Raw genomic sequence first — 576,716 nt, forward strand, 5'->3', positions numbered from 1 at the left:
AGAGAGAGCAAAGAATATCATGGGTTCACATAAATCTATCATCTCTGCAATGGAAAGTGTTCTAGAGAAAACGATGCCCAGCATTACTGCAACTGTTCAACCTGTTGTATTTTATTCAAGAGGGAGATGCCACATCTGTTTGAAGAGTAAAAACTCAAAAAAGGAAACAAGATGACAAAAGTGAATAGTTTTTGCAGGTGTTCCAAGTATGCGTGTTCCACTCATTCTGCAAAAACAATCATATGGAAAGGTTGTGAAATTGAAAGTGAAAGTGAGTAGGAAGGAAAAACTCAGTTGTAGTTTGTGACTTTGATTTCCTGTTTTTTTTTTTTATTTGTGGTTTGCCATTGTACGTTCTTTTATGATTTCTTAATATAAGTCTGATGTCCGCCCCCGGTAGCTGACTGGTTAGTGCGACAGACTGTCAATCCTAAGGGCCCGGGTTCGATTCCCGGCTGGGTCGGAGATTTTCTCCGCTCAGGGACTGGGTGTTGTGTTGTCCTAATCATCATCATTTCATCCCCAACGACGTGCAAGTTGCCGAAGTGGTGTTCACTCGAAAGACTTGCACCAGGTGACCGGTCTACCCGCCGGGAGGCCCTAGCCACACGACATTTCATTTCAATATAAGTCTGATGAAATTCCTAGTTCATTAAATAATCAAAACAAAACAAACAAAGAAACAAAAAAATGTTAAAAAGTGAAAAGAATGTGAGGGCAATTTTTGCCCCCCCCCCCCCCCCCCCAATTAAACATCCATGTCACAGATCCAAGCTTAGTGGTGCTAGGGTTAAAATAGCTCTTTGAACGCGCAGTTGTCCATGGTGTGTTGCAAGTGAAGTAGTGTGAAGTACTGAGATTGTGTCAGAGAGAAGCATCGTTTAATTGTGTCTGTAAACACGGTGGCCAAAATGCCGCACTTCTACCCTTACGAAGGATGTGTAGATATGGTTTACGTTTATGGCTTATGCGATGGTAGTGCTCCTGCTAGTTTTGAAGAATACTGTTGACGCTTTGCGACACGTAGAATTCCTAGAGTTTTCAGCACACTTTGTAAAACGCTTGTTGTAATGTTTACTAACTGCTGTACATGTGTAAGCCTGACAGTGTACTGAATAACACAGAAAATAAAGAACAGTGTGCATTAAATGTGTTCTATCTTGAAAAGCATTCGGATTAGGGCATAATTCCATATGACGGTTTTTGCTTCAAATGATCGTTTCTGTCGTATCCCTGAATACTGAACATTTCTCCTGGGATACACTGTATAACTGAGAAGGTGCAAACTATTTGTTCTTACAAAGCTTTCGTATTTTTTTGTAAGATAAAGTAGATAGCTAAGTGGTGGTTTATAGCGTTGCTTTTTGTATGTGCAGTTTCCTGTTATTTCATTATATTTGTTTGAAGATATTGAAAAATTTGTCCATTAGTGATAATTGCTCAAATTATCGTATGTTATTGAGCTGTAGGGTTCGCTGTGAATTGGTAACAAATATTTTGACGTGGGTGAATGTTGCGGGGAAGCTAGTGAGGAATCTAGAGGGGCTGTCTTCCTTACTTGCTAGCCATATAGTAGGAATCGATCAATAATGAAGTAGGAAGTGAGAATATGTGATCTTTAGGAACGGTTAGAGGATGTTAGACAGGAATGGGAGAGCTACTCAGGGAGAAGATGGAGAAGTGGATACTGGCAGTTGGCAGTAGGCCGTTAGGAATATTGAATACTGATATTAGGTTTAGGCAGCTGTTAGAGTCATATGCGGAGGAACCTCCATTATTTGTAGGAGCAGGTAACATGCAGCAGACATCCGGTGTTGTCAGACAGCCACATTTGTATAGGAAAATTAAGAAAAAGAGGATACTGCTGCCAGGTAGCTACCATGGGTGCGGTTTCGATCCGCAGTTAGAGAATTAGGTAAGGAATACCAAGTCACGAGTGTTTTTAAGCCAAGTGCTGGTTTCAGTAAAGTGACCGAAGATTTGGGGAATTTGTACAAGCATTTTACTAAAGAGGATGAGGTGCTGATAATGAGAGGCTCTGGAAATAGTCTTGATAAAAACTGTACTTATGGTATAAGCGGTGGCTTTGATGAGACAGCTGTTCAGGCTCGGATCAGCGATGTTTGCTTTATACAGTTGTTTCAGCGTTAAGATCAGCCTATCTTGACGGTGCTTATTCATTTATTTACACGTCAAGTTTCGTAGGAACAAATTGTGGAGCAAATCTCCAAGGTCATGGAACGTGTCAGTACATGAAATTACAACATAAAAGTAATAACAGATAATAATGAAATGTTTATGAATCCGAAAAAAGTCAATCCATAAGTTTGTGTAAACGCAATCAACAATACAACGAGAATCAGCTTAATTTTTCAAGGAACTCCTCGACAGAATAGAAGGAGTGACCCATGAGGGAACTCTTAAGTTTCGATTTGAAAGCGCGTGGATCATTGCCAAGATTTTTGAATTCGAGTGGTAGCTTATTGAAAATGGATGCAGCAGTATAGTGCACAACTTTCTGCACAAGAGTTAAGGAAGCCCGATCCAATTGCAGGTTTGATTTCTGCCGAGTATTAACTGAATGAAAGCTGCTTATTCTTGGGAATAAACTAATATAATTAACAAGAAATGACAGTAAGGAACATATATATTGAGAAGCCAACGTCAGAATACCCAGACTAGTGAACAGGGATCGACAAGAGGTTCGTGAACTTACACCACTTATTGCCCGAACCGCCGTTTCTGAGCCAAAAATATCCGTTTAGAATGGGAAGAGTTACCCCAAAATATAATACCATACGACATAAGCGAATGAAAATAAGCAAAGTAGACTAATTTTCGTGTCGAACGATCAGTCACTTCAGATACTGTTCGAATAGTAAAAATGGCAGCATTAAGTCTTTAAACAAGATCCTGAACGTGGGCTTTCCACGACTATTTACTATCTGAACATCTAGAAATTTGAACTGTTCAGTTTCACTAATTATATGTCCATTATGTGAAATTAAAACGTCAGATTTGTTGAATTGTGTGTTAGAAACCAAAAACTGAGTCTTACTGCGTTTTAGCATTAGTTTTTTTCTACAAGCCATGAACTTAGGTCATCAACTGCACTATTTGAAACCGAGCCAATGTTGTGTACAACATCCTTCACTACCAAGCTAATGTCGTCAGCAAACAGAAATATTTTAGAGTTACCTGTAATAGTAGAGGGCATATCATTTATAAAATTAAGGAACAGGAATGGCCCCAACACTGATCCCTGGGGCATCCTGCGCTTGACTGTACCCCACTCAGACCCCACATCACAGCCATTCTCAACATTGTGAATAATGACCTTTTGCTGTCTGTTGTTAAAGTAAGAGGTGAACCAATTGTGAGCTACTCATATTCCATAATGGTCCAACATCTGGGGCAATATTTTGTGATCAACACAATTAAATGCCTTAGTTAAATCAAAAAAATATGCCTAGCGTACGAAAATTTTCATTTAACTGATCTAGTACATCACAGACAAAAGAGAATATAGCATTTTCAGTTGTTAAACGACTTCTAAAGCCGAACTGTACATTTGATAGCAAATCGTGTGATATAAAATGATCAATTATGCTTACATACACAGCTTTTTCAATAACTTTAGCAAACACAGAGGGCATAAAAATAGGTCTAAAATTATCGACATTATTCCTTTCTCCCGTTTTATAAAGTGGCTTTATTACTCAGTACTCCAATTGTTGAGGAAACTGACCATTCCTAAAGAAACAAATTGCAAATATACCTAAATACAGGGCTAACATTTACTGCACAGTACTTTAATATCCTGCTAGGCACTCTATCGTAACCATGAGGGTCCTTAGTCTTCAGTGATTTAATTATTGACTCAATCTCCCCCATGTCCGTATCACAGAGGAGTGTTTCAGACATCAATCTCGGAAAGGCATTTGCCAAGAAACTAAATTTTTATTTAATTCACCAGCAATTCTCAGAAAATGATTGTTAAATGCTCTACATATATTTTTAATACGAACTGATTTTATACCGTCAACCTTGTGCTGTTGACCAGACACTTCCTACACAACTGGCCATATGGTTATAATTTTAACCTGTGAATTACCTATCCTATTTGCATACCTCATACTCTTTGCCTTCCTAATAACATTTTTAAGCAACTTACAATACTGTTTGTAATGGGCTACTGGAGCTTGATTGTGACTGCTTCTAACATATTGATATAATTCCCACTTTGTTCTACATGATATCCCACTAGTCAGCCACCCGGCCTGCCTATTACTGCTAGTACCCAGTTTAGAACGTTCTAATCGAAAGCAACTCTCAAAGAGCATGAGAAATGTGTTAAGGAAAGCATTATATTTGGCATCTATGTTATCGGCACTATAAACATCCTGCCACTCTTGTTTCTTGAGAAGGTTGAAAAAACTCTGTTGCTGTTGGATTAACTTTCCTACATAGTTTTTAATTGTATGTGACATTTGTTTGCGTACAAAAGTCTTTTAGTGTTAAAATTTGTGTATCATGCCCAGCTAGTAATGAAGAATGAAAAATATTGTCTATGGCTGTGCTACTGTGCCCCTGCACCCTAGTTGGGAGAAACAGGGTCTGCATCAGATCATATGAGTATAGGAGATCTACCAATCTACCAACATCCTTTTTCTTGTACCATCATATACAAAATTTATTTTGAAGTCACCACATATAACTAATTTCTAGTACTTTCTGAAGCACCTCATTTTCTTTTCTCCCAGTAACTCACCGAAAAATCTTAACACAAGCTTTATATAAAATTTTAATTCTCGCATTACTGAGGATGAGGACCTGGGGAATATGAATCACCCACAAGCTTCACTTGACGTTTGCATTTATTGCAACACAACCAGTTAAAACACCAACAATTACGTGTTGCAATTGATTAGGTAGGTCACAGCTATACTGGCAACAATTTTCAGAAAACTGATTAAAGCTTGTAAATTTAGCAAATTTAAATTCCACGAAAATTAGGGAATAAACAGTTAAACTGGAGAACAACTTGCTTCAGATTTGACTGGTATACATTATAGCACTGAAACACCTTTCGACAAGATAAATCGTAGAACACGGAGAACTAAGAAAATTCACGTGTTACAGTAAGCCGGATCAGTTTAATTTAAGGGTGATGTTTCAGTGGGCTTACTTAAACACTAAATGAGACAGGATAAATCTAGCACCCATTAAAAGGGCATATACACTAAGTCATGGAAATAGCACAATGAATTTAAAGATATTATAAATATATATATAAAGGATTCTAACACAACTGTTTCACGCTGAACAATTCAGGATATAAAAGGGGTTACAAATTGCTCATAAAAACCATCACTTTGCGATCACATTGGCTGTGTAAAACCTACTTAATAAATTCGACTACAATAAGTTTCTCTCTAAGCTATATAAAACTGCATATAAGATCAAAGGGATCCTAATGGACAGAGCTGGCTTAAAGCTAGCTTGAGGAATTAAACCCATCCCTAAAGCTGATGCAGGTAAAAAAAGGGTAAGATTGGACTCCACAAAGTACTAAACTCATTAGCTGACCAGAACCCCCCAAAAAAAAAAAAAAAAAAAAAAAAAAAAAAAAAAAAAATTTGCATGTCAAAACCACATATCACGGGCAGGACAAGTTTTACATAATTTAAAGTATAAAATAGTTATTTAACTAACTAACTGAAATCTCATAGAAAAGAGGATAAACAAATTACACAAATGGAAATTTAAGTCACACTTTTCTTGGTTGCTTGCGTGCGTCGTGAGTGGTATGGGACGTGCTGCTTATCGATTCAAACAAACCCAGGACTCAACCACAGGACAACAAGAATTCATTTCTAATACATTGGGCTGAATATTAACACTGAAATGAACTCAACAGCACACAGTGGAAGAAACGGAAGAGAATACTAAAGCGTCTGATAGGAACAGTCAACAGTAGTCACGACGAATAACTTCGGCAATATGGCCGGTTACTGGACCACAATTTTAGCGGAATATGAATATCAACCACCGCTCAACAAAGGTGTATGATGCGTCTTACTTTGATTGATGCACACTCCGACGGATAGCTACAGGTACCGAGACACAGTGTTGCTTCCATACCGGCAAAATAGAGGAAACAGAACTGATAGAAATTCCATAACGTCTTGAATCAGACACCTAAATTCAGACTCAGCCAGTAAGCTTATCGAGGCCACGTCCACACTAGACATAGCATCGACAACCGTCGCACTACTCGGGACGACTCGCCGCTCCGGCCTTCCCGCTCACCCCAGCCGCGCGTGCAACGAGGAACCGCTTTGCGCAGAGCACACAGCGCCTCCTTGGGATCGCTAATCAACAAAAGATGGCACGTGGCGGGAATAGAAATTAACGCTGCAAGCGACATTAAGAGGCAGAGGAATCGAACTGTGAAGAACACACAGTTCACTTTCTACAAAGTGAATCAAGAACCCTATCTAGCTTGAGTAGAAATACTGTGAAGTCAGAGTTAGCGGACCTATAAACAACAACAATTAAAAGTTTAGTTTCACTAAATTCAATTGCCCCTGCACGACATTCAAATATCTGTTCGATGCAGTGCCGTGATTCGTCTATGGACTCAAATGGAATACTGTTTTTTACGTACATAGCCACTCCCCCACTCCACAAGGAACTCCTTGGAAAACAGCCAGCTGATCTGTATCCTGGTAAAGGAAGCCTCTGAATTTTCAAATTATTTTGGTGGTGTTCCGATATACCAAGAATTTCAGAGTCAACATCTATAAGCAGTTCACTAACTTTATCTCTAATACCACTTATATTTTGTTGAAATATGCTAATTCCTTCTCTATTTGGAAACATCACGTCCTCTGAATGTTAGCCCTTAGTTAGAGGGCCTTCCTTTTAGCAGGTATACCTATCAGCTAACTTCAATCTATAAAAGGAGCAGCTCTAACACAAACAACTACACAAAGTTTTCCATGAGTGATCCCACCACCATCCACTACACTGTCACCTATAAGCTTTGCCAGCCTCCCCTTCCCATACCTTTTGAGGTGCAGGCCACTGAAGTGTGACCCGTGCCCTCTGCCATCAGCGCCCTCCCCAGCCCAATGATAACGCGCCTAACAGCCGCATTAAGATGAGCCCAATCATGACGCTGAAACAGCTGCACGAAATGCACATTAGTGCCACCAGTTTGAATAGCTATCTTCATCAGGTCACCACCTACATCATATTCCCCGTCCCTATCAAGACTGTTCACTGCTCCACGCACTATAACTATCTGATCCTTCTTCGTAAAATTCCTACATAACTCCCCTATACTATCAGTCACCAGAACCAACCCTACACTAGGCTTCACAATGCTTGTGACCTGGTACTCACTCCCCAACACTTCGGCGGCTGCCCCCCCCCCCCCCCCCCCCCTCGGGGGTTCGATTCCTCCCCGAGTCATGGGTGTGTGTGCTGTTCTTAGGGTGTTAGTTTAAGTTAGATTAAGTAGTGCATAAGCTTAGGGACCGATGACCTCAGCAGTTTTGTCCCATAAGACCTTACCACAAATTTCTAAATTTCCCAACACTTCCTGCAACTGCTGGTCCACACGTCTACCGCGCGAACTACCTAGCAGCAGAACCTTCTTCTTTCTGCTAGACTTTGCAACTGAACTAGACCTCCTAACTGCTGAGGACTGCTGCATGTTCCCTATATCTACAGCTATAAGAGGCTCCTCTCCACTCAACTCTGACAGTTGGTCAAATCTATTGTCTGAATACCTCCTCTCCGCAGCTGACTTCTTGCCAACTGCCAGTTCCCATTCCCAACTACCCTTCTCCCTCCTCAACCTATCTAGTTCCTCCTTTGCGCGTTGTAACTGCACCTGAAGGGCACAGATCTTACGCTCCTGTTCCTCTGTCAACTTATTTCTGCTACAGATTCTGCATTTACAGGAGAGGATCTCGCTAGAATGCCCATTGGCTTCCTCACTGCATCCCCCCCCCCCCCCAATGAAAATATTTTGAGCAAATCCCACAACATAACCCACTACTCACAAACCTACGACAGAGCCCACACTTCTGCTGTGACGTGTTTTAATATGGGACTTGAGAGGGTGCTGATGGCTGCTCACAAGGCACATGTTTCGGCGATGACAGATGAGAGTGCAATTACGTTCGACTACACTTGACACGACCTACGCCTAAATAAGATTTGAAAGGGATGGTTGGTGAAGCTTATAAATAGTAGGTAGATCTGGGCACACTCGAGGCCAAATTCCTCAGATAACGTGTAGAAGTATTAGACGTTTCTTAAGAGTGAAGTCAGCTGGGAGGTATTCCTGCTCGAGGAAGATTTATTTAACGCTGCACGATGGTTCGGTAAAAGGGGAGTGCAGATCGGAAGGTATAGTAAGGTTATTTCATCAGAATATTCGGGGAATTAAAGGCAAAATAGATGAACTGCTAATATGTCTTGACGTTATTATTTGTATCTCAGAGCATCATTTAATTAGCAAAGAAATACTAAAGCTTTCATCGGAGGGGTACATCTTACCTGATTTCGTTGCCAGAAGGAAGCAAAGGGAGGAGTGGAGACTTATGCGATTAAGGTCTCATTCAAATGAATTGACATAAAAAGCATTTTAAAGACCAAATATTTGAAGGTTGCCGTGGAGAGTGTGAGTTTTCAAGGAAAAACACTTTTAGTTATGGGCTTTCACAATTCAGACTAAAGCGTTTTCCTCTCCAACATTGACGCTGTACTAGGCTCGCTTCTCAAAAAGACGTGAGGTTGAATCTGTGTGGGGATTGCAATAAAATATTTGTGACAGATTCTCCAGAGAAACGAATTTTAATGGATTTAACTGAATTCTACAACTTGATACAGACAGTATAATTTCCATCTATAGTTCAGAGAAACAGCAGCAAGATGACAGACAGTATCTTCAAAGCCTGTCCTCTAGTCGATGGGCATAGTGTGAGGAATATTAGTAAAGACCTGTCACACCATGATGAAAAGACAGTAATACTGAAAAGTATCTAGGCAGCCATATCCTAAGGTAGTAAACAAAAGATTTAGGGAAATGAATCCATTTACAATTAGAATATTTAAAGCCAATCTCGAAGGGATAACAGGGCAAGAAGTGTACACTATAGGCGACTGGAACAACAAATTTAATACATTTCTTCAAACCATTTTTACTTTCTTTAAAATCTCTTTCCCATTAAGAAAGTGCAGGTACATATACTGTACTGATTAGCAACCGATTTGGATGACAATAGCGTTAGAATATTACGTAGAAGGAATCGGGAGCTGTATCATAATACGAAGAACAGTGAGAGCCCGGTAACAGAATTTTACTATAGACAATACTGCAAAGTGCTGAGGAATATAATCAGACAGGCTAAAATTATGCATACCACAAACAGCGTAGAAGATTCTCTGAACAAAGTTACAACTATATTGTCAATAGTGAAAGAGGTATCAGGGCAGAATATGGGTGTTCAACATATTAAACCTCTGTTTTCTGAGAATGAAACTGTTAGTGACCCACTAGAGTTGTGCAAAATATATAATAATCACTTCTTATCAATAGTGGGCAAGTTAAATCAAAATTTAATTGGTACAGATAAACATGTAGAACTCATGAAAGCTGGTTTTTCGAGAGAATTACATCGCATGCAGAGACAGGAAACAGGCAAAGTTCAAACTATATTATTTATTACACCAGTAAGGAGTAAAGACTGTCATGGGCATGATGAAGTTTCACGTAGGATTATGAAGATAAGTGCACCATAAATCTCTCCTATATTCAGCCATCGGCGGAATTTGCTTTTCAGATGTAGTTGCAACTGGTCACTGACATCCTGTATATTGGCATTGGGACAGAGTTCACATCTGACGTGGTCCCCAAATGTTCTATTGGGGACAGATACAGGGATTTTGTTGGCCCCAGGTACACGTCAACATAGCGCAGACTGTTCATAGAGACACGTACCATGTATGGATGAGAACTGTTCTGTTATAAAATGCTACCACGACACTGTTGCATGAGATACATGAGGACTCAGGATGTCCGTGACGTACCACTGAGGCGTCCGAGTTCCCTCAGTCTGTACTAGCCGTGAGCAGATGTCATATCCATTTGCTCCTCACACCATAAGGGCAGGATTAACACTTCTGTGCCTCCCCAAAACATACTCGTCTATGATGCTAAACCAGGGCAGCGCAGAACCGCGATTCATCGCTGAACAGAGTGCAGCCTATGCGTAGGACGGTAATTCCCTTACCTAGCTGCTACTAGTTTATGACCAATGCACTGTGATGGCACGAAAAGTTGCATTGTTCAAAAATGGTTCAAATGGCTCTGAGCACTATGGGACTCCAGATTTGAGTCCATCAGTCCCCTAGAACTTAGAACTACTTAAACCTAACGAACCTAAGGACATCACACACATCCATGCTCGAGGCAGGATTCGAGTCTGCGACCGCAGCGGTCGCGCGGTTCCAGACGGAAGCGCCTAGAACCGCACGGCCACATAGGCCGGCGTGCATTGTTCTCGGACGGCAGACGCAGATGTGTAGGGGTTAACGATGTGTCTGGTGCACGATATGGCAATCGTACCTTGAGATGGTCAGAAGTGGTCTACTGGAACGCTACAAATCTGGATGTCGCAAGGTTCAGTCAACCGGCCAAATGAATGCCCAGAATGAGGCCCTTTTCATTGTCTGTCAGGTGCTGATAACGCTGTCTCACGCGATTACCCAGCGTATCTGGTCCCACTTTTTTGTCAGGCAGTGCAAAAAGAATGAAAGAGATAACGTAAACATTTACTCGCCAGTTTCTTCGCTATCGGCATTTGCAAAAGTTTTTGGGTATGGAATGTATAGATTAGTGGCACATCTCACTGCACACTGTTTGCTGTCAGACTCTTAGCTTGGCTTCAGGAAAGGAGTATCCACAGTAAACGCTATTTATTCTTTTGCGTGTGAGGCATTAGCAAGGCTAAACGATAAGTTGAGGACAGTAGGTAAGCCGGCCAGTGTGGCCGAGCTGTTCTAGGCGCTTCAGTCTGGAACCGCGCGACCGCTACGCTCGCGGGTTCTAATCCTGGCTCGGGCATGGATGTGTTTGATGTCCTTAGGTTAGTTAGGTTTAAGTATTACTAAGTTCTACGGGACTGATGACCTCAGATTTTAAGTCCCATAGTGCTCAGAACCATTTGAACCATTGGACAGTAGGTAATTTCTTTGTTTTAATAAAAGCATTTGATTTTGTGGATCACACAATACTTTTGCATACTTTATTGGCTTCACTAAAAAGCTCAACAATCGTTCACTTCGTGTATGGAAAGTAAGAAGCAGTAGGTTGGCCCAGTATCAACATAAAGGGGAGAAGTTCGAACCTGATTGGATTCATGTAAAGTGGAGTTTGCCACTGGGTACTCTTTTAGTTCCACTGATTTTCTATATCGATCTGCCTCTAAACATGACAGATGGCACAAAAATTGTTCTCTTTGCAGATCACACAAGCGTTATTGTGAAAGACGTAGAAAGTAATATAGATGATGTAGCCAGTAACATCAACACGTGGCTTTCAGGGAACGGATTAACTCTGAACTGCAACAAAACGCAATGAACAAAGTTTCTGAGTCGGGACCCTTGTAAAAGCGAAATTTTACTGTCCAAAGGCTGTGAAACAGTCAGTGAAATCTATCATTTTAATAGCTTAGGACTGAGTATACAGGGAAGGATATCTTGGAAGTAGCACGATCAATATCTTGCACAGAAACAGAATTCTGCTATCTTCGCTATGAGAATGATCTCCACTGTCTCTGAGAACTGGAGGATTGTTTACTTTGTTTACTTTCACTCTGTTACCTCGTAGTGTTTTCTATTTTTTCCCAACTCTGTGCAGTCAACAAGAATATTCTTAACCGAGAAACGGTTGTTCAGACTGATCTATGGTGTTAGTTTGCGAGCTACGTGTAGTCCGTTGATCAGGTGTCGCGGAATTTTAAGTCTTTCGTCACTATACATACAGGGTGTTTGGGGTCGAAGTGCAGATATTTTAATTGGTGACTGAGAACAGTGTGCTGAACAACATTAAATGAGTATTTCCTTCATTTACAGACTTATAACCATAGATATTACTAGTAGATTATTTTTAGGGTGGTTAGTACCTCCAACTGTGCGTGGCAAGAGGAAGCCTTTATGTTATTTTCCGCTGTGCAGGTGGTCGGGTATTGAACTGTGGACGTGTGGACGCAAAACGGATAGTCTACAGTGACAGGCATAATTCACTTATTGGTGAAGCTACAACTGCGCAGAAAACATCAGGTAGTAAATTATGTGACGTATTTGTGGGAAGACTGCTAGATACAGAAAAGAAAGAACCAACACACATGGGTATATATTAAGGTACAAATGATCACAATATCTGCACCTCTACCCCTAACGCCCTGTATATTCCATCATGGGATTGGTTGTTAACAATAGTGACTCCTGCCTCTGTCTTCTTCTTCCTGGCCTTATACCAAGCCCGCACAGGGTCAGCATGATAATCTGGATTTGGTAGTGTTCGTGTTAGAGAGTGGCCAAATGCCCTTCCTGTCGGCACGTCTTCCGTGCGTATAGTGGTATCGAAATGCTTGGGAATCATGTAATTGAGGCAGGACGTGGGTACAATCATGGTATTCACCTTTTTGGATGTGGGAAACCACCTAAATACCACATCCAAGCTGGGCCGGCGAACCTCCCCGAGTCACGGAAGGGACGTGCTAATGCGCGAAGCTATCCGGGAGGATCGCTAACAAAATTGACTCATTCGCATAAAACTGTAGCATTCATCCCTTAAACATTAGATGGAAAAACGGTGTACACTTTTCGGCAGATTTCAGTTCTAATAGACTTCCAGAAAAACTGAAAAAATTGAGTGATAAATCTCAGCTATTCACATCAAAGCTGAAAGGTTCTCTTGTGTGCTTGTGGCACACCGTATACCCTCTGCTTTTCTAATTCTTTAATTACTTTTTTATACATTTCCTAAAATACGTACTTTAAACGATGTACTAAGTGGTTCCATGACCAAGTAGTTTCGACTCGCATGAGCCTACAGAACCCAATAAGTAAACAAATAAAATAAAATGAAGAAATCGTCACTGACGATGTCATTGGGTCAACATGGGAACAAATAGCGGTCGTCTGCTGTGGAGCCCCAGGCGGAGAAACGCGCTGAACCCTGTGCTCCGAAATATTTGCGACTATTCCAGGATTGTACTGTGCAGCCAGATTTGCCTCAGATCGTTGCGTACCCTGATTTACAGAGCGAGGAAACATACCATCTCCTCGCCGTTTCCAAGATGTTCATAGACAGCTGCCGCAAAAAAAAAAAACTGCCATTTTCTATAATTCGCTTATGTCAAATCATTTCCCCATTTGGGGCCCATTTCGTCCCTAGAACAGTTCCCCATTCATCTTTGCTCCTCTTACATACTTTTCTTACCTCGTTACAAAAGAATATGCGCTAAAATTCCGTAAATAAATCTATACGCTGGAAAAGGTTTAAATGCCACAACAGTCATCTTATTTTCTGTACGATATGGTTCACGTTCTCCTCAAGTTTTCCTCTAAAACAGATGCGTAGAACACTTATTTCATGACATACAATGTATCGGTGAGAGTTTATATGTGACTGTTGGTCCAGAAAAGTTTGATTTCCTGATATTAATAGCTTCTAAAGATATTTTAAGTATCCCTGCCAGTGGACATACGTATGGACAGAGAAGTAGGGGGCAATGGGCATACGAGCGCAATCAGGATGGAGATTTAAGGTAAAGGTTAATGTCCACCGTCGTGAGGTAGCTATCCTTATATTCCAAGTCATGGGCCGAAGTCCTCTCAGGAATAAGGGGCCCAGTATTCTCTACAAGCAAGCCAATAGGCCTAGCCTCTTTATCTCATATAAAAGCATGTTAACTATGATTATTTGCTCCCTATCACTCTTATCACCATCATTTATTGGTATATTTAACGACATATCACTTCTTTCGGCATTATTAATGATCTATCAATTTTCCCAGAATTGTTAATGACCTATCACTTTTATTGCTGCCATCGGCTGGTGGTCCTGTGGTAAGTGTTAATGACTCGATCTCGGGACCTCGGGTTAGATTCCCAGCCAGATCGGGGATTTTCTTCACTCGGGACTGTATGTTGTGTTGTGTTTGTGTGTGTGTGTGTGTGTGTGTGTGTGTGTGTGTGTGTGTGTGTGTGTGTGTGTGCGTGTGTGTTGTCCTCATCATCATTTCACCATCATCGACGTGCAAGTCGTCGGAATGGCGTCAACTAAAAAGACTTGCACCAGGCAGTCAAATTACCCAAATGGGGAACCCTGGGCACAATTGCCATACGCAAATTTCGTTTCATTTACTATTATCACCATTATTTAACACCCAGTTACAATGATTTATTACACAAAAACAATGATTTTACCCCAGTAGTTCAACCACCTCACACGTGTCCCCATGTTACTCAACCCTGCTTTGCTTAAATTACAGAATGCTTTCTAAAACCTTCAGCATTTTACACAATTCGTTTTTTTTTGCAATTTTCATTGGAGTGTTGTGCTAAATGACATTCTGCAGTGTATGTTTGTTCTTCAATTGTTATCTACAGTTTTGTTACGATACTGATGATTTTCCAAAATACCTACGTTTTCTAGATCGTTAATTAATATTTAAAAATATCACAGTGCGTTATTTAAACAATTTACACGTTTAAACAACTGATAGCCTACCATGGTCTTGGAAATTAATACTTACCGTTGATCAGATGTATACCAACCTGGTGCTAAGTTGTATTAAAACCAACGGCGTCATATAGGTGTCAAACAAGGGTTGCCATGCCTCCACATATCTAGTTTCGGCTACTTTCAAGGACATCCAACTAATCACCTTTAAGTTATGAAACAGGAACTATTTAAAAAATGTAAGAAACTTCAGCTCACATCAGACAAAAATATCAATACAGGTATTGCTATTTTTGATGTTTAAACAACAGCCACTACTGTTAGGATAGGATAGGAGTAACTGGAAAGTTGCTGAAAGCTGATTTAAGAAAACACAAGACCATGGAGTGCCCCCACGCTCACTAAGTCCCACGCCACCTCTCAATGCACCATTGAACTCCTGTGTTGCTGGAATGGCCGTACCTTGCTTACTCTAGCCCCAGCCACGCAGGAAACTCCCCTTGCCAATTGCCTCTGCCGTGGAGGTCTATTATCCCTCCCACATAAAAGCTCTATGTAGGATCTGCATTACGAGACATCACTGAAAAAAATAACACACTGGTAATCTCTAGTTACAATTGCTACCGATGTTTTTTTTATTCAGTCGCGTTGTACCACTAGGTTTAGTAGTATGATATGATAGGAATGGATGATTTTTATTACAAAACAATCGTAGCAAGAACTGCAGCCAACAGTCCATTACGTGTTGGAGAGGAGAATGAAATACCGCTGAGCAAAGCGCAGGCCACAGCCATCTTCTGTGATTCCCTAATACGTACTGCGACATGCCAGTATCACGTGAGGCCACGGCTTCAGTTTAGATAATGGCGGCCACAGCGACAGAGTGGTACATATCGCTCTCCTGTTAGTACTGACTGCAAAGCTTACAATCCAAGCAAATTTACGACACTCTCAGCGATATGCAGTCGTATCAAAAATATCCGGACATCTACTATTAATGCTACAACTGTCTTAGCGATCGGAGATGCATCCCCATATAATTGATATCAAGTGCATTTCATCAGGTTAGGTTAGGTTAGGTTAGTGTTTAACGTCCCGTCGACAACGAGGTCATTAGAGACGGAGCGCAAGCTCGGGTTAGGGAAGGATTGGGAAGGAAATCGGCCGTGCCCTTTCAAAGGAACCATCCCGGCATTTGCCTGAAACGATTTAGGGAAATCACGGAAAACCTAAATCAGGATGGCTGGAGACGGGATTGAACCGTCGTCCTCCCGAAGGCGAGTCCAGTGTGCTACCACTGCGCCACCTCGCTCGGTTTCATCAGGTGTTTCGGCAGATATCTGCAATTTACAGCTTAAATCAGTACAGCCAAAAACTAATCCTTACGCCTTTAATGCCACAGGAAGCGACGGTTTGTTTCCCACTATCACCAAATGATTTCTGAAGTGGGGGTGGTCATAAGATACATAGGTCTCAAATTAGTAGAGTCCGATATATGTGTAAGCTGCATGTATTGTCAGAAGTATGTTTAAGCCTACTCTAAAGTTTAGAGTACGCAGCCAAGCTCTGATTGAACCACCATGCAATGTATATTACACTGATTTCCTTCATTTCTTCCAGACAGCGACATACTGAAAATCAGACCCACAATACCTGCAAAGCACTTTATGGTGTGTGGTGTATCTCAAGACGTTCTGTCTTAGGTCTGCTCGCGTTTTGTCTGTTTTCCCGATAGCGACCGTCCCATGGCATTCCATATTAGGTGCGCGCCCACCATGCGCGTGTTCCTAACACTATCGTAAAGCTGTAGACATTTCTCAGGCTGTTCGAGACCGCTGCGGCTTTCTTTCGGGATCGTGTCACTCTCCTGCACTTCATAATTCGGGATGCGCCTGCAAGGTGCGCTCCTTGCAGCATCAGACTGCTATACGAGTTGCATATTATGTTCGTGCACGCTGCAGCAATCTCTTGTCGCTGTGGCCGCTGTGTGGAGTTCTGTCTAACGTCTGCTCCAGGTTGTGTGGTGCCTGAGGTTTCAGGTGGTTGATGTTGTTCCCTGTTTTTTTCCGTAAATGCTGTGGCTGTCCTCCGAGGAGGTGGTTGCACACACACACACGCTGAGGCCTAATGTACCGTCTGCCTTCCTCTTCACCAGGGCCTCCAGGAATGGGAGCTGACCATCGTTCTCTAGTTCTATGGGAACTTAATGTTGGGTGTCTCGATTTCAGATGGTCGAAGAATTCGTCCAGTCTTTTCTGGCCACGTGGCCGGATGGCGGACGTGTCACACCATATATGAAGAAACACGTAGGCTGGTAGGCAGCATAGTAAGTGTGTAACGCTTGAATTTCTATGTAAACAAATTTGCCACTACTGGAGATTATGGGTACCCATCGCCGCTCCTTCAGTATGCTCATAGAATTGGCCTCCACATAGGAAGCAGATCGATGGTAAAATATGCTTGAAAAGATCCACCAGTGCTCCGTCAAACCTCTCTCTGATTAAATAGATCGTGTCCTGGTGACAAGAGACACAACATCAAAGCTCACAGTGATGTTTGTGTTCGAGGTTTTTGAGACGTTCCAAAAAGTCCAAGGAGTTGCAGATGTGATGAACTTGCATTTCTACATAGAATGCTAACACCCCTTCAAGTGGATGGCTGTAGGGTAAGTGTCTCCACTGATATTGCTTACGACCGGCTGAAGTGGTACACTCTCTTTATGGACCTTGGGTAATCCATATAATCTGGATGGCACTGCTGTCTTAGCTTTCAGTTGCTTGACAACTTTCTTAGACTATCCTGTTTCCTTAAACAGAGCCTTAGTTTCCCTGTTCACTCTACCGGTAGCATCATTCTCTTATGGATTGTAAGCAAGGCTCTCTAAAAGTTGACAGATCTTCTGGTCACAGTCGGTATTCAGCAGTATGACAGTAGAGTTCCCCTTGTACTTTGGTAACACAACTAAACTTTCATCTTCCCGCAGACTAATGAGGGTCGTCCTTTTGTCTTTTGAGATGTTTGTTTTGGGCAGCTTGGCTCTGGTTAGCACCCTGTATGTCTCTCTTCGAATATCTTCTGCAAAACTTGATTGTGGAGTGTTGACCACTTGCTCAAGCGGCGTAAATAACGGGATAAAGCCTATTATGGAGCACCGGCAGGCAGCTACCTCCTCGGGAGACAGCCACAGCAGTCACGGACAAAACAGGGAACAACATTGGCTGCCTGAACCATCAGGCACCACAAAACCTGTGAGCACACACACATTGATGAGCCAAAACATTACGATCACTGATATCCCCCCCCCCCCCCCTCCCCTCGGCTCCTCCACATCTACCGCAACGTTGGATGCCGCCTGATGGCTTTATGGGCACGTGACGCGGTAACGAAAGTGTGCAAGCGGAGCAGATACGGAAGGGGGATCACTCTGGCGAAGGTATGGGTTGCAAATGGAGAAATCCATTGAGAAAAGCGAATTTGGCCAGGGGCAGATTATGATTACGCAGAACCTATGAACGAATATCTCGAAAACGGCGAAGCTGGTCGATTGTTCACGTGCTACTGTCGTGAACATTTATAGAAAGAGATAGAAGAACAGTGAAACTACCACCAGGCGCTAAATGGGTGGACGTTTTCGACTATTCACAGAACGTGGGGTTCGGAGGTATGCCTGCTCTGTAAAGCAGAATAGATGGTGATCTGTGGCATCCCTGTCGAAAGAGCACGGTGCTGGTGCACGTAAAAGTGTTTCAGAGCATATCGTGGAACCCTTACCTGTTCACATGTTGACCCAACGATACTGCCAATTACGATTGCAGTGGGGACGGGACTATCGGGATTAGACCGTCGATCACTGAAAACATGTCGGTTCTTCAGGTGAATCACATTTTGGCTACACTAGGTCGACATAAACGCCGTCATTTAGATGAATGGAGGTTGGAAACGTTCAGCGCGCCACCGACATGAGCTACTAGGAGCCGTATTATGCTATGAAAGACATTCATTGCGCTTGCATGGGACCTGTAGCGATGTCATTTTCCAAGATATTATTGTCCGTGTATCAGAGCCAGGAGCATTATAGTGAACTCAGGTTGAAGCCTCGGGGACCAATTCGCCTGATGTAAATTCTGTGGATCCCATCTGTGTCGCTATCGGGCGGTATACCGCGTAGGCAAATCAGCGGTCCGTTATTTACGTGAATTACACGACCTGTGCGTAGACATCTAATGCCACATACCTCCACAAACGAACCAGCAAACTGTCGGACCCCTGATACGCAAAATCAGTAATGTATTTCGTTCCAAAGACGGGAAAACAGGCTATTTAGCAGGTGGTCATAATGTTTTGGCTCATCAGCGTAGGGCAGAACTCCTGAATGCGGCCACCACCGCGAGAGATTGCTACAGCGTGCACGGACATGATATGCAACTCCTATTGCAGCCCGATGCCGCAGCAAGCGCACCATGCAGGCGCATACCGAACTCAGAAGGGCAGAGTTGAGAAGGGCAGGAGAATGACACGGCTACGAGGAAAAGGCGCATCGGTCTCGAACAGCATAAGATACGGCTACGACTTTACGATAGTGCCAGGAACGCGTATATTGGGAACGGACCTAATATTGAAAACCATGGGACAGTCGCCACCGGGGAAAACAGCCGAAAGGGGCGCAGACTAAGAAAGAACGCCTGAAGACGGATACGACCGCAGAAACGGCCACAGCGGGCGTGGACGGTGTAGTGAATACCAGACACCGTCCAGGCATAAATATGGGACCTTTACAGCTTGTTGAGTACTCTCAGGAGACACCTGATAAGGCGTTGAACTACGGCGTCTAAATATTGGGTTGGGAAGACGCGGAACAGCGACAGTACACGCGATTCTGCAAGATGACAACGAATCACCGCGAATGTCTAAGATATTAAATATATATATTCTCAGAAATGTACCTCCTCGAATTTTTTAACAGTGAAAGCTCATCATGATGCATAACGCCTGTCTTGCAGCATATACCATAGAAGTCGATCCAACTAAACGAATGCGTTAGTTTCAGCCCTCTTCGAATCTTCTATTAATCTGACCTCTAAGGGTTAGAGACTGACAAGTAATACTCAAAAATCGATCGAAAAGGTGTTTTATAAGCAATTTGTTTCGATGATGGATTAAATTTTTTTAAGATTTAGCTTAACCAGGCATACGCCTTTGGTTTATGTAACCATTGTTCTTCAAGTAACTTCTAGGCATTTTTCAGTAGTTACTGTCTCCAGCAATTGTGTACGAGATGAGTTCAGTATTCTCGATTGGTATAAATTGTGGTTTTCCTGTTTTAATGTAACACATTGATATAGCTTGCAATTAATACATTTAGACAGTCTCCTACAAAGTCAAACATGGAAAATCCATTCCATACTTATAAATCGTAGCTTAAAAGTGTATTTCGTTGAAATGGTATCCGATTCTCCCTCGCTAATTTTTTCTCCAGTTTGCCTCTTGCTGCCACAGTATTGCTCCTGTGTGGGATAAATGCTAGTTTCGTCATGACACCGTGTCTCTAGACTACTCCCTCTATTAAAGTATGCAAACAGGATGTCATCCGTCTCTCGTGTGTCTAGTGCTCCTAGCTTCTGCAGCAAATTCCAGTTACTTCCACTCTATAATGCGTTTTTTCCTCGATGTTTCTATAAATTAACCTACGAGGCGAATTATATCTGATATGTGTGGTGACAGAATCATATACAGGGTGAATTACTTAAAACGTACACCGAAAATATTGCGAAAGTGGAAAGTGCTATTGTTGTGCCATTTTCACAGAAAGGATTGGTAGTCAGGGGCTCATATTGTTAGCCAATAAACAGAGTCTACTAATACTTAGAAAGTATCAATTTTTTGTGCAAACATACACTTTTTCAAATGGAACAATGTATATTGACATTAACAAACTAAAAGTAAGGTAAATTAGAAGATCTGTGGTGTTTGTTGCAGGAGTCTAGTCGAGACGTTTACGAGATATCGTATTTTGAAAAGTTCCCACACCAACTGTTGTACCATACCTGTGATAGCACACATTAAAGAACAACATAAGTGCCTACTCTAGTCATGTGGATTCTGACCATTAACAAGAGAATTGACCATTCCAGGTTGTGTTCAAAATGGCCACTGGCAGCGGCAATACACGCTTACAGTCTGGTGTGGAACGACTGCTTGAGGCGTGGCGCCTTATATAGCTCCTGTCTGGAGCCTGTGTATCGGGAGAACGAATAGTGCGTGCGCAGTTACTGATGACCTGTAGCGGGTTCAGTCGAGTATGTAGTTCTAATTTTCATCTCTAGAAGACAGTAGCGGACAGGACTAAACAGAAAGAACTGTAATGTAGTTAAGAATCCTGACCACTAGAGTCCAGCAGTGCACAGAGACATTCAAGAAAAAGGTCAAGAGAATGCTTTGTGAATCGTTCTGTTTATTTCTTGAAGGCTTTTTTGTTTATTTATGTTTGTACAGTTTTTATATGAAACTTCCTGGCAGATTAAAACTGTGTGCCCGACCGAGACTCGAACTCGGGACCTTTGCCTTTCGCGGGCAAGTGCTCTTCCATCTGAGCTACCGAAGCACGACTCACGCCCGCTACTCACAGCTTTACTTCTGCCAGTATCTCGTCTCCTACCTTCCAAACTTTACAGAAGCTCTCCTGCGAACCTTGCAGAACTAGCACTCCTGAAAGAAAGGATATAGCGGAGACATGGCTTAGCCACAGCCTGGGGGATGTTTCCAGAATGAGATTTTCACTCTGCAGTGGAGTGTGCGCTGATATGAAACTCAGCTCAGATAGTAGAGCACTTGCCCGCGAAGGGCAAAGGTCCCGAGTTCGAGTCTCGGTCGGGCACACAGTTTTAATCTGCCAGGATGTTTCATATCAGCGCACACTCCGCTGCAGAGTGAAAATCTCATTCTGGAAACATCCCCCAGGCTGTGGCTAAGCCATGTCTCCGCTATATCCTTTCTTTCAGGAGTGCTAGTTCTGCAAGGTTCGCAGGAGAGCTTCTGTAAAGTTTGGAAGGTAGGAGACGAGATACTGGCAGAAGTAAAGCTGTGAGTACCGTGCGCGAGTCGTGCTTCGGTAGCTCAGATGGTAGAGCACTTGCCCGCGAAAGGCATAGGTCCCGAGTTCGAGTCTCGGTCGGGCACACAGTTTTAATCTGCCAGGAAGTTTCATATCAGCGTACACTCCGCTGCAGAGTGAAAATCTCATTCTGGAGTTTTTATATGCTTTTAGCAGTGTGAATGATGCGTGAATGTGGTCTAAAATAAATATGTATATCATTTTTCTACTGATGCACGCTGTACGAGAAAGTTTTAAGACAGTGTGAATGCAGACGACAGGGAATTTTGTATGATAATATGTTAAGTAAGTTTATGGCAATAGGAAAGCTAATTCGTGTGCAAATGAAAATAGTTAATGATGTTAAGTATAAACAAAATATCAGAATGTTAAATGTTTATTTCGGGAAAAAGAACAGTTCGAAAGTGTGTTATTTGTTGATTGGATAGTCACGAAAAGCGCGGACTGACGCGGGAGAATAATGTTTTTCTATTGGCCTGAAAGAAAACTGACCAATCAGAACGGAGTATTCTTTGAGCGTCTTTTCTCTTGGAGGTACAGAATGCTTACATCAGTCTAAGGAGTCGGAGTCCAGCCTTTCAATAGTACGGTCGTGTGTAGTATGAGCTCCGTAGGAAGTTATAATTTGCCACTTTTGGTTGTGCAACATATTTGAAAAGTGTTTCAAAGTGAAGGCATATATATTCCGGTGTGCTTTTTATAAAGTACAGATTTTTTAAGTAATTTTGTATATGAGAAAAGACAGTAATTCCGCGTGGCACATTGAGCAGATCGGTGACTAAAAACTTGAGTACATTAGACACCGATAAACTTAATACTATGGAGGGGAATTTTCATTTAAGAACAATCCGTGCTTATTAGCTGTTCAGATTTCGGGAAATACGTTACCATAACTTGCTGACGTAAATGAAAGAGTTTGCGCAAGAAAAATATACAGCGTGAATCACTTAAAACTTACACCGTTAATTTTGCAAAAATGGAGAGTGCTACTGACGTGTCGTTTTCACAGTATGGATTGGTAGTCAGGGGCTCGTATTGTTAGTCAATAAATAGATGGTAATAATACTTAGAAAGTATATCTTTTTTGCAAACACATACTTTTTTTAAATGTAACAATGGCTATTGACAGTAACAAACTAAAAGTAGGGTAAATTAGAAAGTCAGTGGTGTTTGTTGCAGGAGTCTGGTGCGAGTCGTTTACGAGATACAGTATTTTGAAAAGTTCCCTCACTTACATTTCTTTATGCCATTCAACCTGTGTAGTTGCTAGGTACGATGTTCTTGTTTACTTCCAGTGTGCTTTTGTGTTCCTTGAGTGGATTGCGATCTGCTAGTCAGTTAGTGTGTGACAGGCCAAGCAGTAGGTCGCGAGTGGACAATGCGTTTTACTAATGCAGAGAAAACCGACGTGCTCATGGTGTATAGAGAGTGTAAGAAGAAGGCAATTCGTTCTTGTACGGTGTATACGGCAAGATATCCCAATAGACGTCAACCATCTCGACAATTATTTGTCAAACTCTTCAACCAGTTACGTGAAAGTAGAAGTCTATCACAGAGACAACGTAACACAACGAAACAAAATACGACAGAAGAGGGGAAATTGATGTTCTTGCTGCTGTTGCAGTAGATCCGCACTCACGCGCAATCGTACGAGGAAGTGGCATGAGTCAGGCACGTGTCCTTTGCATTCCCCATCGACATAGGTTCCATCCCTGTCACATCTCTCTCCATCAAGAGCTGAATGGAAACTATTATGAAAATGTGTTAACTTCTGTAAGTGGGCATTAAGACAGGATACTCCAGATGTATCACGTATATTGTTTAGTGATGAGGCCACATTTACCAATCATACCCAGGTAAAACGCCGAGGCCGGCCGGAGTGGCCGTGCGGTTCTAGGCGCTACAGTCTGGAACCGAGCGACCGCTACGGTCGCAGGTTCGAATTATGCCTCGGGCATGGATGTGTGTGATGTCCTTAGGTTAGTTAGGTTTAATTAGTTCTAAGTTCTAGGCGACTGATGACCTCAGAAGTTAAGTCGCATAGTGCTCAGAGCCATTTGAACCATTTTTTAAAACGCCGAAACATGCTCTATTGTTCTGTAGACAATCCCCGTTGGCTTCGCCATGTGGAAGACCAGCGTCCACGGAATGTAAACGTGTAGTGTGGGACAGTGAACAATCAGCTCCTAGGATCGTTTTCCACTCACGGAATAATGAACATGGACAAGTATCGCAGCCTCCTAACAGACCATCTTCCACGGATGTTAGAAGACGTTCCTCTGCGGACTAGGAGGCACCTGTGGCGCTAACATGATGGCTGTCCAGCCCATAGTGCACGAAGTACTGCAGCATGTCTTCACGAATTGTTTCCCAATCGTTGGACTGGACGCAGAGGACTTCTACCTTGGCCGGCCGATTCCCCAGATTTGACGTCTGTAGACTTCTTTCTGCGGGGAAAGGTGAAAGATGCTGTCTACAAGGACATACCAACTACACCCGATGATATGCAATGACATACTACTGCAGCGTGCTCGGACATCTCCGCTGAAATGCTAGAACGTGTGCAGCATGCGGCGGCGCGGTTCCGTTCGTCCATAACCTGCACCTACCTGTGAACTCGCTGTAGCAGATTGCCGGCAGGAAAGCCGAGCAGAAACCTACCATAATGAAACTCGCACCATGCTACATACAACGAACTATTCTAAGAATAGGGAAAAGGTCTTAATTTTTAATGAAAGGTGGAAATACTGGCAAAACTTCGGTATATTCTGAACCTTGAGATGTACACGTTCACTGCCTAGCTCGTGTTAATCTCAAGATTTACAGATACACTTAAAAAAATGCGTTATACAGTGGAAGTAACTGGAATTTGTGGCACAAACTATGAGCACTATACGTACGAGAGAGAGATGACACCCTGTTTGCATCTTTTAATAGAGGGAACACTGTAGAGACATGGTGTCATGACGAAACCAGCATTTATCTTACATAGAAGAAATTCTTTAGCAGCAAGAGGCAAATTGTGGAAAGAAAATCAGCAGGGAGTATTGGATACCATTTTGAGGAAAAATACTTTTAAGCCATGATTTATAAGTATGCAATGGATTGTTCGTGTTTGACGCTGTAGGAGACTAACGCAATGTATTAAAAGCAAACAGTATGGCTGTGTTACATTAAAGAAGGAGAAAGGTATTTTTTTCACAATCCAGATCATCGTTCACCAAACAACAGTCAAATATAGATGTTATCAACATAGGATTGGTTACTACAAACGACGTCAGTCCGCAGGTATTAGGAAAAAGTACTAATGTGTTGAGCAGACTTACATCAGTCCGTATTAAAGATTAGTGCTACTGGCGTAGCGGGTGTCAGTGTGCATATAACGGTAAACGTAATGTCCCCAGGCTCTTTAGTAGATTTCCCGCACTCTAAGTGTTCTAGTAATGAATGCAGTACTACTGCTGTAGTGTACGGCAGTATACACTGGTTTACATGATACTTTCGACATGAGACACACGCATAAACACCTACCATTAGCTTGTCATCTTGTGAAAAAATACCTTGAGTTATCTTCCTAACTAAAACGCATGGCATTAAGCTCTGTAAAGTCACATCTGTTCCTGCGGCAATATACACTAAAGAGCCAAAGAAACTGGTACACCTGCCTAATATCGTGTAGGGCGCCAGCGAACACGCATAAGTGCCGCAGCAAGACGCGGCATGGACCAGCACCCCCTATAGAGGAAAGCCTGCGCGCCCGCTCAGTGACGTCACGCACATAGTCTGGTGCCGGTGCTCGCAGTCCGTTTGGCCACAGCAATAGACTGTTAAGGGAACCGCACGAGGAAAATTCGTAAAGAAATCTGACGTATCTCTCTCATGAATTACAAGATTTCCTTTCTTAAATGACCCAGTTCTTTTGTCTGTAACTTATTTCTGCATACCTTTTAGCCCCGACGTAAAAAGTGGCTGTAATAACTTTCAATGTCTGAGGCATCAAAACTCCCAAATGAATGGACCCATTTCATTGTAGTTTATTTTGAAGTTGCTTTAATGGGGATTGTCACGACTTGTTTGATGACAGTCTGGTTAGCTGTTAAAAGATCGTCAGCTACACAAAGTGCAAGTGTTTGCCGCCTATTATGTAGGCATGCTATTCCTATTTTGTGCTAAAGGTTTTCCTGTCAACTCCATTGTTATTTATGTACTGTTCAGTTTTTACTATTTCATTGCAAAGATGTTACTCACTGTGTGCTTCTACTTCACTCTAGACGTGTTACTTCTCTTCCAATGTTGTCTGCTAACATTTAACTTCTTTGGTGACAAATGTCTGAAGATGGCCTTGTAAGACGAAAACCGGTTAGCAATAAAAAAATAATAATAATATTGTAGAACAAAAGTAAACTGGTGCTTTTCATTTATTATCATACCTAGCTCTTCAGTACAGTATCGAGCAATCTCTACAACGGCATATGTTGTATGCTGAATAGCAAAAAGTGTTTCTTTTGTGAGAAACCCACTTGACAGACCCTTTGCTTTCCACACATCAAGCCAGTCTAGAAAATCTAGCAAAAAGTGCATAGAAACGCTATCAGTTGTCAACGGATCCATATAAGGATTCTGTTTGTGTTTCCCTTTAAACACTGATTTCACATTCATGACATCAAACCATTTTGTTATTATTCGAATGTATTCTGCTGTTGATGGTGCATGTCTCAAATGAAATTTATCACTAGCTACCTCAAGGCCCTCTGACACATGTCGATTGAATATCTGCAGCACTAGTTTCATGCACTGTTTTTCTAACGATGTAGGGCAAAGTGATTTGAGAGATAATGTGTGACAATATTTTACTAAAGAACTGGAATCTATGTCATAAATCTGTTTCAGTGTTTTAAAAGAAGCTACAGAAAACTTATTTTCTTGCACTTCTTTTCTAACTGGAAACTGAGGATAAAACATATCTTTACCATCATTTTTTTGGTTCAGCCACACATTTCTTATGCATTTAACAATGTGTATGGCATCAATTAAAAAGAAAAGTGGGCGATTAGGATCAGATGGATGTTTAAAAACTATATTAACAGCTTTATCCAGAGAAAACATGGACATGGTTTTGCTATTGATTTTGTTGTTGTCAGTTACTACACAAAAAACCCTATAACCTATTAGTTCAAGGCCATTTATTATGGCCAGTAGCACATTGTATAATGCATTAGATGAAATGGTTTTCACCGGTAAAATGTGAACAACATCCCTCTACAAAGACTTGACACTCTGCAACATAAATACAAACGCTGAATTTGCAGCACATTCCGAGTTATATGACATGCCCAAAACACTTACCTCCTTTATATTCCAAATAAGAATTTAGATGAATTTCATCTACACTCAAAACAACATTGACATCATCGCTGTTTAAGTATTGAAATTTCTGTCTTGCATAGGACAGGAAATTACTTCCCCCAAGCCTTTCGTGAGATGGATTCACATTAAATTTGCTGCAGATCCTACGCAGAGTGCTTGGATGTGGCATTTTCATAAACGAGCTGCTACGTAAAAAATTGTAAGCATGAGATGAAATTGAAAATAGCAAACAACACAGTATCATAAATGTAGAACTAAACCTATGATTAAATTTCTTGACATTTATGAGACTAACTTGTTCATATATAAAGTCTACCATCTCCTTTTCACTCTCCTGTAAACTGTCTTTCAGCACTCCTAGACTGTCTTTCACTATCTCTACAATACTATCTATAGAAGTTTCTGAGTGCCCAAAATCTGTCTCTGAAAACTCCTGCAGTACACTGACAATTTCATGGATATTGGTTACAATTACAGGAAAAGATCTTTTTCCTAATGTCTTAATTTGTACATCTTTCTTAAACAATGAAACATTTAAATTACTATCTATAACGACAGAATGTGTGATTAATGGTGCTGGTTTTCTTATTATCTTTAAAAAACACACAAAATCTCTGTGTTTTTCGATCACACTCCATTCATTGGGCAATTCCACTTCCTTCGTATGCAACATTAACTCTTCTAAAGAACTGAAGCTGAAAGTGTTTTCATAGTCCTTCTGTGACGCTAAACTATATTGTAACGCTGCAGCTAACTGCTCATTTTCAAGCCTTTGCTTTTTCTCCTCTCGCCCTTCACGTCTACTTTCTTCCTTTGAAAGGTAGGAAGGACAGTTTGGGAGTAGTGACGGAACTGCATCTGGTCTCAAATGTGGTTTGAGAAGGGGGGCTCTTAATAACTGACCAGTCCTTTAATCCACAATTTGTGTTTTCCAAATAACATCATCCTTGTGGAAGTGAACATGACATACCTGTAATTAAAAATGAATAAAAAATGATAAAGGTGCTTATAACTGAATGTTATGACAATATTAATAGTGTGAAAACAATTTATGAATATAAAGTTAGTTTTTAGTTCTAAAATACAAACAGACTCCCAACTAAAATGCAGAAGAATACTCAAGTGATAAATATGGCCATGGTACAGTAACTCTATAAAACAGTAACACTACAATATCAAAACACATGCAGTTACATGTCATGGCAACAAGCTCTTAAAGAGATGGTGAAATGAAGAAAGTACTTGCCCCATCAATAATTACAAACATTGACTAATGTTTGTAGCATAATTCAATAACAGCGATAATTTTTTTTTATAATTTAGCCTTGAAGCTCATATATTCACTAGGGGGGTGAGATTTTGCTTAATGTCGTGCTCTATTGCCCCCCTACCCCCCCCCCCCCCCCCCAAACACACACCTCGGAAACAAGAAAGCATGATGACACCAAACTCACACAGGTGTAATCCATAGAAGCAACTGTGAAACAGTAACAGAATAATACAAAGTAATTGTCACACTGTGTAACCTTTAGAACTATGAAATACTTAAAGGTAGTGCTTTTTATCAGATAGACACTGTTTTGCTTTTGTATTTCAGCTGCTATTTCCTAATCAATATATCAGTTCATAACTTACATAAAAACTGACAATATGATGAACTAATACATTGCCACTTATGTGCTACCTATTAGGCTCAAACATGAGCACACAATTGCTTTCAAGTACTTTAGCTGTGTATCTATAAGACAGCTGTGTAGGCCACTGGCATGTATCTGAAATTCCAGACCCAGAAAGTAAGAATTTGTAAAATCCACAAGTATTTTTTATTTTTTACATGTTTTCACAGTTTCTCCCTTTGCATTTTGTGATGGCCTGTTAATCCATTCATGTACTCATTCATTTTTCCTGTCTATGGTTCACTGTAAAGTCGAAAGCCTACTATATTCCCTAATAGTAACATTCCTTGCATTGACTTCAAATTCCCACCAATAATTTATTAAAAACAAGCGACTGAGACACTGTTTTTACTTCATTTTCAATTTCTGGGTACACCACATTCCTTGTTTTTGAACAGGCAACTTCCTAAAGACTTTTACAGCAAAAAGAAACAGAACTAAATACTAGAACCAGAATACATCGAAAGTCGTCTGTATCTTAAATGCATGTACTTAATTATAAACCGAGTTTTATTCCTAACAACAGACAGCATAAACAGTAAGTATAAAGATATACTGAGATATTTAACTACTTAAGTATGACTGTGCTTAGGCTATACTGGTTGAACTTGCAGAATACAGAATTCATATAACCTAAACCAGCTAAACTGTAGAATTGCCAGGGCAAGAAAACGAAACACTATTTTCTTCGGCACTTATGCAGTTAAGATCTGATATATTAGTCAAAATGTCGCTGACCTTCCTTACTGCGTAAGTGCCTATTCTTTGTTAGCACACTTAACCTCTTTTAAGAAATAAACAAAACAAATACTCACTCTTGGACTTGAAGAAGGAGTGAAGTTATCTCTGCGAATACTTGACAACCATTTCTTCCTCGTTGCTTCATCCTCCGGAAATTTAAACACGGTTACTTTTGGTCCACCGTCGTAATTTCCTCTACAATTCGGCACACAACAACGATACGGCATTTTGCGGGCAACGAAATTTTCACAGGCAAGAAAAACAGGTCACCAGTTTAGTGCACAGAAACTAAACAACCAAATCACGTACACTAACGCAGGAACACCATTCACTATAACAGTAAACTGACGCGAAACTCGCCGAACGACTATTCACAAGCACTGTTCCGTGAAACTGTTGAAGAAGGGACTATGTGTGTAGCCATCTTGTGACGTCACGCACTACGTAGACAGGCTTTCTTTTACAGGGGGTGGACTCAACTAATGTCTGAAGCAGTGCCGGAGTGAATTGGCACCATGAATCCTGCAGGACTGTCCATAAATCCGTAAGACTGCGAGGGAGTGGAGATCTCTTCTGAACAGCACGTCGCAAGGCATCCCAGATATGCTCAATAATGTTCATTGGTGGGCAGCGAAAGTGTTTTAATTCAGAAGAGTGTTCCTGAAGCCACTCTGTAGCAATTCTGGACGCGTGGGGTGTCGTATTGTCCTGCTGGAATTGCCCTAGTCTGTGGGAATGCACAATGGACATGAATGGATGCACCTGATCAGACAGGATGCTTACGTACGTCTAGATACGACGAATTCTTCGGCAATTTACTGTTAAGATTTTAACAGTCGAAATGGTTTTACTTAGTACACAGTCTGAGTTTGCTCTCTGAGTACGGACTGGCGAGCGTCCATTCGAAGACCTAAAACTACTCCATACCCAAAAACACTCATGTGCACTCCAAAGTACTCTGCAAAGCGAGTAGCAGCTTCCTTTGTGTAGAGCACACCTGACCCATGAAGGAGAGTCCTGCAATTCTTCAACCCATAATGCAGGCTCAGAAATCTGCAACCAAGACGATCACAAAATCAAAGGAGCTTTTATTTGAGACCCTCCACTCAACTTCAAACCAAAGGACACTGGTCAATTTTAGGAATGACGCTGCAATTTACGAGCTCTGCTTGCACACTGTAAACGAGGTCAGCAATCTTTAGCACCTCCGCCAGGTGCCCGCACACTGAATCCATAAGAAAGACTTCATTGGTGTAACTCAAGCCACAGTTTGCAACCTGCACGCTCGACAGACATAGACAGAGCCTCCTGCACATCTCGGATGACGCCCTCCGTCGAACATACCAAGCGCACACTGTAATTCTTTCTGGCTCCAGAAGCTACTTCCATAAGCAGTTCCATAACGAACCTAACACTGGAGCCCGTGATACCTAGCAAATACCTCGCCCGTCTGCCTCCTTAGACCCTGCTGAAGGAGCGGCCACTTTTCCACTCACAGGGTGAATGGGAGAGGCCAGACGACCAGCCTCACATTGACATTTCGCCTTGAGCAACACGAACACATTACCACTCGCCACTCACTCCGCAGTGATGCGTGGATCCCCCGCATCAGCTACACTGCAACTTGCTCAGCATCATAGCCCGTAGGCGAAACAAGCGATACCTGAGGTGACCCATTCGACATTCCACTGCTATACTCTGAGGGTATTTTTATAATATGAGTACCTAATAGTAAATCTCTGTGTATGTCTCTCATGTCCAAATTATCACGTAAACTAATGTGTACGGCCATATGCAGCAGTAACAGTATTACTTTCATTACCAGACCACAGAATAAGATGCTGTAAATCTGACATAGAGACTGCATACTCTTCGTTTACCGTGTATGCATAATGACACCCACTATCGCAGAGCCGCGCGGGATTAGCCGAGCGGTCTGAGGCGCTGCAGTCATGGACTGTGCGGCTGGTCCCGGCGGAGGTTCGAGTCCTCCCTCGGGCATGGGTGTGTGTGTTTGTTCTTAGGATGATTTAGGTTAAGTAACGTGTAATCTTATGGACTGATGACCTTAGCAGTTAAGACCCACAAGATTTCACACACATTTGAACTAGCGCAGAGGTGCTACATTTGTGTGGTTTTTACGGGCTGTGGTCGGCAGCGCCTATATATGGCAACAAATGTCTGGCGCAGTTGTTAGATCGGTTATTCCTGCCACAATGGTAGGTTATCAAGATTTAAGTGAATTTGAACGTGCGATGGGACACAGCATCTCAAAGGCAGCGATAAAGTGGGGATTTTTCCGCACGATAATCTCACGGGTCTACCGTGAATATCAGGAATCCGATAAAACATCAAATCTCCTACATCGCTGCAACCGGTAAAAGACAATGCAAGAACGGGACCAACGACGACTGAACAGAATCGTTCAACGTCACAGAAGCGTAACCCTTCCGCACATTGCTGCAGGTTTCAATACTGGGCCAGCAACAATAGTCAGCATGTAAACCATTCAACGAAACATCATCGATATGGGCTTTCAGAGCCGAAGGCCTACTTGTGTACCTTTGATGACTGCACGATACAAAGCTTTACGCCTCGCCTGGGCCCATCAACACCGACGTTGGGCTATTAATGATTGCAAGCATGTTGCTTGGTCGGACGAGTCTCGTTTCAAATTGTATCCAGCGGATGTATGTGTACGGGTATGGATAAATGGTTCAAATGGCTCTGAGCACTATGGGACTTAACATCTGTGGTCCCCTAGAACTTGGAACTACTTAAACCTAACTAGCCTAAGGACATCACACACATCCATTCCCGAGGCAGGATTCGAACCTGCGACCGTAGCGGTCACGCGGTTCCAGACTGAAGCGCCTAGAACCACACGGCCACACCGGCCGGCAAGCGCGATAAGACATCTACAACCATCCGGCTTAGGTTCACTGTCATCGGTCATTCACCATACACTCCCGACTTGGCCCCATCCGATTTTCATCTGTTTCCAGAACTTTTAGAACACCTTAGAGGACTTCACTCTGACAGTGATGGAACGGTGCAAGCAGAGGTGAGGTAGTGGCTCCATCAACAAAGTCAAACATTCTACAGTGATGGTATTAATAAACTAGTCTCTCATTGGGAGAATTGTGCTCGTCGCCACTATGACTGGGTTGAGAGATAAATAAATACGTAAACATGAAGGATGAAGATGTGGAATGTTAATAACGTTTGTTTTATTCAAAAAGCTTTAAGAATTTTGAGATAAAAAATTCTGAGGCATTTCTTTTCCTCACGCCCTCATATAAACAGTCGCGACATTAACGATGGTGTCAGTATAGGGACAGGGTTTAGTGGTCATGGTATCATCATAGCGACAATGGTTACTCAAGGTAATAAATCCATCAAGAAAACTAGGGGAGTATTTTTGATAGAAAGAGCAGATAAGCAGTTGCTAGTATCCCACGGCCGGCCGGTGTGGCCGTGCGGTTCTAGGCGCTTCAGTCTGGAACCGCGTGACCGCTACGGTCGTAGGTTCGAATCCTGCCTCGGGCATGGATGTGTGTGATGTCCTTAGGTTAGTTAGGTTTAAGTAGTTCTAACTTCTAGAGGACTGATGACCTCCGAAGTTAAGTCCCATAGTGCTCAGAGCCATTTGAACCATTTTTGAGTATCCCACGAAAACATGGGGATATGATGGGCATAGAGGAATTATGGGCAAAGTTTAAACGGATTGTAAATCGCGCTATGAAGAAGTGTCCTACGTGAGCGACAGAAACGAGCGTCAGCGAGCGACTTCTGTATAAGCGACACTCCAGCGACAAGAAGCAGCATCGGGCGAAAAGCTTGGGTGTCCTGTTTGCGAGCGACCATGTCGCGCTACAAGATGGCTGCTTAGAACCAAACAGCTGTTTCTATAAAACGGTGTCCCTAACCTGACGAATACTGTAGCTGGAGAGTAATGCTACAGAATTAGGTTTACTTAAGAAAATAAAGCGATAAAGAGTGCTGTGCATGAAATTTACAGAGGGAGGAATCTCCATGGAGAATTTCATAAATATCATCAACTACGAAGATCACCAAATTCTTCGAATGCACGTGAATGAGCAGAGGAACATTCGACTCTCTCTTCAATAAATTAAGTACAAATGTGTTTTTACATGATCATGAACATTTAACAGCTAAAAATGTGGAGCAATGACTATTACATGACTAACTACACTAAATACAAACATAAGTACACAGATTGATACCTCTGAACAAAAGCTAGCTGTGGTGTAGGGGTAATGTACACCGTCGGCATGGTAGCTCAGCATGTTTGGTCAGAGGGTTAGCTACCCTCTATAACAAAAAACTGAGAGAATGGATCAACGAAGAACCTAAATGGTTGTCATCAGACGTCTGCCCAGAACAAATTTAACGAACAATATAGAACAAAATTAGATAAAAGAATACAGTTCGTGATTGCATGTTAGGTACATGTCCTGAGTCGATTCCGGACTGTTCTTATACTTTTACGGACTCAGTTACAATTCTGTATACTAAGTTTTATGTATACCGTTTGCACTGCATCGCTAAGTATGTTTTTAAGGTCTTGACAAAGAACTTAATCTTCACTCCTATCCCAGTACATCACAGACATTTAATTCCTAATAAATTATTATGAATCATGAAATTTTACAGAAATGTTGCGAACGTAATTAATCAGTAGACAATGTTAAGGCCAAGCGTTTCAATTACTATAAATAGTCTGTGAAAGTAAAGCTTGCAAAATTTTTGAAAAGAAAATCAAACGTTTTGTGTAATGATTTGTCTAAAAGTATGAAATAAAAAATATTAGGGAAACGTCTGGTGCACCTCATTTTCTGTTGATGATTTCGAGCATCAATCAAAGGCACATAGAACTTTTCTCTGATCTACTTATTTCTTCTACACAAATAATTTCATAAAATATTTGACTAGTTTCTTTCATTTTTTAATTTCAAGTTTTATTCAGAAGGAATGATATTTCTGACTCCTCGTTTGCCTTCCTAACGTACTTGATTCGAAGGAAGCCTTTTTGACATTTAGATGCCGCACCAATGTATCTTTTTATGTGCAAAATAGCTAGGTCTCGAACAGATGAAATTTTTGACACTTCATTTAGAGCAGCTTTTTGTGAAATATTTCAATTTTTCCTCAGCTTATTAATTAAGTTTTCTTTAATTACCGTGATTACATTCAAGCATTTGAATATGTTCACGCCAAACTAGACCTCATGCTGGTCACTTTGATACCCCGTTTACCTGTTTCCCTCCCTTTGTTTTGCTGTGAAAATTTGGGCGAAACTTCATGGTGTAAGTTATAGGGAGGCTTGTTTTCGCCCTGCTCACGCGTTTACAAAAATGTATCGAGTGTTAATCATATGACAAAATAGTCCTTTCTGTGTTCTGTCATTTTCAAAATTCGTCGTTTAGATATCTTGAACCTATTATGAGATACGACGATTTTTATGACCACTTGGTTCCCGAAGCGCAGGAAAGGTTAGGACGCTCCGCGAGCGACCTGTCCGTCGATATAACAAGCAATATCTCAAGAGTGAAAAGAGATATCATTCCGGTTTTAACTTTAAATATAATTTAAGTATATTGGTTACATTTCATATGCAATAATGTATGGCCTTAAATTAACTATACAGAAAGTCTACACAATGTGATTTTACCTCTGCAAATTCTTAAAAATTTCGTGCAGCCATGTACTCAATTTCGTGTAGCACAGTAACTATGACGAATAACGCAAATAAATTCAGACCTTTATCGTTTAAAGATATCAAGCTATAGGTTGCAGATGAATCAAATTTTTCCGCCGAATAGTTTTCTTAAAATCAGATGTTAAGTAATTCATAGCTGCCGTCGCGTCCGCTCCACTGCTTTGCCGAGAAGACACTTGGCTATCGCTCTCTGTTGTGCGTGCTGCAACAAGATTCAAAAACGTTTGATTTCAAACGTCGCCAGTTGCAGTGGGCGACAGGCAGCGACACCGATGTCGCTCACATAGGACACTTCCGTAACTACACCTGCTGTTGTGTTTTGTCGCCTGAAGCTGTCGCGCGCTGTCGCTCATGTAGAAAATGGCCTAAGTGGCTTAAGGACGGAAAAGATTCACAGTGGTTTAATAAGAAATTCTGAGGAAGTAGAGACCGTTTCACTCTCGGTTCAAAAAAGGATGCGCAACTGGTGACAGGAAATAGTTCAAATTCATGTGTCTGTAAAAATATCGATGCGCGAAGGCTATACCGAGCGAGGTGGCGCAGTGGTTAGCACACTGGACTCGCATTCGGGAGGACGATGGTTCAATCGCGTCTCCGGCCATCCTGATTTAGGTTTTCCGTGATTTCCCTAAATCGTTTCCGGCAAATGCCGAGATGGTTCCTTTGAAAGGGCACGGCCGATTTCCTTCCCACTCCTTCCCTAACCCGAGCTTGCGCTCCGTCTCTAATGACCTCGTTGTCGACGGGACGTTAAACACTAACCACCACCACCATCACCACCGCGAAGGATACAACAACTACCACCATCATCTTACCGAGGACCTGAGAAATTCTGGTCCTACATAAAATCAATAAGCGAGTCGAAGACTCCTATCAAGTCAATCGTTGACTAGTCTGGCGTGACAATAGAAGACAGCAAAACGAAAACTGAAGTTCTAAATTTTGTGTTTAAGGAATCATTCACGCAGGAGGTTCGTACAAACACATTGTTGTTTGACAACTGCTCAGACACCTGTATACAGGACATAGTAATAGGCATCCCTATTGTAGAGAAGCAACTGAAAGTATTGAAGACAAATAATTCGCCATCTCTGTATGTAACCCAAATTCTCTTTTACTGAGATTAAAGTACGACATTGGCTCTTTACTTAGCTTGAGCTTCTCATGAATCTATCTCCCAGCACTAAGTCGCAATCGACTGGAAGAAAACACAAATGAACAAATGACCACTGTATATAAATAGGGTATAACCGGAACCGCAAAATTACAGACGAATATCCTTAACATCGGTTTGCTACAGAATTCTTGCACGTATTCTCAGTTCTTGGGACGGAAAAGCTTCTGTCCGCAAATCAGCATGGACTTCGAAAGCATCACTTGTGCGAAACTGCCCTTTCCTCGCATGATATCCTCCGAACCATGGATAAAGGGTAACAGGCAGATTCCATATTCCTAGATCTCCAGAAAGTATTTGACACTGTGGCCCACTGAAGACTGTTAATGAAGATACGAGCATACGGATAGGTTCCTTGTTATGTGAGTTTCGAAGTCTTCTTAAATAATAGAACCCAGTACGTTGTCATCGACAACGAGACAAAGTTATCGTCAGGAGTGCCCCAGGTAAATGTGACACGGCCAGGTGAGCAACAATCTGCACCTGTTTGCTGATGGCGCTATGGTGTACAAGAAGGTATCGTCGTTGAGTGACTGTAGGAGGATACAAGATGACTTAGACAAAATTTGTAGGCAGTGTGATAAATGGCCGCTTCCTCTAAATGCAGAAAAATGTAATTTAATGCGGATAAATGGAACAAACAATCACATAATGTTCGAATATAGCATTACTAGTGTGCTGCTTGAAACAGTCACGTCTTCTAAATATCTAGGCGTAGCGCTGAAAAGCGATATGAAATGCAACGTGCACCTAAGGACGATAGCAGGGAGGGTGAATGGTCGATTTCGGATTATTAGGAGAACTTTAGGAAAGTGTGCTTCATCTAAAAAGGGACAGCATATACAATGCCAGTGCGACCCATTCTTAAGTAATGCTTGTGTGCTTGGGATCCCCATGAAGTCGGATTAAAGGAAGGCGATTAACCGATTCAGATGCGGGCTACTAGACCTGTTACCTGTCGGTTCGATCAGCACGTGAGTATTACTGAGACGCTTCGTGAACTCAAATGGGAATCTTTTGCGAAACACTATTTTGAAAACTTAGAGAACCGACATTTGAAGTTGACTGCAGAACGATTATACTGCTACCAACGTACATTTCGTGCAAGGACCACGAATATATGGTAAGAGAAATTAGGTTCGTACTTATGCATACAGACAGTCGTTTTTCTCTCACTCTCTTTGGGAGTGGAACAGGAAAGAAGTAGTATTGATACAAGATACCCACTGCCACGCACCATACCGTGGCTTTCTGAGTATGTATGTAGACGTATTTGTAGATGTACTTGGCGGTGGCGATATGCTGTTCTAGTCAGTTCTTACGCTGAGATCGAGCAACACGGATCTGGCTTTCGCATCGTGCTGTACCCTTGGTTTCACGTGTTTCGGTAACTCGTGCTGGTCACGTTTTGTGCTTTTGTCGTGGCCAGTCTCTGCTCCACCTTAGACGTACTCACACCTTTATGTTCTTTCTGCTTCCGGATTCCAGCTCCCCGTCTTACAAGTCATGCACCCACCGTCAGCTTGCGTTATAACGAGTGGACGGTTTTCCGACGTTGTTACGTCTTTGTAGATACAAAAGTGGAGACAGAGGACATTCTTCCGCGTGTGACGCTTTTCTTTTTTTTTTTTTCTTTTTTTGATAGAGTCCATTTTTGGCCGCCATCGACACGGCACTTTCGAAATACTGATAGGAACATTTGCGTCTCCAGAGGCAACTGCGACTTACAGGAGTAGATGTAGGAGCTGCTCAAACGGACTGTGGGAATGATCAACTCTGTTGCTGCGCTGGCTATGTGCCAGGCGCCTGCAGAAAAGCTCTCACACTCACCAACTCGACGCCGATTTCTGCATGTACACACATCAAAAAAGTTTTGCATCACCCTTGGTCCCTGAACTCCTGAAGATAGAATTTGACTTTGGATATTGTATCACAGACAAAATCCCTTTGACTGTTCAGAGATGTCACTAAACACGCTCAAAGATGTAAACAAGTATGCATGAACAGCGCCTGTTAGACGGAGGGGTTCGACAGCCGATCAGTTCCAGTCATTCCACCAGAAAGGAGGTACACGGCTTGTGTTGTCTGTAGTTCAACCATACCTAGACTGTCAATACCGCGGTTCGATCGCGTCCGCATTGTTACTTTGTGCCAGGACGGGCTCTCAACAAAGGAAGTGTCCAGGCGTCTCAGAGTGAACCGAAGCGATGTTGTTCAGACATGGAGGAGAGACAGAGAGACAGGAACTGCCGATGACATGCCTCGCTCAGGCCGAAGGGCTACTACTGCAGTGGAAGACCGCTACCTACGGATTATGGCTCGGAGGAACCATGACAACAACGCCACCATGTTGAATAAAGCTTTTCGTGCAGCCACAGGACGCCGTGTTACGACTCCAACTGTGCGCAATACGCTGCATGATGCGCAACTTCACTCCCGACGTCCATGGCGAAGTCCATCTTTGCAACAACGGCACCATGCAGCGCGGTACAGATGGGCCCAACAACATGCCGAATGGACCGCTCAGGATTGGCATCACGTTCTCTTCACCGATGAGTGCCGGCCGCTGTGACCGAGCCGTTCTAGGCGTTTCAGTCCGGAACCGTGCTGCTGCTAGAGTCGCAGGTTCGAATCCTGCCTCGGGCATAGATGTGTGTGATGTCCTTAGGTTAGTAAGGTTTAAATTGTTCTAAGTCTAGGGGACTGATGACCTCAGATGTTAAGTCCCATAGTGCTTAGAGTCGTTTGAACCATTTGAAACACCGAAGAGGGTCGCTTAGGCCTTCAACTAGACAATCGTCAGAGACGTGTGTGGAGGCAACGCGGTCAGGATGAAAGCCTTAGACACACTGTTCAGCGAGTGCAGCAAGGTGGAGGTTCCTTGATGTTTTGCGGTGGCATTATGTGTGGCCGACGTACGCCGCTGGTGGTCATGGAAGGCGCCGTAACGACTGTAATATACGTGAATACCATCCTTTGACCGACAGTGCAGCCATATCGGCAGCATGTTGGCGAGGCAGTCGTCTTCATGGACGACAATTCGCGCCCTCATCGTGTACATCTTGTGAATGACTTTTTTGAGGATAATGACATCGCTCGACTAGAGTGGCCAGTATGTTCTCCAGACATGAACCTTATCGAACATGCCTGGGATGGACTGAAAAGGGCTGTTTATGGACGACGTGACCCATCAACCACTCTGAGGGATCTACGGCGAATCGCAGTTGAGGAGTGGTACAATCTGGACCAACAATGCCTTGATGAAGTTGTGGATAGTATGCCAGGACGAATACAGGCATGAATTAATGCAAGAGAACGTGCTACTGGGTATTAGAGGTACGGTGTGTGCAGCAATCTGGACCACCACCTCTGAAGGTCTCACTGTATGCTGGTACAACATGCAATGTGTAGTTTTCATGAGCAAAAAATAAGGGCCGAAAATGATATTTATGTTGATCTCTATTCCAATTTTCTGTACAGGTTCCGGAAGCCTCGTAACCGAGGTGCTGCAAAACTTTTTTTGATGTGTTTATATAGAATGGCGGGAGACTTATCTGCCCTGCTCCGGTTCCTACTGCACTACCAGGTAAAGCCGCCTGGTTATTTTTCAGTAGTGCAGTGTTTAAGAAGTCGTGCGGAATTTGATCCTCTCCACCGAGTCCGAGAAACGTAACTTTGTGGAACTCTTATTAGTTGATCGCGGAGTATTTTCGACAGCAAACCCATATGGTAACAGCACAGTTGCAGTTTAACCAGCACCATAAGCGCTCCGGGTATTCTTATGCGGCCTTGATCATAAGTGTTGCTTTGAGTGACCCCCGTGTGTTGCCTCGTAGGCTGACTCGGTAATCAGGGACATGTTCGTCCGATTAGCAACTGACCAAATGGTTCAAATGGCTCTGAGCACTATGGGACTTAACATCTATGGTCAGCAGTCCCCTAGAACTCAGAACTACTTAAACCTAACTAACCTAAGGGCACCACACAACACCCAGTCATCACGAGGCAGAGAAAATCCCTGACCCGGCCGGGAAGCGAACCCGGCAACCCGGGCGTGGAGCAACTGACCCTGAGGTTCAAACTACGACAGTGGCCTTGTCAGACCCTTTGTAAGTGGGCTGCTTCTGTGTTGGCAGCGCTGTGTAGCGCTTTGCATTGGATCTCTGACTGCGCTTTCTTTGTAAGAGCTGGTCGGACCCGTTGTTGGAAGTTAATCACCAGTACTGTTGGGCAATTTGGAAGTTAGTCGCCAGCAGTGATGGAAGTACTGTTGGGCAGTTGGAGGTGAACAGTCATCAGTGATCGATGTTAGATGTGAGAAGTTAGCATTGATGGAGGGTAGAGGTCTGAAGTGTTAGCGTAGGCTAACGATCTGTACATGTTCGACTTGGAGACTGAATATTATTCATGATTATACACCTTTGTACTAGATGTCAAGGACGACTTATGTTCTTGTAAAAAATACATTATTTGATTTGCACCAAAATCTTTCCTTTGCTAACCACATGCCTATTAGTAGTATGTGGCTTTAGTAGTTAGAATATTTTATTTAGCTGCCAGTACTGACGCTCACTGTATTGCACTAGTTCGCGTAATGAAGATTTTTGTGAGGTAAGTGCTTAATGAAATTTATAGGTTATTGTTAAGATTTATTTTTAGTCAGGGCCATTCCTTTGGATTAATTATTGGAAGTCAGGTTGTAATTTTTTTGAGTAGTCAGATTGCGTTGCGCTAGAATATTGTGGGTCAGTGTTGACATGATAAGAAAAAGTAAAGAGAAAGTAGGCTCAGTACATTCAGTTTTACTCAGCTGTTTCAGAATCAAATAACGTAGAAGATTCATCTTCTCAGTCATTCTGCAATTTAAGTACAAACTCACTCATTTAAATAAAGAAGTTTCACCTCTTTTACCCGGAGTTGCCCTGATAGTTGAATAACATGAACTTACGGCAGCGGCGTAGTTAGTAAACAGTCCCTGGTGCGCCGAAGGGTTGGCCAGGTGGTCTTGCCTTCCATTGAGCCGCCGTCTGGTGACACCCATTGACAATTAGAGTGCGGTGACGTCACAGCGCTGGCCGTCTTCTCCCACGGCGAGCTCGGCGGGTACAAAAAAGTCCAGGAGTCGCGTTCCCCTTCGCGACGTTTCTCTAGATCTTCGCTTCGCCCTCCTTCCGCATCTGCTGCCACTAAATGGTCACGTTCATGGTGTTGGTCCGATTGTGATTTGTTGCATATAAGACAGGACTGCCAGTACGTAGACGACATGTTTGGTGTACGGTGAAAAATAGGACATTTGGCGTCAGTATGTGACAGTCGGCAAGCCGCGGGATGGTCGTCGTATGTCTCAGTGCCTTCCCTGAAATAAGAGTTATCTCTGAAGCCGTACAAACATCGCGCCAGTGTATTCTGTCAACACTGGAAAATAAATGGTCACTCTCTCATCTGTAGGCAGTTATCTCCTCTGCATGTGGGAGTGGAAAATATGTTTCTGTAAAAGCTTGTAAGTTGCAACATCCTCCTAGGGTGGATGACAAAGTACAGTAATGTAGATCTCGATCCTGTACTTGATGGATCGAATCTATACTCACGTTTCTTTGCTTCAGCATAGCAGCATCGCTGTCAGAGATGCCTCATAGTTCTGGAAGGGACAGGTTGGCGGCTAGAGATCGTTTGGCGTGAAGAAGTGAGCCATCAAGTGCATAGGAGGGGTATGTATGTGAGGAAAGCAACCGTGATTAAAACACTAATTATGAAGCACAGGATTAATTTCACATAAGGAAGTGGTTATGTAAATAGAAAGGGCGACCGTATCTTAAGGAATCGTCACTGGTATAAGCTCGTGACAAATAAGTGACTGTAATTGTAGTGTGAGTGCTATCACAACAAGTAAGGACTTGATACTTGAAATTAAAGTGAAATAAATGAACGGTGTCGACAAAAGTGTTCATATATTGCAACCTCTTTACTATTATTAGAAAGTTTTGGAAGATACTGAGTTATAGAAGAGTGTGAGAGAAAAGATAGAATGTGGTGTCACCGCCAGACACCACACTTGCTAGGTGGTAGCCTTTAAATCGGCCGCGGTCCGTTAGTATACGTCGGACCCGCGTGTCGCCACTATCAGTAATTGCAGACCGAGCGCCACCACACGGCAGGTCTAGAGAGACTTCCTAGCACTCGTCCCAGTTGTACAACCGACTTTGCTAGCGATGGTTCACTGACAAAATACGCTCTCATTTGCCGAGACGATGGTTTAGCATAGCCTTCAGCTACGTCATTTGCTACGACCTAGCAAGGCGCCATTATCAGTTACTATTGATATTGTAAAACATGTACCGTCAAGACCGATGTTCTTCATTAACGGATTAAAGTTAAGTATTCCACCAGCTACGTCCTTTTTTCTAAATTCTAATTTCCTTGTCCTGTTCCAGACCTCACGCCAGCCTGCGTGAGCTAAAACGCATGCCTTTCAGCCTCCTCTAGTAACACGGTGTTGGCTCTCCTGCCAACCAAAACATTGGCGACGAGGCAAAACCGCGTTCTTATCGATATTGCCCTGATTTACTTGTGTAATGGCTTCGCCACAATCTCCAGATGTACTGTCCGAATTTTATCGCTTACAGAATCAGCAGACGCAGGCCTTGCTGGATGCCCTTGGACAGCTCGTCCAGGGTCAACGGGCAATGCAAAACGATGCGGCAGCCGCCGCTCCACCGCTAACGCAGCCACAACACGCTATTGCACCAACTTTTCAACCTTTTGATGCTGCACTGGAAAGCTGCATGGAGTGGTCACGCAATTTGGATTCCATCTCGTCGCCTACAGAATTCAGCCTTTTTTGTTGTCCTCAGTAGGGGTGACCACGTACCGTGTGATAGTCAAATTATTTCCCCGACGCGACGTAGCAACTCTGTCCTACGACGAAATATTGTCTGCATTAGATGCATATTTCAAAGAATCAGTCAATGTAGTTGCCAAACGGTATACCTTCTTTCGTACAAAACGTACGGCAGGTCAGACTAATCGGGAGTGGGTTGCAACCTTGCAAGGCCTTACTAGGGATTGTGCTTTTGAGTGTCAATGTGGACTCCCTTATTCACATACTATGGTACGTGATGCAATAGCAGAGAACGTTTCTGATGTTCGTATAAGGGAACAGATTTTGAAACTGGTCAATCCCTCCCTTCAACAAGTGATGGACATATTGGATCGGCAGGACACACTTGACTTTGCTCAGGAATCATTTGAAACTTCACCAGCCGTGTGTCAGGTTAACCGGCCCGCTGGGCGAGCTGCACGGAGCAGTAAACAGCCCTCGCGCCTGGCCGCGCCTCTGCCGCCAGGCTCTGAGCCACGTGTGCCGCACAGGCAAGCAAATGCAGTGCTAAAATCATGCCCGCGGTGTGCTACTAGACATTCGCGTGAGAATTGCCCGTCACGCCAGGCTATTTGCTTTTTCTGTAATAAAAAAGGACATGTTCAGAGTGTTTGTCAGAAAAAGCCCAGATCGGAAACTCACAACCATTCCAGGCACTTTGCTTCGCACCGCATTCGAACCAAGGATACTCAGGCTCGTGAAACTTTGCCCATGGAAATTCATGTAGTTCATTCCACTACGCTCAGTGCCACTCTCTCTAACAGTGACTGTGTTCGTCCCACAAATAGTGTGCGTCGACATCGCCGGAAATCCCGTCAAGTCGCGGTGGTTATGTACCAGTGTCAGTTCACATTGCACGAGACAGTCGCTCTTGTCATCAGCAGGACAATAAACTTTTTGTAGACTTGGACATTAATGGCAAAGTGATACCATTCCAACTCAATACCGGAGCTGCAGTTACACTGATCAATGAAGACACGTACAAACAGCTGGGCACACCTCCGTTGCGTGCCACAAATGTTAAGTTAACTAGCTATTCAGGTCAAAAGATCCCTGTGTTAGGACAGTGCAGCCTTCTTGCAACATACAAAGGACAAACAAAACTTGTGTCATTTTACGTCCTTCGTTCTTCTTCTGCAGTGAACTTGTTTGGTTTCAGTTTATTTCAGTTGTTTAACTTGTCTATAGTAAATCAGGTCCTATCAGTGAACCAGACTGTGCCTTCAGACAGTGTTTCTCGTCTATGTGAAGAATTTGCAGACATTTTTCCACCAGGCCTTGGTTGCGCTAAGAACTATAAAGCACATTTGGAACTGAAAGTAAACGCAAAACCGAAATTTTTCAGAGCGCGCAATGTTCGCCACACATTGCGTGATGAGGTCGCAAAAACATTACACGATTTTGAATCACAAGGTGTAATTGAACGTGTGCAGGCTTCTCTCTGGGCATCACCCTTAGTAATATTGCCAAAACCTTCCGGAAAATTGAGACTTTGTGTGGACTTCAAAGCAACAGTGAATCCGCAACTAGTGATTGCAACTTTTCCTTTACCCCGCCCGGAAGATCTTTTTGACAAACTGTGCCCGGGTAAATATTTTTCGAAATTGGACCTAGCAGATGCATACTTGCAAATACCAGTGGACGAAGACTCCCAGCGCGTTTTGGTGGTTAACACGCATCTTGGTTTGTATCGATTCAAACGACTGCCATTCGGGTGTGCATCCGCCCCTGCATTGTTTCAGCAATATATACAAACTGTTTGTGCGTCGGTCCCTACTGCAGCAAACTATCTGGACGATATTGTGATCTCCAGAAAGACGGAAGAAGAATATTTAGCCAATCTCAGAACATTATTTCAGGTCTTGCAACAAAATGGTCTTCGCTTGCAGAAGGACAAATGTGTGTTTTTTGCTCGTGACTTGCCCTACCTGGGACATGTACTCAATGCCCAAGGCATACATCCTAGTCCCGAGCACCTCCGTGCCATACAAGACTTGCCTTCGCCGCAGAATTTGAAGCAGCTACAGAGTGTGCTGGGAAAAATCAACTACTATCATAAATATGTGCCGAATGCCTCTTCCATTTCAGCTCCGCTTCATCGCTTACGCCGTAAAGGTGTTCCGTTCGTCTGGACGACGGAATGCGAACGCGCCTTTCGCCAGTTGAAATCGGCGTTGCTTTCCAATACTAGCCTTACGCCATTCAATCCCCAGAAGCCCCTTTTGTTGATGGTGGATGCATCGGATTTCGGGATCGGTGCTGTGCTTGCGCACAAAGATGGATCGCACCATCGCCCTATTGCCTTTGCGTCCAAATTACTCTCGTCTGCGCAAAGAAATTATTCACAGATCGAGAAAGAAGCATTGGCTCTCGTATTTGGTTTTACAAAGTTTCAGGATTTCTTGTATGGTCTTCACTTTACCATAATCACAGACCACAAACCTTTGACATCGCTTTTACATCTGAACAAGCCTGTACCTCCACGTACAGCGCAGAAATTCATTCGCTGGTCTATTTTCCTCTCGCAGTTCCGCTACGACATCTTGTATCGGTCCACTCCTAAGCACGGAAACGCCAATGCGTTGTCCCGTTCGCCTGTTGCTGAGGATAGAGCATTCGATTCCTCCGAACTTGCTTGCATGTTCATTGATTGGGCAACCGATGACGTGGTCGAATCCTTTCCGATTGATTTTCGTCGTGTAGCTACTGCTACAGCTGCTGACCCTGTCCTTGCTACCGTTCTGCGTTTTGTTGCTACGCAATGGCCCTTGTCAAAGTCACGGATCGGGGATCCGTGGGTTCGCCGATTTGTTGCTCACAAGGAGAGACTTTTTGTTCGACGTGGTGTTTTGCTGTTGCGTTCTGATAATGATCAGTCCAGGGTCGTGGTCCCACGTTCGTTACAGTCCTCTGTCTTACAACTTCTCCACCGAGGACATTGGGGTATGGTGAGAACGAAACAACTTGCTCGTCAGCACTGTACTTGGTTCGGAATCAATGCGCGATTACGAATATGTGCTCTTCTTGCATGTTGTGTGCCGAACAACAATCAGCCCCACTGCGGAAATTCTTTGCATGGTCAAAAGCCGCTTCCCCTTGTCAACGCTTGCACATCGATTTTGCTGGTCCATTCTGGAATGCTCGATGGTTGGTTGTGGTAGATTCATTCACTAATTTTCCTTTTGTTGTCCGGATGTCTTCCATGATGTCATCTGCCACCGTCCAAGCGTTATCTGCTATCTTTTGCATTGAAGGTCTTCCACAGACTATTGTTTCCGACAATGGCCCACAATTCATGTCCGCAGAATTTCAGTCATTCTGCAAGGCCAATGGTATTCAACATCTGACGTCCGCGCCGTTTTCGACACAGTCAAACGGTGCCGCTGAACGATTGGTCAGGACTTTCAAGTCACAGATGTTGAAGTTGAAAGAGTCGCATTCTCGGGAGGACGCGTTATTGCTCTTTTTGTCCTCGTATCGCTCTCAGCCCCGAGATGGTCGCTCGACGGCTGAGTTGCTCCACGGTCGTCATTATCGAACCTTGATGACTTTGCTACATCCGCCGCATCAGGATCCTGTGCAGCGGCAGACACCTGCTTTTGCTCCAGGCGACGTTGTCTACTATCGTCACTACCGAGGTTCTCGGCGTTGGCTCGAAGGGCGAATTCTTCGCTGCCACGGCCGCACTATGTATCTGGTTTTGGGGGCCTCTGGTGAGGTGCGCCGGCAACTCAACCAACTGCGCCTCTGTCGTCGCATGGGATCTGCCGCTCGCCGTCTGCTTTCAGCGACGGTGCCATCCGGTCAGCGCCCTGGGGACCCATCTACTGGCTCGCCTCAGCCCCAGGTGTTACCGACGCTGCCTTCCATTTTGCCCCATGGCGACGCGCCGCCGCCACCGCCGCCGTCGCCTGTTCTCCCGCCGGCGACGCCCGCAGTGGACGCGTCGCTGCAACCGCCGGGCGCCTGCCTGGGTCACGCGCTGCCGATCGCTTCCCGTGACCGGATGTCCTCCGACATGGAACTCTTGCCCGCTCCGGACCATATGTCGTCTTCGCCCGTCGGGTGCCCCGACCCGATGGAGGTCGACCCTTCGGCCCCTCCTGTCTCTCTGCGGGCGCATACACCGCATGTTGGCGTGCACCTTGGAGCAGTTTTTCAGGCGTTTCCTAGCTCCCCGCGGTCCGAATGGCAGGGTGCGGGTGGCACAGCCTCGCCTGTTGTTAGGCACCCCACCTCGTCGCATACGTCAACATGGGGTCCTCCCCACGGCGGGCGGAAGCCTTATGCCACAACCGTACGCCGATTTGCGGGGGAGGAATGTGGTGTCACCGCCAGACACCACACTTGCTAGGTGGTAGCCTTTAAATCGGTCGCGGTCCGTTAGTATACGTCGGACCCGCGTGTCGCCACTATCAGTGATTACAGACCGAGCGCCGCCACACGGCAGGTCTAGAGAGACTTCCTAGCACTCGTCCCAGTTGTACAACCGACTTTGCTAGCGATGGTTCACTGACAAAATACTGCACCTGGGTTTCAGGCTGGATTCCCCACTTAAGTTCGATGCTGAGGACACGGAGAGCCTCGGCAATTTTGATCATGTGTGAGGGAGAATTTAAAGTAGACTGGGCAGCAATGACAACTGGATTGAGGAGGGAGGCATGCCATGGTAATCCGTGCAGATGTGTGAATCGCTGTGCCCAGGTGACTTAATGGCAAACGCGCCTCTCTAGTAAGCAGTAGACCCGGGTTCGATTCCCGGGCTTGGTACAAATTTACACTCGTCGCTTCAGGCTACATACATAAAATCCCATCAATATGAGACCAATAGAGTCTCTGAAATTGTGCCATTTCATTCGTTTTTTTTTTCTTATTTATGTTTTTTTGCAACTAACTGAAATTTTCAATTTACGTCTTTTTAATCGTGTCATTCAGGTTTATTAGTTCTCAGAGCACTGAGATAAGCAATGGTACCTTGATTTGTAGATTTGTTGTCATACAGAACACCTTTGTTTACTGAAATACTTACCTGATATGTACTGTTTGGTTGAAGTTAATAACAAAGTGTGGTGTGAAGAATTTTGTAAGACGTGTTCCTAAGTATTTTTCTTTTAGCAGGGCTTAAACGTTTCCTGAATTTTGAAATACTCTACAACGAAATGTAATCGTGATCTTCAGTTTGATATTTTCCTATGTGAATAATTCTATACATCGTGAAATTGAATATTTGTTTGTTAATCTCAAAACTAATAGGGACTGATGGATGTGGTATGTGAGGAATATAAATCTGGAAAAAAAGCATGAAGATAGTTTTCCCAAGCTATAAGGACACCATTGCCACTTTCGAGTATTTTCAATTATGGGAAATTTCTTTTTCAGTAACTGAAAGGATTTTTTTATTTCTTAAAAATCTTTCTTGCATGCTGATTTTGAAAACAGTTAGCTGGAGGATGTAAGGATACAGATATCGAGCCTGCACTTACCGGATCGGATCTCTCACCCCCCCCCTTCCCCCCCTCCACACTCCTTTGCTACAGCGGAATCATTGACAGAGATGCCTCATAGTTCCAAAAGGAATAGATTGGCTTATCACATTTAGCATTCAACCGCGATTTTTATATATATTTTAACAACGCGTTGTTAAAATATATATAAAAATCGCGGTTGAATGCTAAATGTGATAACCAGTATAACGACAACTGCTACCTCGACTCCATAATGGATTATATCGAATAGATTGGCGCCTGGAGATCGTTTGGCGCAAAGGAATGGGTCATCACACGAGAGCCATCACGAGAGTAGCACGCGTGTTATGTTAGAAAATCAATCGTGGTAAAAATACTACATTTTTGTAGCACAGGATTCATTTCTTATTGTGAAGCTGTTAGGGGAACCGGACTATAAGGAATCAGCAGTGGTAAATTCATGTAAGCTCGTGACTAATGAGTGACTATAATTGTAGTGTGAGTGCGATCAGAACAATGTGGTATGCGATACTGGAAATTAAAGTGAAATAACTTGACTGTGTCGTATAAAAGTGTTCACATATTGCGCCCTCTTCATTCTTCTTAGAAAATAATGGAAGGGACTGACTTATAGAACATTGAGGGAGAATACACTACTGGCCATTAAAATTGCTACACCACGAAGGTGACGTCCTACAGACGCGAAATTTAACCGACAAGAAGAAGATGCTGTGATATGCAAATGATTAGCTTTTCAGAGCATTCACACAAGGTTGGCGCCGGTGGCGACACCTACAACGTGTTGACATGAGGAAAGTTTCCAACCGATTTCTCATACACAAACAGCAGTTGACCGGCGTTGCCTGGTGAAACGTTGTTGTGATGCCTCGTGTAAGGAGGAGAAATGCGTGCTATCACGTTTACCACTTTGATAAAGGTCGGAATGTAAAAAATGGTTCAAATGGCTCTGAGCACTATGGGACTTAATTTCTAAGGTCATCAGTCCCCTAGAACTTAGAACTACTTAAACCTAACTAACCTAAGGATATCACACACATCCATGCCCGAGGCAGGATTCGAACCTGCGACCGTAGCGGTCGCGCGGTTCCAGACTGTAGCGCCTAGAACCGCTCGGCCACCCCGGCCGGCGGTCGGATTGCAGCCTATCGCTATTGCGGTTTATCGTATCGCGACATTGACAGAATATGGAATCGGTGGGTTTAGGAACGTAATACGGAACGCCGTGCTGGATCCCAACGGCCTCGTATCACTAGCAGTCGAGATGACAGGCATCTTATCCGCTTGGCTGTAACGGATCGTGCAGCCACGTCTCGATCCCTGAGTCAACAGATGGGGACGTTCGCAAGACAACAACCATCTGATCGATCAGTCCGACGACGTTTGCAGCAGCATGGACTATCAGCTCGGAGACCGTGGCTGCGGTTACCCTTGACGCTGCATCACAGACAGGAGAGCCTGCGATGGTGTACTCAGCGACGAACCTGGGTGCACGAATGGCAAACCGTCATTTTACGAATGAATCCAGGTTCTGTTTACAGCATCATGATGGTCGCATCCGTGTTTGGCGACATCGCGGTGAACGCATAATGGAAGCGTGTATTCGTCATCGCCATACTGGCGTATCACCCGGCGTGATGGTATGGGGTGTCATTGGTTACACGTCTCGGTCACCCCTTGTTCGCATTGACGGCACTTTTAACAGTGGACGTTACATCTGAGATGTGTTACGACTCGTGGCTCTACCCTTCATTCGATCCCTGCGAAACCCTACATTTCAGCAGGATAATGCAGGTCCTGTACGGGCCTTTCTGGATACAGAAAATGTTCGACTGCTGCCCGGGCCAGCACATTCTCCAGATCTCTCACCAATTGAAAACGTCTGGTCAATGGTGGCCGAGCAACTGGCTCGTCACAATACGCCAGTCACTAGTCCTGATGAACTGTGGTATCGTGTTGAAGCTGCATGGGCAGCTGTACCTGTACACGCCACTCAAGCTCTGTTTGACTCAATGCCCAGGCGTATGAAGGCCGTTATTACGGCCAGAGGTGGTTGTTCTGGGTACTGATTTCTCAGGATCTACGCACTCAAATTGCGTGAAAATGTAATCACATGTCAGTTCTAGTATAATATATTTTTCCAATGAATACCCGTTGATCATCTGCATTTCTTCTTGGTGTGTCAATTTTAACGGTCAGTAGTGTAGATAGCGCATGCGTCGTCGGCTGACGGTCAGAAATTTTGCTATCGGCGCATGTCCCTTGTTGGTAAGTTTACCTTCCAAAATTGGTTACTATGAATGACCAATGTCTAAATTTCCAACCAGCTAGACTATAGTAAGTAATATCAAGCATAAATCAATAAATAATACCAAGTTGTGGCTTACAGTATGTATAGTATACGGTGTTGATTTTTGCTACATGTTTGTCATTCTAAATTCCAGAGTAGCTACAGAATGCACTGATCAGCCAAAACATTATGACCACTCCCCACCGCGATGTAGGAAGCCGCCTGGTGGAGCTGCGGGCACGTGACGAGATAACAAAAGTATGTAAGCACGGCAGACACGGACGGAGGATCACCCTAGAGAAGATATGGGCTGCAGACGGGGAAATCCGTTGAGATAAGCAACTTTGACGAAGGGCAGATTATTATTACGCAGAGCCTGTGAAAGAGTATCTCGTAAACGGCGAAGTTGGTAGAGTGTTCACGTGCTGCTGTCGTGATCCGCTATTGGAAGAGGTAGAAGAACAGCGAAACTACCGCTAGGCGCTAAATGGTTGGACGTCCACGACTCTTCACAGAATGTGGGGTTAGGTGCCTTATCTGCACCGTAAAATAGGATAGATGGTGATCTATACCATCCCTGCAGAAAGAGCAAGTGTTTCGGAGCACACTGTTTATAGTATATTGTTAAACATAGAGCAGACCACCTCCACGTGTTCTCATTTTGACTCAACGACATCGTCAATTAAGGATGCAGTGGGCACGGGACTATCGGGATTCGGCTTTTGAGCAATGGAAATGTGTTAGCCCCTCGGGTGAATCACATTTTTGCTAGACTAAGTCGGTGATCGTCTCCACAAACGCCGTCATCGAGGTGAACGGCGACTCGAAACGTGTAGCGTGCCAGAGACGCAGGCTGGTGGGAGCAGTATTATGCTATGAGAGACATTCTCCTGCGCGTGCATGTGACCTGTGGTAGTAATTGAAGACACGCTGACAGCTGCGAACCACCTGCATCCCTTCGTGCCTGATGTCTTCCCCGACGACATTGTCGTGTTTCATTACTATAATTGTCCGTGTCTTGGAGCCAGTACGGTGGTACTGTAGTTTGAGGAGCGTCATAGTGAACCTACATTGATATCTCGGAGACCAAATTCGCTTGATGTAAATCCTATGGAACCCATCTTTGTCGCTATTGAGCGCCATCACCGAGCACGAAAATCAGCGATTCGTTATTTACGCGAACTACATGATTTGTGCGTAGACATGCCACATGCGGGTACAAACATATCAACAAACTATCGGATCCATGATACGTAGAATCAGTAGTGTATTTCATTCCAGAGACGGACAAACAAGCTATTGGTTCAAATGGCTCTGAGCACTATGGGACTTAACATCTATGGTCATCAGTCCCCTAGAACTTAGAACTACTTAAACCTAACTAACCTAAGGACAGCACACAACACCCAGCCATCACGAGGCAGAGAAAATCCCTGACCCCGCCGGGAATCGAACCCGGGAACCCGGGCGTGGGAAGCGAGAACGCTACCGCGCGACCACGAGATGCGGGCAAACAAGCTATTAAGCAGGTGGTCATAATGTTTTGGCTTATAAGTGTATGTGCTATGCTAGATAGGGAATTGTGTGACTGTGTGTGTTATGTAAAGTAGCTCACTTTTTTCTTATCTGTACATGTACTGCATCTGTATATGGAATTTAGTATTTTAGCACTAGAACTTTCTAAAGTCTGGACCTCTGCCCTGTATCGTTCAACGCCGAACACTATTGATTTTGTATGGGGCTGAATACAGGACACGTGTAAGAAGTATCAGAAATGTGAAGTTGCTTGGTAGCATCAGAATGTGGCCATTAAACAATTTTACATTGAGTCAATGATTACGTGGAAACCCATGCAAGAACGCAAGCTATGGAAAATAAATTTTCATCCAAATACTGCAAACCACTGTGAATTAAAGGGCAGAGTGTACGTACCATTGGGTCACATATTTGTGTTTCTTCCCGTTATATTTGCGTATGGAGCTCGGGAAGAATGACTGAATGCCTTTTTAATCACTGTATTTAATCTAGTCTTGTTTCCGAACTCCCTGTTCGAGTGATACGAGGGCTGTCCAGAAAGTAAGTTACGATCGGTCGCGAAATGGAAACGACTATGAAAATCCGATAAAGCTTAGCAAAGATGTGTTGGGCAGTGTCTCTAGCATGACTCTAGGTAGAATTATGTCGCTCTTTTCATTCCTGAGCTCTTAGTGAGCGTGTAAAGATGTTATAGAAAATAGTGTCTCCTGCCAAGTACGAGGGCCTGGTGAGAATTTTCCCCTGAAGCTATGCAACCAACATTACATAACTGTCGTGCGGTTTCTTCTTCAAGACAATTCTCAGCCTCATTCTGCAGGGGCAATGAAGATGTTCCTGCATCGTTTCAATTGGAAATGTTTGGTTACCCACAATACAGCCCGTAATTGTCTCCCACTGAGTTTCATCTCTGCTCAAACGAACCGCTGGCTATGAAGACAACATTTTGGCACAGACAACGAGCTTTAGGCCAGAGTAGAGAATTGGCGGAAAGCACTGGCGGCTGCATTCTATGATGAGGGTATTGGAAAGTTGGTACAACGCTACGACGAATGTCTGAGTCAGAACGGCGACTACGTAGAGAAGTAGCTGAAAGATGTATCTAACTGTTACAAATGAAACATTTCTGATTTTCGTTGTGATTTTCATTTCGCGATCAATCGTAACTTATTTTCTGGACAGCCCTCGTACGTAGGGACTGTAGTATTTTCCCAGATTATTCACTAAATGCTAGTACTAGAAACTTTGTCAGTAGGCATTTGCAGAGTAGCTGGCGTCAGTCTTCAAGCTGATTAGCTGATTCAGATTTCCCAGCATTCCTGTGTCGTTCTCCCATGGATAAAACCTGCGACCATTTGTGTTGCCCTTCTTCGTGCACGTTCAATACACTGTGTTAGTCATATATGGTATGTGTCTCACGCATTTTGACACTATGCAAAGATGGGATGCACGACTGTTTTTTTAAACTATTTCCTTTGTAGATTAACCGCATTTTCCAATTTTCCTACCAAGAACTAATGCCTGCAAGCTGCTTTACCTACAACTGCCTCAACATGATCATTAAATGCCATATCCCTATACACCTACGTATATGTATGAGGTGACTGACTCCAATTTTGACTCACAGGTGTCGTAGTAATAGGATAGGACTTTCCTGCATTTTGTGAAGTAGCCAATTGAACATTTAAAGGATTTGACAATATTTGCATCACTTTGATATCTTGGCAACTTCTGAATGGATACTTGTCGTGCATCACATGTAAAATGCTTGAAGTCACTATTTTTGCCAGATAATTAATATACAACGAGAATAGCAAGGGTCCTTGTATAGGCTTACTTCACTGAAGTCAATCTGAAGTTGCTTAGGGTTCCTGGAAGACACCTGAAATTGCATCTAGTTCTATCGACGACTCTTCATCTAAGGTAATGTGCTCTGCTCTTCCTACAAAGGAATCTTCAGTCCAATCACAAATTTAATTTGATACACCATATGATCACACTTTTGTTAATAAAAGTTGTTGTGATACTGGGTCAAATGCTTTTTGGAAGTCTAGAAATACTGTATCCACCTAAATGCATAGACCACTCTCTTTACGAATCTCATGTGAATAATGTGCAAGTTTGGTTTCACATGGTCGATTGTTTAGGAACCCATGCTGGTCGGAATGAGGAGGGAATTCTGTCAGAGATGCCTTGCTACCTTCGAGTACAGAATATTTCCTAATATTGTGCAGTAAATGGCTGTAAATGATACTGGACGTAATTTTGCAAATTACATCTGCTAGACTTCTTATACACTCGCTTTTCCTGTGTTTTCCAATCATTAAGCACAGTTTTTTGTTTGAGAGACCTACTTTATGTTTTAGATAAAAGAGACTAACTCAGATGCAAACTCTATACAGAATTTGACAGGTCTTTCACTGTTTCTCAGTGCCATTGACACAAACATCTATATCACTCATCTTTGCATTCGTGTACTGGAGCACTACTTCTGTATTGCTACCGTTAAGGAATATTTGACAACACAGTTCAACATCTTTCCGATTTCTTTGCTAGCATCAGTTTCTTTACACACCACTAGAATTTATTTGAGTATTGTGAGAAGTTCAAAATGGCTCTGAGCACTATGGGACTCAACTGCTGTGGTCATAAGTACCCTAGAACTTAGAACTACTTAAACCTAACTAACCTAAGGACAGCACACAACACCCAGCCATCACGAGGCAGAGAAAATCCCTGACCCCGCCGGGAATCGAACCCGGGAACCCGGGCGTGGGAAGCGAGAACGCTACCGCACGAATTGTGAGAAGTATTTTTATCAGATTATGCTGCAGTAGTCATTGAAGGCTTCATACATTGCCCTTTTACATGAAAATGCGTTGCATTTAGCATGTTTCTATTTGTAGCCTTATGCTATATACATCTCTTGTGTAACAGTCACTGTTAGTTGATAAGTTTCCTTACAGTGAAAGTATACCATGGATGGTCCCTCATACCGTGATTTGTTCTACGAGGTAAATATCTGTCTAGTGAATGATAACCGTTCTAGTAAATTTGAACAACAATTCTTCTACTCGCCCCTCTTTCGAGCTAAATGTTTCAAATTCCTCTTTGAGGTATGAAACTACTTCCTGTTTACCTAGTTCACTGAACGTGTAAATTCTGCTACTGTTGTCGATGAAGGCTTTACGTATTTCCCTCTTGACTAACAAACGCATGTATTTCAGCATATATCTATAGCCCTATTCCTTGTTTAAAACCTGTCCTGTAGTAGTCTACAGCCAGTTTCAGAAGAAAGTGTACGCCGTTATCTCTATGAAATAAAAGACACTATTATAAATATATGTTTACATGAAAATACATGTTATTACTTATTGCACAATTAATTAATAGCTAATCCAATCACCGCCGTTATCGGTTATAGCTTGAGACCTTAGCCCTCTCTCCTATAAATCGTCCACGTTTCCTCTAAAGCTCCATATGAAAGCTTTGGTAGCTTTGGATGATTTACAAGGAACACTGCCTCGTGATGCTTCATATATTTTGCAGTCATTTTAAACTGCAACCGATAAAACAAAACATTCTATTGTCACACTGTTTATCTGTACACTGTACAAAAGCGCATTGATTACAGATTCGAGACCACTACCAGAGGTATCGCAACGGACGTTACGTTTAAAATTATGGCGTACATTTTCTTGTGTAACTTAATGTATGTTTATTTAGAAGTACCTTTACAATTGCTGTATACCATGAAGTGTCCCTCGCATCATGACCTGTTTCACTAGGTACTTATCTATCCAGTGCCTGGATAACTATTGTTTTAAACCTGAGGAAAAGTTGCTCAACATGCGTCTGCCCAGAGCTAAATGTTTCTAAAACCTCCTTGATATATGTCACTAATACCTAGTTCAGCGAAAAGGCAAATCTCTCTATTAGTTTCAGCTGTCCCTTGTTAGTAGGCAAATAATATTTTAATTCTCACGGTCCCTGATACCAGTTTCAGTGTGAACATCCTCAACGAGATTTATGCCCACACTTTGTACTGAGCCTTGTCCAAACGATACCGCTTGTAGCTTCTATTTATATCTGTCGAATCAGAGTTTTTGTTACTACTGCGACGATCACGTCCCATATATTTCCGATTAGCCTATCCTTCGATGTACACTTACATTTACCCCAAAAATATCCCTGCTCTATGTTTCGTGTTTTAATCAACTTCTGCATATAGTATTACTTGAGCTCCACTGATTTTAGGCTACTTCAATCTCTGGGACCTTCTTTAGAATACATCGGTAGCTCTATACTTGGATTTTATAGTTGCATCTATAGGGGGCATTTCTTTGGGTCTGCCGCTAATAGTTGGGAGTCTCCTACAGTCATATTCACATAATATTAAAACCCTTGTGTGAATCCAATATACACAGTTATCTAGGTAGCAGCCTCCGACATATAGCCTACTTAGCGACGCCCTAATGTTCTTAACACTAGTCTTGGAAGTCGCAGCCTAGTTTGTCACAGCACTTTCGAAGTCTCTGGTGGCGCCTTCTACTAGGCTTACAACCAGTGGTGATGGTCAGTTCTGGAGAGAATCTTGCACACTGTGATCTTCCTTAAAGTTCCGTAAACAATTATGGTTTTCTCATATTTCTCCGCCAGTCTTTGTGTTGATCCAAGAATGACTTCGAAACCCAGACAATAGGTATCGTTTGTTCCAACTTGCCTATTACCTACAACTGACTGAAACTTTTTCCCTCAACGGCTGACAGAAGAGCCTTTTCAGCAGGTTGAAAGTATCCTGCTGGCATATGGATTATGGGCACAAGGTGATCATTTCCATCCTTTCTTGTCATCACTCTAAGGGTACCATAATTCACCGTTCATTAGAACTGTCGTCTATTAACTGATTACTATACTTCTGTACTTCCTTTCCGATGGCATGGGAGATAATACGCTTCCCAACAGGTAAAATGTGTCACACTGGCTACGATTTGTTAAGAGTTCTCCCTGATCCATGCCTCCCTTGTACAGTGCCCCAAGACCTATCACTGGCTTTTACCTTAAAGTCAAGTCAATGACTAGCCAAAGTTGGTATACTTCCTGGTGAGGAGACTTTATCCACTGGAGTACTCGAGGTACCTTTCGTATTTCTGGTTAGTGACTCTCAGTACTTTGGCGAACACACACATTTGCTACAGCTTTCAATCGCTTGACAGCAGTCAGGACGATTTCCAGCGCCTTACGAACAGCAACTAATTCGTGCCGTGCCCTAGAACAGCATTCATAAATATTTGGTGTATTAAATTCTTCATGTAGTGGCCATCAGTTACATAAGCCATACTTAGACAATTCAATGTTCACAAAGCTTGAAGAGAAAGTTTTAAATTGACAAAGAAACAATTTAATGAAAATATTCAATGTGAAAGATAAGGATATTATCGAGATGAATACGAAGGATTAGAAGAGACGGAATATTTATCCACTCGAATAAATTGTTATAAATGTGCGTTTTTCACAAAAGAATAGTTTCAGTTTTGCTTTAGTGTTGAACTTGAATTCGTTCTCATACTAAAATTTTCTGTAGATATAATTTGTGAGGTGAGAAACCAAAAAATTTCTATTTAAACCTAAGAGAACACTTTAATTACGCTAACAGATTATTTTCCTAAGCTACTTCAGGCAAATGCAAAGATGAACGCTGCTGGTTTTGTGATCCTTCTTGTCCAACTGACATCGGTGGAATGTCGGTCTCCAGCGTTCCTTAACTGTTGTGCTTTGATATTTGATAACAAGAATAAAATATAAGAATTACACTGAAATGCTATTAATGGACTTCATACATCAGCATGTGCAACTGTCCGTTGAGAGAGATGCTGTAGAGTACCAATTTGTGATAAACATTGGATTATGTAATAGACAATATGTAGATGTGCAATGAGGGAATTCTTACGCACTGACAAAAGTTGTATACATATAAGGTTGGAAACATATTAACCTTTTATTCAATTAATAAATTATTTTGAGAATACTTTAAGTGTGAAAATGAAACGTTTATTCATGATACACACAGGTACAGTGATTAAACAGGAAAGATATGAATTGCTTCATGAAGAAATTTAAGCCTGTTTTACCAGTCAGATTCTAAACATACGTGGTATTTTACCTTCTCAGTCGGAACCCAGTTCCCTTATGAAATGATGTGTTACGGCAACCATTATTTAAGACCTTTCAGTTTTTTGAAAGCAAATTAACTGTTTTTGTAATCGTCGTGAAGTTGGCTTTCCACATGAGATGCCATGCAGTTTCATGCGGCAAGTGTATGTTCGAGGTTGTGTATATACCAGTGGAGATATCTCTGGAATCCAGATGTGACAGGACACCATTTCAAAACATCATATAATAGTTTTCTCAAACATTTCAACCAATATTTCGTGTGGCCATTAGTAAGGTCGAATCTGCTCACACAATCCCAGCAGCACAACTTTTGAGAAGCATAAAAATATATATATACATATATTTCTATTTACCCTGCATGTCGATATAATTTTAGTGTATTTACAAAAACCATCTTAACTTCAGGAAGAACCTTTTCTTAAAAATAAAAATACCGTATGTGATAAACAGTAAGACAAAGTTTGACAAAAATTTTGTATTACAGTTGTACAACTCCGCACTTTCACATTTGTTTTTAATTGTTATTATCCTACTAATGTATTTCAAAAATATATTTATCTTGTTTTCCTCCCCAATGCTTTAGTGTATGACAAAACACAGGATGAATGATTTGTATTTAAATTTAGATACAAAAGTAATAGATATTCTCTCTATTAAAAAACAAACACTTGAAACAGGTCCCTATTTTTACAGAAACTAAACAATACCAAATCCATGAGGTAGTAAGTGAACCATCATTTACCTAAGTAAAGATGTGACAGTAGGAAATTTGCAGCCGACAATAGAAAAACAGCAAATTCTCAAACACTTTTGGTAATTGGTTTATAATATCAAGATATGAGAAATAAAATAAAATGGTACTTGGCAAACTGCCTATTAGCTTCTGTCTCGGGTTCTTCGGCCGACGTTCATCTAATGATTTTACTGACGTTTCGCCAGCACGAGTGGCTGGCATTGTCAAAGCTTCACCCTCCATTGCCGGTGGTGAACAATGGAGGGTGAAGCTTTGACAATGCCAGCCACTCGTGCTGGCGAAACGTCAGTAAAATCATTAGATGAACGTCGGCCGAAGAAACCGAGACAGAAGCCAATAGGCAGATTGTCAACAAGTGGCCACGAAAGCCTTAACAATTTTGTGAAATGTCACTTTGTAATATATATTTTTCTTGTACCGGAATAGCTGGGGTTTTGGTGGTATTATTACCAGTGGCATAAGAAAGAGAGCGAAAAATAAGCCCAGTTGGTAACTATGAATCAAGAAACCCCTAACAGAGCTTAAAAATGAGACGAAGGGAATTCTATTTCTTAGAAAGACTTCCGTATCTCTCTTGATGGAAGATTTTGGTTTCTTTTATTTGCACCAGGCATCCTTATTCCGTTTTCTATAATGTTATTAAATTATTAGCTCTATTTGAATTAAATGAAGTATGAAATTAAAACTTATCTTCTACTTTATCTACATTCGATTCTTAAACATGACTTTATCTAAAGTAAATGAATTATGAAATGAAAGGTTATCTTCGATATTTGTTGTCCAGAATTGGATTCTCAAACACGATTTACAATGGCAGTGGTAATCGTGAGCTGGTTGTATACTGTATATGAGTTTTACAATGCCTAATATGTGAAATGACGTTTATGTTGCGTTTGGCTCTCTCCAGAGTTCTCATACTGGTTTCCAGTTTGCAGATCTGACAACTCCACTCCACATTTTCACGCTGTGTACTTTAGCAAAGTTTTCCTTTACGTAGTATACAAACAGTGATCCTTTCAGTGATGGGTCAGGAGGTGACTGTGTCACACAAACTCTGACTCACATGGTTTGCGCTAAAATCAGTTCATATGGACAATGATTTCTGAGAAAATTACGTGAGTTGAGAAATATTCCAACAGTATGTGGAAGAAGTAAATGGTCATATTCGTCACAGAGGTACCGGATGAAGCTTCCTACAAATCTGGCGTTAGTCAAGGAAGTAAGAGCAACAATATTTTATTTGTAGAAAATAAAATGGACCTAATGAAGAAATTATGTGCTATTCTATATCTTAAGTTACGAAACCAAAGATAAGGTTAGAGGCTAAATAAGTGAACATTTAAAATACTGGCAGTGAAATTAGCAGAATGTAGAGAAATATTAACAGTGACAACAATCAACAATAATGACAATTGCAAAACATTTTCAGTGCTAATATGGACTTTCACATTTATGCAAAGTCATTTAGCAGACAGTGAAGTATAGTACAATGGGAACCCTTGTGGGGATCCAAGGAAACATATGAAAAAGATTAAGCAAGTTTAAATACATTTGTTACCTCCGGCAGTGGTCCAGTTATTTACAAAACAACAATTAGTGACGGAGAAAGATTGTGAAATGAAGCACGTCAGCAGATGCGGACAGTTCAGAATAGCTCAAGGAAAGTTCAGAGTGTTTGTGTAGTCCGTGGCGAAGTCGTTTGCCACTGTTATAAAGCATGTAATTGGTTTACAGTTTTCTGCTATTTTAATAGCTGTGAATAATTAGTGATCCGTGCTGTGCATAATAAAATGCTAAAAATACTTACAAAAGTGTTATCTAATGGCTGCCGAGAAACATAAAATACTTAACAGTAATTTAAGGCTTATGTTTTCCCAAGTTTTTAGGAATTTCTTTACTGTAATTTTGCAGTAGTATTTAAAGTGTTACAATTCTTGTCATTCCACGAAGGTGCCTTTTTTCCCCAGCACGTCAATGTAATAATGTGATGGAGGCTATAACCGGACTCGATGTTCGGAAGAAAAGGGGTAAAATTATGAAGTGTCTAATAACATCTGTTTCGAATTATTCTGGAATGACAGTTCTGACAATAGTTATCATTTTTATACTTTGTGATATAAAAGGAAATACTGTCTTCCGTTAACTGCTGACACTGAAACGTCACATCTTCCCTTTGGTAAGTGAGGTCACAAATTACGTTAATTTTTAATTTTTGTCTTATAATTATATAATCCTTTGAAACAAAATTTCGTTTCAGTATTCATGATATAGTTAGCGGTTCAACACCAATTTTTAAAGTTCCATTTTGTGTATTACAGACTGTGATACAGCATCAGCGCTACCATGATGAAGTCACAGAAGGGAAGCCCACACACGCTGCATCTGTTGCTGACATTCTTCTCAACAGCTTTCTCCGCTGAGCGGGTTCTTGTGTTGGAGAACACAGCCGTGCTATGGTTAGTTGGAACAGCCTCGTTGCAGTACATTTCGTCACAGCAGGAGACGCACACCTGAAACAATAATCGGGAACTTGTATAAAACAACTATTTATTTTTATCAAAGGCGCAATCTGGGCATGTCTAATTAGAAGTAACTACTATTGTTAGTTTTCTTAATTATAGGTGAATAGGCAGATAAAACATAATGACCGAGCGAGGTGGCGCAGTGGTTAGGCACTGGACTCGCATTCGGGAGGACGACGGTTCAATCCCGCGTCCGGCCATCCTGATTTAGGTTTTCCGTGATTTCCCTAAATCACTCCAGGTTTCTAAACGCTTCTTGTTTAATATGAAAAATGTTTTGTGATAATACCTTCCGGGTATCTGTAGGTGTTGCTGGAATACTTCCATATCTCCAACAGTATCTCATAAGTACAGTTATGAATTTCGAACACAAACTAAGTTTGTGTGTCGTCAGTGAAAGAGTCGCAAAACACTGAGCTATAAACGTCTTTCAGGCATAATTACTAATCATTTTCTTTGCTGCCAAGTTTCGCAGTTTAGTTAAGCTAACTACCAAGGCTATTTGCAAAACTTTTTACTGCGATACAGTTCATGAGAAAAGTCTAGTCTATGTTTTATCAGACTGATATTTTAGATGTGTTTCTGCAGCAGATGGCGACGTCGCGAAGAAATTGCAATGGAAAACTGTAGCTATTAAACATTAACTTACAGAAAAAAAAACCAGAAGGTTACGTAATGCGTACATGCTAGGAAATCTGTAAAGAAAGTGTACGAAAATTATTCAGACCCTGTCACAATCCGAAATTTTCATGGCAACTGAACTTGTAGTTATGCGCATTCAATCAAATCTTTTGTTACGGTGTTCGTAAAGAAAAATCTCACCTAGATACATTGTCGGTCTCGTTTTTTACAAAGGTGCTAAGTAAAACTGCCCCAAAAATGAGCATCAAGTATCCATCACAACGTTAGGCAGTGCAGATAAAACGTACTGGAAGGCATTTTCTGATATACCTGGACAGGCAGAACAAGGTGTGATTTGAGGAAATGAAAAACAGAATAGCCAAATGTTCTGATATCACTTTATTCATAAACCACCGACAGTGTGGCTAATCTGACTTGACAACGAGAATTACAAAAGTAAACCATGTTATTCCTACGTCTAAATATATTTTAAAACGCGTCAGATATCAGTTAAACATTATAGTGACACCATGCTAGGGTATTAAACTCATTCTGCAGCTCAAAACGTAGTCATCTACTGTTGTTACATAGTACAAACGGGAAAACTGTAGTCTTTTCATTCCCTCTGCAATATATTATAATGTTGTTACCTTATTAAAATGACTAAAGTGAGCATTGTAGCATTTCACTCCTTACATAATACACTAATCAAACACCATGAAGAAGCATGTAAGACCAGAGCATAAAGTCTTTACGGATTTCATTCTGTATACTCAGCTGGTCAATAACGGAGCCTCGCAGACGGGTGCGTGTACAATACAAGCAAATGCCTGCGTTTGAGAGAGGACATGTAGTTGGGCTCAAAGAAGCCGGTTGGTGGAATCGGCAAATCGCTCGACATTTGAATAGGAACGAGGCCACTATTGGACGATATTGGCATGAATAGGTGAGCCATGTCCGATCGCAGCATTAAGAAGGAAGTGGCCTACCTAGACGACACACCATGAGGACCAAGTAACCGTCAGAGAGGCACTCAGAGTCCGAGATTCAGCATTATCATCGACAATACGTGCAGCTCGTGCTTCAGTGAGTACGAGAACCGCCAATAGGCAGTCACAGAGAGGGGGCTGAGCTCACGGCACCCCTTGCGCTGACTGCCATTGATCTCTGTACCCCAACAATACCCACTTTCAGTGGTGTCCGGGACATTCAGCCTGGAATCTCATTGACTGGAGTAGAATTGTCTTCAGTGATGATTCCCGCTTCGAATTAAGCCCTGACGCCCAGCGAAAACATGTCTGGAGACACCCCGTGCGGCGACAGGATACCAGCCTGACTGTCGCCCGCCATATATCCCGACAATCAGGAGTGATGGTCTGGGATGCCATTTATTTTCATACCCGGACACCTTTGGTTGTCATCAGCGGCACCCTTGCTGCACAATGGTACGTCGACGCTATTCTAGCGCCGCTTTGTTGGCTTCATGGCAAGTCATCCTGGGGTTACATTTCAGCCAAGACAATGAGTGTCTGCTCATGGCGAGGGTTTCTATTGCTTGTCTTCGTGCTTGACAAACCCTTCCTTGACCGGCAAGGTCGCTAGATCTTTCCCAGTTTGAGAACTTTTGAAGCATTATAGGCAGGGCTCTCCAATCATCTCGGGATTTTGACGATCTAAGGCACCAATTGGATAGAATTTGGCATGATATCCCTCAGGAGGACATCCACTAACTCTATCAATCATTGCGAAGCCGAATAACTCCTTTCATAAGAGCCAGTAGTGGACCAACGAATTATTGACTTGCTCAGTCTGTGAAGCTGTGTCTCTTGAATGAATCATCCTATTTTTAAAAAAATGAAAAAAACAATTTGTTTGTTTGTACATGTTCATCACATCTACTGATTTCCGTTCCTTTGTGGTGTGTCGTTTTTTTTTTCTTAGATGTGTATACCAAAATGTTGTTGCCTCATTAAAGTAAGTACTACAGAGAGATGGTCAGAGAGAAAGAGGAAGAGAGAGGAAGGGAGAGAGGGAGAGAGGGTGGGAGGGAGAGAGGGAGGGAGGGAGAGAGAGAGAGAGAGAGAGAGAGAGAGGAACTTTACTTCGGCGTATAAATCAGATGAAATTTACTGGTTATGTTGATGACGATGCTGAAGCAGATGTGGAAATATCGCAAATAATTATCTGACGTTGTATGAACACATGTGAGATGAAATTAATTGATGAGACAGTACAGCATTTACGGAGGTGGAACGTTATACAATGTGCGCGTGCCTGTTTGTGTTTGTGTATGCGCATCTTAAAATTTTCACAACTTGCTCTCAAACTATATCGCCTTTTCCCCAAAACTGTATCAAGTTGGTCGCAAAACTGTATCATCAACTTTCCTCAAAATTGTATGAATTTGTCCCAAAAGTGTAACCAGTTGTCCCAAAACTGACAATGTATACACATAAGATAAGAAATTCCAGGTGTCCATATTCCACTACGTAGGCCGTCACCTGTATGGAGGAATTTGAGAGATGCTTTATTATTGCTTCACAGGATGTTAAACTTTTTACCTTTCACTCTCGGTCTTGTCACCTGTTTGTGGCACCATTCCCATGGCTTCTATATCATAATGGGCCTGTGTTGTAGGCCAACAGAAGTTTGTAACAGTTAAGGACTGCTGACAGGGTACATTTTCAGTGTGGTACCTACAATCAACCATATGAAACGTGTGAATCATGTCACTTGTGGTTCCAGAGGTTGTGAGCAGAGAGTGGATTGCAGGTGTGGCTCGCCCTCTGTTTCTAGCTGCCAGCCTGACAGCATGCAAATTCTCGCTCTCACACCCTATATTTCGCACTTAGGTCCGCTTCATTTTAGCCCCGATGTCTTCTCCAGAAATCTGGTGGCACGTTCGCCTTCCATAGGCAGGATCTTGTATCTTATTGGCTGCCCAGTCTGTGCAAAACTGATTTCAGTTAAGTGGCGTGATGCGTCTTATAGCCCATTTATAAGGCCTCATTTTCATGATGGAATGTAATGAACTTAGTGTTGTTTTCGGCCTTGAGTAGGGATGGCTGAAACTTTGTTTCTCGTGTTTCTGCACTAAGTGTGCTACCGCTAGGCATGGATGCACTTGCTAAGGCTACGCCTTCTGCTGCTACAGTGGGCGAGGTGCACCACGCCACTGAGTGCTGCCTGTAAGCCAGCACCATGTTGCGCTGAACCTATGCTGCTGTGAGGGATTGACTACCTGGTACATGTGAATGTGGTCCTGCTGTAGCCTCGTATTGCTGCCACCACAGCCTTGCTGGCGCCTGCCCCACGCCAAGTGTGCCACCTACCGATCGCAGTGACTCAATTGCTGCACCATGCCATACTCACTGACTGCCACCCAGTGTTGATAACAGTGCCTAGCTGCCTGCTGCCTATCACGCCACTGCTCATGCTGCCGCCTAGTAGTGCCTTTCATTTGCCATTGCCAACAAGACGTCTGGCCCGCTCCGCTGCCGCCAACGCATGAGGCCCTGACTTCAGCGCTGGGGTGTCTTCGCTTCACCATTGTCGCCCTCATGGTGCCTCTGTCCAAAGTGACCCTGCGTTCTGCTCTGTCACTTCATCGACGCATCACGTTGCACCGTATTTCTGTTTCAACATTCCGCCCACAATATTGGTGTTGCTTAGCCATGCTTTACAGCTTCCCACCTGCCAGTCACAGAGCATCTCGCAGCTAGCTAGAAGAGATCTGTCTTTCCTTTGCAGGTTGTGCTACATCCCAGAGATACTATTTTGTTGTATAAGACCTTGTTTGCCATTTCCACTACTTTTACAGCTATGCTGTGTAGTAAAAGGCCACTACAAGCTCGCAGACAGAGAGCAGAGCAGGAGCAAGCAGCAGTGAGGACAGGAGGCTGTGCTCCTTGCCCTCCTATAGGAGGAAGCTGAACGGTTTGTATCTAACAATTTGTTTCTAACAACCATCCATGCCCCGTGTTCGCTACAGAAACAAATGGTGGGCAAGCGACTGGGTCATACTGTTGACAGAAGTTGGCCCCCTTGCTGCCCTGACTGCAGTGAGGTTGGTCATTTAGACATTAACTGCCCCTGGGGTCCTGACAGATAGCAGAGTTTTAGAGGCACTGGGCTGGCTGATCAGGGAAACGGCCAGGGGGCTTGAGTAGTCATCTCTCCATGTCCCCAGTAAGAATGGTTAATTCTGCGAATTCTCTTGGGTTGAAAGAGGTGGCGAACGCTGTTGTGATTCGCAAAATAGGCAGAAAGTGCGTAACAATTTCGGGCGGCACTCTAGTGAACATACTGTTTTTACCCCCTGGCGGCAATAAGGTTTTGAAGTCGCACTGCTCCACATTTGTGGTTTGGAATGGGAATAATAAAGCCAATGGGGGTGTGACATATTGAACTGACAATTAGCGAGTGAAGTACGATTTTGAGAGGGAACCACTGAATAAAAGCGGACAAGATTTTGATGTGACCTTGGAGAGCGGTTTTCTGCGCCATTTTCAGGTTGTCAATGGCTACAGGTCCAACTGTCCAATTTGGTGATGCAGTTCACCAATTTTGGGGCGGTAACACCGAAGAAGCATAAAGAACTCAGGGGAAGGTGTCCAATTACACAAAGAGAAGCTTATGTACTTATTTTGGAATGACTAAAAACAAATCTATGGTTGTAAAATGTACAAAAACTTATTATATTTGCATAGGCCTTGAGCGTGGAACTAGAAGTTTTAGTCATACAAAAAATTTCTCATATGTTTTCTTGGAACTAAAAACTCATGCACCTATTTTGTTAACATCACCAAGACTTTTTTGTTGGAAACACCACAATGTACACTCCTGGAAATGGAAAAAAGAACACATTGACACCGGTGTGTCAGACCCACCATACTTGCTCCGGACACTGCGAGAGGGCTGTACAAGCAATGATCACACGCACGGCACAGCGGACACACCAGGAACCGCGGTGTTGGCCGTCGAATGGCGCTAGCTGCGCAGCGTTTGTGCACCGCCGCCGTCAGTGTCAGCCAGTTTGCCGTGGCATACGGAGCTCCATCGCAGTCTTTAACACTGGTAGCATGCCGCGACAGCGTGGACGTGAACCGTATGTGCAGTTGACGGACTTTGAGCGAGGGCGTATAGTGGGCATGCGGGAGGCCGGGTGGACGTACCGCCGAATTGTTCAACACGTGGGGCGTGAGGTCTCCACAGTACATCGATGTTGTCGCCAGTGGTCGGCGGAAGGTGCACGTGCCCGTCGACCTGGAACCGGACCGCAGCGACGCACGGATGCACGCCAAGACCGTAGGATCCTACGCAGTGCCGTAGGGGACCGCACCGCCACTTCCCAGCAAATTAGGGACACTGTTGCTCCTGGGGTATCGGCGAGGACCATTCGCAACCGTCTCCATGAAGCTGGGCTACGGTCCCGCACACCGTTAGGCCGTCTTCCGCTCACGCCCCAACATCGTGCAGCCCGCCTCCAGTGGTGTCGCGACAGGCGTGAATGGAGGGACGAATGGAGACGTGTCGTCTTCAGCGATGAGAGTCGCTTCTGCCTTGGTGCCAATGATGGTCGTATGCGTGTTTGGCGCCGTGCAGGTGAGCGCCACAATCAGGACTGCATACGACCGAGGCACACAGGGCCAACACCCGGCATCATGGTGTGGGGAGCGATCTCCTACACTGACCGTACACCACTGGTGATCGTCGAGGGGACACTGAATAGTGCGCGGTACATCCAAACCGTCATCGAACCCATCGTTCTACCATTCCTAGACCGGCAAGGGAACTTGCTGTTCCAACAGGATAATGCACGTCCGCATGTATCCCGTGCCACCCAACGTGCTCTAGAAGGTGTAAGTCAACTACCCTGGCCAGCAAGATCTCCGGATCTGTCCCCCATTGAGCATGTTTGGGACTGGATGAAGCGTCGTCTCACGCGGTCTGCACGTCCAGCACGAACGCTGGTCCAACTGAGGCGCCAGGTTGAAATGGCATGGCAAGCCGTTCCACAGGACTACATCCAGCATCTCTACGATCGTCTCCATGGGAGAATAGCAGCCTGCATTGCTGCGAAAGGTGGATATACACTGTAGTAGTGCCGACATTGTGCATGCTCTGTTGCCTGTGTCTATGTGCCTGTGGTTCTGTCAGTGTGATCATGTGATGTATCTGACCCCAGGAATGTGTCAATAAAGTTTCCCCTTCCTGGGACAATGAATTCACGGTGTTCTTATTTCAATTTCCAGGAGTGTATATAGCCTCAGTGTTAAACGGTATTGGTTATTCACATGAAATAACTAACTAAATATGTGAACTATTTGTTTCATTGCTACATAAAAGTATTCAGTTGTTTCTATTTCCATTTGACTTCTGTAGTGGGTGCCAATTCTAATCATAATTTAGGTCGAGGATTACATACATCACACAAAGAAGTAGTAGTCATATGATTAGTAGTATTTATAGGGCAACTACATTACTTGAAAAATAATGCCTACTGGCACTGTAGTGGAGTAGAATTTTAGATTAGTCTGCCTTGAGCCATACTAAAACAATTTTTACAATACAGGTAAGACTTTGTTTTAACTTTTTCTTCTTGTCTTTTAATGATCCAGCTACATGAAGGAAGAATATAGATTTTATGTCATTGCAAATTAGCTCATGTCTCATTGTCAACACTCTCCTTTGAACCCGCCTGTTACAGTCACTATGACAAACTCGCAGACTGGTGGAATGGGATATCCGCTCCTCCTACTTACTATTGAGGGGTTCTATGACATAGTGTAGACTTGTGTTTAAATGTTGCTCTTTAATAAGGTTGTTCATATGTACAGTTGCAACAGTAATTTCACTTTTTTCATCAATTTTAACGCTAATTTCAATAGAACTGTTACTTGCAAAAATAACGTTCTTCCGGGTGGACTTGTTTCAATTTGCGGTGTTAATCATTATGGGAGCTAAGCGCCTTCTGAATTATACCTCTTTCCCTATACGACGAACCCCCATGGCACCCTCTAATGCCCATTGTGTGAGTATTGTAGAACAATACTACTGATGCCTCAGACACACAGTATCGAACCTCTGTTGGCGACGCTACCATCCATCGACTGTTTGACGCCTCACCGCTCCTACTCACTTGCACCTCCCCTTCGTCTCTACTGGTCTTTGTGCCTGGTCTGTGCAGACAAATCATACCACAAATTTAACGCCTCCGGTCATGTAATATACCCTCACACCTATTTAAACAACATTTGTACCTCTCCCATGCATAATTCTTTTTAAATCAATTATTGCTCGCCCTTGCCGTCTCCTTTCCCGTCTGTCTGTCTTTCGAAGGGAACGTAAACGTTGTAGTCATCACTCGTGTGGAAGGGGGAAGAGTTGTGCAGGTCGCGTCCTGTTTGGAGAAATTTCGAGAGTACTTTATTAGTGGTTCTTGGGAAGTTAAATTTTTTTCTTTCAGGCCACTGTCAGCGGAGTACTTATCAACAACTATGGCACAGTGATCTTGGGCTCTGGTCCTACATGATGTCACGTGTCTGCATCCGCCTGCAGCAACAGTATATACCCCAGTGCACAACAACGGAATGGCAGTTCGATCATAGTTATCGAATACGTCATTCGTTTGAATTCTCTGGGCCAGGCACCGACCTGCAGTAGCAGTCCATCACCAGACAGTCTCCAGGCTATGTTGATCTTCTTATTTCTACCGAGCTTAGGTGAGTGGCTTTACGTTCAAATGACTCTAAGCACTATGGGACTTAACATCTGAGGTCATCAGTCCCGTAGAACTTAGAACTACTTAAACCTAACTAACCTAAGGACATCACACACATCCATCCTGAGGCAGGATTCGAAACTGCGACCGTAGCGGTCGCGCGGTTCCAGACTGTAGCGCCTAGAACCGCTCGGCCACACCGGCTTTACGTCTTCAGACTCTAGCGTTATGCCTACTATAGCATATTGTCTCCATTTGCCGAGACCGAGACCAATTGTTGAAATTAATTCTAACAGTCTAGATCACAAGACACGTATATTAAAAGGCGACCAGTTACGGTCATCATATGATAGTCTTCAGAAATACAGACGTATTAATGGACAATGGCTATGCATGGATGGGAACCGCTGAATGACGATAGTCAGCTGCTGCTCCATGTACATCCATTGTGAATCAATATGGCTGTAGGTCTGAAGGTGATCACTTGATGATCGAAACCAGCCACCTTTTAATAAACATATCTTGCTATCTAGGTGTTATAATTAATTTGAAAGATTATATTTCGATCGCTGATTTCTCGAATAATGTTTTCAAAAATAAGACTAATTGTGTTATTAACTCTAGAACAGTCCAAGTGAATCTACATCTACATGGATTCTTTGCAAATAACACATCGAACCACCTTCACAATGATTCTCTTTTATTCCAATCTCAAATAGCGTGCGGAAAAAAAACGAACACCTACATCTTTCCGCGAGAGCCCTGATTTCCCTTATTTTATGATGATGATCGTTTGTACCTAAGTAGGCCGGCCTCAACAAAATATTTTCGTATTCGTAGGAGAAAGCCGGTGATTGAAATTTCGTGAGAAGATTCCGTCGCAACGAAAAACGCCTTTGTTTTAATGATGTCCACCCCAAATCCTGTCAGTGACACCCTCTCCCCTACTCCTCGACAGTACAAAACATGCTGCTTTCTTTGAATTTTCTCGGTGCACTCCGTTAATTCTATCTGGTAGGGATCCCAGATATGCAGCAGTACTCCAAAAGAGGACGGATAAGTGTAGTAGATCTGTTACATTTTCTAAGCGTTCTGTTAATAAAACACAATCTTTGGTTTGCCTTCCCCACAAAATTGTCTATGTGTTCTTTATAACTTAGGCTGTTCGTAATTGTAATTCCTAGGTATTTAGTTGAATTTACGGCGTTTAGATTTGACTGATTTATTGTGTAACCGAAGCTTAACCGATTCCTTTTAGCATTCATATGTATGACCTTATACTTTTCATTATTTAGGGTCAACTGCCAATTTTCGCACCATACAGATATCTTTTCTAAATCGTTTTGCAATTTGTTTGATCTTCTGAAGACTTTACTAGGCGATAAACGAAAGCATCGTCTGCAAAAAACCTAAGACGGATGCTCAGATTGTCTCCTAAATTGTTCAAATAGGTAGAGAACAGCAGAGGGCCTATAACACTACCTTAGGGAGTGCCAGAAATCACTTCTGTTTTACTCGATGACTTCCCGTCAATCACTACGAACTGTGATCTCCCTGGCAGGAAATATCGAATCCAGTGAGATTATATCCCATAAGCACGCAATTTCACTACAAATCGCTTGTGTGTCATAGTGTCAAAAGCCTTCTGGAAATCTAGAAATACGGAATCAATCTGAAATCCCTTGTCAATAGCACTCAACACTTCGTGTGAGTAAAGAGCCACTTGCGTTTTTCAAGAACGTTGTTTTCTAAATCCGTGTAGGTTGTGTGGCCATAGACCGTCCTCTCCGAGGTAATTCATAATGTTCGAATACAGTACGTGTTCCAAAATCCTGGTGCATGTCGACGTTAATGATACGGGTCCGTAATTTGGTGGATTGCACCTACTACTTCTCTCGAACATTGGTACGATCTGTGCAACTTTCCAGTCTTTGGGTACGGATCTTTCGTCGAGCGAGCGGTTGCATATGACTGTTGTATGGAGCTATTATATCAGCATACTATGAAAGGAACTTAATTAGTATACAGACTTAAACCAACTTGTTAGTCACTTTGTCCTTTGACCACTTAATCATTACTTGCTTTCCTTGTTGGGACTCAAAATATCAACAAAACTTTGATCTGTAAATATTCTAAGTCAAGAAAACGGGCAGAAATCGATAGATGTGATGTACATACACACAGACAAACAAATGATATAATGCACAAATTTGACAGAATTTGGCATGAGATACAGTAACTCTGTCTCTCAATGCCAGGCCAAATAACCCCTCGCATTATGACCGGAGGTGGACCAATGCGTTATTGACTTGCTTAATTAGTGAAGTTCTTTCTCCTGGATAAATCATCCAATTTTTATGAAATTGCAATAATTTATATGGCTGCATACGTACATTGTATCTACTGATTTGTGTCCCATGCGGATAATTCCTTTATAGTACGTCGCTTTCTTTTTTCTTATAGTGTATAAACTAAAGCTCCACAAAGGAGACTTGCATTCTTGAATACTGAATCAACTTGTCCTACATTGTTTACCTGGACAGTGTTCTGACTGCACCTCAAGCAGCACACTGCATATCAGTTTTTACCCATTTAATCCTCCTGTTGTTATAGGAAGCTACCTTTATCAGATGCCCATTTCCTTGTTGCCCATACTGGCACTTACACAAAAGTATTACAGTTCTTGAGAATTTCCTTCTATCACTTGCTGTTTCAGCAGGAATATTCAGAACTACTTGACTACTTGGAAGTATTCAGAGCTCTCTGGCAAGCAGCAACTTGTTCTAACAAAAGAAAGTGATTAGTTAGCAAGATGAGACTTTTTAAATTAAGACTTGTTTGAACAGTACAGTTGGTGTCAGCTACTGGGATGTCTGCTGTTGCCTCGCAACTATGACAACTTTCCTCCTGGAATTGTAATAGTATGCCTTAAGACTATATCAACTTGCTCCAAAAATGTAACCATTTGCCCCAAAACTGACGATGTATTTCAAATGAGATCACTTGTTATAGTTGTGGGGAACGTTGTTACAGTAGTAGGATATATTGTTAAAGTTGTGGGACAAGTTGCTATACTTCTATTTGGCAAGACACTACAACGTGGGGCACGTTTTTTTCACTTCTGGGCAAGTTTTTACAATTGTGGGACAAGCTGTTATAGTTTAGAGGTCAATTAATAAAGTTTTTGGGGCACGGTTTTACAGTCTCAGGATCAGTAAATATAGTTTTGAGGCAAGCTGATACTATTCTGGGAAAATTAATACAGTCGATAAAGTTTTGCGGGAAAGTTGATGCATTTGTGGAGCAAGATGTTACAGTTGTGAAGTAAATTGATACAGTTTTCGGGACAAAATATTAGAGTTTCAGGGCAAGCTCTTACCGTTGTGGTGTCAAGTCTTACAGTTGTGAGACAAGTTGGTATAGTTGTGGGACATGTTTTTACAGGTCTGACATACGAACTGAGCCAACAGTAGCTGATATCCACTGCACTGTTGGAACAAGTATTGACTTGCTAAGGCACAACATGCTGGCTGACCACTTTCGCTTGTTGGAACAAGTCACAAATTACTGGAACGTTCTGAATACTTCCATGTAGTTCGGAGTACTGAATCAGCTGATGGTGGGATGGAATTCCCTAGATCATTAACCGTGGTCAGAGAATTCCTCCGCGTATCTCATGTAAAATACATGTGTAGTTTAGGGGCAACTGAGCACACTTTTGGGGAAAACTTACACAGTTTCATTTCAGGATAATGCTGAAGTTTTGGGGAAATTCATACCACTTTAGGCTAAGTTGATACAGTTTTGAGGGGCAGGTTGACACGTTTCCGGGGAGCCAGTTCATAAAGTTTCAGTGACACGTTTAAACAGTTTCGGGGCAAACCAATACGGCTTTGGAGAAAGTGAATACATTTCTGCGACTAGTTGCTCAGTTTTACTGGCAAACAGAACAATTCTGGGCAACTTGATATAGGTTTGGTGGCAAGTTGATACAGTTTTTGGGCCAGGTGATACCGTTTCGGGGAGCAAGTAGATACAGTTTGAGGTTGAAGTACATAACGTTTTCGAGGCGAGTAATTACATTTTGGGGTTGGACATTGCGCTATATGTTTTACACACACACACACACACACACACACACACACACACACACACACACACACACACACACGGGCGCGCGCGCGCACACACACACACACACACACACACACACACACACACACACACACACACACAAAATGCATAATGTTCCACGTCTGTAAACACTGTACTGTCTCATAATTAAACTTCATCTCACATGTGTGCTCACAACATGGAAAAGTTATGTACATAATTCCCACATCATCACAATCAGTAAATTTCATGTCTCTGGTTTATAAACCATAGCAAATTTCTTCTCTCTCTCCCTTTCTTTCTCTATCTCTCTACCTATCACTCTGTAACTCTGTATGTAACTCTAATGAGGCAAAAACATTATAAAACATTACAGAGAAAATGAAAGGAATTCAGTTTTCCCCACTATCTAATAATACCAGTGGCTGATATCCACGGTATCTGACATCATCTCTCTGATTTATGGACCACAGTAAATTGGCTCTCTCTCTTTAAAACTTGCTTTAATGAGACAACAATGGTTCAAAAATGGTTCAAATGGCTCTGAGCACTATGGGACTTAACATCTATGGTCATCAGTCCCCTAGAACTTAGAACTAATTAAACCTAACTAACCTAAGGACATCACACACATCCATGCCCGAGGCAGGGTTCGAACCTGCGACCGTAGCGGTCGCTCGGTTACAGACTGTGGCGCCTAGAACCGCACGGCCACTCCGGCCGGCTAATGAGACAACAACTTCTAAATATATCACAGAGGGAATGAAAGGAATACAGTTTAAAGTTTTCCCCAAGTTTCCACTGAGTAACGGCAGAAGATGAGGTTTTGAACTGCAAGATGAAGTTAAAACCCTAGTATGGCATCATTACGATGTTTGACTGACATTGGTATAGGACAAGCCTTTGACAAACTTTGACCTGTGAATAAAACTTTGTTGACTTTGGTTCTTCTCGTTGACAAGTGCACTTTAGGCTGTACATTAGATCATCTGTTGAGCCCACACGTGTTTTGCAATGTTATTGAACTAATTTTTATGTATTTAGATGAATTTAATGCTGCTACAGAGCCTGAACTACGCTCATCTACTAATCTATGATTTCTTTCAGCATCGCCAATAAGGCAGCGTAATAAGTTATTTAGATACAGAAATATTTAATCTGAATGTCCATTTTGCTTGCAAAGGGCCATACAGCAGTCGGAATTTGGTCATTAACAAGTGCACCTTAAGCTGTAAATTTTTTCAATAGTGCCAATATGCAAGCTTTAATCTTGCAGAGAACTAGAACGTGGATTTTGTGATGGAAGTCTTCCATAGTTTAAGAAATAATAAAATTTTGCTGCAGACTTTTAATTTTCGTTTCGGATTAGAGACCTGTAATAATACTTGTGTGTGTGTGTGTGTGTCTGTGTGTGTGTGCGCGCGCGCGCGTTTGGTGTAGTTCGGTGACAGGAGGAACAGGACTTCTGCTCAGTTGAGTACAAGGCTATAAATACAAAATCAAGTAGAGGTAATGCAGGAAGAGATCTAATAATGAATTAGAAAATATGATTTCAGTTAAGCTACTATGAATAGCATAGAGACTGCATTACTGTAGCCAAGGTAAATCTGAAGCCAGCACCCAACTCAGTACTACAAGTTTATATGACAACTACATCTGCAGATGATGAAAAGAGGGAAAGATTGCATAATGAGATAAAACAAATTGTTCAGATAGTTGAGGAAGAAGAAAATTTAATTGCGACTGGGGGCTGGCACTCGATAGCAAAGAATGGAAGAGAAGGAAAAGTAGGAGGATATGGACTGGGGGAAAGACATGGAAGAGGAGGCCATCTAGTAGAATTTTGCACACAGAATAATTTAATCATCGCTAACACTTGATTTAAGAATCACGAAAGAAGGTTGTATTTATGGAAAAGACCTGGAGACTTCGAAGGTTTCAAATTGATTATCTAATGGTAGGACAGAGATTTTATAAGGAGATTTTAACCTGTAAAACATTTCCAGTGGTTGATGTGGACCCGAACCACACTTAATTATTTATGAACTGTAGATTGAATCTGAAGAAACTGTAAAAAAGTAGGAAATCAAGGAGATGGGACCTGGATAAATTGAAAGAAGCAGAGGCTGTTGAAAGTTTCATAGAGAGCATTAGGCAGAGGTCGCCTAAAACAGGGGTTGGTTGGTTGGTTGTTTGGGGGAAGAGACCAAACAGCGAGGTTATCGGTCTCATAGGGTTAGGGAAGGATGGGGAAGGAAGTCGGCCGTGCCCTTTCAAAGGAACCATCCCGGCATTTGCCTGGAGCGATTTAGGGAAATCACGGAAAACCTAAATCAGGATGGCCGGACGCGGGATTGAACCGTCGTCCTTCCGAATGCGAGTCCAGTGTGCTAACCACTGCGCCACCTCGCTCGGTAAAAAAACAGGGGAAAGGAGTACAGTAGAAGACGAATGGATAGCTTTCAGAAATGAAATAGTGAACACAGTTGAGGATCAAATAGCTAGAACGAGAAGATATAGTAGAAATCTTTCAAGTAGGTAAAAAGAGAAGATCTTGTAGAAAATTTGGGTATCACAGGAGATCTTGAATTTCACTGATGAAAGGAGAAAATAAAAAAGACAGCAAATGAAGCAGCCAAATAGGAATATGGATGTCCAAAGAATGAGATTGACAGAAGGTGTAAAACACCTAAGGAGGATTTTGTGGAGGACAAATGCAAGGCTATAGAAGCGTATATAACTAGCGAAAACATAGGTACCACTTATAAGAAAATTATAGAGGCGTTTGAAGATAAGAGGCAGCTCTGTGAAAATCAAGAGCTCAAATGGAAAAATAGTACTAAGCAAAGAAATGAAAACTCAATGTTGGGAGGAGTATACAGATGGGCTAGCCCGCCCTGTTAGCCGGCTTTCCGGGCGGGAAGGAGCGCCTGGTCCCAGGCACGAATCCGCTCGGCGGACTTGTGTCGAGGTCCGGTGAGCCGGCCAGTCTGTGGATGGTTTTTAGGCCGTTTTCCATCTGCCTCGGCGAATGCGGGCTGGTTCCCCTTATTCCGCCTCAGCTATACTATGTCAGCGATTGTTGCGCAAACAAGTTCTCCACGTACGCGTACACCACCATTACTCTACCACGCAAACATAGGGGTATACTCGTATGGTGTGAGACGTGCCCTGGGGGAGTGGATCCGCCGGGGGCCGAACCGCACAATAACCCTGAAAGAGTGGTCCCATCTGGGGCGGCGGAGGGGTGAAGTGGACTGCGGTATTCGTCATGGGGTTGTGGACCACTGCGGCTGCGGCGGGGACGGAGACTCTCCGTCGTGTCTAGGTCCCCGGTTAACATGCAATACAATACAGATGGGCTGCGCAGGAGAAATGAACCTGAAGGCAATATTACAGAAAGGGAAAAGGACGTACTGAAGAAATTTAGACTGTCCATTAAGTTCTTAGTATCCTGTTTTAGTAGCAGTAGTGTGTCAACTACGGATCTCTTATAAAATTCTATTTTCTTTAGGCAGGATTCTTGACTGTTAAACAATTTTTGTTCCAAATGATTTATGTATATGTCAGCTGTAGTACCAGATATACATGATACCACAGCTAGACCATCTCTCTGCTTGTAAGTGTTATATTAAATGTGAGAAAGTAAATGTAGGTGAAGGAGTTTCATGAATACAACAATGTCTCTGTACGCAAGTTCCTTATGTTTCATAAGGTTATTTTGGATTACTGCACCAGATTCTTGTGTAGGTATGTTTGAATAAAGACTGGCAATGTCCAGAACAGAGCAGAGCAGGTTCAGGGAATTTTGTGGCTTTATGGAATATGTTGTTTCATATGTCTAATTTTGCATCAGTATTTTATTCCATTTCTGTGACAGTTTGTATGTTGGGCTATTTGCAGAGTTGACTGCTGATATTATTGGATTTTGATCTTTGTGTCCATTAAACTGTGCTTTTAAACATGGTAGCTTTGGATCCATTCACGTAACATATTTCTTTTTAGTTACGGTCAATAGGAAATGTGTCTTCTTTAACTGCTCCTTAATTTTACTTTCAAATTTTCTTTTGGGTCTTTTTATGGCTGAATATTAGTAATATCAAAGGATTAATGTGTTCTGTCTATATACTCACTTTCTTTCATTACAACTAGTATATTGCCTCTACCTGCCTTTGTAACTATGGACTGATAGCTCTTCGGATGATAACGACGGTCAGTCAAAAGTAATGTCTTCTATTTTCTCTCCTTAGATAATGTTCATTGGGTGAAAAATTTGAATTTGGCGCTATTCTGCAGAGCTGCTTCTTCAATACACTGCAGCAGTAACTTTCTATGCCAACAGATGTCAGTACTTGGAAAATGATTGACACCGATACTCATATTAGACAGCATTCTCTGATAGAATTCTTGAATGCAGAAGTTGAAATGCCCATTTACATTCATGAAAGACTGAAAAATGTGTACGGTGTTACAACACTGGATATCAGCACTGTTAGGCGATGGGTTTGGTGCTATAACGAAACTGAAGGACAAAAATCATTGCGTGAGGAATCACGGAGCAGCAGGCCTGTGACTGCAGTAACTCCGCACATCATTCATTGAATCGATGACACCATTCGTGGTGACCGCCGGGTGACTGCAGAGTATTGTGTCGCATAACCTTCCTCAGTAAAGACATTTTGTATGACAGTGTGAAACCACACTTCAGTCTTCACACAACTGAAGAGATTATGAAAACTGAATAGGAAGTCTTGCCTCATCCCCCATATAGCCGTGACCTGATACCATCAGACTTCCATCTGTTCGGGCTGCTAAAAGAAGCTCATCGTGGGACTGACGTGGAAGAAGAGGAGGCTGTGAAAATGTCCATGAGTCAGTGGCTTCGGAAGCAGGACCCATGTAAAATACAAAACTGTGGAGATGGACGGAGATTACATTGAAAAGCCATTAATTAATCGTCAATACTAAGGTTTTCAATCAATGTAGTTGCATCTCAAATTATTGACAAATATAAAAAAAGGAGGCATTACTTTCGACTGACACTCGTATTTACGGATTTTAAGGTTTTTGTATCATTTATTGTATATTCAGAGTTTAGAGATAAATATAGAATAAATGAGCCAGAGGAAACATTATAACAGCATAAATGGAAACGGAAAGTATCGTTGTCGGTTTGAATGTAAATCTGCTTGTTTATTAAGTTGTCACAAAGAAAGGACCGGAATTTGAAACCAAGAGGAAAATTCATACATGGAAGCACTCAACGCTGTCCAGTAAAACTATTAGATACTTAGTAACGAAGCTTGGCGGATACAAACAAAATCAGATATCAATATGAACAGCTACGCAAGATACATTAAATCAATCTTAAAACAAAACTGCTCTGCAGTTCCATTTCATTGAAAATACTAGAGGTACTGCAGTCTAGGTTGATATATTGTTTTTTGACTTTTGCATCTCTTTCTATACAGATCACACCATCACCTATTTAGTAAAATAGGTGTTTATGAAATACTCGAATAGGTACAGGTGCACTGAAGTATCTTTACCAGCTGCAAAACTGGAAAAACGTTGCAAACTGTCAAGGGCCGGGAAACGCAAGAATCATGTGGCGTCCCGTAACAGGCACAGCTACATCTGTAAGTATAATCTACGAATCACTAAAGTCGAGGGCAGGGTGCAATTTTTATTGGGTCATATATTAAGATTTCGTCCCATTCCAATCAAGGATGGAGTGTGGACTGCTTGTACGTCGCTATTTGAGCTTTTGTGTGTCTAATTTTATGTACGTGATCTTTAAGGGATATATGTGTAAAGAGCTGAAGATATTCATGGTTGCTGCTCAGGAAAACCGCTCTTGCGGTTTAATAAGTAGACTCTAGTGACATACATGGTGTCAGACTATCCCAATTAAGATTTTTGAATATTTTTTTTCACTGTGTCGCCAGTCAGACAAGACTTTGACCATTCTAACTGCCGTTCACTGTATACGTTAGCTTTCTCCAGTTAGTCTGATCTAGTATGGATCACATAATCTTGAGTATGGGTTCTACATGTGCTTCACATGCAGTCTCTTTTACAGAAAAATTGCCGTTTCCCTCTCTTTTACCAACCGAGCCTATGTGTTCGTTCTTTTGTGTCATGTCCTGGTACAAATTAGTCAGATCACTGCCATCAAACAAGTAACATATGGATGCCAAGGTCGATGCTAAATCGATGGCCGAAACTGTGAAGAGAGAACTTTACCACTGCAATCAATGTGAGCTCTAGTCAGTATGGATGAAAAATCCAATCACGATTCCAAAATAAAATTGCAGATACAGGATATTCGGATATCAGTGTGAAACAAGCTTCGATGACGAGGTACGAGCTGCCGATCAAGTCTTTTATTTTATTTATTTATGAGTTATTTACATTCCCATGTGAGAGGGGGGCTGATAGCCACCATGTTGCCACTATTCAGCAAGTGATTATTAAAAACTGTTCCGATTAAAATATCGATGATGATGATGTTTATGAAAAGATGGTGGTGAAGTGATGTACATATAAAATCATAGTGAGGATGATGTGTTGTGGGCTAATAGTAACTGTGAGCGTGGACAGGGAAGAGCAAGGTATTGGGAAGGATTTTCGATGGAAAAGGGTGAGGGATGTGTTTGTGGGAAGGAAATTACGGTTGCGATCTAGGTGTTAGGACACATGTCGGATGACAGCTGGGTAAGGAAAGGATGTGTTGGAGCCGTCGTTTGGGATGGGATGGGTAGGGTACATTATGGTTGGAAGGAAGGCTCGTTCACAGTCGTAAGGCGATTGAAAATCCGTTGGGAAAGGATGTGGAGGACATAGAGGTGAAGAGAACGTGGATCATGTTGATAGAGGCGTCCGAGCAAGCCAGCATTCACATGGATGGGGGAGATTATAAGACATCCAGATTCAAGTTTCAGGGGCATGTAGGAGACGCGTTGGCGTCCTAAGTGTTGAAGAAGATGTGGAAATTTTATTAACTGATGAAGGAGATGTGTGGGGAAAAAAACAAGGTGGAGTGTGTGGCACTCTAGGATTTGGAGTGTGTGAGAGTTTTGGAGGGGCAGAAGTCCGTGGCACATTGAATTAGGTAATGGTGGAAGGAATGAGTGTGCTGTATGTATGGAGAATAGTAGGAAGATTTAGTCTCCATGTTCGGCATGTGAGTGATTTCGGTAGTTAAAGTCCATTGAGGACTTTCTTCTCGATGATTAGTAGACGGAAATACCAAGTTAGTTTCCGATTGAGAGTTGGTCTGAGATATTTAAGTCTTTTAATTTTGGAGACTGGTTGGATGTGGGTTGTGAAGTAAAGGTTCAAAAATGGCTCTGAGCACTATGGGACTTAACTTCTGAGGTCATCAGTCCCCTAGAACTTAGAACTACTTAAACCTAACTAACCTATGGACATCACACACATCCATGCCCGAGGCAGGATTCGAACCTGCGACCGTAGCGGTCTCGTGGTTCCAGACTGTAGCGCCTAGAACCGCTTGGCCACTCCGGCCGGCTGAGGTAAAGGTAACGGGGATGGAAAGCTCAGGTGGTTTTTACTATGAATATTATCTGGATTTTTGTGGGGCTGACGGAGAGGTACTGCTGATTATACCAGGAGGAGGAGGAGGATATTGGTGTTTTAACGTCCCGTCAACAACGAGGTCATTAGAGACGGAGCACAAGCTCGGATTAGCGAAGGATGGGGAAGGAAGTCGGCCGTGTCTTTTCAAAGGAACCATCCCGGCATTTGCCTGGAGTGATCTAGGGAAATCACGGAAAACCTATATCAGGGTGGCCGGACGCGGGATTGAACCGTCGTCCTCCCGAATGCGAGTCCAGTGTGCTAACCATTGCGCCACCTCGCTCGGTGCGATTATACCAGGACATGAAACTGCTAAAGTGAAGCTGAAGGGATCAGTTGGGACGATGGATGCCGAGTAAGACGGTCCCATCAGCGTTCTGAAGCAGGTACACTGGAGAGGCTGGTTTTGGAACGTCGGCTGTGTATAGGAGACAAAGGAGCGGTGGTAGGATGGATCCTTGGGATACTCATTCAGTTGGATGGGAAATACGAGTTGTTCTGTTGTTTGCTGTTACTTAAGATGGACGGTTAGTGAGAAAGCAGGCAATTAGGCGGCTTGGGAGTGCATACCATTGGAGTCTGAAGAGGAGACCAAAGTGCTATACTTGGTCTGTGTTTCCACAGTGTTTAGGGATGAAGGAAGTATTGCTGTATCCCGGTGTCGGTTTGCATTTAAAAAGTTTCTGACCTGTCTCTGCAATACTAGATACAGGCATCTCACTCGATAGTGTAGCAGATGCGCTCAGTAGGATTGAGGACATGTGACTAAAAAAATGGCTCTGAGCACTATGGGACTTAACATCTATGGTCATCAGTCCCCTAGAACTTAGAACTACTTAAACCTAACTAACCTAAGGACAGCACACAACACCCAGCCATCACGAGGCAGAGAAAATCCCTGACCCCGCCGAGAATCGAACCCGGGAACCCGGGCGTGGGAAGCGAGAACGCTACCGCACGACCACGAGATGCGGGCGACATGTGACTTACAGACCACAGAACCACTACCATGCTCTAGATGGTTGGGATGGAGGTAAGTTGACTTCGCTCATGTTGGCATGGAGGGGTTGGTTGTGTGGAGGAGTGAATAGTGTGGAGCAGAAGTGTGACCTGGTAGGATGTGCTCGGCTCTCGAATACTTACTGGAGTTTGTTGATAGTGATGTATTGAGTGTTGTGGATATTTGTCACTAGTCCCGGCGTCCCTTTGTATTTAACAAGTTTCGGACGTGTCGCTGTAATATTAGATCTAGGGATATCGCTCCACAGCGTCACAAATTTCATCTCTTATAATTACCAGTCTCGTATTAGTGTGTCCCAGTCATGGGTGTAGAGGAAAGAACAATAGGGTCAGCGGGATTTATTCTGTAGTTCTAGAGCTTGTGGGGAAGGGGCGTTCGATTTCGATAGATAGGACAAGTGATTACGTATGTAGTAATGTCTTTAGACAAGGTTTGCTATAGGAAGGAAGCAAAGGTCGGTGTTATCCTCTGAGTTCTGAAGTATAACAGGTGGCTTCTGATTCGAGTGTAGATATACTCCCGGTAGGCATTCCAGTTGACATGGCCGGCCGGAGTGGCCGAGCGGTTCTAGGTCTGGAACCGCGCGACCGCTACGGTCACAGGTTCGAATCCTGCCTCGGGAATGGATGTGTGTGATGTCCGTAGGTAAGTTAGGTTTAAGTAATTCTAAGTTCTAGGGGACTGATGACCTCAGAAGTTAAGTCCCATAGTGCTCAGAGCCATTTTTGAACCAGTTGACATGATTGTAATCTTAGATCATTTTGCGTGGGATATGGTGGGGTACTGATCCAGTCGCCGGGACGTATATTTATTTCCTGTAGCCGAACAACGGCAATACCCATGCGACGTATTTGCCGCAGCAACAAGTGGAACTGTCTGTTACACAGATACTACGGCTGACATATCTGATTCGGTTCCCATTTCTCTGGATTGGGAAATGTTAGACAATCCACTTCGTACCCCTACACGAAATTATTCCTAAATATTTACATGACATTACTAACTCTAATTGTGACTCATTAATTCTGTAGTCAAAGTTTCGTGACCAATTCTGCATTTCTAACATGACGAGACAGTTGACAATCTTTGGACCAGGTTAATACTTTGTCGAGATCTGACAGAATATTACCAGAGTTTTTACTGGATAAAATTTCCTCATCGCTAACGGTATTGTCTACGAAATACGTGAGGCAGTAACTATAACTATCTGCTAAGTGATTAATGTTTAGCACGAACACAAACGATAATATCATGCGTCACTTAATAAACCCATACACTTCTCCGCTGTTTCTTAATGATTATCCATTTAGGATCACGTGCTGCGTCCTGACTGTTTCGATCCAGTCTCAAATCTTGTTAGCCGCGCGGAGTGGCCGCGGGGTTGTAGGCGCCATGTCACTAATCGTGCGGCCCCTCCCGCCGTAGGTTCGAGTCCTCCCTCGGGCATGGGTGTGAGTGTTGTCCTTAGCGTTAAGTTAGTTTAAGTAGTGTGTAAGTCTAGCGGATTTCTTTCAGTAGTTATGTGGATGACTTCAGTTTTCATTATTTAGAGTCAATTGCCACTTTTCGCATCATACATATACGAGGGGGGGACCCAAAAGAAATCAGACTCCGAGGGCAATGCCACTCATAGACGTAGTGCAGGGTTCTCACGCTAGATGGTGTTAGTAGAGAGCTTCATGAAACAGCTGTGCAGACGGCGTCAGTGTAGAGCTGAACGCGCAAGTGTGGTATTGTGTTTCTCTGACTGTTGGCGGATTACCTCTGCGAAATCGTTATGGCAACTTTAAAAGAACAAAGAGTATGTGTGAAATTTTGTTTCCTGCTTAAAAAAACTGCAACGGAGACACACCAAATGCTACAGGAAGCTTTCCAGGAGGACGCTATGAGCCGCACACAGGTTTTCGAGTGGTTTGGGCGCTTTAAACGTGGTGAGATGTGTGTTGAAGACCAAGCTCCTTCTGGACGCCCTTCAACATCGCGAAATGAGGAGAACATTGGAAAGGTCCGCCAAAAGATCAACGAAGATCGTCGCCAAACGATCGACCAAATTTCAGCAGAGACAGGAATCAGTTGGAGCTCGTGCCAGCGGATTCTGAGTGAGGATTTGCACATGAGACGTGTTGCTGCTAAATTTGTTCCGCGCCTTCTCACACAGGAGCAAAAAACCATCCGCGTGAATGTCTGTCAGGACTTGAAAACAGAGATTGCACGTAATCCAAACTTCTTGAACAAAGTCATTACAGGGGATGAGAGTTGGTGTTACGGGTATGACCCAGGAACCAAGCAAGCGTCAAGCCAGTGGAGGACTCCCAACTCTCCCAGACCAAAAAAAAGCAAGGCAAGTGAGGTCAAATGTGAAGACGACGATCATTATCTTTTTTTATGTTCGTGGAATTGTGTATCGGGAATTCGTACCCCCTGGCCAGACTGTTTACCAGCACTTTTACTTGGATGTTTTAAGGCGTCTGCGAGAGGATGTGAGGAGGAAACGCCCGGAACTTTGGCGATCAGGTGACTGGTTTCTGCATCACGACAACGCTCCAGCACACACGGCCTTACGAGTGACTCACTATTTGGCATCTCAGAGGTGGTCTGTCGTTCCCCACGCTCCGTATTCGCCGGACCTAGCCCCGTGCGACTTTTTCCTATTTCCACGAATGAAAAAAACGTTAAAAGGGGAGCGTTATGACGATGCGGAGGCGGTAAAAACAGCTTCGCAAAGGGCACTGGACAATATCAAACTTGAAGAGTTCCAAACATGCTTCCCACAGTGGGAAAAGAGACTTGACAAGTGTATCGCATGTAATGGAGAGTATTTTGAGGGTGACTGAAGTAATTTTGTAAAAAGATTCATCAATAAATTTTTTATGACAACAATCCGGTTTCTTTTGGTTCCCCCTCGTATGGTGTCTAAATCGCTTTGCAATTGCTTTTGATTACCTGATGACTTTGCAAGACGGTAAATGACAGCATCATGTAGATCGGGAACAGCCAGATACTATTTCTGTTTTATTCGATGACTTTCCGTCAGTTACTATAAACTGTGACCTTTCTGACAGGAAATCACGAAACCAGTCGCACAGCTGAGGCGATGCTACATAGGTACGTAATTTGATTAGAAGTCGCTTATGATGAACAGTGTTAAAAGCATACAGGAAATCTAAAAATACCAGATCAATTTGATGTCTCCTGCCGATATCATGCACTACTTCCTGCGAATAAAGAGCAAGTTGTGTCTCACAAGAACGATATTTTCTGAATCCATGCTGACTATTTGTCAATAAATCGTTTCCTTCGAGGTAACTCATGATGTTCGAACACATTATATATTCCAAAATCATACTGAAAATCGACGTTAGTGGTATTGGTCTGCAATTCGATTGATTATTCCTATTTATTTTCTTATTTATTGATGTGACTTGCGCAACTTTTCTGTCTTTAGATACGGAATTTTCGATGAGCGACCGGTTTATATAACTGTCAAGTATGGAGCTACTGTATCAGTATACTCTGAAAGGAACCTTCTTGTAGACAGGTGTGGCGTTTGCATTCTTCCAATCACTGGCCACAGTGTGTCAATGTGTCATGGCGAGTAGAGGGTATAATTCAGCTACAAATTCTATACAGGAATTTACAAGGATTTCATCGGACCCTGGAACACTGTTCAATTTTCGTTCGTTAAATAAGCATACCAAAATTATGTTCTCTACTGTAAACAATATCTACAAAGACTACTGCTTATATGGTAGAGAAGGTGGACCTCAGTCATGGACAGGTGGCAAACCATGAAAAATATATTAAATTTAAAATTAAGAAAATAGGTGAAATTTGTTCACATGTATAGGTATAGTTTCGACGTAGAAATCTGAGTATTATTCATGAATTTATGAAATTATAAGTCATGTGCAACCTAAGAAGCATGTGGACAAGAAATAGCCGTATATTTAACCACAACGGAAAATTTTAATTCGGAAATCCGCAGACATACTGAACAGGCGCTAAGGGCGTAAACATTTATTGCAGATCTAAAAGCACAAGTCTTAATTCTTCCTACTCGCCCATGTGCAAATGTGGCTGAACACAGGCACCAACTTTCAAGTTCCCACAAATTGCTAGAAACAACAAGTTCAATACCGCATTAAGCGCCAACATTTCCTTTGAATTTACCTGATACATTGGCGGTGAATTTACTCTTTGTACTACCACCGTATGTGGTGGCAATTTAGTCTGCTTACAATGTGCTATACACAGATAAAAAATTTTCAAATGTGTGTGAAGTCCTAAGGGACCAAACTGCTGAGGTCATCTATCCCTAGACTTACACACTACTTAAACTAACCTAGTCTAACTTATGCTAAGAACAACACACACATCCTTTCCCGAGGGAGGACTCGAACCTCCGGCGGGAGGGGCCGCGCAGTCCGTGGCATCGTGCCTCGAACCGCACGGCCACTTCGCGCGGCCTATCCCCAGAAATCGCAAGTATTCGTGCGTTCGTAAAATTACTCCCGAAAGTTTATATGGGTGCAGAGCAAACACAGGCAGATAGAGCTAGCAACAATCGGTATTGTATTTGTACATTGTCGTACCTGCGTTGGGAAAGAACCGGAGCTCCAAGCACTAATAGATGACACTGAAGCTCAAATAATTAAAGGTACGGAAAGCTGGCTAAAGCGGAAACAAGTTGAACCGAAATTTTACAAGAGACCAAACAGTGTTCAGAAAGGATCGATTAAATACAGTTAGTGGTGAAGTAGTTTACCTTCAAGTGAAATTGAAGTAGATTGTTTCTGCGGGTTAGTATGGGTAAAGGTTATACTTGACAACCAGAATAAATTTGTGATTTGTTCGTTTTACCCACCCCCTGGCTCAGGTGATATAATTCCTGAACAGTTCAAAGAAAACTTAAGTCTCATTTGAAATAGATATCCCACTCATACAATTAGAGTTGGTGGTGAGTTCAGTCTACTCTCGATAAGTTGGCAAAAATACATGTTGAAAGCCGATGGTAGGTATAAAACGCCGTCCGAAAATGTACTGAATGCTTTCTCAGAAAATTATTTCGAACCATTAGTTCAGAGCCCAATGAAAGTGTTAATGGTTACGATAACATACTTGAACTTTTAGAAACAAATAATTCTGAGCAATTAGGGAGCATTATGACTGATTCGGGGGTTAGTGACCACGAGACCGTTAAAGCGAGACTGAACGCCGTAACATCCAAACACACCAAAAATATATGCAAAGTAGACGTTGATAAAGTGTGGGGAACCCTTGATGCTGATGCCATACATTAATGACTTGGCTGACAATATTAATAGGAATCTCAGACACTTTGCAGATGACGCAGTTGTGTATAATGAAATACTGCCTGTAATATGTTGTATGTATACACAATACCTCATATATCATATGGGATGAGTCAGGAGGAAAGGTACAATCTTTGAGGGGTGACAGTGATTCTGAACAAAAATTTCATATGGACGTATGCCCTATTCCGAATGTTTTCCGAGATAAAATACATTTAATATCACTTTTGTACGTGTTTTTTGAATAACTCGAAAACCGCGCCCTCCAGCGAAAACGTGTCGCAATAAAAAATTAAACTATATTAAATTTCCTACAAAAAAGGTTCTATTCATTTTTCGCTCTAGAACTAGTGGTTTGTGCGAAGAGAGCGAGAGAGTGTTGAAAAACTCGCTCGATGCGTATGCGCCGTAGCTTACGTAGTTTTTGTAGGCCAATTTGGGGTAGTTTCACGACTTGATAGACCACAAGTGTCTCGTATCAAACTGTTCGTCTCAACTTGCTACCTGAATATACTACCTCAAATTGGACTACAAAAACTACGTAAGCTACAGCGCATGCACGTTGAGCGAGTTTTTCAACATTCTTGCGCTCTCTTCGCACAAAGCATTAGCTCTAGAGAAAGAAAATGAATAGGACCTATTTTGTAGGAAATTTAATATAGTTTAATTTTGTACTGCGACACGTTTTCGCTGGAGGGTGCGGTTTTCGAGTTATTCAAGAAAAAACGTACAAAAGTGATATTAAATGTGTTCTATCTCGGAAACCATTCGGACTCTTGAAACAAACACTAAAGAAAATTGCAGTATTCTTAAAAGATGCTTTGATTAACTCCTCAACTCTGAGAAGCCCAAATAAAAATTACACTTCACGAAAACACTACCAAACCGAGACTCGAAGCCACCAACAATCACAGAGTTAGAGGAGGTTATAAAACAACTAAAGAACAACAGAGCCCCAGGGGAAGACGGCATTATCGCCGAGATCTGGAAACTCACAGACCAAAATATTACAAAGAAAATTTATAAAATTCTCTTGGAAGTATGGAGTACAGGGAAAATTCCACGGGAATGGAAATGCGGACTGATTCACCCACTCCACAAAAAGGGAGACAGGGCAAACCCTAATAATTACAGAGGGATCTCATTATTACCGGTCACATACAAAATTCTGTCCAAGGTGTTACTGAACGTACTGGAACCATAAGTGGATACAAAGATTGGTAAACACCAGGCAGAGTTCAGAAAGGGAAGATCCTGTATTGAACAAATTTAGAACCTGCGAACACTTTTGTAGCTCAGACAGGCGAACAACACTGTAGCTACATTTGTGGAATTTAAGAAGGCCTGTAACTCCATTGACAGGCACACGCTCTTTGACACACTAGAAAAATATGAAATAGACAGAAAAACTAGGGCACCGATAGAACAGATGCTCACAGACACCACATCCAAAATAAAATTCATGGGAGAAATCTCAGAGCTACTTGAGATACATACAGTGGTCAGACAAGGAGATGATCTCTCACCACTTCTATTCAACATAGCCCTGGACAAAATTATCAAGCAGTGGGAAGAAAAAGTAAAAGGAATTCAGTTAGGAAGAACACGTGCAAACAAGACAATCATAAAATGCCTTGCATTTGCAGATGACTTGGCAATACTCAGCAACAATAGAGAAGAAGAGCAAGAAGCCCTGTAATATCTACACAAAGTCTCTGCTTAAATGGGGTTAGAGATAACATACGAGAAAACACAATATATGGAAAGAAAGAACAACAATACACATGTAATGCAGAGAAAATACGGATTGGTTAACAGAGTGGAAAAATTCAAATATATTGGAGAATACATACAAATAGGGGCATCAAACAGGCACTACAATACAGTTGTACTACCAGAAGCCCTCTATGCATCAGAAACGACCATAATCGCGGCATCAGGCATTAAGAGACGGAAATGATAGACCGAAAAATTTTTGGAGTAGTACACAGAGATGCTATACAGATGAAGAGGCCAATCAAAGAACTATATGAACATACAGACAGACTCACAGACATAATCAAAAAGCTTCGATTAACATTCTTTGGTCACATACACAGAATGAACAACACCAGACTTACAAAGAGGATTTTTGATGCAGTCAACAGCTCAATCAAAAACACCAACTGATTTCATAAAATAAAAGACCTAGAACAAGCAAGAATCAATAAAGAAATGATAGATGAAAGAGACCAATGCAGAAACAAAATTACGGTCACGAAATCTGATGTAAAGGAAAGGAAGAGACCAGAGAAAATATGGAAAGAACAAAGGAAACACGAACACAATCAAAGAATGAAGAGGTTTTGGGAAGAGAAAAAGAAGAAGACAACATGAAAGAAGCGGAATATTTAATAATCATGTAACATTCAAGTTCAATCACTGTCTTAAGGGCAAAAATGTATAATAATAATAATATATATACCCTAAGACAGGGTCGACCACTGCGTGCCGAAGCACTGTCAGCACGAAGTGCGGCCCGCACAGGGTCGAGACTCGGCCTGTCTCGGCTTTGCTCGGTAATACAGCGCATAATTTAGTATTGCGGTGCAGCATTTTTCAGTTGGCATCAACATCCTTCATTTCGGCAGAATAATGGTCTCAACTATGTTTACCCATCGATATTTGTTCATGGTATAAAGAAAATTCAATGGTCTAGTGGCTGCCTGTACAAAAAGAGGCAGTCTTGTGATCTATAATCGCAAGCCTTTAAAGCTGAATGGTAATGACTAAAGAGAAGTTTGAGACTTTTCAACATCTATTATGCAGTCGCATTAACGGTGGGTACCATAAACGACATTACAACACCATGCAGAAAGAATTTAAAGATTTAGTTGAGAACAAAAGAGCAAAATATTACATCGGTCGACAGACTGGATTCTTTGTTCTGCGCATCAAGAAGGACGTCGTGCTAAATTTTCAGGCGTGGAGCAAGCGATGAAATAGCAAATTTTCTGAAACTTTACGCATTATTCCAGTATCAGCTGCAACAGTTTTCTATGGGACTGAAAGAAGAGTATGGAGACTTTATATACTATTGCGAAGTACGTTGATAAGCCAACGGGCATGCTTGGAATGATCCTTCGATTTCAAAACAGCTGATGTTGAATTTATGAAAGAAAAAGGAAATCAGGGACGAAAATTAGAAGATCCAATATGAAACACAACCTCGCATTTTGTGGGCTTGACTGTACACGGCCACAGTGAGACACTGCAAGGTGAGAAACGACTCATTTCTGATTTCATGAGGATGCATTTAAAAAGAAAATCGCGTTGCAGCATGGGCAAATTCTAACAAAAGCACTGTCCATTTCCCTAAGATCACCGTCGTCAAAGAAAACGCGAGTTCTCAAGAATCCTGTGAGACCTTGTAAGAATTAAAAGAATATTCTTCCAAACGTTATGAGGACATTATCCATTTCACATCTGTTTTCAGGCTGTTCTCGAGACAGTTTGCTGCTTCAGTTGAAGTCACCCCTGTGCATGTGCAGATGGAACGGATTGATGTGCAATTTAATTCCCATTTAAAAGATCAATCCTTTTACATTAAAACTGTCCAACATATGTACGTTGTTTTCCTTGCGAAGATTTCCATGTCTGCGGAATGAGATCGCAAACGTTGCAAAATGCTTCGATTAACATATGTATGTGAAAGGTTTTTTTCAATTACGAAACTAAATAAGTCACAATTAAGTGACAGAATGAGTGCAAAAATGTATGAAATTTTCTGTGTCCTTCCGTATACCGAGAGTCTGTACGAGATAAAAATTATATTATGTGTTCAGAACACCAAAGTAGTAGGGCAACCTTCACACCAAGACACGTTGTATTGTTGCCAAATTTATTCAAGATGGGGGTGATGACGTCATACAAGATGGCGGTATGTAGACTTGGCAACATCGCATGACGTCATCCAAGATGGCGGATTTTGGCGGGAGAATAGTCCAATTGTGCTACATCCACTAACCTAACCTCAACAAAAAATGGCGGGAAGTTTGAATTTTGACGCGAAAATAGTCCGATTGTGCTATGTCCACTAACCTAAGCCTCCAGAAGGAAAAATGGGGGGAAGTTTGAAATCCAGCAGGATAATGCATGCAAAGACTGTACTTGTCTTTTTATTATTATTATTATCATTCATTAACATTCATTATTATTTATTATTATTTATTATCATTTATTATTATTCATTATCATTTATTATAATTTATTATTATTGACCTGCCTCCACTAGAAAATTCCCTACAAATTCAAATTCCAACACGATAATGGCTGCAAAACCTTACTTTTGTTTATTATTATTCATTATTATTTATTAACATTCATTATCATTTATTATCATTCATTATCATTTATTATTATTATTATTATTTATTATTATTATAGGCCTACATCGACTAGAAAATTGTGCCAAATTCAAATTCCAACACGAGAATATCTCGAAAACTGTACTTCTATGTATTATTATCATTTATTATTTAATCAAGATGTCCGATTTTCTCGGCGAGAAAGCCATTTTCCTTACATCCATAGCAAAAATCTATCACAAGTTCAAATCCCAACACCATAATTGATCACACGTACGAACTTTCTCCCTCACTTATCTTTTCTCACTGGTAGCCTATCATAATCGAGTCAAACAATAAACTGCTCTTATAGTAACGTAATTCACGTCCTTTGATTTTGCTATGGGGGAAGGCACTGAATACTTTATTTCAAGCAGTACGGTCATCACTTGTTCTCCAACACAGTCAGCACACACATTTTTATATCGCAGTGCAGTCACCACAACGTCTGTGCTCCAACTGAATTTGTTCAAATCCTCGCCACCCCCTGGCCAGCGTGCGGACACACTGCCTACGCCTGTCACGTGAGGCAGCCGGCCACTAGCGCGGGGGGCGAGCCCAGCGATCGCTCCCACGTCGTAAACATGTTTTCGCTGGACACGCTGGAACTTGTCGAGTTTGACATCACAGTGGCCCCTTGTCCGCTCACCACGTGAATTCGTCGCCTCCGCACATTTCCCGCCAAAACTGCATACCTCGGAGCTGAATCACACAACGGTCGACCGTTCGCTGCCACACTTTTGGCACCACGTTCAAATCTGTCGATGCCGACCGCGCACCATCCAGCACGTGTCCCTGTGCGAGGGAGAACGCAGTGCTACACTTCTGGTGGCAAAGTTTGCTCAGCAGTGGAATCCGCCATGACTATATAACAGCACGTTTGGATTGCACTAGAACGCCCGCTAATTGACTCACTCTAGCGCAAGCGTAATAACTGTACAATCGCAGCATCGCCGCCCCCCGCTTACGTCACACACCCTCCATCCACGCGACTGACATAGCCTTCTGTAAATACCTGGAAAATGACTCTTTATTTCAGACATTACGGTCATGTAGGTGTGTCCCAACTTACTTCTCCATGCTCACACAGCGAAACTCCAGAGTGCAGCTGACGTACACGCGGCCGGCTGAGCCCGCTCCATTGGCAGCTCCCTGGCCAGCTGACGTCAAGCGACCAGCGGTGACCACACAGCCCCACGGCCAGCGCGCCACGTAGGCAGCAAGTGGCGTCTCAGAGTCCGACTACATAAACATCTTTCCGCGACCACGAGCACTTAACGCTGGACACGATGGAACCTGTCAACCGCATGCTGGACAAAGGATACCTTTGGCGCCAGAGTTGGACCGACAGTGGAATGCAACATGATCGTATAACAGCGCGTTTGCTCGTCGCGAGAACGCTCGCTAATTCACTCTCACCACCCCGCTATATTAAATAATTGAATTTACAATTTCATATACGTATGCAAACGTGTTCAACTCCCTAATTTCAACTACTTTTCGAGGACCAGACCGCCACCTCCTCCTCCTAGGAACCAGCGCCAAGTTTGAAATCTGCCAATAAACAAAGCTCACTTGTGCTTCCGCCACCAACCTAAGAAAATTGTTTCAAACTACGTCACCAGCACGCAACCTCTTCCTACACGTTTCTGGTAAACGGACTCACCCTGCACGAGGTCCATGGATGGAGGAACTAATTTACTTTATTTAGGAATGGAGTATATGTATCACACTGGCATCTCCCACATCATACAGACCTGCATAACACTCCTACATAACTCATTTATAATGTTCTAGACACACGCTTGCTAATTGTAAACAGTTAAAAATAACTCATAGCACAGCCTACAGACATGCGAACCTCTCGTAAATAATGCAAAACATTTACCTCCAAATAGCCAAACAACTGCTAATTTTCGTAAATAATTTCAGTGTGTAGGCTGATGGAAGGAGGAACAAGTGTACTTTATTTATTTGCGACATATCTTTTTGAAACTTTTACTTCTCATAGGTTTCGATATGTAACGCTCACATAAGGCAGTTTCTGAACTCCTGTAGTGCACTACACTTGGCAACACAACCACACCCATCAAGATACAAATTCCAATCCAGACCTGTAACTCCTATACAGATTAATTTGGCTTCAAATGGTTCAAATGGCTCTGAGCACTATGCGACTTAACTTCTGAGGTCATCAGTCGCCTAGAACTTAAAACTAATTAAACCTAACTAACCTAAGGACATCACACACATCCATGCCCGAGGCAGGATTCGAACCTGCGACCGTAGCGGTCGCTCGGCTCCAGACTGTAGCGCCGAGAACCGCACGGCCACTCGGGCCGGCTACAGATTAATTTGTCCAGTTATTTGTCTACTCACTCACATTCTGACCAGATTGCCGTTATTGCGCAAAAACTGCTCAGACTGCGCTGTGCTGCTCGGGGAAGTATGGAAGGGCTGCACTCTATTTATTTGGAGCCCTTTTATTTAGTCGTGGAGTATATTTGTCACAAAACACCCGCACTGATCCGACTGTGGTCATCTGACACAGCCCACAAACACGTAAACAGCTCCTAATTTCACCACACAATAGCAAACAGCTCTTAAATAATGAAGTAAACCATATCAGCAGACGAGCTCTGTACTCTTAAACTCTCCAAATAAGGAACCGCACAGTGCACAGACATGCTCGCAAAATAGTGCAACAGACGCGCCCAAACACCCACAGCTGCCAAACCGACCAAAAGTCTCTGCTCTGCCGGCCCCCCCTCCCCCCCTCCCTCCCCCCAAACATGAACACAACACAGTCGCATTCCACAGTCGCATTCGCGCCTAACACTGGAGAAATTGATATCGCCTATGCCCCTTAGATTACGCTCCAAGGCAGGCCGCGTGCGCGTGCGGTCGGCGGGAAAGGGGATTCCACAGTCTCCAGCCAAGTTAAGCTTCCGAGCGCTACTCGCATGCAACCGAGATGGTGCCGGAAAACCAATCACTCTGATCTGCGCTGCAGGCGCGTGTAATCATTGAGAACACTGAATTTGTTTTTTCGAACACCTTTTTTAACCACACAGCATATATATCACGCTATTACAAAAAACCCTCCCAGATGTGCCCTGGGCCATGTTGCACAGGCCACAGACTCGCACCCAAGCCAAATTTCAGTACACACTATAGCAAACTGCCTTCCGCGAGGCGTGCATGTACATAGAGATACAGAAAATCAGAGCAAGCGCTCTCCGAATATGGAGGTGACTGGGTACGCCTTGGTTACATTTAGAGACAATTTTAGAACACAGAACGATAACTTATGTATCGGTCGCATGGATGGATCTGACATAAAATCGAAAGAAATGCGAAAACTGATTAGCGCATAGATATAAACTAACCTAATATACACCGAAATGCGGTGAAAATGAGAACGTACTTGCTTATCTTCTGGTTCGCAGGGGGGAACTTGTACATGGAGTCAAGTATGCGGCAACAAGAGGAATGCAGGAAAACGATGACGCTGAAGCGAGCCGAATAAGGAAGGCAGTCAATTTTTTCTCGTTGAGTTCGTATTACAGTATATGTCTACTGAGGTAGAAGTGATACACGCGAGTTGAATACTGTATTTGATGCTTTTCAGGAGGACAGAGAATCATTCACGTCTAAACTTACTCACATCTGTGTTAAATGATAACAGAGGGTGTACGGGATGATCGATTGAGACAGAGCTGCAACTAGGTACGATTCAAATGGCTAATGGTTCAAATGGCTCTGAGCACTATGGGACTCAACTGCTGTGGTCATAAGTCCCCTAGAACTTAGAACTACTTAAACCTAACTAACCTAAGGACAGCACACAACACCCAGCCATCACGAGGCAGAGAAAATCCCTGACCCCGCCGGGAATCGAACCCGGGAACCCGGGCGTGGGAAGCGAGAACGCTACCGCACGACCACGAGATGCGACGATTCAAACGTTGACTCATTTATTCTAGAGAAGGACAAGTTACCGAAGGTAGATTTTTTTTCGAGTATTCTATTTGGATGCTTTAGTTACGTGATATAGCCAGCGTTCTAGTCGTATGCGGGTACGTGTTCGGTATGTGGTTTAAAGCGCTGTCTACTTGCGATCGTTAACGGTGAACCCGTCGGTCACCAGAGGACTTCCATCTCATGTGTGATGAAAGTTGACACAATCCTCTAAACGCACTTTGATTTACGCGATCCCCACTCTGTCGCATGCTTGGTGTAAAACCGAGACTTCAGCGTCATAACTAAGTTAGCTGTGGGTATTCGTGAGGGGCTGTAATCATTGTGTACACATCTACCTGACAGACGGGTGTTTACAGAGTCGGTGACGGGATGACTTGTAATTTTCACATGTTGGACGCTGCTGTTATACGTATCTGTTTGCTTGTAGGATGTACCGGCTGCTAATAACTATCATTTTTTATATAGAGCTGATGGAGTAATAGTATTATTTCTGACTCGTGATCTGGTGTGATCATTGGGCACTAGACGTGTCCGCAGGGCTATATTGGGCTCGTATCATAGAAAGGAAAAGTTTTACGATTGGGATAGAGATAGCTCAGCGTAGGGTAACCGGGGAGAAGGATGTATGTCTGACAGGACGGAAAAGTAAGCGATCTAAGGTTATTGCCCGTTTTTAAGTGCTGAACGTTCTAGTCTTAGGAGTGTGTGTTTATGTTCTCTCTCTCTCTCTCTCTCTATCTCTCTCTCTCTCTCTCTCTCTCTCCTTCCGGAAACTTCGATGCACCGATCATGGAGTCTAGAACAATACTTTACACATGATAGATTGGATGATTTGCTTAAAAATCTATCAAACTACGTTGTGTATACATAACGCTCCGTTCTTGTTCTTCTTAACCGTATGCTATTAAATTAAGGCACTTTGAGATCTGCTACTATAGATCGATATGGTGTGCTAAGCTCCAAGACTTGGTTACATTTCCAGAAATGTGGTGCACTTGTATGGGTTAGGACTAGGAAAGCTCTATTCAGTCAAGAGAGGTGAAGTGTAGCTGTATTCGTCTGCTCGGTTGAGGAATAATTGGGTAGCGATGTTGCGGGGTAGATAGGTCAATGCCGAGGTGAGGATGGTCTTTTAACGTAAGAGGACTAGATAGCTCTGTGACCGCCATACGCAGAGAGATTGATCGAGTACTATGCGCGAGGTCTTAGAAATATGTATAGCGTTGTCTGGTATAATTTGATCGTCTTTATGTGTTCGAGAATTAAGTGTGAATGGACGTGCTGAACAGTCACCTATGAATGGTCACAATGATACTTGTAAAGTAGAGGTTGCATGGTTTAGCTATGATACTGAAATTAAGAAAACAAGCTGTCACATGATTGGGCAGTGTTTGACTTACTGTAAAATTTTTCGCGATATCAGCTGTGATGGATAATATTACAGTAGATCGGTGGTGTCTTATCCATCGCATCTGTGCATTGGGTACGACATAATGATTGACTGACAATGCTTGCTTGAGTCGGGGGAGAAATTTGGGTTGATGGACCGCAACTTCCAGGGTTGCTAGCACCGAAAACGGTGATCCTGTACTTGTGTGCAAAAATGACCAATCACTAGAAATAAAATGGAGAGTTATAAACTATTCGGTCACTGCGACATATGAGTTTAAATGTAGAGGTGGTCAATCACTTTCGAGGGAAGTCGCTACAACGCCAGCAGGGTCTTCTATTTTCTTTGTGTTGTGGCTGTCCTTTATTTAAAATCATTCAATGTTATGCTATCGACTGTAAGAATATGATTTATAAGGTACAAGGTATAGTTTCCTGTGAGAGGCCATGCATCAGTCCGTGTTCATGTCTGTTTAGAATCAGACAATGACTTTGAAGTCGCGGCAGAAAGACGAAATGCTCGGCAGTGTGCAAAAGCGTGTTAGAAAACACTGTTTGAACAAGGGCCAGAGGCAGCTTCTCATTTGCTTAGAGTATGGGTGATCAAACTTTAAAGGGGTCTCTGCAGCCTGTGTGTATATTTAATATGATCTTGTTCATATAGGCATCTGTAGTTTGAGGTGTTGGATTTGGTGAGCTGGTAGAAATTCTTGGATGGTTGCACTCTGAGTTATTCGGGGGGGAGTGTTGTGAATTCCATTTGTCCGCGCTGGAGGTGGATCACATTGGTGCCTTCGTGACTTTTTCACTGTTTGATGGTAGAGGATAAAGATGATAGGGTGTTGAGGATCTGTTGTACTTGTACCTAGTTTGAGGCGTACAACATTGCGCGTGTTGCCGGCGAATGGTCAAAACAAGGTCCTGTTGTAGTAACTGAGATCGTTCTGTTTATAGACAGGTTGCAGAAGGTAATAGATATGTCTTTCTCCGGCTTAAATTGCAGAGATCAGATGGGTGAAGATAAATGCATACTCATCTATGCTTAGAAAGGGAGAATGCTTTTTTATTATTAAGTGAGTTTTGGGAGGAGTGAATATGATTTTATATATGCGAGTGGAAATTGTGAGCGAAGAGTGAATGACGTCGGGTTCGCTGGCTGGGGCAGACACTGTTTACATGTCCTGTTGAAGATGCAAGGGGGAGATAGAGATCTGCGCTATTCAGGAATCCATTTGTGCACTGTATGTCGTTAGACAATAGCTGGAGAGCAGGTATAGGGAGAGCCCACTTCAGCATTCTGGTCCTGGGGGTGAGTGGATGGCTGCTTTGATGGACAGCTATGTGGCTTTGACATGCCGGCGGTGGCGCTCGGACACTCGCTTTGTTAGGTGCTGTGGGATTAGTTTGAGCATTTAGTACTTGTTTCGGTGGTTATTGAAGGTCATGTCCTCAGTGGGACTGCTGTGTAATTGAGTAAGTGTGTTTACGTATTTGAAGATATGTTTCGCGAAGGGTGATGTTAAGTTGATGGCGCAGTTTAGCTACCACTGTAAAAAAAAAAAAAAATAGCTGTCTGCTGCTGAAAGAAAGAAAGAAAGAAAGAAAGGGATGACCTTGCCCCCAGACCTGATGGATGAGTTATTAGATTAGAGCAAGTGATAGTTGAATGATGCTATGTGTTTGGATATAGGAGTCTCTAAACGGCGGGGCGAGATTTTTTTTTATGTGGAAATTTATGCAATCTATAGATAGTGATATTCGACCGCTAGTGACAACAGTTAAGAGCGGAAAAATAGGTACAAATCGAGCGCTGGCAGAATGTTGTGGTAATGGTAATAATATTTAATTGAAGGTGGAGGTGGTTAATATGGACCAGGCTTTGAATATTGTCATATGTGCTTGATGCTCTGTATAAAAGTTTGACTCTTTAATTGCATTTGGTATTTCTGGGTGTGTGTAAAATTAATTTTACTGTTGAAAGTGCAAGAAAGATGAGTTGATTGGTGTTTAGATAGAGGCTACGTTTGTAATTCGAAAAGAGGGGATGAGAATGGTAAATTGATTGATGGACATGGTTTGTGGGGTGATATATGAGTGTCAAGATAGGGTTGAGGACATTTGCGTGTGTGGATGGTGGGACGGGTGTGAGGTTAGGTGCAGTGGGAGGTGTAAAATAGATGTTATTTAAAAAAGATGTTGTAAAGTAAGAATAATATTGAGCAGGTTTTTAGATGGCCTGTCACGCGACGAGGCGAGAGCAGGGATGTGTAGTTATGTTTAGTTAAAGGGCCGTGTAATTTCGTGTGAGGAGCAATGTGCAGTATGCTACAGTGTCATAGGAGGTAAAGATATGTGCTGCTGCTATGATGTGTCTAGCGTATGGAGGCTGTGCTTTGGAATTATGCTACGTTGATATAAAGTTGACTTTCACCCGCGTTCAGTGGTCGCGGCTCGGGATCGCGGTCCTGGACAGACATATGTGTGTGCTTTGACCGCTGACGAGCGTGTTGACCGCGCCAACTCACGCTTGCGGAAGCAGAGCAGAGGCTGTGCGAGGTCTGAAATCAGATGGATGCGTGACTTCATGATCCTGTGGGCAGGGTGCAGAGTGGGGGTACCTGCGCACGTCTGCTGAGTTATTTTGCGAGTGGATCTGCAGGCTCTGCTATGCGTTATTAGGATAGTTTACGAGTACTGAGCGTATCTACACGTCTAAATGGCTCTGAGCACTATGGGACTCAACTGCTGAGGTCATAAGTCCCCTAGAACTTAGAACTACTTAAACCTAACTAACCTAAGGACAACACACACATCTATGCCCGAGGCAGGATTCGAACCTGCGACCGTAGCGGTCGCGCGGTTCCAGACTGTAGCGCCAGAACCGCTCGGCCACCAGCGGCCGGCTATCTACACGTCTGTGTGATGTACTATTTTGTAGCAGTTTGCTATAGTGTGTACTGAAATTATGATTGGGTGCGTGTCTGTGGGCTGTGCAACGTGGCCCAGGGCACATCTGGGATTGGTGTTTTGTGATAGCGTGATAGATACACTGTATTGTTAAATACGTTGTTCGAAAAAAATAAATAGAGTGTTCTCAATGATTACATGCGCCTGCAGCGCAGATTAGAGTGATTGGTTTTCTGTCACCATCTCGGTTGCATGCGAGTAGTAAATGTTTTCCCGGCCGTGTTAATCGAGTGTGTCAACGAGCTATGGGCTATTCTGAGAATAGACGTGAAGGCAGGTCCAGACCTGAGACGCCGGCGGTATACATGAGAAGAACAATGCAGCTTTCATATGTGTCAGCTGTCACGAGCGCTCGGAAGCTGAACTTGGCTGGAGACTCTGGAATCCCCTTCCCCGCCGACAGCACGCGCGCGCGGCCTGCCTTGGAGCGTAATCTAAGGGGCATAGACGATATCAATTTCTCCGGTGTTAGACGCAAATCTACTGTGTTGTGGTCATGTTTGGGGGGGGGGGGGGAAGAAGGCCGGCCGAGCAGAGACTTTTGGTCGGTTTGGCAGCTGTGGGTGTTTGGGCGCATCTGTTGCACTATTTTGCGAGCATGTCTGTGCACTGTGCGGTGCTTTATTTGGAGAGTTTAAGAGTACAGAGCTCGTCTGCCGATATTGTTTACTGCATTATTTAAGGGCTGTTTGATAATGTGTGGTGAAATTAGGAGCTGTTTACGTGTTTGTGGACTGTGTCACATGACCACAGTCAGATCAGTGTGGGTGTTTTGTGACAAATATACTCCACGACTAAATAAAAGGGCTCCAAATAAATAGAGTGCATCCCTTCCTTACTTCCCCGAGCAGCACAGCGCAGTCTGAGCTGTTTTTGCGCAATAGCGGCAATCTGGTCAGACAGAATGTGAGTGCGTAGACAAATAACTGGACAAATTTATCTGCAGAGGAGTTACAGGTCTGGATTGGAATTTGTATCTTGATGGGTGTGGTTGTGTTTCCAAGTGTAGTGCACTACTGGAGTTCAGAAACTGCCTTATGTGAGCGTTACATATCGAAACCTATGAGAAGTAAAAGTTTCAAAAAGATATGTCGCAAATAAATAAAGTACACTTGTTCCTCCTTCCATCAGCCTACACACTGAAATTATTTACGAAAATTAGCAGTTGTTTGGCTATTTGGAGGTAAATGTTTTGCATTATTTACGAGAGGTTCGCATGTCTGTAGGCTGTGCTATGAGTTATTTTTAACTGTTTACAATTAGCAAGCGTGTGTCTAGAACATTATAAATGAGTTATGTAGGAGTGTTATGCAGGTCTGTATGATGTGGGAGATGCCAGTGTGATACATATACTCCATTCCTAAATAAAGTAAATTAGTTCCTCCATCCATGGACCTCGTGCAGGGTGAGTCCGTTTACCAGAAACGTGTAGGAAGAGGTTGCGTGCTGGTGACGTAGTTTGAAACAATTTTCTTAGGTTGGTGGCGGAAGCACAAGTGAGCTTTGTTTATTGGCAGATTTCAAACTTGGCGCTGGTTCCTAGGAGGAGGAGGTGGCGGTCTGGTCCTCGAAAAGTAGTTGAAATTAGGGAGTTGAACACGTTTGCATACGTATATGAAATTGTAAATTCAATTATTTAATATAGCGGGGTGGTGAGAGTGAATTAGCGAGCGTTCTCGCGACGAGCAAACGCGCTGTTATACGGTCATGGTGGATTCCACTGTCGGTCCAACTCTGGCGCCAAAGGTATCCTTTGTCCAGCATGCGGTCGACAGGTTCCATCGTGTCCAGCGTTAAGTGCTCGTGGTCGCGGAAAGATGTTTATGTAGTCGGACTCTGAGACGCCACTTGCTGCCTACGTGGCGCGCTGGCCGTGGGGCTGTGTGGTCACCGCTGGTCGCTTGACGTCAGCTGGCCAGGGAGCTGCCAATGGAGCGGGCTCAGCCGGCCGCGTGTACGTCAGCTGCACTCTGGAGTTTCGCTGTGTGAGCAGGGAGAAGTAAGTTGGGACACACCTGCTTGTCTGTAATGTCTGAAATAAAGAGTCATTTTCCAGGTATTTACAGAAGGCTATGTCCGTCGCGTGGATGGAGGGTGTGTGACGTAAGACGGGGGGCGGCGGTGCAGCGATTGTACAGTTATTACGCGCGCGCAGGAGTGAGTCAATTAGCGGGCGTTGTAGTGCAGTCCAAAGGTGCTGTTATATAGTCATGGCGGATTCTACCGCTTAGCAAACTTTGCCGCCAGAAGGGTAGCACTGAACTCTCGCTCGCACTGGGACACGTGGTGGACGGCGAGCGGTCGGCATCGACAGGTTTGAACGTGGTGCCAAAAGTGTGGCAGCAAATGGACGACTGTTGTGTGATTCAGCTCTGATGCATACAATTTTGGCGGGAAATGTGCGGAGGCGACGAATACACATGGTGAGCGGACAAGGGGCCACTGAGACGTCAAACTCGACAAGTTCCAGCGTCTCCAGCGAAAACATGTTTACGACGTGGGAGCGATCGCTGGGCTCGCCCCCCGCGCTAGTGGCCGGCTGCCTCATGTGACAGGCGTAGGCAGTGTCTCCGGGCGCTGGCCAGGGGGTGGCGAGGATTTGAACTAATTCAGTTGGAGCACAGACGTCGTGGTGACTGCACTGTGATATCAAAGATGTGTGTGCTGACTGTGTTGGAGAACAAGTGATGACCGTACTGCTTGAAATAAAGTATTCAGTGCCTTCCCCCACAGCAAAATCAAAGGACATGAATTACGTTACTATAAGAGCAGTTTATTATTTGACGCGATTATGATAGGTTACCAGTGAAAAAAGATAAGTGAGGGAGGAAGTTCGTATGTGTGATCAGTTATGGTGTTGGGATTGGAACCTGTGATAGATTTTTGCTATGGATGTAAGGAAAATGGCTTTCTCGCCGAGAAAATCGGACATCTTGAATAAATAATAAATGATAATAATACATAGAAATACAGTTTTCGAGATATTCTCGTGTTGGAATTTGACTTTGGCGCAATTTTCTAGTGGATGTAGGCCTATAATAATAAATAATAATAATAGTAATAATAAATGATTATGAATGATAATAAATGATAATGAATGGTAATAAATGACATTGCATGATAATGAATGTTAATAAATAATAATGAATAATAATAAACAAAAGTAACGTTTTGCAGCCATTATCGTGTTGGAATTTGAATTTGTAGGGAATTTTCTAGTGGAGGCAGGTCGATAATAATAAATTATAATAAATGATAATAAATAATAATAAATGATAATAAATAATTATAAATAATAATGAATGTTAATGAATGATAATCAATAATAATAAAAAGACAAGTACGGTCTTTGCATGCATTATCCTGTTGGATTTCAAACTTCCCCCCATTTTTCCTTCTGGAGGCTTAGGTTAGTGGACGTAGTACAATTGGGCTATTTTCCCGCCAAAATTCAAACTTCCCGCCATTTTTTGTTGAGGTTAGGTTAGTGGACGAAGCACAATTGGACTATTCTCCCGCCAAAATCCGCCATCTTGGATGATGTCATATGATGTTGGCAAGTCTACATGCCGCCATCTTGTATGACGTCATCGTCACCATCTTGAATAAATTTGGCAACAATGCAACGTGTTTTGGTGCGAAGATTGCCCTACTACTCACCAAATACCGAAAATTTGTTTTGTTTGAGATCTATGTCGTTAAGAAATGTGAGATATAAGGCTAAGTCATATACAAATCGACAGCATTGACATTTAAATGGATCGGATTTGCAATTCTTCACCCCCCCCCCCCTTCCCTCCTCGTACTCAAAACATGTTCAAATGTGTGTGAATTCCTAAGGGACCAAACTGCTGAGGTCATTGGTCCCTAAACTTACGCACGACTTAAACTCACTTCAGCTAACTTACGCGAAGAATAAGACACACACATGCACACATGCCCAAGGCAGTACCCGAACCTCTGGCGGGAGGGGCTATGCAGTCTGCGCATGGCGCCTCAAACCGCGCTGCCACTCCGCGAGGCCCTCACACTCAAGAAAGTGTGGCGTGGTAGCGGGACAAGCGTGCAACCGTGTGAGAGAGCCTGTTATCCAGACCCCAGCTCACGTGCCGAGTTCTTGGTCGTCCCTGTCCTAAGACAAATTATTAAGCTTTCAAAGTGATCCAAGTTTGGTAATTTGCTTTAACTTCTCAGAACTGTAAAATTTTGCATCTCACCAAACAAGAAAATGTAATAGCCTGAGAATAAAATATTAGTGATTCACTGTTAGAATCAGTGAGAGCCGCAATTTGGGGGGATATAAAATGGAATGGAATGACCACATATGCTCAGTGATTGGTAAGGTGGGTGGCAGACTTCAGTTCATTGCTATGTGGTGAGTCTACTAAAGAGATTTCTTACAAAACATTCGTGTGACCTATCCTAGAATATTGCTGAATTGTATGATACTAATGAAAGATGTTAGAAACAAGCGATACTGACCGTATACAAATAACGGCAGAGCGAATAATAACAGGTTTGTTTGACTCATGGGATTGTGTCACACTTTTTTCTTGAACTTGCATATACTTGAAGATAGATCTCAAATCTTGTCAATCCAACTTTGTTTGCTGGACTGTCATCGCGAAATCTCAATCCGTCTACCGTTATTTGAGGCATACTAAACTGACATATTTGTATTGTATACGCAAGACATGTTCTAAGTTCTTACATAAAACAATTACCCGGAAAAGTGTTATTTTGTTTCATTTAAGAAGTGAAACTTTTTAGCTCACATATAACATATAAAGTTTTGAATAGTTAATTTCGAGATTTTTGCATGATTTATGGAAAACAGTGTTCAAATTGAGGAATGCATAAAACATGGGCTGCTGAAGCTGACATAACATGCTGCTACCTCTGATAATAGCCCATCATGATGTATGGAGATTAGTTCTGGTTCAGCATTACCGATCATTCATCAAACACAGTACAGGTTTATACGTCACAGAAAATACTAATACGGGCAATGGCAGGGTACAGGTGTGTCGGAATTCACTTGAGACCACTCTTTTCAGCGGGATACAGTTTAAGACAGTAGTGGTAGCATCCTCAAGTGTGAAATAATTACATGGGATGAAATTAGGCGAACGACAGCGCATGTAGCTAGCAAATCATATTGATTTTTCGTTCGTGTTTATGCTTTTGGACGTATAAAAACATACTTCTAGTTTATCGTAATTCCGGAGCAAACCACCAACATTTGCGTTCTTTTGAAAATTGTATTTGCGGGAAGCTCCAATCCCATTTTCATTGGATGGCTCAGCACTGGAACCTATAAGAGTAATGGGATAGCGAAATGCTCAAGTACAGATGGCGGTACTATCGCGTACACGAGGTATAAAACGGCAGAAGGGCAGTACATTGGTGGAGATGTCTTTTTTACTCAAGTGAATCATATGAAAAGGTGTCCGACGTGATTATGGCCTCACGACGAGAAGTAACAGACCTTGAATGCGGAATAGTAATTGGAGTTAGACGCATGGGACATTTCATTTCGGAAACCGTTAGGAAATTCAGTATTTTGAGATTTGAGGCTCACAGTGTCAAGAGTGCCGATAATATCAAATTTTGGGTATTACCTCTCACCATCGCCAACGCAGTGGTCGACGGCTTTCAGTTAACGGCCGAGAGCAGCCGCATTTGCGTAAAGTTGTCAGTGCTAACAGCCAAGCAACAACGCGTAAAATAACAGCAGAAATCAATTCGGGACGTACGACGAACGTATTCTTTAGGACAGTGCGGCGAAATATGGCGTTAATGGTCTATGACAGCAGACGACCTACGAAAGTGCCTTTGCTAACAGGACGACATCGCTTGCAGCGCCTCTCCTGGGCTCGTAACCATATCGGGTAGACCCTAGACGACTGAAAAACCGTGGCCCGCTCAGATGAGTCCCGATTTCAGTTGGTAAGAGCTGACGGTAGAGTTTGAGTGTGGCGCAGACCCCACGAAGCCATGGAGCCAAGGTGTGAGCAAGGGACTGTGCAAGCTGGTGGTGACTCAATAATGGTGTGGGCCGTGTTTACATGGAATAGACTGGATCCTCTGGTCCAGCTGAAACGGTCATTGACCGGAAATCGTTATCATCAGTTACTTGTAGACCATTTGCAGCCATTCATGGACTTCATGTTCCGAAACAACGATGGCATTTTTATGGATGGCAACACTCCGTATCACCGGACCACAATTGTTCGCGATTTATTTGAAGAACGTTATAGACAATTGAAGGGAATGATTTGACCACCCAGATAGCCCTATATGAATCCCATCCAATATTTATGGAACATAATCGAGAGTCCAATTCGTGCACAAAATCCTGCAGCGGCAACACTTTCGCAATTATGGCATGTTGAGCCCATTCCACGTCGAGTTTCGGCACTACTCTGGGCAAAAGGATGTCCGACACGATATTAGGAAGTATCCCATGACTTTTGTTACCTCAGCGTATAGTACCTATTTCAGCTCTTCAGAATCACTTCACATTTATTGTTCACGTGTTCGTGCCTTATACCTGCCTTTCTCAGTCAATACCACTTAAAGGTAAACAAAAACATATGAAAACGAGGAGACTTATTACCAAAATCGGTATTAAGATACCGCTACATTTTTTTCGTATATGCTAACATTCATTTATTCATAAGAGTCCACCAAAATATCAACACTTTCTAAAGTCAAAAGGTTGTCTGTCAGGACAGACATGCTTCTCTTCTAAATAGCTTGGCCTCTGGGTTTTTAATCAGCTCTCTCAAGTAGTATTCAATCTTTTTGCTGCCTTATGAGAACAGAAATAATCGATTGCGTAGCCTTACCCTCTGCGCGTCGATCACGACACAGCCGACCCTCTGGGGCGTGCACTCGGTTCCGTTGGCGCACTTCTTGTTGACGACAACACTCTCTCCATGTGAATCCATTACGTGAAGTGTGTGGCAGAATTCGTCCCCTGGAACACAGATTTAGGCCATGAAGCAGTTCACATCTACAGACTGACGAACACACACAATGTTACAGTATATACTTCAATCTTGAACGGTTTGTAATGAAGGCTATATGCAAATGATGTGACACATGTCACGTAAACGTTAACATGGCATTGACAGAAAATCTGGGTTCCCACAAAGCTTGAATCATGGGATCCTGTGAAATTGCACATCATTGTGCTATGAGAGGAGTGAGTTGGCGCAGTGCTGCTGGAATCAAAAGAGAGTACGGACCACCTAATGTTTATAGATCTGTGCAGAGATTGTGCCAACGGAAATCCCAGTTTCCAACAGTCATTCGGCCAGACTATGGCTGAGGGTGCAAAAATAGTGTATGTTCCAGTAATATAATGTAGTGAAAAAAAACAGACGCCCATGCAGGAAAATTGGATGGAAATCGGTAGGTGTGAGGTACATGTACAGATAAACAAATGATCATAATTTCAGAAAAATTGGATGGTTTATTCAAGTGAATGAGCCTCACAAATTGAGCAAGTCAATAACACAATGCAGGCTGCACAAAATTTCTTGACCAGTAGGATAGTGCCCCTCTGAATATCTCGCCATTTATACCTCATACAGTTGCTCTTGGGAAGAAGAGGAGGGTGGGAGTGGGAGGGATGAGATGGGGAGGGGTCTTCTTGATTGGGAGATCTGGCAACAAGGCAGACTACACCAGTACACAGTCAGTTTCATTACCATGAGATAGTTTCATAGACCATCTGTTACAGGAGTATTACTTAATGAAATGTTCATAGGCAACTTCCATGATTATGATATTACAGGGGAAGATTTAAATTTGACAGCTATAGTCACGATACTAAAACTGGTACCAGAAATAGGGATACATGTGAGATTTTTGTGAATGTTTTCTGCTGAAAAATGCTTCGAGATGTTAGGGAATTGAGTCGTAAGTGCAACTTTTAGATCTTCCAATAACTGATAGACCCGAAGTTCTCTAATAAGTTAACACAGTAAAGAGGAAATGCTGTCATAAAGCTGTTATACTATCAATGGTTACACTTGATACGTGGATTGTTAGCAAATGCATAGAAATAAGTTTTCTTAACAAGAGTGACACAAAAAAATGTAGATTATATGTGTGGTCACCATCAAGTTCAGCGCAAACATGGATAAAATTCAAACGCGTTGTTCAATACGCTTTACGCTACTATGTGCCGGGTAACATTACTTGGCATGGGAAATACTGACGGTGATTCAGTAACCATGATAGAAAGCAAACAGAGCTTCATCAGATATATAAGCCTTGGTTATTAACAAAAGCTAAACGAAGTAGAAATGAGCATAAGAAGAGCATATCGAGAACCGATCAATGAATTCAAAAGTAAACTTTTGTTAACCGACCTGACCACATCTATCAAGAGGTTTTGGTTGCAAGTAAACTCAATAAGCGAATCGAAATCATCTGTTAGGTCGCTTAGTGACCACTGAGACAAGTGATTGTGGAATAAGAAATCAAGTGAAATCGTTTAAGAGTGGGAAGGCATGGAGACCTGGAGAGATACTGATAAGAAATCCCAGAACTTACGAGAAATAATTTGCTCCTTTTGTAGCAGCAGTTTATCGTAGGGCGCTGAAGCAACGAATAGTACCAAGCGAATAGAAAAAACGCACAAGTAATCCTCGTATTGTGTTGTGGAATTTTGCATAACGTTTTATGATAAAATATTATGATCCTTTTGCAGAACGAATAGCTCCATTATAAAAAACAACTTGTAATTTAGCTCGCTATGTTCGTTTATTAAATCTAGAATGCCGTAGACAGCAGAGCCCAGGTTGGTGCTGTGTTCGGTTAGTTCCGGAAGGCATTCCGCATAGATCCGTAGTATCGTTCACTGAACAAAATACGAGTTTACCAAGCATCGAAGCAGATTAGTGGCTGGATTCAGGAATTCCAAGTAGGTAGTACTCAACACATCGTTCTGAATGTAACGTTGTAGGCAGATGTAAAAGTAATTTTGTGAGTATCCCAATGGAGGATGATAACGACCTTATTCTTTACAATGTGTGCAAATGATCAAGTGAACAACGTCGGAAAGTGCGCGTGGTTGTTCCAGGACCACTGCATTGCCTATAAGAGTGTTACAATACAGAAGACTGCATTAACTGCAGGAAGAAACGCAGAAGATTTATGGTGCAGGGACAGGCAGATGAACCTGTATGTAAAAATATATGTATTGTATTGCGCATAAATATTCTACGAGATCCATTACTACTCGATTACACGATCAGACATAAATCAGAAACAGCAATAAAATACCTAGGAGAAACCATTAGGAGAAATCTAAAGTGGAAAGATCACGTAAAACTAATCGTATGAAAACACATGCCAGACATAAAGAGTTTAAAGCGAATGTAGTTCATCGACGAAAGGAGTGGCTTAGCAAACACACGTTCGCCCGATTCTTGAGCACTGTTTTCAGTCTGGCCCCATTACTAGGTTGGACTAATACGAGGGACAGAGAAAATCCAACCAGGAGCGCCGCATTTGGTCACGCGTTAATTTACGAGTGACCGCGGGACCGGTTCAGAGATGTTCGAGGAACTCCTATGGCAGACGCTACAAGAGCGGCGTTGTGCGTCACGTAAAGCTTTACTGATAAAATACCGAGAGTGTTATTCCCGAGAAAAGTCGGCAACATATTAATTACTAACACACACGTCTCACGGAATGACTATGAGGAGAAAAGTAGAGAAATCAGAGCTCACACGACCGCTTCCCATTCACCATTCGCAAATGGAACAGGGTGGTGGGAAATGATAGTGTACCAGATACATCATCCGGAGTATAGACGTAGATATTCATGCATATAATAAAATGGATGAATCCATATACAGGATATTACAAAAATGTAGACGAAGAAACTATGTTATATAAACATGGGTCTCTAACCGCTTTGTTTCCATGTTACAACTCATTTTCTCCAACTCATTAATCATGGAAAACACACACGAACAGAACGCACTAACATACCACATGCAATTCTTTCTCATAGGAGATGTTCAATATGCGCTCCATGGGCAAAGACACATACATAAACTCCCCATCATAGTGGACCTCGAAAGACTAATACAGGGTGATTCAAAAAGAATACCACAACTTTAGGAATTTAAAACTCTGCAACGACAAAAGGCAGAGCTAAGCACTATCTGTCGGCGAATTAAGGGAGCTATAAAGTTTCATTTAGTTGTACATTTGTTCGCTTGAGGCGCTGTTGACTAGGGGTCAGCGTCAGTTGATGCTAAGATGGCGACTGCTCAACAGAAAGCTTTTTGTGTTATTGAGTACGGCAGAAGTGAATCGACCAGCCACCATTGATGATTTGAAACGAGAAATAACAGCAGCTATGCAAACTGTTACGCCTGATATGCTACAGAGAGTGTGGAACGAGTTGGAGTATCGGGTTGATATTGCTCGTGTGTCTGGAGGGGGCCATATTGAACATCTCTGAACTTGTTTTTGAGTGAAAAAAAACCTTTTTAAATACTCTTTGTAATGATGTATAACAGAAGGTTATATTATGTTTCTTTCATTAAATACACATTTTTAAAGTTGTGGTATTCTTTTTGAATCACCCTGTATATCCCTGGAGTATTGCGTGTGATTTCGCAGCCTTCCATAATACGGGCATGGGCACTCTGAACATCTTGTACTGGGATTCCGTACACAAGAGCTTTCATATGTTCCCAGAAATAAAAGTCCGGTTGTTTAGGTGCGAGAAGCGTGAAGGCCAGGCAAACGGTCCATCTCTATCTGTCCTTCTGTCACCGTATCTGTTATTTAGAAGCCAACGAACATTAACGGTAAAGTGAGGAGGGGCTCCATCGTGCACGAAGTACGTGCTTTGTCGCACAGCTAAAGGTACATCTACTAACAGGTCAGGTGATACATTCTCTACAAAATTACTTTGTCCATTGAGCCTGGATGGAAGAAAGTGAAGCCCTAGCAGTCACCAACAATTCCGGCCCAACCATAGAAAAAAATGGCTCTGAGCACTATGGGACTTAACATCTATGGTCATCAGTCCCCTAGAACTTTGAACTACTTAAACCTAACTAACCTAAGGACATCACACAACACCCAGTCATCACGAGGCAGAGAAAATCCCTGACCCCGCCGGGAATCGAACCCGCGAACCCGGGCGCGGGAAACGAGAACGCTACCGCACAACCACGAGCTGCGGACCCAACCAGAGACAGAAAATATTTGTTTATGACTTGCTTCAGCAGTTGCGTCAGGATTGATCTCACCCATAGTAGCCAATTGTGAAAATTTACAATCTGATCTCGTTGACCAATGAGTTGTATCATCGTTGTCATGCTGCAAAATCATTTTATCGTGCCTCTTGCCGTATTGCGGCCGTTTATCTTTTAATGCTCTGCTCAAACGCATTAATTGCGTTCGATAACGAGCACCTGTGATTATTTCACTTGGTTTTAACTCCTCATAGTACACGACGCCGAGCTGGCCCCACTAAATGCGGAGCATGATCTGGGAGCCGTGAATATTCGGTTTGGCCGTCGAAGTGGAAGCATGGTCGGGGTATTCCCAAAATTTTTTGCGTTTAGGGTTATCATAATGAACCCATTTTTCGTCCCCGGTCACAATGCGGTGCAGAAATCCCTTCCGTTTTTGCCTCTGAAGCAACTGTTTAGAAACACACTAACTGCGTTCAACGTCTCTTGGTTTCAGCTCACACGGGACCCAAGTTCCTTCTTACTGAATCATGCCCATAGGCTTGAGAAGTTTTAAAATGACTTGCTGTGTCACTTCCACTAATCGTGCCAATTCTTCTTGAGTTTGACGCGAGTCTTCACTCAGCAATGTCTTCAATTCTGCATCTTCGAAAACGTTCTCTGTTCCACCACTATGCCGGTCTACGACGATAAAATCACCGTTCTTGAAGTTTTGAAACCACACACGACACGTTCTTTCACTAATAGCGTCCTTACCATGCGTACTTGAGAGCATTCGATGAGACTCAGCCAGTGTTTTCTTCATATTGAAACAAAACAGCAACACCTCCCGCAAATAACGAGAATTAGGCTCGCAAAATGAAATTTTCAATCAAGTAAAACTTTAAGGTGCAGACACAAATCGACTAATGTTTGAATGTGGTTATGTTGACCGAACTCCAAGCTAACTGCCTGATGTCTGCGATCTGTTTCTTTCGACTGCTATTTACCGATGTCGCCACCTATCGGCAAACGGCGGAAGCAAAGCTGTACACCTTTTAATTTCTTTGTCTACGTATGAGGAATGTGTCCTGCAATTTGTGCCCTACATTTTTGTTACACCCAGTACGTTGTACGTATGTTCCACATCTCCTCCTAAACCACTGAGCCGATGTCAACCAAACTTGGTGTGCATATCACTTACTGGCTGGAAAAAATTGTTGTGGGAGTAAGAACCGTCTACCTATCAAAGACGTGAGGGTTCGATGAAAAAGCAACGTAGGATTCTCAGCCACATACGCAGCAGCTCACTGAAACAGGACATTTCTCCACATAGATTGAAATATACTATTGTATAAGAAAGGGGATAGGTCTGATGCTAACAACTACCTCCCAATCTCACGTCTGACAGCTTTATCCAAAATTCTTGAATAATCAGTGTATTCAAGAATAGAGTCACATATCTGTAAAAATGAAGTACTAACAAAATGTCAGTTTAGTTCTCAGAAAGGCTTAACATCATAAAATGCTATACATGCTTTCACCGATCAAATATTAAATGATCTGAATAACTGAACATCACCCACTGGGATATTTTGTGATCTCTCAATGGTTTTTGACTGTGTGAATCATGAACTTTTTCTAGATAAGCTTAAGTATTGTGGTATGAGTGGGGTAGCGCGTAAATGGTTTAATTCATGTTTAACTGAAAGAATGCAGAAGTTTGAAATCAACAGTAAGATACTCTGCAAAAATCAGTATAGTCCTCTAACTGGGGAGGTGTCGGGAATGGTGTCCCATAGGGTTCAGTCCTGGGTTCTTATTGTTCTTAATATACAGGGTGTCCCAGCTATCTTGTCCACCCAAAATATCTCTGGAACAATAACAGCTATTGGAAAACGACTTTCACCGGTATCAATGTAGTGCTGGGGCCCATGAATGTACATATTTGGGAACATTCTAAAACGAAAGCATATGTGTTTTTTTAACACAAACTTATGTTTTTTTAAATGAACCTCCTATATTTTTTCTTCAGCAATCCATAGCATGACAAAGCACATACACAATGGCGTTGATTGCATCGCAATATTCCCATTACATCCCGAGATATTGAGACGCGAAGTTGACGCTTGAAACACCAGACATGCGCTGCTAGCGCACATACTGAGGCCCAGGCGTGAACCCCATGCTGCCCGTAATCGCGATGTGATTGACAAGTAAGTGTCCCTCTTGATAAGTACGGAGGTGTGATTACACATGTCAATCACTTCGCGATTACGGGCAGCATGGGGTTCACGCCTGAGCCTCAGGACGTGCACTAGCAGCGCATGTCGGGTGTTTCAAGCGTCAACTTCGCGTCTCAATATCTCGGGATGTAATGGGAATATTGCGATGCAATCAACGCCATTGTGTATGTGCTTTGTCATGCTATGGATTGCTGGAGAAAAAATATAGGAGGTCCATTAAAAAAAAACATAAGTTTGTGTTAAAAAACACATATGCTTTCGTTTTAGAATGTTTCCAAATATGTACATTCATGGGCCCCAGCCCTACATTGATACCGGTGAAAGTCGTTTTCCAATAGCTGTTATTGTTCCAGAGATATTTTGAGTGGACAAGATAGCTGGGACACCCTGTATATTATGACTTGCCAATGTATATTCATGAAGATGAAAATCTAGTTCTTTTTGCTGATGATGCAAGTATAGTAATCACACCCAACAAACAAAAATTAACTGAGGAAATTGTAAACAATGTCTTTCAGAAAATTATTAAGTGGTTCTCGGTAAATGGACTCTCACCAGTTTTTGAGAAAACACGGTATACACAGTTATGTACAGTAAATGGTATAATACCATGTATAAATATATACTTTGAACAGAAGTCTTTTGCTAAGGCAGAATATTCAAAATTTCTGGGTGTGTGCAATGATGAGAAATTGAATTGTAAGAAATAAATTTATGATCTGCTGAAACGGTTAGGTTCAGTTACGTATGCTATTTGGGTGATTTTCTGATAAACATTTCACTAAATTAGCCTACTACGCCTGTTTTTATTCACTGCCTTCATATGGCATCATATTTTGGGGTAATTCATCACTAAGAGAAAAAGTATTCATTGCACAAAATCGTATAATCAGAGTAATAGTTGGAGCCCTCCCAAGATCACCTTGCAGACATTTATTTAAGGAACTCGGGTTAATCACAATACCTTTTCAATACATATATTCACTTATGAAATTTGTTACTAACAACCTATTCTAATTGAAAAATAATAGCGAAGTGCATAGCTACAAAACTAGAAGAAAGCATAATCTTCAGTATTCTGGGTTAAATCTGACTTTGGCAGAGAAAGAGGTGAATTATGCTGCCACAAAAGTCTCTGGGCATTTGCAAATAGCATTAAAATTCTGACAGATAGCCAACCAACACTTAAGAGAGATTAAAAGAATTTCTGAATAACAACTCCTTTTATTCAATAGACGAATTTTTAGATATGAAGTAGTAACTGGAAAAAAATTATATTGTGTAATGAAAACTTATGTTAAACTGACACGTTCCACATCATTACGAAACGTCGAATTCATTATCTATGGAACAAGTATTAATGAAATGTAATGTAGCCCTCTAAGTGCGTATACCCTTACTTTAGTTATCCAGTATTTGAAACTGAGAGAACTTAGTGACTTGCAACAAACTTTACACATAATTTAAAATCTTCACAAAACTTTTCTTGGTGACAGCTCCCAGAAAATGACGATGAGGAAAACAGTTTATCGCTTACTACATTCCCGCTGTTCGTGCATTAAAAGTGCTGCATGAAGCATGACGTTTTAATTTATTACTTTTCTACTACCAAATCTATTCGCATCACATTTTCCAGACAGTATCGGCATAGGCCACTGAATAAACCTACAAAAATTTATAATTCTACGACACAAACTTCGGGAGATATGACATAAAATAGTGAAATTCGCGAGAAACTGTAGTATTATATATGACGTTTCGATTTATAATTTCATTACTACTAACTCGATTAGTAACACATTTCGCAGATACTATTCACATACGATGCTGAATGATCTAGAAAAATATATCATACGCTGTAGATTATGTAAATAGTTCGAATTTGATTTCGTCTCAGGTTGGTACGGAAGAGTTATAGTCGACTTTATTTATTGTAAGTATTCCACAGATTATCAGTAACGCTTTAGAACAGGCTTCCCGCCACATTCGACACAATACTGTAACTGTGTTTATAGCTTTCTCGCGGGATAGCGCTAAATTCTTCATATGCAGAGTCCGTGTTACACGGGACTCAAAGAAATTTAGTTTGTGACTTTACTATAAGGGGAATGTTATGTCACAAGGCAGCGAGCAGTAGGTTGCGACAGCACGAGTCGTAGGTACATTGCTGCACGAAGGTGGTGGTCTAAAGGAGCGGGGAAAGCGTGGTCTCCGAGATACTAGGAGCAGGCAGCTACTTGTACCTCGAGGCAAAGCTTTCTTTGAGAGTTGCTGTGGCTAACAAGAAATGAGAAGGTACCCATGGAGATGTAACAGTGGTGGATCTTCCCTCACTGGAACTATTAATATGAGCAAATGCCTGAATTTTTTCGACAGAAACTGCATGAGATACAACTGATTTAATGAAGTCCAACTTTCTAAATCATGATTACTTATTATTAGTCTTGAGAGCAAATACATCAATCAAAAGGCATTATTACGCACAAGAACGCAACAGCCTTCAGTACTGGACGGCAATGTGGTTTGTTTCTGACAGCATCGTTAACATAGAAATGTTTGTTTTAATTTGTAAAAAAACTTTTGCAAATGGCGACTTAAAAATTTGATTATAATTTCAAACCGATGCTCTGAATTGTAAAACTGAAAGCACCACTGGAAAAAGCGTGACTGAATTGAGAGACCTGGTATTCAAGGGAAATTCTTTCACATTTATGCTGCCACCAACATATAACATCAAAATGCTGGAGATTTGGGTGTCTATAGGCGAATGGTTTACGGCAGGAATCGATATATATATACGTATAGTGTGTAACAGGTATAAATGCAGATATTTTTATATGTGGAACGTTATTATAAACACACATCACTGTGTTGGTTGTTTTTTCTCTGCAGCCAACAGTCCTCCAGAAACGTATCACAAACTTTACAAACATGTTTTCTGTATGGTCGTACTGTACCACTTAAGTGGACTACGCATGTCTGGGATCTGTTGCCCAGTGAAAAATAAGCATTAATGGCTTGCTCTTGCCACATGTACCTGGAGGTACTAACCAACCTAGAAAGACTCAACTTGTAATGGCTGTAATTATTAGTCTGCAGATGGTGTAAATACTGATGTAATGTTGCTCGGTACACCGTTCTCAGTCACCAATAGAAATATCTGCAGTCGTATCCGTTACACCCTGTATATTTGTTACACAGGCTATACCAATCCGTTAACAAACGTGCAGCATATCTCGAATTTCTTCATTGTTTGTTTCCATGCTTGCCTGATAAGGACTCTTGTTGTTGGAACAATATAACTGGTCTTCAGTTATTTTGTTTAAACCGCAGACAAAAAGGTTGAAATACTGTGATATTAAGATAATGTACACGTCGAATATGTCCAGTATTAAAAAAAATTCGAAATCCTTTCTTCGTAAGTATACAGATAATAAATTTATCGAAAGTTAAAAATGCGCAGGATATGTAATAAATTAGGATTGTCTCTTAATATTCGTCTGCCTATCTAATTTTTTATCACATAATAATAATTTTAACGTTATAATGTATACTAATATTCCTGTAGTGGAAAACAGTGTAAGTACAAATAGTACTGCCAGTATGATGTCATTATTTACAAATCAAAGAGTGAAGAAAGACAAACAGCGCCTGGGTAACTTTTATATTTATTTTAAGTACGTTTCGACCCTTTCTAAATATCAGCTACAGTTCCAAATCTAGTAAAGGGCTCTGTGACGTAAAAAAGACATGCAATGACAGTGTAGAAATAAGGAATAATATATTCAGGCAATTCATATCCAATTACCGCTAGTCGTAGTTCGTCATCAGAGTGATGCTTCAGTTAAAGCCACACGAGTTATGCAAGTTGAACAACTAGGATAGTTAATGTACAACATCACGTGTCTGACAACATATTCCTGTGACACTGCATAATAAAATCCACTATCCTAATTAGTTAAAATTTTAAAGTAAAATAATAAGGAAGTAGAGATTAAAAAGTACACACACTTAAACTGTTACAGTTGACTCATAACAACTATTACACAAAAAGTTAAGAATGCACTGGTTTACACAAAAACAAAAGAACGTAATCACAAGACGGCACCACCTGTAATAGGTGCGAAAAGAACTGGACACGAATTTCAATAGGCAGAACGAATATTCACGGCATTTCTATTTTAATATACAGGGTAAATTAAAAATTACTATTACAGGCTTTTAGGGGTTGTGAAGGGGAGTTAGTAAATGAAGTTTTGATAGTCAACCCATATCCGGAAATGTACCGTTTGGATGAGGAGAGGGTCACTTTCAAATCTTCTGCTCCTCTGTATCCACACAGTGGAGGGAATGAGTTCTGACCTGTGTGCTGTTGGAGCACATGGCATGGGCGATGCTTCCAGTACTTGTGCTCGGGTTCTCTTCTATGCGACGAACGACGTTTCCTTCAAAGCCGAGAGTGCAGCGCGTCCGTGCAACAACACAGGCAACTCTCCTAGTTTGGAACGTTCGAATTTCTCGCAGCCGTTGTTGTACTCGAACGAAGGTGTTATGTGACGTCATAATTACAATAGGAACTGATGATGGCGCCCAGTTCTCAGAGTGTGTGTGTACCGTGACATGGGAGATATGAAAGTAATCTGATCTTCAAATTTATTTTATATCCAAACGGTATATTTCCAGACATAGTTTTCCTTGACAGAACTTTATCTATCCTCTCTACAACCCATGGAAGCCTGTAATAGGAAATAAGAATCATCCTGTTTACGATTTCGTGCTTGGGTAAATCCTAGATGTCTGGTGTCTTTCTGATTTCGGAATCTTCAATATGCATGCCTATTTGTTGTTGTGGCCTGTGCGATCAGCTAACTGAAGCGTGCATGAGTACACACTAGTGTCACACTCGACGCTCATCTGACTATAGGTAGTGACTATCTTTACTTTAAAGTTTTAAATTATGTTGAAGGTGGCCTTTATTATACGAGAACGCAGGAGAATATTGTCAGCCACGTGATAACGTGCGTAACTTTCCTAATAGTTCAATTTACAATACTTCTCTAGTTTTAACCGAAGTCTTGCGCTGATGGCGGATTGCGATAAGCAGCAATTAGGAATGAATAGTTTTCATGTTTTATATTTATTTGTATACTACCAGTGTCTGTATTTTATGTCACATTACGCTCCATTTCGTACCCTCGTACCCCATTCTCCTCTTGTACTAGAGTTAAATATGGAGATAACCTGTGCAACACTTAAAACTGGTAATCCAAATAAATACAAAAAGTAATCCAAATGGCATTTGTCTTTCTCCAATAGCCGGCCGCTGTGACCGAGCGGTTCTAGGCGCTTCAGTCCGGAACAGCGCTGCTGCTACGGTCGCAGGTGCGAATCCTTCCTCGGGCATGGATGTGTGTGATGTCCTTAGGTTAGTTAGGGTTAAGTAGTTCTAAGGGTAGGGGACTGATGACCTCAGATGTTAAGTCCCATAGTGCTTAGAGTTATTTGAACCATTTTTTTCTCCAATATACATGTTCCAGTCACACAAATGCGCCGACTTGTTAAAATCTTAAATCACCACCTTTTGAAGCACGGATGTGTAGGAAAAATGTCAGTGAGATTCTCGAAGGTACCGACAGGGATGTGGAGGTATGCCCCCTCAAGTACAGTGGCCAGTTGCGCTACGTTTCTCGGCTGAAGATGTATGGTACAAACAGCTCGAGCAAGGTCATCCCGCAGATTCTTAGCTGTGTTTAAATCCGGGGAGTTTGGAGGTCAGGGGAATCCACAAACCCACCCTGTTGCTCTTTGAACGATACATGTACACTACGAGCGCTGTGATACGTTGTTTTGTCTTGCTGACAGATGCCATCGTGTCGAGGAAAAGCAAACTTCATGTTGGTTTGGACATGGTCCCCAAGAATAGATGCATACATGTATTGATCCATTGTGCCTCCCAGAATGACGAGATCATCCAGGGAATGTCATGAAAGGAAACATTCCGCAGACCATAACGCTCCCTCCTCCAGCCTGGACCCTTACGTTTTTTTGGAGGACCATACACGCCAATGGCCATATGTCTGATGAGGTATAAAACGTGATTCATCTGAAAAGGCTGCCTTCGCCACTCAGTGGGTGTCTAGTTGGGCTTTTAACGTGGAAATTCCAGCCATCGGTGACGATGAACAGCAGTCAGCATGGGTGCATGAACCAGGGGTTTGTTGCACAGGCCCATATGGAGCAACATTCACTGAACGACCGTTGAGGAGACACTGTTGGATGGTCAGTTGTTCGAGAGTTACATGTCTATTCGCCCGTACACATTTCCGCATCCGTCGTTGGTCCCTGTCGTCTATGGCCCATGGCGCACCACAGTTGACCTCGAACATAGGCTGTGTTCACTTTAATGTCACTGGGCGGTGTATTAAAAGTAGTCAGGTTGCACTCAGCAGCAAAAAAAGAACAGAACAGTGTGGCGTGCAGAATACGGAAAGGGTGACAAGCAAAAATAAACTTCTAAGTGTTCGCCCCCAACACTCGAAGCTGGAACAATGATTCTTTGTAGGCTGATTTCCTGTCAGCTAAAAGCAGGGCAAGTAGAGCCGTATGACGTTGTTGGCTGGGAGACCCCAAAGTGCAGATTCAGCCATCTAATTGTAAGCGATTGTCTTCCAGCGCACTCAATGGCCCCTTTCCTTGCGGATGTGTGTATTTATATGTGTATTTGTAGAAATGTAGATGAGTGTAATGAATGAATGTACGGTTTTATGTTTGTCTTGTACGATGACGATGAGTGAAGGGACAGGATGAAACACGGTACTGGCACATAGCTTGCTCCTCTCGAGTAGTACGAAGGGAACCAGTGGGACCACCATTAAGCATACAGAGTAATTATAAATGGTGGAAAAATCGAAACTTTTTTAACGACTTTATTAAATTCTATAGTCTTTCCTGATTACACTGATATATACATTATAGTGTTTCAAATGAAAAATGACCTATATATACCAAATTTTAAAGTTACAGTCACGTATGCCGCCACGCCCCCTTTATTTCTGTTACAGAAACCAGTATTATTTCGATAAGAACTGTGAACTTTCAGTTTCCAACGATTATAAGTATGATACACTGTATATGTTAGTAACAGTGCAAGTTTTTGCTGCCTGTAAATGATTATCTTTTCTAGTATTTATTTTTATTTCGCTGAATCAGTTTGTTCACGTGTTACTGAATGTTTGTTGCCCAAGTGCTACATATATTTGTGGAAGTACATATACTTAAAAGGAAATTCCGTGGTAACCAGTTCACAAACAAAGCAAGCCACACTGTTGAAAGCAACCTATGTATCAGTTCTTTAGGGAAGAAACTCGCACATGGCACGCCTCCTGGTGATTAAAATTCTTGTGTTATCAATGACGCTGTTTGTAGTGGATTTGTTGTTGTTGATGTGGGCATCTTATCTTCTTTGATAAAGGAAGTGGCGAAATGTAAACAATGTGATGGTGTGGGAAACAAAGTAGCAGGAAGGGTTTAGCGTCAAAATTAGTTGTTCTGTGTAGATCCTGCAATAAATATACCTCGAAAATGACTTCGAATAATGTGAATAATTCATATGATGTGAATTTGATGTTAGTGTATGCAATGCATGCAATAGAAAAAGGACCTTCTTCCTCCTCCCAGTAGGTTCAGTGAGTACGTAAAAACACTTTTAGGTGCCTTGAAGGTTGTGTCTAAAGGATCTGTGAAACATGCAGTAGAAGAAACTGTAAATATTAGTGGAACCAGGGACATGTTGCACTTGATGGGACATGGCAACGTCTAAAGCATCTGTGAAACGTGCAGTAGAAGAAACTGTACATATTAGTTGAACCAGGAACATTGCTGTTGCACTTGATGGGACATGGCAACGTCGAGCACAACGTTCCTTGAATGGTGTTGTAAGTGCTACTTCTCTGGAGAATGGAAAAGTTATAGATGTTGAGTGCATATCTAAGTACTGCCACACCTGCTATGGTAACACCGAAAGACATATTGAACATCAGTGTTCTAAGAATTACGATGGTTACAGTGGAGATATGGAGTGTGATGGAGCTCTATAAATATTTCAGAGGTCGGTGCCCATTTATAACGTTAGATATACGAAGTACCTAGGCGATGGAGACTCTAAAGCTTTCAATAAAATTAATGAGTTAAGTGTTTATGGTGATACCTTGGTAACAAAACTGGAGTGTTGTGGACATGTGCAACAGAGAATGGGTGCTGGTTGAGGAAGCTACGAAGAGAAATGAAAGGAAAATTGCTTTCTGATGGACAATCTCTGTCTGGCCGAGGCAGATTGACAGAAAGTGAAATAGACCTCATTCAGAGTTATTATGGACTGGCCATTAGACGAACTGCACGTCTCAATGGTGTTAAAGCAATGAGAAAAGCTGTGTGGGCCACCTACTTTCATAAGTTGTCCACAGTTGACCACCCTGTTCACGGACTTTGCCCTAAAGAAGGAGATTCTTGGGTGGTCACCAAAAAGCAAAATTAAGTGGTCAAATATACCATCATAAACATTCTCTTCCTGAGCTTGTTATGAATGAAATAAAACCAGTTTTTAGGGACCTGAGTGACCCTGTTTTGCTTAGTAAATATCTTCATGGGGGAACTCAGAATACAAATGAAAGTTTCAACCATTGCATATGGGAAAGATTACCCAAGAATGTTTTTGTAGGACTAAATACATTAAAAGTAGGTGTAATAGATGCAGTGATATGTTTCAATGATGGAGTGATAGGATGGTTGGAAGTCCTGAGAAATTCAGGCATAAAATGTGGTTCTAATATGGAAGATCAATTGCTTGCGTGTGATAGACAGCGGGTACATGAAGCTGAAAGATTCGCTCTTCAAGTTACCAAAGAAGCAAGAAGTGCTAAAAGGAATGCCAGGAGGAAGCTTGAAGATGAAGAAATGCTGCAGGATGAAAACTGTCCTTCAAGAATATTCTGAGGCACAGTTTAAAAATTCAGGTACAAATATTTCCTAAAGTTTATAAAGTGTTGCTCTAATTTTTTCTGTAACTTACAATAGTCCATACTTATGTAGTAGACCTAAGCTTTACTGCAGAATCAACTAAATTATAGAAAAAATAACATTTTTATTATGAAAAAAATTATAAAAATTAAAATGTAACATGTGACCTTTTATCCTTGTACTATGCATAGTAGGTGGAATGTTATAGGTCTAGTACGTCAGCCATCATGTCATGCATATCTGGTAAAGATTTCGTCTCCTTCAAATATTTAACATTGGATTACATGATAACTCAATTTGAGGAAGCATTTTGGAAAAAAATCTGCATGAATTTCTTCGTATTTTTTAATAACCCTAATCAGGTTCATAAATATTCAAAATAGTTCTAATTTGTTTAGAAAGTGGGCTGCATTACCTGATATCAACAAAAAATATGTAAAACATATCCATCATAAACAGTGCCTGAAAGAAATAGGTGTTTATTTTTACATAATATTGAGCCGGAAAAGTACCCTGTATCCTCAAGAGCGTCACATGCCCTAACATCATGAGATCATCCGGAGATGTTCGGAATCGAGTCCCTGACACTGGCTGAATGTCTGGTAATCAGGAACTTTACACCACCGCTTCTCTTCCCCTTGGCGGTCGAATGCTGACACTGATATATCATCGACCACAAGGATTAGAACCGGCTTACTTCAGAGTCGTGCTCCACTGCACAGACGTGCGTTAGTGCCTAAGGTTCGGAAGCGAGTATATTTTTAAAATAAAACCTTGATTGGAGCATTTTGGAAAGTGCACGTTTCTCCTAGTGTGTTACCGCCCAATTGCTACACAAATTGTGGCGTAAGTAAAGCATTAGATCAGAATAAACATATTGGTTGTAAAAAGAAAAGAACTAAGTGCAAGCGTCAAATTATGTGCAGTCACCCATTAAAATATTCACAATGAGAACTTTAAGAAATTTCATCGGTGGAAAGTTACTGTTGTCATCCTGAGTAAAGAATATACAGCTCTCGAGTGATACAAAAATAGAAGTGCTGTTGTGTAATTAAACCCACACACGGGTGTAGGGAGACCATCGTAAAACCAGCGTACAACATCATATGAATATCTAAAGTGATAAAAATTATAAACCAACTAAGAGTCCGTAGTATGTTTAAATTAAATCAGTGCTTCAAATTGCGTCGTACATTAACGGTCTAACAACCGCACCCGGCACAGATTCCATGTCACAATGATGCGAAATACCTCATATCGCAGCTGCGCATCGGGTAAGTGTTTCTATTTCATTTTAGAGACCGGAAATTAAATGGGAAATTGCTTGACTGTTCCAATAGATGATTTATACTGCTACTGTTTTGTGAACACTATCGTATTTTCATTTGTGAGTAATAAAGTATTTTATTTCAAGACAAACATTTATTTAATATTTCAGTTGCGTTTTGAAATATATAAACTATTGAACTTATGAAACTACACATTCTCAGAATTTTGCAATATTGTTGAAAAGAGTGTTTCTTTTACGTGAAATGACTATCTGGTGAAATACTCTGATTAGGCAGGACATATTACATCGATACTTAGTTTGTTTGCCTAAAAGTACTGGGGCTAATCTTGTAGAACTGGAGTGCAGATTTTAAATTTGAATCAGTCTTTTGGGTGTTGCTTATATTGTCATTCTTATAGTGTTGTTTTCATCAATTCTCGTAATAACAGGGAGATCGTATGATTAATTTTAACTCTATCCATTTGACTGTATCTAGAGAACGATTTTTGTTAATGGAGTTGTAGTTTTTGGTTCTAGAACAGAGTCACTACTGGAACAATTAATAAGACGGGTTTTGAATACCGCTAGTAACTTTCTTAACTCTTGAAGACATATTACTGTTTAGTTGGTCAAATTATTCCGCGTGGTGTTATTAATGATTTATCGGTACAGCGCGTATGCAGTTTATAGAAATGCATTTTTTTTCTGTTTTCCCTCGTTTTTATGGTTGGCTATGGAAGCATCAACACCCTATCTACTAAGTAGTTCTGCCCGTCAAAAACAGAGTGGATTGATGCAATGTGAGCGTCTTTCCATGTTTCAGTTACAAGGGGAGAAAATAACTTATATTAAAAAAGGCTGCACGGCAGGAAAAAGAGTTTGGGAAATCTTCTTGAATTATCTAGGAGGATCGGAATATATTCCTTTGGGGACCTCCATCCGGAGGCGGAAGCTCGTTGGTAGTATCAGGAGCGGCCGCGGCCGCAGTCCCTTGGGGTGCGCCGTGTGACGTGTTGCGATGGCAGTGGAAGTACGAAAGATTTGTGATACGGGCACCCAAGCCGCGCGAGAAGATGGGACACCTGCGGAGTAAATCCTCTCTGGAGTCATGAGGGTAGCTCCAGCACGAGCGGAGCGTGGACCATCGTGTGGTACAAAGCATCATCCGTGAATTTTAGTAAAAGAAAATGACGACCGCGTTAGAGTAGAAAGACTACAAGTACTTGAAAACTAAGATTAGTCACGTACAAATTTGGGTAATATGACCTGTACTCTATCGTCGAGATTCCAGAAAAAATACCATTCCAATGCTTTAAGTAACCGATCCATACTTGGAATAGCTGTAAATCTGCGGAATTTAGAATTATCTGTATGCGAGTAACGTTTCACTGTAACTTGGAACGCTAATCGATAAGCAAGTGGTGACTGAGTCGTATCGACAGTAGTTCTCCTTAATAATAACTACATTAGAAATAAAATATGTTTGTAATAATTTATAACTGGCGAATGTATGAGATAACATAAAGCATACGATATGACTATATTTCCTGTTGGAAGTAGAGATGGTGTTGTAAGAACGCGCAGAACTCGCTTTCGTGTGTAGTTAACACTGTGAGGAAGAAATTAAATTTGTTTAGTAAGCAAATTAAAACTATGTGCTGAACTAAAATATGAGTTTTACATTTTACGGTCGCGCTCTACACCATGACTCATCCTCTTTTCTGAGAGAGGTGGTATCAGCTTAAAATTTTAATTCGGGCTTCCACACATGCTCAGTTGCCTCATCTACTACAGTGTTTCCTAAGAAAATCAACGATTCGGGCATTACTCTCGATACAGTACATTTTCAAAATGAAAGATTCTTATTTACAATGCTACTATTCCACACAGCATGCTAAAAACACTATCAATGTAATATTATGCTGTGCTTTAATTTTTAATTTAGCACTATTAATGAAGGGCCGCTTCTCACACGAGTTGGTTGATACGTCTCCGTTATCAGTCTTTGTTGCTTCCTACGGGTCGAAACTCAAACCACAGCACGATTCGAATATTCTTAGTACGGTGTACGCAATTTCTAGTTAACAGTGATAGTTTTCTGGATTTTATTGGTGTTTTGTGGTTTTATAGCTGCAAATATTAATTTTTTGATATAATCAACTCTCATTATGTACTCTTTATTCAGTGAAGTTATATCTTAACTATTTTCTGTTAATTTATAACAGATGAACATTGGTATGTTTACCAGTAGTGGGTTAGGTTCAGTCTGTTTTTTCAGTTCAGCCCTTGTCTGAAATGTCTGTTTGGGGTTGGCTGACACAAAAACTTCTGTGATGGTTGTCACACGTGACGCCGTTCCCAGGTAGATTTTCTAATATTTTTTTCGCTTGATTCAAGTAAAGATGGTGAGAAATCGTTTAAATGAAAGACAAACCGATGAAAAGTTGTTCTGGGCACCCTTCTGGTATATGATTTTTGCATGATAAATTATGTTACATGTCCTAAGCGAAAGTCACCTCTTATAGTAAGACATCCACCAGGGACTGGAAATAAGAAAAATGATGATATAAATAACTCCCTGGAAATAGATACAGCAGTTTAACAGATTCACTGGTTGAGAGAAAGCTTGAAGAACAAGCTGAGAATGCAAGTAAAAAATCTGTGAAATGTGTGTTTAGAAAAGCAACTGAAAATAAGGAGAACACAAAGAAAATATTAAGGAATCTACAAACAAGAAAGAACGAAAAATCTCAGTTAGTGAAGGAGAATACAAAGAAAATATTAAAGAATATAGAAAGAACAACGAACGAAAAATCTCAGTTAGTGATTTTTATTTAGTTTGGCTTGAACGATTTCGTAACAAGATAAGTAGAAACGAATCCAATGTATAGAACGAAAGAACTGGACTACAATAACTTCTAAACATGTCAGAATTGTCAGAGTACGCTCGAAAGTGACTAGGATAATAAAGTATATTTTCTTAAATTACTGTTTTAGTGTTTAAATTTTTTCCTTAAATATCTATTAGAGTTTAATTAGTATCAATATTTGATTTTTATACTTATAATACAACTTTTTTTCTTTTTGTTTTTTTCGGATTGATTCCGTATTAACAATGGGTCGTCCAGTGGCTTGTTAATGATATTGGGTGGCCGAATGCCCTTACTGTCGCCACCTCTCAACTCCTTCCCTGCGTTTAGTGTTATCATATGTGAAAGTGTGAGAAGGTGTTTGAAATATTTGTGAATCGTGGATGCCAGTCCCGTATTCATCTACTCGGATGTGGTAAGCCACCTAAAAATCACTAGTCTGGCCAGAAAGCGGCCTCCGTCGATAATCTGCTGGTCGGATTTAATCCGGGGCCTGAGCGACTACCCTAATCCCGAAGGCGTACTAACGCGCGCAGCTATTCTGTCGGGTCAATACAACAGTTTTTAAATAAATAATTTCTCTTTTTTGCGATCTAAATAACCTGCGGCTACCGAATCCAATACCTGTGACAACAAACCCAGAACTGGGGCAGGTTGTCCCAAAAACTTACTCCGACAGAACTTTGAAAAACAGAATGCTAATATGGTTTCTAATATGTGGGAAAACATAGGAAAGGGTACATATTGCGAGGTACACCAATGAAAGAAAGAGAAACTATAAACGCTTGCTCTTCAAAAGTTAAAAATCATAAACTGGGACAACCTGCCTACACTGGATTCGATAAATTAATTAGTAAATGCAAAGACAGAAATCGCTCTGCAGTAAATGAAATTGCTATCGTAAAAGGCGTGTACGTCGATACCACAGTAACGTTGCTCAGGACTGTTCTATGCAATTCAGAGGCCATGAAGTCTGCTTGCGTTATTTGTGCGAATAAGACAACTGCATAATGGACAGTAGGAAGGCAGTTGGTGTTGTAAGATAGAACTAGTGGAAAAATTCTCCTTTGGAGCACAAAAAGGCTAATAAACTCCTGTTTTAAAAGACTCTGACTGAAAAGTAAGGTACAGCTGCCTCATTCTACCTTTCTCAGCATCTTTAAAAAATTTTCTAAAAAGTTTTAGAGTTTGAACATATTCGCGCTGTTTTTAACGTGCAACTCACATCTCACTCCAAAAAACACCAACTCGATCACACCTTCACACCTACTAGAGCATCGCTGTACGTCGCTCATACCCATCTACATCCACTTGCCCAATCTCACTCGGTCATTCAGCCAAACTCATTGTCATTATCTCTTTGTGTCTTCTGTCTCACAGCCACCGTATCTTTCGTTCTTTCCTACTACTACTGTCTCCTCCCACTGTCACTGTATCCCTCTTACTCTCTCTTATTGCTAGTATCTCATTCATTCCTTCCTACTGCTGCTGTGTCTTCACTCTCTCTTTCTCGTTGTCATTATCATAGACTCTGTCTCTCATTATCACTGGCTCTCATTCACTTCCACATTCTCCTTCTCCTTATTCCTCTCCCACTGGCACTATCTCCTTCACTCTTTTCCTAGCACTGTTCTGACTCTGTCAACTATGTTCCACTGCCACCGCGTCCCTCTCTTTCTCTCATGCTGTCATTATATGTTTCGTTCTTTCTATGCCATAACCACTGTCTACTATCTCCCAGTAATTATTATTTTGCGTCTCTTTCCCACTGCCACTGTCTCCTTCGCTCTCAGCATAAAAAAGTGCGAATGCAATCGCATGCCAAAATCTTTGGGAAAATTTTTAAAGGTGCTAAGGAAGGTAGGATGAGGTAGCTGGTACACACTTTTCAATCAGTTTTTTTTAAAGGAGCTTATTAGCCTTTTTTGTGTTCCGATAGGAGCATTTTTATGCTGGTTCCCTTCTTTAGGGCGTGTCATTCATATGAAAAGAACTTTATGGGTCAGTAAAATGTTGATAGTTTACTTATGTTAACCTGAAACAACGCACAACAAATTTTGCAATTCAGACCGGATTTTATGTGCACAAAAATTTTGCATGTGCTTCAGTACTACAGCATGAGGTTCCTTCTAATGATAACAGAGACGCTTTACAGTACATTTCTCCGTGCTACGTCAGTTTATAAAATACATTTTCGCCTCACACAGGCTATTACGCACCTATTTTTACGAGTACAACTTGGATAATTGTGAACTTGTGTATCACGGAAATGAGTAAAGTTATGAAGACAATTTTTAAGGTTGTTCGAGATCGGAATCTTAGGAATATATCGTAAATTACAGCCGGTTGCTGTGCATAGCCGTCTTAGAACTCGTGGCTCGATTTAGGTACCAAAAAAACCAAGTTTTTTGAATGTTTCTCACGAATGGATAAATATTGTTGAATACGGGAAGGTGGTACTTCTAGATAAATGCCTAGAGAATATACAATGAAAACTTGAGCAGTTTTCTGCAGTTATTTAGTATTTAGATTTCGCCTCACACCGGATTTTACGAGAGTATTTTACGTGTGCTAGTGGGGTAAGTCTGAACCTCTGTATCTCGGAAACAGCTAAAGATATCAAGACTATTTTCAAGGTCATTCGAGATCGGGATCTTAGAAATATATCGTAACACTTTCAGCCATTTCTGTGAATAGCCGTCTTAGAATCCGTGACTCGGTTTTGGTACCCAAAAACTACGTTTTTCTGGGTTTCTCTGGAACCACCCATGAATTAAATGATACCTCCATAAGCCCATAAAGGCGCACCATAGACCACACAATGCAAAAAGTACCAATCGATTTGCTACATTTTCCTATGCTGGAAGAAGTGTGCAGTATTCAAATTTTGATTCTTTAGTGTAAGACAGTTACAGTAAGAATATTCTTCCCTTGGATATACAAATGGTCACTAGCCAAAGGGTTATCCAAAACACGTGACCCTGCCTTTCTACTATCAACAGATCAACAGAACCGAGGTATGAGCCTCGGAAAAATCCTGTATTTATGCGCGGTGTTTTGGAACATATTAGATAGCGCATGCTGTCGCATGAGTACCGGTGCTACGAGGCAGATAGCTTAAGAGAGGCAGGAAAGAGTCAAACGAATTCTGACAGTATATAAAAGTTAATATTTCTGTGGTTTGCGGTCGGAAAAAGCAGTTTATAGCTACAAATTGAGCATTCAGGAGCTACAGAGACATCGATAAGGAAAACGATGCACTCTGATAACCAACATTTTCTGAAATGTGCTCATTGGGATGGAACAGCTACTACATCCCAAGTATGCTGCAGCTACTGTACGTATGATGCTAGGGAGTATGAGGCTGGTATATATTACACGTGTGCCTCTCATTGTTCAAAATGGTTCAAATGGCTCTGAGCACTATGGGACTCAACTGCTGAGGTCATTAGTCCCCTAGAACTTAGAACTAGTTAAACCTAACTAACCTAAGGACATCACAAACATCCATGCCCGAGGCAGGATTCGAACCTGCGACCGTAGCGGTCTTGCGGTTCCAGACTGCAGCGCCTTTAACCGCACGGCCACTTCGGCCGGCTTCTCATTGTTCGCAGCAGGAGATGTGTAGTAATGACCTCACCATGGGCACTTGACTGCTGACCAGCGGAGGATAGATATCTTTTTGTAAGAGTCCGAATTTTGATTTCAAAGCGATGGTTCAAATGGCTCTGAGCACTATGGGACTCAACTGCTGAGGTTATTAGTCCCCTAGAACTTAGAACTAGTTAAACCTAACTAACCTAAGGACATCACAAACATCCATGCCCGAGGCAGGATTCGAACCTGCGACCGTAGCGGTCTTGCGGTTCCAGACTGCAGCGCCTTTAACCGCACGGCCACTTCGGCCGGCTCAAAGCGATGGCAAATATATTTTGATTTTAAGGGAAGGCAGTTCGCTTTATTATACGATGCAGCGTTTTTGATTGGTTTTGTGTATCTTTTGGTACGGAACTGTGACTGTACTGCCCTGTGGTAGAGACGACATTCTTATTCTAAATTTTAATAGTTTAAAGATAAATAGTAAGTCCTTAAAAATCTGCGTGGAGTAGGGGTTACCTAAGGAAACAACCACTCAGATACTAGGCTGTGAGAATGCTTCGCCCGCATCTCGTGGTCGTGCGGTAGCGTTCTCGCTTCCCACGCCCGGGTTCGATTCCCGGCGGGGTCAGGGATTTTCTCTGCCTCGTGATGGCTGGGTGTTGTGTGCTGTCCTTAGGTTAGTTAGGTTTAAGTAGTTCTACGTTCTAGGGGACTTATGACCATAGCAGTTGAGTCCCATAATGCTCAGAGCCATTTGAACCATTTTTTTTTTTTTTTTTTTTGAGAATGCTTCGGGGAAGCACAACCAAGGGAAGTGGGAAATGCAGCCCCTAGGAATGACAGGGTAACAGCAGGGGAGATAGTCAAAACAAAACTTACACCGTTACTCACAGGATGTTTGTATAAGGGGACGATGCAAGACAGGTGGAAAAATCTTGTGACATAAATTTACTGACAGATTAAAATTGTGTGCCGGAATGGGCCTCGAAGCGAGGAGCTTTGCCTTTTGAGGGCAAGTGCTCCACCGAAAAGCGAAAATTCATTCCGGAACGGCATTTCCAGCATGCTGGGTTAATAACGGGACAGCAACTTATGTTAACCAGTTTGATGCAGTACACAACCAAAGGTTCAAGATTCAGTATTTTTATTTGGTTGATAACTAGTTTCGAGCTACCCGAACCCAGTTTCAAATCATCCAAACACACAAAATGGTATACTCCGTAATAGCATGCAAACCATGTTAAGATTTTAAATACACTTATATCAAGTGGTGTTTTACTATGAACACTGTCTGGACAACCAAAAACTTGACTTTGATATATGGGTATGTACAATATTAACATGGTTTGCATGCTATTACGGAATATACCATTTTGTGTGTTTGAATGACTTGAAAATGGGTTCAGATAACCCGAAAGTAGTCACCATTTAAATTAAAAAACATTGAACCTTGAAACTTTAACTGTTTTCTACATCATTCTGGAAATTTTGTAAGTGCTGTAACCCACAAGAAAGACAGCAGGGAAGATGTGAAGAATTTCACGCCCAGCAGTCTTTTGTCGGTGATATACAAGATTTGCACATAGTTCCTTAGTAATTATAAAAAACCCTAGATTTTAAGCAAAGAAAAGAACAAGATGGCTTTACTGATTAGAAAAGTACAACGGACCATCTACAGGCAGATAAAAAATTTATAAAAAGAGGTTAAAAATTAAAAGTTACCTCTTTATGCGAGGTTTACACAGTATGAGAAAGCATTTCACCCTGGCACAATAAAATCTGTGTTGGTAAGACTACGGCTTCCATTCAATTACATGAAGAGACTGGAAAGTTCAGAACTGAGAAAGTATAGTGATACGAACATTATGATTCCTTACCACAGATTAAAATTGTGTGCCGGAATGGGCCTCGAAGCGAGGAGCTTTGCCTTTTGAGGGCAAGTGCTCCACCGAAAAGCGAAAATTCATTCCGGAACGGCATTTCCAGCATGCTGGGTTAATAACGGGACAGCAACGAGTGCTAACGAGGTAATATATTTATAGATAAACTTTTGAAATGGTCGAGAAGGTGAGCGAGAGAGGCAGTACAAGAACGGCATGGCGCAAATTAGGCGGCACATGACCTTTGCTTGCGTGGCGGGACGATTTTGCATAATGGCTGCTCCTTGAGACGGGAAGAGAGAGCGGGGCCGTTAAGTTCAAACTCGGCCAGGAAGACAAAGCTGACGTCAGTCGCAGGCCTCATGCAGAAATCTACCCTTACCAGGAAACCCAACAGCCAACTTCTTCTGTTGTTCCTTAGGGAGGTGTGGGCCTACAGAGGCCAACTGGTAACATGGGAGGGGCCGAGTAAAGGAGGCCCTCTGAAGGAAATCGCCGAAACAAAGGAAACTGTTTCCGTGGTCGAGCAAGAGGTCACTTTTTTCGCGTTAATCATATCTTCAACGCTGAACAATTACCTTACAATACTCTTTCGATGAAAATCGTGGACCGAGCGAGGTGGCGCAGTGGTTAGACACTGGACTCGCATTCGGGAGGACGACGGTTCAATCCCGCGTCCGGCCATCCTGATTTAGGTTTTTCGTGATTTCCCTAAATCGCTCCAGGCAAATGCCGGGATGGTTCCTTTCAAAGAGCACGGCCGCCTTCCTTCCCCGTCCTTCTCTAACCCGATGAGACCGATGATCTTGCAGTCTGGTCTCCTTCGCCAAAACAACCAACCAACCAACCAAAATCGTGGAAAAGATATATACATTTGTTGGCATTCCGACAACGCATACAACGGCTCCGTTGGTGTGGTCCACACATCCCTGAGGTTACTGTCGCCTCAGCAATCAACGTTGCAATACGCAGTTAAACTCTGTGTAGCAATACTTTGGTCAAGTTGTTCCTCTGATTTCTTCCACGCTGTACGGAGTTCTGTGCATTTTTTTCATCACAGATTGTTCACACGAAATTCATTAAGAAAATACGCAGTTCTTGCTAAGATTCCTGTGTTCATAAACTCTATCCACGACCTGGCCTAATAGGAGATGGTACGTTCCTAGCCCATCCATCATGCAGCTCTGGAATCGGTCAACGGTTACAATATTGCTGTTCAACTCTGCAAGTAAGATCGGACCGATCCCCTTGATGGAGAACAAGCCTGTGAGCAATAGTTTGATTAATGTGAGCAGCTACTCTTACTGAGAAACCATTGAGTAATACTAGTCTGGCGACTGTCTATCATCCATTTATCTCAAAGAGGCACAGGTGCATTCGGTCAAAGTAGTTAATGAGCCATGGGTTATAATTAATCTCAGGCAGAGATAGACGAACAGGAGGGGGTGGGGGTGGGGGGAAGGGGTTACTACTACCGAAGGGGTTAGGCAGGGGAACTCCATCGAAACTATCTTCTGCAGAACTGCAAGAGGTCTTAAAGTCACTGAAGTGGGATCAAAGAGGAATACATATAAATGGATCTTATCTGAACCACATCCGACTTGCAGAGGACATTGTTTTGATGTCTTAGGCTCCTGAAGAACTTCAGTAAAGAATGGAGGAACAGAGCGCAAGTAAGTATGACAGCAGACCTGAAGAATAATTACAGTAATATCAAAATACGGTACACACAGTCAGTATGCTCATAGGAAAATAGCAAAGATTAGTGAGCAAGTTATGGTAATAGTTGACGATTTTATTTTATTAGGACAATTGAAAACAACAAGCGGATGGACGTTCAAATAAATAATAAAGCGTGTAAAACTGGCTTGGAGTTAATCTGTGAAACTGAATGCTGTATTATGAAGCGAATCCTCAACGTGCCTTGAGTGGAAAGTCGGTAATCAGTGCGTACTGCCAGTACCAAATTACGGAAGTGAAACATGTACGGTAAATACACTAAGAGGTTGAAAGTTAAGCGTTGTCCAACAAGCAATGGAAAGATACATACTGGGCGGAACAAGAAGGAACAGAAAAACAAATAGATAAAAGAAAAGCTGAAGGCGTGGAAGTGACTGTCACGAAACTGAAATGGAGGAGGTAGGCAGATATTGAGGCAAAATGGTAGAGTATGGACGAAGGAGATTTGTATAAGATTCCTCGTGATGAGTGGAGACCTAGAGGACGATTTGTTGGAAGATGAATTGACGACATACGGAAATAAGCACGCCAAACTTGAATGCAAAAAGCTGAAGAGCACAGTGCCTGGCAGAGGTCTGTATTAGTGACTTATGATGATAACCAGTGATTCACAAGTAGCACACAAAACTACGATAGCAGCATATAAATATTGGTTAAACGAAGAAAATAGGTAGCTCCATGCAAAAAAAACATGTATTGAATAACAAATTATACAATTTGCACCTATAGATAACAGCATAGCTGAATAGTGTTCCTGTGCTTGATGGATTAAGCAGAACAAATAACTAAAAAGGTATCTACAAAACGGCATTAAACGCGGGAAGATTAAATAACGGTGCTCATGAAACCAGAATAGATAACAACTAATACACTCGGGCCTAAGGCAACCTAAGAAACACATTTTAGCCAAGAATAACGAATCTTACTTACGTGTAACTGAGAGACGCAGAAACCAAACTGTTCGAGAAAAGGCTTCAATACATTATTAACACGAAAAAATAGAGAAATGTAAAAATAGGGGATATAGGATGATGGAAGCATAACATTTTACCGCACATGAGGAAGAAAATTTAACCAATGATAGAAATCCAACTCTGATCAGGTAATCGTTAATACAGCAAGCTAAAGGCTTCGTCAAAAACAAGAAAACTCTCAGAAACAAACTACAGGATAACGAATATGTATTAATAAATAAATCGATATAGAAAAGGGGGCAACAGCTTCAAAAGGAGACAAAATCAATACAGGTTAATTCATAGAATAAACACCAACCAATTATTATTCATAGTACTACACTCCTGGAAATTGAAATAAGAACACCGTGAATTCATTGTCCCAGGAAGGGGAAACTTTATTGACACATTCCTGGGGTCAGATACATCACATGATCACACTGACAGAACCACAGGCACATAGACACAGGCAACAGAGCATGCACAATGTCGGCACTAGTACAGTGTATATCCACCTTTCGCAGCAATGCAGGCTGCTATTCTCCCATGGAGACGATCGTAGAGATGCTGGATGTAGTCCTGTGGAACGGCTTGCCATGCCATTTCCACCTGGCGCCTCAGTTGGACCAGCGTTCGTGCTGGACGTGCAGACCGCGTGAGACGACGCTTCATCCAGTCCCAAACATGCTCAATGGGGGACAGATCCGGAGATCTTGCTGGCCAGGGTAGTTGACTTACACCTTCTAGAGCACGTTGGGTGGCACGGGATACATGCGGACGTGCATTGTCCTGTTGGAACAGCAAGTTCCCTTGCCGGTCTAGGAATGGTAGAACGATGGGTTCGATGACGGTTTGGATGTACCGTGCACTATTCAGTGTCCCCTCGACGATCACCAGTGGTGTACGGCCAGTGTAGGAGATCGCTCCCCACACCATGATGCCGGGTGTTGGCCCTGTGTGCCTCGGTCGTATGCAGTCCTGATTGTGGCGCTCACCTGCACGGCGCCAAACACGCATACGACCATCATTGGCACCAAGGCAGAAGCGACTCTCATCGCTGAAGACGACACGTCTCCATTCGTCCCTCCATTCACGCCTGTCGCGACACCACTGGAGGCGGGCTGCACGATGTTGGGGCGTGAGCGGAAGACGGCCTAACGGTGGTCGGGACCGTAGCCCAGCTTCATGGAGACGGTTGCGAATGGTCCTCGCCGATACCCCAGGAGCAACAGTGTCCCTAATTTGCTGGGAAGTGACGGTGCGGTCCCCTACGGCACTGCGTAGGATCCTACGGTCTTGGCGAGCATCCGTGCGTCGCTGCGGTCCGGTCCCAGGTCGACGGGCACGTGCACCTTCCGCCGACCACTGGCGACAACATCGATGTACTGTGGAGACCTCACGCCCCACGTGTTGAGCAATTCGGCGGTACGTCCACCCGGCCTCCCGCATGCCCACTATACGCCCTCGCTCAAAGTCCGTCAACTGCACATACGGTTCACGTCCACGCTGTCGCGGCATGCTACCCGTGTTAAAGACTGCGATGGAGCTCCGTATGCCACGGCAAACTGGTTGACACTGACGGCGGCGGTGCACAAATGCTGCGCAGCTAGCGCCATTCGACGGCCAACACCGCGGTTCCTGGTGTGTCCGCTGTGCCGTGCGTGTGATCATTGCTTGTACAGCCCTCTCGCAGTGTCCGGATCAAGTGGGTCTGACACACCGGTGTCAATGTGTTCTTTTTTCCATTTCCAGGAGTGTATTTATTAAGAAGAAATCGCACCGTTGCAAATTTCAAGCTGACAGCTTCATCATCAGACGACTGTCCAGGTTTAAAACTATTTATGCCTTAAGCTGCACATGTGATGTTGGCTGATTTTCGTTGTGGAAGGGGGGCGGGGGGCAGGTGGGTGAGTGGGAGAGGCAGTGCCATCCAAAATTCAATTGTGCCCATACATAAACAGCAATACATGACCAAAACAAAAGATGAATGGAAACGGAACACATTTTACGTGAAATTTTTTTAAAGCACGTTCTCAGTGCTACTGTGTTCTCGGTAGTCTGTTATATTTCGCTAGGATTGTTCTAAGTGTCAAATCACGGCGAAAATGTTTCAGAGATTCATCACTAGAAGATTCATGGTCTTTGTGCCAAGTAGAGCTTCCCTCAGGAGTACCAAGTACTACTCATCAAGTCTTTGTTTCCAAAGATACAGCTACAACTGTTGAGTCAGCTAAAACTATGAACCCATTCCATGTATTTCTAGTACATACGCTTGATTTCTTTGGTTTTAGAGATGCTGCAGAGACATAGTTTACAATGCAGGCTTGTAAGAACTCTAAATATAGTGTGCTGGCATAAGCTGTCATCAGCACACTGGTCAGCAAAGATGAAATGCGCTGGATCAAATGCGCCTATCATGAGTGAGGCCAGAGACACACCGACAAGCAACAAGACGACAACGCCCTCTCGACAGCATGTATTTAGGCGGCCGCCACTGACCGGAGGGCCTCACTGACTCACAGACTCGACTCATTCATCCAGTTTGGCATGTCAGTTCATGTCACAGGCTACGACAGTACATAGCGCCCAGAGTAGTGCCTTTAGCGGGACTAGCAGAGAGACTAAAGTTTGTAGTACCAACGTTACCGATATTGGCTGCAAGAGGACTGTTGTTGAAGATCTTGTACCACAACACGTGGACTGAGTTCAAGTTAAGTATATGTCCATGTAAATAAAGAACCGTATTAATCCACGTGTGCATTTGTGTTGTGGCGACGAGGATAATTCAGTGACGATCGAAGATAATGAACTTGGCCCAAGATTTTTTCTTGCTTCTCTTGTGTTTTAACTTGCTGGGCTGATCGTGTTAAAGTGTATCTATTTGCTAATTTGTTGTTTTGTTCTTGCATGTGTTGCAGAACTGGAGCCTCTGAACTAATCAAATTTCTCTTTTCAGAGGCTTTGCTTCCTTGTCTGATAAAAAATGGTTCAAATGGCTCTGAGCACTATGGGACTTAACATCTATGGTCATCAGTCCCCTAGAACTTAGAACTACTTAAACCTAACTAACCTAAGGACATCACACAACACCCAGTCATCACGAGGCCCTTGTTTGATATAATGTTGTTGTGTAAACCATGAATTCCCCGCCCCCTCCATCCCCTGCCCGCGCGCCTCAGCTGCAGACGGCCAATGTGATGGATCTAACAGAAGTTTTTCAGTTTCAGAACGAAAAACTACTACCCTAATGACGACGGTGCATTAACTACTAACTGCAGCCGGCACGGTAGCTCAGCTTGTTCGGTCAGAGGGTTAGCTGCTCTCTGTAATAAAAAACTGAGTTAATGAGTCAACGACGAACTGAAACGGGTGTCTTGCGACGTTCCCCCCCGAGCAGATACAACGAACGAAAACTAACAAAATGAGAGGGGAAAAAAACCTGCAAAAGCTGCGTCGGTCGCACAACCACAACCGACCAACCAACCAGCCCGTCAAGTGCCGTCCACCAGTATACTACGGTTCTGGCAATTTAAGGACACAGAGGAGGAATGGATTGAATAGCTGACTCAGTTCCAAGCACATTGTCAGTTTCATCGTGTTCAAGGTACTGTAAGGTTACAATACTCCTTTCTATTGTGGGGTCCTCAGTGTTCAGGTTAACACAAAAATTATTCCCAGCCGCGTCTCCCGACCAAGTAATCGCTGCATTAACTCAATACTATGACCAGCAAGCTCAAGTAGCTGCAACTGAACTACAGTACTTAGGTCATGTGATAAACAGTCAGGGTGTGTACCCCCTCCAATCTCATTTGCTTGCAATCCATGATCTGCCTGTTCCTCGCAATGTATCTGTTCTTTCGCTTACAGAAAAAACCGCAATAGAAGTACAGCTAATGGTACACAGAATTAACGGGCGTGACTAGGAAGTGTAAATTTAAGTGTAATTGTGGCATTTTTTACAGTGATTTAATGATATCCAATGCTATAAAATTCAGTGTCCCAGATAGTAGAATACGGGAACAGATCTTAAAGTACCCTGCTCCAGGTACACATGTAAACAGGCCTGTGAATTTAGTGAAGTCTTGCCCTAGATGTTTTTCTCACCATGAGAGACAAGACCGCCCATCACGTAACGCAACGTGTTACACGTGTGGAAAAACAGACCATGTCCAAGCAGTTTGCCTGCAACGGCACAAAAACGCCAATTTTGCCCGCTCCCAGAAAAGAAACAGGCTTGAGCACATGCAGTAAACGCTGCGTTTTCAAAACCTACAACAGGTTCTGCCAAAAGTAAGATTAAGGTTATGCTGCCTCCTCGCCTTTTTGCTGTGCAATGACGTTCTGACAAACTACTTGTCTCATTACCAATTGCTGGCCGTCGTGTGAACTTTCAGTTAGACACAGGTGCCTGAGTAAAATTACTTAATCGAGCCATGTACAAACAGTTAGGCTCACCACGCCATTCTAAATGTAGCAGGCACCTCACTGCTTGCAACGTACAGGAAATTCCAATGCTTGGACAGTGTAATTTGTCGGCCACTCACAAATTTCACACTAGGACAGTGAATTTTACTATGTCTAAACCAAGAGACAGTTAGAACATATTCGGTGTAGACACCTTTGAGTTGTTTGGACTTAGCATCCAAGATAATGTACTTCCAGTATCTGCTTTTCAACCAAAATACAGTGTAGCTACCTTGCTTAGAGAATTTTCTGAACTATTTTCAGAAGGAACTTTGTAGCGCCTGTTACGTTGAAAGACAATGCACAGCCTAAGTTCTTCCGGGCCAGCCCCGTTGCAGTCGATTTAAGAAACAAAGTAGCCAGTGAACTTAAAGAATTGCATGATCATGGTGTAATTGCTCCAATTGAAATTAGTCAATGGGCAAGTCCTCTCGTTTTGCTGCCTAAGCCTTCTGATCGCATTCGCATTTGTGTTGACTTCAAGTCCACAGTCAACCCAAAGGCAGTAGCTGACACTTACCGTTACCTCGCCCTTATGGACAGGCTTGGTGCAGGATGTTACTTTTCTAAGATATATTTGCGTGATGCCTACTTACAAATTCCATTGGATGAAGACTCACAGAAAGAGTTTGTTGTAAATACACACTTAGGACTGTTCAAGTATTTGCGCTTCCGCACCCGCCATTTTTCAACGTTACATGGAAAAGCTGACTGCAAAAGTGCAATTTTTTTCAACCTAGCTTGACGATATTTTCGTCCCAGGAACAAACTGCCGATTTGCGTACTCTTTTTCGAGTGTTGTCAGAAGCAGGACTCAAGCGTGGTCTCGAAAAGTGTGACTTTTTTCAAACTGAACTGCAGTACTTAGGTCATGTGATAAACAGTCAGAGTGTGTACCCCCTCCAATCTCATTTGCTTGCAATCCGTAATCTGCCTTTTCCTCGCAATGTATCTGAAATGTAGTCATTACTGAAAAAGATGACATACTACATTCGGTTCATACCGATTGCCGCACAGATCGACGCTCCATTGCATCACTTGCGTCGCAAAAATGTACCTTTTGTGTGGACTAAAGTCTGTCAAGACGCATTTAAGAAACTCGCAAATGCCTTGCTTAGTGACAGATGTTTAGTGTATTTTGATCCTGCCAAGCCAGTAGTTTTGCAAGTCGACGCTTTTGCCTACGGAATCGGCGATGTGCTTTCGCACAGAATATGTGCACAAGACAGACCTATTGCTTTTGCGTCAAAGCTGTTAACTCAGATTCAGCGCAGTTATTCACACGCTGCAGTCATGGACTGTGCGGCTGGTCCCGGCGGAGGTTCGAGTCCTCCCTCGGGCATGGGTGTGTGTGTTTGCCCTTAGGATAATTTAGGTTAAATAGTGTGTAAGCTTAGGGACTGATGATCTTAGCAGTTAAGTCTCATAAGATTCCACACACACATTTGAACATTTTTTGAGTTATTCACAAATAGAAAAAGAAGCTCTCGTTATTATATATGGTGTGACCAAATTCCATTACTATTTGTATCGTCGTAAGTTCTTCCTAGTGACAGACCACAAGCCTTTGCGGTCCTTGTTTCATCCGTCAAAGGTGTTCCTCCAAGCACTGCTCAAAAGTTGCAACGTTGGGCTTTATTGCTTTCGCAGTATCAGTATGAAATTGTGTACAGACCTACGGCAAAGCATGGCAATGCAGACGCCCTATGTCGCCTTCCGATTGCTCCAGACTATTATTTTGATGTATCTGCCGCATCTTGTTGCCAAATCGATGCCAGGACTCTGAATTGCTGGAATCTTTTCCCCTGTACTACAGAAAAATTGCACAGGCCACGGAAGCGTACCCAGATCTCAAGACTTTGTTCTACTACATTCACACGTTTTGGCCTCGTTCATTGAACAGTATTCAGAACTCAGTTGTGCACCGATATTTTGCACGTCGGCATAACATTTCAGTTCAAGAGGGTGTGATTCTAGTTCAAAATGACAGTGGACGATCGCGTGTGCTTATTCCCAAAATGTTGCAAAAGGATGTGATGCGATTGCTCCACCAAGGACATTGAGCATTGTTCGCGCTATATAGTTAATGCGCCGGACTGTACTTGGCAGGGCATGGGCGCCCACATTGAGCAGATGACGTCACAGCGTCGCGCATGCGCGGAAAACTAATCCACTCTGCCTCAGGCATTCTCAGCTTGGCCTAAGCCTCAATCCCCGTGGCAACGAGTGCACATAGACTTTGCAGGACCATTTTGGAACACTCGTTGACTCATAGTGGTAGATTCTCTTAGCAAGTTCCCATTTGCGGTGCCTATGGCTTCTACCACATCATGTAGCACTATTCAAGGGTTGTCCTCCATATTTTGTAGAGAAGGTTTGCCAGAAGTACTTGTGACGGACAACGCAGCACCACTCACCTCATGTGATTTTGAACAGTTTTGCGAAAGAAATGGCATTCGTCATCTAACAAGTGCTCCGTTTCACCCCCAGTCCAAAGGAGAAGCAGAACGCTTCGTACGCACTTTTAAACAGATGGCCAACCTTCGCACCACCCACACATGGGAACAGGCGCCGCAACTCTTTCTCGCCTTCTATCACTCCCACCCACGAGACGGACCATCACAGGCGGAACTTCTGCATGGCCACCGCCATCGGACGGTGCTACACATGGTACATCCACAGCAGCATCCGGCGCTGCCAATGGTCCGCAAGTATCGCTTTGCGCCGTGCGATCTTATTCTTTTCAGAGTTTCTGTCAACAGTGGGCGCTCGGAAAGAGGCGTGATTCAGGAATGCATTGGCTCTTTTATGTACTTGATTGTAGGTCCAGATGGTTTGCAGTGCCCCCACCAGAACCAAATTGGTGTCATTTGCCCCGTGATTCTTCTTCTTTTCTTCCCCCAGATTCACGGCCTCACGGGACCGCGCGCCCTTTGCTGCCGCCCGCTGGTGCCGCCAAAGTACCCTAGGAGGAACGGACAGACGATGCGCCCTCTCCCCCGCCGTCCCCGCTCGCTGACACGATGGACATGTACCCATCGTCGTCGTCACCGTCGCCGCTCCAGGACACGCCCCAGGCCACAACGTGTGCCCTAGCAGCAGTTTTATGGAGGCTGTTCCTGTTGCCTCACAAGCCAGATAGCGGGGTACGGTCGGAAGTGCGCCGTCTTCCACAGTCATGGCTCGCAGCTCATCTCCATGTCTAGCGTCCTGCCTCCATCCCCGTTGCCGTTCATATCTTCCCTAAACGGCAACGGGGAAGAGGAATGTGCTGGAGTAAGCTGTCTTCAGCACACTGGTCGGCAAAGATGAAGCGCGAAGATCGACAGTAGGCACTGGATCAAACGCGCCTATCATGAGAGAGGCCAGAGACATACCGACAAGCAGCGTGCCGCCAACGCTCTCTCGACAGCATGTATGCGGGCCGCCGCCGCTGACCGGAGGGCCTCAGTAACAGACGGACTCGACTCAGTCATCCAGTTTGGCGTCTGTCAGTTCACATCACAGGGTATGACACTACATAGCGACTAGATTAGGCCCTTTGGCGGGACTAGCAGTGAGACCAAAGTCTGTAATAGCAAGATTACCGATATTGTGTGCAAGAGGACTATTGCTGATGAACTTGTACCCCAACACATGGACTCTATTCTATTAAAGTACATGTTCATGCAAATAAAGAACCGGATTGATCCACGTGTGCACTTGTGTTGTGGCGACGAGGATACTACATGTAGTATGACCAAAGTGTCTCATACACACCCTTCTCAAATAGCAATTACACATTCTTACTCTGAAGCAGAAGAATGAAATAATGTAAATGTATTCAAAAGACGAAAATCCATTGCAGATATATGCCATACTGTACTTCATCTGAAAGACAAGCCATGCTTCTTAGTTGAAAAATTTAAGGCCCATTGACGATGTTTACATCTCCTATTCAACAGCATGGGGAGTTTTGCAGTATACGTTGTAAAATCTAATCCCAAGAATGGAGTTGAATAGGAAACAGAAGTCAGTGCTGAAGAACCTTTTTTTCATGAATTTAATTTTGTTATTCTATTGTAAAATAGTTAAAGAAATGGACATGTTTTTCTTGACTATACTTCTACTAATTAAAATATTATTGCTGTATTTCTGTACTTTTAGTGGCTCAATAGCAATGGCACTTGGAAGAAAAGCTTCCTTATTGGCATTTATGTCGAGTCAGTTTCCTGATACGGAACTTACAAAGCTCGTTAACATGATATACATATTTCGGGGTGGGGGGGGGGGGGAGGAGGAGGAAGAGTGTACTGGCGTAAGCTGTCTCCAGCACCTTCCAGCACACCGGTCGGCAAAGATGAAGCGCCAATATTGACAGTAGGTGCTGGTTCAAGCACAGACATGTCTGAAAGAATCCTGCAGCCAAAAAAATGGCTCTAAGCACTATGGGACTTAACATCTGAGGTCATCAGTGCCCTAGACTTAGAACTACTTAAACCTTACTAACCTAAGGACATCACACGCATCCATGCCCGAGGCAGGATTCATCCTGCGACTGTAGCAGCAGCGCAGTTCCGGACTGAAGCGCTAGAACCACTCGGCCACAGTGGCCGGCTCCTGCAGCCACTATGAATCGACACAAAGGAATTAATGACATTGGATGCCAGAGGGCATTGATTTAAATCAATGGGAAAGTTGAAAATTTGTGCCAGACCAGGATTCAGACACATATCTCTTGCTTGCTAGGCAGATGCGCTGACCACTGCGCCATCCGGCCACAAAGGTCATCGCAACTGCACGGACTACCCCAGCACACCTCCAGTCACACAAAATTTCCCAGTTTATCCACATACTACTGACGTAGTGCCCCTTGCATATTATTCTCGTTACGCGTGGCATTTTGCCGATTCCCGTAAGAGTTAGTGTGGTGTGCACCCGGACTGAAGTCATAATTGTCCGTCCTCGTCTTAATTATATATACGCTGCCGTAAGAAGATAGTAAATCTGGAAGGACGACTTAGATTTTGATCTGATGAGATAGTAGATGTGCTGATAATGGTTTCAACGCCGTCCGCCAATAGATAGCGCCGCGACATAGCTACCAGAGCGCCATCTGTGTTAACCCTTTGATAGGGAATGCTCTGAGCTAGATGGCTCAGTGTAGTGCAAACGTGTGAAGATAGCAGGCAACCCTGCCCCGAAGACGCATTCATACTTCTTACAGCCAACTTAGCGAATTTGATAGGGGGAGAATTGTGACCTTCCGTCGGTGCGATGGTCGTTTCGGAGAATTTCCACACAAGTTGGACATGCTGGGCAACGGCCTTGCCGCTGTAGTAACACCGGTTCCCGCCAGATCACCAAAGTTTAGCGCTGTCGGGCTGGGCTAGCACGTGGATGGATGACCATCCGGTCTGTCGAGCGCTGTTGCCCAGCGGGGTGCACTTATCCCTTATGAGGTAAACGGAGGAGCTACTTGATTTTGCGAAGTAACGGCTCCAGTCTCGTAAACTGACATACAGCCGGGAGAGCGGTGTGCTGACCACATGCCCCTCCATATTCGCATCCAGTGACGCCTGTGGGCTGAGGATGACACGGCGGTCGGTCGGTACCGTTGGGCCTGCCTTCAATGCCTGTTCGGACGGAGTTTTGGGCATGCTGCATCAGTTGTGCAACGATGCTGGTATCAGTAGTCACGTAAGCATTCTCACATCCGTATAAGGGGTTCTGGACGTCTATTCAGCACAACACCCACCAGGACCGTCGTACTGTAAGGGTGGCAGTGGCAGGTCGTACAGCTACCACAGCACCACGCCACAGCATCTAACTACACGGCCGTCAGAGGATTACTGAGGAGATGGAATGTTGTGCCGTGGTCTTCAGGGGTGAAAGCAGATTCTTTCTACACCCAAATTATGGTCGTTTACGTGTACGACGTAGTATTGGTGAGTACTATCCCATAGAATGCATTCGTCCGAGATACGCTGGCTCATCCCAGGCCTTACTGTCCAGCGTGCGATAAGCTACAACTCTCGTTCGTCTTTGGTGTTTCTAGAGGGGACGCTAACCAGCGCTTGGTACCTGCAGCACGTTGTTAGACCTGTTCTTTTGCGATTTTTGCAACGGGAAGGTGTTGTCTTATTCCAACAGGATAGTGCTCACCCACACACTGCCACTGAAACTAAATGTGCTATGGAAGACGTGCAGCAGCTTCCCTGGCCAGCACGATCTCCGGACTTGTCTCCAGTGGAGAACGTGGGGGATTATGATGGGACGAGAAGTGACTCTTGCGACTCTTCAACCAACAACTTTTACAGAACTACGGGGAAATGTCAAGCAGTCGTGGCACAACGTATCCCAGGAGAGTATTCGCCATCATTATGATCGACTGGATGCCAGAGTCAGCACCTGCACTGCCGTCCGTGGAGGCTACATCACGTATATGGGTGTTTCAGCATGGGTCGATATCCAGTATCCCAGAACTGCTTGTGCTTTTGATCTGTAAATGTAATCATTTCATGTGCTCCATATGTACTGTTGCTAAAATAAATATTAACTGAATTGGAAACCTATAAAAAGGTGCACTAATTTTTTTTCTGCCAGTGTATGTGGTGTCGGTTCTTTCGGATATGTCCGAAACATCATGCACCACACACACACACACACACACACACATATATATATATATATATATATATATATATATATATATATATATATACTCCTGGAAATTGAAATAAGAACACCGTGAATTCATTGTCCCAGGAAGGGGAAACTTTATTGACACATTCCTGGGGTCAGATACATCACATGATCACACTGACAGAACCACAGGCACATAGACACAGGCAACAGAGCATGCACAATGTCGGCACTAGTACAGTGTATATCCACCTTTCGCAGCAATGCAGGCTGCTATTCTCCCATGGAGACGATCGTAGAGATGCTGGATGTAGTCCTGTGGAACGGCTTGCCATGCCATTTCCACCTGGCGCCTCAGTTGGACCAGCGTTCGTGCTGGACGTGCAGACCGCGTGAGACGACGCTTCATCCAGTCCCAAACATGCTCAATGGGGGACAGATCCGGAGATCTTGCTGGCCAGGGTAGTTGACTTACACCTTCTAGAGCACGTTGGGTGGCACGGGATACATGCGGACGTGCATTGTCCTGTTGGAACAGCAAGTTCCCTTGCCGGTCTAGGAATGGTAGAACGATGGGTTCGATGACGGTTTGGATGTACCGTGCACTATTCAGTGTCCCCTCGACGATCACCAGTGGTGTACGGCCAGTGTAGGAGATCGCTCCCCACACCATGATGCCGGGTGTTGGCCCTGTGTGCCTCGGTCGTATGCAGTCCTGATTGTGGCGCTCACCTGCACGGCGCCAAACACGCATACGACCATCATTGGCACCAAGGCAGAAGCGACTCTCATCGCTGAAGACGACACGTCTCCATTCGTCCCTCCATTCACGCCTGTCGCGACACCACTGGAGGCGGGCTGCACGATGTTGGGGCGTGAGCGGAAGACGGCCTAACGGTGTGCGGGACCGTAGCCCAGCTTCATGGAGACGGTTGCGAATGGTCCTCGCCGATACCCCAGGAGCAACAGTGTCCCTAATTTGCTGGGAAGTGGCGGTGCGGTCCCCTACGGCACTGCGTAGGATCCTACGGTCTTGGCGTGCATCCGTGCGTCGCTGCGGTCCGGTCCCAGGTCGACGGGCACGTGCACCTTCCGCCGACCACTGGCGACAACATCGATGTACTGTGGAGACCTCACGCCCCACGTGTTGAGCAATTCGGCGGTACGTCCACCCGGCCTCCCGCATGCCCACTATACGCCCTCGCTCAAAGCCCGTCAACTGCACATACGGTTCACGTCCACGCTGTCGCGGCATGCTACCAGTGTTAAAGACTGCGATGGAGCTCCGTATGCCACGGCAAACTGGCTGACTCTGACGGCGGCGGTGCACAAATGCTGCGCAGCTAGCGCCATTCGACGGCCAACACCGCGGTTCCTGGTGTGTCCGCTGTGCCGTGCGTGTGATCATTGCTTGTACAGCCCTCTCGCAGTGTCCGGAGCAAGTATGGTGGGTCTGACACATCGGTGTCAATGTGTTCTTTTTTCCATTTCCAGGAGTATATATATATATATATATATATATATATATATATATATATATATGGTGAGTCACCTAACAATACCGCTGGATATATTTCGTAAACCACATCAAATACTGACGAATCGATTCCACAGACCGAACGTGAGGAGAGGGGCTAGTGTAATTGGTTAATACAAACCATAAAAAAATGCACGGAAATATGTTTTTTAACACAAACCTACGTTCTTTTAAATGGAACTCCGTTAGTTTTGTTAGCACATCTGAACATATAAACAAATACGTAATCAGTACCGTTTGTTGCATTGTAAAATGTTAATTACATCCGGAGATATTGTAACCTAAAGTTGACCCTTGAGTACCACTCCTCCGCTGTTCGATCGTGTGTATCGGAGAGCACCGAATTACGTAGGGATCCAAAGGGAACGGTGATGGACCTTAGGTACAGAAGAGACTGGAACAGCACATTACGTCCAAATGCTAACAACTTTTTATTGGTCTTTTTCACTGACGCACATGTAAATTACTATGAGGGGTGAGGTACACGTACACACGTGGTTTCCGTTTTCAATTACGGAGTGGAATAGAGTGTATCCCGACATGTCAGGCCAATAGATGTTCAATGTGGCGGCCATCATTTGCTGCACACAATTGCAATATCTGGCGTAATGAATGTCGTACACGCCGCAGTACATCTGGTGTAATGTCGCCGCAGGTTGCCACAACACGTTGTTTCATATCCTCTGGGGTTGTAGGCACATCACGCTACACATTCTCCTTTAACGTACCCCACAGAAAGAAGTCCAGAGGTGTAAGATCAGCAGAACGGGCTGGCCAATTTATGCGTCCTCCACGTCCTATGAAACGCCCGTCGAACATCCTGTCAAGGGTCAGCCTAGTGTTAACTGCGGAATGTGCAGGTGCACCATCATGCTGATACCACATACGTCGACGCGTTTCCAGTGGGACATTTTCGAGCAACGTTGGCAGATCATTCTGTAGAAACGCGATGTATGTTGCAGCTATTTGGGCCCCTGCAATGAAGTGAGGACCAATGAGGTGGTCGCCAATGATTCCGCACCATACATTTACAGTCCGCGGTCGCTGTCGCTCTACCTGTCTGAGCCAGCGAGGATTGTCCACGGACCAGTAATGCATGTTCCGTGGATTCACTGCCCCGTGGTTTGTGAAACCCGCTTCATCGGTAAACCGGTAGAACTGCAACGCATTCTCTGTTAATGCCCATTGACAGAATTGCACTCGATGATTAAAGTCATCACCATGTAATTTCTAATGTAGCGACACATGAAACGCGTGAAAGCGGTGACGATGCTGTATGCGCATGACACTACTTTGACTCAGTCCACCGGCTATCGCAATGTCCCGTGTACTCATGTGTGGGTTCATAGCAACAACAGCTAACACACCAACTGCACCCGCTTCTCCTGTGACGGGGCTGTTAGGGACCCGTTTGCGTGCTACGACCATACCTGTTGCATACAGTTGGCGGTAGATGTTTTGCAATGTGCGGCACGTTGGATGCTCTCTGTCCGGGTACCGTTCTGCATACACCCTGCAGGCTTCAGCTGCATTTCGTCGACACTCGCCATAGATGAGTATCATCTCCGCCTTTTCAGAGTTCGAATACACCATGGTCACAGTTCCTACAACACTATAACTATCACAGACGTCTGGTAACACGGTGTACTACAGTTGGTCTGCGTGGGGAGACGAATGCAGAATAACAATAGCAGCAAGCGCTACATGCGGACACTGCGACAGCTAGACCAAACCACAACAGTGCACTACAACCACACTCGTAAACACGGTCGTCATCGTAAACATGACCCTGAAGATGCTGCTCGCCGACCGTGGCCCGTGTTTGTTACAACACGCAACTGAACGTCGGAGGTTTCAAGCGTCAACTTTATGTTACAATATCTCCGGATGTAATTAACATTTTACAATGCAACAAACGGCACTGATTACGTATTTGTTTATATGTTCAGATGTGCTAAGAAAACTAACGTGGTTCCATTTAAAAAAACGTAGGTTTGTGTTAAAAAACATACTTCCGTGCATTTTTGTATGGTTTGTATTAAACAATTACACTAGGCCCTCTCCTCATGTTCGGTCTGTGGAATCGGTTCGTCAGTATTTGATGTGGTTTACGAAATATATACTCGAACTCTTACGGAAGTCGGCGAAATGCCACGAGTAATGAGGATAATGGGGAAGGGGCACCACATCAGTAATGTGTGGATGAGTTGAGAATTTGGGTCTGACTGCAGTTGCAAAAATGACCACTGTATCTGGATGGTGCAGTGCTCAGCACATCTGCCTAGAAAGCAGGACACATGTGCTCGATTCCTGTATGGCACAAATTTTAAACTTTCCCCACTGATTTAAATCAAGCCCATTGGCAGCCACTTTCATTAATTCCGTTGTGTCTTAATTCATTAATACATTATTTATGTTATAATTTCAATCACTATTTTTTGCAACGATGAAGTGTGCAGCATAATACTGCGGTATCAGAATATCTTGTCCATTTTTAGTATACAAATAAGTTATGCATAGAAAGAGATACATCGTTTTGTGACTGTCCTGACAAATGCGATATTAGGAACTGGGAACGTTTACCATTAGAACTCTTCAAATTACCTATTATAAGAAAAAGCCACATTGTCTGACAACTAAAGAAATCTGATCCACCTAATAAGTTCCTGATGAAACTGGAAAAACATTTAAAATTCAAAAACGTAGTCACATGAACACAAAATAAGACTTAATACAAGGAAATGCAGCAAAATCATCTTTAAGAAGACAGCGCAAAATATAAAAAGGTAAGAGCCCAATAGCTGAATTATTACCATCTTCGAGTTTACTCCCACGTACCACGTTGTAAAATTCACAAATCAAAATTTAATTGAACGTTAGAAACTAGACACTGTAAGTGTAAAAACTGCTTACAGAGAATCCAAAAATAAAATATAAGTTCATCACATCAATAGCAAACACATGTCCTTTAATGTAACATATATGTTTACGAAAACTGCAGTTGAGGCCACTATACAGTCTATGCGAGAACGGGAGGTGCACATCTGCCAAGCACTACCACAGAAGAACTGATCCAAGTTATTAAAATAATCACAGAACAAAACATTTTTTCAATTGAAAGATTCAGTCTATCTGCTAAGAGGAGGCTCGCAGTGAGTAGTCCCATTTCATACATACTAGCCAATGTTTTAGTGAACTACAATGAAACCAGCATTTTTCACACTGATAGATGCGATAAACATTATAAAGCTCTGTACTTAGAAGAGTCACACGGAAAGATTAGCAAATTCTCACAGACAGTTGAATAGTATATACAACATTAAGTTGCTTATGGAAAGGTAAAAAGAGGAAACAGTTGATTACCTCCACCTGAAACTGAGAAACTTCAACAACAAGGAAAGCTTCAATATCTGTACAAAAGAAACAGCTACTGGTGTGACAACATCTGTAATAAAAATATCAAACAGCCTCCTTTCACAAAAATTTTCAACTGTCCAATGGTATGCAGACTGAAGAACACCTTAAAATGAAGAAACGTACCTGGAGAAACTAAACACTATCATCTTTATAGCAAAGAACAAAGAAAACAATAATCAGATAGTGCCCAAGCTATTACATAGGAATACTAAAAGGACAAACAGAACGTAACTCTGATGTATACATACAGAAGGCAGCATATGTGAGAACAGTCTTTACATTCATATATAAAATACAATTTTACTTTGGAATACTCAAAACACATAACAAACAAAAGATACCACACGACGAAAAATCACAACCTACTCATAAAAAGGTCAAAGAAATCTTTAAAAAATAAAATATCTTTCAGAATACAAAGTTATAATTCCAAAGAATATAAAAAAGAAGTGAACAAAAATAGAATTATAGTATACTATAGTGACGCACATGAGCTTCAACGAAAATGCAAACGTTGGACACCTATGTGAAGTGTCATGCAGATTTATCTGCAATGATGATGATGACCTGGGCGGGAGATGGCATGGCTTGCAATCAATAAGTATAACATCTACTGAAATACACTCAAACACGGCTTTTCGTGAAGGACAACATAACGGGACGTAGAATACCATCGACGTACTGCTGTGCTGTAAGAGGGCCGCGGATGACAACCAAGGGGATGCTGCTGTGAAACAAAATGGCACCAGACCATCATTCCAAGATGTCGGGCCGTATGGCGGGTGACAACCAGATTGGCATCCCACCGCTCTCAGGGGCGTCTCCAGCACGTCTTCTCTGGCCATCGGAGCTCAGTTCGAATTGGGACTCATCACCGAAGACAATTATACTCCGGTCAGTGAGATTCCATGCCAAAGACATAGCTGGAGATGCTCCAGAGAGCGGTGGGATACCAAATTGACTCTTGCCCGCCTTACGGCCCCACAACCTTGAGTGATAGTTCACAGCAGAACCCCCTTGATTGTCATCCGCGGAACCGTAGCAGTACAGCCATACGTCGACGATGTTCTACGCCCAGTTATGTTGTCATTCATGGAAAGCCATCCTGGGCTTACATTTAAGCAAGATAATACCCGCTTTCACACAGTAAGAGTTTCTACGGCTTGTCTACAAGCCTGTCAAAACCCACCTTGGCCAGCAACGTCGCTGGATCTCTTCCCAATTGCGAATGTTTGAAGAATTATGGCCAGCTGGGCTGATACGATATACATCAGGAGCATGTCCAGCAATTCTATCAATCAATGCCAAGCCAAATAACGGCTTGCATAAGGGCCACAGGTGGACCAACGCATTATCGATTTGCCCAATTTGTGAAGCTCTTCCTCTTGAGTAAATCATCCAATGTTTCTGTAATTGTAATCATTTGACTGTATGTACATGTATATCATATCTACCGATTTCCACGCCGTTTGGTTAATTCCTTCGTGGTGTGTCATTTTTTTTTGTCTTAGAGTGTATACACACGGAGACCAGTGGATGTTCGGTATTTATTCATTAGCGTCATGAGATAATAAACAAAATTCAAACAACTACATAAAAGAAAGATCTCCTTTTAAAGGCCGCTACCTGTGAAATTAGCATTGCTTGCATTAAAAGCGGTGAAGTAGAATGTGCATGTGTTCTGCCTGTTACTGTAGACGTCCCTGACATCTACAATGGAGTGTGCTTCATGTTTTAGCCGCGCGGGGTAGCCACGCTGTCTTGGGCGCCTTGCCACGGTTCGCGCGGCTCACTCCGTCGGAGGTTCGAGTTCTCCCTCGGGCATGGGTGCGTGTGTGTGTTGTCCTTAGCGTCCACCATGCCTAATGTTCACAGTCAGCCTTGAAGGTAGCTGGCTTGTAGATTTGCTGTTTGCCCAGCATCCGCTGGTTGGTCACTGGCCGCTAGTAACACACAGAGCATTTCTCATAGGCTGTGCACAGAATTCACTGTTGATGGATGTAGAGAGTTTGTAGCTGCGCCATATCCAACCCGAATAGCGGCAAGGAAACAACAGTGAACAGTGTTCATATCATAAATAATTATTCTTTCTGTGGCATGCAGAAGTCATCAGAGGTGTCCCATACGGGTGAGGTGACGGCAGAATTTTTTGCCACTGAGTTTCTACCGTGAGGTAACAAAATCATGGGATACCTCCTGATATCGTCTCGGACCTCCTTTAAATCGGCGTAGTGCAGCAGCTCGACGTGGTATGGACCCAACAAGTCGTTGGAAATCCCTTGCAGAAACACTGAGCCATGCTACCTCTATAGCTGTGAAAGATATTGTGCACGAACTGACCTCTCGCTTATGTCCCATTCATGTTCCGTGGGTGGTCAAATAATTCTCTTGAACTGTTCAGAATGTTCTTCAAACCAATTGAGAACAATTCTTGCTCAGTGAAATGGTGCATTGTCAACCATAAAAATTCCATCGTTGTTTGGGAACATAAACCCATGAATGGCTGAAAATGGTATCCAAGTAGCCAAATATAACCATTTCCAACCAATGATCGGTTCAGCTGAACCAGAGGACCCAGTCCCTCCATGTAAACACTGCCCACACCATTATGGAGCAACTACCAGCTTGCACAGTGCCTTGTTGATAATTTTGGTCAATGGCTTCGTGGGATCTGCGTCACACTCGAACCCTACCACCAGCTGCTACCAACTGAAATGGGACTCTTGTTATCAGGCTACAGTTTTCCAGTAGTCTAAGGTCTAACTGATTTGGTCACGAGCGCAGGGGAGGCGCTGGAGGCGTTGTCGTGCTGTTAGCAAAGACACTCGCGTCGGTCGTCTGCTGCCAACGCCAAATTTCGTTGCACTGTGCTAACGGAAATATTTGTCGTACGTCCCACATAGATTTCTGCGGTTATTTCGCGTACTATTGGTTGATGGTTAGCACCTACAACTCTACGCAAAATCCGCTGCTCTCGGTCGTTACGTGAAGGCTGTCGGCCACTGCGTTGTCCGTCAATAGAGGTAACACCTGAAATTTGGTATTCTTGGCACACTCTGATCTGATTGAATGTAGTTCAAATCAGTGCACCAACAGTAGCAACTGATGAAGAGGAAACGTACTATGACACTATGACTTGCATTCTACATCTACATCTATATTTATACTCCGCAAGCCACCCAACGGTGTGTGGTGGAGGGCACTTTACGTGCCACTGTCATTACCTCCCTTTTCTGTTCCAGTCGCGTATGGTTCGCGGGAAGAACGACTGTCTGAAAGCCTCCGTGCGCGCTCTAATCTCTCTAATTTTACATTCGTGATCTCCTCGGGAGGTATAAGTAGGGGGAAGCAATATATTCGATACCTCATCCAGAAACGCACCCTCTCGAAACCCGGACATCAAGGTACACCGCGATGCAGAGCGCCTCTCTTGCAGAGTCTGCCACTTAAGTTTATTAAACATCTCCGTAACGCTATCACGGTTACCAAATAACCCTGTGATGAAACGCGCCGCTCTTCTTTGGATCTTCTCTATCTCCTCCGTCAACCCGATCTGGTACGGATCCCACACTGATGAGCAATACTCAAGTATAGGTCGAACGAGTGTTTTGTAAGCCACCTCCTTTGTTGATGGACTACATTTTCTAAGCACTCTCCCAATGAATCTCAACCTGGTACCCGCCTTACCAACAATTAATTTTATATGATCATTCCACTTCAAATCGTTCCGCACGCATACTCCCAGATATTTTACAGAAGTAACTGCTACCAGTGTTTGTTCCGCTATCATATAATCCTACAATAAAGGATCCTTCTTTCTATGTATTCGCAATACATTACATTTGTCTATGTTAGGGGACAGTTGCCACTCCCTACACCAAGTGCCTATCCGCTGCAGATCTTCCTGCATTTCGCTACAATTTTCTAATGCTGCAACTTCTCTGTATGCTACAGCATCATCCGCGAAAAGCCGCACGGAACTTCCGACACCATCTACTAGGTCATTTATATATATTGTGGAAAGCAATGGTCCCATAACACTCCCCTGTGGCACGCCAGAGGTTACTTTAACGTCTGTAGACGTCTCTCCATTGATAACAACATGCTGTGTTCTGTTTGCTAAAAACTCTTCAATCCAGCCACACAGCTGGTCTGATATTCCGTAGGCTCTTACTTTGTTTATCAGGCGACAGTGCGGAACTGTATCGAACGCCTTCCGGAAGTCAGCATTATCTGATCACTGCCAAACAAAAAAATCTTAGGAATAGAAAGGAATATCAGTGCTTACATTGGTAACCACATGTATGAACGCAGACGAATAACGATTTCATCAATGCTGTCAAGAGAAAATTTCGTTATCAAGGACATCTACTTTCCTGACGATCCAAAAACTTTACGCCTGGAGAGATATACCTCGACCAGGTACACTGATGAGCCAAAACATTAGGACTAAAGTTCAGCTGTACAGAAAACACGGTTCGGTAGTTTTGGCACACTACATAAATGACGTACTAAATGGCAGGATTACCAGTAGAAATGGTAGGGAAAAAAATAACTGAATATGTAAGAGTGAAAATGGCACCGACAACTTCCATTCTTCCTTTCTTCCCTTTTGTATGCGTAAGCTGTTTATGAAAAACACTCACTTGTTTTACGTAAGTTCCGCGAAGTACTAAAGTGATATTTTCTTATTTTCTTTTATTTTTTTATTTTATCTTGTTGTTGAGGAAATTGCGTTTTCTAGCGCTATATGATACATCTGTATAGTTTTCTTTGTTTTTCACATTACAAATCAACGATCTTCGAATAAAACCTGAATTTAACTTTGACGATTTCAGTTTTGCTAAATATACTGTTTATTCTTAAGCGACAGACAGGCGGATAACTATGTGGGAAAAAATATTTAGTAAATTACCTGGCTCTTTATATATCCTCACTCAGTTTATAGATCGTTCACAGCTTCCGGTTCTTAGGGGAATCGAGTAAATTGTTGCTCGCATGCGTAAAGGAAGCGATCATTATGAAGTAATACTCGATATGTATGCAACACACCCAACGTATAGGTAACGCAGATACGACTTAACCGACCAAAGCTACTATGATGGTTCAATTGGCTCTGAGCACTATGGGACTTAACATCTATGGTCATCAGTCCCCTAGAACTTAGAACTACTTAAACCTAACTAACCTAAAGACGTCACACAACCCCCAGTCATCACGAGGCAGAGAAAATCCCTGACCCCGCCGGGAATCGAACCCAGGAACCCGGGCGTGGGAAGCGAGAACGCTACCGCACGACCACGAGCTGCGGACAGCTACTATGAAAACTACCGTAGTCTACGCTTACTTATGACAGTATTCAGAAGCGTACGATAGTTTTACAAATGTGTAAATGGAACAGAGACGAATGGAGAATCATTATAGCGGTGATACGGACCGAAAGTGGGGAAATATATTGACATAAGCGATCTCGAAAATGAGCAGATACGTTTGGGACCGCGCCAGAGAGCCAGCTGCTCGGAAACGGCATTGGTTGTCGACTCTTTTCATGTTAATATTATGAGAATCCATGGAAAGTGGTTGGAGGACGGCGAAACCACGAGTAGACATCAAAATGTTGTACGTCCACCCATCGAGACAGAATGAAGGTATCGGAGGCTTGTCCGACCTGTGAAGAGGAATAAACAGAGAACTGTGGCAGAGCTGACGTTAGGGTACAACGCTGGTGCGGAAACAAGTGTTTCAGTGAACATCATTCCTCGTACATTGTAGAACACGAGGCTCCGTGGCATGATCAGCCAACGTCATTGGCAGTTACGTGCGCAATGAGCACGGAATCATTTAGATAGGGTCGTGGTTCAGTGGGCACGTGACGCTTGGTTGTGTGAATACCTTTCATTGTTACACCACGTGGATGGTCGCGTCCGGATACGCTGTCATCCAGCGAACGGCTACTCGAAACTCATCACTCCATCGATGAGACCGGTAGGGTTCAAATGGCTCTGAGCACTATGGGACTCAACTGCTGAGGTCATTAGTCCCCTAGAACTTAGAACTAGTTAAACCTAACTAACCTAAGGACATCACAAACATCCATGCCCGAGGCAGGATTCGAACCTGTGACCGTAGCGGACTTGCGGTTCCAGACTGCAGCGCCTTTAACCGCACGGCCACTTCGGCCGGCAGACCGGTAGGGGTAGTATTATGCTATGGAGAGTATTCAACTGGGTTTCAAAGGGACTTCCAGTAATAGAAGCCGCTTTGACAGCGGAGGACTATGTGAACATTTTTGCAGACCACCTACGTCCTTTGTGTTTGATGTCTTTTCCGACGACTATGGCACTTTCCATCACGATAACTGTCGGCCTCTCATTACCAAAATCGTACTACAGTAGTTTCAGGGGTACCATAGTGAGATCGTTTGATATTTTGACCAACAAATTCGCCTGATATGATCCCAATTGAAGAAATCTGGGACGCTATCGAGCGAAAGCTCTACGTCCACAAATCACCAGCACATAATTTACGGGAATTGCCTGACCTGTTCGTAGACATATGTTGCCAAACACTTCCGGTAATCTACCGCTGTTGTATTGCGTTTCAAAGCGACTAACTTGCTATTAAGTAGGTGGTCACAAGCCCGGAAAAAGTATTATTTTTCGTGGGTGGGGGAGGGGGGAGGTTTAGACAAATCGGAAAGCTAGTTTTACCTAGTGTGACCTTTTGTGTTATATTACAAATACAGGTTCGATTAAACCATTTAATAGGTCACAGAGGTGGTCAAGAATTGATTTGCTGTCTTCATTCGCCTTAAATGATCCATAAACGCAAAACTACTACATAAATATTTATTTAATGTACAGCGGCGTTACTGAAGTATCAGTCTCACATAGTGCGCAGTAGAAAAGAAAAAAAAAATCACAAGAAATTCAAATACACGAGCAGAAGGTTACAAAGTAAAGTCAAATCATTCGACGAGATTCATTTAAAACGTCAATTATACACTGAGGAGGCCAAAATCAGCGGTTGCCGCCTAATATCGAGTCGGACCTCCTTTTTCCCGCCGTAGTGCAGCATCTCGACGTGGTACGGACTCAACATGCCGCTGAAAGTCTCCTGAAGAAATGCTGAACGACGTTGCCTCTATAGCCGTCCATAATTGCAAAAGTGTAGCCGGTGCAATATTTTGTGCACTTACTAACTTCTCTATTAGTCCCCATGAATGTTGGATGGGATTCATGTCTGGCGATCGGCGTGGCCAAATCGTTCTCTCGAATTTTCTAGTGCTCTTAAAATCAAATCACGAAGAATTGTGGTCCAGTGACATGCTCCATCGTTGCTTGGGAACACGAAGTCCATGAATGGCTGCAAGTAGTCTCCAAGTAGCCGAGCACTATCATTTCCAATCAATGATCGGTTCATTTGGATCACAGGATCCAGTCTATAACATGCAAACACAGCTCACACCATTCTGGAGCGCACCAGCATCTTGCACATTGCCTTGTTGACAAATATGGTCCATGGCTTCGTGGAGTCATCTCCACACTCTAACCCTAACATCAGTTCTTACCAACGGAAATCGGGACTCATCTGACCAGGCCACGGTTCTGCAGTCGTTTCGGTTCCAACCGATATGGTCATGAGCACAGGAGAAGTGCTGCAAAGGCACTCGTGTCGGTCGTCTGCCCCCTTTGCTCATTGACGCCAAATTTCGCCGCACTGTCCTAACGGATACTTTCGTCGTTCGTCCCACATTGAATTGTGCGGTTATTTCACGCAGTGTTGCTTGTCTGTTAGCACTGAAAAGTGTAAGAAAATGCCACTGTTCTCGGTCGTTAAGTGAAGGCCCTCGACACTGCGTTGTCCTTGGTGAGAGATAATGCCTCAAATTTGGTATTTTCTGCCCACTGTTGACACTGTGGATATCGGAATATCCAATTCTCTAACGATTTCAGAAATGGAATGTCCGATGCGTTTAACTCCAACTACCATTCCACTTTCAAAGTCTGTGAATTCCCTTCGTGCGGCTATAATCGCTTCGGAAACCTTTCAAATGATTCACCCGAGTAAAAATGACAGCTCAACTAATGCACTGACCCTTTATACATTGTATACACGTCACTACCACCATGTGTATAGGTGCTTATCGCTATCCCATCACTTTTGACACGTCTGTGTAGTCTGTAAAGGAGAGGTGTGCCAGTTAATCAGCCTCTCTTCTTTCATTATCGAGTGTAAGTAAGTTTTCAGTGGATACTGGAAGCTAAAACTTCGCTCACAAATGGACTACAAATATCTGAAGCAGTGTTCGAATGTTTGGCAAGAAAGTCTCCGAGCATGTCCCAAATTTTTTGACTGTGTTCTTCGGCTTGTGACTCAGGTCAACATTTTCCCATTTCTTCTTCCATCTCTCGAATATGCTAGATAATTTTTTATGTGGTTGGAGGTGCTTACTTTGATACGATTGGACACGGGCTTGAAGATCACTCTCGCTTTCATAATTCTATTCCACTCCACGTGACCCTTCCTACTAAAATCATTCACAACTTTTTTCTACGTGAATGGCATCTATTTACTTTACACAAATTTTCGAACAAAGATACTACTACTGTCACGTTAAGTTCAATATTGCCGGCAAACAGCCACCCAACCTTGTTCTCCATTTTTTTGTTGGGAGATTTTGCTGTACTCTTGCGTGATGTCATATTGAAATTCCAATAGAGACTTGCTCTTCCTGCCCAAGCAGAACTCAATGAACTTACCCATTAACTAATAGGTTGAATGTCGTTTCTGATTTGGAAAAGGCCAACTCGTTGGAGCTAACAGTTCTTCCAAAGTTATACTGTCATCAGTCGTACGGTTCATTACGGCAAGCTTATGCTGTGCCCATTGGCACATCTCGTTAGCGGCGTCGCAAGTAAAACGGTGAAGCAGAGTATCAGTCTGCTGACAGTCCCTCCACTGGTCAGTATTTGACAAGCCGATCCTGAATAGCCGCTCATTTGTGCTTATGGTGTGGAACAGAGTTCAATATTACGTAGCTCTTACGAGTAACGGTAAGTTTTTAACATGAATGTTTTGGAAAATTCTGCTCCAAGTGATTGAGGGGAAGTTCTTCACTAATTTGCTTGCACTCTTATCATCAGTTAGCAGTTCATAAACTTCCTTGCCTGTGTAGTTCCTTACCCTTTGTCTGATATAGCTATTCTCAATAATATATGTTTTAATATGCGACAACCTACAATTAATATGGCCGATCATAACTGGCACCCTACTGTCTGGAGGAGACATTGCGTTCACAATGTATGCTGTAAGATTTCCATCACCTGCTGCTATGGCCTTTTCAGTTCTAAATTTCAACAGAGCTCTGCATTTATCTCTAACGTTGGTGAACCCTAAACCACCTTTTGTGTCCGGTAGAGTCATGGTTTTATAATCAACGGTAAGGACGCACCCTCTCTATATGAACCACTCTGGAGGAGATTCATTTCGTTTCCGTACTGTTGAAGCATTGTGAGATAGTACAACTTAGGAAGTATAACACGATTTGTCGACGTATTTTTTCTGTATTATATCTAGAGATCGGGTGGAGTTCTCCTTCGATAATGCTGCTGGAGCTTCATTTTCCAATTCCAGGCCGCTGCCTTGGTAGGACATTTGCTAAACTGCATCTCCAGACGTTTGATGTTATCTGCTTGTTCTACTGGTCCAGTTTCAACGAATCCTATCCCTCTACCCAACTGTAAAATGATAGATTTACCTACATTGTTTTTAACTCCAGAGCAGTATCTACACGTTTGAATCACGTCCTGTACTTTCATAACATCGGTTGAATCAATCACGTACACGGTCGGCTCATCAGCATAAAATCTACATCATCTACATCTACATAGATATTCTGCAAATCACAGTTAGCTACCTGGCAGAAAGTTCATCGAACCGTCTTCACAATAATTCTCTATTATCCCACTCTCGAGCACCTATATCTTTCTTGTGCGCTCTGATTTCCCTTATTTTTTCATCATGATCGTTTCTTCGTATGTAGGTCGGGTTCAAAAGATGATATTTTTGGATTTGGGGGAGAAATTTGGTGACTGAAATTTCGTGAGAAGATCTTGCCGCAACGAGAAACATCTTTGTTTTAATGATGTCCATCCCAAATCCTGTATCATGTCCGTGACACTCTCTCCCATATTTCACGATAATATAAAACGTATTGCCTTTCTTTGAACTTTCTCGATGTACTCCGTTAAACCTACCTGGTAATGATCCCACACCGCAGTACTGCAAAAGAGAACGGACAAGCCTAGTATAGGCATTCTTTTTAGTAGACGTGCTGCATCTTCTAAGTGTTCTGCTAATAAAACGCAGTGTTTGGTTCGCCTTTCCCACAACACATTTTATGTGTCCTTTCCAATTTCTTGTAATTCTTTGGTATTTAGTTGAATTTACGGACTTTAGATTTGATTGATTTATAGTGTCACCGAAATATAACTGATTCCTTCTAGCACTCATGTGGATGACCTCACACTTCTCATTATTTAGGATCAATTGCTAATTTTTTCACCATACAAATATCTTTTCCAAATCGTTTTGCAATTGGTTTTGATCTTCTGATGACTTTACTAGGTGGTAAACGACAGCTTCATCTGCAAAGAACCTAAGAAAGCAGCTCAGATTGTCTCCCAAATCGTTTATTTAAATAAGGAACAGCAGAGGGCCTATGACACTATCTTGGTAAACGTCAGAAATCACTTCTGTTTTACTCAATGACTTTTCCTAAGTTACTACATTATGTGATCTCTTTGACAGGCCGGCCGTTGTGGCCGAGCGATTCTAGGCGCTTCAGTCCGGAACCGCGCTGCTGCTACAGTCGCAGGTTCGAATCCTGCTTCTGGCATGGATATGTGTGTCGTCCATAGATTAGTTAGGTTTAAGTAGTTCTATGTCTAGGGGACTGACGACCTCAGATGGTAAGTCCCTTAGTGCTTAGAGGCATTTGACCCATCTCTTTGGCATAAAATCACGAATCCAGTTGAATAACTGAGACGAGATTCCATAAGTACACAATTTATTTCTAAGCCCCTTGTGAGGTACGGTGTCGAGAGCATTCTGGAACCCTAGAATTACGGAATTGGTTTGAAATCCCTTGTCGACAGCGCTCGACACTTCGTGTCAGTAAAGAGCTAGTTTTGTTTCACAAGAATGATGTTTTATAAATCCGTGTTGACTATGTGTCAATAGACCGCTCTCTTCGAGGTAATTCATAATGTTTGAATACAGTTTATGTTCCAAAAATCATGTTGTATATCGACGTTAATGATATGTGTCTGTAATTTAGTAGATTACTCCAACTGCCTTTTTCGAACATTGGTGTCACCTGTGCAACTTTCCATACTTTCAGTGCAGATCTATCGTCGAGCAAGCAGCTGCATGTGATTTTTAATATGGGGCTATCGCATCAGCATACTCGGAAAGGAATCTGATTGGTATACAGCCTGGACTGAAAGACTTGCTGTTATTAAGTGATTTAAGTTGCTTCACTACTCCTTGGTTATCTACCTTTAATTTTCTCATGTTGGCAGCTGTTCTTGATTCGAATTCTAGAATATTTACTTCGTATTCTTTGGTGAAGGAATTTCGGAAAGCTGTGTTTAGTAACTCTGCTTTATCAGAACAAGTAATCGATAGTATTGTAAGGTGGCATGGTCTCCTGGCCTTCATTTCTCACATATTCCGTCGTCACAATCGTATTCTGCACATTAAGACGCTTCATTCGAACCCATACTCGATAAGGTACAGTCAGTTTTGTATGAATTAATGTAAGCGATATGCAAATCTAATAAGTAAATCGCAAATGCGCACCGAGGTTGAAAAAGTCGAGGCTGGCGTACACAACATGATGGCCACAGGAATTTTCGTTCTAAAGAGGCAACCAGCCTGCTGGGAGGCCTGACCCTTCAGAGGGGTGAGTCAACACACTCCTATTTCGGCTGGAGCGACTGCCCAGAGAGAGGACAGCTTTTGCCAGAGCGATGGGATAACGACCCCAATGTTCGACTTAAAAGCAAATTCTGCTACATTGTGTGGGAGCGCCCAGAAGACGCATTTTTTGATGGACTGACTGCGTAGTTACGGAGTTCTCAGAGGAGGACAGTATATGCCTAACAGAGATGCTACATATTTCCGCATTGGTCGATGTAAACGCAACGTCATTCTCCCGTTTAAAAGAGCAACGCTGACTGTCAGAATATTTCTGACGAAAAGAGCCAGAGGAGTGAGGGAAAACAGCTAATGATATAACCCTGCAAATTTTCCAGAAAAAAAGGCCATTCCATTGTCGCTCTTGGAGCGGGAACATGTAACGAGAGCAAGTGCTCTCGTACGCGTACGCAAAGAGTGAGGAACAATGTCTCTCCTCAGTACTTCACTGGGAGAGCACCTCTGTCGTTAAAGAATCGGAGTGGTACTCTATATTGAGTCGGAGGAGTGAGGGAAAACAGCTAATGATATAACCCTGCAAATTTTCCAGAAAAAAAAAGGCTGTTCCATTGTCGCTCTTGGAGCGGGAACATGTAACGAGAGCGAGTGCTCTCGTACGTGTACACAAAGAGTGAGCAACAAAACCTCTCCTCAGTACTTCACTGGGAGAGCACCTCTGTCGTTAGCGAATCGGAGTGGTACTCTATATTGAGTCGCTCGCGATTTAGCGTTGTTCACTGTGTTGGTCACCACACTTATTGTGCGGCGTGAACACGGACAGAGTACTAGATAAACGCCTGTGAGGGAATATTGAGTGGCATCGTGGTAGACTGGTTATCTGACCGGTGTACCACGCCAATATTTAGACTAGGGGCAGATAGGAGTCCTTGACTTCATCAAGGTGTAGGGAGAGTTTGATTGGCAAAGATCAATACAGATAGAAAGAGATAGTTGTGCTATTTGTCAGAAGCGAGCGACGCAGGCAGCAGTCAGCCCAATCTTTCCTCCATAACAGTACACTCCATTACATTTCTCACGCAACAGCCTTGACCGCACCTACAAAAGTTATTCAAGTTGTGTAGGCGCGGCTCTCGGACATTCTGCCGAGTAAATAAAATTCTTAAAGAAAAGGGAGGAAAGAATCTTTCCAGACTTTGTAAAATAATAGCATTTATATCCATAAGGGGCAATCTACTGCCCCGAAAGAACCCGGAAATTTATTAATTTATAAGAAAAAGTTTCACTTGATTTTTCAGGCTTTTTTTGCAATAAATAATGTTTTTCGATCTTTTAATGTTTTACTTACACTAACTAGCAATACTCCAGTACCCAAGTATTCCACTAGTTACGTAAGAATATAGATATTTTTGTATCTTTTCCTTACAGCGGACGACTCCAGAAGATATTTGTTGCTGAATGTTTGCCGGCCGGTGTGACCTTGCAGTTCTAGGCGCTTCAGTCTGGAACCACGTGACCGCTACGATCGCAGGTTCGAATCCTGCCTCGGGCATGGATGTGTGTGATGTCCTTAGGTTAGTTAGGTTTAAGTAGTTCTAAGTTCTAGGGGACTGATGGCCACAGATGTTAGGTCCCATAGTGCTCAGAGCCATTTGACCCATTTTGCTGAATGTTTTTCAAGCAGTTCTTGTTGGTACATTAGGTGCGTCTGTCTGACTTCTGTAGTAGTGTGAGGTGGAAATTGTTTCTTGCAGGAGCCAAAGCGTACTTGTTGGATCAATCCATTGCGCAACTTGACAAAATAAAACCCACACACTCACAGTATTTCCATTGCTATCACGCAGAGAAGGTACTGATTGCGTCTTGCTGTTAGCGTACTTTACATATGACCAGAATTTCTCCGGGTTTTCCGCCAGGTTAAGGGACAAGGTTTCGTTGTGGAAACTTGTATAAGCATCTTTTTAAGTCTGCACCAAATTTCGAGCTCTGCAAAAGATCGTCAATCTTGGAAATTTTGCGTTTGTTTAAATTTGGCATGCTTTTTTCGTTGTTTCTGCAACAGTTTTATGTGCCATGAGAGATCAGCTCCATCGTTTGTTAATTTATTTGGTATAAATCCCTCAACTGCTGTCGATATTATTTCTTTGAGTTGACACCACATCTGGTCTAAATTTACATTGATAATTTGGGAGGAGTGAAGATTGTCTCTCAGGAAGGCGTCAAGAAAATTTTTATCTACTTTTTTTTAATATATCTAATTTTCGTTTATTATTGGGATTTATGGTATTCAGTCTCGCTACAACAACGCTGTGTTCACTGATGCCTGTATCCGTATTGATGCTTGTTATTAGCTCAGGATTATTTGTTGCTATGAAGTAAAGTGTGTTTTCGCAACCGTTTACTGTCCGAGTAGTAACTGGACGAAATGATATTCAGGGAATGCATTTAGTACAATTTTTGATGATGTTTTATGCGTACTGCCCGATTTAAACATGTATTTTCGCCAAAATATCTAGAGTAAACTGTAGTCACCACCAACTATAATTCTATGAGTAGGTGTTTGAAATTTAACTCAAGTTTTCTTTGAACCTTTCAGAAATTGAATCATCTGGGTTGGGAGGTCCGTAAAAGGATCCAATTATTATTTTATTCCGGTTGCCAAGAGTGATCTGTACCCATAATAACTCACAGGAACTATCTACTTCAATTATGCTGCAAGATGATCTATTTCTAACAACAAAAAACACGTCATAGCCAACCGTATTTAGCCTATTCTTTCTGGACACCGTTAAGTCCTTAGCAAAAATTTCGGCTGAATTCATTTCCAGCTTTCAGTACCTATAACGATTTGAGCATCAGTGCTTTGGATTACCGCTTAGCGCTCTGGTATTTTCCCAACACAGCTACGACAATTTACAACTGTTACACCGATTGTTCCTAGATCTACATTTTTCCTGTGTTCAACCTGCACTCTTTGAGTCTGAAGCCCTCTCTGTGTTTCCCCGAGTCTATGTAACCTAATAAACCGCCCACTACACGCCACACGGCACTACCCATGTAGCCTCCTGCTTGTAATGGATTCTTGACTTATTTAACGAAACATGAAACCCCACCACACTATGGCGCGGTTCGAGGAATCTGCAGCCTACACGGTCGCAGAACCACCTGAGCTTCTGATTCAGACCCTCCACTCGGCTCTGTACTAGAGGTCCGCAACAGGTCCTGTCGACATTGCTGCAAATGGTGAGCTCTGCTTTCATCTCGTAAGCAAGACTGGCAGCCTTTACCACTTCTGATAGCTGCTTGAAACTAGAAAGAATCTCTTTTGATCCAAAGCGACACACATCATTTTTACCAACGTAAGCCACCATCTGCAGCTGGCTGCACCTTCTGCTCTTCATGATATCTGGAGGGCCCATTTCACGCCTGTGATGACTTTACCCGGTATGCATCCATGTACCTAAGGGGACCCATAACGCGCCTAACACTGGAACCCTGAACTACCAATAATCCCATTCTCTGTGACTGCCCGTATCTTGCAGGCTAAGAGATTTCCTCTGAAACAGAACATGCGACTGAATCTATCTGAGGGACAGTGTCAGCCGTTAGCACCTGGAACCTGCTAAACAGGGAGGCCTTACGTTAGGCCCCCTGGGAAGTCATTCGCCGCCTGCCACTCCCCGAGGCGACTCCCAGCCGACAATGGGTGAAGGGTCAACCTCAATGCGAGCAGTAACTATACTAACCTCGGGTGCAGACCGATCGGCGAACTCATGGGGCGTGCTGGACCTCCATCGGATCCCATGGTCGGTCCACGACAGTGATACCCATCCGCTGCAGCTTCAAGCTGTGTAACCTTAGTCAGCACAGCGTGAAGTTGAGAGCAAAGTACCACCATCTCGCTCGTATCTATATATGTATTTGTTGCCTTCAGTTTCAGTTCCAGGGAGCTTGGCAAACAGTTGTTGTAGAAGAGGCACGATTGACATAGTGAACAGCAACATCGAGAGGGGGCAAGCTTGTCGCATCGACGCTAGGATGGGAATTCTTGTTATGCATTGTCCGTTGATAAGAATTCTTGAAGTTACATGAGTGTGCATTCTCCTGATAATATTTTCAAAAAATAACTTCAATCCCATTTTCGACATGACACCTAGCAGGTAGTTGTGATGGATCCTGTCAAATGCTTTGTCCAAGTCTAACGACATGATTGCCACTCTGCAATTGAATGCCGAAGCGACAGCCGTTACATCCCGATGTTCCTCCAGCGCCTGTTGAATTGTCGTCCTTGAGAAGGCACATGGCTGATATTGACCGATGAGGCAGTCAGCTATGGTGTTCAATCGCTGAGGTAATACCCTAGCAACTAGCCTGTAGTCAGCGTTTAGGAGCGATATTGGACGCATGTTTTGCAAATCATTAGTGCAGCCCTTCTAAAAACTCACAGGGAACAGTGGCAGATGTACATATTTCATCGAGCACTGCGGTCAACGTACTGCCAATTAAATTCCAGTGCTTTAAGTAAAATTCTACTGGCAACTCATCGGGTCCAGGGGATTTGCTGTTAGGTCTTCCTTTCAACACTTCATACAGTTCCTCTCCAGTGACCTGAGTTTCCATTTCTGCAGTTTCTGCTTCCGTCACAGTCAGGTCAATGCAATTGCAAAAGGCCTCATAACTGTCATTTTTGTCAGTGTCCGATTTATCACACAGTCTCGAAAAGTAACCAAGGGCAAATCTTTTGATTCCTGTTAGTGGATAAGTTTCTTCCAACATCATTTCGGAGAGAACTTAAGTGCAGTCGGCATCCTCTTTTGAGTTCGGCCAGAAGGTGGAAAAGTGCAGATTTTTCATCCTCGGAGCCGCTGTTGTTTCTAGACCTTATTTTAACTCCCTCTATTTGCTGGAGTTTCAGAGTGGTTATTTTGGCCTTGATCCGTTTTATTCTCATGATGTGACGCTGCATATTGGCGGTATCTGCGTGTAGTTCTCTTAGAAACTGGAATTAGAATTCCATTGTCTGCATTTCCCACCGTTTCTTTTCGAAAGCGTAGCTTTTAAGGAAACATCGTACTTTAGATTTCGCATTTGTTACCCACCATTCCAACTTAGTTCTGTAGCGTCGTATGTCCCTTAAGCACATTTCGCAATGTCTCTTTACCTCGTGCTCAGTCTCAGTATCCATCAGGTGTGAAAAATTGAATTTCCAGATACATCTACCCATAAATGTCGTTTGTCGTAGCGTTTTAACATTAGCAATAACCACCAAATGGTCAGAAAAACTGACTGGACAAGTTTCGGGGCTTAGAGCACTATTTTTCAAGCAACCAGAGTCGTAGATTCGGTCTATCCTACTCATGGAATGACTAGTAATATAGATGAACCCTGGATGGAGCCCAAACATTAATGAGCTGAGCTGTGTCTGTTTCGACAGAAATCCCTCGTCCACTTGCTAACTTTTATCACCTCCAGGTATAATTCCTTCCTTGAACAACGTGGCAGTGCCTCTTTTAGGTCCTCTATTGAGGATAGCATTGTATCCCGCCAAGTATTTCATCTCGTCTGTACACGCTTCTTGCAACATGACTATGTCTAAATACACTCCTGGAAATGGAAAAAAGAACACATTGACACCGGTGTGTCAGACCCACCATACTTGCTCCGGACACTGCGAGAGGGCTGTACAAGCAATGATCACACGCACGGCACAGCGGACACACCAGCAACCGCGGTGTTGGCCGTCGAATGGCGCTAGCTGCGCAGCATTTGTGCACCGCCGCCGTCAGTGTCAGCCAGTTTGCCGTGGCATACGGAGCTCCATCGCAGTCTTTAACACTGGTAGCATGCCGCGACAGCGTGGACGTGAACCGTATGTGCAGTTGACGGACTTTGAGCGAGGGCGTATAGTGGGCCCGCGGGAGGCCGGGTGGACGTACCGCCGAATTGCTCAACACGTGGGGCGTGAGGTCTCCACAGTACATCGATGTTGTCGCCAGTGGTCGGCGGAAGGTGCACGTGCCCGTCGACCTGGGACCGGACCGCAGCGACGCACGGATGCACGCCAAGACCGTAGGATACTACGCAGTGCCGTAGGGGACCGCACCGCCACTTCCCAGCAAATTAGGGACACTGTTGCTCCTGGGGTATCGGCGAGGACCATTCGCAACCGTCTCCATGAAGCTGGGCTACGGTCCCGCACACCGTTAGGCCGTCTTCCGCTCACGCCCCAACATCGTGCAGCCCGCCTCCAGTGGTGTCGCGACAGGCGTGAATGGAGGGACGAATGGAGACGTGTCGTCTTCAGCGATGAGAGTCGCTTCTGCCTTGGTGCCAATGATGGTCGTATGCGTGTTTGGCGCCGTGCAGGTGAGCGCCACAATCAGGACTGCATACGACCGAGGCACACAGGGCCAACACCCGGCATCATGGTGTGGGGAGCGATCTCCTACACTGGCCGTACACCACTGGTGATCGTCGAGGGGACACTGAATAGTGCACGGTACATCCAAACCGTCATCGAACCCATCGTTCTACCATTCCTAGACCGGCAAGGGAACTTGCTGTTCCAACAGGACAATGCACGTCCGCATGTATCCCGTGCCACCCAACGTGCTCTAGAAGGTGTAAGTCAACTACCCTGGCCAGCAAGATCTCCGGATCTGTCCCCCATTGAGCATGTTTGGGACTGGATGAAGCGTCGTCTCACGCGGTCTGCACGTCCAGCACGAACGCTGGTCCAACTGAGGCGCCAGGTGGAAATGACATGGCAAGCCGTTCCACAGGACTACATCCAGCATCTCTACGATCGTCTCCATGGGAGAATAGCAGCCTGCATTGCTGCGAAAGGTGGATATACACTGTACTAGTGCCGACATTGTGCATGCTCTGTTGCCTGTGTCTATGTGCCTGTGGTTCTGTCAGTGTGATCATGTGATGTATCTGACCCCAGGAATGTGTCAATAAAGTTTCCCCTTCCTGGGACAATGAATTCACGGTGTTCTTATTTCAATTTCCAGGAGTGTACAATGCATGTATAAAATCTCATAGGCATTCTATTTTAGCCAATCTAGTGATACTGTTAATGTGAACTGTAGCTACATCGTATGGTTGTAAATAAGAGCTAAAACTCATTTCAGTCAGGCTTCGATTCACAGCTGTGTGGTAATAAAAGTCGTCCATGTCTGCATCAATCCCACTGACCTGCCCTCTATCGCGTCCGTCACTGTGTGTTGACGGTGGATTACACTCAATTTCTTCATGCCAAGGTGAGTTGTCGTATAGTGTTGCAGACACGTCCATGCTATTCAGAGTGAGATTGTCAGTACGGCTGTCACTGTTCTACGCCAACAATCTGGGACTCGTTGCTTTGGGGTTTGTTACGAATCATTTCTCCAGAGATGGTAGATTCAGTGTCTGCTTCTTGTGATACAGGATCTCGTGTTTGACGCAGTCCTTTTCCTCCAGTTCTTCGTACTTTGTCTTCTGGTGTTGCTGCCATTGTTTGAACACTTTCTTGTTTATCCTCCTACCATTCCTGCGCATGATTGGCTTTTCGTGTTCCTTTTTTCCCCTTCGGTGCATCCGTATGTTGGTTGTTCGTGTTTTCTGCATCTTTCTGAATCATTATGATGCTTGTGGATACCTCTAATTTTCCTATTCCACGGTCTGACAGTTCTACCGTCCGTGATTTCTTCGATATTTGTTGACGTTCCTCCTGGCTTTCCGATGAATGTCCTGTAGTTTCTGTCGTACCTGCTTCGCTTTACTGTCAAGGTAGGCTCAATTTTTCTGCTCCCGATGGGCAATCTTGTTTTATCTATTTTCATTGGTGGAGCTTTCTGTTGTTTCGTCGTTTGTCATCTGTGATTCAGTCTCATGTGGGAACTGCTGTTCATCGGAGCTACGGTCATTCCAGCATTGTTCGCGCTGTTATGTGCAATGTTTGCCTCGCTGCCTTGTTCAGTGTCACGGGGATGAGCTGAAACTGTATTTTCTAGAGTTTCTTCTGCAGTGGTATTTTCCATTCGTGCGTCCCCTTTGACGTGGTTCTCAGTGTCTTCCACAACTGCCGCTGATGTCGGAGCTGGGGTTCCACGAAATGCTACATCTACATCTACATCTACATCTACATGATTACTCTGCAATTCACATTTAAGTGCTTGGCAGAGGGTTCATCGAACCACAATCATACTATCTCTCTACCATTCCACTCCCGAACAGCGCGCGGGAAAAACGAACACTTAAACCTTTCTGTTCGAGCTCTGATTTCTCTTATTTTATTTTGATGATCATTCCTACCTATGTAGGTTCGGCTCAACAAAACGTTATCGCATTCGGAAGAGAAAGTTGGTGAGTGAAATTTCGTAAATAGATCTCGCCGCGACGAAAAACGTCTTTGCTTTAATGACATCCATCCCAACTCGCGTATCATATTTGCCACACTCTCTCCCCTATTACGTGATAATACAAAACGAGCTGCCCTTTTTGCACCCTTTCGATGTCCTCCGTCAATCCCACCTGGTAAGGATCCCACACCGCGCAGCAATATTCTAACAGTGGACGAACGAGTGTAGTGTAAGCTGTCTCTTTAGTGGACTTGTTGCATCTTCTAAGTGTCCTGCCAATGAAACGCAACCTTTGGCTCGCCTTCCCCACAATATTGTCTATGTGGTCTTTCCAACTGAAGTTGTTCGTAATTTTTACACCCAGGTATTTAGTTGAATTGACAGCGTTGAGAATTGTACTGTTTATCGAGTAATCGAATTTCAACGGATTTCTTTTGGAAATCGTGTGGATCACCTCACACTTTTCATTATTTAGCGTCAACTGCCACCTGCCACTCCATGCAGCAATCTTTTCTAAATCGCTTTGCAACTGATACTGGTCTTCGGATGACCTTACTAGACGGTAAATTACAGCATCATTTGCGAACAACCTAAGGGAACTGCGCAGATTGTCACCCAGGTCATTTATATAGATCACGAACAGCAGAGGTCCCAGGACGCTTCCCTGGGGAGCACCTGATATCACTTCAGTTTTACTCGATGATTTGCCGTCTATTACTACGAACTGCGACCTTCCTGACAGGAAATCACGAATCCTGTTGCACAACTGAGACGATACCCCATAGGCCCGCAGCTTGACTAGAAGTCGCTTGTGAGGAACGTTGTCAAAAGCTTTCCGGAAATCTAGAAATACGGAATCAACTTGAGATCCCCCGTCGATAGCGGCCATTACTTGCGAATAAAGAGCTAACTGCGTTGCACAAGAACGATGTATTCTGAAACCATGCTGATTACGTATCAATAGATCGTTCCCTTTGAGGTGATTCATAATGTTTGAATACAGTATATGCTCCAAAACCCTGCTTCAAACCGACGTCAATGATATAGGTCTGTAGTTCAATGGATTACTCCTACTACCCTTCTTAAACACTGGTGCGACCTGCGAAATTTTCCAATCTGCAGGTACAGATCTATCGGTGAGCGAGCGGTTGTATATGATTGCTAAGTAGGGAGCTATTGTATCAGCGTAATCTGAAAGGAACCTAACCGGTATACAACCTGGACCTGAAGACTTGCCCGTATCAAGCGATTTGAGTTGCTTCGAAACCCCTAAGGTATCTACTTCTAAGAAACTCATGCTAGCAGCTGTTTGTGTTTCAAATTCAGGAATATTCCATTCGTCTTCCCTGGTGAAGGAATTTCGGAAAACTGCTTTCAATAACTCCGCTTTAGAGGCACAGTCGTCGGTAACAGTACTATCGGCACTGCGCAGCGAAGGTATTGACTGCGTCTTTCCGCTTGTGTACTTTACATACGACCAGAATTTCTTCAGATTTTCTACCAAATTTCGAGACAATGTTTCGTTGTGGAACCTATTACTACGTACATTATCGGTGGCTGTGATTAGTGGATAGAACAGCTGCCTCACCCGTCGGTAGTTGTGTCACTCGGAGCTGCAGACACTCAGCGCGGACATGTCACTTGGAACTACATCCTGCGAAAAGTCTAGGCAGCCTTTCATAAATAACAATGGTCCTATATCCACAGACGATGATATATGAGGGGATATGATTTATCATGTCAATTTTTACCTACCTCATACCATTTGAGACCAGGAATTTATGTGCACTACGCCAATTCTCAGCAGTGTTGCTTAGAATGGTACCATAAGGCTTCAACACTGCATCAATTTGCTCTGAGATTTTTTAAACGGTAGTTCGAAAATTCTAACGCTTCTGATTCCAAGTCCCGCATGAGTAACTTTAACATCACCGACGTTGCCGTCAGAATGTTTGAACTTTAAGTTGTTTCCATATAATTCCACAATTTGGTGACATTTTTCCGGATTCTTTAACTTCAGATAGACGGTACTACTACTGATCGACATATGAATTCTAATTGTATCCTCAGCTGTTAACTACTTCTTCCATGAAGTCTTCTACCTCAGACGATTAAGTCATGCCTAGTCATTGTTAAACATAAACTGCAAAGTGTGTTTCCTTACAGGTTCTACCGTTAATAATTTCATATGATCTGTGGTAGCCGGCCGGAGTGGCCGTGCGGCCCTAGGCGCTACAGTCGGGAACCGAGCGATCGCTATGGTCGCAGGTTCGAATCCTGCCTCGGGCATGCATGTGTGTAATGTCCTTAGGTTAGTTAGGTTTAAGTAATTCTAAGTTCTAGGGGACTGCTGACCACAGATGTTAAGTCCCATAGTGCTCAGAGCCATTTGAACCATTTTTTTGATCTGTGGTAATAGGTTAAGAACGCTCTACGGCGTTAAACTGGCCGACAACAGCGCACGGCTACTACCAGCTGAGACGTAAAGACGGCTCACTTCCGCTCGCCACGGCCACCAATGGCCGACTCCGACTGAGCTGCACAAGCACGACTCACTACCCGTCCTAACTGATCTACTTCCAGTAGTACCTCGTTTCCTGCCTTCCTAACTTCACAGAAGTCCTCTGTGAAATTTGCAAGAGTAGCGTTCCTGGAAGGAAAAAAAGGGTATTGCGGAGACAAATGGTTCAAATGGCTCTGAGCACTATGGGACTTAACATTTGTGGTCAGCAGTCCCCTAGAACTTAGAATTACTTAAACCTAACTAACCTAAGGACATCACACACATCCATGCCCGAGGCGAAGGTAAAAATTCCGATCGGACAAAAACGTCGTGTGTGTTCCCGGCCTTAGGCAGACCTGCGCTACGAGAATAAAGCTTTATTTCCCTTTAAACCAACTTACGACCTAGAAGTAGGTTCAACTACGAATGTTGTATATGGACATACGTCACAGGCTAGAATCTAGAGTATCACAAAGGGCTTACGAAAACTATTTCACATTTGTGTATCCTCCAAGATTTACGTTAGCTGGAACAGAGAAATCAACTGTTCATTCTTCAAAAACAAAGAGGTCTTATACGCTGTAAAAAACAACTACTGCATTAAATATGTAAATTTTAGAAGTAAGATTTGACCACCTTTTCCTGTACGTGGCTGTATGCTTCTTAGAGATAAAATATATGCTGTCGGATACCTGTCTCTGCCTACACTGCTCTAAATTATATCATGCGGGATACATTCGTTGAATTAAACATTTTATTAAAAATAGTTTGGAGATCACCTGTACATCTCAAAATAAGTACTTTCTTAACGAAACGTCGTTTAATACTGAACGTAAGTACGTAATAACAGTGAAGTGCAAATACACGCTGTCAACTTTTTCGTTTTACAGTGCAATTTCGTACAAACGTAAAAGAAATAAACAGTTTACTAACAATAATTTGGTAACCACGCAAATCACATAACATAAATTTTGTCTCCCAAAAAAATAAGGTTATCCTTTATTTAAGGGGAGTTGAAACAGTTGACTGTGGACTGAAAGGCACGTTTGCAATCCCAGTCCAAAAGAAGGATGAACATATGTAATTACAATGGATGATATGGTAGATCATGCACTGGAGATTCGACGACATATGTCGTCTGCCGTAGTTGGGGGCTTCGTCCTCTTTGAGTACTCCCAAAAAAAAAGAACTCAAAAGGAGTCCAATCGAGGGACCTTGCAGGACATTTCACAACAGGATGCTGTCCTAGCAAACGTCCATGAAATTTATCATGCAGTATATGCGTTGCAACACGGGACGAGTGAGCTGGACAACCGGCAGAATGTCCATTTAGAACGCCTGAGATGAAGTAAGATCCCACAATGTAATTTACTACAATGCCGCACCATACGTTCACGCTCCACGGCCGTTGATGTTGCACCTGACTAAGCCAGTGTTGAGTTTCGGCTGTCCGGGAGTACATGTTACGAAAATTTACATTAGAGTGGTTAGTAACCTTTGCTTCATCGGTAAAGAGCACACGCTGAGAAAACGTTGGATCGTCTCTCAGTTGCTGAATGACAAACTGACAGAATTCTGTACGATGTTTGAAATCACGGTCGTCGAGTGCCTGAGGTAGAGAGAGATGACAGAAATGGGAATCGATGCAGGATGCGAGTGACACTCGTCTGGCTGATTCCACATTCCTTGGCAATATGTCTCATACCACTGTGCGGATTCATTAGCGTCGTAGGAAGAAAAGCTTCTTCATGTTCTCTGTCAGTTGCAGTCTTCTTTCTTGTCTTCTTTTTGTAGTTCAATTAACGTGTCCGCACTCGCGTCTTAATAATTCGCGCAGTTGCCTGGCGCATCGGACATTGGCGATCCGGATAGATAGCCCTGTACCGCCGTACGGTTTTTACGGAATTCCTTTTAAATTCAACATATAAAGTAGTATACCAAGCATCTCCTCATTGGTGTATACGCCTGCAGAATGTTGAAGCAGAAATGAGCGGCCTGCAGTGCAGATAAGTGAACAGGCACATGCGTTGACACTCTGACACAACATGGCACTTGTGTTCTGCTTGGCAGTGCTTGAACGGCTAATACCGATTCCGGCCAGCATGCTCTCAAATTCTAAGACATTTCTCAATTTTTTTTACGACAGGTATCAACATTAACGTTAACTAACGCTATATCACAGCAATTGTCGTCTCAAGAACTATCGAATACAGTTATAAAAAGAATACGGTTCCCCTAAGAAAAGGGTACTTGCTTCAATATCTCCGTTGATACCAGCGCTAAGGACAATAACCAAACCAAAAAAAAAAAAAAAAAAAAAGTGCCCCTCAATGCTCTATCATTTGCCGAAAACCGCGTTTCGATATGCGTAAGCATATACCATAGAAATCAAACTTCTCGATGTAATGTGAGCCGTATGTGCCTCTACATATCTACACCTACATCTAAACCCTGCAATCCACTGTGAAGTGCATGAAAGAGGGTGCTTCGCATTTTAGCAGTTATTAGGGTTTACCCGCCCCATTCATGTATCGAGCGTGGTGAGAATGATGGTTTAAATGCCTCATGCAGTTTGTAATTAATGTAATCTTGTCGTCACGACCCCTGAGGGAGATATACATGTGTGATGGCTTTGTTTCCGTTGCCGATAGTTGGTAGGACTATGCTCTCGCTACCTTTATTTCGCATTTTGAGATTTTGTCACACAAAATATTTGAAGGTGCATTTGAAAACAGAAAATCCAGCACAATAAGCCAATTATAATCTCTCAAAACTGCTCACAGGATAATGTTTCACTTTTTACGTCCGAAAATCGAAACGAACAAAAGAGAAGTAAGAACTCACATTATCCAGAAAACAACAATTGAAGTTTTCTAGTGGAGAAGATTATGAATTTTCATCTTCTAGTCTTTAGTGATTGTTGATGAATTGAAACATACGTGAAAAAGTTTTTGTTTGCGTCATTTCCTTTATCCAGCCTATTTCCGAGAAACTGAATGGAAAAGCTCAAGCTCGGCTTACGAATGGATGGGGAAGGAAATCGGCCATGCCCTTTCCAAAGGAACCATCCCAGTATTTGCCTGGAGCGATTTAGGGAAATCACGGAAAACTAAGTATGGATGGCCGGACAGTGATTTGACCCGTCGTCCTCATGAATGCGAATCCAGTGTGCTATCCAGTGCGCCACCTCACTCAATGTCTTGTTCAGACGATATGTTGTTCAGCTGTGATAATCTGTACATACATTTATTATCATTTGTACTTTTTGGGTACATAAGTCGGATAATGTCACTAATCCTGCACGGTACTTCGCTGGTTAACTTTCTTTTATCTTCGTCACGTGTTACGGAAGCATTTCGCGAAACATGAATTAGTAAATTTGAGATAGCGTAACTGATGTTGAACATAAACGGTTATCAACATGTAGCAGCACAATAATGGCTCGGCATTAGCCTATAACGTGGTAAGCTCGATCTCGATTGCATTTGACTTTGCTTTGGTTCCACGGAGATTGGCGGATTGCAGTCATTGTTTGGATGGAAACCGCTGTCACGTTTGCCGATAATCAGTGAAAACTTGAAATTCGATATACACTGAAAATTTATTTCAGTCGGTTAATCAGTGCTTTAATTACCTAAGCTTGAGGGATGAAATGTTAATTTCATGTTACTTTAACCTATGATATGAGACAGGAGCGGGCAGCATTCGGCTACTGGGGTCCTACTAAGCTGACTATTGCCTTTATGTGACTGTTGTTTGGAGTAGCGAACCTTAATGGTTCGAATGCTTGACTCTATTCAGATCAAGACAAACTACTCTGAAACCGTGTGCCTTTTGAGGGCATCGATCGTCCTTGACCAAAGCACTAAGTACCTAGGTTCTTGTAGGTAGAAGAAACACGTATTTCACTTGCGATTTACACATAATCTTTCTATCTGCAAGATGGTGCACGCGTATGGAAGATGCGCCATGAGATTCGCTCCGTCCTATCTTGCTTCAGACTGTCGTTTAAGTCCCCTCTCACATAGTGTTTATCACATACTAGCGAACCCGGAAATGCTTCGCAATTGCTAAATATGTACTGGAATCGGATACAAATACTAATCTCCTTCTGCCCCCTTCTCTATCCATCTCCTACTCCCCCACATCTCTACATCTCCTGGTACCTCCCCCTCTATCTCCAACTTCTCCACCCAATCTCCTCCTTCCCCCTGTCTATGTCCATTTCTTCTCCCCTCCTCCCACCAATCACTCTGTACTTTCCTCTTCCCCACGCTATGTATTCGAGCTATGTTAATTGATATTGCCAACGTAACCTTGATTGGGAATTGAAGTGGGTTTAAATGAATGGGCGAATCGTTGGAATCATTGATATACAAGGTATGGGAGACCTCTCCTGCTGCTGCACCGCTGAGGGTAGTAGCTTTGAGGACATTGTATCTTGTAGTTTCAATCTGCAAACGGATAGTATTTGAAATTTTAGGGGACTGAGATTCTGTAGTAGTATTCTAACTATAAGTCGATGAGCCATAAATAAAAATTTTCTGACAAACTGCCTATTGGCTACTGTCTCGGGTTTTTCGGCCGACGTTTGTTTGATGATTTTTCTAACGTTTCACCAGCACGTGTGGATGGCATTGTCCAAGCTTCACGCTCCATTGCTGGTTGTGGACTGGAGTCGAGATCGTGGCCGCAGATTATACGTACCTGGCGCGCCAACGTCCAAGGGTTTCTACGTGGTCATTACCGGTGCGGTTCTCTTCTTGCTACCTGCAACGGTCGTTCGCTGCAGCACGGGAATCCTCTGTACAAACGGGTGTGATAGCTCTTTTCTACAGTCAGAAATTTCGTGGTGGCAAATTTTACTACGTGGTCGACCTCACACAGCGCGTGCTTTGCCACAGCCGATTTCTCCACCTGCCCTAACCTGCAATGGTGGTTATGTTCTGTGAGCCTGGTGTTGACTGATCGTCTAGTTATTCCATAATAAACTTTCTCGCATGAGCATCGTATGCGGTATAGTTCCGTCATTGCAAGTGGATTCCTTTTCTCCTTTGCGGATCTGAGACACTCTTTGATCTTCTTTATCGGTTTATTAATAGTATTTACGCAGTGTTTGCGCAATATTTGGCCGATTCTGTCCGTCATTCTGGAAATGTATGACAGAAAGGCCGTGCCCGACATTTCTTTTTCTTATTTGCCGAGTGTTTGATCTGTTACATTTCTTATACAACTGAGAACGCTTTTCAGGTGTTGCGTCTCGCGTCTGAGGTGCTGCAGCTCACATATTTGTCTCGCTCGCGTTACGACGGTATGAATCATGCCCCTTGTCTGGCTCCGGTGGAGATTTAACAGTTTGTGCAGGTATCGGTGCGTGTGTGTCGGTTTTCGATACATGGTGAGTGTCAGGTTTTCACCATCCCTTGTGACCAGCACATCTAGAAAGGGCAGCTGTCTGTCATTTTCAAAGAGTGTCTCAGATCGGCAAAGAAGGAAAGGGACCCACTTGCATTGTCGGAAATATACCGCACACCTTGCACATAAGGAGAACTTCATGTTGGAATGGCTGGACGATCAACCAACACGGATCACAGAACATAAGCGGCGATGCATGTTGGGGCAGGTGGAGAAATTGGCCATGGCAGAGCACGCGCTGTGTGAGGCCGACCACATAATAAAATTTGCCGACACGGGGGTTCTGACTCTAGCGAAGAGCTATCACACCCGCTCGATCAGAGGAGCTACAGAAATACACAAAAATGAGAAACCTCAACAAGAAAGAAGAAAGCCTCAAGGTGAACGGATACTGGATTACCGTGCTGGAGCGAACGACCGTTGCAGATAGCAAGAAGAGAACCGCACCGGAAGTGACCACGGAGAAGCCCTTGGACGTTGGCGCGCCAGGCACATATAATATGCGGCCGCGAGCTCGACTCCAGTCCACCACTAACAACGGAGGGTGAAGCTTTGACAATGCCAGCCAGTCGTGCCGGCTAAATGTCAGAAAAATCATGAAACAAACATCGGCCGAAAAATCCAAGACAGAAACCACCAGATAGTTTGTCGACAAACGGCTACGAAAGCCTTAACAATTTTGTAAAACCTTCCTGTTTTCTGTTGAAGCCGACTGTACAGTAGAAAACAGAACAGCACATAGTTGTGTATACAGTTTTTGTTATAAGGAGAAAGAATAATATTGGAGAAAATGTTTGTCTAGTGGTTTTACTGCTTACTGTCGCAGTTAAAACATGCTGTGGGAAAGAAAGCTAAACCACACATTTTCACTGCTAAGGGGAGCATTTTCTTTCTGGCAGTCGGGTTTAACAGAAAACGTGTACATTGTTATTTAAAAAAATAGGTAGCCGATGTCCGTCTGAATGTCTGTTAGAGTACTGTGTAAAAAATATGGGGTAAATCGACCAATAGCTTATAGAGATTTTAGGGAAAATCGTTTCTGCTGCACGTATATTATACATATATATGTTTAAATTCTCTCTCTCTATACAGGTATATATATATATATATATATATATATATATATATATATATATATTAAAAATACATAGGCTATGCCTTTCCGAGTGTTTATTACAGCTTCGTGTGGAGATCTGACGTATATCAGTCATTAATTTTCTGAAGTTTTGGTAACAGCGTTAAACATTGTCTTGTCTTTATATACTAGTATAACTTTATATATATTCATGTGGTTCCACTGGAGGAAGATTAAGTTAAATTAGGGTCTGAAATAACAACCACTACCGGTAGCAATAGAAGGCGATTTTATTTAACACACGACCGACTTCGGGTATGTGCCTATTTTCAGGTTGTTTACACTCAGATATATGTTTCCATCGTCAGTATTGGAGATCACTGTTCAAATTAAAAACATATTATGCGATGGTGACTAAATACACACAAATGAAACATCTGAAAGTGAATAAGCGACATGTGCTGCAATATATTAAAGTACTTACATAACGCTGGTGTATCCATATCATTTTCAAAGTACATGCATCACATTTTTGTACAAAAATATTTCGTGTTTTACAAGTTAACTGTATATTAGTCACAATCATTTGTTTTTGACTTAAACTGTCTTCTCTCTCACTGTGTATGGAAAGATGTACTTGAGTGTAAACCACTTGACGATGGGCACAAGCCCGAAACCGGTCGCGGGTTAAATAATACCACCCTCTATTGCAACTGGTACTGGTTATTGATCTAAATCCAATTAAGGAACATTCATGGAGCTCAGCTTCATGCATTATCGACAAAATGCATTCCAGTTAAATTATTGTGACACCTAAATTCGATCAACTTTAACGCCGAACTTCCAATGGAGGTGTCCTCAGGGGCTCAGCATTCGTTTGCTGTGTACGGGCTTGGTGACACCGGGGTTCCTGAGCTGGGGACTGTTAAGCGCTGCCAGTCTTCTGTCACCGTAAGCTCTGGGCCTGCTTCAGCGATCACCGTGCGGCGTGTCGGTGTAATGTTGTGTGTCTCGGGGAACAGGGATTTTGGCTTGATCGCCTGGACCACCAGTCGTTAGCGGGCAACTTCTGGGGAAACCGTCGCACATCAGTTGTTTAATGCTTACTCAGGGGACTCTATCTGAGTGGCCCCTTAAATCCCTAGCTGATCGTGGGACCGAAATGGAGCCTACGATATTTTTTTTCTCCTCCCAGCGGAAAGGATGGTCCGCTGGAAGGTACCTACAGCCAATCTAACAAGAGGGCTTGTGTAGCCAGTCATCGTGGTTTGGTGAACAGTAACAGAATGCATACTGTTTCTCAGAATGTATTTACTACAGTTAAAAGAAAAGAGGGTAGCTTCAAGAAGTTTTCCTTAATGAACGGAAGATCCAGGAGATCAAAACGACAAAGCACATCCTGTATGTTGAAGTCAAGAAGTTATACAAGTCCATGCAGCTGCCTGCATTCGCTGCCTCCTTTTCATCCACTCTCAAACAGACAGTCCAGAAAACCGACGCGTGGTCCATCATGCCACTGACTTATGCATTCCAAAGTCCTCAGGTCATCTTAAGGGGCGACCTATAGCTTGGTGGACTGATGAGCGCCGTTCAGCAATGCGGGACGTTCTAAATGTCGCTCTACAACGGACAACCTCATTGCCTTTCGAGTCACGAGAGCCAAGGCTCGACACGTGATTAAAGAGAGCAAGAAAAGGTCATGACAAGCGTTCCTGGACTCTGTAAACCGTACCACGTACGAATGTGTGGGAAGCAATGTTGAGGATTTACGGTAAATAAGGTCGTTTACCAATAGCAGCTGTACTGAAACAGGGGTGTCGCCAAACAGCACCTGGAGATATCGCTCAGACGCTGGCGGAGCATTTTGCAAAAACTACTCCCAATGCAAGACAGGATCCGGAATTTCGTCGCTACCGTGCGTCTGTAGAGGGGGGCAAGTTGGACTTCATATCCGGCAGTTCTGAGTCCTACAACTCCCCCTTCTTCATGTGGGAGCTGGAAATGGCACTGTCCGAGAGTCGTGACACTGCACCCGGTCACGATCAAATGCGATATTGCATGCTTCGACATTTGCCAGCGGCGTCAATGGAAATCCTCCTTGAATGTTTTAATCTTATATGGCAGAAAGGCAACTTCCCCAAATCGGGGAGGGAGGCAATTATGATACCTCTCCTCAAACGAGAAAAGGACCGCACATCTCCCAGTAGTGACAGGACTATCGCCTTAACAAGCTGTGCAGGAAAGGCTCTGGAGTGAATGGTTAACCATCGCCTGGTTTGGTTGTTAAAGACCAGGCAGCTCCTTAGCCACTTCGGTGTGGATTGCAGAGATTTCGATGCACTGTCGACACCCTGAACCTGCTGCAGATACCTATTCAGCAGTGACGTAAATGTCACTGTATAGGCATCTTCTTTTATGTCAATAAGGCATATGAAACTACTTTGAGACAGTATTCTCACACGACTGCATCAGTGGGCTTTTTGTGGCCAGCTTTCCATCTTCTTACGGTTTTTCCTGTCTCAGTGGTTTCTTAAGACTCAAGTTGGTGACACACTGTCACACCGACTTGAGCAGGAGAATGGTGTCCCTCATGGCAATGTTTTAAGTATTAACCTCTTTGCCATACCCATAAACAGTATCACGTCTATGGTAAGGAGTGCTGTACAGTGCACCTTATTGCGGACGGTTTTGCAGATTTATGTCCTTCCTCAGCGAGCCATCAGTTGCAACTTACATTGCGGAAGGTAAAGGAGTGGTCTGCACAGAAGAGATTTCAGTTTTCTGCAGGTGTGCTTGTGTGTTCATTATAATCGTTCTCGTCGTATTTTTAATTTACCTGCCTTGTCAATGGGAGACACCATCCTTAATGTTAGATACTCAGTGAGGTTACTGGGCCTCATATTTGATTCCAAACTGTCGTGCTTGCCACACTTGGGAGACCTGAAAGCCAGATCTCTCAAGGCACCAAACATCATAAAGTGCCTCACCCACAGGTCTTGTGGAGCAGACAGGAAGCGTCTGCTCCAGTTTTATGGGGCTTTCGTGCGTTCGCGACTGGAATATGGGTGCATGCTGTATGGATGAGCGAGGTCTTCTTACTTGGATATCATTGAAGCTGTCCATCATGATGGAATTCGGCTGGCCACGGGTGCTCATAGGACCAGTTCCATACCCAGTATCTGTGATGAGGCTGGGGAACCACCACCTACTATCCGGCGGCAGCTCCTCGTGGTGTGTCAGGCATGTAAGTTTCTCGAAGCTCCAACTTGATCCGCATACCAAACTGTTGCTCGTGGCTCTGCAACGCCTTTTCTCCAACCGTCCACGAGCCACAATGCCATTTGGGATCTGGGAGCAGCATGTGTTGGAGTGAGTAGGTGTAGCGCAAGCACGACCCAAAATCCACGGTTTTAATCGTACACCGCCCTGGTTACTGCAGAGGCCCAGAGTAATTTTAGATTTGATGCGGTACAGGGGAGTTTCACTCCTACTTCTGTTTTTAATGCGATAATTTTCTGACATTTTATATGAGCAGCTGTTGTTACAGATGGGTTAAAACAGTGGGCCAGTTAGTTGATCTGTTGTTTTCCCGGATCGTGTCTTCAAGGTCCGACTGCCTGAATACTTTGCTATCTTCGATGCAAAATTACAAGCAATATTGCGCGCAATGGAGCTGATGAGACGTTCTTCCAGTGCTAAATTTCTTGTCTGTTGCGATTCTCTGAGTGCCCGTCACTCTCTACGTTTGTACCCTGCAGATAAAGTAGTCCAGAATACACAGGATTCCCTCCTCCAACTACAACGTCTCGGGACGGAGGTGTCGTTCTGTTGGGTACCTGGGCACATGAGCACTGCGGGGAACGAAAGGGCGGATCGAGGAGCCAAGGAGGCGTGGCGTGATCCTCAGGTATTTCAGTGTGCCATCCCGCTGCGTGCTATCACCTCTCTGTTGCGGTACAAAGTCATGCGTCGATGGGAAGACGAGTGACTGGAAGTGGCCGACAACAGGCTCCGTGCTGTAAGGCCCAAAACTCTGCCGTCGCGTTCTTCCTTCCAGCCACATCGACAGGATGTCACATGGTTTCTTGCTCCGGCAAGAGGATCCTCCAGCGTGTGGTGCTTGTGGCGTACAGATTACTGAGTGCCACATTCTACTGGACTGTATTTTATTTTCCGATCAGCGGGCCGCGGCGGATTTGCCGACGGATCTGCCCTCTATTTTAAGTAACGTTTTAAATTTTGTGAATCGTAAAATTTTCCCAGGATATTAAAGAGATGGTTTTAATGGGTTAACAGGGTGACTGGCGCATCCATTTTATTAGTAAGTGGTGAGCCAGTTACATTTCCCTGTGCCTTTCTTTTAGCTCCCATGTCGTTTTACTCGTGTTTTAATCTTCTCTGTAGCTACTTTTACTATTTCTCCGTTGTTTTAGCGCACGTGAGGTAGGGTGATTGTGTGGTCAACTCGCGTGCATGAGACTTTATCCACATTCGTTTGTTTTAAGGAGTGTAAGGGCGCTGATAACCTTGCTATTGAGCGCTCATACGCTCCAACAACACACACACACACACACACACACACACACACACACACACACACTCCAATGGAGGTGGAAGAGGTCAGCCGCTTGTCGCTAACATATGTAGTAGTGTAATGTCTGGATTAGCTGAAATCGATTACAGTTAAACCATTCTGTCGAGTCACACAGGAATGGCGTGATACAAATTAGGTCTTGGGCTGAATTGAGTGAACAACCAACAGCACGTTGTTCAAGAAATAATCGTGTGTTGCACTGGTCGAAGAAACGCGGAAGACCTAGTTTTGAATGTGAGTAATTTATAGTTCAGTTAAATGTAAACGAGCACTGTTAATGCTTGGGAAAAGCATAATTGTCAGCAGCGATTCATGGTGTACAGAAAATACAAAAATTTCAAAATTCTGAGAGGAACAATGTACAGACTGCTAATAAACAGTTTATTGTAGCCAACTGATAAGACAATACGATTCTGGCAGACCCGTCTGCCTATAGAAACCCTCTGGCTGTGTGATGTAGCAGAGGTGTTGTCTGTGGATGGACACTATGTGGTTTGTGAAGAGCAACAATCGATAGTAAAGATTTTTCATGGGTTGAGGGTCCGGTAGACCCGTATCAACCCAGAGCTATCTAATATTCCAAGTAGAAGACCTGATTCCAGCAACATAAGCAACTAGATTTGCACTGCCACATTACGTCAACGTCTTATGCATCACCAAGACTTGACGACGTCTGTGATAAAGCTTAGATGTGTAAATTTTTCTCTCACAGTTATTTTAGTGAAAGAGTCACTGAATTAAACAGTTTCAGCTAAATAGTACTTTCTGTCTCACGTAAATACGATATTTTAAATTTAGTAAACATTACTATATTTGGATACGATTTCTTGACTACCTTGAAATTGGTGGAGAGATTGTAAACTGATAAAATGTAAATGCCTAGACGTATATCGCTCTGACGAACTCTCTAGGTACATAAAATTGCTATTTACAAGTTCTGCAAGCAGTATAGACATTATAGTTGAACAGTGAGTATCAGTAAATTTGATAAAACATATTCCACGCGTCAGTTTAATTGCACCTTTCCAAAAAGGTTGATTATCTAACTAACTATCCTTTACTTGAAAATACCGGAGTTCGAACTTGGAGCCCTCTCTTTTTACTGTGTAGCATGATTTAGCATTAAAAAAATCACACCAGAAGTAACACCTTGAAACTGTGTCACACGTTTTGCTGATTTGCAAGGATGTACAGCTAAACTGAAAACACGCTAAATAATTTCGTTAGGCACACGTAGAAGTTAACATTGTAATTAAGCAATTGTATGTTTTACAGTTGTGTCTGTCCTGTTTTCTTGGATGAAGTGCGTTCTGTGGTACATACATTGTCTTTTCAAGACTGATGGGAAGCAAACAAATTGCACGGAACGAGTTTGAAACATTTGGGCACACCGCGACGAACAGGACATCCTCTACAAAAAGTACCTTTACAATTTACGCTGAGAGTTTATAACATATATATTCTTCCAGCACCAGCATTATTATTTCTACTCATTCTGTCACAAAGTTAGTTGTAGGGAGTTTAATTACTTTCGTAAGATCGTCATTCGTGGGTCAGAGTAATAATTAAGGAGACTGTGTGTTCTTAAGTAATGTGAAGGTGGTAGGAGAAGAAACGCTACGGAAGATGTAACGCAACAAAGATTAGGTAGCGTGGGAGGGTGCGTCAGCTGCTCAACCAGGGAACAGTGAGAATGGGGTTGTTTTCTTCGACCCGCCGGCAACCATACTGCGCCACGAGGCGGTAGCCAAGGCGGCGCAAGTGATTCTAGGTATACAACCCAGACATAAAAAGCTTTTCTGTGCGCCTCTTCCAGCTCTCCCACGAAACTGCGCCCGCAGAGAACAGTGCACTGCACTTGGCGTCCGTGACAGGGCTAATTAAGGCCATTATCGCTAATTAGTGAAGTCGAGGAAAATACGCCAGCAACCTATAGGCACCACAATAAGCGAACTGCCCACAAATAAACCAGCGTAATGCGTTGCACTGGTGCAAGGGGCATTAGTGCTCACTTGGGACATACGGTTTGCAAAAAAGTATCTCGCAATTTTTTGTGTATCTTATTACGTAAATGATTCTTTAAAATATTTATGAAAATACATTTGCAGGATAGAGAATATACACAGCCGTGAAAAATGTAGTAAGTCTAAAGGAAACAGGAAGATGGTAAAGTAATAAACAAAGTAATGGGGTGGCATGAATTATTTATTCACAGAAATATGAACAAATCTCAAAGAAAGATGGATTTATACTTTTTCTTTGTTGTATTTAGTTTTTGATGTTCTCTCGTTTTGTAACTCTATGTTAAATGGCTTGTGTAGAATAAATACAGATTAGTAACTACGGGAACGCCGTTTCAATGTATTTTATTTACACTAGCTGACAAAGAAAGCGAAGCACCCAGAAGACGTAATCGGGTGTTGATGTAACTTCGTAGAAGTATACAACCATCGACGGGTGCGCAAATGATTAGTGTTGCAATTCTCTTTGACAGGTAGAACGACAACCAAATTGCATTAGTGTTGTTTGTGGTTTTAGTGTTATTACCAGGCCTAGTAAGGTATATAAGGGTCTTGAACAGCGTCAGACGTTGCGTGAAGGACACGAAGATGCTGCGCACTTGTATGAAACAGCATTATCAGGACCTGACAGCATTCCTCCGACAAGGTTCCGGTCGACCACGTCTGACCACCACAGGGGATGATCGCAGTATTATGCACGAAGCACCTCATAACCTCTTCACATCTGCACCTAGCTGATAAGAAGTAATGGACTCCTTGCATCATTCTGTGTCAGCGTCATCATGGGTCGAAGACTATCAGCACCTAGACTAAGGAATTACTGTCCCATTCGTAGGCTGCTGTTAACACTACAGTACAAACCGCTGCGTTTGGAGGCGTGTCGTCACGGGGAAGGGTGGTCTGCTGACTAATGGTATTGCATTTATTGCATTACGTTCAGCGGTGAATCGTAGCTCTGCGTGATCCCAGATGACCATCGTCATAACCCCTTCACATCTGCACTTGCCATCTGAGAACAAGTAATGGACTCCCTGCAACATTCTGTGTCGTCCCACACCAATGGTCGGCGAGTAGCAGCAGCCAGACTATGTAATTATTGTCCCAAACTAGCACTGGTGTTAACATAACGACACGAACGGCTGCATTTAAAATTGTACTGTGACTGGAAGCATGGGCTGCATCCCATTGTGTTCAGGGATGAATCGCGTTTCTGCACTATCCCAGATTACCATCATCTGCGAGTATGACGGCGACCTGGGTAGAGGTCACATTCTTCCAATGTTTTGGATAGGGTTTTGGTGTTACTGCTGGCGTCATGGCGTAGGGAACCAACCGATATGACTTCAGGTCACAGCTGGTAGTGATGGGGGGAACCCTGACGGCACAACGGTGCGTCACGGGCAACATTCCTCCTGTGTAGTTCTTTCCGTATGACAGTATCGTGGTGCCATTTTTCAAGATGACAATGTTCGTCCAACAAAGTCGCGTGTCTCCATGAACTGTCTGCTTGATGTTGAGGTACTTCCGTGTCGAGTAAGCACCTAAGATTGCCTCCAATAGAACATCTGTGGGAAAAGCTCACTGCCATCAGCCAGGATATCAGTTTACCTTCGGAGAGGATGCAACAGCATTATAACCCCATTACCAACCAAATTAGGGCATGCGGCAAGGCCAAAGTGGGTTGCAGCATCATACTTATAAGTGGGCTATTGTTTCCCAGCTCTTCGCAAATTTAACTCGAAAACAGGTATCTACAAGATGTACATAAGTAACTCGTGTTGTAATTGAACAGCAGACTCGCATTAATTAACAGACCATAAATACGATGAAATAAATATCAAATAAGAGATGTTTGTGTGAGGATAAGGTATATATGGCCGGCCAAAGAGACGTTAAGTTGTCCGTCAGAAAGTAATAATTGAAATCTTACCATACAGATGAAAGAGCGGTTGCAGTAACCACTACATCGGAACGACTACCAACGTGTAGTACGCTTGCGTTTTATAATATTTTTCTCGAAAACTGCCATGCGAGCTGCGTTCATTTTCTACTTGAAGATGCAGATGTTGTGGGGGGACAGAAACTCCGGTTCAAGTGATGATGGGAAGTCCGATGAAAATTTCTGTAGCTGCTGTCCCTGAAAAATACAGATTTTGGCAGCAGTCAGAATGAAAATACGTGGCATTCGTCAATAATCAACCTTATTTTCAAGTAATCATGTACACTTAAGCACCAGTCTGATGACGTGATGGAGAAAAAATTCTTCTGAATAGACAATAAAGTACTACGTGATGAACGTAGGGGAAGGGGGGGGGGGCACTGTATTTTGGCGGGGATTGATGCACGCCGCATCTCTTGAATTAGATAATCACGCGTTCCTCGTCGTTTGTACAACCTCAGGGAACTGGTCCAGATGATTTGGGGGGTACAGCGACTGCGAAATTCAGTATATGGAATTGCCACCTCTGGCATCAACAATGGTTCTAACCCATGTGGGCGTCGAATCGAACTGATTTTGAACAGCAGATACGGATACATCATTCCATCTTTCAGTATCTGTGAAATGTGGAAAATAAGTTGAATATTCTCTAACGAAACAATTAAAAAAGCATAAAGAGCCCCTTTGCAAAAACGAGAGAATGACGGACTCAGTAACTAGATGTAAGTGACACACTTTTACAAAATAATAATCACCAACTGTCAATAATTAGCTATGTGTTTTCACTGAATGAAGAAAGCTACAGGGTGACAATTACTGAACTACTATATGAAAAATAACGTCAATTAGTTACAAACTACGGCGTGCATGCACTTTATTGAAGATGTAAACGTCACTACAGATATTCGGATTTTGGTAATGACGTGTTCGATATGCCTGCCATCATTGGCGATGATACGGCGCAGACGAATAGCGAAATTCTGCATGACCCGCTGAAGTGTCGGAACATCGATGCTGTTGATGACCTTCTGAATGGCTGCTTTCAGCTCGGCAATGATTTTGGTGTTATTGCTGCACACCTTACCTTTGATATAGCAGCACAAAAATGTGTCACTTCTGTTCAGATTCGGAGAATATGGCGGCCAATTGAGGCCCATGCCAGTGGCCTCTGGGTACCTCAGATCCAGAATGCGGTCCCCAAATGCTCCTCCAGGACATCAAAAACTCTCCTGCTTCGATGGGGTCGAGCTCCGTCTTGCATGAACCACATCTTGTCAAAGTCAGGGTCACTTTGAATATGGGGATGAAATCATCTTCCAAAATCTTCAAGTACCGTTTGGTATTCACCTTGCCATCAAGGAACATCGCATCGATCGTTCCGTGACTGGACAGTGCACCCAACACAATCACCCGTTGAAGATGAAGAGATTTCTCGATCGCAAAATGCGGATTCGCAGCCCCGCAAATGCGCGAATTTTACTTACTGACGAACCCATCCAAATGAAAGTGGGCTTCGTCGCTAAACCTAACCATAATGCGTGTACTAATTCCCAATATGCCCTGCGGCCGATCATGCAGTTTGAACGTCCTAACGCAAACCGTTCAGAAGTTATGACGATTTTATTTCATATAGTTCAATACTTGTCACACTGTGTATATGCATATGGAACGACATAAGCCGTATTAGTGTTTGACACCACTGATTAATATAATTTTATAAAAAGATGAAACCATGAAATGACCTTATGACGTTTATCTTTTGTTTCTAGCACAGGCGATGTTGATTTGAACTACGTCGACTGTTCGTTTTCCTAACTAAAAAGTTAAAAAATTGCTTCCACTCTGCAATGAATCAGGAATAATAATTTGATTTGGTAACAGTATCAATCAAAAATGATAAAACACGAAACATTGATTTCACTAAAATAACGGAGATCTTGGAGATTCCAAAATGAGGAAAAACTGATTTAAGTGAGTCAAACATTTATGTCGTTGTACTCATACATTTCATCAATAGGGGGTAATGTTATTTATTTTACTCCGTTGAGTATATATTTTAACACAGATGTTTATATTTATTTGAATTTAATTTTTTCTTTTAACTGAATCTTCCCATTCTGTGTTATTTAGGTCACATCATTGTATAGCTATTTTCTATTGTAATTCATTATTTTATAAATGCTGTTATTCTGTACTTCAGAAAACTTTTTTTATATGAAAATAAAACTAAATAAACTGTTTATTTTTGTAATTTAGATTGAGTGGTTATTACATGGGCAGATATGTGGATGAATATCTCTTTTTTATACTAACACGCCAGAAAAAAGATACCTTAGTTTTTGTTTTATTGTCTGAAATATTAAAAAATCAGAAGAAAGCTTTGTGAAAAAGCTTTTTGTGTTCGTTCACGTTGTTGATGCATTTGGAAGGGGAGCGTCTAGGGTGATGGTGTGATTTTAGAGCTAATGAGGAGGTACGAGTTGTGGGTAACAGTTTGATAAGCTTACAAAGGAGGATGGAGGGGGTGAAAAGCGGGAGAAAAGGAAAGTCCCTTGATTACACCTGCGCCTCAGGGAAGGAGAGAAAGTGAACCACACATTGTTTTTAAATAACGTCACCTTGCTTTTTGCTGTTAGTAGTTTAAAATAACCACTAACAGCTGAAAGCATGATAACATCATTTTAAAAAATTATAGAAGCCGTAGGCTCTTATTACCAGAAAGTGATGCAGACTTTTATTACAAAATTACTAGGCCAGAGATATTTGATAGTACTTGCTGTTCAAGGTTCGCATTATCCACGTTAGGTTCAAAACCGCGACAGAATAATACACAGACAGGCATTTGGTGATGCAGGCATTCGGAGCACAAAGACAAAGTTATGTTTTTAGTGGTGAAAATTTCGTATTTGTCGTGCTGTTGGAAAGGAAGTGGTGTTGCAATGAAATACGAAATTGTATACAGCCTTACCCCCCAGCTAATTCAGAGAGGAAGTGATGGCCTAAGTGTCGGTATATGTTCGTGGATTACGATGAGAGATGAGATCGTCCTATGAGGAAATCTTGCAGTTGACGTGAACAGAAACTTTTTTATATCTATTCAAAGGCACACTAGCGAAGTATCATGAGAGCTCTACAGAAGGAAATGAGTGTCAGTAACGAAATCATAGAGTACAGAAACGCACCTCACTACGAAGAACCACAGGAAAATAGCTCACGAGGCATGTAGATCTATAGAGATCATTGAGTTCGTGCAGTCCTCTTACACCATTGCCCAAAGAAAAATGGGTTGGCTGATGATGTCTTGCCGCGAGACAAGTAATCCAAAGTTGGTAAGCAGGAGTGGGACGGAACTCAATTGAAGAGTTACTCAAAAGCAGCAAAGACGCCACTGTAGACCCTCGACGTATCCTTACATTTCAGGTACAAAGATACGAATCCTTTCCAAAATACACTGCCCTTTAAGTTTGCGAAGCCAACAGTTGTTCAGCAGAGTCTCATCTGTACATTCAAGTAAGGCATATAAGTGTGCAGTAATTAGTACATTGATGCAAGAACTACAAATGTCTGCTCTGTCTACATCGACAATACAAATCCAAAGTTAGAAGTATTCCACTAACATATAGAGTACATACTTGAGTCTAGGAAAAGCAAGTTTTGGTGCCGATCGGTTGCTCTCAGTTAGCGCTTTTCAGTAGTCTGTGTTCGCGAGTTTTAGTTATTGTGAGTTTGTTTGTTTTAGTGCAACTCTCACTTTGAATACAGGAAAAGATATAGTTGCAATTCGTGCTCTGCAACAGATGGTAGTAATAGAAGCTTATATCGGCAAGATATAGGCACGAAGTCAATATATTCGTAAAAATGAGTCGAGAAGCTAAGGAACAAAAGTTTTTATTTAACCCGAAAATCCACAACAGATTACATTTAAAGATCATTTTCCCTGACTTTTAGGCGCTACAGTCTGGAACCGAGCGACCGCTACGGTCGCAGGTTCGAATCCTGCCTCGGGCAAGGATGTGTGTGATGTCCTTAGGATAGTTAGGTTTAATTAGTTCTAAGTTGTAAGGTACTGATGACCTCAGACGTTAAGTCGCATAGTGCTCAGAGCCATTTGAACCATTTTGAACCCTGACTTTTAATCTTGAATGTCTCATACCTCGCTGTTCCAGAAACTTACGGTAAAAAACGATGTTGTCACAACGTTCTTCTGCTCTCATACCAGTTATTAAGCTTATCGTGCGTGTAATTTATACCAAATTTAATCAAAATCGAAACTGACGCAATGAAAATATTATTTATTTGAACAATCTGATACAAAACGTCTCATTTGCTGTGTGTGCAATTTAAGTATCTCATTTATGATACATATTGTGTCAAAGAAACATACTGTCACGTACTTTGTCATGGTTCTAACCATTAAAAAAATTAACTTTGACAATTTGCTTTGACTCACTGTCATTAGCAGTGACAATTTTAAATTGCTTTTTATTTATCAGCAGAAACACTAATGGGAACCAGACAGCACAAGCAGTTATTATTCTAAACTCATACTGTGCTACGTTACTAATGTAGCCTTAATAACCAGTAATCCTGAATACCTGCAACACAGTTTGCACCGTACTGGCAATTTCTTCATTTGAAACATCTTTAGCAAGAAAATTTCCTACGTCACCATTTCGTACGTCATAGTGAGCTCCGCTACTCAAAGATAAAATTCAGCTCCAGGATAATGGGGGAAGCCTGTATTTACGACATTTGTGCAGCCATCGGCGATAAACACAGGATTCGGGCCAATCTATCTGCGAAGTCCTCTGTAGTGAGAAATGTATATTATCAGACAGTTAAGATAATAAGAGCTGGAATACTTTTCTAATGAAAAATTACTCTTAGTTTAGGGAGAAAATAAACTTATCTAAATTTTTAATTGTGGGATGTATTTTCGAAGCATTTTTTGTTATAAAATCCTTCATTACCTTTAACTGTAAGTCCTTAAAACTGCACAAGCTGCCGCATTTCGATGCATTGTGATGTGAATACTGTGAAAGCATACAAGAGATTAAAAACTTCAGCAGTTAACTTACAATTTTAAATTTCCAGCTCCTTGCTCAAGAATTCGCCATAAATGAAAAAAGCTGGTCAAACACGCCATTATCTATTTGCGAATTTCTCAGACAAGATACATGTACAAAGTGTGTACTTGAAGCAGACTCTTTTAGAGCATTTTGGATTTTCTATTTTGACACTAACAGCAATGGCTACAAACGCAGATATAGTATTTCTACCATTAACTGTGCTTAAAGAAGATGAAAACAAGACACTCGTGCAGGGAATGGTTTAAAATGAGAGAGAAATACAGAGATAAACATGAAAACCTATTAATGAAAATGTTACAATCAGCAACTGATGATTACATCAACTTTTTGAGGATGGACAGGGAAACTTTTAATAACATGATTAGGTACTTCGTCTTCACACTCGAATACACAAGTAGGGTACCAGTTGGCGCAAATTTATTCTCATCCTGTAATGACAGTTCAGTAAAATACCAGAACTTTGGGACATATAGTCCACATCACCCATGGAAGGACCAGATAACTTCCATTTTCTTTTTATTTCATTGCACCCCCACTTGCATGTTATGCGCAGATATCTGATTCTGTTCATAACTTTACCTGCGTAATATATGACGGAGAAACGTCTACAATACCATTTTGTTAACTACCAGTGCTATTTTGTTTTTATCCTTGATCGTAGTTTCCTTAGTTGTCGAAACTTACGATACAGTGAGATAAATTGTAATAAAACTATTTTTCTGTAAATATATGCAGCGAAACGTTGACACAAACAGTGTCTGCCATCTTGTCAAGGTTTCTGTCAATCAAAGTTTCTCGCAAACACGTCAAATGCGGTCTATGCTTGAGGAGCATGTTGAACAACACCGCACACGGTCAAATGTTTGGCAAACATAGTAAAGTTAGACGAATTGTTTGACGTGTACTGGAGCCTAAGTTTGACGTGTACTGGAGCCTAAAGGCTAATGTAAGTTTCACTGCCCGCCAAGAGGAAGCGCTACGAGTTGCAGACTTGAGGTCAGCTGAGTTCAACTGACCGGCTCACCCAATGGCCACTATGATTTGCTGTCCCTAGAGATTAGATTAGGTTACATTAGATTAGTGCTTGTTCCATAGATCATGAATACGACACTTAGTAATGATGTGGAACGTCTTAGGTTAATAAAAGGTGTCTATACAAGATATTACATTACACAAAATATTACATGACACTTAATATTTTTTAATTTTTTTTGGTGGGGGTGGGGAAATTACCCACTTACTATATCCAAAAATTCATCTAACGAGTAGAGGGAGTTGCCATTCGGAAATTCTTTTAATTTCCTTTTAAATGCTAAATGGCTATCTGTCAGACTTTTGATGCTATTAGGTAAGTGACCAAAGACTTTTGTGGCAGCATAATTTACCCCCTTCTGAGCCAAAATTAGATTTAACCTTGAGTAGTGAAGATCATCCTTTCTACTAGTGTTGTAGCCATGTACACTGCTATTACTTTTGAATTCGTTCGGATTGTTAATAACACATTTCATAAGTGAATATATATATATATATATATATATATATATATATATATATATATATATATATATATATATATTGTGAGGCTACAGTGAAGATCCCTAACTCCTTAAATAAGTGTCTGCAGGATGATCTTGGATGAGCTCCAGCAATTGTTTTGATTACACGCGTTTGTGCAATGAACACTCTTTTACTCAATGATGAATTACCACAGAATATGATGCCATACGAAAGCAGAGAATGAAAATAGGCGTCGTAGGCTAATTTACTGGGATGTATATCGCCAAAATTTGCAATGATCGTAATAGCATAAGTAGCTGAACTCCAACGTTTCAGCAGATCTTCAGTGTGTTTTTTCCAGTTCAACCCTTCATCAATACATACACCTAGAAATTTTGAATATTCTACCTTAGCTACCGATTTCTGATCGAAGTCTATATTTATTAATGGTGTCATTCCATTTGCTGTGTGGAACTGTATATACTGTGTTTTGTCAAAGTTTAATGAGAGCCCATTTGCAGAGAACCACTTAATGAATTTCTGAAAAACATTGTTTACAATTTCATCAGTTAATTCTTTTGTGTAGGGTGTGATAGCTACTCTTGTATCATCGGCAAAAAGTACCAGCTTTGCATCTTCGTGAATGTAGAATGGCAAGTCATACAACAGAGGACCCGGGACCGAACCTTGCGGCATCCCATTCTTGATTGTTCCCCAGTTTGAAAAATCACCATTTTTTTGCATGTTATGTGAACCGCTTATATCAACTTTCTGCACTCTTCCAGTTAGGTATGATTTAAACCATTTGAGTTCTGTCCCATTCATACCATAGTACTTGAAATTATCCAGAAGTATTCCATGATTTACACAGTCAAAAGCCTTTGAGAGATCACAAAAAATCCCAACGGGTGATTTCCGGTTACTGTAACGCCTACAACGCCTCTTGGTTTTAATAAACAAAATTATCTCCCATGCCCTCGAAATATAAATTCAGAAAAGTCTCAAGCCCCTACACAAGTAGTAATTTACGAAATAGAAATAAGAGACAAATAGATGGAAATCTATAGTAGAAAAATAATAGGAAAATAAAAGAATTTTAATCATAAATTTTGGAAGCATGGGGGAAAGCGATAGAAATGGTTAAATTGTTAGTTATTCTTATATATGAGAAAATCAATATTATAGTCACAGAATGTAGGTCTTGAACACCAAAGATAGCGTTTACTTAAGTATAAATAGACATACAATGCAATTACGATACTCCAGTCTCTATCCTCTAGTCTGTTCGAAGTCAATTAGGACGTATAGCTTTAGGAAGCAACAATAGGAGCTTTATTAAACCAGGGCGCAAGAATAATCGCGACGAGATTGTTTTTTGGGAAGCATTAATTTCAGATCAGAATTAGAACTTTTGTCGTATTAGAGGAACGGGGAGGTGATCAATAATCTCTCTGACTTTAACGTCACTTCGTGTGAAGATTTAAATATTTTACGGAATTAACGATTTTTGGACACATTCGGACTTCGTATTGTGATAGTGGAAAAGCTTTACTTCACGCGACTAGTAATCATAGTTCGTGACAGTTTATGGATATTAAACGGGAACGATCTTTTACCGAAAGTGACAGAACATTGTTTAGTATCTTTGATATTGACGGGATTCCAGATTAGATACTTATTCAAAGAACCCCTTTGAATGCGATCGTGTGAATGAACTGATTTATTAATAATTATTGTTAAATAAAATAACGTGTTAATTTGAAACTGACTATTCGTCTTGAACTTTACTTCGATTTGGGTTCATAAATAATTAGGTTACGTGATTTTCACCAAGAATAAACTGCAGACTAGTAACTGAAACAAGTGAAGGAGAATCTATTGAAAACACTAGTATTAATTTACTTTTGGTTTTTTCCTTCAGAACTGGGAAGACAATACGTGTAGTGACTCACTGGGGTTAATTTAAGAAACTAGCCGGGATAAAACAAAACCCCTTAATACCAGTCAATGTATAGATAAATTAACATTCCTACTTTCATGCAAGATACGGAAGTCGGGATAGAAAAAAGGGTCGCTACATTACTCAGAGCATTTAATATTTCATTAGTGAAAGTATATATAGCATTTTCCGTTGAAAACATTTCTGGAAACCAAACTGACATTTTGTTAAAACTTTATTTTTACAAAGGTTTGAAGCTACTGTACAATACATTACTTTTTCAAGAATTTTGGATAAGGCAGTCAGAAGAGAGACTGGGCGGTAGTTGTTGACATCAGACGTATCCCCTTTTTTAAGCAGTGGTTTAACAATGGCATACTTCATTCTATCTGGGAAAATGCCCTGCTTCAGAGAGCTATTACATATGTGGCTAAGAAACCCACTTACATCTTGGGAACAAGCTTTTATTATCCTGCTGGAAATGCCATCAATTCCATGTGAGCTTTTGTTTTTGAGAGAGTTTATTATGTTCCTAATTTCAGAAGGAGAGGTGGGTGGAATTTCAATAGTATCAAATTGTGTGGGTAAGGCCTCTTCCATTAACAGCCTTGCTTCTTCTAATGACATTTAGGTCCCATTTTCTCAACAACATTTAAAAAATTATTATTCAAGATGTTTTCGACTTCCGGCTTGTTGTTTGTCAAGTTTCCATTCGCTTTGATGGTAATGCCGTCATCCTGTACTCTTGGTTGCCCTGTCTCCCTTATAATAATACTCCAAATTGTTTTGATTTTGTTATCAGAGGTATTAATCGCAGACATGATGCACATGCTTCTGGTCTTTTTAATAACCTTTCTTAATGTAGCACAGTAGTTTTTATGATATTTGGCTGTTTCTAGGTCATTACTCTTTCTTGTTGTTAGATACAGTTCCCTTTTGTGGTTACAAGATATTTTTATTCCTTTAGTAAGCCAAGGTTTTTTTGCATGATTCCTTATAATTTGATTTAAATACTTTCTTGGGGAAAGAGTTTTCAAATTCTCTTACAAGTGTATCATGAAATAAGTTAAATTTTAAATTAGCATCGGGTTCATTGTACTCCTCATTCCAGTCTAACTGCTGAAGATTTTCTCTAAAATTTCTAATTGTTGACTCATTAATTGAATGCACAACTTTGGAGGGTAGTTTTGAATTACTGAATGGAGCTATGTCATATACTATAACTAGCTGAGTACCATGATCAGAAAGGCCATTCTCAACAGGACAAGAATTTATGTTTTTAAACTTATCTTGGTCTATAAAAGTGTTATCTATCAATATGCTGCTGTCCTTTACTACCCGAGTAGGAAAATAATTGACAGATGTCAAACTGAAAGAACCGAGCAAGACTTCCAGGTCATTCTTGCTATTACACTCTTTCAGTTAATCAACATTGAGGTCCCCTCAAATAATAATTTGCTTTCCCCTATCTGACAGATAGCACAACAAGGCATCCAAGTTTTCCAGGAATAAATGAAAGTTTCCTGAAGGGGACCTATAAACTGTTACAGTTATAAAAGAGCCCTCCTTCAGTTTAAGTTGACAGGCACATGCTTCTATATGTTGCTCTAGACAAAACTTTTTTGTATCTAAGCTTTTTACACAGTGATAGCTTTTGACAATTATGGCAACTCCTCCTCTCACCTTATTCTCTCTACTCATATGTGCAGCTAGTTTATAACCACTGATATGTACCTTTTCCATATGAGACACAATGTGATGCTCAGACAGACATAGTATATCTATTACGTTATCATATTCAATGTCATATAAACAAACCAGGAGCTCATCTACTTTATTCTTCAATCCCGGAATATTATGGTGAAAAATGGGAACATTATTTTTTACTTTACTTTTCTAAGGATCTACTTTTTTCTTAAATCCACCAATATTTTGGTTAAATATGGTAAAATTATTATTTACTTTCCTGTTGTGAGAATTTTGTCAGTTTTGGACCTCTTTAGCACCTGCCTGCCTGAACTTCTCATTGGACACTGATATTAGCCTAAAAAAGAGGTACATCCATGAGTACTAGTGTCCCCCTTATGGATTTCGCTAACAACCCTGCCAGTTTACCGTTCCCTTTCCTATTGAGATGTAGGCCATGCCTTGTGAAGTCCCCACTATCGATAGCCTCGACAGGAACCGATCCAATGTCTGACGCCCTACGCCACTGATCCAACACCATATTTACCCTCGCGACAGAGTGGTTCAACTGGGGCTGATCATGCCGCACGTAAGCAGGCACCAGCCCAACATTTGTATGGGTCATTGCAGAGGCTATTTTCACCAGGTCACACTCAATACTGTAGCCATGATCCCTATCAGCACTGTTTCCCACTCCAACCACTATAAAAAAAAAATGGTTCAAATGGCTCTGAGCACTATGGGACTCAACTGCTGTGGTCATAAGTCCCCTAAAACTTAGAACTACTTAAACCTAACTAACCTAAGGACAGCACACAACACCCAGCCATCACGAGGCAGAGAAAATCCCTGACCCCGCCGGGAATCGAACCCGGGCGTGGGAAGCGAGAACGCTACCGCACGACCACGAGATGCGGGCCCAACCACTATCATCACATGATCCTGCTTTGAGAAACCCTTGCACAAGGAACCTATATCCTCTACCACCTGGCTGAGACATGCACTTGGCTTGAAAAAGTTTGTGACCTGGTACTTGTCACCTAATTTTTCCTGCAAAATCTGGCTCACACCTCTTCCATGGCTGCTACCTAGCAACAGAACTTTCCTCTTACCTTGTACTTTTTTTGAAACAGTTGGTTTCCTAGTGAGATTCTGTTGCATCTTAACTACATCTACTTCCACTGGAGCCTCTTCCTTACTTAACTGTGGTGGAAGGCAAATCTATTGGTTGTGCCAATTGGGAAACTGTCAGACACTGTTCTCTTTCTGTGGCCCCTGTTCCCAGCTACCACTTTCCACCGCTGTTTACCCTCCTCCCCTCTTAACCTCTTCAGTTCCTCCCTCGCTCTGTCCAAATCAGCCTGAATGGCTCTAATTTTCTCCTCCTGTTCAGCTATAATCCTATATTTTGAGCGAACCCTGCAAAAGAATGGAAGAGTCTCGTTTGCTTCCTCAATCCCCATGCCGCTACAATTTCCCCAATGAAACCACCTGTCACAACAACTGCACAAAACCCCTGAAGTAACTTTCCTACTGCAGCTCACACACTTAGTATCCATGGTAGTTTGGAAATTAGTTAAGAGGTTTACAAAGTGATAACGATAATATGTTAAATACAGATGCAAAAGGACACTAAGTATGTTTTGGAAACTAATATGTAACTGAACTATTAGCAAATGGACTTAAATTTGTGGTATAACGCTAAATATGCACGTTCAAAAATTAGGCCTAAACAGCCGAATGTAACCAAATGAACTTTTTGCGATTGCTGGAAGAATACGGAAATAAAAGGTTGGTTGGTTGGTTTGGGGAAGGAGACCAGACAGCGTGGTCATCGGTCTCATCGGATTAGGGAAGGATGGGGAAGGAAGTCGGCCGTGCCCTTTCAGAGGAACCATCCCGGCATTTGCCTGGAGTGATTTAGGGAAATCACGGAAATAAATAAAAGAAAAACCTTTAGTTGCAAGATTGAAGAGCACACTAATGAACGTATTTAATCAGTTAAACTATAGCAAATGCACTCACAAATGCGGTATAACGCTAAATATGCAGACTCGAAAAATTAGGCCTGAGCAGCAGTAAATAAACAAACGAACTTTTCGCGACTGCTGGAACACTACGCAAATAAAAGAAAAAAATTTGAGGTTGAGCTTGAAGAGTACACTAAAGAACGCATTTAATTAGTTAAAAGTATTCCACTATAATTAATTACCACCTAAATTATTTATCTTTCACGAGAGCTCTGGCTCCGTACGTGCGGCCTCGTGCAGAGCTACCAACACCCACCTTTGTTGTGTGGTCGAGCGACACCCACAGAACACCAATATAATAGAAGTGCAAAGACCACGTTATTATACGGCAACACAGAACGACACCAGCGCTACTTGTGGCCTGGCTGTGAACTTCAATACGAAAAAATATGGCGCGAAAATCTCTTATGTTTATTTCTAAATACGCGAATTAGATGACAATATTTTTCATTTAATCTTTGAATGTGGGCCGCATAGTGCAGTAATAAAGGTTTTTGAGATCTTGCAAAGTAATATATAAAAGAAATCTCAATCAAAAACAAACATTAACTACTCGTAGCTGCAGTTTACATTGTGAAAATTTTCGTAAATTACGACATCACCTTTTGACTGTGAAATTTTTTTGTAAAACTCAATATTGCGATTTTGGCCGTGTGGCCATTATCATGTGGAAATAAACGAGCTTTAGCACATGCCAGACTAAAAAATCATCTGACATTGCATGCATATATAAATGATTTTTACGTTTCCACATATCCTAAAGCACATTATGTCCACTCACATGATCGAAAGTGGAATAGTAGGTTACACAAATAAATAACTACACAGCTAAAGGATAACCAAGAGGTCATTTACAAAAAAAAAATCTGTGCTACAAACCAAGGATGTACTGTAAAGTCTACAAAATCCGATTTATTATTTTTTCTGTTGATTGTTATTTATGGATATTCAGTCATCCGAAATTGAACTTCTGCACAGTTCAAATAAATTTATGAAACACACAAAATACTACTTTACATCAACTGAAAAACAAATTGGGAGCAGAGCAGGTAGACACTCCATGAATGTAGCCAAAATGTTTTTGCCAATGAGACATACAAAGAAAATGAACTGCAACACATAACTTTTTTTTTCTTTTTTCCCAAACTTGGCTGTTATTTTGGCAACACCCATCATGTTAAAATATTGAAGAAGACGCTGGTACAACATTTGTTTTTAACATTTTTATTTATTTACCTCCTGTTTGAAAACTTTGTTTGGTACACTACTGAAAATTAACACAAATTCCCCTTGACAGCACTTTATTCATTATACTTTTGGAGTCCAATCATCACATCTAGAAAGTGTTAAGTTACGTTCCTGCTGAATTACCAGATTTTGTCATAACAAATCAAAGGCATGATTTTGATACAAGAACATGTAATTCTCTGCTTTTAACACAACATTTGTATATGTATAGGGAGCTTACTCTCATTGTACACATAATAAACACTGAAATAAAAAGTCTTTTAACATGATTTGAACTCCTTTTTAAGTTGTTGCATACACAGTTTCCTCTTGTTTGTAAATTTCTTTTCTTTCACATACTTGTAGATTATAAATGGAATACTTGTCTTCAGAAGTCTCTCTTCAATGTCATGTTTATTACAAATTGTTGTATGAGACAGAACAAATGTTTTTTAATAATTATCATGTAGTCTTGTTGTGTGACCTTGACTATTTTGATACTCATACTGCTGATCATGGAGTGCCCTTAGGAAAATCATGACTCTTTCACTTGTATATTTCAAATGAGAATGCTCCTCACTATTCTCTTTAAATGAGGTAAACAAATGATTTTTAGTCACAACAGAGGAGTAGAGACTGGTATTACATGTTTCACAATCATCTGGTACATCTATGGCTTTTAGTACATAGCCTGCTACATAGGCTAAGGATTGTTGATCTTCTACAGACTCGATGATTCCATCTGAGTAAGAATAAATTTGCTCAGGTGTATCAGTGTCATTCATCTCACATTCACTTAAATGTTCACTCCTACCACTAGCTGCCAAAAAGTGACACAAACTGCTCAAGGGAGTGTAATCATCATTTTCACAGTTACTTACACTCATGGCTTTGAAAGGCAAAGTCATATGATTGACAACACAAGTCTTCAGAGCTCGTACAAACTGAATACAAGTTGGGTTTGTATTAGCAATACCATGTTGTCTTATACAACAAAAGAAATTTTCTAAAGCATCTTGATTGAACGCCTTTAAATTTAAGTACTTAAAGCCAACCACTTTCAAGGTCTTCCACAAGAAAATAATAGAATGTAATGTAATCTGCCAACCTTTTATGAAGCTAAACATATTAGTCTTGTTCCTTCCCGTTTTTAAATCGATTATTTGCCAGCTGCCTATTTCCCTCAATATGTTATACCACATTTCTGAATGTGGTGAATTTTCTGATAAAGCACACCTAAATTGTTTTCCATCCCTGGGATATTGCTCATTACTGTTGAGTGAATCAAAGAGATTATCTACCTTTTCCACAAACTCAGCTGTGTGTATAGCTTCAGATGGTAATGTGTGAGTAGAAACATATGTTTCAGTTGCAGCTGCAACAGTATGGCTCATTTGTGCAGCAGCAACTTTTACCTTAATTTTGACATGGGAATCAAAAACGTTAAAGTGTCGTGCTTTTAATTTGGGTAAAGTTTTGAACCGTTTTTTTATCCAAAAAGAACACTGTACTGATGTACTCAAACTGTGCTGCTTTGTGAGGTTCAAATTGAATTTTATTATCTATCAAAGCATTTCTAGTGTTTTGAGCAGATGTGGTACATCATAAATGGTAACAATTGGTTGATTATTGACGACAAAATGAAATATACTGGGCTTCAACAACTTTGCTTCACACAGTTGCTTAAGGACCTTTTGGTTTGTTGCATTCTGGTCACATACAGTACAAACCACTTTGAACGCATTATTCTGTAGTTCACTTATGATGTGAACAATGAGTGATTTCAAATGGGTGTAGTGGAAAGTGGTTGCGGTAAAGTAATATGCTAGAACTTGTTTCCAAGTTCTGTGAATGCCTTTCAGCATAAAAACCAATGCTTGACTAGCAGCTACAGGTGAACGTCCTAAATGACCCGAGTCCTGATACCCATAGATTAGCTGTTTGTGTGCATCATAGTACATACCATCATCCAGAGACATTTCATCACAAAGTAGAGCACAATACTTGTCATTTTCATGCATATTACTTACTTCCCTTGCTAAAAAGTTTAATAAAGCTGGATTAAGTCCTGTATCGAATGGTATGTGGGAAAGCACTCCCTTGAGCAGCCTGACAGATGGAAGGGAGAAGTATGTGGCCAAATATCTGTACAACCGGGGACTACGCTTATAAATAGACAAAGCAAATGCCTTATCTTGTATAGACCACTGTACTGCTGTGGACTGCATATTGGCATTTCTTAACTGACTATTAATAAAAGTTTTAGTCACATCATTCAACTCTTCTTCAATTAACTGAAATTTCCTGTCATCATACAACTCTTTTAGAATTTTCAATTTATTCCTCTCATTCTGTAGCTGCTTTTACAATTTACACACTCTGGAAACTGTAATTCTATGCAGTTTATACATTTTGTGTTTTCTTGGAGTTAAATCACGTTTAGAAACGCCAGATCCCATTACACCTGGACTACTTTCAACATCATAAACAGGTGAGGATAAAAAGCTCTACTCACCATCATCTGTGCTCCCTAAAGAGGGACTGCTTCGTTGTATTGCTGTAGATTTTGCATTGTGACCTGTCTCGTGCACACTTATATTTGCACCCGATGTGGTGAAACCGCCGCCACCACCACCACCAGTGTAACACAGACAGGTGGGGGGAGGGTGATACAACACCAATTCCATGTGCTTTGGTATAACACCAGGATTTAGCCTGTGTCTAGTAAAGTTCACAAAATCTGCTTCATAAAAATGATCCTCACACACAATAATAACTACAGTTGACACCTTCATCTATATGACAGATCAATTTCCACTTCTTTAAAGTCTCACTTTTTGATGAAGCTGGAAATTTACAGAAATGTTTATTCTTGTGTTTGGAATTTGTTTTTACATAATAACTACTCCTGCATCCGGGAAACTTGCACGAGTATTTCAATTTCAATCTCAAACTGGATTCTTCTCTTCTTGTATGATCCATCCTCATGTATCTGAAATGTTATTCAAACCAAAAATTAGGAACGAGAAAAAAGATCAGGTATGGTTTACATTGATTAATGTTAAAGAAAACTCAATGTAAAATTAATTTCCCTTTCAAAAATCATATTAGCTTATGTCTAAATGCAGCTATCCTGTACTGAAATATTGATAACTGTTATCATGGCTTGTAATCTGATGTGGTATTGCTACAAAATAGTGAAAAAACGAAACAAATTCTCATTTCTACGACGGATATGCAAATCACTCTATATATAACTGCGTGAGCGTAGTTGCACTATATTCTATATTCAACACTACTTCGTTAAACAGTGCTATCAGGCAGTAGAAACACTGCTTATTGTACCATTCCAGTATATTTCAGCATCTAGATACCATGGTATATACCAAATTCAACTGTACATTATCAGTAACAGTTACAGCTGTAAATCTGTATTACATTGTGTTGAGCATTAAAGTGCGAGAAGATTTCTACTGCATTGGATATTGCCACAATAATACGTGTAAATGTCCAACTTCTTGAAGGACCTGCTTTGTGTGACTTCAAAACAAATGTCTTATTATGTGAGAACACAACCTTTGTCGATACAACAGCAACAAACACTTTTTACCTGGATAGAGTGTTATGTACTGTACAGAATATTTACCGTCGAAAACGGGAAATAGAACACACTCGAGGCATTACGAATCAATTGTAACACGTACAATATTTGGTGTGCAGTAAACGGCACAATAAATGGTACTTATTATGTCACTAAGAGTACTTCGTGGCAAAAAGGAAGATGAATCAAAGTCAGAATTATATTCCATTACAGGATTCGGAAAGTTGAATACCAACTATGTCAAAATCTGCTAGCATCGGATTCTCTATAAAATACAAGGAAATATGAACAGAAATAAGAAATATACTTACCCTTTAAGTGAACTGAGCAATGGAAATTGTATTTCTTTGCAGGAACAAATATACAAGAGTCCACAGAACTTAATGTGATGATACAACCTCGTGTTCTATATGAAACAAAAGTAAAAAAGTAAATACTGAATCATCACACCATCAAATATTACGAATGCATCCAAAAATTAAGCAGAATAATAGCAACATACTTACACTGCAATTTAAACAAAAAAATCACGATCACGTTGCTACGATACCAAAACAATTATGGAAGACTACGTCATCCAATAGGAACACGAGACTATAAATCGCTAAACTTGCAGCGCTCCAAGTGGCCTGGGACCAAACCAACGTCGTGTTACCGGAAATCCCTATATGAGTTTCGCCCCCCTGGCGACACGCACGGCTTGCTCATCCTAGATGATCGTTGCTGCACGGAATAATTGTTAAGGCACCGACGACATCAGAGATCGTCTTCTCTAAGTTTTGTTTTTGCAGTACATTCCACAATCTTTTCCTTAGGCGTCGTCTCTTTCGGTTTCACGATGTTATTTTTCTTACTGCTTTCGGCTTCTCTTAACCCTGAGCCACCATTTGCCGACACAAGTCATTATATAGCTGACGTAATGTGACGAAGATGGAAGAAGTAGTTGAAACCTCGAGATTTCATAGAAATTTGACGCGATAAGGGAACGTAGTATGTTTTTCCACAGACCCCATCGTGAAAAGCTCACAAGGGAACCTCCCCATCGCACCCCCCTCAGATTTAGTTATAAGTTGGCACAGTGGATAGGCCTTGAAAAACTGAACACAGATCAATCGAGAAAACAGGAAGAAGTTGTGTGGAACTATGAAAAAAATAGGCAAAATATACAAACTGAGTAGTCCATGTGCAAGATATGCAACATCAAGGACAACTTGAGCTTAGGAGCGCCGTGGTCTTGTGGTTAGCGTGAGCAGCTGCGGAACGAAAGGTCCTTGGTTCAAGTCTTCCTATCCGTGAATGTTTTAATTTTTTATTTTCAGACAATTATGTGACGCACATGCCGTCACCAGTGTCGTATAGAATATATCAGAAGTGTTTTCCTGTGGAGGAATCGGTTGACCTATGACCTTGCGATCTAATGTTATCGGTTCCCATTGGAGAGGCACGTCCTTTCGTCTACAAATCGCACAGTTTTGCGGTGTGGTCGCGAAACACAGACACTAAACTTATTACAGTGAACAGAGACGTCAATGAACGAACGGACAGATCATAACTTTGCGAGAAAAAAAGAAGTAATTCTTTCACTCGAGGGAAGACTTGAACCAAGGACCTTTCGTTCCGCAGCTGCTCACGCTAACCACGGGACCACGGCGCTCTTTAGTTCACATGGTCCATGAAGTTGCTTATCTTGCGCATGGACTACTCAGTTTGTATATTTTGCTTATTTCTTTCATAGTTCCACACAACTTCTTCCTGTTTTCTCGATTGATCTGTTCAGTTTTTCATGGCCTATCCACTGTGCCAACTTATAACTAAATCTGAGGGGGTGCGATTGGGAGGTTCCCTTGTCAGTATCCTTACTTAAAGTCTCATTTGTATCCCATCAAAGGAGGAAGATGTACTGCTGGCAAGGGCAATGGATATCGTAGGTTTAGCGACCCCTCCATAAAACGCCCTTACTACGACACGTGAGCGCTGGCCACTAACTTTGACTGCCTGCGAAACCAGACATATGTCGATGGAACAGGCCGCAGAGTAGACGGAGGTCAGATCTCTCCGGGAAGTCACTTCAAGCAGATCATCGGTAGCTGCGCTAAGCCATCGTCTCCTGAAACGCCACTGCCACTGGACTCTTTGAGTATGACATCGCCCTGCTCCGTTGGCCTCTGCCAAATTTGTCATCTCTCCCTGCTGTACAGTCGCAGGACTCTGTCAGTAGTGCTCGACTACAGGTGATAGACTCGGAGGTATTTCCGCTCGATATCTGTGCTACGAGGCCTAGGTTGTGTGGAACACTAATGAAACTTACGTTGTTATCAAGTGTCGCTGATTGCATCCTGTGATATCTTCTGAACTTCTGGAACTTATAGTTTCAGTTTTTCCTTTTTATTTTCTTGTGATCTTGAATCTTTTTAGAGTTCGAGGATCTAGCTATTTAAGCTGTATTATGTTTGATGACCAGCGAGTGCTGTAACTGTAAAAGAGCTATGTATTACAACATAAAGAGAAAAAGACAGAATCCTGGTCACACGACTGGTTTAGTCTTGAAAGGCAGTCACCTAATGACAATAATAAATCATGTCGAAAGATGACTACTATAAACTTCTGTTTTATGTGACCTCGGCAGTATGCTTTTGCGGAACGCTACGCAATATCAGCGAACCAGTGACATGTGGTGTGACATGGCTGTAGCTGGTATGTGCATCGAAATGTTCACGCTGCGATGAAACTGGAGGTTTTGGGCGGACTAAAGCTGTCGCCTGTGGTGAACTGCTGCGGGCATGTACTTACCGTGCGGACAGGGCCGGTCGATGGCGTACTGGTTGCAGATCAGGTTGTCCGACACGTTCACGCACGTGTAGCACGTCACGCCCGCTGGGAACAAAGACAGAGACAACATCGCCTTATTCACTCCGCTCTACAGCTGCCGAGGATTACAAAACATTTATCACGGCTCTGTGTCAAATGCTCATGTACTATGTGTACGCTTGTGATTTCATGCGTACGTGCGTGCTTTTGTGTGTCGATCTTTATCTTCAGATACATAAATGGCATTACTTACCTGAAACATGGAATTATGTTTAAACTGGTGAGAATACTATCATAAAGGAAGTTAAAACAAGGGCGTAGTGCATTGAAAGAATGCAGTTTGGATAAAAGAACTTGTGCAATGCCTAGAGTCTTAGAATACACAATTATCACAATTTCTGGAGGAAGTTTGCAGTGTTTGTTATTTTGTAGACTCTGAGTTGGCAACATTTATGTTGTTATAACCAATTCTATTTGAAATTAATGACATTGTAAAATCTGACAAAAATAATAGCTCTTTTGGAGTTGATGTTCTCTCTGATAGACTACAAAAGACTTGGTTGCAAAAGCTAACTACGGCGAGATTTCAGTATTACATCTGACAAGGAGACGGCACGACCGTGGGGTCGGGGATTTGTCCGCAATTTTGTGTGGTGAAAGAGGACCCCTAACACCTCACGTGGTTAAAATATTAGGACGCACTACTTGGAAAATCACGAGAAAAATCGATCCAAGGTCTCTTAGGTCCCTTATGAGTACAAGATGATAAGCCGTGGCTGAGCCGCCTTCTGGTCTACGTGGTTCGATTCCTCCTCTGGAGCTTTTTTTCTTCTGGTGCTTGCAAAATTTCAGTGCATTGTTACAGGAGAATCGTTAAATTAATTCCCGGGAAGATTGTATAAAAATTCATTCTATAATTCACCATCAATTATCGTCACCAATATTCAGAGACATGATTCAATATGCCTGGTTTGCCTCAAAATTATCAGAAACTCAAAACATTTTCGTAAATATTAATGGGGCATGTTTTTGTACAGATTTATTGCAAACGCCCTGTGATTGTAAAAAATCCGCTTTTATACGTTGTGCAAGAAGTCGCAAAAATTATTTCTTTGTTTCTTTTTACGATAATTGTCATTGCGGTTCTTGTTTACAATTATTATATGTATAAAAATTGAATGTTTTCCAATCGACTTTGTTATTCTGATTAAAAACCCAATGTTTCTCCTCATATACTTTACAATGAAAAATGGAAAACCCACCGCCATGAATTGTGTTGTTGGGCAAAAATAAAATAATTTTTATTCAATAATGTAACTAATTTATTAAAGATAATGTAGGTTTGGGAAACTTTCTGAATAATTGGTGGAGTAACAAAAGAAAAAGGAAAAAAAGTGCCAGTGGAGGAATTGAACCCGAGACCTCTGGCGTAAGAGTCCGAGCCCTAAACATCTAGGCCAGGGCTTAACAAGTGGCCGGTTTTGAGCGCGAGTACTCGCGTCTGCTCAGGCACGTGCTCGTGAGCAGGTGCAAGGTCGCCGAGTAGGGAGGGAGGGGAGTGAGGGGAAATGCGCGCGCACGTTTGAATAGGGCCACAGCTTGCCTATTGAAATAGCGCTGACTGTGTAACGTTTAAAGTACTACGATCAGCTCTAACAGTCACTTCGCTGGTTAAGAATCATGTCACATCGCCGTTGTGTAACCCCAACCATGCTTTCGCAGTTGGGAGGAATTGTATTTGTTTACAGAAAAAGATGGTGTTGCAAAATATTTAGTATGTCACAAAACGCTGAATTCTTTTACGAAATTTAATTTGCAGCGACATTATATGTCGTACCACGCGAAAGACTACGCAAGTGGAAAATGTGATGGACCAGATCGTGCACAGGAAGTTATTAAACTTAAAAGAAAGCTATCCAAAGAAGATCTGGACGACGAAGGAAAATCAACTGAGGCAGCTCTGAGAATGAGTTACAAAATTGCTTTGCTTTTAGCAAAATCCCTGCGCCCCTTCACTGATGGCGATTTAATAAAAGAATGTTTGGTAGTTGCAGCGGAACATTTGTGTCCATCTCAAGTTGAACAGTTTCGGATTGTGCCATTATCTAACATGACCATTATGCGCCACATACAGGACATGGCAGACGACGTCCAGAGCCAGCTTGCAAATATCTGTATAGATTTTATGGCTTATTCTCTAGCTCTGGACGAAAGTGTTGATATCACTGGAACAGCGCAGCTTGCCATATTTATTAGAGGTGTTAAAAGAGATCTTTAGGTGAGGGAGGAGCTCCTCGATGTAGTAGCTATGAAGAACACTACAACCGGAGGTGATATTTTAAGTAGTATAGAAGAAAGTGTTGAAAATATAGGATTGTCGTGGAATTCATTAGTTTCAGTGTCTACAGACGGTGCACCAGCGATGACAGGGAAAAAAATCAGGTTTCGTTGCGGTGTTGAAGGAGAAAATGCAAAAACTGACCGTGCCGAATGAAATATGGGGCGTTTACTGTGTGATCCACCAGGAAAACTTATGTGCAAAGAGTATCACTCTAAAAAATGTAATGAGTGTTGTTGTTCGTACAACCAATTATAGAAGGAAGCATGGGCTACAACACAGGCAATTTAAAAGCTTTCTTGAGGATGTAGAAAGCCAGTGTGGTAGCCTGCCTTATTACAGCGAGGTCCGTTGGCTTAGTCGTGGCGAATTATTAAATCGTTTTTTTTTTTTTTTTTGCCTATTAGATGAGATAAATATGTTCATGGAAATAAATAACGTGTGTTCCTGAATTGAGCCTTCATGGAAATGTGATCTCGCGTTCTTAGCAGATTTAACTATCCATCTGAATGCTTTGAACATTTCACTACAAGGTAAAGATCTGCTAACTACTCTTTTCATAGATCGAATACGACCTTTTAAAATGAAATTGACACTTTGGGTGAGTCAGCTGGAAACAGGAAATCTAGCTCATTTTCCTAAATTATCATCCATGCAGGATGTTCACAAAGACTGTGAACGTTATTCACATAGTTTAGTTGCCCTTAAGGAAGAATTTGATCAATGCTTTCAAGATCTGATAGCACTAGACAGTGATTTTTATCTGTTCTCCTCTCCATATTCAGCGAATATTGAAGAGATTCGTCCTGAGCTGCAACTAGAAATTATTGACCTGCAGTGTTACAGAGAATACAGAGACAAATTTCAGAACAAGAAAAACATTTTGGAATTCTACAGACACTTCCCTCAGGATAGATTTCCTCGTTTGCACAAACTGGCGGCTACAATAATATCAATGTTCGGTTCCCGGTATGTTTGTGAACAACTGTTCTCTGCAATGATATGTAACAAGACGCGCCTGAGAAACGCATTGTCTGATCGAAATTTAAACTGCACGCTGCGCCTACGATGCACAATAATAATTACTCCGAACATAGACGCAATTGTAAAGGGCAAAAAGTACAAGATAACCGAGAATCCCACACTTCAGTGACACCTTTTATTGTGTAATAGTTCACAAATTACTACGAATGTAGAGGCATACACTAAGCTAATAAAATTATGTGGCACGTGTACATTCTCCTTTATTTGTTTCTTTTGTCGCAGTAATAATTCGTGAGTGATATCCCTGCAGGTGGCCGCGGATTTACATTGACTGGCGGCAGCTGTTGTGTGCCCCACGTGACTCTCCCCACTCTCCGCTCTGGTCCGGTAGTGGGGGTAGCGTGCTCGCGCTGCTCCGTGCTCGCGCCTTGCTGCTCACAGCTTGCTCCGCGAGCACGTGTGTTGTGAAGCCCTGATCTAGGCCTTATACTTATAAGGCACCTAAGAAACATTGGATCGATTTTTCCCGGGATTTTCCGGGTAGTGCGTCCTAATATTTTAACCACGTGAGGTGTTAGGGATCCTCTTTCACCACACAAAATTTCGGACAAATCCCCGACACCACGGTCGTGTCGACTCCTTGTTAGCGATAATTAAGGGTGTCAAAGACGATAGGTCTCAGTGTCCAGTCCATACGTTTTGCAGACCTGTAGACTTACTGCTTTACGATTAAAACAAAGAGCGACTGCCGTCTGTGTGACAATATTGGCTCGACGGTTCTTCTGACACATGATCAGTATACGAAGTCGTCATGTTGAAACTACGCTCTAAAATGTAGAGAAATAGACACGTAGCCGGTAAATGGTGTCTTGCTTAAGCATGGAAACTTCTAGTTTCGACTGTATTTGGTATTAGAATTCACGTCGATAATAGTCAGTCTGGTGCAGTACATCAGTAAACTGATTGTGGTGTCACATAGTATTCGCTAAATAAAAGTCATTCAGACGTATAGTGATTTAGCAGATACATGTCACTAAGAGGATTATTAGGACTACGTACTCGGTTTCAAACATCTTGACTTGTTCAGAAATTTGTAAAGGAAGGCATCAATGACAAAATACAGCCAGAGATGATAAAAAGGGCGTCACAGTGTAGCTCACCTAGCCTTGCAAACAGCTATACGACGCAGAATATCAACCATCTTACCCACAGTAGTGGTGGCGTTCTATATAATTAAGTCCATGTTTCATTAGCAATAAACTACCCCCATGAGAGAAAGCGGAGGACGGACGACACTATTGATGCAGATATACTGAACAGCACCAAGTTTTGTTCTCAGTGGTCGTGATTTAATTAATAGCCTTAAAATGGACATTGCAATTTCTGGAGAGAGTATGCGTTACAAACCCTCAGTAGCAGACATCACATTGGAATGTTATTGAGATGGAATGATAGTGTAGGTATTTATCAGAATTAGTGAGTGTACAGGCCATAGCTTTGTACGAGTAGTTCTCTGACTGCTATAAATTGTAAGGACAAGGTCCTTACCTTTTGTTCTGCCGTAAACTAGTGGTACCGGAAGTATTCTTTTTATATTCGACATTATTCTTTCTTACGGAAGTCAGGTGGGGTAAAAAAGCCGTATAAAGCGAGGGTACTATTCAAATTACGTTCCCATTATGCACTGTATACTTCATCCTAAATTACTGAGACTGCAACTTATTTCTGGAGTATCGACACTTATAATAAGTGTGTGTTGTAGGGAGAGTTTCTGGCAGCAATCGAATGAGAAGGGATAAGCGGTCAGCTGACAATAGAATCTTAGGGACATTTATATCAAGCCCCACTTATGCCAGCAAGGATCAATACGGAAGTGGGACACCAAATATTGATTACATCAAGACGTCATGTCATACTCTACAAAATTTAGCGAAAGCGATTGTAGGGGGAAAACTGCATTCTCTAGATCAGTAGTAAAATGAAAGTGATAGAAAAGGACATATCACTCAAGACAGCATGTCAAGTTCTACATCAGCACTGGAAAGAGAGGCGAGATGGAGACTCGTAGACACCGCTGGATGTAATCATAAAGCGGGCAGGATATACACACGCCTCAGCTGCGTACCACCAGACAGTGCATTTCCGAGATGACCGACATGGTGTCCAATTATCTTAGCCTCTTACATGATCACTACCATCCGTATAGTCATTGCACTAGTTTCATATGAAATGAAATCTGTCTAAAATGACTTGAGGTGGGCTAGGAAAAATTATGGGTAAATTTAGGTGATTATATTTCAATTTTAGATAAATGCTTGGATAAATTTGAGACTACTACGTTTTTCTTGACCCAAGCATTTATTTTTGTCATTCGTATAAAAGGTCATGGCACACTAAAATGCAAAATGGTGCTGTTTAAATTCATATGATTGGACTAGGGTAACTAAGGCATCGTTAGTTATAATTCAGTCTACACACAGCGAAGACACAGCCGCAGTTATGTAGAAGACGTGGTCCCTGCAATCCGCTCTTTCCTAGGTTAGATTTCTTGGACACGGGGGATACAGAAAATAATTTAATGTTTTGTAATGCTTTTTCTCGTTTACGGGAAAACAGAGTGCAGCTGACAATAACACGTACCACTTCTGACGTAGAAAATTTATATGCCCAGTACTTAGGAAATTATGAAGAATTAAAAAAGAACTGTCTGCTCATGTCATTGAGTACAAACATTCTATTGGAGCTCGCTTAGTGCGTGCACTGATGTAATTTTAAGGTACATTACGGTTATTTCTTGTTTACAATCAACAGATTGTACAGTAAAATACTCGTAAGTGACATATCGCGTTTGAATACAGTACAATGTACTGAAGAGAAAGAAATTATCAGCCTAGGAGAATAGCACCTGACCGTGACGCCTACGACAGTATGTCAAAATATGTACATTAAAAAAGTCGCTGTATGTAATTAATTTCGACGAATATCAGGCCTGCTTCTATGGATGGGTAACTTCCGGGTTTTCGTTTTGATACATTCTTACACATAGCTAGATCTATAATGGCACCTACTTATTTCCTGCAGTGGACCTCATTATTTGAACTACTGCCTGAAAATTGTGAAGGTAGCTGTGACGAGTGGTATAATACAATAAAGTCAACTATTTTATAATCTATATTGCTTCTCTGTTACATTAGAAGACACCTGCAGTGAGTGTAACGTTTATTTTCACTACATGAAAACAGTTTTGCAGTCTGTAACAACAGCGTTTTCTTTACACACACAGTATTTCTTAAATGAATATGTCAAGTAACATTATTTATACTATGTACTGGTGAATATTTGCAGTACTTTCGACGTTCCTCGCTACTTTTCATCCTAGAGTAAAGGGTTGATGCAACATACGCGAAAAGCTCACTTTCCATGTTAATATTACGAAACTAAACCTTGTGTGTACTGGATCCACTAAACTTAACGATGTGGCACTATCACAGCACTATCACAGCACAGGCCTACATTGATGTTTTAAGCACCTTCCTGCTTCCCACTGTTGAAGAGCAATTCGGGGATAGCGATTGCATCTTTCAACACGATCGAGCATCTCTTCATAATGCACGGCCTGTGGCGGAATTGTTACACGACAGTAACATCCCTGTAATGGACTGTCTGGAAGCGCGCGACCGCTACGGTCGCAGGTTCGAATCCTGCCTCGGGCATGGACGTGCGTGATGTCCTTAGGTTAGTTAGGTTTAAGTGGTTCTAAGTTCTAGGGGACTGATGACCTTAGAAGTTAAGTCCCATAGTGCGCAGAGCCATTTGAACCATTTTTTTGTAATGGACTGGCCTGCACAGAGTACTGACCTGAATCGTATAGAACACCTTTGGGATGTTTTGGAACGCCGACTTCGTGCCCGGCCTCACCAACCGACATCGATATCTCTCCTCCGTGCAGCGTTCCGTGAAGAATGGGCTGCCATTCCCCAGGAAACCTTCCAGCACCTGATTGAACGTATGCCTGTGAGAGTGGAAGCTGTCATCAAGGCTAAGGGTGGGCCAACATCATACTGAACTCCAGCATTACCGGTGGAGGGCGCTACAAACATGTAAGTCATTTTCAACCAGGTGTTCGGATACTTTTGATCACATAGTGTACATTCAGAAAGTTTCCTACTTTTATTGCTACATATTCATAGTTATATTACTTTCAACATCAACTTTGAGACCTCCAGACAATAGCTTAGGCAGAAAACCTAAATGTAAATCGTACGAAATTGCTGAAATATGTTTGCTTAGCAACATACTAAAAGGCAAAGGAAGAAAGAACCAGCTTTTACATCCTGTCGAAAATGTGGTTGTTAGTGAAAGAACACAAGCTCGAGTACGTCAGTGAAGGGCAATACAATCAATAGTGTCGGTTTCAAACGTACCATCGAGGCATTATTAGCCTCATCAGTGTCAGGAAAACATTTCAAACCAACATCTTTATAACTGAACGGGGAACTGAATCCAGTTCCTCTCGCAAGTCCATTGTCTTTAACTTCGGCATCTTACTTGGCATATTCGAAACAAAAAGGGCTTGTTTTTTTTTGTATTAGACGGAATCTCTTCCCCATTACTTTTTAGTTTAGTAATAATCATCTGAAACCGAACATCGAGGATCAGAGTAATCTGCCAAAGGCAGTTGCTGTTATCACTTTAGAGTTAGGTATTACTAGGTTTCTGGAACAGAAAGACTATGTTTCTGGTCAGCTTCTATCAGCCTGGTCAAAAGGCGTTTATGAACATTTCATATGAGCAGCGAGGTGGAGAGCAGATAAGGACATTAAATCTTCGCTCCTGCTTGGCCATGTTCCATGTTCGTCAGTGTAACGCATATGGGAAAGTGCGTTTGTTGTAGTTGGCCCGAACCTTCTTGGCAGACGCTGATCAGCCTTGTGTCATCTCCCCTTTTATAATTCTGTTCCACGAATTTTCCTTTAGCTATTAATGTAAGTGTATGTGTGTTGCCACGTTTTTCAAACTGCACTCATATGTGAACCACTCTTCGAAGTACAACGACTCTAAGAAATGAAGCTGTGTTATGATACATACTGTTACTTCCAAAAATATCACACATTTTTACTTAAAAGCAGTGTATAATTAATCAAATGAAATTTAATGTGTTGTGTTTAGAAAGGCGGTTGTAGTTTCATAGGTGATGGACTAACATAATCATCGCTGCCATTCTCCAGATTTGAGATGTGTCTCAGAATTTATAGCACAGATCATGGATTTCACTTCTGTACATAGTTAAACACATTTGAAAGACCTATAATGACAGCTACTGCATCACCCAAGACCAGAAGAATTGATCTGGAAATATTTAAGATAATGAATGTCGAGGTGAAAAAATTAGCCGCGTTGCCTTCGCGAGGGAGACGACAATCGCGTTTTTATGACGCGGAAGCAGCTACTAAGTAAACGTGTGACATAACTCGCTCTGGGCTGTCCGTTACAGACTCTGTCGGAAATTTATTTTTGTATTTCAAACTGCTGCTGTACTAAATAAAAAAAATGGAATTCATAAGCAACTCTTATCTCACGATGTTATACACCGTTTCGTTATTGGTGTCAATTTTTGAACTACGTTGTTTATATTGGCTATAGCCTTTATTTTTCTGCCATCAAGGAATAAACATACGCATGAACCTCCTTTTCATTCCCTCCGTGTGCCCTCCCTCTGCCGACAGCCAACCCTGATCGTCTCACACACATGGTCATTCGTTGTTTGTACTCGGTGTTTTCTCTATTACAGTGTACATTACAGTTAATACATCCTAAGTCACATCGGGATAGGGAAAGTCGATGTATTTATAGAATTAAGACTGCATGTGAGAGATCTGCTACCGTTGTTAATTTAGAATTCCAGCGCTTATCACAATGGCTTACTAAATTACAGAGAACCTACATTACGAAGCACGTGTAAACCAGTACGTCCGAACCCACATAGGAATGCCACACGGGTCTACGCTTCGTTCAGTTTTCGCGACTTCTAGAGGACACAATCAGACAATGCAAATTAGGGATTTACTCGCTGTAACTTTTGCAATATTCATCACACGTATGTATCTACAGACAATTTAAAGTTTCTGATAGAGAGAACATATTCCCACATCAATTTTACGAGATGCTCATCTCTATTCATGACAAAACAAGGCGTCACATCAACGTTCTCTGCCAAGGCTGCAAACTGCTTGTAACTATTATTTTTAGCTTTCCGGTGATTACTAGGTGCGGTAGAGGCCATTAAATACATATTCTAAACCTTTCATTTACCATAATCCATTTTTAAGATTTAGTGAAAGCTCTTAAGGATGTTACTGATGGAGATGGCCAGTGGTTAAGGTACTGGGTGGACTGTACTTCAAGCCACAACCAGGACTTTTTCGTGGTTTCCGTAAATCGATCAAGGCGAATGCTGGAATGACTGCTGGGGATTTTATTCCGACATGTGTCCGATCCAGTTTTATTCCATCTGTAATTATCTTGTCGTCGACGAATGTTAAGCCATAATCGTCTTTCTTCCATTATTTCTTATGACATTTGAATGGAACAAGGTAATTCGTTCTCTCTTTTCTGTGTACATTCAGCGTCTTTAGTCAAAAACAATCTAGTAGAAGTCTTAGTCACACTACAATTATTCCAAACAGGCCTAGTCTGTGAATCATCTAAATGTGGCTGAAACACGACCAATGAAATCAAGGCTAAGGCATTATTTACAGTTCAGGCTACATTGCCTCATAGTTTTATTTCATTTAGTCTAGTGAATGACTGCTAAAGAATTAGAATAGTTCACAGCAGGATACTATTTCAGCTAACTGCTAGGAAATTGCAACCAGCTTATACCAATTTTCGATCTTGCTTATGTGTCAAGAAGTACATTTAAAGCAAGATGAAAGAACTGATTCTTTTGATTGACAACGTGTATATATCAAAGCACAATAGTACAGCTTCTCAATAACATTTCATATACTCCATTATTTAAAATTACAGCAAGTACACTCACTATATTTATTCAACTTTAAAAAAAGGGGTCACCAGACCATTTTTCCATAAAGTCGTCAGGACGCTTTGCACATTTATCTGCAGTGCTTACAGAAGTTCATGAAACGAAAAAAAGGGAACCTAACTCACCTTTCGCTGAGTTTGCAGTTGCCGAAACAAATCAAAGCCACATGGAAGGCGATCAGTTCTGTATGTAGAGAATGAAAGTTCTTTGAAGATTGCTGCAGTATTACAGTCACTACAGATAACCAAAACGCCTGAAGTTTTATCGTGATGAATCATTTACAAATGTAATCCACTGTGCTAGGCGGATTCCTACGAAGGTGCACTCCGAGTTTCAACTGGTCCCAATCATTCTCACCCTGGTTCGGTCGATTCCTCCCTCCTTGAGGAAGGTGTTCACCAGGATGGCGTTGTGTGCTCGTGCACTATAGCTTTGAAAGACTAATTCTTCGGTGAAATGTTGGCTGTAAGACTGGAAAATCGGATGGAAAATCCTGTTTCGATACTGCACAGCCCTAAAATTAATTACCTTTCTTACAGATGAGATGCGTCCGACATCCGTACGTACCGATGCAACGTGTGGCTGACTCACCGCGCTGCTGAACTCGTGAGACTGAGTGCTTGACACGTGCATTTATACTTGGCCACTTACACTAGTGGGTGAACAAAACCCGACACCACTGATACACGTTCCATTACACGTGTTCCTTGCAGACTTTCATGCACCAATTTGCTGTGGGATTGTATTGCTGTTCGTAATGGACCCTTAGAGCGCAAACTGATGATGTGGTGACGGCTTTGCGCTGTCTGGGTCGACACACTCCCTCTATTTCCTTCAGAAAGCAACGCTCCGCTCCACTGCATTTTCCTCGAGGTACCTCTTAGTCATATTTGGAAACAGTGGTCATTAGCTGTTATTGTCGACCGTGGCCTACCACTACCAAGTAGATTTCAATGTTTTGTGTCTCACAATAGTTGCAGAATGCTCGAATGAGGCCATTGTGGTGCACGCCATTTGGTGGGCAACTTTCCGTGCCGAAAACTTTCTTACCGTAAAGTGTGAGCGCGCGTGCGGTCAAAGCTTCAAATCATGATGTTGAAGAGTGAACAATACACACAAGCCAAATCGTCCCGTTCACGACTGCAGACACAGCGCACTCCAGTGAAATGCACAAAGAATAAAGATTTTACTTTTACCTTGTTATAAAACTTGCTATGAGAAATAATTTTTTTACATGATACTCTTCTGAAATGCAGATATTTAAAACATAATTTCTTATAATGAAAACAATAAAACCACAAGATTTAATAAAAAAAAACAGGTTATACCGCCTGTCCCAGTGTCACTTTGATCCCTATTTCTGCTCCATACATATCGGCACAAGTCGGTAGTCTTTGTGACTATGACGACATGTTTTCATCTGCTGCCAGCCGCTATGTTCAAAGGGTTGCACTGTAGCTGCTCGATGAACGTACATCCAGTATTAATTAATAAAACATTTAGTGATGAATGATGATGGAGATATTCCTGGCCCATCGCGATTGGTTACAAAACTGACTTCCCGAAGAATTGGGAGGAACAAAACACAATGTGACGCGAGACACAGAGTTAGATATTTAATAAGTGTTTTAAATGTCATTTGTCTTATAATCACTAAGTTTTATTAGAACTGGATTGATTTAAGTTCATATTCATTACTAAAAATAAGCAACACATTTCAACACTAACGTCCCTACGATACATCTGCGTGCTGTTTGTACAATAGCAGCTGATCGGGTCGTGTCGCCTGAGTTGGTAACAATGTAAGATAAAGATGGAAATATTCACTCCCTCCTCTTCGCTCCTCAATGCGACTGCCATGATCTTACTCCCCTCTTCCCCACTTTATGTGAGACTGGTACGTGGACAGACTGCATATAAAATCCTACTTCAGATTTTGTCGTCTGTAATTTCCATAATAGTGAGTTAAAAAGAAGCCACAATTTTTATGTGTAGAGATAAATACATAAACTTCTAAATGTAAAATCTTACCTACCGAATAAAAAATTATCTATCACCTTTTTTACACTTTTCATACTTTAACCACAAACAAGCTACATTTTCTTGTTGTGAGTCCAAAAATTATTTAGTTAAGCAGATATACTATGAGAGCAACTGTAGAAGAGATAAAATGAATAAGCTCGCATTAATTTGAAAGTGGAAGAGGAGCAAAGTGGTGGAAATGGTGTGTAAATAAATAAATGCTCGATTGGCAGTATGTATGCATTTGTAGCTCGTAAATTAAATAAGCAGCTTCTGTGTTACTAGACAACTTTTGAACGAAGCTCAGCTTTTCTGGGCTATATTTTGGATCTCTGAGGTTCCTGGCAGGGGTAAAGGAAAGGTAGTCGACACGAAGGTTACTGAGCTGTACCGATCACAATTTCGGAACGAAGTTAAACTTACGTTGGGCATAGTGTACAGACACACACACACACACACACGGTACCTGGCCTCACGCCCCTGCCCGTCGCATCACGCTGGTCACCAGTTGTCACGTTCACCGGTCCTGACGCACTGGAAAATTATACACTATGTGATAAAAAGTATCCGGACACCCCAAAAACATATCTTTTCATATTAGGTGCATTGTGCTGCCACTTACCGTCAGGTACTCCATATCAGCGACCTCAGTAGTCATTAGACATCGTCAGAGAGCAGAATGGGGCCCTCAGCGGAACTCACGGTCTTCGAACGTGGTCAGGTGATTGGGTGTCACTTGCCGTCATACGTCTGTATGCGAGATTTCCACACTCCTAAGCATATCTAGGTCCTCAGTTTACGATGTGATAGTGAAATGGGAACGTCAAGGGACACGTACAGCACAAAATCGTACAGGTCGACTTCGTCTGTTGACTGACAGAGACCACCGACTGTTGAAGAGAGTCGTAATGTGTGATAGGCAGACATCTAATGAGACCATCACACAGGAATTCCAAACTGCAACAGGATCTACTGCAAGTACTATGACAGTTAGGTGGGAGGTGAGAAAACTTGGATTTCATGGTCGAGCGGCTGCTCATAAGCCACACATCACGCCGGTAAATGCTAAACGGCGCCTCGCTTGATGTAAGGAGGGTAAACACTGGACGATTGATCAGTGGAAAATGTTGTGTGGAGTGACGAATCACGGTACACAATGTGGTGAAACGATGGCAGGGTGTGGGTATGGCGAATGCCCGGTGAACGTCATCTGCTATCGTGTGTAGTACCAACAGTAAAATTCGGAGGCGGTGGTATTATGGTGTGGTCGTGTTTTTCATGGAGGGGGCTTGCACCCCTTGTTTTCTTGCTTGGCACTATCACAGCACAGGCCTACATTGATGTTTTAAGCACCTTCCTGCTTCCCACTGTTGAAGAGCAATTTGGAGATGGCGATTGTATCTTTCAACACGATCGAGAACCTGTTCATAGTGCACGGCCTGTGACGGAGTGGTTGCACAACAATAACATCCCTGTAATAGACTGGCCTGCACAGAGTCCTGACCTGAATCGTATAGAACACCTTTGGGATGTTTAGGAACGCCGACTTCGTGCCAGGCCTCACCGAGCGGCATCGATACCTCTCCTCATTGCAACACTCCGGAAAGAATGGGCTACCATTCTCCAAGAAACCTTCCAGCACCTGATTCAATGTGTGCCTGCGAGTGTCGAAGCTGTCATCAAGCCTAAGGGTGGGCCAACACAATATTGAACTCCAACATTACCGATGGAGGGCTCCACGAACTTGTAAGTAATTTTCACCCAAGTGTCCTGATACTTTTGATGACATAGTGTAGTTACGTTGTGGTTTAATATTCGTGAACTATATTAAATATCCTGTGTCGACTTATTCAGTGAGGTGAGAAAAAAATTCTCTTGGAGGTGACTGAACGCTTTTCATGCGCCTTCCGGCCGAAATTATGCCCTGGTCAGAGGAACATTGAGAAAATATTTCCAGTCATAAAAACACAAACTGTCTATTTATGGGGGTGGTGCAAAGGGTTTTTTGTGCAATTTATGTTGAAATTATTACAGACGGATGAATGTTTCAGACACAGAAGGAAGAAGGGTCTTATTGGTCGTAGCTTTGTTAAGAAAGCCACCCAAGAATTCACTTAAAACAGTTTTAATTGAAAGCCAAATTTGGATAGATGGCCCGAGACTCGAAGCTTATTCTCTGACGCGAATCCAGTGTCGTAACAACTGGGCCACCTGGTATGATTAAGAGAGGGACATTCTCAAATAGAGTAATGGAAGAAGAAACAACTTCACTTAATTTTAAAAAAATGTAGTTTTTGTTGCTGCAAAGTGATTTGACCACTTTTGTGCGGAACAGAATTATCTAATAGATAGGAAATTCAGTTAGAAGTAGGTTCCGTGTGCTCCTCTTCGTTTGTGTGTGTGCGTATGTGTGTGTGTGTGTGCTCTCGCGCGTGCGCGGGCGTGCTGAGTTAATGTTTAACGTTTTGTCGTGGAATACCTGTCGAAAACCATTATTCAGCCGCATGGGATTAATCGTGACTGAGACGTAAGTAATATACAACTAAGTTCAGTGAAGAGGTCTATTTTAGTAGATAATTCTTACTTCCCTTTCTCTTAGGTCTTCAGCATCTTACTTTTGATGAAATGCAGTACTCCACATTGGTCTACGTTCAAGAACTGTTATCAGTTATCACGAAGAGACCATGTTAGCACCATCCGACTAGATATTTGCGTGACTCTCTAGTGTAGTGATTAGTAACAAGTAACTCAGCCATCGGCAGAATGCGATTACAGAAAGAGCTGAACTTCCTTAACGACTGAAATTTTGTTGTTGTATTTGTCTCTCTCGCTCACAACCTCCACGGAAGCTGTTTTTCACATATTAATGTACTAGCGCTTATGGAAGGAAGGACACGTTACAGAATTATGTAGCTACAGATTAGGTCAAAGTCATTTCTCAGCTCGATACGTAGTTTTTGTCTCTCGGTAAGTTTTTTACCACGTTCTAAGCCATAACGTGAAACAAATATTTTGAAAAAAAAAAAAAAAAAAAAAGAGAGCCACTTGTGTTGTGGCTAATACTTTCTTCGCCATACCCTCTTCCTTATCCCTAAATATTTCACTGCAGCATGAAAGCTTCATTCTGAAAATGGCTAGCGTTGCTTCTAGAACATATTAAGGATATGGCTGGGGCGCCACGAACGGATATGGCTGGGATTGTGCTCCTATATCGTTAGTTCATTAATTACCAAACTAGCGCAAAATACGGTACGGATGGAGAACCATGACATCAAGGAAATTCTAGACATGGTGTTTCACTTACCGTCCCTAAGGTACGTGGCACACGATACAGCAGACCAGCAAAACGTCACACACATTTGGTCAACATGTGACAAGACGCTCGTAAAGACTTGTTGACGCAGCATTTGCCAACGGCCAGATAGCCAAATCAGTACTCATTGGGGCGTTACTTATATGCACCGGCAACCATAGCTAGACAACCGACGTGCTGCTGGACCCACCACTATCCGCTAGACAGCCATCATCAGCAGCCCACCCCTTGTACGCCGGGGTCCGGAGTTCGGGTGTCTATGACGCATCACTTCCACTTCGCGTACACACCGCTGGCTGTGCCAAGCACAGTCGCTGTGCCATGCAAGAATGCAGCGATATCAACAACCATCCGTACTCGGTGCCACACGGTGACTCGTCAGCACGCTGGCTGTCAACATCGAGAGTTACCTTCACCACCGCTACACCGATACGAAGACGCGTAGGTCGACGCCGGTCTTCGCCCACGAGAACGTGCACCTGTACCTGCTCTATCTTGATGGGACATTAAGGAGTTTCCCTGAACCCCGTCTGTCTTGCAGCAGAAACCTTCACCTTTGACGTATTTCTGTCGTGTCCGTCAATCCATCGACCCCACAACGGCCAGGTGGGACAGCAGAACGCCATCCTGACAAACCAAAAGAACGTTTCTCCCACCAGTGGATACTTAATGAAGAAACAAGAATCAAAATCTTCATGAGTCAGATATTTTGCATTTATACTTCAAAAACTGTAGACGTGGTGGTTGTTTCAAACATTTCTTTAAACGCTGGTATAACAGAGTGTAACAGTAAACTCCAGATTCCTTAAATAATCAAACTTCACGTGTAAAACAGCTTGAAATGTCTGATAACTTTACAAATGATTAAATGGATTAAATAATCGCCTTTAAGCATGTGAGCGAGAAAAATTTGGGAAAGGTTTGAAGTTATGACAACAGTTTGTTGGAAGTCGCTAAGTCTCTCATAAATATAGTTTGAGAATTTGCGCCCCATTTGAAGCAAAAGCTAATTTTTCAAGCATCTCACAGTATACCATGTTATATCTCCTGAACTATATGTCATACAATCATATAATTTTGCAGGTACATTCAGTAATATATTTAGATACTTTAGACAAAGTGTTTGTGAATACAGTTGGTAGCAAAGAAGTAATAAATTAAAACGCCGGGCCTGACGCTGAAGTTTGACTGCAAGAACAGCGAAAGTGTAAAATCTTGAACATGCCAGCAGTCAACAACTGTAGAATTATGGATACAAAGGGATTTATATAGCCAACCAATTGCACGTCAAAAGTTTATTCAAACCGTTACCTCGGTTCCTTCAGATAGAAACCTGTCTTCCTCAGACGAAGTAATAAAACGCGTACATATTGTATGAAAAGAGAAACGAAGTCATAAGGCTTAGTCAGCAGTAAAATCATTTGCTACGATAGCCTATTCATTACGATTTCGGTAGTTAATGCTATTTCGCGAGCAGGTATTACGGTCGAGTAATCCTGATCATATGTATGACACTCGTTGCCTTAATTTGCCTAGTCAGTGAATTGAAATCATAAGGAACACCGTTTTATCAAGGTTTCGGCTGAAAGACGAATTTTTTTATCGACTCTCAACGATTACAGTCTGCAAGCGAGGGGGGCACTATTTCCTGCACAAAACTTACAGCGGGACGCCAGAAAAAATTTCATATTTGTGGGTTGTAGCTTCCAAATGGTCACGAACTAATTTTGGATTAGCACTTTTTGGTTGTAAGGACCGAAATTTAACTAGAATTTTGCGCCCTTCCCCAAGAAGAAGAACGACACAGCCTTATAGCTGTCGTATACGATCTCTATTTAACATCCAAAATACAGTTTTTTGCTCTTTGGAGCCCAATAGGGTGTTGGAAAGTAAACGTTTCTTCCTGGTGGATATTAGTTAAAATCACAACAATCCTCGATAGACAATTTAGAACACCGAATTGTGAGACTTTTCAGACCGCCTATCTTGTCTTTTTACAGTCAAAACACATACTAATAAAATTTGTGCTCTGTTTCTGCTACTAGCTACTGCTTTGTAGAACTAGGTATGCAAGTCCCGTTGCACGTTGGGTGTTGATTCAAACCACACCGCATGCTGAAGACTGTTTCGTTTCTGTAGATACCCATCGCAAAGCACATAATGAGTTTGAGCCTTTTTTCATTTTACTTTTATTAAGGTCTGTACTATTATTGTGATCCTGATAGTTAAGCTCAGATCCCTGTTATCTGTGACACAAAATATTCCACTGTCGCAACTAAATCAGGCCGCTGAAGAATGCTCACAGCTTATTGTTGTAAAGGAGTGGCGCAGCTCTTCAGTTCCCAGCTAGGGAATCCAGGGTCTGCAAAACTTAGAAACAAGGAAGGCTAGTCGAATTCCCCGAGGTACTCTCCATTTATCACGATTCAGAGGGGGGGGGGGGGGGGGCGGGGGCGGATGGGCAGTAACGTCACGGACTTGATGAGGACCCACGCCACCATGCCTCCAGCCTCCCAGATGAACGTCGATGATCTTTTCCGAGTGGCGGCCTCTTTGGAAGTTAGAGCTTTGTTTCAGGTATTCAGACTAACTATGAAACTCTACGAGTATATTTATAAAACTGAGCCGTTCCCAGCTTTATGAGAATTATCAGTTCGCAACATTTTTTCTTCATAGGAAATGTTTGTCGAGTGTGCACAATATTTATGATGTGTAAGTTTGAGTAATTAATAGAATGTCAGAACAAAAGAAATTTAACTCAAGAATGTTTCTGTCAGTTATAAGCCTGATATTAACGTCGTTGCACAACTCTCATTTCAGGACACATCAAGAGAAAGACGTATTTAGGGACTGATGTCGATACGTCCAACTCCCTTTAATAAATTTAGCCATGGCGCAGTTTCGGCAGCTGCAACTTTAATTAATGCTTCGAGTGACGATCGTACGACGTGATGAAAAATGTTTATCTCGCAGGGTATGGTTGAAATAGCTTTATGAGGTTCTTTCAAATATTTTTCTCTAAACTTTTGAAAAATGAGATATGCTTTTACTTATTACAATTTGTGTAGCGTATATCTGTTACTGTGATTAATAGGTTTAGTGATGACAAACGCTGTTTTAGGGCACTATAATTATTATAGTAAAACAAAGGACATGAATCACGACCTCATGTTACTGCAATGAAATGTTCATCGATATGAGTGTATAAAAATATTTAACTCTGCTGATGGTATTCGATGAACTGCGAAATATGGGAGATCAATGTTTATCTTTAATAAACACGCATTATTAGTTTAAAGTGCTACTGCCTGACAACATTAGTATTAAGAAGTTTGAACTGTGATACAGCGTTCTACTTTAGTGTGAATTTGATGAATGTCAACATACATCAGAACGGATCAAGCTCGCCTTCTCAATTGAGCTGCATGTGGAAATGTGGAACTCCTATCTCTACCAACCTAGGTGTTACGAAAGATCTAGAGGCTTATATTACCAGCGAGCAGGGAATGGAGATGGTATACGAATAGATTACATACAAAAGAATCGCTGCTTCATAGTCTTAAAAATACTGACAAAAAATTCAATGTTAATTTGACGTGGTTTTCTTGCATGTGATAACTCATGACAGATACCATGCCGATATCGGCAACGACCTGAAAGATTTGTGAATACGGGCTTATTTAAGATCGAGGTACAACCATTTATGTGTCGTAGGACTTTGATGAAATGATTCTATTTTTCACCTCAAGAAGTAGTAACCAAATAATGGATTTTAAAAAAGTCTGTGCCGTCAAGATCCTCATTTGCGATGGTGCAGATTTTATATGGTGAAAAAATATTACATTCAGTTATCAAGGGAAGGAGACGTGTGGACGTATAATTTGTAATCATTGGAATCTAATCCAATCGACTAGCTGAACTTGCAAATCTCTCTTATGCACCTAGGTGACACATGGTACAAGACACTAATAATGGTAATCCGTTTGATAGATAAATGTCATCCCCAACGCCATTTTTCAATGAAATTCTTATGAGTCGTAGTTCGGTCTTATCATCTTCCTTCATGACGATAATTAAAAGCGCTAATTAAAAAGTTTCAACTCACACACATTCATTACAGTCATCTATACTGAACAATTCGAAACACCGTTCATACTTCACAGAAACGGTAAGTATGTATGTTGTCGTTGTGGTCTTTAGTTTGAAGACTGGTTTGATGCACTTCTCCACACTAGACTATCCTGTGCAGGCATCTTCATCTCTCTGCAACTACTGCAAACTATATCTACTTGAGTGAGCTTTCTATAGTCAAAATTTGGTCTCACTCAACAATTTTTACCCCCTTCACTACCCTCTATTAGCAAAATCATCTTCAACACCCACATGATACTACACTACACACAAACCAGTTGCAGACACCTACACTTAACAGGTACACTATCATTCACAGCTCCCACACTTCGCTAAGGAAACATGCCTGCGTGCGCGAAAGATAGGAAAATCAATCCGATTCAACACGTCTTCATTAACTATACGATCTACTCATGAAACTTCCAGCATTCTTCTGTAGCATTTCATTTCAAAAGCTCATACGCTCTTCTTGTCTACGCTGTTTATCTCCCACACCGAACGAGGTAGCACAGACTCGCATTCTGGAGGACGATGGTTCAAACACGCGACCATGATGGATTTCCCTAAGTCGCTTAAGGCAGATACCAGGATGGTTCCTGATTTCCTTCCCCATCCTTCCCTACCCGAGCTTGTGCTCCGTCTCAGATGACCTCGCTGTCGACGGGACGTTAAACACTAACCCTAACCACCTCCTCCTCCTCCTCCTCCTCCTCCCCCTCCGTTTATCATCCACGTCTCACTTTCATACAAGACTATACGGCAGACAAATACTTTCAGAAAGGACTTTCTAACACGTTTATATTAGTTGTTAAAATATTTCCCTTTTTCAGAAACACTTTTCTTGCGATTGCTTCCCTAATTCTGAGATCGCCTTTCAGTTTTCTGCCCGAACAGCAAAACTCATCCCCTACTTTTAGTGCCTTATTTCCTAATCTAGTTCCCTCAGCAGTATGGACACAGTCCAATCTATCCCCTTTCATGAATGATGATGGAATGATGAGGACAACACAAACACCCAACCCCCGGGCAGTGAAAATCCCCAACCCGGCCAATAATCGAACTCGGGATCCCATGATCCAGAGGTAGCAATGATAGTCACTGGACCACGAGCTGCGGACATGACGGCAGAAGCACTCTCATGGTTACCCCACGTATCCTAACTGCAAATCAGTACGTCAGTCTGGTGATTCAACCTATTGTGTTGTCATTCATGAATTGTACAGGAGAAGGCGTTTTCCAACAGGAGAACTCTCACCCACATGCCGCTATTATAACCTATGCTCAACAGAGCATCGGTACGTAGTCTTGGCCTGCTTTATCACCAGATATGTCTCCAGTAGAGCACTTATGGCACATCATCAAACGACAAATGGTTCAAATGGCTCTGAGCACTATGGGACTCAACTGCTGTGGTCATAAGTCCCCTAGAACTTAGAACTACTTAAACCTAACTAACCTATGGACAGCACACAACACCCAGCCATCACGAGGCAGAGAAAATCCCTGACCCCGCCGGGAATCGAACCCGGGAACCCGGGCGTGGGAAGCGAGAACGCTACCGCACGACATCAAACGACAACTCCAGTGTCACCCACAACCAGAGTTGTCCGTCCCTGTATTGGCGGACCAAGTGCAACAGGCATGGATCTCTGTCCTACATACTGCTATCCGGCACCTTTACCACACAATCCATTGACGTTTCCATGCTTGTATTCAACATTCTGGCGATTATTAATGTACCAGCATTTCATATTTGCAATGGCTTCTCTCGCGCTTACATTAACCTGTGATCTTGCAATGTTAATCACTTAAATATGTTATGTAGACAAATGTATCCTCGAAATTTCATTACTCAGCATTGATTAGCTCTTGGTTGGGAAATTTTTTCCGTCAGTTTATTTTTTAAAAAAGTTATGATTATGAGTCCGTTTTAGTTGTAATATGATGGTCAGATTTTTTTGATAAATTTTATATTTAGAATTTAATTGATAGGAAAATTGAGGTGGCAGCGAAGAGATTGCAGTACTCTGACTCATTTCCCAAATTTATCCTATATTTTCATTACATAAAGGAGGTGTGTCTATAAAGAATATTAGGTTGTATAATTGGTGTGTGCATTTAATGAAGATTACTCGTGTAGTTGGCTTACCTGCTGGTTGTCAATGAAGGAAACAGCGCTAAGTAATATCATCAGGTTTCGTTGTTTATTTCCAGACTGTCAGGTTTGTCCGCATTGAGAGGATGTGGACTTGACAGAATTTAGCTACAGTGAGCTCGATTTGATAAGGAAGGGAAAAGACTGCTACCGCATTGCATTGGTCATGTATACGGATTATTACAAAATTTTGTCCAACTCGCCATCTGAGATGCATTTAATTCGTGGTGAGTACTCTATCAAGGCGAATGGTTAATTTTACTCATCTGACTCCGTTATTATCGACTTTTAGCAGAACACAGTAAGGAATTGAAGCTGGTCACAACACATAATACTGTTGTTTATGTGGTCTTCAGTCCGAAGACTTGTTTGATGCAGCTCTCCATGCTAATCTGTCCTGTGCAAGCCTCTTCATCTCTACATAACTGCCGTAACCTATATTCACTTGAACCTGCTTACTGTATTGAAGTTTTGATCTTCCCCTAAAATTTTTACCTCCCTCACTCCCTTCAAATACCAAACTTGCAATTTCTTGCTGCTTCAGGATGGGTTCTATCAACCAATCCCTTCTTTTAGACATGTTATGACATAAATTTCTTTTACTTCCATTTCGATTTAGTACTTCCTCATTAGTTACACGATCTAACCATCTACTCGTTACAACCAGTCCCTTGTTTTAGACAGGTTATGACATAAATTTCTTTTCTTTCCAGTTCCATTCAGTACTTCCTCATTAGTTACTCGATCCTACCATCTGCTCGTTAACATTGTTCTATAGCGCCACACTTCAAAATCTTCTATCTCCTTCTTGTCTGAAATGCCTATTAGAAAAATCTTATGTCTATGTTAGACGTCAACAAATCTCTTTTTTTTTTTTGTTTCCATTTCTTACTATTGCTAGTTTGCATTTGATATCTTCCATACTTCGGCCAACATCAATTATTTTAGCGCCCAAACAGAAATACTCATCTACTACCTTTCGTGTCTCATTTCCTAATCTGATTCCCTCAGCATCTACAGATTTAATTCCAGTAAATTTTGTTATCCTTGTTTTACTTTTGTTGATGTTCATCATACAATCTGTTTTTAAAGCACCATCTATTTCGTTCAGCTGCTCTTCGAAGATATTAACCGTCTCTGATAGTATTACAATGTCATCACTAAATCGCAAAATACTATTGCTTCTCCTTGAACTTTAATTCTCTTTGGCAATTTATTCTTGCTTTCCCTTAATGATTGCTCAAACGTGTAGACTGAATAACATAGGGGATACACTACAATCTTGTCTAAATCCCTTCTCAACAACTGCTCCCCCTTTCATATACTTCGCCTCTGGTTTCTGTACAGGTTGTAAGCAAACTGTAGGTCACTGTATTTTATACCTGATAGCTTCAAAATGTCGAAGAGTATAGTCCATTACACACGTCAAAAGTTGAGGAATTAAGTCAAATCATAAGACTTAACATTATTACTTGACAAATTTTACTCAGTGTTCTCGAATAGTAGCAAAATCGACGAAATTCAACATCGGAAAGCGTAGCGCACAGCCACCGACAATGCGTCCAAATTCTTCAAATATTTAAATTAAAAGCACCATGTCCAGGTCCTTAATTTATATGGAAACTTGTTTATAGGTTCCAAGTATCAAGTCATTTAGCGTTTTCTTCTCAACAGTTGATGTTTCAGCGATGTTAGTTTGTGCACAAATGACTCAATAATTATTTCTTTTTTTATGTTACTTCGGAAAGTCACAAACAGGAAATACTTTTCTGTAATAGATCGTTACTTTATTTTTCTCCTGCAGAAATTGTACATACCGGTATACCATCGTTTTCGAACACTAAATGTTTCGAATTGACTTTTCCTTCACTTGTTACAAAAATTAAATATTAACTGCACACCAAAAGTAAAAAATTAGGCGGGAGATGCCCAGTCCAGAAAACAACTGGCCCATGATTCCGCTTAAGACGTGCATGGTCATTCTAGAGTTTACACATAAAACTTTTGACGACATTCATGTTTGACGATGCCCCATATTGCGTAATCTGATACCAGAGATAATTAAAAGTTGCTAAATTAATTAATTAGTTACGTGTTCCACAGATCATTTGAGCGATTCTTCTATCGAAATGATGAGGAACGGGTCAGTTTACTGGATATGTATAAGCAACTAGTTTCTTACTGACTACCAGTTTTTAAACAGACATTCGTCAGTTGAATAGAAGTAGTATAGGAGGAATGATTTTTAAATTGGATTCAAAACTTACATCCCTACCTGGCAGACATTTTAAGTTATTGGGCAAATGATCAAAATTTTTTGTTGCTTCATATTGAACTCCTTCCTGAGCCACTGACAGCGTCAGTAATGAATAATAAAGGTCATTTTGTAACGTAGCAAGTTATTAAGAGATGACATTCGTTGCAGTAAGGCATGCAGACGTTTGGTACGGTGGCTGCAGGATGGCTATTTTTTTTTTTTTTGTGTCACTTTACTCACGGCGCAGCTGACGTTGCCTTCCGTGAAATTTGCATAGCGTAACAGTCAGTCAATATGAAGATTCATACCCTCTACGAATTTAAATAATCCAAATTAGTTAGTATTCGATTTTGTTCAAATTTGGTACACAGCGTTTTGATATTTATGGAATGATGCTTTCAAAATTTCTGAGTTTTCCTTATTATAGTGCCGGAGATGAAGAAAACTACCTAAAAGTCCTAAAACCAGTGCTTGTTTTTTAAAACCATGTTAGGAACAAATACAGATTGACTTTCATGATCATTTGAAGCCATTATAAAGTTATCAGTGTATAAAATCAATTAATTAGAATTTTCTTTTCAAAACTGTAGTCACTGTGCATTACGTAATACAAAAATCGGTCAAAATTATTATTTGACTATATTTTGTTGTGTGAGTGCGTGAGAATGATTGAGAGAGTGTATTTTGGACATACATTAAAATGTAATATGTCATTGTTCATAAACTGTTGTACGCATAGACCGTGGGAAAGTTAAGGTGCAACCATGATTCAGCTGACTTATGTCGATGTGAGCTTGCTTTTGTATAAAGGCAGCCAGAATGAAAGTTAGAAGCGGAACAAGTTTATTTATCAATTTGGAGAGTAATTCGAACTTCGCTTATTTTGATTAAACAATATGCTAGAAATTGAAGTTTTAATTACGTTAACTACTATGAGATTATTGATTGGATAAGAAAAGTTTCGCCTCGAGAATGATATGGAAGGAACATTCTGTTTGGTCGTTTAGATCAACAGCCAATCAGAATTAAGCTGCTCCCATGCGAATATAGTAGAGTGGGCAGTGAGTAGAGCTCCGTAAAAACACTCTGAAAAATGAAGAAATACTGAGTTAATTTTGGTTCATATACCTCATGACTGAAGCGACTGGAGTTACGAACATTTTAATAAAAGTTTGGTGTGTCTAAATTAAATAGTTTGAGAGTTATGAGCGTGTGTACTTTCTGGTCGTAGTAACAATTCCGCGTGGCATGTTTCGTGGTCTGTACGGAATACTTTGGCGAGCACTTCTTACTAAGAAGACCACTGAAACGACAGAATGTTTAACTCGCGAATAGCTGTGGGTCTGTGACTGTTAGAACGTGAAAATTAGGCATGTCGGAGTTGCAAAAATTCTGGCTGCTTTTCGAGTGAAACTATGTTGTACAGACAGTGAACTTTGAAAGATAGAGTGTTATCATAGTAAATACGGACTTGATAGCCATTTCAGTGTTTCCATATGAATAAAAAGTAGATTCAATCTGATTTTAAATGCTTTCTGCAAGTAGACTGCATCCTCCGAACGTCTGACTTTTTAAAATGAACATTCAGGAACTGACTTTCAACTCGAATTACGCGGCCTCTGTGTGGTACATATTAGGTAGTGGTTTCATCAACTCTGCTTTATACTCCTAGCACATATCTGTTACTACAGAGTGAAGGGATGTCGGAAAGAACTATATCAAGGTAGGTAGACTTTCGATAAGTGAAAGAGAGAAAGCAAACGACAGGCCCTGCCCCGCCACAACTGGTGCATTTAGCGTCCGGGAAATGTGAAGTTTAAGTGAGTGCGAACTTTAAAAGCAGCAGTGTAGTTAATCCGATAAAAGGAAGACCCACACATGCATAAATGAACTTTAATAAAAAGACAGAGGAACCATGTGAGGTGATTCAGAAAGGACAGCAATAGCGAAGCGGAATATTTAGCGGCTAGAACAACCGGTGGAGAAGGCGGCTGCCGACGTCGGCAACAGATGAACGTCATGCAACAACGAGCAACAGCGTCTGGGAGACTGTGGCAGTTGGCAGCAGTGGACGGTGTGTTGACCCAGAATCTGTATCTGCGGGGGGTAGAGCTTGGCGAACGGACCAGCGGTAACATCTCGCCATGCTGACGACGATCGAGAAAAGGTAAGTTGTATTCTACTTCGTTTGGTGTGTGTGTGTGTGTGTGTGTGTGTGTGTGTGTGTGTGCAAAGAAACTTGCGGACATGGCGGAAAATAATAACCATGCTATAGTAGACGAGAATGTGGGGTTAAATTTGGGGAAAGTAATATATGTAGATGATGCAGTGGCTGGTGAATTTAGTTTTGATGCATCACAAGCAAATGATAGTGGCTTGCCAGATTCAATGTATACTAATTGTGGGACACAGTGAACAGAATACGGTGAAAACCGATGTCAAGTATATACCTGTTACTGCTTGTGAGCAGAAGGATAGTGTTTCAGAAATGTTAGCAAATATCTTGAAACATATGGGTAGGATGACCAGATGCAATTGTTTAAAAAGGAAGGCAAACAGCTTCAAAAAGGAGGACAAAGGAAGAAAAAAGAGGACACATCAAACGGGTCAACTGCAGATGAAGATACCCCCGTCAGCTTTGGACAAGTCACGTGACTGCCGGGAATTACCGGTAAAACTAGTAGTTAATTGCTACTGATGGTCAGGTGGTGGTTAACTGAGCAATATAAAAAAATTAAAAACATTGATTGTGGTGATATTGTGGTGTCAGTTGTTTTGTTATGTCAACAACACGGAATTGCTTACAAAGCGAAAAACGTAAGACCAATCACCTCCCTTCATTCGACGCACCGCTACCAACATCTACAATTCAAGTAGCAGCTGACGACATGTAAACTGCACTTTAACCTTCCGAATGTAAATAAACTGAATGACTATGAAACAATGAAATAAAACCATGACAGTTAATCTGTTGAGTTATTTCTTACCTTTATTGGCCACTGAGACGTACGTTCCAGCTCCACATACCTTACATTCCGCTTCAAATTCATTTCTCCCTTCTTAAAACCGGATATTTGCAAGAAAGGACATCAGAAAATGTACACTTTCGTTTAGGCATAGCCAAATATTTTACCTAACTCACTCGGTTAAGAATTACACTCACAAATCACACGTGCACTACAGGAAGCCAAGCCAATACAAAGCGAAGATACGAAACGAAAATTTTAAATAATCGATATTTGCATTCGCTCATAGGTAGATCAACGATAACATCGACGATCCTGGTGCTACCTACTAACACCGCCTTCGTACGTGTTTATCACGAAGGCTGTGCCAATAGTTAAAGCACTTAAGAAAAGAGCAATAGAACGGGACGAATTGTAAATTTAACTGTATTACGCTCAACTTTGCGAAAAAGCCGGACATTGTAAAAATTTGCAAGGACCCCGGACAATGAGCTAAAAAGGAGGACATGTCCGGATTAACCCGGACGTCTGGTCACCCTACATATGGGGGATATGAACACTAAAATGAATGGGTTGCATACTGAGGTTAATGGATTGGGTTCTGATATGAACACTAAAACGAGGGAAATGGGTTCTGGTATAAGGAATTCTTTACGTTCAAAAGTTAATCAAGGGTTCACTAACATGTCAGTGGAAATGGAATCCAGAATGGAAAACAAAATTTCTAAATTAAGAGATTCATGGTGATTTTGTTTAGGGACAGCGTAAAAAGTTAAATTAGTAAAGTAAAACAAGATTGTAATAATGTTGTTGTAACAGTAAAAAATTAATTGACCTCTAAGATTAAGCAAGTTGCTGATGGCAGCAAACAGTTAGTGGAACTAGTAAACGCAGATTTAAATGAAATGCATGAACAAGTGAATGAAGTGGAAAAACAACAATGGAAAATCAAATCAAGGAAGGAAAGGATGTGTGTGAGAAATTTGGTGTGAAAGCGGTTGCTAAATTTACTAACCTGGAAACTAACTATCAATTTAGTACAGCTGTATGTGAACAACTGCATAACCACGATGGTACTCTAAACAGAGTAGAACAAAGATTTACTAACAGTAGTGGCTATTTAATATCTAATGGTGTGGTAAAATCCTCAGAAATTGCATATGTGACACATCGGCAGTTTTTGCGATTCGATCCAAGTAAAAATGTACATCTTAAATAATTTTGGGGTGATTTTGAGGACGTTTTGCCCAAATCATGGAATGATAATCAAAAAATTGGTTTCATTAAGTCAGATTTGATGGGTGAAGCTAGTGTGTGGCATTAGATAAGTATGACAAGATAGAGGATTTTAAACAGGCATTTTTTGAGGAATATTGGGGCAAACGAAAGCAGATGGAACTTTTAAACAAATTTTGATCAGGTGAAAAATATGATCTGAGGAAATTTACTATTAAGAGGTTTGTTTAAAAATGGGTCACAGCTTTGTCATATTTGTGCTCTAAAGTGGAGACAGAACAGATCATTATTGCGACAGAGAATAAGTTGAGTTTGTACTGGCGTAATAAAATAATATCGGCACCTATGGATGAATTTGTTAAGTTTATTAATTATCTTGAGAGGATAGAAAGTCTTTTAAAGGAGGAGGAAAATGCCAGGAGGGATTATAGGCCTTCTGTTAAGACAAATGAAAATAGAACTGAGGCACATCTAAATAGAATAGGGGTGCAATGATACAGTAACTGCAGAGGCAGACCGAAATCTTGAATATAGACAGCAGTAGTCCGCCGACTGCACGGAGTGGCACAGACTGCCTGCAGAAAGGACTATCAGTGGCAATGACCGCGTAGGAGAAGGGGTAAACTAATGACAGTCTGCATTGAGGCTAGCGTTTGCAGGCTGCGGCAGCATAGGATAAATCCGCTAGCAAAACCTTTTGTAACGCAGCCACCAGCTGAACATCTTGGGGGAGGTATCGTAGAAACAGATGTTGCAGAGGAGAGGGACACTGTCCGGTGAGAACTGCATAGTGTAACAGTCAGTCAACACTAAGATTCATACACTCTACGAATTCAGAGAATCCACATTAGTTATTATTCAATTTTGTTCAAGTTTGGTACACAGCCTTTTGTTATTTATGGAATGATGCTGTCAAAATTTCAGAGTTTTCTTTATTATAGTGCTGGTGATAAAGAAAATTACCTCAAAGTCCTAAAACCAATGCTTGTTTTTTAAAACCATGTTAGGAACAAATACAGATTGACTTTCACGATCATTTGAAGCCATTACAAATTTATCAGTGTATAAAATAAATTAATTAGAATTTTCTTTTCAAAACAGTAGTCACTATGCATTATAGAGAGAGTTACATAGGCCAAACAATCAAACGCCTTCTAAAGATAACGAAAAACACCAACTGGCGATGTTTTATTATTTAACTCTTATGCTGTTTGATGAGTGAAAGTATAGACAGCAGTGTCATTCGAGCAACCCTTGTGGAGCAAAACTGTGATATATTAAGTAAATTATTTTCAATTAAGTGTGCAACTACTCTTGAGTACATTACTTTTCCGAATATTGTGGGAAAAGTCGTCGGTAAGGAAACTGGATGATAATCGTTTAAGTCTGTCTTGTCACCTTTCTAATGGAGTGGTTTAAAAATTGCATATTTTAGCCCCTTTTGGAAAATTCCCTGTGCTAGTGATGCACTGTATATATCTCTAAGGACATTACTTATTAAGTTGGAACAGCTTTTCATAATTCTGTTTGAGAACCATCAACCCCACATGAGATGTGTTTTCTAGAATGTTTATAATTTCAGTTTAGGAGGTTGGTGCTCTTATAATTGCTTGAAGAGTTTGCAGAGTGACTGGCTGCTTCGTTAGTTATGGATGTCAGAAACGCTATATCGAGTGAAGAAGTAAAGGATGAGCAATCCAATAACGCGAAAATGTGAAAACAGGGAAGATTGCACAGCTGCCTAGCTGAAAAAGGTTTCCTTACTTTTTGCACATTGGTCTTAGCCTTAAAAAGTGAATATTTCATCTCTCTCTTGTCCGATGTTGCTGTAAGTGTGATCTAATGATTGTATTGTTGATGATGACAATAGAGAGAAGGAAGAGTGTGAAACCCAACTATTGTTGCAGATGCCATACAGCTCTCCAATACGACTGGAACGACCACCGAGCTTGATGTCATGAATCGATAAGTGCCTCACTGTTAACAATGTCATATGTCCTCACCCTATGACACACTGAAAAGAGGTGCAAAATTTAATTTGGGACTCTGATGCGAAGCCTTGTGATCAGAAATTTTGTACCAGTTTATCTTAATTCCTTTCCTGGCAAACAGTTGAGATGCCAAGTTCTTCCATTACCAAGAGTGGAACTAGCTACCTACCTGTTGAATGTCATTCACCGAACAGCATTAGAGATGTTGGATATGGAGGCGAATACCAGACCACTCAAAAGAATGGACTAAAGTATGTGGGGCTCAAGTCCAGACACATAAGAAATGAACAACAATGGATTCAGTATTCTGTCGGAAAATATGGATACACTGTCTGATCAAAAGTATCTGGACACCCTAAGTAACACGAAATTGACCACTAGACGTGTCAGCAAGCAGATCCACCAGTACAAAAGGTGGCAGGGATTATTGTTGTATTAGGGTAATAGGGTTCCTAGAACAATTTTGATATCAAATTGATATGCGAATTAATTAAAGTGATAAGTTAATCCCCTCAACCACGTCCACCCCCAACCCCAGCCACACCCACACCTACCCTCCAATGATGTCATGTGTTTTCATCATCCTGCACATGGGTCCCAGTCCCCTCCCTCCTCCCCAACCCCCAAGTCCCCATTAACTACCCTATTGACGGGGATTTCGAATTTTTGCGGGGATTTTCGAATTTTGGTGGTAATTTCTTTGTCCCAGGGCTGTACTGACATCCCGCACCACCTGGGAACTGGTGGGAAATTAAAAATGGTGGTACCCTTCCTGGGACTCGAAATCTGGTCCTCCTGAACAGAAAGCAATTATACCACCAGAGGCGCTTGGAATTGGTCGGAAATTAAAAATGGCGTTCCCCTTTCTGGGACTCGAGATCTTGTCCATCTGGATGGAAAGCTCAAGTGCACCCCCCACCCCTACACACACACACACACACACACACACACACACATACACACACACACACACACACACACATGGAAATAGCCCATATGCTGTAGAGGAAGTTTAGGTTACTGTACTTTATTTATTTTGGTTGGGAAACTGATGTAAAGATCGGTCCTGGTTACATAATTAATCACGAAAATCAGGGATGTTTACACAACTGTATGCTTAGCACTACACAAGGAATGCCGAAAATCGCAATACAGCTCAAAAATTGACGTCGCCATACAACTGGTGTTATCCTGCAAGGAAAAAAATTTCACAATATCACTCGAAACTAGTTACAGACACACTGAAACTCTACCCTTCACCTATAAGTTGGAGGGAAAAAGGCTCACTTGTAAGGCGCTACCTTTATTCTTTTTGTTGGGAAATATTTTCAACTGACGAGATGGTGGTGTTGCGCAAAGAGGAGTTTAATTAGGGTATTACCTGTAAGCATACAAGTGTTTCTTTTTTTGATTTCTTTCGTAAACGCTAGTATGATATAGATAGATAAAATGGGACCTGCCATAGTGTGCAAAACAGCTACATTGTCTTGAATTATAGCTTGTTCTTGTTGAATGTAAAATGATTGTGATTTTTCAGACATGTGCGCCAACGGTGTGAAAGATTGTATTCTCTAATGTTATTTCACATGTATGAAGTGTTTATTATTCACACGTGCACTACAGTTTATTTACAGACACTGATATGAGCGCGAGAGAAGGTCTCAGGTCATGTAATTTGTTCATCAAGGTGAAAGATATTGCTAAACATAGATGTTTTTTCTTCGTACTTTAGATTCTCACTTTCTCTTTACATTGATGATGGTTTTGAAACAACGAGGACATACTGCTGTGATCAGTAGCTTTTGCATCAAAATAGTGGAAGTTTCTTTCCCTACTTTGTGCAGGATGGACATGACTGTGCTGATCATCTGTAATGGGTGGCGGTGCACTTCGTTGGATGTCGCAAAATAATGAGATGCGAATTGTATCATGCAGTTGAACGTAAAAACAATACCGATTTTGCTCACAAACTAAGAGACTATGAACTGCTCTTATTTTCGTGGAAGGAGTACATTTATTACTGTCGCAATCATGTTTTCCTTTTTCAATAGATGCTTGATTATAGGATACATGTTGATGTTAAATACAAATGTTACAGTCCAGTGCTCAGAATGGCGTGGTGGCCGAGTTCCATAGGAGGTCACGACTGTCGTTTTAGGCAAACAACTCGTAATCAGGGTAGTCCTTATTTATCATGGTTTCGTTCTGAGGGATGCCAGCATCACACGCTACTGCATGTGTAGCTTTTGTCGGCGTCGATAACGCTGACTACCCAGCAATGTGCTCGTGGTGACGCATTGTATTGAACACACTGCTGTTTGAGGCTGCTTTGGGCCTGTGATCGCTTTAGGCAGAAAGATTCTTGTTTTACAAGCAGTCTTCTTTTGAAAAATTCGTCAGGAGCGTTTTCAGGAATTTCGTTGTTGTTCCAGAAGAGTCCAGTGTTTCCAAGAAATATGTTAAAGAGACTGCAAGAAAGATTTGCGTTGAGGTTAAATAAAAGTGTTCTCGATCGCAGAATGACAGGCCTATTGGAGGCGTTGGAGGTGTGCCTAGTCTGTGTGAGGTCGCCGCCTTAGGTGCACCCCCCGACCGTTGGGTCGGCGTGTGGGGGTTGGGCTGTGTCGCTATATCTTAGATGAACAGGTTGAACTTGGGGCTGCCGTCCTCTTATCTCATATTGTTTAGTTGAATATACACGCTTTTGAGTCGACAAAGGACTGTCATCTCAAGGCGATCAGCGACCTCGGTGAACTCGTGCCAGCTTGTAGGTGAAGTGTAGAGTTTGAGTGTGTCTGTCATTAGTTTTGAGTGGTGTTGTGAGATGTTTTCCTTTTAGGATGACACCAGCTGTATGGTGTCATCAATTTTTGAGCTGTAGTGCGACTTTAGACATTCCTCGTGTTGCGCTGTGCATATAGTTGTGTAATTAGGCCTAGCCCTCATGATTAATTATGTAATCAGGAGCGATCTTTACGTCAGTTTCTCAACGAAACTAAATAAGGTACACTACTGCAATCTTCCTCTCCAGCATCTGTGCAGTTTCCATATGTTTGGAGGTGCACTACAGATTTCCGCCCAGAAGGACCAGGGTTCGAGTTCCAGAAAGGGCACAGCCGTTTTTAATTTCCCGCCTATTCGAAGCACCTCTGGTAGTACAATTGTTTTAGGGGGGGTGTCCTTGTGATTTCCATCCAGGACGATCAGGGTTCGAGTCCTGGGAAGGGCACCACCATTTTTAATTTCCCATCAATTCCTGGGTGGGGTGGGAAGCCAGCACAGCTCTGGGACAAAGAAATTCCCACCAAAATTCGAAAATTCCCGCCAAAATTCATAACTCCTGCCAAAATTCGAAATTCCTGCCAATAGGATAGTTGGAGGAGTGGGGGAGGGGGTTGAGGATCAGTATAATTAATTTTGCATATCAATTTGATATCAAAAGTGTCGTTGGATTCTCATTACCCTACTACTATTCTGTTGTCAGCAGGGAAGCACTAATAGCAGAACGGGTTGGTCAGAAGAGCTTAATGACTTTAAATGTGGATTAATGAGTGGATGTCTCTTGATTAACAAATCGATCAGGACATTTGAAGCCTTATAAAACTGCCAAGACTATGAAGGCATTATGTACTCACGGACAAGGACCATTGAGTATTGCATATGCTGGTTGTAAAATATCCCATTAAATCAGTGGAAGGAATCGCTCGTGAGTTCCAAAGTGCTACTAGTAGTCCAGGCATGACTGTGCGTAGGACGCTAAACAGAATATGATGCAATAAACCACATGTTTCTGTAGTCAGTGCTAAACGACCCCTGAGATGGTGTAAAGGGCTACGCCACTGGACAGTGGTTGACAGGAAACGAATGATTTCGGGCGGTGCATCACGCTATACCCTGCGGCAACCTGATGGAGAGTTTGGGTTTGGGTTTGGCCAATGTCCTGAGAACGTTAGCTGCCATCATATGTAGCGGAAAAAGTGAAGTATGGAGGGGATAGCGTTATAGCATGTGGGTGTTTTCGTTGTTCGGGTGTGGTCCCCTATTAGTTCTTAAGATAACTCTGAATGAGCAACGATATGAACACATTTTTTAGCATTGTGCACTTCTTACAGTAGAGAAATATTTTGGAGACGATGATTGTTTTTATAAGAATGCCAGTTCATCTTGTTCACGCTGCCATAAAGTAGCATCTGTAAGGCAATGGTTTCTGGACAATAAAACTCCTCAAATGGACTTGTCTACCCAGAGTACCGTCCTGAACTCAATGGAACACTTTTGTGATGAACGTGGAGTTAGCTCCAGACCCTAGCGTCCAACATCACTACCTTCACTGGTTTCGGCTCTTGTGGAAGAACGGGTTGTCATTCTTCCACATTCAGACGCAACACTAACGGTGCCCTGATCAGAGTTCAAACCGTTATAAAGGCAAAGGATGGGAACATACCTTATTAATGTCCACTAACAGGTGTTCAGATACTTTTTATTACATACTGTACGCAAAGGCGGAATATTTAAGGCCTCAGAAAATGCTAGTAAAGAGAATTTCTGTTGCTGAAATTCATACAAATATGAATCCAATTTTAGTATGTACCTTGTCATAAGTATTTGTAGTTGTCTCGTAGGTAAATCGAATCGTGGATCCGATCAACATCAACGTTATAGTGTTAAAATGCACAACGATCAACTTCTCCACGAGAATTTGCGTAGTGGTGTCATAGACAATAATGTGACTGGATGTGATATCTTACTAAATTTAGGACTAGGCTTATGTAGGCCGATCTCCTTTAAAATGAACTTCCATTCTTATTGAGAAGATTTCGACTTTCGGTCCATGACATTCTTGCAGAATGATGCAATCCTCCCACTTTCGAGCTGCATAGTGATCATTCAGCTACATTAAATATACTCCAAGCGATAGCTTGGATGTGGTCCTCTCCTTCATCCAACATCAATATTACTGATTATTTTATACATATATATCGCTTGTGTGCTTAATGATACGTTAATTATCGACGTCTTTATGTTGAAAGTAAATGCAAAGAGATATCTTGATCGCTCATATCTTGAACGTTACCGAATTTTTAAAAGGAAACCAAACCGACCTCATATTATCACAATATGTCTAATAAAGATAAGCTAATATGTGTAACGTTGGAATTACTGTGGCTCCATTCTTACTAATGACTGAATGTAGGTGCACACAAATCTACCTTATTTAAAGTTTACGATTCCTACTTCAACATCTAGTAAGTGTCTGAGTTATGTCCCTATGGCCAGCTTTTGTTTAACCACAGAGAGTTGCAAAGAGTTGTCTGTCAAAGTAGCTAAGTGGTGTAAGGACGAGGTAGTCACATACATGTAACAATGTAGCAGGTGTGTGCTTTTGGGTGTTACAATGGGTGTTCAGTTATGGAGAAATCAGTAAGCCCGTAAGACACATTCACCTGTGAGGTAACTGAGGAATCATGAAATAATCATTTCTTAACACAAAATATACACTGAAAATGATTAATAGTGTTCAAAAGGATGGTAATAATGGATGGATCTCCAATTAAATTTTCTGTAAATTGTTGCGTGGAAAGTAGGTGAACTTGTTCGGTGAGTACTGCGTGCTACATAAACATAAATTACTGCTATTGCGACAGCGAGAAAGGTGGAAAAACAGCAGAAGCTGCATGTTAGTAAGAAAGTCAGCAACTAGCAATGACAAAATGTTCGGGGCCAACGACTCTCTGCACACAAAAGGAGAAGGAATGTGACAAGTGGACCACCGTGATCTATTGGAATAAGGTTCCTAGACCATAGTTTACAGGGGATTGGAGGACATCTGCAGGTCCGCAGCTCGTGGTCGTGCGGTAGGTTACGCAACACGCTCTGAATATACGACGATTTTAGCTTCGAAGGCACTTTACAAAGTAAAAATCGTTAATGTGCTTGAAAAAAAACAGTTAACCATGTAAAACCATTATTCACTGTGTAGCATCTTAATGCACGTGGAATTTGTTACACTCATTCTTAGGGTACTGGACTACATGAATCAAACATTTTTAAATGATCACAAAATTAAAACAATATCCAGCACACGAATTATTGAAAATTTAGCAAATTCAATTGGAGAGAGATGTTTCACATACCTTTTCAATTCTAAAAAAAACTATCCCATCGTTTGGCACTGACAATGTCAAGCTATTTATTTCTAACGGACAAATAAACACTCCACTTTGAAATTAGGCAATCTTCTAGCAGTTATGCATGTCGGTTGACTGATTATTCCCTTTCACATTCGGGAACCGTTTTTCTGTCAAAGAGTAAGAAAATTTCCAGTGGGAGTTTATTTCATGAACATGGAAATTCCACGAAAGAAAGCAGAAGAACTGTTACGTCAATACAATATATCTGCCTACTATAGTAATAGTATCTCTGTTGTAAACCTAGGAAATTTACCCAGAGGTAAAGCTGCTGCGGCAGTCTTCTGTCCGAATAATGGTTTGATGTGTAGCTCTCTCTACTAGAATATGGCGCGCACACCTCTTCCTGTCTGCACGGCCTATATAACTTTCATCCAATGAAACTGCTTATGTAATCAATTCTTGGTCTCCCTCGGCAATTTTATGTCTCATGCTTCTGTCAGTTACCAAACTGATGATTCCTTGATGCCTCAGGATGTGTCCTATTAAATGATCCCTTCATTTAGCCAAAGTGTATCACAAACTTCTTTTCTCTCTAATTCGATTCAGTGCCTTTTCGTTCCTTGTCCGATCTACCGATAAAACATTCAGAATTGTTCTGTAGCACCACATTTCAAAATATCCTATTCCTTTTTTCCTCAATTGTTGATGGTCCACCTTTCACTTCCGTACAAGGTTACTCTAGTACCCAGAACTGAGCGAGGCCAGGGTGCACCAGCCGACGGGCCGACGCGTCAATGGGGAATCGCTGGTGTGACATAGACACACAGAACATGGACGACTGACAACACAGGCAACACGGCGAAATACCAAAACCAGAGAGCAAAACCAAATCAGATACCAAGACGTAGCAACTATCAGCGAGCAGAGCAACAATGAATAGATAAACGACCACGAGCGCTGTTGGAACACGACTGTGGTCTGAGCCGCTGCGCTGCCGGCTTTATAAGACCACCGTGAGCGCCGATAAGCCGACGCGGCGGGCGTGGCCCACGCATAGCACTGTGGTGGCGACTCCAGCGCGGCTGTCGTCTACACCCATGCTTTCTGGTGGGCTGTCAAAGTTGTCGGACCGAGATTCCAGATCCTCCCCCCCCCCCCCCCCCCCCACCAAAGCGCCCCAGACAATGTATTGGGAAGTTAACAGGTGGTGGTGTCCCGTGGTTGTGGGCCACTAGCTGGAAGAAGTAATGCGGGACTTTTGGCACTGCGCAGGGGAACTGCAATGTGTTGAATGACTGAGGAGTAAACAGAGGCTGTGATGATGTCTCGACCTCCATACCCATGCCCACAGGAGATGCCGATGGTGTCATGGAGTGCAAATGGTACTGATGAGTCGCAGGGACATGTGATTGTGGGGACCCAGAGTAATACACCGCTGGATGTGTAGGCTGGAGGTGGAGACGGAGTTTTTTCATGTACCGATGCTCGAAAAAAATGGCTCTGAGCACTATGGGACTCAACTGCTGAGGTCATAAGTCCCCTAGAACTTAGAACTACTTAAACCTAACTAACCTAAGGACAACACACACATCCATGCCCGAGGCAGGATTCGAACCTGCGACCGTAGCGGTCGCGCGGTTCCAGACTGTAGCGCCAGAACCGCTCGGCCACCAGCGGCCGGCTCCGATGCTCGACACCTGTTGGTGTATCAACCACTACTCTATCCAGCACCCATGAGAGTTTTGCCCCATAGGAAAATGCCCAAACAGCCATACTTGGAAAGTATCGTTCAGCATGTTGGGTGTGTGGTCTTTTGGAGTGGTGTGCCGGGAGATGGAGGAGGGTATGTGACTGTGGACCATGGAGGAGTTCTGCTGTGTTGCACTCATGGACAGGGATGGACCTGTAGGTGATTAGCAGCATCGTGAGTGCTGCTGTTGTGGTAGATGCACCCACATCCTTCAACATTTCTTACTTAAATGTGCACACCATCCACTCTGTTTTGCCATTGCAGGATGGGTGAAACGGAGGGCTTCACAAGTGTTTGCTGCCATGCAGAACTATTCAAAGGCCACAGCTGTGAATGGGGCCCAATGTCAGTTACGATGGTACAGGAAACCCTTCAATAGCTAGAATCTGCAAAAGGGCATTGTGTGTGGCAGCTGTGGCGGTGGAAGCTATACTGACCACATAGCGGTAGTTTGAATAAGCGACCACGACAATGAGCCACATAGAGCCGAGGAAGAGGCCAGCAAAGTCGAGATGAATGTGATCTCAAGGGCAGCGGGAAATAAGCCAGGGGACTTAAGTGGAACAGCCCATTGGTGAGCACATGCAGAACAGTGGCGCACCTTAGCCTCCACGTCCTTGTTCAGTCACTTGACAAGGGCTTTCATCCTTGACATACCTCAATGCCCATGGTGGAGGAGTTCCAAGACGTGAGTGTGTAAGGTAGATGTGATGACACAGTGGGTACCACCCTTTGCATACAGAAAGAGCATATAGGAGATGATGCACAAACGATGAGAGAGGCAAGTCCAAGCCAGGAGGTCAGGATCAGCTAACTTCGAAAAGTAAGTGGGCCAGCCTAGGAGAACAAAGTGCAAGGCAAGCCACAAAATGGGGTCACGGAGCATGTCCACAACAACAGTCTGAATGGGAAACCCATCCAAGATGTGTTGTCGTTCCACATCGAAGTGAAAACATGAGAGCTCCAGTTGGTCAAATGCTGGGTCTGGTCCTGAGGGTAAACGTGGTAGCAAAGTCCATCTTTGCAAGTTGTGCGGAAGGGTTGTACTTGATGGTGTGATTGTAGGAGCTAAGGAAAAGAGCCCATCGGTGGAGCCTTAGGGCTGTCTGCTCTGGAAGCCGAGAGTGTGGCACGAAGAGTGCTATGAATGGTTTATGGTCTGTAATGAGTGTAAACTGTGTCCCAAATAGGTACACATGTAATTTATTCACGGCAAAGATAATCGCCAACGCCTCTTTCTCGATCTGGGAGTAACTGTGTTGGGCAGCCGTCAGCATTTTGGATACATAGGCGATTGGTTGCTCAATACCATCGTCATTATGGTGCAGCACTGCACCAGTGTTATAGGGAGAAGTGTCCGCAGCCAAAACAAGGGCGTGTGATGGGAAAGTGGAGTAGGGCAGAGTATAGAACATAACATATGGCTCAGCTGAGGAAAGGGACGCTCACAGGTCGCCGACCACTGACACAGACACTTTTCTTCCGCAACTGGTTGAGGGGTGCATAATGTGGGTTGCGTGCAGAAGGTGCTTAGAATAATAAGTCACTTTCCCCAAAAAAGCCTGCAACTCTTGTGGGTTTTGGAGACACAGGAGAGGTTCAATAGCAGAAACATTATGGTCAGTGGGATAATCCCGTCTTTGGTGACCAAGTGGCCAATGTAGTCCACTTGTTCCTGAAAAAGCTGGCATTTGTGCCGACGGCACTTCAGCCGTGCATCATGCAACATAGTAAAGAGGGTACGCAGGTTATGGAGATGGGTTTGGCACGTAGTACCCATAACAATTACCTCGTCAAGGTAATTGGTACAAGCTAGGATGAACATGGTTAACTGTTCCAGTTATCACTGGAAGATCGTTGAAGCATCAGAGATCCCAAAAGGTAAACACTTGTATTTGTAAAAGCCAAAAGGCCTATTGATGACAGCAATGCATTGTGATTCCTCATGTAGTGGAATCTGTAAGTAAGCATCAGCAAGGTCTATTTTAGAATAAAACATCCATCTCCAACAAGCTTTGAGAGGAAGTCCTTTTGACATGGTATGGTGAGGGTTTCCACCGAAGCTTTGGCATTGATCGTCTATTAAAATCTTCACCAAGTAGGGGGGAGCCATTTGGTTTCTGAACCACAACAAGGGGTGTGGTCGAAGTACTAATTTTGACTGGTTCTTCGACCCCAGCGTCGTGAAGGACATCGAGGTCGAGCCTAATGGCCATCGGTGAGGAGATTGGAAGAGGAGGTGCTCGACAGAATTGGGACACCACTCTGGACATAAAGAAATATGTGCCTCAAAGTTGGTGGCAAGCCCAGGCCAGGCTCAAACAGAGACGCGAAAGATGCACAAAGGCAATCAAGTCCCTGGAAGGGGTCTGTGGTCAAGATTATATAAACTTCGTTCGTGATGGATAACACTAACAGCGAGAAGGCGTTCAGGCCGAAAATATTGTCATCTGAATGAATTGACAACATACAGCGCTAATTGCCACATAACCATGTTGTATGTTGCCGCAATGGTGAATTGATCCCAGAGGTGAACAGAGCTGTCACTATATGCAACCAGTTTGCTAGAGCGTGGGACCTACGCTCGGTAACACAGACGAGTGTATGTCGTGAGACTGACCAGGGAAACTGTTACTCCCGTGTCGACTTGGAAGCGAATGTCCTGATATGCAATCGTGAGATCAATAAACAACTTGGGGGCGAAAGGATTGCCGTAGGGAACGGTAGACTAAAGTTCATGCACCGTACCACGACGCAAGTTAGGAGCAGCATTTGACTGACCTAATGCTTGATGGCAGATAGTACGGAGATATCCATCCTTTCCACAACGGGTGCAGTGCGCCCAGCGATCAGGGCAGCCTGCGCCTTGGTGCGTTACAAAACAGTCAGGACAAGACAGCAGACGACGCTGTTAGCACCTACGCGGCTGGACTGCCTGCTCAGAGGTCATTGACACGTCCAAAAGTGATGAATCACGACACCGCCATCGGGAAGAAGGATTGGGAGAGTTCTGTCGCCGTGGCGGTGGTTCAACCGCTGCAACCTGGGCACGGGCCTTAAATAGTTGCTGCCTGCACCATCTCGAAAGAGTCCGCGATTTTCGGTATGTCGTCCAAGGTATTATTGTCTAGCTAGAGGGCTGCAGTGCGAGCTTCTGGATCAGGAGCCACAATGTCACGTATCAGGGAATCGGCATATGATGTTTTGCAAGACGGGTTGGCACAAGTAAAATCATAACGACGACATAGACCTTTCAAATCCATCTCCCACAGGCGATAAGACTGGTCCGATTGCTAGTCGTACTGATGGAACTCGAGGCGTGATGAATAGTAGCTCGACAGCAACGAACACATTTCCTTGAAAATGAGTACAACCGGGTTTGAGAGGAGAGCCAACTTCTCAGGTAAGAAGAATATCTCCAGGGAAGCCCAGGAAAGAAGGAGCGGCCGCTAGAGAGCGTCATCAGAAACCCGAAAAACGGCTCGTTGTATCAGTCGATGCAAATACATGTCCCAGTCTTCCTTGGTATCGTTAAACAACGGAAATGCAAGTGGGACGGACTCCGTCAGGGAGGTGACCACAGGCTGCACGTGTTGTAAACCTTGTACCTCTAATCGTTCGGACAGAATTTCCTGACGAAAAATGTCCGTTTGCTGCGGGAACTGCTGTTAGAACTGCTGTTGCAATTGCTGCTGCTGTTGCTGTTTCACGAGCTGTTCAAGTTTGGCGTCCATAATGCACTGTTAACCTTTTACCTCTTCGCCAGTTCTAATAACCGAAATCGAGCGAGAGCGGATCACACGGGCTGACGGGCCGCGGGCAATCGCCGCTACATTGCAGACACACACAACAGGGACAACTGACAACAAAGATCACACGGCGAAATACAAAGACCACAGAGCAACACCAAATCGGATACCAAGTCGTAGCAACTATCAATGGCCAGAGCAACGATGAGTAGATAAACGATCACGAGCCCTGTCAGAACACGACTGCAATCTGAACCTTTCTTTTTTCTTAATTTTTCTTTAATGTATTTCAATTTCCCATCTGGGGCGGGCTGGTAGCAGCATAGGCGCCGCTCTTCAGCCGTCTGAGCCCTTCCGCTGCTGTCTTTATAGGACCACGGTGAGCGCCGATAGGCCAGCTCGGCAGGTGACGGCACCAGTCGAGCCATGTACTTCAATGCTGTGACGTGGTGCTGTGGTAGCTGTATGATCTGCCACTGCTGTCCTTACAGTACGACGATCCTGGCAGGTTTCTGTGCCGCATAGACGTCCAGAACCCCTTATACGGACGTGAGAATGTTTACGTGACTACTGATACCAGCATCGTTGCACAACTGACGTAGCATGCCCAAAACTCCGTCCGAACAGGCCTTGAAGGCAGGCCCAACGGAACGGACCGACCGCCGTGTCATCCGCAGCCCACAGGCGTCACCGGATGCGGATATGGAGGAGCATGTGGTCAGCACACTGCTCTCCTGGCCGTATGTCAGTTTCCGAGACCAGAGCCGTTACTTCTCAATCAAGTAGCTCCTCAGTTTGCCTCACAAGGGCTAAGTGCACCCCGCTTGCCAACAGCGCTCGGCAGATCGGATGGCCACCCATCCAGGTGCTAGCCCAGCCCGACAGCGCTTAACTTCGGTGATCTGACGGGAACCGGTGTTACCATTGCGGCAAGACCGTTGGCTTCAAGCGTCTTTACTAACTGCAAATAAATGATGTAATTCTATACAATTTCTGTTATTAAATAACGTCTTCGTTGGTGAATCATTAATTGCTTAGCATCACCTTCTTCTGAGAAACAAAGGTGATAAGTGACCTGAAACTGCACATACATCCACAGCCATCATGAGCTCAGTGAATGTAATACTGATACCTGTAGCTACCTTTTTCGTCAGGAAAACAAGCAAAATCTGCTCAATCAAGAACAGGCGTGATAAAAATCCCTTTCCAAAGTCACTCGGAAAAACTGCTGTCAAAAATTGAGGTTTGATGGAGTAACTGACGCGGTTAACTGCGATTTTTCTAACGGATTAATGCATTAACTGGTTAAAAAAACCAGTCGTGAAGCAAACAACGGTTAACTGTAGGCTGTAAAGTTTTTAAGGAGTGCGAATATTTAGAACTATCATACAACTTTGGAATCAGATATTCTCGGAAAATCTCTTATTCACACAAAAATTTGATTTTAACTAAGCATAGTGAAAGAGTTATGTTATGGGGTTGCGCGTATTATGTCTCAGATACTTTAACCGATTTTAATGAGAGGGATAACATGTTTGAAATGTCATTTATTATAATAAATTTTAATTTATAGGCATCATGGACTGTCTGTGGTTTTAATGTAGATGTAGATCGATCGCCATACATTGATCTCTGATGTCCTCTCTTGGTGACAATTCTGTGTAGTAATTAAGCAGTTAAAAGACCTGGCAGAAAAAAAAAATGTTCAAATGTGTGTGAAATCTTATGGGACTTAACTGCTGAGGTCATCAGTCCCTAAGCTTACACACTACTTAACCTAAATTATCCTAAGGACAAACACACACACCCATGACCGAGGGAGCACTCGAACCTCCTCCGGGACCAGCTGCAGCGCCTGAGACCGCTTGGCTAATCCCTCGCGGCCCTGACAGAAAGTTACGTTATTTGAGTTCCATAAAAATCAGGAAGACAGAAATTCATATCGTTCGGCCAATATTGTTTGCTGTAGGGTCACACTTAAATGTTTCTTATCAGTCCATTCACGAATGGAACTTGGGCAGAGAGTTTGCTTGTACGCTTATGTGCGAGCTGTTTTTTGTCAAATTTTACCTGAACAATGTCTGTGGGATAGATACGTATGGGGCTGAGAAATATTCTAAATTTTCTAAGCAGGTTATCAAGCGATGGATGCTGCCTTCTTTCGAGGTTTTGTCAGTTAAGAGTTTTCAACATTTTGTTTACATCATACTGACAATAAGTAAACTCCAAGACAGTTCGTACTGCATTTCTTTGTATACACTCAATGTCTCCTGTCAGTACAGCGAGGAATGGGTTCCACCCACTTGAAGAGTATTGAGTTATGACCCATGTGAGTGTTCTATACGTCACCTACGGCGTAGAAGAACAGTAGTTACCAAGGAAACGTTGCCTGACTTTTACGTTACCTACTTCTGACCCTATGTGTTTATTCCACTCCATATCTATGTCAATTATAAGACCCAAATATTTGTGTAACACAGCTAACAGACTAAAGAAAGCATTTTTAACATTTTTGAAGAGCAAAAATTTGAATTTATCTAAATTAACAATTATTTGTCAGTCTCTGCCGAGGATGACTAGATATTAAGGCAATATTTACCCACCAGAAGTTTCCTACAGATAACTGTATCAGCAAATTCATTATCTGAGACTCTTCACACAAGCCAGCACAACTTTGGCTTCTGTCAGATGTCGGGATGCGTGTTTATTACATACTAGTCCCCAACTGCCGGCCGTTGGTGGCCGAGCGGTTCTAGGCGCTTCAGTCTGCAACCGTGCGACTGCTGCGGTCGCAGGTTCGAATCATGCCTCGGGCATGGATGTGTGTGATGGCTTTAGGTTAGTTAGGTTTAAGTAGTTCTACACTCCTGGAAATTGAAATAAGAACACCGTGAATTCATTGTCCCAGGAAGGGGAAACTTTATTGACACATTCCTGGGGTCAGATACATCACATGATCACACTGACAGAACCACAGGCACATAGACACAGGCAACAGAGCATGCACAATGTCGGCACTAGTACAGTGTATATCCACCTTTCGCAGCAATGCAGGCTGCTATTCTCCCATGGAGACGATCGTAGAGATGCTGGATGTAGTCCTGTGGAACGGCTTGCCATGCCATTTCCACCTGGCGCCTCAGTTGGACCACCGTTCGTGCTGGACGTGCAGACCGCGTGAGACGACGCTTCATCCAGTCCCAAACATGCTCAATGGGGGACAGATCCGGAGATCTTGCTGGCCAGGGTAGTTGACTTACACCTTCTAGAGCACGTTGGGTGGCATGGGATACATGCGGACGTGCATTGTCCTGTTGGAACAGCAAGTTCCCTTGCCGGTCTAGGAATGGTAGAACGATGGGTTCGATGACGGTTTGGATGTACCATGCACTATTCAGTGTCCCCTCGACGATCACCAGTGGTGTACGGCCAGTGTAGGAGATCGCTCCCCACACCATGATGCCGGGTGTTGGCCCTGTGTGCCTCGGTCGTATGCAGTCCTGATTGTGGCGCTCACCTGCACGGCGCCAAACACGCATACGACCATCATTGGCACCAAGGCAGAAGCGACTCTCATCGCTGAAGACGACACGTCTCCATTCGTCCCTCCATTCACGCCTGTCGCGACACCTCTGGAGGCGGGCTGCACGATGTTGGGGCGTGAGCGGAAGACGGCCTAACGGTGTGCGGGACCGTAGCCCAGCTTCATGGAGACGGTTGCGAATGGTCCTCGCCGATACCCCAGGAGCAACAGTGTCCCTAATTTGCTGGGAAGTGGCGGTGCAGTCCCCTACGGCACTGCGTAGGATCCTACGGTCTTGGCGTGCATCCGTGCGTCGCTGCGGTCCGGTCCCAGGTCGACGGGCACGTGCACCTTCCGCCGACCACTGGCGACAACATCGATGTACTGTGGAGACGTCACGCCCCACGTGTTGAGCAATTCGGCGGTACGTCCACCCGGCCTCCCGCATGCCCACTATACGCCCTCGCTCAAAGTCCGTCAACTGCACATACGGTTCACGTCCACGCTGTCGCGGCATGCTACCAGTGTTAAAGACTGCGATGGAGCTCCGTATGCCACGGCAAACTGGCTGACACTGACGGCGGCGGTGCACAAATGCTGCGCAGCTAGCGCCATTCGACGGCCAACACCGCGGTTCCTGGTGTGTCCGCTGTGCCGTGCGTGTGATCATTGCTTGTACAGCCCTCTCGCAGTGTCCGGAGCAAGTATGGTGGGTCTGACACACCGGTGTCAATGTGTTCTTTTTTCCATTTCCAGGAGTGTATGTTCTAGGGGAATGATGACCTGAGATGTTACGTCCCATAGTGCTCAGAGCCATTTGAATCATTTGAACTAGTCCCCAACTGGTAAATATTTTGTTTCGGTGCACAACCATGACGTCTTAAGCAACCGTTCTACAATCTTATGGGACGCATGTGGCTATAATGGATAAACAGTAAAATCGGATCTAGAACAATTTCCAAAAATGCGAACACACACACACACACACACACACACACACACACACACACACACACAGCTGGAAAAACGAGGAAATCGACATGGGACTGTTAAATATTTAGTGGGAGAAAAAGCTGGATAAATACTGTACTAAAAATGTCTTAGCCATCTGCCCATAGTATTTAATAGACACAGTTTTCGCGTTTTCGTTTGTGCCTGGAAGTAAACCGATTTTGTGGCGTATTACAAGTTCCTAATTAGAAGCGCATTATTTAGTCTCACCTGAGTGCTTTGGTAGTTTAGCTTTTGAGCCTCTGCGCGTTAATCTAATTTATTAGACACAGTTCTTACATTTTTCTCAGTGTCTACAGTAGACTTCCGTAGCACATGTCGACTGTCCCTTATTTGTCTATGTAGTGTTGTTCTCCATGGTCTTTAGTATGGATAGGGACTGTGAGTGCTGTGTGTGGATTGGAACCGAGATGGTGTCACTTCACTCTCAGCTCCAGATTGTGATGACTTCGGTTACACAGCTTGAAGTTGCAGTGCATGGGCATCATTGTTGTGGGCCGGCCGTGGGGATGCAAAGGGTGTCTAGCACGTCCAGCATGGCAGGTGGAGAATAACTTCCCAGGGCGCCGAACGTGGGACCTCCCTGGTTAGTCTGACAAACAGGTTCCAGGTGTTGTCTGTGACTGACACTGTCCCTCAGCTGGGTGCAGTCACTTGTCCTGTTTTAGAGGAGACCTCTTAGCCTACAAGATCTAGGCAATCACAGAGAGTAGGATTATTGGTAGTTGGGTCATCCAATCGGGGGGGGGGGGGGGGACGACGACGACGACGACGACGACGACGACGACGAGAAAGAAGAGAAAGCCAATGTTTACTCTGTGTGGCATGCCAGGTGGAATCAGTCCAGACGTGGAACTGGTATATCTGGTATGTCATGAAGAAGAGCGTGGGGTGAAGCCAACTGCAGGTGGTGGCTCACGTCAGTATTTATGATGTGTGTCGTTTTGGACCGGAAGAGATTTTGTCTGGTTTCAAGTGGGTATCGGAAGTGGTAAAGGCTGGTAGGCTTGGTTGTGAGATGAATGCAGAGCTCACCATTTGCAGCATTATGGACAGGTACGATTGCGGAACTCTAGTACGAAAGTGAGTGGAGGGTCTGAATCGGAAGCTCTGTGACCGTGTAGGCTGCATATTTCTCTACTTGCGCCAAAGCGTGTTTGGTTTTCGGGTTCCGCTAAATACAGGAGACCACTACATGGAAGAGGAGACTACGCAGGTAGCAGGGTCTTTTTTCTAAGTTAGGGGGCCTTGAGGAAATACAAAAAGGGCTGCAGTGTCAAAATGTGCAGGTTGAACACAGGAAGAACGTCGATCTAGGAATCATCGGTATAACAGTTGTAAATTAACTGTGAAACTTGGTGGCAGATTAAAACTGTGTGCCGGACCGAGACTCGAACTCGGGACCTTTGCCTTTCGCGGGCAAGTGCTCTACCAACTGAGCTACCCAAGCACGACTCACCCACCAGTCCTCACAGCTTTACTTCTGCCAGTACCTCGTCTCCTACCTTCCAAACTTTACAGAAGCTCTCCTGCGAGCCTTGCAGAAAAAAATGGTTCAAATGGCTCTGAGCACTATGGGACTCAACTGCTGAGGTCATTAGTCCCCTAGAACTTAGAACTAGTTAAACCTAACTAACCTAAGGACATCACAAACATCCATGCCCGAGGCAGGATTCGAACCTGCGACCGTAGCGGTCTTGCGGTTCCAGACTGCAGCGCCTTTAACCGCACGGCCACTTCGGCCGGCAGCCTTGCAGAACTAGCACTCCTGGAAGAAAGGATATTGCGGAGACATGGCTTAGCCACAGCCTGGGGGATGTTTCTAGAACGAAATTTTCACTCTACAGCGGAGTGTGCGCTGATATGAAACTTCCTGGCAGATTAAAACTGTGTGCCGGACCATGACTCCGCAATATCCTTTCTTTCAGGAGTGATAGTTCTGCAAGGTTCGCAGGAGAGCTTCTGTAAGGTTTGGAAGGTAGGAGACGAGGTACTGGCAGAAGTAAAGCTGTGAGGACGGGGCGTAAGTCGTGCTTGGGTAGCGCAGTCGGCTTTTGGCGGCCGTGGTGTGCGGACCTCCGGCGTGTGCTGTGCGCTGGGGTCTGCTGCGCTCCGCTCGGTAAGTCAAGCGCCTGTTGCAGTAGTTAGCTGCGTTATTTCAAACTTTTGATGGATTCATATTTGAAGGAGAGATGGATCAGCCTAATAGAATAGACACGTTGAAATTTGTTTTTGACCAGAACGGGCAGAGACCGAAATTGAGACATGGTTAGAGGAAGTTGTGATAATTTCGTTTGAGGATATTATAGGTATTCACCTTTCAGTTGTGAGTAGCATTGTGTATGTCAAGCTTAAAAACACGGAATTGTGTGACAAAATTGTTGAATCTAGTGGCGGAACATTTAAGTTCAAACATCACGATGGCAATATTAGTGAAGTTCGTGTTACGCATGCTGGCTTTGGATTAAGGACTGTCCGTATCTTTGAGCTACCATTTGAAATCACCGCTGAGCTGATCAATTCGGTGATAGCTCCTTTTGGGAGAATAATTCGCAATTTTGCAGAAAAGTGGTCTCCTGCTCACAAGTTCCCCGTGCTGAATGGTATCAGGCAACTGCGAGTTGATTTACACAAGCACATACCCTCGTATATAAATGTTTGTGGTTATCGGGCTATAGTAATATATGATGGGCAGCCAAGAACCTGCGCGTCTTGCGGCGGTACAGGCCATGTCCGCTCGCAGTGTATACAACGCCGAGTGGCCCAGCTACCTGCGGGCGAAGCAGTGAGACCCCCAGCCATGTCAACGTTGCCTTTAACTTCTGTAGCGGCAGCCGCAGGACAACTCCATACGCGTGACGCTCCTGACGCTACTCGGGACGCTACTCAGGATGATGCAACTCGCGACAGTGAAGTGATAATGGAAGTTAGCAACTCGACGGTGACAACACAGCCAAAGAGTCAAGAAAAAGAACCAAATATCTCTGTTCAAATAGAACAAACTCCTGAACCGATTATAGTCCTTCAGAATGAGCAGTCTCCAGAAAACCACAAGGAAACCAACCCATCACTTGCCAGCGAACAGGACCGAGCGCAAGAAACCCAAGAGGCCATGGAAAACGATGAAACCTCCCCAAGAGTCAGTCCTCCAAGGAAACAAAAACAGGAGACTAGCTCATAAGGGCGCTGAACAACTGGCACCGCCTTTGCGAGAAAAAGCAAAGCAGATTAGCAACAAACTGCATGAAGAAGAACATAGTAATCCGGTTCTGAGTATGCAGGCACCTGACCCCTTGCAAGCCAAATCAAATACACCATGTCCCATGTCAACGGACCATTCGTCACACGAGAGATTGAAGCTGCTAGCAAATTTCGATGCAGACAAGGTTTTCCCTGATACTAGAAATGCAGAAAAAGAGACACCGAAAGCTAATCAATACAAAACTTGGGCTGATGAATCGGATGAAATGAATCAAGATGAAGAATTGAATGAAACTGGAGGAACGGGACAGACTCCTGCCCCAAGAAATCAACTGAACACGATGGATACATCATTGCCGGAACATACATGTGAAAAAGGATTTTCCTCCGACAGCACTTCGTATGACGAATATTGACTTCGGTAATGAATAGGACAATATGAACGCAGCACAAGCCTACAAAATCGCTACGTTGAACATTAATAAGATACGCTTCTCCCTGCATTTACAACATCTGCAAGACTTTCTATACGCAGCTAACGTTGATATACTACTGTTACAGGAAGTAACAGATATTAAATTAGAAAAGATACGTGGATACAACGCCATAATAAACCCCGGTATCGGTGCAGAGCTGGGAACCGCAATTCTCACGAAAGAAGGCATCCGTGTCACACAAATAGCAAAACTTGAAAACAGCAGAGGGGTTGCAGTGACTGTTAATAATGCCCGCATCATCAACGTTTATGCACCGTCAGGCAACAATAACAGGCGTGCCAGAGCGGATTTTTTTACAAGTGAAATCGTTCATCTCTTCGGTACACGTCAAGATTATATAATCCTAGCCGGTGATTTTAATTCTGTACTTAGCCCGAAAGACCAGACACCGAATTTCAACAAGCCCTTAGAACTGGAAAGAATAGTCCACCAAATGTAGTTAACCGATACCTGGGAACATACCCGTGGCTCACAGCCCGGTTTCACATATTTTACCAGTCACTCAGCAAGCAGGCTAGACAGAATTTACGTCTCGTCCAACTTTAAGAACCATGTACTCGAGTCTGAGGTCTGGCCCACTATGTTTTCTGACCACGCCGCGTACATCACCACAGTAAATTTGGAAAAACAAGAGACTTACCGAGCGAGGGGCATATGGAAACTCAACATTATACATCTACATGATGAGGAACGTCGCGTAGCATTTACTAATGTGTGGCAAGAATGCGAGAAACGACTTCCGCTATACAATTCTGCCATAGCTTGGTGGTTACAATGTGCTAAGCCTAAAATAAGAAGAATGCTGATCGATTACTCACGACAGAAAAGTTTCTGGATTAAAAAGACGACTGAATTTTATTTTAGCTGCCTTAGAGACCTGTACGCCATCGACACACGATTAATGGATAAATTTAGCCGGATTCAGAAAGTTAAAGCAAAACTTTTAGCACTTAAGCGGCGACAGTCAGAAGGTTTTAAAGTCAGAGCGAGAATACAAAACTTTGTAGAAGGGGAAGAAACAGCTATCTACCATGTAATGCGTGAGAATAAGAGAGGAAACAGAAAAATACTGACAGAAGTTAAGTTACCTGATGGAACCAATCACACAAAGCAGAATGAAATTCGAAACGCTGTTCATAAATATGTCTCAGATATGATGTCCACCAAACCTACCGTCGACGAGGCGCGGAGAGATCTTGTTACAAACGTATCAGGACGAATTAGTACAGAGCAAGTAGAAAATCTCACGGCTGAAATAGAAGAGGACGAATTGAGAGACGCAATAGCACAGAGTCCTAAAAATAAGTCTCCAGGATCTGATGGTTGTTGTTGTTGTTGTGGTCTTTAGTCCTGAGACTGGTTTGATGCAGCTCTCCATGCTACCCTATCCTGTGCAAGCTTCTTCATATCCCAGTACTTACTGCAACCCACATCCTTCTGAATCTGCTTCGTGTATTCATCTCTTGGTCTCCCTCTACGATTTTTACCCTCCACGCTGCCCTCCAGTGCTAAATTTGTGATCCCTTGATGCCTCAGAACATGTCCTACTAACCGGTTCCTTCTTTTTGTCAAGTTGTGCCACACACTCCTCACCTCCCCAATTCTATTCAATACTTCATCATTAGTTACGTGATCTACCCATCTAATCTGCAGCATTCTTCTGTAGCACCACATTTCGAAAGATTCTATTCTCTTCTTGTCCGAACTATTTATCGTCCACGTTTCACTTCCATACATGGCTACACTCCATACAAATACTTTCAGAAACGACTTCCTGACACTTAAATCTATACTCGATGTTAACAAATTTCTCTTCTTCAGAAACGTTTTTCCTTGCCATTGCCAGTCTACATTTTATATCTTCTCTACTTCGACCATCATCAGTTATTTTGCTCCCCAAATAGCAAAACTCCTTTACTACTTTAAGTGTCTCATTTCCCAATCTAGTTCCCTCAGCATCACCCGACTTAATTAGACTACATTCCATTATCCTCGTTTTGCTTTTGTTGATGTTCGTCTTATATCCTCCTTTCAAGACACTGTCCATTCCGTTCAACTACTCTTCCAAGTCCTTTGCTGTCTCTGACAGAATTACAATGTCATCGGCGAACCTCAAAGTTTTTACTTCTTCTCCATGGATTTTAATACCTACTCCGAATTTTTCTTTTGTTACCTTTACTGCTTGCTCAAAATAGAGATTGAATAACATCGGGGACAGGCTACAACCATGTCTCACTCCCTTCCCAACCACTGTTTCCCTTTCATGCCCCTCGACTCTTATAACTGCCATCTGGTTTCTGTACAAATTGTAAATAGCCTTTCGCTCCCTGTATTTTACCCCTGCCACCTTCAGAATTTGGAAGAGAGTATTCCAGTCAACATTGTCAAAAGCTTTCTCTAAGTCTACAAATGCTAGAAACGTAGGTTTGCCTTTCCTTAATCTTTCTTCTAAGATACGTTGTAAGGTCAGTATTGCCTCACATGTTCCAATATTTCTACGGAATCCAAACTGATCTTCCCCGAGTCGGATTCTACCAGTTTTTCCATTCGTCTGTAAAGAATTCGTGTTAGTATTTTGCAGCTGTGACTTATTAAACTGATAGTTCCGTAATTTTCACATCTGTCAACACCTGCTCTCTTTGGGATTGGAATTATTATATTCTTCTTGAAGTCTGAGGGTATTTAGCCTGTCTCATACATCTTGCTCACCAGGTGGTAGAGTTTTGTCAGGACTGGCTCTCCCAAGGCTGTCAGTAGTTCTAATGGAATGTTGTCTACTCCCGGGGCCTTGTTTCGACTCAGGTCTTTCAGTGCTCTGTCAAACTCTTCACGCAGTATCGTATCTCCCATTTCATCTTCATCTGCATCCTCTTCCATTTCCATAATGTTGTTCTCAAGTACATCGCCCTTGTATAAGCCCTCTATATACTCCTTCCACCTTTCTGCTTTCCCTTCTTTGCTTAGAACGTGGTTTCCATCTGAGCTCTTGATATTCATACAAGTGGTTCTCTTTTCTCCAAAAGTCTCTTTAATTTTCCTGTAGGCAGTATCTATCTTACCTCTAGTGAGATAAGCCTCTGCAGCCTTACATTTGTCCTCTAACCATCCCTGCTTAGCCATTTTGCACTTCCTGTCGATCTCATTTTTGAGACGTCTGTATTCCTTTTTGCCTGCTTCATTTACTGCATTTTTATCTTTTGTCCTTTCATCAATTAAATTAAATATTTCTTCTGTTACCCAAGGATTTCTACTAGCCCTCGTCTTTTTACCTACTTGATCCTCTGCTGCCTTCACTACTTCATCCCTCAAAGATACCCATTCTTCTTCTACTGTATTTCTTTCCACCATTTCCACCATACCTGATGGTATCCCTGTGGAATGCTACCAAGTGTTCTGGCCACAAATGAAAAGCAAGTTGCTATGCATGTACAACGAACTCATGAATGGCACTGTTGCCGCTCCCAAAGAATTTCCTGAGGGGATCATAGTTCTAATTCCTAAAAACTCACTTAGCAAAGCAATTGAAAACCTTCGCCCAGTAACATTACTCAACAGTGATTACAAAATTATGGCCCGCGTACTAGCAAGAAGAATAAAAATGGTTATTAATTCTGTAACTGGCCCGTACCAAACATGTGTAGGCAAAGACAGAAACATCTATCAGAATACGTATATGCGAATATAGGGATATAATATCAACCGCAAATGTATGCCGGATAAAATGTGCTTTAGTGTCATTAGACATCGAGAATGCGTTTGACAGAGTAGATCATAAGTATCTCCTTTGAATCATGGAAGTAATGGGATTCCCATTACGATTCGTGAGGATTATTCAACAAATTCTGAAAAAACAGTGTAGCACGAATAATGATAAACGGACAACTAAGTAGAGAGATTGAATTGACTGGATCCGTACGTCAAGGTTGCCCAATGTCAATGGCCCTTTTCGCAATAGCAATAGAACCTCTCCTCGCGACACTCACCTGCAAGGATTGTGTATAAACGGCAAGAAAATAGTGTGCAACGCCCACGCAGATGATGTGGGAGTCCTGGTTATAAATGAAGATGAAGTGGCGAAAGCTCTTCAGATTGTACACACATATGATCTTGCTTCTGGCGCCAAACTAAATAAAAGGAAGTCAGGCATCATGAACCCAGGCAGAGGAATATGCATGCAAAACCGGGGACAATTGACGGAAGTATCCACATTGAAATGTTTGGGTACTGAATTTAGGATCAACATCCAACACACTATTGCCGTCAATTATAAAAAACTACTTGCAAGCATACGAGCATCTGTACAAGGAAACAGTATGAGGTAACTGGACGAGATACAGAAAACCACACTAGTAAATGTGCATATAACAGTTATCTCTCATCGAGGCTCTGAGAAAAGCAGTCGAAGAAAGTGAAGGAGATCTATACATATTTGATGGAAGCTAAGGAAGGAAATATTATTGAAAGAAAATACCCCAACAATGACTGGTCTGCAATTTGGAAAAATATCCACCATCGGAACTTACCCTCTAAGGTGAAAGCAACTTGGTATAATGCAGTCAACAGGAAAATATCAACTAATTCCAAAGTGCATGCTATACATCTCACAAATTCGCCCTTGTGCGCGTCATGCAACCTTCTTGACACTGAAGAACACCGTTTCGTGTGTGAAAGAGTTAGAGACATATGGCATATAGTTAAGCAGAAATTAGCGACCATTAACAGAACATCTCCAACCGTTTTCACCGCCGCAGATTTTCTGACTCCAGGCGCAGTGCCATATCCTAATACGAAAAGAAATGCTGTTAACTGGCTAAAAGGGCACACAGTGCACTATATCTTGAAGGCAGAAAATAAGAGCAAAGAAGATTACTGGGTGTATCTAACGACTCAGCACCATTATCTCATGCGGACAAACGACTACAAAAAAATTACGCATGCTTCCTAAATAGAATCATGGAATAAAATAGTACAGAGAACAATAACAGATTAAGATTGGTACGAAGTTCAGAGATGTCCGCTTTGCACGATTACAGATAACTGGAACCGGAATGTCTTCGATCCTTTCACGAGACACTACAGAAAAGAAATCAAGTCCGTAGCAAGACGCACCGGACTACATCCTCATGAAGAAATTAGACATCAAATTTTATGTATTTTTTTTAATCATCTTATGCCATACGCAGAGAAGTTTTAAGTTCTAAAAAGCGTTTTTCAAGGGGATGCAAGATTTTATGTTTTCCTTATGAAGATGAGAGACTTCACGTTTCAGTTTATTTTAATATACTTGTCTTTCCATTAGCAAGAGGAAGAGTAATTTCCTTTAGTTAATATTAAGAAGAAATATTTATTCTCGTTTATGTTAGCAAAGGTAATTTAGGCATCCAGCTTACAGAAAAAAATAGGAAGCCGACAAAAAAAAAAGTTGGTAGAGCACTTTCCCGCTAAAGGTAAAGGTCCCGAGTTCGAGTCTCGGTCCGGCACACAGTTTTAATCTGCCAGGAAGTTTCATATCAGCGCACACTCCGCTGCAGAGTGAAAATCTCATTCTGTCGTAGCTGTGCTTGGGAAAGTCCCAGAGCTCTAAGCATTAATAGAAAGCACTGACACTCAAATTGTTATAGGTACTGAAAGCTGGCTAAAGCCGGAAGTTAAGTTCAGCTAAATTTGTGTGAAGGAGCTAACGGTGTTCAGAAAGGATAGGCTACATACAGTTGGCGGTGGCTTGTTTGTTGCTGTTAAAAGTAGATTATCTTGCAGCGAAATTGGAGTACCGGGTAGTTACACTTAAACTTCCCCTATTGGACACGTTATAACATGGAAACTAATTACTATACGAGAACCAAACATGGTACCATTAATGTCCAGAATATCGGGTGCCTGATTTCCAAGTTCCACAGCGCCACCGTTCAGTTTCAACTACGGCCACCAGGTGCCGTGATCAGTCCTCGTTATTCATAGTCTCACACACCTGACCAGTCACAGTGCATTTGTTGACGTGTCAACATGAGCTTGGACAAAAGAAGCAGGGGGTTATTGATGAAGCTCTATTATCAAAACAACAGTAATGCTGCAGCTGCAGTTCGAGAATATCGCCGGCTGAAAGGATTACGCAAGGGTCCTCTTTCTCCACTTGCTATGCGGAGCATGATGAAGTTCGAATCAACTGGAGAACACGGCGTCGCTCCGGGCAGAGGCCGACGACCGGTTGTACCACAGGTGGTTGATGAAATCGCTGTTGCTATGGCAGACAAAACCGTGTGTTATTCCCGATTGTCAGTCAGTGCGCGTGCTGTGTCACGACAGTTGAACATCCCGTGTTGACTTCGCTCTCCACTTACTCGCAAGGATTGAAGTTGACGGGTTTCTGGCCCTGGAACATCCTATGGACAGACGAAGCTCATTTTTCTCTGATGTGTGAGGTGAACACACAGAATTGACGAGTGTGAGGATCTTCACCTCCAGTTGTTGTGCATGAAGTTCCTCTGTATGGAAAACGAGTCACCGTATGGTGTGGCTTCGTGGTTACATTCATCATTTTCCCATTCTTTTTTGAACAGTTTGGCCCTCAGGGACCAAAGACGTGCAGTGGGACGGGCAGCGTTACTGCGATATGCTTCGCCAGCATGTCATACCCGCCCTACAGGAGAGAGACCCATGCACCTCAACAGTTTTCATGCATGATGGGGCTCTACCGCAGATCGCTCGTGAAGTTCACCTGATCCTCCAAAATACACTCCTGGAAATGGAAAAAAGAACACATTGACACCGGTGTGTCAGACCCACCATACTTGCTCCGGACACTGCGAGAGGGCTGTACAAGCAATGATCACACGCACGGCACAGCGGACACACCAGCAACCGCGGTGTTGGCCGTCGAATGGCGCTAGCTGCGCAGCATTTGTGCACCGCCGCCGTCAGTGTCAGCCAGTTTGCCGTGGCATACGGAGCTCCATCACAGTCTTTAACACTGGTAGCATGCCGCGACAGCGTGGACGTGAACCGTATGTGCAGTTGACGGACTTTGAGCGAGGGCGTATAGTGGGCATGCGGGAGGCCGGGTGGACGTACCGCCGAATTGCTCAACACGTGGGGCGTGAGGTCTCCACAGTACATCGATGTTGTCGCCAGTGGTTGGCGGAAGGTGCACGTGCCCGTCGACCTGGGACCGGACCGCAGCGACGCACGGATGCACGCCAAGACCTTAGGATCCTACGCAGTGCCGTAGGGGACCGCACCGCCACTTCCCAGCAAATTAGGGACACTGTTGCTCCTGGGGTATCGGCGAGGACCATTCGCAACCGTCTCCATGAAGCTGGGCTACGGCCCCGCACACCGTTAGGCCGTCTTCCGCTCACGCCCCAACACCGTGCAGCCCGCCTCCAGTGGTGTCGCGACAGGCGTGAATGCAGGGACGAATGGAGACGTGTCGTCTTCAGCGATGAGAGTCGCTTCTGCCTTGGTGCCAATGATGGTCGTATGCGTGTTTGGCGCCGTGCAGGTGAGCGCCACAATCAGGACTGCATACGACCGAGGCACACAGGGCCAACACCCGGCATCATGGTGTGGGGAGCGATCTCCTACACTGGCCGTACACCACTGGTGATCGTCGAGGGGACACTGAATAGTGCACGGTACATCCAAACCGTCATCGAACCCATCGTTCTACCATTCCTAGACCGGCAAGGGAACTTGCTGTCCCAACAGAACAATGCACGTCCGCATGTATCCCGTGCCACCCAACGTGCTCTAGAAGGTGTAAGTCAACTACCCTGGCCAGCAAGATCTCCGGATCTGTCCCCATTGAGCATGTTTGGGACTGGATGAAGCGTCGTCTCACGCGGTCTGCACGTCCAGCACGAACGCTGGTCCAACTGAGGCGCCAGGTGGAAATGGCATGGCAAGCCGTTCCACAGGACTACATCCAGCATCTCTACGATCGTCTCCATGGGAGAATAGCAGCCTGCATTGCTGCGAAAGGTGGATATACACTGTACTAGTGCCGACATTGAGCATGCTCTGTTGCCTGTGTCTATGTGCCTGTGGTTCTGTCAGTGTGATCATGTGATGTATCTGACCCCAGGAATGTGTCAATAAAGTTTCCCCTTCCTGGGACAATGAATTCACGGTGTTCTTATTTCAATTTCCAGGAGTGTACATTTGGAAACCATCGAATTATCAGCCGATCGTTTCCAAACGCTTTCCCGGCACGATCACATGATCTCACTCCCTGCTATTTCTGGCTGCGGTGCTACGTGATGGACTGGGTTTACCAGGGGGACATTCACACATGGGCTGATCTGAAGCGCAGCGTATCAAGAGAGGAAGCCAGCATACATGAAGACACGTCTTGTTCTGCTGTGCAGAATGCAGTACTGTACTTTCAGACTCTTCTGGACACTGATGGGCGCCAAATTGAACCCCTTTGGTAGCAGTAATGGTATCGATATGTAATGGTATGATGTACCGCAGCACCACAGTAAATCTGTTTCAATTGAACTGATTTTGCATTATTTCTGTTACCCATGTCCTTGACATTAATTCTACCAAGTTTGGTACTCGTACGACAATTAGTTTCCGTGTTATAACTTGTTAAGTAGGGTAATTTTAATTATAACCACCGGGTAGATAGTTCTGTCAGTTAGTACGGGTAGAGGCCATTCTTGGCAACCGGAATGTAACAACAATTGGATCCCTTTGCCGACCTGCCAACTCGGATGATACATTTTCTAAAAGGTTCAAAGGAAACTTGAGTCTAATTTCAAACACGTACCCGACTCATAGAATTATAGTTTGTGGTGACTTTAATTTACACTCGATAAATTGCCAAAATACATGTTTAAATCCGGAGGTAGGCATAAAACATCATCCGAAATTGTGATAAATGCGTTCTCTGATAATTATATCGAACAGTTAGTTCATGAGCCTACTCGAATAATGAACTGTTGTGAAAATACACTTAGCCTCTTAGCTACCAATAATCCCGAGCTAACAATGAGCAATAAAACGGATACAGGCATTACTTAACCCAGGGTTGTCCTAGCGAGACTTAATAATTTAACTCCCAAATCCTCCAAAAATAAACGAAAAATGTACCTATTCAGAAAAGTAAATAAGAACTGACTTGACGCTTTCCTGAGAGACAATCTCCACTCCTACCAAATTAACAGTGTAACTGTAGACCAGATGTGGCTTGAACTAAACACAGCAGTAGAGAGGTTCATACCAAATAAATTAACAAACGATGGAGCTGACCACCCTTGGTGAAGAAAAAGGGGTCAGAACACTGCTGCAGAAACAAGGAAAAAAGCATACCCAATTTAAACGAACGCAAAATCTCCAAGATTGGCGACCATTTACAGAAGGTCGAAATTTAACACGGACTTCAAAGCGAGATTATTATAATATTTTCCACAATGAAATTTTGTCTCGAAACCTGATAGAAAATCCAAAGAGATTCTTGTCGTATGTAAAGTATGCTAGTGGCAAGACACAATCAATGCCTTCGTCGCGCAATAACAATGGAAATACGAGGGTTGGAACTAAAATAGTGGCAACTATATATTCACAACCAATACAAAAGAGTTACATGTTTGCACCTATTACTAAAAATGGTTCAAATGGCTCTGAGCACTATGGGACTCAACTGCTGTGGTCATAAGTCCCCTCGAACTTAGAACTACTTAAACCTAACTAACCTAAGGACAGCACACAACACCCAGCCATCACGAGGCAGAGAAAATCCCTGACCCCGCCGGGAATCGAACCCGGGAACCCGGGCGTGGGAAGCGAGAACGCTACCGCACGACCACGAGATGCGGGCTGCACCTATTACTGTCTTTCAAAGTAGTCACCAGAGTTGTGTAGAACCCGTAGCCAGTGATGTGGAAGGCGTAGTATATCGTTAGCAGAGCCTGTTCTGTTGATGGTGCAAATGCAACGGTCTAAAGTAATGGTGATTCTCCTGTACGACTGTGACGGTGTTATCCTAATGCATTAAGTTCCTCCACGGCAGACCGTCAGCGCACAGTATTACTGTTCGGTTTTGGAGCATCACCTGCGACCAGCTTTGCGAAAGAAGCGGCGACACTTTCTGCGCAACCCACCCATCATTTTGCACGACAATGCGCGGGTGCATACAGCGTAAGCTGTGGCTGCTCTGTTCGGTCGATGGGCCTGGCGAGTACTGTACCATCCACCAGACTCCCCGGACTTAAGTTCTTTTGACTTTGATTTGATTCCGAAGATGAAGGAACCACTTCGTGGCATTCGCTTCAGAACTGTTCGAGAGATTCGACAGGCAGTAGACCGCTCCATTCGCACCATCAACAGAACAGGCTCTGCTAACGGTATACTACGCCTTCCACATCGCTGGAAACGGGTTCTACACAACGCTGGTGACTACTTTGAAGGACAGTAACAGGTGCAAAGATGTAATTCCTTCCTCGGAGTAGTGAAGCAACTTAAATCACTTAATACAAGCAAATTTTCCTGACCATGCTCTATACCAATGAGGTTCCTTTCAAAGTATGCTGATGCTTATGGAATATCACCTCAGTGGGATAACCACGAGAGTGCTCCTGGTGTCATACAAAATTGCACTCCAGACGGTAACTCCAGGTGTACGTCCACGGTTTCTAACACACAGACAGGTTGATTGCACTCCCTGGATTCGTGATTTCCTGTCAGGGAGGTCACAGTTTGGAGTAATTGACGGAAAGTCATCGAGTGAAACAGAAGTAGTGTTACAGGACTTCTGTTGTTCCTTATCTACATAAACGATTTAGGAGAGAATCTGAGTAGTCGCCTTAGGTTGTTTTCAGATGATGCTGTCGTTTATCGTCTAGTAGAGTCATCAGAAGATCAAAACAAATCGCAAAACGATTTAGAAAAGATATCGGCATGGTACGAAAATTAGCAATTGACCCAAAACAATGAAAGTGTGAGATCACCCACAAGAGTCTTAAAAGGAATACGTTTAACTTCGGCTACACGATAAATCAGTCAAATATAAAGGCCGTAAGTTCAACTAAATACCTAGGAATTACAATGAATTGGAAAGAACACATAGAAAATGTTGAGGGGAAGGCAAACCAAAGACTGCGTTTCATTATCAGAACACTTAGAAGAGGCAACGGATCTACTAAAGAGACTGCTTATACTACGCATGTCCGTCCTCTTTTGGAGGACTGTTGGGCGGTGAGGGATTCTTACCAGATATGTTAACGGAGTACATCCAGAAAGTTCAAAGGAGAGCAGTACGTTTTGTATTATTGGGAAATAGTGGTGAGAGTGTCACGGATACGCTACAGAATTTTGGAAGGACATCATTAAAACAAAGGCGATTTTCACTGCCACGTAATCTTACGAAATTTAAATTATCAACTTTCTTCTGCGAATGCGAAAATATTTTGTTCAAGGCGACCTTCATAGGGAGAAACGATCATCATAATAAAGTAAGGGAAATCAGAGCTTACAAGAAAAGATATAGGTGTACCTTTCTTCCGTCCGCTGTTCGAGATTGGAATAATAGAGAATTATTGCGAAATTGCTTCGATGAACCCTAAGCCAGGCACTTAAGTGTGGTTTGCAGAGTATCCATGTACATGTAGATGTAAATACGCTAAAATCTCAAACCAGCGAGCCTATGATGAGGCCCAGACTCGGGACGATGTCTTTTTGACACTCGTATCGTCTTCAAGTAAAATAAAGAAGCTGCTTTTTCCGAGTTCATTAGAATATAAGTTTCACTCCATTAAAATTTGGTTTACTGTGATTTGTACGCACAAGTCCCACATGTTATTGATTCCTCTCGTCAGAGTTTGAAGTTAAGTGGTCGGCGTTCGGCGTTCCGCCGTTAGATATTTTTTTTCAGGACATTACCTTACTGTTCCTCCCGATTAGCCATTCCTTTTCCCTGAGTTGTATGCCTCTTTGTCTCAACAGAGAGATGTCTCCATGTCATTCTCCATCTCAGCCATACGACTATGGAACGCGCTCCCCTGTGATCTGCGTCTTATCCGGAACCACTCAACATTCAAGAGTGAACTCAAGACTTACATATTAGGGACGGTATAGCCATCATTGTTGGGCCCCTCTCATCTCTTTCTTTCTCCTCTCCATCATAGCTTCGAATTTTACCATTCTATTTCTCTTCCTCTAACCTATCTACCTCTTCTATATCTCTTTCACCCCATTCTATCGTCTTATGTCTCTGCTTGATGAGAATAACTCACAAGCTGCAAGAATATAACGAGAAAATTCCCAACCAGCAATAGGACTGACATTCATAAAAGAAAAATATGTTTACTTTCATATACATAGTCATTATTATTATTATTATTATTACTATTATTATTATTCTTGATTGTTATAATTAATTTTTGATTGTTATAATTATCATTGTACTACGTTTATAATCTCTATTTTTTTCTTAACATTAATACTGTATAACATGTAATATGTCCTTAATGTTCTGTAGAAACTGAAATTTGTTGAATCTGAGTATGCCTGGTTAGGTGTAAGAGAGGGCCTGAAGGCCCTAATCTTGCCAGGTAAAATAAATGCATAAATAAATAAATAAATAAAAGGGTGTGCCACATTGTGCCACACTGCTGTTTCTGCAAGTCGCCTTCGCTAACTTGTTTGCTTGCTCGTTTTTGCGGAATAACTACGTGCTCTTGTACTCTTCAGATTGCTACATACTTGTCATGGTGTTGCAGGAGTAGGAAGACTTTTGTATTTTGTATAAAATTCTTTGGTGGATGTTGCAACACTTGTTTGACACTAAGAGAATCAGAGCATACGAGACATTTCTACCCTTAACTACAGCTCCCCATGTTTCCTACCCTTTAGCTTGCGCGCAGATTAGCGGTGAGTACAATCAAAGTTTCTAAAGATCAAATCATGGAAACAGAGAAAGATAGGACTTTTGGACAGCCAGATTTGTTCTCTTATTTAAAATATTTTAAAAATATGTGTATAAGTCGTAGTGCGTATCTAAAATACAATGAAGGAAAAAAATCGCAGCACCAAAAAATAATTAAATAGAGTAATGAAAATTTCGGGAATAGGTATGTCTAGGTAAAATATTTAATTGATTAACATTGCAAGATCTCAGGGTAATGTAAGCGAGAGATAAGTGTAATACTGGTAGATTAATAACCGGTGTAACCGCCAGGATGTTGACTGCAAGCATGGAACCGTGTATGCATTGTGTTGTACAGGTGTCGGATGTCAGTTGGTCGGATGGAGTTTCATGGCTGTTGCACTTGGTCTCTCAATACAGGGACGGTTAATGCTGTTTGTGTATGGCGCTGGAGTTGTCATCTGATGATGTCCCATATGTGCTCGATGGGAAACAGATCTGGTGATCGAGCAGGTCGAGTGACATGTAGACAGACACTCTATAGAGCATGTTGGGTTACAACAGCGGAATGTGGGCGAGCGGTAACCTGTTGAAAAACACCTCCGAAATGCTGTTGATGAATGGTAGCAAAATAGGTCGAGTAAACAGATTTATGTACAAATTTGCAGTCAGGGTGCGTGGGATAACCACGAGAGTGCTCCTGGTGTCATACAAAATTGCACTCCAGACGGTAACTCCAGGTGTACGTCCACGGTTTCTAACACACAGACAGGTTGATTGCACGCCCTCAAATGGCCTCCTCCTAACCAACACACGGCCATAAATGGCACCGAAGCAGAACCAGTTCTCATCAGAAAACACAACAGACCTCTGTTCTGCCATTCGATGAACTCTCGCTTGACATCACTGAATTCGCAAAAGTCGGTGGTTTTGGGCCCGTAGAACACAAACTACAGGGCTCGGAGCTGTCTTTGAAAACAGGTTCTTCTGTTCACTTCTCCAGACCCTTAATTGTTAGTTATAATTGATGCATGGTTACTGGAAGGCGTCAAGAAGAGCACAAAATTAAAAGGCCTGTTCACGAACAAGGAGCGCTGAAAGGAGTATTTGCTGTTAACATTTTACTATCTATAACTGTTAAAATCAGGGACGCAGGAAAAAAATTACCTTGAGAGACACATTTCTCTATATAAAACGGTCTTATGGGACGTCATCGACTTGATACCTTAACGAACATAGGAAAAGGATAGAGCATAATAAAACAGGAAAGCATCTACGGAAGCCCCAGGTCTGAATTTGTTTGAGGGTGTTATGCCTCCTAGTAGATTCGTGGGCCTTCTTACGACATATGACAAAATCTGTTAGCTGAAGCGAAAGCTGGAAAGTATAGTGCGTAGCCATCTTCAGCAGGATAAATGCACCAGCATCTTCATAGATCACATTCGTTATATAGTCCACCCATTCATGAACGTTCTCTCGACGTTCAAACAGTGTTGAATTGCAGCAGAACAGATCTGAAAGAGTTATAAAGTACTCTACGAATTGTTGTTTGAAATTTCTATTACAACGTACCGTATTAAAGTTGATAAATAAAAGAAAAGATCGTGAGCTATTTCCAGTACCTACGTGTTAAAAATTCCATTACTGCAGTAAAGCGACACACATAAAGTTCTATTTCTCACTCAAATGTTAATTATCGAATGCAATGAAACTTTTATCTGGGATTGTTGGTGCCTGACTTTCACCATTTCGTGATCACACATTATGACACAAAAGCTGTATAAAATTATCCCTTCAAAATGTTTCACACAAAAACAAATAAAAACTGAGAACACAAATTTTGTAAAGCACTTCTCATAAAAATTTAATTCAACTGAGTACAAGTCTTTGCAACGCCGATCTCACAGTGCAGTAATATCACACCAGTGAGATATTGTAGTAACACCAAGAGGAAAGAAACGCATTCACTTTTACATTCGTGTCAGCACGGTAACAGTGTATGCAAATGCTCCGCATTGTATTACTTCGTACATTGATCATAAATAACTAGAAAAAAGCCATTTACTGAAGTGGAATGTAACGGCAGAAAAATATCATGTTCTACTGTACCAGTTGCCAGGGGTGAAGCAACGTAATTATTCTTTATACAGTTTTGATCCACTAAATATGTGAATAGGTTTGGAGTAATTTTTTATGTGATGAAACACTGAAACGACGATGGCTATGATTAAAATTCAGGACAGAGAAACAGATTTTATTTCCGGATAACTTAGTTCACACGAACAAAAACATAGCTAAAGTTCTTTAGAAGAATTATATTCTCAATTTTAATGTGTATGAAACCACTGACAAGGGAACCTCCCCATCGCACCCTCCTCAGACTTAGTTATAAGTTGGCACAGTGGATAGGCCTTGAAAAACTGAACACAGATCAATCGAGAAAACAGGAAGAAGTTGTGTGGAACTATGAAAAAAATAACCAAAATATACAATCTGAGTAGTCCATGCGCAAGATAGGCAACGTCAAGGATAATGTGAGCTCAGGAGCGCCGTGGTCCCGTGGTTAGCGTGAGCAACTGCGGAACGAGAGGTCCTTGGTTCAAGTCTTCCCTCGAGTGAAAAGTTTTATTTTTTTTATTTTTAGACAATTATCAAAGTTCAGGCACTCACACATAATCAACTACGCTCTCCAAAATTCCAGGACATGTTCAGATTTGCTTGGACATATGCAGGATTTGACAGTCTACACACGGAAAAATTTGAAAACGTTAAAAACATATGTTTTGACAGAGCACAGGGAAAACTGTGCGACTGTGAAACTGTTGCATGCATTTGTTGCAGTTTATGTGACAAACTCTTATGTTTTCATCTCTTTTTTGGGAGTGATTATCACATCCGCAAGAAAACCTAAATCGGGCAACGTAGAAGAATCTTTTTACCCATTCGCCAAGTGTACAAGTTAGGTGGGTCGACAACATATTCCTGTCATGTGACGCACATTCCGTCACCAGTGCCGTATAGAATATATCAGACGTGTTTTCCTGTGGAGGAATCGGTTGACCTATGACCTTGCGATCAAATGTTTTCGGTTTCCATTGGAAAGGCACGTCCTTTCGTCTACTAATCGCACGGTTTAGCGGTGCGGTCGCAAACACAGACACTAAACTTAGTACAGTGAACAGAGACGTCAATGAACGAACGGACAGATCATAACTTTGCGAAAATAAACTTTTCACTCGTGGAAGACTTGAACCAAGGACCTCTCGTTCCGCAGTTGCTCACGCTAACAACGGGACCACGGCGCTTCTGAGCTCACATTATCTTTGATGTTGCCTATCCTACGCAAGGACTACTCAGTTTGTATATTTTGCTTATTCTTTTTCATAGTTCCACACAAATTCTTCCTGTTTTCTCGATTGATCTGTGTTCAGTTTTTCAAGGCCTATCCACTGTGCTAACTTATAACTAAACCTGAGGGGGGTGCGATGGGGAGGTTCCCTTGTGAGAGGTCAATCTACAAAACTGTATAAGGCCTAAAAGAGATATAGCAGTTCTTTATCACGTTACCATACCATTGCTTTGACGCATAGGAGGAGGTTTCCAGTGATTCCAACTTCGACTATGGGCAAATCTAGACTTCCTTAAACGCGCTACGTCTCTTCGAATAACGGTATGTGCATCTCCTCCATCCAGATGATTCTCTTGATATTGCTCATTTACAAATGCTCAGCACTCCGCCACACGGCTGTACACATTCCCCGCTGTCCACATTCCTACAGCAGCGTGCCTGTCATGCAACGAACACTCATTTCAAAAGTGCCCTGCTGACACTCTCAAAATAACTGTTGCTTACAAACGTTTTCCAGTATAACAGTTTTCAAGAATAAGGTGACAAATGACTTCATTTGTATACACATTACACAAAATATGAATACAAAAAATTTACAAAAACTAAAACTTTTGTACTATATGGAAATGAAATCCCATGCTTCTTGACAGCGCGTAGGGAACGACGCGGGAGACCCGCACCGCCGTACTAGGCAAGGTCCTAAAGGAGGTGGTATGCCGTTGCCTTCCTCCGACCGTAATGGGGATAAATGATGATGATGAAGACGACACAAAAACTCCCAGTCGTCTCGGTGCAGGTGAAAATCCCTAACCGAACTCGGAACCTCGTGCTCGGGAAGAGAGAACGCTACCGCGAGACCACAAGCGGCGGGCACGTATTATATAAACGAGTTAAATAATCGGTCTGAAGATGCACCACATGGTTGTCAAGTAGCTTCTATACGCAGTTAATGCTGCAAACATAGTTCGAAAAAGAAACATGTACGTGTGTATCGCCGCGCGGGATTAGCCGATAGGTCTTAGGCGCTGCAGTCATGGACTGTGAGGCTGGTCCCGGCGGAGGTTTGAGTCCTCCCTCGGGCATGGGTGTGTGTGTCTGTCCTTAGGATAATTGAGGTTAAGTAGTGTGTAAGCTTAGGGACTGATGACCTTAGCAGTTAAGTCCCATAAGATTTCACACACATTTGAACATTTTTTACGTGTGTATCCTTCGTATTCAAGCCCATAAGATATCGAATTCGCCTTGGTGGACGCACTTTAGCTGTTTTCTTACAGTGCTTGTTCTGTCCAATGTTTACAGATCTGAAAGTTACCACTGGAACCTAGTTCTTCCGCTTTCCAGTGAACATCATCACTGAGGGCGGAATAAATCGAGTGCATGAAGGTGGAGATCGACCTTTTAGCAGCAATGACCTGCGTGCTATCCGGAAGTTCAGAGGACCAGAGGCTCTCAAGAGCTCTAACAGGAGGCAAATGACTACAGAACCCCATAGCAAAATGGGTGCGTAGAAACCCCGGAAGAGAAGGAAATGATGTGGGAGCTATATGAGATTAATGTGAGTTTGTTAATCTGCTGGTTCCTTACTGCGCAAATAGAGGGAACACACCGTCAACCTATAATGCACATGCATCGATTCATCGGCTACTTTTAACTCGTCACAGACAGGTAGAGGAGAGGAGTATGTATCATTAATCTAGAGTAATGAAATTTCGGGAATACATTTTTGTAGGTAACATACAGAAGTCATCAAAGTTGCAAGACTGCAGATAAATGTAAGCGCAAGATAAGCCATTGCAAATGTGAAATGCTGGTACATTAATAACCGGCAAACGGACATGCATTGTATGGTACAGGTCTCGGATGTTAGTTTGTGGGATGGAGTTCCATGCCTTTAGCACTTGGTCGGCCAGTACAGGGACAATTAATGCTGCTTGAGCAAGACGCTGGAGATACTGTCCGATGATGTCCCTAATGTGCTCGACTGGAGACAGATCTGGTGATCGAGCGGACCAAGGCAACATGTCAACACGTTGTAGAGCATGTTGAGTTACAACAGCGGTATATGGACAAGCATTGTCATGTTGGAAAAAACTCTCTGGAACGCTGTTCATGAATGACAGCAAGACAGGTCGAATCACCGGATTGACGTGCAAATTTGCAGTCAGGGCGTGTGGGATAACGACGAGAGTGTTCCTGCTGTCGTAGGAAATTGCACCATAGACCATAACTCCAGGTGTTCTTCTAACCAACACACGGCCATCATCGGCACCGAGGAAGAACCAGCTTTCATTAGAAAACGCATCAGACCCTTACCCTGGCATAAAATGAGGTCTTACTTGACACTTCTGAAGTCGCGAATGGCGGTAGCTTGGGGTCAATGGAATGCGCGGTAGAGGACATCTGTCTCGGAGCTGCCCTTGGAGCAACCGATTTGTAACAGTTCGTTGCGTCACTATCGTGCAAACTGCTGCTCAGATTGCTGTTGCAGATGCAATATGTGGGGCCGTAGCCATACGCCGAACACGATGGTCTTCCCTCTAGGTAGTGCCACGTGGTCCTCCGGAGCCCGGTCATCTTGCGACTGTACATTCTCTTGACCACCATTGCCTTCAGTCATGGACAGTGGCTACATTCCTGCCAAGTCTTTTTGCAATATGGTAGAACTAACATCCAGCTTCTCGTCGCCCTGTTACACGATTACATTCAAACTCAGCAAGGTGCTGATAATAATGTCTTTGTCACAGAACGGCATTTCTGACTAACACCAAGTCAGCACGTCCAGTCTGAAAGGTTGCAGCGAATATTTAAAGCAAACCTGATTTGCATCCTCATAATGGTGTGAAAACTGAATAGAGACCATCTTTCAGATGTACAAACATGCTTACCATCTTTCATTTAGTAGTACAACTCCTCGGTGTTGCAATTTTTTTCCATTAGTGTAGATGCCCCCTGCAGGAAATTAAAGAGGCGTTTTTTATGATAAGAGAAAAACGTGGATGAATACCAACTGCCAAACCAGTACTATGCAAAGAAATGAAAGCATAAAGGCGAAAGAAATATATAGAGAGTTTATATAAGGGAAACAAACTTGAGGACAGTATAAAAACAGAAAAGAGGAAGTAGGTGAAGGTGAGATAGAAAATATGATTCTGTGAGAAGAATTTGACAGCGTACAGGAAGACCTAAGTGAAAACAATGTCCCTGGAGTGGGAGACATTCCCTCAGAATCTTTGAGGCTCTTGAAGGAGTCAGCCATGACAAATGTATCCCACCTGTTGTGCAAGATCCGAAGGTGTTCTGAAAAGCAATGCCTCCGAATTTTTTATCTGAAAACTCTGAACGCTTCTTAAGTAAAACAAAGGTTATAAACTTTCTACATCTTTATTCTTCCTGTCTACATATTTGCAGCCCTGTGCTTCTAGTGGGCTCCGAACAGTATCGTGTAACATGGCGTCGTGCAACGTAGCTATATCGGTGTGTGAGAAACTGCGTGCTGTTGATGAGTTTCGAATTCGAAGAATTCGTCTACGCGTCGAGCACCAACTCCGTAGCATGACAATGCCAGACCACACACTGGCGCTGCGACACCTGCAACAGTCCGACGCCTCGGGTTCACTGTCATCGAGTATCCTCCATAGAGTCTCGACTTGTCCCCATCCGACTTTCATCTGTTTTCAAAACTTAAAGAAAACCTTCAAGGACTTCACTTTGATAGCGATGAAGCAGAGGTGAGTTTTTGGTTCCGTGAACCAAGTCATACACTCTACATTGAAGGTTTCAGTAAAGTGGTCTCTCGATAGGAGAAATGTGTTCGTCGCCTGGCTGACTATGCTGAGAAATAAATACATAGAAAAGAAGAAAAAATATGTAGAATGCTTGTGTTATTTAAAAAGCTTTAAGAGTTTTCTCATAAAATATTCGGAGGCATTACTTTTCAGCACGCCCTCGTATATGATACAGGGAAATACCCTCAGACTTCAGGAAGAAAGTGATAATTCCTATTCGAAAGAGGGCAGGGTGCTGACATGTGTGAATACTACCGACCTATCAGTTTAGTGAGTGATGGATGCAAAATATTAACACGAATTATTTACAGCAGAATGGAAAAGCTCGTATAAGCCGACGTTGGGGGATATCAGTATGGGTTCCGGAGAAATCTAGGAATTCGTGAGGCAATACTGACCCTATGTCTCATCTTGGATGATAGGATCAACGAACTACGTTTGCAGCATTTGTAGATTTAGAGAAAGATTTTGATAGAGTTGACTGGATTACACATTTTGAAATTTTAAAGGTAGCAGCCCCCCCCCCCCCCCCCCCCCCCCCATGAACCATGGACCTTGCCGTTGGTGGGGAGGCTTGCGTGCCTCAGCGATACAGATAGCCGTACCGTAGGTGCAACCACAACGGAGGGTTATCTGTTGAGAGGCCAGACAAACTTGTGGTTCCTGAAGAGGGGCAGCAGCGTTTTCAGTAGTTGCAGGGGCAACAGTCTGGATGATTGACTGATCTGGCCTTGTAACACTAACCAAAACGGCCTTGCTGTGCTGGTAATGCGAACGGCTGAAAGCAAGGGGAAACTGCAGCCGTAATTTTTCCCGAGGGCTTGCAGATTTACTGTATGGTTAAATGATGATGGCGTCCTCTTGGGTAAAATATTCCGGAGGTAAAATAGTCCCCCATTCGGATCTCCGGGCGGGGACTACTTAAGAGGATGTTGTTATCAGGAGAAAGAAAACTGGCGTTCTACGGATCGGAGCGTGGAATGTCAGACCCCTTAATCGGGCAGGTAGGTTAGAAAATTTAAAAAGGGAAATGGATAGGCTAAAGTTAGATATAGTGGGAATTACTGATGTTCGGTGGCAGGAGGAACAAGACTTCTGGTCAGGTGACTACAGGGTTATAAACACAAAATGCAGGAGTAGGTTTAATAATGAATAGGAAAATAGGAATGCGGGTAAACTACTAAAAACAGCATAGTGAACGCATTATTGTGGCCAAGATAGATACGAAGCCCACGCCTACCACAGTAGTACAAGTTTATATGTCAACTAGCCCTGCAGATGACGAAGAAATTGAAGAAATGTATGATGAAATAAAAGAAATTATTCAGATAGTGAAGGGAGACGAAAATTTAATAGTAATGGGTGACTGCAATTCGTCAGTAGGAAAAGGGAGAGAAGGAAACGTAGTAGGTGAATATGGATTGGGGGTAAGAAACGAAAGAGGAAGCCGCCTGGTAGAATTTTGCACAGAGCACAACTTAATCATAGCTAACACTTGGTTCAAAAATCATAAAAGAAGATTGTATACATGGAAGAAGCCCGGAGATACTGACAGGTTTCAGATAGGTTATATAATGGTAAGACAGAGATTTAGGAACTGTAGATTAAAACTGAAGAAACTGCAAAAAGGTGGGAATTTAAGGAGATGGGAACTGGATAAACTGAAAGAACCAGAGGTTGTAGAGAGTTTCAGGGAGAGCATAAGGGAACAATTGACAGGAATGGGGAAAAGAAATACAGTAGAAGAAGAATGGGTAGCTTTGAGGGATGAAGTAGTGAAGGCAGCAGAGGATCAAGTAGGTAAAAAGACGAGGGCTAGTAGAAATCCTTGGGCAACAGAAATATTGTATTTAATTGATGAAAGGCGAAACTATAAAAATGCAGTAAATGAAGCAGGCCAAAAGGAATACAAACGTCTCAAAAATGATATCGACAGGAAGTGCAAAATGGCTAAGCATGGATGGCTAGAGGACAAATGTAAGGATGTAGAGGCTTATCTCACTAGAGGTAAGATAGATACTGCCTACAGGAAAATTAAAGAGACCTTTGGAGAAAAGAGAACCACTTGTATGAATATCAAGAGCTCAGATGGAAACTCAGTTCTAAGCAAAGAAGGGAAAGCAGAAAGGTGGAAGGAGTATATAGAGGGTCTATACAAGGGCGATGTACTTGAGGACAATATTTTGGAAATGGAAGAGGATGTTGATGAAGATGAAATGGGAGATATGATACTGCGTGAAGAGTTTGACAGAGCACTGAAAGACCTGAGTCGAAATAAGGCCCCGGGAGTAGACAACATTCCATTAGAACTACTGACAGCCTTGGGAGAGCCAGTCATGACAAAACTCTACCACCTGGTGAGCAAGATGTATGAGAGGCGAAATACCCTCAGACTTCAAGAAGAATATAATAATTCCTAATTCAAAAGAAAGCAGGTGTTGACAGATGTGAAAATTACCGAACTATCAGCTTAATAAGTCACTGCTGCAAAATACTAACACGAATTCTTTACAGACGAATGGAAAAACTGGTAGAAGCGGACCTCGGGGAAGATCAGTTTGGATTCCGTAGAAATATCGGAACACGTGAGGCAATACTGACCCTAGGACGTATCTTAGAAGCTAGATTAAGGAAAGGCAATCTTACGTTTCTAGCATTTGTAGACTTAGAGAAGGCTTTTGACAATGTTGACTGGAATACTCTCTTTCAAATTCTGAAGGTGGCAGGGGTAAAATACAGGGAGCGAAAAGCTATTTACAATTTGTACAGAAACCAGATGGCATTTATAAGAGTCGAGGGACATCAAAGGGAAGCAGTGGTTGGGAAGGGAGTGAGACATGGTTGTAGCCTCTCCCCGATGTTATTCAATCTCTATTTTGAGCAAGCAGTAAAGGAAACAAAAGAAAAATTCGGAGTAGGTATTAAAATCCATGGAGAAGAAATAAAAACTTTTGAGGTTCGCCGATGACATTGTAGTTCTGTCAGAGACAGCAAAGGACTTGGAAGAGCAGTTGAACGGAATGGATAGTGTGTTGAAAGGAGGATATAAGATGAACATCAACAAAAGCAAAACGAGGATAATGGAATTTACTCGAATTAAGTCGGGTGATGCTAAGGGAATTAGATTAGGAAATGAGACACTTAAAGTAGTAAAGGAGTTCTGCTATTTGGGGAGCAAAATAACTGATGATGATCGAAGTAGAGAGGATATAAAATGTAGACTGGCAATGGCAAGGAAAGCATTTCCGAAGAAGAGAAATTTGTTAACATCGAGTATAGATTTAAGTGTCAGGAAGTCGTTTCTGAAAGTATTTGTATGGAGTGTAGCCATGTATGGAAGTGAAACATGGACGATAAATATTTTGGACTAGAAGAGAATAGAATGTTTCGAAATGTGGTGCTACAGAAGAATGCTGAAGATTAGATGGGTAGATCACATAACTAATGAGGAAGTATTGAATAGGATTGGGGAGGGGAGAACTTTGTGGCACAACTCGACTAGAAGAAGGGATCGGTTGGTAGGAAATGTTCTGAGGCATCAAGGGATCAGCAGTTTAGTATTGGAGGGCAGTGTGGAGGGTAAAAATCGTAGAGGAAGACCAAGAGATGAATACACTAAGCAGATTCAGAAGGATGTAGGTTGCAGTAGGTACTGGGAGATGAAGAAGCTTGCACAGGATAGAGTAGCATGGAGAGCTGCATCAAACCAGTCTCAGGACTGACTGAAGACCACAACAACAACAACAACAACAAAGGTAGCAGGGTTAAAGTACAGGGAGCATACAGAAACTAGACTGCAGTTATAAGAATCTACGATGTTAGTCGATCTGTGCATTTAGCAGCCAGTTCAGGAAAGCAAAGGAAAATTTGGAAAAGGAACTAAAATTCAGGGAGAAGAAATAAATGATTTGAGGTTTGCTAACGACGCTTCTATTCTGTCAGAGACAGTAATGGACTTGGGGAAACCAACTGAACAGAATGGACAGTGCCTTCAAAGGAGGATATAAGATGAACATCAACAAAAGTAAAACAAGGCTTAGGGAATGTGGTGGAATTAAATCTGAGATGCTGAGGGAATGACGTTAGTAGATGAGACATTAAAAGTAGTAGCTATGTTCTGCTTGGTTCAAATGGGTCTGAGCCCTATGGGACTTAACATCTGAGGTCATCGGTCCCCTACAACTTAGAACTACTTAAACCTAACTAACCTAACGACATCACATTCATCCATGCCCGAGGCAGGATTCGAACCTGCGACCGTAGCAGTCACGCGGTTCCAGACTGAAGCGCCTAGAACCACTCGGACACCGCGGCTGGCTACGTTATGCTATTTGAGCAATAAAATGACTGTTGACGGATCAAGTAGAGAGGATATAAGATGCAGACTGGCAATGACAAGGAAGGCATTTCTGGAAAACAGGTAATTGTTAATACCTAACATAAATTTACGTGTTAGGAAGTATTTTCTCAAAGCATTTCTCTTGAATATAGTCTTAGTTTGATGTGAAACGTGGGCGATGTGTGGTTCAAACAAGAAGAGAATAGAAGTTTTGAAATTTGGTGCTGCAGAAGAACGTGAAAGTTAGATTGGTAGACTGAATCAAACTGGTGAAAAAAAGAAATTTATGGCACAACTTGACTAAAAGCAGAGATCGGTTGGTAGGACACATCCTGAGGCATCAAGTAATTGGCAACGTTTGGGGTAAAAATTGTAGATGGAGAGATAGACAGGAATACAGTAAGCAGGTTCAGATGGATGTAAGTCGCAATAACTATTCATAGATGAAGATGCTTGCATGTGACAGACTGGCGTGGAGAGCTGCATCACGCCAGTCTTCTCAATGAAGACCGTATCAGCAACATAGTTCTCTCGCCTCTGCGGTGACTGTAACCCTTTAGGTCAGAGGTAAGAGAATCCTTAAAATGCATCTCTTGGAGACATAATAAACACAGGACCTATCCTGTGCCATTTGTTACACGTTCTCCATATAAATTTTCAACAATTTTATATTTATGTCATCCATCAAACTGATAAGGGTTTCCGTAATTCTTCCCTTCATTATTTTATGATCACCGTGAAGACACAGATAGTTGGAGGTTTTCTAGAGGAACGTGGTGATATCCGTGAGCAGACTGCAGCGTCTATTTTTCCCGCCAGGTCATCATCTTCCTACGTAGTAAGAATCGGAGTAGCACAGTCCAGTGGCTCTGAACCTGGCTTTTGATGCTCTGTAGCCTTAAACTAAATTTTTGTTTCTTTGTATGATTTTGTTTGATAGGACTTATACTGAAAGACTTTCTTCTCCCACTTTCTTCTCTCTTTTGTTCAATACAGAAACGTTAGATGTTGCAAATATAAGAAGTTTCCAAACCCTTAAATTTTATTGACATAGGGTGTTGAGTTTTATATGTCTACTAATGGTGATACAAAAAATATCCAGGTAACAATGACGGAACAGATTTACGCAGCAAAGTTCAATATCATATCATTCACTTCCTGAAACAGAAGAATAATACATCTGGTACCTAAAGGCTGGTTAGATTGTCATTGAGTCTGAGTTCATTAAACACAAGCTTGATGAAAGTGAAAGTCCCAGGTACACTCAAGTGCAAACTGAATGAACAAAGTTTAAGTCCCATAAGGAACAAAATTGTGTAAGTCCAGTGTGCAGCCATTTGTAAGTTAAACAAAAATAAATTAACAAGCACACAAGTCGGACACAACAACAGAAACAGTGTCTTCTTTGGTGAGAAGGCCATGAACACTTTATGTCCGCAGCCGCTGGGGTCGTAAAGTCAGACATGAATGGCAGAAACGTCGTGGAGGTGGTATCTCTGGAATGAGGATCATAATTGATGGAAAGCTAGTGGAATCGATGCCTGGGCCAGGAAAAGTCACTGGTCTGATCTTGCCCAAGGACTGCCCTAAATGTAACTTGACTCTATGATACAGCCAGGTCTATTTTAGATCACATGTCTTGCGGAAGAAAATAGCTTCGTGTTGTGCGGTCTCTAGCGGCACTTGTGAGTTTTCTGGTGGACGGTAGAAGCATGGCCGTTTGTCTTCCAGAAAATTTCCCACTGTGCGTTGACATCTTCGAAGCCCTGATGTGATGTTGGGTGCTGACATTGCATGCTTTAAGCATCAGTACAGTGGAGTTCATTCTGTACTCTTTTATTTCCTCAATATTTTTCGTTTCAGTCAATTTCTTTCATTCTCGAGTCCACACTGGAAGATTGCCCAATTAGGTTACACTCTTGTTAGCTGACACACATTAGATCTCAGGTTTATGTGCATCTTATCCGTAATTTCCGTACATAGCGTCTACATAGATCCAGCGTTCACAGGGTTAACACTTGAACCAGCGCACTGGATATGGGACTTCATGTGTAAGCAAGTCTATCAATGTCAATACAAAAGCAACTGTTCTTTAGAACTCGTCATTAACCTTCTTCATTGTATTTCTCATATCAATGACGATTTCTCCATCCAATTCTTCTTTCACATCTTTAACATAAATGTGAACTAGGTCTCTGCAATAGACAACGAACTTCCTCAACTTCCGAAGTTTATATACCCTCAATGAGCACTTTTTCTCAGTCATTTACTGGTTTCACAGTGTGTGCTACGCATTTGGTATTCTGATAAAGTTTACATCACGTTTCTGAAATAGTTTTTTCGGGGAGCTGTCTCCCTCTATAACCATTGGGTGTTATTGCTCCTACACTTGATGTATTGGAAATTACGTTGTTATAGAGGCCCGTCTAGACAGAGCCCTACGTGATATACATTGCTACGTAACATTAACGTTATATAGGAGGATAAGCGAAGATCCCCACTCTCTATGACACACAGGGATTGACCGTCACTCATTATGCAGTTCGTTAGAGCTAATACAGCCGTTACAGTTATAGATGGCTGTTTATTTTGTACAAACTCAATGCTCATGAACGTAGGGGTTCGTCAGACCTAAGCTTAGCCACCAATAATTAAGTGTCCTGAGCGTCATCCAAGAGACGCATTTGGCTTACATAGTGCGGTTATAATTATACACTATGAGAAACGAAGAGGTCTCTGACATCCACAACTGAATATTTCAGTAGAAAAAGGAAAGCTATATACTGCTGCGGAACAAATAAGGTATTGGAAGAAATCGACAATAATAAGCCAATGTCTTTTTTGTGGAAAGTTCCTATGGGACCAAACTGCTAAGGTCATCGGTCCATAGGCTTACACGCTACGTAATCTAACTTAAGCAAACTTACGCTAAGGACAACACACACAACCATGCCCGAGGGAGGACTCGAATCTCCGACGGGTGAAGCCGTGCGGACCGTGGCAAGGCGCCCAAGACCGCGCGGCTACCCCGCACGGCCAAGCAAATGTTGTTGTGATCTTCAGCGAGGGCGTGTATTAGACTAACGGTGTTTTTTTTTAATTTCTGTACTCTATTTTGTCAACCAACTTAAGAACTTAACCTCAATTTAAAAAAAAAAAAAAAGGTTGACTAGTATTTGCCAGAACCTTTTCACTGACTTTCTGCGGATCATATTACTAGGTTTCAGTGCATACCTAACACGTGCAATTATTGCATCGCAGGCGGTGGGCACGGAAATTTGATTGTTATCGCAAACATTAATCATAATAGGGATATCGTAGCAGCAGTGTACGGTGGATTATAGGCGACGCATGAGTGAAGTATTCTCATCTTGCACTTGGCCCTATCATTGTACACTGAAGTGCAAAAGTTAAGGACGGAAGAAAGTTTCACATGGTGTGTCACTGTCAAGTAACATAGCTCGATGATACTTGGACCACACATAGAAAGAACTGCTACAGTATACTACAGAAGGTAACTGAGAGGAAAACGCAATGACACGAATATAAAACACAGTTTTATTTAAAAACAATAATTACACCGAGGCCAATGCGATTCATGATGGTTCCCTGGACATTACAAAAGGCCGGACATGGTTTTTAATGGGTATATGATAACCGTGGACGGCAGTGTATGCTCGCCAACGTTCTCCTATATTGGCCACACGTTTGATAAGAAGATCTTGTAGTAGGGCATTCCATTCCTCCACCAGCGCAATTAACAACTGTTGGCTGGTCGTTGGTGCATGTGGTCGTGTTGCAGTGCGGCTCCCCATTGTATCCCACATATTCTCAATGGGATTTAAGGCGAGGGGAAGGGCAGGCCTGTCCGTTCGAGAAATATCCTCCCAGTCCAAGAGCTCCTCCGCCTGCGCTGTTCAATACGGTGGGGCATTGTCATCCATAGTAATGAAGTCTGGGCCGAATGCGCCTCTGAAAGGACGCTCATGGGGAAGGAATACAGTGTCTGTACACCCATGCAACATTGTGCCTCTACACACCACAACAACTGGCCCACCAAAATTATCGATTCGGACGAATGTGGACGTACCCTCATCTGGGGAGAGGTCGGAACACGTAATGCACGCAGGAGCATTATCGAACATGATTGCTTCTGTGGTTCAGGTATTATGGCGCGGGGAGGCATCATGCTGCATGAGCGTCGTGACTTCCGAATTTTTGAACAAGGTACACTCACCGGTCAACGTTAAAGTGATACTGTTTCCTTCGCCATGCCCATTTTTCCACGGGTGCATTTGATCTATGCTTCATTACTATGGATGGCAATACACGACTGCATCGAACAACACAGTTGGAGGAGCTATTGCAACAAGAGAATATTTGGCGAATGGTTTTGTCTGCCAGTTACCCCGACATAAATCCCGTCGAGTAGGTGTGGCGTGCCTCGGGCAAGCGTATTGCACCACGTTCAAATTCGCCAACGACCATCTAGCAGTTGGCACCGCGCCAGCACATCTCCTTACCAGATTTGTGGCCAGCTTGGGAGCACGTGCCGACCGGTGTGGCCGTGCGGTTCTAGGCGCTACAGTCTGGAGCCGAGAGACCGCTACGGTCGCAGGTTCGAATCCTGCCTCGAGCATGGATGGGTGTGACGTCCTTAGGTTAGTTAGGTTTAAGTAATTCTAGGGGACTGATGACCTCAGATGTTAAGTCGCATAGTGCTCAGAGCCATTTGAAGCCATTTGGGAGCACGTTGCAGAGCATGCATTGCCGTTAGTGCTGATCAAATACCCTGCTAAGAAACGCAGTGTGTTTACACTGTAACGCGCCACAATGGAATTATCCGAATGGGGCGGAAATCGGTAGACGTGATATATGTACAGACAAATAAATGATGAAAATTCCAAAAAAATTGGATGATATAGTCACGAGAAAGAGCTTCACAAACTGATCATGTCAATAATGCGTTGTTTCACCTCTGGTCCTTATGCAAGCAGTTATACGGCTTGGAATTTAATGACGGAGTCGTTGGATGTCCTCCCGAGAGATTTTGTGACAAATTCTGCCCAACTGGCGCGTTAGACCCTCAAAATCCCGAGCTGGTTGGAAAGCCCTGTCCATATTGCTCCAAACATTCTCAGTTGGAGAGAGATCCGTCAAACCTTCCTGGACAAAGCGGGGTTTGGCATGCTCGAAGGCAAGCAGTAGAAACTCTCGCCATGTGCGGGCGAGCATTACATTGCTGAAATGTACGCCCAGGATGGCTTCCCATAAAGGGCAGAAAAACATGTCGTAGAATATCGTCGACGTACCACTGTGCGAACGAAAACCAACGGGGTCCTGCTATGAAATGAAATGGCACCCCAGACCACATCTACTTCGTGGTGCGTCTTTTCTTTCTTAGAGTGTATTATCTCTGAATAAAAGCGTGATTTATGTTCGTGTCATTGGGTATTTCTTTCTGTTTCTTCTGTTCTATAATGTAGTAGTTCTTTCTATGTATGGCCCAAGCTTGATCGAGCTATGTTACTTGGCAGTGGCAATCATGCGTAAATTACTTTAGTCCTAAGTTTTACGCACCAGTCTAAATGTGTGTCGCTCTCTCCTCGCTCTCAAAAGACAAGCTTGTCCCTCACATCTCAGGACCCTACATAATTTAAGCAGATTCAGATGGATGTAGGTTGCAGTAGGTACTGGGAGATGAAGATGCTTGCACAGGATAGAGTAGCATGGAGAGCTGCATCAAACCAGTCTCAGGACTGAAGACCACAACAACAACAAACGACTTTCATCTCCACTTTTTATCAAGCCGACGTTTCTCTTTAACCCGGAAACAATTTTTCTTTTACAAATGTATTCATAATCACGTATTAGTTGCCATGATATATTCCGAAAGAAATAGTAATTTTTTTCACGATGAAACACTAGCCCATATTTATCAAACTTCGATGAGATGTTCATCACATAACAGGTATTATATGAGTATACTTTCATTCCATTCATAAAAGATATCCATCATCAACATCAGTATGGTGTCCAAACCCTACGAATACGCTCTTGCCTTCGGTGTGGCATGAAATCAAATATCTTCCGAAAGTCACCTTGGGGAATTAGTTGCCATGTGTGAAAAAAAAGGAGCGTCGGGTCATATAGATTTCTGGAGGCCGCCTGAAAGTATACGTCATCCCACTGCATCCAAGGCATGCTCTATGGATTATAAATCAGTGGATCGGGCAGGCCAGTCAAAGATCAAAAAATGGCTCTGAGTACTAACTATGGGACTTATCTTCTGAGGTCATCAGTCCCCTAGAACTTAGAACTACTTAAACCTAACTAACCTAAGGACATCACATACATCCATGCCCGAGGCAGGATTCGAACCTGCGACCGTAGCGGTCGGCCGGCTCCAGACTGTAGCGCCTAGAACCGCTCGGCTACCCGTACATTCCTTACGGCGTTTGTGGTGTAAATTTCAGTTTGAGATCTTGTATAATGCTTCTGGAATATGCCATTTCGTACCATGGTAATGAGGGACACGGCAATGGGACTCACCATTCTTGTCACATACAGGCGAACGGCTGTCTTTTTTCTGCTATTACCAAATCAGCCCTGTTGTCATATTTAATGGCTACCACACCAAGACCCCAGGAGTTGGACAGGACTGGTTCTCGAGAATCACTGCTTTCTTGGACCCTTCAGCCGCTCGCACATGGACATGTTGACCTCGAAGCGATTGCCCGAAACAGAAGCGAGACTCGTCGCTGAACACCACAGAATACCACTCGGTGCCCCAGTTGACAATGCCTCTACACCTTACAAGTTTCTATCGTCTGTGGTATGGTGTAAGCGGAAAGCGATACGTGGCAACTCGAGACCTCTGTCCCTGACTGTTAGTGCTGGCACTCCGCCAGTAGCGTCTGCCCGGATTTCAACTGCTGTGATCTGTCTACTCGTTAGAGCCAGTCAAATACTCCTAACAACTCCCCATAGTGCAGTCCTTCTAGAATGACCCTTACCTACTCTTGTTGTCACACTGCTGTTATGATTCAATCTCGTCACGCCTCGTTTTCCATTCATTACAACACAGTTAACAGTCAATGAGATCTATTGATATGATGTTCTCATATTCTTTGTACCAATGATTTGCCCTTTTTAAAAGTGCGAAAGATGGCGACAAACTGCATGTGCAAGTCCCCTCGACATGCTGTGTGGGCGAAAATTTGCAATAACAATGGACGCACTCAACGGTGTACTCACACAAATCTTCATCTAAGACGATTGCTTCTTACTATGCAGAAAATAGCTCGCATTAATATAAAATTTTAATCAAAGTACCACAGAGGTAATAAATTTGATTGATTAAAACAAATAATTATCATTGAATATAGCTATTACCAGGAACGCCTCAGCTGGTATTATACAACAAATGGTTGATTAAACCAAGAGGTAGTATCGTGACCCTAGCAGTATCCAATAAAAGAAAAATGTAAAAAACGGTATTTGTTTTTGCATCCTCATGGATCTACATTCGTGAGTTAAAAATAGGGCTGGAAATAATGAAAATGTCACAAATGTTCAGAACAATATATTCACAAACATCACGGAATGACAGCTACACCCAAGACTCTTCTTAGCCATTAATGAGAAAAATTGCTTCTTTCAAATTTAGCACGATATGTTACTCGCTACCACAGGATATCAGTAATTTATCTTCTCGCAGCAATAACGTCGGCTGCACAGAATTATACCGGAAGCTTTTGCCTCCAGATGGAAACCTGCTTAAAATTTAACACAATGTTCATTTCTTTCGGTGGCCAGGGGTTAGAGTTCCTGTTGAAGTAATAAACTGTTGCTTAGAAACTTTGTTTCTCCACATTGCCAGCCTGTCTTCCTCAGGACTTTTAGAGGCGCAGCGGAGCTGAGAAAACTTTTCCTCGTTTTCAGTAGCTGATTAGCTGGGGCATGGCCGTCCAGAACATGGCGTTTCTCCTCCTGAGCTCGTGGTCTTTCCTGCTGCAGGTAGTCTGTCAACGGGTTTTATTTGGTTCTGTTACTGAACAGCTATTGTAGGCTTCGCTGGAGCTTGGAAGCTTATGCTTTCACCGCTTTCGGCTGATAATGCAAAGTGCTACGCAAAAGCCTTGTTATACTGTGTTAGGGAGCCTTAGCCCATATCAACAAAGGATCTTCTCCGTATTTTTTGGAATGTGCCATCGATGATGTCACAAACTGAAAACTGCTCGTATCCTATTGGCTTCTAAGTCACATTCTTATTCCGCTTTCAGTCGAATAATATTTGTGTACACAACTTCATCATCTTTCTGTCATCAACAACTTCTGAAGGTTATGCCTTGTTGCTGCAACCAGTTCTCTGTTTTGTACCATTTTCTTTATTTCTTTACTGTTTTGACGTTTTGTTACATGCAATGGATATTCTACAATTTTCGTCTTCGGCCCCTTCCACTTATCCTTTCCCAAGCTCTCTGTCTCCAATACGTTTTGAAAAACTTATGACGTCTGAATAAATATCAAAAAAGTTACAGTCTAATTATTTGGGTTACTGTTATGAGCTTTAGTTGCTCACTGTTGTCTTTCAAACCATCTCCATTGGATTTTCTTTTTGTCCAGATGGTCCTCGTTTGCCCCCTCTAAAGCCACATTTCCATAGCTTCTATCAAGGGACGTATTCTAGCTTAAAAGGGCAACAACATTTTCACTCATGAAGACGTGTACTTTCTACTATACAGCCACTTCATTTATCTGTAAGACTCTGAATTAGAGTAGAATCAGTGCTGGAAGGTTAACTAACCTAAAGACTATATAAGCGCAAGCCGCTGAATAAACAGTACCGTGTAATAAACGGTTATAACCAGCAGAGACACAACAGTCATAAATGATGTAGTATTTGGAAAAACATTTGCTTGAAACAATATTTATTAATACATGTAGTAGTTACAGACTCGTATCTCCCAAAATATAAGTTACTGTGTTGTACGTACGTCCCTTATCCCTCACTGAAGTGCAAATGTGGAGTTTCAGTTAAGTGATAAAGTCATCTATCCACTTGCAGACCCTGCAAGACAAGCGTTCTGCATCACGGTTTGGTTTACGATTAAAGTTCAGAGAGCGTACGTTCCTAGATGAGACGTTCCTCCTACACATATCTCGCGGAAAGACCATGGAGATAAAATTAGAGAGATTCCGGCCGATACGGATGCTTCATGGCTTCCCGCGAACTATTCACGACTGGAACAGGAAAGTGAGGAAGTAACAGTGGTAAACAAAGAACCCTTCACCACATGCCGCAAGGTGAATTGTGGAGTATAGGTGTAGATGTAGAAACACAGAGGAATGGAACAGCTGATGGCTAAGATCTTGATAATATGATTGCTGTGGAGTTTGTGCTTGGACTACTGCATTGCTGAAAATGATGTAGCATTTTCACGTAACACCCTTGCCAAGTCTAAATGCTCTTCAGTGGCTATGTGTTTTAATCAATATATTGAAATTCCAAACACATACATCGATTATGACTAACGAAAGAACGTACGACAACACAGCAACTTGACCGGGTGTATTTTGTGCATTTATCGTGTCTACAAGTACTTTCGACTACATATTTTTACCTTAGATCATCCTGAAACAAATAATTTTAATATTTCAATTCAGAGCTCTAAACAAAGAAAAAAAGAGCAGGAAATGGGTAAAACTACTATTTAGAAAGTGATAATGTAGAGGTTTAGGTTTACGATATTATTTCGTAAACTTTCACGACTAGACCACATGGCTTTATAATTATGTATTTCGGCAACGCAGCGTGATTTGAGAGACGAAATAGGAGCCGACTCCATTAGCGATGTTTCCAACACTCGCTACCCATTAACGGAGAGTCTTCAATCCTGGCGCAGCCCATGACAGAGGCGCCATTTCAGCGCCATAGAATCGTTTTCTTACGTATCGTTCCACGTTCGATACATCACACAAATGACCCTAAGCTCTCTTGCATGTGAAAATTTAACGCTGTGTAACAGAGGCTCTCGCATTAATGGTATCGCCTTCAAGTCCCTATCAGAAATAAATGAACGAGAGAAATCGGCGTGCATCTGCTCGTGTTCGTATATATTAGAGCGAAACGTCGAAATGTTCACCACCTTGACTACCTCTCTTGAGGATAAGATTATCTACGTTAACGACTACAAAAGATGAACTTTATTCTGTAAAATACAGTATTAATCATTAAACTCATTTTAAAAAATGTATTTCTTTCCTCTTTCATGTTTCAGACATCGCCTAGCAATTTCTAAAGATTTGTTGAAGGAAGACCAAAGAGAAAAACTTCAAAAAAAGTCATATTTTAAAACGACCAATAGCTCCTGCTGAAATAAACATTTATCAATTAGCAATTTCTGTCAATCGATCATAATCCTAGGTGCCACAAAATTAGTTACGTCAGTCTGTGTGGAAAATTTCGTACTGTGCTGTCGAAAACAAAATAAAATATCATGCCGTATCACAGAAACTGCCGTCAACGGCGAAATGAATTAATAAAGTCAGTAGTATTAATAATAGTAAAGGTGGATTCCGAATGATAATGAATCCTTTTACAGGTCTATTAATTAGGCAACAGTGGCTAAACATTACGAGGAAAACTTAAAAAAGGTCACATATATTTCATTGACATGTTAGAGTAATGGAGGAAGACTTCCATTAGTGCTTACAGACTGTGAAACTCACGTTATAATGGCGTGCAATGAGGACCTGAAATTTTCCTAGAGCATTAAATCAGATAACGAAGTCGTACAGTTATCGTCTTAAATCTCATGCACACAAATAGGTCCAAAATTTCGACTGTGTAAATTTACAGATGGGCATAGCGACCGTAAGAGCGATATAGCATCACTATGGGTGTCATGCAATGTAAAGAAATATAGGAAGATATTTTTTTTTTAGTACGAGCAACACAAAACTGATTTCAGATTATCGTAGTATGCAACGTCAAATACACCGTCCAGTCACATTAATGTGACCACCTGTCAAATGCCTGAATAACTGTATTTTGTAAAGCGGCCCGCTGCGAAACGTGCAGGAAGAGAGTCAATGAGATTGCCAAAGATACTGACAGGGATGTGGAGCCATGCCAACACCAGTGCTGTGGCTAGCTGCGCTAGGTTTCTCGGTTGAGGATCCATGGCGCGGAAAGCCAAATCTATGTGGTGCCACATATTATTGATTGTATTTAAATCCGAACTATTTCGTGACCATGGGAAAACGATAAACTCATCTTGGTGATTTTTGAAATACGCACATCCACTGCAAACTGTGCATTGTTCTGCTGGTATATGAATCACGGTGAGGAAAAAGAAACTGCATGGAGGGATGCACATGGTACCCAAGCATAAATGAATACGTGTTTTGATCCGTTGTGCCTTTTAGAATGGCAAGATCATGCCACGAAACATTCCCCAGACCATAAAGCTCCCTCCTTGTTTGCTTTCAACCGTTTCACGCTGTACATGCCAACGGCCATCTGTCTGAAGGAACATTAAACGTGATTCAATTGAAAAGGCCACCTTTGCCTCTCAGTGGATGTCTAATGGCGACACTGACGTGCAAATTTCAGCCTTCATCACTGATGAACTGTAGTCAGCATAGTTGCATGAACCAGGCGTCAGCTACAGAGTTGCAACATTCGCTGAACGGTCATTTAGGAGATACTGTTGATAGCCCCTTGGGTCATCTAGGAGATCAATTGCTCAACAGTTTCACGTTTATTCGCCCATCCACACAGCCGTCATTCACCCGTGTCACCTGTGGTGCACCACAGTTGGCTCGGTGCCCATTTTGGATTGCGCTACTTTGCCATGCATCATATACTCAAACCATGGAGGCCATCAAATCGTTTACAAGCTTAGCTTCTCAGAAAACGCCACTCTAGTAGAACATTCTTGAGAGTTCTGGCGCAAAGTTTCTAGTAAAATTTGCAGGTTGCAAATGAAGAATCTAATTTGCAGTTTTCCCCAGCAAAATTCTACATAAATACAACATAAACAAAATGGATAACAAAGTTCAGTTATTTAAAAACTTACAAAATTATAGTAAAGGAAATTGTAATTGAATTACAAGAAAAATACAAAAAATTTTAAAATTTATTCAAAACCAATAACATGAATTGGGCGATCTTAATTTGTTTTTTTACCCCAATAAACAAATTGTAATTCTATAAATTTATCTAATATATCATAATCATCATTTGTAAAAATTTTAGTATAACAGTCTAGACATGCAACTTTATTTATCTTTTTTAAGTTCTCATAACTTAGTCAACTCTTCTCAACAACCATAATAAATTTTCAACACCACAATATATAATTTCATTGTTGTTTTTTGAGTAGTTAAATAATAATTCTTTAGACATATTAATTACATGAATAGGATAATCTTGAATAAAATTAAATGGACTTACATTTACATCCTTATTTAATTGAGATATTCTTTTAAAGTCTCTAAAAACATCATAAGCTTTTAAAAGTGGTTCAAGATTCCGTAATTCTTATGGGAAAACATCATTTCTTACATTTTTAACATAGATATTTTGTTTTTTAACATGAACAAATAAAGAAGAATCAAGTAACTGATTATTTTTTTGATTAGTTTGGAAAACAACGAAAATAAAGTAAGGAATATCAAATTCTTTAGAATTATAATAAATAGTAATATCTAGTCCAAAATTTCTTTCTCCCTGTAAACCAACAAATTCAATTGTTTGGAGTTTGAAGAAAAAAATTGAAATTCTTGAATTTTTAAGTCTTTCTTGTTCTAATACAAGTGAATATTCTGGTTTATATTTAACAACAAGAACACGAATTTCCATAATTTTTACAACAATTTTACATTGTTTTAGAAATGTAGAATTATCATTTTCTGTAATCCAGTGGAGAATAGGATATTCCTGATATTTTCTTAAATTCCAAGTAAAAATAACAGTTAAATCACCTTCAAACATAATTTCTTTATGATCTTTACAAAGTACACCAAATAATTCTAATGGATAAAGAATTTCACTTTGTTTAGTTTAATTCTTCCATTAGTAAGAATATGTTCTTCCATATTTCATTAATTCAAAAGGGAAGAAGTTAATCGAACTGAGTTGAAGAAGAAATAAATGGATGTTTGTTTCTTTATAAAATATTGATAACTTTTTTAACGGTAATAGCATCAAACAATTTTAAAATATAATTGTCAGTTAGTTTAACATTTGATTTTCCATCATATGCAGAAAAATCATTTCTATCTGTGTGAATAAAACCAAAAGTCATATAAAGTGAAAAATTTGTATGAATCCAACCATCACCAATTTCAACATTGATTTCAGTTTCCTTGTGAGGAAAAATTAAATTATTTTTTGTTTTCTGATTAATAGGAAACGAGCAATATTGATAACTTTCGATTTGGTTCATGATTTATTAAGGAAAAAAATTATTAATTGATTTCTATATCAGCTGTTACATAAGATCCATTGAAGTCAATTAAATTGTTATTTTCATCATTTCTAGTTATTTCTAAATTGTGGATAGAGTAGCGAAATCTGAATTTTTATAGGATGTTTTAGGTCATAAATTACAAGGCAGACCAAAAATCAGAATTAGTTTTAAATGAAGTAATACTATTAGTTTATCTACGAAAATAATAACTATTTTTAACAAACATTCTAACAGTCAAACTGAAATTTACGTTAATTAAAACAAATGCAATAATTTTAAGAACATCTTTAACAGCAGTTTGTTTTATTAGGTTCAATAATTTGATTATTAAATTCTAACAAACTTTCAATATTACTTTCCTTTATATCGATGTTTAATTTTTATCACTTTCAATAAAAATTCTGTTTAAAATTTTATCTCATTTAATATGATTACTTGATTTTTCAGATCAATAAATGTTTCAAAATTTTTCAAACTATATTGCCCAACAGGAATTTATATCGTTCCTCCATCACAGTAATATCTATTATTTTTAAATCTAATGTATGGAACTTAAAAAATTGAAGAAAACCAACTAGTGCAACACTTTTATAAGTTTCTGTTATTGGAACAGTTAATGTTTTTTTAAGAACAGAAAAAATTATGACTCAATTGAAATAATCTACTAATAAATATTTTTTAAAAATTATGTAAATAATTGACCGATTAGGAAACAGATATAGGAATTCCAGAAATGCAATTAAAAAGCAGACATGATAAACTTTATAAAATTCAAATCGATGAGGAATTACAAATCGAAGTGGTTGTGGGAAAACATATTAAAGATTGATAATTATAACTTAGCATCTGGATGCTGGATTGGGAAAAAATTAATCATTGGTTTGTGTTTTGAAAGTTTAGATCTTCTAAAATATCAAGAATTTATAAAAAAAGATATGATAATTTGAGGATAAAATTAATGAAAAGTTGTTAGTTTTATTCAAATTATTCCATTAGATGTATTTGGAATTAATTCAAATGCAAATTTTGATGAGTTCATCTTAAAAGTCAAGACAGAGTTAGAGAAAATTTTACTAGAGGAAGACATAAAGGAACAGATTGTTTTTATTTAACTCAAACATATTATAAAGTACCAAAAAATTACTAAGAGATGATTAAAATTTCTTAAAACATTTTTAGACAAGATGAGAAAAATATAAATCATATTTACCATGATTTTGTTAATGGAGATTTAAAATTTCCAGGATTTTAAGAAATATGTAGATTATATTGGAAAAAGTTAATCTGGTTATATAACAATAGATATGACAACAAAAATATTGAAGGTAAAAAGTACAAAATAGATTAAGAAGGTTTTAAAAGTAACATAAATAGTGAACATAAACATTGAACATAAACTTGAAATGTAAATATTGAGTATAAATATTAAATTTTAAATGTAGTACATAAATGTTGAATAAAAATATTGACATTAAATATAAACGATTACCATTTTTTTAATAAATGTGTGCAATATACGATCCAGAAGTTGTAAAAAAAAGCCAAATGAAATAAAAAAGTATAAGAACAATTAAAAGAAGGGTTTAAGAAATTAAAAAAACAACCAGAATATAAAATTTTTAGAAAGAAGATAACCAGTTATCTATATAATAGAAAAAATTAACCAAGCAATTGAAGGAGTAGGAGAAATAGTTTCAAAAGCAATCGAAGAAAATAGAGAAGTTGAAAAAGAAATGGTTCCTCATTATAAACACTACTTAGAAGAATTTAATGATATTCCATTAATTAAGGTATATAAAAGCTACAGTTTGACAGTACATCAAGTGATTAAAAAAATATCATAAAAAAGAAAGGTTATTAAAAGAAAATGAATAATGTTAAAAAATAAATATAGTTAAAAAAATATTAGAATTTGTTAATCATTGTGAAGACAATGTTTTTGGATTTAATCCTTTTGTTCAATTGATTGGTTGGTATGTTGGTTTTGGGGAAGGAGACCAGACAGCATGGTCATCGGTCTCATTGGATTAGGGAAGGATGGGGAAGGAAGTCGGCCGTGCCCTTTCAGAGGAACCATCCCGGCATTTGCCAGGAGTGATTTAGGGAAATCACAGAAAACCTAAATCAGGATGGCCGGATGCGGGATTGAACCGTCGTCCTCCCGAATGTGAGTCCAGTGTCTAACCACTGTGCCACCTCACTCGGTTGTTCAATTGAAATAAGTTGGAAAATTACCAGTAGAATTCAATGGTGATAAATAAAAATTGGTGAAAACGAATATGAAGGAACAGAGGGAAAAATGAACTAGAAAACAAATAACTATGGGTGATTTAGAAACAGAATTTATATCTCCTGATTTACAAATTAGGTTAGGACTTATTCGATTCAAAAGTTTTATATAATTAAAAAATCCTCATAAAATTTAATGAAGTAAAGGTATTAAAAATAAAGGTTTGAGAAGAACAACTGTTGAAGAATATGTTGTTAGCATTTCAGAAAGAAGTCTTGCCAAATCATTTGAAAAAGTTGGTGGAAGTTTAGAAAATAATATTCATAAAAATCAGTTGAATATATTTGGATGAATGATTTTAGAGATTTAATTGATACATTGACAGTAATTCATGGTGAAGAATTAGCAGGAAATAAAAATTAAATAATGAGTATGTTGGAATAACTCAGACGTTAACAAACACATTTAGTTGTTTTATTATTAATGATCCAAAATGAGTTTCATATTTAAATAGATTTTTGAATAATTTAACACAGTCATTCTGGAAAAGTAAAATGTGGAAAAGGTTTAGTTTTACTTTACTAAACAAATTGCCAATTGTAATGCATTTACCTGTGGTCCAGAAACAAAATCAGAAGAAAGATTAGTTACAAATGATAAAAAATTAATCCATTAGATGAAAAACGTAAAGTACACAGTAATTTTTATAGAAATAATACAGATTTAACAAAATAGACATGAAGCAGATAAATAGTTGCAGTTATGTGCAAAAGAAAGAATGTATACAGATGATTCGTCATTAGATAAAAAAATGCTCCAGCTCCAGGTAGAGCGATTAGGTATGGAAAACGAAAATTAGGAATGGGTTTACATGTTGGTAAAGATGAGTCGGCTTTGTAAAATATATTAAATTATTTTTTAATTTGTATAAATGAATAACTTTTTGACTGATTATACTTTTCTACCAAGAGGCAAAACCGTTTTTAAGTGATGTTCAAAAAAGAAAGAAAGAGAAAGAAACTGGTGGAAATTTACTTGTTTCATTAACCACTTTTCTTAGAAAAAAGACTGCTGAATATTTAACGGGCAAAAAAGAAACAAGACATGAAGTTGAACATTTACCACTTTTATTCAGTGCATTACCTTATTTAGCAACAAATAGTTCATCTGATGTGGAACTGCAGCAATTTGCAAATGCAATTTTGAATAAGAAAAAAAAGGATAAAGAATTAGAAGAACAAAATAGACATAATTTGCAAATATAAAAGGAAGGCAAAGGAGTAAGAAAATTTCAAAGAAATAATAAAAAAAATACTTAATTTTTACATAGAAGAAATAGTTAATCAATTAAAGACAGACGAATTACCTAATGAACAAAAAAATTTAGACTGTAAATTTAGATGCTTCTGATCATGTTGGAAGTCAGTGGATTTGTTATTATAAAAATAAAGATACAAAATTTGTAATTGTTTCATATGGAGAAAATAAACCTAAACAACTAGTTGACTATGTGGGAAAAACAGTTTTTCCTATAATATCGGAAGAATACATAAAGTCGATTAAGTAATCTTAGAACATTTGTGCTTATTTGTTTCAATATTTAAATTTACTAAATGGACCTTTCTGGAAATAAAGTCAACAACGTAATGGAAAAAATAAATGCCTTTCAATCATTAGATCCAAAAGTTAACAATGAATTATTTTAAAAAATCAATAATTTTCAGTGAGAGGACACTAAAAAATGTAAATGTAATTAAACAATTTCAAAAAGAATTAATTCAAAATTGTAAAGGAACTAATTATTATATTGTTTTTGAAGTAAAGAATAGTTAATATCAATGATCCACTTGATTTAGATACAGTTCGTAAAAGATATTCGGTATCAAGACTTTTAAAACCTAAAGAACAAAATGTAAATGTGTAAATGATGTTTCAAAATTATAATTCCGAGAAAGTAATTAAGAAAGGTTTATTTTATTATATCTCAAAAACAAATTTAACTTCATACTTAAATGATTTTAAAAAACTTTATTGTAAAGTATATGATAAGAAATTATTCAAATAACTTTTGTGACCAAAGGTGAACAAAAAATGTACACTTTCAATGAATACGATTTTAATCTTAATAAATTTCTTCTTGTTGGAAGCAAAAATCAACAGAGATTTAACCTTTCATGGTTTTGAAATTTTGATGAGTATTGTTGGCAAACTTTGAGTAACTCCTATAATCCAAGGAATAAAAACACTAACAAATCAAATTTTCCAAATATTACATTAAAAGTTTCTGCTTTAACTGTTCCAATACATGTAAAGATAATTATATATGGTGAAATAATTTAATTATTTTTTATTCTATAAACATGAAGAATCATAATCATATTTACTGTTGAAGTGCAAGAAGTTTAATGAAACACTTCAACGTCATAGATTAACAACTGCAAATGAAACTAAAAAAATAGATAATTAAAAATTCTGTAGGTGACAGTATAAATATTCAGGAACAAGTTATTAATGATTTATGTCAACCAATTACAAAAATTTTAAAAGAAAAAATGAAATTTCTTTTGGAATCTGATATTGTCAAAATGGATTCTGGCAACCTGAAAGTAATTTAAATAAAATAAAGAATATGAATTTTTAGTTACTGTTATAGACGTTTTTTCAAAATTTTCTTGGGCAATTCCAGTAATTGATAAAATGGGTAATAATATAAGTGCTTCTTTGGAAAAAACGTTTGTGTCAGGAAAACAAAAAAAATTGCAAACAGGGGGTAAAATCAACATTAATTCATTTTTCAACTCTTAGTGAATTAAAAGGAACTGTTAATGAACGATTTAAAACAACATCGAAAGAAAAAAAGGTGGACAAAAGTTGCTATTCAGGGAAAAAAATCAATGGATTGATTTAGTTTCGGAATTAATTCATGAATATAATAACACAATGCACTGAACTATAGAAATGTGATGCTAGATGTGCTTATCGAAACTGAAAAAATAGTATTGAAAACTGTTTATATAGCAAATTTGTTAGATACTGAAACTAAATATAAAATTGGTGATAAAGTAAGAATAAGTAAACTAAAGAGAATTTCAGAAAAAGTATATACAGGAAATTGATCTACAGAAATTTTTTGAACTGAAGATGTTATTCATTCAAATCCACTCACAAATTAATTGAAATATTTAAATGGAAAACAAAGAAAAGGAAGTTTTAATGAACAAGAACTAATGAAAGCGAATATACCAGAGGTTTACTTTGTTGAAAATGTTTTAAATAAGAAAGCTATTAAAGTTTATTTTAAATGCTTACATTTCGATAATTCAGAGTAATTTTTATGATGTTGACATAAAATTTTAGTTAGTCAACGAAACTTTAAACATGTTTGCTACTGAATATAAGTTTGACTATGCTTAGTGTTTCATTAAGGAAAATAGAGTTTATTTTGCTTTTCAAATAAAGGTTAACAAAAATTATTTAATGCCAACTCATATGAAGATCTTAAATTTTTGACTTGATGGAATCACATTGTTTCAATGAGTTTCGTTTATTACATGCACATATAAATTTTCATTGATGTTACTTCAAATTTGACTTATTTTATATTCTAAGTAATGTTTGTTAGTTTATTATAATTTCATATAACTGTTTTGGTGTATATCAAACCAAGTAATAATAGAATTTCGGTGGCAAACGTTTCATAAATTTTCTTTCATTGATTGATATAAATTTACTGAATTTGGTACGCAATTATTTCAAAAAATTTTTGAAACTTTAGATTTTTTTACTGATAATATATATTTGTATTTTCACATTTTCAAACTGTGTTCGAATAAGGTAATTATCATAATTAAAATCATGTGATCCTAAAATAACAAATTTTGGTCTTAAATTACGATCACTTAATTGAGGAACCATATTTTGTAATAATGTATTTATTCTTTCTTTTCTTTTAATAGTATTGCAATTGCATCAGGAATTGCTTCTCTGAAATATTCTATATTTTCATCTTTGAATTTATTTAATTTTTAAGTAATTTATTAGTTCTTTGTACACTTCTTTTATTTCTTTCTCAATTAAATATCCCCCTGTTTTCGAATCGATTGAAAAACATCACAAATCGCCCATTTAAAAATTTTTTTGCTTTTTCTTTTTTTAATTTTAAAATTAGAGAATAAATTCTTCCTTCATTGATAAAAATTGTTGAATTTTTTTTATTTTCTAAACCTCCAAATTGGAGTGTTTTAGCTTTTCTGATGTAATATTATCTCATTAATCAAATGCTTGAATACTTTATCTCTGTTTTTATATTTGGAGAGTTAAGCATCATACTTTCCTTGAACCTTGGACTATTATTTTCATCGGTAATTATTAAAGCATTTTTATCCTTTTGTACAAGTTTATTATATTTTAGATCAAAAAGCGACATCATGTGTATACAAAAAAATTATGTTTTTAATCTTTTAGTTTGGAAAAATTTTTTCGTTGTAAATGGAAAATGAAAATGAAATCGTTTGTCCAGTGCGCAATTAAGAAAAAGAGATTCATAAAAAAATTAAAATAACAAGACATAAATTTCCTTCAAAATTGTGGAAAAGAATATGAAAAATCTTCTGAATATATTCGTAACTGTGATCATTCATTTAAAATATAAAAAGATAAAGAATGAGTATCAAAAAGTTGAATGTTGTTGTGGAAAATGTGTAAATTTTATTTACCAAATCATCCAAAATTACCATTCATGATAGAATGTTAAGAAGCTAATTCTTTTATTATTATTACATCGCCTGTGCTGCTGTTTAAGTCTTGTAAGAAATCTTTTTATAATTTTTTATTTTATTTATATTTCTTTTGTATAAAGAATAAAATTTATTAGATTTGAAAAATGAGAATTAGCTTTTTTAAAGATAAGCAAATGAGTTTTGATAGTTCTTATTTATAAACAGTACAATTTATTAGCTTTAAAAAATTTTTAATGAGAAAATTTTCAATTTGCTTTATTCAATATAGGAAAGTGTGTTTTGATGTTTCCTATTGGTAAAGAACAAAATTTGTTAGATTTGAAAATGTTTTAATGAGAAAATGAGAGTTTTTTAGGACTAGGGAAATGAGAATTTTTGATTGGGGAAAAGAGGGAAATTAGATTCTTCGTTTGCAACCTGGAAACTTTACTCGAAAATTCACTTTGCACCAGAACTCTGAAAATTATACTACTCAGTCTCGGCCCCAACCCAATGATCATGCTCTTTTGGACATCAGATAAATTGCTCCATTTCCGCATTATTGCAACGACTGTATTATTTCACGCATCTCCACACACTTTCCTGCGACATATTTTATATATCCTCTACTGTTAGAGCTGCAACCTGCCATCTGTGAGTGGTTATTGCAAGTTGACGTCGAATATAGGCTGTGGTCACATTAATGTGACAGCACCATGTATGTATCAGAGACTGGATATGTGTGGTGCAAATGGATATAGTTCCAGAGTACAGACAGTGTAGTATGACTTAGATACTCTGATGGCCATTACTGTTTGAACATCATGAAGTACAGCCAACACCGAAACTTTATTTATTGAACATATACAATGCAGTAGAAAGAACAGATGACTTAAGTGACCGCCTCTCGCAGCAACAATGGCTCTGTTACGGCTGGGTATATAGTCAAACAAAGCTTGGATGACTCATGTGGCCTGTGTTGTTGTTGATCGCACCACTGTCAATGCGCCTCTATCTGCTGCAGCGTCGAGGAAAGCAGCAACAATGGTCGCCGTGATAATAGTCCGTGACGCTCCAGATTCGTCGCCATATCAGTCTGGATGCTCGCTGTGCTGCGAAAAAGCCCGTTTTCTGAATAAAGGTACGTGACGTGACTGTACTATCGTAGACAATCCAGCGAACAGTGTCTAACCTCTCGAGAGCTATTCGCGTAGCGTCGAGAACAGCCTTTATGGCAACCATTCTATATCCCCATAACACCAGTATTATCACAATCAAAAAGCGAAAAAATTCTCGGTAAAATTAACCGCAGTCGAGATAGGACTCTATCTTGCCGCTGTTGAATCACGAGACATGTTGGCAGGCGTTTCTCCTTTGTACACGACTCACAACACGATATTCTCACTGAAATGCGATTTCTGCATGAAAAGCGCTTTGTGCTATCTTTTCTTACATAGAGAAAGTTAATGGCGTTCCTTTTACTATATTTGTTCGGTTTTGGTAAAGTGTGAAACATTTACATATCCAAGCACATACATGGTCCAGTCACAGTGACATAACCACCACCTATGTTCAATATTTACGAGCAATAACCACTCGCATACCGCGGGTGACAGCACTAGTAGTGGAGAGTTTATATAGGGAACTGGGGGGACGTGGAAACAGTGCAGTGGTTCTTGCAGTGCGGGAATGAGCAATTTATCTGAAGTCCAAAGGGCATGATCATTGACTTTTGGCAAAGGGTGGAAGCATTTCTAAAATGACTAAGTTTGTAAACTCTTTGCGTGCCGCCAAGGGTAAAGAACAGTGCGCACGACAAAATGATGTTATCTAGAACGGGCACCGAAGCAACTGTGATTTACCACGGGTCCTAGATGATGGTGGTGAACGACGACTGCGGAGGTGTGTTCGGGTGAATAGACGTGCAACTGTTGAACAGGTGACCGCCCAGATGAACCAAGAGGCTACCAACAGTGTCTACTCAACGATCGTCCAGCGAACGTTGCCGCGTATGGGCTCCGCAGCAGGCACCTGGCTCATGCACCTATATTGACTGCTGTTCATCGAAAACGAAGGCTGGAATTTGTACGCCATTACCGCAAACTGGACGTCAACTGAGTGGCGACAGGAAGCCTTTTCAGATGAAAAACGTTTCATGCGTCATCAGATAAATGGCCGTCAGCGCGTACGGCGTGAAAAGTCTGAGCGCAAACACAGGAGGAAGCGTTATGGTCTGGGGAATGCTCCCTGGGTGATCTCGTCCTTCTGGAAGGCACAATACATCAAGACAAGTATGCATCTATCCCTGGTGACCATGTCCACATCCAGATGCAGTTGGGTTTTCTTCGGCACGATGGCATTTACTAGCAGCACAGTGCAACTTTTCACACAGCTCGTAGTGTACGTGCATTTCTCGAAGAGTACCATACGAGTTTGCCGTACTTCCCTGGTCACCAAACTTCCCAGATGTAAACCCAATCGGTTCCTGTAAGACCACCTCGATGTGCCTGTTTGCTCTAAGAATCCTCAACGGAGACGCCTAGCGCAGCTGACACATGAGTCATCATTGTTCCACAACCTTGTCGGTACCTTCTAGGATCTCATTGAGGTCCTCCAGTTTCCTGGATGTCTCGCAGCGGTCAGTGCTGCAAAAGTTCGTTATTAACGCTTTTGACAGATGGTCACATTAACGTGACTTCAGAGTGTAGTACCCTTTATGCTAATTTGACGTTTGCTGCATGCCATTTTCGTAACGTTGTAATTTTAACGGTCAGAAATGTAGATGTGTTACGAGCAAAACTGATGTTTGGGAAAGACACAGTGTGGTTCAAGAGCCGCGTTAAAAAGCTGCTATCAAAAAATATAGCTTCATAACAAATTTAAATGGAACCAACATCTTGTAGATGAACAAAAATCGAAAGAAGCGTAAATGAGAGTAAGAAAAGTCACGTGTTATGCCTTCAACGGATTTCAGGGTAAATTTCTGTGTACCACTCCGACAGAAGACCTTAAGCCAGTAAACGGATCAAACCTATCTCTCAAGCTACATCTGTCAAGTTACTTTCTATACCGACACTGAAGCAAACGATGACAGAGAAAAGTCCGAAATAATAAAACAAGTTTTCGTAAACTTTTTCACTGAGGAAAAACGTATGGTACTTCGTCACCTGATTCCTCGCACAAACATAAAAATGACAGATATCGTAATAATAGATCATGGGGTAGAAAATCAGGAAAATCGCTCACTAGAGAAGGGATGACTGGATCTGACGACATACCTATATGATTATACATAGTGTGTGCTATACAACTGGTTCTTCAACTGGCAGCAACCTGTCATAGGTCAATGGAGAATCTACAAGTGAAAAATGCGCGGGTCATTTCGTATATCTCTGACGCCAGTCTGTTGTGAAATTTTGAAATACGTTTTACCATCATGTTTTATGATCACTCTGGACACCGAAAAACATATCTGTAGTAATCAACGGATTCTGCAAACAACGTTGCTGTCAAACGAAGCTGAGTCCGATTCGTCGACGAGATAAACTACACTCCTGGAAACGGAAAAAAGAACACATTGACACCGGTGTGTCAGACCCACCATACTTGCTCCGGACACTGCGAGAGGGCTGTACAAGCAATGATCACACGCACGGCACAGCGGACACACCAGGAACCGCGGTGTTGGCCGTCGAATGGCGCTAGCTGCGCAGCATTTGTGCACCGCCGCCGTCAGTGTCAGCCAGTTTGCCGTGGCATACGGAGCTCCATCGCAGTCTTTAACACTGGTAGCATGCCGCGACAGCGTGGACGTGAACCGTATGTGCAGTTGACGGACTTTGAGCGAGGGCGTATAGTGGGCATGCGGGAGGCCGGGTGGACGTACCACCGAATTGCTCAACACGTGGGGCGTGAGGTCTCCACAGTACATCGATGTTGTCGCCAGTGGTCGGCGGAAGGTGCACGTGCCCGTCGACCTGGGACCGGACCGCAGCGACGCACGGATGCACGCCAAGACCGTAGGATCCTACGCAGTGCCGTAGGGGACCGCACCGCCACTTCCCAGCAAATTAGGGACACTGTTGCTCCTGGGGTATCGGCGAGGACCATTCGCAACCGTCTCCATGAAGCTGGGCTATGGTCCCGCACACCGTTAGGCCGTCTTCCGCTCACGCCCCAACATCGTGCAGTCCGCCTCCAGTGGTGTCGCGACAGGCGTGAATGGAGGGACGAATGGAGACGTGTCGTCTTCAGCGATGAGAGTCGCTTCTGCCTTGGTGCCAATGATGGTCGTATGCGTGTTTGGCGCCGTGCAGGTGAGCGCCACAATCCGGACTGCATACGACCGAGGCACACAGGGCCAACACCCGGCATCATGGTGTGGGGAGCGATCTCCTACACTGGCCGTACACCACTGGTGATCGTCGAGGGGACACTGAATAGTGCACGGTACATCCAAACCGTCATCGAACCCATCGTTCTACCATTCCTAGACCGGCAAGGGAACTTGCTGTTCCAACAGGACAATGCACGTCCGCATGTATCCCGTGCCACCCAACGTGCTCTAGAAGGTGTAAGTCAACTACCCTGGCCAGCAAGATCTCCGGATCTGTCCCCCATTGAGCATGTTTGGGACTGGAAGAAGCGTCGTCTCACGCGGTCTGCACGTCCAGCACGAACGCTGGTCCAACTGAGGCGCCAGGTGGAAATGGCATGGCAAGCCGTTCCACAGGACTACATCCAGCATCTCTACGATCGTCTCCATGGGAGAATAGCAGCCTGCTTTGCTGCGAAAGGTGGATATACACTGTACTAGTGCCGACATTGTGCATGCTCTGTTGCCTGTGTCTATGTGCCTGTGGTTCTGTCAGTGTGATCATGTATGTATCTGACCCCAGGAATGTGTCAATAAAGTTTCCTCTTCCTAGGACAATGAATTCACGGTGTTCTTATTTCAATTTCCAGGAGTGTAGAAGCGGATACCGGTGACCAAGTTGATACTATGTCCCTTCCCTTCCGGACAGTCATCGATACAATTCCGTAACGCTGCCTAATAAACATAATACCAGCGTACAGCAGATTAGATCTGCTTCGTGATTGTATTCAAGAATTCCAAGAAAATGGAACACAGCATGTTATGCTTAACGGAATCTTCAGACGAAAAGGTAGCTTCGGACGTGCCCCACTAATATGTTACAGATGCACTACTGCACACATTATAACTGTCATAGTGAACATCGTCGGAAACTCTATTAGGTTGGCTGGCCGGAGTGTCCGTGCGGTTCTAGGCGCTGCAGTCTGGAACCGAGCGACCGCTACGGTCGCAGGTTCGAATCCTGCCTCGGGCATGGATGTGTGTGGTGTCCGTAGGTTAGTTAGGTTTAATTAGTTCTAAGTGCTCAGAGCCATTTGAACCATTTTCTATTAGGTTGTTTTCGGATGATGTTGGGTTGGGTTGGGTTGTTTTGGGGAAGGAGACCAGACAGCGAGGTCATCGGTCTCATCGGATTAGGGAAGGGCGGGGAAGGAAGTCGACCGTGCCCTTTGAAGGAACCATCCCGGCATTTGCCTCGAGCGATTTAGGGAAATCACGAAAAACCTAAATCAGGATGGCCGGACGCGGGATTGAACCGTCGTCCTCCCGAATGCGGATGATGTACACATTAAAGTAGCGACTCAGGAAAATTGTAGTTAAACGGAGATATACATGCAGACGATCGATTTCTTATGCAGGGACTGACAGTTGGTCTTTCACATACACAGATGCAATTAATTGCACGTGAATAGGAAGAAAGATTCGTTATTGGCTGATTATTCGACTTCTGAACAGTCGCAGGAAACAGTCATACACATGATACAGGGAAAAATTTCGGAGTTTGTTCAGGGATGTTTACTGAGTCTTAGAAAAAGGGACACATGGTTTACGGTGCTCGTTAATTAGTCAGTATCATATTAAATGGATTATTTGCATGATAAATCGTGGAGTGAGCCATTTTACATTCACGTCGCAAATTAATGTGTAAATATAGCTACATGCAGAACAGTTATAAGTTATTTTTGTTAATGAAAAGATACACAGATGTGAGTTGTAATTCCTACCCATCACCTTTTAGGCATTTCATTAATAGAGATTATTCTACAGAATGGAAGGAGTTTGTCAGACATTTTACGTCATTGGGTAACTCATCAATTTTTTTTTTTTTTTTTTTTGCAGCATTGTGGACTCCGTTTACAAAGTAATAATGTAATCATATTTATATGGATTGTTATTCCAATTACCTTAGGTTATGTGAAAGTACTTTCACAACACTGAAAAACCTTAGCCATTTCAGAAATTCTTCCACCCTTTGCCCAAAAGCCAATGATCATGCCTTTTCGACGTCAGATAAATTGCTCCATTCCCGCACTGCAAGAACGATGGCACTGTTTCCCACGTCCCCCCAGTTCGCTTTATAAACTCTCCACTACTAGTGCTGCCACCTGCGGTATGCGAGTGGTTATTGCTAGTAAATATTGAACATAGGTGGTGGTTACGTCACTGTGACTGGACCATGTATGTGCTTGGATATGTAAATGTTTCACACTTTACTAAAACAGAACAAATATAGTAAAAGGAATGCCACTTACTTTCTCTACGTTAGAAAAGACAGCACAAAGCGCTTTCCAGGGAGAGATCGCATTTCAGTGAACGTTGTTTCCGAGAATATCGTGTTATGAGTCGTGTACAAAGGAGAAACGCCTGCCAACATGTCTCGGGATTCGACAGCGATCATCCCGGGGTAGCCGCGCGGTCTTGGGCGTCTCGCCACGGTTCTTGCGGCCCCTGCGTCAGAGGTTCGAGTCCTCCATCGGGCATGGGGGTGTGTGTTGTCCTTCGCATAAGTTAGTAAGTTAGTTTAAGTTAGACTAAGAAGTGTGTGAGCCTAGGTATCGATGACCTCAGCAGTTTGGTCCCATAGGAACTTACCACAAATTGAAGCCCCCCCCCCCCCACAAAAAAAAAAAATAAAAAAAAAGCGTTCATCCAAGCGCCAAACGTAAACTACGACTCACAGAATAAAGCAATAATCCTCAGACGAAACCTGCACCCTGTTGTCAATGGCTAGTACGATGAGTGAATGGAACAAGTTTGTTTCCCTGTAAACAGGGATAATACATCAAACGAAGAGCCACTAGAGACCAAATTAATCACAAAATCTCAAAGCGTACTAGAGGAATTGGGTTCACCCTGTATATCAGGGGGCATCTTTGCAGGGTGAATTAAAGTGGAACGGCTTCATGAAAGTAATCGTTGGGAAGGCAGAAGTCAGACAAAGATTCATTGGGAGAATCCTGGGGAAGTATAGACCACTCATGAAGAACGTAGCTAACAAAAACCTCATTCGACCGATAGACGAGAACACTTTCGGAGTAGAACTGAAACAAGAAATAGAGAAGATCTATCGAAAAACAGTATGTTTCGTCACGGATTTGTATATTAAGTTTGAAAGTGTCACGTAGACAGCTATTCAGTGTCAGCCGTCCAGAGCTCGGTTTTATTGCGACCGTACATTCCCGTGACCACCGCTGCTAGTACCCATGTACAGAGGCTACAATCCTGCTAGCTCTTTCTGCAGTATCACAGAGGGAACGTCATTCTTCTCCCCACCATATTACGCGATCTCGTTCAGACTCACTGAGGTGTTGATACTAACGTGTTTATCGTCTTGAAGGCATTCTTGACTCACATCAATTCACCACTTCCAATCTCAAACTTAACTAACGCTCACGACCGTTTTAGCGTCTATTTAAAGGAAACCTGATTTGCATCCTCATAGTGGCGCTATTAGCGCCATTCTTATGTGACTGCCGCAAAATTTGGATAGACAACATCTTTCAGATATATGAACACACCTACCAACTTATGTTTATGTAGCACAACTCCTTTTTAGCGCTGCGGTGTTTATTCCGTCAGTAAATAAGCGTGTGTGACAAGAATATTGTGTCTTCCATACAGCCATTGCAGTACCACATTCAGTGTGTAAAATTTTGAGTCTGATATCACAATAAACTAATTTGTATGTTCTTTAAAGAAAATATTGGCAAGTGTACCACACTGGACTTACTAAGCGTTTGTTTTCTGAATATGTTGAATAGTAGACTATATTTATCTGGTCTGTGTATGTGCATTTGACTAACAGGGAATGAGAAAATTTCATCTCATCCAGATTCACAAATGAAATGTCTCCCGATTTCATGTTTTTATAACTTAGCTTGCTGGCAATGAACTCTCACTTAATACGTGAGGTCACCATACTAATTGCAGATTAGAATGTGGTTTGGTTATTCTATTTTGTGTTTGGTAATTTTGTCTACATTCATTCTCATAACCACATAGACGAGTAATTACTGTAACACAAAGATGACCCATGAGTTTTGTCTGCTCTGGTTGTGCATCTGGCCTTCTCTTCTGTTATTCGTTTGATTTTTATTATGTATTATATACTATACATTTTTATTATATATGTAAATGTTCGACTGCTGTGACTCGTGTGTTATTATTTGTATCAGCTCTGATAACATGAATTACAGAATCGTTTTATTAAATATTTGTAGGCTGTTTCTTTCACTATTGTGCTAAGTTTATTATGTGTTGTTTATAGAATTCTGTTTGATTATTTCTTGCTTCTTCTGTTATACCATTTCTTTCGTTAATAAACTCTAGGCGTTTGTATACTTTATCACATTAATGATGTGATAATTTTCATGTACATTATTTGTCATTGTGTATAATTCTTATGCTGTTTTATTCATGTTTAATAGTTGTTAATTTATTTGTGGCTAGTTTTGCAATTGTATTCCGGATAGCTGCAAGCCATCATTTTCTTTAATCATAAATATATCTCTGAGTGATGCTAAAAGTTATTGTCTTCACATAAAAAATGTATTATCTTCTCAGTAACCTTCAAACCATTAGCTACATTCTTAATATTTTTTATGGAATTAGTGAATTTACTCATGGCACTTTTGTTTCCCATGTCCACAGTCACTTTCAGAACTCAGATCAATAATCAAATTAACTAATTTAATAAGATTGAACCTTGAACTGCTGGTGTACCAATGTATTACCACAGAAAAATTAAAACGGTGAATAGCTGAGGCAGTATGAATGAGAACAGTGGCGTATTCAAGTTTACAAAGATAATGACAAGTTTTTATTCATTCTTTTATAACTACAACGAGCTGATAAATCTTACAAAGAAAATGACAAACACAGATCAGAAAGAGGATGGTGCTTGATTGGCAAAGCACTCATTGGGGTGGAAAGTATACAAATTCTGCCCTGAATTAATGCCTCTTACAGCGCAAAACGTCAGATGGCTGACACAGACCGAATAAGTTCACTCTCTCGACACACGATATGTCTGAGATGATGTGCAGTTCCACTGTCAGTACAGTCGGAAACTGCCACTGGCTATTAGTGAACCGCCAGTTGCAGACCACTAGTCTCATCCACCACGGAAAGACCTGAGGCTCTCCACCAGGGAAGGACCAGAAGACGAAGAAGGCAAAGAATCACCTTAACTTTCCACCAAGCCTTGGTACGGGAGCCACATAAGGGAAAAAACGCCTCTACACTGTACAAACCAATCGAACTATCCTCTACTCATTGGATCTCCCCTCTTGACTGTTCTGTTGCTGTGGTAGACAATCCAGACACAGCATCTGGGCTCCTAAGCTGGGGGAGCGAGCCTCTGCTTTGCATATCCTGAGAGGAGTGAATTAGTGACTCAAAATCTCTCTTGTCAGAAAAAAAAGAAGACTTTAGACTAGGGAGGCATCGCTCTCACGGTAAGCACGGCCATTTTTTGGCAAAAACTGTCTACCTAGATTGAACCACAGTCCCTCATTTAAGGTGAGATCTAATTCTTCCATGCCAACCGTTTCAAATTTCTGAAAGAAGGATGTTAAACTTCCCAGACAGTCGTGCCCGTGAAATGTATGTTTTTGCCGCTCACTAAAAGAACCTGGCGAGTTCCTCGCGTCAGGGTACTTACATTCTTGCCTCCACTAAACACGTGCACCAACCGCTATGTCCATATCGTCCCAGCTCTAAGATGAGAATGATTGAAGTTTTACGACCGTCCGACTGTTTGCGCAAAACCTCAGATTACAGCAGTCTCTGTCAAATGGCTTCCTCCACCCACTTCCCGCCAACTGGCCACCTTCGCGATGGTCTATCGCCTGGCCGAGGTAAAATGTTTTGTGAACCGGCGCCCTCCTGCTCCGACCCTAAGTGGGAAGAGGGGAGTGCCACTATCCCTCTGCAGGTACAATCAACAGATCGCCGCTTCCCAGAATCACTCGCACAGCCAGTTTGCTGGACGCAGCATTTATGGCCCGCAATCTGAATTTCTCCCTATTCTCCGTCACCTCCACTATGGCCCCTCGGGTAGAAGTTGTCTAGAGGCTACACATACAGTTATATGAGCATTCTGCCCACGATTTTCTCACGTAAAAAGTCATAAACCACACATGCCAAATGAAGTATCAGGGAACGCCGAGATTTTGGCATAAAATATGAATATTAATCTGACCGATAATGCTGTTAAAGTGACAGAGTGGCCAGACACCTCTCAAGGTTTTCCTGATTAAACCATGTATTCATATTATAAGGCGCAGTCTAATAAAAACTAGACAGATGGAAAAAAGTAGGTAACTCTTTATTATTTTAAAAGTAATAGCCACAGCAGTTAATACAGTTATCCCACTGCGAGACAAGACGATTACTATCTTCATGGCAAAATGTTTGTAGTAGCCTATGGAACCATGACTGTATGCAGGCATACAACTCTTCTTCCGTAGCAAATCGATGCCCACGAATGTCTTTCTTCAGGGCTCCAAAAATTTGGAAATCGCATGGAGAGAAATCGGAACCGTAAGGGGGATGTGTAAGGGCTCCCCAGAGAAATTCTGCAGCATATATGAAACAGCCTTGGTAATGTGAGGGCGGGGAATCGATTGGCTTCGGAAAAAGTGGTGCACTCCTGGCTCCAAGTATGCTTTCGTAGGCAACCACACACATTTCTCCGTGAAGGGAGTGATCATCTTGGCTCACAGTGCGAAAAAGTATTTACAGTTAACAGTCATGGCGATTACTTTTGAAATAATGAACAGTTTACTTACTTTTTAGGGTTCCGTACCTCAACTGATAAATACGGAACACTTTGTTATCCGTCTATCTGTCCGTCTGTTCGACTTTTAAGACCTTTTTTAGGGACGGATAGAGTTATGAAGCTTAACTTTAGGTCACGTACTGAGGTCTGCGGTCCTTTGACGGTGTGAAAAATTTATGTTTCTAAGCAATGCAGTCGGAGGATATGGTCATTTACGTCAGATCTTCCGCTACTCGAAAATTCACTCATTGAAACATGTAAGATTCTTCCTGTTGACTTGGAATCATGGAATTTGACAAGAAGCAAATTTTCACATTACAAGTAAAGGAAAAAATGTGAAAAATGTTAATTTATAATTGTAGCGCTTGTTTACTATTTAGTATCCATCTGATAAGAAATTTATGTCAAATACTAAGGTGTACCGTCCCTTTGCGATGTAAATAATATACGCTTCTCAGTCAATGCAGTCTAAAGATTCAGCCGTATATGTCATGAATTTTGATACTCGGAAACTCACTTGACAAAACAGTTAGAAGAATTACATGTATTTATGTCGGACCGGATGGCCTACCACGCCTAGTTGGGGAGTGCCGGGTGCAGTTTGATGTTCCTGTTCCGCACAGTATCACATTGAAGACAGAATGTCCTGAATTGTCAACACCAAGGAAGGAAAGAGATTCGCTGATTCGTGGAAAGTTGCATTCAATGAGGCATTAGCAAAGCAAAATGAGTATCTTGTAGGTATTTTTACACGACATTGTTGGACGTAGAAAACGCCAGTGTCAATTGACAGGAAAATTCCAGTCACACCATTTCTTGAAGAAAGATCCTTTTAGCTGAAGCAGTACGAGTAATATACAAATGTTACTTTTGTGTTTCCTTTGAATAACATTTCTTTGTGATATTATGTTTTATAGGATCTTCATTTGGACACATTTGCCGACTATAACCATATAATTTTAAGAAATTCATATTTTTTTAAAAATTAAACTTACGTGGAGAACAAGGCAAGTGCCACAACCAGATTTCCCAGAAACTTTGTTCCGTGAAAAAGGTGATCAAAATAAGCGACACGTGCCTCTTCTTATCTGTAGACCCCCTACCGTTCCTGAGGAAACAACGGCCAAAGTTATCAAGGTGGTCTATATGCCTTTAAGCGCACGACTAATTCTACCGCAGCCATGGCTCAGTGGTTAGCGTTGAGACTTCACAGTTTTGCACCCCTTGTTCAAAACCCGATTATTGTTTTTATTTATGTTTTGGGTTTTCATTTACCACTCATGTCCGTAGAAGATAACTAAACGAATGTTACCCAATGTATGCTGAAATAACGTTGTTGTTATTCGTCAAGTAGCTGTCTGTCTGATGAATGAATTAAAATCTCAATAAAAGAATGAGAAAATTATTTGAAATTGTTTTTGGTAAAATTACTATACTGTATCTTGATTTATTATCAGTTTCAAGGGCAGTTTACGGAAAAAAGCCATTATGGGCATTTTTCTGCGAAATTATTGGCTATGCGTAAAATCTTCAGCAATATTAACGAATTTCCTTTGCCAACTCAGATTCATACGCACAAATGTCACTGTGGCAAACCTGCCTTCACGGGATGCTTATAGTGTTCGAAATTTTTTATCTTGTGAATGTTTCTAGGATCGGTATCAGCCAAGGGAAATCATCGATTTCTTGAAGAATAAGCATAAGAATGAAACGTAAGAACTAAAACAGGGGTTGATATAAGAGTTAAATATAAAAGTATGACAATTTAAAAATATTGTAACACCTTAAAACAACTTACACGTACACTGAGGTGACAAAAGACATGAGGCACTTCCTCATATCGTCTCGGTCCGCTTTTTGCCGGCGTAGTGCAGCAACAAGACTTGGCATGGACTCAACAAGTCATTGGAAGTCTCCTGCAAAAATACTGAGTCATGCTGCCTCTATAGCCGTCCATAACTGCGAACGTGTGGCCGGTGGAGGAGTTTGTGCCCGAACTGACCTCTCGGTTATGTCCCATAAATGTTCAGTGCGATTCACGTTGGGTTATCTAGGTGGCCAGGTTATTCGCTCGAACTATCAAGAATGTCCTTCAAACGAATCGCAAACAGTTGTGGCCCCGTGACACGGCGCATTGTCATCCATTAAAAATCTACGTTGTTTGGGAAAATGAAGTCCGCGAATAGCTGAAAATGGTCTCCATTTCCAGTCAATAATCGGTTCAGTTGGACCAGGGGTCCCAGTTCATTACCTTTAAACACAGCCCACACCATTAGGGAGCCAACATCAGCTTGCACACTGCCTTGTTGACAACTTGGTTCCATGGACTCGTGGGGTGCGCGCCACATTCGAACCCTGCCTTCAGCTCTCACGAACTGAAATCGATACTCATCTGACCAGGCCACGGTATTCCAGTCGTCTAGGGTCCAACCTATATGGTCGCGAGCCCAGGAGAGTACACAGGCGATGTTGTGCTGTTAGCAAAGGTACTCCCTTCGGGCGTCTGCTGTCGTAGCCCATTAACACCAAATTTCGCTGCAGTGCCCTCACTGTTACTTTCGTCGTCCATCCTACATTGATTTCTGCTGTTATATCACGCAGTGTTGTTTGTCTGTTTGCACTGACAACTCTACAGAAAGGCCGCTGCTCTCGGTCGTTAAGTAAAGGCCGCAGTCACTGTGTTGTCCGTGATGAAATCTAATGACTGAAATTTGGTATTCTTGGCACACTCTTGACACTGAGGATCTCAGACTGTTGAATTCCCTAAAGATATCTGTAATGGAATGTCCCATGCGTTTAGCTCCAACTACCATTCGCATTGAATGTCTCTTAATTCCCGTCGTGCAGCCATAATCACGTCGGAAACGTGTTCACATGAATCACCTGAGCACAACTGACAGCTCCGCCAACGCACTGCCCTCTAATACCCTGCGTAGCGGTACCACTGCAATCTGTATAAGTACATACCACTATCCCATGCCACTTCAGTGTATATTGTACACTGAAGCGCCAAAGAAACTGTTATAGACATGCGTGTTCAAACACGGAGATATGTACACACGAAGAATGCGGCGGGCGGTTGGGAACGCCTGTACAAGACAAGCGTTTGGCGCAATTATTTGATCGGTTACTGCTCCTACAATGGCAGGTTATCAAGATTTAAGTGAGTTTGAACGTGGTGTTATAGTCGGTGCAAGAGTGATGGGACACAGCATATCCGAGGTAGCGATGAAATGGGGATTTTCCCGTACGGGCATTTCACGAGTGTACCGTGAATAGCAGGGATCCGGTAAAACATCAAATCTCCGAGTCGCTGCGGCCGGAAAAAGATCCTGTAAGAACAGGACCAACGACGACTGAAGACAATCGTTCCAAGTGACAGAAGTGAAATCCTTCCGCAAATTACTGCAGATTTCAATGCTGAGCCATCAACAAGTGTCAACGTGCGAACCATTCAACGAAACATCGTCGACATGGGATTTCGGAGCCGAAAACCCACTCTTGTACCCTTGATCACTGCACGACACAAAGCTTTACGCCTCGCTTGGGGCCGTCAACAACAACGTTGGAATGTTGATGACTGGAAACATGTTACCTGGTCGGACGAGTCTCGTTTCGAATTGTATCGAGCGGATGGAAGTGTACGGGTATGGAGACAATCTCATGAATACAAGGACCCTGCACATCAGCAGGGTACTGTTCAAGCTGGCGGAGGCTCTGTAATAGAGTGGGGTGTGTGTAGTTGGAGTGATATGGAACCACTGATACGTCTAGATACGATTCTAGCATGTGACATGTACGTAAGCATCCTTTATGATCACCTGCATCTATTTATGTCCATTGTAAATTCCGATGGACTTGGGCAATTCCAGCAAGACAATGCGACACCCCACAGGTTCAGAATTGCTACAGAGTGGCTCGAGGAACACTCTCACTTTTCTGAGTATAAACACTTCCACTGGCCACCAAACTCCCCAGACATGAACATTATTGAGCATATCTGGGATGCCTTGCAACGTGCTGTCTTAAGGATTTATGTACAGCCCTGCAGAACTCATGGTGTCAGGTCCCCCCAGCACTGCTTCAGACATTAGTCGAGTCCATGCCACTTCGTGTTGCGGCACTTCTGAGTGCTCCCGGGGGCCGTACACGATATTAGGCATATGTAGCAGTTTCACTGGCTCTTCAGTGTATATTATATGTAGGCGACTTATTGTAAAACCGAGTTGTAACAATACATTTAATATGACACCCTTGTATCCTCTAATGATATGAAATATTTGTGTAGTAACCTTCTACGAACAAGGGCAGATAACCGAAATAAAAAAAAAAATTAAAAAAAATCGGGATTCGAAAACGAGACTCAAAAAGGTAGAGCTACGATGCTAGCCACTGAGCGACATTCGATTCAATTTACCGCCTGCTGAAAGGCATATAAATGACGGCAAAAACATTAACGGTCGTTTTCTCAGAAACAGTCGAGTATCTATGGATAAGGCGAGACACGTGTGCACTTATTTTGACCCTTTTTCAGCTGGGCGAAGTTTCTGGGAAATTTGATGATAGCACTTGTCCTGTTATTCTCGTTAGTTAGATAAGTAGATAGTTAGGCAGAAAAAAAGCAATAATGCGCTTGCCTGGAAACCCGAGAGATCTCAGCATCAAATCTCGGTCTCTCAACGATAGGAGGAGTCTCCACGGTCAACTCTAGGTACCCGAACCTGGTTGGATAACTGTGTAGGTTAGGGATACTCAAGTCGCCGAAGTAGCGTCTAGTAGAACGACTTGTACCAGGCCACTGAGCCACACGAAATTATTGTTATTATCTACATACATGATGATTATAATTAAATTTAAACTTTCAAACCACTGTAGAAATAACACCAATCGTCAGAATGACGTCGAATTGCTGTGGAATATTATCAGGGAAGGGTGAACACGTATGGCAGAAGAAAAATAAATACTTACAAAATGTAGCTTTAGTTGGTGCTGTAAGCATCATAATTTCATTGTGGTAGACTAAAAATGTCAGATGAATCATACGCAATGCCTAAGGTGTACATTTGACGATAAACAAACTGTACTACTCAGTGTGCATGGGTGAACAAGTGTGATACTGTTAGTTACGCAAGCCTATCCACCACGGCAAGGTCATATCACATCGGATGGGAAAAATCGGTTTTTAATTGTCCTGAGGCCAAAACCCACATAAAAAGCATCAATCAAAATCATATCGGATTATTAATTTCCGTGTGACTCGAGTAAAACATTCAGTATGCTGGCCATCGTTTTCTGCAACAAGCTGAAATCGGTAAACAGCATGTTCCACAGCTGATCGAAGTGTTTTGGGGTCACGTTCAGAATGTGTTGCGCAATGAGTGCCTTCAATGCAGCTAAGTTTGCAATAAAAAAATGGTTCAAATGGCTCTGAGCACTATAGGACTTAACATCTGAGGTCATCAGTCCCCTAGTTCCAAGAACTACTTAAACCTAACTAACCTAAGGACATCACACACATCCATGCCCGACGCAGGATTCGAACCTGCGACCGTAGCGGTCGCGCGGTTCCCGACTGAAGCGCCTAGAACTGCTCTACCACTCCGGCCGGCTAAGTTTGCAATCGCAACAATGAACAGATCTTTCAGATAGCCCCAAAGATTAAGTCACATGGATTAAGGTCAGGTGATCGGGACGGCCAGGCTGTAGGGAAATGGTGGCTGGTAATGCTAGCATTTCCGAAATGGTGTTTCAACAGCTGCTTAACTGGAATTTCAATGTGCGGAGGTGCATAAAAATGATCCCATCCACACATCCACGCTGTTGGAGAGCTGGAATGACGTGGTTGTGCAAAAGACATCCTAGCGCTTACCACTGACGGTGCAGGTAACAGGACCGGAAGCACCTGTCTCTTCGAAAAACTATGGCCCTATGATAAATGATGCCGTAAACTCGCACCTAACAGTGATCTTTTCAGGATGAAGTGGTACTGGTTGATTTGCGTGTGGATTTTCCGTTGCCCACATTAGACAATTCTGTGTATTGACATATCCTGTCAGATGGAAGTGGGTTTCGTCTGTTCACAAAATCTTCCACGGCCAGTCAGTGTCCACTTCCATGTCATCAAGAAATTCTTTTGCCAGAAGGTCAACAGGAAGCAACTCGTGCACATGAGTAATTTTGAATGGATAGCAAAGGAGGATGTTTCATAGGATTTTACGCACCGTGCTCACGGGTATGTCCAGTATTCGGGAAATTCTCCGGGCAATACACGTTTGCACACCACCACTTGTCTCCTGCATTGCTGTGACCACTGCTTCCACTGTCGTCGCATCAATTTGTTTCCACCCTCTACCAGAATGCACACCAAAAGAACCCATATTTTCGAATTTCCGAATCATTTTCTCTGGACCCACTCAGTCACTGGACCAACACCTTTTTTCAAACCCTTCACTGTCCGGAACGTCTGCAGAACGACGTGTGCACAGTCATCATTCTTGTAATACAGCTTTACAAGCATTGTGCGATCCTACATTGAGAAAGATGCGAAAGGAGGAAAAGTCGTGTACCTGGCGTGTTTATACCAACTTCAATGGGTCGTGCGCATGACAGGTGTTTTCATTTACGTGTTCTGACGCATACAGATCAATTTTCCCACAAGTTTTTTTCTGCCATACGTTTTCTCCCTTCTCCGATAATATTACGTTGCAGTTTGACGTCATTCTGAGCTGTGGTGTTATTTCTACAGCGTTTTGGAAGTTTAACTTTAATTATTATCACCCTGTACATAACTAAGTTTGTACCGAACCCTCATAGCGCGGATCCTACTCCTACCTGTCCGTTTCTTGCCATCTGTCTTGTTTTCATGTGGCTGCCACTTATACCTTGGATATGGCGTATACATGGGATTTGTGCTTGTTAATTTTAGTTGCTTCTGTCATTGTGTAATTTACTATATTCGTTAACGTGTACGATGTAATAGGTATAATGCGTGGATATTTTGTATATCAGTGTTGCATTTGAAGAACAATTATTTGTAACTTTGTTTGGTGTGAAGTTGTCTTCTCCGATTGTTTCTATTGTTGTGATTTGTATCAATGATATAATGCATAAATACTGTTGCAAATAAACATTTACCGTGATTAAGCAACGAAATTTGTGGACCACAATGTCATAACCATTGCTAAATCTTTGATTATAAATTGACAATACCGAGAGCTGTGCGCTGCCTGTTTTTTTTTCTAATTTATTCATTTCTTTTATCTGAGGCCTACAGTGAGCAATGTAACCGCAAAATCATCGCCCTAAATCCCTTAACAAGGGAGCCATAAAATCACAGTTCTCCATGGTTCACCGTTCCTTTCTCAGTACCTGCTGAATCTGAGGTTCTGAACTGCAGGACAGACATAAATGCTTAATACATTTGCGACCGAACCGCCGAATCTTTCCATCAGTAATTGGGGTATGTTCTCAACTGACTCTGTTGTTTTAACCCCCTCCACTGACGGAATGACCCACTTCCTAATTCCGTATGTATAAAACCAATACGGACTTGTAGCTGTCACGCCTTTGCGCTTACTGCTATGTATTTTAACCGTAAATAGCTCAGTCCTAATGGTAAGAGGTAGTAGTGAATTCACAGTACACTTTAAACATCTTTTTTACAAAAATTTCTAATACACTTCTTTTATCTCAGGCAAGTAAAACACACATTATGCGCCTATTACTTTATAGCCCGTCCTTTTCACTTTACCACCACACTTTTCTACCTCTTCCACAACACTTATTTACACATCTATTAAGGCTTTCTTAGAAGCTCAGTCTTTCCCAGTCCGTTTAGTCTCTACTTAAACTAAAAGTTTCATTAGAATACTGCAACATATTTTAGTGAACATTTACCTTTCACATAGAACAAAAGAAACAAAACTATTTACATATTGGTTTACTTTAAAATTTATTTATATATTTATTTTCAATCTGGTAGAATTCGTGGTTCATACCTTTTGAGATCCACTATGTTTCTTACTCCCAGGCGTTTGCCTGTTAATGGGTACTCTAAATAATAAGCATTCACATTGGGTATGGACACTATTTTAAATGGTCCATTATATATATATTTAAATTTGCTGATCTCGTTATTAATTTCACTTGACTTTTCATGTGTTTTTACAAGAACGAGATCACCTATTTTGAATTTAGGATTCCTTACTTTTTCGTCGTGACGACGAATTCTCGCATCTGCTTGTTTTCTCATCTTGTCTTTTACTAAGTTCTTTTTACTATCATAATCTAATTCAACTCTATCTGGAAATTCTAGTAGGTCTTCTACTAGACTTTTACTTATTGTCTTTTTCAGGATTTCTTCTGGAGTAAATCCAGTGCTCTCGTTTGTTAATGAATTCATGATTTCTTCGAATTCACTCACATACATGCCCCACTTCTTGTGGTTACTATGGCAGTATGTCCTAACTAACCGACCTATCTCACGCATATATCTTTCTGCTGGATTGCTTGATGGGTGATAAGCTGAGATATGTACCACTTCTACCTGTTTCTCAGTTATCCCATCCTTCCACACTTTTGAGCAAAACTGAACACCATTATCTGATAGTATTCTCTTTGGCTTCCCTACTTTCACAAAATAATCACACACCATTTTATCATACACAGCTCTGGCCGTAGCTTTTCTCAAGGGATATAGCTTTATATACTTTGAGAAAAGTTCAACTGCTACAAATATGTACACAAAACCCCCCATGGTTTTCGGTAATGGTCCAAAGATATCTACTGCTACTATTTCTAATACTTCATCAGGCTTTATTGATTGCATGGGCCCTTGATTAGTTGCATTTGTTACTTTCGCCTTTTGGCATAGATCACAAGATCTTAACCTCTGTGCTACCCTTCGTGCCATGTTGTTAAAGGTAATGCATTCATCTAACTTATCGGTACACTTCCGTGCACCACAATGGCCATATGCCAAGTGAACATAATCTATCAGCACTTCAGTGTGTTGTTCCGGCCAACATACTCTCCACTTCCCTGGATTATTTAATCTTTGAAGATACAGTACACCTTTATGTATTTTATATGAAGCCCTTATGTTAGTTGCTTCCGGATTGTCAAACTTGACCTTTACCGACTTGAGTGCATCATCATCACTTTGATATCTTCGCATATTCCGACATATTTCCCTAATTTTTTCTCTTCCTTCCGCTTTTTTGAAGTAATTCACCTCAAAAACATCTTCCCTATTCTTTACACTTTCTAGTGTCTCACATCCTTCCGGTAATCTCGACAAAGCATCCGGTACTGCATGTTCTTTCCCTTTAACATACTTGATCTCTATATCAAATTGTTGTAAAAATAGCGCCCATCTAGTCAACCTGTTATGTAACAATCTGCAGTCCTTCAAAAATATTAAAGCTTTGTGGTCTGTATGGACCACAGTCTTATGTCCCCATAAGAAAAGTTGAAATTTCCTAAAACCCCATACTATAGCTAAAGCCTCCTTCTCTGAAACCGTATAGTTTCTTTCGTACTTAGACATGGTTCTACTCGCAAATGCTATTTGTCTATGAGTTTTTTCCCCATCTATCATTACCTCCTGAAATATGGATACTCCCAATCCATAATCTGAACTATCTGTTGCCATGTGGAATGGTTCACACAGGTCAGGGTGCCATAACTTTATGTTTTTAGCCAAATTGTCTTTTAGCCGGTTGAATGCTGTTTCACATTCCTCTGTCCATATATACACACTGTTCTTCTTAAGTAGGTTGTTCAGATGTGGGCTATTGAACACCTGATCATCCACATACTTACGATAAAAGGAACAAAGTCCTATAAACGACTTTAGTTGTTTTTTATTCTTGGGAGCCGGACAATTTCTTATTGCTTTGACTTTATCGGGATCCTTTTCAATTCCCTCTGGTGTTACTATGTGACCTAAAAACTTTATTTCTTTCTTCACAAACTCGCATTTTTTCAGGTTCAGGGTCATTCCTCCTTTAATTAAAGCTTTGAACACCCTGTCGCATAACTCCATGTGCTCTTCCCATGTCCTTGTAGCAATTAACAGATCATCTACATAAACCGTGATAAGCGAACTAAGTTCACTCCCTAAAATTTTGTCTAAAGCCCGAATGAACACTGAAACGGAAGTATTTAGGCCAAATGGTACCACTGTGTAATGGTAGCATTTGCCATTGAATAAAAATGCCGTGTACTTCCTAGACTCCTCACTTAATGGGATTTGCCAGTATCCTGCAGTTAGGTCTAAACTAGTCATGTACTTTACACCATTAAACTTCTGCAATAAATTATCAATGTTCTCTGGACGATCCAACTCCCTCTTCACTACTTTATTCAGAGTACGAGCATCTATCACTATTCGTACACTTCCATCCTTCTTACCTACTATCACCAATGGGTTATTATATGGGCTAGAACTCCGTTCAATGACCCCACATGAAACCATTTTATATATTTCTTTTTGAACTGCTTCTTTCTTAGACAAGGGTACATTATATGGTGGTTTAAAGAAAGGTTCATGCTCCTCTACCTCCATGCAGTACTCATAATTTATCACTCGTCCCGGTTTGTCCGAAAATACCTCCTGATTTTCTTTCAGAATTTGCCATAGATCCTCCCTTTGGGCATCAGATAGTCCTTCCGTTTTATCCACCACATTTCGAAGGAGTGTCTCCTTATTTCCATCTTCAACTATCTGCCTCACCAGAAACCAATCGAATTTTTGGCCTATTCCTGAATCATGATCATCTCTAAATTCTACCCATCTCAGCTGGTTGTCCATTACTCTAGATGATTCAAATGGTATTTCTAATACCGCACTATCAACTTTACAAACTATTATCCCTTTGTCACAATCTATAATTACTTTCTGTTTTATTAACCAGTCAATGCCTAAAATGATCTCGGCATTGAGCTCTGGAACTACTAAAAATGCATTCGAAAATAGCTTGTTTTTAATCTTAAATTCCATCATCACTTGATGTTTAACAGGTTTACTACATTTCCCTGTCACCCCTATCACTTTAACACCTGTTACTGGCATCATGACTACTCCTCGTTGCTCTTTGATCATCTCAAAAAATGTGTGCGAAATAGCACTTATTTGAGCACCCGTATCCAACAATACATATAAATCGTACCCACATACATTAATGGGTAGGATTGTTTGCATCCTATTGTCCCCTTTCATACTTTCTTTATCTTCCCATAATAAATCCTTTTCCACCACCAAGTCTTGCCATATTATTTTTCCGGTTTTTATACTGACCATTCCATCTGGAGGTTTCTTTCTCCTTTTCATCCTAAATTCTTTCACCACTTTTTCCAATAGTCCATCGTCTAGGCTCTTTAATGCCATCTCGTTCTCATTCGAATCTGTCATGCCTGAACTCTCGGTTGCGGAATTGGAAACTTCCTCTACTTCTTTTTCTCCCTGGATGCTTTCTGATGATTCTGACGATAATTCCTCCTCCTTAGAAATATGACCTTCTTCGGATTCAAATAATTCTCGCAAATTATAATCCATTTCTCTACTTTCCCTTTGTTGGATAGTGCATTCGCCACTCTTACTTACATTATTTTCCCCTACTAATGGAATTCCATTCTCACTCAACTCATTTGCTTCAGTACTACAGGGATCACAACACTCTTTCTCTTGGTTAGATACACTTTCTCTAATTTCTTTAAAAGAATCTTCATCACAGTCATGTACTCTTGCTTGCACTAGGTACACATCATAATCGGTATGGCTCTCTAACACTCTCATATTCGAGTCCAAATTAATCACTTGAGTGGAAGATCTTTCTAATTGTGCTGGCTGGCTTTTGAGCTGATGTACATATTCTGCATACGAGGTAATTTCTGAATCGGCATGCGTCTCTGCACTATGCCCCTTTTTCTTATCCACCCTTTCCTCTTTAATTACTTCTCGATGCGATTCGTCGACTATTCGTACGAACCTTTTACCATAAGTCACATCACTCCTCCCTTGCCCCTGCCTCTCTGCACAGTTGCCATCCCTACCGACAAACAACGCCTTCTCTGACTCTTCCTTCATCAATTCGTCACTCTGATCTCGAATGGTACTTATTTCATTCACGTGAGCCTTCACATCCGACCGATATTCTTTTCCTACTTCATTTCCCTTAATAATTCCTCCCTGCTCTCTCTCCTCTGTTTGTATCCCTGCATTATACTTCGCAAAGTTTCGTTTATGTAACTGCTCTTCAGGCGAACGACGCACTATCCTACTATAGTACTGTCTACTCTGATCTTCCCTATATTTGGGCCATTTCTTTCTTCCCGCGCGCGTTAGGCCCTTGACCTGCGCGGTATTTAGTTTTCCTGATTTTGATAATGCATCCCGTTTCCCTGATAGTGTCCTCTCCCTCGCTGAGAGTTACCTCCTCGACCTCTTCCTCTCATCATGTTAATTTGCGGTTCATTCCTAGCACCTTTTACTATTCCATTCTGATTTCTGAAACCTCGAAACTCTCTAGTTTCACGCCACCTATCTTCATTCTCGATTTTTTCTAAAAATTCATCGAATGTTCGATGAGTGCCTCCTACATAACGCTTTGAATCGTCAGGTAGCTTTTTCCACAACTCCCACACTATCTCCGATTCTGATCTACGATCTTTAAGATACTCCAAACGCTTGAACCATCCTTCACAGTATTCTTTCATGAGCCCACGCCCATGTTCTGGCATTCTGGCGACAACGAATTCTCTCCACAACCTATCCCTCTGTTGTGTGCCCCAGAATTCCTCAAGGAACTTTTCTTTGAAGTCTGTAAACTTCAAATTGTCGATATCCAAATTCAATCCCCAACGTTTAGCATGACCTGCTAAAGCGTCTATTACTAAATTAATTTTTTCTTTATCCAACATGTCTGTTGGTAAGACACGTTCACAATTTTTTATAAAATCCATTGGATGCCATCCACCTTGTTTCTTTTGAGGATCGTATTTTTCCTCCCTACTCAGTATTTCTGATTTTTGCATTACCAATGGGATACCACTACAGTTAAGGAACGTCTGCTTCTGAACTTGCTGACTTAACAATTTTATCTCATTACGCAGTGTATTTTCCTGCTCCTGCACACATGCATCAAAACTCAACATGGTATTGCGCAGTGTTTCAATATCAGCTGCCGTTTCTTTAACAATCTCTTTCTTTACAACTGGTACTATCACCTGTAATTTACTTTCAATTATCGGTTCTAATTTTTCACTAACCAAAGGTTCCACTGATTTCTCTATTCTCTGAATTTCGGTATCAAATCTTTTCTCTATTTCTGTGACTTTTCTCTGAACATTTGTTATTTCAGTCCTAATGCTATTTACTGATTTGTTTACCTCTGTGATACGTTGGCTTTGTGTATTCAAAATATCTAAATTGGCTTTTATTTTACCAGATAGGTTTTCATCCAATTGGGATATATGACTAGCCATTTCTGCTTTCAAACTAGCATTCCCTTCTCGAATTTGCGCCATCATCGTATTTAACAAACTTGTTAATTCCATATCCTCTCCCTTGTGACTTGCATCCACAGATACATTGGGTCCACTTTTCACTACCTTTGGTTTCACTTCCCGTTCCTCCTGTCTTATGGGTGTGGATTCATCTATAAGATTTTCCAACCCTACAACAGTATCTATGGTCCCTAATTCTGGGTCTGACCTTGTAATGTTTTCATCTTGCTTGTTACTATTCGACTCCATCTTATGCTGCTGTATTTCGTGCCTAATAGAAATGTTTATTAAACCAAGTATTACTTGTTTAACTCCTACTATTGGACTTTCTTTTGCTGCTTTGCAGGTTGTCGTCTTGAACTTACCAATTGTGGTATATTTGTCTACAACAGAATTTTAAATTTAAAATTTTCTTGAAACTACAAGTTTATATAAAACACTTTTATTGCAGCCATTATTCTACAAACTTGGTAAGTCCTGTCACGGTCGCCACATGCGACCGAACCGCCGAATCTTTCCATCAGTAATTGGGGTATGTTCTCAACTGACTCTGTTGTTTTAACCCCCTCCACTGACGGAATGACCCACTTCCTAATTCCGTATGTATAAAACCAATACGGACTTGTAGCTGTCACGCCTTTGCGCTTACTGCTACGTATTTTAACCGTAAATAGCTCAGTCCTAATGGTAAGAGGTAGTAGTGAATTCACGTTGTTAATGTTTGAATACAGCACAGCTGCCACAAGCTCAGCTCACTTCTACTCCACTCTTACCCTCGCCATTGCACCACATTAACTAGGTGCTACACGGACCTTGCTAAATTCACTTGCGTATACATTTTTGACCGTTACTCGCCAGTATTTGCCTAATGATTAGTACACTCCTAACCGGACTATTTCCAAAGAGCTGTGATGATTGAACGGGTTCGATCCACGGTCTACAGTGCCCTACAGTTCACACCGTAACACTGCCTACCTGACCCACTTAACTTGGTAGTGAGCTTATGTATCCAATCACCACTGCTAGCAGCAGTGGATAATCCTATCAGCACGACGAGAGCAGCAGACTTACCGTCGAATCCTCCTGAAAATACTTATAATTACGGTCGCCAGCTCTGAAGGAGCAAAAGAATAAATCAAATTTTGGCTCGTTTCAAAGTGAAACGGCTTGAGTTAAATTTAAACTTAATTCTGAATATTACTATTTCTGATCATTCTAGGTGAATCTACAAAGCAAATACCCTCTCAATTTCTGTGAGTTGGCTTGGTAATTACTACCAAGACAATTTATGCAACTTAGGTTAACAAAATGCTATCCTTCAACTTATTTAATGATTTGGATAATACTCTTTGGACAATTGATATAGAATTAGTTAAGTGACTTTACTTGAAAGGTTACTCTGAAAAATTTAAGTAACTATAAATAGGCGACTCATTCTGCTCTTTTCAATATTCTATACGCTAAAGTATTCTACAACCAAAAGAATTGTAAATGAAAGAGGCGATGGTGGCCTCAGTCTGATTTCACTATACTATGTTTTAGGTTACTACACTTTACAATGAACAACATGCGTCGTAATTTTACTCATTACTATATTCTGCACTTGCATAAAAGATAACTGGTATTCTCCTTTTACATGTATACAAAGTTCGACTTAACAATTGCAAGCAGTCTTGCCTTGGGTAGACGTGTCGGTGCTGGTGGTGAGACGCATGTGGCTAACGCAGCTCTTCACGCCTCATGCCCTTAATGGCGGCTGGAACTACGAGCTGTAGCACTCGTACAAGCTACTGCACGTCCGCCATAAAATCTGGGCGCAGTAACTCTTACAATCAGCCCCAGTGGCATAGAGGCGGCTTCAACAACCATTCGTCGCGTTGTACGCCACAAACGGCGACGATATTCGCCTCTTCGCTGTTGCACAATCGCTTTTGCGTGAGCACAGTTACGCACGTCCGATCACGTCAACACTCCACAGGCCATACCATTGTTCAGTCCCTGTGTCTCCAGCTACCCCTAGCTACGCTCGTATCACCAAGAGTGGGGGCGTTCGCCTACCACCTTTTGACCGAAATCATTTAGTATTTAAGAATATTTATATTTATTACCCTGGAGTTCATACCAGTCATAATAATTTACTACTAGTGCTTTATAACATTAAATCATACAGTAATAACTTATAATTACCAAGAAAAAGAATACATTTGACTCCGAGAGCTTAGTGCATTGTCTGACAGGTAGCGCTAATTCCCAGTTTCGCCAATAGATGGCATCAGGGTGCACTCCCTGGCAGTCTCACACCAGCGCGCCCGTTTCCGACGCGCGGGCTCCAAATTACTGTCAGCCCACCATCATTTCAGTTCCGTTACACATTCCTTGTCCATTTACAACTGCTTTTCGTATGATCAGATATAAGGAAACCTGTGTTCGACCTGGAGACCACGAAATCAGCATCTACCAACGTTTCTTTTTCCAAACCTGCCTGTACGCGCATTTATCTGCAGCCAAAGACTGCATTAGTCGTCATCTTACAACTGGTTGTAGTGAGAGGTTTATCAGAACACCAGACACTGTAACGCTTTTGCTGATGTTAGGTATGTGACGGGCGACTTCACCAGTTCTGTTTGTAGCTGGGATGCGCAACAGAGTACGAGTCTCACTATCTTACAACGTAATACCAACACCAACCCAAGTCTTGAATTTAAAAGATGGGAATGTTGGCCACCGGTTAGTTGAAAGGTTGAAGAGATAGCTTTTAAATTGAAGTTTTGCTAATGTAAAGGTGAATTGATGGGATGGAAGTTTGGTGTAGGGGCAAGTCTTGTACCTTGTAAGACTTTTCAGGCCTTCGCCTCTCTGTAATAGAAATTTGTTATATTTTCTTGTTCCATTTTTAAATGATGGAATTCTCTTGTGCTGCAGCCTTTTTCTGAAATTACAAAAAATTACCCCGAAAAATTAAAGTTTTTCTTTATGTGAAAATTTTTTCCAAGGTACAACATGGTCATGTACCTAGGAGCAAATGTATTGAAATTTAAAAGGGTTGCAGTTTATAAAACCTTGCGATACTGTCAGTTACATTATGCTCTATTACACACCAGTAGTCAGCAAGTGAAATCAAATTACGAAGAAATATTATGAAAAACAGGTTAGAACTTCATTAAATTTTGAAATTGAACCTATTCAAAAGTAACACAAATTTCAGTTTCCAAGACATGTAAAACTGTTAAGACTTTAACGAAACTCAATAATCTGCAAATATCACATGTTCCACGCTAAAAGATCTTCTTCTCTTTCAAAGTTCAAGATGATGTATGACCGGTGAAGCATGGTTGAGCCGTCCACACGCTATATAACTAGTTTAAAAAAATATGGCATCTTACATTCCATGAAATTTTGCAACTGAACAATTACAAATATATTCCAAGTAGCTTTAATGTATCACACAGTGCTTAAATGTGAAGAACTTAAAATATTCACAAATGGTGCACAAAACGCGGTCTCCTGTGTACCAACAACAAAAACTATAGAAAATCGCGGAAACTGTTTATGGCGGTTTCTAGTGCTCATTCCTTCATGTGATTATATAATCAGTCACTAGACTGAATTATTGATCGAAAAACGTCATGTGTTCCTAGGTTCGCTACCTTCTATGTGCAACACTCTTCTGTACTTAAAACTGAGGGGATAAAACAAATGTATAGTTAAATTGCTGTGATTAGCCAAAAAATTGTGACAACGTTATTAACTGTGTGTTGGTCCACATTTGAACGCAATACATCAGGCATTTTGCGTTGCATAAACAGGTTATGCGAATCCCGTAAATACGGACCGGTGGTTTGTGGACGCAGAGCTGGCGTCCGATAGCATCCCAGATATGTTCCATCGTGTTGCGATCAGACTAAGTTGGTGGCGAAGACATGAACGTGAGTTTATTATCACGTTCCTGAAACCACGGTAGCACGACTCTGGCTTCGTGACACTAATAATTGTCCTGCTGAAATATGACATCGTGAGCGGGGAAGACATCGAGGTTCAAGGGATGCAGGTGGTCCGTAGTACTATTCGCATAGTCTACGGTTGTCATGGTGCCTCTGATTACTACACCAGGTTCCATGGAAGACAAAGTGAATGTCGCCAAAGCGTTATGCTGCCAGCACCAGTCTGCGTCCGTGGCGCGGTGCATGTTTCGAGCATCGGTTATTATGGATGACGGACACGACTGTTATTGCAGTTACTTGGTGTAGCAAGAAACGTGATTCATCCGACCAGACGTTACGCTTCCAATGACCGATTGTCTCATACATATGCGATGCGAGACCGCTTCCCAACCATTCTTCGTTATCTTATAACAATGGCGTCTTCGAAAGTTTCATTTAATGAACAACTGACAAAATCTTACCCAGCTGGCTGAACAGTTCATGAAGGCTGCCTGCTTTCCACGGCACTACATGCCAGAGCCGTTGAACCACTGTCGATCCTTATTCAACTCAAAACTAAAAGAACGTCGGTACTGAATGCAATGATTTGCTGTACGGCATATGTCAATGATCTGTTACTGTATTCACTTCACAATACCTACTTTCTCTAGAAGAAAAATCAGTACGTACATGAAGGTGTCCAACACAACTAAATAGTAGAAAGACAACCTTATTTACACTCGGTGCGGAGGCATAGCTGATATAACTGAAGTAAATTGGGTCTAGTGCCACAACTCGTGCCCGTCTTTTAGAGTACACTGGGAGGCAACTCCTAGATGTACGATTATTAAGAATTTGAGGGATCTTATAAACAGGATGAGAGCTACGTTGCACCTACACCTCGCCAGGCAACTCAATTTCCTCCAGAAGACTGAGACTATCCAGAACTCGACGGTCGCGCATCATGTATTATCTGCCGCAAATTCTTCGTGTGCTGCACTGTTGGGGGTGAACGTTGAGTGTGCGTTCAACTGATTCCTTCTTTGAGGGCACATTTGTAAGATATTCTTCAGCGCACTCACGCCACTTCCCCCGCAATATGGCGTCGGTCTCATCAGTGTCCGTCATCAATGCGCGATGCTCTTGGTAAATCGTATGCGGAAGGAAACTCAACTTTGCGGCCCATGTTTCCCACGAAATTTGCTGGGCAGTAAGACACTATTGCGTTTGATGCTCCCTGGTAACTTTAGAGGTATTTTCCCTGCATATCTACACATCCAAACATACTATCTAGAATTTAGTTACTTGTGAACAACCGTGGCGACAAAAAAAAAAAAAAAAAAAAAAAAACAGCTTTCTTATAGAATGATATATGGCATGATGACTAGTGCAGCCATAAAGTGGTTGGTCTTTTGTAGAAATCTACATCAAACGGTGCTCCCATGTCGGGTCCACTCGTTGTGGTACTTAATAATTTTGAATCACAAAATTCAAACGAATGACAAACTACGCAACTGTCATCTATCTGCCAACTGCGCCTGTGAAATACGTGGGAACACTGATTCGTTATAACACAGATTCGCTTGATGAACAGCATCAGCAATTTAGAAGTTTCTTTGTCACTGGTTGTTAACTATCGAACAGACGAATCCATACATTTTCAGCGTAAGGAAACTACTGCGACCCTACCGTGTGCTATACCTACTTACAATACATAACACTGCCCTTTGGGTCCTGAGGCACACAACCACATAGGTCACTGCAAATCGAAAAGCTCCAATTGCTGAATGTCCGTCCAGTACTGAGTGGGAATTTTGGCGGGTAACAGAAAGTAACAAAGAAGTAATCACAAAACAACATTTGGCAATATATTACATATAATGGTCATCGAGCCATCGTCAGTGCGATCTCTCACTCTATAATCAAGTTAGCAAACACAACAGTGAAATAGTACAAACTAACTACAGCCTTAGCAAAGGCTCTCGTGGTCTGAAATACATGGTGCCAATGAAAAGAATTGTTTCATTCTTTTATATATATAGTTGTTTATTCTAAATTTTACAGTATCAAGTCTGTTGAAATGGAAGTAAAAGAGTACACAATAATAGCGACGAAAGCAACAGGCGGCCGCTGTCTCCGAGCGGCTCTAGGCGCTTCAGTCCGGAACCGCGCTGCCGCTACGATCGCAGGTTCGAATCCTGCCTCGGGCATCGATGTGTGTGATCTCCTTAAGTTAGTTAGGTTTAAGTAGTTCTAAGCCTAGGGGACTGATGACCTCAGATGTTAAGTCCCATAGTGCTTAGAGACTTTTTTTTTTAAAAAAAGAAAAAACAACTGAAAAGTGTAAACCAGATGTTCCTCAGTGTTTCGGCCAGGGGAACACTTCTCCGAGTAAGCGGCGAATGTCAGTGTTCCAGTGCAAGGATTTTAGGAGGTAGGGCTGCTCGCTACTGCAATTACTCAACAGTGGTCTTACTGTTCTGACTCCTTTCTAAAGACAATACGACTCACTCCCAGCCGCATAATTAGATGTGTGCCGTTCATAAAAGTGTATGGTCTTGAGATCACGTAAGAATTAAGTCATATTTTTAAAAAATTAGCCAATTGGCTCAGTCAAATTGGACAGCGGCGAGAACTAGCAATTACCGAAAGGTAATGAGGCAATCAAATCATGGATGTGGTGAAACATAGGGAATTACTGTGTGTCAACGAACGTCATAAGCTCACTGGCACATAAAGAGAGCAACAGTAAAATTTATCGAGCAGGAAGAATATGTTTCTGGTTTTCTGAACATTCCCCCGCCCTATTACATCTCGATGTGTCCGAAAAGTTACCTGACTTGTACCACATATAAAACCTATTCGTCATATTGGAACAGCGAGTATAATGCCGACATCGGCATTCAGACAATTTAGTGGAATTGTGCGATCAAATCATCAGAGAGTGGCTTAATGTGGATGCGATGTACCTGCAAAATCTTGTGGACTCACTTCCTAACCGAGTGTAGGCTGTTATCAAGTCGATGGGCAGAATTAGATGATATTAAATGATGCTTGTAATGTTTTCTCTAGGTGTGATTAACTTTTTGTCCGGTGGTTTTAGAATCCTGAAAGGTACACTGAGTTTACAGCGTGAAACACGAAGAGTCAATACTTTATTCAGATTTATGTACAGAAAGCAAGTACATGAAATAAGGCATTACTGAACTAGGTTAAAAAATATATGTACTTCGGTCGCAAGTGATGTGTCGTCGATGAAAGATGTGGCTGCCAGATGAATTGTTGATCCGTTTAAATGAAAATTAGTGCAACCACAATCACCATAGTAGTGCCACAAATTTGTACACTACGATAATCGAAGAGTGGGGGACTCGTCGTATTCAGGAGGATTATCGTAAAGACCAAATATTGTCATACGTGCCGGTAGATAAAGCAAATGAGATACACACGCTGCCAACTGCAACTTATCGTAAAGAGCAAATATTGTCATATGTGCCGGTAGATAAAGCAAATGAGATACACACGCTGCCAACTGCTACACAAAATTAATTCCTATGCATAGATTTCTATGCATCAGTTTCTAAATGGCATTTCTGCAGACAACCTGTGTTCGTCACGGCTAGTGCCTTTAGTAAAGATGTGAAATTGATGCCACTTACGAGGAAATAGTTCAGGAAGTGCTTGGCGATAATTAACCAGGACTACCTTCATTCCTGCGTTAAGCCTACATGAAGCAGATTCTGTGGCGTCACAGGGCGATTTTTACTTCAAAACTTCGGAGAAGTTGGTTGCAGCTCCAACAGATTGATACAACCTTCTCATTCGTACAGGGCACTCAGAAAAGTTGGGTGAGGAGTTCATGCAACAGCTGGGAGTATTCTTCCACGTACTGGACTCACAGAGCCACTTCTTGTGGGTGAACACCATCCAGATATCGCAAGATTGTTAAAGGAAGCTGCGCAATGTGTCATAGATCAAAGGTCGGTAAATCATGGGATATGACTCTCATGACTCCACAGATTTCTGTATTCAAATATCGATTGCAAGTACACGGTAGACAACTCATCAATGATTCACACTACAAGCTCTTTAGTTTTCTTACCTAAATTTACACATATTAAAAGTTCGTGCTGCTGTAGCGCAACATAGAATTTCAACGTCTGCATATGATTGCTTATAATTACTTATTTCTTCTCACACCAAATATTTTGCATTTATATACTCAAAGAAATGTGAACACATGCTACAAGTTTTCGCTTTGGTTTCCTTTCTTAAGAACGCGCCTAGTCTTCCCAACATGTATTGAGAAACAGGATCAGTTTTGACTCACTGTGAGATAAAATATCGTGTGGGTGATAGTTTCCGTGACTTGAAAACACCGCATCACTGAGCCCAGGATACTTTTGGTGTAGCTGATTTATGCTTGTCGAAGCAGAAGATCGGAATATATCGGTTTAAATACTATCTTTCTCACGAAAGAAATATCTACATTAATATCAATGAATTAAAACATCGGCATAAAAAATTTTTAACTTTCTATATACGCTGCCAAGGCGATACACGATTCTGGACTTATATTGCTCAAATTGAATGCTGTGGCTCGAAATGAAAGGTGATACCATTCCACTTAATACTTATTTTGATCATACTTTCGTAAATTTTGATTTCGCATGTTTATATCACTATTGTAAAGCGTCCTCCTGGTATACGGCCTGATCCAATTATTACTTTAAAAATACAGTTTGGATCAGTAAAGAACTGGCAATCAGTGAGGAATTAGCTTTTCTGCTATTAGTTACTGAATTATACAGTGAGATACCTCTCAGCCTAAAACCACAGTGAAATAAATAGTAACTGAACCAGAAGAACTTCAGTCACTATGAAACACAGCTCACTTAACACTCGAACAAAGACATCGCCAGCCGCAGTTACGAAAGAATCTGCCTGACCAGAAGTCAGTTGGTTGAACTTTAAGAGAAGATGTGTGCGAGGCGTGGTGTTCGAGTGGATATAAGTGTTTCTGTGTCACAGTTTAAGTTGGTAGCAATGATTTGAGTCATGTTTGCATTGTGATAGTAAAGCATTTATTTTGATTTTCAGAAAAAATATCATACCTGAAGACACACACATTTTTCTCCACGGGCCGGCCAAAGTGGCCGTGTGGTTCTAGGCGCTGCAGTCTGGAACCGCGAGACCGCTACGATCGCAGATTCGAATCCTGCCTCGGGCATGGATGTGTGTGATGTCCTTAGGTTAGTTAGGTTTAACTAGTTCTAAGTTCTACGGGACTAATGACCTCAGAAGTTGAGTCCCATAGTGCTCAGAGCCATTTTTTCTCCACGGTTATCGCTGATTTGGCAATATGCTCTTTTATATACACTGGGCCTCATAAAACGTGTTAAAGAACTGACCAGTCAACTCAGACAGTAACCCACTCTTCTACAGGCAAAATAGACACGTTGCTAAAGAGAATCAGTGAGTCATCTGTAGTAAAACTATAGGACAAGTAGTGGTACTACGTCAAAATCTGGCGAAGAAGCTTAGGGAATTCCTGTTGGAGAAGACTGAAAGGAAGAAACACTTTTAGAACGAAAAACAAATAAAAGTATACAGCGTGAGAGACAGAGTACTACTGAGGGCTACGGACCCAGGGATGGAGACAGAAAGAAAATTTCAAAATTAATTTAATTGAGTGAAGGGCTGTATAACATTGAGAACGTTGTGATCCTGAATGCCTAGACAACGACAGGCTGATCGGAAAACAGTGTTCGCATCGTACAAACGTACAACTCTTCATGTTGTCTGCTTGTACAAAAAGCAAAGAAATTTGCAAAATAATGTAAATATGGTCATAATTGTTATTCTTTAACTACAGATTCCTCTTTGGATAGAGTTACAAGGTTATCCATGTGATGAAACTGATACACATTTCAACACTCTTTAGGAGTGTTAAGAAAACACAATTATTAATAACTAGTACCGATATTCCGTGGACGCTTTTATATTTTGAAGAAAGCTTTTGATTATAGAATTTCACCGGTCAAGTAATGTAAAAATTGCTGTGGAGGTGCTTCCAGTGGTATTAATCGAATTTTTCCATTCGTGCAACAGAATCCTGGTGTCACTCTACTGAATTTTTTCGGTTTCCAAAACTGGCAGATGTTATCCATTTTTCCGATTACAGTTTGTTTGTGTTTATTATATTCTTTTGTTGGGTCGAAGTGGAATGCTTCGTTTGTTAGGTTGTGCTGTTTACTTGTTCTTGTACGCGCTTCTCGTAGGCTGATAGTTTCATGGCTAGCTTGAGTTCGCAGTCTTTAATTATAAGATTGTGTCGCAATTATTGATTCTTCAGTCCGTTCATTTCGTTGTTCTTCGGTTTCTCTGCTTCTCACGGTGATAATTCTCGTTCGTTGGGAACTTAAACGTGCTTCGCGCTTTTCGTCTTGTCTTTTTTTTCGATGTTCTTTTTTTTCGCCGGTTTGCTTCAGAAGTAGCAACATCTCCTCCTCTTTTACGGTTGGGAATTCCCTAAAATATAAATGAAATCAATTTTTATTAACAAATACACTATGTACACTTTATATACTTTTCACACTTTATTTTCGATTTATATTCAGTCTCTGCATCACTTTGACTTCTCACACTTTATTGTTTGATTTTCTTCATCCACTGCACTATTTTTTCGGTTCCTCCCTTCGTCATTGATAAGAAACTGACTTGCGAACCAACTATGGGTCTTGCTTTATATACTCCTACCAACGGCGAATTCCAGAACATACCAAAAAGGCTTCGAATGGTCCACCATGTTCTAGAACATTCTACAAAATTCGAGAGTGTTCTGGAATGTTTCACAATTATATGGAATGTTCCGGGATGTTCCCGAAGATTTTGGAATCTTCCCGAATGTTCCAGACTTTTCCCGAACATTCCACAACATCCCGGATCATTGCGGAAAATTCCGGAGTGTTGTGAAATGCTCTCAAATGTTCTGGAATGTTCTAAAAATATCTAGAGGGTGAAATTTCCCAGCCTTTATGTCTTCAAAAACACGCCATCACGTAAAAACGGTAACTTTCTTCATGGATGGGGGACAGAGGGCTACTGCACTATGTAATTCCTTTGATCGTACCGGGACTGCTTTCTGTGTTTTAGCGGCACGCACATTGTACACTTACTTTTTATAATATATATATATATATATATATATATATATATATATATATATATATATATATATATATTGATTTAGATACAGTTTACGAAATTTAAATAGTGGTTTCTAGTATTTATTCTAACTCCACAGTAGCACGGCTATGGGACTACTTTGTTTACATTTGTAACATCGCTTGCACAGGTGTCCTACTCATGACTTCACAACTTCAATTTCAAAATTTAATGAAGTTCTAACCTGTATTTGATAATATTTCTTCGTAATTTGATTTCACTTACTGACTACTGGTGTGTAATAGAGCATAATGTAACTGACAGGTGACTACTTTCAGTATCGCAAGGTTTTATAAACTGCAACCCTTTTAAATTTCAATACATTTGCTCCTAGGTACATGACCATGTTGTACCTTGGAAAAAATTTTCACATAAAGAAAAACTTTAATTTTTCGGGGTAATTTTTTGTGAATTATTTGAACGGTTTACGAGATGAGATGCATTATAAAGATGACATGGATGATAAAGCTGGTACAGAACACCAGCCTCATGAAACAGAACAGAGCGAATCATTAGAGTCGGAAGATAAATATTCAGAATCTGTACAACCACATACAAATAACCCAGTGTTTACAGGATCGATTCCAGTGTCACCGCAAATTACTACTTTCGGGCGAGGAAGTAAACGGAAAGAATCGCACCCACCTCAGCATCCGGAAGTTGAAAGTGAATTAGGGCGTCTGATGCCGGTGGGTGAAAGTGCGTCAGCGTTGGTGGCAAAAATCGTTTTCTCATACATTCTGTTAATCAATAGCGTCTAGAACAACTTTGTTATGAACAGCTGCAGTGACCAAGAAACACAGAAGAAATTCCCTGAAACTGTGAGCTTCTACAGTTTCACAACATTCGGAGTTAATATTCTGGACCAAATGTATCGTCTTTACACTGTCAAGTTTGGCTGTCACAGACGGCCTATGCGCGTTTTTTTCACTATGCTAGATCTTGCTAGAATCAATGCCTGGATTCTTTACAGAGAGAGAAAGGAGTATGCAGAGTTAAAAGAAAAAAAGATCAGTGTGTGTGGTGCTAGATATTCACATGAGGTCTATGTTGTAGAATTGTTCAGCACGTGCGTGCAATGTGTTTTGACAAAGATGGTGACTCTGACTGAAAACGTGTCATAGAGAAAAAAAAATGTTATTTTCTTGTAAATGCCACAGCAATTCATGTCCATTTTTCTTCCCATTTTCTAATAAAAATATGTTTATGGCCTGTGTGGAGATTTGACTGAGAACAAGTAACAGAGATATAAAACTCTGTTTTATAATTATATATTTATTTGCATTTGTAACTTATGTTTCGATGAATATTTATTATGTATTACTGGAAGGTCTCAGATAGACTATATAATGGCAAGACAGAGCTTCAGGAACCAGGTTTTAAACTGTAAGACATTTCCAGGGGCAGATGTGGACTCTGGCCACAATCTATTAGTTATGAACTGTAGATTAAAACTGAAGAAACTGCAAAAAGGTGGGAATTTGAGGAGATGGGACCTGGATAAACTGAAAAAACCAGAGGTTGTAGAGAGCTTCAGGGAGAGCATTAGGGAACAATTGACAAGAATGGGGGAACGAAATACAGACGAAGAAGAATGGGTAGATTTGAGAGATGAAATAGTGAAGGTAGCAGAGGATCAAGTAGGTAAAAAGACGAGGGGTAGTAGAAACCCGTGGGTAACAGAAGAGATATTGAATTTAATTGATGAAAGGAGAAAATTTAAAAATGCAGTAAATGAAGCAGCCAAAATGGAATACTAACGTCTCAAAAATGAGATCGACAGGAAGTGCAAAATGGCTGAGCAGGGATGGCTAGAGGACAAATGTAAGGATGTAGAGGCGCATATCACTAGAGGGAGACCAAGAGATGAATACACTAAACAGATTCAGAAGGATGTAGGTTGCAGTAGGTACTGGGAGATTAAGAAGCTTGCACAGGATAGAGTAGCATGGAGAGCTGCATCAAACCAGTCTCAGGACTGAAGACCACAACAACAACAACATGTATTCTTTAGTTTGAATTTTTCTACTTTAATTAAATATACTTTACATAGAAAATTTAATCATAACTCACTGGTAGGATAAGCATAATACACTAGCGACATTTAAAGACGCCTTAGTGAATTAATTTAACAAGTAAAACTGAATTTGCCACCATGAGTAAATATTTAGAGTAAAAACACACATTGGATACTTATCATAATACAGACGTATAATTACAGATCTCTTACTGTGAACAAACATTTGATTTTAAACCAAAATAAAATTGGTTGTGCTATTTTTCGAAGTGAATTAGACTTCGAGTATAAAATACATGTGGTGCCTCTGTCTCAACTTCATTGTTGTATAATAGAAAAACAACGATACACATGGCTCCCATATTGGTACTGCTGATATAACTTAGAGGTTAAGCAGTACTTGGCAAAGAGATTAATTTGATTTTCATACCATTAAAAAAGCAATAATTGTCCACAGTATTTATCAAATATGTAAAATTTTGTTCTGTAACATTTCAGAACGCCCATGGCAGTATTGCTGAAATAACTTACAGACTGAAGTCAACCTGTCGATGAGGCTAGTTCGATCTTTCTACAATAGTAAGCAATGTTATTCCCATGTCTAAACTGCCTGTATTATTTTACAAGATTTCGGCTTACTTTGGCTAAAACCAGCATCAAAGTCAGCCAAACGTTATAGAAACCCTCATGCCAGGGTATTAATTCACCTTGTAGTACAAAATGTTGGTCATCTGCTGCTAATAGTGCTAACTTATTCTGTCAGATAGATGAGTCGATATGACAGATGAAACAGCATACTGACCAGCAGTATAAGCAAGAATCGCGGTTTGATACGCTATCAACTATTCTCTTTCATCTGCTTTTCAATGTCAAGCAAACATTATAATCATACCATACTAGGGTTTTCGTAGCACAAAATGTTTGTCATCGTCTGCTGATAATGCTAATTTATTCCATAGCACAGTAGAGACTATGTGACACTTCACCCTATATATCACCATTTTCTGGTAAATTTGTAACAAATCGTCCACATTGCAGCAAAAGTATAACAAATTGCTCCACAAATACGTCGCGTGTTACAGCAGAACTATAACAAACGACCACATAAGTCGCTCTGTCAACGAGAAGAGCTCGATCATTGTACTACACTTTATAAAAACGAAGTATTTTCCACATTTTTTTTGTCAATATACGTAAATATTTCAAGTACAAATAGGTCGGGTTTGGAAATGTTAAGCATCTTTCGATAATTTGTATGGCCGCAAACGTTCAAGCAATCCATAGCCAAGCAACTACACGCTTAGTTTCGTGAGCACGAGTTCTGGATTGAAACTCGCTGCTAGTACTTTTTCATTTCCATATAATTCTCACAAAAGATTTATTATGACTGTGCAAATTAGCAATTTTTAATGATTCATTTATTATTTACGTAATGCTTATCCTGAGGAAAATTCTACAGTACATAATGTACAATAAACACGTTAATTGATCCTGTGATCGCACAATTTCAAAAATAGGTATTTCTGCTGCAGGTCAACATTAGAAAACAATTTCTTTTGTCCATTGCTAAAAGATGAGACAAAAGTTTAATGCAGATAAATAATCAACAACGTGTAGAGTAGTTACTTCACAGACGAAAATAACATAAACACATTGCTCCTGTTGTGCCGCAAATGACTAAGTGAAAAGCTGAGTTGGAACCGTTGGCCACGCCAACACATAGACATCAGTGCTCACTCCACGGTCGGCTGAGAGAGGGACGGCGGTATGAGAAAGTTTAAATATGTGATGTCAAACTTATATGTCGAAGATTAAAAAAAAATCCTCGCCAATCATAAAAATCTCCAGTCCCGTACATTTCTGCATACCATGACAATACCCTGAACAGTACTAAAAAAGCAGGACTGCTCGTGTTACTCCCGGAAGTAACGTAAGCCTAAATTTAGGCAAATTTGTAACGTATGTACGTTTTATATGTTTACTGTGCACTTGAAGCCCGTCTAAACTCTGCTGTTGAGCGATCAGACACCTTGCTCATGATGCTATTCGAACTTCCACGATATATTCAACAGTCGAAAAAGTGGACATTGTTTCCGTTTGGAAGAATATCGCTACCAACTGTTTGAGCAGCGGTGTGATAGTGTGCTCAAAGATGTACTGGCTGTGCGTAGCCCTTACGATCTATTTTGCCAAGCATCATAAATAATTACAAGGAACTGGATGTATGCAGAATAAAAAACGCCAATCAAAAAGGACAGTAAATGATCACAGAACTGCAACTAATACACTCCTGGAAATTGAAATAAGAACACCGTGAATTCATTGTCCCAGGAAGGGGAAACTTTATTGACACATTCCTGGGGTCAGATACATCACATGATCACACTGACAGAACCACAGGCACATAGACACAGGCAACAGAGCATGCTCAATGTCGGCACTAGTACAGTGTATATCCACCTTTCGCAGCAATGCAGGCTGCTATTCTCCCATGGAGACGATCGTAGAGATGCTGGATGTAGTCCTGTGGAACGGCTTGCCATGCCATTTCCACCTGGCGCCTCAGTTGGACCAGCGTTCGTGCTGGACGTGCAGACCGCGTGAGACGACGCTTCATCCAGTCCCAAACATGCTCAATGGGGACAGATCCGGAGATCTTGCTGGCCAGGGTAGTTGACTTACACCTTCTAGAGCACGTTGGGTGGCACGGGATACATGCGGACGTGCATTGTCCTGTTGGGACAGCAAGTTCCCTTGCCGGTCTAGGAATGGTAGAACGATGGGTTCGATGACGGTTTGGATGTACCGTGCACTATTCAGTGTCCCCTCGACGATCACCAGTGGTGTACGGCCAGTGTAGGAGATCGCTCCCCACACCATGATGCCGGGTGTTGGCCCTGTGTGCCTCGGTCGTATGCAGTCCTGATTGTGGCGCTCACCTGCACGGCGCCAAACACGCATACGACCATCATTGGCACCAAGGCAGAAGCGACTCTCATCGCTGAAGACGACACGTCTCCATTCGTCCCTGCATTCACGCCTGTCGCGACACCACTGGAGGCGGGCTGCACGGTGTTGGGGCGTGAGCGGAAGACGGCCTAACGGTGTGCGGGGCCGTAGCCCAGCTTCATGGAGACGGTTGCGAATGGTCCTCGCCGATACCCCAGGAGCAACAGTGTCCCTAATTTGCTGGGAAGTGGCGGTGCGGTCCCCTACGGCACTGCGTAGGATCCTAAGGTCTTGGCGTGCATCCGTGCGTCGCTGCGGTCCGGTCCCAGGTCGACGGGCACGTGCACCTTCCGCCAACCACTGGCGACAACATCGATGTACTGTGGAGACCTCACGCCCCACGTGTTGAGCAATTCGGCGGTACGTCCACCCGGCCTCCCGCATGCCCACTATACGCCCTCGCTCAAAGTCCGTCAACTGCACATACGGTTCACGTCCACGCTGTCGCGGCATGCTACCAGTGTTAAAGACTGTGATGGAGCTCCGTATGCCACGGCAAACTGGCTGACACTGACGGCGGCGGTGCACAAATGCTGCGCAGCTAGCGCCATTCGACGGCCAACACCGCGGTTCCTGGTGTGTCCGCTGTGCCGTGCGTGTGATCATTGCTTGTACAGCCCTCTCGCAGTGTCCGGAGCAAGTATGGTGGGTCTGACACACCGGTGTCAATGTGTTCTTTTTTCCATTTCCAGGAGTGTATTTTATAAGCATATAGTCCCCATGTCACTGAGGGGCAGATGGTCTGTGCGAGTGGAATTAGCCAAATGAGAGTTCCCACGAGGGGGATTCAATAAATAATTCTGGAAGCATTTTGGTTTTAATCATGATTCCAATACACCATACGATTCCCTATTTTTTAATTTTTTAAAATTTTTTCATTTATTTATTTTTGCTAAAAAACCGTGTTTTTCAATATAATCCCCTTTCAATACGATGGCCTTACATCACCTTACTGGGAGAGTCTGTATGCCCACATGGTACCATTCTACTGGTCGACGTTGGCGACGTCTTCCTTCATCAGCAACCTTCACATCATCCATGTACTCCTTCCGGCGGAGTGCATCCATCGTTGGGCCAAACCCATGAAAGTCGGAAGGTGCGAGATCCGGGTTGTTGGGTGTGTGAGGGAGAACATTCCAGATAAGTGTGTGCGGTCCTCTCGGGTGCTCAGACTTGCGTGAGGCCTTGCATTGTCTTTGACAAGGAGAAGTACGTTTGTATTTTTGTGGCGACTAACTTGCTGAAGTCGTTTCTTCAATTTCCCGAGGGCAGCACAATACACTTCAGAGTTGACTGTTGCACCATGAGAGAGGACATCGAACAGAATCGCCCCTTCAGAGTCCCAGAACACCGTTGCCATGACGTTAGCGACTGGAGGTGTGGCTTTGAACTTGTCCTTCGGGGGGAGAGCTCCTGTCGCGCCACTCCATGGACGACCGTCTTGTTTCCGGTTCGAAGTGATGAACTCGTGTTTCATCGCCTGTGACGATGTTCGACCAGAAATTGTGAAGATCAGCCTTGTAATGCCCAAGCAATTTAGCACAAATGGCCCTTGCTTGGTCTTTATGGTCTTCTGTTAGGTTGCGAGGAACCCAGAGGGCATACAGCTTTGAGAACCCCAACTTGTGGACGAGTGTGTCAGCAATACCAAAAGAGACGTTCAGTTGAGCAGAGAGGTGTCTGATTGTGATCCGTCGATCACCTCGAATGAGAGTCCGCGCCTTCCAACGTTGCAGGAGTCGCAGCTGTGTGGGGCCGGCCGGCACGGGGGAAATCTCACAGGGTAGCGCGACCATGTTGCGATTTTCAAGGACGTCTCATCGTGCTTCTTGTTCACTGCCAGGTCTCCGTAGGCCTTCTGTAAGAGCCCATGAATATCTGCGATGCACCTGTTTTCCGCCAAAACAAACTGACAGCTCCTTGCTTGGAAGGCACTTCCGTTACAGATGCCATTTTGAAAGCTACATATAGCGCGGCCACCTATCGGAACTTTACAAAACTGTATGTACTGAAACGGGAATATTCAATGATGGCCCACAACAAATTCCGCATTTTTTCAACCGAAATTGGCTACGGAAAAAGTGTGTTGCATTACTTATTGAACGTCCCTCGTACATTGTAGCGAATTTTATCATTTCCAAATTTCGCTCCCTCAACAGCTTCATGGTGTTAACTTCGGTAATCAGTTACATTTCACCGAATGTTGAATACAAAAACAGCGAACTGATAACGACGTTTTTACGCAAGATATTATTTACTGATGAAGCATCCTTCGCATACGATGGGCAAATCAAGCTTTATCGTACGCTCTGCTGGTGAGTTAAAAGACAATGCTGGCTGAGAGAAATAAACAACGGTCTTGTTCTGCCAGTCAGTGGTGCGAGCTTTGGAAGACTCGTATCGTTACTGACAGTACACTAGAAAGAGATAGGATTCTGCAGTTCTTACAGTTGTTCTACCACTGTTATTGGAAGATATTCCACTGGACATAAAGCAATCCATGTGGTACTAACAAATCAAAAGTTCCGCCGATTCCACGCAATTACAGACCACATTAACAGAACACTTGGAAAGCGGCAAATCGACCGCTTAGTAACACAAAACGGCCAAAACACTCAATAGGTTTAACACTTTTGATGTTTTATCTGTGGAGAAAAATAAAAGAGGAGGTTTGGTAGGAAAACTCGACGACCTTCGAAGACATGAAGGGCCGCATTTAATACCTCACCCTGAATATAAAACAGAACTGCTTGTTACCAAGACCTAATCGTGTCAAGTCAGAGACGGACTTTAATTAAAAAAGTTTACGAGCGACAGCTATTGTTTAAATATGGCAAGATCTTAATTACCATTAGAAAGATGATACTGCAAATGTTTTATTGCTTGAACTGTCGTGAATTTCGTATAAGTTTTCTTTGTTTACCGATATTCCAGCTATCTTATTGACCTCTTATCCCCTAATTGGTTCGTATATTTTCATTTACATACTTCTTTGAGAAACAAGTGATACCGAAAAAAGTCAGTATATAGGGAGAGGGAGAAAACGTTTTCACTGCCCATTGCTTTTGACCTGTTAACGACATCTGTAATCTGTCTTCAACTACACGAACAGTCTCAGGGGCTTATGAAACAAACAAATACGAATTCTCTCAATTTCATTAATAACTGAGGTAGAGGCAACACCTATTTTTTGAAATGGTACCATGCTATTTTTTGCCGCCAGAATAGCAGATCTCAGTGAGAAAAATACAGTGAAGTAACTCTTCTGTGGATTTAACAGGAAACTACGGAGTAAAAGTACATTCAATGCAAGAATCTTTCGTGCTGTTGTTACCGCCATTAAATGGCACACCACCCAGAAGTTTTCATACCACGCCAAGGAAATTGGTGTCACCAGTTAAGAAGCAATGTCGTGCTTGTTAGATTTTACAAAGGTTTAAACACGTTTCATACTAAGGAAATCGTTATCTTGCCTACAAATCCTTTATCCCGCATTTAAATAAGAAAATGAACTTAGACTACCTTCCACAGGGTTCAGCAAATTGTTTCATACCCATTAAAATATCTGATGCTGATTGAATAGAGGGGTTAATTCGAAAAAAATGTCGCGGCTTTACAGGTAGGATTGGGAATGGGAGTGTGTGTCTTGAGTAGCACTGAAAATAAGTAGATTACTTATTTGAAGGAAAATTTTTGAAACTCTAGCTGAATCCTGTATACCACAGGGGGATAGACTACAAGGAATGTGTATTAACAAAGGCCATCCAGGTGATGTCAAAACGAGCTGGAGGATGAATGGGACGCCCTACCACAACAACTCCAACCAATCTTGCGGCCAACAGGGAAGCACGTTGTAGAGCATGCACCACCGTCCGTGGTGATCACACACCATATTAAGATCCGTGTACCTCCATTTGTACTTCCATTGTACCATCACGTATCGCGGTTACTTAAGTGTAGTTATTACCTTTAAATAAAAGTGTCATTTTTGTTCGTCTCTTAGCGTATTTCAGTACCTTTCAGCACTATATTACAGCAGTTCCTACTATCCACAGTCTATGTTTCATCGAGCTGTGTTATTTGGCTGTGACACAGCATGCGAAAGTTACTTTCGTCCTCAAATGTGGGGAAAATGGTTAAAAATACCATAGATAGTTTAGTAGAATAAACCAAATTATATAAAGTTTGCCGGCCGTTGTGGCCGAGCGGTTCTAGGCGCTTCAGTCTGGAGCCTCGCGACCGTTACGGTCGCAGGTTCGAATCCTGCCTCGGGCATGGATATGTGTAATGTCCTTAGGTTAGTTAGGTTTAAGTAGTTCTAAGTTCTAGCGGACTGATGTTAAGTCCCATAGTGCTCAGAGCCATTTGAACCATATAAAGTTCAACCCAAACGTTTAGTCAAATAATATGCACATTGCATATGAACCATGGAGTTACACAGATTTGCAAAAGAAAGGGTGAATTATTTGTTACAAATATTAATTAAGCAATGCAAAATGTAGTCATGTAGTGCGAGCAGAAATTTAGAAACAGTAGCATGAGCGAATAAAGATCATACAGTAGCACATCAACGTTTGAATATCATCAACAAAATTTTAAAGGTGAACAGTGCGGTAATCTCCCTAACATTCTTTACGCAAACTTAAGTTCATTAATCACCATTACTACCGCAACAAATACAGAGGTTGAACAAAAATGCACTGCGAGTAACGTATGCCGGGACATAAATGCAGGTGCTATCCAAACCTGTATGTTGCGCTGTTGTATTTGACCACGAACAGCACCCGTGCAATGCTATAAATACGTTGCAAGTATTAGCCGTGGTCAGAATAGTGTTCTTTGTAGTTGTGAGTGTATTATGTCGGAACTAAGTGAATTCTAACGTGGGAAAATTGTTGGTGCTCGTATGATGGGTGCTTCCTTAACCAAGTGGGACGAAGTGTTTGGTGTTTCAAGAAGCACCGTGTCGAAGATCTATACCTTATGCAGGGAAATCGCAAAAAGTCATCCAACATGTCACAACTTGGACGAAAGTCTGCGTAAAGTGACCGTGACAGACGGTCATTGAAGAGGATTGTGACGAAAAAGAAGAGCGCGTCAGTGCAAAAGTCCCTGCAGAACTGAATGTCGTACTCTCAGGGTTGTCAGACCAAAACAACACGAAGGGAACTACATAAGCAGGTAATTGCAGGGTGAGCTGGGATTTCGAAACCACACATTAGTGGTGCAAATAATCGTAATCAAATCTGGACTGTGGAGCAATAGAAGAGAGTCATTTATTCGGATGAGTCTTATTTAAAGCTGTTTCCAACTTCTGACCGAGTTCACGCCTCAGGAGTGAAACATGGTGATGGTTCGCCGATGATCTGGGCAGCAACTTCGTGGTAGTCCATGGGCGTCATGGTTACTCTGGAAGGTCGAATTACTGTCTAGGTTTATGTGACCATTTTGGCTGATCAGATCCATCCCATGGTACAATGGTTGCTCGGCAGTGATGGTTATTTTTACCAAGACCAGGTCCCCTGTTCCCACAACTCTCATCGTCCAGAACTGGTTTTGTGAGCATCAGGATGAATTGTCGTATCTCCTCTGGCCACCGCTGTCACCATATCCCAGTACTATTGCGTATTTGTGGTCTACTTTGGATAAATGGTGCGTGATTGTTATCCACCTCCATGACTCTTATCTTAACTTGCCACTATTTCACAGCTTGAAAGGTACAAGAGTCCCTTTAAAATAATACAGGAACTTGATTTATCCATTCCAAGACGCGTGAAAGTTGTTTTGAATATCAACGGATTTCCTACACCGTATTAGTCATGGTAAATTGTTATGTTTTTGGTGTTTCCATATTTTTATCCAACCCCTGTATCTAACGAGTTCGTCACACTATTATTAACACTCTAAGACAAAAAAGAAAAAAAAAAAACTATGACGCACCACGAAGGAATTATCCGAACGAAACGGAAATCGGGTCATGCAGAGGTACAATTAAAAAAAAATTGTTGAATGATTTATTCAAGAGAAAGAGCTTCACAAATTGATCACGCGTTGGCCCACCTATCGTCCTTATGGAAGCAGTTATTCGACTTCGCATTGATTGCAGAGTTGCTGGATGTTCTCCTAAGGGACACTGTGAAAAATTCTGCCCAATTGGCGCTTCAGATCATCAAAATCCAGAGTTAGATAGAGGGACCTGCGCATAATGCTCCAAACATTCTCAGCTGGAGAGAGTGCCGTCAAACCTTCCTGGACAAAGTAGGATTTGGCATGCACGAAGACAAGCAGTAGAAACTCTCGCTGTGTGCAGGTGGGCATTATCTTGCTGAAATGTCAGCCCTGGATGGATTGCCATAGTGGGCAACATAACGGGACGTAGAATATCGTCGACGCACTACTGTGCTGTGAGGGTGCTGCGGAGGACAGCCAAGGGGCTCCTGCTGTGAAAATAAATGACACCTGAGACCATCAATCCTAATTGTGGGGTCGTATGGTGGGAGACTGTCGTGTTGGTACCCCACCGCTGTTCTCGGGTTCTCCAGACACTTCCTCAGCCTGGAATTTCATTTACCGGAGTTGAATTCTCTTTAGCGATGTGTCCCACTTCGAACTGAGATCGTGTCTGGATAGAGACCGGGCCTTGGTGAGATACCAACCTGACTGTCGCCCCCACAAGTCTCAACAACCAGGAGTGATGGTCTAGGGGGTCATCGTAGGACCAGTTTGGTTGTCTTCGACAACACCCTTCCACTACAGCGATACGTCGACCAAATTCTACGCGCCGTTTTGTTGCCCTTCGAGGCAAGCCAACCTTGGCTTACATTTCAGCAAGATAATGCCAGCCCACACACGGCGAGAGTTTCTGTTGCTTGTCTTCGTGTTTGCCAAACCGTGCCTTGGTCACCAAGATCGTCGGATCTCTCCCCAAGTGAGAACATATGGAGCATTGTGGGCAGGACCCTCCAATAATCTAGGGATTTTGATGATCGAATACTTCAATTGGGCAGAATTTGCACGGTGTCCCTTAGGAGGACTCCAACACCTGTGTCAGTCAATACCAAGCCGAATAAATGCTTGTATGAAGGCCAAATGAGTACCAGCGCGTTTGTGAAGCTCTTTCTCTTGAATATAGCTTTTTTTTCAAAATGCTTCCCGCTGCTTTAAATGGCTCAAACAACTGTAAAATTCGCATGGCCGCACAAAACAGTCGGATCTCTGGTCGCCAGTGTACACTGAGATGACAAATGTCAAAGGTACCTCCTAATTTCGTGTCGGACTTCCTTTTTCCCGGCGTAGTGCAGCAGCTCGACATGGCATGGACTCAAAAAATCGTTGGAAATCCACTGCAGAAATATTGAGCCACACTGTTTCTATAGCCGTCGATAATTGCAGAAGTGTTGCCGGGATAGGATTTTATGCACTTAATAACCTCTCTATTATGTCCCATATATGTTCGATGAGATTCATTTCAGTGATTTGGGTGTCAAAATCACGTGCTCGAACTGCACAGAATATTATTCAAGCCAATCGCGAAAAATTGCAGCCTAGTGACACGGCGCATTGTCATATATAAAAAGTCCATCGTTGTTTAGGAATATGAAATCCACGAACGCTTGGAAACGGTCTCCAAGTAGCCGAACATAACAACTTCCACCACAGGACCAGTCCATTTCATGTAAACACAGCTCGCACCATTACGGAGCCACCACCAGTTTGCACTGTGCCATGTTGATAACGTGGGTCCATGGCTCCGTGAGTTCTGTATCATATTTGAACCCTATCATCAGCTCTTACCAACTGAAATCGGGACTCATCTGACCAGGCCTTGGTTTTTCAGTCGTCTAGGGTGGAACCGACATGGTCACGAGCTTAGAAGAGGCGCTGCAGGCGATGGCTTGCTGTTAGCAAAGGCACTCTCTTCGCTCGTCTGCTGGCGTGGCATAATAGCGCCAAACTTCGCCGTACTGTCCTAAAGGATGCGTTCGTCGTACGTCCCACATTGATTTACGCGGTTATTTCACGCAGTGTTGCTTATCTGTCAGCACTGACAACTCTACGCAAACGCTCTGCTCTCGGTCGTTAAGTGAAGGTCGTCCCTACTGCCTTGTTCGTCGTGAGAGGTAATGCCTGAAGTTTGGTATTCTCGGCACACTCTTCACACTATGGATCTCGGAATACTGAATTCCTTAACGACGTCCGAAATGAATGTCCCCTGCGTCTAGCTCCATCTGCCATTCGGCGTTCAAAGTCTGTTAACTCTCGTCGAGCGGCCATAGTTACTTCTGGTACATTTTCACAAGAATCACCTGAGTACAAATGACAGCTACCATTTTATACCTAGTGTAGGCGATACTATCGCCATCTGTATATGTGCATATCGTTACCCCATGACTTTTGTCACCTCAGTGTAACTCATCAACTTACCACTCTGAACGCCCGCCAATAAAAGACCTCGTGAACATCTCTGCACCCGCTTTCATCTCTTCGTCAGGTGATGACTACTGGATTCACGTAAAATAGTTGCTGATAACCACCATTCAATTAAAAGTGACAATTACACAAATATCCAAAATACCAGTGCCTAGTGAAGATGTCACCGCCAGTTTGCGACTTCTCCTTAAAATTTGCACATGAGAAGTTAATCATTTCTACCATATTTAAGAAAAAAAGATACAGATACCTTGCAACATCCGTTGCTGCGATTAGTTCAAGTTTAATCAGAGCTACAAAGAGTTCTTAATTCATCGAACTTCACCGTCTCGTATATCAGCGTGTGTTGGTTGATGGTCTGGAATACTAATGCTGATCTGATGCTATGTTTTTATGTGGAGAATTTGTAGTAATGACACAATTTGCCTATAAATTTATTAATTTGTTTATATAGATGCGTGTCTGTAAAAGTAATATGTTGTGGTTATTAGTGTATCGTCAGATTTCATATGAGGTATCGTAAGTGCATATTACATGACTAAAACATTTGTTATTAATTTTTGTAATTAAAAATTTTATAACTTTTAAAGTATATGATTTAGAATCAAGATTAATATTGTGTCATCGCTACAATTTCCTTGGTGTATCTGGTTTTCTTGTAGCATGTCTATAAGGCGTGTTACGTATTTTTTGTGGAAATACTATCATTCATCTCCTTGTTTCACCATACAGGGGAGTGCATCATGCTACTATCCAGTAAAAGAGCAGCTATCGCATCTGGGTTTACGTTTCTCCTGGAACGGCTATGGTCAGCCACAGCCTCAAAGCACGTTAGCACTCCGCTCCCGGCTTCTCCTCTCGATTAACTGGCTCCACATCGGGCAACCAGTAGTATCTTAAAATATAGGCCTTTCGACTTGTGGGCCAGCCTCTTGTAATGTCACATCATCCACATGTTTATCCGACACCCTAACAACATCGTCGAGTTTATTTATTTATTTATTGTTTGGTGCATGATGTATTACATAACACAGGAAAGCTTTTTATCTTTGACAGTACACACACACATACGAGGGCTGGAACTTTAATAGTGGCAACTATTTATTTACAGCTCGTACAGCCGCGCGGGATTAGCCGAGCGGTTTAGGGCGCCGCAGTCATGGACTGTGCGGCTGGTCCCGGCGGAGGTTCGAATCCTCCCTCGGGCATGGGTGTATGTGTTTGTCCTTAGGATAATTTAGGTTAAGTAGTGTGTAAGCTTAGGAACTGATGACCTTAGCAGTTAAGTCCCATAAGATTTCACACACATTTGAACTTTTTTAACAGCTCGTACAAAATAGATACGTGTTTCAAAGTTTTACTGACCTTCAAAGTAGTCACCAGCATTGTATACAGCCCGTTTCCAGCGATGTGGAAGTCGCAGGATACTCATAGCAATGCCAGTTGTGTTGACAGTTAGAGCGGCGCGGTCTATTGCCCGACGAATTTGTAACAATTCTGAAGCGAATGCCGTGAAGTGTTTCCTTTAGTTTAGAAATGGAGTTGAACTCACGAGGGCTTAAGTCAGGGGAGTGCAGTAGGTGGTATAGCACTTGGCAGCCCCATCAGTCAAACAAATCAGTAACAGCTTGCACTGTACGTACTCGAGCATTGTCCTGCAAAATGATGGTCAGGTCCTGCAGAAAGTGTCATCACCTCTGTCTCTAAGCTGGTCGTAGGTTGTGTTCCAAAAATGAACAGCATAGAGACAGAAGTGATGACACCTCCTGCAGGACCTGACCATCATTTTGCAGGATTCAGAAGGTTGGGGAAAGAAATCCGCTGTGTCCGTTTCAAAGGAATTGTCATGCCATTTGCACTAAGCAATTTAGGGAAACACAAATCAGGATGGCCTGACCGGAAACTGAGACCCTGATTCTCCCTAATTCCAGTCCAGCGTCTTACAACAGCACACTCTCACTTGGTCCGACGATGTGTCTGTTACATGGGGTACTGGGAGATTGACTATCTGTTACTGTTTCATTTCCGCTAACTGACTACCTCGCCAGTTGTATGGGTCTCATTGGGTTCCTATCACTGTCTAGTATAGATGGATTATCGAAGCGGAATTAATTAACTGCAACAAACGTTTCATATATTTCTCTTAAGGGTGCGCATCCATCTAGATCAACCCTACCGATAAAAAGAAACACAGGTTCGTTTCTCCGACAGCCAAACCAGCGACAATAGTTGTTTCCGCACTTCAAGGCTTATGAGTGACTAACATCATAAAATAAGGAAATGCCAATGACATTACCTTCGCCCGCATCTCGTGGTCGTGCGGTAGCGTTCTCGCTTCCCACGCCCGGGTTCCCGGGTTCGATTCCCGGCGGGGTCAGGGATTTTCTCTGCCTCGTGATGGCTGGGTGTTGTGTGCTGTCCTTAGGTTAGTTAGGTTTAAGTAGTTCTAAGTTCTAGGGGACTTATGACCACAGCAGTTGAGTCCCATAGTGCTCAGAGCCATTTGCACCATTTTGACATTACCTTCTGGGAGGCTCTATGGCCGGCCGAAGTGGCCGTGCGGTTAAAGGCGCTGCAGTCTGGAACCGCAAGACCGCTACGGTCGCAGGTTCGAATCCTGCCTCGGGCATGGATGTTTGTGATGTCCTTAGGTTAGTTAGGTTTAACTAGTTCTAAGTTCTAGGGGACTAATGACCTCAGCAGTTGAGTCCCATAGTGCTCAGAGCCATTTGAACCATTTTTGAGGCTCTATGGGAATAAAGTTTATCTTCCTTTACGCAGATTGTCACACTTAAATCAGTATGTGTGAGTATCTTTCATAAGCGAAACCGTTTATTGCGTGTGATTGTGACGAGTTCCACTTCGGACGAGTAATGTATCTATGTTAACGTCGATGAGAGAAGGATGAGAAGGAGGCCCCGGCACGTAGCACGCTACACTCATTTTTAGCAGCACCAAGGTGCTCGCTGCGAAAATGTCTGCAGCCTACGGGTGGGACAAAACCAACACCTTAACATACAACGAAGCACCAAAGAAACTGGTATAGGCATGCGTATTTAAATACAAAGATATGTCAACAGGTAGAATACGGCGCTGCGGTCGGCAACGCCTATGTAAGACAACAACTGTCTGGAGCAGTTGTTTGATCTATTACTACTGCTACAACGGCAGGTTATCAAGATTTAAATGAGTTTCAACGAGATGTTATAGTCGGCGTACGAGCGACGGGACACAGCATCTCCGAGGTAGCGATGAAGTGGGCATTTTATAGTACGACTATTTCACGAGTGTACAGTGAATATCAGGAATCCAGTAAAACACCAAATCTCCGATATCGCTGCGGCCGGAAAAAGATCATGCAAGAACGGGACCAACGACGACTGAACATAATCGTTCAACGTGACAGTAGTGCAACCCTTCGGAAAATTTCTGCAGATTTCGATGCTGGGCCATCAAAAAGTATCAGCGTGCGAACGATTTAACGAAACAGTATCGATACAGGCTTTCGGAGCCGACGGCCCACAAGTGTAAACTTGATGACTGCACGACACAAAGCTTTACGCCTCGCCTGGGCCCCTCAACACCGACATTGGACTGTTGATGCAAACATGTCGCCTGGTCGGACGAGTGTCGTTTCAAATTGTATCGAGCGGATGGACGTGTGCGGAGACAACCTCATGAATCGATGGACCCAGCATGTCAGTAGCGGACGGCTCAAGCTGATGGAGGCTCTGTAATAGTGTCGGGCGTGTAAAAAAAATGGTTCAAATGGCTCTAAGCACTATGCGACTTAACTTCTGAGGTCATCAGTCGCCTAGAACTTAGAACTAATTAAACCTAGCTAACCTAAGGACATCACACACATCCATGTCCGAGGTAGGATTCGAACCTGCGACCGGAGCGGTCGCTCGGCTCCAGACTGTAGCGCCTAGAACCGCACGGCCACTCCAGCCGGCGGGGCGTGTACAGTTGGAGTCATATGGGACCCCTGATATGTCTGGATATGACTCTGACACGTGACACGTACGAAAGCATCCTGTCTGATCACCTGCATCCATTCATGTCCATTGTGAATTCCGACGGACTTGGGCAATTCCAGCAGGACAATGCGACATCCCACACGTACAGAATTGTTACAGAGTGGCATCAGGAACACTCTTCTGAGTTAAAGCATTTCAGATGATCACCAAACTCCCAAGACATTAACACTATTGATCATATCTTGGATGCGCGCCAACGTGCTGTTGAGAAGAGATCTCCGTCCAGTCGTACTCTTAAGGATTTAAGGACAGCCCTGCAGGATTCATTGTGTCAATTCCCTCCAGCACTTCTTTAGACATTATTAGAGTCCATGCCATCTCGTGCTGCAGCACTTTGCGTGCTCGCGGGGGCCCTACACGATATTAGCCAGGTGTAGCAGTTTCTTTGGCTCTTCAGTGTATATTCACGCTACAAGGCGCTGGGGAGTTTTATGATATGTAGTCTATTGCATTGGTGTATTGACTGCTAATGACTACTATTACGTCGTGAACTATTCCCCTTTTGCCTCCTGAACAGCGGCAATAAATATTTCTTGTATCACCAGGATTGCAACTAGCTCTAGGGCAATCGCAAACGCACTGGAGTACGTTATCGATTTCGGCCACAGAGACAGGTCCACCATAGCTTGTAGGCAATACAGCAAGTTATATTCAGTTACTACTCGATACAATCCTCCGTACCTCCACAACTTTGCAATATCACCTGCAATTAGTATACAAGTGGTTTAATTTTAGGATATACCAGTAAAGCACCAAGTTTTTAAGGAATCGATCTCCCATTTACAAACACATTCGAACTTCTGATTATTTTACAAATGAGATAATATGTAACACATTAAATATTTGACCCTAAGCATGCAAGCGAGAAAAATATTAGAAAATGTTTTAAAATAGAGTTTAAATTTCATTGTAAGTCGCTAAGCGCTCTCATTATCAAACACAGGATGAATATAAGATGGAGTTTTTAAGGCATCTCAAGGATCACAACATCATTTCTCCTGAACCATGTGTCGTAAAACAACGTAGTTTTGCAGGTAAATTCAGTGGTATATGTGGGAATGTCTTATGTGTATGTAGATACTGTCTGCAAAATGTGTTGCGAGTAGAGTAAGCAGTGAAGGATTAATATCAAAACGTCATACCTATGCGGCAGTTTTACTCCATGAACGGCATGTACAGTCGTGCTCAAAAGTATCCGAAAGACCTGAATTGCATTTCGCCTGATTAGAATGCAACCCACACAGCACAACTATCTAGCAGGTCCTCTAATCGCCCCTCGGTACAGTCCTTTGACCATTGAAAATGGTTCCAACAACTCACCACTAGAAAACACTGTTCTGTATCGCAATAACTCAAGATGTAAAATAACACCAAGGTACTAAAAATATCAGGGAACACCTTATCACAGATAGGACGGTCCTCAAGGCTTGTAAGCTCACACTTATTACAATAAATGACATACCTGAAATGTTACCACTCTCACTACTACGCCAGATAGGTAATTCTTGTAATAAGTTCGTCCTATTCATGATTTCCTCTTCAAAGTAACATACAGTACTTATTATTTAATACAAAATGACATTAGAAATTTACGTTATTCACGAGCAGCTAGTTGAGAATATGTATGAACATCAATGTCACGACGAACCGTCTCGTTCTGCATATGGATTCAAACCCAGATCATGCAGACTAAGCAAAGATTTCGTGACTGACGGAAACTAACAGTCATTCATGACTAGGCATACAGAGAGTGATATACCTCGATTTTAGACAGTATCAGTTAGCAAATATCAACTTTAAATTACATAACGTAAACATTTTTAAAGGACGTGAATTCCTACCAGCATCTATTGTCCTTGTTAACGAACTACGAGAGATGTTACATATTGCTTCTTCACAAGTAACTTACTTGAAATGCTGTGGGCTAAAGCTTTGTGTTGGACAGGGATTCGAACACAGAACCTAACTGGATTGTCATCGAAGCACAATCAACTGTGACATATCGGATTTTCTCGACAGTAGCTAGATGTTTTAACTGAAATGACGAGACGAAACATTAATTTTTTCTTTCCCAGGACTCCAACCTAGTGCCTATCGCTGTTATATTCTAGAGAAACAGAACGTTATAAATGGGTTTGTTACACCAGCAGCGACATGTGAGCATGTTTGAACTAGAAATAATATGACGAAGAGTTCAGCGCTGACTGGCAATCGAACCTCACACATATCGTGGTTGACTGCACACAAAGAGATGTTAGCTATCGAATATTTCTCGACCGGCAGGTCGGAATAACATCCTTGAACTTACAGTGATCTCGCAAACAGTTCTGTGACTCACTGGGACTCAAAAACGTTAGATATCGTTAGTGTTGACTACGTATGAAAATACATTAAAAATCAAAATTATTATCCACCAGCAGATAGGTGTTCTCATGCTAGAGCTTGATAATACATAATAAAGGCTTTAGTGCTGGACCAGGATTCGAACCCATTCATGTGCAATATGTGGAGATATTGAGGAATCTGCAGTTTTGAACAAACAACAAATTGCAGTCGAGCTGTATTGACACGAAGGCATCAAATTCCGCGTTAAGGGCAGTCTGAGTTGCATTCCCAGTTCAGAACCAATTTTATCGACATATAGCTCAAATAAAAGATGGAATAAGTGTCCTGTGACCCTACACAGCGTTTGTTTCGTCACTAGAATAAAAAAAGTTATGCTGATAAGAGTTTCTACGGGTCGCGACTCCTTACTTTATTGTGGTTCAACCTAACATCCACTTGGTAGAGAAGGAATATCCTGTTTAACATGAATTTCAGACCACAATGCCATTATACCTTCTTCACTAGGCGTAGCCAGAAGAGAACAGAATCTGTCTCTCCTTATCAAAAATCATCAGCAGAAGTTTCAATCGAACCCAGACCATAAGTGCATAAACCTAGCATCAAATTCTCTGCTCAGGCACTTATTTATCTATCATAACTATGTTGTGCCACACTGGATGACAATTCTGACACACAGGCTCCCTATAGTGGTTTGCAGCATGTTCAGTACTTTCATTTACTTGGCTGACCGAATCGCCATGAACTAGCTGCCTCGGCTACCCGGTGCCTACATTCGACTCTATTTTGTAATCACCGAAATAAAAACACGTAACTGACACCTACAAAGAACTGCCAACAGTGCAGCATGCAGAAATTTAAATATGAAGTATTCCTAATGACTTGAGCTACTCTATTGCACTATCTGTTTGTTGAAAACGTCGTGGAATGCAAAAGAAAAGCTGTAACTGTCTGTCTCTCAGAAGTCTAGATCCGGCCATATGCATTATCTCACAGCACTGTGGAATGCGGAAGTTCTGGAGGAATCGTTGTCGACTTCAGGAGCTGATTTAGCTATGTGTCACCTGGTAGCGTAACACTAGGCGTCGCGCACTGTAGATAAGACGTCGCGAATTGGAATGCATTCACTGCTACATTTTTTAAAACGCAATTCTGCTGGCAGTTGAAGTCATCAATCTAATGGAACTTAGAGCATAATTCCCTTCACTACTCAACCCAAAATAATCCATCTTGGAAAAGGGCTAACTTATGTGACAGTTTGTTCTTTTGAGATTAAATAGACGACCAGGCAGCAGATGAATCTTGAAACTTTTGTATTATGTATGGGGAGAGCGCATCGTGCCAAAATACGTCAGAAAAGTATTTTCTACATTAGCTGTCGTGTGGTAGTGGCATTTCTTCAAACCTTGTTTGATAGCTTCAACTCAGAACAAGTTTTCTACATGCATGTAATCAATAAACTGCATGTGCATTGTCAGACTGTTATAGATAACATCAGAGAATTTGCGTATATCGTTGATGATTAATTTCTCTCTCTTGTTAACTAATGTTTTAACAGCACAAAATTGTGCACTGTATTATAAGAAATGAAGTAAACTACCTATGATAACCTTACGACGAAAGTCTGTTTCAACAAAACTGAGTATCAGTGCACAAGCGTGACTCTATCGGCACGAATTATTGAAATACTAATCACTTAGATTTAGATTGGGTCTGTGTTTGATTGGTATGCTGTGTCATACTCAAGTGGTATGCACATGTGGCATATCATAAATGATGTTATGTATTCCTAGAAACCCAAAATTTGCTTGTCAGCAGCGGAAAGAGGCGTTACCTGTTGTGCAGCACTGTAAGGTTTTTACCGTTCCACTATAAGCCGAAAGTATTTTCTTGCGATTTCCTTATCGATGTGTGATCTGACTGCTTGTAGCTCTTTCACAGAAGGGATAAAAACGTTAGAGCCGGCATGACTGGAACCGCAAACCATAACAGACGCATTTTCACACGTTAGCACGTTTCCACAGAGCTGGGGAAAAGGCATGCATGGAGGTTTCCTCTTACGAGACCAATAGTGACTAGAACTCGTGAACCGCTTTTCAAAGGACGACATTAGATGCGATTTTCACGTGCAACAACTTGCCTGGGCTGAAAGTCGTAAATTTACAAACTTTTGTTACAGCTCAAGCGATAATACCTCTGATTATTCAATGGAAATGACAGGAAAAATCAAGTGAACTTTGAGGCTTAATTCCGTGCACACCAGGAAGTAACTCGTCGATCACAGAGTTGCCAAACATACCTTGCCTTGCTGCCAAATCCCAGTTACATTACCAGCAGGAAGAAGACGAACCGAGGTGATCCTACAGTGGGCTGGGGAGTGACCATACATGACGTCTCAAAGACGTGGCTGCTTTTGCCTGGAAGACGTGAATCCGTCTGATTCACATTTATGTAAATGGGTTTAGAGATTGGAGCGTAGTTGCTAATAATACTCAGAACTGACTGCAAACTAAGCTTCATAAATCAGTAACTGTCATAGTTGTTTTTACATTTCTTTCGTAAGTGTACTCAAAACTAAGAAACTCATTGACGGACGTTTTCGTGCCTCGCCGATAGTCGAGCACAACAATCAAATAAAAAAAGAATGTGTGTGTGTGTGTGTGATTGTGTGTGTGTGTGTGTGTGTGTGAGAGAGAGAGAGAGAGAGAGAGAGAGAGAGAGAGAGAGAGAGAGAGAGGGGAGAGAGAGAAAAATAAAAAAGAAGGAGACAGAGAGTAAAAAATTGTTGCAACGAAACTGAATCATGGTATATAAAGAAATCTTTCATTAAAATGACACGTTTCACATCATTACGAAATGTCATATTCCTGAACTATGGAACAACTATTAATCTAATCTAATCTAATCATATAATCTTGCTGACTAGTCGTGAAGAGGCATAAATTACAGAAATTTTCGCCAATATCAGTAACCAAATCTAAAATTGAAAATAAAAGACGACAGTTTTTGTAATAAACCGGGACTCCTATAAAGACCCTTCCGTCCCTGTTAACTAACCACGAAAGACGTGTGATATAACTCCGTTCAGAAGTGACAAAATGTTCATGCATTTAAAGATGAAGCGCATGATGTGAAGTTCTGTGATGGAGATACGAACCCAACACGCAATCGGATTGTTAAATAAGTAAAGTGAAATGTTACGTACCGGTTTTTCTTACCAGCTGCTAGATGTTTGAATCTAAAATAAGGATACAAATATTTGTGCCTGAGCGACTATCGAACCGCACACCTACCGTCCTTCTTTATCATCCACGAACATAGCTTACTCACTAACACTAAGATGTGTGCGTGTTTGACCAGAAATAACGACACCTATTGCAATTGTTGGCAACACATGAACAAACATTAAAAATGCGCGTTAATTTTCACTAGCAGACTGGTGTGCACGTGATAGGGCTTGAAATGAAATTATGAATATTTTTGTACTGGATCAGGATTCGGACCCACATACTTACCTTTGGAGGAGACCTAGAGAAGATTGCAGTCTTGGGAAAAGGAACGAAATGATTGAACTATACTGATCCGAGAGATTCAGATCCTCGAAAGAGGAGATACGAATTCGAATCACAGTCCAGCACCAAATTTTTCAACGTCTCTAGTTCAAACAAGTACAAGAGCCCTGTTCCTTTAAATGGCTATCGGTTTTCTAATGTAAGTAAGTTTACTGGAGACAGTATTTCTATTTACCATGACTTCCGCCTATGTCATTTCCCAACGTAAACCGGCTCTGCCCAGTTGGTAATGAAGGAAAGTGATGTTTAATGCGGATTATGGATTATAGCGTCTTTCTCTTAAGGTTACCAGTGGTAAAGTAAATCTGTTTGTGCCTCTTAAAAGTAAATTCCTGAACCCACGCATTGCACCTGTGATAGTTCGTTCCACCAGACCGTTTTGGCCACATTTCCCAGCCCCAGGAGTATGCTGTAACGGATGATGTGCTTAGCTTACAAGGTTAGGTTAGGTTAGTGTTGTTTAACGTCCCGTCGACAACGAGGTCATTAGAGACGGAGCGCAAGCTCGGGTTAGGGAAGGATGGGGAAGGAAATCGGCCGTGCCCTTTCAAAGGAACCATCCCGGCATTTGCCTGAAACGATTTAGGGAAATCACGGAAAACCTAAATCAGGATGGCTGGAGACGGGATTGAACCGTCGTCCTCCCGAATGCGCTTAGCTTACAAAATTAGTCACTGTGGAAAAATGCGATTCTATTAAATGGTTAAGGAGAAGCAAGTTTCTGACGCGGAGATTATGCTATTGTCATGTCAGCAGGATGTGAAGACTCTTCTAGGCACCATAGCCTCGATGTGAAGCCATTTTGAAATTTTCACTGATTCAGCAAATTTCTTAGTTCGAGAAAATCCATTGTGAAGTGTGAAGTTACCGGATAATTCGATTATTACCTTCATTATTACTATCATTTTCTATATACCGTTGCTGGAACACATGTGCTTGAAGATCATTTAATGCCTTTTGGTCATTATAGAACTAGTTGCCCAAGAAGAGGTTCTTTCCTTGTCTACGGAGTCCTTTTCAGATTAGTATCAAACACCAGCAATTACTCACAGATTACATTAAAAGTTAAGTAATTGATGAAGACGTTGTGTGATAACAAAAACGCGCTGCCTTTCTTAATTTACTTGCGCCTAGAAATGGCTGTCGAATACTGCCAAACCAAAATTCAAGGGATCTTATTGCCTTCCGATATACGTCACTGTCAGTTCTTCCACATGATTTGGTCGACGTGACCTGTTTCAAGTTGTGTATGGCAGAGAATGTTTAGAAAATAAATTGTTTTCCTTTGCAATAAACAGAAAGATTTTCATTCCAAGCTATCCAAGTTCAAAATATTCGCATTATTAGTTCAAATTTAATATTCACTTTTATAATGTAGGAAAGTATTACACAGTTGCAAAACTCGCATCCGACTCATTGACCTTATACTTAGTCGCTGACCATAAATTCTAGCTCAGAGTGACACCAGTTTAAGTAACCTAATGTAGCGAAGACTGTTTGCCAGTGCTCTTTCTCACCGGTAAATATGCAATTCACTCATAGGGCTCCATAAGTACATTATAACAGTAATTTCTGTGTGTATGCAATGCATACGGATTGTAGAATTTAGTGGTGCTCTCTCTTCCACTTATGTATACAATATGCCTGACCTAAACGGGCCCTTTATCATTACAGGCTCTGGGCAGTGCAACATCATACTGACAACAGTAATGTGCTTATACTGACAGCCTCACTGTTCGTTTTAGCTGATTTTGTAATCATTTAAATAAAACAGCATGACCTTCCAGGAGCAGAGATTTCGTCTCCATTTTACTTGTGTGAAATTTGTCAGTAAGCTTTTTGCCTTCCAACGAGAGAAGTGCGGAAAAGTACGGCCAGTAAACGATTCACAAACGACGATTTAGTGCCGTTAAGACGATATTTTTAAACATTGTCGTAGCTGAACCAATTTAGTTTCTTCTTAAATCGTCTTATGCAGCAACGTTCACAGATATCTCATATAGGAAAAGCTATTTGTCCAGGTACGAAGGTTGTCAAACAAACTTCCCACAGTTTGTGTCAGGTTGATCTTTTCGTCTGATATCACTGCGTAAGTATTTTGTCTAAGAGGTATGAGAAGTAGTGCTCCTGTAGCTGTGGGAATCATTGGTTGAAAACGAGTTTAGCACCAATGGGTACAGTGCAGCCAAATATTCAAAATGATTATCAACCTATGTCTGAGTTCATCCACAAACTGAGGCGTATTTATAATACTGAAGCTAGACCGTGTATCCTTGTCTTCTTTGAGTGGGCGTTGGACGAAATTTACACACACGTATACAATACTATGAATACTTCGAACGCTGTAGCTAACGTTGCTCTCAAAACTAATGTTAGTAGATGGGATGATACAAAGAATGAATCAGACTCATGGGTGTGGACAGAAACTAAAGTGCAGATGCGGGCACTGTGCAGATCTGCGCTTTTTCATCTTCAGATCCTCACAAATAATGTATACAAATCAGCGTATGCATTGCTTTCATAATGATTCCCTCTAGTTCAGTCTTTTAATGATGACCTGGATCCACATCCATGAGTCTGATTGTTTCTTTGTATCCTCCCATCTACTATCTTTGTGCATTATTGCTCGGTGTTCAAAAAGCAATATATTATGCCTGCTCCCACGAGGTATTAGAACAAGGTCGCTTCTCGATGCTTTCCTCAGAAAAATAAAGAGAGAGAGAGAGAGAGACAGAGAGAGAAAACAAATGTATTTCAAATATCGGCTCGGTGACACCATGTTCGTCTCGTGATGTAAAGCAAGGATAGTTGGTAGGTAATATCTCGTTGTACTAGCGAAATGTATGGCTACAAGGTTCTTTCTTTTCTCTCTGCAAACAACCAGAGCAGAATTCAGTAACAAAGTGGTAAGAAGACCTATGAAGTGCGACAATTAAACACTCAGTCTTTCTCGGTTGTTTTGTTAATCCTTAACAGTTGTCTGTAATGCAGTAAACAGCTTTGATTACTGATTTTTTATTACTACCATTGTCTTGGTTTTTCGTCACCTCACAACAAATTTCCTATTACTCACTGCTGCCGATGCACGTTACGAATGCATCAGGATGAATGGAATGTGGAATGTTTCGTCACGGTGAATATACACATTTCTCTCGGGGTCTTATGTTCAGGATAATATGAAAATCTCAGTAAGAGAAGACGACAACGGGATGCCGGTGATACAGGCAATAATATCCAACTATTTCTGTCGACTTAACACCATGACGACAGACAAATTGGCGTCTCGGTGTATTTTGATTATAATTCGTTAGCCTTCTTGCAACCTCGTTCTAATACCTCGTGGGAACAGGCATAATATTTTGCTTTTTGAACACCGAGCAATAACAAACAAAGATAGTAGATGGAAGGATACAAAGAAACAACCAGACTCATGGGTGTGGACCCAGTTCATCATTAGAATACTAAACAAGAGGGAAACATTACGAAAGTAATGAATACGCTGATTTGTATACATTATTTGTATAGATCTGAAGATGAAAGAGCGCAAAAAATGGTTCAAAAGGCTCTGAGCACTATGGGACTCAACTGCTGAGGTCATTAGTCCCCTAGAACGTAGAACTAGTTAAACCTAACTAACCTAAGGACATCACAAACATCCATGCCCGAGGCGGGATTCGAACCTGCGACCGTAGCGGTCTTGCGGTTCCAGACTGCAGCGCCTTTAACCGCACGGCCACTTCGGCCGGCGAAAAAGCGCAGATCTGCACTTTACTTTCTGTCTTAATTGGCATGATTTTTAGTTTCTTCTCTTCAGAATTTTCAAATGAATTGATTATTACATGGCACAATAATTAGTTAACTGTGTTTCTTACAGATTCCATTCGCACCAACATTTTTCTACATTTTTGTGGAATTTATGAAATTCTCCCTGTATGATCACAAGATTGCACAGAGATGCAATCGATTTCGAGGTGCATAGTGTTTGTTATCTTACTTTTTGTGACAGGTGGGTAAAGTTGATTTCCAAAAACTTTTTATTGTACTGAAATAATTTTTTTTTCACGAAGTAACAAGGTAAGTGTTTTATTCGTATATATTTTGTGAGAAACTGTAATCGTTATGGAAGATTATACACGTGAATGTTTGACATAACTGGTAGGAGAAAACGCTGCATATTAACCAAACCCCGCGCCTCCTCTCCATATCCTCCAATGACATGAGCACGGGATTTTCCTCGCATACCGCTACACAGCTGATCCTAGCACAACTGAGAACTGGCAACATCGTCACAAAAATTTGGCAAAACTGTGACAGTGCAATCACTTCCACGTATGGTGCTGAACTGACTCGCTAAATTCTCTTAATATTCCCTTTCTATCTGAATGACTCATGCTATATAAACCCTAGACACTGAGCAGAAAATTCAATTTTTTCGCTAAAGAAATGCTATTCTTCACGTAAGTGACAACTTCTATTATAGTTCACGATGCGTTATGAGGCTGAGCGACCAATACCATGATGAGAGAGGCGTTCTGGCAGCAGTCTTTCCGTAGACCCGTGTCCACACCCGTATCTTGTGTAGCAACGGCTCAATGAGTCGTCCGTTCTAACTGTGGCAGGGATCAGCGTGTGTGAGCTTTTTTCTGATTTATTTTATGGAGCTTCGAATTTCCAGAAAAGAATCGGTAACGAAATTGGAAGAAAACCTTTACACATCAAGTCTTCTTGGTAGCTCGACACAGCAAGTTGTGTTAGTGGTAACAGGTCTCGGCTTCCTGACTGCCAAGCTGCTTCACAATACAAGCGTCTCTAAAGGAATTCGAATCGACCGTGAAAGATACGAATTTCAATATTGTTCTTCACTTAAGACTCACATGCCAGGATGATAAGTATGAAGGAAATGAACCTTTTGATTACTATAGGACATATATGCTAAATTTCCACAGTAGCAATTAGGAACTCTGTGCAGACATTTGATAACAGTGGCTCTAGCAACTTACTTTTTCTCTGGGTAGCTTCAAATATGGGCAATATTGTCGGCTTAAATCCAATTGAATATTTTAAATATAACTTTTGAACAGCATTCACTTCTCCATTAATTAATGTACGGACCTCAAAACAAGCAATTGTTGTGCTCGACTATCGGCCAGGCACGAAAACGACCATGAATGAGTTTCTTAGTTTTGAGTACATTTACAAAAGAAATATAAAAACAACTATGAGAGTTACTGCTTTATGATGATTAGTATACAGTCAGTTCTGAGTATTATTAGTAACTACGCTCCAGTCCCTAAACTTAGTTACAGAAACGCGAATCAGATGCATTACGAATTCCAGGCTGTGCCAGCCGCGTCTTTGAGATGCCAGCTATGGTCACTTCCCAGCCCTCTGTAGGAACACATCGGTTCGTCTTCTTCCTGCTGGTACTGTAACTGAGATTTGGCAACGAGGCAAGGTATGTTTGGCAAGTCTGTGATCGACGAGTTGCTTCCTGGTGTCCACAGTGTACTATACTTGCCGTTACACTACTAGCTGAACCGTAGCTACAGCACCTCAAGAAGTCAACAACAATTCCTCCAGAACTTCCGCATTCCACATTGTTGTGACTTAATGCTTATGGCTGGATCTAGACTTCTGAGAGACAGACAGTTACTGCTTTTCTTTTGCACTGCATGACGTTTTTAACCAACAGATAGAGCAATAGAGTAGCTCAAGAGGGAAGGAACACTTCCTATTTAAATTTCTGCATCCTACACTCTTGGCAGTTCTGTGTAGGTGGCAGTTACGTGATTTTATTTCGGTGATTACAAAGTAGAGCCGAATGGATGCACTGGGTAGCCGAGGCAGCTAGTTCATGGCGATTCGGTCAACCAAGTAAATGAATGTACTGAACATGCTGCAAACCACTACAGAGAGCCTGTGTTTCAGGATTCTCATCCAGTGTGGTGCAACGGCGCTACAATAGAAAAATAAGCCACAGAGGAGAGGATTTGGTGGTCTGTTGGTTTGCTGATAGATCCGTTTACTTGCGGTCTGGGTTCGATTCCAACTTCTACCCACGATTTTTGATAGGGAGATACAGATACTATTCTCTTCTGGCTACGCCAAATGAAGAAGGTATAATGGCATTGTGGTCTGAAATTCACATTAAACATGATGTTCCTTCTCTACCAAGTAGACAGTAGGTTGAACCACAATAAAGTCAGTCAGGAGTGGCGACATGTAGAAACTCTATCACCAGTAACCTTTCTTATAGTAGTTATTTATTTCTAGTGATGAAACAAACGCTATGTAGGGTCACAGGACACGTATTCCATCTTTTATTTGAGCTTCTGTATGTCGATAAAATTGGTTCTAAACTGAGAATGCAACTCAGACTGCCCTTAACGCGGAATTTGATGCCTTCGTGACAGTACAGCTCGACTACAATTTGTTGTTTGTTCAGAACTGCAGATTCCTCAACATCTCCACATATTGCGCGTGAATGGGTTCAAATCCTGGCCCGGCACTAAAGTTTTCATTATGTGTTATCAACCTCTAGCATGAGAACACCTATCTGCTGGTGGATAATAATTTTGATTACTAATGTCTCGTATTTTCATTCCTTGTCAACACAAACGATATCTGACGTTTTTTACTCCCAGTGAGACACAGAACTATTTGCGAGATCACTGTAAGTTCAAGGATGTTATTCCGAGCTGCTGGTGGAGAAAAATTCGGTAGCTGACGTCTCTTTGTGTGTAGTCAACAACGATATGTGTGGCGTTCGATTACCAGTCAGCACAGAACACTTCGTCATATTATTTCTAGTTCAAACATGCTCACATGTCGCTGCTGGTGTAACAATCCATATTTAACTTTCGTCTTCTCTAGAATATAACAGCGATAGGTGCCGCGCTGGAGTCCTGGGAAGGAAAAAATTAAAGTTTCGTCTCGTCATTTCAGGTAAAACGTCTTGCTACTGCCGAGAAAATCCGATATGTCACAGTTGATTGTGCTTCGGTAACAATCCGATTAGGTTCTGGGTTCGAACCCCTGTCCAACACAAAGCTTTACCTCACAGCATTTCACGTAAGTTACTTGTGAAGAAGCAATATTTAACGTCTCTCGTAGTTCGTTAACAGGGTACGAATTCGCTTCCGTTAAAAATGTTTACGTTATGTAATTTAAAGTTGATATTTGCTAATTGATACTGTCTGAAATCTGTATGCCTAGTCAGGAATGACTGTTAATTTCCGTCAGTCACGAAATCTTTGCTTAGTCTGCATGACCTGGGTATGAATCCATATGCAGAACGAGACGGTTCGTCGTGTCATTTGAAGCTCATACATATTCTCAACTAGCAGCTCAAGAGAAACTTAAATTTTTAATGTCATTTTGTGTTAAATAATAAGTACGGTATGTTACTTGGAAGAGGAAATCATGAATACGACGAACTTACTACGTGCATTACCTATCTGACGTAATAATGAGAGTTGTAACATTTCAGGTATAAAATTTATTGTAAAAAATGTGAGCTTCGAAGCCTCAAGGACAGTCTTATCTGTGATAAGGTGTTCCCTGATATTTGTAGAATCGTGGTATTACTTTACACCTTGAGTTATTGCGATACAGAGCAGTTTTCTAGTGGTGAGTTGTTGGAACCATTTTCAATAGTCAAACGACTGTACCGGGGAGCGATTAGAGGACGTGCTAGACAGCTGCGTTATGAGGGTTGTATGCGACTCAGGCGAAATGCAATTCAGGTCGTTCGGAAACTTTTGAGCACGACTTTACAAGACCAAGTTGTACCTTGAAAAATTGTTTCATACTCGAAACAAATTTCACTTTCCTGGAGCCGTTTTTGTAATCTCAGAAAAGGAAGTAGCACACATCAACTGGATGCTCTCATTTCAAAATGGGATAAGCAGGTATAATGAAATGAAATGAAATGATCGTATGGCATTGTTGGCCGGGACGCCCCATGCGGGGAAGTTCGGCCGCCGTATTGCAAGTCCTTTTTAGTTGACGCCACTTCGGCGACTTGCGAGTCAATGATGATGAAATGATGATGAACACACAACACCCAGTCGTCACGAGGCAGAGAAAAATCCCTGACGCCGCCGGGAATCGAACTCGGGACCCCGTGCGCGAGAAGCGAGAACGCTACCGCAAGACGCCGAGCTGCGGACAGCAGGTATAATAAAGTCCTATTACAGGGCTGTCGAGAAGCGGAAATCTGAAAAGCGTTCTAAGGTACAAAATTCTCCCCTACGCCTTAGATTTCACAAATCCCTACAGAAGTAAATCATACACGAACTGAGTTGCCATTTGACGTGACTGAATTTGGAAACAAGTTCTCTAGAAATATTCTGCGGAAGGTTACCAGGGATGTGCTGGCAATGTGAGCGCCCTCCTATTGGAAACACAAAGCCATCGTATGGATATTCATAAGGCTCATTTAGTACGTTACTAATTGTTGCAAAGTAACACCATAAGCGGTTGGGCTTCTCGTACCGAGAAGGTCCTATGAGATAACCCAGACCAGATGTCGCACAAGCTCCTGCCACTCTAATGTCAGATCCTGCAAATCTTAAAACTTCACACTGTGCTCACACGTGACAGCGACCAAAACGGACTTCAGTTTGATGAACAGAGACAGAAAGTTAACACTCCAACCCACATTGCAGATAACGTTCCTTCCAGCACAATAAACGTTATTAACTAGCATTGACTTACCATAATAGGATGAGTTTTGCCGGTACATGCTCAGCATGCAAACTAGTAGTGTGGATATCCATACTCAATTTAGAATAAATCGGAGATGGCTGAAACTGCTGTGAGAACTGAAGGTGCAGCATGGGAAGTGAGTCTCATCAAATTCCTTGGGCCTGGAAGGCTAATGTACTAGAGATTGGATTCTCAGAGGACATGTTACTACGTGAAAGTTCCTGTGATGTAATACCTCTACATGGGTTAAAACATATAGAAGCAGTCGACTGGAGAACACAGGCAGTGTTTTCGTAGCATGAGGCATGCCCAGGTACAGAAGTAGCTACCTCTGTATCCTCATATTACTGTAGGAAGTGTGCTTAAAACAAATTATCACGACTCGTAAATACTTATGTGTTTGTATCACACTCCCTATAAAGGCTCTAGCAAAGCTGGCTGGTGCGACCACTCGTTACCATCAGCGTGCTACTTACAGTAATCAGCTCACACAGCGTTTTACCACCTTGTCCACCTTGAGATATTGGTATGGCCACCCAGTCAGCAACCAACAGAACAGTCGAAATCCAGGATGCTTCTCTACAGCTATGCGACAGGTGAGCTACACAACGCTAGGGGCGTCTGCTTTTCGACATACTCGATTGTTGTACATATCATTACTGACCGTCCATACAGCAAAAGGGATCGAACCGGCGAGCGTTGTGGAGCAAGCTACAGCCATGTGACTCGGAACAGCATCTTCGTTCTACCGCCACTTTACGATCCAGCGTCAGCTCCAAAGGGCCAAGAATCGAACGAGGATTTCCAAGCCTCCGTCCTGATGGGCGTCTAGCATCGTCATATGCCACAGGCCGGACATCGGGGCCGATGTTTGCTCCGTGTATGCTATCGCCTCTGTCACGCGCGGCTACTGGGACAGACCTCCAGCACCAGACGTAGTTCCACCGCCGGCAGGGAATGCTCACCACCAAAGATTGTTCCACTCTCAGAATGTGTTGAGCATGGCAGCTGCAGATGATTATACGACAACGCAGCACCGCCGATGACCATAGGTTTAACGGCCACCGCCCCTCCCCCCTCCACCGCCCCTCCCCCCTCCCCTCTCCCCCCCACCTACTGAACATGGGCACAGGATCTCCCTTGTAGACTGAACCTAATACATGAATCAACTGCTTCCAAGCTGAATGTGACAGCATTTCACACTGCACTGTTACCGGGCTATAAACTGCAGAATGGTTAGAACTGAAAACTACTGTAACAGGAAGCAGAGATAAATAATATCAAGTGAGATATCTTTGGGCTACCAGCGGTACGAAGAAAGCCAGAGGATCAGGCAGAGCTGATGTTAGCGTTTCTTAATAAAGAGACACTGACCGAGAGTGGTACACAGGAGTGCTTTGCCACTAGCGAATTAACTGAAGATTAGATTCCAGTATGAACCCTGCAGAGAGTGTGATGTTTGGAAACTTCCAGACGGATTAAAATAGTGTGCAATGCTCTTTCACTGGCAATGCTTTTACGTCTCCATACCTGCCATCACAGCTTCACTTTGGTATTCAGGAAAACGATACTGGCAGAGGTACACGTTTTACAGCGTGTTTTGAGTGGTACGTGGGTATCTCAGTCAGTAAGAGTATTGGCTGAGGATGATATGGTCCCATGTTAGAATTCTGCTCCAGCACACCGTTTAATCTGCAAGGAAGTTTCTGAGATCATATTGTTGATGATGAAGGAATCTCAGACAAAATAGCAAGAACAGTACAAAAAGGAATAAAGGATACTGATTGGAAATCGAAGAAGCTGGACGTCTATATGAAGAGTGACTGTAAATTAAACTTATTCACGCTATACGATAGTAATGGGTGACTTTTCATGAAAAATTGGGAACAGAATGGAGTAGTGACACTTCAGTAGGGAATTTCAGATTTTATATCAGGAATAATATACACGATAGGCTAGTGAATTGCAATGAATAGCAGTTACCAAGTTTGTAGGGGATTTATAAAATATGAGAAATTCTTAGGCTCTGTTAAAATAAAATCTGAACAGGCAGAATTTTAAAAGTAACAGATAGAATCCATGTACACTCGACAGCAAGAGAAGTGGGTCACGCCTGAATTCTAACGTGAAGGCTGCTCCTGAATGTATGCAACCAACATAGCATATCAGTGTTGCACATCGTCGCAACCCTCCCCAGTACAGTCGTTGTAAGATACACAATGGGTACCGCTAGAGACTACTAGAGAACACCGGACTTTATGACAGTCCGTCCAGATGTAAAGTAATACCACAATAATACAGAAGATATCAGACAGTCCTTAACGTTTGTAAACTAAACTTCATTACAATAAGAGACCTTTCAAACGTTATGGGACAACTAATTTTGTCACATAAATCGTTCAGTAATCCTTAGGCACAATTAAATATTTGAGACAGTATATGGATTTATAAAGTTGTATGGCAATTGGAAACAAGTTCTTTGCTGTCTAAAAGGTTTACCTAACACATGCTGAACGTCGTTCAACGTTCAACGGGGAGTGGTTTCGCATCAACTTTATGTAATACTAAGCAGTTAAAAGAAAACATGATTAGCGGCGGCAAGCACTCTACGGAAATCCCAACATTAACAGCGAATCACATGTAATATCATTGTTCATAATACTCATCAACAGTTACTTGTACACAAAGTTGTAGTTTAAATGACACGACCAACGTCTTCGTTCTGGATCCGGATGCATACCGAGAACGTAAAGCCATTGTTAACCAAGCAAAGCTTTGTGCCTTATCGAGACTCGATCACTAGGCAGAAAGGGACGTCAAATATTGACATTTGCACCAGTATCTGTTATCAGTTTTCAACTTGAACGTAAATGACGATAATGTTTGTAAGAAACCAGGAACCGTAACATGACAATTACCTTCTTGCTAATTAACCTCGAAAGACGTTGTATATTGTTGCATTTTCAAGGAACAAAGGCAGCACATGTTTAAAATTGAAATGCCATCATGTAATGCTGATGAGAAGGATGCGAACCCAGTACCTACTCGGATTGTTGAATAAGTACGTAAAATCAGAATGTAGATATCACAGTTTGTCACCAGTAGTCAGGTTGGAACCTTAAATGACGACTGAAGTTGTATTGCCTGGCCGGGATTCGAACCCGGCGCCTACCGACGTCGTTGTCTAACCAGGAAAAGACGAGATATGTCCAATGTTGGCCCACCATCAGCGAGATGTGAGCACGTTTAACTAGAAATAAGGAGACGAAAAGTCTATGCCGACTGAGAGTCGAACACCGCACATGTTGTTACGAAGACACGTTAATAATTAAATTCTTATTCAGTAGTAGCTATGAGTAGCATGTTTAGTTGCAAATCTTAAGTCCTTTCTCATCCCTGGTAACGTGTTGCCTAATATCTCCGACATCATGGTGTTAATTTACAAGTGGATTGACTGCCGTAAAGAGCAATGTTCTCTAGTAGTCGCGTATCATTGAGATGTAAATGAAGTGCCTCAGCAGAAAGTAATTTCCGTCGTGCAGCACGTATTGTTTCAGAGACACTGAGTACATGTTGTAAGTGCACAAAACGTGTATTATATACTATGTATATACTATTATTTTGAGAAGCTGCCGCCAAACCTGTTTACTTTTACATTCCGCTTAGTTGTCGTGGTTGAATACACGTTTTATTAAGGCTACATCTAATGCAGAGCGCTTACAAGAAAGAATAGTTTCCTGCGTCATGCTGTTGCTAGCTAGGTGAAATATTTTGTGGTAGCTATGTTTAAAATGAATGTATTTTTGAACGTATCGTTCGTCAAATATTTGAATGAATCGTCAACTGTAGGTGTGCCTGCACATGTTATAGCATAATAGCTGTAGCTGCGTTAGTTTATACTACAGACTTGGGTAGGTTAGGTGTAACTTTTGGTGCTTCAAGGGGTGATCGTGGCCTTGCGGCCCGGGTCTGTACTAGCCACGGCTCGTGAGCTACTGGCCAGCCAGGCTGGCCGAGGCGAGACGCAAGTGAGCGAGCTGGCGGTGGCGTTGGTGGGCCAACAGCCCGGGACGAGCCAGCACGGCTGCGCCGCATGCCTCTGCCTCTGCGCTCTGTTTGACGTAAATATGTTTACCTCCTCTCCTGGCATCAGTATAAGAGCGGCAAGCAGAAATACACATCAGGCTGTCTGCCGTAATGGCTCACTGGGAGAGGTCTATTCGAGATAGAGTCGTCGCTCTCATCGAAGAAGGAGGATGTTCCATCAGAGAAGCTGGCAGACGGTATGGCGTACCACATACCACTGCAACGAGATGGTGGAGGATTTGCCTTGAAAGAGGCACCACCAACAGGGCTCCTGGCTCAGGCAGGAAGAGAGTGAGCTCACAGCAGGAAGACAGGGACGTAGTGTGTAGGAGCAGAGAAAATCCCTTTCTGAACGCGAAGCAGTTGCGGCGGGAGACCAACTTCCCCGGCTCCAGTGACACGATTCGCCGAAGGCTGAGGGACGCTGGACTGGATGCACGACGATCCGCCGTGAAACAAGAGCTCAGCGAAGACAACGTTTTATACCGGCTAGCATTTGCGGAGCTCCATCTGAGGGCGTCGTGGGACAACGTCATTTTCACTGATGAGAAGGTGTGTTCCACCAGTAACGACGGTCCAAGGGACTCGCCATCGACGCGAATATGTAACCACGACGAGAAGAAGTGGCCGGCTATTTGTTACCTGCTGGGGTTGGATTTCTGCGAGAGGGGCGGGAATTCTTCACAGGATAGAAGGAACTCTGGACAGCGTGCAGTACGCCCACATATTGGAAACTATGATGCTTCCGTCAGTGCGAATTCTGTACGCAGAAGGGGACGTCACATTGCAAGAGGACTATTCTCCTATTCACAAGTCTGCATTTGCTCAGCAGCGGCTCTCCACGATTGGCGTCAACGTCATGGACTGGCCGCCACGGGCGGATGATATGAACCCCATGGAAAACATGTGGGCTGAGGTCGCCAGAACATTAAGAGAAACTGGCTACGAAACCAACCAACTACTACGGACGCTCTTTAGGACTGCGTCCTGGAAGCCTGGGAGGAAGTTGCTTCTTCAGGCTGTTACGTCCGACGGCTTATACATTCTATGCCAAGACGCATGATAAAGTACAAAATAATGAAGGATTCTGGATAAAATATTAGAGTCCTTAAAATGTTTTGTTATGTTTTCTGTTTCGTCATTTTTCCTCATTGGGAGCTAGTGAATGATCGCGTGGCAACAGGAAAGATACAATATGGGTTAGTTTTCGTTTGAGTTGCCTTTTTAATTCAAGTGGGTTTCTTTTGAATATAAAATTTGTTAAATATTCTGTTTTGATTTCATTTATACCCTGTCTAGATATTTACAAACTAATCAGCGTAGATGGACTCTGTCACAGTAGTTTTTGCTATTTCAAATACATGTCTCTCTTCCCCTCCATCCATGAATACACCCTCCGTCCTCCACACAATACGCAAACGATTTCATATTATGTTTACTCGTTGTTAATATCTCCTCTGTTCTCTATGACACTCTCTCTGGTTCAAATGGCTCTGAGAACTATGGGACTTAACATCTTAGGTCATCAGTCCCCTAGAACTTAGAACTACTTAAACCTAACTAACCTAAGCACATCACACACATCCATGCCCGAGGCAGGATTCGAACCTGCGACCGTAGCAGTCGCGCGGTTCCGGACTGAATCGCCTAGAACCACACGGCCACCGCGGCCGGCGACACTCTCTCTCTCTCTGACACTATCGCCGCAAGTGCCCTTCTATTACATTCCCCCAAAACTTTATAAACAAATCTAGCGGTTTCCAGTGACGCTAAATTTTCTCTTTTAATTGTCTTTACTCGCTATCGTTCCTCTCAACACCTATGAAATCGTATTCTTTGATCTCCCCTTCCCTATAATCCATTCTTCGTTCTGAAAACAGTCCTTCCTTATCTCTCGGTCCTACGAAAAAACGAACTGTGGTACACATCTAAGTAAGCAATTCTTTGCAATCATTTCACGCTTATATTTTGCACTTCTGCACTTCTATCCATTCCCAGATCTCGCCCTCCTTCCTGTTACCCGTTCTTGACATCTGCATCTACGTCTAAATGAATACCCTGCAATTCATAATTATGTTCTTGGCAGGGGGTTCTGTGGTCTGGTGGATTAATCTTGTACTGATGTGCAAAACGTGTAGGTTCACATCTCACGTTAGGCGTAGATTTGTAACACGCACAAGTAACTCTCCTGCACCCCTAGTAACGCCAAGTGCAGAACGCCAGTAAGCTCCGTAGTTCAATATCCGCAGTAAAGATAACATCCCCTCGCTGCCGACTGGGGCAGAGCGGCATTCATTTGAGCTGTGACAGATGGAGAAACCCCGGAAGGCAGAGACTCTGTCACCAGCAAGCCGTCGTAAACTAGAAAACGTATTTCATTTAATGAACCAATGGCCATTTAAGTTCACAAGGCTCTTACTTTATTTGAAACTGAGACGTTGAAAATTGTGGGATTCGAATTCGATTTCACTGTGTTCCCCAAGACTGCAAACTCTTCTAGGCCTCCTCGAAAGGCACCTATCTGGTTTCGAATCCTGATCAGCACAAAATATTCATTACTTCATTTCGAGCCCTAGTATGTGCACCCCGAACTACTAGTGAAAAATAGTTGCATTTTCAACGTCTCTTCGTGCGTCGTCAGGTGTAACGTGTTCGTTTCAACTCACAGCCACATAATGAGCTTTTTATCACAACATTACAAGATCAAACGTTTCCTTACATCTTTTCAAGTTCAAACACTCCTCTCCATCCTACTGGCGAAAACGAATTTGGGTTTGACGTTGTGTTCGTTGTGATCACCAACAACGATATGCTGTGGATTCAACTTCTAGCCAGCAGGGTGTTTTCCATCACATCATTGAAAGTACAAACATGTCACTCCTAGCTATTATTGGAAAATAATTTGATAGTTAAAGTGTATTCATGACCACGTGTGCGGGGTTTGAATTCCATTCAGCACAGAACTTTTCGTCACCTGATGTCTAGCTAAACATGCACACATCTCGCTACTGGTGAACCAACAATAGCTATTTATCGTCTGTTACTGGCTAGAAAACGACGGCGCTAGATGCTGGGTTCAAATCCCAGTCAGGCAAAAACAATTCTATCGACATTTAAGGTTCCAACATCTCGCTATTGGTGAAAACATTTGATATTTAACTTCTGATTTTACGTACTTCGTTAACAATTCGATTAGGTGCTGGGTTCGCATCCCTGTCACAAGCTTTACATGATGGCATTTCAATTTTAAACATGAGCATACTTTGTTCCTAGTGAATGACACCATATTAAACGTCGTTGGGGGTAGTTCCCAGGAAGGTAACTGTTATGACAGGATTCCCAGTTCAGTACAAACTTTTTCGTCATTTATTTCCAGGATCCGAATTGATAACTGATACTGGTGCAAACGTCTATACTTCACGTCTCTGTATGCCTAGTGATCGGGTCTCAATAAGGCACAAACAAAGCTTAGCTTAGTTAGCAATGGCTATAGGTGCTGGGTTTTTTCCAATTGCCATACAGCTTCGTAACTCCATATATTGTCTCAAGTATTTAATTTTGACTAAGGATTACTGTGCGATATATGTAAAATAATCCGTTTTCTCAGAACTTTTGGAATGTCGCTTGTTGTAATTAAGGTTACTTTATGAGTGTTATGGGGTGTCTCATCGCTAAGAACGTGTTTTCTAATACGTTTTGTATGACGATATTAGTTGACGCTTAGACTGACTGCCATAAAGACCTTTGGTCTCTTGCAGTCTCTTGCGGTCCCCATTGTGCATAGTCAAACGGCTGTACCCAAAGGGGTTTTGGTGTTTAAGAGGACCTGCAACGCGTTATGTTAGTTGTATTCGGCAGTGACCCACTTTTTTTGCTGTCAAGTGTACATCAGGTTGTTGTCGAACAACCTGATAATGTTGATAATGAAGGAATCTCAGACAAAATAGTAAGAACAGTACAAAAAGGAATAAACGATACTGATTGGAAATCGAAGAAGCTGGACGTCTATATGAAGAGTGACTGTAAATGACGGCTATACTTACAGTCAGTCACATCAAGGCTGCGAAAATTTCAGAACTGAGAAAAGACTGCATTCCACGAAAGCTATTACCTGCGGCATTGGAAGTGGTCTCCAAATAATTAGAATGGTATCAATAACTACTAGACATAAACCGATGTCACATGGTCTACTTAAATTGTCAGACAACTATGTTTTGTTTTGTTTCGAATCGAGAGGAACTACAAAAAAGGATGCCGGAATTGAACAGAAAATATACAACAACAGGTCTGAAGATTAATTTCGGTAAGATCAAAGTAATGCGCAATCAGTATGCCGATGGCAAGAAAGTAAATGTAGATAGTGACATAAAATAGCTGACGGAGATGCATACTTTGAGCAGCACAAAACAACAAGTGGGTGGGGAATTCATGATACAATGGATGAAGTTCATTTGGGAAATTGAATGTCGCATTCAGAATCAAATTCCCAATGTGTCTTAGATGAAAAGTTGTAACCAATGTACACTGGTTACGGTTGTGACACATATACTGATGAGGCAAAACATAATGAGGTGTTCATCCACCTCTGGAACCCATTACAGCGGCGATTTTGTTAAGCAATGAATCGACAAGTCGGTCATAGTGTTACAGGTGTATGTTGCACCAGATGTCTACGCACAGGTCACATAATTCCCTTAAAGTCAGTGGTTTGTGGGCGCGGAGCTGGGTCCCGATAGTGACATGTTCAGAACAGGCGAATCTGGTGGTCAAGACAGCAACGTGATTTAACTGTGATGCTCATCATCCATTTTAGCACGGTTATGGCATTGCGACATGGGCATTTATCCTGCTGGAAGGTCCAATCGTTGTCCGGGAAGACATGAAGTATGAAACTATGCAGATGGTCCGCACACTTAATCCATGGCTTTGATTAGTACCACAAGCCTCACGAGCAAGAGCCGAGGTGTTGGACATCCACACCTCTTTGAGAGTGATTGGTGGATTCTGACATGATTCGAGCCGTCTCCCAAGTGTATGCCAGACATGCTCTATGAGATTCAAATCGGGAGAGCGAGCAGGCCACGCCATACGTGCAATATCTTTCGTTTCCTCCAACACTTCGGCGCTTGCTCGTGATTTCACAGTCCTTCAACCACTTATCATAGACGCTCACGACAGTAGCACGCGAATAGCAAAGCAGTGTCGCCGGTTCCGAGACGCCAGATCATAACAAACTGCTCTTTGAGAACGTCAGTTATGTCAGAAAACTTTCGTACTTTCGGCCCGTATCGTCGCTAGAATGATCCCAATTCGTCTCTACTTCGCTTATATGCTCTAGTGTCCAAAATTAAACAATGGACTCGCATTCAGGAGGACGACGGTTCAATCCCGCGTCCGGCCATTCTGATTTAGGTTTTCCGTGATTTCCCTAAATCACTCCAGGCAAATGCCGGGATGGTTCCTCTGAAAGGGCATGGCCGACTTCCTTCCGCATCCTTCCCTAATCCGATGAGACCGATGACCACGCTGTCTGGTCTCCTTCCCCAAACAACCAACCAACCAACCAAAATTAAAGCAACAAACGGAAATTTGGCAAGGTTGCGTTTATTTTGCCACAAAACAGCATAAACAGGGGATAGTAAAGTAAAGAATACAGAACGTAAACAACTGCAACATGCATAGCGGTAGACAAACATGTTCTTCGTTTTTTTCAACTTAACAGATTTGCACACACATTCCGACAACTGGTTAACGTGCTCAGTATGGGGTATGACCACCTCTGGCAGCAATACAGGTCTGATAACGACGGCGCATGCTGTGAATTATGTCATCAGTCTCATGTTGAAGCAATAACGCCCATTCTTCCCGCAGAGTTGCTTGCAGTCTTTGAGAGTGATTGGTGGATTCTGACATGATTCGAGCCGTCTCCCAAGTGCATTCCAGACATGCTCTATGGGATTCAAATTAGGAGAGCGAGCAGGCCACGCCATGCGTGCATTATCTTCCGCTTACAAGAAAACATTAGCCACCTGTGCTCTATGAGGTCGAGCATTATCTTCCATCAGTACGAAGTCTGAGTGCACATAACATCGCAACAACCGCAAATGAGATCTCAAGATCTCGTCCCGACACCAGGCAGCAGTTAAACCTTGCCGATTCACCCGTACAATGTCATGAAGAGGGGTTCGGTATGTCACCAAAATCCCTGCCGACATCATCTGGGATGCTCCTCGATATTGGTCTCTTTCCACAACGTTTGGGTCCCGAAATCGTGTTCCACGTTGCTTCCAGATGCGAATCCATTGAGAATAACTCTCCAGACTAAATCGAGACTCCTATATGAAAACATCATTGGCGCACCGTTCGACCGCCCAGTGGCATGTTGATGACTCCACTCTAGACGTGCCCTTCTGTGAAGACGCGTCAGAGGTAGCCATACAGCAAGTCTCCTACAATAAAGGCCACTCTGCCGAAGCCTTCTGCACACTGTTTGCCTCGAAAAAACACGTCCAGTGGATGCAGCGAGCTCACACGCTTGTTGCTGTGCAGTACTAAGGGGGTATTGTCCTGCCCTTACAGTCAAAGAACGGCCCTCTCTTCTGAATTCACACGTGGTCGGTCCTGCTCTGGTCTTCGGGATACAGTTTCGTTTTCTGTAAACTATCGCAACATCTGAGAAACAACAATAAAATTCACACTAAGCCATCGGATCACATCAGTTCGCGACTGTCTTCCTTCCTTTCTTTCTGTGGCTCTCCACCGCAGAGAGTCTGGTAGACATCTTCTCTGTGTCATACTACACCGTCTGTGACTGTGTACACAGCGGTTGTGGATGTGGGGCTACCCGACAAACACTACCTCGTTTCATAGGTGCCCTGACGTCGTCGTTGGCTGGAATGCCATCTTCCGTGAGAACATGATCGCACAGACATCTGGTTCACAGTTTGTATAATCATTTCATGAATTAGACAGAGGACGGGGAACTAGCGGTTTGTTGCTTTAATTTTTGACAGCGGTGTACTCTCCTTACTCTGTCATGTGCCCGCATTGCCACGGGGATGAATTCAATCTTGCGGTGGGCAGCTGTCATAATGTTTTAGCTCATTAGTGCGTAGCCAGTGGCCTTGACGCAGAGATAACACCGGTTCTCATCATATCATCTAAGTTAAGTGCTGTCGAGCTTAGCTAAACTTGAAATGGGTGACCGTCCGGGTGTTCCCAGCGCAGTTGGCAAACGGGTTGCACTCAGCCCTTGTGAGGCAAATTCAGAAGCTACTTGAGTGAGACGTAACGCCTCCGGTCACGAATGCTGATAACGGCCGATCTCTCCATATCCGCATCCGTTGATGTCTATCGGCTGAGGAAGACACGACGGTCGGTTGGTACCGTTGAACCTTCCGAGGCCCGTCCTGACGGAGTTTGAGTTGAGTTTCATCAGTGCATACGTGAAATAGGCAAACAGTCCAAAAATTGAGGCTAACCTATCGATCAATGAAAAGATGAATGTTTGGTGTAACAAGAAGGGACAGAAAGACTAAAAAATGTATAAGAGAAACGACAGAAGTTGAGGACGTGATAAGGGTTGTTATAAAATTGAAATGGATGTGAGCTGGCCATATAGCGAGATGAAATCATGATAAATGGAAGGAAAGATCTATATGACGACCCCTTTGGAAGACTGATGAAACAAAAGAACAATCAGGACAAGCTTGGACCTGAAAAAGTGAAGACTGTTAAGTACGGAAAAGTCTTTTGGAGACCTATATCCAGCAGTGGGTGATAAATGACTGAAGAATATGATTATGAAGAACGTCATAATTATCTGCTGCGACTGTCACAGCGCTTCCTGCGCCATTCTCAAAGGGATCGAGACGACGAATCTCCTGCGCAGACACCACATGGTAACTATGGCGCTATTAAGTCGTCGTTCTTGAAGCTGATAAAGACTGATGGGAAGTCTTAGCAAAAACTATATGAAGTGTTCTTTCTAACACTCTACACTAACAGTATAAGTAAGTGAAGTATACTCTTATTGTCGATTTTTTAACCATTAGCAAAGTGTTCTCATACTGATGTTGGCTCAATTTTTATAGCGGATCATGCAGCACTGCGTGAAGAGTTTTGTTTACACTTACATGTGTTTTTGATGAAGTGTAGATGGACCTTTGAATTTTGGAGTTTTTGTTAATGAATACACATTCAAATAACCTGTTAATACACCAAGAAAATGGCGAAATGAAATAATTTTCATATTAAAAAATTTAAACAGCCGAAAATGGAAATATAGCTTTAGTCTCCAAAAGTTTCAGGAAAAGCCGCAAAAGACCCTTTCGAAAATTATTCTGTAAGTAAGGCAAATACTGTGGTTTACACCACGAAACTCTTTATCATTTAATAGGACATAGTAAGCAACACAGAAATCTCAGCTGCAGAGGTCAATTTTCGAACTGAAATGATATATTGCTTAAGAGTTATTGAAGTTACACAATGTAGTAATAGCACAAATCTCATGAAGTACACATAAAGATGCTGTGACGAGTTTGCATTTTTGCGTTCATACCACAGTGGATACCACAATTCGTTCATAATCATGGAGTTTGCTGCCCTGGTGTAAGCCAGTGTACTATCTGTGGTACAAAACCGCAAATATTCGAGGAACGAGTGCAGCGGCAAGTGCTCAAGCAACACAACGTGTGTATTTTGCGAAACCTCGTAGTAGCGTTGTTGTCACCCGTCTGTAGACTGGTGAGCAAAGGGTGAACTTGTCGAGCGTATCTCAAGCACAAGGGAATTAACGGAATTATGTCTCTTAATAATATTGCCTCCCGAGAAGCAGCAACTGTCGCTGTAAGCAGAATTTCATCACCAGATATACTGAGACAGGACTAAGACTTTCCATCCGTACCTAACCAGCCCCTCATTAAAGCAAACACAATGTTCCCACCTACGGCTCATACTAATTAGCCCATGCCATGAAGCGAATAGCACAGGCATATGATATGGAAGTACCAGTGGCTCGCCACTCTCCTCTGTCTCAAAGATACAATGTGTAACATATTGAAATCACAGAGAACAGCAGTAGATGCAGAAAATACGGAAACGTATACACAGATCACAAGTCTCTTCATCCAGCATCAGAGGGTCACACTCTGTGCTGTAACGTGTATAATTTTTGAGGGAATACAATGTGCATGGTGCGGCCATAACGATTATGCAGTACAGTCGTTATCACAAAGGAGAGACAAATAAAATTAATTTCGCAATCCAAATTACAGATGCGTGTTATCTACAAAATTTCTAGCTTATTGATAATAATCTCAGACCGGATATACACACATGGTCAGAAAAAACAGAACACTCGAACGACTAGAGGTAGGACGTTCATATTCACAGGACATGTACAGTATCCGAACGACCTGAATTGCATTTTGCCTGATTCGCATGCAACCCACATAACGCAGCTGTCTAGCACGTCCTCTAATCGCTCCTCGGTACAGTCGTTTGTCTACACTCCTGGAAATTGAAATAAGAACACCGTGAATTCATTGTCCCAGGAAGGGGAAACTTTATTGACATATTCCTGGGGTCAGATACATCACATGATCACACTGACAGAACCACAGGCACATAGACACAGGCAACAGAGCATGCACAATGTCGGCACTAGTACAGTGTATATCCACCTTTCGCAGCAATGCAGGCTGCTATTCTCCCATGGAGACGATCGTAGAGATGCTGGATGTAGTCCTGTGGAACGGCTTGCCATGCCATTTCCACCTGGCGCCTCAGTTGGACCAGCGTTCGTGCTGGACGTGCAGACCGCGTGAGACGACGCTTCATCCAGTCCCAAACATGCTCAATGGGGGACAGATCCGGAGATCTTGCTGGCCAGGGTAGTTGACTTACACCTTCTAGAGCACGTTGGGTGGCACGGGATACATGCGGACGTGCATTGTCCTGTTGGAACAGCAAGTTCCCTTGCCGGTCTAGGAATGGTAGAACGATGGGTTCGATGACGGTTTGGATGTACCGTGCACTATTCAGTGTCCCCTCGACGATCACCAGTGGTGTACGGCCAGTGTAGGAGATCGCTCCCCACACCATGATGCCGGGTGTTGGCCCTGTGTGCCTCGGTCGTATGCAGTCCTGATTGTGGCGCTCACCTGCACGGCGCCAAACACGCATACGACCATCATTGGCACCAAGGCAGAAGCGACTCTCATCGCTGAAGACGACACGTCTCCATTCGTCCCTCCATTCACGCCTGTCGCGACACCACTGGAGGCGGGCTGCACGATGTTGGGGCGTGAGCGGAAGACGGCCTAACGGTGTGCGGGACCGTAGCCCAGCTTCATGGAGACGGTTGCGAATGGTCCTCGCCGATACCCTAGGAGCAACAGTGTCCCTAATTTGCTGGGAAGTGGCGGTGCGGTCCCCTACGGCACTGCGTAGGATCCTACGGTCTTGGCGTGCATCCGTGCGTCGCTGCGGTCCGGTCCCAGGTCGACGGGCACGTGCACCTTCCGCCGACCACTGACGACAACATCGATGTACTGTGGAGACCTCACGCCCCACGTGTTGAGCAATTCGGCGGTACGTCCACCCGGCCTCCCGCATGCCCACTATACGCCCTCGCTCAAAGTCCGTCAACTGCACATACGGTTCACGTCCACGCTGTCGCGGCATGCTACCAGTGTTAAAGACTGCGATGGAGCTCCGTATGCCACGGCAAACTGGCTGACACTGACGGCGGCGGTGCACAAATGCTGCGCAGCTAGCGCCATTCGACGGCCAACACCGCGGTTCCTGGTGTGTCCGTTGTGCCGTGCGTGTGATCATTGCTTGTACAGCCCTCTCGCAGTGTCCGGAGCAAGTATGGTGGGTCTGACACACCGGTGTCAATGTGTTCTTTTTTCCATTTCCAGGAGTGTATTTAAAATGGTTCCAACAAGTCACCACTAGAAAACACTGCTCTGTATCGCAATAACTCAAGGTGTAAAGTAATACCACGATACTACAAATGTCAGAGAACACCTTATCACAGACAGGACTGTCCTTAAGGCTTGTAAGCTCACATTTATTACAGTAAATGACATACCAGAAAGGGTCAGGGATTTTCTCTGCCTCGTGATGGCTGGGTGTTGTGTGCTGTCCTTAGGTTAGTTAGGTTTAAGTAGTTCTAAGTTCTAGGGGACTTATGACCACAGCAGTTGAGTTCCATAGTGCTCAGAGCCATTTGAACATACCAGAAGGAAACGTAGTAGGTGAATATGGATTGGGGCTAATAAATGAAAGAGGAAGCCGCCTGGTAGAATTTTGCGCAGAGCACAACTTAATCATAGCTAACACTTGGTTTAAGAATCATAAAAGAAGGTTGTATACATGGAAGAACCCTGGAGATACTAAAAGGTATCAGATAGATTATATAATGGTAAAACAGAGATTTAGGAACCAGGTTTTAAATTGTAAGACATTTCCAGGGGCAGATGTGGACTCTGACCACAATCTATTGGTTATGACTTGTAGATTAAAACTGAAGAAACTGCAAAAAGGTGGGAATTTAAGGAGATGGGACCTGGATAAACTGAAAGAACCAGAGGTCGTACAGAGTTTCAGGGAGAGCATAAGGGAACAATTGACAGGAATGGGGGAAAGAAATACAGTAGAAGAAGAATGGGTAGCTTTGAGGGATGAAGTAGTGAAGGCAGCAGAGGATCAAGTAGGTAAAAAGACGAGGGCTAGTAGAAATCCTTGGGTAACAGAAGAAATATTGAATTTAATTGATGAAAGGAGAAAATATAAAAATGCAGTAAATGAAGCAGGCAAAAAGGAATACAAACGTCTCAAAAATGAGATCGACAGGAAGTGCAAAATCGCTAAGCAGGGATGGCTAGAGGACAAATGTAAGGATGTAGAGGCTTATCTCACTAGGGGTAAGATAGATACTGCCTACAGGAAAATTAAAGAGACCTTTGGAGATAAGAGAACCACTTGTATGAACATCAAGAGCTCAGATGGAAACCCAGTTCTAAGCAAAGAAGGGAAAGCAGAAAGGTGGAAGGAGTATATAGAGGGTCTATACAAGGGCGATGTACTTGAGGACAATATTATGGAAATGGAAGAGGATGTAGATGAAGATGAAATGGGAGATACGATACTGCGTGAAGAGTTTGACAGAGCACTGAAAGACCTGAGTCGAAACAAGGCCCCCGGAGTAGACAACATTCCATTGGAACTACTGACGGCCTTGGGAGAGCCAGTCCTGACAAAACTCTACCATCTGGTGAGCAAGATGTATGAAACAGGCGAAATACCCTCAGACTTCAAGAAGAATATAATAATTCCAATCCCAAAGAAAGCAGGTGTTGACAGATGTGAAAATTACCGAACAATCAGTTTAATAAGCCACAGCTGCAAAATACTAACACGAATTCTTTACAGACGAATGGAAAAACTAGTAGAAGCCGACCTCGGGGAAGATCAGTTTGGATTCCGTAGAAATACTGGAACACGTGAGGCAATACTGACCTTACGACTTATCTTAGAAGAAAGATTAAGGAAAGGCAAACCTACGTTTCTAGCTTTTGTAGACTTAGAGAAAGCTTTTGACAATGTTGACTGGAATACTCTCTTTCAAATTCTAAAGGTGGCAGGGGTAAAATACAGGGAGCGAAAGGCTATTTACAATTTCTACAGAAACCAGATGGCAGTTATAAGAGTCGAGGGACATGAAGGGGAAGCAGTGGTTGGGAAGGGAGTAAGACAGGGTTGTAGCCTCACCCCGATGTTATTCAATCTGTATATTGAGCAAGCAGTAAAGGAAACAAAAGAAAAGTTCGGAGTAGGTATTAAAATCCATGGAGAAGAAATAAAAACTTTGAGGTTCGCCGATGACATTGTAATTCTGTCAGAGACAGCAAAGGACTTGGAAGAGCAGTTGAATGGAATGGATGGTGTCTTGAAAGGGGGATATAAGATGAACATCAACAATAGCAAAACGAGGATAATGGAATGTAGTCGAACTAAGTCGGGTGATGCTGAGGGAATTAGATTAGGAAATGAGACTCTTAAAGTAGTAAAGGAGTTTTGCTATTTGCGGAGCAAAATAACTGATGATGGTCGAAGTAGAGAGGATATAAAATGTCGACTGGCAATGGCAAGGAAAGCGTTTCTGAAGAAGAGAAATTTGTTAACATCGAGTATAGATTTAAGTGTCAGGAAGTCTTTTCTGAAAGTATTTGTATGGAGTGTAGCCATGTATGGAAGTGAAACACGGACGATAAATAGTTTGGAAAAGAAGAGAATAGAAGCTTTCGAAATGTGGTGCTACAGAAGAATGCTGAAGGTTAGATGGGTAGATCACATAACTAATGAGGAGGTACTGAATAGGATTGGGGAGAAGAGGAGTTTGTGGCACAACTTGACCAGAAGAAGGGATCGGTTGGTAGGACATGTTCTGAGGCATCAAGGGATCACCAATTTAGTATTGGAGGGCAGCGTGGAGGGTAAAAATCGTAGGGGGAGACCAAGAGATGCATACACTAAGCAGATTCAGAAGGATGTAGGTTGCAGTAGGTACTGGGAGATGAAGAAACTTGCACAGGATAGAGTAGCATGGAGAGCTGCATCAAACCAGTCTCAGGACTGAAGACCACAACAACAACAACAGAAATGTTACCACTCTCATTATTACGTCAGATAGGTAATGCACGTAGTAAGTTGGTTGTATTCATGGTTTCCTATTCAAAGTAACATATCGCACTTATTACTTAACACAAAATCACATTAAAAATTTAAGTTATTCACGAGCAGCTAGTTGAGAATATGTATGAACTTCAAATGACACGACGAACCGTCTCGTTCTGCATATGGATTCAAACCCATGTCATGCAGACTAAGCAAAGATTTCTTTACTGACGGAAACTAACAGTCATTCCTGACTAGCCATACAGAGAATGATATACCTCAATTTTCGACAGTATCCGTTAGCAAATAACAATTTTAAATTACTTAACGTAATTATTTTTAATACCCAGCATCTACTGTCTCTGTTAACGAACTACCAGAGATGTTAAACATTGTTTCTTCACAAGTAACTTACTCGAAATGCCGTGAGGTAAAGCTTTGTGTTGGACAGGGATTCGAACCCAGAAACTAATCGGATTGATGTCGAAGCACAGTCAACTGTGACCGGATTTTCTCGGCAGTAGCTCGATGTAACGGAAATGACGAGAAGAATCATTAATTTTTTCCTTCCCACGACTACAACCCGTCACCTATCGCTGTTATATTCTACAGAAAACGAACGTGAAATATGGGTTTGCTACACCAGCAGCGACATGTGAGCATGTTTGAACTAGAAATAATACGACGAAGAGTTCAGTGCTGACTGGGAATCGAACCCCACACACATCGTTGTTGACTGCACACAAAGAGACGTCAGCTACCGAATTTTTCTCCATCAGCAACTCGGAATAACATCCCTGAACTTACAGTGATCTCGCAAATACTTCTGTTTCTCACTGGGAGTCAAAACCGTCAGATATCGTTAGTGTTGGCACCGAATGAAAATAAATTAAAAATCAAAATTATGATCCACCAGCAGATAGGTGTTCTCATGCTAGAGCTTGATATTACATAATGAAAACTTTAGTTCCGGACCAGGATTCTAACCCATCCGCGCGCAATACGTGGAGATGTTGAGGAATCTGCAGTTTTGAACAAACAACAAATTGTAGTCGAGCTGAATTGTCACGAAGGGATCAAATTCCGCGTTAAGGGCGGTCTGAGTTGCATTCCCAGTTCAGAACCAATTTTATCGACATACAGAAGCTCAAATAAAAGGTGGAATAAGTGTCCTGTGACCATACATAGCGTTTGTTTCGTCACTAGAATAAAGAACTAGTATAAGAAAGGTTACTGGTGATAGAGTTTCTACATGTCGCCACTCCTGACTTTATTGTGGTTCAACCTAACGTCTACTTGGTAGAGTAGGAATATCATGTTTAATGTGAATTTCAGACAACAACGCCATTATACCTTCTTCACATGGGGTAGCCAGAAGAGAGTAGAATCTGTCTCTCCCTAACAAAAATCATCAGCAGTAGTTGGAATCGAACCCAGACCATAAGTATGTAAACCTATCATCAATCCATGCAACCACCATATCATGTTCTCTGCGACTCATTTTTCTATCGTTGCGCCACACTGGATGAGATTTCTTACACACAGGCTCCCTGTAGTGGTTTGCAGCGTGTTCAGTACATCCATTTACTTGGTTGACTGAATCACCATTAACTAGCTGCCTCTGCTACCCAGTGCATACATTCGTCTCTATTTTGTAATCACCGAAATAAAATCACGTAACTGCAACCTACACAGAACTGCCAACAGTGTAGGATGCAGAAATTTAAATAGGAAGTGTTCCTTTCCACTTGAGCTACTCTATTGCGCTATCTGTTTGTTGAAAACGTTGTGCAGTGCAAAAGAAAAGCTGTAACTGTCTATCTCTCAGAAGTCTAGATCCGGCCATATGCATTATCTCACAGCACTGTGGAATGCGGAAGTTCTGGAGGAATCGTTGTCGACTTCAGGAGCTGATGTAGCAATGCGTCACCTGGTAGAGTAACAGTAAGCGTCGCGGACCGTTGATAAGACGTCGCGAATTGGAATGCATTCACTGCTACATTTATTAAAACGCAATTCTGCTGGCAGCTGAAGTCATCAATCTAATGGAACTTTGAGTATAATTCCCTTCAGTACTCAACCCAAAATAATCCATCTTGAAAAAGGGCTAACTTATGCGACTGTTTGTTCTTTTCAGGTTAAATAGACGAGCAGGCAGCAGATGAATCTTGAAACTTTTGTATTATGTATGGGGAGAGCGCATCGTGCCAAAATATGTCAGAAAAGTATTTTCTACATTAGCTGTCGTGTGGTAGTGGCATTTATTCAAACCTTGTTTGATAGCTTCAACTCAGAACAAGTTTTCTACATGCATGTAATCAATAAACTGCATGTGCATTGTCAGACTGTTATAGAAAACGTCAGAAAATTCGCATACATCGTTGATGATTAATTTCTCCCTCGTGTTTACTATTGATTTAACAACACTAAAAGAAACGTTACGAAAATTCTGCACTGTATTATACGAAATGAAATAAAACTACCCACGATAACCTTATGACGAAAGACTTTTTTGATAAAAATGAATATCTGTGCACAAGCGTGCCTCTATCGGCACGAATTAGTAAATTACTACTCACTTAGCTTTCGATCAGATCCGTGTTTGATTGGAACGCTGTGCCTTACTGAAGGGGTATACAAATGTGGCATTTCATAAATAAAGTTATGTATTCCTAGAAACGAAAAATTTGCTTGTCAACAGTCGAAAGAGGCCTTACCTGTTGTGCAGCATTGTAAGTTTTTCACCATTGCGCTATGAGCCGGAAATATTTTCTAGCGATTTCCTTATCGATGTTTGATCTGACTGCTTGTAGCTCTTTCACAGAAGGGATAAAAACGTAGCTGTTAGCGAGACAGGAACTGCGAACCATTAGAGACACTTTTTCATAGATTAACACACTACCACAAAGCTAGTAAAGAGGCAACTGACTTTGTTTCCTGATAAGAGGCCAGTAGTAGCTGGAACATGTAAACCGCTATTTAAAGGACGAGATTAGTTGCGATTTCCACGTGCAACGACTTTTTTGGGCCGAAAACAGTAAATTTACAATCATTTGTTACACCTCAAGTGATAATAACTCAGATTATTCAATGGGAATGACAGGAAAAGTCAAGTGAACTTTGAGGCTTAATTGCGTGCAGACCAGGAAGTAACTCATCGATCACAGAGTTGCCAAAGATACTTTGCCTTGTTGCCAAATCTCACTTACATTACCAGAAGGAAGAAGACGAACCGATGTTATGCTACAGCGGACTTGGAAGTGACCATAGCTGGCGTCTCAAAGACGCGGCTGCTAAGGCCTGGAATACATAATGCGTCTGATTCGCATTTCTGTGACTAGGTTTAGGGAGTGGAGCGTAGTTACTAATAATACTGAGAACTGACTGCAAATTAAGCATCATAAATCAGTATCTCTCATAGTTTTTATATTTCTTTCGTAATTTTCTCAATACAAAGAAACTCATTCATGGACTTTATCTTGCCTCGCTGGTAGTGGTGATCTACAAACAACTAAAAATAAAAAAAGAATGTGAGTGCATGTGTGTGAGAGAGAGAAGAGAGAGGGGGAGAGAGGTAGATAAAAATAAAAAAGAATGAGAGAGAGAGAGTAAAAATTTTTTGTAAAGAAATTGAATCATGGTATGTAAAGAAATCCTTCATTAAAATGACATTTTTCAATCATTACGGAATGTTGTATTCAGGATCTATGGAACAAGTATTAATCTGATCTAATCTGTTCATATCATATTGCTGAACAGCCATAAAGAGCCATGAATTAACTAAATTTTCGCCAATATCAGTAACCAAAACTAAACTTGAAAATAAAGGACGACAGTTTTTGTAATAACAACGGTGGAAAAAATGTGATTCTATTAGATGGTTAAGGAGAAGCAAGTTTCTGACGCGGAGATTATGCTATTGTCATGTCAGCAGGATGTAAAGACTCTTCTAGGCACCATAGCCTCGATGTGAAGCCATTTTGAAATTTTCACTGATTCAGCAAATTTCTTAGTTCGAGAAAATCCATTGTGAAGTGTGAAGTTACCGGATAATTCGATTATTACCTTCATTATTACTATCATTTTCATTATACCGTTGCTGGAACACATGTGCTTGAAGATCATTTAATGCCTTTTGGTCATTATAGAAGTAGTTGCCCAAGAAGAGGTTCTTTCCTTGTCTACGGAGTCCTTTTCATATTAGTATCAAACACGAGAAATTACTCGCAGATTACATTAAAAGTTAAGTAATTGATGAATACGTTGTGTGATAACAAAAACGCGCTGCCTTTCTTAATTTACTTGCGCCTAGAAATGGCTGTCGAATACTGCCAAACCAAAATTCAAGGGATCTTATTGCCTTCCGATATACGTCACTATCAGTTCTTCCACATGATTTGGTCGACGTGACCTGTTTCAAGTTGTGTATGGCAGAGAATGTTTAGAAAATCAATTGTTTTCCTTTGAAATAAACAGGAAGATTTTCATTCTAAGCCATCCAAGTTCTAAATTTTCGTAATATTAGTTCAAATTTAATATTCGCTCGTATAATGTAGGAAAATATTTCACAGTTGCAAAACTCGCATCCGACTCATTGACCTTACACTTAGTCGCTGGTCATAAATTCTAGCTCAGAGTGACACCAGTTTAAGGGACGAAAGGGTCTTGATAGGAGACCCGGTTTATTACAAAAACTCTCGCTTCTCTCTCACACACACTCGTACACACATTCTTTTTTTTATTTTTATTTGTTTGTAGTTCTCCACTATCTGTGAGTCACGAAAACGTCCGTCAATGAGTTTCTATGTTCTGAGTACACTTACGAAAGAAATATAAAAACTATGAGAGATACTGATTTATGATGCTTAATTTGCAGTCAGTTCTGAGTATTATTAGTAACTACGCTCCACTCCCTAAATCTAGTCACAGAAATGCGAACAGACGCATTATGTATTCCAGGCCGTAGCAGCCGCGTCTTTGAGACGCCAGCTATGGTCACTTCCAAGTCCGCTGTAGGATCACATCGGTTCGTCTTCTTCCTGCTGTTACTGTAAGTGAGATTTGGCAACAAGGCAAGGTATGTTTGGCAACTCTGTGATCGACGAGTTACTTCCTGGTCTGCACGCAATTAAGCCTCAAAGTTCACTTGACTTTTCCTGTCATTCCCATTGAATAATCTGAGTTATTATCACTTGAGGTGTAACAAATGATTGTAAATTTACTGTTTTCGGCCCAAAATAGTTGTTGCACGTGGAAATCGCAACTAATCTCGTCCTTTAAATAGCGGTTTACGAGTTCTAGCTACTACTGGCCTCTTATCAGGAAACAAAGTCAGTTGCCTCTTTACTAACTCTGAGGTAGTGTGCTAATCTACGAAAAAGCGTATCTAATGGTTCGCAGTTCCTGTCTCGCTAACAGCTACGTTTTTATCCATTCTGTGAAAGAGTTACAAGCAGTCAGATCAAACATCGATAAGGAAATCGCTCGAAAATGAGAATGAAAATAGGCGTGGTAAGCTAATTTACTCAGATGAATATCGCCAAAATTTGCAATGACTTTAATAGCATAAGTAGCTGAACTCAAACGTTTCAGCAGATCCTCAGTGTGTTTTTCCAGTTCAAACCCTCATCAATGCATACACCTAGAAATTTTGAATATTCTACCTTAGCTACCGATTTCTGATCGAAGTTTATATTTATTAATGGGGTCATTCCATTTGCTGTGTGGAACTGTATATACTGTGTTTTGTCAAAGTTTAATGAGAGCCCATTTGCAGAGCACCACTTAATGATTTTCTGAAAACCATCGCTTACAATTTCACCAGTTAATTCTTGTCTGTTAGGTGTGATAGCTATACTTGTATCATCGGCAAAAAGTAACAGCTTTGTATCTCCGTGAATATAGAATGGCAAGTCGTTAATATACACTCCTGGAAATTGAAATAAGAACACCGTGAATTCATTGTCCCAGGAAGGGGAAACTTTATTGACACATTCCTGGGGTCAGATACATCACATGATCACACTGACAGAACCACAGGCACATAGACACAGGCAACAGAGCATGCACAATGTCGGCACTAGTACAGTGTATATCCACCTTTCGCAGCAATGCAGGCTGCTATTCACCCATGGAGACGATCGTAGAGATGCTGGATGTAGTCCTGTGGAACGGCTTGCCATGCCATTTCCACCTGGCGCCTCAGTTGGACCAGCGTTCGTGCTGGACGTGCAGACCGCGTGAGACGACGCTTCATCCAGTCCCAAACATGCTCAATGGGGGACAGATCCGGAGATCTTGCTGGCCAGGGTAGTTGACTTACACCTTCTAGAGCACGTTGGGTGGCACGGGATACATGCGGACGTGCATTGTCCTGTTGGAACAGCAAGTTCCCTTGCCGGTCTAGGAATGGTAGAACGATGGGTTCGATGACGGTTTGGATGTACCGTGCACTATTCAGTGTCCCCTCGACGATCACCAGTGGTGTACGGCCAGTGTAGGAGATCGCTCCCCACACCATGATGCCGGGTGTTGGCCCTGTGTGCCTCGGTCGTATGCAGTCCTGATTGTGGCGCTCACCTGCACGGCGCCAAACACGCATACGACCATCATTGGCACCAAGGCAGAAGCGACTCTCATCGCTGAAGACGACACGTCTCCATTCGTCCCTCCATTCACGCCTGTCGCGACACCACTGGAGGCGGGCTGCACGATGTTGGGGCGTGAGCGGAAGACGGCCTAACGGTGTGCGGGACCGTAGCCCAGCTTCATGGAGACGGTTGCGAATGGTCCTCGCCGATACCCCAGGAGCAACAGTGTCCCTAATTTGCTGGGAAGTGGCGGTGCGGTCCCCTATGGCACTGCGTAGGATCCTACGGTCTTGGCGTGCATCCGTGCGTCGCTGCGGTCCGGTCCCAGGTCGACGGGCACGTGCACCTTCCGCCGACCACTGGCGACAACATCGATGTACTGTGGAGACCTCACGCCCCACGTGTTGAGCAATTCGGCGGTACGTCCACCCGGCCTCCCGCATGCCCACTATACGCCCTCGCTCAAAGTCCGTCAACTGCACATACTGTTCACGTCCACGCTGTCGCGGCATGCTACCAGTGTTAAAGACTGCGATAGAGCTCCGTATGCCACGGCAAACTGGCTGACACTGACGGCGGCGGTGCACAAATGCTGCGTAGCTAGCGCCATTCGACGGCCAACACCGCGGTTCCTGGTGTGTCCGCTGTGCCGTGCGTGTGATCATTGCTTGTACAGCCCTCTCGCAGTGTCCGGAGCAAGTATGGTGGGTCTGACACACCGGTGTCAATGTGTTCTTTTTTCCATTTCCAGGAGTGTATATTAAGAACAGCAGAGGACCCAATACCGAACCTTGCGGCACCCCATTCTTGATTGTTCTCCAGTTTGAGAAATCACCAGTTTTTTGCATGTTATGTGAACTGTTTATTTCAACTTCCTGCACTCTTCCAGTTAGGTATGATTTAAACCATTTGAGCACTGTCCCATTCATACCACAGTACGTGAGCTTATCTAGAAGTATTCCATGATTTACACAATCAAAAGCCTTTGATAGATAACAAAAAATCCCAACGGGTGACTTCCACTTACTCCAAGCATTTAATATTTCATTAGTGAAAGTATATATAGTATTTTCCGTTGAAAAACCCTTCTGGAAACCTAACTGACATTTTGTTAAAACTTTATTTTTACAAAGGTGTGAAGCTACTCTACATTACATTACTTTTTCAAGAATTTTGGATAAGGCAGTCAGAAGAGAGATTGGGTTGTATTTGTTGTTGACATCAGACGTATCCCCTTTTTTATGCAGTGGTATAACTATGGCATACTTCAGTCTATCTGGGAAAATACCCTGCTTCAGAGAGCTATTACATATGTGGCTAAGAATCCCTCTTATTTCTTGGGAACAAGCTTTTATTATCCTCCTGGAAATGCCATCAGTCTCATGGGAGCTTTTATTCTTGTGAGAGTTTATTATCTTCCTAATTTCAGATGGAGAGGTGGGTGGAATTTCAATTGTATCAAATGGTGTGGGTAAGGCCTCTTCCTTTAACTGCCTTGCTTTTCCGAATGAACATTTAGATCCTATTTTCTCTACAACATTTAAAAAATGATTATTCAAAATGTTTCGACTTCCGGCTTGTTGTTTATCAAGTTTCCATTCGCTTTGATGGTGATGTCGTCATCCTGTACTCTTGGTTGCCCTGTCTCCCTTGTAATAATATTCCAAATTGTTTTGATTTTGTTATCAGAGGTATTAATCTCAGACATGATGCACATGCTTCTGGACTTTTTAATAACCTTTCGTAAGGTAGCACAGTAGTTTTTATAATCTTGGGCTGTTTCTTTGTCAGTAACCTTTCTTGTTGTTAGATACAGTTCCCTTTTGTGGTTACAAAATATTTTTATTCCTTTAGTAAGCCAAGGTTTTTTGCATAGTTTCTTATAATTAGATTTAACTACTTTCTTGGGGAAACAGTTTTCAAATTCTCTTACAAGTGTATCATGAAATAAGCTATATTTTAAATTAGCATTGGGTTCCTTGTACACCTCATCCCAGTCTAACTGTTGAAGATTTTTCTCTGAAGTTTCTAATTGTTGAGTCATTAATTGAACGCACAACTTTGTAGGGTAGTTTTGAATTACTGAATGGAGCTATGTCATATACTGTAACTAGCTGAGCATCATGTTCAGGAAGCCCATTCTCCAACAGGACAAGAATTTATGTTTTTAAACCTATCTTGGTCTATAAAAGTGTTATCTATCAATGTGCAGCTGTCCTTTACTACCCGAGTAGGAAAATTAATGACAGATTTCAAATTGAAAGAACCGAGCAAGACTTCCAGCTCATTCTTCCTATAACACTCTTTCAATGAATCAACATTGAAGTCCCCACAAATAATAATTTACTTTCCCCTATCTGACAGATAGCACAACATGGCATCCAAGTTTTCCAGGAATAAATGGAAGTTTCCTGAAGGGGGCCTATACACTGTTACAATTATAAAAGAGCCCTCCTTCAGTTTAAGTTGACAGGTACATGCTACTATATGTTGCTCTAGACAAAACTTTTTCGTATCTAAGCTTTCTACACAGTGATAACTGTTGACATATGTGGCAACTCCTCCTCCCACCTTATTCTCTCTACTCATATGTGCAGCTAGTTTATAACCACTGATATTTACCTTTTCCATATCAGACACAATGTGATGCTCAGACAGGCATAGTATATCTATTACATTATTAGATTCAATGTCATATAAGCAAACCAGGAGCTCATCTACTTTATTCTTCAATCCCGGAATATTTTGGTGAAAAATGGTAACATTATTTTTTAATTTACTTTTCTGAGAAACTACTTTTTTCTGTAATGCACCAATATTTTGGTTAAATATGGTAACATTATTATTTACTTTCCTGTTGTGAAAATTTTGTTTTTTGGACCTCTTTAGCACCTGCCTGCCTGAACGTCTCATTGGACACTGGTATTAGCCTAAAAAAGAGCTACATCCATGAGTACTTGTGTCCCCCCTTATAGATTTCGCTAACAACCCTGCCAGTTTACCCTTCCATTTCCTATTGAGATATAGGCCATGATTTGTGAAATCCCCCCTATCAATAGCCTCGACAGGAACCAATCCAATGTCTGACAGAGTGGCCGCCCTACGCTACTGATCCAACTCCATATTTACCCTCCTAACAGAGCGGTTCAACTGGGGATGATAATGCCGCACGAAAGCAGGCACCAGCCCAACATTGGTATGGGTCGTTGCTGAGGCTATTTTCACCAGGTCACACTCAATGCTGTAGCCCTGATCCCTATCAATACTGTTTCCCACTCCACCCACTACCATCACATGATCCTGCTTTGTGAATCCCTTGCACAAGGAACCTATATCCTCTACCACCTGGCCAAGACTTGCACTTGGCTTGAAAAAGCTTGTGACCTGGTACCTGTCACCTAATTTTTCTTGCAAAATCTGGCCCACACATCTTCCATGGCTGCTACCTAGCAACAGAACTTTCCTCTTACCTTCTATTTTTTTGAAACAGTTGGTTTCCTAGTGAAGTTCTGCTGCATCTTAATTACATCTACTTCTACTGGAGCCTCTTCCTTACTTAACTGTAGTAGCAAGGCAAATCTATTGGTTGTGCCAATTGGAAAACTGTCAGACGCTGTCCTCTTTCTGTGGCCCCTGTTCCCAGCTACCACTTCCCACCGCTGTTTGCCCTCCTCCCCCCTTAACCTCTTCAGTTCCTCCCTCGCTCTGTCCAAATCAGCCTGAAGGGCTCTAATTTTCTCCTCCTGTTCAGCTATAATCCTATCTCTTGAGAAAACCCTGCAAGAGAATGGAAGAGTCTCGTTTGCTTCCCCAGTTCCCACGCCGCTACAATTTCCCCAATGAAACCACCTGTCAAAACAGCTCCACAAAGCCCCTGAACTAACTTTCCTACTGCAGCTCACACACTTAGTATCCATGGTAGTTTGGAAATTGGTTAAAGAGATATACTAAGTGGTAACGATAAAATATTAAATACAGATGCAAAAGGACACTAAATATGTATTGGAAACTAATATGTAAGTAAGATATTACCAAATGCACTTAAATTTGAGGTCTAACACTAAATATGCACGATCAAAAATTATTTTGGGTTGAGAAGTGAAGGGAATTACGCTCAAAGTTCCATTAGATTGATGACTTCAGCTGCCAGCAGAATTGCGTTTTAAAAAATGTAGCAGTGAATGCATTCCAATTCGCGACGTCTTATCAGCGGTCCGCGACGCTTACTGTTACTCTACCAGGTGACGCATTGCTACATCAGCTCCTGAAGTCGACAACGATTCCTCCAGAACATCCGCATTCCACAGTGCTGTGAGGTAATGCATATAGCCGGATCTAGACTTCTGAGAGATAGACAGTTACAGCTTTTCTTTTGCACTGCACAACGTCTTTAACAAACAGATAGCGTAAAAGAGTAGCTCAAGTGGAAAGGAACACTTCCTATTTAAATTTCTGCATCCTACACTGTTGGCAGTTCTGTGTAGGTTGCAGTTGCGTGATTTTATTTCGGTGATTACAAAATAGAGTCGAATGTATGCACTGGGTAACAGAGGCAGCTAGTTCATGGTGATTCAGTCAACCAAGTAAATGGATGTACTGAACACGCTGCAAACCACTACAGGGAGCCTGTGTGTAAGAAATCTCATCCAGTGTGGCGCAACGATAGAAAAATGAGTCGCAGAGAACATGATATGGTGGTTGCATGGATTGATGATAGGTTTATATACTTATGGTCTGGGTTCGATTCCAACTACTGCTGATGATTTTTATTAGGGAGAGACAGATTCTATTCTCTTCTGGCTACCCCATGTGAAGAAGGTATAATGGCGTTGTTGTCTGAAATTCACATTAAACATGATATTCCTTCTCTACCAAGTAGACGTTAGGTTGAACCACAATAAAGTCAGGAGTGGCGACATGTAGAAACTCTATCACCAGTAACCTTTCTTATACTAGTTCTTTATTCTAGTGACGAAACAAACGCTATGTATGGTCACAGGACACTTATTCCACCTTTTATTTGAGCTTCTGTATGTCGATAAAATTGGTTCTGAACTGGGAATGCAACTCAGACCGCCCTTAACGCGGAATTTGATCCCTTCGTGACACTTCGTCAACACTAACAATATCTGACGGTTTTGACAGTGAGAAACAGAAGTATTTGCGAGATCACTGTAAGTTCAAGGATGTTATTCCGAGTTGCTGATGGAGAAAAATTCGGTAGCTGACGTCTCTTTGTGTGCAGTCATCAACGATGTGTGTGGGGTTCGATTCCCAGTCAGCACTGAACTCTTCGTCGTATTATTTCTAGTTCTAGCTCGACTACAATTTGTTGTTTGTTCAAAACTGCAGATTCCTCAACATCTCCACGTATTGCGCGTGGATGGGTTAGAATCCTCGCCCGGAACTAAAGTTTTCATTGTGTATTATCAAACTCTAGCATGAGAACACCTATCTGCTGGTGGATCATAATTTTGATTTTTAATGTATTTTCATTCGGTGTCAACACTAACAATATCTGACGGTTTTGACTCCCAGTGAGAAACAGAAGTATTTGCGAGATCACTGTAAGTTCAAGGATGTTATTCCGAGTTGCTGATGGAGAAAAATTCGGTAGCTGACGTCTCTTTGTGTGCAGTCATCAACGATGTGTGTGGGGTTCGATTCCCAGTCAGCACTGAACTCTTCGTCGTATTATTTCTAGTTCAAACATGCTCACATGTCGCTGCTGGTGTAGCAAACCCATATTTCACGTTCGTTTTCTGTAGAATATAACAGCGATAGGTGATGGGTTGTAGTCGTGGGAAGGAAAAAATTAATGATTCTTCTCGTCATTTCCGTTACATCGAGCTACTGCCGAGAAAATCCGATATGTCACAGTTGACTGTGCTTCGACATCAATCCGATTAGTTTCTGGGTTCGAATCCCTGTCCAACACAAAGCTTTACCTCACGGCATTTCGAGTAAGTTACTTGTGAAGAAACAATGTTTAACATCTCTGGTAGTTCGTTAACAGGGACAGTAGATGCTGGGTATTAAAAATAATTACGTTAAGTAATTTAAAATTGATATTTGCTAACGGATACTGTCGAAAATTGAGGTATATCATTCTCTGTATGGCTAGTCAGGAATGACTGTTAGTTTCCGTCAGTAAAGAAATCTTTGCTTAGTCTGCATGACATGGGTTTGAATCCATATGCAGAACGAGACGGTTCGTCGTGTCATTTGAAGTTCATACATATTCTCAACTAGCTGCTCGTGAATAACTTAAATTTTTAATGTGATTTTGTGTTAAGTAATAAGTGCGATATGTTACTTTGAATAGGAAACCATGAATACAACCAACTTACTACGTGCATTACCTATCTGACGTAATAATGAGAGTGGTAACATTTCTGGTATGTCATTTACTGTAATAAATGTGAGCTTACAAGCCTTAAGGACAGTCCTGTCTGTGATAGGGTGTTCTCTGACATTTGTAGTATCGTGGTATTACTTTACACCTTGAGTTATTGCGATACAGAGCAGTGTTTTTTAGTGGTGACTTGTTGGAACCATTTTAAATAGACAAACGACTGTACCGAGGAGAGATTAGAGGACGTGCTAGACAGCTGCGTTATGTGGGTTGCATGCGAATCAGGCCAAATGCAATTCACGTCGTTCTGATACCTTTGAGCACGACTGTACATTAGTATGTTCTGCAGAAACGATTAGCACTTCAGTCACTCGGTTCAGCATGTGTCCTGTTGCCTAGCAGGCACATGGTCCGCCGTGGGCCATGATAAATTGGTCCATGAGTGATGGCATCGACGCATATCGGACGCGAACGGCTTCCTGTGGTATAACCATATTGCTGCATTCACCTTGATCCATAGTTCATCTGCGGTGGTCGGCATTGGGTCACAGTTCTGCACACTTCGTTTCACGATACTGCTCACATTTCTGATTGGTGACAAGTCTGGTGATCTGGCGCGCCAGGGCAAAAGGCTAACATCCAGTGACACCAAGACCAACATGTCGTCGTGCATTGTCTTGGATTGTCTGGGGTGTTATCCAGAAAGGTCGAGTCATTGACGTGGGTCACACTAGTCACAGTGCACTGGACACGAAATAACTGTGATATGTTGTTGTACCCAATATCACCCACACCATAAGGCCTTGAGTTGGCGCTGTATGTTTGTGCGAATGCAGTCACTGTGACGCCGTTCCCCCTGTCTGTGGCGAACCAAAATGCGGGAATCATTTTCAAACAAACGGAACCTGGATTCGTCCGAAAACACTACCTGATGCCATCCCTGCCCCAGTGACGTCGTTCCATACACCATTGCCGTCTAGCAAATTTATGCACATTTGTCTAGGGTAGGCGGAGAAGTGGATGACGTGCACGTAACCCATGCCATAATAAGCGGCGACGGACCGCATATAGTGTACGACGTGTTAGGCTGCTATTGTGCCAGAGCCGAGGGGGACGCAGATCTGTCCGGCAGTGCCATTCTGATGGGGTGCCGTTTTTCTCGGGGAGGGGGGAGGGCGAGGATGATCTGCGTGGTGCGACGTGACCCATCTCGTCGTGTTCTACGGCCTTCCGTGAACCATTCTGCTCACACCCGCTACACTGCCGAAACACTTCGTCCCACAAGAGCAGCAATTTCCCGGAGGGATGCATCATATTCTCTCATCTCAATAATGCACTCTCTTTCAATGTCACTGATTTAACGGTACGGTTCGCGCATACGTCTGCGAGGCATCCTGCACGTCTGGTCAAGTCACACTGATCAATTACCTTTGGTTTATAGCGACAACGAGGGCCGTAGGAACATTTTAACGGTAGGTGGTGTTGCACAGCGATTTCGATGTTGACCTGGAAACCGTCGAACGACATGGTTCAAAAGCTAATCATTTCTGCTGAACATACTAATGTACATGTCCTGTTAATATGGAAATCCTATCTCTTGTCGTTCACGCTGTTCTGTTTCCTCTGAACATGAGTGTATTATCAATTTAAATGTAATAAAACTTAATCCACCAATTTCTGCAATTACAAAGATTAATTTTTCCCAGTCAGCGTTTACGTCCAATGGACTGCCTATAATGAGGCTATCGAATTTTTCCCAGTCGCGTTTACTTCCAATGGACTGCCTATAATGAGGCTATCGAATTGAGGGGGAAAAGTAATTTCCACACTTCCCATTTGTTTAAAGTTGAAAATGCTCAAGATCGCGAATAAAGCTCCTGGTTGTTACATTTGAATTTATGTTGAAGCTAGACAGTGGCGAAGTCACACCAATTCCGCTGTCGTTAGAGGATTTGGGGCCAAAACAGGTGTCCCAACTTGAAATTCAGGGAGACCGAGCCGCCCGCCGGGGCACAGCTGCAACAACAGTTCATTTCCTCCCCCTTTAATTTGGGTGCGGGAAACCATTTGTTAACCGTACTCAACGCAGCTAGTACCAGGTGGCCGGGTGGCCGTAAATAAAGTACTGCTACTCACAGAGATCCAGTGTCGGCTGTAATTATCGTATGGCAGCCAAACGTGGTAGATATTCTAATGCGTTAATGTAGAACCGATTTAAGCTGGAACAAAAATTACTTCAAATTTTGGCCACTAGGAGCAAATATGGCGCTGTGAATGCAATAAAGGCGTAAGTGTAGAAATGTTTCCATATGTAGTGGATTAGGAACGGGACGTGGGCAGAGAAAGTCGACCAGGTGAAAAAGGCATAATGTTGATTTTATTATTAACTGCTGCTTATACGGTTTGTTTACTATGGGAACCGTAGACGTCGAGAAGACGCTGCTTCCGTAAAACGACGTGATTTACAGCTGCTCACAGCAGTTCCGGTGAAATCTGAGCAATGTGTACCTATATAATGGTTTTCAGAACAGGCCCCTGGTAAACGCGCTCTTTTAGATATCCCCAGAGCCATAAGTCATGTGGATTCAGATCAGGTGATATTGTAGGACTCTGGAGATAACACGTTCGTGGACGGTAGCATTAAGTACTTCTTTCCCTGGGCGAGCGACATGAGGTGTTGCCCCATTTTGTATGAAAACAGTATTTTCCACACAGTTACGCTCTTCCAAAGCGGGAGTCATATGCTGTGCAAGGGGGTCTCGATAACATGCAGACGTCACAGTACAGCTGACAGGCAGGCCCTCTTCAGAAAAGAACGGACGGAGAATAAAGGTGTGTGTGAATCCACGCTACACAGTCACATACGGCCAGCGCAGTGGCTCTTTGTGCACAACGCGCAGTTCAACAGTATCCCAAATTCGGCAGTTCTATGTATTCACTGCACCCTTTAGAGTAAAATGCACCTCGTCGTTCCATAGAACATTGCCCGGCTACATGTCATCAACTTAAGTCCGTGACAGAAACCGATGAACAAATTCAGAACGTTGCTGCGGATCATGAAGTTTCATTTGCTCCATCGACTCAATCTTGTGGTGGTACAAGTGTAAAATAGACAGCATAACTTTCCGTACTGTTGACCGTGGGATGCACAATTCCCGTGACACTGCACGAGGACTAGCACTACCCGAGGCACGTGATGAATCGTCAGTTACAGCCACAGCAGCCTCGTGAATAACATCCACAAGGATACGACACGTTCCTTTCCAGATGCCGCACGAAGATGATCCGTGTTTAAGAATTTGATTATCATCGCCTTTAAACCATTCAATGACATCGGGCCTCTTCTCAGATCTTTCAGTCGGCGATATTCCCTCAGTACATCACTGTAATTGCTGCCATTCATATACAGCAGTTTCATTGACAAAGCACGACCTCTCTTCTCGATAGCCTTAATGTTCACTCATGTTATGGCTTGTCAAACGACAGCATGGATGTCATACCGACATGTAAACAGTGTACAGCGCCAGATTTGCACGTGGTCACCACAGTTGGAGCTAATGTGTTTTCCAGGGTAAATCGGTTACTCCTTAACGCATCAGCATATGTACCATATTGGGTACGCGAGCATTGGCTTCGACCTCCTAGGGAGCAGCCTTATGTAAAGACAGTCCGGTTTGGTCAGCATGTTTCTCTTTAGGAACTGCGTAGCAACTACATAGGTTGCTTTCATGCGGTCACGCTGTTCTTCAACATGAGAGTGCGATATCTCGATTCCACTTCTTACAATATGGCAAAATCTGTCGTTCGGCCCCAGCCTCTGTCCACGTAATACACAACTCACTGCTAACAACTCACTGTTTCTTGATTCCTTTCCGTTAAACATTTCTCGCTCTTTGTGGGGACTAGACCTACTCTCATTTCAATTTCTCATTGTTTTGAATGTGATTTTTTAGATTTATTCCTTGTCCTGTAGCAAAGCGACATTTCGCCAAGTCATCCATTATCGTGGATGCTTTCTATAAAACACTGTGACAGGCTACCTGACATTTGTGTATTTCCCTGCAATAAATATTCAAATGCAATACTGGCTATCATTTTTCTGTTGTTTTCCCGCTGTCCCTTTTCTCAAACTAAAATGTCAAATAGGCAATGCTCCACATGCCAAGAGCAGGACCGCAGTTTCTTCACGGTACAGGGACAGCAGATTAGCAGGTGAGTGCTACTACTTACAGCGAAACGTTGATAGGCAGTGATTTCCCCAGTTTTATTCGTATCATTCATCAACTATGGACTATCCGCTAAGATTCACATCACCATAACACACATGAAACCAATAAAGCACTATTGGCAGCTACATAGTTAATTCATTAGGTCTATAATAACTGTGAAATCGTACCAGCACACTACCAGAGCGTATACTGCACAACTAAACATAAATTAAATTAGGTGACAGAAAATAAACAATGAGTTTTTGGTCTGGAAAATAACACCAATGTTTTCAATGTCACAGAAAAGTGACTGATACGCATTGGGAAGTTCATATTGCCGGATTGTTCCATAACCAGAGATTGCAGATGTGTTGGTTCCAGTGCAAGAGCGTCACTAGTAAGGCGAGCTATTTACTTTCCATCTGTGAATACTGGTTACAAATACGTTGGGACACAGATGGCAGGTATCCGCCTAAGGATCAATAAACTCTATTTTAATAATATCTTTGCAGGTAAGGCATATAACCATAGAACTTCAAGATAGCGGTTAACAGGGAAACCGATTCCTCTTTTGGCTGACTTCAGTGGCCCCCATTCATTACAAGGTTGCTGAAATTAGAATCCTATGGGCAAAACAACAGTGGAAGTACTAGATCCTGAAAATCTCACAGTCACATAAGATTTCCTTCCGAATGGAGTGGGAAGAAGAAATAACGCTTCAAAGACAGTAGTCTTGAGCACAGCGTCTCCTACTCTATCTCTTGTAATAACGTGGGAAGTGATTAGGGATAGCCGGCCGAAGTGGCCGTACGGTTAAAGGCGCTGCAGTCTGGAACCGCAAGACCGCTACGGTCGCAGGTTCGAATCCTGCCTCGGGCATGGATGTTTGTGATGTCCTTAGGTTAGTTAGGTTTAACTAGTTCTAAGTTCTAGGGGACTAATGACCTCAGCAGTTGAGTCCCATAGTGCTCAGAGCCATTTGATCCATTTTTTTTGATTAGGGATACATGAGGTTGTGTACACATGTCAATAAAATTGCAATAGATTCACGGCCTAGTTCTTCTGTCGGGGCTTTACGTTAAGATTTGATTTTGAGATGGTACATCGTCCTGGAAAATTTTACGGAAACTCAGACGGACTTAGTCGCAAAGTACGCGCCATATAGTGTATTGGCGTAAGAACAGAAGAATGGCACAGAGCTCAGGCCAATGATCCAGTTTCTTAGCAATTAGCGTGTCAGGCACAATTCAGCTCTCACATCGAAGCGCTGTGCAAGGAAACAAGGTATGGCCACTGGACAGTTGTACCAAGTTTTGGACAACGGAGTGTTGAGGCGGCATCATGATTCCATTTTGACAGGATATGCTGGATGTATCACACCTTGAAGGACCGTTATCCAAAAATTAAATCCTGTACTTTGGTTTTAAAAAATAAGTATAAAGGTTAAGATGCGATTATAAAAATCAATCGAGGAACCAATGAGTAATGGGAGTGATCGCTGTGAATTCACAGAAAGAAAGGAAAATAGATTTATAGCTTTAGGAATGCACCACTTGAGAAGAACATGTATGATTTCCCACATGATCTCAGAAGAAATGAGGAAACAGAAGAATCTATGCATACTCATTGTCGTTTCACAGATAGAGCAGACGAAAGACAGCTAAGATGGTTAGGGCATTACAAAAGAATGGAAGAAGACAGATGGTCAAAGAGAGCACATTCATTCAATCTCCTGGAAGGAGAAGAAGGAAAAAAAAAAACATGAAAAGGTGGTTAAGGGGTATCCAAGAAGCGATGGGGAGAAGAGGAGTAGATGAGGATGAAGAAGAATGGAGAGGTCGAGGTGTTTGGCGACAGAGAGTCGGTATGCAGAGACAGCTGTAGGACCTCCACGACAAGAAAAAGAAGAAAAGAAATGGAAAACAAATCTTTTGCAAATTAACTTTCCCTGAATGCAAAAGAAACACCCATATTCGTTTCCGTGCAACAAGTAGAAAAAAATCAACAATAATGTAGTACATGAACAGAAGTCAGTGAATGGGATAGAATGTTTCAAATTTTTTAGTAATCAATCTGATGAAAATTTCAAGAGGATGGGACACATGTCATTGAGGTTTTAAACGAGCTAAGCTTTACCTATGCTACTCAGGTAATTTCTCGTCTGGCAAATAGACAAATCAGCATACCAACGTACTCTGAATATTTCTCCATTTCATTCCGGTATAGTTTTCTGGGAAACACATCACTTCTAAAGGAAATATGAATAGCACAAAAGCGACTAGAGAGTGAGTAATGTGTAATGTTCACCCGCATTCATTCGTTGGCACTTCTTCGGGACTTTTGAATTTCATCTTCCCCATAAATTTGTAGTACATTATCGACTAACAGACTAAATGGCTTTCACGCTCATAACTAAGTCTGTCAGTGGCCAAGAAACGAATTTAATACTGTCACAAAAATATTTAGTAATTAGGCCAGTAACATAAAATGTGTGGCAGATATGAAAAAATTTAAATATAATGTATAATTACTTCTTTTGGAGAACTCCTTCGAACCTATTGACGGATATTTGATTAAGAATTAATAGAATATGTTTCAAAATTTATGTTTTAGCTTTAACACGATTAGCAACGGGCTGGCCGGAGTGGCCGAGCGGCTCTATGCGCTACAGTCTGGAACCGCGCAACCGCTACGGTCGCAGGTTCGAATCCTACCTCGGGCATGGATGTGTGTGATGTCCTTAGGTTAGTTAGGTTTAAGTAGTTCTAAGTTCTAGGGGACTGATGACCTCAGCAGTTAAGTCCCATAGTGCTCAGAGCCATTTTTGATTAGCAGCGATGTCCAATATTATTATTTTATTTAAATTAAGCAACTGTAGTATTTACTATTCTGTAAATGCAGCCATTCATATGGTCTAATCTTACATAAATACTCTATAATCTTGAGGTTCCTGATAATTTCGATAGGAATATAGAAAATGGTGTAGCTAAGTCGTTTCAGCAGTCGGCCAGGTATAAACGACACGCTGATCCTCAAAAGAAAGTTTGCGGTCGGTTCCTTCAGATGGATATCCGCTGAATTCTACATTACATTAGTTCACCTCTAAAAGACAGCACGAAGCGTTAATCGCGTAATTATGTGCGGCGTCAGGCGCAAGGTGTGCGGCTGGCGGTGGGCCGTGACCGCGCCGCCGCTCTGCATAATGAATCTCGCCGTCGATAGCTGCGCGCTGTAATAAGCTTCCAAAGGAGATGAAGCACGCTTGAAAGAATACATCGCTGCGAAAGAGTCAGGTGTCGAAAGAAACTCTGCTTTTAGAAGGCTTTTTTTTCAGCTAAAATATCAGGAATAGTAGAATGTCTACCTTGTTAACAGCCGGCTCTACTTTGGTACGACGATAAACACTTAAATGATTTCTGCACTTGCAACTGCTGTAAGATGAATGATATTCGATGTATAATGATGTTGTAAATCATATTAACGAGATGATGTACAAAAGTTCTATAAAAAAGACAGCTTGAAACGAAAACTTTTGTCTTCTTTATTATCTACCTTGAACGATCTTCTTTCATCGAGAATGGGTTTATTTCATTCGAATTCTGTTAATTTGGAAAAGCGAAGTTCACTGTACACACTGAAACCCCGTATTTACTTTGCAACATCGTGTTAATCATAGGGCACAGGATATTTCGGATCACTGTATATCACACACCGTCAAGTTTCACTCGGTGATGGAGCGTGGAAAAATGACTTTATGTTCGTATCTGTATATTCAACAATCTATAGTAATCCGTGTAACACTCACACAAAATGCCAGATAGGCGCTGCTTAGAAGCGTTTGGTTTATCACAATTACTGACTGTCGTATTTCACCATCAACTTTCCAACACATTCTTCCCACGAGTTTCGTTTAATTTTCTGGAAGTCATGCCATCTTTCTTCTGATGGCCGAACAGCCTGTTGGCGCATCCAGAATTATTCATCCCAATATATTCGTTCTTTCTCAAACGTCCGACTTCACGAGACTAGTGAACACTGAAGCAACACTCAAGATGTAGCTCGTGCGAAATGTTACACCTTTTCCCAGTAAGGCATCCGCGGTTGTGGTATCGTTTGTGCAGGATTTATTGTCATCTGCTGAGCTGTGGGGTTAGTCGGACAAGCAGTTGTTAGAAGTAGCGAGGTTTTGCGTTTCAGCAAAAGCGAAGTCCTTTGTATGTTGCGAAGAAGCAGTAAACAAGGTAGATACTTTTGGGTAGCTAAAACAAGGATCATTGCAAGTATACATAGTGCACAATTTTTTGGTGAGCAGCTAAATGTTATTACTAGGAGATCTAACGAAGGGATTTGACAGGGGAAATGTCTGGGAGGGTGGACTTGTGTATCCAAGGATCTCCATGTTGGAGAAAAGCTGGTAATATAATTTGAAGGAATTGATGTTGCTGCAGGAGTGAGACATAGACGAAGTGTGTTGATGGCTAATTCAAACAGTTTTAATTGTGGTCGTGTGGCGCACGTGCAGAGGTACTACCGCAAGCCAAAATGAATAATCAGCAGTGTTATGAGAATACTGATACGAGTGGTCTGGTTGGTAATGTGCACCTACTAAACTCAAAATGGAACACCACAACCGCCGAAATGCGTTCCCAGTAAAAACAAATATAGCAAATACGAATGCGGAGCCGTAATGTGCCATAGTGGGTATTGTAGGGAAAACGTATAAGTCACATTGTGACCCCGGGGTGCATGTGTCAGTGGCCTCGAGAGATTTAGTAGATGGGAGGTAACGAGGCTCATCATATCATGGTTTGCGTGGTATAGGGGTTAACAATATATGGCCACAGGGGTCATTAAAGGTGAATTTTCAATTGGAGGCAACCGAGTTTAGGCAGTTTTTAGAAATGATGCCTCAAATCAGCGAGGGCTACAGTATGATTACAGGGATCGAATTTCTGTATCAGCATGATACAAAAATTAACTTTCGATAACGTTTGGTGGAACTTGGTGGGAAGGCATTCCGACTAGGAGAAGATGTCGTCAATTTTGGCCTAACGACACGAGCGTCCGTGGTAGTAGGCAATCTAGTTAAGCATCGAGTAATGACATGAAGGCTCTCCAGTGCATTTTGAACCACGATGTCAATGGATAAAAGCACCCGATAGCTTTTCCGTTGAGACAGCTGAACAGAGGTGAGACAAGTTGTTTTATTACAGAAAGAGCGGTGCTTAGAATGGTGTGTGCAGTAACATACTTCCGGTGTTAACCTAATAGGGGAAAGTTTAAAGTAGTAACTAATCATGGTGCTTTGCAGTGGTTACTAGGTTTAAAGGACCCATCTAGTATACCAGCAAGATGGGCATTAAAACTCATAAAGTTTGAATACAAAGTAATCCACAAACATGGGAAGAAACACGGAAATGTGGACACTTTAAGGAGGAAGGTAGTGGTGATACAAGTACTATGCCAAGACCTTTACCAGGTGGCAAGCAGCACAGGGTGCTGATGGAGAATTTAAGCAGTACCGTACACAGCAGCAGTTCAGCATCTGTGATGGGTTGTTATGAATGGGGACAAGCTAAGCTAAAGGAAAAGGTGCTTAAAGAAATACATGTTCACTTTTTGAGTGGCAATAGAGGGCGCAGGGCAATGAACTGAAAGATGGCCACGAAGTACTATTGGAAAGGGAGGAAAAGCGATGTCTAGCAGTATAGTAAGAACTGCGTGTGGTGCACACATCATGCAGATTTGAGTCGAAAACTCGCATTGTTACAGAGACCACCAGAAGTTACAGAACCGTTTCGGATGATTGGGGTGCATGTGTTAGAAGCGCTTAATCAAAGTTCAGCAGAGAACCGTTTTGTGCTGACTATAATAAACGATTATAATGAGATTGTACCGATGCTACACCAACAGGCAGTCACAGCTGTGGAAGCGTTAGAGAACGGATGGGTGTTGAAGTTTTGGGTGCCGGAGACAATAATAGTGGATCAGTGGACGAACTTCATATCGCTCCTGATGAAGGAGTTCTGTCGGTTGTTGCGAGTGAAGAAATTAAGAGCTACTCTACTTCATCCTTAGTCAAGTAGAAGGACGGAGCGGGTTCATCAATGGACCGGGAGGGTACTTAGTTATTACCTAAAATCGCACCGTAGGGACTGGGATACGTATTTATCTTTTGTGGTGAGTGTGTCTAATTCGAAAGTGCACACCAGCACGGTGTTGTCGCCATTTGAGATGGTGTATGATAAAAAGGTGTCATCGTCATCGATATGATTAAGCATAAACAGAGCAGGAACGGAGAGCCAGTCAGAGAGTTCGCGAGAGCTGTGAGAGAAGGTAGGCGAGTGGGTGATGTTGTCGAGTCCGTATACTTCGAAAGGGAAAAACAAAAAGGTTTGTGACATGATACCAAAGCATGTATCAATGTCAGGCTATTACCAACGAGGTCAACAAACTTATTATATGTCTGATGATTACACTATTCATCGGTGCGTCAGAATCGATACCAAGCGAAGAAGAGGGAGCGGAAGAGTGTGTAAAGCGAGAAGGGCGACCATATAGCTTACATATAGAAAAAGTAGGGATAGTACCACGAAAATTGAGGAGGAGAAAGAGGGGTTTAGTAGACGCTGGAGGAAGGATACTTAAGACAATATTCGAGACAGCAGGTGTAAACGACATGAGTGAGCTAAATAGAACAGGGAACCCGTGAGACAGTTGGCTGAAGAGAGTAGTGCAATTGTGGAAAAATATTCTGCACGGACTGCGAGTCTGGAGAACAGTGTGGATGCTTCGACATGTAACTGGGGATGTACTGAATTATGCCAGATTGGTGGCGTACAAACATACATTGTTTAGGTGTTTCTCAGCACACACTTGTCCAGTAAGGTTAGAAACAGAGTAGAAGTTCGAACAGACAAGGGATAGTGGTGTGTTACTGACAGAAGAAGGCAGGGATCAGCCTGTGGTAATGACCACATAAGAACTAGAGCAGTGTCAAAACGGGGTGGTGACCTGCGAGATCCAGACGGGAGGAATCGCATGTGTCATGCAACTGTTCAGGGGCAAGGCCGAGAGTCAGCCATGGTGAAGGAGGTGATGGAACTGAAGCCATACTTTCAGCGAGTAGGTCTAATTTGGTCTTACATCGTGTATGACGCTGTAAAAGTGATGGTGATTTGTTGTGGACAATGGAAACTCATGTCGCTGAGACACGTGCTTGTTAGTTAATGGAACCATATGTGATGTTGCAGTTACAACGATGGGAGTTAGTCGCTTGAACATATCACAACCACAGCTCTACTGGCTGGACGAACCCTTGGAGACGTTCCCTAAACAAATCTTTACCTTCCTAATGGTACCTGGGAACCAATTCTTGTTCGTTCTCTAAATCAGATGTTGGTCGCCAGAAGAGGCTGATCACTGTGGAGCAACAAATGCAGCACTTTGAACAGTACTGGAACGGGGAATGATTGGTAACCATGACCTTGAGTGTCGAAATTCCTAGCACCATAGTGACTCGTATTGTTTTTGCAGAGATTTCATTTACCTGAGGTGGAGTGACGTTTGGCACATTGATCTGTGCGTAATCCAGGTCCCAGTGGATTGGATACCTCGAGCTTGAGAGTGAAATTTTTTGCGAAAAATGAATTTGTTGAACTTAAGGAAGATAATATGCACGGAGGAAGCCATGAAATGAACAAAGATGTGTTGTGAGCACAGATACAAGAAACAATGGATGTGCTGAGGGAGTTACATGGAAGAAGCCACAAAGCTTAATGTAGTATAAGAAATTTATAGTATTTAAGCTTGCTAGATTAGTATAATCTTGGGAGTGTGTCACTTGTTTTGTACTTCGATTGTAAAAGTATTTCACAGTGGAAAACCATTCCTGAGCAAGACCAGAGGGGCTGGATCTTCCTCATGGAGTGGGCAATAGAGCTCCACTATCTATTGTTGGTGAAATTTGTAAGAAACTGTAACGGATCGTTGCATCAATTTTTGCTGGTTGGTAAGCTCACTGTACGATATAGTCAAACACACGTGAGAAGATTGCGAGATGGGCTAGCCATGCTCTGCAAAACCTGCACGGCACAGCGATAATAGCCAATGCTGGCAGAACGGTGTCACCACACTAGGGCTATGTTATATGAGCTACGTGACCTATAGCCTGCAGTAGTGCAACTATTGCATGCTAGAGCAATACATATAAGTGTGAATTTTGAGATAAGGGCATTCAGATCCCATCAGATCTGCTACGACACCAATGGTACACTAGATGACGAAACGACTGGGCGCCACCATGGATTCAAGACCAAGTCTGGGCAACAGCCTGTCGCGCTAGGTTCGCCCTGGGGTACTTAGTGCTGCAGCACTGTCGACCAACTATCTAAGCCAGCCAGCCAGGAGGCAGCTGGTTGTGTTACATGCACGGCAGTTCCTTTTCACTGTGGAAGGCTTGAGTCATGCCTGGATGCCCGGGCAGGAGCATTCATCAGATGGCTGCCGCAACAAGCAGAACTAGCGAGCTGCCTTTAGAGCCTTATTGTAAAGTAATAAAGTGTCTTCTCAATCATCAGTGTGCCACTGGGCACCACCAGCCCACCACTCGGTCCCACCTTTGACCAGCTGATTACTGCAGCATTGTGTCAGGAGAAATGATGTCACTGCCATTGGACAGTGGAGGGCATGCTACCCCTCAACAGCCTGTAGTGTCTTCGTTATGGTGTGAGTGAAACTGTTGTTGGTGTTTTGTCGCATAAGGACGAGACTTGAGCCTCACCGCAACTTCCAAAAGCTTTTGTGAGACCAGAAAGACCAATGGATATTTCTCAGTTCTGGGATAATGGTAAGAATCAGTGGTTAGAACCCAAAAGATGTACACGGTGTAATTTGATTATGGTATTCTGGACCTTGTGCACAATCTGCGGCAGATGTCCGTTTTACGTGTCATCGTTTTGGTCTTACGACGAAAAAATACCAGAAGCCCGGATGGCTCATGATTAGACGATTTTGTGTAAGCTATAAGTATTGTTGTGTTGTCGATTAAGGGTTGTTCTTTCGATTTTATCGTTGGGTTTATAAAACATGACTAACGGCAGTGAATTGATGGAAACAGTGACACAAGGTATCATTGACCCACAAACTGTGCAATCATTGTTTAATGAATGAGCACTATGAACAGCAGGAAATATGTTTGCAAGTAATGAGCTGACAGCGAGGAATGATGAGTTGGGATTACTGAAATCACAGAATCTAGAATTAGATGCAGCTGGTGCAAAACTTGTTACTACTTTTCCAGTAAGGCATCCGTGTATGCGGTACCGTTTGTGGAGGATTTCTTGCCATCTGCTGAGCCGCGGGGTTGGCCGGACAGGCCGTTATTAGAAATAGCGAAGTTTTGTATTCGACCAAAAGCGAAGTCTTTGTGTGCACTAAACAAGGCAGAAACTTTTGAGTAGCTAAAACTAAGATTATTGCAAAGATACATAAGGCAGAATGGTGCACAGCTTTTTCGTGAGCAGCTAAGTGTTATTACTAGAAGACCTAATAAGCCTTATCTGATTTCCTGACAAAATTAGGAAAATTAATTGTTGAGTGGTACTTAAGTAAATAAATCAGTGAAATCAAAGTGAACTAGAAATTAGGATATAAATGAAAAACTTGGTTTAGTTTAGAGAGTTACACACTGGCATTCAGCGGGCAAAACAGCAGGACAGAAGAGACAATGACCATGAAGTCAGCAAGTTCCACATAAGCGGGCGCTGTCGATTCAGCCGTCAGGGCATCGCCCGACCGACTCACGTGTTTCTCAGTTGTCGTATGTGAGCAAAGGCCCTCGCCTACATCCCAAGAGCCAATGACCGACGTTAAGAAGATTCTTCGAGAAGCTTTTCAACGTGACAGAAGAGGCAATGACCGGCTCACGTGTTTCTCAGTCGTCACATGGGATCAAAAGCCCTCGCCTACATTCCAAGAGCCAATGACCGACGTTAAGAAGATTCTTCGAGAAGCTTTTCAACGTGACAGACGAGGCAATGACCGTAAAGTCGTTCACCTCCAGTAAACTGAAGTGAATAAATACGCGAGACGCAGTGAGCCAGGGGGAGATGAAGACGGAGACGGAGACGGAGAGGAAGACGGGGACGGAGACGAAGACGAGAGACGAAGGAAGAAAAGAAGAGTAGCGCTAGTTTTCAGTCAGTTTCGGTGCTGAAGACCGTCATGCAAGAAGAGTCTGCATCATGCACAGACGCACCAAGTCCGCCGCTGTAATGGAATAGCAAGCAGCAGCCGCGGCGCCAGAAGACAGAAGTTAAAAGGTATTTGAAGTCTGGTTTTTACATACCCAGGTGACTCGTGAGGACGGGAAGGAGACGGCCTCACATCAGTAGTCACCTGTGAGCTGGGATGAAGACCTGACAGCCGAAGACTGGCAAGCGGGAGTCCGTGGTTCGAGTCCGCCACACTGGCCTTCCCCCGCCGCGCCGCTCCGCTGGCCGACGCAGAACACACGCGGCCGCTGAGAGAAGAGAAACACTGGGACGCGACACCCAAGGTATCATCCGATGCACGATTTCGCTCGCAATAATTAAACGGGCCACCTCGCGCTGCGCGTCTCCAGTCAACTGGGCGAGACAGCGACACGAGATACACACCGCTACGCGTAATCAGACGCCGCCGTCGCCGCCGCCGCCGCCGCCGCCGCTGCCGCAGCAGAAGACTTCACAAACGACACAGCTGCCGCCTTCCGAACCAGAACATCCCGTAAGATACAGTTGTACAAATCTTCAATAAAAGTTATCTTATGTAAAAATGATGTTTCATTCGACCTCATACCCGAGCCAAGGAAGAACCCACCCTGCCCACATGTTGTTAAGAGAGAAAAGTTAATTTATTTAATATTTTCACCCTGACAGAATGCTTTAGAATGCTCATCCTGACAATTGACAGCATCAAAAGAGAAAACCCAGTTACATTTAGTGACAGAAGTGTCACATTTAGTAACACAACGGTTACATTTGGTATCAGAAGCCGTTTTAGTTGTTACATAATGTACATATGTACGAATTAACACTCCATGAGGAGGCGAGGTAGTGACGTCAGCCATGAAGGAATATTCGTGATATGAACCATCAGCATTGTTATGGGAATAACAAGAGGAGTAGTGAGGGTAGTAACATGCACATGTTAAACTCAAAAGGGAATCCCAGCTCATCCGAAAGGGATTCCAGTTAGAAATGCGAAATGAGGAAACTCGAATGCAGAGGCGGAATATGCTGTAGTTGGTATAGCAAATGGGAAAAGGTATAATACGTCTCTACGTCTCTGTTGGACACAAAGTGTCATGTTTCAGTGGCCTCGAGAGATTTAGTAGGTGAGGGGCAATGGGACCGACCCACTTCGTTATAGCTTGGGTGGCGTGGGGAAAACGATATAAGACCACTGGGGTTGGTAATGGTGAATTTGAATTGGAAGAAATTTGTAGAAGTGGTGTGTCAAATAAGCGAGGGCTACAGCATTATCCTGGGGTTCCACTTTCTGCACCAGCAACATGCTATATTTGTCAAAAAAATTGTTCAAATGGCTCTGAGCACTATGCGACTTAACTGCTGAGGTCATCAGTCGCCTAGAACTTAGAACTAATTAAACCTAACTAACCTAAGGACATCACACACACCCATGCCCGAGGCAGGATTCGAACCTGCGACCGTAGCGGTCACGCGGTTCCAGACTGAAGCGCCTTTAACCGCACGGCCACACCGGCCGGTACCTATATTTGTCCTTCGATGACTTGTGGTGGAAGGAATTCCGGCTAGGGGAAACTGTCATCATTGTTGATCTGTAGTAGCCAATCCAGTTAATCCGCGAACAATGTTTACAACCTTTCAAGGTACACTAGAATCGCAGGTGGAGGATCAATGGAAACATGGAAAGAGCGAAGAACAAGAAGCAGTAGAATGTGCTGAACGAGGTGGACCATTGATGTGTTTTATTTTGTTTTATTGCGCGTATTGCCATATTTTTTGTAGGTTGTTAAAATAGTATTGGATAGAAACATTTGTATGTGTTAGGCGAAAGATTATCTTTACTTGTTGTATGAAAGATGGTGAGGCAACAGGCATCTGGAGGGGGAGGGGTGTGTGTGGTAAGGACGATGGCGAAGGGAAGAAGGATGCTGATGTTGGTGGTGCTTTACCTCTTCGCCGGAGGTGGAGTAGGGGCGCTACGAAATCATTACCTAGAAGGGGGAGTTTTGTTTTTCACGCGACACTTGTTATTGGCTAGTCGCAGGTGGATGTTAAGTTTGAAATTTAATGTATGGGAACTACGAACTAAATAAGGAGTTTGGAAGAAGTATTTAGGGGTTAAAGCTGTTAGTCAGTAGCAATGGAGACTTTAGGGAGGTGTCAGAAGACCACAAAAAGCTGCACATGGCCTATGGGCGATTGAGGGAAGAAATGAAAAATCTAGTAGGTGTGGTGCCACGAGAGCAGCAGTGGGAAAAGAGGGGATGGATAGATGCTGCAAGAACGATGCTCAGAATTGTACAGCGAGGGCATGCTACAGGAGTGAGCTAAATAGGTCAACGAAAGCCTCAAGAGAGTTGGCTAAAGGAAACAGAGAGTTTATAGAGCGGCATCTACGCAGAGTGCGGGTTTGGAGAGCGACGTGCTGAGCAACACACGCATGATTCGGGAGCTAACTGAGAAAGTAATGAATCATGCTAGACCGGTGGTGTACAAACATGCTACACACCTATCCAGTAAAGTTAGAAACACAGAGGAAATTCGAGCAGATAAAGGGGAATGGTGTGTTACTGATAGCAGAAGGCAGGGATCAGCGTGTGGCAATGACCACATAAGAGCTACAGCAATTCAAAACGGGGTAGTCACCTGCGAGATCCAGACAGGAGGAAACGCATGTGCTGTGCAGTTGTTCAGGGTTAGGGCAGATGACCAGCCAGTGCGAAGGAGGTGATGGAACCGAAGTCATACGTTCAGCGAGTAGGTCTACATTGGGCACACTTCGTATATAACGATGTAATAGTGTTGGCGATTTGTTATGGTCAAGAGAAGCTCATGGTGGCGAGGCACGTGGAGTTTAGAGGCAGTGGGTTGTTAGTTAATGGAGCCATGTGTGATGTTACAGGACCAACGTTTCATATACCAGCTACAATGATGGGTTTCAGTCGCTTGAACATATAACAACCACAGCTGTATTGGCTGGATGAAACTTTGGAGACGTTCCCTAAACAAATCCTTTCTTTCCTACATAATACTTGGGAACCAATTCTAATTCATTCTCTGAGCCAAATAATAGTCACCAGAAGGGGCTGATCACTATGGAGTCACTAACGCAGAACGTTGAACAGTATTGGGACGGTAGACGATGGGAAACCATGACCTTGCGTGTCGCAATTCCTAGCACCATAGTGACTGATTTTCTTTTGCATAGCTTTCATTTATTTTAGGTGAAGTGACATTGGGCACCCCCATCTGTGCGTAATCCAGGTCCCAGGTAGACTGGATTCTCCGAGCGTAAGATTGAGAATATTTTGCAAAATATATATTTATTAGACTTAATGAAGATAAGAAGCATGGAGAAAGCCATGAAGTGAGCAAAGACGTGCGGTGGGCACAGATAAAAGAAACAATGGATGTGTTGAGGCAGTTACACGGAAGAAGTCACAAAGTTTAATGTAGTGTAAGAAAAGTGTAGTATTTAAGACTGTTAGTCTAGTATAATCGCCGGCCGGTGTGGCCGAGCGGTTTTAGGCCCTTCAGTCTGGAACCGCACGACCGCTACGGTCGCAGGTTCGAATCCTGCCTCGGGCATGGATGTATGTGATGTCCTTAGATTAGTTAGGTTTAAGTAGTTCTAAGTTCTAGGGGACTGATGACCTTAGATGTTAAGTCCCATAGTACTCAGAGCCATTTGAACCATTTTCTAGTATAATCTAGAAAGTGTGTCTTCGATGTAAAAGTAGTTAACATTGGGAAACCATTCTGAGAAGAAACCGGAGTGTCCGGGTCTTCCCCATGGAGGGGGGGGGGGGGCAATGTAGTGCCGCTACCTACTCTTAGGTGAAATTTGTAAGAAGCTGTCTTGGAGGTTTGCGGTAGCTACTGCTTACTGTAAGTGCAGAGTGGCGACATGTAGGTTATAGGAACGTGTATTTGCCGGCCGCTGTGGCCGAGAGGTTCTAGGCGCTTCATTCCGAAACCGTGCTGCTGCCACGGTCGTAGGTTCGAATCCTGCCTCGGGCATGGATGTGTGTGATGTCCTTAGGTTAGTTAGGTTTAAGTAGTTCTAAGTCTAGGGAAATAATGACCTCAGATGTTAAGTCCCATAGTGCTTAGAGCCATTTGAACAATTTTGAACGTGTACGTGAAAACATTGTGTGACGGGCAAGCCATCCTCTGCCAAACCTGCACAGTACAGCAGTAATAGCCAAACCGGGCAGGATGGTGTCATCACACGAGGGCTGGAACTATTTTATATGAGATACGTGACCTGCAACCGGTCAATAATGGCAAAAATGTGCCCCGCAACAGCGAAAATGAGGGTGAATTTTGGGACAGAGACATTCGGAGCGCATCAGTACTACCACGACACCAGGGCTACGCTAGACGACGAGACGACTGAGTGCCGCCAGCTGCAGCCATGGATTGAAGACTGGGACGGGTCAGCTGCCTGTGATATTAACTCCATCCCGAGGTACTTGGTGCTGCAGTACTGTGGACAACCATCCGCTATCACAGTCCTGTCAGTAGGCAGCTGGTTGTGTCTCATGCATGGTACTCATCCCTCGTCACAGTGGAAGGCACGAGTCATGCCTAGGTCGCCTGGGTATGGGTGTTCGACATGAGAGACTCAATGCAGCGAGAAGAAGAAGCATGCCGCTGACGTCAGAGCTTTGGCCTTTGACCGCCCATTGGCTCTCTTCCCAGGACTGACGTCTGTATCACTGGGAATTGCTAAGTCACATCGTGGAAGAAAGTTTGTGTTGAGTGATTGTAACGGATGGTCATTGGAGAGGATTGTAAGGAAAAGTAAGAGGACGACAGCTGCAAAACTCACGCAGAACTTACTGTCGCACACTCGAATACTGTCACTATAAAAATACGTCGAAAAGAGTTCCAGAAGCAGTGAATTACAAGTCGGGCTGGAAATCCTAAAATAGTCTGTAGCTGGAAGCCTTGATTCTGAATCCATAAAACCTCGATAATGGAGAACTGGGAGAATGTCATTTGGTCTGATGAGTCGTGTTTCACACTGTTTCCAAAACCTACCGGACTTTTTTGCGTCCCAAGAGTGAAACATGGCAGTGATGTAGTGGTGATTTTGGCAGCCATATAGTGGTATTTGAATAGGATTGGGGAGAAGAGAAGTTTGTGGCACAACTTGACTAGAAGAAGGGATCGGTTGGTAGGACATGTTTTGAAGCATCAAGGGATCACAAATTTAGCATTGGAGGGCAGCGTGGAGGGTAAAAATCGTAGAGGGAGACCAAGAGATGAATACACTAAGCAGATTCAGAAGGATGTAGGTTGCAGTAGGTACTGGGAGATGAAGAAGCTTGCACAGGATAGAGTAGCATGGAGAGCTGCATCAAACCAGTCTCAGGACTGAAGACCACAACAACAACAACATAGTGGTATTCCTTGACCCCTTGGTTACTCTACTAGGTCGCATTATTGCCAACGATTATGTGACTATTTTGGCTGCTCAGGCCAGTCCAATGGAAAATGTTTGTTACCCAGTCGTAATGCTGTATTGAAAGACGACAGGTCTCCTGTTCACACAGCTCGCATCGCCCGACAGGTTTTGTGAGCACGAGGATAAATTTTCGCATCTCCGCTGGCCACCACAGTCACCACATCTTAATATTATTTAGCCTCTGTGGTCTGCTTTGAGAAAAGAGAGTGTCATTTCTAAGCACACCCATCATCGTTACCTATACTTGCCATTGTTTTGCAGAAATAGGTGTATAAGATTCTCTTGAGGACCATGGAGGACCAGTATTTATCTATTTTGAGACGAGTGGAAGCTAGTTTGAATGCCATCGGTTTTCCTACACCGTATTAGGCACCGTTGTGTTGTATCTGTGGCGAATGTAAGATTAAAATTTGAGGAAAGCGATGATAGATTCTCCAGTATTCCATTCGCGCTTGGCACTGCAGGGAGGAACATGATAGCTACACTACAAGTACTATCCACAACGTACCATAAAGTGGCTTGTGGAATAACAGCACTGACGTACGAGAGCGTGCTGAAAAGTAAGGCCTGGAAATTTCTTTCCTGTTCTCAGTATCTGTTGAGATATTACATGCATTTTACTCGGTCGACTTTCCTACTTCACTGATGGAATTGCAACCATTTGCCGCTGGAGGGCTCCGAATTGTGGCGTTTAACATGGCAGAGTGTGACGTAAATATATGAGTGCGTGAGAAACAACGTGCTCTAAGCGGGTTTATAACTGCAGAAAACGTACCTCCAACTGAAATTCATAGGAGAATGAAAACTGTGTACTGTGATGATTGTGTTGACATCAGCAATGTGTGACTTTGGGTTGTTCATGCTCATAATGAAAGAAACGGTGGTGCTAACCTCAACGCCTGTGACAGAGCTGAGTGGACGACTGCGTACGGCAACCTAGAAAACTCCTCGGAATCGGGTTGACTAATTCGTTAGAAATAATCGTTGGATAACCCAGACACAGCTCTGAGGTAAGTGTGACATACCACGAGACGGTGTACATGCCATCATTGCAGAAATGCTGTACAGAAAACTGTGTGTATGGTGGGTACCTCGAATGCTCACTTATGACATGAGACAGAGGATAATGAACATCTGTCAACGATTTCTTTTCCGTTTTGAACGTCAGAGTGATGTGTTCCTTTAAAATATTGTGACAAGAGATTAAAGCTTGGTTTACCATTTTGACCCCGAAAACAAGAGACCATCAATGGAGATCCGCCACAAAGGATTACTGACGCCAGAACAGTTCAAGACCATGACACGTGTAGGCAAAGTCATGCTCACAATGTTCTAGGATGTTCAAGGTGTTGTGAATTTAGAATTCATACCTAAAGGCAGCACTATAAACTCTGGCAGCTACTGCGAGAAACTCAGAAAACTGAATTCGAAGAGTTTTTCCACAAATGGGCTATCCTCTCTGTTGTAACTGCGACCAGGACGGTCGCGGGGTAGAAATGACGGAAAGCGCGGCGGGACCCGCGAAGAGGACCGCGAGCAACTACACAACGAAAGAGGACGGACACGACCAACGAAGGACAGAACGAATACAACAAGACCGAACAACAGAGTCACAAGGAAACAAACACGTCCACTCGTACACGGACATGGCTTAGCACTTTCAGGAGTGCTAGTTCTGCAAGGTTCGCAGGAGAGCTTCTGTAAAGTTTGGAAGGTAGGAGACGAGGTACTGGCAGAAGTAAAGCTGTGAGTACCGGGCGTGAGTCGTGCTTCGGTAGCTCAGTTGGTAGAGCACTTGCCCGCGAAAGGCAAAGGTCCCGAGTTCGTCTCTCGGTCGGGCACACAGTTTTAATCTGCCAGGAAGTTTCATATCAGCGCACACTCCGCTGCAGAGTGAAAATCTCATTCTGGAAACATCCCCCAGGCTGTGGCTAAGCCATGTCTCCGCAATATCCTTTCTTTCAGGAGTGCTAGTTCTGCAAGGTTCGCAGGAGAGCTTCTGTAAAGTTTGGAAGGTAGGAGACGAGGTACTGGCAGAAGTAAAGCTGTGAGTACCGGGCGTGAGTCGTGCTTCGGTAGCTCAGTTGGTAGAGCACTTGCCCGCGAAAGGCAAAGGTCCCGAGTTCGACTCTCGGTCGGGCACACAGTTTTAATCTGCCAGGAAGTTTCATATCAGCGCACACTCCGCTGCAGAGTGAAAATCTCATTCTGGAAACATCCCCCAGGCTGTGGCTAAGCCATGTCTTCGCAATATCCTTTCTTTCAGGAGTGCTAGTTCTGCAAGGTTCGCAGGAGAGCTTCTGTAAAGTTTGGAAGGTAGGAGACGAGGTACTGGCAGAAGTAAAGCTGTGAGTACCGGGCGTGAGTCGTGCTTCGGTAGCTCAGTTGGTAGAGCACTTGTCCGCGAAAGGCAAAGGTCCCGAGTTCGAGTCTCGCTCGGGCACACAGTTTTAATCTGCCAGGAAGTTTCAAGAAGTTCTACGTTTAAGTAGAATGATCCAGCGCCGAAATTTCAGTGTAGACAGAAGCATGATAAGCGGACTACTTGAGTATGTCAGTTACGCGTATTGAGAACAACATTGTAGCCCACACAGTGTTACTACTCTGTCGAAAAGGTTCTTTCCAATGTTAGGTAGTGGGTTATATTCGTCAAAAATGCTTCTAAGCAGTCACATTTCTGTATTACTCATATTTTGTACTCGTAACTGAAAGATATTGTATAAAAATGTTTGCAATAGCCTCAGGTCTTACTGAAATTTAAATTTATTTCCGAATCTAGTTGCGATGTTTGGTCATCATGGTAGACCACAAATAACGTAATAGCATACCACACGTTCCTAAAATTGTAAGTTTTGTAATAAGCCATCACAGAGAATATTATTACTTTCTACTGGGCATTAAAATTACATAAAATTAACTGTGAAGTGCAACTGAACAGCAGGTTATGGTTTTTTTTTTCTATTGGAGTTGTAAGATGATCCAAAACTGAACGAAAATTGTTAACAAAATTTAGAGCATCTTCGCACTGTCACAGCTAGTTCCAGGTAGAATGTGCAAATGATAATTACCTGCTGAAATCTGGTAAGCACGGAAGGTAAACTGTGATATAGCCTCATTAGCGATGTCAATAACTCGTGCTTGCATGGAAAACATATATACCGTTTTGCTGCATCCTGTCCAGCGTGGTGGACAGAGCAGGATGTCCACATCGTGATTACGACAAGCGCGATTGTTAGTCTAATTTATTGTCTCTCGTAATAACTGATCGTTCTAGTGTTACTGTATTTGTACACATGTACTTTTTCTACCAGTAACACATTGCACGGAAACGAATTTTGTTCACAATAGCTAATAACCACGACTTCATACGAACCACTGATTACGCTAAGGTAGCTAAGTAACTTACTTAAGCTACAGAGTCACATCATAAATAAAGCGTTATTTCACGAACGTCTCTACTGACATCTCCTATAAAGTAGCCAATAAATTTTTAAGTAAAACATCAAAATATTTTCAGTAATTATACGCTTCGTATTACACGCCACATACTACTGGTTTCAGCAATTACGGTAAACATCTGAATATAAGTTAACCAGGAACTTAGGATCAGATAACCAGTCAGTTATTGCATAGAGTACACATCGTCAAGGTGTACCGCCTTTGAATTGTAATCAGAATGGCATAGGTCTCTGGTTCTAACCCAGCCACAGCCCAAACTGTGAGTAAAAATTATCAGCAACGGCGGCCGAAGACTTCCGGCCTGAGAAGGTAACCTCGTCTTGCCAACGGTCTTCTGAAAGATGACGGAGGAACGGACAGAGGTTCAGGCCACTCTCTTGCTCTTGGGACACGAAACTGCCCTGAAAGGCGGAAGAATCATCAATGATCAACAAGAGGATGCAGAAGGCAATGGAAACCACCACATTAAAGACATATAATGTGTAAGCTCATGAAATGTGGCCTGTAATTGAAAAAAGTGTCACGATGACCTCTCCATTGGGTGAAATTCCAGATTAGTATCCCATTCGTATCTCTAAGTGGAGATAGCCAAGGGTGAAGTGACCATGAGAAAGAATAAATAACCAACGAATCGCAGCAAGTCCGAACGTAGTGCGCAAGCTAGAGAATCTCAAAACGGAAATGCAAAGGCTCTATCTAGACATGCAGGGGTTCAGTAAAATGCAATAAGAACAAGTTAAGGATTTCTGGTTAGTCGCGTATAGGGAAATATAAATAGCAGCAGAAAATGATACAACAGGAGTAGGGTTCTTCATGAATGGAAAGGTAGGGCAGAGATTGAGCTACTGTGAACCGTTCAGTGATAGGGTTGTCCTCATCGGATTTGGCAGCAAACCAACGCCGACAGCGATAGTTTCGGTAAACATGCCGATGTCGCAAGCAGAAAATGAAGAGATGGAGAAAGTAAATGAGGATATGCAACGGATAATTCAGGATGTAAAGGGAGTTGAAAAAATACACGTTCCAGTAACATTAATGTGACCACCGCCTATTTACGTCGTCAACATGTAATAACCATTCACAAACGGCAGGTAGTAGCACAAGCAGTGAGGGTATATTTGTACAAATTGAGGTCACAAAAGTCATGGGACCATGTCTATCCCTGCACGCAATTTGTTTTTCCGCGGCACGATGACCTCTACCAGCTAGACAATGCAACGTGCCACACAGGACAAGCAGTGAGGGTATGCTCGTACACACTGAGGTCACCCCCTTACTTTTGCCCGGCGTAGTGCAGCAACTCGAAGTGGAGTACATTTAAGTCGACGGAAGTTCCCTACAGAAATACTGATGGTTCAAATGGCTCTGAGCACTATGGGACTCAACTGCTGTGGTCATAAGTCCCCTAGAACTTAGAACTACTTAAACCTAACTAACCTAAGGACAGCACACAACACCCAGCCATCACGAGGCAGAGAAAATCCCTGACCCCGCCGGGAATCGAACCCGGGAACCCGGGCGTGGGAAGCGAGAACGCTACCGCACGACCACGAGATGCGGGCACAGAAATACTGAGTCATGCTGCCTCTGTAGCTATCCATAATTGCGGAAGCGTTGTGTGTACCGAATTTTGTGCACGAACTGACCTCTCGATTATGCCCCATAAATATTTAATGGGATTCATGTTGAGCGATCAAGGTGGCAAAATCGTTCGCTCGAACTGTTCAGAATGTACTTCAAACCAATCGCGAACAATTGTGGCTCGCTTACACGGCGCATTGGTGAAATGGCTCTGAGCACTATGGGACTTAACATCTGAGGTCATCAGTCCCCTAGAACTTAGAACTACTTAAACCTAACTAACCTAAGGAGCCGTCCGGAGTGGCCAAGCGGTTCTAGGCACTACAGTCTGGAACCGCGCGACCGCTACGGTCGCAGGTTCGAATCCTACCTCGGGCATGGATGTGTGTGATGTCCTTAGGTTAGTTAGGTTTAAGTAGTTCTAAGTTCTAGAGGGCTGATGACCTCAGAAGTTAAGTCCCATAGTTCTGAAAGCCATTTGAACCATTTAACCTAAGGACATCACACACATCCATGTCCGAGGCAGGATTCGAACCTGCGACCGTAGCGGTTGCGCGGTTCCAGACAGAAGCGCCTAGAACTATTCGGTCACAACGGCCGGCCACGGCGCATTACCACCCATAAAAATTCCGTTGTTGTTAGGTAACATGCAGTCCCTGAAAGACTGCAAATTGTCTCCAAGTAGCCGCACATAACAATTTCCAACCAATGATCGTTTCAGTTTGAGCAGAGGACACACTACATTCCATGTAAACACAGCCCTCATCGTTATGGAGCCACCACCAGCTTGCACACTTCCTTATTGCTACCCGGGGTGCAGGCTTCATGATATCTGTGCCAAACTCGAACCCTACCATCAGTACTTACCGAGTGAAATCGAGTCTCATATGACCAGACCACGGTTGTCCAGTAGTCTAGGGTCCATCCGATAAGGTCACGAGCCCAGGAGAGGCGCTGCAGGCGATGTCCTGCTGTTTGCAAAGGCACTGGCGTCGGTCGTCTGCTGTTATAGGCCTTTAACACCAAGTACCAAGGCACTGTCCTAACTGATACGTTCTCATACGCCCCACATTGATTTCCAGCAATGAAACGACGCTGCTCTCAGTAGTTAAGTAAAGGCCGTCGGCCACTGCGTTGTCCGTGGTGAGGTAGTGGCTGAAATTTGGCACTTTTGACACACTATTGACACTGTGAACCTCAGAATACTGAATTTCCTAACGATTTCCGAAACGAAATGGCCCATGCGTGGAGCTCCAACTACTATCCGCGTTCAAAATCTGTTAGTTCCCATAGTGCGACCATAATCACGCCGGAAACCTTTCCACATGAATCAGCTGCGTACAAATAACAACACCGCCAATGCACTTCCCTTTTATAGCTTGCGTACGAGATACTACCGCCATCTGTTTATGTGCATATCGCTGTGCTATGACTTTTGTCACCTCACTGCAGAGCGTGTCCAGAAAACGCGGAAATTCGTTGTCGTAGTGCGGAAACGGTGCGATTTATGCGACGTCCAAAAGGGCATGATCATTGGCTTTCGAGGCAAGGGTAGAAGCATATCCGAGACTTCTAAGTTCTTAAATTGTTCGCGTACCGCCGTGGTTATAGTATATCGCGCATGGCAAAATGGCGCTACGCAAAACCGGTGCCAAGGCAAATGTGGTGCATGACGGGTCATAGGTGACAGGGATAAACGACGGTTGCGGCGATGTGTACGGACGAGCAGACCTGCAATTTTTGTTCTACTCCCCGTTCAGATAAACCAAGGATTAGTCAACAGCGTTTCCTCGATGACTGTTCAACGAAAGTTTGCGTGTGCGTCTCCGGAGCAGGCGCCTGGTTTATGCACCCATGCCGACTGTTGTTCATCGTCAACAAAGGCTGGAATTTGCCGTCAATACCACAACTGCGTTGTTCGAAGAGCACCAGGATGAGTTAACAGTACTCACCTGGCCACAGAACTCACTGGATTTGAACCCAATTGAGAATCTGTGGGGCCACCTCGGACGGTCTGTTCACACCATGGATCCTCAGCCATAAAACCTAGCGCTGGTGGCTACGGCAGTGGAGTCCTCCTGGCTCCACATCCTTGACGGTGTCTTCGAGAACCTCACTGACTCTCTTCCTGCACGTCTCGCAGCGGTCCAAGATGCAAGAGGCGACCATCCTGGCTTTTGGCAGGTCGTCACATTAATGTGAACACTGTATTAAGAATCAAGAGAAAAGAACGAGCATAGCATTCGTTCATCTTGTATGATCAAAGGTTTGGTTGACTACGGGAATTACACTTACGCTCCTCGACTTGGAGCCAGAATGGGACATAACTTTCAACTTGAACTATTCACAAGTACATATACTAGGTGTAGAGATACATTCAGGTACTTGAGATGCACAGGGATGGACAGTACTATCTTCAGAACAATGCGGAAAGCATTTTAAACACCTGAGGCTGTAAACTGAAAGACAAAAATAAGAAATCTTCTGCTGATTCTCTGTAATTGTTGAAATTGTAAATATCTTTTAGTTAAAACTGCGGAGAAAAGTTTTTCCCTTACTACTACATTAAAAGGGCAACGGCCTTGCCAGCAGTGAATACACCGGTTCCATTGAGATCACCAAAGTTAGACGCTGTCGGGCGTGGTCGGCACTTGAATGGGTGACCATCCAGGCTGCCATGCGCTGTTGCCATTTTTCGGGGTGCACTCAGCCTCGTGATGCCAATTGAGGAGCTACTCGACGGAATAGTAGCGGCTTCGGTCAAGAATACCGTCATAACGACTGGGAGAGCGGTGTGCTGACCCCACGCCCATCCTATCCGCATCCTCCACTGAGGATGACAAGGCGGTCGGATGGTCCCGGAAGGTCACTCGTGGCCTGAAGACGGAGTACTACATTGAAAAGCACAAACAATACTATACAAACTTTATCTTTCTTTAGGCATTGTATGAACAGTCGGCTCTGGAAGAGTTTTCTGATGATGTCACCGAAACGGTGAAAAATTAGGTTCAATTTTGAGAGTTTTATTCTAGGGTACTCATGTTTCTCCATATCACAATTTGAAATTATGAAGTAGAGTTCATTTTTCCTCTTTTTCAGCTGCTACGAAGTAACGTATGGCTCGCCGTTCTGTTTGTCGTAACGTTTTTCTTCTTCTTCTTCTTCATCTTCCTGGCCCTATCCCCTGTCGACGGCGCTTTAATCTGGACTTGCAATGTTAGCCATAGAGCGACACCGGATACCTCTCTTGTCCCCATCCCTTCGTCTCCGGGGCGTAATCTATGTATCCCATCTGTCTGCATCTAATGTTATCCAGTGTGAAAGTGTGAGAACATGACTGAAATGTTTGCGGATCGTATAACTACGGCAGGACGTGCGTACTATCCAAGTACCCCCTAGTCGGATGTGGGAAACCGCCTAAAAACCGCATCGAGGCTGGCTGATATACCGGCCCTCCACATTAATCCACCGGCGAATTCGATCCGAATCCCGGAAGCGGCACGTTATTCGTTATTATCGGTTTACCTAAAACGCATCGCCTGAAAGAGATTGGACTCGCCTTGTCCGAGATAACGTACTTTTTGCGATAGTCACTCTCTGCAGTCATCAGGTTGGCGAGCCTATGTGCAGAATTCTTTATCCAGCCTGTTAGAGAGTGAAGTTTATTTGATTCCTTCTTTAGGCCCTTGACTTAAGACCAAATGCGGTCAAAGACAACAACCGCACCAAATATTTTGCTTCAGTTATTTCAGAACACTTTTAAATTTAGCGACTTTTTTCTCGTATTTAATGAAGTTATCCCAAATAAAGACATATTTAAAAATTTTTGAAGGCTAATTTGCACATCTTGATTTACAGGAAGATTCCTTGTTTCAAAAAGGAGCTGTTGGTTCTCTCGGCGTATAGAATGGATTTGCTGTAGGGGTGAATACAGACGCTGCACAGTCAATGATACTAACTAGTTCATATTAAACTATTTTTTTTAACCAAATCGTTTATACACTCCTGGAAATTGAAATAAGAACACCGTGAATTCATTGTCCCAGGAAGGGGAAACTTTATTGACACATTCCTGGGGTCAGATACATCACATGATCACACTGACAGAACCACAGGCACATAGACACAGGCAACAGAGCATGCACAATGTCGGCACTAGTACAGTGTATATCCACCTTTCGCAGCAGTGCAGGCTGCTATTCTCCCATGGAGACGATCGTAGAGATGCTGGATGTAGTCCTGTGGAACGGCTTGCCATGCCATTTCCACCTGGCGCCTCAGTTGGACCAGCGTTCGTGCTGGACGTGCAGACCGCGTGAGACGACGCTTCATCCAGTCCCAAACATGCTCAATGGGGGACAGATCCGGAGATCTTGCTGGCCAGGGTAGTTGACTTACACCTTCTAGAGCACGTTGGGTGGCACGGGATACATGCGGACGTGCATTGTCCTGTTGGAACAGCAAGTTCCCTTGCCGGTCTAGGAATGGTAGAACGATGGGTTCGATGACGGTTTGGATGTACCGTGCACTATTCAGTGTCCCCTCGACGATCACCAGTGGTGTACGGCCAGTGTAGGAGATCGCTCCCCACACCATGATGCCGGGTGTTGGCCCTGTGTGCCTCGGTCTTATGCAGTCCTGATTGTGGCGCTCACCTGCACGGCGCCAAACACGCATACGACCATCATTGGCACCAAGGCAGAAGCGACTCTCATCGCTGAAGACGACACGTCTCCATTCGTCCCTCCATTCACGCCTGTCGCGACACCACTGCAGGCGGGCTGCACGATGTTGGGGCGTGAGCGGAAGACGGCCTAACGGTGTGCGGGACCGTAGCCCAGCTTCATGGAGACGGTTGCGAATGGTCCTCGCCGATACCCCAGGAGCAACAGTGTCCCTAATTTGCTGGGAAGTGGCGGTGCGGTCCCCTACGGCACTGCGTAGGATCCTACGGTCTTTGCGTGCATCCGCGCGTCGCTGCGGTCCGGTCCCAGGTCGACGGGCACGTGCACCTTCCGCCGACCACTGGCGACAACATCGATGTACTGTTGAGACCTCACGCCCCACGTGTTGAGCAATTCGGCGGTACGTCCACCCGGCCTCCCGCATGCCCACTATACGCCCTCGCTCAAAGCCCGTCAACTGCACATACGGTTCACGTCCACGCTGTCGCGGCATGCTACCAGTGTTAAAGACTGCGATGGAGCTCCGTATGCCACGGCAAACTGGCTGACACTGGCGGCGGCGGTGCACAAATGCTGCGCAGCTAGCGCCATTCGACGGCCAACACCGCGGTTCCTGGTGTGTCCGCTGTGCCGTGCGTGTGATCATTGCTTGTACAGCCCTCTCGCAGTGTCCGGAGGAAGTATGGTGGGTCTGACACACCGGTGTCAATGTGTTCTTTTTTCCATTTCCAGGAGTGTATTTGCAGTGAAGCAAAGTATGGTCGTCATCAGTGCACCATTGACAGTTTGCTGTCACATCCTGAAGATGCAAGTTGAATCCGTCTCTCTTCTGACAATTCAGAATGACCTTGACCACGGCTATTCATTTCCGTAAACACAGCCCACCGCAGCGTGCGCTAATTACCTCCATTCTGCCGCCAGCAGTAACTCTCTACAGCCTGCACGCCCGGAATGCCATTGATTGCGCCAACCGATACCAGCTGTACTTCGATTAATTATAGCAGCTCACTGCAGCATCCTCCCAGCAACAACGATGAGTTTTGCCTCCATTACTTACTTATCTTGCAAGCCCTGAACTATGAAAACAATTTTTATTGTAAATATCAATGAAGGAAAACGCACATCTAGTCAAACTCTTTTTGAATGAATGGTTCAGGCCTAGTCGCTTTGTCATAATAATGGCAGACCGGTATATGTGTGAACATGCCGTGTGTCAGTGTCTCGGTAGTTGTCCGGTCAGCGCGGCGGATTGCTACGCGAAGTGGTCCGGCTTCGATTCCCGCCCGGGCTGGAAATTTTCCCCGCTCGTTGACGGGTGTTGTGTTGTCCTTACTTTTGTACCGTTAACTGACATTTCTGTTGAGATGGCTGAATGGGCACGGCCCGAAATACACACACACACACACACACACACACACACACACACACACACACACACACACATATATATATATATATATATATATATATATATATATATATATATATATATATTGTTGTGTCGATTCCCTAAGGTCTCGACACAATGAGTGGCTAGGTGCACGCGAAACTAACGCAGACGGGCGTAAATTCTGAAACAGGAGACTGGATGAAAAACTATAAAGAAAAGAAGAGAGATTGTCATCTACTTAACTTTTAATGATGTTCTTCTTGTTGAAATACATCTCTTGCATAGTAGTAAGCAATTAGCAATGATACACATGGCGCCTTGCTAGGTAGTAGCGATGGACTAGCTGAAGGCTATTTAATCTGTCTCTCGGCAAATGAGAGGAATACTTGATAGGTCTAGTCGCAAGCTATGTCGTCCGTACAACTGGGGCGAGGTCATGTCCGTGTCTTGTGACCTGCCATGTGGTGGCGCTAGGATTGCGAGTACACAGTGGCGACACGCGGGTCCGACATGTACTACAGGACCGCGGCCGATTTAAGTTACCACCTAGCAAGTGTGGTGTCTAGCGGTGACACCACATATATATATGATGTATAAAGTAAAAATCTTCATCAGGGCAAAAATGAGAAATGCGTACGAGAAATCCTCGCTGCTGTCGGACGCTGGGCCATGACCCGAAACTAGTTAGAGTAATATATATAATTTCATTTGCTTCTACATACATACAACATAAGCCACCTTACGGTGTGCCTCTATTTCACCTACAGATCCACCTCCACCACACCCCTCAATCCTTTTTCAGTTCACGAATGACGCTTAGGAAGAATGTTTGGCAGTAAACTTCTGTGTTAACTCTAATTTTTCCGATTTTCTCGTTGCCCACGTTTCGCGAGACGTATGAGGGCGGAAGTAATATTTTGCATGACTCTTCTTGGAACGCATGCTGTCGGAATTTAGACAGTAAACCTCTCACTACTGCACCAGATCTCTCTTGTAGCTTTTGCCATTGTAGTCTGTTAAGCATCTCCGTAACGCTGTCGCGCGGACTAAACGATCCTGGGAGGAAACTCGGTCTCACTTGGTTGAATCTAGCCTCTCTTTTCTATTAATCAGACCTGGTAAAGGTCTCAGACCGATGAATAGTACTCAAAATCGGTCAGATCAGCCTGGTATCTGCTTTCCTACTATCTGTTTTATGCGGCCATTCCACTTCAGATCGCTCTAGATAGTGAATCCGAGGTATTTTACGGTAGCTATTGTTTCCAGCTATTTATCGTCTATTGTGTAATTGCATACTATAAGTAAAAGATTGTGGTTGGTTATAATTATTTCTTCATTGATACTTAAGGAAACATTCGCGATGTTATCAAACCATCATGGATGTAACAATGAAAATTTAGAGTGCTTCTCTCTTGACCATGCGATAATTTATCAAGAAGGTCAGCACAATTGAAAATAAACATTGGGACTGTTTTAAATATTTGAAAAAAATCATTATTCTAGATGTGAAACCTGAGTTTCTTCCTAAGTATATAATGTTCAAACAACTTACGGTAATGTAGTCAGGTGACATCGTCGACAACCGGTGATGTTTCGACAGCAGCACATCCCGTCAATTTCAAGACAAAAATGCAACAAGGGAGTGCTGTGAAAGGAAATTTAAAACCTCGTTTCCAGAGAAACTCCGTAAAGATAACACACACACAGACACACACACACACACACACACACACACACACACAAACACACACACACACACACACACACACACACACTGTAAACACTAGCACCATTGCAAACCAGAGATGACCGACCTAAGAAGTTATCGACAGTGAAATTAATAATCAACAGGTGAGGGAACGTAAACCCTGTTACTTTTTTTTTTGTACAAGGGAGAGAGCAGGATGCCCTGCGGAATTTAAACAAAAACCACATCTCTCTTTATTAGGTTACTTGCTAATTTAATTTCAACAGCTTACTTAATAACACTACCCCAATAGCTGGAAGTGCATGCCAGTATCTCCGTGTTATTATATTTCATAATATGACCAGTGTCAAGCTAATGTTCTGTAATGACGGATTTTCTCAGCTGTCGTAATTGTGTGTGCCGCTTATGCTCAGTACACCGATCCTCCTTAGCCCTGATAATCTCACCAACATGTGACACGCCACAACTGCAAGGTATACGGTAGACACCTGCCTTACTCAAACCAAGATCATTCTTTACGGATTCTAAAAGGACCCTGAGCCTAGATGGTGATCGAAAAACACATTTCACATCATATTTCCGCAAAATACGACCAATCCTGTACGAAATTCAGCCTGCGTAAGGCAAAAAGGCCGTAGACTTAGGTGCCACCTCATATCATCATCCCTAACCCAGGGCACAGGTGATCGATAGCGCAACGCACGCCTGATCTGCATTTCACTATAACTATTCTGACGAATGGTGAGTTCAAGATGGGCTAGCTCAGCTGACAAACTCTCTGGGTCCGAGATGACATTGACTCTGTGAGCCAGGGTCCGAAGCGTTGAGCTGGATGGAGACAACTATCAGACCGCAGACACAAGTGAGTGTGAGTAGGCTTCAACCAGTGTCAAACGCTTGGGAGTCCGTGCAAAAATGAGACCTTTCCCGAGAAAGGATAAAGTTGCGTCGTCAAAAGCTTTCTCTGTGAGATTTATCAGTTCTCTTGAACAGGCTGTTTTAAACTACTTCCTGATGAGGTTAGGAGGGAGGCATGTCAAGTGCTAAGTGGGGTACGTCCATCCAGGGATAATATCACAAAAGCTGAGAGGGCTGCTTTACGTTCATTTAGAGTTGATCCGAATATTGTTATTTTACCCGCGGGAAGGGCAATGCTGACGTTGTTTTGGAGAAGCAGGAATACGTTGAAAAGATGCAGGGTTTACTGTCTGATTCAGCGTATCGCAGGATCGGTGCCGGTCCCACAAAAAGTGTTGAGAGATTAACAGCCTCCTGAAAATATGTTCCTTGTTGCAGGAGACTATAAAAAGTCTTAATTCTTGTTGTGCTGTTGGCCTCCCTAAGGCCCACAAGGAAGGGGTTTCTCTTCGACCGATTGTGAGTAACGTTGGTGCTCCGACATATCGTGTAGCAAAACACCTTGCTATTTTATTGAGTCCTATTGCAGGTCGGTGTGAGCATCTCATTAACAACTCGGACCGTAGCGGTCGCACGGTTCCAGATTGTAGTGCCTAGAACCGCTAGGCCACACCGACCGACTAAGGTGCTGAATTAATGAACCTATTTCGACCTGTGTTGACTTCCACTTTCTTTTCATTCAATGACCAGTACTATGAGCAAACAGACAGAATTGCGAAGGGAAGCTCATTGTCGAATATTATTGCCACTTAGTTTATGGAAGATTTCGAGGAAAGTGCCTTGGAATCGGCGGATTTGAAACCTGCGTGTTTTTCTAACGATACTTTCGTTGTTTGAAATCATGTCAGTAAGAATTTAAACAACTTTTTAGAACACTTGAATTCAATGCACCCGAATGTTTGTTTCACGATAGAGGTGGAAAAGGATAGCTGTCTTCACTTCCTTGATGTATAAATTAGGAGGAAGATGGACGGTACCTTGAAACGTACCGTTCACTGAAAGTCTACTCACACTGACTTGTATTTGCAGCTGTTACCATCCGGCTCAACGAGAAGGGGTACGTAGTACATTTCACGGGTCCCATGCCATCTCGGATCCTGAGAGTTTGTCACTTTCATCAGAATGGCTATAGTGAAAGGCAGATCTGACGTGCGTTGCTCTATCGACAAATTGTGCACCAGTTGAGTGATGATGATGCCTAGATGGCACTAAAATCTACAGCTTTTTTGCCTTAAGGAGGGAGCACTTTGAACAGGATTCGTCGTATTTTGCGTAAATATGGCGTGAGATGCGTCTTTCGACCTCAATCTAAGATCAGGGTCCTTTTAGGTTGCATAAAGGACGATCTTGGTTTCCGTAAGGTGGGTGTCTACTATATTCCTTGCAGTTGTGGCATGCCATATGTTGGTCAGACCATCAGGACTGTGGAAGACCAGTGTACTGTGCATAAGCAGCACGCATACTTACAACAGCCGAGCAAATCCACCGTTGTAGAACATTACTTGGTACCGGTCATCCTAGGCATTATGACACCATAGCGATTCTGCGTGCACTTTCAGATATTGGGATAGTGTTATTAAGTAAGCTGCTGAAATTAAATTAGCAAGTAATCTTATAAATAGAGATGTGGTTTTTATTTAAATTCTGCATGGAATCCGCTCTCTCTCCCGTCAAGAAACAGAGGGGTACAGTTTATGCTACCACATCCGATGGTTATTAATTTCACTGTTGATAACTTCTGAGGTCGTTCAACATTGGTTTGCAATGGCTTTACTGTTTAAAGTGTGTGTTTGTATGAGTGTTATCTTTCCGGAGTTTCTCTGGAAATCGAGTTTTTAAATTCCCTTGCTGCAGTTTATCCTTGAAAATGACTGGATGTGCTGCCGTCGAAATATTGGTGGCTGTTGACGACGTCACACCACTGCATTCCAGTAAGTTATTTGAACCTTATTTGATGTGGTTTTTATAGTACTAATTTCTCAAATATCTTGCAGTGGACTGTGCTTTACATTACTTTACAGTCCGCAACAAGCATATATTTAATAATTTGTTCATAATGCGGGGCCACAGTCATAATATATTTCTTTAAAGTCAGTAGCGCCATTAGACCGTTGTTTATTTACAGTGTTGCATTTACAATTACACAATCATGATTTAGGCGTCAAAGTGCCATTATCAAGTGTTTTAAGTGTTATAAATTGCCTAAGATGCCAGAAATATCGACTCTGATTGTGAGACAATGTGTCTAATAGTGTATTTTAATACCACAGTGTGCGATCTTAGCCAACTTATAACACTTAAAACACTTGATAATGGCACTTTGAAGCCGAAATCATGATTGTGTAAGTGTAAATGTAGCACCGTAAATAAACAAAAGTCTAATGGCGGTACTGACTTTAAAGAAGCATATATTTGGCGCACAATTTTTTCTCTGTCACGCATACATTTAAATTAAAATCTATTAAACATCAGTCAAATACGGAACTTTTGCTTCCTTTCCTAGCTCTCAATTATCTGTGTCCTACCATTATTCCTTAAAACCTTCTATGTTTTTGAACCCATTCTCTACTGGGGAGTCCTCTGCAAATAATTCGTATTTATTTCAGAATACCTCGTGGTGTTCCGTATTGCTCTCTTCATTTACGCAGTCCATGTTTCTGTTGATAAAGAAATTAATCTGCGCTCAAAACCTTACCGCGGCTTTCTCAATATAATACTTAGTTTCAATCCTTAGACCTAACATATCCACTCCTATAAAACTTTTTTTCAGCTTCTGTTTACAGATACTTACATTGTCGCTTTCAATGAAGAGTATCTTCATGATTCTTTGAATACCTACTCGGGTCAGGAATTGATGACCGCGTGTCCCGACCTTGAGCTGCCCGAGTGTCTCTCTAGGCTGCTTCCATCTGCAATCGCGCGGCAGCAGTGACGGGTTACTCCACGATAGTCACAGGCAACGCCCACACTCCCCACTCCCCCACGACCGACGTTGTTCTGTTAGACGTAACCCAAATCTTTTGTTGTATTCCATCTAAGAACAACTACTAAACGTTGCTCCTGCCACTACTCTCATCGTTATTAATTCACCGAAGTAATTTTGCCATATTTCCTTACTACTTTCCTCACGAACAGTAACACTGTTCACGTAAATTGCTACTTTATCTAAGCAGTTCTTGACTAACAACCGTCAAACACTATGACGATCTCACTGTTAACTGATCGATTTATGATTTTTAGTATCAACTCTGCCTAGTAGTCAACAAATACATTGCCTGTCAAAAAAAGTGAAGCATCGAGAAGGGGAGGAAGAAACGAAACGAAACTCCATGGATTGAGAGAGTGTGTGATAGTATTTTATTGATTACAAAGTGAATCCTCAGGAAACGTAGTACGTCGAGAAATGAATTAGCTTACAAAGCACTCGTTTCACCAGTACTTTTGTACTACTCGTCAGTCTGGGATCCGTCCCATATAGGATCGATAGAAGTAATCGAGAAGATTTAAAGAAGAGCAGCACGTTTCGTTACAGGTCCATTTGGTAAGCAGAAAAGCGTCAAGTAAATGCTCAATCAACTCCAGTAGCAGATGCTGCGAAAGAGGCGTTCTGTATGACGGTATGTCTACTGTTGAAATTCTAGAGTGTACGTTCCTAGAAGAGTCGATCAATATATCACTTAGGCCTAAAATTAGAGAGACCCTAAAACACATGGAAGTTTACCAGCAGTCGTTCTTCACGCGAACCATACGTGACTGGAACTGGAAAAGTGGAAAGTGGTAGTTGTACACAAAGTACTCTCCGCCACACACCGTATGGTGGCTTGCGGAGTGTAGAATCTGGCATGAGACCACTTTTCATTACGGCACCCCCTCTGGTCTGGACGCATGGAGTGATTCAGTTGGGAACGGCGTCATAAAGATGTTACATCCAGTCCTGAGGCAAGATGGCCCGCAACTGTTGTACCTGGTACCTGATAAACTGCATACCAGCACTGTGTCGGAGTTGCTGTCCGAGCTGGCCCCACACATGTTCTATCGGAGACGGATATGGGGATCTTGCTGGCCGCACAAGTACCTCGGAATCACGAAGACAGTTCATAGAGACACTTACTACGTGTAGACAAACAATGCCCTGTTAAAAAATGACATCACCGTACTTTAACATGATAGGTAACACATAAGAGCGTACGGCGTCTATGAGCTGCCGTTGTGCCGCGAGATTACCTTCAATCGCCACCAGCCGTGACCTTAAGCCATATCCGATGGTTAAACCACATCATGACGCCAAGATTAATACCACTGCCACCATACTCGCCGACGATAGTCATCCGGGGCAGTACGGAACAGATTCACCACTGAACACAATGTGACGCCATACATCAGCAGTCCATGCTTCTCGGTTACGGCGACTCTCTGAAAGCAGCCGTTTTTCTTATGGTGTTAACGGCAGACTACGCATGGGACGGTAATTCCCTAGTCCGGCTGATGCTTGTCTCCGATCATTGATGCAGGATGACACAGAGTGTAGCAGGGAGACCATTACCTGTTATCGGATTTCACGTATACGAGGATATGAAGGGATTACAATATGCTTGGTGCCCAATACGCCGAATTCCCTCGTCGTGGACAGACGTCGTCGACCGGAATTTTGACAACGAGTATGTCTACCCTCACGTACCCGTGCAGTGGATTGTGCCACTGTCACATCCAAATGCTACAAAAATCTGGATATTCCATGACTGAACAAGATAGCCAAGAAAAGGGTAAAAATAACGGCCATTCAAATTCTGTTAGTTGATGATAACGCTGTCTCACACGAGTACGAGATATCTCGGTGTCCTCACAGTGATCGATCAACATCTGACGCCGTTCACGGCTCTTATATGCTCTACAATGCCTGGTGACATTACTAAATACGGAAAACATTAATTAACTGCCACAAAGAATTGCAACTGTAATCATTTACATACCCGCCGACAGTATGTACTTGGTACGATGTTACGTGAAAGCTGATCATGTGTTCTGGGTGCTTTACTTTTTTGTAAGGCAGTGTATTCAATCAAAATGTAACACAAATGGTTAATCGTATTAAAAAAGATAAAGATATAAGAATTCCACGCAACAGGACATTTTGTCACTCGATATAATTATCGTTTAGAATACGTCAGTCATAGAAACGATCAACAGTGTAAAAATAAGTTTTAAAAAATTTAGAATGATCGCTCAGGTCCAAATTGTCGAATTAATAGAACTTCTAGAACAGGTACTATCACGCGATAAATAAAAGAGGAATTAACGATGCGAATTATGTCCAGCTGTCCCACTGCCAAATATTTTTGTGATTACTTAGAACATAAGTTATTTAATGAGCAGATTAAAGCACCAGAAACAGGTTTACTGATGACGTTTCGTTGACGGAGGACGTGTTCTGCTCGATTAAGAAAATACATCAAAAAAAGTTTTGCATCACCCATTTATTTTTAAATTCATGTTGCAGAAAACAAAAATTCGCTCTGAGATATGCGTATATATCAATTTGCAATGTGTTAAGATAACCAAATAAAAAATAAAATAGTGGAACGTCAAAATTGCCTGTTTCCCAAGGCGATTTTTCCATAGCATTCCTGTGCAACATCAATACGTGGTGGAACGTCCCCTTGCTAGGATATGGGCATCGTGGCATATCATCGTGTAGATGATGAAATTGTCCCTCTCTTCAAAGGCGATTCTGCGTAAGTTGCGCAGAGTACGTGGTCGTTATCGAGGTTCAAAAACAGCTCGTTTCAATCGATCCCACGCATGTTCGACTGGGTTCCTGTCCGGGGAACGGACAGGCCCTTCCGCTTCCACTCTGCTGATCCTCGCATGCTGGAGAAACGCGTTCAAGAGAACAGCACCATGACCCATAAGACGAAATTCTCACCAAAATGATGACGATACGGTCCCAGTAATGGTATCAGAATCTCGCCCCTGCACCGTAGATCATCAAGACTGCCGTCAACAACCACGACAGGTGGGTGCATGTAATACCATCCCAGAAAATCGTTCCACCAACTTCTTGATGCACATGTGGGACACAGTGTTGGAGACGTTGGATATTACCGCGTTAATTCTCACCAAAATGATGACGATACGGTCCCAGTACTGGTATCAGAATCTCGCCCCTGCACCGTAGATCATCAAGACTGCCGTCAACAACCACGACAGGTGTGCGGTGGGTGCATGTAATACCATCCCAGAAAATCGTTCCACCAACTTCTTGATGCACATGTGGGACACAGTGTTGGAGACGTTGGATATTACCGCGTTAATTCTCACCAAAATGATGACGATACGGTCCCAGTACTGGTATCAGAATCTCGCCCCTGCACCGTAGATCATCAAGACTGCCGTCAACAACCACGACAGGTGTACGGTGGGTGCATGTAATACCATCCCAGAAAATCGTTCCACCAACTTCTTGATGCACATGTGGGACACAGTGTTGGAGACGTTGGATATTACCGCGTTGCCTCTAGAGACGTTGTCTGTGATTATGAGGTACAAACAGATTCGAGTTTCATGATGCTCGCCATGGTCATCGGGTATGAGGATTCGCATCGTACAGTCGTCTCCTAACAATTTAATGCGATAAAAGCCTCTCTTAGCTTTTCGGAACGCATAATTCAGTTCTGGAGCACTCAGTCCTCGGTTCCTTTGACACAAAAGTCGTAGATATCGATCATCCTGTGCACCTGTCGAACGTGCACTGCCTGTGTGGTGCATGTCGACAACACTACCTGTAAGTTGGAGCCGATTCCATGTCCGCACCACATCATTTTGAATGCGGTGCATAGGTCGAACAATTTACCTGGCTGACAAGCCTTATGCGCAACCTCATGATGCTGATTAGGTCACTGGTTGCCACTGTCCTTCGTGGCACAATGGGTGTTCACTCTACTGTTCCAAAGACGTCTCTACTGCGTCATTACCAGTGCTTTACTTTCAACTGAAATGTTTCAATCCATTCGAGTGAGGTGCTCTACCCGTATGTAACGCTCATGGTAACAGTGTGTATGTTTACAAACAACATCAGGGATGACATTCTAATCGCTACAGAAAGTCACATTAGCAATACAACTGCATCACATATGGGGGTGATGCAATTTTTTTTGTGTTTATAGATGAACTGCTCGCAGATATTCTCATGCTGAATAAGCGGTAAGATATACTTTTCCGTATGGAAAACACTGAATAGTATCTTAAAAAGAACGTGAATATTATAACTATTGCCGTTGTCACGAAGAAAGTTGTAGAGTTTTTGTGAATAGGAGGCCTCAGTTATATACTTACAATGTTTCCTTTTAAATACGAGGTAGAATACTTCATTTCTTAAATATTCTGCTGATCACTGTTTGCGACAACGCTTGTAACTAGTAGCTTATGATGCGTAAATAGTGAAGTTGACAACTGAAAAGCTTTGACGCTTCACAAAAATTGTACGTGAATTTCTTTGGGTGTATGACTTTATCTACAGCATACTTTCAAACAATAGCAAGCTAACTATGTATTCAAAATGTAACTCCGATGAACAAAATGAATGTTTGAGTAATCTGGTAATGACGGTACTAATGAAGTGTTACATTCGCATGATCAATAATTAGCAGAGCGGCCAGACGGAATGTGTCGGTACGTTTGTTGTGATCACAGTGTTCTGTTCCTCACTGAAAGGTAAACAAGGTCACTGGACATCTGCTTGTCATATACACAAAAGGGGTGGCCAAGAATCCGGCTAGTCGGCTATGCCCTGGTACGAGTGCCATTGCCATCAGCCTGGCTGACACATTTCTCCCACCGCCACGCCATGCTGCCTGAGCGTGAGGAGGAGGAAACAGCGAATTCACCGCATTTAAATGGTTTTATATTTCACATGTACGTCATAAACAAAAAATTAGAATTATTTTTGGCGCGCTGAAGACATACAATTTTTATTTCGTACAAACTGTCGGCATACAGACAAATGCAGACAATTTCAAAGATTTTCGTACGGAGGTTGCCACGTAATCGTGACTTATTTAGTTTTATAATGGGAAAAATGTCTTTCACTTACATATTGTGGTCGAAATATCGTGGGCCATTTGTATCCTCTTTATGGAGACGTCGAAACTATACCTGAGGAAAGCAATGAGGATGTCCAGGACAGTTTTAGCGTTAATGGGATTTGCCTTTAAAACGGGAATTACCTGGAATTTCTATGTCACATGCACAGGGGCACTTTCAGCTGAAACGCCAAACGGTGTCGAAAACTGCTCGAAAAGAATGTAAGATTGACAGTGTCCTCAAAACTTTTAGGAAACTAGCCTTGCAATTCTTTCAAGTCCACACCATAAAAACTCAATGAAATGTTGTGCTGTTATGGTTACGTCAGAGAAGGGCCGAGCGAAGACGAATCTCGCCAGGCATTGGCTCGCCAGTTACCCACACACCTTACACGCATGAAGTTTGGTACGCCGTGGCCGGCATTGACATCGCGAAAGGAAAATATGGGGGTTTATTCTTGTTTGCATGTCAGGCTTTTTCTTTGAATATAGCTGGAAAATATACACTACTGCCCATTAAAATTGCTACACCAAGAAGAAATGCAGATGATAAACGGGTATTCATTGGACAAATATATTATACTAGAACTGACATTTGATTACATTTTCACGCCGTTTGGGTGCATAGATCATGAGTAATCAGTACCAAGACCAACCACCTCTGGCCATAATAACGGCCTTGATACTCCTGGGCATTGAGTCAAACAGAGCTTGGATGGCGTGTACAGGTACAGCTGCCCATGCAGCTTCAATACGATACCACAGTTCATCAAGAGTAGTGACTGGCGTATTGAGACGAACCAGTTGCTCGGCCACCGTTGACCAGACGTTTTCAATTGGTGAGAGATCTGGAGAATGTGCTGGCCAGGGCAGCAGTCGAACATTTTCTGTATCCAGAAAGGCCCGTACAGGACCTGCAACATGCCGTCGTGCATTATCCTGCTGAAATGTTGGGTTTTGCAGGGATCGAATGAACGGTAGAGCCACGGGTCGAAACACATCTAAAATTTAAGACCCACTGTTCAAAGTGCCGTCAATGCGAACAAGAGGTGACCGAGACGTGTACCCAGTGGCACCCCACACCATCACGCCGAGTGATGCGCCAGTATGGCGATGACGAATACACGCTTCCAATGTGCGTTCACCGCGATGTCGCCAAACACGGATGCGACCATCGTGATGTAGTAAACAGAACCTGGATTCATCCGAAAAAAAAATGACGTTTTGCCATTCGTGCAACCAGGTTCGTCGTTGAGTACACCATCGCAGGCGCTTCTGTCTGTGATGCAGCGTCAAGGGTAACCGCAGCCATGGTCTCTGAGCTGATAGTCCATGCTGCTGCAAACGTCATCGAACTGTTCGGGCAGATGGATGTTGTCTTGAAAACGTCCCAACTTGTTGACTCAGGGATCGAGACGTGGCAGCTCGATCCGTTACAGCCATGCGGATAAGATGCCTGTCATCTCGACTGCTAGTGATACGAGGCCGTTGGGATCCAGCACAGCGTTCCGTATTACCCTCTTTGAGCCCACGGATTCCGTATTCTGCTAACAGTCATTGGATCTCGACCAACGCGAGCAGCAATGTCGCGATATGATAAACCGCAATCGTGATAGGCTACAATCCGACCTTTATCAAAGTCAGAAACGTGATGGTACGCGTTTCTCCTACTTACACGAGGCATCACAACAACGTTTCACCCGGCAACGCCTGTCAGCTGCTGTTTGTGTATGAGAAATCGGTTGGAAACTTTCCTCGTGTCAGCACGTTGTAGGTGTCGCCACCGGCGCCACCCTTGTGCGAATGCTCTGAAAAGCTAATCATTTGCATATCACAGCATCTTCTTCCTGACGGTTAAATTTCACGTCTGTAGCAAGTCATCTTCGTGGTGTAGCAATTTTAATGGCCAGTAGTGCAATAAAGCCATAGTTAACGATATATTATGGCATCATATCTGATGTTATGTAGTTTACTGAAAAGAAGTTGTAAGTAATAATATGGTCTGTGGCAAGTTTTTATAATACTGACAACGATATGAACATGTGTTGTGCTATTACACTGCGCTTGCTTTTTTGTGGAACGCCTGTACTATATCATGACGATCTAAGTTGGTTGGTTGGTTTAAAAGAGGGGGAAAGGGACCAAACTACGAGGTCATCGGTCCCTGACTATCTAGGACCGCAACAAGTCGTGGAAATTAGGAAAAGTTTCTCTGCCATATATCTTTATACAGTTACGTAGTTTATAAATATTTGAGTATAGACACTGTAGTGTTATATGTTGATTTAACGTATGCGTTCCCTTTCTTTTAGTGTAGCAGATGCGTATTGCAGCATCACTGAAAAAATGGCTCTGAGCACTATGGGACTCAACAGCTGTGGTCATAAGTCCCCTAGAACTTAGAACTACTTAAACCTAACTAACCTAAGGACATCACACAACACCCAGCCATCACGAGGCAGAGAAAATCCCTGACCCCGCCGGGAATCGAACCCGGGAACCCGGGCGTGGGAAGCGAGAACGCTACCGCACGACCACGAGATGCGGGCGCAGCATCACTGAATTTGAGCAGATAGTAAGGAAGTACATTCCTCTTCTGTGATTGAATTTTTAAATGTAGGATTCAATAGCTTGGGCATTCGTATTGATATTATTTGTGCTTGTTGTATGCTTATGTTATACGGAAGTGGTTCATTGTTTTGTGATTTTAAACATGCTGTTTTTGAACCAAAGATTTTCCCAAATTATTAATATCATGTTAGATGTTATACACATTGGCCAGATTTCACTAGATTTGGGAGCTCTACTTATTTCAGCAATTTAAGGGGTCTTAGAGATCCACGGAAAAAGAAACAATAGTCCATTGCAATACTGTCTGTAGTAAACTGTTACAGGACAGCAAAACACACAACTCAAAATCACCAAACTGCTGACGGTGTATGATGTAATGGTTCAGACTACATATTATGTCGGTTTCACATTCTGTATGCGACTGTCAACTCATGGCGTAACCATTCAGCTCTACAATGAAAGTAGGTATCTGGTTATAAGCAAAAAAATCAGCGGAACAATGGATGATCACTGTGATTGGCTATGGCTCTCTGACTGTGTAAGCCTGACGGTACACTGCAAAATATACGTCACTGAAACTGGTCATTTGCAGTTATCTAAGGTTTGATATGAAGTTATATAAGTGTAGATTGTAAATAAACTGCTACCATCAAAAGACATTAGTTTTGCACTATGTGGAATACGAAGATCTTTCATTTTGTTAACACTGAATTTACAATTCCTAACAATTAAATTTTGTCTTCGGTTTGGCGCAGAAATGAAATTCTTTAGTTGTTTTGTAATTTGATGCAATGTAGGTTGGCACAAGTGGTCGTAAAGGTGGGCCTTCCTTGTGTAGTTTAGGAAGTCCACACAGTTTAGGAGTTACTGGTTTCATGTTGATCAAATACTTAGCTTCATATTCAGGTATTATGCTTCTGCAGGACTTGATTAAGTTTTTAATTTATTCTGTAAAAGTTTTGGTATGGTCTTTGGTCAGTATATTGTAGAAATTGATGTGAGGAGTTGTTCCACTTTCTCAACATTATCACTCTTGTCCATGAGAACCGAAGTACTACTTTCAGCCGCTTTCGTGAGAATGTTGTTATTTTCAGTAATTTTCTTCTTTAGGTTCTTTAATGCCTTCTTGTCCATAAATTGTGATGTAGGAATGTTTAACTCCACTCATTTTTGCATATCACTACTTACTATATGTTTGGTTGCAATGTCCTTGTATACACTGTATTCTATTGCAGCTTTTAATACATCTAACTGTTTTTGGGAAGGTTTGCGGGGATGCACATTTGAAACCTTCTACTAGCACTTCCAGTTCTTTCATAGAAAGGACTGTTTCAGATAGCTGTGCTATTCGCTCTGAGAACTTTTGTTTTGGTTTTGTGGTTGTGGCTGCATTAAGATCGAATAGGTTGTTTATTTTGTGTTTCTGACTTAAGGAGCACATATCCTGGATTGTGTTACGCATTTGTTCACGTATTGCGTTGTCAAAAATGTAGAACGCACATGAGTGAAGAATACGTGTGATACGCATGTGCATCACTTTAAGATGTTTACTCACCTTGTCCCCGATGCTGTACCGCTTTTTAATTTTTTCCTCTATCCATGTAGAAACCACAACCTTAATTGCTTGTTCGCTGCAGCTGACGTAATTCTTGACTTCATACACACGTATTTCCATGATTTACTTAGTTTTTGGCCTTGTTTACTAAGCCAAACGTGTTGTGCTGCCTTCGTCTTTGGCTGGAGTAACCTGTTGATATGATGGATAAATGTACTGTATCGGCACTATTAATCTTATTTAAGCATTCTTCCGTTACTTCTTGGTTTATCAATTCCATATTCAAGACTGAATAGCAAGTACCATTATTTAGAAGGCTGCCTAGCCTCTGTCACTGTCTATGCAGAGAGCTATCACAACGAGAAGAAAATAGCACATTAACGTTCACTGAGAAATTCAGCACCATCCGAATGCTCGCATCCAAATATCTTTTACGATTGGTATTGCTTCCACTGATTTGTAGTCAATGATGAGATAAAACACTACTAGGCATCTTTGGCTATTTTAGATTCAATAGTTACATTTAACTACATTCGGCTCCAACGCTCACCGATACTCAATCCCCTGCAACTCGATACAGCTTACCGGTGTCGCAACCCTGCTATAGATAGCAATGTGTTTATTTTGGATGTGGGATGTTCGTAGGTGATGGAGTTGTCTGTAAGTGCCCGCATCTCGTGGTCGTGCGGTAGCGTTCTCGCTTCCCACGCCCGGGTTCCCGGGTTCGATTCCCGGCGGGGTCAGGGATTTTCTCTGCCTCGTGATGGCTGGGTGTTGTGTGATGTCCTTAGGTTAGTTAGGTTTAAGTAGTTCTAAGTTCTAGGGGACTGATGACCATAGATGTTAAGTCCCATAGTGCTCAGAGCCATTTGAACCATTTTTTGTCTGTAAGTAGGTGGAAAGACCTGTGGTGGAGTTGGTTGATGACCTGAGCGTGACTAAATCTGTTGCACATTAATAAACTAGAAATCCCGTACACTGACATCGGAATAGTAAACTGCCGTAAAATGCCTAGCAGTAAACATTTGGAACGAGCTGAAGTAGAATGCATATATCGGGTTCCGATTCGTTTGCTAGAATCTTAAGGAAAGCAGGCCAAGCAGTAAGAACTGACAAGTCGGTAATGTAAATCAGAAGATTATGTCAGGCCGAAATTAATTTGGATGAATTTTTAAGGGAGTTGTGATCCAACCACTAAGAATTGACGATGTAGCAGGCGAGTGACCACAAATCCCGCTGGTACGTCATCTAGAGACTGTGGTTCTACAAAACTGGGTAGAAGTGCAAGACGTAGTAAGATGACTGATGTTTTGGAGGAATCATTGACATTGTTTGGTCCGGCTTGTACTTATTTGTCAATTGGCTCTCGATGTACGATGGTTGGATAAGCGTGTAATTACTGGGTTTGCTTCAAAGCAAATAACCATGTCTACGCATATGCGTACTGCCCATGTGGATACATTCTGTTCTAGATGGATTACAGTCTCATGGTCCGTCCACTATCGAATAGCGCGTGGGGCTAAAAAATGAGCAATGCTGTGGTTAAGTCCAGAATCCCTTCCTACTTTTGCAGTTGCTCCGAATTATGCGTGGGAGTGTGAGGTTGTTGCACCAATGTAAATGATTCAATGGATAGTGCACTGGAAATTCTGCGATACTGTTAGATTCGGATTATGAAGGTACGTTGCATTTAAGAAAAAGTTATATATTTCTTACGAAACATTATGCTGTCAACGAAGACTCTGACACCAGTACACAGTCGTACCTATTGCGTAGTAATCACAGAAATACGATAAAAGAGATTATGACACTTACAGGGAGATATTTATAGCCAATTATTTGATATCGATGAATTGCAGATGTGTCAGATTTTCTTTGTGCAGTCCTCGTATAGTAAAGGTGTAGCAGTAAGGCTTAATTGGTCATTAAAAATCTGTATCTGGCATATCGACCATAGAGGAGACTAGGGTAAATAACAGAGGCATACAGACATTCATTTTTACTGTATCATTACGTAGTTGAGGTAGGAACGAAGAAATCGAAAATACTACTACGACGTCGCCCACACTGTGCAGTAGTTTGCGGAATACATTTTTAGATGTAGGCTGCTGTCTATAGTAGGATTACGACAGCTGTAAACTCTAGCGAATTGCAGGGGACGGAGTATTGGTGGGGGTTGGAGCCGATTGTATCTAAATGTAACTATTGAATCTCAAATAGCCGAAGAGACCTATTAGTGTTTTACTTCGTCATTGACTACAAATCAGTGGAAGCAGTACCAATCGTATAAAATATTTGGATGCGAGTATCCGCTTGGTGCTGAATTTCGCAGTGAAAGTTAGGGTGCTATTTTACCTCCTTGTGATAGCTCTCTAGATATCCAGTGATGGGTAGAAAGCTTGACAGCCTTCTAACTAAAGGAACACTGCTATCGCAGCATGAGAGGATTCGAGAATATTAGCAGGGGTCTGTGACTTGGTTGGGGGTATCAGTTGTCCCTGTTCTGACATACGCTAACTATCGTGCAAGAGTCTGACGTAACATAAATAACAGACGCGAGGGCGTTTTAATTGTATCTACACCTTTCATTCGTTGACAAATATGTGATAACGATGATGTGGCGGGATCGTGTTGCTACTTAGGAAGCTATGGCAGGCCGTGCGAAGGACGCACTGCTGATATGAAGGAGCACGTACTATAATTTTTCGGACGCTATACATCTCTAAATGATAATGATGCTACTTGTCGGTAACGTTACGCAGTTGGAACGTAAAGCTACTGTGGCTAGGGTTGCCACATATCAACAGACGTGTATGGGAAGTGATCAGACTACTATTCCCGTAAAAATTACGTACGTCCAGCCACAATGGGTGGACAGATTTGACGTCGGGAATTGTGATTTCAACGTATTGAAGAGTATATCCGACTATAAGATAGATTTATTTAATAAACATTTGCACAATGTACCGATGCAAGGTTCAACTGGATCTGCTATCGTGTACCAACAGGGCAGCCAATACGGCTCTGGCACCATGGATACGCAGAGCGTCCTCTCATTGGCTCCCCTAAGCAGATTCTCACATGTTCTCTGTTGCTCTATCGACTGCGATGTTTATTGCAATACACCTAACCATGTCAGTGATGTCTTTCCAACCTTTTCGTTCGCAGGAGCGCTGTCGATTATCACACAGCGCCAAAATCCTGTGTTTTACAACATTTGTTTGAGAGTGTCTCGGCGGGGTGCAGCACCTCATGCAAGTGCTAACTGGAAATATCTGTAGTCTGTTCTGCTTTGTGTTGGTGGTTTTTTTTTTTTTTTTTTTTTTTTTTTTGGGATCTGTTGTAGGTTTTGAAATATGTCATGAACTTTTAGATATGTATTTGTTATGATTTTCCTGTCTGTGCTTAGACACTGGTGTAGGTCTCCCATTGTATAACTGTGCTCCAAAAAGTGAGGAAAATAAAAAAAAGTGCCTTAACATCCTTGAATCCAACAGCAAAAATAAGCTAAGCCCACTCAGCGTTTCAGAAGAGTGGTGAATACCACAGTAGCTATAAGAATTTAATTTTTTTTCTCTGACAGTGCCTATAAGCAAGCAGGTGAAAATCGAAAAGTTGTGTGTGTGTGTGTGTGTGTTTGGAGGGGGGGGGGAGACGGCAGAGGGCGGCAGAAGGTAGTGGGTAGCTGTAGGAGAGTTTCGAGCGCCTACTTGTGGTTGTATTGTGGATTACAGCAGTTGGTCATCAGTCTTTAAAACGACATACACACGTGTAGTCGGATAAAGTGGGGATGGAGGATGGCAGTAAGTGTGAGCAGGGGAAGGCAGAGTTTGGGAGACAATCCATTAGCAGATAGCACCACCAAAAACACACTTCCTGTGAAAATAAATGAATACATACCTTACAGTCTTTCTCTTCTGCAGCTTACCACAGACTGAGACTTTTCCTACCAATTCACAAGTGGGGAAGGAGGTGGAGAGGAATGGGTAACGTAATAGGATTGGGAAGAGGGGTAGGGGGAGTTAGGTTAGTTGAGGTAGCTCAGTTGGCCTATTTCCCACCAAAATATTGGAATTTCCCACCAACATCTCAGTGCGACATTGCCATGTCTATGTCCGGTGGGTGAGGAGGGGGAGGAGGGGGAAGAAATCTGGCAACAATTTAAGCTTCGCCAGAATTCGATTTGTTCCACTATTTGCGCCTACACGCCGGCAGAGGACGTTAAATTGACATGACTTCACTGCTTGCAACTTTGGTTGGCTGGTGCATCTTTTCAAGCAGCTGCACTCAGAGCTTTGAATCAGATTCAGTGCGTCTATAGAATTAACAACGTTACTAAGGAAGACTGCTGTCAAGGGCTTTAGGTTTATGTAGCAGAGCTCAGCTAACCTTCAGAGACGATCTAAATGCATAAGTATTCAAGTTTATTTGTTTCTATCAAGAACCTTACTCTCATTGAATATAACTCAGCACCATAAAAGAATCTATAGCTATAAAAAGTTATATAACTTTTCGCACTTTTTTATGCAGAGAGACTGGCAGTGGTAATGGTTGTGGTATGAAAAGAGCTAGGGAAACAATGGCAGTATGAGAGAAAGAAAGGGACACAGTGGCAAGGGAACATAGTTGGCAGTGACACAAAAGTGGTAGGAAAACAACGAAGGAGGCAGTACCAGTGGGAGAGGAATAAACAGACAGAGCAATTGGTAATGGGTGAGAGCCAGTGATAATGAGAGACAGAGCCTATGACAGTGCTAGAGATGAAGAGAGAGATACTGGCAGTGAGGAAAGAGAGCAGCAGTGGGAAGTAATGAATAATATATTAGCAGTAACAGAGAGCAGGACGCAGACAGTGCCATTCTACACATTCTTCAAAGGCAGGCGGTGAAGTGGACGACGCGCACATAACCCATGCCGTAATAAACGGCGACGGACTGTCACCCATGACAGTGCATGAGGTCTTAGACTTTTCCACTGTTGCGCCAGAGCCAAGGGGGACGCAGATCTATCCTGCAATACCATTCGGATGAGGTGTCGATCTCGGGGGGGGGGGGGGGGGGTCTCTGGGTGGTGCGACTTGGCCCACCTGCCACCTGGTCGTGTTCTACGGCCTTCTGCACACATTCGTTGCACTGCCGAAACACTTCGTCCCACACGAGCAGGAGAATATGGCTATGAGACAGAGGACAGTGACAGTTATAGAGTAAAAAGACATAACGGCAATAAGGTGGGCTGAATAAGTGAGTGAGAATCGGCAAGTGAGACTGACTGGGTATGGGTGACTTACAGCAATTGGGTGTAAGCGAGTTACAGTTCATGCCTATATTTTTGGGAAATTTTTTAAAGGTGCTGAGAAAGGTAGAATGAGCATGCTGGCACCCCACTTTTCAGTCAGAATCCTTTAAGCAGGAGCATATTTGCCTTTTTGTGCTCTGATAGCAGCATTTATCGCTGGTATTTCGTACCTAAGTATAAAGGAGGCGCTCTGACAATATGTGGTTGTTAAAAATACGTATTACTCTCCTGCTGTGATTACCTAAAATTACAGGCATGTCTGCATTCAAATGTAGGGCGGCACTTGAGTCAGAGCATAAAATACCATGTGTTAAATTATGTTTCACATAAATGAATCTCAAGTAGCAGAAAGAGGCGGATTCTCACGTCACGCCAAGCTTTAATGGAACACTGCCAATAGGCGTCGGTGTAGGGAGAATTTCATCTCTTTTCGGCGAGTTGTGACGATGCCTATGATCTTGATTTGTGCTTTGCATATTCGAGCTTATTGTTATTCACATAGAGCCATGTGTTTCCCATCAGATTCTGTTAAACAGTACTGTAAGTACGTGGTTGGAGCTGTCACACTATGCTTTTGCTGCCACAATTGAGAACGTTTGGCACATCATGGGCAGGGCCCCCCGATCTGCTTAGGCTTTTGACGAGTCAACTCGCCAGTTGGCCAGAATTTGACAAGATAACTCAACAACTGGTCGTAGGTTGTCTTCCAGAAATGAACAGCATAGAGATAGATGTGTAGACACTTTCTGCAGGACCTGACCATCATTTTGTAGCACAATGCTCAATCACGTACAGTGCAAATTGTTACTGATTTGTTTGACTGATGGGGCTGCTAAGTGCTATAGCACCAACTGCACTCCCCCTAACTTAAGCCCTCGTAAATTCAACTCGATTTCTAAACTGAAGGAAACACTTCGAGGCATTCGCTTCAGAACTGCTACAAATTCGTCGGGCAATAGACCGCGCCGCTCGAGCTATCGACACAACTGGCACTGCTAAGAGTATCCTACGACTTCCACATCGCTGGCAAAGGGTTATACACCATGCTGGTGACTACTTTGAAGGTCATCTAAACTTTGAAACATATATATATTTTGTACGAGCTGTAAATAAATACACTCCTGGAAATGGAAAAAAGAACACATTGACACCGGTGCGTCAGACCCACCATACTTGCTCCGGACACTGCGAGAGGGCTGTACAAGCAATGATCACACGCACGGCACAGCGGACACACCAGGAACCGCGGTGTTGGCCGTCGAATGGCGCTAGCTGCGCAGCATTTGTGCACCGCCGCCGTCAGTGTCAGCCAGTTTGCCGTGGCATACGGAGCTCCATCGCAGTCTTTAACACTGGTAGCATGCCGCGACAGCGTGGACGTGAACCGTATGTGCAGTTGACGGACTTTGAGCGAGGGCGTATAGTGGGCATGCGGGAGGCCGGGTGGACGTACCGCCGAATTGCTCAACACGTGGGGCGTGAGGTCTCCACAGTACATCGATGTTGTCGCCAGTGGTCGGCGGAAGGTGCACGTGCCCGTCGACCTGGGACCGGACCGCAGCGACGCACGGATGCACGCCAAGAACGTAGGATCCTACGCAGTGCCGTAGGGGACCGCACCGCCACTTCCCAGCAAATTAGGGACACTGTTGCTCCTGGGGTATCGGCGAGGACCATTCGCAACCGTCTCCATAAAGCTGGGCTACGGTCCCGCACACCGTTAGGCCGTCTTCCGCTCACGCCCCAACATCGTGCAGCCCGCCTCCAGTGGTGTCGCGACAGGCGTGAATGGAGGGACGAATGGAGACGTGTCGTCTTCAGCGATGAGAGTCGCTTCTGCCTTGGTGCCAATGGTGGTCGTATGCGTGTTTGGCGCCGTGCAGGTGAGCGCCACAATCAGGACTGCATACGACCGAGGCACACAGGGCCAACACCCGGCATCATGGTGTGGGGAGCGATCTCCTACACTGGCCGTACACCACTGGTGATCGTCGAGGGGGCACTGAATAGTGCACGGTACATCCAAACCGTCATCGAACCCATCGTTCTACCATTCCTAGACCGGCAAGGGAACTTGCTGTTCCAACAGGACAATGCACGTCCGCATGTATCCCGTGCCACCCAACGTGCTCTAGAAGGTGTAAGTCAACTACCCTGACCAGCAAGATCTCCGGATCTGTCCCCCATTGAGCATGTTTGGGACTGGATGAAGCGTCGTCTCACGCGGTCTGCACGTCCAGCACGAACGCTGGTCCAACTGAGGCGCCAGGTGGAAATGGCATGGCAAGCCGTTCCACAGGACTACATCCAGCATCTCTACGATCGTCTCCATGGGAGAATAGCAGCCTGCATTGCTCCGAAAGGTGGATATACACTGTACTAGTGCCGACATTGTGCATGCTCTGTTGCCTGTGTCTATGTGCCTGTGGTTCTGTCAGTGTGATCATGTGATGTATCTGACCCCAGGAATGTGTCAATAAAGTTTCCCCTTCCTGGGACAATGAATTCACGGTGTTCTTATTTCAATTTCCAGGAGTGTAGTTGCCACTATTAAAGTTCCAACCCTTGTATAAGGGCCAGAGGTGGACCAACGCTTTATTGACTTGCTCAATTTGTGAAGCTTTTCTTCTTGGACAAACCATTCAAGTTTTCTGAAATTGTAATCTTTTATTTATCTGCACATATACATCACATATACCGATTTTCTTCCCATGCGGATAATTCCTTTGTGGCGCGTGTGTTTATTGTCTTAGAGTGTATTTTATATAAAAAAAATCTAGACCGACTAATGGAAACAAGATGGAACAGTATTCATAGTTATTGGTATAAACATTGAGTATTATGTGCAGTTTAGCTACAGGAAACTTATAAATCATATTTCTACAAACAACCATGTTCAGAAAAAGCAGAACACCTTGAACGACTATAGGTAAGAGGTTCATATTCACAGGACATGTTCTGCGCAAATGATTAGCATTTCAGTCACCTCGGTTGACTGTTACCTAGTAGGCACAGGGTTCACCATGGGTCCTGATAACTTGGTCCATGCGTGACGGCATCGATGTGTATAAGGCGCGAACGGCGTCCTGTGCTATAGCCATCCTTGCTGCATTCATCTGATTCAAAAAGTCACTTGCGGTGGTTGGCATTGGGTCACAGTGCTACAACCGTCATTTCACCATATTGCACACATTTCCGATTGGCAACGAGTTGGTGATCTGGCGTGCCAGGGCAAAAGGCTGATATCCTGTGACATCAAGAAGCAACGTGTTCATACAGCAACAAGTTGTCGTGTATTGTCTTGCCGAAAAACGGCGTCTGGGGTGTTGTGCAATAGAGGGTGCGGCTACGGGTTGCAGGATGTTATTCACGTAGCTCACAGTGGTCACTGTGTCCTGGACACGCATCAACTGTAATTTGTGGTTGTACCCAATAGCACCCCACACCTTAGGGCCTTGAGTTGGCCCTGTATGTCTTGTGCTCTCCCTGTCTGCGGTGAACCAAAACACGGCCATCGTTTTCTAACAAACAGAACCTGGATTCGTCCGGAAACACTATCTGATGTAGCCCGCATCTCGTGGTCGTGCGGTAGCGTTCTCGCTTCCCACGCCCGGGTTCCCGGGTTCGATTCCCGGCGGGGTCAGGGATTTTCTCTGCCTCGTGATGGCTGGGTGTTGTGTGCTGTCCTTAGGTTAGTTAGGTTTAAGTAGTTCTAAGTTCTAGGGGACTTATGACCACAGCAGTTGAGTCCCATAGTGCTCAGAGCCAGCCAACTATCTGATGTCATTCCTGTCCCAGCGATGTCCTTCGACACACCACTGCCGTCTAGCGTGTTTCTACACATTCTTCAAAGGTAGGCGGTGAAGTGGACGACGCGCACATAACCCATGCCGTAATAAACGGCGACGGTCTGTCACCATTGACAGTGCACGAGGTCTTAGACTTTTCCACTGTTGCGCCAGAGCCAAGTGGGACGCAGATCTATCCTGCAATGCCATTCTGATGAGATGTCGATCTTCTCTGGGGGGGGGGGGGGGTGGAGGGAGGGTTGGATGGATATACCACATTTTTCATGCCAATAGTGCGCCCTTTTTCAAACGCACTGATTTGACGGTACGGTTCGCGCGTACGTATGCGAGGTATCCTCCACGTCTGCTCAAGTCACACTAAACTATTGCCTTCAGTTTATAGCGACAACGAGAGCCGCAGGCACATTTTACCGGTAGGTGGGTTTCCGCCGCGATATCGATGTCGACGCTGAACCCGCGGGCCGGCATGGTTCAAATGCTGATCATTTCTGCAGAACATGTTAAGGTACATATCCTGGGAATATGAACGTCTAAATGGACCTTGTTCCACAAAATGAGTTCGGAACAGAGGTACTCACGAGCAGGAGAGGGCTGGTGCGGGGCGGGCGTCACAGCGGCGGCGAGTCGCTGCTGCGCCAGGGCGACCATCAGCCAGCAGCCCACCACCAGCCCGCGGCACATCTGCAACACACCAGCAACACTCACGTTCTATGCACACTCCGTTTTGACAGTTCTACTAACAGAGCACATATCAGTGACCATCTGCAACACATCATCTAAGTCCCAACATCACTGCAGCCTTCCTGCTGCGATTCTATGAAACTTATGCTCTTTCACTGCTGTCGTTTGACGATTATCGATTAGCTACTCAGCGCAAGTATTTAGCATACTGACAACACATGTTTACTGTACCACATCCATTGGGCCTTTCATCATTGCCAATAGTGACATCTAAATAGCATACTCTCAATGAAATACGAGGGCTATCCACAAAGTACATTACGTTTTGGAATTAAAAGTAAATAAAGTATTGGAATTTTTTTTTATTATATACAGATGAAAGCCACACTTCAATACTACTTTTCTACATAGTTGCCATTTAAATTAAGGCACTTATCGTAGCGATGGACGAGCTTGGAAATTCCTTCGCCGTAAAATTCGGCCGCCTGCGCCTTCAACCACGTGGTTACCTCTTCTTGAAGCTGTGCGTTGTCATCAAAACGCTGCATAGCCAACCACTTCTTCATTGCCGGGAATAAGTGGAAGTCGCTAGGTGCCAGGTCGGGACTGTACGGCGGATGAGGAAACAACTCCCACTTAAAAGATTCGAGAACTTCACGAGTGGCATTTGCCGTGTGGGCCCGGGCGTTGTCGTGAATCAGCAAGATCTTTGAGCCCAACTTTCCCCTGCGCTTGTTTTGTATTGCTCTTCTGAGGTTGTGCAGAGATTGGCAATACCTTTGAGAGTTTATTGTAGTGCCTCTTTCCAGGAAATCCACAAAAATCGTATTTCTACCGGGTTACTGACTAATCACGTGGTTGAAGGCGCAGGCGGCCGAATTTTACGACGAAGGAATTTCCAAGCTCGTCCATCGCTACGATAAGTGCTTCAATTTAAATGGCAACTATGTAGAAAAGTAGTATTTAAGTGTGGCTTTCATCTGTATATAATTAAAAAAAATTCCAATACTTTATTTATTTTTAATTCCAAAACGTAATGTACTTTGTGGATAGCCCTCGTAGTTAAGCATTCAGAAGTGTCTGTGGGAAGAATGTGAAATACCTCATTTCCTAGAGAATAGAGTTTTTACTTCAACAATTACATTTATGAATACCATTGACTACACAACTGAGTATATGGACGTTGAATTTTCGTATGAGTAAGATCTGCAGTGTCTGGTTTACAACAGTTGATTTTATGCAGTTGGGTGTATTACAGTTGTTCAGTCTTTCTTGTCATGTTGTTACATTTACCAAGGAAGAACAAACCAAAGCGTCTAAACAGGATTTTGTATCATGGATTAAAATTATATAATAACTGTCCACAGAAATGAAAGAGATAGCCAAAATACATCTATTTAAAATAGAGTCTAAGAGCATTTCTTCAGTAGTGGATAATACACAGATGAAGATTATGTGCAAAATTTAGAGTAAAGGATTATAATAAACAAGTTATTACTAGCGGATTATACTATCTAACCATTTTTCTGAGTCCAACATCATTTATCATGAGGGGATGGTGACTCAGTTTTTCAGACAGGTAGAAGGGAAGACTGGGAGAAGTAAAATATAAGTTGTTGCATTGTCGTAGTCCTAGCGTCAGCTGCAGTGTTTGTACTTGTGTGCAGTGAAACGTGTGAAATGACTAAATGAACAGCACACATTTCCTTTTATGTTACTAAGTTAACTGAACAATGTATTATTGCTTTTATGTTGTTAAGTTAAATGAACAATTCATAAATTTAATATTCTGTAAATCCTTTTCCATTTATATTTATATTAGATTACTGGATACGAGGCAGAATCGGATCGTTAATCATTTCATTGGTTAACACAGCCCTATCTCCACATGCTAACAAGTTCTGTAGTAGAGCATGTCTGGGAGTTAATTAAAGCTGAGAACTTACAGAAAGAGTGACGTGGACAACGCGTTCCTCAGAAGGTGCTATCCGCTAAAGAGGGACTGGGAAGAGACTTATCATGTTCTGCAGGGGCGGAAATTTACTGCCTTGAGCGAGAGCGGAACGAGGAGGCGGCGGTATAAAACAATGGAGGCCGCTGAGCACCATAATGCGGACAGTGCAGGTGGGAGGTTGCACTCTGGTAAGCCAAATAAAATTTTGAAAAAATGATTCAAATGGCTCTGAGCATTATGGGACTTAACATCTGAGGTCATCAGTCCCCTAGAACTTAGAACTACTTAAACCTAACTAACCTAAGGACATCACACACATCCATGCCCGAGGCAGGATTCGAACCTGCGACCGTAGAGGTCGCGCGGTTCCAGACTGAAGCGCCTAGAACCGCTTGGCCACACCTGCCGGCTAAAATTTTCAGAATAGCGTACCTGGCTAAAGAGCGTCGGGGCGGAACAAGGCCAAAAGACATTATTTTAGTGCTCCGTCGTGGGGTCAGAAACGATGGTTGCAAGCTGACCTCCGAGCAGCCTTCTCACGGGAAGTGCCGGGGCACATATTCCACAGAAAAGCAGAGATGTGTATTTAATTGGCGGAGTGCTATGGATTTAGGAGGGGAAATGGAAACTTCCAGAAAATCTTCTGAAAGGAGTATGAGCTTCAGGGGACTGGCTGATAGATTCATGACTTATGTAGTGGAAGGTAATGTTTGTATAACGGCCACTGGGATTCGTTGCCTGAGCGCTAACGTAGACACCGCGTGTGCAGGAGGGAGTAGGCACATCGTATAGAGACACTTACCTACTGGGATCGATTGAAGACACTTTCCTTCAGTGATTGACTAAGATACGTAGCTGGCGAGAGTCAGAGCTGAGAATCTGGCGGTTAGACATTGCGAAGTGCTGATTTTTCCACAAGGAGCGTGTGAAGTCGTAGCTCTGTGAACAGGCATGTTATTATATTTTCCAGAATGACGATTCTTTACCTCTCTGTGAAGTCTGACACACACTGAAGTGCTTTTTTACAGAAGTACACTTGAGTCGAATTTCTGTTCCTGGCTAGTGAGGAAACAAAAATCTTCACTCATGGTCTGTCTTGTACTGAGGTAATTTCAGCTCTAGGAGTTTGCTGATGGCATATTGCGTCCGCTGTGTAAGAAGAGAATTACAGGTACGCCACGTACATCATTTTCAGAGAGGCCAACACCCCAGCGATCAGATTATTGGTGCTGTGTAACTGCTGTCCATACTTCAGTAAATGATATACGCAGCCGGCCGGTGTGGCCGTGCGGTTCTAAGCGCTTCAGTTTGGAACCGCGTGACCGCTACGGTCGCAGGTTCGAATCCTGCCTCGGGCATGGATGTGTGTGATGTCCTTAGGTTAGTTAGGTTTAAGTAGTTCTAAGTTCTAGGGGACTGATGACCTCAGTAGTTAAGTCCCATAGTGCTCAGAGCCATTTGAACCATTTTGATATACGCACTTCGGTTTGGTGAATAAGGAAACATTCACTATGTATGTGTTGAATTCCATAGCTTGTCCACTGAGCATTTTCTGAAAGTGCCAGTCAGGCAGTAGGTCTTCTGCTTCTCACCGCCAATCACTATTATCCACCTTTGAGTATGTCTAATAAAGGGGGGCGTGGTATAATGAAAGACCAATGTATGTGTTGCTAATATCGAAATTACATTTGGGGTAGAATCCGACATTGTGTGCATCAAATTTATACAATTTTTGCACTCTATATGTGTTTCAAGAACAACTCATTGCCCGCAGCTCGTGGTCGTGCGGTAGCGTTCTCGCTTCCCACGCCAGGGTTCCCGGGTTCGATTCCCGGCGGGGTCAGGGATTTTCTCTGCCTCGTGATGGCTGGGTGTTGTGTGATGTCCTTAGGTTAGTTAGGTTTAAGTAGTTCTAAGTTCTAGGGGACTGATGACCATAGATGTTAAGTCCCATAGTGCTCAGAGCCATTTGAACCATTTTTGAACAACTCATTTACGGTATCCAAGTTGTGATTCATTCTAGTAGCATCCCGATATAAATAATTGGTTTGATTCGCTAGACACGATACCTCGTTTTACGGGAAACCCGAGATCTAAGTTGTCAATGACAGGGTCGTTTTAATCATCTGTAGGTTTGAGAATTCCCTTATGGAGATATCATCAGGCAATCCCACACACAAACACGGCGGAGGCTTAGAACATAAGGGAACTGTACATTAGACATACCTGAGTAGCGTAGTGCAATTTAGCCCACGATCATAAGATTTGGGTGGATGTAGGCTCATGGCCTGTTCAGCCATCCTCATTTGTTTCTTCGTGGTTTTTGGCAATCACTTCAGGTAAATGCTGGGATGGATCCTTCAACAAAGCCCTCACTAGACTGACCTGTTTTCTTCTCATTAAACGCATATGTACGAGAGTGTGTTGTAAAGTAAAGACTCTGAATTTTTTATGTGAAAACTTTTAAAGATTTTTAAATGAAGCAAACGTTATTAACATTCTACACATTTATTCTTCATTTCTACATATTTATTTCGCAACATAGTCACCCTGGCTACGAACACATTTCTGTCAACGAACGCCCAGTTTGTTAATACCGCCAGTGTAGAATGTTTGACTTTGTTGACGGAACCACAACCTCACATCTTCTTGCACTGCTTTGTCACTATCAAAGTAAAATCGTAGGAGGTGTTCTTTAAGTTTTGGAAACAGGTGAAAATCGAATGGGGCCAAGTAGGAACTGTATGGAGGATGATCTATGACAGTGAACCCAAGGCGTCGGATTTTTGTAGATGTCGCAGCGTTCGTGTGTGTTCTGGCATTGTCATGATGAAGGAGAAGGTACTCCACGTGTGGACGAACTATTGGAATTCGAAACTCGTTCACATCTCGCTGTCCCTCATGCAAAGACATAGGTTACACATCGCAATGTTATGCGCTACAATTCAGAGGCCTATAGGGATACAGATTTGTAGGCATGACTAATAAAGATGTGGAATATTAATAACATTTGTTTCATTTAAAGGGCTATAAGAATTTTCACATAAAAATTCGTCGACATTACTTTTCAGCACACACTCTAATTTTCGTACGTCTGTATTTGCGATGTGTAGGCATGACTAATAAAGATGTGGAATATTAATAACATTTGTTTCATTTAAAGGGCTATAAGAATTTTCACATAAAAATTCGTCGACATTACTTTTCAGCACACACTCTAATTTTCGTACGTCTGTATTTGCGATGTGTTTTCTGTATACTGGGTTGACTGATGGATGCATAATGCATGGATGGATTTAGAACTGTTTGCCGTTAAACAGCCTGGCCATAAGCGCCATTTCTCAAGATCGTGGTATTGTTGTGTGAGTGGAACTCCTGTTAAACCGAAAAGCAAAAGCCATATAACTACACCCACAGTCATAATAATTTTACATACAGGTACGTCCTCCAGTATATCTATCTATACCATTATGATACGTTTATGGTATTAACAAAACTGTGGATAACATTAAGATGGCTACTTGATCATGGAAAGAATAGGATGAACCAGCCACCTAAAAACACGTCAAAACCTTCGTCCAGTTAAATTGTGTACGAGTTCTGACGCCACATGAAATGTCAACAATTTTGGTTCAAATGGTTCAAATGGCTCTGAGCACTATGGGACTCAACTGCTGTGGTCATAAGTCCCCTAGAACTTTGAACTACCTAAACCTAACTAACCTAAGGACACCACACACATCCATGCCCGAGGCAGGATTCGAAACTGCGACCGTAGCGGTCACGCGGTTCCAGACTGTAGCGCCTAGAACCGCACGGCCACTCTGGCCGGCTGTCAACAATTTTCTTGCTATTCTTTCGTCACTGCCTAAAATTGACGGTAACTCCCTCAGTAGAATCCTCCTATCAGCATGCAAAACACGCGACTTTAAAAATGTTGCATCGTGAGTGTCACGCTACGAACACTGCACTGCAATGGATCTTCATGTCGCAAGAGTTACGCGGGTGTTACTGGGCAGTAGTTCATACAAAGGCGAGTGAGGAGCAGTTCGAATGGAAGTGCGCCATGGTGAAATGGTCGGTTTGAATGAACGCAGTTGAGTTTTTGGCCACTTCCAGCCTCTGCCTCCCTTAGTCTGTCAGCCATATTTTTGCTACCCACAAGACGTTAGTCTGTAGTGGGACGTTGTGGTGTTTTTCTGGTAGACTGCTTTAACTGCTCTGTGACCTTCCTCATTCCCCTCGATTCCAAAGAGTCCAGGTACCTAGCAGAAGGCCAGCTCTATCGTCTGTCTTTGCAAGAGGTGTCTAGTGGACTCGAATATCTAATTACCATGTCTGCTGCGTATATTTGGTGAATAGGCTATAGAGCACTTAGAGAGACCACGAAGACAAGAAACCTCCCTCTGCAAGAAATCTCGCCTGTCCCAGTACATTCTTGACAGCACACAGCTTTGCATAGTAAATTGAGGAGAGGCTTCGTATGCGCGTTTTAAAGCTGCAACGAGGAATGATAACAGAATACCCGACAATGTCCCAGCCATCAGTAAAAACCGCCACATTCTCGCGACGCTTGGATAAAATTCTATTAAAACTGTTTTAAAACTATAGGTGGAGTTCCGATCCTGTTGTACTCAGCCAAATCCAAATTAAGTGCGGGCCTGGGTAACTTGGAAATTTGAGCCAACCAGGGACAGTGCCTGGATGGCCGAAGTCGTAAAGAAAATCGTTCATGAGAAGCGGTAAATCCGGGTTCGAGTCCCCATCCAGCACAAATTTTCATTTTTCACCATTGCATTACCACAATGCCCTGTGCGGCTGGCCGTCATGATTTCCCAGTCCTTTTCCTTTTCTTCCCCTTCCTACATTTCATATTTACATGTATGTACCAGCCGAAATTTTCAGTGATGTTTGTTCTGACGGACAGAACAGACACAACTCAGATATATACAAGCCTGATGGTGGCTGCAGATGGCATTTGATTGGTAATGCTGGCGGGGAGAGTTTCTGAGTCACTCTCACGAACACGGGGATGTGTGCAAGCAATAGAATGGCGTAAATGTTTTTCGTATTCACACACTTCTACGATAGATCTTGATAGATAGCATTTACAAGATATCAAATTAACAAATGTTTTGGTTTTCGCATTTTACACGAACTTTCATGAGCTGTCTCTATGAAGATAAGCTAGCCTTAATTATGATGATAATCTAATACAGGAGCATCTTAAGCTTTAAAGTTTACTCTGAGACCATTGTGGTGGCTCAGCAGCTCTGTCACTAAAATTACGAGTTTCGTTTCAGGAAATGTAGGTGATTATTTATAATTCGACGAGGCAGTAAAAGCGAGAATACTGTAAATGTTTAGATGGAGTGGGCGTGAGGTTCTCTAGTGGAAGTGGGATGGAGAGGCATAAGATGCAGGCCAGAGTGGCTGGTAAATTTTATTGACTTTCTTGTTAGACAGGCAAAGAAAATGGGTGCACACAGGAGGCGTGCGTCAGATGTCGGGTGATGAACCGCCGAACGGGGCGAGCAGGCGTAGAGTTTCCCGCCCTCGCGGCTCTACAACGAGCGGCCTTGTTTAACCGCAAATTTCAAGCTGCTGCCCCCCCCCCTCCATTCCGCCCTGCCTCCCCAATGCTGTGTGAGCTGAGGGCGTATCGGCTCTCATGACTCTGAGCAGAGCAAACCGATCTACACCCCCGCGGTACTAGGCGGCCTTGCTCAGTGTCAATCCCTGAACTGGAGGCTGATGTTGGAACACCCCGGTGACTCGGGCACGGGAAAGCCTTAGTTTCGATCCTCGATCTATCTAAGCTGCAGCTTGATCACCGGATGGCAGTCCCGTCGAGATGGCGGAAGATCCGTGGAGGCCCCACGTCGTAAGCCTACACACAAAGGACGCCGATTCGAAGCTCAGCTATGACCATCATAAACGTGATCGTTTGGCTAGCTTTTTATATGAGATGACACGTCATATTGCTGCAGATGTCAAGAACGAGGCTCGCTAAGCGCTGCCATAACGTCTCGAACGGTGGTCATAGCCTCAGCATCCCAGCAGGGCCCTGAGTCAGCAAATGACAGCAAGAACCTGGATTACGGCACCAGGAGAAAAATGTTTCCCAAAGAGAATCATGCTTGAATGGCTTACCAGAGCCACTCAGTCCGTGCACTGGCGTCTCTAAGCAAGTTTTTTCTCTCGATTGTCGCTAGAAAGTGTTTCTTTTCCGTTCCCAAGGTAAGATTTTTTTTGGGCGTGGTCCTGTACCCTATTGGTAAGCTCAAGTTCCTTTTCCAGCCAATCAAATTCTAATTCAATATCCTTGTTAAATATTTCTTAAGGCCCACAATGAAATGTATCTAGGGACTCCAGTCGGATAGACTGGTCGCCTGGTGCGTCATTTTAGTTGAAGCTAGTTCGTCGACTTGCTTGTCGATGAGGATGAAATGATGATGAAGACAACACAGTACCTAGCACCCTAGCACAGAAAATCTCCAAGCCGGCCGGGAATCGAACCCAGGCCCTTCGCCTGGCTCTCTGCCGTGCTGACCACTCAGCAATGGTGGCGGCTACCGCCCGCACCACTTGCGGCAGAAAAACCATAAGCTGGGTTCCCTCGCCTGCCAAACTACATGTCGTCATTTAAAAAGTGTCATCCCGCGTCTTGTGTACGAACCCATTTGTCACCTCCACCCATGCATCTGCTGACGTCTGCTTCTCTCAAGTATGACAATACGTGCTTCTCTCCGTGACCTCTCCCACGCTTCTCACAGCAGAAAGACCATATGCAGAGCGTCAAGAAATTTATTCCGCTGACATACAATAATAGTGGCATGTTTACCCTATAGGTCGCTCGGCCATGGGCCCATAGTCCAGTCAACAAACAAAAATTAGGCACGCGTTATCGACCACTGCAGATTTCATACGAAGAACTTACAAATGTTGGTTGATATTATAAAGCAGATGAGGATAAGCTAAAGTGACGTCATGGTCAGCCTCTACGTGGTCTCCCTGTTTACGAAGGTACCGCTTGAAGACATAAAAAATGTTGGCCGCTCTTTCCCGCCTCAAACTTAGAAATAATTTCAGCACAGTTTCACGACCATTTTGTAAGGTGGAAATTACTATGAAATGGCTAATGGAACAGCCATGTGTTCGCCACTGTCACCAGCCATTGCTCATTTTTTCATGGCGGATTTCGAATAACGAGCATTTGAAAAGTGCACCCTTTCGTCCATCCTGCTTCTTCAGGTATTTTGGCGATACATATTTGATATGGACGTATAGCAGAGACGCGCTGCACTAGTTCATTGACAATTTGAATGCTATACGTCCTACCATAAGATTTACAGTGGGGGTGGAGAAGGATGGGAAGTTACCTTTCCTAGATGTGTTGGCCGAACAGAAATCAGATGGACAACTCGGCCACTCTGTGTTCAGAAAACTGACGCATACAGACCTGTATCTCAACGGACGTAACTTTCATCATCCATTTCAGAAGAGAGGTGTGCTGATCACCTTAGTACACAGAGCCAGGATTATGTCGGACAAGGACCGCTTGACTCCGAGATTAAACGTCTGACGAAGGTATTCAGGAGGAAAGGGTGTCCTGTTCGTCTTATTAGATCAACATCTTCGACAAAATCCAGACAAGCGCCGATCAAACAAGCCAAGAGGACCAACACATACAACGGCTTCTATTATGTGCTACAACAACTAGTAAGATAGGTAAGTCCTAAACAGACAAGAAATCGGGAAAGTCTTCCGGCAACGCACGAACATAAAAAAAAAGTTGACACCCGCTTAAGGTAATTTCAGCGAGAGAGTTCCGGGAATTTATAATATTCCATGCGAGGCACACTGTATGCTGACCAGTCTGTACGGATTGTTACCGATGACTGTGCTGAGCGTCAGCTTCACCTCAAATACAGGTATCTGGAAAAATCAGCGGTGCCCTGTTTTCGTTTATTCATATTTCATCCCCCTCGCTTCAGATGAGCTTGAGGTGGGCTGTCAGAGATACAGTATTCCGCTCTTCAGCTACCTGCATTTTTAAAAATATAGCAAAGATGAGAACAAATGTTATTCAAGGAGAAACGTTACACGTGGTTTTAAAAACAATATATGGGATGAATTTTATTGGCAACTTAAAAAAAATGCTGGAGGCCTGTTTTCGTTTTTAGATTAAAAATCAAAGAACACACAGCTAAAGGAACAAAAAACAAAAATATATACATTTTAAAAGCACACCGCAGAATGATGAAGTTCATCTAAGAAAAAGTACTGCCCTATCACTTAAAATCTGAGGAACCGTCACGGCCAGAGAAAAATTTCGGTGATTTTGCTGGAGTTCTTGGTTCCTCGATTATTTGTATCTTATTCGATGATATGAACAAATTAACGTTCCTTACTATTATTTACATTAAATATAATGAGAATCAGACGTTTACAAATAGATATTCTAGTATATCATAAAATACTACATCTGTACTTATTGTTGTGCAATTTATATCGCTGTAAAATGAGATTTTCAAACTTCAGAATCAATATTACAGATTGTAACTCAAATTTAACTGTCTTAATGGAAATTATGAAGCTGTTTTTAAATAGTGCTCTTCAAACGCTATCCGTTCAGACACGTTATTTAAGATCGCTTGAGGCATTTAGAAAACAATGTTTTGAGCTAATAGGCACATTTAAGTCTTCCATCGTCAATATCTACAGCACTACTATACACTGAGGTGACAAAAGTCCTGGGATACTTCCTAATATCGTGTCGGACAGCCTTTTGCCCTACGTAGTGCACCAACTCGACGTGGCATGAACTGAACACGTCGTTGGAAGTTCCCAGCAGAAATGCTGAGCCATGATGCCTCAATAATCGTCCATAATAGCAAAAGTGTTACCGGTGCGTGGTTTTCTGCACTAACTGACTTCTCTGTTATATCCCATAAATGTTCGATGGGATTCAGTCGGGGAATCCTGGTGGCCAAATCATTCGCTCGAATTGTCCATAATGTTCTTCAAACAAATCGCGAATAATTGTGGCCCACTGCCATGAAGTATTGCTATCCATAAAAATTCCATCGTTGTTTGGGAACATGAAATCCATTAATGGCTGTAAATGGTCTCCAAGTAGCCGAACATAGCCATATCCAGTCAGTGATCGTTTCAGTTGGACGAGAAAAAACCCAGTCCATTCCATGTAAACACAGTCAACACCGTTATGGAGCCTGGTTGACAACTTGGGTCCATGGCTTAGTGGCGTGTGCGACACACTCGGGCCCTACCATCATCTCTTACAAACTGAAATCGGGACTCATTCTACGAGACCACAGTTTTCCAGCCGTCTAGCGTCGAACCGATATGGTCAATTGCCCAAGAGAAGCGCTGCAGGCGATGCCGTGTTATTAGCAGTGGCATTCGCCACGGTCGTCTGCTGCCATAGCCAATTAAAGCCAAATTTCGCCGCACTGTCCTAACGGGTACGTTCGTCGTACGTCCCACATTGATTTCTGAAGTTATTTCTCGCAGTTTTGCTTGTCTGTTACCACTGACAACTCTACGCAAACGCCGCTGCTCTGCCGTTAAGTGTAGGCCGTCGGCCACAACGTTGTCCGTGGTGAGAGGTAATGCCTGAAATTTGCTGTTCTCGGGACAGTCTCGACTCTGTGGATCTCGCAATACTGAATTCCCTAAAGATTTCCGAAACGAAATGGCCCATACGTCTAGCTCCAACTACCGTTCTGCGATCAAAGTCTGTTAATTCCCGTCGGGCGTCTATAATCACGTTGGAAGCATTTTAAACAGGCATCACGTGAGTACAAAGGACATCCTCGCCAATGGACTGTCCTTTTATACTTTGTGTATGCAATACTACCGCTATCTGTTTATATGCATATCGCTATCCCATGACTTTCCTCACTTCACTGTATCAACAGTTCATGTGGCGCTGTTGCCTATTACGTATATTTAACGTGGACCTTATTTATGCGGCGACCATGAAATAATTTAGTGCACTCAATTTTCGCTACGCCGGTCACCAGTGGCCACTTGCCGAGGGAACCGTCCTGGCAGTAACCTTTTAAACTACCTCCTGCTCTTATGAGAGCCGGTGTACTTAGTGGCTTTCATATTCCACCAGTATCAGAGGTTGTTATTTCGTCAGCTGGTGAAACATACGGCTCCACAGGCTAATTCCCCGCGAGCTATGGTAGCCTGCGTCGAGACTGACGCCGCGTCGCTAGTCAAATCAGTGCATCTAGCTGCACCCAGCTGTCGTCATCTTTTAGTACACAAACAACACAAGAAATCCATTTGGAAATATAGAGCAAAATGTCAAAGTACGCCATAGACTAAACAAATGTCATATAATGGATCTGTGGAAGAATTGGAGATATAGTCCTTCACAAAAATACATTGAAACACAAAATTAAACTAAAAACTGGAATATGAATCAGTGAATTTCTTCAGATGGTCCGATGGTATCCTTAAATAACCAATTAAAATAATTGTACACAGAAATAAGTACATTCTGGAATAATATATTGGCAAATAGTGATTCAGATAACATAAGAAAAATACTCTCTGCACGATAGAACAGTATACCATGCACTGTGGACGACCTATAGCACTGTCTCTGTTGACTAAATGTAAAAATATCTTTGTAACTATTTTGTTATCGTACATTTCCTGTTTCAACGTGTACTGTGCGCTGTAAATTGTGTGAGTGAAGTTCAATATGTGTTAGTTTCTGCTTAAGTGGACTACAGGAACACGGTAAGTAAAAGTTTTTTCGCAATTATCCGTTAATTCTACATACAGGTCGATCATTGATTACAATAATGGGCGTATGTATACATTACAATAGAGGCAATGGGCCGGCCGCGGTGGTCTAGCGGTTCTAGGCGCGCAGTTCGGAACCGCGCGACTGCTACGGTCGCAGGTTCGAATCCTGCCTCGGGCATGGATGTGTGTGATGTCCTTAGGTTAGTTAGGTTTAAGTAGTTCTAAGTTCTAGGAGACTGATGACCACAGATGTTAAGTCCCATAGTGCTCAGAGCCATTTGAACCATTTAGAGGCAACGGAATAATGCACATCTCACACATTGACCGCGCGACTGCTACGGTCGCAGGTTCGAATCCTGCCTCGGGCATGGGTGTGTGTGATGTCCTTAGGTTAGTTAGGTTTAAGTAGTTCTAAGTTCTAGGGGACTTATGACCTAAGATGTTGAGTCCTATAGTGCTCAGAGCCATTTGAATCATTTTTTTCACTCATTGAAAACATCACACGTAAATGGCATGATACACAAAAAATGGATTTGGAAAGGTAATCATTTCTCGGAACACGTCGTGCAAGAAATAAATAAAAAGAATTGTGACTTTGCTGGAACTAAAGTTGACATAGACATCCATTGTCTTTAGCAATATCTGTTTAACATATTAAATAGATAAAATTAGTAATAATGAACTGTCCGCAGCTCGTGGTCTCGCGGCAGCGTTCTCGCTTCCCGAGCCCGGGGTCCGGGGATTTTCAACTGTCCCGAGATGACTGGGTGTTGTTGTATCGTCTTCATCATCATCATTCATCCCAATTACGGTCGGAGGAAGGCAACGGCGAACCATCTCCATTAGGACCTTGCCTAGTACGGCGGTGCGGGTCCCCCGCATCGTTCCCCAACCCTCTGTCAAGAAGCATGGGACTTCATTTCCATTTCCAATAGTGAACTACAATCATGAGCAAATTATAAAGCGCAGATTTGTTAAACGTACTGGGAGGGTGTAACAGCAAATATTTCAGGATGGAAAAATAGCACAATGCCACAGCGAACACACACAGATGAAATTACCCAAGACCAGATAATGGCCGATTGAAGCCACATTCCGCCCGAGTTGGGCCAGGAGCAAAATATTGGCCCGCTGTATATTTTCGTGCTTGCTGAAATGCTCCCAAGAAGGATGAAGTATCCAGTGGGAGGTCGGTTATATAGCACAACCCAGCACCCGTATTGTTATCTAATTTTAGCCGCCTGAATATGTTGAAGCAGCACAGCACTTACCCCGACTACGCAAGGCAGACTTCGTCCTACAGATCTTCCGTCTGACTTACTATCGTCGAATTGCAGATGTTTCTCTATACGGTCAACGACCTGGAAACGAATTTATCGCGTACGAAGGCACCACATGTGTTATCGATTGTGGTTTCTTGGCCAATTAGCAATGCAGAGCGTAGACAAACAGTTGCTTCGTCTGAAGGTTGATTCATTTTTCTCTATAATTTTTTTCAGTTTATTCTATAAGTTTCATTGACGTTAGATCAATTTCAAAATGTTAGGTGTAGTTGATTAATTTTCATTTAAACATTGCACACAATTTATCCATCAGAGTACACGGGACGTAATATATGTTTATATGTCAATAACTGATTTGTTTATACTGAAACAGAGAAACCGTGGGCTACTAGCGTACAAAACGTTAACTCTTGAACATGTTTGTCGATAATGTTTATTTACTCATCGTTAACTGCTGCCGTTCAAAGCAGTTGTTATATGAATTACACACGCAAGTTCAGATTTAACAGCATATTTGTTCGTGAGAGAAGCAATGCCACGCTGTGAATTGGCAGTGACGAGTACTGAGACATTAACTTGGTTACTAAAATCTGTTAAAGCACAAATAAATTAAACAGTACTCTGTGAAACCGCTTTCAATCTAAACGTTTACCAACTATATACAGACGATGAAATAAAACAGAAAGCCGATTCGCCACAGCACAGAGTAGGGCATTCCGCTGATGACGAGATAAAAGCGAATACACAGGATGTTGCCACCACATTTCGAGACACGAATAGAAGGTATTAACGACTTTTCCAGCTACCTGCCACATGGGAAGCACGGAAGTTCCATTCAACGATAAAAAGTTTAATTTACACACATTCAGTTGAATTGTGACAAATGATAGTACTGTTGATTTAAAACTACGCACCGGAAATAAAGTACAATATACTCAGATTCAACTTAATTTAGACAACGAAAATGATTATTTTGAGACAGATCCCATTCCAACCATAGTAGGGACTTTCCACCTGGCCACCGATAAAGGAGTGTAGAGCTGAAACAAAATGAGGGCGAACTTAACCTCAGACGTTGTGCAGAAATAAATGTATTATACATGCAAGAAGTTAACGGAAGTCATAATGAGACATCAATAAATTTCCGCAACTCTTTTTGAATACGATGGGCTGATGTCGATAACCAAATTCATGGTTATGTCTTTGTGTGATTCGATTCTTTCCACGTGTAATTATTTTTTTATAGTAATTGAATTAGAGCATGTGGAAATCACATTATGTGTCACGAAATGCTGTTATGATGAACCAGTATTAGACTACGTTTGGAGATTATCAACGTGACGCTCAACCAACAGACCTACTGAATACGTAGGAACACAAAAAGGGTGCAAAACGCAAGAAAACGCAACGAAAATTACAAATGAATTAAATAAAAAATTAATAAACGTTAAGCTACAGATTAAATTCTCCTTAGGTTGTGTAAACAAAACGATACCAAACAACTGTAAGTCCTTCTTTATGAGAGTCGCTTTTATGCGAATCCTCAGAGAAAATACTTCCATACGACGTACCTGATTTAGGTTTCACCATACTTTCTGCAAATATTTTAAGGCGAATACCAGAATTTTTCCTTTAAGAACGATGTGGTCGACTTATGTCTCCTAGTTGCCCAGATGATCTGTTGCTTCACCATACACACTGAAGTGGTGGTTATCAAACGGAGGTACTCAGCAAGTGTAAGTCAGTATGAAATAGATTTTATGATCGTAGAAAAACTGCTTTAGATGCTGGTTCTGTTGAAACATGAAGGCGGGTACTTCGCGAACTGCTATAGCTCACAGTGGCACATAAAGCCCTTCAGTGGGTCAAACAACACAGAAAGCGGATAGTAGCTGACAAGGGACATGAGATTTTGCCTGTCTCATCAAATGCACTGTCCTGTCAGGCGTTTATTCCGCAATGTGTGGAGGGTATAGTTCAGGCCAAATGTAGTTCGTGATGTTTTGGTGGTGTTTTTCATACCAGGAGTTGGGCCCACTCATTCAGGTTGCTGTGAACACGAACCACGATGTTTGTTGTAACATTCTCAGCAATGGTGAGTATGGTGTGGAGACTCCCGTCTTCCAAGACCGTGATCACAGGACTGCACACCTGCTTTCCTGGTTTGGCGAAGACAGCCTACTGCACTTTGACTCGCCTGCTAAGTCCCTTGATCTGTCTCACAAATAACATCTCGGACGATTAGGAACATCTGGTGAAAATTAAGAATCAACATGCACGAAAATTGGTAATTCTATGGGATCTAGTCATCAATGAGGGGCATCATGTGGATATGGCGCACGTGAAGAACCTCATGGACTGCATTCGTTTCTGAATTGAGCCCATTATCAAGGATGAAAACAGTGTTACATGGTTTTAGCATGATATCTCCCTGGGGGTGACTAGTTTTGTGAGGTAGTTGATAATTATGAGGCTACTCAGATTTTGTATTAGGTGTCAGGTGAGTCAGCTCTCTAAATATGATTTAAACAATTTGAATAGCCGGTTAAATTTGCTGTTATTTTAATATAATGTACAATGAGGTGACAAAAGTCATGCGACAGGGTTATGCAAAAACACAGTTTGCAGTAGTATCATGTACACAAGGTATAACAGGGCAGTGTATTGGCGGAACTGCCATTTGCACTCAGGTGATTCATGTGAAAAGGTTTCCAACTTTATTATGGCCCCACGTGGGAGTTAACATACTTTGAACGCGGAATGATAGTTCGAGCTAGACGCGTGGGATATTCCATTTCCGAAATCATTTTACCATGAGGTTTTCCATTTTTATAGCTATTAATTTTCACAACTTCTGGTTCAAAATCTGTGTATAGCCTGTGTGTTCCAACACTCTGAAAACAAGGTTCAAATGGTTCAAATGGCTCTGAGCACTATGGGACTTAACTGCTGAGGTCATCAGTCCCCTAGAACTTAGAACTAGTTAAACCTAACTAACCTAAGGACGTCACACACATCCATGCCCGAGGCGTGATTTGAACCTGTCACCGTAGCGGTCGCGCGGTTCCAGACTGTAGCGCCTAGAACCGCTCGGTCACACCGGCCGGCTCTGAAAACGAGGCTCGGGCGGCAATATTTCTTACTGATATTTCGTTCCCTCTGTTTTCTCCAGGAACGGTTGCACGTCGCATGCCTGTGCTTTATTATGCGCTTAACTGTCTGGAAAATTGATGATATTTTCGTTTAAACACTCTTGCAGGACCTTGGTGACACAAGAGCGTGAGCTTCTCCATACTTATAAATTCTCACACCTTTGCTTGTACCCATCTACAAACTCTTGTCGTTAAACAAATGGCACATTGAGGATGCTACTGATGTCTCTGCGATTTGACTAGGCTCGAAACAGATACACATACGTACTCAAAATGACTTCAACAAAGAAAAAGTTCACTCATCACACCGCATTGTGCTAGTAATGCTAGATGACGGTCAATGCTACAAACTTAGGGGGGCCATACTCAAAAGTGACCAAAATGGTGAAAATTTTTTAATGGACCTTAATTTACTACGTGGTATTGAAATTTCAATTCCTGAATATAATGTTCCAACTCCATTCCTAAGTGCTACAAAGATAATAATTACCAAAAGCTTTCACGGGGCCACGCCCATTTGTTGTTCTGTATTTCCTCATATTACACTCATGTTCAGAGAAAACAGAACACCTTGAACGACTAGAGGTAGGACGCTCATATTCACAGGAAATGTGCATTAGTATGTTCCCAAGAAATGATTAGCATTTCCGTCACCTCGGTTCAGCATGTGTCCTGTTGCCTAATAGGTACAGAGTACGCTATGGGCCCTGATAAACTGTTCCCTGCGTAATGACATCGATGCATATAATGCGCGAATGGCGTCCTGTGGTATAGCCATAAATGCTGCATTGACCTGGTTCCAAAGTTCATCTGTGATGGTTGGCACTGGATCACAGCGTTGCACCTGTCGTTTAACCATATCCCACACGTTTCCGATTGGCGACAAGTCTGGTGATCTGGTGTGCCAGGGCAAATGTCTGATATCCTGTGACATCAAGAAGCAACGTGTTCGTACAGCAACAAGTGGTCGCGTATTGTCTTGCAGAAAAATGGCGTTTGGACTGTTGTGCAGAAAGGGTGTGGTTACAGATTGAAGGATGTTATTCCCGTAGGTCACAGTGGTCATAGTGGTCACAGTGTCCTGGACACGAACCAACTGTGATTTGTGGTTGTACTCAATAACACCTCACAACATCAGGTCTTGAGTTGACGCTGTATGTCTCGTGCGAATGCAGTCACGGCGATGCCGCTCGCACTATCTGCGGCGAACAACAATACGACCATCATTTTCAAATAAACAGATCCTGTATTCGTTCGAAAACACTATCTGATGGCGTTCCCGTCCCCAGTGACGCCGTTCCATATACCATTGCCGTCTAGCATGTTTCTGAAAATTCGTCCAAGGTAGCCGGAGAAGTGGAAGACGCGCACGTACCACATGCCGCAATAAGCGGCGAAGGACTGTCACCCCTGATAGTGTACAATGTGTTACACAGTTCCACTGTTGCGCCAGAGCTGACGAGGACTGTCCTGCACTGCCATTAGGATGAGGTGTCGATCTTCTCTGAGGGTGGTCTGGATGGTGCGACCTGACCCATCTCGTCGTGTTGTACAGCGTTCCGTGAGCCATTCTGCACACCCCAGTTGCACTGCCGAAACACCTAGTCTCACACGAACAGCAATTTCCCTGATGAATGCATCACATTCTTTCATGCCAATAATGCACCCTCTTTCAAACCTACTAATTTGACGGTACAGTTCTTACATACGTCTGCGGGTAATTCTTTACGACTGCTCAAGTGACACTAATCCATTACCTTCGGTTTATAGCAACAACGAGAGTATTTTAACGGTAGGTGGTGTTTAGCAGTGATATCGATGTTGATCTTGAACCCGAGGGCCGACATAGTTCAAATGCTTATCATTTCTGTAGAACATACTAACGTACATGTCCTCTGAATATGAATGTCCTGATGGAAGTTACAACTCTCTGACAGGAAAACCATGTCCCAAGGCAACATTTGTTTCTACAACTGCTGATGAAGTTGCTGAGTAAGATGCTTGTTTAACTGTGCTAATTTTGGCAGACTACGGACTCCAAAGAGGCTAGGATTTAATCCAGGAGCTTTCACACTGTCGATATTGAAGGAAATCGATAACGGGAGAAGTGATGCATCTGACATTATTGTTACTCAATTTGAAAACCAGTTTAACTATTGAGGACAAGTAAAGGAAAGACTGCTTGAGGATGAAGAGTAGAATCCATATGGTTTGCACTAGTTCATCCAGATGAGGTAAGGTCTAATACAAACACCGTCAAATCGTTGATTCAGGTTTCCTGTAGCTTATATTTTCTCCACTTTCTGTGCCTTTTCCTTACAAACCACTGACACTATAGTAATTAACTTTGTCTTGCAATTAGTCAGTGCTACAGTGAAACATTTTGTCTAAGAAATTTCCATTTACTAAAATAGTAAGATATTTATGTAATAGAAAAGCTCTTGGATTTGATAAATTTTTTTCTCAGAAAATTAGAGGGCTGTAAAAATTTATCAAAAAGAGAAATCAATATCCTGTTCCACAAATATTTGTAATGATGGCATATTAAACTTTGTACAAAAATACATTAATTCATTTCTGACAGACTTTTCAGAAAAGGAAAATTTGTACTCACTTTGTTGAAAAGATTTCAGTTGTTTATAATTGAAAACATATAACTTCAATAAGTATCAAAACGTATGTATGTATACATATAACATTCCTTAACAACCGTTGCAAATTTAGTTACACTCCTTGCAAAGTTTGGATTTTATAAGGTTTTCTGTTTCAAAGTATTGCAACTACGAATACGCCCGCCCCCTCTCCCTTTAACTTCACTACTACCGGAATCTTGAGGTGACAGCCATTTCTGACATCAGTGTTGCTACCCAGGAAGCTTGGGTGACGTTATCGCTTCTTACACTGACGTCTGTTACATTGGCGGTATAGCCTACCTTGTTGACATTCCGGTTGATACTTGCCCAGAACTAACCTTTTTTTCTGAGATAGTCTGGTAAACTTATTAAAATTTTTTGAACATGTACAATTAACTTGTCCTGATGCGCAGCAAAAGTCATGAAGACCGAAAAATAAAACACTTTAATGCTAAATGAAACGTCACACTGTACCGAGTACTTTCAAGAAGGATGCAGCAAACCCAAGACAGGCTGAGCCACGGCCCGTACATCATGCTCTCGTGAAGTTTGGCACGCCGAGTCCGACTCTATCTACATACTGGGGAATTATGAGAGTGTTAATCTTTCTCACATTTGATAAAACTTATTTTGTTATTTATGTATTACATTGAGTAACATAGAGATTAAGGCTTGCAATATGCTGTTTTTGAGTCATTTATGTCGTCGAAAATCCATGAATAGAAAACGATGTAAAGAGGTTTACTGCCGCGCGGGGTAGCCGCGCGGTCAGAGACGCCTTGTCACGGTCCATGCGGCTCCCCCCGTCTGATGTTCGAGTGCTCCCTCGGGCATGTGTGTGTGTTTTGTCCTTAGCGTAAATTAGTTAGGTTAAGTAGTGACCGATGACCTCAGTAGTTTGGTCCCATAAATAAAAAAAAAGAGGTTTACAACTGATCACACCATCGAGCGCGAGGCCATCATAGACGAAGCATCGGATCAGGTATAGATTGAGAGAAAGCAGAATAACTGGAAACAATCTGAACCAGCGACACCAACATTCCCCTGAAATGATTCCGGGATATCAAGCAAAACTTAAATCTGAATGAACCGACAGAGAATGGATCACTCCCCTTCCTAACTTACGTACTCTCAACGTTATGTTAAGAGTGAAACATAGCAGTACGAATTTTGCTTCACCATGAAGTATACAATTGTTTGTGAAATATATTGATTTTCCGGAGACTGTCATACCGAGAAGTAGAAACCTAACCTTCCGTTGCTGCTCTATTCAGAAGTCATAAGAGAAGTTCCATCTGAAATTTTGTTTTCCTTGCCAGAATAACTTGAAGTGGCTCCAGATCTTAGTAAAACCATTTGAAGTATTCTTTCTTTTTCATTTTGTTGTTGTGGCAGCTTCCTCAGTGGTTACTCAAAATACATAACGTGGATTCTGGATAGTTCTATTTAACGGAACACGGCTGACTTCCTTCCCCATCCTGTCCCGTCGTAGCATGTGCTCCGTCTCTAATCCTTTGATTTATTGAATTCTTGACAGTGTCTCTTTTTGTTAGGAAATTTAATGTTTTTAATAAATAAATCAGGAAATATCAAATACGATACACTTTACGGCTCCTGTATTGTATCCTGAACTGTTAATTTAGCAAAAATCACAAAACAAGACATTACTCGAAACTACAATATCGTAAGCATGCAGTCCTTTCAGAAAACAGCAGCCACGTCAACGCAATAAAGGGAACGGAGCCGAAGATGTGCCTAAAAATTTGTGACCAGGAAAAAAGACGAAAATGTAGTTTCATTTTACCCTTAGACGGTGTTGAAAACCATTCAAAAGAGCATAGTGTGCAGAAACAGGATTGCCGTTTACCCTGTACGTTGAAACAGGTGTTTCAAAATTATCATGAAAGTGAGACGTACGAACGTCGCTTTCTTATTAAAAGCATACAGTGGCTCTTACAAACTCTCAAAACTACACTACAAGCCGTCTTCACACTTTAAAACAATATCAAAGTTTCCGAATCTGCTGTGTTTTAAGTGGATTATGTACAGCATAAATTTGCTATATTTTTTCGTTTGCTGTCGTATATGATGAAATTTATTTCTTCTTTCTGATATGATGGATGATGTATCTTCAGTTTCTTTAAAAGCGAAAATGCACGTGCAAATGAATTTCAAAGGACAAGTGAAGATCGTTGTTTAAATGCCTGGTACCAGTTTTACACTTGAGACAAAACGGAGAGTAAGGAGCTTTGGTACTTTGTTTAGATATCAACAGCCACAGTAAATTGAATTTCGCAGAAGTGCACGCGGAAAGAACAAGGCAGAAGCGAGCCGTATTCGCACTGGGAGCGCGGTATCCACGTCGAATAAATCATGTGGGGCCACTGCCCCCATGTGCTCTTGACAGAGTCGTGCTCCATTAACTAACTTGGCTGGCAGAGTTTCAGCAAGATGTGCAGCTCCCAGAACTGTGGTTGCACAGACTACGAAACCTCACGCACAGCCATTGCTGTATGCGTGCTCATTAAACAATTCTAATGCGTCTGTGTTCTACGAAAAAAAGCTTAATAATCGTATTTGTGAACATCGTTACCTGGTCAACTGAAAAACCAAAAGGTTATTGCGTTGTACTGTCTGTAGTTTTATTGAGTTTTAATGCTTATTAATGTAATTTTTGAAGATACGGAACTGTTGGTACGTTTCGAACCTTTAAGAAAGTGTTGTATTATGCTTGCTAAACGGCTTAAGGTGACCTTAAAAAAGATACGAATTCATGAAGGACAGTTTGGACATAGATCTTCCCAAAGACTAGGGCCATGTAGTACACTGCTTTATTTTCCTTGACAGAGATTTTTTCTGCATACACGATCACTCTCTCTGTTGAAGAACCGAGTATAAATTCTTCAAGACACTTCTTTAGCTACTCTTAGTGTACCATTCCTTAATCGTTGACAATGGTGAGGATGCTATAAGCAAGACAAGGTGAACTAAAATATTTCTGTTTCGATGACGTACATTTTCTTCTTGTCCTAAGATTAAAACCACCATAGAAACGAATGACAGAACATTAAGATTTATGGTGCCATCAATGACTCTATGGTGACTACGGATCAAAAACAATCACAGTGAGTGCGGTGTGTGCTGGTCTTCTTTGTATATGACTTGAACAAAAGCGTATGTTTCCGCTTTTTGTATTTGTTTTGGCTCTAGCTGCCAAGGTATCTAGCCAAGTACATTGTTATTTAATATGTTTGCAAACACATACTCATTTGTTATTTTTACTATGAACTTGCGATATATGTCGGTCTCTCTTAATTATATATCATTACTCCAAATAACACAACCATATAATCTTCCTTATTTTTATTCTGATGACAATAACTGGCACAATTTTTAAGTCGTTTCAGCTGTGGTTTTTTGGATATGTCACACCTACAGTCATATAAAGTGATTTGGGCAAATCGTGAGTAAAAATTATGCGAAACCTCAACAGTATTTCCAACTTTATGTGGAGTAGCATGTGGTACGATCGTTTGTAAGTTCATTCCATTAAGGAGTATTTTCTACCAATTTTTCGTTGTATCTTTCCTAACGTTTCGATTGTCGTAGGATTGCATTTATTAGTGTACGAATTACTGAAGGAATATTTCCTATATATCTTACCAAGATTGCCGTCAGTAGGAAACAGAAAGTAATTTCATGTGACCACTAGTTTTGAGAACATGTAGAACATTTAAAATCTACACAATAACAGAACGAATCTCAGTCATACTCATGGCTGAATCCATTTGTGAGCAGTGACAGACGATGACGAAGATACATCCGTGATAGGCTCCTATCAAGCAGAAAGACAAAACATATTACCCGAAGAGGTATTTTTTTATAAATATCAGTTTGTGACTTCTGTACGAAACAGACTGACAGACCATTTTACTCTTTAGAAATTACATCCGGACATGTCCTTTAAATAGCAAATCACGCCTCCGTCCCTCCGACACCACCAAAGCACATGTTTCTTTCTTGTATCGTGCTACCACAATCTCCTAATTTATAATTGACTTACTTTCATTTTTATTTGAGAAACATGGGTGTTGTATATGAGCTGTAACATTACTAGCGACTGGCTCGAAAATATGCTGAGAACATTTAGCAGTGGCTAGCAAGGGGATGGTCGGCTAGCTTGCCAGGTGGAGAAGCCCAGGCCGCGAGTAGACGGTGACGCAGGACGGACCCGACCGTTTAGCAGGGGAAAATACCTAGCGCCGCAGCTGTACGATTGGCTTTCTGGGTGAGAGAAAAAATGGAGCCTCCAGTGGCTTGGAATATGTAGATAAATTATAATATTCTACGATACATACATAAAATGTATTAGTCGTGCTACGAGAAAAGTAGATACACCATATGAATCACATCAGTTAGACGAGCTCATTGCAAACCTAACACTGCTTGTAAACAGACTATTTAAAAAGTTATTGGTGGTTCTGATTATTACAGTCTATAAAAATTATAACAAATGAGCAAAAAACACTGTATACAGTTACCGTATGCCATGTGAAAGTTGATACCCCAACGATTACGATAACGTATTACTTTTACAGTCAAACTTACTGATTGTTAGTATCTAGGTCTTGCTCTATGATCTTGATTGTTTCTTTGACTGGGCGTGTAGGGTACATGTTTTCCACATCAAATGAGACCAACATAGTTGTATCTGGAGTATTATGTGCTAATGTGGTCTATTAGTACTTCTGCATTTTTCACTGTTCCGTCATTTTGTATTTTATACTTTTACGTATGTTCAGAATATGTCTGACAAGGGTGTATGAGAGTGCTTTTCTGTAATTTACGATGGACCTCACAGGAGTATATTCTTTATGAAGCTTTGGCTGGCTACGGATTTTTGAGGCATTAAGTTCAGTATGTTTCATACGAATTTTTGTCCGTCATCCATTGTGTGTTCTGTTGTCTTTAGTACATTTTTCATTTTTGTGTGGAACCTGTTTGTTGGGTCTGATTTCAGTTCTGTGATTCTATTCTGTGAAAAGAATTACTGTCTCTTGTTATTGTATTCCTGTTTATCTATAAGGACAACTGTATTCCTCTTGTCTATACTGAGAAACGTAAATATATTAAGGAGCTGGACATAATTTTTCAGATAGCAAAAACCGACGGATACGAAAAATCTCTAGTAACAAACCTGAACAAAAGAACAAGAAAAACATAAAAATAAAAAAAATCACACAAATCCAGAGACCCACAACACCCACCACAAACATACACACCAACATCACCGCCACTAAACAGCAAGGGAACAACACAGAAACTCAATAGACTAGCTGGTATACAATCACGTACGGAAAGAAACTGAGACACTGAATTGGGAACACCCTAAAGAAACTGGAAATAAAAATTGGCTTACCAAAGCATTAATTCTGTACAGAAATGTCTAAAAAAGGAAGCTCACACTGCCATGTAACAAAAATCTGGCGTTAACCATATCCACAGTAATAACTGCGACACCCCATACTTACGACAGTCGGGCAGAACTTTTGACAGTGGCCACTGAAGATGCTTTAGAATACAGTAAAACGCGTCGGGTCTTAATAAGACTTTCATTGCAGTTGAAAAAGGCGGTAACTAACCTACGCATACAACTTGTATATCTGCAACTACGCCGGCCAGGGTGGCCGAGCGGTTCTAGGCGCTACAGTCTGAAACCGCGCGACCGCTACCGTCGCAGGTTCGAATCCTGCGTCGGGCATGGATGTGTGTGATGTCCTTAGGTTAGTTAGGTTTAAGTAGTTCTAAGTTCTAGGGGACTGATAACCTGAGAAGTTAAGTCCCATAGTGCTCAGAGCCATTTGAATCTGCAACTACGGAAACAAGAGGCAACACATGTCGTAAGATATATTTAACTGAGTGTGCATGCGTGACCTCAGTTCATGGTTTTGTTGAGAGAATCTGCTGTGTGCAGCATGTTTAGCCTCAGTGTAGGAGGGAACTCATCTTTTTACACTGAGCTGAGTTAGTGCAGCAGTCAAATTAACAGTATGCTATTCCTAGTGTGAGCACTGATTTATGTTCAAGTGCTGGGCTTTACTTCTGTTATGATTTGTACTTTCTGGCGTCAACGGTCTGGCCGATGTTGCTCTAGCGGCCATTATTTTAAACTTGGGTATGTTCGTAATTTCGTCCTCCTTGCAGTTCCTACGTTCGTCCCAGGGACGAAATTTGGAACTGTTATTAAAAATTCATATTATTTGCTATTTATAGAGATTAATTTACTTTTTCCTACTGATAAAGGCAATCGGACAGAAACTGATTAGTCACGCAAAGTGCTTGCTTTGTTCTCACGAAACGTGCTGATCCACCGAGACATGCAAATTCATATCTGCCCATGTCTAGAAAGCTGAAAATAACTTGTAAACATCTTTAATTCATGGCTTTCAAGATATGTACAACAGTGAAAGTGTTTGGCTATGTTATAATCGAAAACTAACTGTATTTTTGAGAATCTTTGTGCGGGGTGAAATTGAAACACTTCTTTTGTACTTATGTTTTTGCAGTGTTTATGTCAAATAGTGCCCTTAGTATGTTATAACAGTTTAACTGCAAGTTGTCTACACGTGGAGAATAAACTCAGGAATACATATAATAATTCTTAGCCTTCTCTGTAACTTTCCAGGGCTTATACAGGTCCTAACCTACTAAGGTGGCGAAATTTGGGCCTCCTACCTTACAAATAGCGTCATGTTGAAAGATAATTAGCTCTTAATTGCGTAAAATGGTGCCATTTTGAAATATAAAAGGTATACAGTATTTCCAGGTCGAAACAAAAAATTCGTAAGCTTCACTTGAACTGACTCCATCACACACGCACGCATGCACACATACACACACACGCACACACACACCATTCCAACTGTCAGATCAGACACTGCTGTTGTTGTTGTTTCTTCTGCTCCTGCAAACAGAGAAGCCAGATCTTGCACGCACTGTCCCTCGTATCCGCCCTCCCCCATCGTCCGCCACCGTTCTCTCTCTCTCTCTCCCTCTAACTCTGTTTCTTTTAAATAATCCAGGAATTGTATGCGTAGTCAAAACCTAGCCATTTTTTAACTAGGTAAAACCAGATACAATTAGATATTGTGGTTATGGGCTGTAGAAACTTTCTGCTACAGCTCGTTACGTGTTATCTACCATCAGATACGTTCTTGGATTGGTCTTCTAACATGTTTGAATTTTGTATACCTTGGTAGATCAGTTTAGGGAGTAGCCTTTCCCTAAAATTGCCTTATGTTTACTAATTCTAACAAAATCACCGAATTTGATTTTAGTTTTTTGTGGATCTGTTATCTCGATCTGATTGTACATAGTATAGAAAAGGCTGTTATCTTTTAAATCATCAGGTCCCATATTAATTTATCTATGTTATATTGATTAGCTAGAACTTGCACCATATAAATCCAGTTTGAAGAATCCAGAGCAGTTAAATCTTTGAACAACTTTCCTTTATGAATTATCTTTAACCACTCCATAGTGGGAGCTTTCAAGCTTGAAAATGACCTGTAATGATTAATTTTATGTTTTTCATTTAGAGGCTTGGAATGCGTATTGAAAAATTCCTTATCTAGATCTGTATGTTTATTTTTCTAATCACATCTACAACCTTACCGGCGGCAGTGTCTGTTTTATAACAGTATCCCATGCATATTTGGAGTCGCATCAATTACAGTTAAGAAGTATTTATAACCAGAATTGTATTTGGAATATGTAATCAGGCCAACCAGATCGGTCTGCTGGAGGTCATCCGTTCCTTCCATGATAACCACTCCCCTCAGATAAAATTTGTATTCTGACCAATGAAACTTCAGGTATTTTAGCTTTCATGCTCATTACAATGGCATCAGTAAATAGAGGAAGATTTCATGGGAATGAAGTATCAACACTGAAGTATTTCTTCATATAATATGTTACAAAATGGGACAAAAAAAAAAGAAGAGAAATACACTAAATGTAAATTTAGTTATAAAAATGTTAAGGTCAATTCGCCCCACTTTCGCTGAAAAAACATTAAATTTCTTTCATTCTTCAACTATATTCATTCTGCTAATTAACCTCACATGCGATATCTTGCATGTTACTGTCACTCCATTACTGTTCCAACAGTTTCACATTTAACTCCCCAGTCACTGTGTTTTTTTTCATTATAAACTTTCGATTGGAATTCAGGAAGCAAGGAACAGACCTTGTCCTCAAAATTATGCCTATTGTATTCTAGCAACAAGTCTTTAATCCACTATACTTTCTCCAAACCATTCACGAAGACATGCGACTCGTTTGGTACAACTAAGCAATAACATTCAGCGCCACCGTCAATGGCATGTAAGCTGAGCCAATAATGTGATGGTGATGAATTCGCATTAACAATTTTGCAGAATTTATATGCAGCTCATAGTGGGGTATTTTTCACTCTAAAATGAAACCACCAGCAGCAACCACACTACTTCCAGCACCATCCAACACCCGAAATGGTAAACGATTTTCTTAACAATGTCATTGACTGGTTTTCTGCGAATTGTCTCACTATCAGCTTTAAAAAGACACAAATATAGTTAGTTCTGCACATTTAGGGGTACTAAACCAGTGGAAAGTGTATATACGGGAAGAGAAGATAAATAGGATGGAAAATTCTAAATATTTAGTCGTCTATATCGATGAGAATTTAAACTGCGAAAAGTATATTTTAGAACTCCACAAAAACTCAATAAAAGAATACATGGTCCATAGTACGTTTCAATGTAAGTGATCTTCATTTACATCGTGAGATTAACTAATTTCAACGATTTGTCATTTTCAAGCATGCATGCGATATTACTTATTATATGTCGTGATCGTCCACTTATTTTTCACTTCACATAAAATGGAAAGTAGTCGAAGTTAGCTCATCGCCCGATTTACATTACAACCTTCTACAGGCCATGTTTTCTTTTATCAAGCATTTAGAGGCTGTAGATTCTCACAGAAACAAAACCCTAAAAAGAACTTAGTTCATCCACATTTGCATTTGCAATCATTGCAAACCTTGGGAAGAGACAAGTCAGTAAGCTGCATATTTCTCATATTTTCTTTCGATAACGTCATAGGGAAAAATGTTCTGAGACAACAAATCTTTGAGAAAGAAACTCTTTGTTGTTCGAAAACGTGCTATAAGAATAATAGTTTGTTCTCAGTCACGATCATCTTGTAGACGTCTTTTTATGGAGATGGGAATTATGACTATTGCTTCACAGTATATTTATTCCCTCATGAAGTTTATTGTACATAATCGAATGCAGTTCAAAAGGAACAATGAGGTACATAATTACAATCCCATAAGAAAAAAAAATGAAATTCATTACTCCGCATTAAGCCGTCTTTAGTACAAAAAGAGGTGCCCAATGTCGCAACTAAATATTTTGATCAGATAGCCACTGATATAAAGTGTCTGACAGCCAGCAAACTGAAAAGCTTCTCGTTAACACTCCGTCTATTCTATGGAAGAATTTCTGTTTTTGTAATGTGTAAAAGGTGGTGGGAAGGAACTATGAGCTCACAATTTTATATTTAATAATAATAACAGAAAAAGCAAAAAAAAAAAAAAAAAAAAAAAAAAAAAAAGAGCACAGATGTTCAGCATGTAGCCAGATCTACAAATGAATTTGCGATATGAATGGAAAATAGCTTGTTCCATATCATTACGACTTATCGTGTAAACGATTCATGGAACACATAACTAACTAACCAACAAGAAAGCAGTGATTCTTCTGTTTGCACGTTGGAGAACTTGAAGCATCTGGGTAAGGGCAGGAATACAGTACCCACTGAAAAACTATCGGTGTTGAAGAAGGGAGAGTGCCATCCAGCACTGATAGTGAGACACATCAACACTAAGTTTGAAATAGCAGTGCTGGTTTATCTGAAGGACAGGAAAATATATCTGTCGTCAAAATTGTTGACGCTCAGTAATGGTGAATTTTACTTTCTCAACGGCGGCACTATGTGCATGATATATCATGTAATAGTGAACAACATGGACAGAGTTGATTTCGAAAATAGTAATACGAACTCACTTCTTTCTATTATGGGAGCTTAGTAGAAAACTGCGTATATTAAAATGTGAGTTCCTATTCATCTACTCATAAAATGTCACTCAGTGGATCTATAAGATCTCTAAAAGAACATTTTTGTGGCTGTGTGTTTAACTCACATAAGTGTTTGGTTCTCACATTCGAAGACACTGGTTTTGGATACGATCCAAACAATTTTTCAGAAGGGAATGTGAAAATAATACTCGTACGATCACTCTAGAGGGAGTGCTTTACAGATACTTAATACTTTGTTCTTTGTATAGCGTATGATAAGTTTACATGTATTTATTACCCTGAAATGTTTCTGTTTCACTATGAAAAATAAGTTTATTTTACATTGAAATATATTATTGATATTGTATATAGTTTTCTTAGCAAATGTTATTCAATATTATTTCGAGTTTATTAAGGCAGATACAGCTGTCAGACTTAGTTATCTAGTGGAGATAACTAATATTTACTCAACTTGTAACAACTTACTGCTTGCAGCAGATTATACTATAAAAATAATGAAGATGATGATTAAATTAGTATGTTTCCACTGTTTGACAGCATAGGGCAGCAAAAGATTAGTGCTGCAACTTATACAGTGTGTGTGTGTGTGTGTGTGTGTGTGTGTGTCTGTGTAATGGCACCAATTTACACACTTCAGCGGCAAATATCTTTGAACATTACGCCGCCAATCTTACGTAGTTCATATGAAGCTTGCGTAATTTTTCGGCAATACCTCATATCTTTGAATTGGCACCATTTTACCCAATCCAAAAGGCACGTAAATTTACATCTGCATTGTGAACGGCTACATCTTTTTAGGGAGACTAGTGTGTGAATAAGTGTCAAAAATTGAATTATTAATTTTTGTCTTAAATTCTCTGTAGTTTTCTGAACAAGAAAAATTTGCTTCGAGGAAACTGAACCGAAGAAAGTCCCATAATTACAGGAATTCACACACATGAAGACGCTCCCATGTCACGCAGACAGCTTTGTTAAAAACAGAATTTTGTTCCCACTTATAATCTGTAATGTCTTAGTGACACAAGATTATTAGAGAAGTAATTACATGGTAAGACTCAGAATTCAAATCAGAGTTTTAGCGACTTTGTGTTTGAACAAGTACCAAAATCTCTTGTGATAGGGCGAAATATTTTGAAAATAGGTGTGTTGGATGTTCTGGTATGTTTCAATGATACTGCAGTGTCAAGGCGTAAGGTTATGGAAGTGATGGGAGTGCCTGGTGGACTAAATATGCAAAGAACTGTAATTGCCACTGACCATAGGAGTCTCTTTGAAGCGGAGAAATCAGTGATGGAAGCCACGACAGAAGTAAGAATAAGAAGAAATCTGACAAAGAAAAGAACAACGCCAGAAGCAAATGAATGTGGGTCAGGTATGCGTTAGTGTTACGCTGGGTTGGTAGAATAACTACCTATAAATTGAATTTCCCGGAATTACACTTTTTTGATATTCTGCTACACACTAGTTAAGAAACATTAAAGAGTGCTGAAATTTTCTGTACTGTCTTAAAACATACTTGACCAAAAACTAGACTAAACTTAGGTGACAGAAGTCGCGGGACAGCGGTATGCACGTATGCAAATGGCGGTAGTATCGCTTAAACAATGTGGAGCTGTCATTTGTACTCAGATGCTCCACGTCGAAAGGCTCCCTATTTGATTATGACAGAACGACGGGAATTAACAGACACTGAACGCGGAATCGTAGTTGAAGCTAGACGCGTGGGATATTCCATTTCGCAAATCGTTAGGGAATTCAATATTCCGAGATCCACTAGTGTCATGCGTGTGCCGAGAATAGGAAATTTCAGGAATTACCTCTCAACACGGACGACGCAGTGGCCGACGACCTACACTTAACGACCGAGAGTAGCGGTATTTGTGTGGAGTTGTCAGTGCTAACAAACAAGCGACAATGCGTGAAATAACCGCAGACATCAATGCCGGACGTATGCCGTTAGGAAAGTGCGGTGAAATCGGACGTTAATGGGCTATGGCAGCAGACAACCGACGCGAGTTCCTTTGCTAACAGTACGACATCGACTGCAGCGCCTCTCCTGTGCTTGTGACGACATCGGTTGTATCCTAGACTACTGGAAAACTGTGGTCTGGTCTGATGAGTCCCAATTTTATTTGTAGGAGCTGATGGTAGGGCTCGAGTTTGCCGCAGATCCCACGAAGCCATGGGTCCAAGTAGTCAACAAGGCACTCTGCAAGGCAGTTGTGGCTTCAGAATGGTGTGGACTGTGTTTACGTGGAATGGACTGGGTCCTCTGGATGTTCGGCTACCTGGAGACCATTTTCAGTCATTCATGAACGTCTTGTTCCTAAAAACGTTGGAATTTTTATGGTTGACGATCCCCATGTGAAAATCTCCATGTCACCGGCCCTTAGTTGTTCGCTATTAGTTTGAAGAATATTCTGGACAGTTCGAGCGAATGATTTACCCGCCCAGATCGCCCGAGAAGCCAGTTAGTGAAAAAACCCTTGCACTGGAAACACTTCCAGCTATTGAGGCAGCAGGACTCACAATCAGTATTTTTGCAGGTGACTTCCAATGACTTTTTGAGCCCATGACACATCGTGTTGCTGCACTACACCTGGCAGGAGGAGGTTTGAAATGATATTAGAAAGTACCCCATGACTTCTCTCACCTCAGTTTATTATTATGACTTATATACCTGTATTAAAGCATTGAACACTATTTAAAGAAAAACTATCAGTTAATTACCGAAATTTTTTGAACCATAATTTATGACAAAACATCTTTTTAAAAGGGCACTTTTAATATAACAGTGTAAAGAAGTTCCAGAAGAAAATCAAGCCTCTACTTTGTTTTTATTTCGAGATAAATGTACCTATGCTGTACGTAAATAATTAACATGCTTAATTTCGCTTGCAACACAAAATAAAGTTAAAATACGCGTGAGACCAAAAGATGTGGTTTATAAATCAAAAAGTTCCCAAAATATCTCTTGAAATATGGTAAGCATTACATGGGTTTAAAACTCTTATTCTTTGAGCTACACTATTTAGAAAACTGACAAATTTTTCTACATTTACACTTGTGCTCAGTCCCCTTAATGGACACTAAAATACTGTTCTGAGACTGGCGGCAGGGGTAGGGGGGAGGAGGAAAGAGGAAAGGGCGTGGTTTATCACGTAATGATGATGATAAAGTCATGATAAGGGTGATGCCGTCGTCAACAACAAGATGGCGTCATGTATAAATAAGGGCAGCACACACTGCAAACCTTGTTTCTGATCCAGAGCCGCCACAGCAATCCTGCTTGTATATAGTGTGTCTCAGGAGGAATGCTGAATATTATGGCATATGAGAGGAACGATCGTTCGGAGTAAAAATGTCCAGTTAACATGGGTACTAAACTGCATCCCGTAAGAGCTATGAGCTCCTATTCAATAGAAGAGATCTGCAGGGATGAACAAGCGCTCAAAGCTTTTACGTTATGCACTTTGAAGGCAATGTTCACTGCATATTTTTTTACTGCTTCGGCCCATAGTACGATCTCTCAAAATATGGAGAGCAAAGAGACTGCAGCAGCAGAAATTTGTTTCACAGTATCAAAGATGAAGATATGCTCATTAATCTTAGGATGTTTATTTCAGACCCTATGTTTACTAGCTTTTTTTGCTTCGAATGATCGTTCCTATTATTTCCAAGATTACTGACCGTCCCTCCTGGAATACCCTGCATAAGTGAACTTAATGTCTGCAACATGAACGGTGGTCATTTGTGAACACATGTATTGAGTTTAGTAGTGGTCATATGACCAACTGCTTAAAGGTACGTACAGAGCTTGGCGAAGTGTATTAAGTTGGCGAGAATTCAGTGGGTATGGTTGGTGATTGAGATTTGAGTGGCCAGAGCGTCGCATGGTCCAACATAGTATTAAGTGTTAGGCTTAGTAAATTTCTGGTAGTTGCAAGTTAGGCAATTAGAAATATTTCAAGACTTAGAATAGATTCGTAGAAGTGAGCTCTGCTCGCTGAATCATGTAGGCAGTTAGAGATTTTCGTGTGGGTACGAGTGATTCTTTCTCTTGCTATCACGTGAACTTTATCGTCATTTACAAAGTTTTAGCCAGCTGTGAGCTTTAATATCTTGCTACATTTTGTTATTGCAAACTTTATGACGGAGCTGTTGATTGTTTGCCGCGATAGCACTGATTAATGAACTTTAGCTTTCGCAGTGAATGTTAGTGCGATACCACTCAGCCGAACTTTAATATTTTGATACTGTTTTTCGTGAATTATTGCGTGGGTTATGAACATATTTGCCCTTGCTATTTCACTTTGATGGCATATACACCAACAAAATATCGTAAAACGTTTTTAGATGTATGGGTTGAGTACGACACACGTAAATGTACTATGCGAACGAGAAATGTATGGAAAATTTACTGCATATCAGTGAACATAGAAAATTAGGTTACAATCATTAAAAAAGTCTAGAAGTAATGGCCGCTATCGACAGGGGATCTCAAGTTGATTCCGTATTTCTAGATTTCCGGGAAGCTTTTGACACCGTTCCTCACAAGCGACTTCTAATCAAGCTGCGGGCCTATGGGGTATCGTCTCAGCTGTGCGACTGGATTCATGATTTCCTGTCAGGAAGGTCGCAGTTCGTAGTAATAGACGGCAAATCATCAAGTAAAATTGAAGTGATATCAGGTGTTCCCCAGGGAAGCGTCCTGGGACCTCTGCTGTTCCTGATCTATATAAATGACCTGGGTGACAATCTGAGCAGTTCTCTTAGGTTGTTCGCAGATGATGCTGTAATTTACCGTCTAGCAAGGTCATCCGAAGGCCAGTATCAGTTGAAAAGCGATTTAGAAAAGATTGCTATATGGTGTGGCAGGTGGCAGTTGACGCTAAATAACGAAAAGTGTGAGGTGATCCACATGAGTTCCAAAAGAAATCCGTTGGAATTCGATTACTCAATAAATAGTACAATTCTGAAGGCTGTCAATTCAACTGTACAACTTCAGTTGGAAAGACCACATAGATAATATTGTGGGGAAGGCGAGCCAAAGGTTGCGTTTCATTGGCAGGACACTTAGAAGATGCAACAAGTCCACTAAAGAGACAGCTTACACTACACTCGTTCGTCCTCTGTTAGAATATTGCTGTGCGGTGTGGGATCCTTACCAGGTGGGATTGACGGAGGACATCGAAAGGGTGCAAAAAAGGGCAGCTCGTTTTGTATTATTACGTAATAGGGGAGAGAGTGTGGCAGATATAATACGCGAGTTGGGATGGAAGTCATTAAAGCAAAGACGTTTTTCGTCGCGGCGAGATCTATTTACGAAATTTCAGTCACCAACTTTCTCTTCCGAATGCGAAAATATTTTGTTGAGCCCAACCATCAAAATAAAATAAGAGAAATCAGAGATCGAGCAGAAAGGTTTAGGTGTTCGTTTTTCCCGCGCGCTGTTCGGGAGTGGAATCGTAGAGAGATAGTATGATTGTGGTTCGATGAATCCTCTGCCAAGCACTTAAATGTGAATTGCAGAGTAATAATATAGATGTAGATGTAGATGTAGAAACTGTCACCACCTTTCCAAGTTATCTGAAGATACTCCTTACGGTGCTTTTAATGACATCCATAGCCCACCGAGCGAGGTGGCGCAGTGGTTAGCACACTGGACTCGCATTCGGGAGGACGACGGTTCAATCCCGTCTCCGGCCATCCTGATTTAGGTTTTCCGTGATTTCCCTAAATCGTTTCAGGCAAATGCCGGGATGGTTCCTTTGAAAGGGCACGGCCGATTTCCTTCCCAATCCTCCCCTAACCCGAGCTAGCGCTCCGTCTCTAATGACCTCGTTGTCGACGGGACGTTAAACACTAACCACCACCACCTCCATAGCCCACCACTTTGATGGACATCAAAGCCAGTGATACTCTCATTTATTAAAATAAACACATAACATGGCGTCTTGCATAGTCACAATCTCAACGTAAAATGACGTATATTTAAATAAAGGAATCCACTAATTTAAACATATGTGGCAGAATGCAGCACAATAATTCTGGTGTACACGCGGTTGTAGCTAATTGGTGGCCCAGCTTTAAAACTGCATGCGCTCCCACTTCATTAAAGAGTTATGATGGCCAGTTTATTTTGTTGCACGCTTGTCGAATAATACTAAACGAACTGATCTCGAAGTTCACCAGCGCCACTCCGGAATGTATTCAAAAATATGTAACGCCCCACAAAAGCTCGCTCTTCACGCTTCCCCCATTCATCCACGGTGCATAAGCATCAAATTACGGAAAAATTAGACTCCTAACGAGTTTTAAATTTTACTATGGATGTTACGTTACGTCAAATTCGACAGAGCGCAAAATGCAATACCCTCTCAGAAATCCTCCCGGAAAGTTCAGCTGCGTACGTTCTTGTACAAATATTTGTTGTATCGACACTTGAAAAAGATTTTATAATTGGTAACAGGCAAACATTTCACAAGCACAAGGATTTTTGCACTAGATCACAAACATTTTTCTATATGCGATTGCTTATTTTCAAAACTTATGCCTGCTCCCCAAATTTTTCAAGCATTAAATTTGCATGAAGTAATACCTTGAGGACATTATGCGTTCAACATAAAACATTTTAAAATAGTTAGGATGTAGGTACTTCCTTGAATCGCTTCTATCTCGAGATGCCACTTGTTTACCGTTGCACCACACCAAAGACGACAGAGACTTGCAAGGAGTAAAGCAATTGACAGCTGTTACACCGAGTGGCACTGTGTGGTGTTTAGGGACGACTCTCGCTTCTGTATGCGGTAGTCATATCGACTTCAACGTGTCCATATACATAACCACGGATCCAACTGGCATGTTCCAGGAGGTTAATGCGAAACCAGACACTTCAGTTCACACCAGAAATACTTTGAGGAATGTACCTATCCTCGACTGACCCTCCAGATCCCTTGATGTGTCACCCATATAACATGTGTGAGATATTAGGCTCCAGCCAGAAATATTCATGAACTGACACACCTTATGTTTCAGACATGGAAAGAAATTCGTCAAGAAGATATTCTGAGGCTAATTTCTTTCCTTCCACAACAGATACAAAGATTTATTCGTGACCTTGGGTGTCACACCTTATACTCATGAGCAGTACCAAGCTATAAGGAACATTCACCTAGGTTTCCATTGGACCTGTGTTAGTAATTGAAGACACAATGACAGCGGTGAACTATGCAAACACTGCTGGGACACACCTGTATCCCTTCATATTTGATGACCTCGAAGGTGCTGCCATCTCTTAGCCTGTGTAATAAGGCTAGAATCGTGCCACAGTTGTTTTAGAAATATGTTATGAACTAATGTTAATATGTGGACCATTAGATTCACCTGACCTCAACCAAATGAAACAAATATGGGACGTTATCTGGGGCAAGTTCCACGCCCAAAGGTCATCGACAATTAATTTAAGGGTGCTGAGTGATGTATGTGTAGACATGTGGTGTCAGATGTCTGTGCATGCCTGCTACGGACTTACTGAATTCATGTTACGCAGTATTGCTATTGTATTGCGTTCCATATACTATTAAGCAGAAGATTACAACGTTTTGCATCAGTCTATGATTAAGGCTGCATGTACTATGCACAGAATATAAAACTTTTAGCACTCCCTCAGGCTGGCAGGTACAGCAACCGTATTAAGATTATTTTAAAGAAAAACAGTCTTTGTTGCATAGAAAATTAATTGTCAACAACAACTAGCAGCCTGTAAAGAAAACATGCTCGGCAAATATGCTTTGTCTCGGAAGTGCTGCTAGTCTCACAGCATCGTTGGGCAGACTCTGTTGAACATGTATGGAGAAGGGGAGGAGCTAGTGAAAGCATAGCTTCGAATCTGCTGCATGCTTGAATGACTTAAGTAATTAGTAGCGCACCGCTCGCGAAAGATATGGTACATGGATCGAATCCCAATTACAGATATGTTTTTAAAGAATAAAATAAAAGTAACATTTTGTCTGCGTAGAACAGTATAACTGATTCTACACTCCTGGAAATGGAAAAAAGAACACATTGACACCGGTGTGTCAGACCCACCATACTTGCTCCGGACACTGCGAGAGGGCTGTACAAGCAATGATCACACGCACGGCACAGCGGACACACCAGGAACCGCGGTGTTGGCCGTCGAATGGCGCTAGCTGCGCAGTATTTGTGCACCGCCGCCGTCAGTGTCAGCCAGTTTGCCGTGGCATACGGAGCTCCATCGCAGTCTTTAACACTGGTAGCATGCCGCGACAGCGTGGACGTGAACCGTATGTGCAGTTGACGGACTTTGAGCGAGGGCGTATAGTGGGCATGCGGGAGGCCGGGTGGACGTACCGCCGAATTGCTCAACACGTGGGGCGTGAGGTCTCCACAGTACATCGATGTTGTCGCCAGTGGTCGGCGGAAGGTGCACGTGCCCGTCGACTTGGGACCGGACCGCAGCGACGCACGGATGCACGCCAAGAACGTAGGATCCTACGCAGTGCCGTAGGGGACCGCACCGCCACTTCCCAGCAAATTAGGGACACTGTTGCTCCTGGGGTATCGGCGAGGACCATTCGCAACCGTCTCCATAAAGCTGGGCTACGGTCCCGCACACCGTTAGGCCGTCTTCCGCTCACGCCCCAACATCGTGCAGCCCGCCTCCAGTGGTGTCGCGACAGGCGTGAATGGAGGGACGAATGGAGACGTGTCGTCTTCAGCGATGAGAGTCGCTTCTGCCTTGGTGCCAATGATGGTCGTATGCGTGTTTGGCGCCGTGCAGGTGAGCGCCACAATCAGGACTGCATACGACCGAGGCACACAGGGCCAACACCCGGCATCATGGTGTGGGGAGCGATCTCCTACACTGGCCGTACACCACTGGTGATCGTCGAGGGGACACTGAATAGTGCACGGTACATCCAAACCGTCACCGAACCCATCGTTCTACCATTCCTAGACCGGCAAGGGAACTTGCTGTTCCAACAGGACAATGCACGTCCGCATGTATCCCGTGCCACCCAACGTGCTCTAGAAGGTGTAAGTCAACTACCCTGGCCAGCAAGATCTCCGGATCTGTCCCCCATTGAGCATGTTTGGGACTGGATGAAGCGTCGTCTCACGCGGTCTGCACGTCCAGCACGAACGCTGGTCCAACTGAGGCGCCAGGTGGAAATGGCATGGCAAGCCGTTCCACAGGACTACATCCAGCATCTCTACGATCGTCTCCATGGGAGAATAGCAGCCTGCATTGCTGCGAAAGGTGGATATACACTGTACTAGTGCCGACATTGTGCATGCTCTGTTGCCTGTGTCTATGTGCCTGTGGTTCTGTCAGTGTGATCATGTGATGTATCTGACCCCAGGAATGTGTCAATAAAGTTTCCCCTTCCTGGGACAATGAATTCACGGTGTTCTTATTTCAATTTCCAGGAGTGTATATACGCGTTTTACTCTTCCCATTGAAGCTGTAGCTGAACAACGCCTTGTCTGTAGTTATAGGACACACGGTGTTCAATTATACACAGTCCATGCAAAAGAACCGACACTGATCTTATTTCTGGCGTGCAAGCAACCTCGACTTGAATTTCCAACTGTAAACAACAGATTTGAAATCGGTCTGTCAGATGTGAGCAGGCAGGTAAATAGTGGACTTGCGGCCGTAATATGTCAGTGTTATCATGCCAGAAATCTCAATGAAGCAGCATCACTAAATCAAGTGTACAAGGCATTATACAGGGTTGTTCTGAGGAACAGGAAGGTGTGTACGAGGTTTGTCCCATAATTCTGACTTCTAAACAAAAACAACGACACACAGACACCTGCCGTGACTTGATTGAAATGCAAAACGCAGGCAATTCTTTTCTGAAGAAATCATCACGGGTGACGAGATTAGGTGTTATCAGTACGAACCTGCCACAAAACGGCGAAGTGCAGAAATTCACATACAGTGTCAAAACATTGAGGACATAAGAGACATTGAACCAATGTGTTGCACGTGTTGAACATCCCAAGAAGGACCTTTCTGGGAGTTTCGCATGGCTGTGTGAACCTTCTGTGCGTTGTACTAAAATGTACAGACGGTACAGAAGCATTAAAACCACCATGTTGGCCCTTTTATACTTTTTTTCACCGAGTTTAGAAACTTCTTGTACAGATGGGGTAAATAATTATGTGATTACCGTTTCATTCTGTTCTTATGTTTTCCTTCTGTCAATACTCACCGTAAGACCATGATGAACTTCTCTGAATTTCTTGCAATGAAGCTTTCGTACGCCATGACTGAATAATGTTTTTGTGTATATTATTACAATATTGCTGAAGACCAAGTTGTGTTTGCGAACGGCCTTTAAACACGTGGCCAAGATGGTACTTAATCTTCTACATCTACATCTACATCCATATTCCGCAAGCCACCTGACGGTGTGTGGTGGAGGGTACCCTGAGTACCTCTATCGGTTCTCCCTTCTATTCCAGTCCCGTAGCCGGCCGAAGTGGCCGTGCGGTTAAAGGCGCTGCAGTCTGGAACCGCAAGACCGCTCCGGTCGCAGGTTCGAATCCTGCCTCGGGCATGGATGTATGTGATGTCCTTAGGTTAGTTAGGTTTAACTAGTTCTAAGTTCTAGGGGACTAATGACCTCAGCAGTTGAGTCCCATAGTGCTCAGAGCCAGCCAGTCCCGTATTGTTCGTGGAAAGAAGGATTGTCGGTATGCTTCTGTGTGGACTCTAATCTCTCTGATTTTATCCTCATGGTCTCTTCGCGAGATATACATAGGAGGGAGCAATATACTGCTTGACTCTTCGGTGAAGGTATGTTCTCGAAACTTTAACAAAAGCCCGTACCGAGCTACGGAGCGTCTCTACTGCAGAGTCTTCCACTGGAGTTTATCTATCATCTTCGTAACGCTTTCGCGATTACTAAATGGTCCTGTAACGAAGCGCGCTGCTCTACGTTAGATCTTCTCTATCTCTTCTATCAACCCTATCTGGTACGGATCCCACACTGCTGAGCAGTATTCAAGCAGTGGGCGAACAAGCGTACTGTAACCTACTTCCTTTGTTTTCGGATTGCATTTCCTTAGGATTCTTCCAATGAATCTCAGTCTGGCATCTGCTTTACCGACGATCAACTTTATATGATCATTCCATTTTAAATCACTCCTAATGCGTACTCCCAGATAATTTATGCAATTAACTGCTTCCAGTTGCTGACCTGCTATTTTGTAGCCAAATGATAAGGGATCTATCTTTCTATGTATTCGCAGCACATTACACTTGTCTACATTGAGATTCAATTGCCATTCCCTGCACCATGAGTCAATTCGCTGCAGATCCTCCTGCATTTCAGTACAATTTTCCATTGTTACAACCTCTCGATACACCACAGCATCATCTGCAAAAAGCCTCAGTGAACTTCCGATGTCTTGGAATGACCGTGTTTACGTCATTGTAAATTTTTTTGTTACCCAAGTAACATTATATAGAACGGTTTAAGAAACGTCCAACTGTCAAAAACTAACGATAAAAGCTTCGTTCATATCGTAAAACGAGTGCAACTAGAAACTGCTGCATTGTCATGTGTTTGATATATTGGGTTGGTTCCACTGCCGCTGAGAACAAAAGCAGTTGTGTTTTAACATGAAGCAGCTATAGGCTATTTTAATTCCTTCGGCAATAAGAACATAATCATACGGAACTAGATCATGGTAAATGAAGTACATAAACTTCTTAAAACTGAAATTTGTCATTTGATGTACGTACAGAACAGTTACGTAACCCAATTTTCTGAATTACTGAATATTTCTACAAACAAACCTGCTATTTTGAAAGTCCTTACAAACAACCAAAAAAGTAAGAAAAGAAGATTGGGTTTCAACCAATAAAGGTTTTTCGATGTCTCGGTCATTAATGACTATTTACAAATTCGCATGACACATGGTGTTGCAATTAATAGCCCCTTATCATCTTCAACTTTTGTAGTCCTGTCTTCTTCAGTTGCGTGTAATATTACGGTATAATGATAATTTTTATTTTTGACCGTCTGACTACAACTGAATGAAACACAATTTTCGTGCCATACGCGTTTCGCCTTTATTCTCTTCAAGGTATCTTCAGTGGCCTGGAATATGTACATATTTTTACTATTATACATTGCCCCAAAATGTAAACACTGAAGATGCCATGCACAAAATAAAAGCGAAACGTGTATGGAACGAAAATTGTGTTCCATTCAGTTGCAGTTAATCGGTCCAAAAGTAAAAATTATCAGTATACCGTAATAGCCCCTTGTCTTTTCAGAGGTACTGTTCGGCGGTTCAACTCAGATGATTTGGGGGAAAAAATGGAGACACCAAATCAGGGTAGACAGGTGTGAATTTGAGCGCCGTAGTTTAGCATTTGTACCATGTTGTTCAGAATATTTACACTGAATTGTAGTTCTATGAAATTATATGTCTGTCCCCATGTGAAGATTGATACACGTTAAAAGCATATGTATTGCACTGTGTTCTTCCTAATAATAAAGAGCAGAGCAGTTTTATTTTCTTGTTTTGTTTGTGTCTGGTTTAAGGATTTCTGGTGGAAGCCACTTGGGCAGCTTACGCGTCAGCTGTGTTACCTGCAGTTATCTCATGTAGCTGCGTTGAGTGCATGTATGATGTAGTGTCATCTGTGTGTTGAACATCGTGAGGGGGAAGGAAGAAGGTTGAAGTATCAACGCACTGTCTGTCCCTATTGAATAGTAACAAGGCACCGCCGAGCTCAACGTTCCCAATCGTCGGACGATTGTCACCAACAGAGTCGTATATTCTAAAATCCATTAAGGGAAGCGAATATATTTGGAATATAATCCAGGATTTTGGCATGAGTTTTGGTGTTAGGGGGCTTAACGCCACCAGCTCTCCATCTCTTGCCAGCCAAATGCTCTTGGTGTGAATTTCTTCCACCACAAGGATCTCTGTGTCGAACGGCTACGCAGGCGGACGAACGGACATAAGTTATAATATTCTAAACTACCTGTTGACAGCTAATTTTGCATTGGTCTGCGCAAGGCAGAAGTTTGAATCTGAGTACCGACCAGACACACTGTTTCCTTATTGTCAAGAACCATGATGTCGATACGCTGACTCCATAGATTCCACAGAGACATCAGTCGCACAGAGACATCAGTCGCGAGTTTTCAAATTTAAATGCTGTAAGCAGTTAAAAAGATTTTGTTCAGGTCCTATTAACAAACTTTATAACCACATACATTCACATCGAGAACAAAGGAAAGTAAAACTTCCGTCTGTAGGTGGCGATTTGTATCCGCAACAAAGCTTTCACATTATTATAGAGGAACAAAGAATTCCAAATATAACTATACACAAGCTTCGAAAGACCTTTGTTCATGGTAAGGTCAAATTTTCGGCATCGGTAAAGTCAACAAACGAATAATAAAACTTTCAGAATGTTTTCTGCTCTCCCTCCACGTAGCCCCTTGCCTGCCACTCATTTACGAGAAAAGAACTTTTCGCAACTCATGCCAAACATGCGTTAACAGCAGCCGCAGAACCCACTGTAATTTTACAAACAATATAGCTAGCTTCATTTATACTCTGCTTCAGACCTGCAGCGGCACTACCAACATAAACAGCCTCTTGTTGAAACGGTGCCATCGATAAACGACAAGAGTTCTGCGTCCGCTCAGCAAATCAGTTAACAGTTTCCTCGTTGACAATAATTCTTTGCCTTGAGTTCAAGAACTGACGACATTGAAAATAAAGCCATGTGCAACAAGATAGAAATTACTGCTTAGTGAATGGCAATCCAAAATATTCTCAAGTAGTTAAGAAATAAACACAATGTTTATACTTTCATCAGAATGTCTCTATTTCCTCGGACATTTGTTTCCGCCAGTGAAAGCTGAGACCTATAATCCAAACGTTATGATTCACGCTGTACTGACAGCCACAAAAAGAAGACTGCATTCTGACGTGCAAGTTTGTTTACTGGTGTAACACTACTCACATACTGAGAGAATCTGGTTTAAAATACCTGATCCACCTTCTAGAAATCACCATGGAGGTGAATACTCGTTTTATCGACTGCGCCAAGGCTTGCAATAGAGCCTACTAGAGTAGACTGCTGAGAATTTTTAAGAAATGCTGGTATACACTGGAAATATAGGAGGTTAATAAAGGAGACGTATACAAAGCAAAAAGCGACATTTCGAATATGAATGACAAGACGTAAAAGGTGAGCACTAAAGGATGTATAAGAAAAGGATTCTCACTGGCACCAAAGCTATTCAACATAAATATGGAGGACAAGTGACAGATGTGGTGTCACCGCGGTCCGTTAGTATACGTCTGACCCGCGTGTCGCCACTGTCAGTGATTGCAGACCGAGCGCCACCACACGGCAGGTCTAGAGAGACTTCCTAGCACTCGCCCCAGTTGTACAACCGACTTTGCTAGCGATGGTTCACTGACAAATTACGCTCTCATTAGCCGAGACGATAGTTAGCATAGCCTTCAGCTACGTCATTTGCTACGACCTAGCAAGGCGCCATTATCATTTGTTATTCATCTTGGGGTGCATGTACAGTCAGACCGATGTTCACCAATAATGGATTAAAGTTAAGTATTCCAGAAGCTACGTACTTTATTTGCTAGTATTCATTACTTGACCTGTTCCAGACCTCACGCCAGCCTGCGTGAGCTTAAACGCGTGCCTTTCGGCTTCCTCTCCTAGTGGCTTGGCTGTCTTGCCAAGTCACAACAACAGGTAAGGCTATAGATCACGCAGTTGGCATTGTAATTGGAGGAAAAAGAATAAAAACTATAAAACACACTAATGCTCAAGCAGACCTGGCGGACTGAGAAGAGGAGCTACAGAAGATGTAGAAAAATATTGAAAGAAGTGGCGAGGAGCATGGACTGAATATTAATATAGGAAAGACAGAAGTAATTGGAGTAAATAAGAAGGAAGCTCCAATAAACATATTTTAGATGGAAGAGGTAGAACAAGTAAAATCCTTCGTGTACCTAGGACTATTAATGATATGGAAAGCAAGCAATACAGAAGGAATAAGGAGGAGGATATCTATGGGAAAGAGAGCATGTGAAAAGTGAAGTAGTTACTAACATTTTCAGTTCTAACGGAGATGAGAAAAAGATTTGCTAAATGTTATGTCTACAGTGTAAACTATACAGTAGTGAATCATGGACAGTTACAAACGAAGGAGAAATATATTTAGGAAGTTTCGATATACGGCTATGGAGAAGAATACTTAAGGTGAAGTAGACTGACCGACTTAATGAAAAAGTAATGAAAAAAAATATGAGAAGAAAATAGATTATTTGAAGTGAGGGAAAGTTCTGCAGCATAATATTATAGTGGGAAGAGTAGAGGACATGACAGGAAGAGGTAGGAAGAGAATTGGAATGCTCGATGATATTCGAAGAGTGCGAACATACAGACAGATGAAGGGAGATGCTCAGGAAATGACAGAATGGAGAGCCTCTAGTTGCAAACTGTCGTAAGCCAGTTGCACTAAAGAAGAGGAGCACAGGTAGTCAAGATGTTATTCTTATTTCATTTGGTCAGCCGAAGATACGTTAAAACATTTTACTACCCTTTATTTCCTTTTTTGTTTCCACATGTTCGGTCTGTTCCGTAATATTTGTCATATATGAATTTATTAGCAATTTTATCTAAAAGTGTTGGACTGGTCATGTGACACATAGTGTACGATACACGATACGGCTGTTTGGTGTTATCATGTATCGTTCATTTTAAGCATTCACGGACATTAGTCAAAAGTTCGTGTAAGTCTATAGGGCCAGATTCTTCGAGTACGTCTGTACAATGTTCCTTGAGTGGCATCATCTTCATACGCACCATACAGCTGACACCTGCACATGTTTCCACGTGAATCCATTATCAACAGCAAGGTGTCAAAATGTCAACATCAATGTTGTGTACAGGCACAACCACTTTTGAACTATTTTGCACCAAACAACCAGACCATTTACCACCATTTATTAGCACACGTTTGTACAGCTATTCGTACTGCAGAAGAAGTTAACTTAAATCGAATGAAGTGGTATTGTACACCGTTCAAAATAAACCAACAGTAGTGATGTGTACATTTAATATATTAGATTCACATTTGCACAAGGACCATAGTGTTATAACACGTCGGTTGTGTCAACCTACCAGTACTGTACGTAGTGACGTTAATATAAAAAATTCTATTGTGGCTAATATGAGACAGCAGCTATGCCTGTAACGTAAAGATAGAGTACTTCATCTGTTTAGATGAATCGAGAGCTTTTCTGAAGGCTCAGGTTGTGCAACACAAAACTCAGAATAGGTACGTATGGGCACTAATTGTATGTTCTCATGAAAGTCTGTCCCTGCTGCAATATTAGTGGTGCTTCCAGTTAACCGCAGCGGTATTACTAACTTTACTAGTTAATTTACGTACGACTAAATGTTGTGGTTTATATATGGCCTTTGTTTATTGCACCGATTCATTATCAGAGTTTTGCCCGCATCTCGTGGTCGTGCGGTAGCGTTCTCGCTTCCCACGCCCGTGTTCCCGGGTTCGATTCCCGGCGTGGTCAGAGATTTTCTCTGCCTCGTGATGGCTGCGTGTTGTGTGTGATGTCCTTAGGTTAGTTAGGTTTAAGTAGTTCTAAGTTCTAGGGGACTGATGACCATAGATGTTAAGTCCCATAGTGCTCAGAGCCATTTGAACCATTTGAACCATTATCTGAGTTCAATATTTCTGCTTTGAGAAAAGATGATTGTAGTCCCAGTGGCATGGTTTTATGTGGGTACTATTGTAATATTCCTTATGTAAGTGGTTTTAAACGGTTTCGGTAGGCAAATTTTACAAAGTTTTTAGTACCTACCGTTAAAAAATTTTTAATGTTATGTTCTGTTTGCATGGGCTACTTCATTAGAAAGAGTCTTACGCAAAACTGTTAGCAGTACGGTAACATAATAAACGGCCCCTTTGGTGGAAGCTTACAATATATAAAAGATGCATGGCATAAAATAGCAATATAACTATAACGGCGAAAATATGTAAGACACAAAGGGATTGCAGATCTTGACTGCATGCGGGCATTGATTGAAATCAATAGGGACAGTTGAAAATTACTGCCGGATCGGTATTCGACCCTGAGTCTCCTGTTTACTAGACAGATGCTCTGACCACTGCCTAGTAAGCAGGAAGCCGAGGCCCCAATCTCTATCCGGCACAAATTTTCGACTTTCCCCACTGATTTCAATCATTGTCAGCTCACAGTCAACGTCTGTAACTCGTTTGTGTCTTAATTCATAATATCTGCTGGATATAGACAGAAATATTTATTGTTAACTTTCTTCCTCAAACGTATGTATGATTTATTGTTTCTGAGGTTATCATTTTTACTTTGGCTTCTCCCCTAGTTGGGAGAGGAGATGAAGCAAACTGAGTGTATTTTTGTTTCCGGTTGAATTTTCTTCCCGAACCTTTAAGCATGTTTTTTTTTTACGTTAACGTATACGTTGATGTTGTATTTATTGTTACATGCCATTTGCGAAAGTACTCGCTTTAAGAAACTATTGAAAGCTATAGATTACCTAAAAATATTCTTGAAGTGCCGTCTAAGTGTCTACTGGGTTTTTGTGCTTGTACGTTCACTTGAGTAGGACGGAATCAACTGAACACGAATAATATGTGAGATGTTTCAGCTGCACAGACAGAGTATTTAAACGGAATAAATATTTGGATTTCACAAGAAGTATTGATTTTAGACATCAACTACGTGTTATTGCCCCACAAAAAAATCGAAGTAATGACTAGAGTATTTTAATTGTAATTAAATAATCTATATTATTTTTTGTTAAGAACCTTAATAAATATTCATGTAATAAAATTACTTTGTAAGTAAACAACAGCTCCAGTGCAGTTTAGTAACAATTGATAATGAGGAGTAAATCGACGAACAAACGTGCTAGTATGTCATTCAGATTGTATGTTATTGTAATCTTTACTGAAACTTTCTCCTTTTTCTAGAATGAACTTTATTTTAATGACTATGTGAAGTTCCCTTGGACAATTCTCATAATTTTCTTTACAATGTTTTAGCGATTGTTCATTCTTTTGTTACGAGGAGTAAATCAATTTTCACACATCCTGTAACTACGAGACACAGTCCCTTTGTCTGTTCATAAATGTCACTAAACCCCCCAAAGAAGTAAACAACCATGCATGAGCAGCGCCTATTAGACGGAGAGGGTCTGACAACCAACCGATCAGCTCCAGTCATTCCACCAGGAAGGAGGTACACAGCTCCTGTTGTCTGTATTTTAACCATACCTAGACGGTCAATACTTCGGTTCCATCGCGTCCGCATTGTTACTTAGTGCCAGGAAGGGCTCTCAACAAGGGAAGTGTCCAGGCGTCTCGGAGTGAACGAAAGCGGCGTTGTTCGGCCATGGAGGAGATACAGAGTAACAGGAACTGTCGATGACATGCCTCGCTCAGGCCTCCCAAGGGCTACTACTGCAGTGGATAACCGCTATCTGCGGATTATGGATCGGAGGAACCCTGACAGCAACGTCACCATGTTGAATAATGCTTTTCGTGCAGTCACAGAACGTCGTGTTACGACTCAAACTAAGCGCAATAGGCTGCATGATGCGCAACTTCACTCCCGACGTCCATGGCGAGGTCCATCTGTGCAACCACGACACCATGCAGCGCGGTACAGATGGGCCCAACAACATACCGAATCGACCGCTCAGGATTGGCATCACGTTCAGCCGGCCGGTGTGACCGAGCGGTTCTAGGCGCATCAGCCTGGAACCGTGCGACCACTACGGTCGCAGGTTCGAATCCTGCCTCGGGCATGGATGTCTGTGATGTCCTTAGGTTAGTTAGGTTTAAGTAGTTCTAAGTTCTAGGGGACTGATGACCTCAAATGTTAAGTCCCATAGTGCTCGGAGCCATTTGAGCCATTTGGCATCACGTTCTCTTCACCGATGAGTGTCGCATATGCCTTCAACCAGACAATCGTCAGAGACGTGTTTGGAGGCAACCCAGTCACGCTGAACGTCTTGGACACACTGTCCAGCAAGTGCAAGGTGTTTGGATGTCAGTTGTGGGGTCGACGTACGCCGCTGGTGATCATGGAAGGCGCCATAACGGCTGTACGATACGTGAATACCATCCTCCGACTGATAGTGCAAACATATCGGCATCATATTGGCGAGGCATTCGTCTTCATGGGCGACAATTCGCGCCCCCATGATGCACGCCTTGTGAATTATTTCGTTCAGGATAATGACTAAAGAGGCCAGCAGACATGAACCCTATCGAGCACGTCTGGGATAGGTTGAAAGGGGCTGTTTATGGACGACATGAACCACCAACCACTCTGAGGGATCTACGCCGAATCGCCGTTGAGGAGTGGGACAATCTGGACCAACAGTGCCTTGATGAACTTGTGGATAGTATGCCACGACGAATACAGGCATGCATCAATGCAAGAGGACGTGCTACTGCGTATTAGAGGTACCGGTGTGTACAGCAGTCTGGACCACCACATCTGAAGGTCTCGCTGTATGGTGGTACAGCATGCAATGTGTGGTTTTCATGAGCAATAAAAAGGGCGGAAATTATGCTTATGTTGATTTCTGTTTCAATTTTCTGTACAGGTTCCGGAACTCTCGGAACCGAGGTGATGCAAAACTTTTTTGATGTGTGTATATGGCATTATTGTCATTGGTTTCAAATGATCTATTTCAGTGCGAGAGGTAATTGTAGTAGGTTCCGTCATCTGACTATCATATCTCGTGGATTTCTTATACTTTCGAAGATTGATGTAGTACTGCATATTCGGATCACTTTCGTCAATAACGCAGAAGTACTTCCTCCTCCATTTTTCTGGTGAATATTGAAAATCTCGAACTTCGTAAGTGCGTATCTGAACGCTTAATCACTCCCAACGCATATTCCAATGCCTACCGGTGTCTTACGATAATTTCCATTATCGCCCATCTTACAAAACTTTGTTGACTACTATTGTTTCCTCCAGTGCTTTATCTTTTCCATGAAACAACGGAACTGCTTTTCTTACGACGCTACTTTCATCTCAGTCTCTGACCCATTATCTCCAGTGCCGCGTAATTAACCAACTACTTATGTAAATTATATATGGGACTCCAGACCAGTTCTTGAACTCAATACACAACTGCTGCTGTTGCTGTACCTTTGAGGTTCTGAGTGATATGACATAGCTGACGAAGAGGAAGTGAGTGAGCAGAATGGATAGAAGAATAGCTGGCAGGCACCGAACTGTTAACGACATCTCAAAGTCATCCCCAAGGTTCGTGTAAGGGTGCCTATTTTATGTGCACCTTAAGGCACAAGTTAGTGCACATACATATATACACACTGAAATATACATAGACACTAAAAGTATGTGGTGAAACGTTACAACTGTAGCAATTATTTCTCAACCATTGCTAGTGCATTATGTTGGGCATGTTTGGCTGCAGCTTTATCAAACAATGATACATTTGATTTGAAGATTAAAGTATAACGTACCATCAAAGACGACCTTTTTAGAGATAAAGCACACACTTGGAATGAATAAGGATGGGGAAAGAAACCGATCGAGTTCGTTTTCAGAAAGATATGCTGCTGTTTGCTTGAGTGAATTAGAACAACCATGAAAAACTTAAATTTGGGTGACACTATGCGGATTTGAACCAAATCCTCCAAAATGCGAGTTCAATGCCCTTACATCTGTTCCACTTCGTTCGTTGAGTCAACTTGAGAATAAACATTCATGTTTATACACAGAAAATTGGAGCTTCTAGCAGCACTTCTTTAAGAGATGTGATTAATTTCATTCTTGTTCATATCAACTGTTAATTACCAAAACTGAACTATGCTTCAACTATTGATTTCGAACGTTTAACGATTTTTGCTAGACTGCGTGTTTGAGACCGTTCTCATCTAGGTAGACTATTAAGGACCAACAGAAGCACTTTTGTAATTCAGCTCTCATAAATTCCAAGTATCTAGTGAAGTTACCTGCCACGATCCACTACTCTTTGTACCTTTTTTGAACGTTGGCCGAATGGTGTCAGTGGCGAGCAGGATATAAACGCTGTCCAAACAATAACTGCTGCAGGGAGAGGAGCAGCGTGGAATGAACTAAGCTACCCTACCTCATGCAACTATTGCACTGTACGTACGGTTTGTGCGAGCATCTACCACTCCAGATATCACATAGTGAAGTAACGACTCCTGCAAAGTTTTTCGAAAGTGAGAAGTCGAAAGCATCACTCATAAGAGATCAATAATAACTTCATCACTCGTTCCTCCTGCTGTAGTTCTGTACATTAACTTTTACTGTGTTTTAGTTGCAGCAGAAGTATTTTTTCCCAATGGGAACCTGTGTTTCACATTTGTGAATGTTCAACATTTTCATTGTGTGGAAGCGCTGCCACCCGCTGGGCATTACTATGCAAGTCAATGTAGCAGTGCGCAGCAGGTCGTGATCATCCGAATACGGGCATGTGGTTGGTGCGATATATTCCACTGAATAATTGGATGTTGTAATTGTTATTTTTTATGATAATTATTGAGTGATCATTATACTACTTATCACAATAGACTGTATTTCGTAATCGGTTACTTTTAGTCTATCAAATGAAGCCAAGTATACAAAGTATGTTTTGAAAATGGGTACATATTTTTGTATAAATCTTGCATCTAAAATCATTAAAAAATCACCTAAAAGCATTACGACACAAAGAAAAATTTTCCTTCCCCCAGAAAAAATTCAGGCCTGAAAGGGTTAAAAAAATATTGCTACTGTTTTATTGTTAACCTTGCCAGTGATCCGACTCAAAAAACTAGCAAACTGATGTCTATTGACCTCTACTACCAACTGAGGACTAGTATGCTGAGGAAGTCAGAAAATTACAAAATATAATAGTCTAAAAGAATTTTACACTCATAGCATCTGATAACAAGAAATTCGAATTTCCATGAAGTGGACAACCTCCTGCTAGCAAATATTGGTTCTCAGTAAAACTTTCAGTTTTGACCACAAGCGCGTCCATTTTGACGTTCGACTAAAATTAAATTTAAAGCAGAACTAAAAGGACAGAGGGCTACTTCACCATTGTAAAATATAGCTTAATAATACTGCCCACTTTGTAAATAGTGAAACGGATCAATAATACTGGCAGTGTAAAAAATTATGAGGGAATACAGGGTTCTATTGTCAGTATGAGTCCTTTCATTGCAACAAATGAAATGAAATGGTTCCAGGCCGTTTGTATTATGGCTGTTACGAGAGTCGGAGACTTTTTTGTGTTACCCTGCTCGTTTCGAGTAAGTGTTCGATTGTTGCAAACATTCTCACACTATTTAATAGATACTTAAGAATAATATGATCACAGTTCCTCAGTTTTCCACTTCCAGTTTAAAATACCGCCAATTCTCTAGGGTGTATCTACTTTTCCGGCGTTTTTTCCTGAAGCAAATAACCCAGAATTCGTCACAGCGAAACTCAGCATGTGCTACAAACTCCTACAAACACATAAGATACCCGTGTAATTTTTCTAGTTTATTCGCATTTTTAAGAATTCTAGCAGGTTAATTTACAATAATTTACGCCATTCTGCGGCTTTTAATGAGTTAATACATACAAAACATTAAAATTATATCTTTAAAATGTAAACTAAGTAAAACATCGTGCGGTAAGACGCACATTCAACACTGAAAAAAGTGAGAGGAAGAAAACAGTTATGTTATTCACTGAGATAAATATGGTTTTGTTTTAGTTACAAGCACGACAGAAACAAACAATAAGTTTCAAAACCATTGGACTTGGGATGCAACTTCTTTCTGTTGATCTATATCTACACCTACACAAATACTCTGCAAGCACTGTAAGGTACCTGGCAGAGGGTGAATGCTACCAACATAATAGTTTTCCTTCCTATTCATTTTGCGTGTTTGGCGGGGGAAAATGACTGTCTGTATGCCTCTATACGTGCCAAAATCTGTTTTATCTTTTTCTCGTGGTTCTTGAACGAGATATATGTTGGTAGCAATAGAATGGTCGCACAGTCATCTTCGAATACAGGTTCTCTAAATTTATTCAACAGTATTTCGTAAGAACTACGTCGCCTGCCTTCAAATGATTCTCATTTAAGTTGCCCTTACATTGCTGTTACAGTTTCGTATGTGCTATATCGATCTATTACGATCCCAGCAGTGCATCTCTGAATTATTTCGATGTCTATTGTGATACGTACATGGTAAGGATTTCAAACTCTGGAACAGTACTCCAAAGTATACATACTGACGTCTTCACAATTTTCGCTGCTGACCTCGGAATCAGGCACCGTCGGATACTTTCTCTGTGTTATTGACATTATGTTACATTTATCCACATTTAAAGATAGCTGCCATTCATTACAGCAGGTGGAAATTCCATCCAAATCTTCCTGCAATTTCTCAAGAGAATTCGATGACGATCTTTTCGTGAATACAGCAACATTGTCAGGGAACCATCTTATAGTGCTGCTGATCCATAACAGTTTCGCACAGAAGTACAGTGGTGTTAAGCGCAATACGAGACTGCCATCAAGATTTAGGATACCATGGTTTACCTAAAACGAATAAGGCAAACACTGAGTTGGGTCCCTTGGAAATGACAGCATTAATTTCTCAAAATTTCTACTATCCAAGTTTATTGTCCCTTTCTGAAGAACGCTATGACATTATCCAGATTTTGTAGATACTAGAAGAAATTCCACGAGAAAAAAAAGAAGAGTTGAAGATTTAAAAGTGTGACCATCGCCCAGCTCACCTTCAAACATATAATCTCATTCTATGTTCGAAGTGGAAATGATCATTTGAAGTGTTCATTCACGCACAAACGATAATATTTTCACAACGATGGTACAGATGATACTATAGGAGGACCTCGAAAAGATAAAAATTTCACCGGAAACTTAAAAAAAACAATACATTTGCAGATATCGACATGAGAACCTAGTACGGTGTCTGAAATGTTATGATGTTCCGTATAAACGATAGCCTCTTCCTTTTTACTATCTTTTGTTGGTCCCGTTTCAGTGAACTATTAAAAATGATTTCGAAATATACTGATTTTGAATATAAAAATTTCAGACGTCCTATATCTGCACCTTTGAATACATCATGTCGCGTGAAATCATGACTGGATGAAGGAAACAGCGTTTACTCTAAAAATAAATATGTGCTTGTTAGAAACTGTGGGTTAAAGAAGCGCATCGATGTAGAAGGAATATGAGCTATACGAGAGATCTCCACGGAAGAACGAGGCAATGGACCTATGCCCAGATGTCACCAGGAGAAACCCTTACTAGTGCCGAACTTTATGAACTTGGTTGACTCTGAGTTTCTCAGGGTTTGATAAACTTTAGAAATGACATGATATAACACTGTGAGCTGCATTTCAAATTTGAACAGGTTACGAATTTATGCAATGTCATTTATAAAATATGGTAAAGACTTTATTGTTCAATAAGATGCCATGTTCAACGAACGTGATACAATAATTTGCGTTGACTCTAAGCTAATATAAGTGACATGAGGTATGCTAGCATACTTACATGAAAGTTAAAGCAAATTTATTATTCGTTCTGTAGTAAATAATTTGTTAAGTACTTTGGGAATAAGCTATTATTATTCCATATATAAAAACAAAGATTAGCGACTAATGTATCACAACACTTATTTCCAGAATTCATTTAGTTGTTTATATCATTCACTACTGGCTGCTCCTGTTTAGTTTTGGTTTATTTACTGACAGTAGAAAAAGCTTAGATTCAAGTCAGTTTGATGGCCAGAAAATACACGAAAGGTTTCACTGTAATGAAAGTGCTGGTATAACGTACTTGGCCGCGGCGTCATGTTGCAAATTATTTTACTGTCTTCATTCAAGTACAGGCGCCCAATATGTGTGTAAATAACTCATTAACTATTTAATTATAAACTATTCTGGAACTGGTGGCATGTTTTATTCCTGAATGAACTTGGTGAGATGCACCAAACCTACATTGAAGGGCATCTGAAAAGAGTCAGCGATGAACAGAATTCAGAGCGATTCATAGTCTCTGTACGTCGGCATGGAAGAAAGGAGGTGCAAAGAAAGCTTTCCACTTTAAATGGTCTAATAATTTGCAGTCGGAAAAGCGTTGGTGTGTGGGAGTAATTCTGTGTAATTTTGTCACTTTGGTGTGGATTTAAGACTTTATGGATCAGTGGAACACCCTGAGAGACGGAAAAAATTGACAGATAGCGCTGCTGTGGAGATGGAAATAATTAGCGGAGTGAAAATTAGGGATTTCTTACTGAGACAGTACAGTATTATCAATAGGGGAGAATTTTGGTGGACAGAATCAGTGTTATCATAATGAGAGCTAAATTTTGACCTCAGAAAATTGCGAAGAGTTTGGCTAACAGGTCTACCAAGAACATATTAATCGGCTGAGAAAATTATGTGAATTAACTGCTATATTATAAAACTGTTTCAGTTTTTAGTTGAGTCTTGCCTCAGCTGTGACAAAGTGCATCAGTTTTCATTATTCTACAAAGAATATAACATATCACATGGAAAATGATAAACACGAGATTTTGCTCAAGTGGGTAGATCAGGGAATATACAAACCAAGAGTTTTACCGAGCGAGGTGACGCAGTGGTTAGCACACTAGACTCGCATTCGGGAGGACGACGGTTCAAACCCGAGTCCGGCCATCCTGATTTAGGTTTACCGTGATTTCCCTAAATCGCTTCAGGGAAAAGCCGGGATGGTTCCTCTGAACGGGCACGGCCAACTCCCTTCCCGATCCTTCCCTAATCTGATGGGACCGATCACCTCGTTGTTTGGTGCCTCCATCGAAACCAACCAACCAAGAGTTATTAAGAAAGGCATGCACAATTAAACAATTAAAATTAGATAAATAGAGCTGTAAACAAATCTTGCTACTGAGAAACAATATACGGTTGCTACGTATTGCATATCGGATGCTACGTATTGCATATAGTTGAGTATAGTCCGAACCGGTGGGCTGCACGACAGTCCATCCATCTCCACTTATGAGAGAATTTATTGTGTAATGCAGATTTTAGAGGAAATCGCAGGTGCTACACAGAGAAAAGGCATACGCTGTCAGACGATAATTTCTAAAAATAATCATCGTTCAATGTGAACTTCGGATATTAGTTTTGATTCATCACACGGAGAAAGAGCATTTGGAAATTTAGAGTATGACAAGAGCAGATTTCATAGCCCTTGCAAACACTCAAGACCTCGGGAATAGACGGGGTAGTCCCGGTCTACACCAGAATGAGCGCCACAAGTGTGCTTCGCCTCTGAAGTATAGGTAACGACGCGTTTAATTTTAATGGCATACTTGTGATACTTAGTAACGGAAGGAAACAGTAGGCAGCTAGAATGAATCGCAATTTACTAAAGAATACACGGAATAATTACGAGAATTACAGAAAGGAGAGATGTGGAATCCTTTAGCGACGTAGTTCTGCTTCTTTTCTCAACTCTCAAGGGAAATGTGTCATTTCATAAGCACTAGCTATGCTTCGTATTCATGTTTTTTTCTTCCCCTTGCCTTACGCTCTATAGTACTGGCCGAATGAAGGGGATTTGGTAAGGAAGAAAGATTAGGGGTTAACGCTTTTAATGCTTTGAGATTTAATGATTTTGTAGGTTCATCACTAAGCAGTTACCTAATTATTCTCCGTGTAATATTCATAAGCAGAGAGTAGCGTGTCGCATGTATATGTTATAACAACAAGTAACTCAATTTTGTTGCCAGGTATTGTCAAAATAAGTCAGTTTAGTCCATGTAATTTACCTCTTTCAACAGAAGACTGAAACTGCTCATACAGTCGAAGATACTTTTACAAGATGACGTATTTGCCGTGTTTGTTAATCACGAGAAAAATAATATAATTAATACAAATTTATCAAATATATTAACAGTAGCTGATAATAAGTTGATAAATTCCAATAACTCAAAAAAATATAGGAAAAGTAAATTTTAGTACACAATAAAAAAGGAGAATTTAATAGCAGATAAACCCTCAACGAAAGTGTTAGTCATACTTTAATGTCTTAAACTTTGGAACCTATATACCGTGATTCGTGATGCATAAAATGTGTCTTGAAACAGTTTCACATAGGATCATTCTTCGCTGTAGTACGTAGAATGTTAATGAGCAAGTTGGATGGTTGTGCATATCCCACTTCCACAACACGGCGTGAATCGTGCTTCGGTAGCTCAGATGGTTTATGCCTCTTCACTAGCTTTGTGGGGACGTGCTGACCTATCAAAAAGTGTCTGTTCTGCCGGCACGGTAGCTCAGCGTGTTCGGTCAGAGGGTTAGCAGTCCTCTGTAATAAAAAAAACTGAGTTACCAGATCAAAGACGAACTTAAACGGCTGTCTTACGACGTCCACCCCAAGCACATACAACGAACGAAAACGAACAAAATGAGAATTAAAAAAATAAATAAAAAAAGGTGGTAGAGCACTTGCCCACGAAAGGCAGAGGTCCCGAGTTCGAGTCTCGGTCGGGCACACAGTTTTAATCTGCCAGGAAGTTTCATATCACCGCACACTCCGCTGCAGAGTGAAAATCTCATTCTGGAAACATCCCCCAGGCTGTGGCTAAGGCACGTCTCTGCAGTATCCTTTCTTTCAGGAGTGCTAGTTCTGCAAGGTTCGCAGGAGAGCTTCTGTAAAGTTTGCCGGCCGAAGTGGCCGCGCGGTTCTGGCGCTGCAGTCTGGAACCGCGGGACCGCTACGGTCGCAGGTTCGAATCCTGCCTCGGACATGGATGTGTGTGATGTCCTTAGGTTAGTTAGGTTTAACTAGTTCTAAGTTCTAGGGGACTAATGACCTCAGCAGTTGAGTCCCATAGTGCTCAGAGCCATTTGAACCATTTTTCTGTAAAGTTTGGAAGGTAGAAGACGAGATACTGGCATAAATAAAGCTGTGAGGACCGGGCGTGAGTCGTGCGTCGGTAGCTCAGATGGTAGAGCACTTGCCCGCGAAAGGCAAAGGTCCCGAGTTCGAGTCTCGGTCGGGCACACAGTTTTAATCTGCCAGGAAGTTTCATATCAGCGCACAGTCCGCTGCAGAGTGAAAATCTCATTCTGAGTGAAAGTAGTTTAGAATGTTTGCAAATCGCGTAACGGAGACTCAGGATTTGGGTATCAATTGGTATTCACCTAGTGGGATATGGGAAACTACTTAACAACCACACCTAGGTTGGCCTGCAAACCGACCATTGTCGATAGTCAACCGGACAGATTCGATCACTGCATTCATATTGGCACGTGAATCTACACGCAATTCGAAAGCCATCCATAACCCTTGTTATCTAACACAAAGTGACATTAAAAAATCCCAGAGTCTCTCATGAGCTGCTAACTGTGCATGTGTCTGAACTTCAAAGGACATGATGTCTGATTTATTCTGGATCTAGATTCAAACCCAGCACCTACAGGCAATGTTACCGAAGCAAACTTTTCGTGCCTGGCCGAGACTCAAACACAGGACTGATTTTCATTACTGACTAGGTATAAAAACAGTGACTTATCTCACTTTTAGCAAATATTAACTCGATATTACATGACGAAAATGTTTTTACTGGGCTGCGACTCCTGTCCGCCAAATATTGTTCCTGTCATATAACCACGAAAGATATTAAAAATGGTTTGAATCACCAGAAACGAACGTAAATGACCTGAACTAAGTATTGTGTTGGACAGAGTTTCGAACCCAGCACCTGATCGGGTTGATAACGGAGTACGGTAAAATATCATCTGAAATGACGAGACAAATGAGTACTTTCTGCCTTTCTGGGTCTCGTACCCGACACCTATCGCCGTTGTTTTCTAGCCACGGATGGTTATTAAATCTGCAGCCTAATTACAAAGACAGTCAACTCTGTTTTCGCAAGTCAAGATAATGAGAGAGTTCAAGAGCAAATCGCGCAGGAAATCTAATCGTGATGTTCTATAGGGACAAAAACCCCCAGAAGCATGTTAGAATCTCATTTAAACGTTTGATTTGGTTCGAAATCGGCCAGCCCTAAAATATGTTGACTACAAAAACGGATTCCTCCAACAGGCACGAATTACAAGGCTTTAGTCTGTCACGTGACTTCGCAAACTCATGACATTTACACTGCCCAATCACATTAATGTGACCATCTGTCAAAAGCCTGGATAACCACTTTTTGAAGCGCGGACCGCTGCAAGACTTAGCTACACAAAGAGAACAACGAGGTCAACAGCCCGATCGAGTTGGTCCCACAGATTCTTGATTTGGTTTAAATTCTATTTGTCTGATGTCGAGGGATACAGTGAACTCATCGCGGTGCTCAATGAATCACGCACGTACACTGTGAAGTGCGTGACACGTTGTGCTGTCCTGCTGATAAATGTCACTGCGCAGAGGAAAAGCAAACTGCATGTTGGGGTGGACATGGTCCCGAAGGTCAGATGCATACGTGTGTTGATCCATTGTGCCTTCCAGAATGAGGAGATCTTCCACGGAATGCCACGAAAACGTTCCGCAGATCATAATGCTTCCTCCTCCGACCTGGACCCATCCGACGATGGTTGCAGGTGTTTGCTTGAGTGGCTTCATGCAGTACACGCCTACAGCCATTTGACTGATGGAGCATAAAAAATGATTCATTTGAAAAAGCCACGTGTCGCCATTCAATGGACGTCCAGATTCCGATGAACAGAAGTCAGCATGGGTGCATGAATTAGGCGCCTGCTGCAGGGTCCCGTACGCAGCAAAGTTCGATGAACGGACGTTGAGGAGAAGCTGCTGGTATCCCCCTGGTTCGATTGGGCGGTCAGTTTCTCAACAGTTGCACATCTATTCGTCCATACAAATCTCCACAACCGCGGTTCATCCCTGTCATCTATGGCCCATGGTATACTAGAGTTGCTTCGGCGCCAGTCTTGGACAACGTCATATTGGCATGCACGGTATACTTTAATTACGGGGCCACGCGAACAGTTTACAGAGTTAGCTCTTTACGATATGCTTCCACTCTTGTCCTTTTGTATGTCAAATAAATCGCTACCCCTCCAGATAAATCGTTCCGTTTGCGCATTACGACAATGGCTGCACTGTATTCCGCGCTCGCTCGCTAGCTGAAAACACTGGTTTCAAAACCAGGTGCAAAGGAAGTGTAAGCAGCTTACCTGCTGTTCCTGCATGGACCTAATTGGTTGACTGTGGGGCCTAGCGGTTCGAGTTGGCCTCGGTGAGCGCCTTTGGCCGTAGAGACGCTCTTTGTGACGACATCGGTACTGCGGGAGAAACTACTCCCGCAGTAGGTCGGGACTGCATTCCGCGTTTGCCCGACGTGCTTTATATACTCTCCACTGCCTGTCCTGCCACCTGCCATGTCAAGTTGCTGAAAAAAGCGGCCACACCATTTCTACTGTAAATATCTCTTGTTGTTGTTGTGGTCTTCAGTCCTGAGACTGGTTTGATGCAGCTCTCCATGCTACTCTATCCTGTGCAAGCTTCTTCATCTCCCAGTACCTACTGCAACCTACATCCTTCTGAATCTGCTTAGTGTATTGATCTCTTGGTCTCCCTCTACGATTTTTACCCTCCACGCTGCCCTCCAATGCTAAATTTGTGATCCCTTGATGCCTCAAAACATGTCCTACCAACCGATCCCTTCTTCTAGTCAAATTGTACCACAAACTTCTCTTCTCCCCAATCCTATTCAATACCTCCTCATTAGTTACGTGATCCACCCACCTTATCTTCAGCATTCTTCTGTAGCACCACATTTCGAAAGCTTCTATTCTCTTCTTGTCCAAACTAGTTATCGTCCATGTCTCACTTCCATACATGGCTACACTCCATACAAATACTTTCAGAAACGACTTCCTGACACCTAAATCTATACTCGATGTTAACAAGTTTCTCTTCTTGAGAAACGCTTTCCTTGCCATTGCCAGTCTACATTTTATATCCTCTCTACTTCGACCATCATCGGTAATTTTACTCCCTAAATAGCAAAACTCCTTTACTACTTTAAGTGTCTCATTTCCTAATCTAATTCCCTCAGCATCACCCGATTTAATTTGACTACATTCCATTATCCTCGTTTTGCTTTTGTTGATGTTCATCTTATATCCTCCTTTCAAGACACTGTCCATTCCGTTCAACTGCTCTTCCAAGTCCTTTGCTGTCTCTGACAGAATTACAATGTCATCGGCGAACCTCAAAGTTTTTACTTCTTCTCCATGAATTTTAATACCTACTCCGAATTTTTCTTTTGTTTCCTTTACTGCTTGCTCAATATACAGATTGAATAACATCGGGGAGAGGCTACAACCCTGTCTCACTCCTTTCCCAACCACTGCTTCCCTTTCATGCCCCTCTACTCTTATAACTGCCATCTGGTTTCTGTACAAATTGTAAATAGCCTTTCGCTCCCTGTATTTTACCCCTGCCACCTTCAGAATTTGAAAGAGAGTATTCCAGTCAACATTGTCAAAAGCTTTCTCTAAGTCTACAAATGCTAGAAACGTAGGTTTGCCTTTTCTTAATCTTTCTTCCAAGATAAGTCGTAAGGTCAATATTGCCTCACGTGTTCTAACATTTCTACGGAATCCAAACTGATCTTCCCCGAGGTCCACTTCTACCAGTTTTTCCATTCGTCTGTAAAGAATTCGCATTAGTATTTTGCAGCTGTGACTTATTAAACTGATAGTTCGGTAATTTTCACATCTGTCAACACCTGCTTTCTTTGGGATTGGAATTATTATATTCTTCTTGAAGTCTGAGGGTATTTCGCCTGTCTCATACATCGTGCTCACCAGATGGTAGAGTTTTGTCATGACTGGCTCTCCCGAGGCCATCAGTAGTTCTAGTGGAATGTTGTCTACTCCCGGGGCCTTGTTTCGACTCAGGTCTTTCAGTGCTCTGTCAAACTCTTCACACAGTATCTTATCTCCCATTTCGTCTTCATCTACATCCTCTTCCATTTCCATAATATTGTCCTCAAGTACATCTCCCTTGTATAAACCCTCTATATACTCCTTCCACCTTTCTGCCTTCCCTTCTTTGCTTAGAACTGGGTTTCCATCTGAGCTCTTGATATTCATACAAGTGGTTCTCTTCTCTCCAAAGGTCTCTTTAATTTTCCTGTAGGCAGTATCTATCTTACCCCTAGTGAGACAAGCCTCTACATCCTTACATTTGTCCTCTAGCCATCCCTGCTTAGCCATTTTGCACTTCCTGTCGATTTCATTTTTGAGACGTTTGTATTCCTTTTTGCCTGCTTCATTTACTGCATTTTTATATTTTCTCCTTTCATCAATTAAATTCAATATTTCTTCTGTTACCCACGGATTTCTATTAGCTCTCGTCTTTTTACCTACTTGATCATCTGCTGCCTTCACCACTTCATCCCTCAGAGCTACCCATTCTTCTTCTACTGTATTTCTTTCCCCCATTCCTGTCAATTGTTCCCTTATGCTCTCCCTGAAACTCTCTACAACCTCTGGTTCTTTCAGTTTATCCAGGTCCCATCTCCTTAAATTCCCACCTTTTTGCAGTTTCTTCAGTTTCAATCTGCAGTTCATAACCAATAGATTGTGGTCAGAATCCACATCTGCCCCAGGAAATGTCTTACAATTTAAAACCTGGTTCCTAAATCTCTGTCTTACCATTATATAATCTATCTGAAACCTGTCAGTATCTCCTGGCTTCTTCCATGTATACAGCCTCCTTTCATGATTCTTGAACCAAGTGTTAGCTATGATTAAGTTATGCTCTGTGCAAAATTCTACAAGGCGGCTTCCTCTTTCATTCCATCCCCCCAATCCATATTCACCAACTATGTTTCCTTCTCTCCCTTTTCCTACTGACGAATTCCAGTCACCCATGACTATTAAATTTTCGTCTCCCTTCACTACCTGAATAATTTCTTTTATCTCGTCATACATTTCATCTATTTCTTCATCATCTGCAGAGCTAGTTGGCATATAAACTTGTACTACTGTAGTAGGCATGGGCTTTGTGTCTATCTTGGCCACAATAATGCGTTCACTATGCTGTTTGTAGTAGCTAACCCGCACTCCTATTTTTTTATTCATTATTAAACCTACTCCTGCATTACCCCTATTTGATTTTGTATTTATAACCCTGTAATCACCTGACCAAAAGTCTTGTTCCTCCTGCCACCGAACTTCACTAATTCCCACTATATCTAACTTTAACCTATCCATTTCCCTTTTCAAATTTTCTAACCTACCTGCCCGATTAAGTGATCTGACATTCCACGCTCCGATCCGTAGAACGCCAGTTTTCGTTCTCCTGATAACCACGTCTTCTTGAGTAGTCCCCGCCCGGAGATCCGAATGGGGGACTATTTTACCTCCGGAATATTTTACCCAAGAGGACGCCATCATCATTTAATCATACAGTAGAGCTGCATGTCCTCGGGAAAAATTACGGCTGTAGTTTCCCCTTGCTTTCAGCCGTTCGCAGTACCAGCACAGCAAGGCCGTTTTGGTTAATGTTACAAGGCCAGGTCAGTCAATCATCCAGACTGTTGCCCCTGCAACTACTGAAAAGGCTGCTGCCCCTCTTCAGGAACCACACGTTTGTCTGGCCTCTCAACAGATACCCCTCCGTTGTGGTTGCACCTACGGTACGGCCATCTGTATCGCTGAGGCACGCAAGCCTCCCCACCAACGGCAAGGTCCATGGTTCATGGGGGGCAACTAAAATACACAGAAAGTCTAATATCATTGCAGACTATTACTATTGTATACTCGGCGAAAAATGTTCCAACATCACTTATGTGAAAATAGTTTAAACAGTTTCCTCACTCTCCTGAAAATGTTGATACATGGAATCGGCGATATTTGTAACCACGCTACAGAAATATATGTTTATTTCAAGAGCAGTGTAATTTGCGTTTGTTTCAACTAGAAATAACGTGACAAAAAGTTCATTGCTGACTGGGACTCACAAATCGTCGTTGACTACATACGAAGAGATGTTAACTATGCAATTTCTTTTCATCAATAGTTAGGAGTGGCATGGTTGAAATTGAAATAATTTGACGAAAAGTGCTCTGTCTCACTGGGAAGCGAAACAGCTACATAGCATTAATGCTGTCAGCGAATGGAGAGACGTTTAGAAAACATTATTATTTTCTACCAGCATTTAAGTAGGCACATGCTAGAGCTTGGAAAGACATAGTGAAAACTTTTGTCCAGGACCAGCCTTCGAGCCCAGACACGCACCTTCCGTGGAGGCCTTGAGGAGTTTGGAATCTTGAACGAGCTACGTATTTAATACTTTCTTTTTCATCATGCGGGGCCATAGTCAAAACATATTTCTTTAAAGTCATTACCGCCATTAGACTTTTGTTTATTTACAGTGTTACATTTACATTTACACAATCATGATTTCGGCTTCAGAGTGCCATTAATAAATGTTTTAAGTGTTATAAATTGCCTAAGATGGCACACTGTCATATTAAAATACACTATTAGACACATTGTCTAAGAGTGGATATTTCTGGCAGAGCCTACTGCTTTATTTCATTACTGGTGTTCTCAGTAATGAAACAGAGCAGTAGGCTCTGCCAGAAATATCGACTCTTAGACAATGTGTCTAATAGTGTATTTTAATATGACAAAAAATGGTTCAAATGGCTTTGAGTACTATGGGACTTAACTACTGAGGTCATCAGTCCCCCAGAACTTAGGACTAATTAAACCTAACTAACCTAAGGACAGTACACACATCCATGCCTGAGGCAGGATTCGAACCTGCGACTGTAGCGGTAGCGCGGTTCCAAACTGTAGCGCCTAGAACCGCTTGGCCACTCCGGCAGGCTTAATATTACAGTATGTCATTTTAGCCAATTTATAACACTTAAAACACTTGTTAATGGTACTTTGAAGCCGAAATCATGATTGTGTAAGTGTAAATGTGACACTGCAAATAAACAACAGTCTAATGATGGTACTGACTTTAAAGAAGAAACGAACTGATGGAACTGTACCGTCATGAAGGGATCAAATCCCACGAATGGGAAGGTCCGAGTTCGAATCCCAGTCCAGAACCAAAATGGTCGATACCTCAAGTTCAAATAAAACGTGAAACAAGTGCCTGAGACCTTACATGGCTTTTGGTTCATTAACTAAAATAAAGTTACTAGTGTAAGAAAGATTACTGGTGACAGATTTCCTACGCGCCACCACTTCCGCCTCAGTCTGAGCCACACCAACACACTAATGGGTAGTGAAGGCGCATGATGTTTACTGTGAATTTGGGAGAATTTATCTATGCCTATTACAAACTATCGCCGTAAGTGGGAACTAAATGGCTCTGAGCACTATGGGACTTAACATCTGATGTCATCTGTGTCCTAGAAATTAGAACTACTTAAACCCAACTAACCTAAGGACATCACACACATCCATGCCCGAGGCAGGATTCGAACCAGCGACCCTAGCTGTCGCATGGTTCCGGACTGAAGAGCCTAGAACCGCTCGGCCACCGCGGCTGGCCTAAGTGGGAAAGAACCCAGATCTTACGTATGTCAACTTAGCATCAATACACCCGTTTTTTGTGCGCCTCCTTCCGTCCTCTTACAGCCCTTCCACTCGCTCATCTTTAGTTGCCTTCTCAGCCTATCTTCGGTACCTTTTATCTTCTTTGTTGAAACGTAAGAATTCTCCTGCGAAGTGGAAAAAATTAACTAATGTAACTATTTCGTTTGATGTGACAATTTCTTTTTTGTTATTTATTTAATCTAAATTTCTTCTTAACAATGAATTAAATGATATGACAAATTTTTGATTTCGTTGAACTGGAAAAGAAAAGCAATAATACAGTGAAGTCCTTCTTGATGGTTGTATGTTCCTTTTTTTTGTAAAATGTAACGTAATTCCTTGTTCTTCTGAAATTCTTTACATTTCTCTTCCTTATAAGTATTAAATTTATATTTCTTTATAAATGCAAAGAATTCTGATATTTTGTCTAAATCCAATCGCTTGTCATATATCGATACTGAGGCTCTTGTTTCCTTTTCTGGAAGATTAGAGAATTAAATGAAATATGTTTCTTCTCCTTCGTTGTAGATTTTTTCTTTTTTCTACCTATCCTACTTCGAGACGGTAGGGAGCGGTTGAAATACAAGTAACGTAATGAGTAAAGATATTAATATTTTGATAAATTCATTTGTTCTGCAGTTCATGGTGTAATATTGTCAGTTGATACTTAAATTCCGCTAAACTCAGTGTTTCTGGTGTTATCGTGTAGTGTACGAATTGGCCCGATACCCAGATTACCATATTGTTTTCTGGCTATGGTACGGCTATTTATCTGGTGTCACAGATTCTCGTGTCTTGACATATCGCGGTGCCGTCAATTTTCTTCGCTGAGAGAACTGTCGACTTCTTCTGTCAGCACGTCGTCGATGTCATAAAAAAATAAAACTGATTCGAGGTTTTCATCCACGTCTGTTGCAGTATACAGCTTACGGTAATTTTGCAGCACTCCGCTTTTGATATGAGCCTGCTGTTGTATTGTTTCGTTTCCTATCTTTAATTTCTCTATTATTTTGTGTTTCGTGTTTTTCGATGTTCGAATTATTAGGCAGAGTGACGATTTCTACTCTTGTATAATACTGTCAGCTCGCGACCTCACTTTCGGACCCTCTAGGTTTTCTGCTCTTCATTTACATTTTCTGTGCTTTAATCTGTTTTATCTATGAACTGTTGGTGGTTAAATCTCATATACATTGGTACAGTTTTCGGAGACACAAGAAATTAAATTTCTCTGTACTTTTCACCCACTCACATTTGTTGTAACGATATTGTCCAAGCAATTTCTATAGTTTGGGTCTCGTATGCTCCACCCATCAGTTTAATCTGCTGGGGCATTTCCTTATGTTACTGACACAGGACTTCCATGTTTCCATCACCTCAATTTCTAATTACTTGACTGAGTATGGAAGTATTTAATTTCCAGTAGCCTTTTCCACGAAAAGTTGTTTGCTCCTGTAAACTGATTCTGGTAACATAATCACAATGATCAGTAAAGATTATAGGACAGATTTCTGACGTAGTGACGCTACGCGCTAAGTCTTGTGAGATGTAAATCCGGCCTGTTCTGCTGGCTGAATGACTAGTGACGTGGGTGTACATTAATTAGTCATTGCTTGTTGCATCCGAAGTGTCAATAATATAACCATATATTCAAGTTCCACGTATCTGTTGAATTTTTTTTTGCTAATAACAGGGTTAAAATCAACATTCTGCTAAGTATCGTAGGTAAGACAGACGTAACTACCTGTCTCAAAATCTCAGCTTTTAATTCTGTACGACTGCTGCCAGACGGAGCGTACAAATTTAAAAATATTGTATCTTAGAATTTTGCTGATATTACTAGGGGTACAATTTGCCATTGTGGGGAAAATTTATGCAGAAAAAGGTGGGAGGTACATAAATAAGGGGCGATTTTGTTTGGCATGCTAGTACGCAGGTTGCCGTTATCGTATTTAGCCATTGCCATTTTTTTTTTTTTTTTGAGATTATAATGTTGTTTTTGCGATGATATCTTGAACACTGAAGGTTTGAAAGTTATGAGTAGAGTTGTTTATGAGCTAGGAAACGGAACGTTAACGGAAAATGTATCACATTTGCGCAATTTCGTTCTCTCTAGATTTAACGGTGGGATGAAGGCAGTGGAGGAATATCGAACATTTGTGCTGTGTATGGGGTGACTGCTGTCGAAAAAATCACATAATAAAATAGATTTCTCGCTTCTTGTAGGATTGTTCTGACATGATTTATTCGCCACATTCAGGAAACTCAATGGCCGTAACTCTGTCACGTAAAAGATATATCACTAGTTTCCGGCGAGACTGGAGCCTAGAACGAACGCAGCATTGGCTTCACGTCGCGATTATGTTTCAATAGACCTAGGGAGCAGTTGCAGTATTCTGCGCACCCTCATTGTCCTAGTGATGTCTAAGATTTCGGTTACACCATAAAGCACACAAATCTAAAGGCTGTAAACTCAGCTAAATACTTAGCGATTACAATTACAAAATAATTAAACTGCAACGATCACATAGATAAAGTTGTGGGGAAAGAAAACCAAAGACTGCTATTTATTGGCAGAACACTGAGAAATGTAACAGGTCTCTTAAAGAGACTGCTTACCCTACGCTCGTACGCCATCTGGAGAACTGCTATACAGTGCGGGATCCGCATTTGATAGAATTGATGGAAAATATAGAAAAAGTTCAAAGAAGGGCAGTTCGTTTTGTATTATCACGAAATAGGACAGAGAGTGCCACGAATATGATACATGAACTGGAGTGGCAGTCATTAAAAAGTCGTTTTTTGATGTGGCAGGACCTTCTCATGAAATTTCAAGCACCCTCTTTCTCCTCAGAATGTGAAAATATTTTGTTAGCGCCCATCTGTATAGGGAAAAATGACCATCATAATAAAAAAAAGAGTAATCATAGCTCGCACAGAAAGATTTAAGTGCTCGTTTTTTCCGCTCGCCGTTTGATACTGGAATGGTAAAGAATTAGCTTGAAAATGACTGCCGGGCACTTAATTGTGCATTGCAGAGTAATCGTTATATATAGATGTAGAAGATAGATAATCTGCGATGAAAAGAAGAAATTAGTTATCGTTTCGGCGTGGAAAGACCTGCCGGGACTAAACACATCCATTTGATAGTCAGATGACTCACAAAATGTGAAAATCATTCAGGATATTTAATTAGAAAACCAAGAAAATCAAGTGAACTTACATCTACAGCTACGTGATTACTCTGATATTCACAATAAAGTGCCTGGCAGAGGGTTCAATAAACCACCTTCAAGCTGTCTCTCTACCTTTCCATTCTCGAAAGGCGCGCGGGAAAAACGAGCACTTACATTTTTCTGTGCGAGCCCTATTTTCTCTTACTTTATCGTGATGATCATTTCTCCCTACGTAGGTGGGTGCCAACAGAATGTTTTCGCAATCGGAGGAGAAAACTGGTGACTGAAATTTCATGAGAAGATTCCGTTGCAACGAAAAACGCCTTTGTTTTAATGATTGCCACCTTGATTCACGTATCATGTCTGTGGAACTATCTCCCCTATTTCACGATAACGCAAAACGAGCTGCCCTTCTTTGAACTTTTTCGGTGTCATCCGTCAGTCCCACCTGATGCGGATCCCACAAAGCACAGCAATACGTCAGAATAGGGCGGACGAGCATGGTGTAAGCAGCCTCTTTAGTAGACCTGTTGCACCTTTCAAGTGATCTGCCAATGAATGGCAGTCTTTGGTTTGCTCTACCCACAACATTATCTATGTGATTTTTCCAAGTTAGGTTATTTATAATTGTAATTCCTAAGTATTTAGTTCAATTTACAGCCTTCAATGAAGTTCTTTCAGTACTCATGTGAATAGCTTTACACTTTTCTTTATTCAGGGTCAATTGCGACTTTTCGCACCATACAGATATCTTATTTAAATCATTTTGCAATTCGTTTTGGTCATCTGATGACTTTACAGGACGGTAAATGACAGCATCATCTGCAAACAATCTAAGACGGCTACTCAGTTTGTCTCCAATGTCGTTAATATAGATCAGCAACAATAGAGGGCCTATAACACTTCCTTGGGGAACGCCAGATATTACTTCTGTTTTACTCCATTACTTTTCGTCTAGTACTACGAACTGTGACCTTTCTGACAGGAAATCATGAACCCAGTAGCACAATTGAGGCGATATTCCATAGGCACTCAGTTTGGTCAGAAGACGCTTGTGAGGAACGGTGTCGAAAGCCTTCTGGAAATCTAAAAATATGGAATCAATTTGACATCCCCTATCTATAGCAGTCATTACTTCGTGAGTATAAAAAGCTTGTTGTGCTTCACAAGAACGATATTTTCCGAAACCGTACTGACTATGTGTCAATAAATGGTTTTCTTCGAGGTAATTCATAATGTTCGAACACAGTATACGTTCCAAAACCCTATTCCATATCGACATTAGTGATATGGGCCTGTAATTCAGCGGATTACTTCTTTTTCCCTTTTTGGGTATTGATGTGATTTGAGCAAATGTTCTAGTCCTTAGGTGTGGATCTTTCTGTGAGCGAGCGGTTGTATATAATTGCTACATATGGGGTACTGTCTCAGCATACTCTGATAGGAACCCGATTGGTGTACAATCTGAATTGCAGGCCTTGCTTTTATTAAGTGATTTAAGCTGCTTTGCGACACCGAGGATATCAATTTCTATATTTCCCATCTTGTCAGTTGTTCTTGATTGGAATTAAGGAATATTTTCTTCGTCTTCTTTGGTGAAGGAATATCGGAAAACCGTATTTAATAACTCTACTTCAGTGGCACTGTCATCAGTGACTTCACCGCTGTTATCGCGCAGTAAAGGTATTGATTGCATTTTACCACTGGTGTGCCTTGTGTATGACTAGAAGCTCTTTGGGTTTTCTGCCAGATTTCGAGGCAGAGTTTCGTTGTGGAAATTATTATAAGCATCTCGCAATTTGTATTTTATTTTATTTATATATTTATTGTTCCGTGGGACCACATTTAGGAGAAGTCTCCATGGTCATGGAACGAGTCAATACATGAAATTATAACACGATTGTAGAAACAGAATGAAATGAAATATAAGAAACATATTCAGGCGACAAGTCGTTAGTTTAAATAAAGAAAATCAAGAATGTAACACTGGAATTTGCTTAATTTTTTAGCTCTTCCAGGAGCTCCTCGACAGAATAGAAGGAGTGAGCCATGAGGAAACTCTTCAGTTTAGACTTAAAAGTGTTTGGGCTACTGCTAAGGTTTTTGAGTTCTTGTGGTAGCTTATTGAAAATGGATGCAGCAGAATACTGCACTCCTTTCTGCACAAGTGTCAAGGAAGTGCATTTCACATGCAGCTTTGATTTCTGCCTAGTATTAACTGAGTGAAAGCTGCTAACTCTTGGGAATAAGCTAATATTGCTAACAACAAACGACATTAAAGAAAATACATACTGTGAGGGCAATGTCAAAATTCCCAGACTATTGAATAGGGGTTGACAAGAGGTTTTCGAACGTACTCCATACATAGCTCGAACAGCCCGTTTTTGAGCCAAAAATACCCTTTTTGAATCAGAAGAATTACCCCAAAAAATAATACCATATGACATAAGCGTATGAAAATATGCGAAGTATACTACTTTTCGTGTTGAAATGTCACTTATTTCAGATACTGTTCTAATGGTAAATAAAGCGGCATTTAGTTTCTGAACAAGATCCTGAACATGGGCTTTCCACAACAACTTACTATCTATCCATACGCCTAGGAACTTGAACTGTTCCGTCTCGCTTATAACATGCCCATTCTGTCTGATTAAAATGTCAGTTCTTGTTGAATTGTGAGTTAGAAACTGTAAAAACTGAGTCTTACTGTGATTTAGCATCAAATTATTTTCCACAAGCCACGAACTTATTTCATGAACTACATTATTTGATAATGTTTCAATATTACACACAAGATCCTTCACTACCAAGGTGGTGTCATCAGCAAACAGAAATATTTTTGAATCACCTGTAATACTAGAAGGCATATCATTTATATAAATAAGAAACAGCAGTGGCCCCAGCACCGACCCTTGGGGAACGCCCCATTTAACAGTGCCCCATTGGGACTGAACATCATTACCACTCTCAATATTGCGGAGGATTACCTTCTGCTTTCTGTTCTTAAAGTAGGAGGCGAACCAATTGTAAGCTACTCCCCTTACTCCATAATGTTCCAACTTCTGCAGTAATATTTTGTGGTCAACGCAGTCAAAAGCCTTCGTTAAATCAAAGAAAACACCTAACGTTCGCAACCTTTTATTTAATCCGTCCAAAACCTCACAGAGAAAAGAGACTATAGCATTTTCAGTTGTTAAGCCATTTCTAAAACCAAACTGTACATTTGACAGCAAATTATGTGAATTTAAATGCTGCAGTAACCTTGTATATACAACCTTCTCGATAACTTTAGCAAACACCGATGGCATAGAAATAGGTCTATAATTGTCAACATTATCCCTGTCTCCCTTTTTATAAAGTGGCTTCACTACCGAGTACTTTAATCGGTCAGGAAACCGACCACTCCTAAAGGAAAAGTTACAGATATGGCTAAGTACTGAGCTAACATACGTGGAACAATACTTCAGTATTCTGCTAGATACCCCGTCATATCCATGAGAGTTCTTGGTCTTTAGTGATTTAATTATCAACTCAATCTCCCTCTTGTCAGTATCATGGAGGAGCATTTCAGGTAACAGTCTCGGAACACTATTTTCTAAGAGCGCTATATGATTCCCTGTTGGGACTAGGTTTCTATTTAGTTCACCTGCTATATTCAGAAAGTGATTATTAAGTACTGTACATATATGCGACTTATCAGTAACACGGACATCCCCACTACGCACTGATTCTATATTCTCGACCTGTCTCTGCAGACCAGCCACTTCCTTTACGACTGACCATATGGTTTTAATTTTATCCTGATGAGACTTAGCTATTCTATCTGCATACCACATACTTTTTGCCTTCCTAATAACTTTTTTAAGCACCTTACAATACTGTTTGTAATGGGCTGCTGCATTTAGATTGTGACTGTTTCTAACGTTTTGATATAATTGCCACTTTGTTCTACAAGATATTCTTATCCCTTTAGTCAGCCACCCAGGCTGCCTGTTTGTGCTAGTACCCTGTTTTGAACGTTCTAACGGAAAGCAACTTTCAAAGAGCACGAGAAAAGTCTGGAGGAAAGCATTATATTTATCGTCTACTGTATCAGCACTATAAACATCTTGCCACTCCTGTTCCTTGATAAGGTTTACAAAAGTCTGTACAGCAACTGGATCAGCTTTCCTAAAAAGTTGGTAACTATATTTAACATGTGTTGCAGCACAAAAATCTTTTAGACTTAAAATTTGTGCATCATGATCTGAAAGGCCATTCACCTTTTTGCTAACAGAATGCCCTTCTAATAATGACGAATGAACAAAAATATTGTCTATGGTTGTTCTACTGTTCCCTTGCACTCTCGTTGGAAAGAATACGGTTTGCATAAGATTATATGAATTATGGAGGTCTACCAGCATCCTTTTCCTTGCACAATCACTTATACAATTAATATTGAAGTCACCACATATAACTAACTTTTTGTATTTCCTATAAAGTGAACCAAGAACCTCCTCTAGCTTTAGCAAAAATGTTGTGAAATCGGAGTCTGGGGATCTATAAATAACAACAGTAAGAAGTTTAGCTCCACTAAATTTAACCACACCTGCACAACATTCAAACACCTTTTCAGTGCAGTACTTTGAAACATCAATTGACTCAAATGGGATACCGTTTTTCACATACATGGCTACTCCCCCACACCGCAAAGAGCTCCTAGAAAAGCTGCCAGCCAACCTGTATCCTGGTAAAGGAAGCCTCTGAATTATCTCCTTATTTAAGAAGTGTTCAGATATACTAATAATTTCAGAGTCAACATCTATAAGCAGTTCACTAACTTTATCTCTAATACCTTGTATATTTTGATGAAATATACTAATTCCCTCATTAATCGGATACCCAAGCTTTGTAGAAAGTGGTTTCTTTGTTAGAGAGACTTCCCTTAAGCAGGAATACCTATCAGCTGACTTCAATCTAAAAAAGGTACAGCTCTAACACCCACAACTACCGGTATTTTCCCATGAGTGATCCCACCACCCCCACCTATGCTGTCACCTATAAGTTTTGCCAACCTCCCCTTCCCATACCTGTTGAGGTGTAGGCCATGTCTAGTGAAATACGTCCTGCCGATAGACTCCACCGACACCACTGAAATGTGACTCATGCCTTCTGTCATCAGCGCACCCCCAAGTCTCATGTTATTACACCTGACGGCTGTATTAAGATGAGGCCGATCGTGACGCTGAAACAGTTCCACGAAATGCACATTCGTGTTGCCAGTCTGAGTGGATATCTTTTCCAGGTCACCATCTATGTCATACTCCCCATCCCTATCAATACTATTACCAGCCCCACCCACAATCACTACCTGATCCTCTTTAGTAAAATCCCTACATAACCCCCCTATGTTAAAAGTCACCTGAGCCAATCCTGCATTAGGCTTCACAATGCTGGTGACCTGGTACTCACTCCCCAAAACTTCCTGCAACTGCTGGCCTACACCTCTACCATGAGAACTACCTAACAGCAGAACCTTCTTCTTTCTCTTAGACTTTGCAACTGTCCTAGCCACCGTAACTGCTGAGGTCTGCTGCATACTTCCTACATCTACAGCTACTAGAGATTCCTCTCCACTAGACTCTGACAGTTGGTCATATCTATTACAAACAACAATAGTAAAACTATCTGAAAATCTCCTTCTCCTAGCAGATCTCTTGCCAACAGCCAGCTCCCATTCCCCAACCCCCTTCTCCCTCCTCATCCTATCTAGCTCCTCCTGTGCGTTTTTCAACTGCACCTGAAGGGCAAAGATCTTACGCTCCTGCTCCTCTATCAACTTACTCTTGCTACATAACCTGCAGTTCCAGGAGAGGATCTCACCAGAATGCCCACTGGCTTCCCCACTGCATTCCCCCCAGTGAAAATACTTCGAACAAGTCTCACACCGCAATCCACTGCTCACGAACCTACGGCAAAGCCCACACTTCTCACTCATGGTAAAATTTTACAATTATTGAAACAAGAAAACAATTTTATCTAAGTTCCGTTACTACAATAAGAAGATGTTAAAAACTGACTACAATAATCACAAACTTGTTCTACAAGGGAAGTAACTACTATTATTGACAGTATTAATCAACAACAAATGAGAATATAACAAAATACTAACACAGAAAGAAAATCAAACGTCTAATGACAGTAACGAAACTGAAAGTAGTTCGCAAAAATTTCTTCTGAAGTTATTTCACCGGAAAACACCAAGAACACCGGTTGAAGACTACTAAAGTTCCTAAATAAACTACTATACACAAACAATTAATTAGTACTTAGCTTTCGATGCGCCGCTACAGCTGCAACTGGTCAGCGCGGAATGTAAACACGGGTAAGAGGTTAAGTTGCTAGATACGAAACACTCACAAATATCAGGCCACAACACAAGAAATGCAGAGGTGAATGAAGAAACCACTAATAACTCACTTATATAGTAAATATTATCACAAAAACAGTTAAAATATATATCTGAAACCTAAAAATAGCTGAAAACTTAGAGAGCGATCTCACACGCAGTCACGCGCTTATGACGTCACTTTACTAACGCTATATTTCGAACTTCTGCAAAACTTTGCCTATCTTGGGGATTTTGCGTTCTTTTAAATTTAGCATGCTTTACCCGTTGCTTCTGCAATCAGCGATCTTACTCGTTTTGTGTACGACGGGGATGAGTACCATCACTTATTAATTTATGTGGTATACAGGGTGAGTCACCTAACATTACCGCTGGATTTATTTCGTAAACCACATCAAATACTGACGAATCGATTCCACAGACCGAACGTGAGGAGACGGGCTAGTGTAAATTGGTTAATACAAACCATTAAAAAATGCACGGAAGTATGTTTTTTAACACAAACCTACGTTTTTTAAATGGAACCCCGTTAGTTTTGTTAGCATATCTGAACATATAAACAAATACTTAATCAGTGCCGTTTGTTGCATTGTAAAATGTTAATTACATCCGGATATATTGTAACCTAAAGTTGACGCTTGAGTACCACTCCTCCGCTTTTAGATCGTGTGTATCGGAGAGCACCGAATTACGTAGGGATCCAAAGGGAACGGTGATGGACCTTAGGTACAGAAGAGACTGGAACAGCACATTACGTCCACATGCTAACACCTTTTTATTGGTCTTTTTCACTGACGCACATGTACATTACCATGAGGGGTGAGGTACACGTACACACGTGGTTTCCGTTTTCAATTACGGAGTGGAATAGAGTGTGTCCCGACATGTCAGTCCAATAGATGTTCAATGTGGTGTCCATCATTTGCTGCACACAGTTGCAATCTCTGGAGTAATGAATGTCGTACACGCCGCATTACATCTGGTGTAATGTCGCCGCAGGCTGCCACAATACGTTGTTTCATATCCTCGGGGGTTGTAGGCACATCACGGTACACATTCTCCTTTAACGTACCCCACAGAAAGAAGTCCAGAGGTGTAAGATCAGGAGAACGGGCTGGCCAATTTATGCGTCCTCCACGTCCTATGAAACGCCCGTCGAACATCCTGTCAAGGGTCAGCCTAGTGTTAGTTGCGGAATGTGCAGGTGCACCATCATGCTGATACCACATACGTCGACGCGTTTCCAGTGTGACATTTTCGAGCAACGTTGGCAGATCATTCTGTAGAAACGCGATGTATGTTGCAGCTGTTTGGGCCCCTGCAATGAAGTGAGGACCAATGAGGTGGTCGCCAATGATTCCGCACCATACATTTACAGTCCACGGTCGCTGTCGCTCTACCTGTCTGAGCCAGCGAGGATTGTCCACGGACAGTAATGCATGTTCCGTAGATTCACTGCCCCGTGGTTTGTAAAATCCGCTTCATCGGTAAACAGGTAGAACTGCAACGCATTCTCTGTTAATGCCCATTGACAGAATTGCACTCGATGATTAAAGTCATCACCATATAATTGCTGATGTAGCGACACATGAAACGGGTGAAAGCGGTGACGATGCAGTATGCGCATGACATACTTTGACTCAGTCCACCGGCTCTCGCAATGTCCCGTGTACTCAGGTGTGGGTTCATGGCAACAGCAGCTAACACCAACGGCACCCGCATCTCCTGTGACGGGCCTGTTAGGGACCCGTTTGCGTGCTACGACCATACCTGTTGCATACAGTTGGCGGTTGATGTTTTGCAATGTGCGGCACGTTGGATGCTCTCTGTCCGGGTACCGTTCTGCATACACCCTGCAGGCTTCAGCTGCATTTCGTCGACACTCGCCATAGATGAGTATCATCTCCGCCTTTTCAGAGTTCGAATACATCATGGTCACAGTTCCTACAACACTACACTACCACAGACGTCTGGTAACACGATGTACTACAGTTGGTCTGCGTGCGGAGACGAATGCAGAATAACAATAGCAGCAAGCGCTACATGCGGACACTGCGACACCTAGACCAAACCGCAACAGTGCACTACAGCCACACTCGTAAACACGGTCGTCATCGTAAACATGTCCCTGCAGATGCTGCTCGCCGACCGTGGCCCGTGTTTGTTACAACACGCAACTGAACGTCGGAGGTTTCAAGCGTCAACTTTAGGTTCCAATATCTCCGGATGTAATTAACATTTTACAATGCAACAAACGGCACTGATTACGTATTTGTTTATACGTTCAGATGTGCTAACAAAACTAACGGGGTTCCGTTTAAAAAAACGTAGGTTTGTGTTAAAAAACATACTTCCGTGCATTTTTGTATGGTTTGTATTAAACAATTACACTAGCCCCTCTCCTCACGTTCGGTCTGTGGAATCGATTCGTCAGTATTTGATGTGGTTTACGAAATATGTCCAGCGGTAACGTTAGGTGACTCACCCTGTATATCTCTGAATTACCGTCTTCGAAATCATTCCACATCTTTTCTACGCTTACATGATCAGATGAGAAGGATTAGAGAGTGGCTCTTAAGAAGGCGTTAAGAGCATTTTTATCAGGCTCTTTTTTTTAAAAAAAATATATGTACTTTGCCTTTATTTTTGATGGTTGTCGGTATTACGGTATTCAGCACAGTAGCAACTGCCTTGTGGTCAATAATCCCTGTATCCGTCATGATACTCCCTATTTTTCCAGGATTATTTGTTAATAAAAGGTCAAGTACGCATTCGCAACCATTTACGCTTAGAGTGGGCTTATGGACTAATTGCTCAAAATAATTTTCTGGGAAAGCATTCAGTAGAATTTCGGATGACGTTTTATGGCTGCCGCCAGCTTTAAACGTATAATTTTCCCAGCATATCGAGTGTAGATTGAAGTCACCACTGACTGTAATTTTATGATTGGGGTATCTATTTGAAATGAGACTCAAGTTTTCTTCGAACTGTTCAGCAACTCTATCTTCTGAGTCGGGGGTCGGTAAAACGATCCTATTAATAGTTTAGTCCGATTGTCAAGTATAGCCTCTACCCATACTATTTAGCATGAACTACTTACTTCAATTTAACTACAAGGGAAACTACTTCTGACAGCAATAAATATTGAACCACCAACTGTATTTAATCTATCCTTTCTGAATACTCTTAGGTTGTTTGAAAAAATTTCTGCTGAACTTATTTCCGGCTTTAGCCAGTTTCTGTACCTATAATTATTTGAGCTTCAATGCTTTCTGTAATGGCTTTGAGCTCTGGTTCTTTCCCAATGCAGCTATGACAATTTACAACTACAATACCGATCGCTTTTACAACTACCTTTCTGTTCTTTACCTGCCCCCTTTTAGACGGACGTCCTTCTGTGGTTTCCTGAGATCCTCTAACCTAACGTAGCAGGATAATTCTGTGTCACTACAGAAAGTAACTTGACTGCCGCAAGGTTGCCAAACATTCTCTACAATGTTGCTAAGTCCCATTCGTCCTCGCAGTGGGAAGGAATACTTGGATGGCACTCCTCATCATAGTTGTCATTAATTTATTTTTGTTGTAGTCTCTGTTGTGTTGGCAGAAGAGCCAGCACCGTGTAACTAGTGGAGGCCGAAATGCATGCGTTTTAGCTTACGCAGGCTGGCGTGAGGAGGGAAGGACTATACTGACGTGACGTCTGGAACATGACAAGGAATTAGAATTCAGAAAGCGGACGTAATTAGTTTTATACTTAACTTTAATCCACTAATGATGAACGTCGCTCTTGGCGGTACATGACTCACAATATTATCTGTTCAGAATACATTCTTGAAGAATATGGCGCCTTGCTAGGTCGTAGGAAATGACGCAGCTGAAGGCTATGCTAAACTCTCGTCTCTGTAAATGAGAGCGTATGTAGACAGTGAACCAACGCTAGCAAAGTCGGCTAGTCAACTGGTACGAGTGCTAGGGAGTCTCTCTAGACTAGACCTACCGTGTGGCGGCGCTCGGTCTGCAATCACTGATAGTGACGACACGCGGGTCCGACGTATACTAACGGACCGCGTCCGATTTAAAGGCTACCACCTAGCAAGTGTGGTGTCTGGCGGTAACACCACAGTCTCTATGTTAGTACAGTATTCATATGAGAATTGTTGAGGACTAATAGACTGCTATGTTAAAAGCAATAAGAAAATAAGTTAGCGCTTATTAAAATGAAGATCTCAATGGCAACAACTCCTTAAATAGTAATAAATTTAAAAATGTAGCCTGAAGTGGCACTTTCGCACAGTGACCCATAGCAACACGATCTATAGCAACATATGGAGATATGAATGCGACGGTACTGAGGGGCAGACAGTGCACGAAAGTGTGGAAACCATCCAGGTGCTGTAGAATAGTTACGTTAAATTACCAGGATTCAAAACAGTGTTCGTTGTCAACCGGTGTATTACTCGGACTTGCTCAACAGTGTGTGAATGGTGTCAACAGCGTTAGCTACTATAACATGGGACCATCTTATGGTAGTTATTATTGTAAAAGTCTGTTTTCTCTGCTTTTCTAGACAGCTGATAATAATGGTCTACTTATTATTTAAAATTAGTTTGCTTACGCATTTCGAGCACAGCCCATTGCCAAAACAGTACATTAAAGGTCTTCATACATAGATTTGATCTGATGATGGCAGAAGCCGGAAATAAATAATTAATAAAGAAATATATTAAGCAATTTAGATAGTTATATTAAAAAAATATAATTTGATCTTAATGGAGCACCAGTGTTGAGATTGAAATCATGTGACATAATGCTGTGTATTAAGCCCTTTTATACGAATTTCTGATGATGCCCTGTACCTATAACGCATTAACAAATATATTTTTGACAGAAAGTGGACTTTGTTTTTAGAGATCGATTAAATTTGTGAGAAACCACGTGTTCGGTATAAACATAATGGTTGCAGGATCCGTGTGCGACTATCTGTCGCAACTGATATGTACACTATGCATCCTCACTATTCCTCCTCCACCCACCACCAGTCCCACTGTGACTTTTTCATAAATTATGATCCTGGATCCAAACTGATCTTTTTTATATGAATATATTTACCCATTTCAGGTTTGATGAAGAGATGTAAAGAAATCTTGTTATTGATAGAGAAACAAAATTATTTGATCTCAACTCTTGAAACGACTCTTGACATGCCCAAAATCAGAAAAAAAACTGCAGACTATTGTAAAGTCTTAATAACTCCTTCGAAATAGCTTTTGAGCACATTAACTTGCCTCCAGTTATTACTGGTCCGCTCTTTCAACTAAAAAACAATAACGATAAATATATATGTCAGCTAATGTCCTCACAGCCTACTAATCTCTCTTGGAGACTTCCTATTGAAGCATGAGGTCACAGTCGCGAGCATCGCTTAAGTCCTGGTGTGCGTATGGTCCCACTGCTGAAACGTCTTGAAGCTACCCGGATACTGCCCATTATTGTTGTGAAACTTCCTCATTTTTTAACTATGTTAAATACTGGTAGATCTTAGTTGTGTTTAGTGTGAAAAAGTAATTGCTGTAAATTGCACTACCCAAAATAGTCTGCTTACCTAACTAGTATGGTCTTTTAAATAATGATTTATTTATGTACTTTACATCCTAAATAAGAAATTCGCGTAATGAATGTCACAATTAAACATCGCTCACACAGGAGTTAAGTCTTATGCCGCTGTTTGCAAAATACCATACAAGATGAAATTCAAAGGGCATCTCTTGAAGATAGTGTCAGATTGAGTAATCGAACGTGTGCTGTAAATAAACGTTACAACAGAATTCAGTGTTGTGATAAATAAGTTAGATCTGAAGATATTTCCAAAGCAGATCGAGTCGTCTGCTGTCAGCTGAAATAAGAATCACAATTCAGGTTCTGTGCTGTGCGATTTGTTTAGTAATCAGTTCACTGCGACGTATCTTCGACTGTTATCAATTTTACCGACCGGCCGTTATTTGAAGGAATAAGCATCACGTTGCAATATTTCTTTCACTGCTCTGAATTTTACTGCCCAGTAGTTATTTCAGTGAATGGCTGTTGATCCATGTTCATTTTTACGAGAGATAGCGTTGTCACAAGACAATGACTAAGAACTGAATGACGTTAACGCTCTGTGACACAGATGTCAAAAGAAATGTTTAGAAATCACTATGTTATCTCAAACGACAAATAAAAGAGAGACTTGGTGGATTACAGTTCTATCTGCCTATACTAAAATAAGGCATCTTACATCTGAGGTTTGTATTGGCTCAAAAAAAGTGTCATTTAGTGGATTACAATTCTATGGGCTTGTAATAAAATGAGGAAAAGAAATGGCTCTAAGCACTATGGGACTTATCATCTGAGGTCATCAGTCAGCTAGACTTAACCGCGCGGTATTAGCCGAGTGGTCTAAGGCGATGCCGTCATGGACTTTGCTGCTGGTCCCGGCGGAGGTTCGAGTCCTCCCTCGAGCATGGGTGTGTATGTTTGTCCTTAGGATAATTTAGGTTAAGTAGTGTGTAAGCTTAGGGGCTGATAACCTTAGCAGTTAAGTCCCATAAGGTTTCACACACATTTGAACATTTGAACCTAGACTTAGAACTACTTGAACCTCACTAACCTAAGGACGTCACACATATCCATGCCTGAGGCAAGATTCGAACCTGCGACCGTAGCAGCAGCGCGGTTCCGGACTGAAGCGCCTAGAACCGTTCGGCCACAGAGGCCGGCAAAATTAGGAACTTTCACCTGCTGCAGTAAGGTGATTGTGGATGAAGCTCGAGTACCACTGTGTCTACAACAACAGACACATTGATGTTTACTCTTTACTGTTAGCGTCTGCTCTCCAAAAATATAATACAACTTTTCAAATTCGTTTCTGTTTGTGGCTCATTTGCGAAGTACTGGCTCTACCTCACATTATGCATTTCTTGACATAAAATTAACGGAAGCCAAGATCGATGATTTACAAGTCTATAAATATGGATAAGCGATCTTTACTACAAGAATGGCTCTTTTAAATTTTTTTTCACATTTGACAATTATCATGACGCAATTATATCTTCATTGCACTAATACGCATATACTAATACAATGACATAAGTCTGAGGACCTTTTACTTAGATTTACAATGTTGTTATGGAATTATACAAATTCAGATAATTATAATTATCAGGCAGAATCAATGTAAGACCCAGTGATGTATTCTGTAGGTGCGTTACATGAAGCCTGATGTCAAGATGGTGCTTGGTACCCGAGAGTTCCAGCAAGGTTTGGGTAGCAGCACTAGAGTGAAATTTGGAGAGCCGTACAAAAATATGTTTCAGCTGTTTTAAAAGCTGAAACTCGGAAAACAAAATTTATTTGGCAAGTCTCTGATCGTCGACTTACTTTCGGGACTGGAGCTGAATTATCTTTCCAAATTCACTCGATATTTTCTGGCATTTTGATGAAATACTCTGAACAATTTTTATGTAATAAATGAAAATTAGAAAGTTTTATTTTTCGAGTGCAAGAAGGTCATTTTACCCGTAAAATACAATAATGTCTCTCAGTTTTTACTTTGTGAGCAACCTGCTATTCTTTCTGCCTTAGCTGCTACTATAATAGTTAGAGAATGTTCCTGACATCATTTACTGATGCGAATTCAACTGTTGCCATGGAGCCGAATATCGCTGGAAAAGTGGTATATGTAAAACCAGTTGGTTTTACCCTTCTCTGACGCAACTAAAAATGACCACACAGCTTTTGATAATCATCAACTGAATAATGAAGTTAGTACTATAACACACTGCTTGATTCTCTTCTTTTTTTTTTTTTTTTTTTTTTTTTTTTAGAAAAAGCAGTTCTGGCTCTGTGATCTTCCGGATATAGATGTTATCCTTTAATTTAATTTTTTTTTACATTTAGACATCTTATAACTCTATTTCATTGTGTGTTGTGTGTGTTTTTTTTTTTTTCGTCAGAGACACCGGTACCCCGTTACGTACCGTCACATATAAAACTCTGCTATAATATTGTATTGGTATTGTTATTTATTCGTTCTTAGAAACTTATATGTCACGATGCGTTGGAAAGATGGCAGTATTGGATGATCACACGCATTATTCTCCTTTACCTTTGCTGTTCACTTAATTTTCAAAGTAAAAGAAGAACATCCAGTCAGAAAAGCTGATAACAAGAAGCCAGTACTGTATGTACGAATCCACAGCCATTTCTGGTCATTATGATGACAAAGCAATTGACGTCGGAGCATGTTACCCAACTATATAATTAGTAAACGCGCTACAACTACCAGAAAGCCACGAGTGCTTGGTCCTGATTAACCTAGGATGAATTTCTATTGTTTCGTTTGTTGGCTCCATCGAATTCAATGAAAATGGTAGGATATGTTTCATGATAAGAGGATGTTCAAGCTTCCTCCACTGTCTCCACCCCTCTATATATCCTCATATCCTTCAAGTGTGCAACATTCAAGATGTCATCGTAAAAACAATACTAGCATCTCAAATAAAAAAAATGACGATTGATAAATACCTGCGTACCAACACATCAAACACAATCGCGGTGAATCTATGACCAGTCTCGTTTTTATCGGTACATTTTGCCCCAATGGTAAATTACATCATTAGTAATTCCCACGTTATGTATTGCGTGATCACTGGTTACATCGTTGATGTTACTGCATGGTGTACTCTCACTTTATGGAAAATATTTCACGCTGAAAACTAAATTACAATATTAAATAATCTTATACTTACCAGTGTGAGTACAAAACGTCCGCTATAGATCATATGCTCAATGTGCTATGCGTCGTCACCATCTTTGCTGACGGTGGTTAGCCAGTAGAGCAAAAACTGTTCTGACCAGGACAGGCAGCCATGGGCTCATTCAAAGAAACTTTTTTCCAAGGTCTTGTTATTACTAGCAGGTTAGAAAATGAAGTAAATTTTATCTGAGCTTCCAACAGATTGGTACTGTTAGCAGGCAGACGAGGTGTAGTTTATGAAATTACGAAAACATCGGATTCAGTAACTGAGCTTTTCTTTTGCATTGCTTAACGTTTACCTTGAACAGGTTGTGTAGCAGAGTAGCTCAAATGGGATGCAACACTTCCTCCCGCAGTCCGTGTGGATTACGGTTGTGCAATTTTATTTCAGTGATTACAAAATCAATCGATATACGCATTTAGTAGCCAAGGCAGCTGGTTAATGACGATTCGATAGAACAAGGAAATGAATGTGTTTAATAGGCTGTAATCCACTCCAGAGAGTCAGGATGTCAGAATTCTCATCTGGTGCGGCGCATTTGCATTACGACCCTGTGGCATTTGCACAACGACCCTGTGGCATTTGGAGAACGGTGGTCTGGTGGATTGATACTGAGTTCGATTTCCCCTTTAGGCTATGGTATTTTAATAGGCACAAACAAGTCCTATTTTCTTCCGGTTCTGCAACGCGAAAACGTACGATTCACATTAAACATCATGTCGCTTCGCTAACGACTAGAGCAGTGGTTCCCGGGTAATTACACCCTGAGGGGTAAAATGTAATTTTCTGAGCGGTAAAAACAAAAGGGTTCAGCTATATTTTGGTCACAACAATAAATTACTTTTAAAAGAACATTACTATTATCACTATGTCGTAAGACTGTACTACTGACTACACAACTTACCAATAACTGCTTCGTTTTTTCAAATACTAGCATCAGCGCGTAATACGATGTGGTGGAGATTACAGCTTGTGAAATGAATACATGAATAATATCTTCCATACATAGTCCACCCACTACACATGTACTTTGTACCGTTCTTCTATGACAGTGAAATTGTGACATGTACCTCGCATAAGTTAAACACACTGCCTGACGAAGAAACTGAGGCTCCCAGAAGATATGTCCGAATGCCATTGTAGCTTACTAATCATGCACTCCATCGGCGGGTATGTAAATGATTAGAGTTTCAACTCTCTGTAACAGATAGAACGACCGCCAGAGTGCCTTAGTACTGTTAATGTTTGGTGTTCTTGCCAGGCCTGGTAAGGAACACGGGAGGTGTGAACAGCGTCAGATGTTGAGTGATCACTCTGATGGATACGGAGATGTAACATAATTGTGTGAGATAGCGTTTCAGCACCGCGCAAAGTTTAAAAGTGTCCTCATGTTGAGTCTCCATTTCACCGGCTGGTCAAATCGCGCAATATCCAGGTTTTCAGGGCATTCAAATGTAACTGTGGTCTGATGTTCTGCTGCGTGAGGACGTGAGGTTAGGCATAGTGGTCGTGTCACGGTTCCCGTCGACCAGATGTGACTACCACGAGGAAGTATCGCCGCATTCTGCGACAAACACATTGTAACCCATTCTGCCATCGATAACAACTAATTGACTCCTTGCAACTTTCTGTGCCATCCCGCACCATTCTACTGCCGCCGGCCTAGAGAATTACCGTCCTATGCGTAGGCTGCTGTTAAGACCACCACGCAGACGGCTGCATTTAGTGTGGTGCTGTGACCAGGAAGCATGGACTGCTGATGAAGGGTATAGCATTGCGTTCAGTGATGAATCACATTTCGGCACTCCCCTCGAAGACAATCATCGGCGAGTGTGTCGGGGAAGTAGAAGAAAGGTCGCATTCTTCCTATGTTTTGGAGAGCCACATCAGAGTTCTCCTGGCGTCATGGAGTGAGGAGTAATTGGGTAAGACTTGCGGTCACGGTTTGATGACACTCTTTCCAACAGAACTAGTGCATGCGTCCAGCCCAGAGGGGGTGCAAAGTGATACTGGTCCGTCTGTTCATACTACCGATTTTTTTGTAAATTTGAGTCGACTTTGTAACCACTGAAATGTCACATAACCTATCCATACATGAAGGTTCATTTCATTTCCTCCTCAGCCTATGGTGCTTCACATTCTTTGTCAGTCAGCGTATCTTACGTAAATGCCTTTCCGAGTTGTAGGTCGTTCCGTAGGACTCTAGCAATTCCTTCATTATTCACATCACAACAATAAATGAAGTAACTGAGTGAACGGTAACTATGTAATGACTACTACACTGCTGTGAGGCCCACAGAGTATTGTTATCATTATTATTATTATTACTTTACGACTACTATTATTAGTATTAGTGACAGTGGTCAGATACAAATCAGTAGCAGCCTGAAAGGTTTCACTTCCCACCAATTCAGAAGCAAGGAATACAGTAATCAAGTGATTTACGATCGGTAGACCTTGTGGTTAGTTGGCTTTTGTTTTCTGAGAAGAGTTTCTAGGCAGCACTTAAGATGCACTGAGACTTGCTTCATCATTCTACAAAAATAATGTTAGAAACAGGCAACACTGAATGTCTCATTAACTCATAAATTCGGAGGTTTAATAAAACGTCTACAAAAACTGAATATCATTTATTTTGCATCATTTTAAAAATAAACGTGTTTATGATAGTTATTTTCATCCTACAGTTAATGAACCAAACGCCATGTAAGGTCGTAGGGCGCTTGTTTCATCCGTTATTGAGCTTGAGTTGTTAAATATATTCATTCTTGACTGGGATTCCAACTTGGATTTTCCCCCTCGCGGGATTTGATATCTTCGTGACTACACAGTTCCTGGCCGGCCGAAGTATAGTCAGCCTTCGGCGGCGCAGCGGTTCGGACGGTGTTTACGTCCCTGCCGCACGTCTGCGCGAGAGGTGTTTACGTTACGTGTGTAGCGGTGTGTCGCGGTAATACGTAGAACGAATCATGGCCTTGTCGTTCCGCAAATCGACACTGAAATTTAGTTTTGCTAACGAATATGCTCGACCGAAGGCTTACGAGATCGAACGTTATTTACGGGACGAGGTGAAAATCGAACCTGACGTTCTAGTTGGAATACACTTATCTATAGTCAGCAGCGTGGTTTATGTCAAGCTTATAAATGAAGCGGCATGTGACGAACTACTACTTCGACACCGACAAGGACTTCGTTTCTGTCATTCGGACGGGAATGTTGGAGCGGTAACAGTTGAACACGCCGGCATGGGACTCCGAACGATCCGCGTCTTTGAGCTTCCATTCGAAGTGCCAGAAGAATTGGTGACAGACGCCCTGCGTCCTTACGGAACGGTCCTATCCCACGTGGCTGAAAAATGGGCGAGTTTCAAGACGTATCCTGTCCTCAATGGCGTCAGACAAATACGGATTGACCTCCGAAAACACGTCCCGTCATACTTGTACATCGCCGGTTGTAGGGCGATTGTCATTTACGACGGACAACCAAGGACGTGCTCTGGATGTGGGAAGGAGGGACACATACGTTCTGAGTGTGCTCAACGAAGGTTATTACAGCTGCCACGGGATGATCCACCCCTCACGCCGCATCCGACTGTGCTCCCCATGAATTACGTCGCCGCATTACGCGATGACGTGGGCCGCGAGACAGACGCGTACCTGAACACACAGACAGCGGCGGATCGTGGCGAGCCACAGAAAGACGACGTTGGGCTGGACAGCCTGCAGCAGTCACAGGACGCCCTCTCTTCGGTTCCGCTTGCGGCCCCTTCCGATAATGCACTTGGAGACGTCGATAATACGACGACGCACGATTCTGACGTCCCCCACGAACAACTGGAGACCATGCTGACCTCTGATTCCGAGGCCCGGCAACGTAAACAGCGCTCACCAAAACGCCGGAAGAAGCGCCGCCTCACGGTGGAGAACGACCACTCTGATCTAGCAGACAATTCTGAGAAGTTTACGGGTACAGAACAGACGACCATGGATACAGAAGAACTGCCTAGCGTGGATGCAACGGTGTCCAGCGGGACGGCGGTACGACCTACCGCTGACGGTGCTCCAGACACAGCGAAGGAGCTCAATAGACGGCAACAGGCTACTGAGGAGGCTACGGCGCCTGCACCGCACGACAACGATGGGACACTAGGGGACTGGTCAGAAGAGCCACCTCCGTGGGGGACAGATGATGCCGGAGGAACTGCTCCCACGCACTCTCCCGGTGTAAGATCGGCAGAGTGCACGGAATAATGGCAGACCATATGAGGGGACGGCGGGGGACGTTAGTCCGACAGCAGCCTATGTACGGCAAAATTAGCGACCGTACGGTATCCTATCTACGTAGACCGCCATGCAACAAGCTTATCGGATAGGGTCTGTTAACATCAATAGCATTGGGACGCCGGTAAAAATCAAGATGCTCAGTGACATGATAAAGGCTGCGGATTTAGACATCGCACTATTACGAGAAGTTCGGGTACTTCCCCCCTCGGACTTTTACGGTTACGACGTTTACTGTTCCCCGTGTGACGAGAGAGGCGTTGGCACAGCTATATTATTAAAGGAAGGGATACGTGCAGACGAAGTAGAGTATTTGCCTTCTGCCCGTGGTACGGCCGTGACCATAGGAGGAATACGTTTGATCAACATATACGCACCGTCAGGCTCGGATAAGAGAAGGGACAGAGCAGATTTTTACGCCCATGAGGTTGCACCGTTGTTCCAGGGACGATACGATGGTTACATACTCGGCGGAGATTTTAATTGTGTGCTTGACAGAAAGGACCAACAACCTAACTATACCACCAGCCCAGAACTAAGGGAGCTGGTCAACGGGATGGAATTAGTCGATACATGGGACCTGAAGTATCGCAACCAACCAGGATATACATTTTTTACTAGCCACTCCGCGGGCCGTTTGGACCGAATCTACGTTTCAAGGGCGTTAGCAGTGTCGACGGTGGACGCAGAAATATGGCCGACAGCGTTCACGGACCACGAGGCATATATTTGTACGGTTAACCTTGATAGACAGCAGGTACGGAGACGGAGGGGTAATTGGAAGATGAACGTCTCCCACCTGCGAGATGCAGAATGCCGACGCATGGTGGAGGACGCGTGGCATGGCTGTCTCCGTCGCCGAAATTCTTTCGGTTCTATCCTGCAGTGGTGGATTGAGTGCGCGAAGCCAGCTTTACGGAGGACGTTAATAGGTTACGGGAAGGAGGTTTCTCAATGGCAGCGCACGACCACTGAGTTTTACTTTACGGCTCTCCGGGAACTGTTAGCTCAGCCACCTACACCAGAACGCCAGTCGGCCGTCCACCGAGTTAAGGCGAAGCTGGTACAACTTGCGAGGCAGAGGATGGCAGGTACGATGATACGCGCGAGGTCGCAGGATTTCCTGCCCAACGAGGTTCCCTCGATGCATTACGTGATAAAGGAAAGACGAAGAAGACGCAGGAATTTAATACATGAGATCGATCTCGGCGATGGCCGTCGTTTTACAACACAAAGGGGCATAGCACAGGCGTTCACGGATCATTTTAGCAGATTCTATGCGAGCAACGGGGAGGGTCAGAGGGAGCTGGGGAACGTCCTGGAAGAGATCCCAGACGCGACGAGTGTGAACGGGGAAGCAGACGGGTTATCTGAAATTACGTGTGAAGAGCTGGAGGAAGCGATTACACGAGGTGCTTGCAACAAGTCCCCAGGTCCAGATGGATTCCCGTTGGAATTTTACCGTGCCTTCGTGACCATTATGACACCGATGTGGCTATGTATGTTTAATGAGCTTCTGCGGCAAGAAGTACCGGTTCACATTCAATTCACGGAAGGGCTCATGATACCGATACCGAAGCCCCGTGGTGGCAAACGGCCTTGTGATTATCGCCCCTTGACCCTCCTTAATAGTGACTACAAGATCTTCATGCGCATACTGGGAAGTCGTATCAAAAAGTCGCTGGAGCATCGAATACATGCCGATCAGACTTGTCTTGGCGGCATCAGTAATATACACACAGCCTTGGGAGACTATCGTGACGTCGTCGCCCTCGCGGCTGCATGCCGCCTCCGGGGGGCGATGGTTGCTGTAGATTTCGATCATGCTTTTGATCGCGTGGATCATGTGTACCTCGCGGCGGTGATGAACAGGATGGGTGTCTCGCCATTGCTGACCAATGCTGTGATGCGGCTGTTGCACGGCGCCAGATCAGCGATGGTGGTCAACGGAGGGAGAACTGAGTATTTTAAGATCTAAGATCAGTGAGACAGGGTTGCCCCTCGTCGATCCTCCTTTATGCGATCGCCTTAGAACCGTGCCTCGCAGGCCTTCGCCGCCGTCTTACCGGGATCTCCCTACGGCATTTATCATTCAAATGCAGAGCATACGCGGATGATATTGTGTTCCTCGTGCGGAATGAGAGGGAGACTCAAACAGCACTGGATTGGCTACAGACGTATGGGATGGCAGCTGGAAGTGTGGTCAACTACCGAAAATCACAATTCATGCATGTGGGGCGTGGACTAGAACCGGGAACGGAAGGGCCCTTACCTGCGGTGGAAACCCTCCGCTGTTTGGGTATCACCTTTCATAAAGAGACAGCGGGAACGGCTGCGGACAACTACCGAAGACTGTTACTCAGAGTCCGCACGGCAGTACGACTAAACGCCCTACGGTCGATGGATATGCTGCAGCGAGTGTTACTCGTCAACCTTTATCTCGCGCCCATGATGTGCCACCTGACACACCTTCTCCCCTTGACGCGTACGTTGGCTATGAGGATTCAGGCGGCTTTTGGGTTCTATGTGTGCCTGGGACAACTCTTTAAGGTACAGTACAACACGCTTACCCTCCCGGCGCGAGAGGGGGGCGTTGGTCTAGTGAACGTGCAGGAGAAGGCGCGTGCCATGTTTATTAATACTATGCTCAAACGGTGGCGCAACAGGAACCACTCGCTTACGGGGACGATCATCGAAGAACTCGTACCAACATCGCATCTTCCTCCAGTCAGTGTCGGCCATATATCGCCCCCTTTAACGTATGTTCGCACGTTCATCGTGGAACACAGTTACGTTGGAGAGCGTTTACCGACGACCCGACAGTCGACATCGAAGGACGTGTACCATCTGCTTCTTCGACAGATCGCCCGGAATAGGGCGGAACGCAAACATCCAGCTGTTAATTGGCACGTGGTGTGGCGCACGGTCCACCACCCCCACCTACCTACATCAGTCAGATCAACATGGTACATTGTCGTCAACCGAAAATACCCTACAAACGATAAAAAGTACGCAATACATTTGGCGGATTCGCCCTTGTGTCAGCAATGCGGCGTGCTGGATACGGACGACCATCGGCTGGTCTGCGGCGAGGCATTGGCTGTCTGGACTCTCGCAAGAAAGATAATAGCGTTCATGCGGCGCACTATCTATACAGCAGTCTCTTCTGACATAGTATTTTTTCCAGAGGAAACGTATTTTCCGCGTCATAAGACGAACGCGGTGGCGTGGATCACAGGTATGACGGTCCATTACATCTATAGAGACACACGTACGAACTTGCTGAACGTCCTGGATTACTGGCAATACTTGCAAGATGGACACACAAAACTATTACGGCTACAAAAGTACAAGGATTGGTATGCCAATTTCCTAGGAACGGTTTTTGCGGACCCGCCATATACCTGGGGTGTGCCGGGTGCGCAAAGATGAGCGGCGGTGCTGTCGTTGTGAAACCGACCAAGTTAAAGTGATCGACTAAGAACACTATGCGAGTATGCGACCTACGAAAAACTCACGCTTGAACAGTTATCAAATGGATGTATTTCAAATTTTGTTTTCATATCCAACATACTTTTCTTTAGGGTGCCGGAGGTGGCCCCACTTCGATTTTGTTGTTATTTCATGCTGCATGGTAGGACGGCAGCGAGGATCCTTCCAGAACAGTTATCATGTGGCAGGACGTACTATGTTTATTTTGTGAATAATAAAGGTTTCTGTTTCTCCTACCTTCCTTTATATAAAATAAATAAATAAAATCCCTCAAAAAAAAAAAGAGGAAGACTGGGTGTTGTAAACAAATATAAAAAAAAAATAAAAAAATAAAAAGAATTAAAATTAAAGTGGCCGTGCGGTTAAAGGCGCTGCAGTCTGGAACCGCAAGACCGCTACGGTCGCAGGTTCGAATCCTGCCTCGGGCATGGATGTTTGTGATGTCCTTAGGTTAGTTAGGTTTAACTAGTTCTAAGTTCTAGGGAACTAATGACCGCAGCAGTTGAGTCCCATAGTGCTCAGAGCCATTTGAACCATTTTTTTTACACAGTTCCACCAATTTGTTGTTTACTTAGAATTCCAAACTGAGTCCTGTAAACTACACTCAGTGAAACCTGAAACCAGTGAAATTTACACCCTGAGAAGGCCGAGGAAGGGTCCACAAGTCCCCACCGTCCCAACTCCGTGACTTGACCGGTAGGTGGAAGAGCCCGCCGCCAGTAATGGAGGCGGCCGACGGTGCGCTTTGACGTGCATTGGAGGTAGACGATCAAGAAATGTAATGTCTAAATTCTTACAGTCGGAAGCATTTGTAATTTTTTTATTTTCTATCGGAGAAAAAATTTATTGATTTATTTTTACTTATGAGTGTATCTTCAGAAATTACGATGGCAAGCATTATGGTGTATACCAATGGATCAGCATACGGTAGATATAACGTACATTATATGCGATATCAACGTAATGAAAATGCCATTTTGCATGTATAAAGAGTGAACCATAACTTCACCAACAAAATTTCGGAGATTGTTCGGGGATATTTTCCTAGTAATTTGTTGTAAGGGACCTGTGGTCTCACTACAGAGTAATTAAATTTCGTTTGACTTCATACGCGTTGTACTGGTATTGCATTGAAAATATATGCACAACAGAGAAAATGTCAACGGTGTGCGCTGTATGCCTTTTTTGGGAACAAGTTGTTACACTGACTCACGTTACTTCCTGTTGACAACAATAAGGCCTCGTTTACTCTTGGTCCTCAAGCTTGCATTCGATACTGTTCGGTCCAGTCACGGGTTGGTTTTTCCAGCAATGTTAGTTGAACGTCAACAGTGACGCACACCAATATGGATATCTCTGCTGATGAAAAATCGGCCGATGTGCATCTCGTCTAAACGTTCACTGAATGCATTGGAAAAATGGCACGATGATAATATGCTCAGCTGTTCCTGCCCTGACGAATGTTTTGCATATGCACGTAGGCATTTTGGTGATTGATTATTACAGGGTTTTTCACTATTATGAAAATATTTTCGCAGGATAACTCTGATAATAAAGCACATTAAGTCATAATTACATTATTACTTCCTGAATCCTCGCGGAGACCTCGAGTCCTTATACCAAAATATTCAGAAAATATCCGTGAACAGACTTCTAAATTTTGTCGCTGGAGATCTGGTTCGCCACGTTTAGGAGACTGAGCTGTACGTACGAGATTGCAGTGCCCGTGGTCCTTCGGACACGTTATGAAACAAATGAATTGTGGTAACGCATCTTTTAAAATTACCGGGTTGTGCGCCAGTTTTCTTCGATACAAGACAGAGCTTTTTCCCAATTTTATGTGGACTGAGGACAACAAATAATTTTGATAGTCGTGATCGGTTTCTCACACGAGGCTTTTCGAGAGGACTAGATTATGCTCCACGACCTTGTTTGATCCTTTCCCTTCCTTTCATATCGTATTCATCCACAACTCCACAGGAACAACAATAAACTCGCATGCGCTTACTACGGTAAATGCAATGAGGTCATACCAAGATATGTTTGTTAATTCCTGTGTTGTTTATGAAGACTATCCATTTTCTGGTAGCTCTCCAGTATTTCATAATTTACGATTTCGTTATGTTCATGTAGTCTGCTATTACGTACTACTGATCGTCTTCTTGAAATATTCCACACATCAATAAAGCGAGAAGCGTACTTCTCTTGCAATATCTCTAAGCTCACAGACACACTGGGTGAGTGCGGAAAAGAGTCGACGATCGATCGAGAAGCCGCAGGTCAGGAAATTTAGTGGCAGGTAGCGTTCTACCCCTGCAGGCAAGTAGGTGTTCGCCGGCTCCCGCTGTATTACTTCCCTTTTCAGAGGCCGCCGTCAGCTCTGACCACTACCACTGCTGCTCCTCGCAGCCGAGATGGGAACGCTGCTCGCACCGGTTAACGAACGTCAAGATTACTGGTGCTGCTCACCCTGCTAGTCGAAGACAGTCGGAATTCGAGTCAGCAGTCTACGTGGATTTGATTTTTGAGGTAGGTTTCTGCCCTTACTGCGACGAACAAAGACTGAGTTCTCATTTAAATTAGACGAAAACTTTCCTCTCCCACAGAGAGATCGTGACTATGTTTCTTCCTTTACTGCTACAGATGTTTGAATAGGTTAGTGTAATTTCCAATTACACCTAAATAAGAAGACAAGAGCGCAAACACGTCTGCTGTGTAACTCTCATTGAATTATTACTTTCTCGTGAATTAACACGTACGAGTATTTAGCAGAACTACTATGATATATTTAACTCACATAATGTGTCAAACTAGAATTTCTAAAAAGGTATCACATAAGTGTAATTTCGTCATAAGTACCTCGGACATCGCTCGTGTTACAATGGATTTCTTCCGCCTACCTTCATTTACGGTTGTAAAATACTAGATCGATATCAGAATTAATTAATATGATTTCAGTCGGTGGAAGCATATCAGGATGTACACGTTTTTCTTACTGTGGCTGAGTCTTCTGGTGTAATAAGTTAACTATTTCAAAACATGTTCCGAAAGTGAAGGATGAAGTGATACACTCCAAGAAAAAAGAAAAAAAGCGATGCACCACTAAGGTATTGTCTTGATTGGTCGGAGATAGGTAGATGTGATGTACATGTACAGACAAACAAATGATCTCAATTTCAGAAAAAAATGATGGTTTATTTAAGAGAGAGAGAGAGAGAGAGTGAGAGAGTAGCGCGTTGGTCCAACTCTGGCCCTTATGCAAGCAGTTATTCTGCTTGGTATTGACTGATAGAGTTGTTGGATGCCCTCGTGAGAGATATCGTTCCAAGTTCTGTCCAGTTCGCGAGTTATATCGTCTAAAACATGAGCCGGTAAGGGAAAAGCTGGGAAAGGATGTCCATAATGCTCGAGACGTTTTCAGTTGGGCAAATGGGGAGAGATCTGGTGACCTTGCTGGCCAAGGTAGGCTTTGGTAAGCGCGAATACAACGAACAGAAATTCTCGCCGTGTGCGCATGGGTTCAAAATGGTTCAAATGGCTCTGAGCACTATGGGACTTAACATCTATGGTCATCAGTCCCCTAGAACTTAGAACTACTTAAACCTAACTAACCTAAGGACATCACACAACACCCAGTCATCACGAGGCAGAGAAAATCCCTGACCCCGCCGGGAATCGAACCCGGGAACCCGGGCGCGGGAAGCGAGAACGCTACCGCACGACCACGATCTGCGGACTGTGCGAATGGGCATTACCTTTCTGAAATGTAAGCTCAGGGTGGCTTGCAATGAAGAGCAATAAAACGGGGCGTAGAATATCGTAGATGTACCAATGTGCTGTAAGAGTGCCACGGATAACAATCAAAGGGTTCTTACTATGAAAGGAAACGGCACCCCAGACCATCCCTCGTGGTTGTCGGGCCGTATGGCAGGCGACAGTCAGGTAGGCATCCCACCGCTGTCCAGGGCGTCTCCAAGCACGTCTTCGCTGTTCATTGGGCCTCAGTTTGGACTCATGAATGAAGACAATTTTACACCAGTCAGGCTGAATGACGGACTATGCAATCTGGATGATAGTAGATGTACTGATAATGGTTTCAGCATCGTCCGCCAACAGACAGCGTAGTGATATAGCTACCAGAGCGTCATCTGTGTCTACCTTTTAATAGGGAATGCCCACAGTCAAACGGCTCAGCGTGGTGTAAACGTGTGAAACAAGCAAACAACCATGCCTCGGAGAAGGACTAGTGCTTCTTACAGACGTTTCATAGGGGTCAAATTAGTGGCAGGATGGTCCTTTCAGAGAATTGCCGCAGGCCTTGGACGTGCTGTGTCAGTTGTGCAACTTTGTTGGTATCAGTGGTACGGTGAACATCCACTCACCCTTAGACGAGGTTCTGGGCGTCCACGCAACACAGACTTCCTCCAGTATCATCGTATTGTAAGGGCAGCAGTGGCAGATGTTACAACTACCACACCACAGATAAAAGGGCTTATGAGCCCAGACGTGTCAACACCAACTGTTTCGAATCGTTTGTTAGCAGTGGGACTACGGGCGTGCACAACTCTAGCCCGTGTTCCACTCATGCCACACATCGAGCTGCACGGCTCGAGTGGTGGCGTCAGAGGATCACTTGGAAGATGGAATGGCGCACCGTGGTCTTCAGCGATGAAAACCGATTCTGCCTGCACGCAAGTGATGGTCGTTGGCGCGTACGACGTAGACCTGGTGAGCTCTGTCTCGTGAATTGCATTAGTCCAAGGCACTCTGGCCGCATCCCAGGCCTTACGATGTGGGGTGCGATGAGCTACAACTCTCGTTTACCTTACCTGTTTCTGGAGGGGTCGCTAACCAGTGCTTGGTACGTACAGAATGATGTTAGACTTGTTCTTTTGCCATTATTGCAACGAAAAGGTGACGTGTTCTTCCAGCAGAAGAATACTCGCCCACACACTGTCCGCGAAACTCAACGTGCTCTACAAGACTTGCAGTAACTTCCCTGGCCAGCACACCGAGCGAGGTGGCGCAGTGGTTAGCACACTGGACTCGCATTCGGGAGGACGACGGTTCAATCCCGTCTCCGGCCATCCTGATTTAGGTTTTCCGTGATTTCCCTAAATCGCTTCAGGCAAATGCCGGGATGGTTCCTTTGAAAGGGCACGGCCGATTTCCTTCCCCATCCTTCCCTCACCCGAGCTTGCGCTCCGTCTCTAATGACCTCGTTGTCGACGGGACGTTAAACACTAATCTCCTCCTCCTCCTCCTCCTCCTCCTGGCCAGCACGATCTCCGGACTTGTCTACAATCGAGCACGTGGATATGATAGATCGAGAAGTGACTCGTGTGACGCGGCAATCAACAAGTCTTGCAGAGCTACGTGAACAGGTCGAGCAGGCGTCGCATAACTATCACAGGACAGCATTCGTCATCTGCACGAACGATTGGATGCCGTAGTTAGCGCCTGCATTGTCGCCCGTGGAGGCTACCTTCCAGAAATGGTAAATACTAAATACTAAATAGTAACTGATGGTTGGGTATTAAATGGAGACTCGTAGCACGCCAGCCAGCGACGCTAATCCATTGGCCACATCGCATGCACCACAGCTAACAGGATTGCTTCCTCTCCTGGAGAAACAAAGGTACGCTGTTACAGAAAGTCTGTTTGGGTATAGGACTTGTCAGTGGTCGTCTATACGACAGCGCAGGTGAATCTTCTAGTTCTGGTTGTGTTTATATATCTTTGCCACGTACATGAACATCGGATGTGTCATGGAAAGCGGGCCCACATGTTGCCTATGTTGTTTAGAGTACGCTGCAGAAGTTTCCCTGGGAAGTCATTATATATCCTCCGTACAGTCCCGATCTCTCCCCCTGCGGTTTCAGTATTTTTTGAGCCCTAAGAAATGCATTCGTGGCCGTCGATTTGTTCTGGATGAAGTGGTGCACACCTGGGTACAATCATGGGCCTGTGGGGAACCGCAAACATTTTTCCATGAAGGCATTGGTCGAAATAATAAACATTTTACTTCCTTTTTTCCCATATGTCTCGTTTTCATTTAACTGCTCCTTTTACGTGTTACGGATGGCTGGACGTGTTTCCCCATTTGCGACTTTGAGCTCCATCGCTTTTGTATCACGGAAGATAATCGTATTTAGCTGGCGACGATAATCATTCGACATTCTTGGAAAGGAACTCCCTGAGTCGACTGGCGCCCTAAAGGTAGGCCATTGATGATGGCACCAATGAGTTGTCTTGGCATAGATGTTGAGTTTCATCTAAGAAGGATTTTCATCCTTTGCGGCCTCATCTTCATAGATGGTCACCTCACTTGGCTAAACTTGTCTTATTTCTCTGCAGTACTCTACAACGAATCCAGGGTGTCCACAGTGGAAACATGCCACATGTTGTCCTTTGTCCAGCAAAAGTATATTATAATGCGGGGCGTTATGTTTAGTGCTGTATCTCTTCTCTTCCAACCGGCATATGCCAGATTAGAATTGGCATAGGGACTTTCGTAAGTCGATGATATCTCTTTCACCCGAATATTTTTCCGTTGCGTTTCGTCGATACATTGGTACCACTTGATGAATTCTCCAGTAGTAGTTACATTCTTTCATGCAGTATGAGATTTTCTCGGCTTCTGTCATGTTTGGAGTCATGATGTGGCATAGAACCAGAACATTATATACGTACGAATGCGTCATTTCCGAATAGTTTTGCTCCCTGTCTTTCAAATGTTCTTTCGATAAGAGGATTTGCTGCTAATTATCTCCCAGTGTTTCCTTCAGTTAAGCCTGGAATTTATTCCTGATATTGAGCTTCTTTTTGTGGTCCACGAACCACTAATGTCATCCCACCCATTTAATGTGTATTCGGTCGAATATTTTCAAGCCATTCCTCTGGAAAACACTGACGGATGTCTGACTTGTAGACGACTCACTGCTGGTTTTGAATCCATTGGTCTCCTGAATGTACTGGCCGTGAGAACGATCTAGTGCTCGCGTTCTGTTTCCTGTCCGTGTAGGCAACGACTTTTACGGTAGTGTAGATATTATTAATTGGAGTCACGGAGCTGATGAGAAATACCTGGCGTTTCCACCAAATAATGTCATGTCGTAACGAGAATCAAATCCAAATCAGAAAGCAAGCTCGTCGATGCAAACACTTACCACTAAAAGCACGTTTATTACGAGCACCAAAGTACAGCCAGAAGATAATTGGACTCTTGGTCGGAGAGTGCTGCTGTTTATAGAAACATTGAATATTTCAGAATATACAAAAATAACAAACTTGGAGAACTTCGATGAATGATAACTAAAAAAATACAAAAAATTGCAGTTGGTTGGGTTGCATGTGACGCAGCGACTCTAACCGCTACGTCGCATTGCATGCAGCACAGCTCACGGGAATATACGCTGAGGTAACAAAAGTCATGAAGCACCTTTTAATATCGTGTCGGACCTACTTTTTCCAGGCGTAGTGCAGCAGCTCGACATGGCACGGACTCAACAAGTCTTTGGAAGTTCCCTGCAGAAATGTAGAACCATGTTGCCTCTATAGATGTCCATCACTGTGAAAGCGTTGCCGGTGCAGGATTTGCGGTACGAACTAACCTCTACATCATGTCTCACGAACGTGCAATGGGATTAATGTCGGGCGATCTGGATGATCAAACCATTCGCTAGAACTGTCCAGAATGTTCTTCAAACGAATCGCGAACAACTGCAGCACGTTGAAACGGCGCATTGCCTTCCACAAAAATTCCATCGTTGTATAGGGAATTCTGAGTGGTTGCAAATGGTCCCCAAGTAGCCGAACATAACCATTTTCAGACAATGATCTGTTCAGTTGGATCAGAGGATCCAGTTCACTCCGTATAACCACAGGTCACACCGTTATGGAGCCACCACCAGCTCTGATAGTGCCTTGTTGCAACTTGGGTCCATGGCTTCGTGGGGTCTGCGCCATCGTCGAGTCCTACCACCAGCTCTTACCAACTGAAATCGAAACTCATCTGACCAGACTAAGGTTTTCCAGCCGTCTAAGGTCAACCGATATGGTCACGAGCCCAGCAGAGGCGCTGCATGCGATGTCGTGCTATTAGCAAAAAGGTACTCGCGTCGGTTGTCTGCTGCCATTGCCCGTTAACGCCCAACTTAGCAGCACTGCCCTAACGGAAAGCTTCGTCGTGCGTCCCACATTGATTTCTGTGTTTACTTGAAGCAGTGTTGCTTCTCTGTTACCACTGACAACTCTACGCAGACATCGCTGCTCTCGGTCGTTAAGCTAAGGCCGTCGGCCAATGTGTTGTCCGTGGTGAGGCGTAATGCTTGAAATTTGGTATTACCTTCGACACACTCTTGACACTACGGAACTCGGAATACTGAATTCCCTGACGATTTCCGAAATGGAATATCCCATGCGTCCAGCTCCAACTACAAATCCGCGTTCAAGGTCTGTTAATTTCCGTCTTGCGGCCATAATCACGTGGGATACCTTTTCACATTAATTACCTGAGTACAAATGACAGCCGCGCGGGATTAGCCGAGCGGTCTCAGGCGCTGCAGTCGTGGACTGTGCGGCTGGTCCCGGTGGAGGGTCGAGTCCTCCCTCGGGCATGGATGTGTGTGTTTGTCCTTAGGATAATTTAGGTTAAGTAGTGTGTAAGCTTAGGGACTGATGACCCATAAGATTTCACACACATTTGAACATTTTGAACAAATGACAGCTCCACCAATGCACTGCCCTTTTATATCTTGTGTACGTAATACTACTGGCATTTTTATATATGGATATCGCTATCCGATGACTTTTTGTCACTTTAGAGTTTATGGGAAGAGACTTCATTGGGTAAGACTAGCGGCTGGCTAATAATTTTATAAGCAACCAATTTTGTCAAATTTAGTATATTAATCTCTAGTCAATATATTACATTTATGCTGAACACAAATTTTTGCAATATGATTCTGTAAACAATTTTTAATATTATATGGTGTGTGTAATTCTATGAATGAATGTGAATGAGACTGACACAAAGTAAGTCTATTTTTAAGAAGGATTTTTCAGATACAGTTTTAAAACATTTTATCCACGCTCTTCTCTTAATATTTGTAAAGTTTAATAACCATTTTGTGGAACATGCACATACCAAGTCACTATCATTCATCAGACCCAGTTAAATGGCCATTCTCTTGTCGACCTCTGCCTAGAGATATGTCATTTGATTCATAATTGCTTTCCATATACGGAAATAGAAGATTTGCTGTTGATGGTATTGAATTTTATTTATCTAGGGCACGACGCTTTTCAGATGAAAGTTCCCATTTAAAAGAACCTTTTTTATTTCATTATTACGACGATGCAGCAATTCTTATTGTGTGTGAACGGAAAATTCACTCTAATGAATACGCTTGGAAATATATTGGTATCTACTGCTCGCGATCGGTGGATACTGGCAAATGTGAACGTAATTTTAGTTATGGAATTTTGAGTATGCCAGCATGTAAAAGATCATACATGTAGATCAGCACTTATACGGCTCTTTGTTTTCGACATGCACCACACTTTGAAATCGATGGCCTCCCTGAATAATAGAAGTAAATAAAATAAATAAATATATTTGAAATGATGTCAGCGGAGTCAAAAAACTAACAAGTAACCGTTTAAAAAAATTTGGCACTGACATTTCTGGCGAGCTTGTTGGTCAGTATGTCAATAAATAGTGTATCGGTTGCTGCTGAAGCGGCGATGCATGTACTACAGTAGGCGTCACCCACCTACAGGACTGGTTATGTGACTGTAAATCGACGCGCGTTTCCGATTGTCTGCAAGTCTTGGCCTATTTTAATACAGTCGAATATTTTCTTTTTTCTTTATGCTTACCCAAACGTTCACGAACATGCAGTTAATATATCAGATATTCATGTGAGCATTTTGTTATACAATTGTATTCCGTAAGTATTATATATCAGTCTAAATTTTATCGATTTAGGGAATTCTGAATATCTGAAATGTACCTTCCACGGAAGTTCTGTTGCAAAGTGGCTCAAGTTCATGAAGCGTCGCATGTACGAGTATTAGTTCAAGCGCCATTAACCGTGTCGCTTTGCGCAAAATGTAGAAAGAGACAACATCTCTAACGCTTTTTAATAATGTATCAAAACTATTTTGAAGAAGCAGACGATTTTATCACCATGAGAGCCACAGACTATCACAGGTACATAATTATGATAATTACAAGAAAAGAATAACAACTGAGGTGCGCGAAGACCGTCATGGCAGTCATATCCTCACCAAGTATGGATTCTTGAGGGTTTTAGATTAGATTAGATTCGTTTTCGTTCCATAGATCCGTGCTGAGGAGATCCTCGTGGATGTGGAACATGTCAATTTTTTTTTAAAGCTGAAATAACAATACTAATAGTATGAATATATACAATACATCATTTGTTTCTACTAAAAAATTCGTCAATGGAGTAGAAGGAGTTGGCCACTAGTATTTCATGCTCCTTTTAAACTGATCTTTATTTGTAACTAAATTTTTTATGTTTACTGGCAAATTATTGAAGATGAGTGTTCCTGAGTAGTGGACCCCTTTTTGAACTAACGTAAGTGCTGTTAAGTCCTTGTGCAGATCATTTTTGTTCCTGGTATTGTATGTATGAACTGAGCTGTTTGTTGGAAAAAGAGATATATTATTTAGGACAAATTTCATTAATGAGTAAATATACTGAGAGGCAGTAGTTAGTATACCCAGTTCTTTGAAGAGGTTTCTACAGGACGTCCGTGAATTTACTCCACAAATAATACGTATTACACGCTTTTGGACTCTGAAAACTTTTGTTTGACTTGAAGAGTTACCCCAAAATATTATACCATATGACATTATGGAATGAAAGTAGGCAAAGTATGCAAGCTTTATCATTTTTATGTCGCCTATGTCTGCTAACACTCGAATTGCAAATACAGATTTGTTAAGGCGTTTCTGCAGTTCTGTGGTGTACTCTTCCCAACTGAATTTATTATCAAGTTGTAATCCCAGGAATTTAAGACTGTCAACCTCTTCTATCTGCCCTTCTTCGTATTTTATGCATATGCTGGGTGGAAACCTCTTACAGGTTCTGAATTGCATATAGTGAGTCTTTTCGAAGTTTAATGTCAGTGAGTTGGCTTTGAACCATTTATTAATATCCATGAAAATATCATTAGCAGATCTTTCTAGAACTACACTTGACATACTATTTATTGCAATACTTGTGTCATCTGCAAACAAAACGAACTCTGCTTCTGGCAGTGTAACTGATGAGAGATCATTAATGTACACAAGAAAAAGCAATGGCCCTAAGATGGATCCTTGTGGGACACCACATGTAATTTCTTCCCATTCTGATGATGACTGATGACTTAATTCACTAGTCCCTTGCACTGACACCCTTTGTTTCCTGTTAGTGAGGTATGACTTGAACCATTTTGCAGCACTGCCCGTGACACCATAGAATTCTAATTTACTTAACAGGATGTTGTGGTTCACACCATCAAATGCCTTTGACAAATCACAGAAAATCCCTGCTGCTTGTAATTTGTTATTAAATGAATTAAGCACATTTTCACCATAGGTGTAAATAGCCTTCTCGATATCAGAACCCTTCAGAAATCCAAACTGTGTTCTTGATAATATGTTATTTGTGGTCAGATGGTTGAGCAGCTGCCTGTACATTACTTTTTCTAAAATTTTTGAGAATGCTGGCAAAAGTGAAATCGGTCTGTAGTTTGGTGGTATCTCATTATCCCCTTTCTTGAATAGAGGCTTAACATCTGCATATTTTAGCCAGTCAGGAAATGTCCCAGTTATAATTGACTGGTTACACAAGTAACTTAGAATTGTACTAAACTCACAAGAACATGCCTTAATTAGCTTTGTTGATATTTCATCATACCCACTAAAATGCTTTGTTTTTAAAGATTTTATTATGGACGTTATTTCTTTTGGTGAAGTGAGTGATATATTCATGTACTTGAAGCTATTTCTGAAGGCTAGTTTCAGATATTCAAGGGCATTATTTACTGATCCTGAAAGTCCCATTCTATCAGTAACGGATATAAAGTGCTTGTTAAATAGATTTGCCACACTATGCCCATCAGTTACTAATGTGTCATCTACCCTTAGTGCTATTTGCTCCTTTTCCTTTCTGGTTCTACCAGTCTGCTATTTCACTATATCCCATATTGTTTTTATTTTGTTCCCTGACATTGCTATCTTCTTCTCGTAGTGCATTTGTTTAGACGACTGAATTACTTTTTTTAATGTTTTACAGTATTCCTTGTATTTAGCTAAATCATCGGCATTGGAGCTATTCTTGGTCAACAGATACATTTTCCTTTTTGTCTTACAGGAAATCTTTATTCCTTGTGTAATCCATGGTTTTATTATGGACTTCTGTTTAATTTGAGTAACTTTTAGAGGAAAACAGTTTTCAAACATGGTACTGACATTGTTCATGAATGTGTTATATTTTTCATTCATGTCATGAGCACTATAAACATCTTTCCAGTTCATATCTTTGAGCAGTTTTCTAAAACACTCAATTTTTGGTTGATTGACTACTCTCCTGTACTCAGATTTAGCAGTCTTGATAATCTGCTTAGAATTTACATCTAAAACAAGGAGCTGCATGTCATGATCTGATAGTCCATTTATAACAGGATTTATGATATGATTTTGTTCCTTTGATTTGTCTATAAAAATGTTATCAATGGCTGTCCTTGAGGATTTAGTGATCCTAGTTGGAAAATTTACGGTGTGAGTTAGATTGAAAGACAACATTACTAACTGCAGTGAATGTTTACTGGAAGATTGCATTAGAAAATCTGTATTAAAGTCACCAGCAATCAAAATTTCTTTCTTTCTTCCTGTTAAATAACCCAAAAGAGCTTCTAGATGATCTAAAAATAGATTATAATTTCCTGCAGGTGCTCGGTAAATAGTTATTATTATATAGGATCTGTTATGGAACTCTACTTCTGTTGCACATGCTTCTAGATGCTGCTCTAAACAGAATTTATTAATGTCAATGTTCTTGAATTTATGGCAGTTTTTGATAAATGTGGCAACTCCTCCTCCATCCATATCTACTCTGCAGAAGTAGGAAGCTAGCTTAAATCCTGAAATGTCTAACATATCTATATCAGTGGTCACTTGATGTTCAGAGAGGCAGATTATGTCAATTTGGTTAGATGAATTCATTTCATCGATACAAATGAGTAGTTCATCAACTTTATTTCTAAGTCCCGGAATGTTCTGGTGTAATAAAGATAACTGATACTGCATACTAATGGGATTGTAACTGCTTTGGCGAAGTTGAACTGGCATTTTCTGATTACTTTCTGTTAAACACTTTTTAAATGGAGGCTGTATGATAAAATCTGACTCCTGTTCATCTGTTTTCTCAAACTGAGTGTGTCTGCCAATCTCTCTTAAAACTCGTTTTCTTTCCCCCTTCCCTATCCTAAAACAGGTATCCCTCTGACACCTGTGACCACTGGTATTTTACCACTTGCGCCAGTGTCCCCCCTTAAGTTTTCTGTAGTCAACCCAGACAGTTTTCCCTTCCCTTTCCTATTGAGGTGAAGGCCATGCCTAGTGTAGTCCACCTATCGATAGCATCCACAGGAATCAAACCAATATGGTACCCTATATCCGTCCTAAGCAGTCACTCCAACTCCAAGTTCACCCTCCCTACGGAAGAGTTCAAATGAGGCTGATCATAGCGTCTCAACACAGACACAAATCCCACACTCGTATGCTTCGTTGCTGATGCTATCTTCACCAGGTCACTCTCTATGGAATATTCAGAGTCTCTGCCAATGCTATTTCCCGGACCACCCACTATAACCACGGCATCCTCCTTTGTGAAATCCTTGCATAAAGCAGCTACATTCTCTGTTACCTGACCCAGATCTGCACTAGGCTTGAAAAAGTTTGTGACCTGGTACTCTGGACCTAGATTTTCCTGCAGTAGTTGGCCAACACCTCTACCATGGGAACTACCTAACAACAGAACTTTCTTTCTCTTTACAAATTTCCCTACCTTTTTCAAGTCCTTGAAAGCTTGTTGTGCCCTTTCTACAGTTTCAGCTACATGAGGCTCATCCGATTCTGACTGAGGCAACAGGTCAAATCTATTTTCAAGATTTATGACAAAGCTGTCTGATGCTCTCCTTTGCCTGTTCCCCCTATTACCTGTTGCCACTTCCCACCTCTGTTCACCCTTTTCCCTCTTTAACCGGTCCAGATCCTCCCTTGCCTTGTCTAGGTCAGCTTGAAGAGCTGCAATTTCCCCTTCCTGTTCCAGTATTTTCCTATCTCTACTGCAGATCCTACAATACCACTGGTGAGCCTCATTTATGTCCCCATTTTCCACGCCACTACATTCGCCCCAATGAAAGAAACTACAGCACCCATCACATCATACCCCGGAACTAACGATCCTACGGCATGTCACACACTTCTCACTCATGGTAAAAACAGGAATCGTATAAGCTGATTTAAGTAGTGACTAAAACGTAAACAAAGGACCCTAGAAACTATTCAGGCAGATATAAATAAATTGAAAGAGTACTGAATAAAAAAACTGGTGATTACATATAACTCACTGTTTACTTACTATACGCGCGCGTGAAATTAAGCCTAAAATCCGTGCTATAGGCGCGAGAAGGAAAATAAACTTCTTACCCCGTTTAATCTTCTTTAACACTTCACTAACACTTCCACTAATGTAACAACACTTATATTATATTTATACCAACTGGAAACGTTTATCTATAAGTTTAATTCACTGCTTACTTACGATTCGCGCGCGTGAAATTAGGCCTAGGATTCGTGCTACAGGCGCGAGAAGAAAAATACGCTCCTTACCCCGTTTAATCTTATTTTATACTTCACCAATACTTCCACTAATTCAAAAACACTTATATTATATTTATAACACCTGTACACGTTTAAAAATAGCTTAATAACAACGCTTTTTATAATTATTTAGTGCAGCAAATACTCGAAGAGTCCGCGTCGGCGCAGTGTTGCCAACCCAGGGTAGAGGAAGCAGAGAGGGCCAACCCAGGGTAGAGGAAGCAGAGAGGGCCGCAGGGAACAGCAGTGGAGTTTAGCAGCAGGTAATATTTAACGCCAGAGCTAGAGGATTCTCCAGTCGTTAACCCGTCACGCTGACAACTTCCGCCGCTCTCTGTGGCCAAGCCGCATACCCGCTGCTGCGCGGCTGGCATTCCTCGCAGGAATGCAGCCTTTGTCAGCGTAAGCTATCCTTACCAAGTGAGCAGATATAACTGGCCAGATTGTCACAGGTCCTGAATAACACCATTTGCTGCAATCGAATGAGATACTACTCGCTCTGATTAATACTGTAATTGCCCTGGAGGTAATATTATTAACGCTACTATTTCGTACTGACGATTCCAAAGCTCATGGACTAATGAAAGATGATGTGGCAACTTCTTCCGTTCACCATGGAACATACAATATGAAATGAGAAATTTAGGATCCACGAAGCTGTTTTTTTTATTCTGTAGCTCATAAGATCTGTAATTTTCAGTACGTTCACTAAACAAAACATGGTAGAATAGCTTGAAGAACATCGATTGCTTTCACGTTTGTAATAGGTGCTCAAAATGACGACCAAAACTTCATTTCCAGTTAGGAAAGGACTAACTTTGTTGAGTCTAGCTCTGTCTGACATTTCACGTTCCGCCTACGTTATCAAATCTTGTAGAGATGTATAAGGAACGGAATGTCAGTGTTTAAGGCATCGATGACGTCGGATCCATGGTAGACGGCGTAGTAGCTCAGTTACACGAACGCAACAAAAGGATGCGGCCGTGGTATACCGGCGAGTTTTTTATCGTGAGCAAACGAAATATCTCAAAAACTACCAATCGAATTAAAATATGGGAAGATACGTGTGCAACACTTTTAAAATTGCTGTCTGGTGATACTCATATTGAGCCCCCCACCACAGCCCCAGATGTGATATCTTAAATAGGAACATCCCATTTTTACTATAGAATCGGTTTCTACGGAGTGAAATAAGTAACTTTTGTGTTTAATGCTTCTGTGTTGCGTGAAAGATGGTGCTGTGATCGAAAACTAACGCAGCTGAGATCCAAAACGATGTTTTATCGAGAAAATGCATTTTATCAAAGACACATAAAGAGATGCGTATGATAAAAGACTCGGAGTTTTGCAGTTTTTACCGTGCAGCTCTTTTGAAAAATTTATTCATTCATTATTTGACTTGACCTCACTGGGTGCACGTCTTCCCTCATTTCTTAAATACTTTCCACCGTTATCTGACAACGTTACTTGAATGCAGGTTATTACGGTAGGCCGCGTGGGATTAGCCGAGCGGTCTGAGGCGCTGCAGTCATAGACTGTGCGGCTGGTCTCGGCGGAGGTTCGAGTCCTCCCTCGGGCATGGGTGTGTGTGTTTGTCCTTAGGCTAATTTAAGTTAAGTAGTGTGTAAGCCTAGGGACTGACGACCTTAGCAGTTAAGTCCCATAAGGTTTTACACACATTTGAACATTATTACGGTAGAAAAGAAAAGTGAATCGGTTTACAGTAGGAATGTCGATAATGCTATAATACGTTATGCTTAACGTTTTTCAAACAGGATGCGACGGCGCGCTTCTTTTTGTCGGGCTATTCGACAGTTCTCCATCGACATGTTAAGACTCAGCCATTGACCTGTTGTTAACAAGAGATGCGATTCATTCCACAAGCGATGCGTTTCTGTTGATCCACGTTGAAAACTCAGTGATGCTGTGCCTACTACAATAATAACTGACGATGTCGTTGGGTCAACACAGGAACACACAGGAGTCGTGTGATGCGGAGCTCCATGTCCAACAATGGCCTTGAACGGTGTGCTCCGAAACCCTTGTGCCTGCACCATTATTGTATTCTGTCGTCAGATCTGCCACAAATCGCTGCCTATCCTGGATTACACAGTGGGGGATCCTCCGACCTCTGCGTTTTGTGATGCGACGTGGTCGTCCTGTACCATACGGTCTGCTCGTTATTTCACCATCCTTCAACCACTTTCCATAGGTGTTCACGACAGTAGTACGCCAACGGGTGACCAGCTTCTCCGTTTCAGAGATTCTGGTTTCCAGCCACAGCGCCACAACAATGTGCTCTTTGCTAAAACAACTTACATCAATGGACTTCCCCATTTGAAGCCTGTATCTTCTCTATAATAACTGCCCATTCGCCTCTCTTCCGCTTACATTCTTTACTTACCTTGTCACGTGCCCTCAACGCCACCAGGAGGCATTCAACTTCGCCGTGGGCAGGGGTCATAATATTTGGTCTCATTAGTGTAAGATGGATGCTTTCATAACCTGACAATATGTGCCAATTTTTATCATAGGACCTGTCTTTATCATTGTGCGTGAACATCGAATTTGTTGGGTTCTAGCCCTATCATGATATCTACATCTACATCACTAATCCACAAGTCACATGACAGTGTGTGGCGGAGGGTACTTCTGGTAGCACTAACTGATCCCCCCTTCCCTGCTCCATTCGGGAAAGGAGCGTGGGAAGAATGATTGTCGGTAAACTACTGTATTAACTCTAATTTCTCGAATTTTCTCGTTGTGGTCACATCCTGAGACGTATATGGGAGGAAGTAATATGTTGTCCGACTTTTCCCAGAAAGTACTCTGTTGAAATTTCGGTATTAAACCGCTATGCAATGCACAACACCACTCTTCTGAATCTGCCACTGGAGTTTCGTATGTGTAACGTTCTCAATTCTGTGACGAAACTCGCAGCTCTTCATTGTATCTTCTCTATATTTTTTATCAGTCCTACCTGGGAAGAGTCCCTGATTGGTGAGAAATACTCAAGATTAGCAAGAACAAGTGCTTTTGATGCCGCTTCTTCAGTGGATGAATTATATTTTCTTAAAATTCTTGGTGCTACATATCCAGTATGGAATCTACTTCTCCTGCTATTTGTTTCAAGTGGTTCTTCCAATTAAGGTCGCTGCCAGTAAGTACTCCTGGATATTTTCCGGTGATTCCTGTTTCCAGCAGTTCGTCATAAACAGTGTAGCTGTAGAGTGGTGGATTTCTTTTGCTAAGTATACGCAATAGGTCACGGCTATTTACTTTACTGCCAGTTCCTGCACAATTCGTCAGTCCTCTGTAATTCCTTCTGAAAATGGTTACTGTCTTCTGGCGTTGCTGTCTTCTTACGGACAAACGCATAATCTGCGAACAGCCTTAAATAGCTTTCGACGCATTCTACTTGATCGTTTATATATGTTGTAAACAATAAGGGTCCTAGCACACCTCCTAGGGGTACCCACCCCTCTCAAAAATTACCTTTACATGTGTCGAATTTGTTCCGTTAAGATCGACGTGTTGAGTTCTGTCGGAAACTAAGTCTTGAATTCCGTCACAAATCTGGCCCGATACTCGGCAAGTTAATAGTTTTTTCACTAAACCGCAGTGCGAGCAGTGTCTAGGAACACGGAATTAACCTGAGACCCAATGTCTATGGCGCTTGTGGATCTCATGGATGGACAATCTCTGAGTTTCGCAAGACTTCTGTTTGCGAAATCCATGTTGATATTTATACAGGAGGCTTTCGTGCTCCGGAAACGTAATAATATACTCGAAGAAAACAATACACAACGAACCACGAAGGAGTTATCCAACGGGGACGATAATCGGTGGATGTGAGGTACGTGTCCTGATAAACTAATTACATTTTCAGAAAAATTGGATTATTTTTAAGAGAAAGAACTTCACAAATTGAGCAAGTCAATAACACGTAGGTCAACCTATGTCCCCCATGCAAGCAGTCTTTCGGCTTGTCATTCACTGATATAGTTGTCCTCTTGCAGGAACCATGCCTAAATCTGTCCAGTTGGTGGGTGGAGAGGGGGGGGGAAAGGGGGGGGGGGCTCGCTGCCCATATAACTCCAAACGCTCTCATTTCGGGAAGGATCCGACGACCTTGCGTACCATGGTAGGGTCTAGTACGTGTCTAAACAAGTTGTAGAAACTACGCCCGCGTCGGGACAGCCATTATCTTGGCGAAATGTAAGCCCAGAATGGCTTGCCATGAATGACAACAAGTCGAGGAACTAAATATCGCCGACACACCGCTGTGCTGTAAGGGCGACGCGGATGACAACCAAAGAGGTCGAACTACGGTAAGATATGGCACCCAAGACCATCACTCCAAGATGTTGGGCCCTTTGGTGGACAAAAATCCAGTCTCCAGACACGTCTTCGGCTTTAAATCTCATTGACTGGAGCAGAACTGTCTTCAGTTACGAGTCGCGCTTCGTATACAGCCACGATGCCCAGCGAAGGCGTGTCTGTAGATGGCAACCTGACTGTCGCCCGCCATATGGCCCCGACAACCAGGAGTGATGGTCTTAGGTGCCATTTCTTTTCATAGGTCCAGTGGTAATAAATATGAAACCAACTGCGTGCATCTGTGTTTCTTCCCCTAGTCGAAAACTGTACTGAGGTAAGTCATCTCAAAATTTTTCGATTCCTAAGATATTTTCTCCCCCATGAACCATGGACCTTGCCGTTGGTGGGGAGGCTTGCGTGCCTCAGCTATACAGATAGCCATACCGTAGGTGCAACCACAACGGAGGGGTATCTGTTGAGAGGCCAGACAAAAGTGTGGTTCCTGAAGAGGGGCAGCAGCCTTTTCAGTACTTGCAGGGGCAACAGTCTGGATGATTGACTGATCTGTCCTTGTAACACCAACCAAAACGGCCTTGCTGTGCTGGTACTGCGAAGGGAAATGGATGGGTTAAAGTTAGATATAGTGGGAATTAATGAAGTTCGGTGGCAGGAGGAACAAGACTTCTGGTCAGGTGACTACAGGGTTATCAACACAAAGTCAAATATGGGTAATGCAGGAGTAGGTTTAATAATGAATAGGAAAATAGGAATGCGGGTAAGCTACTACAAACAGAATAGTGAACGCATTATTGTGGCCAAGATAGATATGAAGCCCACGCCTACTACAGTAATACAAGTTTATATGCCAACTAGCTCTGCAGATGACGAAGAAATTGAAGAAATGTATGATGAAATAAAAGAAATTATACAGATAGTGAAGGGAGATGAAAATTTAATAGTCATGGGTGACTGGAATTCGAGTGTAGGAAAAGGGAGAGAAGGAAACATAGTAGGTGAATATGGATTGGGGCTACGAAATGAAAGAGGAAGCCGCCTGGTAGAATTTTGCACAGAGCACAACTTAATCATAGCTAACACTTGGTTCAAGAATCATAAAAGAAGGTTGTATACATGGAAGAAGCCTGGAGATACTGACAGGTTTCAGATAGATTATATAATGGTAAGACAGAGATTTAGGAACCAGGTTTTAAATTGTAAGACATTTCCAGGGGCAGATGTGGACTCTGACCACAATCTATTGGTTATGAACTGTAGATTAAAACTGAAGAAACTGAAAAAAGGTGGGAATTTAGGGAGATGGGATGTGGATAAACTGACTAAACCAGAAGTTCTACAGAGCTTCAGGGAGAGCATGAGGGAACAACTGACACGAATGGGGGAAAGAAATACAGTAGAAGAAGAATGGGTAGCTTTGGGGGATGGAATAGTGAAGGCAGCAGAGGATACAGTAGGTAAAAAGAAAAAGGCTACTAGAAATCCTTGGGTAACAGAAGGAATATTGAACTTAATTGATGAAAGGAGAAAATATAAAAAAGCAGTAAATGAAGCAGGCAAAAAGGAATACAAACGTCTCAAAAATGAGATCGACAGGAAGTGCAAAATGGCTAAGCAGGGATGGCTAGAGGATATATGTAAGGACATAGAGGCTTATCTCACCAGGGGTAAGATAGATACTGCCTACAGTAAAATTAAAGAGACCTTTGGAGAAAAGAGAACCACTTGTTTGAATACAAAGAGCTCAAATGGAAACCCAGTGTTAAGCAAAGAAGGGAAAGCAGAAAGGTGGAAGGAGTATATAGAGGGCCTATACAGGGGCGATGTACTTGAGGACAATATTATGGAAATGGAAGAGGAGGTAGATGACGATGAAACGGGAGATATGATACTGTGTGAAGAGTTTGACAGAGCACTGAAAGACCTGAGTCGAAACAAGGCCCCGGGAGCAGACAACATTCCATTAGAACTACTAACAGCCCTGGGAGAGCCAGTCCTGACAAAACTCTACCATCTGGTGAGCAAGATCTATGAGACAGGCGAAATATCCTCAGACTTCAAGAAGAATATAATAATTCCAATCCCAAAGAAAGCGGGTGTTGACAGATGCAAATATTACTGAACTATCAGTTTAATAAGTCACGGCTGCAAAATACAAACGCTAATTCTTTACAGACGAAATGAAAAACTAATAGAAGCCGACCTCGGGGAAGACCAGTTTGGATTCCGTAGAAATATTGGAACACGTGAGGCAATACTGACCCTAAGACTTATCTTAGAAGAGAGATTAAGGAAAGGCAAACTTACGTTTCTAGCAATTGTAGACTTAGAGAAAGCTTTTGACAATGTTGATTGGAATACTCTCTTTCAAATTCTGAAGGTGGCAGGGGTAAAATACAGGGAGCGAAAGGCTATTTACAATTTGTACAGAAACCAGATGGCAGTTATAAGAGTCGAGGGACATGAAAGGGAAGCGGTGGTTGGGAAGGGAGTGAGACAGGGTTGTAGCCTCTCGCCGATGTTATTCAGTCTGTATATTGAGCAAGCAGTGAAGGAAACGAAAGAAAAATTCTGAGTAGGTATTACAATCCATGGAGAAGAAATAAAAAATTTGAGGTTCGCCGATGACATTGTAATTCTGTCAGAGTCAGCAAAGGACTTGGAAGAGCTTTTGAACGGAATGGATAGTGTCTTGAAAGGAGGATATAAGATGAACATCAACAAAAGCAAAACGAGGTTAATGGAATGTAGTCGAATTAAGTCGGGTGATACTGAGGGAATTAGATTAGGAAAAGAGACACTTAAAGTAGTAAAGGAGTTTTGCTATTTGGGGAGCAAAATAATTGATGATGGTCGAAGTAGAGAGGATATAAAAAGTAGAATGGCAATGGCAAGGAAAGCGTTTCTGAAGAAGAGAAATTTGTTAACATCGCGTATAGATTTAAGTGTCAGGAAGTCGTTTCTGAAAGTATTTGTATGGAGTGTAGCCATGTATGGAAGTGAAACATGGACGATAAATTGTTTAGACAAGAAGAGAATAGAAGCCTTTGAAATGTGGTGCTACAGAATAATGCTGAAGATTAGATGGGTAGATCACATAACTAATGAGGAGGTATTGAATAGAATTGGCGATAAGAGGAGTTTGTGGCATAACTTGACTAGGAGAAGTGATCGGTTGGTAGGACATGTTCTGGGGCATCAAGGGATCACCAGTTTAGTATTGGAGTTGAGCGTGGAGGGTAAAAATCGTAGAGGGAGACCAAGAGATGCATACACTAAGCAGATTCAGAAAGATGTAGGTTGCAGCAGTTACTGGGAGATGAAGAAGCTTGCACAGGATAGAGTAGCATGGAGAGCTGCATCAAACCAGTCTCAGGACTGAAGACCCCAACAACGACAAGATATTTTCGCAATAGGAAAAGTAGAAAGGAATGTTTGTGGTATATTTATACGTCGTTATCATAAACATACACACTCAGACTGAACAATACTTAACCCCAATTCTTTTATAGGTACGGCATAACAAGTGACAATTAAGATACTTTTATAGCCGACTGGTCATTGCAACCTGCACAAGTAACTTAACGTTCAAAGAATAAGCTAAAAATCAACAAGCAACAAACATATTATGGAGTACACAAAATGAATACTCATTAAATGATAGATGAAACTGGTAGTAAAAATTCGTTTCACTTTAAAATTAGACAATTCTCCCCTTTCTTTCCTCTGTACAATAAAAATGCAGCATTTCTTAATGTACCTACTTACGATTAAAAAATAAACACCACTTTTAGAAATGCCTATACGCAGGCAAAAACTAATGAATAGACACAGATTGTTACTGCACAGCACCCATATTTGAAGACATATTTTTGTAAGTGCTGATAGCCCCGTCAGTTACAGGGAGTTTATAATTTGTGCAGGCCATGCCTCTTTCCCAGCATAAATGTGGAGGCTGGGTGAGTATCTGTTCACAGCTAAGCAGCCAGATCCAACTGATGAAAAACAATAGGGAGCTACCGAAATAAGGTGGCAGAGCCTCGCTTGTCTAGGTGAACTTTATACAACAGGATTGCAGAAAATGCGCCAGAGGTTGCTGGACAACGACAATCTCGTCCCAATAGACATATGACTAATCGGCACGTAGCACACCTTGATGTTTAGTTTTTTTATTTTATTTTATGGGAGTTTGTGCTACCGTCGTTATCTAGGCGCGTAAGTCAAGAGCGCTTTCCTTATGATACGCCATGTTCCACCAACACGGTGAGATCTTAGATGTTCAAAGAACCTACGGTTACAGACGGTGACGTCCGATAATCTCAGAAACACGTGTTCGCCAAGTCAGCCCCGAGCCAAGATAGCCTCAGTTCCCTCAGGCGCTCGTTGATCCAAGCGGCACGTGTGGCTTATTGAATACCACGGACGCGGCGAGCTTTACCCTCCTTTTCCCTTCTCCCGTGCCCCCTCCACTCACTCTCCCTCCCTCTCCTCACGTCTAAGTAATCAGCCAGAGCTCTGAAGGTCTCTAGGGTTATTACGTGGGAACCAGTACTGAACAGCTACAAGCGGCTCACGTACCATAGTTGTAAGTTTTATTTCTCTTTCTTATTTCCCTCAAACATCTTTATTCAGATTGTGGAATTTATACAGAAAATTTACTTACCTCTGAGTTAAACCACAATGCGCAGAAAGAAAGAAGTACTGACCAGTGCAAAGACGAGTAACCTCCATACTTAAGTTTATCGTAGATGATTATGACTTTGCCGGCCGGAGTGGCCGAGCGGTTATAGGCGCTACAGTCTGGAACCGCGCGACCGCTACGGTCGCAGGTTCGAATGCTGCCTCGGGCATAGCTGTGTGTGATGTCCTTAGGTTAGTTAGGTTTAAGTAGTTCGAAGTTCTAGGGGACTGATAACCTCAGCAGTTAAGCCCCATAGTGCTCAGAACCATTTTTTTGATTATGACTTTACTGCTGCATCCTCTTTGAGTGCACCATCTGAAGTAATAAAATAAAGGAAAATAACTATTAAATGCGCTTAGATGTATTTCACTTTCTTCTTTAGCATCCTATAGAATTTTTGTTTTTGTATATTCCTTGGTTGCTTTAAGGTAGAATTAACTTTTTAGTAAAACTTTCATACTGATTGAAACTGTCTGCTGAAACGATAAGAACGAAGGGAAACTCGTAGAAGTATTTTATTAATAGCATGTGTATCTATAAAAAGGACTTCGTGTAAAGCCCATAAAAATGTTTCACAGTCATATGCCAGTGAAGGATTTTCTAGATAATCCTAGGAAGTTATGATCTTCGTAATAGTTACGAATGGTTAGATACCTTGTAGTTTGGAGTTGAGCAGTCTGGAATGGGTTCCGAGTAAAATTTACAGAATGACAGAATGTTATATTTTGATGTTTAAATGTATTATGTATAAGAATTCTACTAAAACTCTACTGGCTTATCACCACACAATCTCTCAAACAGATGATACTGAAGTAAGCACACCTGGTTTTATAAGACTATTGAAACTACTCAATGTGAAGTAAGTGCTATGCTGCGAAACAGTCCCCAACAGATTTAAATTGGAAGACGTTGCATAATAGGTCATTTTCCTAGCTCATAATTATAGACAATATCTCATACAGGGAACACCCTCACGTCACTGGAAAATAGCACACATCACCGCCGTTTATGAGGGGAAGACAACTGAAATCCAAAATTGCAAACCAGTAGTCATGTATTTGGTCGGTGGCAAAATCCTAAAACATATTTCTTAAAATACAAAGATTTATCAGATAAGTCATATTTGAAACACAGCTAGTTTTTAGTAAATACGGACGAAGACGTATATTTTGTTATTCTGCTCTTACTAGGCGATTGTAGCTACACTACACTTTTGACTGATAACGAAGGAACGATAAATAATCCCAGGAATATTGGACGGGTTCAACGTATGATTGCTATTTAGTTACGAACATTATGTAACAACAAAAGTAGTGCTAGTGTTTTCGAATGAAGTGTCATATGACAGCTAATGTTATCGATATATTGGGTGAGTCACCTAAAACTTGCATTGCAGTTATTGCGGAAAGGAAAGTACTACTGATGCACGATATTCGCAGAATGGATTGGTAGTCAGTGGCTCGTACTGCTAGCTAATAAACAGATTGTAATAACACTTAGAAAGTGTATTTTTTGTACAAACGTAAACTTTGAATGGAACAATGCCTAATGACATTAACACACTAAAAGTAGGGTAAATTTGAGTGTCAGTAGTGTTTGTTGCAGGACTCTAGTGCGAGTTGTTTACGAGACATCGTATTTTGAAAAATTTCCATACCGACACTTGTTTGTAGCATTCAGTTGCTAGATACGATGTTGTTATGTTTGTTTGCAGTGTGCTTGTGTATTGATTGGTTG

General features: G+C 42.3%; 1 protein-coding gene and 1 pseudogene across 1 annotated transcript; both read right to left on the bottom strand.

Annotated features, from left to right (window-relative positions):
* Nucleotides 1–61,611: 61,611 nt before the first annotated feature.
* On the bottom strand, nucleotides 61,612–459,488 carry LOC126249384 (ly6/PLAUR domain-containing protein 6B-like). The gene is made up of 5 exons (XM_049951036.1): nucleotides 459,480–459,488; nucleotides 459,146–459,248; nucleotides 209,857–209,940; nucleotides 108,184–108,314; nucleotides 61,612–62,203 (listed from the first exon to the last, which is right to left on the bottom strand). The coding sequence occupies exons 1-5, from the start codon at nucleotides 459,486–459,488 to the stop codon at nucleotides 62,006–62,008; spliced, it is 525 nt and encodes a 174-aa protein (XP_049806993.1). The 3' UTR covers nucleotides 61,612–62,005.
* On the bottom strand, nucleotides 252,768–252,885 carry LOC126250547 (5S ribosomal RNA; annotated as a pseudogene).
* Nucleotides 459,489–576,716: the final 117,228 nt, after the last annotated feature.

The sequence above is a fragment of the Schistocerca nitens genome, chromosome 3 (assembly GCF_023898315.1).
Source record: "Schistocerca nitens isolate TAMUIC-IGC-003100 chromosome 3, iqSchNite1.1, whole genome shotgun sequence".
NCBI classification, from domain to species: Eukaryota; Metazoa; Arthropoda; class Insecta; order Orthoptera; family Acrididae; genus Schistocerca; species Schistocerca nitens.

Excerpts from the sequence above, each read along its gene's own strand:
- LOC126249384 (XM_049951036.1), bottom strand. Across the intron at positions 209,941-459,145 it reads GCACCAGCCCTCTCCTGCTC|CGGGCGTGACGTGCTACACG; the intron begins GTGAGTACCTCT and ends CTTTGTTCCCAG. Across the intron at positions 62,204-108,183 it reads TCGTGATCGACGCGCAGAGG|GTGTGCGTCTCCTGCTGTGA; the intron begins GTAAGGCTACGC and ends TTATTGTTTCAG.